The sequence below is a fragment of the Drosophila busckii genome, chromosome 3R, assembly GCF_011750605.1.
Source record: "Drosophila busckii strain San Diego stock center, stock number 13000-0081.31 chromosome 3R, ASM1175060v1, whole genome shotgun sequence".
In the NCBI taxonomy this organism is placed as follows: Eukaryota; Metazoa; Arthropoda; class Insecta; order Diptera; family Drosophilidae; genus Drosophila; species Drosophila busckii.
The window spans coordinates 11,862,027-12,361,497 of record NC_046607.1 but is presented as its reverse complement, the minus strand read 5'-3'; the positions used below and the strand labels follow the sequence as shown (position 1 = coordinate 12,361,497).

Below are 499,471 nucleotides of genomic sequence, written 5' to 3'. Positions count from 1 at the left end.
AATTGCGCAAGAGGCTTTGATTTCACTGCAGCTGCATCATTCCCAATTGCAAGTGCTGTTGACATCTGCAAGCAAACAGCAAAAAAAAACAACAACAATGACAACAATGTATTTAACAAGTGAACAAAACATCAAAAATTGGTTCAATTTTATTTCGCAGCACTCTCAAATGTCAGCAACAACAACAACAAAACGGTTTACGGTTAAGTGCTGCAGCAATCAACAATGAAGGATGCACAACGGGCTGTGCGGGGTGAAAGTGGAAAATGGGGATTGTGCATAGCCACATCCGACGCTGCTGCAGCTGCTGCTAACTTGATTATGTGCAGCGTCGAGTTTTACAATTTTACGCTGCCTGCTTTTAGGCGCGGCCAATATGGCGCCCGCCAGGCCTTAGCACACTCTATCTCTCGCCCATCTCAGAGTAAAGGCAAATGCAATTTTGAACACAAACACGAATTTATGTGCAGCAGCCAGTGGCGCCGCCTTGCAGGCCGCGAATAAACAGAGAAAAAAAACAGGCAGGCGGGCAGGCAAGTAAATAAAAGCAAAAGTTAAGAGTTTCAAGCAAAAGCCAAAGGTGCAAAATATGGATGTAAATATTAAAAAAGTTTTCAAAGACGCAGAAACTAACGAGGTGTTCGCTCATTTGCTGTGCTCACGCCCACACACACACACACATACAGACTGAGAGAGCGAGAAAGAAAGAGAGAGCGCGCTCGCTGTTTGGCGCATAGCGCTGCACTTTGACGCGTCTGTAATTTAATTTCTATGTGAAATTGAGCGCTCTGCTAATACTAAATTTGCTCTAAACCAGTTAGTAAACTCAGCAGAGTGCATGCACAACATTGTGGCAGTGGCAAGGCTAGCAGTGGGGGTGGAGCAGGGGGGCGCTTGGAGTTAAGCCGTGTGCCTTGCAAACTTTTGACGACGAGGTGTCAAAGATGCCACTGGGCACGAGTACGTTGAATTGTCGCCTCCGCCTTCGCGCTGGCTTCTGGCTCTGGCGTGCAGCGAAGGAAATATGATTTGCTTATTAAATTAGCTACAACGCAGACAAGGGACGACTGCTGCCGCTTCCACTGCTGCTAAACTGTGTTGCACTTGGGGCATTCAACAAACGCTAGCGACAAATTGGTTTATATTAATTTAATGCAACTATTGTAAACAAAGCGCTATGCCATAGAAAATAGTAAATCAAATATATATGCTTAATTAAATGAAATAAATATTTGCATTGAGTGCTTTCAATAATAAAGTTAAGCTTTAGCGCTTTAATTCTATAAATTTCATGTTTAAATATTTACATAAAAGTTTGGGCATTCAATTGTCAGCGTTTAGTCGTCAAATGACAAACTTTAAGTCAAGATTACAATAGCGAAATCTCGCAGCGGGAGCAGCAGCAGCAGCAGCAGCAGCAGCAGCTCGGAATTCGCGATTGTGCTTTGCTGCATTGTAAATTGGATTAGGGCACTTGAAAATCTCTGGTATGAATTTCAGCTCAACATTTTGCGACTTTTCGTGCACCTTTTTGTCCGAACCGTGAAAAGCAGCGAGACAAGAGAAATTTGCATCAGCACTTAAGAAAGGGAATATTTAGCAAAGGTGTGCTGCTCATCCCGTCGCCGTCATCCCGTTGCCGTCGCTCCTGGGCAGCCAAAAATGTGCCACAGCGCGAACATAAATAAATTTGCTGTGTAAACAAAAAGGAAACGTAACGAAAGAAGAATAAGGCAAACAAACAAACAGAATGGCGAAAAACTGCGCCAAACAAATGAAAAGTAGCAAGAAAACTGCAAATCAGCGCAGTTGATGCTGACTAAAAGGTGAGTCAACAGCTGGCCAGAGGTGGAGAGCGGAAGGCTAAAGTGGCAGCTCAGCCGGCGGCGGCGGCGTCGTCGTCGTCAGCTAAAAGGCGTGCCAAGGTGCAACAACAACAATAACAACAATTAGCAGATGGGCAAACACTTGAACGGGTCGCAAACGTCACGAGCGTCGAGAGCAAAGCAGCGACTGTCAGCTGTTGGCGTTGACAACAGCAGCGCAGGCACGAATTTGAGCCGCTGCATGTCCTGAAATTGTGACTCTATGCGGACTGCGGGACGCTGGAAGGACATGGCAGCTGGCAGCAAATGGCAAATGGCAAACGGGGAAATGGCAAATGACCAACGCGGCTAAGCGACAAAGCAATTTGACTTAAAAGTGCTGAGCACTTGCATATTCACTCGAAAGCACAGCGCCCAACCCCCCAGCCGACGCCGCCCATTCAGAGCAGACTGATGACGTGCGGGCGTGTCAACTAAATAATGTCGCGCATGGCGGCAACTCTCGCTGGGCTGGCAGTGGCAGTGGCAGCGGCTTTAAAGGATCAAGCTTAAGCTCATTTATTTAAATTAAAACAAACACTGCAGGCAAAAAGGCAAAACAATGCGACGGCAGCAGCAACTCCTAAACTCCCTCATAAACACAACAGCAACAGCAGCAACAGCAACATGCCTGAGTGCATACAACATACACACATTGTATGCATGTGTGTGTGTGTGTGTGTGCGTCAGCTGCTGTGTATGTGCGGCTGGCTATAGAACTTTGGCAACATTTCCGATTGCCAACGCCGGCTTTAGACGCCAAGCTGCCATTGTCCTTTGTCCTTTTCCTGCCTGACTTCCTGCCAGTGCTGCTATCCTGCCTGTCATTTGTCCACTACACAAACAGGGCAAATTGTTTGCAATAATACGCGTGCCAACTGAGTCGCTGCTCAATCTACAACAGCAGCAGCAGCAACAGCAACAACAACGGTTACCCTTTATGAGTTGACAACAGACGCTGCAGGTGCTCATGCCTGTCTGCCTGCCTGGCTGCCACAAGCAACCCACACGCTTTGCCATGAGCGTTAATGAATTTCAGCAGCAATTGTTGTGTGCTACATCAGCAGCAGCAGCAACACCAGCAACAGCAACATAGACAAGTGCAATAAATTGCTTCAGCGAAAGTTAAAGCAGAAAATCACAAAATGAAAATGTTAATTGTTTGTTGCACTCTCGCCTGCGTTCGCTCTCTTTCGCTCTCGCGCTTACGCTTCATCTGTCGCTGTTGTCTCTAGCTTACATTTTAATTTTGTTTTATTTGCGCAAACTGCAAACTTTTGCAACAGTTCGCAATGTGATTTTGATTTTTCTCTATTTTTTTTTTGTTGCCAACGGTAAAAGTTTTTTTTATGCAGCGCCATTAGTAGCCAATTATTGGCGACTTTTTACGCTCGAACTCAGCTCGATTGCCATACTGACAGCGATTTATATACGCTGTCAGCAAGTTCTAACTATTTGACTGAGTGCATTAAAAACTTGAATAATGAGCTACTAATAACTTAATTTGCACAAACGCGCAGCGGCTGAAAATGTTAGAAGGGCCGCTAATTAAAATTTGCTGTCAGTTAACTTTGCTCTGGGTGCATAGCATGGGCGGCTTGCATTTTAGCTTAATTAAACATTGGCGCCTTACTTTTAATTGATTGTGAACAAACTGAAAAGCGCGCACTGAAAAGTGAAAAGTGTGCGACTGTGTGTGTGGGTGTGTGTGTGCGTGCGTCGTCAGCGAGACGCAAATAAACAATTTAACTAAATGCGCCCACAAAAGTAGGCAACGGAAATGGCAGGGAGAGGGAGCAAAAGCCTTGAGTCTGGCTCTAAGCCCGAAGCATTAGCGCTACGATGAAAATGATGCTGGCAAAGTGTAAATGTAAACACAGGCGCGCCAACAAAAGGCCGGCAAGGCGACGAGCACGAACAATGCGTAGCACCAAATGAATGAAGATGGAAATGTAAGTGCTTGTGGATGAGCAAAGTGCGCTGCATGCAGTCAGTTGTTCAGTTGCTGGCTGGCTTGTAGTTTGGCTGGGCTGGGGAACAACAGCAATACGCGCTGGAATGAAATGAATGAATGAATGAATAGCAATGGCCGTAGCCAGCTACAGCTACAGCAGCAGTTAAGCAGCGGGGGCTGTAGCTGAAGTGCAGGGCATACAATTGTAATAATTGCCGTTGTCTCACACCTTGGCCGGGGCGGCGGCTTGTGAAATGATGATGACAAGCAAAAGCTCTTCCGTTGGCAGTTTGCTGCCACTCACACACACACTGACACACACTCACACACGTCTTGCTATTTAATTGTATGTGTGCTTAACCCCATCACGCTATTTATTCTACAATTTTATTGTTTACATTTATGTTCCAGCAGCATGTGTACGCAAACTTTCTTATGCACACCGCTGTCTATCTTCTAACTCTGTGGCCCAGCCCGCCCCCCTAGCTGTCCCCCCTGCCTCTTAGCTAGCTGAGTTTTCTTTCATTTTGGCGCTGCTTGAACTTTCTTTTTTTTTTTTTTTTGCGCACAATTTGCATGCGAATTTGCCGCTGTCTGTTCGCCCAAAAAAACTTTACCTCGTCCGTTGCGGCTCTACGCTTTACGTATGCAGTCCGTCCGTAGCATTCAGTCTGTCCTACGGCTTCATGCGCGTGCCTTTTACTGCACGACTGCCACTTGCCAGTTGGCTGTGTGCCCCGCCGTGCAGCGTCTTGCCCGAAAAATTTCAGCCCCAGCCCCAGCTCCGCTCCCCTACCATCTATTTGCCACGACACTTCTTCGAGGTCTTGTGCAGTTCTCTCTCTCTCTCTCTCTCTCTCTCTCTGACTCTTTCGTTTTTTTCTCTTTTCATTTTTTTATGCGCCGTTAACAACTTTTGCTCGGTTTACTTTTTCCGTGTCGGGGCGACGTTGCTTCTTTCAAACTTTAATTGTTGTTGCATGTCCTTTTGCGCACTCCTCGACGGCGGCGTCGTCATCATCATCGTCGTTGTTGTTGTTCTTTTGGCGTAAATTGTACGCCTCACGTTTTACGCCTGCAGCCAAAGAACACCCATCAGCATATGTATGTAGCTTTGTTTGTATATACACACACACATACACACGTACACGTGTGTGTGTGTGACGACGGAAGTGTGAAACTGAAATTGAGCAACTAAAAGACTAAAAGACTCCAACAGTTGCCATTGCCTACTTGAACATTGGTACACAATGCGTATACTTAATATTGCAAGCAAATTAAAAACACCAAAAATGTAGGAAAAATAACAAACAAATGTTTAAGAGCGTGCCGAAAATAATGTAGCATATTATCAACAATTTTTATGCACTGCAATTAAATAAAATAACTTAGACTTGTATTCATTTAGTTAATGAAGTTAAATAAAGTGTAGAATGCAAGGCGAAATGAATTGCACTAGTTAATGTTGTTAATTATTTAATTTGTAATGCGCTACAGAGCAATTTGCACAACAACTGCTCTTTTGCTTAGCAGCAGTAGATTTAGCTATATTAAATAAAATAAGTAAATATACAGAAGGAAGCACATAAATCGTTTTTGTTTACTTAAATTGTAAAATCTTTTCATTTAATTTAAACATATTTGCTCATAAGCGTTTTGTATATAAATCAAATTCAAGATAAACTAAAATTTATTGTTTAATAAATAGTTGTTAGCTAAAACGCATTAAATAAGATTGCGCAGAATTACTTTGCAATTGATTCACGAGCAATATCATAATATACTAGCGTAATTATTATCGATAATGATATTCCACTGTGCCATGTCATATTAATAACTCTCTTTATCTTAATCGAAACTCAAGTCATGTGACAAGACATTTAAGCTAAAATATTTTGTTTTTTTATACAATGGGAAAAGAAGTATTAGCTACATTAGCTCAGCTCCAGCTGCACACAGTTTCCTCTTGAGAAGCATTACAATATTTATTATGAACGGCAGCAATTCATTTTTAACGCAACTAAATATTCAGAATAATACAATTTCTCTAGAGTCTCTGCGGCTGCTACGATTTGATTTTAGTATCAAGTCCTTAGAGATATCGTTGGCGTCGCTGAATTCAAAATTTTAAATATAAATATTAAATTTGTAACGCAATTTTGCGCATAGTGTAGCCCACTGTGCGACTGTTACTGCGTTCATTGCCAACGTCTGTTACTGTTAAATGTGCGTACACACACACACACACAGACACATGTATAGGCAGCTGTGATTGTGTGCGTGTGCTCGACTTTATTTGGTTTTGCGTAGCACTTGGCATTTATTTGCCCGCACCGAGACATGATGCGCCCCCACCCAAGCCGCCCGCTCCAACAAAAAACTTCGCTTAGCTCAAAACAAAAATACGAAAAAAAAAAGTAACTGCTGGAATAGCTTTAGGGAGTGTGTGTGGTGGGGGGGTGTGTGGTGGGTGTTTTGATAAACGCATGTGCTGAACGCTTTTAGCGATAACTCCATTGAACTGGGCACGCGTCTATGCAGGCACTGTGCGTGTTTTATTTGTTATTTTTACGTACATGTGTGTGCGTGTGTGTGTGTGTGCGAGTCAATGATAAGATAAAAACCAGCTGGTTTTGTAGCGAGCTCTATTTGTTTGACATGTGTTATCGCATAGTCGAGATTGCTCAATCATTTTCACAGATTTTCAGGTGAGTCTAATTGAAAGCCGAGGTAAGCAAGTGGGCAAAGGCTTTAAGCTATTGCTATGCGCCTTGGCCATGGTGTAAAGAAACATGTTTAACAATATCAGAGTTGTAATTGCTGCTGCTTGCTGAATTCGTTACCATAATTGCTGTTGGCTTAATTTCAACTGCCGACTTCCGGACCGGCGACTACGACAACAAGAAAACTCATTCGACTTACAATCTTGCCACACATACATGTGTGTGTCTGTGTGTGTGTATGTGTGAGTCTTTGTGTGCATTTTGTGTTGGCTGCTGCTCATTTGGTTGGCTTTCTTTGGACTTGCCTTGCCTTGTGCCTTGCCAGTGCAGCAGCAGCAGCTCTGACTGCCTTTTGTTATTTTTATTGTTGCTCAACTGAAGTTGAAGCTGCCGCTTGCTGGCAGCTTGGGCAGCTCGGCTTGCTTGTTTGCTTGCTTGCTCATGTATGCACGTGTGTGTGTCTGTGTGTGTGTCGCTGTGTATGTGTGTGTACTGCCTTGAGGCTGTGCGGCATGCAGCGTCCACCTTGTAGCGTCGACAACCAAATGCTCATCAACGCCACATTTGCGTGTGTGTGTGTGTGTGTGTGTCTCTGTGTGTGCTATGTGCTCCTTTTGCTTGCCAGGCTTTGGCTGCTTCTGCTGCTGCTGGTGGCTGGTGGCTGTTGGCTGGTCTGCTTGGCTTTTGCCATTATTGCAAGCTCTGTGTTTGTCCTTGCCCCGTAGTCTAATAGTCCGCTTGTCTGCCATGTCCGCATGCATTTCAACTGTGCATTTGTCTGCTCGCTTAAGCAGCAATTCAGCTGTACCATTGCCACATCAGTTGCCCCCCATTTGCCACCCACCCTCACGTTCCACTGTTGCTGCTGCTACTGCTGCTGCTGCTGCTGTTGCTATTGCTGTGGGCTGCCTTCTGTCTCTGTTTGCATAAATGACTGCGCCTGTGCATTTGGCATGACTCTTGAATTAATTTTGCAACATTTTAAATTGAGCGCAATTAATTGCAAAAATGTTTTATTTTTTACCCACTTGCACTCGTTTTGCCGCACACTCACACAAGCACAAACACACACACACACAAACACTTATGTATATAAACTTGTTTGGCTGTTGCTGCTGCTGTTGTTGTTGCTTTTTTTGTATGCAAGTGTGAACACACGCATTCAACCATATGCACGTTGGCCAGACTTCACACAAGCACACTCACACAAACACACACACACACACACACACACACACATACGAATGCAATCAATTTGAATGGTAGTGTGCGAACACTTTTTGTGGCCCCATCGTTTGGACGTGTTGCCTTTTTGCCACTCATTTCATAGCTGCATTTCTTTGCTCTTTTATGCATTGCTTTTATCGCGCTTTCTACGCGACTCTCATACACACAAACACACACAGAAATACACACAGGCGCATATAGCATGCAACGCCTAAAAGTATGCAGCATGCATTGAAAAGCTTTTTACATGACACACGCGCTCGCTTTTCTTTAGCCTTTTTTTCCCACGCCCTTCACACATTTTGCTTCGCTCTTGTTTGTTGCTATTATGTCGCCATTTCGTATAAAATGCATATTGCTGTTGCTGCTGCTGCTGCTGTTGCTGTTAATTTTTCGGGCGCCGCTGTTGCAATTTGTTGTTGTTGTTGCCGCTGGCTTGGCATTTCAGCTAACGTTTTACAATTTGGGCTCAGTTTACATTGCATGTGTGTGTGTGTGTGTGTGTGTGAGCTGGCGTGCTGTGTCGCTTATTTATATCCAATTGTTCATTTGTCTTTGGTTTATGTTACGCATACGTCATGTAAGCCCATATTTTATATTTTTATATGCATGCACACACACAGACGCACACACACAGCTCCCAGCGCTGTGTGTAAGTATGTGGTTTATGCATGTATTATACTTATACACAATCGGCATGGCGTGCCACAAATGTAAAATATTTTTCGTAATATTTATGCGTATTTTCTGTATTTCCTTTATAAATTAAATGTGTCAGCTTTTTGAAAGAAATTCCATATCGCTGCCCAAACAGCGACAGACACACACACACACAGACAGACAGAGAGAGAAAATGCAATGCGCATTGGTATGCAAGCATATTTGTTTTATTGCACAATGCAGTGCATTCTTCGTTAAAAGAGTTAAATGTTAATTAGTCGCCTGTGCCTTAAAAGTTCGTTTATCTTAAAGCTTTAGCTCTAAGTATATTTGCATATAGACTCGACATCAATGTGCCACATTTGTCAAAGCATTGACAGCTACGTATGTAGCACAGCTGTCAATCTAACGCACACACAGACACCCTTAGAGAAAAATAAATATTTGGATCTTGAAAAATGTGCTTTTTATTTTTTTAGATTTTTATCAAATTTGTTACAAGCGAATTTAATTTCATTCGTTTGTGCTGCTGCTTTGCATTTTTTTTCGCACATGCACAGACAACAACAATAACAAACAAAATATATATAGCAAACAATAACAATAGCAATGGCTGCAAATTTTTCTTGTAGAAAGTTTGCTTTTTTATTTATTATTTATTTATTTTTGTAGTTGTTGCTCTGCTGCTCAGCTCTGCTCTGCTGCTCGTCACAGTTTCTTATTGTAGCAACTAAAGTTTGCGTTCCGTGTGCCAATCCAGAGTCTGTAACTGTAGCTGTATGTCCAAGTGTCTATAACTGTTTATGGCCCGTCAGTTAGCCAAGGCTCTCGGCTATGCATGTGTGTGTGTTTGTTTGTTTATTTGTTGGTTGTTGTGCATGTTTTCGTTTTTTATTATTCAGTAAATCAAATCAGTTGCCTAACAACTCAATCCAAACACTTGCAACACGCGCATAGGACATGCCCATGCCCAGGCTGACGTTGACGACGACGACAACAGCAACTCTCTGCTGGCAATTGACAGTTGCTCGCAGCTGGGCATTGGTCCATCTTTCATGTGTTTTTTTTTTTGCTTGCTGCATACATCTTGTATCTGTAGCTGAAGTTGCTTGTATCTGTTGGATCTGCCTGCCTCTAACCTGTCATTGCCATTACAGTTGCTCATGTGTATGTTATTTTTACAGTTTAGTCAATATGCAGCCGTCAAAAGCAACACTTGATACTTTTCTCTATGTGTGTGTGCTACTTGTGCTACCCCCTCTTTGCTTTCTTTGATGACTGTCACTGTTATTGTGACTTTGCTTTCATTTTGTTTGCAAAGTTTTTGCACACACAAATAAACAAGACACAGGGACATGAAGTTGCAGCAATGGAGCAGCGTAACAAATTTATAGTCATTTCAACAACAACACACATAGACACACACATGTGCAGAGTTAGTTGGTTGTAGCTGAGCCAAGCACAACCATAAGCGACTTATATGCATAAGCCGTTGCTTAAAAAAGCTGCAACTATCAACGTAAAAAGCAAGTGGACTCATGACTCATATGCAATAGCAAAGATATATCAGCCCCAGGGATTGTCAGTTAGTCAGTCAGTCAGCCAGCCAGTCAGTTAGACAGTCAGTTAGCCACATAGCTGCGGCTTTCGTGCTTCACTTTGCTTTTTTTGGCTCATTCCATTTAGCTGCATACAGCAACAATTTAAATGCCATGCATGCGGGTAAACTACGCTTAAAGCGGATTGCTATCAATCCATAAAGGCAGCAACGTTTACTCATATTCTAAGTCGCCAATATCGGATTAAATGCCATTGAGCGCACAACTTGCCAAAGTTGTTTAAAGCACAAACTATAACAGTTTACATGTAAAAATTCGCTTAATCAATGCAAACTTTTTAATTAGAATTCATAATTAGAAAGCGTATCATACAGTTAATTATGATGACTATTCAATTGAAATGAAAGCACTGCATAAAATTTGAATTTCTAAAAAAGTTAAATTTTAATTTGCTAGATTAAACCAATTAAAGCGCTGAGCAAACAACTAAAATGTGTGTAAACAAAAATCTCACAGTTGCACAGTTTAATTTGCTAAATACTTCACTCCATGATTTTTAATTTAAAAGAGAGAGAGAGAGAGCGGCATTTAGACTCTGTACACAATAAATTTATGAAACAGTTCTCTATTTTAGCTTAATGAGTGATGAGCTTAATTCAGTGTAGAGCGCAAATGGAATAGTTTACAAAATTGGTAAGCAGCTTATAGCTATAAATTTTAGAAATTTTTATTGAAACTTAATACAACTTTATATCTATTCACATGTTTATTCTACGTAGATCAAGTTTATGTTAGAATTTCTGTTTGCATTATTTAGTTTCTCAATTGGCTTCTAATTAGGCATCAATAATTTTAATGCTTACAGCTCCTCATAGTGTTGGCTGTTCCCAACTTTCGTACACTCTGCGCTGCTCTTTAGACCGTCTATAGTCTCATGATAGTTTAAAATTAATGAACAAAGTTGTAAACATGCTTACTTCGCTGCTTTTTTTTGCTAGCGCTAAAATTAAAGCAACAAATCAAAATCGGATTGAAAGCAAGCTATATGTATGTAGACAAATTAAACTAAACTAATCGTTAAGTAGCTCCCATATGCAACTGTCTGTGCCTGAGCTTAGACATTGGCACGTAGCTTGCCTATGTCCAGCGCTATATGTATGTAGACAAAGTTAAAGTCACTACTAATCGTTTAGTAGCTTGTCCAATGCAACTGTCTGTGCGCTCAGACTAGACTCTCACGTAGAGCTTTGCTTGAATGCTCGCACGCATTGGGTCTTGTGGCAACCTTTTTTACGATTTACGTGCCGTTTCCCTAGGGGATGTGCCACTGCCACTGCTTCCATTGCCTGCCACTTCTGCTACCATCCAACATGCATGGCTTTTAATAATGCTCATATTTTTATGACTCGCCCAGACAATGTTAGCCCAAGAGCTGTTTGTAGCGTTGGAGGTTGGAGGCAAGGCATCATCACATTTTGTGTGATTTTTCTTGTTGTTTGGTTTGTTGTTGTGTTTCCGTTATTTTTTGCAATTTTTTGTTGTTGCTGCCACTGCTGCTGCTAAATTAACAAGTCTGTTCGTGTTGTAAACAATGTTGCTTTGACCTGAATTTAGTGGAATTTTGGTAGCCGCGAGTCGTCGAAATTTCATGCAATTTTAATTATCAAATAAGCATACAAATTCAAATTCAAATGCAAATGCAAATTTCGATTTAAGGCTATAGATGACTTGCTGGCGTTAGTCAACAAACACACACACACACAAAGACACGACACGCACAATGGGGAGCAAGCAAAAGTGTTTGCCTTAAACAAACGGCCCGCAGTGTAGCAGCTTTGAGTACAACATGTTGTTGTTGTTGTTGTACAGTTGTTGTTGTTGTTGTTGAACAGTTGTTGTTGGTATATACTTGACTGCCTTGGGGCTTGTTTGCTGTAATTCAATTTGATTAAACAAATTTTGTGTTGATCAGCTTGGTTGAATATTTTGCAGGGGTTGGGACGTTGCTGGAACGCATCAGCAGCAGTCAGGCTCATTTGCTGTTACGCTGCATATTTAATGCACAATTTTTATTATCCTTTAGCGCTGCCAAGCAAGCGACTGTGTGTGTGTGGGTTGGCAAAAACAAAGCAAGCCAAGTTTAAATAAACTTTTGAGTTGAGGCATCAGCGCAAGTTCGGTTCGGATGTCAGGCATCAACAGCAGCAGCAACAAACAAAGAACAACAATACTACTAGTAAAGTCATCTAGGGAGTTGTCAGTGTGTCGTTGCACACACACACACACCAATACACTGCCCACTGCCAGCCCATTTGGCAGTATCTGCGGCGGCATCATCAGCAGCCACCCCTACCATGTTGTCATTGTTGTTGTTGTTGCCCCATTGTTGATGTTCTGCTGTTGCTTATGCTGTTTCTGAGGGGTTTTAGTTGGCAAAAATGAAGTTTTTCCTTCGCCATGAATTGATAATGTACACATGTTCGTATGTGAACGGACTGAAGGGCGGCGGCAACGGCGGCGGCGTCGTTGATACGCTGCTGCTATTTGCATAAGGTGGCTGCCTCACTGGCTGCGGATTTCTAGATTATTTAGCCAAAAGTTGAAAGGTATTCGAAATTCAGCAGTCAAACTAAAAAAAATACGAACACACACACAAAACAAAAGTAGCAACAAAAACAAAAGAAAAAAAAAAGGCACCAAAACTTTTATTAAGTTGAAGATATTTTGTTCAAATTTATACACATTTGCCATTTGCTGGTGGCTGCTGCAGCTTTTTGTGCTTTGTTGTGCCATTTTTTGCGCTCAGCCGTTAAAAAACTACAAGCGAATGGCTGAGGCCAACATTTGGCATTTCTTCTGCTGTTGCTCGTGGCGTGGGATTTATATTTTTAAATGGAAAGTTAAGCTCATAATAAACTGTGAAGAAAAAGGAGTTTCTTATGCTACCCATTTTTTTTTTCTTGTTTTATATATAACATTTTTTTCCTTACGCTTGAGCTTCGCTTGCGTTTGTTACTTGTTCTTTATGAGATTTCATTGCTTGTTCGTTTTGTGTAAGTTAAACCAAAATATTGGACAGCAGCTGCTGCTGCTGCTGGCAGCTACAAAGTTTGAATTTATAACGCTATGTTTACATTTAGTTATTGCATAGCGCCAAGATGCGCAATTTATACAGGTTAGTCTAAAAAACATTTCATATTTGTAGAGTTTGAGCTGAAATTACAAAAGTTTTTGAGCGCGGACTTCAGCAGTTTGCAATTAATTCAAATGTGACTATCGACAGCAAATTCTGAGTAACAAGTAACCTATTTGTGTTTATTTACTCGTTTCCCAGCACTGCTGTGTTCTCTATTTGCTGCCACAAAATTCATTTGAAATGCTATTTCGACAAAGCTACGATTTGTTTGTAAATTTGTCATGCGTTTGCAATTAACTGAAATCCACTCGCATATGCGTGCAATCAAAGTCCCGCCATATGACACAAAACAATTAAAATGCCGATTTACATATGAATTAAGAATAGCTGCACTACAATCAGCCAAATGCCATTGGCCATTTAATTTGGTCGAGTGCAACAACAACAACAACTAAACATCTAAATCAAATGCAAAACTTTGCTGCGAAAAATCGATCGATAACTAAAAGCAGGCAATAAATTACAAATTATTCTAAAAACATGAAAACAGAATGTCGCCAAATGCAACAAAAAAAAAAAAGAAAGAGTTGGAGTTGGAGTTGGAGCTGCAGCTGGAGTAGCAATGTTTATGGTTATGGTTTTGGGCTACTGTGTCATTTGGCGAATAACATATTTATAAATAATTTCCATACTAATATGCATTTTATGTAATTAGCGGTTAAAACAATAAATACACTACATAATTATCGCCCAATGGCTGACCGCACAGCAGCGCGCGGCAGCGACAAAAATGAACTCAACACACACAAACAAACACATACATGCAAACATGCTTGTGCATATTATAATGCTAGATAGTGTAGCACTTATCGCTACATACAGTCTGTTGCTGTATGTGTGTGTGTGTGTGAGCATTAAGGCATTAGCGCTGGAAAAACATCAACTAATTGTGCATTTTAGCGATAATAAACATAGACGACAGACAAGTTTATTATTTCAGGCTCTATCGCATTGCGCATACGCCACGTGTAATGCTGCCCAGCCCATTCAAGTGGCAAAAGTTTCAATGCACACACACGCACACGCACACACACATACGCATAAGCACGCACATGCACATGTTATGTGCCAAATTAATAAGCAGCACATTTATTAGCAGTCAAATAAAGAGATAAATGTCACTCATGGCAGCAGCAGCTGCGCCCACCCACCATAAAATATTAAAATATTTAATTTGAATGGCAACTGTGTGGCAATGCCAGTCAAACACACACACACACACACAATCACACCCAAACTCTCACTCACGCAGCGCGAGCGAGAGCGGGCGACAAATATTTCAAGTAGTTAAGCGCATTAGCGGCACTTTCGGTTTGGCTTTGTTGCCTGCGAGAGTCAGAGTCAGAGGGCTCCACAATGGGCGTGAGGCTTTGCATATGCCAGTTATCGCAGCTATAGCAGCTGGCATATATGTAGCGCGCATACGCAGCGTGTGCCGCAAACAATTAAAGTTCTCAAAAGACAACTGCTGCATTATCTATGGCAATTGTTTAATGAACTTTTGCACACACACACACACAAACATACAAAAAATGTTATGTATTTAAAAGTTTTAGCCAACGCTGTGCTGCATATTAAATTTAACATGTTGTCAAATTAAGCGCTGTCACCAAAAACTGCACTAAATGCTTTGCATACATTAAAACAATTTAATAAATAAATCATGCTATGCATTTGCTCGCCCAGCGTTGGCGCTCTCTAGCTCAAATATTAATGTCATGTCAAACAGCAATTACAAGTTGTAACAATTACAGCCACAACAGCAGCAACAACAACAACAACATTTGCACGCTTGAGCAATTCGACAAATAAATCATTATTATTTCATCAAATTTGTCATTGATAATGTGCAAATGTTTAGCATGTGTGTGTGTGCAACATAAAAGTAAGCCCCTAGGCATGATTTGTGTGTGTTGTTGTTGTTGCAACAACAGCTAGATATTTTGTACGAATTTTTGAAATTTGCATATTAAATGCTATTTATAAACCATAGACTGTTGTTATCGAAACAGGCGGATGTGCTAAATCTCAGCAGCATCAGCAGCAGCAGCAACATGCTGCTAAATTCTTACAAATACATATGCTAAGCATATCAGACAATTATCAATGCACACACACATATACACATACGCATCTATTTAAGGCAAATTGCCTTTTAATGGCAAATACTTGGCATACAGATTGAATTAGTAGTTGTATACAAGCAAATGGTTATTAAATTTACAAGCATATTTTGCATAGCTTTACAGTTAAGCTCTTATTTGTTGATTTCATTTCTGGTTAATATGCAGCAAGTTTATTATTGCAAATATGCATTACGTAGCAGATTAATTGACAAGCAATGTGATTCCATTTCTCTCTCTCGCTTTATCTGCTACCCGTTTGCATTTTATGCAGTGCACGAAAGTAAATTTAATTAATTACGATTTGTGCAGGCTTCCAAATCAATTTGATCTGCTTAAGCATATTTGTCTGCAGCTCTAAGACTCTGTACAAAAATGTATAGCGGGGATTTTAGTTCAGTTACATTTGACTTGCTTTTAAAACCTAAACTGATTTTGCTGATTTTTTTAATATGCATACAGCAAAATCAGAACAGCAAAAAGAACTTTGAGACAACTTTAACAACTCTTGAAGCTTCAGCTCGACACACATTTAAGTCTCTTCGAAAATATTGAAGCCTCAGCTCTATATATAAAAGTAGTAGTAATCACTCTCGGTTTGATATAAATTAAGTCGACATACATTAAAATTCCTATAAATTCTATCAGCTGCTCCAAAACTTACATTTTGCTGCTAAATATATTAAGAAATATTTATGCATCGCTTTTCTCCAATCAACAAAAATGACATACTGGCAATGAACATGGAAATACTATAAATCATAACATAATAGGCTCTAATAATATTGCATTTCTAGATTCATTTGGTATCTAAACGTTCAATTTGAAGTATTGCTAAGTAATTTCTCATTCGCAAGCACCGCTGTGAACTTATTTCCGCTCTTATCTCAGCTAAATTACCTGCTGTTCATTTTACAGCGTCTCAATTTGTCGCTTATGCGCCAGCTTATTTACTGCATTTTTTTTATATAATCACTTATCAATAATGCTTGGAGTTTTAATTTATGACACTTGCTGTTTAAAATTTCAACTCAATCACATGTTGAGCAAACATTTAATTACATTATAATTATGTAAATGAAGCAGTTATTGTTTTTAGTCAAACAATAAGTGTCTAAAATGTTTACAAAAGGAAACAGCGAGCCGTGATTTATTACTTATCAAAGTGCTTAAATATAATTTATGATCTATTGATTTATTCCAACGGATATGCATATATAATTATTATATTTTTGTAAACTTCGCCACGCTGCGCACTAATGCATTTTGCTTTTTAATTATATTATAGCTGAGTGAGTTGCCTATATATATATACGCATAGGTATAGTAGAGTAGCTTGCATGTGCATAAGTTATTTACATAATTCATGTATTCCATTAGCGTATTTCGTGCGTTGCTGCTGCTGCTGTTGCTGCTGGCGCAAAAGTGTTGTTCGTGCCTCAAAGGCTGACGGCGTCAATGAAAAATAAATCCCGTTCACTTACCCATGCCACACAGACACACCTTGGCGTAGGGGTAGATATGTCGGCGTACAAGCGGATTTCCGTCAATGTCAGGCACTTGAGAATTAATAACAATTTGTATTCATTTGTGAATATTACAAAAGGATTATACAAAATTAATTAAAATTTGCGCAATTTACGTACGTACACGAACAACAACAACAACAGCAGCAGCAGCAGCAGTAAGAGAAGCATTAGCTGCTGCTGCTGCTGCTCATGGGGATCTGCGGTAAAAGTTTTGGACAGCTGGCGAGGCGCGAGAGTTGACGCTTAATGGAGTTTAATCGCATTGATGAGCATCAATTAATCATGCCACAAACGCAAATGACAACGCAAACCTAATCCTAAACGACACCCTTAAAGCAAAGCCCGCATATTACGCATACGACACGTACTACAACAGAACTGAACAGCGCATGTAAAAATCGCATCAAATTGCCAATTAAAAACTCTGCAAACTGAGCTGACAGTCTGCCAATTACAAACATAATCGAAAGCAAACAACACCAGCAACCAGCAACAACAGAGAACACACAGAAAGAAAACCAAGGCGAATGAGACACACACACACACACACAGAGTCATACTTAGAGCAGTCAATAAACGGCATTATTTGTGCTGGCTGTCAAGCGACTGTGCAACATTGAGAACTTAAAGCTTACGCGCACCTGTCGCCTGCCTGGTTGTCTGTTTGTTGTTGTTCTTATGCACATACAAACCAACAGAGGAGCAACAAACAAACAAACAAGCCATTATCATAATGCGCTGGCAAGACGAGAGCCAGAGAGCCAAGACGCTGCCAGAGCAAGAAGATGCCGATGTGCGACAACTAAAGTCGACATCGATGACGCTGTGGCGACGTTGCAGACACGCAGACAGCTTTACCTACATGCTATTCTGGTTGAGTGAAGCACGCGATATGAGCCACACACACACACACATGTGAAAGAGCAAAGGCAACAGTTCGTGTGCGCATAACTGAGCATAATCGACGCCTTTCGGTTATAATTAACTCATTAAAGTGAAACGTCAGCCGCAGGATGTGGCAATGCTGACAGAAGGCAAAGCCATCAAAGCGCGCACGTAATCCGAGACACTGTGCCAGCAATTGAGCAACAGCTGCGTGTGGAGGGTAGCAGAGCAGTAGCAGTTTGCTAACCGAAGCGTTACCCACACATACTCGTAAATAAGAAATGAAATCAAAGTTAACATTTTGTAAATCTGGTTTTTATAACTTTGCCTTTGGCTTTGCCACAGCGAAAACACTCATAAGCACATAAGATGTGAAATTGCAATTAAATTAATGTCACGCATACGACGCGTATAACATGCGTACAAACAAACAGAAGCGGCAGTCATAGGGCCTGACTGCTGTTGCCATATGAAACGGAAACGGAAAAGCGGGCTCCATAGCTCAGGTTTTATTGCAGAGCCACAAACAACAGCAGCAACAGCTACAGCAACACACAACAACAGCAACAATTAGTGCGTGTTGGCAACCAGCAGCAGCTGCTACTCGCGCTTGTTATATGGGCGACCCCCAATGGAAATGTATGTGTACACACATATATATATATGTCTCTCTCTGTGTGTGTGTGTGAGAGCGTCTGTGGTGTGTGCTGCATATAAATCGATGGCTGATGCCAATGCCGTCCGTTTGCTGATGTTGTGAAAATTTGCCAAAATAACTACAGACATACATATACTTGCCAAAAGCAATTAAACTGCTAAAACCACATTTTGTGCGAGAAATAATTGCAAAAATGCCAAAACATAAAGCCAAAGCCAAAGCCAAAACAACAAGCATGCCATTGGCAAAAACAGCCTCAAATGTAGCAATTCCCAGCAATAATAGCAACAACAATAAGCATATTGAATAGCAGCAACAACATTCGACAGCCGCCAATTACAATGACGCCTCGTTTCGTCTCGCCTCGTTCGTCTGGCCTATTGCATTGTCCTGTGCCCACGCTACTTGGTTGCTTGACAGTGCGTGGCATTGATCGAAACATAACCCACAAAAAGTCAAGCCAAATAAATAAACAAGTGGCACACACACACACACATACATACGTTATATATATATAGAAATAAAACAAAAAGAGCGGCAAATGCCAGCAACAAATCAAATATATTAAAACGCACAAAAACAAACCAAAGTCAACGCCAGCCTCAATAACAATAACACTGTCATGGGATGGGCTGACTCGTTGTTGGTTTGGTTTGGTTGGTTTGACTGGCAGCATCTAAATTCGACAGTTAAATTCGGTTGCGGTGGCTGCGTTAACACTTTACAATTGCCAGCGTAAACTGTAAACAAATGCAAGCACACACACAGTTACAGTCACATGCATATGTCAGACTGATTAAAGCAGCCCAAGTTAATTGTTGGCATAACAAATGCAGTTGCGACTTGGAACAAATGCAGTCGCTTTGTCTTGCTTGCAATTACGAGTTACGCTTGAGTGGCGCGCACAAAAGTAGGCAACAATTCATCAGGTGCTCGGGGTCTGTCTGAATGTCTGAAACAGAGACAGCAGACACATGTCTTGGACCCAGACAGACTGACAGAAACCCAACTCGCTCGCTTCCGCGTGACTGTATTGATAAATTAAGTGAAATAATAAGACCATTAGCGCGGGAAATATCCAGCAAATTCATCAACATCACCAGCTAATGTCTAGCAACAGTCTCCAGCAGGGCAAGTCAACACAACGTACGCACATACAAGAAGAATGATCAGAGCCTTTCAGTTGTTGCCATTCGCGCGACTGAAAGACAAATTAAGATTATACTAAAAAAATATATAAAAATAATAATAAAAAAAACCAACAGACAGCCCAGAGAAGGCAACAAAAAAAAAAAACGCGCATTGATTGATTGATCTATCACAAATATATACACAGCGCTGCTGTTGCTGTCGCTGTCGCAGTCGCTGCTGCTGCTGGCTCACGCATACATACGCAAACTGTCGATATGTTTATTTGTTTGTGCGTGCGGCACAAGGTGCGTAAAGCAATCGCAGCATGGCCCTTGGCAGGCAGCGCGTTTGGGTTTGCGTTTACGTTTGCGATTGCGACTGGCGGCGCCTTTTGTGACTTGACAGACAAACTGACAGCAAGACGCGTCTAAGTGCGTAGCCACGGGCCACACACACATACAGCAGCATACGCATACAAAGGCACAAGTGGCTGTCGCCGTTTATATATGCGCGCCCGTCCGCCCACGCCCGCATTATATGCGAAGTCTTGTGGCATAGGTGAGGCTGAGTGCCTATGGCTGACTGTATTGGTATTGGTGTGTTTGTGTGTGTGTGCGACACGTAGCACATTTTATTTTCCAAGTAATAAATCAATTTTCCGCACCACTAAAAATGAAAACGAATAACGAATTGAAGCTGAAGCTGACGCTTCCTATCGACTGAAGTGCGTGCGGGTTTGGGGCTCGACGATAGCAGCCGCTTGGCTTGACTTTGGCTTTGGCTTGGGTGAACTGAAGTGGTCACAGCTGCTTGCGCGCAGTTGGGCTGGGGTGGGGGCCCAACAGTTGCTGCACCTGAGAAGAGCGTAAATTAAAGTCACTAAATCAAAAAATTTCCCAAAAAAAAAAGAAGCAACGTATAACAACAACAACAGACGAGCGGGCGGGCGGTCGGACGGACGGTCGGTCGGACTGGCAGGCAAAACGTAGCAAAGGAGAAAGTTAACATTTGTTTACGTGGTTGTTGAAACTAAGACAGTTGGGGCCGTGGCACGAATTGGTCTATGGCCAGCAACGAAACTCGAGTCATTTATTGGCCAAAGTTGGCCAAGAAACGCATAAAGGAGCGGGCTGTGCGCAGCAAATGAGCAACTTGGCGCTAAACAAAACAAAACAACAAAAAATTTAAGCAAAACAATTTGCTGTTTTCTGCTGCTCTTGTTGTTGTTGTTGTTGCTGCTGTCCTGAGCTGGCAGCACGGCAATTTGTTTTCTGTGGGGTCAGTGGGCGCCAGTGACTGGCCTGAGTGCCCAAAAATTGCGGGCGCTGCGGCGTCAAAGGCAGCAAAACAAATCAAGTCAACAATCAACAAAATACACACTGCTTCACACACACACACATATAGAGAGAGAGAAGCAGACATTGGCGCAGACACCCAGTAAAAGTTAATGTAACGGCGCATTTAATTGCACGCACGGCACGATTTCGAAACGTAACTCTGTACCCCACTACGCCCCCTCTCGCCTGCACGCCTCTGCTAAAGTGGACAAGCGTAACTTTTCGCCCAGACACTTACTTGGCTTTTTGGCCTTGCCGTTCGTTCAGGTGAGACTTGGAGCTCGAGTCGACGCTCAAGTAAGTAAAAATGGCTATTAGCCAAAGCATTTTATGTGGCGCCTTTTACTCGGGGCACGCCCCATGCCACACACACACACACACCGTTTACAGCTTACTGACCAGCCTTCTTCCGAGTGGCTGACTGGCTGGCTGGGCTGCTTGGCTGGCCCGCCTGGCACTGGCAGCTTTTGTTGCCTAATGCGCTTTGCTATTTTTTAATTATAACGCAAGTTACCTGCAAATGAAAAGTAAAAGGGCTGCCAAGACGCTGACAACAACAACAGAAACAACAACGACAACAAGTACGGCGGCCGGGCCGCATCCTTAGTCGCATCCGGGCCGCAGGAAACGGCAGCGGCCAAAGACATGAAAACGCTGTAACGGACACACTTAAATGCCTTTTAGTTACACAGCAAATGGCGAGCAAAATCGCTGGCAACAATTTTAATTGCGTAAAACGTGCAGTTTTGGTCTTTCGCTATCAGTGTCTCTCTCTCTCTCTCTCTCTTGCATTCGCACTCTTTCTCTCATTCTCTGGGACATTTATCTACTGCCGCTGGCGGCGCTGCTACTGCTTCACATTTTCATTCGCCAAGTTTTGCAAAGCACGCTGTCTACTCTGTGTCTGCTGCCAAAAGCTGTAGCAAAATTAAATTACTCATTCGCTCAGTTGGTCAACAGCAGCAGCAGCAGTAGCGCAGCATCGCCAATGACAACTCCACTTCAGACTGCAACGGATTTATTGTTAATTGGAAATGAGGCATGCTCAGACTATTTGATGCTCAAAAGATTTCCGCTGCTCAACAAGAGAGACCAAATCGGCTGCTCATACTCAACAATAGCAGTAACAATTACAACAACAAAAGAGCTGACAAATTGCACGCGTAATTAGAAATAAAGCTTTGCTTGCTTTCTCTGTCTCTATCACTGTGTCTGCACTGCGTTCATGTTGATTAAGTGGCATGACAGGCCAAAACGGAACGCAATCGAATCGTTTGGTCAAATTGCAATATTTATTTCAATAAGCGCATATTGGTTGTCTATTATTATTTGTGAGCTTTAATAGCCCAAAAACAATTGATGACCAGACCACAATTAATGTTATGTGCAATGCATGAGGCTTATGCATATATTTAGCTAATTACTTCAATGGAAATGCAATCAGCATTTGCAAATTTTTCGTGCAGCACCAAAATGCCGCAAAGTATGCAACATAAATTGCGTAATTTAATACTTTAGCACTTGTCAAACATTTAATTGATGAAATACACAAATGAAATACACAAATGCATATTAAATCCCTAGCACACACTTACCCAATCAATTAGCTTAACACACTAAGCTGGCTAATTGCTGGCAGCTCATATTTCCGCTTGTTAACTTGGCCCAAAAAGTAAGCAACAGACAAAACAGACAAAAGCGCAAACAAGCTGAGCGCAAAAAAATTCGGTTTATTATGCCGCTGGCAAGTGCTAGAGCTGAAGCTGGAGCTGGGGCTGCTGCCTGGCAAGCCGTTAAATTACTTCTCGTTAATTTGAAATTGTGAAAAATATGTGCAAATGGTACAGCCAACAGCCATTACAAGATGATACTCCAACAAATGGCAGCAACTCGCTCTCTGCGTATACCTCGCATATATGAGAATGCAAGCACAAAGACAAACGCTGGGAGCAATGAGCAAAAGCCAATGCACAAACAGCACGAAAACGAAAATGTTCCACAATTTGCTATAAAATTCTCGCGCTGTATTTTCAAATAATGCGAAAACTTTCGCTGTCAATGTTGTGCGCCGAGCGCGTCGCTGTGGTTAGCTTTTCGGGATAAGTGCTGGAGCATGGTAGCAGTTGCTTCAATATACTTTTGTTTCCTTTGCCTCTATTGTCCTGCTTTAGCTGCGTGAAATGCAATTTCTCATATTTGCATAACTGCAGACAGCAGATAGCTCAAAATAAAGTTGAAATTTTAGTGCAGCGGTTGTGGTTGCAGCAGCAGCAACAACAATAACAAACGGCAACAGCAACAACAACAACAACAACAACCAGTTTAATATCTGCAGTCTACGCTGCGTAATTGCCCAGCCCGTAGCGCTTGGCTGTTGTCAGCAGTCAGTGCAGCAGTCGTGGAATTCGCTTCCGCTTGACTCGCATACGCAGCGCATGGTTTTCCGGCTTGTCAATGCCTACAATACGCTGCGGCAGCGGAACAAGCGTATACAAATCCAAATCAACGCTGTAACGCGCACATACAAAACACAATGCACACACACACACAGACACACACATACATGCATACATAGCGTAGCAAGACAAAGCATACTTTCGGACGCAAATAACAGGCGGTACAAATGAAACGAGCATAAAGGAACTCTCGACCCTGCTAGGCATTGAGCTTGGAATTGCGGCTATTCTATTAGTGCACACACACACACTAACACACGAACACACACACGCTTACATTGGCAATGAGCATGCCAAATTATACGCATAAAAGCAAACAAGTGTACCCTGGGCGCTGCGTCTGGGCATCTGGACATCTGGGCATCCAATGCCAACATCATCGATGGCGAAAGCAAACATAATTGATATCGTAATCAATTCAAAAATCCGGCAAAACTAAAAACAGCAAATGCTGTGAAAACAACGTGAAGCACATGGCCAACGAACATGGCAGCCGCATGGCCACAGGCATTTCAGCAATGCGCACGTATCCAACGACACTTTGCCACCTCCAACACACACACGAGCGTATGTATGTGTGTGATGTGTGGCAGTGCGTGCCACTCAATCAACTCTGAAAAAGTCTACAAATATTAGCCCCTAATGCCATTGAGAGCAACAGCAGCAGCAGCAGTGGGAGCCGCACTAAGACCAAGACGCAGACCAAGCTGTTGGCACAAGACGTGAAATGTTGCAAGCCGCCCAAGCTCAAGCCATAAAAAACTGAAATTGTGTATAAAAATGAAGCAGCAAAAAAAGTGCCAGCTTCAAATAAAATTGTTGCGACAGAGGCAGCAACAATAGCAGCAGCAGCAGCAGCAGCAGCAGCAACAACAACAACAAGAGCAGTTGAAGCAGCAGCAGCAGCAGCAGTAGAAGCAAACGAAAGGAGCTGCATCGAGCAGGACGATAACATTAAGACGAAGTATCGAAAAAATGTGTAGTGGCATACACAAAAAGCGGCTGAGGCAACGACAACGACAACGACAAGGACACAAAAGCAGAATAACAACACAATCAAGCGAGGCGCGCGCCCAGCCTAAGCAGCATGGCGGGGAGGGCGGGGGGTACATGCCGAGGCATGTCTGGGCGGGCGACACTGCATAACTTGGCAGAGCACGACTGTCGTGCCACACACACAGTCAGGGAAAGCGGCACGTAATAACATTTTTCTAAAGAAAGCAAAAAGAGCGTAGCGTAGTCGCTTCGTCACAGCTAAGCGTATAGCATTAAAGAGTGATGGGAAGGAGAGAGAGAGGGGCGGGCTAAGCAAAAGGCGCAGACGAAGACATCAATGCCGAAGCTAAAGCTGTACGTGTGTGTGTGTGTGTGTAGAACGCTTGTGGAATGCTGTCAGGAGACAAGTTATTGTTTTTGATTTCATTTTTCTTGCGTTTTTCTGTTTTTTTGCTGCCTTTTTTTTTTTGTGGCTCCTGCCCACTTTATGCATGCGAATGTGAATGTGAATGTTGATGCGAATATGTGGGCCGTGTGTGGTTATATGTGTTTGTCTACAGCTCTGTCTCCCTCTCTGTGTGTGTGCGGATATGTGGTTGCTTATTTCCATATAGCGCTCTGTGTGTGTGTGTGTGTGCTGCCAAATTGGTTAGTTTGCCTAATCGAGGTATTTGCCAGCGGCATAAGCTGGATTTTATTTTTATGACTAGCTAGAAAATTGCCTTCGCTTGCGTTATGATTATTATTACGATTATGAAAAGTGTAGCCGAAATCCAAAATGGCCAGCAGGCAGCCAGGCAGAGACTTAAAGTCAATGCAGGTGCCGAAATGATACTGACCAGTCAAATAAAAAATAAGCACACAAATTGAATTGAATTTTGAAATTCACTAGTCATGGCAACGCACATCAAAGCGTAAGCAAACAATTTACAACTTAATTTTGTGAAGCGCGCAGCATTTTTTCAAATTCTTCAATATTTAATTTATTAAAACTGCTGCTTATCTAGAGCGCTAGACTATAAAAAATCATGAACACAATAGTAACGTAGATATAATATACACGTTGCCATTCATGGGGCCATCAATCATTCTGGCGGTGGCGGCAGCGACGGCGGCGGCAATATAACTTGGGCAATTTCTCTTGTCAGGCTGGCAAGCGCCATCATTAGGCTTGCAGCATTTCATCCAACACAGCACTGGTTTGTTATACTGCCAAACTAACTTTGAAACTTTCTAATAAAATGTAGCCCTAGCCAGCTACTCTAGCAGTTGCCCAAAGGTCCATTGTGGCCAAGCAGCAGCAGCAGCGGCAGCAGCAGCACAAACAACGACTCAGCTGACGGCAAGCCGCAAACAGTAGCGGGCACTTCGTAGCGCGCAACAGACAATAAAGCTCTGCATTACTTGCAACACCCAACCATAAAGGCCCCCAAACCAAGCAACTAAAGCAGCAAACTGCAGGCAGCGCTGCTCGCACAGCTTCACACGCAACAGACACAATGCAGTTTCAGATTACAAAAGAGAGAGAGAGAGAGAGAGAGAGAGAGTGAGAGCGCAGCAAGTTGGACCGCAAATGCTCTTTGCATGTTTTCTTTTTTTTTTTGCGCTGACTCTCTTCAAGCTCAGCTGATACTCACTAGACTCGTTTCCACTTGTTTCAGTTGCTCTTGCTGTGTGTGTGTGTGTGTGTGTGTGTGAGCAGCGCACATATACATGGCCACAACATCCGTTACAATTTTTTACGACTACGACAACGGCTGGCGCTGCTGCTGTTGCTGCTGGTGCTGACGTTGATGTTGATGCTTTTCGTGGCAGCAGCAGCGACGCCAGCGTCTACAGCAGCAGCCACTGAGATGCTTTGCGGTTGTACTCGCACGCTCTCTCTCTCTCACACACTCGCTTACTACAAATGTGCGTTAGCTAGTATGTGTGTGTGTGTGTGTCTGTGCACCCGCCGCATTCAAGGATTGAGCACATTTTTGTGGGTTCCTTCAGTAATGATATGGAATGTGTTGGAATTTCAAGAAGTTACTACAGATTTCTTTATTTATTTAAATGAGCAGCCACTGAGATGCCACCAAAATGCCACTGTCTGTTGTCTGTGCCCTCTTAAATGTCTGTATTTGACTTTATATCTGTGTGTGCGAGTGTGTGTCTGTGTGTGTGTGCGGCTGACGCTGCTGCCTTTGCCTGACTTTCTGTGTTGGGCAGCCAGCCAAGGCAGCCAGCATCTTCAATTGACTGACTCGTCGCTGACTCTGTGACTGACTAACTGACTGTCTGACTGAGCAGCGTACAGCTAAATGAGCGTTGTTATCAGTCGCTTCATATACATGTACATGTGTCTGTGTGTGCCTGTGTGTGTGTGTGTGTGTGACTGTGCGTATAATTGTAACGTCAAGGAGCGCTGAGCCAGCATCGCTACAAGCGGCAGCGTCATTGAAATTTATGCACGTTGTACTTTCGTATAGTGATATTTGTATTGGGAATTAAAACTATGCCCTCGGGATTATAACCTAATTTTGGTGCCTTTGCGTTTTGCTCTTCATTTTACGCCAAGCTCGCTCGCTCTCTTTCTCTCTGTCTCGCACTGTTCGCTTGTCTGTTTGGCAGTCAGTCTGCTTGTTTTTCTGCTTGGCATTTTTACTTTTCATTGCTCTTGTTTCCGTGTAATTAAAATAAAGGCGTGGAGTAATTGCTGAGGTCAGTGAGTGAGCAGTCGAGTACTCTCGTATACGTAATGCTAACTAAGCGCACCGGCCAGCGCAAAAATTAACACATTTTTGTTTTGTGTTTTTTTTTTCTGGCTGGCCATTCTTCTATTTATTCATTTATTCACTAGCATTTTTTTGCTATGCTGCTCTTTTTGTTTCATTTTTGGTTTGGTCAGTGTATTCCCTGAGTTGCCAAATTGCAGATAAAATTCTCAGTTTAACACTTTGTTAAAATGTTGCCCATACGCCATGTGGGCCGCATGCGGCCTTGCCGCCCATAAAATTTCCCAACAGCTGCCCATTTAACTGAGGCCATTCAGTGACGGCGCTGCTCAACTCTGCTTTCTAACTAACCAATTGCCTCGGCTTGCTCTTGGATTACGTCTGTTAACGTGCAAAGCTCGTCGTGCGTTTACTGCTGAATTTTTGCTAACAGGCCGTCAATAGCTAAAAGCCCCACAGATCTTGATTTCCATGCTAATTGGTTTTTGTCATGTACACAATGTTAGTTGTCTGTAAAGCATGCACTTAACAAGCTTGCAGTTTTCCGAAAATACCTGCCCAACGAATGATTACACAGAGAAGAGAAAAAAGGCAGCTCGATGAACGGATAATTCTGTTGCCTGCACCGAACTGGGCAACATTGCAGCAGCCACTTCTTTTTCATGTTATTAATGCGTAGCACAAGAGATAAAGCTACGAAATTCCATAGCTAAGCAGCTTTATAGAGACTTAGTAAGGCTCATAAAACGAGAGTTTCACACAATGAAGCTTTAGTTTGTTAGTTTATTTATCTTAGTTTGAATTTTGTAGCAGGATGATAGTCAGTTGATCTTGCAAACGATAGCTGTTATCGATAAGCAAAATGGCTGCCGTTCGTACTAAGCAAGCGTTTAATTTAAATTTGAATAAATCAGTAAAGCATTAAATTAGTTTTATAAATAAAGCGCATATTAAACACCAATAATTCAGCGCAGCAACAACAACACGCACGTTCCATTAGCATTGCTGCAACAACATTTAAATGCACCGCATGCAAACTTCAATACCAACATTTTTGGGAAAACAATTTAGCCACAAACTTTGCCGCTCGAAATTTAATTATTCATTCATAACACCAAACTAAATTAGTAACTTTGTTTCGCAAAGTTTTGACTTGCGAGCAATGAGCAAAGGTTGAAAAATTCACACGCACACAAATAAATCACAACATAATGTGCATATATATACATAGCTGTGTGTGTGTGTATTGACATAAGCGAAAGACAGTATGTTGTTGATTATTATTATTATTATTATAGCAATTATTGTTAAGTGACTTACCTTAAAGTTGGCTAATTAATAGCATAGCCTGGCTAAACGAAAGTTGGACCCACAGTCCAAGCATTTAAAAGCAGTCAAGCAGAATGTTAATTAATTGAACATCATGCTTGTCAAGCAAAAACAGCTCAATTAATCAGCATCAACATCATCAGCATCATCATCATCATTATCATCATTTATTGCTCTGCCATGCAAGCTGCTCAAATTCAAATGCATGCTAACAAACAAGTCCCCAGACAGAGCATGAAGCTTGCATTCAGTATTAAGTGAATACGCTTCGAGCTGGCACCCATGGACCCGTGGACCGTGGCCACCAACAGCAGCAGTAGCAGCAGCAGCACTTAACTGCCAACGACAAACTACCAAAACTAAGCTCAAATTTTGCGCTCAAGTGCCATAAAGCAATCAAAGTTGGTATCAAAGTACCACATAGCTAACTTATGCTCTCATGTATTCAATTAGGACATATTTCGACTGGCTCTGTCCTTCTCGTTCATTTAAAAGAATTAAGCACTTTTCAGCAGTGCAGCTGTTAAGAAATTACCGCAGCCACAGTTGGCTTAGAGCTCAGCTGTCGCAGTGGCAATGGCAGTGGCAGTGGCTCCTTCAGGAACTTTCAACAACTTCCTATGCCCAAAGTTTCCACAAATTAGTTATGCAAATTATGTGAGTCGCCTTTACCTCAACGGAAGCAGTCAACCGCCAACTACAACAACTACCAAGTACAATAGCAATACCAAAAACAACAACAACAACAACAATTACGACAAAAGCGACACTATAAGAGCAGCAGGCATCAGCTTTGGCTTTAGCTTTATCGTTAGCTTCAGTTTAAGCTAGCAATCCGTATTTAAAACAATGCTTACTTTTGGCCTTCTTTAGCCCAATCCTCAACCTTCAAGTTAGCCCCAAAACTCTTAACTCAATCCCCAGACCGATTAGGGCGCATAACAAAGCAGAATTTGTGTAAGTTCCTATTTAACATGCTTTATGCATTCCTCAATTATAAATAGATTAAAGTCCAAAATAGACTAAAGTTAAATGTTAACTTTCCGGCCGAGGCGGACACCATTCACGAAGCAATTAACGCGCCCCAAGGAAGAACTTACAGCCACAAGCACCCACCCACCCCCACGAACAGCCTTAAGCCTGCAGCTAGAACCGGGACAGAACTCAATTTAACTGACTGCCAACTTTCGCAATCACTGCCCATCATCAATTTCAGATTTTGCTGTATGTTTTATGTAGCAGCCGAGCCACGGGACTCGACCGCCCGTCAAGCAGGTCAACCAACCGTTCCCACTCCCCAGCAGCGCGCCTACAGTCCGTCAGTCATTCAGTCAGTGAGTCAGTTGAATAGTCTAAAAAAAAAAAAAGTGAAAACAATGCTGAGGCGACGACCAACTCGCAAATGGTTGGGCAATGACTGCCCAGGGATGCGACCGTCAACCGAATCTCAGTGTGTGTGTGTGTGCGCGTGAGTGTCTTGGTATGTGTTTACTTAAGCGTAAGCTACTCACCCGCCCTTAAGCTTCGCCACCTCGCAACCACACACATAACAATAGGCCAAGCAGGCAGATAAAATAGCGAACGAGCTAGAAAAAGGGTTGAGCCAAACGCCTACTGTCCGCCCGCATGGCTGCGTCTTAAAGGATTGCTCAAGTTTTCGGTAACCAATATGTAAATGTGCGTGCTGTGATTAAGCACAATAGCACACACCAGCCAGTCTATGCCCAGGCCGAGAGCCAGGCGCAAGCCAGACCTGACCAAGCAGTCAGACTGACAGGCAGACAGCAAGACGAATAGAGATTTGCTTAACCTAAACCTAAAACCTAAATCTAACCGCAAGTTGAAGCGCACAAAATGTGAAACCAAAACAAACCCAAGCCGAACCTAACCGAGCCGAGCGAGCTGAGATGAGCGGAGCTGAGCTGCTCAGCCAAGTCAATGGGCAAAGACAAGGCCAACTTTACACACCTCAAGTGTTTGTTTAGGTTGCCAAATACGGAACGACAAGCGGACGGACCAACGAGCGAACGGACTGTACGGCATCGTATAGCCAAGCATTTGCCATTTGCCGTGTCTTGTTGTTCTCGGCCAGCGGCAACATAAATCTTTGCCTACTACCCAAAACAATAAGCCCCATTCTGCCAGGCTACAACGGCTACCCCCAGCTTGATGGCGTTAAAGACAATGCCAGCAAAATGCACGAAACTATTAGCGTCGAGCCGAGTCGAGGCGTCTGGCTTGCAAAATATGTGCGAATTTTTAAGGGGGTACGCACATAAATTGCAACCACCAGGTGAGCTGGAGCTCACCGCTGCGCCTGGCCTTGATGTATCACCCAAAAACCGACACAAATGTATTTATGCTGCTGCCTTGGGTTGTTCATGGGCTTCAAGACTTTCTTCTACACACACAGCGCAGCGTCTTGTGCGTCTTCTACTTGTTATGGGCATCAGTACTGATGCTGCTGCTGCTCCTCCTGCTGCTGCTGCGGCCGTAATAAAAACTAAAATCCGCACAACAATATGTGCGAGGATAATACCATTTCCGTTTTATGCGAAATCCTCTCAGTAGTCCGTGTCCGCATATCCGTTGTCTCCCTCAAAAAACTTGCCACCCACACACACACACACACACACACGCACACATGTGTGCGGCTTCTCAAAGGTGTGCTTGAAGCTACACGGCGCCGAAAAAGGAGTGCGGTCGAGAAAAAAAAACTTTTTCCGTTATGGCACTTTTGGAATGCCAACAAATGGATGGTGCGGCTTTTATGGATTGGCACGCCTGTTTGGCTTAGGCGTGCGAAACACAACAAAAAAAATATTTATACGGCTGCAGGACGATGTGCGGGGGCAGGGGGGCGGGGCTGACACCTCGAATAAGCTGAAGTGCATGCAGATAAACATGAAGTTTTAATGCTGAGTGTCAATAAAGAAATTGAGGTGAAGATTGGCCTAGCAGAGCATTCTCCAGATTTATACACTACGGCAAGAAGTTTTCGACCAAGTTGTGTGTGCTCTAATAAAAGAACAAATTTCAAAATAGTAGTTGTAAAACTGACAGAAAATAGCTCAGGGATAAAGCTTATTATTACTTTATTTTATGTCAACTGTGTGACCGCAAAAAAGAAATTACTAAAATATTTTTTAGTATGTGCCATAAAAAACAAAAAATTTATCAAAAAACTTGACATACGTAAAATTGAATGTATAGAATAATTAAAAAAGTAAATTAAAATATTATTATAATAAACAAATTCTATGCTGCAAATATAAATAAAAGTATGTTTGTATTTTAAAATTTTTGCATTGTTACAAACTCAAATTAAATTATACAGAATGAATTTCAAAGAATTTTGTCGTTGAATCTGAAACTGCTTTTAAAATAAATAATTCATACGCATTTCTGGTTGACAGCGATGGGATAGGATGGGCTGGGAATTTAATTGAATTGAATTGAATAAATTGAACTGCTGTTAAAGTGGGAAAACTTATTTATTTTTTTATTGAAATGCCAAAAGCAAAATTTTACTATATCTTACAACAGTTGGTAAAAGGAAATATTTTAATTAAAATGTTTTTCAAAGAATTGTCGTTGCATAAATTTGCGAGCTTGCTTATTAAATGAAAAATTTATACGCTTCTTTGGCTGGCGGCGATTAAATGCTATAAATACTTTTTTCTTTACTTAGTCAGAGATAATAGTTGGGCATTAAAATTTAACGATCATGACTAATGAGCACAACCTTTTTCAAGATTATGCCAAAGCTTTACCTTAGATTATTAAGGCCATTCATTAGCAATGCTCTTAAGGCTTCAAGGCGGCCATCAGCAAACTGCTTGTCATGTGGGCAGCCACAGCAGCCAAGGCAGCGTCTCAGCTCAGTTTAGCTCAGCTGTTGTTTAAGCCATAACTGAGTAAATGTAAATGTGGCATAGTTTTTGCACAGTGTGTAACTGGCGCGTTGATAAAAAGCGCTAGCCGAGCCGAATCGAGTCAAGACGTAAGAAATGTAGAAAAACAGTAACAGGAAGAAAAACCATAACTAAATCCATTGCCATCGCCATCGCCAAATCCAAAGCAAAGTCTGCGATGCAAATAGTAGAGATTATGGGCGCTGCTGCTGCTGCTGCTCTTGATGTTGCTGTTGCAGATGAATAAGGCGGCAACGCTGGCGTATAAGTAACAAGGCGTGCTACGAGACGTAAACGTTAGAGGTGCAGTAGGTATGTGTGTGTATGAGCACGCGGGTATATGTGGCACAATAAATCTTGCTTGGGTGCCGAATGGTCTTGTGGCAGGGCAGTGTCGAAGCTTGACGGGGTGTGGGGGGAGTGGCGCATGAATCAGTGCTGGGTTGCCCGCCGCCAGTGAAAACCAAAACCAAATAAAACTGACATTATGCGAAAAGCGAAAGCCATAACTAAAAGTTGGACTAACGTGGCATGATGGAGCAGCAGTAAAGTTGATACTGGCGCAAAAGTAAAAATGGCAAAATAGAAATGATGATAGCAGGCTAAAGACCAGGATTGCTACGTACTAACTAGAGGCGTATAAGATGTGTGTGTGTGTGTGTGTGTGAGTAGGGATTGTTGGGGTTGGCATTGGGATTGGGGGTTGGGGTGGCTTAAAACGGAACGGAAATCGACTTTGGCAAGGCTTTTACCTGTGTGTAAGCGATGAACTTGCTGCAAGTTATGCAAATGTCGCCAGTTGCCTTCACTGCTGATCCAGTTGACGATGTTGCTGTTGGTTCGCTTCTTGCTGCTAGTGTTGTTGTTGTTGTTATTGCTATCAATCGAAAGCAGCAACGTTGCCAGTGTCGCGTGTGCTAATGACATTTGCTTTGATTGCGACCAGAACTTCAAACTGTCATTTTCACAAGTGTGCAGCGATGTCTATTTTGCTTTTTTCTCTAACGTTGTTGTTGCTGAGTTGTTGTTGTTGTTGTTGTTGTTATGGCTGCTATTGCGGCTGTCTATTTATTTAATTTGCATACAATTTTCAATTTTTATGCGAAATACGTCAATTCAAACGACACACACACACACACACATACAGCGAAATTGAGGGTGAGATACAGTGCAGAATGCACAATAGAAATTGAATTGCAAAATTTGTTTGCTAGTCAATCGTTGCTTCGAGTTCTTCGCTTGCAAGTGGCAACGTCACTGCCAACAGCAGCAGCAGCAGCAACAGCAGCTACAACTGCTGCTTGGGTAAATCGCACAATTTGGCGGTGAAAACGTCAAGTATTCAGAATGTGCCGCGACCGCGACAGCCAGAGTCACAGACACACAGAGTCACAGTCACTACAATTGGTGGCAGTGGCAGCAGCAGCAGCAGCAACAACAACAACAATGATGATGCCGGCAAATACGCGCATTCACAAAAGGCTAACAGGCTAACACACACACATACACACATGCACAGTTGTGAGTCAGTGTCTCGGCTTTGGGGTTGCCGCAAATGTGCAAATGCACTGAAAAAATGTTCAGTTGAAACAGAGGCGCGAATTCGCGACACTAAAGCACGCCGCACGTTGTTGCCGCATTCGAAAAAGGATCTTAACGCTTAACAGGCTGCTGTTTTGACAATTGTTCCGCCAATGCGACCGATTGCAACGACGAACGCTCCAAAACTGAAACTGAAAACAGCAGCTTACACAGCATGTAAGGATGCTGGAGACGACGACGACGATGATGCTGCCGATGCTTTATGCCGATGCTGCCGACAGTCAGTCAAAGAGAAAGAGAGAGCGAGAGCGCGCGCGACAAAGAGCAATGCGAGAGCAAACAGAAAAGCTGCTGCTGTAGTCGTAGTACAATGTTGGTGTTGGCAGCGACTAACGTGTGACTTCGTTAAATTTCTGCGGCGACAGCACACAAAACGGATTCGGAAGCGGAAGTAGCAAGTAAGCGAGCGAGCGAGCGAACGGACGAGCGGACGAGCTGCTTGGGTTGGGTGTGGGGGCTCTATGTAAGGAGTGCGTCTGAAGCCTGGCAAAGATGATGTGGCAAGTAGCAAGCAGGCAGCGGCAGCAGCAGCAACAGCAGCAGCATCGCGAAGTGCTTGGCTGCAGAGTCGAGTGGCAATCGCAGTTTTTGGCTGCTGCTGCTACTGCTGCTGGCGCTCACTCTCTCCATATATTTGTATTTGGGCGGCAACTACTCGTATGCCTTGCAGTCGTGCTTAGTTCTTAGAGGCTTAGTGGGGTAGGGTTGGGAGTTTGGGTAGCGTCTAGCATCAATATTCACATTCGCACTTGTGCGAGTATTTTCTGATTTGCTGCAATCGCATTGCCAACAATCTTTACAACAAACAACAAGGAAAACAACAAAAGACAAACAAATAAACAAACAAGCACACACACAAACACACACACACACACAGACAAACACACAAGCTAGCAAATTTTCTAACGGATGTTTGGCAAATGTTTTCTGCGCCGGATGCCAAACGGTGTAAGTTTGTCTATACACATGTGCCTAATATACAGGCCGTAGCTACTATGTAAATTAAAAACAAAAACAAACACATAACTTCTTTTATTTTTATAAAATTAGATTATTGATAATGCGAGCTGAAAAGTTGCAAAGTTTTCTAATCAAAACAATGCTAGACCAGCTATATCGATAAAAGTTTTTCTTCAAGTGCACACACTGACTTATGACTGTCTAAGTGTGTGTGTGTGTGTATGTGTGTGTGTCTGTGTCTGTGTCTATCGATAACTAATAATGGTATTACATTTATGTTACCTCTTCTGACACAGGTCTTGCTTGCTCGACATTCGGCTAACGTGCCAATATTTTAGTTTTCATTTCTCTGTCCTTTGGCATGCAGTGCATACAGACAACGGCAACTAATTAGAAACACTTGCCAGACAGCCAGTCCAACTGCTGCACGTTGTCTGCAAGTAGCTCTTTGATATGTGCACACAGAGTTTGGTTTTAGTTTTTATTTTTATGCTCAGACTTTAAGCAAAAGCTAAAGCTAAAAACTGAAGCTGTGCATGTTGCTGTTGCTGCTGCTGCTGCTGTAGTTGGAGATGTAGCTGGAGCATTGGCCGATTGGCAATTGCTTAGTTGATTTTCATTGACTGCCCTTTGGCAATGTGGACAGATATTGCAGTTGTTCGCTGTCATTAATTGGCTGTTTGTTACTGTTATCGTTGTTGTTGCTGCTGCTGCTGTCAGCAACTACGATCCTACTATGGATAGCTGTTTGTAAGTTAGCATAGCTTAGATAATGCGTGGCTGTGTGTGTGTGTATGTGTGTGTGTGCGGCATGCAACAAATTAATTGCATTATTAATGTCCAGTCATATTTTAATGAATAAATTGATTGACCCAGGCTGCGTTTGACTTGCTATTTAATAAACTTATAGCGCCCGGATATTGCAATTTTTTGTGTGTGTCTGTGTATAAAGTTAATTATGTTGCGTGTTGCATATTGCATGCAACTGCCAGTTTAATTTATAAGCTTGGTTTCAATCTTGCAACAGTTTGGGTTTATGACGCTACTTCATTTCCTCGCCTCGATGCCAAAGTCATAATCAGCTTCCGACATAACAATTTCAAAAGCCTTTAAGATGTTGCATTGGGTCCGGTGGTCTGTTGCTGTCAGGCTGCTTTCTCATTCACAACTAAGTACTATATTCAAGCTCTTCAATCGAGAAAACTTCCGGTTTTCAACCGCATATTGCACTCTTTGCCCATTGTGCACCATCGCAGCTCCTCCCACCATCCAAGCGAGTCGAGTAGCTCACATCCCTAAACAAACCCACCAGCCAAGCTCATATACTCAGCCCAGCCTCATAGGAGACAGCACAAGTAGACGAAGAAATAAAGGAAAGAGAGAGAGAGCAAGAGCAGCCAGACAAACAGGACATTGAATTTGTTTTTGGTTTTGATTTTTCGATTTAAAATTGTCCGTTTCAATGGCCTGGGCAACAAACGGTCCGGTCCAATGCTTTGCCTCCGCACAAGGACGCAGGACGACTGATTGAGCAAGCTGAGGTGTTGCGAGCACATTTATCGCAGTTGCATTGCCAACAGCCAACACAAATTTCCAATTGCCATCTTTCAAAGGAAAACATTTCCGTATACGAGTAATTTCTACTATTCAATAAAGCAATTAAGTTAAATTGACACACACATACACACACACACACACACACACTTACTATCTATCGAGTGTGCAGCTAATATTTGTTGTGCCCAAGTTAATGCAATATGCATTTTCTAAATTGCAAATAGTATTTGATACGTGTGTGTCTTGTTTTTTTTTGTTTTTAACCTTTAAACCAATTCAATTCTCATAATTCACACATGTTACATTGGCATGTGCTGAGAGTTGTCGTAAATGTAATTACAAAAACAGCAAGGCACAAATAATAAAATCAAAACTTGTCTAAAACAGCAACGAAATTGAATTTAAATAAATATGTGCATAGATTTTTTATTAGATTTATTGATTAGTTACATTGCATTGAACTTTTGACTGCTGCTTTTAAGCAAAATGTTAGTATTTTTGTTAAATATATAAAACTAAACATAAAGTTTAATATTTAAGCATTTCAATTATTTGTTGTTTTAATTGATTATTACAATTTATCTGATTGCTTTATTTGAAATAAATATAATGTTATAAATGTCAATTTAAATAACAACTTAAACAACTAAAAAGTTTAAACCATAATGGATGCTTGCTGGCTAACTATGCCAAGCTCAAAGTATGAAGCCGTTAACTTAAAAGCTTAACAGGCTTTTAAGCAACTTATACAGTTTTTGTTTGCAATGCTGAGCAAGTAATAAGCTAAGCATAATTGGCATGCTTAATTAATTGAACTCTGAAGTGTAAATAAGTAAGTAAAAGAGATTGGATTATAAAACTAGTCCAACATAATATAATATTGATTGAGCATAATAAATTTAAGAATCAATTGCTGCAGCAGCTAAGTCTATGCAATTGAATTGAATTTGCATGATTTATTTTTATGGACAGCTGCAACTAAAGTTTTTGTTGCTTTTTTGCATAAAACCTTTTCAATGACAGTTGCCAGAGTTGTAATTGCCGTTAAAGGTTGTGCGTAGCAAGTGCTTGAAGTTTGTTGCTGCTGCTGCTGCTGTTGTTGTTGTTGCTGTTGCACTCTGCTTTTGCCGTTCGCTGGCGTTGGCGGTATCCTTTGAGCAGGCGCTTTGACTGCCACTAACAGCGCTTCATTGTAGTTTCAAGTTGCTGCTGCTGTTGTTGTTGTTGCTGTAACTGCTGTTGCTGTTGCTATTGTTATTGTTGTATTGCGATTGTTTGTAGTTGCAAATGGTCGCGCTCTTTTGCGCCACAGCCATGGAAACAAAGATGAAAACTTGTTTACTTGTTCAGCAGTTGCTGTTTGCCGGCGGCTTTGCCTTTGCTATTGCTTTAGCCATTGCTCGCTGCTGTTGCTGCTTTCGTTATTTTGCTTGTTGCTGTTGCATTAGCCGAGCACCATTCTCAGCATTATGACTATAATGCATACTCATACTCATACCCCGATACGCACACTCTACGCGCAATGTAATACATTTAAAGTTCTTAAGGCTGACTGAGCTTCAGCTTGAGCTTAAGGCCTGGCAACCAACAGCAACAGCAACAGCAACAGCAGCAGCAGCAGCAGCAGCAGCCACTGCCGCATCTCTGGCAAACTTTTACTTGTGCGCTTAGCCTTAGCAGTTGATCCGAGCGGAGGCCAAGCGCTTGCAGCCACATCCTCTTACACGACGCCAGGGCTGCATAGCATGCCAGCAGTGCGTATGCCAATGCATGGCTATCGAGCGGCATTAAGAGCCAATGCGGACTGCAGCGACTTGTTGTTGCCCGCTCCAGCAGCCGCAGCAACTTTTGTTGCCTTTCTTACTGCCACAGCCATGCTGCTGCCATCGCTGCTGCCGTCGATGCTGCTGCTGCTGCTGCTGTTGTTTGCCAAGTTTTTACTTTGCCTTTGCCACACTTTGCTCTGCTCACTCATTCTCTTTGTCTCGCTCTATCTGTTTTGCTGTCTCTCGCAACTGGAGCCGAGGCTTTCGCTCTTGTTTGTTTGTTTGTTTGTTTGGTTGCTCGCCTTGCCGCTTGGCATATAATCTGCGTTATCGAGTTGATTGATATTTTTAAATTATGTGCCGCAGTCGGCATAAATTTAAATTTTCGTCGGCTAATCCAGCGTCAGCTCAGCTGATGTCCAAGCCGCCGTGTCAAAATGCCAATCGAGCGTTGAGGCCTCATCTTGATGCTGATGATGATGGTGATGCTGATGTTGATTGGTATTGGACTGAATGTTGGCTTAGGATGCTGGCAAGACGCTGGATGCGGTGGCTGTGGTAGCATTTTCTTGGTTACATTTTCCCCGTTGCCAATTTTAGCATAAAATTAACATTAATTTACTTGCGGTCTTTGAAGTTATTGTCGGGCAACGGCTCCTTGTTGCTGCCACAGGCCGCCGCCGTCTGCTGCTGCTGTTGCTGTTGCTGTTGCTCTGCTCTGCTCTGTGCTCTCTGCTTGTTGTGCTTTGGTTTGCTTTGTTCTTTGGTTTTGAATTATGGATCGTTTTTTGATACTGAGCCCAAGATTCGGTGAACGGCCAAACAATGCGCCGCCAGCCATTACGCTTCATGCATTTGGACGACGCTTATCGAAGCGTGGCACAAACGTTATCGGCCATTTCCATTAAGAGGTGGCCGTTTAATGAATTCTAAAGCGACGCCAACGCCAAAGCCGACGCCGACGCCGACTCCGTTGAAGGATGTGCGTCCGGCTTTGAAAAGATTCGATTTTGGCTTTTTCAATTGTACGGCCATGACGCCACGGCCCAAAAACTAATTTGTGGGTAACGCTGTTGGTGAGCGCCGGAAATGGCTGAAGCCATTAGGCTCAGCCTCAAACCTCAGCCGAACGCCACCTACGTCTCGAATTGGATCCGAATGGCTTATGTGAATGCCATGCACATGATGATTTCGGTAAATTGATAAGCCAGCGAAACAAATTTAACGCCAGCGATGCCGCTGCCACTGCCACTGGCTGGCATTGATTAACTATTTGTACTGTGCTACGAAAATGTAGGCAATTGTATTTGAAAACTTGATTACGTGATGGATTCAAAACATTATGGCTGAAGCCAAAGTGCCATTGTTTCATACGGTCGCTGCGCTCTCGCGCGTTGGGTTACAGCAATTTGTATGAATATTGATTTGTGCTACGTGGCGTATGCGTAATGTGCTTACGTGTAAAAGCCAAGCAAGTGCGTCAAATTGTATATGCAACCGAGGGAGCTTAAGCAGCTAGCTAAGCTACCAATATAGCATACTTGCGTAGCTAAGCCTGAAACACGAGGCGTATGCGTCATATTTGTCAAACACACTGAATGCGACATGCAATATGCATGGTGTGTGTGTGTGTGTGTATATATAGAAAAGCGCCACATGCAGCCACATAATGCATGCAAATGCACAAATCAAATTTGTTTCATATGGCGGCAGCCACACACACACACACACACACACACACAGACATATGTGTGTACACATGAGAAACCACTTACCTATGTATGCAGCTCGACACGCCGAGTAGCAGCAAGAGCAACAGCAGTGAACAATTAAATCAAGTGTCTGGATATCGTTGGCTGCACAAACGAGTATTACGCAGATTAAAATGTGCTTCAAATTGTTGGGAATTGTTACAAATGTCGAATATTCGAAAATTGCCTTATTGACGCCTGTTGTAAGCACGTTTAAGCCACAAGCGTATGCATGTAAGTATGTGTGTGTGTGTGTTTGGGTGTGGAGCAAAATGCTTAAGCAAATAATTTAAATAGCTTGTCGTCTAATGCGATTGTTAACTTAACAATGCCAAATGCCAAAATGAACAGTTCAAAGTTGGCCCGAGGGCCAAACGAGCAAAGCAAAGTGCAAGCGTACAAATGCCAGTTCAAAAGCGATTTGAAAATAATGCCAAAGACAAATAACATTACCTGTTACACGCGCTCACAGACACACACACACATACACAAGCACACCCACACACATACGCAATGCCATCGGCACTGTGGGCTTATTTATTTAATCAACACTCCACAGTTGGCTTAGCCAAGCTCTTGGACTTTTTTTTATTTTTTGTTGCTGTCTTTATATATATTTGGGGCTATGCCTTTAAGCCAAATAAAGTGCGGCGCTTAATCTTTGCCACATTTTATCAATTTAATTATTTCAATTTGAGCGTAAGCAGCAACAGCAACAGCAACAAACGACAACAACAACGACAGTCACCGACAATTTCAGTTCCAGATGCGGCCCACCTACACACACACACACACTCATACTCAGACACTTAAACATACAGCAGCGGCAGCGGCAGCGGCAACGGCAGCCAGGATGCGACAAGAAGGCATTCACTAGCATCCTGTCTGTGCTGCTTGCCTGCCCAGACCGCTCTACTACCCCTACATTCCTTCTGGCTAAAATGCGCGCAATCTGCGCATCAATAAACGCTTTAATCTCTGCTTGCCTGCCATGTTGCTGCTGTTGCTGCTGCTGCTGTGTGGCTCTGGCTGTTGCTGACTTGTTTCGTTGTTGTTGTTGGTGCTGGTTGGCTGCTTGTCTGGCTGTCTGCCTGTTGTTGAGCTTTGACCTAAAGCGATTCAATAATCAACTGCCAACAATTTTACCGTACTTTACTTTATTTTCACGCTAAACTATCTCAAAGATGCGAGCTCAAAGATACGCTACAGCGATTTTTTGTGCGGATTGCAAACACAACCCACACACACACAGACACCCACACACACATACTGTCGCAGCAGTGTGTGTTTGTGTGTGTGTGTGCAGCCTTAGGCCAAAAGTTACCATACTAACTTGTTTTTAGTTTCGAGTTCGTACGACATCATTTTACTTTAAGCACTTAAATATACTTTGTACCCATACCAAAAATACTACAGCCACACGGTCGGTTCGCCTTCAGCTATGGCCTGGGCCCGACCAGGCTAAGCTGAGCTACATGCCCCGCTGCACCGTTCCGTTATATTCTATTCTATTCAGCTTTAGTTCTGTTCTATTTTATTCCATGTCGGTAAGGGCGGCGGCGGCGGCCACTCGAGCATTCCGCACTTTTTATATCGGCAAACTTTTGTTGCTCTGCGAGTTGTTTGTGTTTTTCTTTTGCACTTTTCAGTTTGTTTTTCTCTCCCACTCGCACACACACACAAACTCAGCCATATATATATATTTATATGTATATATATATATCGTTCGCTCAACGTGTTTGCCTTTGGTTGATCTGGAGATTTCTGTGCAGCCAGCGAGCACAAGCGGCTACCGACTACCCAAACTTCAGTATTTTTTATTTCATCACAGATTGAAAATGAGAACTGTCCCTGCTTCTAGCCATAAGGAGGCGTATTGAGAATAGCATAAAAATCGCATTTGAATGTACCTACACTACCACTCCAGCCGCACAATGATGAAGCTGCTGCTGCTGCTGCTGCTGATGCTGTTGTTGCTGCTGCTGAGTACAGCGACATCAAGGGAGGTTCGGCCTCAACGCGCCACTTTGGGCAGCGCGTTAAGTCAACGACGCGACCGGTCGACCCTTTCAGAGTCTGTGCCGCATATAAATTTCTGCTGGCCAGCAAACCCACACGATGTTGATGTTATTGTTGCTGCTGTTGCTGTTGTTGTTGTTGATGTTGGCGACATCGGCAAAGCCATTGCCTGCGTCGTTTTCGGCCTTGTGGGGCATTAAGGCAAATCGGGTTTAATTGAAAATAAAAATTCTTAATGGTCTTTAACCCAAGATTATGGTGCTGTATTGCTAGCGCCTTTTAGTGGCCGCTTTTATGAAATGCTTCTGAGTGCGTATGGCAATATATGTATGTGTTTCGGCTTGTGTGCATGTGTGTGTGTGTGTGACTAGCACTTACATTGACAACCCTTTGCGTCCCATTGCGCCCAGGAAGTTGTTGCGTCTCTCTCTGTGTGTGTTGCAGGCTGCCGGCCTCACAGCTGGTCAGCATCATGCGCCATTTTTATGTTGCCGGAAGTGGCATGTAATCGTTTTTATTTTGTAATTGTTTTAGTGCCACTTCCTCTCGTGTTTTTTATGTGTCGCCCGCTTCCTTTTCGACTTGATCCCTTTTCTTTCATTTTTATTCCTCAGTACCGTTCACGTTCATGGTGTTTCATTTTTATTTATTTATGTTTTTTTCTTGCCTTGTGCCTTGCCTTGCTTTACTTATTGCCGCAGCACACTTTGGGGGCAAATAGGTGGCCTCATAAATCAAATATGTCACAGCAATTTAGGTGTCAGAATTTTTTATTTTTTATTTTTATAACATTTTCCTTGGCCAAAGACGCAGTCTACGCCGTACCCCAGCCCCAGCCCAGTAAGGCCAACGAAATGCGTAAGGCCCGCTGAAAAATATATATATTTAGAATCACGCTGAATGGACAGCAGTGGGTTAACGTGGTTATGGGTCTCGGGATGGGCGTGGGCGTCACTTTGGCTGGGCACAAATATTTCCAAGGGTTCGAAATTGTGCAAAAGGAAATGCGCCAAATTTAATGAAAAAAGTTTTCATAAATATGGCAATGAATTTAATTAAAACACCAAATAAAAAGCAGAAAAACGTACAAAAAAAAAACGCACAAAATGGCAGGGAAACAAATTGAAACCGCTCGACATGGTAAAAACAAGCCGAAAAATGTCGGCGCACTAATTACGCGAATTAAACGTCAATTTGCAAAAAGGACAACAACAACAAAAGGATTTCGTTTACGAAACAGTCCGGCATACCGTATCATGATATGCATTTAATTTGAGAATGTAGACAAAGGAAATACACTTTCAATTATTTTAACTAATTAATTAAATATTTATGCTTATTAAAAGGCCTTTGTATGAATAATTTATGTGCTGAAAATTGAATATTAACTGCCTTGCTAGGTGTTATCGATAAGCTATAATAGATTGTTATCGTAAATAGAGCTGGTCACACTAGAACCGCCGTTTGACTTATGCACTACTAATAACTAAATTATGCTTAGCAAAAGTAAATAACAATTTATTAAATACTTTGCTTAAAGACTCTTCTATGAGCACAGCACTTTGTGGGTGTGGCTTAGCCAAAGCCAAAGTCTTAAGTAAATCAAATAACAATAAATACTTAATACTCATTTGGAGCAAATTGAAAGTCTATAGGCCCGGGCCAAAGTTAAAGTAAGTTTTGTTGCTGCCTCGCCTCGGTCGTGACTGGATCAAATGTCAGCGAATTAACTTGAATTATCTTCGAATATCGTGTCGTAAATATTTTGGCATACGCCACAAGCACACGCCGACACAGACGTGGGTATCTTTAAGCACCAAAATCAGCCGCTTGGATAGAGATTCATTAACTGTATGCCGACAACATCCTGGCCCAACACCAACCAACCCCGTGGTTGCCTGTCATCATCACCACATCAGCAAAAGCCAGCAGGCAGTGGAGGCAGACAGGCGGACGTAACTTTCTCATATATTGGCTATGAACAAATGGTAATGAACACTACGTTCAAGCATTATCAGCGGGCAGAGCACACTGACTACAGTTTGGGGGTCTAACCTGCAGTCTGTCCGACTGTCTGACTGGCTGGTTGGCTGGCAGTACATCATTGTAATTGAGTGTTCATTAGTGTACGAGCCGAATGAATTTTGGCATATTGGTTGCGGCCAGCAAATCGCTGGTACAATATCATTAACATGCCAACCAGTGAAGTAAACCAAACGAATGCCACGCCTATGCGCATGTTGGTTGGTGCAGGGCCTCATTATCGTCATCATGTCATCATCTTTATACGCTAATATTTTGTGTGATGTACACGCCAACTTTTTGGCCAATTTTATTGTACATTAAAGCCAATGTTAGGGGGGAAAGCGCACAAGTGTGGGTGTGAAAAGTTTACAAATATAATTTTGTAAATGTGCGTTATGACAATGAAAAGGACGCCAGCCAGCCAGCCAGCCAGCCAGTTGCTCGCCAACTCGTTGGCTAAAAAATACGGAAGGGCTGGCACGTAACAGCAAGTGGACGAGTAGCCAAGTTTTTATTTAGGGTTTGGGAAAATTCTTAGTACTAACAACAAATTGCTGTAGCTGTTGTTGTTATTGCTGCTGTTGCTGTTGGTTGCTGCTGCTGCTGCTGTTGGCTGTTAATATGATTGTGCTCAAGTTTTTTGGCAGCGCGCAACATCTGACTTGGATTTGATTAATTCTGAAGTCGGTTTAACGGCTAAGCACCAAGCGGGGAGAAGCTGCCTGGATGTTGCTGCTGGAAATCGGAGAGCGAGCGGGGATTGCTCATTCATTTTGTTGCGGCTGCTCTGCGCTGACTGTTGGGGTAAACTTTGATGAGCAACAAGAGAACGCCAGCAGACGTTAAGCCCAACGTAGAACAAGTAACAAGTTTGATTATTAAATGCAACAACTGTAAATGTTATCATAACGGAAATGTGCGTGCAATATGAATGCAAAAGCAAAGAGTGAGAAGGGACCACCGCACATTGTTCTATTAGCAAAAGATTCGCTTGTGCAACTGTCAAGTCAAATTAGTGCCATTGAGCTGCTGCTGCTCCAGTTGCAATGGAAAAAGTTGAATTACATTTTGCAGGTAAAGTCAAAGTCTGAATGGCGTTGCTGATTGATATAGTGAGCGTAATCATAAAAACGCAACTTAAGCTCATGAGCTCAGGCAATGCCAAATGTGCGCAATTTAAATGCAAATTGCTAAAATCACTTTTGACACTCACTCCTGGCCACAAGAAGTTTAGTGATAAATCCACTTAGAGGGACACAATATCAAAAAGTAACTTAAAAACTTGCTAAAGCACTAAGCGTATGTATAAACGACTGATATTGCTAAGCTCTCTACATAAGGCAAAATTTAGAATCTGATGTGTTGAGGTTGCTGCCGCTGCTGCTGCTGCTGCTGCTGCTGCGACTGGTTGCTGTTTCTAGTTCCGTTTTGTGTTGCTGTCAATCTAAAGCTACTGCTGCTGCTTCGCAGTCGAGTGGTGGCAGTTCGAGTGGCACCACAGACTAGACCACTCAACTGATAGTTAATTTCAGTCATTCACAGAAAGTGAGACAGAGCCAGTGAGACAGAGCGAGAGAGAAAGCGAGTACACTGTGCATTTGTTGCTGTTACAAACTTGAATTATGTGCATGTCATTGTGTAACTACGAGTCGCATAAAACTCATTTGCCATTGCTGGCGCAATAGTCCTTAGATTGCTCACTGGAGTAGGACGTGGGACGTGGGATGTGGGACTTGCGGACTTGAAGTTAGTGTTCGCTCCCTAGTGTCGTCGTCATCGTCGTCGGCATCGTCGTTCGTTGGTCAGCGTCATTATCATGCTATCTAACTGCGACAACGATCAAAAAATACCAGAATATTTCCCTTTTGCAAACAAAATAAATTAGAATTGAAATAATTCGTTGGCAAAGTTTTCGTTTTTCCTAGTTTTTAATAAAGCAAACGCCGCTGAGCAAACTTTTGCCCTGCGGCGGCCACGCTGCGTATGGGTAATATGCAAAATGCCAGCAGCCCCAGACTGACCAAAATCCTCGCTCCTTGCTCGTCAAAGCTGCTTCTGCTTCTGCTGCTGCACTGTTACTTCTGCTGCTGCTGCTGCTGCTGCCTGACCAGCTTTTTGCGGTTGGACTCGTGGCTTACAAACAAACAAACAAACATAACGCAAGGCTGGGCAAGGCAAGCTGGAGCAACAACGACTCGGTACAAGCTAGATATAAATAAATAAAATTTCAAGGATGCGTGCGCTTTTATCTTTTCAACTTGTTTTCCCTCTCTCTCTCTCACTCTCTTATTTTTTTTATTACATTTTGCTATTTAGAGTTTTTCATATGTTGTAAATAGCAGCGTTAAAAATGTGCTGCAAAAACTTTTTGTGGAAATTCAAACTAATGATTTAATATTTTATATGTGTGTGTGTGTGTGTCTGTGCGTAGGTGTGTGTGTGTGCAACATTTGGCTTTATATTTTTGCTTTGACATTTCAGCAAGCGACGTCCTTTCAGTTGTGGCAGGCACCAAGTTCGCAACGATTTCATTCATAGTCGGTTGGACTGTTTGGTCGGTCAGCAACCGCAATTTGAATACATAAATACATTTTAATGATGTCGCCGCTCATTAATCATAATCTATTCATTAATTTTGTGCTGTCCCCCCGCCACCAAGACCCAAGTAGCTGACATGTCACCAAAATCTTGCCCTTGCACAAAATGTAAAAATGTTTGAACCTTTGTTTTACATGGAAATTTAGATAGCATCGCGGACTTGCTCAACAGGAGCAGCAGCAGCAGCAATGGGCAAGCAAATATACAAATATTTATATTATACTTACCTAACAGCAACATGGCAGCTAATTAACGTACATTTTTAGCCAAGCAGCGACCAACACCTGCCCAATTAGTGAAAAACGAGCTACGCGATTTTCTTAATGGCAATGACAAATTTTTGTATAAATTATGCATTAGACTTGAACGCTAAACGTTAACGTTAGCAGCCAAAATACTGTTAAATATTTAAGAGAGATAGTCGACGTCGCAATAAGCTCGTAATGCCCGGCAATAGCCCAAGGAGCCAAGTCAGGCAGCAGCAGCAAGCAAACACCAAAAACGGAGAGCGGTATGAGCTTAGCATTGGCATTGCCTCAAAGGCATACTGAATGTGACCCATTAGCCGATTTCACAGCTTATTTTTTTAAATTCCAGCACAGTTGTTGCTTTTGCTTTATTTTCATTTTTTGTCGAAAATCGAAGCGGCATAATTTGTCACTACCAAGAAAATGGTGAAGCATTAAATTTGGCAAATAAATGGACACTTGTTTGTCATAACGCTGCAAATGCGTTCAAATAAAATGAAAATGTTGAGACGAGAAAAAAAACACAGGACGGCGACAACTAGGAAAAAAAAATGTTGTATATATGTACATATATATATTTGAAAAATGAAAAACAAGACCATTTTCATTTGTGCAATAAAATAGAAAACAAGAACGAAAAAGGCTACAAAAATGAAAAACTGCTTTGTGTATTGTGTCAGCTAAATAAATACCCTTAAAAAAAATTGGCTAATATTTACATGGCGCTCAAAAGACTTGTTAGTTGCTAGTTAAACTTGTTAGTTGCTAGTTAGCTTATGCTTCCATAAGTGCTTTTAATGTATATATGAGTGCAGTGTATTTGGCAAGCCGTCAGTAGCATTTGTGTGGCAAATGGCAATGGAAATGGCAAAAAGTAAATAAATCGCTTCAAATTTTCGCATCGGTTGCGACTCTTGTTAGGGCATGGGTGTGTAGAGTATGCGAACCAAATGTGCTGAGCTCGACGCTCAGAGAGAGAGAGAGAGAGAGCGAGAGCTGCAAAGCGTGGAAGCGTAAGTAGAAGAAAATGCTGGGGCATTGCTGCAGTGGGTACCCGTAGCAGCAGCAGCAGCAGCACCACCACCAGCAACACCAACAATACTTGCTTTTGGTCCTTTTATTGTTTTTTGCTGATTGTTGTTGTTGCTGGTTGCCGCTTGTTGATGTCGTAGGTTGCCGAGCTTCGGGTTTGAGACATTTCTGCGTAGTACGTACCAGGTGCAATCTATCGATTCGCTGTTTGCCCTAGCTACAGCTCCTTATCCAGCTTCTCACTGCTGCTCGTTATTGCTGCTGCTGCTGCTGCTGCTGCTGCTACTGTTTGCTGTTGTTGCCTCTGTTCCCTAGTTGTTGCAGTTGAAATATTTACGATGTACGTTGGGCTATTTCACTATTTGTTACTTACCCAGCAGCCCCCCCTCCTGCCCCCCAATGACTTGGCTCGAGTTAGACTTCTGAGTCGGAGACACACGCACAAGTGTTGCCATTTGCTTTTGTTTTTAATATTTTGTTATTTTTGTTTGTGTTATTGTTGTTGTTGTTGTTGTTGTTTGTGTGTTTTTATTCCTCCTGGCTGTGCGTCACCTTTTTTATTGTTTTCTGGCTTGTAAGGACGCAAACGAAAACAGTTGCAGCACCAAAATTATCAAATAACACCAAGGCAAACAAAATGCTCGTATGTACTCAACTAAAAGAAAAGCAACAACAATTGCTTGCTGAAAGCATTAGATACCCTGTATTAAATATATTTATATGCAATTTGATGATAAAATCAGCTCATTGTTGAACAGTTAGTAACTTTATTGGTTAGCTGATTAGCTTAGCTCGCCAATATCCTTTTGGTTTGTTTCGTCTTCGAAGATCTAAACTCTGTGCATGTCAGCAATAAAAGCAACAATTGCTACTGAAGGGTTATTGTAAAGTTGGCAATTTTTGAAACAAACTCGATAAGCGTTAAATACAAATTGTGGGCTGTAAAGTCAAGTGCTAAAACGCGTTCGAAAGTGCCGGAAAATGAGGTGCGAACAATTTTCCATAAAAAACTGCGGCTATAAAAATTGTAATTTTATGCGTGCGCATAAATGCAACTATAGAAAAAAAAGTATATAAATATAAGTGTTGAAGTTGCAAGCACACTTTAGTTCAATTTTTTTTGCAGGGTATAACGTGACGCTGCACGCGTTGCTTTCATTTATAATTTTATTTATATTCTCAATGCATTTTGTGCAAATAAAGAAGTAAAATGCGCGCAAAAAATATAATAATTTGTGCAAATTTTATTTGCCGGCACTTTTCATTATTTTTATTTGCAGCATCAACAGCAACAGCAAAGAAAAGCGAAAAGCAGCCAAAGCGGCAGACAAGCGGAAGCAAGCGGCATAGGCGGGAGTATTTTAATAAAACCACAAGCCGCTCATACACACGCATACGCACACGCACACATGCATACTTTGTAAAAGGCAAAGAAAGCAATTGAGTTGCGTTGAAGTGGCATAAAGTAGTGGCAAGTAGCGGTTGGTAGTAGTACCCGAACGTAGTAAGTATGCATGGATGTGTGTGTGTGTGTGTAGCGGTTGAGTTGGGCTCGTTTGCTTTTTAACCATTTTGTTTGGTCTTTGCGTTTTCCCTTTAGGCGGCGGCGGCGGCGTGCGCAGGTGAAAACGCAGCTTACGCTGGAGATGGCGGCAATGAATGCTGCTGGAACTGAAGCTGGAGCTAAAACTGAAGCCTGCGCTTGGTAAAATGTAATGGGAAATGAAATGAATGAATGAGCATAAGCACTTTTTTGTTTTGTGTGTGTGCTCGTCTTCCACTGGATCGCTGAGCTGGAGTCTCGACTCGACTCCACTCGGCCCGTTTGTTTGTTTGCTAGTTCCGTTGGCTTCGTTCGTTTGTTTGTTTGTGTGTTTGTTTGTGGCCGCAGACGCAGACGGCAATCGCAACTGAGATGCTGCACTTCAAATTAAAATGCGAATGCAAGCGAAAACTTCAAAAGAAGCACTAGAACGAGAAAACACAAGCGCAAACGAGATACTAATAGACAATGGCAAAGCCAACTGGTTAAGGGGAGCGCATGGCCAACCAAGCCCAGAGATATTCATATGCATGCAGCTCTAACTACAGTATATACTATGTGTATAGAACTATGTTTTTGTTTGCATGTGTATGCAACTGCAATTGGGGAGGCATATAAACACACTAACACACTGGGCTAGCGAAAGTGTCTCAGTATGTGTGTGTGTGTGTGTGTGAGCCAAGGATAAAGTTGACGACAACAACAGTCGCAGCAGTGAGCGCCAGGACATACAAATGCACTTTGGACGTGGCCGACTCGCGCTAAATTCGCTTTAATTCACTTTTCATACAACACACAGCACCAGCAGCAGCAGCACAAAAGCACGAATCTCACACACACACACACACACAAGCATATACGTAACACACTAACACCAACTCATGTTTGTTGTAATTAATTTAAAATATTATCACAAGCGCGCACGAGCGCTAAACTAAAGAACGACACAAGCAAAGCAGTAAGCAACAGCAGCTTCCAAATACACACACACATACATACAGCCAAGGCCAGTAGTGGTAGCCGGGCAGACAGTGACAAGACTTGGCTAAATAATTATAACCCACGCGAACTACACACGAAGCCCCAGACAAGCAACAACAAACTAACAAGCAAACACGCCGAAGCCATAGCCATAGCCATAGCATAGAATTACATGCAGACAGGCAAAGAATACACATACATATGCACACACACATGTATTGAAATTGTCTATGGTGTTTAGCTACAAGTATACAAATTTCTATGAGTCTAGTAATAGCTACCCGAGCGCTAGTTGTTAGTTAGTTAGTTTTGCTAACATTTTGAGTCAAGGCTGTTGGAAATATAAAGATATTAAATAACAGCTTTGCACGGATTATAATTAATAAGTGAAGCTTAATAATTTAAGAGTATTTCAAAATTATGAAGCAAACATTCTACTGTCTATTGCACGACCAACTATTGTAACACTAAACTTTACTCAATAAATGCTCTTTCTTAATTAATTAGCTGAAAATTGTCATAACTAATTAGCTGCAAATACAATGCCATCAAATTTGCTTAAGTTTTTGTACAGAATTTCCTAGTTCCAAATATTGGTTCTGTGTAAAGTATTTTGGCCAAACTATCTACACTCGACAATAAATAAACAAAAAAAAATTCAATAAACTCCTGCAACTTTGCGTAATAAATTCATATTCAAAAACTTTTTATACATTTACGCACTGGTGAAAGTCAAATAAATCAATTTATTTATTTTATTCACAATGAAAATGAAAAACCATATTTATTAGTTTGCTGCTTTTATTTAGTCAAGCTCAAAAGCAATATTGATTAAGAAATGTGTATGGCAAAAAATTTGATACATCATTAACTCAGTTGAGTTTACTGATGCTGAACAATTTGCAGTATCATGGTTTAAGTCAATAATTAAACTTTAAATGCTATAAGCTTGTGCTGCAAACTGAAATTTAAGTTGTTTATATCAGTTATAGCTTTAAAAGCTTTTGTTTAATTATTAAATAATAACAATAAAATACCAATGTTCAAATGTATTTGTGCTAAATTAAAACGCAGCTTGAGTCGAGTTTTTTAATTGACGCGACAAGCAGCAACTAACAACAAATCAACAAGCCAGACCAGCATCAACAAAAAGCTAAATAGGCGCACACACACATAGACAACAAAAAAACACACACATAGCCATACTCAAGCACACATGCATAAGCGCAGCAGACAGTGCGGCAAATGCCAAAAATGCCGAAGACGACGAAATTGAAAAAAAGTAATAAACGTAAAGCTATTACAAAATCTGATAATAGTCCGACGCTGGCGCACGCACACACACACAAAGACGAAAAAACACAGAGCCAGAGCAACAATAAGAATCACAACAATAAAAATAGAAGTTAAGGCCAGCAGAACGTTAAGCTAAGAGCATGAACATGTTCAACAAAGCGACATTAAAGAGAGCAACTGGCGCTGGAACATTTGGAATTGAAACACAACAAATATGCAAGCAGCTAAAGGCAGCAGCAGCGGCAGCAAAGGAGTGCAGGCGAAGCGAAACGCTGCCAAGCAGAGGCCACATAAAAAACCGTTACAATATGCAGCTGCAACGCTGGCGCCACCACAAAAACAACAACAACAACAACAGCAAGACGTCAAACATAAACATTGTGGCGCGCGTGCTGGTCGCTGCCTCAGCTTCCAAACGGCTTTCCCTCTCACTGCTGCAACGAGATTGAGGCTGGCGCAATATTAATTTTACGAATGAACAACCCTTGAATAACCATGCACTTCATGTACCGTTATTATTGCTTTGCGACGTGAGCGTGAGAGCACAACAACAGCCCGAGAGCGATAATGCTCCGAAAGCTTTTGAATTTTAGCCGAAGGCATAAACGACAAGCAACGACAAAGTTGCAGCCTCGTAACAAATCGGCTACAAGTTCGTTCGGGCTTCAATGTATTAGGTTTGACTCTTATCGGTCTATGTGTGTGCGTAGTGTGTCTGTGTGCAATGCTTTTTCATTGTGCATTTCCCAGAGGTGCATTTTTCTGAAAATCTAATTTGAGAGATTGAGATTGTTTGGTCTTTCAATGCTTGCTCGTTCGTGTTGCGACGCTTGCAATTTTTGGCCAACCATAACAACAACTACAGCAACAATGGCAATCATTCTAATACATATTTATGTGGCAACATGCACACACACACACACACACACACACACACAGACACACAAACAAACAAATATGTATGTCTGTCTGTCTGTCTTGCTATGCAGTGAAACATATTGGGGAGTTATTACTCAGACGCCGCTTTTTGTGCTGTGCGCCCTGCACTCATGCGCCCCGTATGCCGCTTACTTTAATTGTACGCGCGGGCGTTTCGCTGTCGTAATTTTTTGAAAAATCTCCATAACATACTTGGCCCGCGCGCATACGCTGAGTAACAGCATCCGCATCCGAATCCGAATCCGCATCTCAATGATAACGATGCGAAGCGTCGCGTCGCAATGGCTTCAATCATTTGCGCGCAGCGCTCACTGCGGTTTGACAAACATTTTTCACTCGCTGTGTGTAAAGCCAGAGACAGCGACAGCGCCATGCCACAATGCCACACACACACACAAGCAGACACACATGCACACAGTGCTTCAACTGCTGTTGTATATGTTTGATGAGCATGAGAGAGTTTTATTACTGTATTGGGAATGAGCTGGCAAGCAGCTTCAAGCAGACTAAAATGCCAAGTAGCGAAGAAGTAAAAGGCAGCAGTGTGAGTGTGGGTCTGTGTGTGTGTGTGTGTGTGTGTGTGTGTGAGCGGGTTGAGAGGATTGCGACTGGGTGATTGGGTTATGCTCTGATTTTAATTTTGAAATCATACAAGTGCTGCACTGCAAAGCGATACATGCGGATTTATTTATTTATACGTGCGTCTGTACGTGTGAATATCTCTGGGCGGCGTGTGGGTCTGTGTGTGTGTGTGCACGGATCTATGAATGTATGTACATTTATATACGGTATACATATGACAGTCTATGCATGTGTGGGCATGATACGATAAAGCGCTTTACAGGATTTGGATGATGGCTGGGTTGGTAGGCAAGGCCAACTGCTGTTTGCAATTTGATAAGCTCTATGGCATTATTTTTACGACATTTTCTTATTTCTGACATGCCACTCGCCAGAAAGTATGCAATAAAAATATCAATACTAAGCCAATGTGTAAATCAGTGAATCTTATTGTTTTTACATTTCTGCCAGCCTTTCTGTTTAACATACACAACATAAATCTAAATATATCTTGGCCATTGCTTCAAGCTTCTATACAAACGATTTATCGACGTATTGAAAATATGTAAGCAAGCTCTAAGTAAACTAATTGCACATAAGTCAATTAGCATATTTATGGGCTTATTTAGTGAAAGTCATAACGCTTAACGTAATCCCAAAAGGTTTGAAGCGATTTTTATTACAATTCGTTTAGTTTTATACATAAATAGAGTACATAAGTATTATATATACACAGTGTGTGTTAAATGATCAACTAAACTACAGAGAATTCGAATAGAGCGCATTAACCGTATGACTGAACATAATCATAAGCAAAGAATGCACTAAAAACTAAGCCTTAGCCTAATGCATGGAAGATAGACAGATAAAATTAATATGATTATACCAAATACAGTTATGAATTCGAGCTTAGAAGAATAACAACTTCATCAAACCATACAGCGCCCAAGCCGTCAGCGAATAAACAATGGCCAGTGTGCAATAATGCAAAACCATCATGCTATAAATAAAAGCAAATAGTTATTATACATACAATTAATGCTGCAGTTTGTTTGCTAACTTACCGCTTAACGCGTCGCACAGACTCCGGTAAACTGCTGGGATCATCTTTGACCACATACAAGCGCAGCCCATACAGACTGACCAGGAACAGCTGCTGCCAGTCCACCTCACGCATATCAAAGCTGAACAAACGTTTGTCTCGCTCGTCCAGCTTCTCAGCCAGACGCCGCACATTTTCATTATCAAAGCGAAACTCGTTGGAGCTAAAGAACTTCAGCACATTGCTAAATTTGTGTATTTTGCGATAAATCTTTAGCATTCTGTTAATAAAAATTAAAGCTCTTAATGATTAACCCAAAAGGCAAATTAAAATAAAGTTTTATTACCTCGGCTTTTTGCCCATCAGTACCATTATCAAGTCCATAAACATAGCGGGCAATGTGTGATATAAGAAGCATAAAATATGATATTGCCACATGTGCGGCACAATGGTGAAGCATGGATACCAAATTGACTTGCGCATTGGTATATCGTTGGCATGCTTAAAGCCCGTCTCCATATAATTGCGCCAGGTGACCATATTATCCGCATCTGGCACATAGTTATATATAGGCGGCGTCTCATAACTTAACGCCACGAAAAATAACAAATCTCAATTAATTTTTTAATTTATTAGCGCGCCCAACTTACGTATTGCGTGCCACATCCCAGGCACTTGCCAGCAGCGCATTTACGCACAAGTCGACGGGCACAATGTGCGCCTTGTTGTCCATATTGCCTGTGAAAACGCGCAGCACGCCCGAGCCAATGCCCACAATAACGCCGCAAGGACCGTACATATTGTCGATCCAGCCAGTGACTGGCTCACGATAGCTGGTGATCACAATGCCAGGTCGAAAGATGGTCACGGGCAATTTCTGTGCATGCTGCTGTATCACATCCTCGGCCAGCACTTTGGTATAGGTATAAGTATTCGGATAGCCTTTGATAATCGTGGGTGTCAAAGCGTTAAGCGTATGCTCGTCCAGACACTCGGTTAGCTTGAAGGCATTATCACCAGACATCATGCCGTTGTAGAATTTCTCTTGTATATATCGCATGTTGCAGTGTGCAAATGCCGTAGAAACATGCACAAAGGCCTTAAAAGAGAGTTGAAAAACGCTTAAATTTGAATTTTGTGCTAAGATGACAGTCAGTTGATTGCCTTACGTATTGTTATCGATATCGAAGCTTAGCGCAAGCAGCATTAACGATAATAAACGTTACAATACGAAGTTTACTCAAGCAATTAAGACTTGAGTTTTGATTGCAAAAATCCTTTTCACTCACCTTTAAGTTGACAATCCCTTTGGCCAGCTCAATGATTTCCTTGGTGCCATGCACATTTATAGCGATTGCCATTTTAAGCTTCTCATCGAAGCGCACAGTTGCCGCACTATGCAGCACAATGTTAACATTCTCCTTAATGGTTTCGCGTTCATCCGGCGAAATGCCCATGCCTGGCAGTGAGCAGTCACCACTTATGATTGTGATTTGGCAGCGATACTTTGGATTACACTGTTTCATTTTGGCAAACACCTAGACGCAAAAGATTGGCACATAAGCATAAAGCATAAGTTAGTATTTATAATAAGTTTACTCACTGGATCGTTGAATAAATCATCAAGGCGTGCATGGGCATCCTTGCCCTTCTTGGTGCGTATTAGCAAATATATTTGTGCCACCTCTGTCACGCGCAACAGCTTCTCAATAATAACTGTGTGTGTGTGTGCGTGTGAACAAATCAATTTGTTGGTAATTTGTTAGAGCATTATTCAAGTCACGTGTCGGTTGTCAAAGAATTTCAACTTACTTTTGCCAAAGAAGCCAGTGCCGCCTGTAAGGAAGACGCCCTTATCCTTGTAAAACATTTGCATGGGCGACTCATCTGTAAAGATCAATGCAAACAGCCATTAAACAATTAGCCAATTTGATGCGCATCATTGCCACTGCCACTGGTGCTTGAAATCGTATCTCAAAATAGCTGTGGCAGCTAGCACTCGAGGCTTGTTTGCCACCCACTTGACGCGCGCGTCACGAATTTAAATGCGCGCCCCCAAAAGCCACTTGAATTGCGCATAATTCACGCCATCATAGAAGCACGCACACACACACACATACAGACAGGCAGAGCACACACACACGCACACGTACGCAATGTCAGAGAGTCAGAGGCAGTCACACGTAAAGAGCGTTTGGCATGTGGCTGCATTTTGGCCATATGTCAAAATGGCAACAACAACACTCAAAGTTAACGCCGATGCCAACATTGTTGTCGAGCTGGCTGCTGCTACCGCCTGCCAGCTTTTGTTGCTGTTGTTGTTGGTGTTGCTGTTCTGTCTGCCACTTGTGGGCCACTCATAAATATTTGCAAGTTAGCAGCTCGTCGAGCAATTCATCTAACGTATAAAGCGCTACACACATACATAGACACATATGTATGTATGAATGCAGTTTGCTGCATTGTACGGCTGACATCTTCAAGGTGGTGATGCTACGGTCCGTACATTGTGGCCTAATTGCCAATCGACGACGTAAATCACTGTCATTGCATGAGTTGTATAGGCAGATAGTAGAGACAGAGTGAGCGAGTGAGGCGTAAGACTGAGTGTGAGGGCACTTGGCCTCGATAATTCTCTTGATAATTGCATAATAAATGCAACATTGTTAAGGACTTAACCTCACCCTTAAACTAAACTCTCGTTATTACACCCAGGCGTCAAAATCACACACAAGCACACACACATGCACATAAATTCATATTCATACAAATGACACCATATACGCCACCCCGCCTCAATGGCACACTCAACGAATAGCACTTGGCGCGCGCTCACTCAAATGTTTTGTTTACCTATGCTAATTGGCTTAAATGCAACTCAAGCGCACTTCTCATCGCGCCAAGCCGAAACTGAGCCGCTGCCGCCAGTGCAACCCCCTGCCAAAACACACGCTGCCACCATTGCTACCATTGTTTATGAGCGTTACGGAATTGAGCAGCAGTCCTCCCCTATTGCCCCCAACACGTTGGCGCGTGGCCTAAGTTGGAGTGCGGCGTGCGCATTTAAAGCTTTTGAGCGCTTTGGGGCATTTGTTCAGCAACAATACCAGCAACAATAACAACAGCGTCAGCGCCACTTTGAGTGAATTGTCAACAATTGTGTTGGCTTTGGATTTGCGGGTCGTCGTCGTCGTCTGCGTCGTCGTCGTCATCGTCATCGTCATCATCGTTTGTTGATGTCTCTCGCAGACAAAAGTCTGTCACATAATTTGTCAATTTCAACAATTTTGCTTGGCTTCGCACTCGCGCTTGCAACTCCCCCGCGCGCTCATCACACACAAATGTAATTCTTCATAAATGCTTATTGTTTCTGAACGGAACTGGTTGCTTGTTTGCTTGAGGTTTTTGCTGTTGTTTATTGTCTTTGCCTGACTTTGAGCACAGCCCAGGCCACGTGGCCGTGACAATGGCAGTAACCTGTCTGCCAAACAGTTGGTCACTTACCTTTGGGGCCAGTTATAAGCTGGCAATGATCGTCCAAAGATTTGCTAAATCCATTACGCATGTTCATGAATTTGGCAGCCTCCATGCTGTCCGTGAGTGAAAGCTGCAATACACAAACAACAAAAAAATATTTTATTTAGTTAAAGTAGACAAAAAAACTAGCATGCTATATAAACAAAAATTGTATATAAATATAAATTTAATTAGCTGCTGCTAATTAGCGCTTGTTTTAATCAGAAATTGCTAGTTCACTACAATCAGCCAATCATGCGTCGCCAAGCGACTGTGGCACGGCAACATCAAATCAAATCTAAGTGAATTCTGTTCAAAAATTTAATTAAAACTTTGCTTTGGCTTTGACTTTGCGCACACTGGACCCAGGCACAAGCTCTAATACAGTGCCAGACGCACCTGTTGACAAAGTAGCAGCGTCAGTAAAATGCTTTTAATAAAAAATGTAAAAAATATTTCAAGCGAAGCGGACAGTATAGAAAAATGCGCAGCCTTTCCACAACACTCTATTGTCAATCAATTTTTAATTTGCTTTTACAGCGAGCAGCGCATTTTATGTCCCTCGAACTTAACCTAGCCCAATACAAACAAATACTTACTTTAATATGCAACTGAACATTTAACATAAATTAGAAAACGTTCAGCGTATAAACATCTAAATATTACGCAGCTAATTTGCAACCGGTTTATAGGCTGTTTATAAAACAAATATTGTCGGCACAGTGTACGTCAGTAAACTGCATGAATTAAACATAAAGCTGCTAATTAATTAACTACTGCAGCAGCAATTGACTATTAAATGTTAAAGGCACTTGCAGGGTTTAGTTTACAACTAACAGACGGTACAATGGTCTTGAATAAAATCTAATTGAAGTGCTAATGCTGTTGACGCTGCTGCATTTAAATTGTGCACACAAACAAAAGCGACGCGGCGAATTACTTAATAAAGATAATTGCAACTGCGATGACAACAGCAGAAATTAATTACTTTATCAGCAGAGAGCAAGTTCAATGAAAATCTAATGTTAACACTGCAGACATACTTACGATTAAGCAAAAAAATAGCGTAGTCTAATTGCAAACAAACAATGAGAACGTGAGCGCAGCAGTTAAACGCAAAATGAAAACTGCACATTAAATAATTCGAGTGTCGAAGTTTCGCACAATTAACCTACATTTACTACAGACTTGCAGCTAAAAGCAGTCAAGCAACCAAACAGGCAGACAGCCAGACAGTCTGTCAGTGAGTCAGTTAGTCAGCTGGTCATATTGCATTTCACACCAATTGGGGGGAGACTGCACTTGGACGCTTGGCTCGGCGCGCACTCAATCGTATGAATGACGAAAACAGTTGCTTGGGGGTAGCGTCAGGTGGAATGTCGATCGGGGGGGGGGGGGGGGGGGGGGGGGGCACACCAAACTGACTGACTGACAAGCGCATTCAATGGCTAGCAGACTGACTGACTGACTAGCTCGGCCAAAAAGCCACAGCAACTGATTCCACCACAGCGGCGACCACAACGCCAACGCCACCAACGATGACAACCAAAACTGCAGTACAAAATTCTCTGGCTACTTTGGCAATGCTGCTGCTGCCGTTGCATGGTGATTGAGGATGCTGCTGCTGCTGATATTGTCTGCAATACGAATTTATACATTGTTTAACTATAGGCCACAGCTGCAAGCGCTGCGTTTGCATTTGTTGTTGCTGCTGCTGCTGCTGTTGTCCACACCCAGCATCAATGCACATCGAAGCGCAGCTAATTGAAACGTAGCGCACAGTGTGCCTAGCTAGCATAAATATTAATTACAGTTCAGCTGTAAGCTTACTATAGCTTTGCTCCACTGTCGCTATCTGCAAGCAAACCATAGTTATGCTGCTGTTGGCACTTTTAGTACTACTTGCAACTTCTACTACGAGCGAAAACTCGAAACAATGGCTTAAACACAAAAGTATGAACCGCAACAATAACAACAATCGCAGCAGTAAGTAATGCAAGAATAGTGCAGCGCATATTTCAATGGAAACCAAATGCGAATCGAAGCGTCCAGAGCAACGTTGCCACTGCCTCTGCTTCTGCCTCTGCCTCCAACGTTTGGGGCTGGCCGCATTTGCGGGGCTCATTCGCTTTGAATTTTATTTAATGCTTTTGTAATAAAGTGTAAAATGCTGAAAAAGTGCAAACAGCGTTGGTGCTGGACCAGCCAAGTGGTAAGGCCCCATTGCATAATATCAACAACATCATCATCAACGGCAACAACAGCAGCAGCAGCAACAGCAACAACAACAAGCCGAGTTGTAACACGAGCAATAAGAACTATGGCAACAGCAGTGGCCACATTAAAAGAAGAAGAAATAATTAACAGCAACAGTTTGAAAGTCCATAAAGCGAAAATGGTTGCTGTTGCCATTGCTGGTGTTGCTGCTGTTGTTGTTGTTGGTGGCAACGCTATTACCCAGCCTCCTGCTCGCGCTTCTGGCTTGATGCGAGCAACCGCATGTGCCATGGCCATACAACTTCCGACTTCCGTTGGCTGACCGTGCCTCACTTGCCTCTGCCTCTGCCTCTGCCTCTTCCTGGTTGCTGTTGAATCGCAGTGGACTTACTAGTCTGTTTGTTGTTGTCTCACTGTGTCTGTGTCTGTAACTGGCAACCCAGCCAACCGCCAACCGCCTATCGCCCCAAGAGATGACACAAGCAAAGTCAGTGCGAAAAATGTTCGTTAAATCTATTAAAAGATAATTACGTGAAGACAAATGAATGGCGGCTGGAGGCGAAAAGGGGATGGCAGCTACGACTACGGCGAACTGTGCTCGAAGAGTCGGACTGTTGTCCTGTGGTCGCACATACACACACACACAAATACACATGCATTATTATGTGAGCCCATTGATACGATAACGCTAATGGATATGGATATTGATTATAGTTTTTATGCCAATGTGGCTGAGCGCTAAGAGCCGCTGCTATTATAATGATAATTTTGATTATATTGATGTGTCATTTTATGAGCCGCAATGGTATTGAAATTGAGTGGTTTGTGACAGCTTCTTGTTTATGGCCGCACATTAATGGTTGCGTGCGCCTGGGCCGCCGCTGCCAATAAGCTATGCATAGTGGTGGTCCCAGCGCAATTGAAACCCCAATTATGAGCTGCTTAAAGTGCCTTTATACTATGACTATGCTGCTTTGCTTGTCTGCGTGTGGGTGGTTGCGTTTAATTAATATGAGCAACGACTACAGCTGCGTATACGTAATTATTTGTAGCTCGACTTCATATTGTCTTAGGCATTGGGGGCTGCTGCATTATTAGTTTGCGATTAAACACAACCGAAATTATATTTGATGGAGCTCAGCGCTCAGTGTTTGAGCATTTAATATTATCAGTTATTAGCGCTACTGTGTGAACTGCAGCTGAAGCGCAATTATGCAATCTCAGAGCTATGTATACAACAAATGCAGCAACTACGGCTACTACAAAGTTCTGCTGGCACGTGTGAGAACTTGAGTCTTCGAATGCCTACTACTCGTAATTAGAGGAGTTTCATGCAAATGGCAAACATTTGCAATTACGGCAGCTACGTGCGGCAGCTGTCTGGTTGGGGGGCTTTAACCTTAACTTGTTATCAGTTTACATCTTGCGAGCCCTAATAATTGCGCATGCGCAAAGCTTTGCGGCCCCAAGAGTTTGGGGCCAGGCAGCAGTAGCAGCGGCTAATGAGCATTGGCGGCGGCGTCAATGTCACATTGTTGTTAGGCGCACTCTCATTGCGGTTGCGGTGCTGCTGCTGCCACGCCTCACTACACACACACACATGTGCTATGCGCAGCTGAGTGTAACCAAATTGTTGCCTTTGATGCTGTTGCCGTTGCCGTTGCCGTTGCCTTTGCTGTTAATGGGCCTGGCCATAACATTTATGCATAAGTTGTGCAAATATTAATAAGCATCAGTTTCACTTGCGCCATAGTCCAAAATACCCGAAATTGTCCAAAATAACAATCACATCAAATCACATAAGCCAACATGTTGCTGCTGCTGCTGCTGCTGCTGTTGACGTGTGTGGATTTGGCTTTAAGCGCAGCCAAATTATTTGCATATTGTGTGCTTAATTCAATTGCCCGTCTCAATTTTGACACTATAATAGTAGTTGATTATGAAACACTCAAGTGCATGCAGCAGCTGTACACATCAAGCATACGCAACGTTGTACGTTTTAAAGGGCCAATCAGCTTAAAACTTAAAGCGCTTTAAATTCACTTGTTGTATAACTGCAAATATTTTGCTTTATTATATGCGCAATCACTAATTGGTGTCACACACACACATGTGCACAACTTAATAATTGTTTATTAACATAAAATTAAAATATAAACATGCAAGTTTGGTATGCGCTTTTTAATTTGAACTAATTCAATTTGTACTAAAATTTAAATTTCATTTTTATTATATATAATTTATTCAAGTAGTTACTAAATCATTAATGACCAATATATTACCAAACAATATATTATTTAAAAGCAACAACAATTTAGAGGCAAAGCCATTGCGCACTTTTATTATAATTATACGCATTATCAATGACAGCAACAACAATTGCATTGAGACCTTACAAAACTAAAATAATTAAAAGCACGAAAAAAGCACAAACTACATTATGTTGTTATGTAGACACGTACGCGCCCCCGTTATACTCGTAATTTATATTAATTAATCGCTTTTTTATCGCACCAATCGCACCAAAATCAAAGCGCCCCCCATCAATTGACGTAAGCCATTTAAAATGAGCAACAACGTTGCAAATTTATGCACTACAAGTCGTAGTTTAAATACGCTTCAAGCAACTATTTAATATAAATAAATAAGCTAACAACTTAATGCAATATTTATGTACATGTGCCAAGCGCTGAGTTAATTTTACAAAATTTTCCACATAAAATAAATATAAGTAAACTTTTCAACTTGCAGCAATTGAAATTGCAATTTTTTTTTTGTGAACGCTTTTTATTTTCACTTGATTATTTTGCCAATATAATGTTTTTTATGCTTATGCAGCAAGCATTTGTTTTGTTTATAGTTATGTGCATATATTTATTTAATTGCATTGCCAAGGGCTGAGCGGTTTGTAATTTGAATTTTTTATTATTATTATTGCACATTATTGATACATTTATTTATGCAAGTATTTGTTACAGTTATGCGCTAGATGACATAAATATTATTTAAATTGCATTTAAATCTAACCAACTTGAATTCTCATTTGCTTTAGCCAAACCATTAATTGCTTTAACTAATTAACACACTTAACACCTTTGCTGTGCAAATATGTTTAAATATTGCACTTAAATTTGAACTTTTGTAGCAAACTAAATAATTAGTAAGCTATTAAAGCTAAGCAGCTGCAATTAAACGCAAGTTCTCAATGCTGGTTTAATGTGTTTGACACTTGAAATAGTTAAAGTTTTTAAATGTTATCAGCAGCTTAAGTTTGCTTGCATAAGTCCAAAGCCTTAAATGAATTGTGCACAAAATTAACATAAATTGCAGCTACTTGAATTTCTGTATGAAATGCGAGAGGCACGTTTGAGAGCTGAGTGGGGCCGACCGCAGAGCTAAGGTGGTCAGCAGAAGAAATCACGTCATAAACGTGGCCAGCACGAATTATTTACAAAGCAAGCGAAAGCACCCAAAAGTGAGGGCCCCAATAAAATAACAATAAACTATGTCACACTCTGCTGCATAGGCTGTATTTATGTTTATATATATATGTGTATGTGTGTGCAAGTGCGGCAAACCATAAAAACAAAACAACAACAAGCCGCAACAACAAGAGCTCACAATAGCATAAACAATTGTATTACAAATACGACAACAAATACAGCGCCTACAATAACGAAACGCCAAAACGCTCTTATAGACGATTATTTATTGTTAACGATTTATATACTTTGTTGTTGTTGTTGTAGCTTGTGTTGTTGCTGCTGCCGCTGCTGCTGCTGCTGTTATTATTATTATTGTTTGTCGCTGCTCAGATTTCAAAGCTGACTGCCATAAGTACGTTTCTATGTAGTGAAGCTGCGTGTGTGTGTGTGTGTGTGTGTGTACGTGCGAACACTTGACTGCGGGTGCCAGATTGCAGACTATAGGGTTGCCTACACATCGATTGAGCCTGATTGCTGGCTCAAGTGTCGGTCGCGTCACAGAGATGAAAAGCCGTTTTGGAGCTGGGGCGCCTGTCTGTGTGTGTGTGTGTGTGTGTGTGTGTGTCTAGTGAATGAATGAATGAATGGATGAGCTACCTCTGACACGGCTGTGTCCGTCGTCTAGTCGGCTTGACTTTGCTCGAGTTGACTTCACTTGGCCCTAAAACGAGCCTGGCTGACTGCCTGGCTGCCAGCTGCCCAGCAGGGAACGTCAGCGCAAGTGTTACAGTTTGTTTTCCCACACGTTGGCTTTTCGTCAACGTCAACGTCAACACGCAGCAGCAGCAGCAGCCATCGCAGCAGCAGCAGCATGCTTTAGTCAGCAACGACACGTACAAAAGGCCTTTGTATGAGCCAAGTGTTGTTGCTGTTGTTGTTACTGTTGTTGTTGCTGTTGTTCATCTTTGGCACTTTATCTTCACATTGTGCATGTTATTTAGTCGCTCAGCATCAATGTGCGTCTTTTCTTTGGCCCTGTTACAGTCACAGCTTTTTGTAATTGTCTGCCTATGTCTGTGTCTGTCCATGTCAATTGTTTATTTGTCCCTGTGTGTGTGTGTGTGCGTGTCGCTTAAACGACAATTTGTTGCTGCTGTTGTCGCTACGCCCAAATCATTGACTTGACCGCCCTCAAGCAGCTCGTCAACAACAACAACAACAACCAACCCAAGCCTAAGCCCTTACTTGCCACCCACAGCCAAAACCAGCAGCGACCTGGCGACCTACCAACCGACTGACCCAGACAAAGTAACACAAAGATATTTTACTGCCAGATATTGTTGCTACAATTTGCTCATTACTTTTTATCACAGACGCTTCCCTCTTCGCTTGCTCTGGCCTTTAGCCCCTTAAGCAAAATTGTTGCCCCTTTTTTTTCGTTTATATCTGTTTTTTTTTTCTGTTGCCATTTACTGTTGTTCATCTATTGTGTTTTTATAGCTGCAGCACTGATTTTGCCATTGTTAATTCGTATGATTGCATTGCTGTTTGCACCCCAAAGCCCCAAACGAACTGCAAATAGACCATGGGCTCATAGCAGCAGCAGCAGCAGCAACAGCAAGAACAACAATAATTGCCCACAGAGCCAAAAGTTTATATTTTGTATAAATCATGTGGCCACAAGCAACAGGCCCCACCCCTCCAGCCCACCCAGCTCAACTGCACAAACATATAATTATGCAATTTTTGATTCAGATACTTCAGCTGCGATATGTACAGGCTGCTGACCTGATGCTCTATGCCCACATGCACTTGGCCGGCTGGCAAAATTTATTTCGGCTCATTTTTATGCGGCCCACAAATTGCATACAATTTATTTTGCTTGTTGCAAATCAAAAATTACCATAAAATCACAAAATGTTTGGCACACACAATGTTTGCGAAAAGCTCATATAAATATATTTAATGCCGCATAAAAGTTATTACTTCATTTATTTGCAAAAATGCAAATGCATTGAGCATTGTGTTCAGCCTGTTCAGCCTTTCATGCGGCTTGGATTTGTTTATGCACTTTACAGCAATCCGCATTATTACATTCAATTAAAATGTTAAGCTTTATATATGTTTGTACGCTCAAACGCTTCAAATCATCCATTGCGAGCAAATTGTTTGATGCTTAGCTCCGTTGTAAGTTGAATTTTACTGTGCGCAATAAAACTCTTTTGCATTTTACTCGAGAATTCAGAGAAAATTTATTTGCGTTGCTTGATTTAAAATTGTCGGCAATCAGGCATGAAAAGCAACAATTGAAAGGCATTGGCTTGAATTACACTTGCAGCTATTGTGGCTGTGCCCCATTGTGTTTTAATAAATGCCCAGGCAACATGAAAATAGAAATATTACGTATACGTAAGCCACTATGTTGCGATAAAATGAAAAACTCTTTGCGTATTTGCATAAGAAAACTAAGCTGAACCAAAATCAATGATTGCAAGAGCACCACTTGTTAGAACTACAGCCAAAGCCACGCCCACACGCCAGAGAAGCCCCCAAGATACACATATATTGAAACACTGGCGTTTGGCATGCTTCGCCTGTTTCGGGGGCCTTGGAGGAGGGATTATTGCTTTATGGTAGCCTGCAGTTATGCATAGTATAACCATAAATATGCTACCAAGCAGCCCAATGGGCACCACCCAGCCCACCCGGCAAGCCAGCCAGTCGTCCAGAGAGCAGTAGCAGCAGCAGCAGCAGCAACGACAAGCAGCAACAACAAAAGGCATGTGAATAATATTTTGTGCTTGTATTAATGTATACACATATTTATACTATAGCTCAAAACAATAAATAGTAAAAGCTGGATTATGATTAAATCGATTTCACGGAGCGTTTGTGATACGCTTATATTTGCTATATGCCCCCTCAACTGCGTCTTTACTGTAAGCCCCAGCACTTACTTTATATGAGTGTGTGTGCGCTTGTTCCTTTGACTGCAGTGCGCCCAAAGATAGGCAACGCCCACGCATGTTTATCGCTTACACTTGCAAAAAAACATACAAAATATAAATTAAATTATTGAGAACGAAGCAGCCACACGCTTACACTGAAGTATTTAGCGGCTAATCTAGCGTCTTTTAGCTCGATAAGTTAAGCTGAATTTTTATCGATAATAAGCGAAGTTCTTAGCAGCTGCTATACACTTAAACAATTAATACCAGTGCATTTAATTAAATTGTAAATGTTTATATTTTAAAACAATATTATGTTAAACTTAGAGTGAAGTCTAAGCTAGTGTATAATAAAACAAAGAAACGTAAACTTATAAGCGACGCAGCAAACTATAAAAAAGTAACGAACGGGCGCAAGGGGCGGGGATGTGCCTTTGGCTGCGAGCACTTTGCAGGGCAACGTAATATTGATAAAGGCAAACATAACTGTATGTAATACGTATGAAAAGCTTTGTGAAAAAAAATAAATACGTATACGCCGCGTGCGTGCTTTAAACTCACAAACGCAAACGCAACCGCAACCCAATATGTAAATACGAGACATATCAAATGAAATGAAAGCACAAATCCAATCACATATAAATGCAATTGAAGTGCAGCTGGCTGACAAAAATTTACAGCTAAATTTAAGTAAAGATTTAAACAATTTTGCATGACAAACGAGCAAACGCTACTTAGTTGTGGCTGCTGACCAAAACGGCAAAGCAGCTATTATGGCATAAGACGCGCCAACTTAAGGCCAATTAGCATTAATCTTGTTGATACAAGCGTTTGCTCAAATCATTTCAAATTCTCATTGATTTCTAACCAAGCATTGCTACTCATGATATTTATTTGTATAGCGAACACATTCACCGGCTTGATTCACACCTCGAACTCAGTCTAGCAACCAAATGAGTTAACATAAAAGTTCTGTTTAAATTAAAGCAGTTCCTGTTCAGATTCACTTTATTTATTTATTTACGTGATTAATTATTATATCATAACTAACGTGATGGCGTGCTAGCTACTAAGGCCAACGACTCAAAGAGATTTACTTTATATATTTTATTTGCTGCTGGTATAAAATTTCTTTCTACTTGAACAAGATCGCTCAATGAACATAAACCACTTGTATAGCTCGGCTTCAAGTTCAAGTGTACGCAGCGGTTTGGCTTCGAGCATGAGCTCAACGTAAATGCTATCACGTATATTGACGAAAACGTTAAATGAAAGATTTCGAAATTGGGACTGGGTCGCGATTGGTAATCAAAGCGCAGGAAGAAAACTCGCGCACACGTTTCAACATTTGCTGCTACGCAACGTAATGCATAATAATATTACTTATGGAAATCCAGCTAAAGCTTGATAGCTGCCATTCAGAATGACCCCCTATATATCGTATAACACTTTCTTATGGGTAAGCCCAAACATTTTCGAAATACTATTTGCGTACGCATATTTAGGGTTTGCGTTTTATTTTTTGTTGTTGTGTTGTGCTGTGTTGTGTGGGAAGTTAGTAACGAGCTTGTGTGTTTATGGTTATTATTATTATGAGAATGTTGTCTAAGCAGCGCCACAACTCAAGCCACATAGTGGCTAACAACTTTTATTTTCACATATATCTGTTAGATACCACGTACAAATGTGTACGTGTGTTGTCGTGCGTTTTGATATTTTAAACAAATATTTAAAACAAATTACCAAAGCGCAAAAGAAGCACGCATATGTACGAAAGAGGCAGAAGGAGCTCAACTAGCAGGCAATATACAAAATACGGTGGGCAAAGTAAGCTTTTATACTTGTTAAAAAAAAACACAATACAGCTTTTAAAAATAAAACAAATATTTTCATTGATTTGTCACTAATCAAATTATTTTAAAATCATTGAAAGCATTTGAAAATTGTTGTAATTTAGTAAACACAATTTAATTGCTAATAAAAGTAAAGTAATTGATAGAAATATTTTGAGATAATGCAACAAGCAATGAAATTATTTTATAATATGTGTAAAATGCACAAATATTGTGAAACTATGGAGCAATGAGAATATTTTATAACTTCGTAATTAATAAATACAATTTGCATGCTTATTAAATATTTTTTCGATGAGCAGAACTTTAAATTGAATTCAATGTAGATTTGATTTAAAAACTTGCACTTGTCCCCACAGTGCAGCTCATTGCATTGATTTATTTACGAGCTGAAAGTTGGTAGCTACTATGGTGTTGGCTTTTAGTTAGTATCAGTGCTGCCACCAATACTAACACACACACACATAGAGTGGCATGCATACATGCATAGTTTTGGCTGTGGTTGCTGTGGCTAATATGCGCACACAGCCATGGGCCAGACAGACAGACACACGCACAGTTTTTTGGCTTAGAAATTCGAAAAAGATACAAAGTTTTTGGCCAGCCAGTGGCTACCAATGGACAACCGACAGTGAGAGTGTGGCGGCCAGCGGGTGGGTGGGCGGTGCGTGTGGCATTTCGGCAATAGAGAGAGAGAGAGAGAGGCTAGGCAAGAGGTGCGGCAGCATTTGGGGACTGTTGCGCATAAATTGTGCAAACACAACCGAAAAACCCGAAATGGTAGTGGGCCGACACACACGTACACACGCACACACATGCACATAAACAAAATAAGATACAAATAGGCAATAGCAGACATATTAGCCTAGCATTAAGTACGAAGCACTTGCTAAAAATACAAAGCAGAAAAAAATTGACAGCAAAGCCGCTGCGGCTGTTGTTGTTGCTGCTGCTGTGCGTGGCTTTGGCTGTGGCACGTTTATGCAGCCAGCAAAGCTGTAACCTGTTGGATGACGCGACTGTCAGTTAGTCAGCTTGCACAGCAAACATAAAATTATGTCGAACCTGTTTAAATATAACACAAGCCTGGCCAACAGGCTCGCTAGCCAGTCAGACAGACTGACAGCCGAACTGGCAGCCGCTTGCCATTTGATTGAAACTTAACCAACAGCCACAGCAGCAGCAGCGAAATATTGACAGTAAATTATTTGGACGTTGGTATTTAGTGGCAGCACTAGTGGTGCAACTAGCAATACAAACTCAAACTGTTTACGGACTATTTATAATGTGGCATCATTAAAACTGCACTCATTAAAAATTCGCCATGGAAACTTTTGTTTGCGGAAGTTTTGTCAAAAAATAAAAACCAACATAAACAAAACAAAAAAGCCAGCAGAATGGCCCCATACACTGTGCGCTAATAGCCTGGCTCAGTCGCAAACCGGCTTAATCAATTGTTTCCGTATGCAATTAGCGTAGAACAATGCGCTAAAGTAACTCGCCATATGAAAATTCCATTATTATATTTACATACAATTTCCAACAGCAACAACAATGCTTCTTTTAAAACAACAGCAACAAAAAATGAGTGGCAAGAAATTTAAATAAAAGCAGCAAGTTTGGCCATATATGAAGCTGTTTTTACAAAAAAATATTTACATATGCAAACTGCATAAATGTTTTCCTGAAACGAATTTAATTGTAAAGCGTTATCAGCGACTGCAAGTTTGTAACTGTAACTATATTTGTAGCTGTAACTGCGACCGCGCCACATGCAGCTGTCAGATTGTGTGGCACGTTGCAGCTTTTTGTGGCTTTCAGGTTTAATTGGCTGCGGAAATATTTCATGTGATTACTTAATGAGTATTCAAAGCCTCACACCCCAAACGCACTCATGTTAGCGAGCACAGCTTAAGTGCATGCGAAAGTTGAAAGGTTAACAGCAGCAGCAGCAGCAGCAGCAACAGCAACAACAATTGTGGCAGTTAACATTTAAACTACAAACAGCAGCAGCGAAAAAAAAGCGCTGGGTTTTATTGCTTAATTATGCCAACATTAAGCTACATGTTTAATTATTAATTTCATTATGGCTAGCTATATTAACAATGATCAGCTATGACACTTGACTTCATAATAAACATGCAGTCGAGCAATTGTTGCTGTTACGTTTTGGTTAAACTCTTCTGCAATTGCTACCTTGGCTCTAAGCACGTATCTAAGGCTTACACATTTGATGGCCTGTTAATCTCTGTTTTATGTGCGCGCTTAGTCAAGGCCTTAGCCTGCTCTTTGGCCCAGGCTGCGTGGTAATGACCTAATTGCCTATGCTGCCAAAAAATCTTTACGACAATATGCATAATTAAAGCGGCAGTAAGTGCGCGTTGGCTTATTAAAGCGCGTAGCATGCTACACAAACAGAAAAAAAAGATGAGTTATAAACAAAAGCGTTTTGACCACAAAACAATAAAATTATTATGAGCGTGTGTAATGTTCGACAATTTAAATGGAATTTAAAACATTTAACCTTTGCATACACTGCAGACAGACATGGCTATAAATAATTAAATTGTGAGTGTGCTCCTTGGTCAGCTGTTGGCCACAAAAGATAGCTGGCAAATTGTGGCCACTAGCTTGGTAAATAAATAGCCAGCTAGACACAAAGACTACACACACACACACACACACACAGACACTATTACTAGAGATTGCCAAGCTCAAGCTCAGGCATTGATTCCAAGGTATACAAGCTGCATTTATTGCAATTAAACACTTGTTAATGCCAAGCGGCTGCCACAAGCTAACAAGAAGCTTTGGCTTGGCTTAGAATGCGAAGCACCAAACCCAAATAAACGCCACATATGCTGACCTTGTCAATGCTGCTGCTGCTGCCACAAAATATACAAGCTTACACATATATATGGCCAATACAATTGCAATTGGCAGTGGCGCTGCCGCTGCCGCTGCTGCTGCTGCTGTTGTGGTTCAAGTGGTTTTCCTTGTATTTGTTTTTTATTAAATTTTTTTTAGCAGCAGCTACTAAAGCCAACCCACAGGCAAGAACTGGCCATGCTTTAAGTGTAATCACATATTGTGCACATGCTTTTGTTGCGCAGTGTTTTGTTGATTTAAATGTTAGCGCAATATTCACACATTTATCGATTACAAATCAATTTCAAACAATTGCGCATCTCACGTTGCTTTTGGCTAGCTTTTTACCCAAGCTGACCTCGACTTGCAGCAGAGCAGGGGCCACAGCGGAGCATGGTGGGCAACATATAAGGTGCTTTGCCAACTGTGCGCAATGCATCGCTGCCGGATTACACGATTAACGCCACTTGCATACAAATTGGCGCATTTGAGCAGCAGCAGCAACAGCAGCGCTCCGCTTTTGCTGTGTTTGTGTTACCTGAGACAGAGCTATCCGTAAGATACACAGGCTGCACTCGTTAGCGTTTGTTGGCAACGCTTTTTCGGCTTATATATATACGATATGTCGCTCTCTCTCTCTCTCTCTTTCCTTTGCGCTTTTGCACTCGCAAATTGCATAAACAACAGCAGCACGCGGCAAACGAAATGAAAACTGCACAAGGTGCGAAATATAAATTATACACACTGCCTGCTCCCCTCGCTGCCCTCGTTGTACTTAAACATAAGTGCATGCAAATTTAGTTCTTGAATTTCCTTATATTCTCTCTTATATCGCAGCAGCGACAATGCCAAGCTAATCGCACAAACTGCATAGACGTATGTGCTTAGAATGTAAGCTTAAGTAACATCTCAGCCGCTTCCTGCTGCTCATGCTCATCAGCTGCTGCCTGACCCATCGATGCTAGACAACGGCGACAACATAAGTAAGCAGCACATTCGCGGGATTTGTCAAATATTTGCGCTACGCTGCGCTCATGCAGCAGCAAAAAATCCAAAAAAGAACAACCTTAGCCAAGGCAACTTGAGCAAGCAGACCTCAACCTTCGCCATGTCAAAGTCTGTGTGTTGTCTTGCCAGCCAGCAAGAGCTCATGCAATTTTAACGCCAGCGCCAGCAGCAGTAGCAAAGTTTTTCAGTTTTCCGATTTTTTTTGCAAGTCAGTCACTAAGCAAAGTTCGGCAAGTTTAATGCTATTTGATTTTGATTCAATATTTGCATCGATTAAGTTTGTTGTTGTTTTTTGTTCAAGGTTTCACTTAACTGAAAACTTAATGGTGAGAACGTGGCTACTGTATACACAAATATAAGCGTAATTGCACTTAAAGTCGCACACACACACACACACACTCACATATACATAGACTAGTAGTAGTTGCATTTTGGAATGCAGTTGTTAATAAATATTTTTGGACTTGATTATTGCAGCCAGTTGATTTGAGTTGTTAAACGTGTTTTTCACAAAACAATGTTTCAAATAAGCAATAAAATAAAGCAGAAGTATTAAAGTTATAGTGCACAGGGCGTATGCGCAACTTATGCATTTAAGTTTTATACTAAGTAGCTGTATTGTTTGTACCCTTTTGCGTAAGCTAAAATTCTATACAACAAGCAAATAAAACAAATTTTATTATCTTAGCCTGTCACTTTAGTGTAAAAAAATGCAATTTTTTTACACAGCGTAATTGTTGAGCTTTAGCAATATTTTTTATATATTTGCCAAGTTTTTATTTATTACTTCACGCTGTGCATAAGTGTATTAATTTGTAGAAAAAAATTGCATATAATTTGTTTGATTATGACGTCTAGACAATTTGGCTTACTCAGTCAACAAAAGTCCAGCAATTAGCAATTTCAACAATTTTGGTTTTTCGAAATACTAAAATTGGCTGAGCAAGATTTGTGTGTTATGTTATGTTTATATCCAATTGGTTGCGCACTTTCGAAATTGTTGTTAACGCTTTTCACGCAGCGTGCCACACAACAACAACAACGACGACGACGACGACAACAACAATGTTGCACAATCAGCTGGCCAGCGGCTAATATTAAAACTATTTTCCGCACCAAGACAAACCAGCAACTTTGAAAAATTCGTATTACAGGAAAAACGACTTGAAATTTGTTAACGCGATTTTTGCAGCTTTTGCGCGCCAGCAGCTATGAAAGCAACAAAAGCCAGCGAGCGTACACGATACTATTACTAACCAAAGGCGATTTGTATACACACGTTCCAGAACCGCGCTGCCAGGCAGACGAAAACAGACTCAGCTTAAGCGCGGCTTGCAAAAACGACAACACCTGACGGCGGCCCCAAAAAGCGGCAACCGCAGCCGCGACGCCGGCGTTGACGTGATCGCTGCGCTTGCCTATGACGTGCAGCCAGTCAAGCTAAGCTTTCGGGTTAGGGTATTATGAACAGTCGCCAGTCTCAGTCTCAGTCGCAGTCGCAGTCACAGTCACAGCGCTGAGCGGTAACATCGCTGTCTCTGTTACAGTAAAAGGCAACTTGTCGATACACACAGACAGACAGAGAGACAGACAGCGAGATACAAAAGCCACTTGGAGCTGCACAATAGCGCAGCAGCTGTAAATGAATTAAGTGCACAAAGCCAGGCACTCAAGTTGTTCGAGTGGTAATTTCAGCGTTTATATTTTTATTTAACAATCTAAAGGCCAAAAAGCTGAGCTTTGCATGTTTTTTATTTTTCTTACTTGATCGTTTGATCTCTAATTGTAGCCAAGAACAACTGACTCATCTGCACATCCGTCAGTCTGTAGTCCTACTTGTTATGCTTGCATTGTCGCGCCATAAATTGTTTTTTGCAATACTGTAATTTTCCTTAGTGAACCCCACAGACGCAAAAAAAAAAAAAAAACTTATACCCGTACTTATTCTGCAGTGTACTGACATTTATTGTTTTTTCTCTCTTTTTACTTTAATCGCAACGCAGCAATCAATCACGTAATTGCCAGCGTGTTTGTGTTTGTTTGTTACGCCGATTGTATCTGTATCTTGTCTTTGTATCTTTATACTTATTTTTTTCGCACACACAGTACACAGCACAACAAAAGCAACAAAAGACATATAAATGGCGAACAAAAGACACATTAATTCGTTTGATGCATGTGTCAATGTACTTTAATTATAAGCGCTTAATAATGTATATGCATGTTTGATATAATATATAATTGATTTGAAGCCAAGCGAATTACTTGAAATCGCTCATACGCCATGTAAGCAGAAAAACAATAATGTTTGTAACTTAAAAACAATCTGCTAATTTACTTTGTATAAGTATGTAATATATTAAGCCTGTAAGTTGCCATTATTAATCATTTTTTTATATTGTAAGCAGGCTTTGCCAACAAACTGAATAATATAAAATTACTGTAAGCTTTCATTACTTTTAGTTTTATTAGCAGAACAAATACAACTTTTTACAAAATATAAAAAAAAAATAAATAAAAATGAGGCCTGTAAGTTGCTGTAGGCTTAGCAAATATTTTACATTTGTTTATTAACATGTTTCCTTAGATTGCAGCTGAACTTTATCCACATAGGCGTGCCACCGCTTATTATAGAACGCCGATTCCACGCGCATCCATGCAGTGTCAACAAGCCGAGCATGCTAGGGAAGCGCTGAACAAGAGAATCGCCCCTCAAATTGTACAGCATCAAGTAGCACATGTTCATCCACCAAATTCTGAAGATATGCGCAACATGCGCAACGCTTACTTCTCCTAATAAATAATGCGCATTTAACTAATATCAGTTTGCTATTTATATGATAGCCAATTATGTCGTTTAAATGTAGCCTGTTGTCTATCACATTAGCATAAAATTAGCTACATTTATTTATATCGAAAAGCCCACCCAAAAAGCCAAAAATCAAACTTAAACTGCGTGCCAAGTCTAGCTTCAATTGTGATGAATAACAACGTCGTTGCTTTTGGCAAGTCACTGAATCTTTTGAATACCAGCGCGCACTAAAAAAAAGGTGAATAAACAAAATGATTGGCAGACGAGACATATAAGAGTCAGATTGGGGTAATTGCTGTTGCGGATTTGGTTGCAAATACAAACAAAAGTAGTTTGCTTGTCACCGCATAATTATAGCCCGACTGCAACATCGGGAGGGGGTGGAGTGCTGTTGGTCATGTCAATGGTGCAGAACCTCTGGATATGCTATTTGGCGTGATTTAACATTGACGCTTGTGTCAAGCTGTCTGATTTATTTTATGACTCAACACATCAGACGGCATGCGGCATACGACGTACGACTTTAATTCCCTATATATAAAAATAGCTCCTGTCATGATAGAACGCAAAAATTACCTATACACACATATACACAAAAAATCCATTTAAATTCAGAACGAGTTCGACATCGGCCACAGCTACAAATCGTGCAAACAACTCGAATGCATTTCATGGCAACGCCATCTTTCACCAGGCGCTCAGATCTGAGCTAAGCTCCCAAATGTTTCTCGATTGTGAGCGGTTCGTGTGAGTATTCATGTGTGTGTGTGTGCGCCAATAAAGTCCCAAATGCGATTTTTCTAAATGCATTCGAGTGTTTTATTTATTGAACAGCGTTTGCTCTGGTGTGTGCGTGAGTGCTACACGTGTATGCCCATAAGGGAGCCCCCGAGTTAGGTGTAAATATCATGGTAACTATTCATTTGCACAGTTAAATAAATGCAACTCAAGTGCAATTAAGCTGAATTTGTTTGCTTCTTTCACACCCAAGGCTTGTAACAAGCTTTAAAATTTATATGAAAAATTCGTATTGGCTGGCAAATTGAAATTAAATCTAACAGCACATTAAGCCGACATTAAAATAATTATGGCTAGACTTACAACAATTGAAATTTAATTGCTTAGTTTATTGATTATAAAGCAATTAGCAGTTATAATTTGCATGACTAGCTAATCACATAATAAGCTAACAAAAACCAATTGTATAACAAGTTAATCAAATATTTCACATTCAAAATGTTATTGGTGCAGGCTGCTCTGCTGCTGCTCGTGCTCTGCCAGAACTTGCAACAAAGTGTAATTATTGTAAAAGAAAAAGTGTTTTATGCAAATAATTCCGAGTTCTAATTTGCAGCATGCAGTGGTATTCAAATTGACAAATGCCGTATGCAAAACACTCAACGAAACCTGGATTGATTTTCCAGTCTGTCGTCTGCGTGCGGTGAATCGTCATAAGGTGTGTCTCAACATTGATGCCATGCTGCATCATCCGGTGCACGATGCATTCATCAAAGGCGACCTCATGAAGAAGGCGAATGGCTACAAGCCTTGGCTCTATAGCGCCAACTTTGATGGCTGCCAATTTATACGCCGCAGAAATAATCCAATTATACGTCTAATCTGGGAGTTCTTTAAGGAGTTTTCAAATATCAATCATACGTGTCCCTATGTGGTAAGTAGACACGACACTCAGGCTTCAAATGAACTAGCATATATCGAATTAATTCGCAGGGCCTGCAACGCGTCAAGGACTTTTATTTAAAGTATGAAAAGCTGCCCACACCCATACCCTCTGGCGAATATCTAGTGCATCTAACTTGGTTATTTAATAAGCGACCACAAGCTGTCACCGATATATATTTTACATTCGTTGAGGATTTTTAAACTATGCACAGCACGTTACAAAATTCTTTTTCACTTATAGGCACACACCTATTATTTAGTTTTGCAAATACACAAACTAATTAGCATCAGTTAATTAAAAGCTCGTTAACTGCGTCAAATATTTATTGCAAAATAAACATATACGTACAATTAACCAACTATATCTTCATTTCCAACAAGCATCGCATTTTAGCAACAATATGCTTACCCGCATTTTATTAATTTTAGTACTGGTGACATTGCTGTTCATAGTTCAATCAAACGTATGTTGCACAATCTATGCAAATGGCATAAGTTTATTAAAAAGTCTACGAATTTTTGCAGAGCGCTTTGGTTTTCAAAATGACGAATGCGGTTTGCGAGTCAAGAAACAAATCTTGGGTGATTATTGACACCTGTCGGCTGCATGCAGTTCAACGCAACAAGACCATACTTAACATTGAGCTAACTATACTACATCCGACAAACTCTGTAACTCTGCGATTGCAAATATTGAGGAAGGCCAACGGCTACAAGCCTTGGATCATCGATTCCACCTTTGATGCCTGCAAATTCGTGCGTAATCCTAAAATAAATCCCATAGGAAAAATGGTTTATGGTTTATTCGAAGATTTTTCTTCAATTAACCATCCATGTCCCTATGTGGTAAGTCTGCTGTTTTTTACTGCTTGTCAGTTAATAATTTTGTACTTTTCTAAAGGGTCAACAATATCTGCGGGGATTTTATCCAATAGCTGATCGACTATCTCTAGTGTTTCCATCTGGGGAATATGTTCTACTCATGACATGGACGTTTTATAAAAAGATTCAATTTACAACTAACGTATACTTTACATTTATTGAGGATTACTTATAGATTATAAATTGCGCCAATCAAACCAAAAAGCAAATTTTTCAAGAATATATTACAGTATCTTTTATTATTTCTTGAACTTACGTTGTTACTTAGTAACTGAGACAGCTTAATAAAGTCAGATTAATATCTTGGTCCTTTATGGCAGTTTAGTTTCACTTTTGTTGGTTTTGGGCATTATGATTAATGATAAGATTTTAGCTTTTACCGTACTCTAGTTTCATAGCTCAAATTAATAAACGAGTAATTAAAATCATGAAATATTTTAAAACTGTGCTGCGATGGTGAAGAGTAGCAAAATACAAATTAAAAATTTTGGGTTTTAAGATAATCAAGCTCTCCATTTATGATTGATGGATATAACAATAAATTTTAAAAGCTAAATGCTATTGCAAAATAAAATACACATATAATGACTGCAAATAAATTTATAGTTAATTAAAATTTTTTTTTTATATATCTGTTTGTAGAGCTTACTTAAAAATCAATAAGTTAATGCATAATATCAAATAATTATTTGTAACGCTTAGTAGCTTTTATACTTTTTTTAATCAATTGTGTGCTCATTTAAAGTTAGTACTCCAAAGTAGAAACGATATGTACAGATATTTTAATATTTTAGTGATGATAACATTGCTATATCTATTCAAGGAAAATGTACGCTATCTATTAATAAATTCAAATTGTTTATTAAATCTTACAATTTCTTGCAGAGCGGAGTTGTCTTTAAAATGACAAATGCTGTCTGCGAGTCCCGTAATAAATCTTTGGTAGTTATAAATACCTGTCGATTACGCGCAGTGCAACGTAACAAAACTATACTAAATATTCTTGTTACATTTTTAAAACCGGTACAAAATGTTTCAATACGACTACAAGTAATGAAAAAAGCTAATGGATATAAGCCTTGGGTACTCGATTCCACCATTGTTGATTGTTGCAAATTTCTGCGTAACCCTAACATAGATCCAATCGGAAAAGTAATTTTTAATCTATTCAAAGATTTTTCAACGCTTAATCACTCGTGTCCTTATGTGGTATGTTTTTATAAATTCCACGTGAATTAAAGACTAATTATTCACAATTTAAAAGGGTCTACAGGGTATAAAGAATTTCTATCCCATAGCTGATCGACTAGCTCTGCCAATTCCAACCGGAGACTATTTACTGCTAATGACATGGATATTTTATAATAAGCCTGCATTTACTACAAACGTTTATTTTACATTTGTGGAGAATTATTAAAAGACCATTAAATGATTAATCAAATCAAATTCTTTAATAGATATCTGCTAATTTTATTACTAATCTTTAATAAACCAAATTTAATAATAAACCATGACTGAATTGAAAATTTTGAAAGCCTGTTCTTCAGCTGAGAAATTTTAATTAAAATAAAAAGCTAATTTAAAAACCATTTGCATGCATTTTTATAGTTGTTATATTATAATAGTATGTAAAAACAAAGTTAATGACTCCCAAAAATAGAAATCTCATTACGATTTGTGCTGTAAATTAGTTTGCCAATCAATTATATATTCATTTAAACTTTGTAACTCGTTGAAGCAACAATATGTATAGTAAACATTTTACTATTTTAGTCCTGATCACAATGATGCTTATAGTGAAGGCAAAAGTAAGTTACAATATGTACAAATTTAGCAATCTTAAATTTAATTTTAATTATTTCTTACAGAGCGAGGCAGTCTTTAAAATGACTAACGCTGTTTGCGAGTCCCGAAATAAATCCTGGATTGTTGTCAACACCTGTCGGCTCCGGGCAATACAACGAAACAAGACCATACTGAATGTTATAGTTACAATGCTACATCCGGCAAACTCCATATCCTTACGATTACAAGTACAGAAGAAAGCCAGTGGCTATAAGCCTTGGGTTATTGACGCTACATTTGATGTATGTGCATTTTTGCGAAACCCTCACTCAAATCCAATAGGAAAAATGGCTTTTAAGCAATTCAAGGAGTTTTCATCTATAAATCATCTATGTCCATATGAGGTTTGTTTTTAAGAGTATATTAAAAAAGCAAATTTAATTTTTATTGCTTCAAAGGGTCGGCAATATCTAAAGGACTTTTACCCGAGTCCAAATAAATTACCCATTTTATTACCATCCGGAGAGTATGTACTACTAATGACATGGATGTTTTCTAATAAGGTTCAAATTACCACAAACGTATACTTTACGTTTATAGAAGATGCGTTAAATAGGTTAAAAGTAAAAGAACACTAATTAAACGTTATAATAAATTTTAAATGCTACATTTACGTTTTATTAATTTTGTATTTTAATGTTTAGCTAACGCAGCATTGAACCAGGTAAAAACTATAATTTAACTGTAATGAGATTTTAATTATGAATTTATATATAGCATTGAAAGTTTCAAACTTCTAACGGCTAAAAATGTTGCACAGCACACAATTCAAACTCGCGCTTACTCCAGGCTTGCGCATTTTTATTGTTTCGTAACACTGGCTAAGCGTGTATCATCCAATTCAATTTTGTAAGTGTTACTGTTACTTTAATGCGGCACGTATAGTAACTTTAACATACTAGTGACAAATCACTATTGATTACTAAAACAAAAAGTTGATTGCTGCAAAGATTTTTTAAACTTGTTTAGCTATCTTTGGCAGCATGGATGTATTTAATAAATTTTATTCCTCGGCTGTGCACACTGTATCGCAGCTGTCTGGTGTACTGCCTGGAAACAATGTGACCCGGGAATACGAAGTGCTGGAGCAGGTTTGCACTGCGGGTGTGGGTAAGACTTTGACATATGTGACTAATGGGAATCAACCAGTTGACTGCAATATTGCTATGCAGGTCTCATGTGGAAGGTATACAGTGGTCACAAGAAGAGCACGAAGCAAGAGGTCTCAGTGTTTGTGTTTGAAAAAAAGGTACTGGAGCGCTGGTCAAAAGATGATCGAGAAACAATGCTGGAGACACTGCGACGCGGTGTACAACAGCTAACAAAGATTCGACATCCGCATGTGCTAACTGTGCAGCATCCACTGGAGGAAAGTCGAGATTCGCTGGCATTTGCCACAGAGCCTGTTTTTGCATCGCTGTCCAATGTTGTGGGGGACAATGTGCGCTCCGACAAAAAGCTATATGACGTTGAGATACGCCATGGGTTGCTGCAGCTGTTCGATGGTCTGCAGTTTCTACATAACGATGCTAAAATTGTGCACCGCAACATTTGTGCCGAAACCATTGTTATTAACAAGAATCGCAGCTGGAAACTGTTTGGTTTCGACTTTTGTATAGCCAATCAGCCTGCAACAAATGGCACACCACATTGGCCATGTCGGGAACATAGCACAGCACTGCATGTGCTAGCACAACCTAGTCTAGAGTATACAGCACCCGAGCTGGCATTGAACAGTGTTAACACACCAGACAGTGATCTGTTTTCCTTGGGTAAGTAGCCAAATCCTTATTTAATATGTAGCTCACTTAAATATTGCTTTTTAGGTGTGCTCATCTTTACAATTTACACTGGCAAGCCGCTTAAAATGTTTGGCAGCGACTACAGCGGCTTTCGACGCTATGCCAACGAATTAAATCAACGAAAGTATCCTGCTATGAGTGCAGTGCCCAATGAGTTGACCGACAGTCTTAAGGCCTTGTTGCATCCAAGCGCCAATATGCGACCAAAATTGCATGAGCTCAAACAAATTGTTTATTTCCAAGATGTGGGTGTCAAGACACTGAGCTATTTGGATTCACTCTATCAATGGGATAATCTACAAAAGTCCAAATTCTACAAAGGTTTGCCACAGATTATACCAACATTGCCGCATCGCGTCAATCTGCATTCCATACTGCCGACGATGGTTAAGGAATTTGTAAACTCGCCCATGATACCATTTGTGCTACCAAATGTGCTGTTAATAGCCGAGATGAGCAACCAGCGCGAATACTGCGATCATATACTGCCTCATCTAAAGCCTATATTCAAGCTTTTTGATCCCATTCAAATACTGCTGATCTTTATGCAAAAGATGGATTTGTTGCTTAAGCTAACACCGGCAGAGGATGTTAAGCAGAGTGTACTACCGCTGCTCTATCGATCGCTGGAGTGTGACATGCCACAAATACAGGAACTTTGCCTGGGTGTGCTGCCCACATTCTCCTCACTTATCGACTACAATGCTATGAAGAATGCTGTGATTCCACGCATTAAAAAGCTTTGCCTTAATAGCAACAATGTTTCGGTAAAAGTAAATTGTCTTATATCAATTGGCAAGCTGCTGGAAAATCTAGACAAGTGGCTTGTGCTGGACGAGATTTTGCCATTTTTGCAGCAGATACAAAGTCGCGAGCCGGCTATTGTCATGGCTATAATAGGTATGTAAATTGAAGCCAATCGAGCGATTATTGTTTAATATATTATCTTACTGACTTGCAGGTATTTATAAGATTGCTATGACCAACACCAAACTGGGCATAACCAAGGATGTAATGGCGCACAAATGCATACCATTCCTAGTGCCACTAAGTGTGGAAAATGGCCTGACTACAGCACAATTTAATACCATAATTGCATTAATTAAAGAAATGTTGGGACGCGTTGAGCAGGAGCAGCGTGAAAAGCTGCAACAGCTGTCCACCATACAGCGAGACAATAAGTAAGTATATTACTATTTTGCTTAAAGAGTTCATAATATATCTATTGTTTTTTTTTTCTAGACCTAAGGATGCTTCCGAAATCTTGGCCAATGAAATGGAGAGTGCAACACTTTCGACTACAGGCAGCAATGGCAATAAAAGTGACGATGACATGTTCTCTGGCTTCACCATAGGACAGCCAACAGTTCAGGCAGCTACTAAAACTGTGCCAACTTTATCAGCCGTCAAAACCAGGGAGCAACTCAAGTAGATAAACTCAAGAATTCAAGCGTTTATGCAGACTTTAACTAGTACAAATTTTTGCAGAATATCCAATGAAGGTGCAGCTAAACAGGATATTTTCTCTACACTTATGCAAAACAATTTGAGCGGCTTGTCCCATGCACAAAGCGCGGCAGCAACTGCACCTCAACTTAGTTTCCCTGTTAACAGTAGCAGCAGCAACAACAGCACAAGCAGCAACAATTGGCACAGCTCAAATCCGTTGGTGATGAATAACCAGCTCGCATCACCACAAGCTAGCAGCAATAATAACTTTTCATCGCTGGACGATCTGGATCCATTTGGTGGTGGAAGCGCTGCTGGTGGAAACAGCAATCAGCCTGCTAAGCCAAATAATTTAAACGGTGCCAACATGTATACACTGCAGCAGCCCACAGTTAATTATATATACCCAACGGGTTATAATACGGCAAACAATTTAAACAATATGCAGCAAAGCATGAGCTTAAATACACTTATGGGCTCAGCTCCAACAGCCGCACCTCCTCTCATGCCACAAACGCAAGCGGCACAGTCAACCGATAGCAAGAATCTGAATACACTATCACAACAAGATATACTTAATTTCCTTAACTAGAAAGAACGAACATTCCCTATTTAGGCCAAATAGCCAATGCTAAAAAATCAACTATTCCATATTATATATAAACTATTAATTATAGATGACAATTGTGTATGTGTGTGTGCGATTATATGTTTGTAAGTGTGTATATGCGTTAGTTAAAGTGTTTTTAAATTATTTAATATTTAAATGTTGTAACCTACAACAAATATCATTTATATCACAAATATACAATGTGTATAAACTATTGTTAGACTAGACAAACCAATTACATATTTATACATGCATTGTGCAATTTGCTCCTTAGTGTATCGTTGATAAAATAAATATACTTACACACGTTTAATCAATTAAAACGTAGAGTTATTGCAATTTTAATATTTTATTTCTATGAGGCTTGCGTGTACTTTAGCTCTTAAACAATATCTGTATTACTTACAGATTACAATTGCATCTATATCTTATATATATGTTAATATATTCATAAAATTTGTGCAGACTCTGAGATTATATCTAGACTATCAAGCACTAAAAGCTACATAACAATTGAGCAATTGTGCTCTCTTAGGTCTCCACTAGTATATGAGTAAACAGACTGTGCATTCTACGCTCAACTTCCTTGTAGCGTAGCGTGTTGAGTCCATCGATGTTCATGCGCACGGAAGCAGCTCTCAGCAGAGCCAAGCGATTTTTGTTTGGAGTCTCTTGTTTGTGCTTGAGCATTGTATACTCACTGTAAGCCGGATCGAAGCGACAAATATGTATGCCACTTACATCAAGACGTTCGAACAAGTCATCATCTTCGCCACCCCAGCCATAATACAAATTGGACATGCCATTAATCTCCTGGAACTGCAGGCTGGTGATGGCTATCACACCTCCAAAGAGTGTGCGGTAAGGTAAATGAAAGCGCCACCAATCTAAAGCCGAGCTCATATGGCGCGGCGAAGCAGAGCAGGCATAAATTTGCCCTGAGTTAAGAGGCATTAAGTCGACATCATGCAATATTAAGCACGGATAACCATAGCTTACTGCCACCTTTGCGCCAATGTTGAAGAGCATGGCGCGATTGAAAGGTTTATGATCGCTTTGCTCTACTACAAAAATTCGATAATGAATCAACTGATGTCGTAAATAATTGTGAATGTAGTTAAGGAATGCTGCTAGCTGGTCCTGGCGATCTCGATATGGCACTATAATGGCAGTGCTATAGCGATGACGGCATTCCGGCAGGAACTCACCACCCGACAGTATTTGCTCAGCATGATGTATCGTCTCGCGATGGTACACATCATAAATATATCTAAAACAAACAAAAGCAACACACTTATACAACATAGTGCTTGTGGAAATTGTTGAGACTTACCGGCTGCTGTCTATCACCTCCGCATAATCGCAATCGATTTCGTGCTCCTGTTGATCAGTCACGTTACTATACTTAACAGTTCCGGGCACCAGCGATGCCTCCATGTGATCCTTATTGATATAATCATAGTGAGTGGCAAAGCGTGTAGGCAGCAAAAGGTAAACCAACAGTGTTAAAGCACCACTGAAGATAAGCAAGTCATAAATATGAAAACTATGCTGGCACAGCCTTATTATCATTATTATCGGGTATGTGGACACTGGACGTTAAGTGAAGACTGTAATTCATATCTAGCAGTTGCACCACTTAAGAATTGCATTGATATGAATCCGCAAATATGTAAACAATCTTTATAAATCTTTGGGTTTGTGAAATTTCGATAACAAGCGAGCTTATCAATGTTTACCAACACTACCTGCTTTTTTCACATTAGACTACCCTGTCATAAATTTAAAAATTGTAGTACTTACGCAGAGCAATATCTAATATCAAACTTTTAACTGAATTTCTTATTATTAATACATTTGTGACACAAATCTATTTTGCTCAATTAGAATAAATTTTGTAGGAGCGCTTTCTTTCGCACACCATCGCCGCATGTATTACGTTGTGTACTAATAAATTTAACTGAAGTGCTATCTTTCTCATAACAAATTAAATTAGGTATTGATAAGATTTTAAAATGCTTATATTGATAGCGCTCTTGCTAAAACTTCCTTGACCTATTGTTGCCTTTGCCAAATTTGCTAAAAACATTTGTATGTAAAAGAGAGCGTTTATAAACTATAGATAAAAGAGCTGTTGATAAGAACAAATGCGAACTTAAGTTGCCAGCTATACCAGCAGTAGCTTTCTGAACGTGTTAAGTAAACAAGGCCATGTGTAACGCGTGTAAATATTTTATTTACGTTGTCAGTTGCTGTAGCTATTTTATGCAATTTAATGTGAATGCAGAAAGTCCCTATTGGCATTGTAAGTGAACCAATTAATAAATATCCTTATCGGAATTTTTAAATACATACCTATTATTTCAGTTAAAAATTGCACAGCAACTGAAAAGTGTCCGGAAAACTCTATTTGCACGAAAGTGCACGATGACTTGGGCTGTGTTTGTTGGCAGGGCTTCCATTTAAATCCTGCGTGGACCCAAGCAGCGCACCCCTTAACAGACTATTGTCTACGCGGCGCGTCCAATACAACTTCCATCAGTTACACACGGTTGCCCGCTAAGACAGACGAATTAGCAATTGCAATTGTACTTGTTTTGCTTGGAGTAATCATAACTGTTTTAATTCTCTACGGTTTGGTCATACTTCGTCCAATAAATCGTAGTAAATTGGCGTATCGTCGATTGAAACTAAGACGCTCTAGGCATCAGCGGCTTGAAGAATTCGACGACATTGATATGACGTTTTCTGATACGCATCCTGTGTACAGCTAAGTCATAAAATAGTTAATATACAAACTTAAACATGTAAATAATCGTTTAAGCATAATAGGACACAAATATATTTATAATTAATATTTAAATTAAACAATTCCAAAGTACTATGTATTTAAATTTGTGCGCCTAAGAATACTTATCGATACCAAATTATGATAATTTGAACACGGCAACACATTGTTATATTGCGGCACACTGTCATCTGCGCGGTTTTTATTTACAATAATTTTATTTGCAATTTTTTAATTCTTAAGCAAAATGACATCAATAATTAAGCTGCACACTATTTCTGGCGCCATGGACGAGTCGCCGCCATGCTACATACTACAGATTGATGATGTGCGGATACTTTTAGACTGTGGATGGGATGAAAAGTTTGACCAGAACTTTATAAAGGAGCTGAAGAGGTGAGACTCTTGTAATGCCGGCTGCAATTTATATATGATAATTGCTTTGGATTCCACTATAGGCAAGTGCACACCTTAGACGCGGTTCTGCTCTCCCATCCAGATGCGTATCATTTAGGTGCTTTGCCATATCTGGTGGGCAAACTGGGACTTAATTGCCCAATATATGCAACAATTCCTGTCTTCAAAATGGGTCAAATGTTTATGTATGATCTGTACATGTCACACTTTAATATGTACGATTTTGATCTCTTTTCACTGGACGATGTGGACAGTGCCTTTGAAAAGATTACTCAGCTAAAATACAACCAAACAGTCTCATTGAAAGGAAAGGGCTATGGAATATCCATAACACCACTCAATGCTGGGCACATGATTGGTGGCACTATTTGGAAGATAGTCAAAGTGGGCGAGGAGGATATTATATATGCCATCGACTTCAATCACAAGAAGGAACGTCATCTGAGCGGCTGCGAACTAGACAGACTGCAGCGCCCATCGCTACTTATTACGGATGCCTACAATGCACAGTACCAGCAGGCACGGCGCAGAGCACGTGATGAAAAACTAATGACAAACATTCTACAAACAGTGCGTAACAATGGCAATGTCCTGATTGCCGTGGATACAGCGGGTCGCGTACTAGAACTAGCGCACATGCTTGACCAGCTGTGGAAAAACAAAGAGTCCGGCTTAATGGCCTATTCATTGGCACTGCTCAACAACGTGAGCTACAATGTTATTGAGTTCGCTAAATCGCAGATTGAGTGGATGAGCGACAAGCTTACGAAAGCATTCGAAGGAGCACGCAATAATCCCTTTCAGTTTAAACATATAAACCTTTGTCATTCGCTTGCGGATGTATACAAGTTGCCAGCAGGCCCTAAGGTGGTGTTGGCCAGCACCCCAGATCTGGAAAGCGGATTTACTCGTGACCTGTTTATGCAGTGGGCTGGCAACCCAAATAATAGCATTATTTTCACAACGCGCACCTCACCGGGCTCGCTGGCTATGGAGCTAGCGGATAATGCCACACCTGGCAGACAAATTGAGTTGGATATACGACGCCGTGTTGATCTCGAAGGCGCCGAATTGGACGAATATTTGCGTACGCAGGGCGAGAAACTTAATCCACTCATCGTCAAACCAGAAGTTGAGGAAGAGAGTAGTTCAGAGTCTGAGGATGACATTGAAATGAGTGTAATAACAGGTAAACATGATATTGTGGTGCGCTCAGAAGGGCGGCATCATGCCGGTTTCTTCAAGTCAAACAAACGCCACCATGTCATGTTTCCCTTTCATGAAGAGAAAGTTAAATACGATGATTATGGCGAAGTTATCAATCTGGATGATTATCGCATTGTGGACAATGGCAACTACGAGTACATGGGCCAGGATGGAGAACAAAATAAGGAGAATGTCAAAAAGGAAGAGCCGCATGCGGAGCAACAAAGCAACGGTCAACTGGACAGTGAAATGCAACTGCTGGAGAAGCCCACCAAGCTGATAAGTCAACGCAAAACGATTGAAGTCAATGCGCAAATACAACGCATTGACTTTGAAGGTCGCTCTGATGGCGAGTCTATGCTTAAGATTCTTTCCCAGCTGAGACCACGTCGTGTAATTGTTGTGCATGGCAGCGCCGAGGGCACTCAGTTGGTGGCCAGGCACTGTGAACAGAATGTGGGCGCACGTGTATTTGCGCCACTCAAAGGAGAAATAATTGATGTAACAACGGAAATTCACATCTATCAAGTGCGTCTCACAGAGGGACTTGTATCACAGCTGCAGTTCCAAAAAGGCAAAGACGCTGAGGTGGCCTGGATTGATGGGCGTCTGGGCATGCGTCTGCAAGCAATTGATGCACCCAATCAAGAAGTTACTGTAGAGCAGGATGTCGTTGCGCAAGAGGGCAAAACACTAACATTAGAGACACTCGATGAGGATGAAATACCCGTGCACAGCTCAGTCTTAATTAACGAGCTCAAACTATCTGATTTTAAGCAAGTTCTCATGCGCAACAACATAAACTCTGAATTCTCTGGCGGCGTTCTTTGGTGCAGTAACGGTACCTTAGCTTTGCGACGTGTCGACGTGGGCAAAGTGGCCATGGAAGGTTGCCTCTCGGAGGACTATTACAAAATACGCGAACTTCTTTATGAGCAGTATGCCATTGTTTAAACAGACATTAAATATAATTTTCAACAAATTAAGCTGTCTATAGTATTTACATTTATAAGAATTGCAACATGGGATCTTCAGTGCGAGTGCGTTTCTTTTTCCATTCCTCGATTTCGTCTTCGGTGGGTGCCTTCACATCGTACATGCTGTTGTAGGGCCGCTTGCGATCGTCAATTTCATCAGAACGATCTTTGGATCGAGGCTGCGTTGCCACTTTCTCCTTGGCCGCCTTGTGCTTCTTTTTCTCCTTGCGTTGTTCCTTGGCCTTCTTTTTCTTTTCACGCTTTTTAGATTTCTTTTTTGACTTTTTGCTTTCTTTCACGGGCTCATCTTCTTCAGACGATTCTTCTGAGCTTGGCGCTGAATCCACTTCAGACGTCTTTTCGGTATTCACGTCAGCTGTTTCTGGCTGCACAGCTTCAACCGTAGGCAAGGCTGTTGACACACTTGAGCTTGTGGCATGCTGCTGCTGCTGCTCAGAGTAGCCCTCTGGCTCCTGCATGCCCACACAGTACGAGTTCTTGATAAAGGATTTGCAACACTTATAGCCCCAGCGGCCGGCATTCCAAAAGCTGCCCCATATGGTAGTGTGGTTGTTAATGTACACATCCTCCTCATATATACTGCGTGCCTTGGGCTTCTCAATGCCTTTGATTACCTTGCCGCTGCGCGAGTACTCAATATACTCCTCTGTCTGGGCCAGCAATAATGATTTGGGCGGCGCCTGTAGATGCTCCTCGCCGCCATATGTTTCCACAATATTCGTTTTTGTCTGCAAAAACAATAGTCAGCCTCGATTTAAATATAAGCTTTGCATACGTACGCTAGATTTAAATTGCTCCTTCTTTTGCTCATACTCCTTTTGCAGCAGTTCCAGTTTTGTTGGCTCAGCTAGTAGATGCACATCAACACCTTTGCCGTGCGCCTCCCAAGCAAACAATTGCGCTGTGGCCTGAGCTGTAGTGTCTCCGGAAAATCGCACAAAGTTTTCGCCCGCAAATTCGCATCTACAATGGATATAAATTTAATACATATTATTGTGCTAAGCGAAACTATACATACTCTTCCGCTGGCATTGCAGGGTTGGGATTGTCTCGCATAGAGCGTGTCTTAGGGTCATAGTACGCCGAATTAGGATCCAAATTACGCAAATATTTTGCAGTATCTTCACGTATACGCAGATTACGCACTGTAATGCGCTGCTTGGAGTCCACTTTAGTACCCGGCATGTCCACCTCATCCACATATTTATCTTCATTGCCTTCCTCATCGGAAATTTCGGCATCCGGATCTGTGCAAGTAACAAATTCAATTTATAGCAAGTATTGTAGACTGACTACATTGACTACAAACCATTCTTTAACTTTTCTGCCTTAAGTTGTCGTTTTGCCTCTTCCACTTTTTCGTACTCCTCGATGATTTCACGATGATTGGACGGATCGTAGGAGCTCCAGCGATCTCGTTTCTCATCGTAGTTAATCGAGGCATCGCGCACAATATGCTCATCGTGCACCACAATGGACTCGGCGTATTTGGCCTGCACTTTGCGCGGCCTTTCCAGGCAGTCTTTCTTTTTATGCGTCATTGCCCCACAATTTTCACAGGCTCCTTTTCGAAACTTGGTCACAACTTTACTCGTGTCCAGTCCCTTAGGCGCTCTGTTGTCTAATTGACCTTGCTCATCCTCGTGCTGCGGCCGCTGATGCTTAAGTGTGGGTCCCAGAGAGCCGTAATACCACGGGGCATTCGAAATATACTGCGGTATGTGTGGGTTTATATCCCGACCCTCCTCATCCACCGCGGCAGGTGCAGTACCCGCCTTTCGAGCCTCTTCCAGCTCCTTGGCCTTACGCCAATCTTCCCGAGACTTTTTCTTGGGCTCCTCTTCCGCATCCTGAACATCCTTGCTGTGGATGATCTGTGACACGGGCGTTCGCATCGGCCCCGAACTCATTTTTAAGCTTTTATGCCGTCGAACACTTATTTATTTATAAAAATACAAATACAGCAGCAATGCAAACAATTTCTAAACGTTCTCAATTGTGATCTTGCATCTCGCTCGCACTTATTGTTGACCGCTTTCACAATATTATTCCAGATAATACTCATTAACGTGCCTATTGGGTAGGGCTGCCAACATAATTTTAGGATATCGTATCGATGATTCGTGCATATTTTTATTAATATACCAGAGAATAAATATTTCGATTTATGCGTTTATTTTGATATTCTCTAATTCCAAAGCATCAAACAGGCTTTAGCTTAACTAGTTTTTTTGTTCAGAATCAAAGATGCCTTGACTTCATACATATATAAGCTGAGTAGATTAAATGTATTTTCCTCCATCAAAACTTTTCAACTTTATTAAACAGTGTATATAATTTTAAAAGTATACTTTTACTATAGTAACAGTAAAGTAACAATATATAATTTTAACGGCGAAAATATATAAAGATATATTTATGTATTATTTATTTTTGAAAACTATCGATATATTGATGTTGTGATAGCTTTTCGACAACCCTAGTTCTAGCGTCATTCGTGTAAAAAATATTATACAGTACGCACGCAAGAAGACTGAAAATCTTCGAAACAGTCGCTAAAACCATTCCACGCAAATAAACAAGAACTGTGCCTTGAGCATTTATACATAAAACTCAACAAAACGAAAAATCGATTGAACTACAATAATGGTAATTACTAAAATAGACAAGGAGCAGCGGCTGCGTCGCTGCAAGCTGTTTGCCAAATCTTATTGCGCGTGCCCCGGAGTCAAATATTAATGGTTTCGCGGGCCAATTTAGCAAAGTGCATTAGTGTTGTGGTCCCGTTGCTTTCTAACTGTTCGCGTCTTCTTTGAAATGGCGTAAACTTGCCCAATGTTTTGCGGCAAAACTTTCGTGTTTAACCTCAATGTGCTTGCTGGTCCCGCCACCATTTTGTGTTGACGGCGCTTTTCGATTTGCTAGTGTGAGTTTTAACCAATTTGACATATAATTCTTTTTCACAGGCTGGCGGTAAAGCAGGAAAAGACTCGGGTAAAGCTAAGGCAAAAGCCGTATCACGCTCGGCGCGCGCGGGTCTTCAGGTGAGTTGCTGTTGTCTGTACCAACAATAAACATTTTGGCGCCTTTTTTACGCACACAAACACAGGCACACAGAGAGTGCACACGCACATAAAAAACAGGGTGCGCTTGTGTTTGTTTGCCTCCGAGAGATGTCAAACTGTTTCTGGTTACATTTGGGGGTAGCAAAATGTAAACAAGAGAACAATATATTCTAATACGTTTTATTTTTATGTGCTTTATTGACAAACAGTTTCCCGTTGGACGTATTCATCGTCATTTGAAGAGCCGTACGACATCCCATGGACGTGTTGGTGCCACTGCCGCTGTGTATTCTGCAGCCATTTTGGAATACTTGACTGCTGAGGTAAGTTTTTGGCGCCACAATGAAATAGCTGTGCTTACGGATTTTAATCTATGGTGTTCGGTATTTTAGGTCTTGGAGTTGGCAGGCAATGCATCGAAGGATCTGAAAGTGAAGCGCATAACGCCGCGTCATTTGCAGTTGGCTATTCGCGGAGATGAGGAGTTGGACAGTCTGATTAAAGCAACCATTGCCGGTGGCGGCGTCATTCCGCACATACACAAGTCGCTTATTGGTAAGAAGGAGGACACCGTGCAGGACCCACAGCGAAAGGGCAATGTGATCCTGTCGCAGGCCTATTAATTTCTACCTTGACCATTTCGAATTAATATCAAAACCCATAAGAAAAAAAATAAATCGACGTGTTGTAACAATTCAGTGCAAGCTCCGTATGCAGCCTTGAAGCATTATTAATATAATTTACAACCAACTTAAGCAAATCTAACCCCAATTTAATCGTCAACATCAACACCGACACCAACATAAACACTCACACGCATACAAACTGTAAACTTAATTAATTGTCAAGTAAAATGCAATGTTAAAGTGAATACGCATTAAACTAAAGCAAACTTAATTTAGAGCAAAGTAAATTACACAAATAAATTTATAAAAAATTTAATAAAACATTAAACAAACACCAAATTGTTATTGGAACGTTTATTAGTCAATTATTGAAATAAACTTTGTGCGCAAAATAAGTAAAATTACATTATAGCATTATGTGTATATGTGATGGGTGCTGTTGCGCTCAAAAGCTTAACCCAGCAGATGTGGCGCAGCCTTCTGCACATCATCGCAGCGCTCCTTTAGGTCCTCAGCGTCCAATTCCAGGCAGGCACCCCACTCAATAAGCGTAATGCGATGATCGTTATTGGAGTCGCATGACTCCAGGAAGGGAGCAATGCAATGTTCCAGACTGACAAGGGGAGCACGAATGGGGAACAGCTCGTGGCGTGAAACGGAGCGATCGGTGTCACCATCAAGATCACACCACTTCCACACAGCAGCATTGGACCAGCGGCGCGAGTGGTTTGTCTCCGCCTCCAGCTCCATTTGCATGTAGTGATCGGTTAGCTCATCGCGCTCAGCCAGATCACGCATGACGTTGAAGAGCCAGTCGCGCATGCGTCTGGGGAAGTCCTTCAGATCTTCACCATCGCAAGTGCGCGACTCATGGCAGGCACCATAATAATCAATATGCAAATGAGCATTGTCGGGATCACGGCAGCCTTCGGCTTTGATGTCGCACCAGCAGCGCTGCTGGTAAACGGCACAATCCGAGGACCAGGTCTCGTTCTTGTTGGTGCATACATGACGACGCGTATCCGATTCCTCTGGGCACTCGGGAATGCATATACACTCGGGCTTACCCTTGTTCAGTTGGCAAATACGACCGGCACCACAGAACATGGTCTCGCAAGGATCAACTTCCACGACGGGATTCAGCAGTTTATGCTGTGCTTCCGCCAGCTTCTGGGCTATTTCGTTTTCGCGCTCCACATCGTGGTTCTAAGTTCAATATTTTTTAATAGTAAATTAAGTATTCGAACACTCTGGGTACTACGCACCTTGTTCTTCTCCTCGAGCAACAGCAGAAACTCCTCATCATTCTCGTCCAAGTCAATATCACTCAGAGCATCTTCAATCTCATTCTCTTCGGCACGCACTAGCGTAAGTGCCAGCAGCCCCAAGCAGAGCAGCAACCAAGTGGAACGCATATTTTCAACTGAAATAAAAAGTGTACAAGTGGTTCCATCTTTTTTAAATTAAATGCTATAACGGTCTAATCTAGCTGAGGTCAGAAGCGCACGCGATTAAATATGGCCTTGGCTGATATTAAATTTGGCAATGCTGGGCGCCTTTAGCTCAACTAACAGTTATATTGCTTGAGTAAGTTTATTCATTGCCTGTGACTGTACCTCACTTGGGCTATTCTCGAATACGCTTTCTCTTACTGTACACGTGACTCTGAACAACCCCTCTTTAAGGGTGGACTTACATAACGCTCTAAAGACGTCTGAAAATGCCGTTACATGCATAAATCTTACGTGTGGCAGAGTTCAAAAGGTCAGCAACGCTGAAACGGTTCCCGCATTTTAAAGCTAAACAATGCATAGCTATTGTTGCCAATGAGGAAATTGCAATATCTTACAGCAATATCAATGGCTTGTGTATATAGCAAATAATATGCATAAATAAAAAATTCAAAGTAGCTGAAATATGGAAATAAATTTTAAATCTATTTTTGAAATTGTAGCTACGAACTCTGTAAAATAATGAGAGCATTCATTGTGTGTTTACTTTAGCGAGTATTCACTGCAGGCAGCTAGCATGTTGCACACATGTTTTTATGTTCTCCGCAATCAGAGCACTGTTTATAATTGTTGCCTTGGCATAGTAGCAGCATTGCTGAAATCATTTCTAAATACGAATCTTAAGATCCACGTTAACAGCATTTCCCTTGCTTTTGATTAAAGCTTGACCTTAATGCTGCGAACAGTACGGAAAATGGGTTAGAAATATTGTCAAGCTGCCTTAGTACTATAATCAGCAGAGTCCACATAGAATTATATATAATATATTATACATAAGTTGAGCAACGACAAACTGAAACTTATCAAATTTATACACATGTAAGCTTGGCCTGCGCTTATCTGTCGTTATGGTTTCCGTTTTGGGATTGGATTGAATTCTGTATATATATTTCAGATTTTGTGGCACACTAATTCCTATCTATATGCATATTACTACACTACATATGCGCATTTGTATCTCAACAACTAAGCAGTGTAACAATTTCCAGGAATATTTCTGTTGATGCTGTATGTTTTGAAATTCTTTAATGTGCACTTGTGTGGGAGTGTGTGTGTGAGTGTGCGCAACAAGAACAATATTTGTTGTAGCTGCAGTTTAATTTTAACAAAACCCCGACAAAGAGTGACGTGATCCAACGCATATAGCGTCCAGTGAACGAGTAGTCTGCTTTTGCTTATTGCAAAGAACACTGCGAGAAAATATTTAGTTCACTTCAACAAAAAAGTAGAAGCTCAAAGCTTATCTATATTAAATGACATCAAATAGATCATAATTTGTACATTGCTAGACAATTTTTTTCAGTGTGCAGACGAATTTGCGGAACTGCGCTTTGATGATGACCACTTGTAGTGCTTTATTTTTAACTTAACTATCACACAGCCTGACAGTTTCACTTAATTGTATACCAGTTGACATAATCAAAGGCAATATGCGAACAATTTGTTTTCAATTAATTTGCATTTAACACAAATATTTGAACTTGAATAACTAACACGAGCTTTAAAGCTGCGTTTGCAGAAATTTGAGTTATGTTTAGCCACAGGCTATTGCACTTTTATTTTAAACATTTTGTATAAATTGTTATGAACATACTTGGTATATATTATGTTATGCTACTTACGTTATTTCAGTCAGCACAATTTTTTGATTTATAGTGTCCAATCGCGACGGCAGACTGCTGTTGACTGTTGGACTGATAAAGTGCTCCCCAGCATTTTTATGTAGATCGCCACTGTCTGTACCACATATCGCCAAGTGGGTGGCAAAAATGCTCTCTCTCTCTCTCTCTCTCGTTCTCTCTCAGTCCTTTCTTCAAGTATGCAACTTGTATCTTTTCTAAGCTTATGAATATTTTGTTGACTATCTTCGTCATACAACTGCAGTTTGAATCAAAGCGCCTAAACACAAATATCGATAACAACTTCTGCTATAATCGATCTTACATGTTGCACACCATTTATAGCAACATGTTGCTAAACAATTTATAGTATTACATTTAACGATAGCAAAAAATTAAAAACGCTGCACTTTTCTTTTCGAATACTTTTTATTTTCATATTTTTCAAAGATATTGTTAAAATATGTTGTCAACTTACCAACGCATAGTCTTGTAAACGTGTAAACTTCCATAATTCTCATGGCTTGTAGCTCGTTGAGTTATTTGTTTTGAAAAGAAGATAATTTACTTTGATGGATAAATTTGTTTAGGCTAGAGTACTTAAGCAATTACTTAAGCAACATTAAATTCTACTCAAAAAAAAATCCTACAATTTACTAACTTACCTTAAAGCATTATGCTCAATTTTAAAATAGGCATACGACTTTACATATTAAGCGATATAGTATATACAAAGCTAACGGAAATACTTGCTTGCGCTTCAAAATATGCATACGATTAACTAAATAACTAATAGTTAATTTATTTATTTATTTATTGTGCTAATTACTTAGTTTGCTTTGATAGTTAAACGAGACTTACTTAAGTTTGCGGCTCTAGCGTAGCTCAAATAAATATTAAGATACATAGTGTGGTTTTAGAGATTTATTTATTTAAAAATAAGTAAGTTTCTCATCAATTTATATTATGTAGTTCTTTCTTTTTATTATTAAATTAATATATAATATAATTGTATATATATATAGACGAATAGCTAAATGAAGCTCTCAAATTAGGGACTAAACTCTCTTATTTATGCTAACGCAAATACATAATTATAAACTCGTGTAAATTGCAAATCCTCTAAAGCCTTCAGCGTGCAAATACAAGAACTTAGTTACAGTCATAGAAAAGTTGAACTTATATTGGGTTTTCTTGTCATGAATTGGATTACACACACAAAAATATAATAAATTTTGAAAGTCACAAAATAAGATTTAATTTCAAGCTTCACATATGTATGAATAGTATATAGTGCAACGTTCGCAACTCAAAATAATTTTAAAAGTTTGGAAACCGTTTGTTAACTCGACTAAAAATTATAAATTTTTGAACGGTTAGTCAGAGGTGTGTATTTATGTACAATAATCTTTATAAAAATTGACAATAATTTTGATATAATCTCGACTCTCATTAGGTATACATATAAGCATATCAATTGGTTATTAGATCTTAAACTACCTTGCGTAACTCACCAGCTTCTTATTATTATTTGGTTTTAAATTACTTGACTGGACGAATTTTGATATTTGTATTATGCTAGACAGCCAACAATGTTGTAATTATATAATGCGCGTATTTTAAAGTTGTCTAATAACTATGATAATAGGCGAGCTATATACTAGTATAGCTCAATAAGCTCAGGCTAAAGCTTCAAACTGCTATTTTGTTTATCAATTTATTGCTTTTATTTAAATACAAAAATATAATCAAGTCGATTAACAGCTGGTGAGCTTACACTTGGTCGTTTGATGTGTGTGTGTGTGTGTCTGTTTTCAAAGTCCTAGTTGCATTTTACATAAATATATGCATATATAATTCATATTTATGGAGAAATAGAGAGCACTAGTATTTACTTGTACAATATATATTTATATCAATGCTTCAAAATTAAACCATGGCAAGTTCTGATTTCTTCAATGAAATGAAACGTATTTAGTTTACAACTTTAAGTTGTATGCTCAACAAATATCTTAAAATAATTTCTTCATTTGTGTTTGACTCAGTGTGGCTTAAATATAGTTAGATGGGTGTATCAATTGTTCAATAAATAACATTAGTACTTAAGTTGTTTAGTTTAAAACATTAGTTAGTTGCCTTATGCTCAGTTAGGTAAATAGATAGGGAGACAACGCAGCTATAATACGAATCCTGTTTTAAGTTACTAAGCGAGTGTTTGTTTGTGTGTCAATAGCTTACAGTACGCCTATTTTTGTATTTGTAACTTGTATTCTGAACATCTAAATTAAAGAGAATTTTAAAGATTAGTATTTTGATAATACTTATATGAGTATATATATTCGTGGGAATATATAGACTTCTAGGACAATTGGTATTTGGTACCTTATTCTTGACTTTTAATTGTACTAATGCTTAAATGTACCACAGTAAAGACAAAAGAGTATTGGCCTTCAACTTACCTGAGTTAACGACGATATTTGCTGTTTGCACTTGCCCCAGTGGCCACGGAGCCATTGGATACACCTTTCGGTACCGGACCTGATGGTGGACCTGTGGGTGGAGGCGCCGATTTATTATAGGGTGCATAGCCTGGCGCCGGAGGCTGCGCATTATCTGTAATGCAAGCAACAAAAGTTATTTAAACAATAATTGTTGCTACCATACTACATACGATAAGTGGTGGGCGGTGCAGATGTATAAGGATTCATGCGATTGCCATTCATGTTATGTTTGGTTGGACCGCCGCCATAGTTCTGTTGATAGCCGGTACCAAAGTTGGGCGGTGGCACTTGTTGTGGGGCTGGTGGCTGATGCGGTGGCGGACCTTGGGCTAATGGCATTGAGCCAGGTACGGGTGGCACTGCCGTTGGTGGCATATTCCAATTTCCCACAACGGGCGGTGGAGGACCATTACGATGATGATTTGGCGGAGGTACACCTGGAGCAGGAGGCTGCACGCCGCCTGGTGGTGGTCCGCCACCCCATTGATTGTGTGGATGCCACTGTTGCGCTCCTGGTGGCGGTGGAGGTCCATTCCAGCCATTCTGCGCCGGTGGATAGCCATTCCAACCATTCATATGAGGTGGAGGCGGATGCTGATAATACGATTGCATAGGCGGTGGTGGTCCCCAGTAATTGTAATTAGGTGGCGGCGCTGACATGGGCGGAGGAGGCTGATGCTGATACGGCGGCATTTGCTGTGGCGGAGGCACTGGGGGACGGTAACCGGCTGGAGGCATATTTGCTTTAGGCGGCGGTTGCTGTTGCATTTGCATTTTGTTGCCGTTCGCAAGTGGCGGCTGCTGCGAGCGTTCCTTCTTTTCCAAATTGTAGATGGACTTTTTGACATCGACAAGGACATACTTAATAGAATGCTGTCGCTGCACTGTTGTGAAAATTAATAAATTAACTAACTGCATTAAAATGATTCACATATGCTTACGAATGGCTTTGTCAACGGCATCGTAGTCATCAAACTCAATGAAGGCAAATCCTCTGCGTTTGCCTGTCGTTTTGTCTGTCAGCAGTTTGACAGATACAACATTTCCGAATTGCATGAAATACTCGCGCAGGCATTCCTCGTCGTGGTTATCCTTTAAGCCACCCACAAACAGCTTTTTCACAGATATGTTACTTTCGCGTGTCTCGCGCTCCGGACGCGGCAATGCGCGTTTTGCTTCGACGGTTCTATAAATAGTTAGCAATAAGTAAACTGTATAGGATATGTATTCATAAACACTCTACTTACTTTCCATCTATGATATGTGGGCGATTCTCTTGTGCTGTGTCAACCATTGCCGACTTTGTATAGGTAATGAAACCAAAACCACGCGAGCGTTTTGTGGCTGCATCTCGCATTACCACAACGTCAACTACCTTGCCCCATTGCGTATAGAATACCTTGAGAACATCCTCACTAGTGTAGGGTGCTAGGCCGCCAATAAAAAGCTTACGCAAATGCTCCAGTTCACAGATATCCTATATATACATACAGAAATAAAAAGTTTATAGTTTACATGTGTGTGTTGGTTAATCAATATAAGTTACGAGCTTATATTTGTTGCTTGACAAATCACATTTGGGCATTCTTAAGCTTATGTGCTTAGTTATTTGTATGCTCTATATGTGGTACACATGTGTGCGTTAACTTGTGAAAAATGTCACGGGAAATGTGTCATGGTGTGGGTACAAGTTTCTAAAAAAGACACTTACATCGTCATCCTTTATTTCAAAGACTTCTCCCGATGCGTCATCAGCGTCGTTATCCTCAATTTTAATGGGCTGTGTTGTATTTGCCATGTTTGGCGTTTAATTTAATTAATTACCAGCGCACTTTTAACAAACACGGTAAATTCCTCCTAGCAGCAAAAAGTATTCGATGTTCAATAACAAATTATCGACTACACAAATAATTACATTGGTCTTGAATTATACAGCACTGGTACACGGTGCGATATTTAAACTGACGATTTTGTATTTCCAAAACCGAATTATCGGTATATTTAATATCTGTTCTGAGTTTTAATGGCATTTTGTTTCTGATATCTGATTAGATTGACAACAGCTGTGTGCTGCAAAATATAATACAATAAGACATGCAATTTTGAAGAAGCAGAACATGGCGCAAAATAAAAATATCGATATCTTTATATTATATTAACAGCCCTAGTGAAAACACTTGTAGAACTCAACTCTCAATGGGTTACATATCTTCTGTCATTACTAAAAGACTTTTAGCAAGTGTATCATAATAAAGCGCGCAGAGGCTATTTAAATACTTGTTTGTCAGGTATTTTATTCTATCATCAGGTGTTTGTCTAATAGGAAACAAGCTAAAAGAAGTCAGCATGCCGACTGTATATCGTGGAACAATTTTACACACAAAGTCCTTCAATGAATTTGAGTCGTTCGAGAAGGGCTTCCTGGCAGTAGATAATGGAAAGGTGACAAACACGCGTACATACGTTAATTGAATTAAATTAACAGTCTACAGTATACTTTAGATCATTGGCGTCGGCAGCAATTACGACCAATGGCTGGCTAAGCAAAAATTTGATGCCACGACGTTGAAGGTAGTGCAACTCACTGACTGTCAATTCCTCTCTCCGGGCTTCTGTGATGCCCACATACATGCTCCACAGTACGCACAGTACGGCCTGGGCATGAATATGCCATTGTTGGACTGGTTGAATACTTACACTTTTCCACTGGAGGCCAAATTCGAAGATCCAGAGTTTGCGACACAAGTCTACAAAAGCGTTGTCGTAAGTCAATTTAGATTAAACGTTACTATAATTAGTTTAGATTGCTTATCAGCAATATTGTTAGCACACATTCTCTCGCAATGGGTTGTACTTTCACAATTGTAAAGTGAATGCTTGATATTTGATATATTTAGGAAGCTACGCTACGTTGCGGAACCACGTTGGCATCCTATTTCGCTACCAACAACTTGGAGTCGACGCTTATCTTAGCGGAGGAAGTAGCACGTCAGGGTCAGCGCGCTTTGATTGGAAAGGTCTGCTCCAATTGCAACAGTCCCGATTACTATGTGTAAGACATATATAACTGTGAACTTCTTTATCAGCTAATAAACACATTTGTTTTTACAGTGAGACAACAGATGAAGCTGTTGCTGGCACGGAGCAGTTTATTGCCGCCGTGCGCAAATTGAATAATCCATTAGTGCTTCCCATAGTTACACCACGTTTTGCGCTGAGCTGCTCAAAGGAGCTGCTTGCTCAACTGGGAAACATTGCCTATCGTCATGATGCACATATTCAGAGCCATATTAGCGAAAATATCCAGGAAATTCAAGTAGTGAAGGATATTTTCAAAAAAAGCTACGCTGAAGCCTACGATGATGCAGGTCTGTTGACAAGTAAGGTACGTTGCCAGACCCCATCAACTTTTCACAATATTAATATACTTCTATAAATCAGACTATTATGGCGCATGCTGTTCATTTGGAAGATAGTGAGATGGCCTTGCTTAGAGCTCGTGGCACAGCTGTTATCCACTGTCCCACTTCCAACACCAACTTGAATTCAGGCATTTGCGATGTGCAGCGGCTAGTAAACAATGGATTGACTGTAGGCTTGGGCACGGATGTAGCCGGTGGCAATTCCGTGTCTATTTTGCCATGCATACTACGCGCTTTGGAAATCTCAAAGCATCTGGACTTTTTCAAGAAGCAGAACATTCGCGGCACAGGATCAGCCAACATTCCCGATGAATATTATCAGCAGTTAACGTATAAACAAGCATTTTACTTGGCCACGCTGGGCGGTGCCAAGGCATTGTCTTTGGATCACATTACTGGAAGTTTTGCTGTTGGCAAAGACTTTGATGCTCTATTGGTTGATGTTAGCGTAATGGAGATGCCGCACCGCAAGCTTTCTGTGGATGAACTGCTGGAGAAGTTTATTTACACGGGTGATGATCGCAATATCATAGGAGTCTATGTGGCTGGCAAGCGCGTCAAACGCGCAACACGCTGTCAGCCCCAATAAAAATTGTCATTATTTAGAAAGCAGAAAGAAAAATAAAGATAAATGATAAATAAGACTAGATGTATGTATTTCACTTATATTGCATACATTTTAAATTCTTTGCTACGCTATTAGTCCACTTTGAGTACTGGTTCCTTAAGGTGCTACTAAGCTGATTTGAATTATCGAAATTGCTCCGAATCTCAATCGAAACTGCATTTAAATGCAAAAAATAAAATAAAACAATAAAAACTTATTATTTTGTATGTAATAAATATAAACGGTAGATTAAAATGACGCATCCGTTACTTATGAATAATAGGGTGACCGTTTTTTGTTGGTACTGCTGCTCTCAAAATCGTGCGAAAAGAGCAGCAAGAAAATGCAATAAGTGCGAGCGAGATGCAAGTAAGTTCGACTCAAAGGCCTGACATACAGATAGCGATAACGATTACCAAGTCCGATAAGAAATAACTTTTGAGAAGAAGGAAAGCGAGACAAATACGATGACGATAACAATAACAAAATATACATTGGACGGGAAGGTTGTGTCGCGGATGTTTTTGTTTTTTTAATTTAAGCTATAAGTAGATAATGCAATTCCATCAAATACGAATCGGCATCAAGAGCGTAGAACGTGTGTCCGCGAGTGTTGTTTTTGCAATCAATTTATTGTAATATATAAATAAGCAAAAAAAAAATTCAACAGCTTGTGTGTATGCGTGTAAAAGAATCACATACATAAATTGAATTATAGTTCTGAATATAAATAGCTAACCGAAAAGAAGGCATAAGTGTTATGCTGATTTGCCGTTAGACAGTGGCTGAAGCTTGCAACAACAGAAAAGTGAAGAAAGAGTTCAGAATAGACTACACATGCACACACAAACAAAGATGATATGCCGTTATAATTTGTGAATGCAAATATAGATATCAGCTTTTGTTTACACTTGAACGCGACGGGGAGTGCGAGTGTGTGCGTACGCTTATGTGTGCTTGTGTGTGTGTGTGCTCAAGTGCTGCTCGTTATTAATATTGCAAGTGTTGTTGTGGTTGTTCCTGTTGTGCGGCGGCCGCATCCTGTTTTTAATTCAACTTTAACTTCAATTGAGTACACACGGGGGCAGAAAATGTGGCAAATTAAAGCCGCTGCCTAAGGCAGCGTTTGAGTTTTGAGTGCATCTTGTTGCTTGCTGACTGACACGGGAAGTGATGTCACCACATCTGCTTGCAGCACTCCAGAGGAATAAATTTTACTACTATTACAACTGCCAGAAACAAAATAACAACAACAACAAACAGAACAACATATTTGAAATTGCTGCGGATTCCTAAGACACAAATAATGCTGCGGCTGCATTCGCATTTACATACACAGCTCCAACGGCTGCTGTCGACTGCGCTGCTAGTGCTATTGCTCAACATATGCTGCTTGCAACAACAGCAACTTGCCACAGCTGACAGCTGGGAGTCAAAAGGTGAGTGTCGAACCAACCAACCAACCAACTCTCTAACTTTGTGGCTGCTCTATCTAATCAAAATTCAGTTTTTGCACAAGAACAATAAAGCGCAAACGAGTTCCAGCAAAAAGCTTGCGCACAGTGGTGCCAAATGAAGCAAAAAAAATAAAAAAGCTGCCAAAGCCAAAGCTTAGTCAAAGATAAACTGAACAAAGAGCTAACTGTGCTTAGCTCAAATTTATATTTGCATTTTTTACATGGCATGCAACCAGTGTTGCAACCTTGAGCTTGAGGCAAACCAGCTACCATTTTTATTCAACGATCAGTATCTTACAAAAAGGGTAAACCAGTCTTATTAGCTACTTGTAAATTTATTGGCTTTCGAAAATATCTTTTAAATGAAATCTTTTAAATATGCATTCTCGCTTAGTCATAATCACTCTTGCATACGCCCCAACTGGTTTAAGGGTCTGCTCTTCCTTGCACCCAAGCCCACTTGCCACTTGTCATCCACTTGACACTGTTGGTTATCGTGGTTTTGTTGTTGGCTTGCGGTTTTATGTTTTAACTTAACTTTATCTAGGCGTCAGTTTAATCAAAATATCACGTTCGCTGATACGAAGGCGCTGCGTAGTCTGAGTGCATTATTTTTATTTTTTTCACGGGTTTTCTCCGCAAGTCTTGGAGCACAAGCGTTACCTTCACTCACGTACTTGGCGCTTTGCCTTTTGTTGTTTAATTTGTGAGTTGCTGTGGCAAAAAATCGATTTTACATATAGTCTGAATTATATTCTGTGCGGAATTGCGAGCTACTTTTACTTTCTTTCTTTCGTGCAATACAAAAAAAAACTTTCATTGTGCTTACAAGTAAATAATTTATGATTTTTTGCTGTCGGCTTTGTTTGCTTTGTCATTAAAATAATGACACTTTTTTTTCTCAACAACAAAGTGTATATGTGCGTTGAGTTCTTGAGCGCGCTTAATTTTTATGTCACAGTTGTCAGTACAAAAAGCATATGCGAACTTTTTTGGGCAACTCACTTTTTTGTTGAATAATTTTTTTTATGTATTTTGCGCAATTAAAGTTGGCAGCAGCAATGACACAATCAAAAATTGTTAAACAAGCCATGGCCACATGGCCTAAACAGCTAAGCAAAGTTGCTACCAAATTGAGTTGAGTAGTTAAAGCAAAAGAATGCGCTTCAAACTTCAACATTTATAATTTAAAAATAGCATTATTAATAGAAGAATTCAAAATCATGCAAATGTCTTAATATTTGTAAGTTATACAAAAAGAAAAGTCGCAGCTTAAGTAGCATTCACTAAAGATAGTGCAATTAGTCATTTCCTGCCACAATTTTGGACTTGCTTGCAATTTGTACTTAGACGCTGTCTTTAGCAACAATTGACAGCATTTGGGGCACGTTTGCAACAAAACTAAACTTATATGCAAATGTTGCATGCACGCTTGAGCTTCCGCTTGAATTGTGTGTGTGTGTCCATTTAAATTCTTTTGACCTGACTCAATCAAGAGAAGCTTGTTGCAGCTTTAAGAGAGTCCGTAGCTTGTAAAATGTAAATTGTGTTGGATTTCAATTAAGCGCAGTCTGACGAATCGTATTACAAGCGCTTAGAAATGTCTTACGAACAAATTGAAGAAGTAGTGTGGCATATAAAATGCAGCTCAGGTTGTTGGCTCCCACGAGAGCAGCGAGCAGACCAGACCTAGAGCCCCCAGCTCCAGCTCCAGACCGAGACCACAACAGTGACGCATATTAATGATGCCCCTGTCTTGTGTCTGCTTTGCCACATGAATAAACAAGACAGCCTTAAATGCAGTCAACTGTTTTGTAGGGCGTGTTTTTTACTTGCAACATGTCTGCGGCGTAGCTGCCACAGTTCCCAAGCCGTGCCCTACAGCTGCAAATATTAACATATAAGCCCAAATAAATTGAATAAATTGCAATCAATAAAATTACAAATTCGAAATTCGCTCATAATTGTTGCAGGCTGTTGGGGCGTGCCACATAGCATGTCATTGACTGCGACACGTGCGACCATTAGAGATAGCAAAGTGAGATTTTGGTAATTAGATACACAATAGGGTTGATTTCAAGTATTTGCGGGGATTATAGCCAAATGAATGTTGAATACAACCAAATGTTGCAAGCAACAAAGCACGCGTAGTTGCTTTCAAATGAATTGTTAAGGGGGCGTCCTGTGGTATTTATGACTTCATTTTTGGTGGTGGCTGCTTAGTCAGCAATCAAGCCAAAGGAAGTAAAAGCTTAACTTTGTTTGTCCAGCACTTAAAGTGTATAAAAATCTATGGAAATTGTTTGTTGCAGCAGCGATTTTCCTTTTAAATTATATGCATGCACTTGTGGTTTTTGTTTGTCTTTACCTTTGTTATAATCAAAACAAATAAATAAAAATTAAACACAATGGCAGCGTCTTGAATGGAATAGTTGAAATTCTTGAAGCGTCAGTCAACAATGAATAATCAAAAAATATAAAAATGCCATAGGGGTATGCATAGCTATGATTTTTTTAAATTATAGAGACACTAGGACAAGAAATAATAGAAACATATGTATAAATAAATGAATAAAATGAAAAGAGTGGAATGCTTTGTATTTATAATTATAAAAAATCAGCAATAATGTTAATAAAACAATTTAATATGCTTATGAGTGCACATAAAATTCACTTTGTATATATATAATATATATGTTAACAAATCGTTTTAATATGCAGTGCTGCGCCTAACATAAATTTCAAAGTGTATTATAGACTATAAAGAGCATACTTAATGTCTTTTGTTTTGCATAGATTTCTAGGCTGATCAGCATAGCAAAGAGTGCATGAGGCTTTAGCTATTTGGGATATTCGCAACGGAAATGCGACAGCACGCTAGAGTAGCCAAGCGGATTGACTCTCTTCCGGACTGAAGCTGAAGCTGAAGCTCAGCTGGGCTCATAAAAAGGCAGAGCCCAGCCCTGCAGTTGTTAATTTGTATGAGTCATTTGCAAAAAGCAGCAAACAAGAAATTCTGCAATCTCTCGCGCTCTCTCTCTCTCTCTCTCTTGCGCTCTCTCTCTCTGTAGTAGGTGTGCTTATTTTCGAAAACTAAATAAAAACAAGAGGCAGCAAACTTTATGGCGACAGAGCCACCAAAATGACGTTTCAGGTTCAGTGAACTGCAACGCATTTGTGCTGACGCGTTTTTGTAATACAATTTTAGTTTTTATTTTTTTGGTTTACTTTCAAAATAGTTTTGTGTGTGTGCGAGTTGCATAAAGCTAAAGTAACTTAAACTAAGCTAAAAACCCAATGAGCGCCAAGTGTTAATTCAATTAACAAACACGCTTCAAATATTGAAGGCCAGCGTACTACTTTTTATTTATTTGCTGCTGCTGCCTTTGAGTATTTTTTATTGTCTGCTCGTGCTATGACTTGAAGTTAATAATTTTTCTATTTTTAAGGCAGCTGCACATATATTTTATTTGTTTGTTTGCAGCTGCAGTTACCGGCACTTTGTAAGCTTCTGGGCTCTGGGCTCTCACTCTCTGGCACTTTGTTTGGCTTTTATCCAAGCTCATAAGACACGCTACTCTGCCTGATAAGCAGACGTCGGTCTGCGCTACTTAAACTGCAAAGGCAACGAACCATTAAGTAGCCAGCCCCAGATCGTCGAGGCTGGGGCGCTGCTGGGACTTAGATTAGCGTCTCTCTTCTCTTTCGCTCACTCTCTTGCGCTCTTTGAGTGCGTGGCCATTGTTCAGACGCGTTAATTGATAAAATGTATAAAAAGAAAAACAAAAAAGCAACAACGAAAAGCAAAACAAAGACGCAAGACTCTGACTTTAATTACTTTACTTTGCGCTGTTTACAACAGTCTCGAGGGAGTGTTAATAAAGTTTTTTTTTTCTTACATATGTATGCATCTGTGTGTGTGTACTTTAGATTTAGTTTTATATTACTCAGATTAGTTTTACGTTTGGCTTGCTGCTGCATTTAATGCGCTTTAGGTCTGTGTTTTTCACACTTGGCTTTAAAAAATTGGCAACTAAATACTTTAAATATTTATTTATGCGTTTGTTTATATATCGTTATAAAATAAATAGTGAATTGCAGTTATTTTTTAGCTTTTGTTTTGATTTCCTTAAGCATTATCTTTGTGCACAAAATATGTTTGTATAATCATAAGCTTTGTTGCATATAAAACGGAAGTTACTTTTGAATAAAAATGTCATAAAAATTAAAATGCTATGGCAAATTTCGTTAGTTTATTTTAATAACAGCACACATATGTGTGGCAAGTGATTAAATTACCGCATTAAGTAATAGCTGCTAAGTAAATTAATGTTGTTTAGTTATCAAGTTAGTCATAAAGTTTAAACTTAGGGGCGGCATTTAACTTGAGTCAGCCCTCAGCTGAGTCAGCAGCATTTGTTCTATTGTTACAAACAATTAAATCAAATAGCAATTTGCAATTTAATTGCATAAAATGTCAATTTCCACATCGTTTGCAAAACAAACAATATCGATGCATTTTATTTGCTGCCATTTGAACACATGTATGTGAAAAATGTTGTTAATTGCATGGGGTAAACAAATGTTGCTGCTCCCCCCAAACTGGTCAATGACCAACATTTGTTTGCAGTGTATTTTGTTTGTATACTCAGGCACAGTCTGTTTGCAGTTGTTTATTTATTTATTATATGCGACAGACAAATAGTCGCCAGATTGTCAGCCCCAGGGCCCCAAACACATTTTGAAATCCGTAACATAATAAAATTAAATGCAGCAAAATTAGTTTCATATATTTTTAGCATTTTTTAAGAATTTATGCTCAGAAAAAAAAGTGAAAGCTTTGCTTCCGTTTTAACCACTCGTAAATTTATTTGGAACTCGCTTCCTGTTTGCTGTGTAACTGTAAATTAGCTTAATTTGATAAATTACCTTACAAGATAATCGCTTTAATTACATTTTAGAACAAATGCTGGTCTAACTTGTTGACAAGCTGAATTCAAAGCAACTTAAGCTCAACACGCAGCTTTTAGCAATTGATAGCAAGCAGAGACTGAGCGAAAGAGAGGGAGAGAGTGAGACAGAGCGAGACAAATGCAAATGAACGTAGCGCTCAATCTAATAAACTAAAGTCGACTCAAGTAGCAAATTGCTCAATCAATTTAGGTCAACGGGGGTCTCTGTCTCGTCTCCCGCGCTAGCAATGATTGGAAAAGCAGCAAAAAAAAATAAAAATAAAATAGCATTAGCATCTTGAAACCATAAAATATAGTCAGAGTACACTTTAGTTCGCTCTGACTGTTCAATTAACATGACAATTAGTTGATTCTGTTTTTTTTTTTCGTGGAATCGCAGAAGCTACTTTGTGCCTTTGCCATGATTCATCTGGCGCTGACGAACTGGTCAAACCGGTGATCAAGTAGCCGAAAGTAAAATTAATTCTATACAATATATTCGCGCACGTCATGCTATATATACATTATCTGCTTACTATATATATATTGTATTTTTGCGCTTAATTAAGCCAAGACATTGGGTTAGAAGCTATAACCCAATTAGCTTCAATTGTGCAACAACAACAACGAGTTCCGTCTTGCAACAGTTTTCGCCAAGCTTCAACAGCTGCCATAATTGCTGCGATCGCTTATGTAGTACAGTGTACACTCTCGTCATGCTTCAGCTAGCGCAGCTTTCATTCATTGCTCACTCATTGCCATGGCTATCAAAAAGAAAGTCCAGCAAAGGCAAACGCATTGATTTCGATACGATACATATATCTTTTTTTTTATATATTGTGAGCTGCACATTAAATGTTACTTTTTGTTGTACATTTCCTTAACTACACTGCGAGAAATTTAAGGCAAAAATAAACTATATTGGCTTGTATAAATTGTATAGAAATTTTTGATACAAATTTTGATGATGTCAGCTATAAATAAATTTTATTTTTATTTTCGCACAATCCTCTAATAATTTATTGAAACGAATTAACATCAATTTATTTTTTTAAGCATATACATTAATTTATTTGTTATTAATGTTAATAATTTAATTTAATTTAAGCAGCATTTGAGTTTTGATAAGCTTAAGCATTTATTTATTTGATTTTAATATGATACAGCAATTTATTTTTACAATCATATACATTAATTTATGTGTTATGCTTAAATTAAATTACATTATTAATATTAATATCATGTACATTAATTTATTTGTTAATTATATATTTAAATTAATGTAAGCAGCATTTGAGTAATCTTAAGCGTTCATTCATTTGGGTTTAATATTAAAATACTTGCAGCATATTAAATAGCTAAAAATATTTGTTATAGTTTGATGTTTCTAATAAAATTTTATAATTGATAGCATAATTAATTCTTATCAATTTAAAAAGCTCAAGTCTGTGATAAACTTTTTGCAAGCGTAAAAAGTGTGACCCACTTTCTTGTTTAGAACGCATGTGGCAAAGCTTTGGGGTCTGTTGTTGTTGCTGCCTGCAGTTGACCCCAAAAGGCGTAAGTTGCAAACAAAAGCCTTGGCAACAATGATGCATATTAATTGCCGTCCTTGTCACGCCTTACCCCGCTCCCGTTGCTGCACTGCTTTATCAGTCAGCGCGTAGCTGGGGCGCATCTTTAAGATAAGCATTTTAACAGCCGGCACTTAACCCGCAGCAGCCAAACAGTTAACGTGACAGCCCCTAGAACAAAGAGAGTGCAAGCGAATGAGAGTGGAAATTCTGGGAATTACTTGCAGACAATGTAACCCAATGCTGAACATATTAGTTGTTTGTCTTTTGCTGCAATTAATTTCGAAGCCAAAGATGCTTTGTCAGCGATTGTGTCACAACAACAAAATAAATACAAATATGTGCTACAAGTGTGTGTGCCCATGTGTGTGTGTGTGTGCTGACGTCATTTACATAAGGAGTGCCAGGATTTGGATACTAAGGGTTGTCGTCGGCCTTGAATGGGGAAAGAGCAGCTCAAATTTCAGCAGCAACAAATAAATTCATTTATTAATGGAAGTTCAAATGCTTCAGCTGTGTAAATTGCAACAACAAGCTGCAACACTTGAGTTGAGGTGTGTTTGCTGCTTGGGCGTGGCTTGCAATTTAACTTTCAAATGTTTTTGCTCTTCTCGTTGTTGTAAGTTAGTAACGCCTGCCATGCATGATGTTGAAAAAAAAACGCTCATAAATGTTGCACTTAAGTCGCTGCCAAGGCAGCAACCAAAGCCGACAGCAGCGCCTACCCCGCCCCACAGCCTTGGCATGCAACGTTATTACATTTTGCATCCTGCACAGCATCATTTTCTTTAAGCCAACACAACGCTTGCTGCAACAAGTTTAAAAGTTGCTGCATTTGCTTAAAAAGTGGCAAGCAACTCAGTTTTTCCTTTTTGTCAAATTAACAGTAGCAATTTGTTAAGCATTTTATTTAAATCACTTAACACTCGTATCCTGCGGCTGAGCCTTAAGGTACATGGTGACCTTTTTTTTTGATTTTTGAAATAAAGATAACTTTATGTTAATCCGCGTAAATATAACCATAGCTAAACTACTAATACTTAATTGAAGTGTTGTGTGCCTTTTAAGATTAAATCTAGGAAATTTGTTGTTTTGCTTTTAGAAATGGGAGCACTCTGCATATTTATCAGCCATATACGCAAGCAGTTAATCATTTGCTTTGTAAAAAAATATATTAATTAATATAAACTACTATATAAATTATTGTACGATTTGCATGCAAGCCTTTGAGTAACAAAAATTAATGAGTCAATGGAAAGTTTCTGTTGTAATTTGCTTGTAGGTCTCTCTAGACTTTAGCGCTGATATAAGGGCTTATGGTTTAACCCTAATACGTGTGCTAAATTTTAGTTAGTTAGAATAGCTTGCTTAGTAAGAATAGTTTAGCAAAGAGTGTGAGCGAGAGAGAGAGTCTTAATCTGAGTGCTCAGCTTGCAGTTTAACTTTACAACTAACATAGCCTGTAAACTTGCTGTTAAGCTTATGTTAAAAGACTTAACAGCCGCTGCTGTATGAACTGCACGTGCTTGTTGTAAACTTAACGTCATTAGCAATTCCATTGTAGGCAAGTAACAATCAACTAAATGCGTTAACTACGCATAACTTGCATTACATAATAAAATAACTTATGTCAGTTAAATGACGCAGACGCTTGTTTGTCTACATTGCTTTCATTTTTGCTGCTCGTTACTCGTTTCAATTAAATGCGTACATTGAACTCTTTGGCAAAAAGTTATTTTTGGGCAGCAAGGCAATTAGTTTGTAACAAACATTCAATGCAAATTTGGTAACAACAATTATAAACAATTTAAATTTGTCTTTGGCTGAAAATTTCAGCTGCTTGGCTTTTATTAAAAACTGTTAGCAGTGCAAACATAATTTTAATTAAAAATATTTAGTAAACGCTTTTAAGTACGCGCTAATAAATAATTTCAAGGTCTGGCGCGTGGCATTTTATTAAACTAAATTTGCTTTCATTTTGTGCTTGTTTAAATTTTTCTAATAATTATGCGCTGCTGCTGTTGACAGTGAACTTAATTGGCAAAGTTAAACAAACGACCTTGTGTGGGCTTCAATTACGAGTTTTATGTATTAAAACCGCATATGAAAATATAATATCGATTTCACTAAAACCAGCCAGACAGACAGACAGACAAACAACTGCTCATGGGGGAAAAACTTGTTGTTTAGTTTTAAGTGGTGACAAGTGCGTTGGCTTGTCCAAACTTGTAACCCAGACCAGAGCAGGCTGCTGCCTATTTTGTGCCATATTTATGTCTGTCAGCCGCTGTGGCAAGCAATTTTGTTGATTTATAGTTGGGAAAGTTGCAACGCATTTGATCCCATTCAAGTGCATTAGCGACAGAGAGACAGAGGAGAGTGCAACGTCTGCTTTCTTAATTGTAATTGCATTAAGCCTTCGCTGTGGCTTTAAACGTTTCAACGTCTGGACTGTCTGCTTAATTAATAATCTCGTTATCTGCATTTCAGGTAAGGCGCCTAAAAGGCTTAGGGGCCACTTTGCAGTGAGTCATGCGCCTAAAATTTCGAATTTATCAGCGGCTATAGATAGGCTTTATCTTTGGCAAACAATTTGCATTGCATGTTGGCGAAATTTGTGTCAGCTTTGCTTAGTATCAATATCAATACAGTGGAACGTTTGGCCAAATTATTATGCCAAGAGACAGAGCAGTGAAGTTAAAGCTTATAAAAAATAATTGCACTATAATAATAAAATATTTTCAATTTATTCTTATGTAAATTCTTTTGTTTAAGTGTTGAATTTTAGCAAAATTTCTAGTTTAATTTTTAAAAACTTAGTTTGCTATTAGAAAATGTTTCGCTGTTAAATTTTTGCCATTAAATTATAAAATTTATTAACTAAGCGCAGCTACTCAAATATATATGTATAACTTTAATACCAATACTATTTTCTATTAACTTTTGTTGCTTTTTAACCACTGTATGTCAAGCAAAAAATGCTTTTGGCCTCAATAGACTTATTCACATTTTGATTACTCGACTGTGGCTAAACTGACAAAACTGCTGCTCATCAGCATAATGTGCAGTCGGCTTATAATACAAATAGCAACATATGTTCTTGTTTTTGTGTATTCATCACCTACACAGCTGCCAAATATTATGTATGGAAAGAAAGTTAAAGTTATGGCCAGGCTTAAAATTTTGCACACTTGCCAAAAAAAAAACGAATAAAAATCAATAGCTGTGTAAAAGTTGCAAGGATTTAGTATATTTTGCAAGCCAAGTCAGCAGATTTTTTGTTGGCCTTGTCTATATAAGGCTTTGGGCTAGGGTCTTTGACATTGCGTAGCTAAAATGGAACAACTTTGCCGAAATGGTCAAGTCAGGCGATGATTTAATGGCGACAAACGTTGCGGACATATTAATGAGCTGGCCAATATGCAAATTCACTAGGCTTAAGAGCTGCCAATGGCATTTTAATTCAAGTGCTGTTACCAACTTGTTTTAGCCTCTTAATTATTACAGTCTTAACTAAACAATGCTTAGCATTGATTATTAATATGGCAACTTGCCAATTTTCGTTAACAACAAGCAAACAATGCCTGACATGTAATTCTAAGAAATCTTTGTCTTTATCCTTTGCGCTTTGTTATTTCCGCATACACACGACCAAACAAAGCAAATTGCAGCAGCAGCAACATTTGTTTAAGGATCATTGACCATATAAAAAGCCGTTGTGACCATCGACAGGCAACGCAGACACATCAACATGCTGGCCATGCGTTTTATTTCCTTTTTTGGCATTAATGCCACTGAAATTCTCTTGGAAAAATTCTTATAAATAAACGCACAACAGCGCGAACAGCAGTTGCAAGGGCCAAAATCGGCTGCAACAATGTGTTGCAAGTTGCTTAAAATTGCTTAAGTGCCGCTGCTGCTGCTTATCAAGCTTTAACAGGTGGCGCCACTGTGCCATAAATCATTTTAATTTTATTATTTTATATTGTTGACGCATTTCCATTTAGCAGCAATTGAAATTTATTAAATGCAAGCTTCACATTAAGGCAGCCTGTCAGTCGGCCAATATGCATATAAATCGCACTTGATTACTTGCTATATATAAAACAAAAATGCATTTCCTATATGCACACTGGGATTTTGATTAATGCGCGATAAGCCAGCTGATGTCTGCTTTGTCTTCTAAGTATATAAAAAAAAACACGTTTCTTTATTTATTTATTTATTAATGACAATGACAATGACATTTGCAAAAGGCGTGCAGACGCCCATTTAGCTAAAACTTGTGGCTCTTGCTCTTGCCTTATATGCGAACCCAGTTACAATTAAGGCAAGCAGTAACTTGAACTTGTTGACCTTTTTAGCTAATGTGTCAACAGCTTTAATTGCTGTTCTCTTTTATGACTTGGCTTAGTGTTTGGCGTGGCGTTGGCGTTTGCTCGCTCTTATCAGTTCAAAGTTGTTTTATAGCAATTGCTCAGATAAAAAAGTGTACAAAACTTTAAAGCCCAAGACACATATAAAAAGTATAAGTAAAGTGCAGTCGACATATGGAGACTCTTTAATATTATTTCTAAATAAAAATTAAACACAGTCGACAGTATGAGACTCTCTAAAACAAATTAAATTTATTATAATAAATAAATTACATTAAGGCACACATAAAAATATGAGCAAAGTGCAGTCGGCAGCGTAAGACTCTGTAATATAAATTTAAAATCAAACTTATTTCTAAATGTGAAAAATGAATTAAACACAGTCGACAGTGTATAAGTCTCTAAAAACAAATTAAATTTATTATAATACAATAATATAATACAGATAAAACTGCAGCTAAGCGCAGTCGACAGCTTAAGACTCTGAAATATAAATTTAAAAATAAAACTTTTAATTTCAAAGCTATGCATGTGATTATGTTGAAAGTCTTAACAATCTAAACACTTAAAAATATTTATTTTTATTATATGTGCTAGTTTTAGATTGTTTCTGTCATTAAATATTCTATTATTAATTACTAAAAATATTTGAATTGATAGCCAATTTCTTTTTCTTTTTGTGCTCTTTCATTTTATTTCATTTTTTGTGAAGTGTTCACATAATTTGAAATACTTGTGTGTATTGTTATTTTAATTTGACTTTTGACTATAAAAGTTGACATTAAATAATAAAATTAATCAATAAATTTAGTAAATGCACTAAAAGACTGCTTGTAACTTTGTTAGTACAGAGTCTAACGAAAGAGAAGCAAACATTTTGTTAGTCATGTTTGCTTTGGCTCAACGGACTACGAATTGAAATGTTGTTTGCTGTTATTGTTGCTTTTGCTTTTCAACAATAAATAGCCATGAGTTGACGAATTTAAAGTGTATTTCGCTACCTGTGACAAGACACTTCATAAAAACCGAACTGAACCACAGCGGGTGTGAAAATTCACGGCTTAGTTTTTAGTTCCAAGCTGCTACCTGAGCCCAAGGACTTGGTTGTTCAAGTTGCAAGTGCAAGTGCTAGTTAACAGGCACTTGCCTTTAACTAACCTTGCCACAGCCTGCTGCTGCCTGCACCTGCAACTCAGTCAAATCATAGCCTAGTGCCCGCCCATAGCGCTCCACTTGAAACGTAGCTGGACTTTGTCTATTTCCTATTTGTGATTTGTGCAAAATTCAATGTGGCCCACCGCTGTGCCTTTCAGTCTGTCGGCTGGCAGCTGCAGATTTATAATCTATATCTATATATCTCAGCATTGCATGCCTTGCTGATTTTGCACAATGCCATTAACAACAAACGGCCGCCAGACCGACCGACCGACCGACCGACAGACTTTATTCCACCTGAGATAACACAAATCTGCAAAATGAAATGCTTTGTATAGTTAACAATTTTGCTTTTTGTTTATGCGGAATCTCCGCTGCTTTGTTGCAGTTGCAGTTGCACACATGCTGTGTTTGTTAATGAAATTTACTCGCCTGCAATTAATGCAACAGCTTATTATACTTAGGCAGCATTGATTTGTTGCAGCTTGGAATTCTATGCATTGTTTATACAATGAACAAATGCAAATTTGTATATAACAGACAGTTGGGGATTATTTCGGAACGCACAACATTTGAATTCAAACGCTTGAGATGCCATTTGGGAGTCTAACATTAAATGCAGCCAATTTTAAAGTTGAAGAATTTATAAATTACACTAATTATATAGCTTTGAATAGATAACAAATAATTTAGTAGACACTCGTTTGGGCTAAAGAGTTTCAATGATTAAGTAGCTGCAAAAGTCTAAAGTTTCCCACTGTAGCTTTAAAGTTTGAACGACCATGTGAAGTTTTGTGCAATTTTAATACTTTTAAAATCAAAAACAAAATTCAAAAGCTTTACATAAGTTAAGTCTATGAATTATAATAAACGAAGTAGAAAAATTTAACTAAATTTATTATAAAACAGCTTTAAATAGAAAGAAACAAACGTTTGGTTTATTATATATTTAACTTTACTTTAGTACTTACATTACTAAAGTGAAGACAAATCTATAATTATTAACAATAAACCAAACGTTTCAAAATGAAAATCTATAAAATTAGAGTACAAATTTAAATGCAATGCGATGAACGAGACTAATTGATTTACAGCGCTGTATAGAGCAGCAGAAATATAGAAATACAATCAGTTTGGATGTTCAGAGTTAAAACTCCATTAGTCTGCTAAGTTTATGAGCCACTTTGGTATTGAAACTCGAACGAGCCAAAGATTTGTCGCTGAACTGAACAACTCGCTGTTTTTAAATAAATGCGCTATGCACTTTTTACATATTGTTTGTGTTTGGTTTGCTTTAAATAATTTAAACATTTGCTTAGCTGTAACTAGTGGCAACGACGACGACGACGGCACAGTGACGCACATAAAAATAGGGTCACGGTTGAAAGGTAGCAAGCGTTGCATATGCGAGTGGGTGGAGTGAGGTGGGGGTAGCTGCGTCTCGACGACACGGCGCCTGTCAACAAGTACGAGTGTATTGATTTACACAAATTGTTGCATGCGCTTCCCGGTTGCAAGCAGCAACGAAATAAACATAATTTATGCATAACACTAACTACAACAGACAAACGAATGCTCAAGGCAATTAATTTGCGCCAAGTGGCAAAGACACACATACACATACAGATACACAGACTGACTGAGAGTGCAACAAAAATAAAACAGCAGCAGGCAGCCCTGGCATATTTATAGCAGCAAACTAATTGTAAAACAAACAAAAATAAAAAAACATCAACTGGAAGCAGCGGCCGCCACTGTTGCCACCAACTGGGGTAGCAAGCTATATATATATATATATATATTATTGCAACAATGCCCTGTGTCTGCCACTTGGGCTGACATTCAAGCCTTTAAGCATGTTGCAACCAAAACTTAATTTTTTATTGTAAGCCCCTGAGCCATTTTACTAATGAGCGTCCACCGCTAATGAAGACAGGTGCGCCCAAAAATTAGACCACACGCATTAAACGCTAGAGAGTCTGTTAAATGAAAGTCAAAGCAACTGATAGCTGAGCGCCATAGAATTGAGCCTGAGTTGAGCCTGAACTGCGCCTGATTGCATTTGAGTTAAATGTCTGGAAATCTGAGCGAGGCTCAAGTGGCTCACAGTCGTGTCAAACAAAAGCGGCTTTGCTATGTGGCTGGCAGTGGGGGCACGATTCTATAGCAACGTGACGTCCTTTTGTGGCTGCCAGCGCGCTCAAGTTACAATTTGATTTCAGTTGTTGTTGTTGTTGCTGTTGCTTGTCTGACTGCTCCCGCTGCTTGTTGTTTGTTTAACGTTGGCCTGGCCACTGGCTATGCCCCATGTCCATTGGCTTATAAATAATTCAATGAGCGCACGTCTAGCAGCAACAGCAGCAGCTGCAAGGCAAAAGTTACTGCAGATTGAACTTTGACAGCAGTTCATCAATATCAATTGACTCGCTCTCTTTCGCACACTTTAATTGCATTTTTAGCTTGTTAATGGCGTTAGCAAAATTGTTGCATGTCTATGTGGCATGCTACAGTAGCTTTTGATTTTAATCAGCTGTTAAAACTTTCATTTGGCCACTACAAGCGGCAGCGCATAATTAATTATAATAATTTAAATGTCAACTCATTTTGATGTTGATTTTGATTTTGTTGTTATGCGCAGTCACATAAAACTTCAAACTGAGTGCAGACAAATAAATATGTGTATGTATGTATTTTATTCAAACGTACTGTCTGCTCCAACTCGACTCGACTCGTCTGTCTATTTGTCTTGTTTATCAATTAGGCACACAAACATTTTGAGCGCTGCATGCGTAATGCATTTGCTATATCCGTTGCCCTTTTATGTGTATGTGTGTGTGTGTATCTGTGTGTGCTTGCCCCTAATCTGTTTATGGAGCTGCTGCCAAAGCTTTTTGCTTTTTCATATTTATGTTATGCTTGCCTTTTCTATTTATAATTTTTTCGTTTTGGAACAAAACTTTACCGTGAAGTGTTACAAATTTTATGAGCAGCTTGCCACATGCAACAAACGAGGAATTTTTAATTGAGTTTTACATTCCGCTTTATTTATATAAAGTGCGCGCACCCCCCCACAAATGATTGAAATATATACTCAATGCATTATTTTTAACTATATGGCGACAATTGACAATTGCATTAGACTCAAGTATTATTTTACGAGCTGTACAGTTTTTTATTTGTTAATGTTTATACGACTGTCTGTGGGGTTGTTAGGCATTTGCATAAAAAACCAATTGAAAACCAAATGCGGGCAGGCAATAAATTCAAATATTCAAACATACGCAGCCAGCTTAGCTGCTTATCCTCTGCCAGCATAAATCTAAATCCTTTCAGTTTACACATCAAAGTGTTGCGACGTTCGTCAAAACGTCAAACACACAGCCAAACATTTGTTTGTTTGTTTGTCAAGACGTTTGAAATTTTATTGCAGGCACTTCAGCATGTCCGCGCCTGGCACCAAAATGAGCCTAGAGACGCGCCTCCTTGCATTGCCACATGTTTTGCTCAAGGCTCTAAATCCTTCCTGCTTTATGCTATTAAATTTGCTGGCACAGCTCATTAGTCGCTTAGACTATAAATCACTCAGCTTTGCTGCTAGCTTAATTACTTCAGCCTAGTGTTAGCATATGCACTTTATTAATGCTTTATGTCTCCATTGGGGCTTATAACATTTACTCAGCAAAAGTCATTAGCTCTTATTTTTGGCTGTTGAGTGATTGCTTGCATTTGTTTAAACTTTTACGCCTCAGCAGCAGCAGCACGTACAATATGCTCGAATTTATAAACAAATTTGAATTCCTTAGACATTTTTATTTGATATGCAATTAGCACAACAATTTGTTCGCAGCTGTACAAATTTCAATTGTTTTGCACTCTTATAAATAACAATGATACACAAATATACAAAATAATAATTTTATATTATAAAAGTAAAATAAAAGCGTTGTTTAAAACAAATTTGGTAGCTGCAGCTTTTATAGTCTTTAAGTTCTTGTTGCTCATACAGACAAATCGACTCAGCTTGTCTTGCTGTTCAAGCATATATATGCTTTATAGGCTTTGCTACGCCTTTCTTTATTCCTTTTTACAAATCAAAGTGTATATTATGTTATGCTCAAATATATTTCACTAAAACAATTTAAAATTTCAGTTTTTTATTGCGTTTTGTCGCATTGTGCGTTAAACGTTGCGGCAACAACAATAACAAAAATCATGTTTTTTTTTATTTTCTTGACGCGTGTGTCATTTGGAAAGCGAGCGACTCTCCAGTGGTCTTTATAACAAAGCCGAAGCAGACTTAACAGCAACTAAAATTGTTTTTATTTTATTTTTGTTTTGGGGCCGACGCCGCCACTTGTGCCCACGCATGTGCGAAATGTCTTAAAATGTATCTGCAAGATACATGAGAAACAAGCGCTACTTGCAGCATGTCAAACATCTGCGCTGTCTGCTCTGCCGCATTAATTAGACGTGTGTTTTAACGCTGCCCAGCTGATGTTGAAAATTGTTCCAAGAACACGCCTAAATACATAAGTGTAGGCCCAAGCAACAATAACAACAGCAACAGCAACATAATTATACTTAAGAAAACTGTAACACATAGCGCCTTATTTATGAGCTCGCTAATTTTAGCAGCATCCATGGTCACACATATAACACTCAAAATATTGTGACAACATATATATATATAACATATATATATAATCAGCTGCCTTGGCTTAATTACAAGCTCAAATTGTCAGCAGCTTTTGTTGTAGTTGTTGGCGGCTTGTTCCATAGCTTAAGCTCCATTAGCTACACCGTTTGACGCTATAGCGGATTTAGCTTTGACAATCTGTGTGTACAAGTTTCTTGTTTTTTTGGGTGTGTACTTAAGCTTTTGTTTTCATTGTTGTTTTCGTTTTGTTATTACTTACAGCTGCCCTTGATGAGTTTGCCACACACGCGACGATACTGCCACAAGTGCAACATGGACGCACGAAACGTTCACTGCAAAGCACCTTGGATGCAACGGTGAGTAAATTAAGCTAAGCTGTGAACTAAGTATGGTAGCAGCTACTAAATATTATTCATTTATATATGGCAGTAAAAAGTTTAAAGTATTTATTCAACTTGCGATGACAATTACTAACTACAGAACTTTTAATTTAACTAATAAAGTTTGCCTTTGTTTGAAATATTAATATCTATTAAATTAAATATTTAAGTTGTAGCTGCTTTCTGCTTTTAAAAATTGTAAAAATACGTAAGAGCTAGAAATGTTAAGATTTAATTTATGATAAACATTTACTGATTGAGTATATAATATAATATAATGTCCAGAATATCAAATTATGCGGCTTTTAAAGATTTAAATAATAAATTCTACGCAAAAGTTAGTGAAGAAAAAATGTGATAATGAGAAAAGAGTTTATACTATAATTTTGCAGACAGCAACTCTGTTTCAAATTGCTTAAATTATTACAATTGTATTATATATAGCTTTATAATATAAAATAAACGTTGCTTTAATTCAAACTCAAACTCATGTTACTCAAAGAGCAGCGCATTGAGATTTAAATATTTTGTTAATTAAAATTCCACTGCGCAGTGGAATATTTAACCCTTTTTAATGATTGAGCAGCTATTGTATCCAGGGCTAATTTACAGCCTTTGTGTGTGCGCTCTCATTCTCTCAACTAATCAATTAGACAGTGTGTGTCTTTTAACACGCTAATGAATAAAAGGGGGCAAGCTGTTGCCAATGGGAGCGTCCAGCTGGCGCAAACAGGTGCTAAAGCCTTTTTAATTAGTTGGCAACAAGCGCGTGGCAGCAGCAGCAACAGCAAAGGCGTTGCCATTTACAGCTTTAGACTGGGCGCATGTCCGTCCACGCACAGCTCTTTGCATGTGACTGTATAATAAAGCTAATGAATATGTATTCTGTTCTCGCCCTGATAGGATGGTCTACATACGCCGCACATAACGCTTAGCTACACGCACCAAGGTAAACGTGTACACATCGAATTGCAGCGCAACGATCGCCTCCTGCCCGACGCCCACTTTGTGCGCTATCAGAATGCCAGCAATCGCTTTGACGGCGCCACTGGCCATGTGGTGCGCAATTTCACCAAGACTGAGGTTGATTTATGTCACTATCAGGTAAGTTGTCATTGTTGTTCGTGTGTGTGTGTGTGTGCGTGTGTGTTTTAACTATCTTTCTCTTTTACTGTTACTGTTATAGGGTCATATAAGCGGTCAGCCAGACTCTGTTGTGGCGCTCTCCACCTGCGATGGCAGCCTCAATGGCGTCGTCTTTGACGGCGAGCACACGTACTTTATACATCCGCAGGCCAGTGGCAACGGACGCAGACTGCAGGATGACCACTATCTGTTCAGGTGAGTTATAGCAGTGCAAACATTTAAACAGCAGCTTGAAGTGTGTTCACACCAAGAGCAATTTAGCGCTTTAAGTCACAAATGCGTAATCATTATGAACTCTTTTATTTTTCGCTTAATTTAATAAAGCTCAACAACTGATTTTTATTTGTGCGCAATATAAAATATATATTGCATTTTAGTCGTGTACTTTTATTTATTTTTAAGCGCTGATTTAGTTAAACAGCAACTTTAAATAAAAGCGTAGCATTTAAGCAAAGTGGCAACGATATTCACCATTTAGCGAATGTTTCCACTCAGCAGTGTGGTGAGTTTGAAACGCACGTTTCTCACCAAACAGCAACTGTTGACTTTGCATAAATTACAGCACAGAGTCAAGACTAAATAAAAAAAACAAAAACATTAAGCAATAAATTGTTTATAAATTATATAAATCAACAAGTACCCAATGCTAGTTGCATATCTTGTCTGTTGAGTGTGTTTCAACACTTGCGCCTGTCTATGTTTTTTTTTTGAAAACCTTATCTAATCAACTGGAGCAGCGTTAGTTACCTGCCTCAATGTTTGCGCCCATTTGTATTGCATAAATATTTGCTTAAAGGCGCTCTACACTGCTACGCCGTGAAAACACGCGCACTTCCTAACGGAAATATCAAATTACCAAATTTGTTTTGGTTGTGTTTTTGTTTGTAGACATGCTGACATGCTAGAGCAGAACGCTACCTGTGGCTATGACAGCCACAGCCATAGTCACAGTCATGATGAGCTGCACTGGCAGCATCTGGAGCAGCTGGGCGTGGAGCAGCTGGGCGTGCCGCTTGGTTTGAATGGCGGCGAATTTCAGCGCGTGCTGCAGCGCAAGCGACGCCAGACGGATGATAATCAACGCATACGTGGACCGTATAATGCGGATAGATATTCCAGCTATGTGGAGCTGGTCATTGTGGTGGACAACAAGGTGTTTAAGCATTTCGGCGAGAGCGAGAAGCGTGTGCATCAGCATTGCAAGGATTTGGCCAACATTGTGAATGCCGTAAGTCCAAATCAGTTTAAGTCCATAACTTAATTAAATGCGTCACTTCCTTTGCAGCTCTATGTGCCCTTGAACATATTTGTGGCGCTGGTGGGCGTGGTCATTTGGAATGAAGCGAATGAAATAGAATTCAGCAGCGATGGCGATGTTACCTTGCGCAACTTCCTCAACTATCGCAGCACCAAGCTGGTCGTGGATCATCCCAACGACAATGCACAGCTGCTGACCAAGGAGGTCTTTTCGAATGGCGTTGTGGGCAAGGCGCTAAAGGGTCCCATCTGCACCTTTGAGTACTCCGGCGGTGTCAGCATGCAGCATAGCCAGGTGCTGGCTGTGGTGGCCACCACCATGGCGCACGAGATGGGCCATAATTTTGGCATGGAGCACGACACCAGCGACTGCAACTGCCCGGACGAGAAGTGCGTCATGGCTGCCTCCAGCACCGCCGTCGTGCCCGTGCACTGGAGCAGCTGCAGCATCGATCAGCTGACCATTGCCTTCTCGCGCGGCATGAACTACTGTCTGCGCAACAAGCCCACGCATCTGTTCGACTCGCCGCAGTGCGGCAATGGCTTCGTCGAGCCCGGCGAGCAATGCGACTGCGGCTTGCCCGCTCACTGCCAGAACAGCTGCTGCAATGCCGACACCTGCATGCTGCATACCAATGCCTCCTGTGCCACCGGCGAGTGCTGTGATCTGAACACCTGTCGCCCCAAGCTGGCGGGCAGCTCCTGCCGACCGGCGGAGAATGAATGCGATTTGCCGGAGTATTGCACTGGCGAGTCGGAGTACTGTCCAGCGGATGTATTTCGACGTGATACGGAGCCATGTGATGACGAGCAGGCGTACTGCTTCCTGGGCACCTGTCGCTCGCACGCCAATCAGTGTCGCATACTGTGGGGACCCACGGGCGAGGATTCGACGCATTGCTATGAGAAGAATGTGGAAGGCTCGCGTGGCGGCAACTGCGGCTTCAATAGATTGACTAAGACGCACGTCAAGTGCGCAATGCAGCATGTCAAGTGCGGCCTGCTGCACTGCACCCATCTGAATGAACGCCTTGAGTTTGGCATGGAGTCGGCTGCGGTGCTCTCGCATTCTTATGTTAGCCACGATCGCAAGATTATCGCCTGCCGCACAGCGATTGTGGATTTGGGTCTGCAGACTGTCGATCCGGGCCTGACGCCAAACGGTGCCAAGTGTGGCAACAACAGCATGTGCGTCAACCAGCAGTGTCTGGCCGTGCAGCAAGTGCATCAGATGGGCATGGGTGCACGCTGTCCCGAGGACTGCAATGGCAATGGCATCTGCAATAGTCGCGCCCATTGCCACTGCGATGTTGGCTTTGGCGGCGAGTCATGCAACAAGCCCGGACATGGCGGCTCACCAGACAGCGGTCCGGCCACCGATCCAAGTGGTAAGCATGCAGCTTCCATATGCTATTCACATTATACTTATATTTAATTATTCCCATACAGGTGCGCTAAGTTTCCAGCGTTTCATGTGCATTCTGTTCTTCCTGGTGCTGCCATTGCTGGTGGCGCTCTGGCTATGCTATCGCTTTGTCATACGCAACAACAAGTTCTTCAGCGGTGGAAAGCTCGCCGAGAATATGTATGTATCGACGTCCACGTCCAGTAGCTGTAGCCGCAGCAGCAGCAGCAGCGACAGCACGCACAGCCACAAGCCAGCTGTCTGCCCCTCCGGCTGCTCCACTGCTAGCTCTAATGCCTATGCATCGTCTGCACCACTCTTAGCACCACTACCACTTAGCACTAACACTTCAAACACCACTCCCATACAACTAACAACTAACACTGCAACTGCAACTGCAACTGCCACTGCCACAATTACTAACATACACGCCACGCTGCCGCGCCTAAAGAGCAATCTAACGCTCAGCGCTGTTCAGCCGCCTGCTATGCCCAAGAGCAAGAGCAGCTTTGAGGTACCCACGCTGCGACGCAAGCTCTCCATGCCCACAACGCCAGTTACGCCCCCAACGCCGCCACCTCCAGTGCCGCCACACAGAAACCTTGAGAGCCAAATGCGTCGCAAGCTGGACATAACAGCGCCGCAGCTGAATGCAACCACAAATCCATTGGCGCTCACTCATGGCGCCAAGTACATACAAAGCGATACTGCCAGCGCCAGGTGCGCCGAAAAACACACAAAACTTAATAAACACACAACAATTAACAATTAAACACACAAAAACAAAACCAATATACAATTGTTGCCAGTTGGCTGCGTGCATGTTGCCTTTTTAAACTCTATACTCAACTCAATTACAATACAACACCACCTAACCCAACTCAACACAAAACTCAACTCTATCCAGTTCACCAACCCTAAACACACCACTCACTGCTTTGGTTTATCATTGAATTTGGTATTTGGTTGCGCTTTAATTTTAATTTACGTTTATGTTTTATGTATAATTTAAATAAATACTCATTTGTTGTAATAATCTATATTGTATTGCTATGTTAATTAATTTGTTGAATTTGCATGAGTTTAAATGTTAAGTTAACTGTTGGTGTTGGTAAATGTTGCACGTTCTTCTTTTTGTCTGGTATGTAACACAAGATACACATCTTTCTACTTATGCTGACTTCACTGTACTTTAACTAATATTACTCTCTTTCTATTTCTGCAGCTTGAAAACTGCCAGTGGTCAGAAGCTGCCAACGGTGCGGCAAGCACCAAATGGCGCTGGACCGCCAGCTGGAGTCAATGTGCTGCCCAAGTCAACGCCCAGCAGCACGGATGACATGAACTCGGCGCTGTTGAAGTCGCCCAGCGATTCTAGCGATGCTGCTGGCGCTAATGGCGTTGGCATGTTTGGCAAATTTAAAGGATTTACGCTGCGCCCGCTTAACGACGACACCACGCCCACTGGCAACTATAATGCACCCAATGTGGCCTTTGTGCAGCCCACTGTGCAACAGGAGACCACCGGCGTGCCGCAGCGCATAGCGCCACCGCCACCTGGCTGGGTTGCACCAGAGCAGGCTGCAACTATAACACGGACAGCGCCTGCGCTGCCTCCACCCAATCCCGGCTCCACAGCACGTCCTATCATATCAAAGCCCACATTAGATTCCAGCACCTTGACCATGGTGCCGCTAAAGGGCGCCGATGAAAACGATTTATCACCGAAGCGCTCGGCGCCAGCTCCGCCTGTGCCACTGCATGCGGATCCCAAGCTGAACATCAAGCGTGACGGCACCATACGACGCCTTACTTCCTTCCTGAAGAAGGAGGAGAAGCCACCGCTTAAGGAGAAAACCTATATTGATCGCGAACGCTTGCGCACGCTCGAAATATCCGCGCCAATGCCTGTGCCGACGCCTGTACAGGCAGAGTCATCCAACTCCGACTCGGAAACTACGCCACGCGAGGAGGAAACCAAGAATTTGGTTAAGCGCACACAGTCCATGCGCTCGCCCACCAAAAAGACGCAGTTGCAAACGTTTGGCTCCATGCGCTCGCCACCAGGTGCAGCGCGTCCCAAGAGCACAGCCAACAACTTAGCTGCCACACCCAGCACCAGACCCAAATCGCCGCCGCCACCACGTCCACCGGCGCTGGTAAAGAAAACCAACTCTACCACCTCTTCAGGTTATCAGCTGCCCGTAGCCAGCGCTCAGTCAACCGCGGAGAGCACCTACGATGATTGCGAGTTTGTGGAGACACGTGCCTCCAACGATGACATCTACTCGGTTATAGATGAAATACCACCTGCTGCACAGACGCTCAAGCGCAGCGAGCTGGTCGCCAGTCTGGCAAGTAACGGCGACATGGGATTGCTGGGCGAGATTGTCAACGAGTTTGAAAAGCTTAACGGCGGCGAATCACTCTACTCGGGCAAGTCCACAACGCCTGTGGCAGCTGATGAGGCTGAGCCTCAGCTAGTTGCACAGACGCCCAGAAGTCCACAGCGACCCGCACCGCCAAAGCCAGCGGGCAGCAATCGCAACAGCAACAGCAGCAGTGCTGCCAATGCGGAGGACACTGATAAGACCAACGTGGCGCCTACTTATATACGTGCACCGCCGGTGAATGCGCCTGTGGCACGTGTGGCACCCACACGTGCTGACGTTTCGCCTACGCGCGCCTTCTCCAGCTTCAAGCCAACGCCTGCGAGTCTGGCGCACAACAGCAGCAAGCCCACAGCCACAGCAGCTCCCAGCAGTCAGGCCACTCGTAGCAGTGCTGCTGTCGTCGCTACACGTCCCAAGTCCTTTACGAAGATAGCGAAAACGCTGCCCAATGGTGCAACAGCTGCTCCGTCTGCAACGATACAAAAGCCAAGCGCTGTCGGCCAAGCCTTCATTTAGCGGCGGGCTGCCGAAGCGTGTGCCGGGCTCTGCTGGATTGGTGACTGCGGCTACCGCGCCCACGCCGCCCACCGTCAATACGTCCTCGAACATAGCAACGCTGACGCAGCGTTTCGAGCAGCGAAAATAGTTCTCAAAACGACTACAAACAAAAAAACTATGACTGTAAACTATAAGTTAGGCTAGCTTACATATGATTAATGTTCATTTGGCACTGATTACCCAAGATGCTGAGAAGTTGCATCGTTGATATTCATTCCTTTATAAATGTCCCTCTAGTTAGAAATTAGAAGTTGTTTAATTTAATTGCTTAAAACGATAATGAATGTGCGTTTTTTAGTATCTCAATGACTATTTTTAACCATATGTAGTTATATTATGTGCGTGCTCTTGAAATTATGTACACGCATGTGTAATTGTTTATGTATAATGATATTTGCTGTTGTAAATAAAAACCAAAGAAGTCAAATTGTCACAAAACTACGTCGCTAACAAACACTCAATGCAAATAGTGCACATTAAATTAAATGTTGACGCGTGTACAGTTGTAAAGCGCACTTGCGATATTTAAAATCAAATAAATAAGGAAATATTCTCAATTAACCACAAAAGTCTTTATATTGCACAGCTCACACGAAGAAATCAGCTTGTTTATATTATTTAAACTTGTAAGCAAAACGAATTTCAAAAATGATAACTAGGCTGTACAGCTTATCGATAACAAGCTCAACCAAAATAAAGAAAAACGAGCGGCAATACAAAAACACTAGTCGTACTCTTCGCACGCCATATATGCGTAAACAACTGTCATTCAAAATAGCAGATACGGTCTCATAATAATAAATAGCTACAATGAGCGCGAAAAAGGTAAACAAACATATTATTTTGTTTTTAAACATAAATTCTTATACTAAACATAACACAGAAACCCTGGGTGCGTTCAGCTTTTAGCGAATTAAATGCATCACAAAGCTCAAGCATTGATGAAGCGTCGGTGTCGGTGCCTGCAAAGCGCACAAGATCCGCAAGTACAAAAGCTAGGGCCTCAAAAACTGCTACTGCAACGGCATCAAAAATTGTGGACCTTACGGCTGTTGACGATGTATGTGATAATTCCCCAGCGTGTCCGGTCGTAAGCGACAATTGGATGGAAAGTTTCGCACCTAGTGTAAGCGATGAGCTGGCTGTGCACCCAAAGAAACTAGACGAGCTGCGTGACTGGTTTCGCCACTGCGGTGCTGTGCAGAAGAAATTTCCGGCACAAATTTGCCTCCTTACAGGGCCAGCGGGAAGTGGCAAAACTGCTGCGCTTAGAGTACAGGCTAAAGAATTTGGTTACGAACTGCAGGAATGGATTAATCCCATTGACTGTGAGGAAATTTCTACGCTGGGCGATCAACCAAGTGGCAACTGCTATGCAACATCACAATTGGACGTATTTAAAAGCTTTCTTTTACGTGCCTCCCGCTATAAATCCTTGCTGGCAATGCAAAGCAAAAGGTTGCTGCTGGTTGAGGATATACCAAATATACTTTTAAAGGATGCAACTTCCACATTCGAAGAACTGTTAATGTAAGTTAGAGGCTTAATTAAAATGTAGCTTAATAATGACGCTCTTTTCTTTATCCAGCGAATACACCAAATATGGAAAATCTCCTCTGGTTTTTATAGTAGCCGACAGTAAATCGCGCATGCTTAACATAAGCTATAAGCTGTTTACGGATCAACTGAAAACTAATCTGCGAATAGAGCATATTAGCTTTAATGCCATAGCCGTAACTATTATGCAAAAGTCCATGAAGCGCTTTTGCAGTATTATGCAGCAGCAACCACACAAAGCCTTATACAAAGTGCCTTCGCAAAATGTTGTGGACTCCATTGTGGTGTGTGCTCAGGGTGACATACGCAATGCGCTTATAAATCTACATTTTGGTTCGCTGATCGGTGCGCCCAGCATAGCCACTACAAAATTGAATATAAGCACAAGCGCCACAGTGCGGAAACGCAAAGCAACAAACACTTTAAAGTCCATTGGACGCGATGAGTCCATTACCATGATGCATGCGCTGGGTCGTGTGTTTAATCCCAAATGTAGGTTGCTGCAATGTCTTTTTATTTGATTAGTTAATAAAGTGTATTCTTTTAGATGAAGACAATCGTTTGCAGCACAATCCCGAGGAATTGGCTGAAGCATTCTATTCGGAACCCAGAAACTTTGTTAACTTTATACATGCCAATTACCTGCCACATTTCCGCGACATTGCCCATGTCAATGATGCAGTCAACGATATCGGACTGGCAGATATGCTGCTGCAAGAGTACCGCGATGATACCCTAGCTTTGGTGGCGCTAAATACTGCCATACGCGGCTGCATGGTAGCCAATGCTGCCCCTGTAAGCGGTTGGATGCCAGTGCGCGGTCCCAAACGCTTTAACGTACAGTCAACTACAACAACGTTAACAGAACAGAATCTACTTGGTGTTTCAAATATATCTAAAGGTCTTTATGCCAGTGAATACAGCTCATTTGTTAAATGCATTGCAAAAAAAGTAGGCAAAACCAATTAAATGTAGAAAACATTGATTTGTTAACATTTTATTTTTTAAGAAGCTGAACAGGTTAAAAAGTGCCTTTGCGCATACTAATATTTAATAAAAAATTATACTACAATACGTTTTTTTGTGGCGCGTAAAAATTCATACTTCACTTATATGCAAACTAAAATGACACCAGACAGAAAGTTTAAGTAACTATATAGCTTAAATTAGAAAAGGGAGATTTTAGAAAATCTTGCAACTGTCCTAACACAAATAATGAGTCTTTTATATACACAGTAAATGTTATTGCTGCGTTTCTATTTGGGCACGCCACCGTCGATATCGTTTTGCTTTGCATAATCACTGGAGTTGTCATCTTCGTCCATATGATTGGCGTCCAGCAAGCGCAGGCGCTCTTCCTCCTCGTCGGCATGCCCATTGAGTTCCGCATTAGGCGAACGAGATGGACTGCGACTGCGTTCTGCATGTCCATTGGCAATGTTAAGTCCTGCCACGCCCATTTCGTGACCATCAGATGACGAGCTAGATGTGGTGCTAGATGTAGACGAGCTGCTATCACTTTCGCTATCCTCACTAGAAGAGTCCATAGGTGTAGGCAGCGGCAGTTGCTGACGCGCCTGCAATTCACAAATGGTACTGGCCGTGGGCACGGCTGCTGAAGGTGGAGATGCCGCTGCTGCTGCTGCGGCGACATGAGTTGGCGAACGGGATCGCATAATGTGTGATCGCAGCACTAATAGCAGATAAAAGTTTAATACAAATTAAAAGCAAAGCATACAACTACTGCTTACTTTGATTCTCCCGCGAGAGTTCGCGTATTTTTTCCTCCAGTGCACGTACTTTCATGCCATAATCTTTTGTTATTTGCTGTGCATTGAGACTTTGCTGTCGCTGACGTCCCTGATCCTTTGCATAGCGGTCTTCGATTTGCAAACACTCCTGTATTAGCTCCTGCTTGTTCATAGTTTCCAACCGCTCCAACCGTGCTCGCTCATAAACATTCGAGAACTCTTTTGATAGAAACAACTCCTGATCCTCAGCTTGGGAAGTGAAACAATTGTCATCCGAGTCGTCCTTGGTCACCTCGGACATATGCTCCTCCATTAGAAAGCGATTGGTATTGTACGGCACCAATAATGAACGGGACCGCACAAGTTTAGCACCTGAACCTACACTACCACCACCCACCCCAGTCGCTGCTGTATTATCTGGTAGTATATCCAGCTTCCATGGTGGATATTGGTTCTTGGGATTTTTCGGCACCAATTTTGATTTCTTACCCCGCCTGTGCTTGCGTCTTTGAGACATGTCTGCAATATATATTTTATTAATTATAAACAGGCAACATAGTATAGATTTACATTGCCTGCTTTTGTTGTTTCAGCCATTGCATTAATTAATAAGCCTTTTTTTCTTGCATTCAACGCAGTTGATAATAAATCGATTTTTATATCGGCATATCGAAATAGCATTTAACAAAAATATGTACCACTGTGCTGTATTATTGTGTCGCCAGCCCTGGTTCGCCTTGTTGCACAGAAGTTTTGCAAGCTGTTTACAATTTTATGAATAGCCATGGATTTAAAACGTGTGGCCGAATCAAATTACGGACCAGACGCCAAACGAGAAGCACATAAAAATCAAAATGATGAAGAGCAATTAGCACCACATAAAGGCAACGCTGTCGGACCATCAGAGCAAGAAAAAGAAATGGATAAAGACAGTGACTCCATGAGTATGGAAGCAGAGCGTGGGAGTCTGTCGCCCACAAGTCAGTCACAAAAAACACTCAGCGGGCTGGAGCCGTATTTTTTCCAACAGACGCCTGCAGAGCCCGAGCCGCTTTCAGAGATGATATCCACAGATGCTGTACCTCAAGATGCAACAAATAAGTCTGATGATAATGCCAAAGAAGTTAAACTAACAAGAAAGATTATCAAGCAAAATCGTAGGCAACAACACGAGCTGCGCCACCAGAATGCGCTGCGTGCATTAGCATTAGAGCGTGAGCTGGCTCCCAATATATCGCCAACCCCCACTCTGCTAATACGTTTTCCAGATCCAGAGATTAACGCTTCCACCGTCTTGGACGTTTCACAAAACATTAGAGAGGTGGTGTTTCCTGTGTCTACGGCACCGCGCCAGTGTATGGTACATCTGAAGCCCGGCGTGAATATAGAACACACCATCGCGGACATAAATCGCGTTCGATTCGGCAACGGCAATTTGCATGCTGAGCTAAAGAACTACACCGACGACGAACTTGCGGATGCCCTTGATCCCTGTAATCTGTATATCAGCAATATACCGTTCAACATGAAGACCGCTGAGTTAAAAACATTTCTGAATGCCATGCGCGTCGATATTGGCGTCATGAAGCGTCAGAAACGTGCGCGTTATGCATATGCACGTTACTCTAATGCCGAGCTGGCTTTGGAAGCTTTCAGAACGCTGTCAACCAATACTCTACAGAATCGTAAGCTCACTGTGCGCTACAGACGGTTTCGCAGCCGCCGGGGACCGACAACTACTGACTCATCATGCTGCAACACATCCCAGGCCAGTGCAACTGAAGAAGACACAACAGAATGCAGCGTCATATTACCACCACCTGTGGAACCTATTGTCATCAGTGACAGCGATGAGCAGTGCTCCAATGATAGTACTGACAGCATTGATCACAAGAGCAAAAGTAAACTTAACAAATATGATAAAAAATTTCAAAAACTACAGCGGCAAATGGCAGAACAGGCGTCTCTGATTAAATCTCTCCAAGAGAGCCTTATCAACGGTCGTGTGAAGATTGAACCGCAGTCTGAGTTAACCACGGATAAGATTTCGATGGTACCGCGATCAATCTCACCATGTTCCAACTTTGATATCAAAATGGAAAATGACTATTTGGGTGTAGCTCAGAGTACTCTTGATCCGGACCCCAAATAGCAGGCGAGATGTGGAGTATGTCGTAAAACGGAGTAAACCGCAGTATTTACTATGTAAATTTTGTTTTTTTTTTAGATTTAAGATAAAATGAAAGCAATACTTTGTTTTTGCTTTCTGGTTTGAGATTTTCATGTTTGCAATCAATAAGTAGTAAATGGAGTGAACCGCAGTATTTACTAGACAATTTTTTTTTTAGATTTACAATAAAATGTATGCAATTTTAATTTTTTTTTGTTTTATGGTTTGAGATTTTCATGTATCCAATCAATATAAGACGCAACACGTGTGTAAATATCTGGCCAGCCTGGACTAGGGCAAGGTATGGGTCCGAAAGACATAATGCCACCTAAGAGATAAACATTGTTCTTCAGCAACATAAGCGGACCGCCACTATTTCCTCGACACTCATTGGATTTTGCGGCACCACACAGCTGCGATGCCAAAATCTGGACATTCTGTTGGGCGTACTGTCTCTGGCAGTTTTCAATGGACGTGATAATGACCTCGCTTTTTTGCATGCGCGTGCTGGATGTGGTTTGCCAGCCACCGACTTCGGTTACAAGATCCTCCAGTTCATCAGCGCGCACCTGTTTGTTGGGCAGACAGATTGGCTGCACATAATCATTCAATTGCGCCGGGTTACGTAGACGTATTAGAGCAATGTCATTTGTTTGGCTTTTGCCATCCTTATTATAAACTGGATGCACAATTATCTCTTCAACAGCAACATCTTGATGGGGTGGGGCACAATCAGGTTGTTTGCTTGTTTTCGAAACTTGACAATCCGGATTTGTGAGTGTATCCCATTCTCCCAAGCGTACATTTCGCACTTGCCAGCCCATACTGCTTATTGAGTGACCAGAAACACAATGAGCGGCTGTTAATACATAGCGATCGCTGATGAGAACGCCGCCACATGCGTGAAGTTTTTCTTGATCGGCTGTGTTAGGGAAAATAATCAGAGATAAGAGCTATGCGAGGTCAGTGTCATTGCCAGCACTCACGTTTAGTATATTCTATTAGCGCCATCCAAGGGAACTCATCGATTTGGGTATCAGTTTCATTGAGGCGTGTCCATTTTACAACTCCACATTCTCGTGGAAGCAGTGGATTCGTAAGTGCTCCCAAGCCACTTAAATAGCCATCAACAGGGCAGCAGACCTACAAAGATTTTATGTTTTTAATTACTTTAAAATTAAGTCAGCAAATATGTGAATTACCTGAACATCTTCCTGCCGACTGCATCGATTGTCACGCAACAAATTACGTTCAGCCTGCGAAATATCCGGTCTTTGTAATATACGGAGAAAGTATTCACATTGTCGTATGGATATGCAATGACCTGTAATCCGACCTTCTGGAATTCTTGAGACGCAATTACTTTGCTGGTGACCTGTTAGTAAGGCAAGGGTTAGCTGCAAATACGTGTCTTGATCAGCATACTTTACCAGCTGCACCCAATGCCAATGAGTAAACAACTACAGCCGTCAGAACTCTGTGCACTAAATAAATTCGCATGACTGTTTTGGAATATTTATAAGCTCAGACAATCTAAAAAAGCGGTACACAATGACTGCGCCTGCCTTCAAATTAAGACTGAGACTGCCTATTTTAATGCGAGCGCTGATAATTCAAGTGACTAAACCCATTTGCACACACATACATGTGTACATACAAAAGCATGTATTGTTATTCATTTTATTGTTAAACACTTGTTGTTTCAAAACATCTACCAAATTTTAGATTAGAACAAAAATGATTTCATGTTAGGCATGAAAGCTTGAATTAGTCAAGCTCTTATCTTTGACCGTTAAATCCGAATTATTTAAGTACATTTTTGGCTTCGCTAACGTCACAGACTCGTTTGACTCGTCGTAGTAACTGTGACTCACTATTTGGCGATTGTTGTGACAAGTAACAGGGTCGTGAATATCGGTCGTCTCTAATACAGTTGCACTGAGCTGTCCGCCATCTTAGTTGCGTGAGAAAAAAATTAAATTAAATAGAAATCGCATTTATATTGATGGCCAATTAACCAAAACACAATCAAGTGCAACAATAGATATATATCTACAGCTAAGCGATTATTTCGAGTTGGCAGCTACAAGATTTCAAGTCGAAAATTGCATTTGAAATTGTGATTACGGTGCGAAGAAAATTTTTTGCAGAAAAAATAATTGGCAATGTATCTGGTTGTCTGTGCGAGTGTATGTGTGTGTGTGTGTTGTATATATGAAAGCAAATACTTGGGGTGTATGTGTATGTATTGTATATATGAAAGCAAACACTTGGTGTGTATGTGTGTGCGCGCGCTGTGTATATAAAAAGAGAGGGCAGGAGCGCGGGAAAAGCAAACGTTGAATAGGGTTGCCAACGTATGCGTTAAGCACAAAATATTAGCTATTTAAATAATATTGTAACAGTTGGTCTTTCTATAATATCGATTAATAAGAGCATGCCCCTACACATATATAACTAAAACTTTTAAAAATTAAAATTCAAAAGTAGTTTCACAAGACACAAGCCAAATAAAATGCTGACAACTCTATTTGGGAGGGTACCTAACAACAATAGCAACTACGCTGCGCGCGTCGCTGCGGCGCCAGTTTGACGTTTGACTCTTCACCATACGGTTGGGTAAATTTTTCTTCTCGCTCGCTTTTGCCTCTGTATTCATGTATATATGTGTGTATGTGTGTGAGAGAGTGAATGTGTTTGCGTTTGCACTGTTCGTGACGCATTCTTGTTTTGCAGCAAGTCAATGTTAAAAACAAACTAAACGGCGCATATAACAAAAGCAACAAGACGCGTTGATTACAACTAAAATTCAAAACATACGACGGCAACTAAAATAATGTTAAATAGTTTACTTAAAGTGTATCAAAGTGCAAGTGCAGTTAAAAGGCACTAAAGTGCACTGACAGTGCCCCAGTATGGGTGTGTCTCACTGTGTGTTTGTGTGAGTGAGCCGAAGTGAAAGAAAAAGAAGAAATAAAAAGGGCGAAGTCTCTGCTTAACGGCTATAGTGAAAGAAGAAAAAAAAAAAAACAAGCCGGCTATAACGAACCTTAAGTGCGCTATACAAATATGCATGCATAACAATAATTGTAAAAAGATACGATTAACAACAACGACAAAAATATAAATACATATGTATATGTATACGTGTGTTAAAAACGGCGGCAATGTAAACATAGAAAATTGTGCAAACCGCTTTCCTTTTGTGTTGTGTGCACCGAAAGTTCATTTACACGAGAATTTCATTTTGTTTTGTTTTGTTGATTTGTTTATTAGCACGTCTACCACGCATACGAAAACAAGCGCAGCGCTCTTCATGTGTGAATATGTGAGCTCTGTGCCCTGGCGCTTTTTATTACATCTGCTGTATATTGTATTGACGCATGTGTGTGTTGCCAAAAACTCGCGATAACGGCATTTGTTGATGACGCACTCAGCATAGTAAATGTAAAGTGTAGTTGTATGCGTGGGCTGACAAAACGCGCGCGTCTGTCTATAAGCTAACAAAAACTGAGTTTCAAATAACAAAAATAAATTTAAAGCCATATCGTTGAAAACTAAAGTGGGAAGTTGTAACGGGGCACGGCGCGCAGCCTACACAAATAACTGACAGATTGTCTGTATGTCTGTTCGTCCGTCGGTCGGTCGGTCGGTCTGTTGGCGCTCTTCTCCTCTTTTTCTGTTTTGCTTGCATCTGCCATTTGGCACAGCATGGCTTCTTGCCTCGCCTCGTTGCGAACGTCATTATTACATTAGTTCATACATACGTACATACATTTTCTTTTATAAATTTAGCCTTCAGTTTCCGGTTATGAAGGAAACGAACGGGTTCGCTTTCCTGCACTTGCAATGTGTGTGCGCTTCATTGTAATTTCAGTTGTGCGTCAATAACTACAGCACGTCTCTATTCAGCTGCTGCCTCCATACTCCATGCTATCAAATTTATAGAAACGCTTATAAAAGAACAAATTCAATTCATTGTTGATTGCCCCCGTTCCCCGTGTGTGCTTCGGAAATTATTTTAAATATTACAAAGGCATGTTTTACTGACTGTTTGCAACTAAATATGTTTGTTTGGCTGCATAGCATGTATTTAATTGTTGAACCAATTTGTTGTTGTTGTTAAGCATTAAGCGTAACGACGCTCAGCGCTTTGCTCTCATAATTAACCTCTCAACCGGCTTTCTGCCTGCCTGCCTGCCAGCTTGGTTGACTGCCTGACGACGGCCAACCTTTAGTTTGTTGTTTTTGTTGCTCGTTTTACCCGCATTCGTCTTTGAGTGGTTTCTTTAGATAACAACCTTTAATTCCCATAGACACAGCATCATCATCATCATCAACGACGACGACGCCAGCGTCTGCAAGGCTTCTCTTGAGCACTTCTAGAACATACAATTTGATCCCAATGCTGCTTCAGTTTTAAACAAAAAATCGACGTTAATGCTATGCTATTGTATTAGCCTTCACAGCGATTTCTAATGTTTTCACAATTGTTTAAAAGAACGTGAAGTTCATTTGTTTTTTTTATACACTTTGACATTTGTTATAAAAAATTCATAGAGGTATCATAAACTTGTGCAAATGTATGTTACCCCTTTTGTCATGTTTTTGACTGATAACGAAGCTAAAGTGTATATAAAAGTTGTTTGCGCTCAACTTTAATGCGTCCACTTGTTTCTTTTGTCTTGGCAATTCTCTTGCATTAGTTTTGTTTGTAGTAGTTCTGGCACAAACCAGTTAACATTTAATGCCAAAAAAGGCTAAGACCGCTCAAGAAAAGATGGACATAGACCACAGCGGAAACCACTAACAACATTAACAACACAACAACAAAATCAAGAATATGTATGTAGTACAAGATTGTAGTCATTATTTGCAATTATCTGTATGTTTTCCTAGCTTCGTTGTCTTAAAGCTTTACATAAAGATTTGTTAGCTTTTATGTGTATGTTTTTTAAATGCTTATCAATTGTATAACACGTTGTTATAGCCATATAATAAACTGTGAGTTTAGCATTAATACCTATTCCCTATTCACATGTCTACTTGTTCAGCTTAGGATCAATCACCTTTGCTATATACATAAACATACATGTATGTGTGTATTTATGTTTTGTGTGTATTTTTCTTGGAGTTTTGCTTTAAGCACATTCGCTAAAGCTTTTAACCTTAACTTATTCAATGTCGTCACTAGCCAAATTATCATTTTTGTCTTCTATGCCCTCTCGGTGTCTTTTGTCAGCTTCACTTTGTGTTACTTCTCCTTCTTCTTCGTAGTATAGTCTATAAACAAAACGTGTCACGTTCAGGCTAGCCATCAATAATAAGTTATGCATACGTAAGCGTGGGCAGCTTATTTAATGATTTGCATTGTCATTTCCTTCTTTCTCGGAAATGTAAACACAATGCATTTAAGCAAATGCTTTACTATATAGTAATGCCATAGAAATGGTAATCAATACATCTTTAGTTCTGTAAATCAATATGTAAACAAAAAAATATTAATTATTGTCAGCGCCTCTATCGTATTGCATACAAACAAACACACACACGTACTCAGCTTTGCTTGGCCTTGTGTGTAAACATAAACATACAAATGATGCATACATATGCGTGTGTGTGTGTATGTTTATTATTTGTTAATGACTGCAAATTTTGCTTTGTGTTTTGTTATCAGCAATTCTGTTTTGTGTTTTCGCTCTGCTTTGCTCCCACAGTCTATTGAATGCTGCCCAAGGTGGAGCGGAGCTTGCGGGCGGGCGGGGCACAGATGGTAATAAGAAAGCAAGAGATATATATATACATAAAGTAAATACAAACACATATGTATGTATGTCTTTTATAGCTTTTATCTTGGCAGCGAATTTTATAGCATAGTATACTCTTTTGATTTCTTAAATGAGTTCCAATTAAATTATTTCAACTGGCGCTATGTGTGTGTGTGTGTGAGTTTAAATGAAAGGAATGAGTGCGTTTGTTTATTTGTATGTGTGTGTGTCTCACGTGACAATCAAGCTCTGGGGTCTTTCCAATCGCAGTTTTCTCCAGCTAACGTCTCTCTATATCTCAATTTACAGATCAAATAGCAAAAGTTATACGTGTAAAATATAAATATATGGGCAGCAAACGTATAAAACGAAAAAATAAGTATAACAATAACAATCACAACAGCAGCAGCAGCAACAACAAGAAGAAGGCAACTGCAACGGCTTCAGTTTGGACATGTCATGTCAGCAAGCGTCAAGATTCATTACAGAGACAGCAACAGCAACAACAACAAAACGCATTACAACTAAAAGTAAACTAGCAACACACGCGACTATAACAACAACACCAGCAACAGCAGCAGCAGCAACAACGACGCCGACGCCGCTAGCATTGCCAGTTGTTGTAAATGTGGAGAGCATTGGAATTGCAGCCGCCAAAACGAATACAACTGAGGATCCATATGTATTCACAGAGACAGTTGCAGCGACACCGCCAGTTTTATTCAATGCACAGGTAAATTTTGGAAATTTTATTGTATATACTTCATCTATATATGTATGTGTAAACTATTGCAGAAATCGCGAGCCCGCATAAGTGAAGCGCAGCACAATAGAAACTGCATTAAAAATAGTAGTAAACAACAGCAGCAGACGGCGGCAGCAGCAGCAGCAGCTGCAATCGCATGCAAAAAGTTGAGCACTGTTGCAGCAACGCCGCCAGCTACTCAACTAAATGGCTGTGCAACAACAACAGCAGCAGCAGCAACAAGAGCTATTGCGGTAGCGAGGGCAACAGCTATAACAAAGGCGCAGGCGTCTTTGGTTGCAACAACAACAACATCAACTACAACGAATTTTAATAATGTCACGCAATCTCAAAGGCAGCCAACAGCTCAGTTGCAGTTGCAATTGCAGCCCCAATCTTCGCCGAAACGCGCCAACAATGTGTGCGTGGTGCGTCCACAGCAGCAGCAGCAGCAACAACAGCAGCAGCAGCAACAACAACTGAAGCAACAACAGCTTAAATTGTCTACCAAACATGTTGCCGCGCTTACGTCTTCAACACCGCCGCCGCCACTTTATACGCACACACCTTCGCTGTGGCAAACGCCGCTTATACTGGACACTAGCCAGAAGCAGCAGCAACCACAGCAGCAACAACAAACACATGTTGTTGCCACAGCGCAGATCAGTCCGCCCGCCTCGTTACCAACATCATCTGCAGCAGCAGCAGCAACACCACCAATAGCACCTGCCACCGCCATGGTCACGCCCATAGTGCTGCCACCTACTGCTGCTTCTACGGCTACAGCTACAGCTTTAGTTGCTATACCACAATCCATGTCGCCACCCAAAGGCGGCTCGCTGCCGCCGTCCAAGTTTCATCACACGACCTTGGCGCAGCACTTGCAGAAGGTGGAGTGTTTGAAGAAGAAGAAATCCTTGCCACTGGCATGCCAGAACACAAGCAATAGCAGCAGCAGCAGCAACACCATCAACAACACCAGCAGCAGCAGCCAAGTGGTTGAGGTGGCCAAGCAGACGTTGATGCAACCGCTGGTCGCATACAATTTTACACAACCGCCGCCATTAACTGTGTTCCATACAACAACAGCAGCAACAGCAACAACATCAACAGCAGTAGCAGCAGGATCATCCGCTGCAACGAAGAAACATTCCACCAATGCTAATGATGACAACAACGATCTCAACGAGATACCGGTCAATGTCATATTTCGCAAGCCACCTGTAACGATGCCGCTTAGCAGCGACCCAGCGACAGCTGTGAAACTCGGAGCGGTGGCGCCTGTAACGCCGCCCGCATCAAACGCCAATCTAGCGTTGCCCGTAACAATAGCAGCAGCAGCAGCATCAACAGCAAAAACTGTACCCGCCCTCAATACACAAAAAGCAGCAGCAGCAGCAGTAGCAGGAGTACCAACAACTATAGCTATACAACAACAAGAACAAATGTCTTCCAAAACAAACACTCCCAAGCGTAAAGCGCCCGCGTCCGCTTCAGCAGCTGCTTCCTCAGCATCGGCAAGCAAGCGATGCAACAACAAAGTTACAGCAGCAACAACAGAGGATCGTCCTTCGCGGCGTCGCAAACTGTCTGCTGCCACCAAGCCTGGCTTAATCTTAAGCGAAATGGAAGCTATGCGGCAAACCGATGATTCACCATACTGCATACAAAAGCGTTGGCTAGGCGCTGCCGGTGGCTGCAAAGACTTAACCGTCGAGCCATTGTTGCTATCCGCCAGCAATCGAGACCGTGAGGAGCGCATAGCCGTGCGCAAAGGCCTGCTGCGTCGTCAAGCATTGCAATTGCTATCGACGCGTTCATTGCAGGAGTTGCCGCTGCGAGCAGCACGCCAGCGCTTGGAATGCGTACAAAATCTATTGATCAAGTATCAAGATCATACGTCCGGGCAACAGCTGGATAAGTAAGCACAACCTAAACTCATTCATATTTATTTCTACTAATATTCCACTTTCCACTTGCAGCAGCGTGAACAAGCTCTGTCTGACGGCGAATTGCAAGCAGCGTGTAATTAGCTTGGCGAATCATTGTGAGCATCACATGGTGGCGGACACCACGCAGCAGCTGTTCAAGTCGTGCTCCGCCTGGCGTGTGGATGGCACCGCCTGCCAGCAGCCCGTGTTTGATGTGCTGCATACGCTGGCTCTATGCACCAAGCATAGCCAACTGCGTGCAGGCATTGAGCTGCAGTCGCGACAACAGCAGCAGCAACAGCAGCAGAAGTACTTGCAACAACAGCTGCAATTGCAGCAACAGCTTTCCAGGCCAATATCAGCGGCTGTAGCTGCGGCCACAACGCAAACTACAGCAGCTGTGACCAGCAAGCGCAAGCGCAAGGTGAATCCCAATGCTAATCCAGTGGGTCGACCGCAGAAGCGTGCCAAGAAGCAGCCTGAGCAGCAAGCACACGTACGCACAGTTGCCAGCACGCCCGTGCTGACGCCCATGTCTGCCGTGCTGCAGCGCAAGAGCAGCACCACATCATTGGAGTCGATTGCCAGCAATTCACAGTCTTCAGCTATGTCGCATTCGGCCTTGCCGCCCTATACGCCCATCATGCCCATGGCCACAATGCCGCAGCTGCCACAGCTGCCCGTTGTACCTCCAGCTTTGGCGCCGCTCAGCAACTATCAGCTAGAGCAGCAGCAGGAGCAGCAATTGTTGAAGTTTGAACCGGAGCCACAGCAGTTGGATGCCAGCGTTATTGCCAACTTTAAAGCAGAAGAGATAAGCCAAATTGTAGCGCAACTAGCGGCAGCTACTGGAGATCATCTACCTGCAAATTTAAACAACAATAATTTGGCCTACAACAACAACAGCACAAACTTTTGCAGCAACAACAACAGCAATAGCGGCAGCAGCAACATGAGCATCAGTTCCGGTTTTCCCTCATTCAATGCCGCCTTTGGCAATGCAATCGGTGTTGGCAACTCAACGCTGGCCAACACTGAGAGCCTGCTAAGCCAGCATATGTTTGGCATATGCGAGAACAGCTCGGCCTATGCCAGCTCCGAGGACACAGGCCTGGGCGGCCTGAGCGAGTCGGAGCTGATAGGCGCTAATGATGCTGGTAAGTAGCTCAGCTCAGCTCAGCCCAGCAGCAGTTACAATTACAATTACAACATAACTGATATATCTGTTCTTTGTTTTCTTTAGATGACATTGCATTGAATGGCGCCCATTTGCTGGAGGAGCATGATTTGGTAAATGTGTTTGATACGCTGCCGGAGGATGCGTTTAATGAACTTTTTCAATCCGGTGTGTATTTCATAATAACAAAATTAATTATGCTTTTCATAATTATACTAATTAATATGTGCACCCCTCCATGCGCCGTCTCTGCTGACGCGCTGCAGTGCAACAAGCCGAGTGCGAGGCAATGGATCGAGCGCTCGAGATTGCTGATAAGAACCTCAAGTGTCTGCAACAGACAATCGGCGGCAGTACGGCGCATGACAGCGCCTTTCTTAATGATTTTCTCGACGGCGGCGATGATCTGCTAGTGAACGCTGTATCGTCCGTAATGAACTCGCCAAATACATCCGGCATCGATACCTCGACGCTGTTTGTTGACAGCAGCGGCGGTGGCAACAGCAGCAGCAGCAACGGTGCGCCCACTGCCGGCGGGTGCACGCCGGCTACTGCCACCGTATCCGATATACACATACGTGGACTGTTGCAGACCTAAAACTGAGCAGTCCCAGTCGCAGTCGCAGCCGTCGCCACCCTTCAACTTCAAAAAAAGAACTTACTACTTTCGAAAAGCAAATTGCGCAGCTTTGGTGCAATCTTTTCCTGAAAATTCATACTTTCCAAAGTTTCAGCTTTTGGCCATTAGAGAAGCTTAAATTCTTCTTTCACTTTACCATCCAGTTTCACTGACTTTTCAATTATTTGTCTCTCACACACCTTTGCAAATATATAATACATACATTTGTATATGTGTATGTGTGCACTTCTACTTATAAATATATAACTGAAAAAATATTACATAAATATTAAACGCAAACACAAACACCAAGCAAATATTGTGAATGAAATGCAAAAAAAAAAAAAACAAAAAACCAAAATTTAAAAAAAAATATATATTATACATATATAACAACTTTCAAATTGCAAAAACAATTTCATAAAATATTACGTAAATTTACAAAAATGCAAGCATTGAAATTCGTACAACAAGAGCAACAACAATAATAATAGTTTATGATTAATAACTAGCATATGCAGCTTTTTGTAAACAAACACACACACACACATAAATACATGGCAAAACAGAACTTAGGAAATTTATAGCCACAAAAATTTGAATTTGAATTTGAATTAATGCTAAAGAAACATTGTGTTCGAAATTAAGCAAAGAATTTGTTTAAATCATTTTATAGGCGCATTTACAACAACAGCAAAATATTAACTTTTTATGAGAATTGTAACAATAATTATAGTAGCAACAAAGCCAGCAAATGGTTTTGTTAATACACATACACATGCATAAATCGTACAAGGGATTACATAGTTTGAAACCGCGAATTGTATTACTAAATATACATATACATCTATAAAACCTACATACACATACATATACTTATAGCTATATAAATAATTATATACTTACAAATTTGTATAGGTAAATACACTTACTAAGTGTAAGCTTTAACTTAAAACTTAAAAGAGTAACAAACAAAACTACAATATACACTATAAACAAAATTGAAACAAACCGCTTGATTTCGAATTGTAGTGCCTAGAGCCTAAGCGTAAATGCACAACTTTGCTCTAGGCACATTTTATTGTAGTTTTCTTTTTCATTTTCGATACTTTTTTTTTCGTTGTAGTGCATATTTATACGTGTAAATTAACAAATTTTGAATAGAATTACATACAATTAAAAAAAGAAACACTGAAATGTAAAATTTATTAGATTAGTGAACATAAGCATACAAACACATAAACTAAAAGAAACAAAAAAATATGCAAGAAAACTGTTACGCTTCAAATGAAATACAATTCACACTCGACCACTCCACATACCATCCACATTCATCAGCTCCATATATCCATATCCATTGTAATTTTTCTCATTGCTCATTTATGCAAGTATTAAATGAATGAAATCGTTTAATAAATATAATTCGCACATCCTTCTTGGATTATGTATAGACATCGACATCATTGTTCATCGCAGGCATCGTTCATTCAAAATCTTTGTTTTTGGACGAGTTCAATAAGGAAATAACTTAAAAAATAGTGGATCAACTGTAATATATTAATATATGATGATTAAACACATGTATATTATCTATATAACTCTCTCTCTCTCTCTCTCTATCTCTCTAACTTTACTTATACAAATATATATATTATACGTGAATATAATTACATACTTATGCATATATATAATACATAAATTATATAAAGCTCTGTATAACTGTATGTACTCATGTTTTTTGTCGTATGGAATTTATGTTTATTGCATTATAATATAATTTAGTTCTTCTTAGTTGGCAGCTAGATTTTACTTATTTTATTTGCTGTGCAAGTTGCACGAACAAAATTCATAAACATTATATATTATGCTATAAAGAAAGATAAACAATATTGTATTCAAAAGCCTTTTTTACAAGCATACGAGTATCTGTTAAGAAGCCACGAGAGAAGAAGCAGCCCCTCCATTAAATCCACCACCACGTTTCGACTCTGTCAAGCGTTGGTTCAATATTGATGAACCATAACTTCGGCACGAGATACATTTCATTTTTGTAATTTACATGCATTTTTGTGATTTAATTTGTGTAATTATTTTAAACAAAAAAAAAAATAGATGAAAAAATATATATTATGAGCATAAGATGATGATAAAAATACAAGAAATAAATATTGATTTTATGGCAACTGCAACTAAATTCTTTTTAACTTTTAATTATATTTTTCAAATTGAATTATATTATATAATTCATATGCGTTCTTTGAATTTTAATTCACATTGAATGTAGTTTTTATTTAATAAATTAATGTTAGTTTTTGACTTGCAAATATTTTGCCGCATTCAGTTGATTGCCAGCTCCGGCGTCAATGTTCTCAACTTAAAGCATAAGGCAAGTCCAACAAGTCACAAGCAGACACGTATTTGAGGGAAAGCATTTTATTATATCTCTACGTCAACGCAACATTTCAACGAGTTGACATGAATTATTAACCAAGTTCCTAAACTATATTGACGTTCGTCCCATCAAATTAGGAATTTTTCACAACCTCATAGCCAATAGATGAAAATGAGTATGTGGAGCTGGTGGCTTAAACACCACATCGCCATTGGCATCCAAGAAATCCGCAAAGGCCACCTCATGAATGCATTCCATGCCCAACGCTTTCTTTTGCCTTAACGAGTAGAAGCTTGTGCAGAAGCCTACCATGACTTCAAATCCCTTAGCGCGTCCAAGTTCTATTAGAGCGCTGGTCAAACGCGCACCGATTCCTTTGCCACGCATTGAAGCATCTACAGCGGTCATATCGCTGATCAGGAGCTGATTAACGCCATAACGTTCATGGAGATTAGCCTCAGTTGAAGCTTTGTTGAACAAGACTAACATATTTCGCCAGCTGCTATGCTCAGCATCATCGGGTGATTCCTTCAAAAGTTTAAGCATATAGCCAGCATTTTGTCTGCATGCTATAGTACATCCTACTATGCGTTGCCCCGAATTTGCTGCATCTACGGCCACAATGGATAAACCCTGTTTGATGTTCTCTAGTACGAACTGCTCCTCACCATTGAGCTTCTGGAAGTCCTCGCCAGAGCTGGCCGCCAAAGGTTCAGTATTATAGAAATTGTTTCTCAGAAAGATCTTGACTTGATCGTAGTCTGCCATATCCATGAGTCGAATGCGTATGCCATCTTTAGTGTCGAAATGCTTCATAGCAACTGTTGGTATTAACTGTGGTAGCTCTTAGCGATATAGTCGCTTATATTGCTATATTATATATATTATTTTTGCATATATTAAAGTGCATGTCTACATTGGCTTAACTTATAACAGCAAATATTGTGTCTTATCATTCTCGTTTAGATATCTCATATCTCCGCTATCGTATTGAAAACGGGATACTATAAGCATCTATGTATGCCTTAAAATATTGTTCAGCTAACAAAACAGTAAACAAAAAATAAAACTTTAGAAAAATTTTAATTTTTGATAGGCCACAACTCAACGAAATGACCTCCGCATGCAAAGTTTCGAGTCTTGTTAAACTCGTGAGATGCATCAGCAGTAAACTGCATTCAAATTTAGAAATTTTAAAATGTTCGATATTTTGGCAAAAAATGCAGTGTTAAGTTTAAAGTGCTAAGCCGAGTTAAAGAAATAAAAGTAAAGAAGCAGTACAATTTGTTGGTCATCTAAATTCATCACCTAATTATGTTTTTTGCTTGGTTTATTCCTAACTAATTAGCACAGATTTTGCTTTCAGAGCCAATAAAAGAGCTTTTGTGTTTTAATCGTGGCAGGCGCTGTCTAGCTTTCAAATTGGCCGGACAAAATAAAATACATTTGATAACACAATATTCTGAGATCCACACAGTTCTTTCGTCTAATCACACTCGCATAGTTTAGTTCATATAAATAATAAAAGCCCGCGATATAGCGATCAACTAATTACAATTCGTTGCAAGTTACGTTTAATTTATTAGTGTTGCGATCGGTCTGCTTAAATTTTTAGAGTTTCATACAACAAATTTACTTTCTGCTAGAGTACGTGATAGCTGGCAAGGAAGGCGCGGGTAAGCCATTGAGTCCCGGAGAAGTTTGCACCAGGAGAAGTTGCATACAATACACACACGACGGCTCTCTAGGTAAATAAATTATATATTAACATTTTAGTTAATTATATTTGGAAACAAGTAGGCGGATTGCTAGCCTTCATGTAGGACACTTACGAATGTCTGTCTCTAAAGATACTGAATTCATTGTATCCATAAATTTTTATATATTTATAAACTTTCGTCCAATTTGACATTGAACACGGAAGTGGTAAGTACGTTTGTTAATATATACTTAAATTACGATGAACAATTTACATTTGAAAGCGCAGCGCATGTATCTCTATATTTTATATTTGGAAATTTGTGGAAGACTACAATCAACATAAGGAATTTTTGATATATACCTAAGGTTTTTACAAAAACAGAAGTAAACGCAGTAAGTGCTTAACATTATTTTATTACCAAGTAAACGCTTAAGCACTAATACACCGTTTTAAATGTCTACAAAAGTATATATACATGGTCTTATACTTGGACTTAAGACTAGTTGCAATAAATAAGCTTAGTTAAGCAAGTGGGTCTATAGCGCTGCTATAATTCGGTTGTTTCCAATTTGCGCGCTAAGATTTGAGCATTATTTGTTAATTTATCAATTTGATTGTACAGATTAAAATGACGATTCAGATCGTTGGTATTGTTAAACAGCTTGGCTGTTCCCTTAAGCGTTTCATGCATGTCCTGCGTAGCAACGGCTAGAAAATTGTCATCCAAAGAGTCATGACCGCCAACGCTATAAGCAAAATGCATAAATACAACAGCGAGATGCACTTTGCGGTTTAGACTTACCTGAGATTCTCTTCTGTCTTGAACCACTCGTTCTCATAGCCCTTCAGCCAGATGGGATTAGAGCCCTGCACACTATGTTTATTGGTATTGGGCACGCGCGTAGCAGGTTCATGTGGATGCTGCAGCGACAGCGAAGAATGTGCTCCTGCAAAAACCGTTACATGTATAAATAAATAGTTTATAGCTGCAACTATAGCTGAGCTTACGAAATATATTAACTTTGGCGGCGCGCAGCTGTCGCTTGTAGCCTTTGCGCTGTGAGGCGCAGAGCGTTAGTGTCACCACAAGCAATGTGGCCAGAAATAGATTGACAAAGACCAGCCAGATAAATAGTGGGCTCTTTGTGGGACCAGCAGTCAGCAGTTGCGCTTCGGCGGGCTGTGTATCCAGCACATTGAGATCCTTGAACAACTCATCCAGACTTTCAATGTGTGTGTCGATAAGCTTCAACACCTCGGACACCTCGTAGATGGAATTATCTTCGCGCTCCACTAGATGCATGTACAAATCTGTCTTGGTCTTGTCCACCGAACCATCTTTGTTCTCATGCACTTTGATCTCATCAATATTTACAATTGACTCAGTTATATTGCTTAACGTGCTGTAATGCAGAGTTTTTGAATTAAAATTGGCCAATTGGATGCACAACTACTTACTCTCTAAACGTTTCTATGCGAGAGCGTAGCTCATCCGGCTGCAGGCGAAACACAAAGCGCACCTTCTGATCCTCGCGCAGCAAATAGATAAACACATGGGCAACATCACGCATGCCCAGCGTATCGTTGGCCAATACCATAAAGTCAAAGTAGCCCTTCATGCCTCTTTGTGGATCAAAGTTCAGCTGCACCTCACCCGTCTCGGCATCAAGCAGAAATGGCGCCTTGCGCACATTCTCCAGACCCTCCGAAAGCGTTTGCCTAATCTCGCCCACCTGGTAGTAGCCAATTTTAGCATTAGCGCCCGCATCCGCATCAAAAGCCTCCACACGCATAAACCTTAAGCCAAAATCTGCACTCGTAGTAATGCCGCCAGTAAATATTTTCGAACGAAAACGTGGCGGATTATCGTTTATGTCCAGCACACGCACATGCACACATATAATAGTGCTATCCAGTGCCGGCACAGCTTCGTTTTCATAGCTAAACTGCTCTGTTTCCTCGGAGCTGGCATAGTCATCATAGCTGGCGCGCAACTGACGTGACGCAGCCAGCGGACGCGTGCCCTTGGAGTCATTGTAGCAATGCTCTGTTGCCTTGATGTATAGCGTAAAGTTGGCTGTAATTTCACGATCTATTTCATGCGCTACAGTGAGCACATGTGTCTCGGGATCCAGCCGAAAGTAGCCCAGCTCATTGCCTTGCAGTATAAAGAAGCAAACCTGATGTGGCAATTCATTTTGTTCGTCCAAATCTAGTTCGTCCTTGTCAATGGTATCCGGCAGCTTAATGCGCTCGGCGCCCACATCAGCGTGCTCCGTAACGTTGACATATATTTCATTTACAACAAACTGTGGCTCATAGTCGTTCACATTGCGCACGTATACGGTTAGATCCAGATCCGTGCTCAAAGATGTGGGCAAGCCCTGATCATAGGCTTCGATTCTTAGCTACAAAATGCAATACAGTAAGTGCTTGCTAATTTTAATGCTTTGTCTACCCACCTCATGTATCTTTTGCTTGTTGCGATTCAGCTTCTCACGCAGAAACAACTCGCCCGTTTGGCTATGCAGATCAAACAGCTTGTAGCTGCCCAAGGGATCTGGCTTGAGGCGATAGCGCACCAATGCATTCTGACCCATGTCCGCATCGCTGGCGAATGCTTGCAGTATCATTGTGCCCACTGTTGCATTCTCCGGCACACGCACAGTGGTATTATGCAAGGGTCTGACAAACACAGGCGCATGATCGTTAAAGTCCGAGACGCAAATGTCCAGCGTGCTTTGCACAACATTCGCTGGCACACCCAAGTCCCTGGTGGTAATGGTTAGACTATAGTTGCCGTACTTGTTGCGCAACGAGCTGCTGGCAAAGACTTGAGCATGCCAAGCATCCAGTTGTCTGAGCTCAAAGAGTCCTGTAAGCATTTATAATTAGCTTGAGCTCAGCTTAAAGTTTGCTGTTAGCCGTAACGAACCTTTCTGATTGCCCTGTGTAATAGCAAACTCCAGCTGACCATTGGGCAAGTTGGCATCGTCCGCATCCTTGCCTGCGATGCTTGCTATGCTTTCATGCAGCTCATGATATTCCGTAATTAAAACACAGCTCGTGGGCAAGCTCACCTCAGGTGCATTGTCATTCTCATCCAGTATGGTAATGCTACAAAATAAAAAAAAATATTAATGGATGCTTCAGTCGCCTTCAGTTGCTACTTACAACACTTGCTTGAAGGCATTGCGGCTTTCACCTGCCAGAAAGCCAAACTGATAATTATCCCAAGCCTCTATAACCAGATTATAAAAGTCTTTGGTCTCGCGATCGAGCGTATCGGCTACGGTTAGCACACCAGTATCCGCATCAATAGTAAACTTGCCCTGCGAACTTATACGATCCATTAGGAATGTAATTTTGCCAAAATCTCCTGCATCCGCATCGGCAGCTTGTATGGTGGCCACACGTGCACCGGGCAGCGCATGCTCGCTAATCGTATAATTCTTGCTGCCTCCTATGAAGTAAGGATTATTGTCGTTCTCATCCAGCACATTGACAAAAACCTCCACCAAAGCGGAACGCGCTGGCACGCCAGAGTCTGTAGCACGTACGCTAAAGTTGAGCCACTGATGCTGCTCGTGATCAATCTTATTGGCTACAACAATTTCACCCGTCTGCGCATCCAAATGCAGCAGATGGCGATACACAGGATTGCCCTCCAGCTCATAAGTAATAGTGCGATTCTGATCCAGATCATAGGCAAGCACATTGACAATCATAGCGCCATTCATGCTATTCTCTGTAATGCTCTGGCGATAGTAGGGCTGCCTAAACTTCGGATTATTGTCATTGTCATCCAGCACTTGTATGCTTAAGTAAGCTGCAAAGACGACCCAGTTAATAATTATATGCAGGCTTATGAGCTTACTTACCTTCAACAATTTGCCTGCCCTTGGCTGCAGCCAGATCCTCTACAGTTATAGCCAGCTTAATGTGTTCCACACGCTCGCGATCGAGCAGTTTTATAACCTGCAGACTGCCCTGTATGGCATCCAGCTCAAATGCAGCCAGGTAATCATATTCAGTGGCCTTAACCAAAGCGCCTTCCTCATTGCGCGCCTCACTATGCTCAGCATTAAGCTTATAGCGCAGTATAGCATCCTGATCTGCATCTGTGGCTCTGATATGACGCACCAAAGTGCCCACAGGCGTGTTCTCCATAATTTTCAAGGGCTGCAAATCTGTCAACAGCGGTGGTTTGTTATTCACATCCTTAATGCTGATGTTTACTGTAGCTATGCTCATCAGTTGAGAGTTGCCCAAGCCACCATCTAGTGCCAGCTGTAATAAATTTTAAATGTAATAAATATTTAAATGCAAAGCTTGGCGCATTTACCACTTGCAAGCTGTAGAGCATGCGCCTGCTGTCAGTCAGATCAGGATCTAGATTAGCGCCCTGTGCTACAGTTATGACGCCAGTCTCCGAGTTAATAATAAACTTGTCACTAGCGCCAGTTTGTATGCGATAGACAATGACATTGTTGGGCGCTGAGCCATCGCGATCGCTTGCCTGCAGCTGTAGTATGGCGCTACCTCCAGGCAAATCTTCGGGCACCGTTTTGGTATAGAAACTCTTTTGAAATATGGGCGCATTGTCGTTGACATCCTGCACATAAATCAGCACGGGCACTACAGTAGAGAGCATGGGTATGCCCGAATCCCTGGCACGCACTAGCAAATCAATAGCACGCATATTATCATTGGCACGACTGCGCTGATTTTCCACCAGCTCTTCAAAATCAAATGGCTGCAATGGCTGCAGCACGCCCGTCTCTGGGTCAATGCTAAAGTTCAGGCGGTATAGTCCCTCGACTATTTCATAGGTTATCTGACTGTTCTCGGTGCCGTTTAGATCAAGATCGCGAGCTTCCAGCTGCAGAGGCGTCTCGAATTCACGCTTATTCTCTAAAAGCTTCGCCTCGTACTGACGCTGCAGAAATGTGGGCGCATTGTCATTCACATCCTGTATGTCAATTATAATCTGCGCAGTGTTGCGATTGCCTTGACCCACATTGTCAATGGCTTCGACAGTCAAATAATGGCGAGATATTATCTCACGATCGAAAGCTGCAGTGCCGGGCGTCCTAATGCTAACGACACCCGTAATTGGATTTAAGTGTAATCTGTAAAAAAAAATAACTTTTGTAAGCAAATGCCAAGGAAACAAATCGTTATCGTTATCGTAAATCGAGTTACGCCAACGGCCAATATCAAATTCAAAGTCTACTCACAAATGCGCAATGCCTCCTCTTAGATTTGTATAGCGTATACCCAGACTGCCAAAATCGCCCGAGTCCACATCCTGCGCCGACACCTTGACAATTATAGTGCCTAGCTCGCTATTCTCGGGTACACCAGCGTTATATACTGCTTGACTGAACTCGGGAAAATTGTCATTCTGATCGCGTATAAAGATTTGCACATGAGCCGAGCTGAAATAGAATTAATTAATTTCAAATATTCTTAAAGCTGTTTATTGTACGCACCTCCAACGGCTGGGCTCATCAATCTCACGCGCAAATATTGTAAAATTCACCTCAACAAATTGCTCAAAGTCTAGCGACTTGGAGTTCTTAACACGCAGCATAAAGTTGGCTTCATTCACCGCCAGATCGGGCACAATTTCGAATAGATCGTTGGGTGGATCGAGAAACAAACGAAATGTGCCATTCTTGCCTTCATCGTGATCGTACACAAAGTTCTGCACATCCATATCCAAAAAGTTGAGCGGCGTATTGCTCTGCGCATTCTCGTTCACCTCACAGCGATAGATGGAGGCACCAAACGTGGGTATCTCATCGTTGACATCCGTCACAATAATGGTAACCTCAGTGCGCACAGTGGCGGCAGCTTGTTGTGTCTGCTCCGCAGATTTGGTGAGCTCAGTAGCAGTGATTCTAAGTATATGAGCGCCATTGACGTGATCGCTTTCCTCCTCGCGATCCAGCACAGTGAGCGTGTAGACAACACCCGTATGCGGATCAATGTCAAATAGATCGTTGCCATCCAGCGAGTAGGCTATGGGATTGTTGATGCCACGATCGCCATCAATAGCGCGCACACGCAGCACTTTGGTGCCCACTGGCGCATCTTCGGGAATGCGTGCCACAGCTTGCACTTCGACAAACTCCGGTGGCTGATCCTCAATATCCTTGACCTTGATTAAGATGGCAGCAGTGCCCGTATTGACAGGTCCCTGATTGGCACGATCAATGGCCAGCACGCGCAGCTGATATAAGCTCTTGGTCTCGTAGTCCAGCTCACGCTCCAGTCGCAAGATGCCCTTGCCTTGGTGCGTGGCTATGCTGAAGATGTCATTGTCGCCATCCAGCTCCTGCAGATAGTACACCACCTGGCCATAGGCGCCCTCATCCGCATCGGTGGCCTCCAAGGTGCTAATAACACCCGGCGCGCTGCCCTCCAGCAGCTCAATAGCATTCGGATAGGGCAAAAATATAGGCGCATTATCATTGATATCCTCGACAAGCAGCAGAAAACTTTGCGTCACATAATTGTGCTCACTATAGTGACTATCCGTCAAGGTGAGCACAATAGCGTACTCGTCCTGCGTCTCACGATCCAGCTCCTTGGCCAGATACACGCGCGCCTCAGTGCCGCCCGTATTCTCAATGCGTATAATATCGCTATCGGGCGTATTGCGTTTGCCAAAGCTCAACGCATCGTCATCCGGATCGTAACCCTTGAGCGTGTATATATGACTGCCCACCTTTGTCTCGGGGCTCTCCTTCAGTCGCAGCACAATCTCCGACTGCCCATCAATAGCAAAGCGTGGCGGTCGATTGCCGCTCACAGTGCAAACTATAGCTAAGATAATGGCTAAGATGCAGGCTAATTTTCCTTTTAAGCGCACCTTCTTGTAATCCATGCTGGCAATGGATTTGGTTTTTGTTAACTGTTTAGTGCGCTGCATGTTGTCGACAACTGTGGAGCGCTTAAAGCCACATGGCGCTGCCAAAGCCAAAGCGTCAGCTAGAAATTAGAAAATAACACAAATGTTACAACAGACTTCTTTAACCTATATTCTGTGTAAAAGGTGTCCAAATATGAAGCGACGACACTTTAGTTAGTGCTGTATGCTCTGTGCTCTGTGCTCTGTGCCTTATGACCTGACAACAGTTTCGCTTGAGAAATTCCCCCTCGAGAAATGAGCGCGGGCAAAGACAACAAACTGAAGTTGGAAATGTTATATGGGCCTGGCTTGCTTCTGGGCCATGTTTTTGTGCTGGTTCTTAATGAATTAACTTGGGCAAACATACCTGCTATAGCTAGAGTCTCTCTCTTTCTCTCTCTCTCTCTCTTTAACTTTGTTTTGGTGTTGCGAAAGTTTTTATGCACAAATTAATTAAGCGTGTACAACAATGTTGTTTTGCTTTTTATTGATAGAAAGTTTACTGACCATTAAGTCAGCTTAAGTGTTCTAGATTTGCCACAAATTTGACGCTAAGAACGTGTCAACATGTAAATTGCATTGCGCTTTCGAAAGTGCTACCAAAGTAAGTTGAACTGTTGCAACTTTTGTTATACATACATCTGATTGCAATGCGTGTGAAAATAAAAACTTCATATGCATCTTGTTTGGCATTGTTTTGATTTGAACTCGCAACTCTTGCAGTTCAATGCATTCAAAATTACAAAATTTCCTAATTAGCTTGCGCAGCAATTGGTGCTGGCCTCGCCAATTGATTTGTAAGTCAAGCAGTTACTTTTAAAGACATAAACACAAATGTTAACTAGCTTATACCATAGTTCATTACCATTCATTCGCGTGTCTGTGGCAGTTGCAACAAGTTGCTTGGAAAGTCATATTTATGCTTATATGTAAATTGTATTGCAAAAATCATAGGCAAGGTCGTCGTTTATGAATTTCAAATTGCCCGCCAGGCGCGCACATAATCATAATCAACATTATTTAAAAGTAATTTCATTTGCGTCTAGCTGATTTCGCTTTCGACAGCCGCATGCAACACGAGGCGCGTATTTTCTTTTTAATTTTTCACATTTTTCATCTTGTTGGGTATTTAGATGCTGCCTTTCGAGCTAATTATGTATTTATGGCCAACGCTTTTGTGTAACGTTCAGCATTAAATTGGGTTGTTTGGTCAGTTGCTCGTTTAATTTGCTCAACAAAGCGCTGTGGGAGGGGTGGGCGGGTATATGGTCATATAATTTCATGCTGCAGTGAGTTTTCATTTAGCTAAATGAGTTTGCCCAAATTGAGGTTATCAATAGCCAAGTTTTCAAAACAATTGTCTAGCTTAATTCATTGCTAATTTCTACTACTATGCCATAATCTGGCATTGCAAAATGAATTATAATTGGACCTAATATACTACATTTGTCTTAATTTCGATCTCACTAAGTGATGGTGTAACTTTCATAAAGCCAATTTTCCACACGACAGTAAAGAAAACTGTCTGAATTAAGCCAAATTAATAAGTTGAGCTCTATGTTGAAGAAATATCAAACGAAATGTCAGCATTTCCCTTTTAAGTTTTTTTTTTTTGTTTTTATATAAGCCACAACAGCAAAGGAAATGGCAACGTAGTCAAAACTTCAGCTCAGCTACCATGACGATCTGTAGGCTGTTGACTGGCTGCCTTTCCTCAGCTCCAAATGCAAAAAGAGAGTGCGTGACATGGTTGAATTTTTGGTAAGTTACCGCCCAACAAGCTGACAACTAGATCAGGTTCTGGCCACTGCTTTTTGGCCAAAAGTGAAATGCTAAATCATAAGGCGTTAATTATGTATTCAATAGTTGTACATCGGAGATGCGCTTATTAAAAATTTTATTCATTTCAAAAGTAAAGGAAACGTTAATAAGTAATGCCTTCAATTTCAAAAATGTAATTTGGTTTCCCATTTTTTCAGCGAGCGTTCACTGTATTTGGATTTTGCGGTTTTTCCGTAACCACAACAAAGTTCAGACGACAAACAAAAATTGTTAAAACAAAATGCCAAGGAAATGCAAATAAACAATAATCTTTTCTTAGCAACAATAAAAGTCACAGCGCTAACAAGCAAATTGAGTTTGACAGCAGCTTTCATTGACAGACAGACAGACAGACAATCTGGCTGGCTGAGGATCAGCCCAGCTGGTTCACATGCTGCTTGTGGCAACAGCACAGCTCATTTAATTAAACAAAAATATTTATATTTGTGTTGCAGCCAGAGCTGGTTTTGCGGCATGATCAATGTTGTGTTGCCTTTGATTTCCGGCGCACGAACTTGCGATTGAGCAAACAACTGAGCTTATGACTCGACTAGACCAATTTAAATACTTCCTCCCACGTATTGGGCCCTTTTTTTAATTTCAAACATTTCTTTTTTGTCATGCACATCGATTCCAAAAGCATGGCTCTGACAGTCAAGTTCAACGCCAGCAGCTATTGTTATAAACAAAAGAGTGCGCCTGCCACAGAGGGAGCGAGAGTGGGGGTGGGGGGCTGGAACTATATGCAGCTTCGTTGCGGTAGCTTGATTTTTGAGTCATGGACAGTGGCAAAAGTTCAGCTGAAGTGGGGAGACCCGCATCCGCATCGCTTTCATGGTAATGTGCGTACTGGCAGGCAGAGTTTTGGCTCTATGCCGGCTCAGCTAACTGAATCTTTGTAACATGTCGACAAAGTCTAGTGTCGAAACTAATTTGTTCGTTACAGTTCGTCTCCTTTTCTAGGTTTCTTAATTATGTGCATATATGTACATGAGCACAACTAATTTTTACAGTTTGTGCCCTTTACATTCGCAAAGTCCTTGGCCCAAACTTAGTTAACCTTCGTTGCATTACAACATTTATATTAATTGCTCATACGAAAGTCAATGCAGCTCAATATTGTTTCCAAATACGAAATATCAAATAATATTTATAGTCTACCCTTCTTTTTTTCAAATGCAAAAGCAAGGATCCTATTTTGCGATATAATAAAAGCTAATTGTCTCATATTTCTTTGGAACTTTGTTGTGGAATACCTTCAACTTTATTTATATGAAAAAACTTACCCTTAAACTAGAGCAGGATATTAAGTATCCTCACTTTGCAATTCGAGTGCAGCTGACGTTTATGTTAATTACTTCAAGCCCTTCACTACACTTGAAAGCATTTACACTACACTGCAAATTAGTGTTGCTTACTTTTCAATTTCTTTTAGCACTTTAACACACACATACGCGCACACAAATATTATTAGGCAATTAGTAAAAAGTCAAAAAACCCTTTGTAGCACACAAACTTTAATAACGTGTCGCTAAAATTGGGCAATGCACGAAGCGGAACTTGTACTTAACGCCGCGATTCAGGTCAGGAATTAAAGAAGATCGCTTTAATGGCCATTTACTATATTGTGTCGAGAACGTGCCAAAGTGTTAAACTCATTTAAACTCACGTATTGCAACGTCGTACAACGTAAGCCGTATGCGCTACGTAACTTATTCCTCAAGAGTCGCAGTCAGACTGACTGCAGGCCTGGCTTAAAGCAATGAGAGCCACCGGCGTGTGCTCTATGGGAATTAAGCTAACAACGTCGACGTCAGCGCCGACGTTAGCGTCGTTGCTTTTGTCACCGGCAAGCTTCGCTGCAGCAGCAAAGGCACGCGAGTAATTAACGAAGCGTAAATTCCAGCGCGTCGTGTGGAGATCGAGCGGGTGGGTTTGTGTTTTGTTTGTTTACACTTTATCCGAGCCTGGAAAGTTGTTGACTGCTGCGTAGACTGGAACTGTTAACGGAAATGCGAAATTTTTGAACAAAGCGCCGTTAGCTTATGTAATGTTTGAAGGTTAAAAAAGTAAATTTTATTGAGAACAATATAAATTTGAATACATTTTTATGATAACTAATAAATCAAACTCTCTTTTGTCCACAGAATATGTCTCAGATTCGTGTGCGCGAGACACCAAAGCGAGCTAGCGTTGTGGTCTCTGTGCCTCCACTGGTTAAGAAGTCCAGCAAGAGTCGTTCGTTTCATTTCCGTTACTTGGAGCTGTGCCGTGCCAAGAACTTAACACCCGTGCCAAATTTACGCGCCAATGTCAATGAGTTTAACATCTTGGAGCTTTATGGCGATAAGGTGGGCGTGAGTGACTGGCTGCTCATAATCGAGGCTTTGCAGCATGATCTGGTGCTTCAAACGCTTTTCCTACGCATGCGCCGTTCCAATGGAAACTGTGAGTAGCCAAACAAGCGAGTGTCTCTTAAACTTAAACATTATTAATCTCTTTATAGATCCTGTTCAGCCCATTGATACTGAAAAGCGTGCTCGTCTCTTTCGGCAAAAGCCAGTTATCTACACACGCTTCATTTTCTACAGCCTAGTGCAGGCTATTTCCAATTGTATACAGGTCAACAAGAATCTGACTATACTTAGGCTAGAGGGTCTACCACTGCAGGATTGTTACATAGAGCTAGTTGCCAAGGTAGACAACAAAATAAGCCAACTAAATATTATAACCAATAGTATTGATTTTCAGTCGCTCGCTTCCAATGATTGCCTGAAGGAAATAAGCTTCCAAAGGTCTTACATTGGTGATAAGGGCTGTGAGTTGGTCTGCAGCACCGTCAAGTATTTGAACCATGTGGAAATATTCAACATTGGTGAATGCAATATAGGCTCCAAGGGTGCAGAATATGTTGCTGATATGATCAAGGTAAGCTTGCGCTTAAGCTTGAGTAAGTTGTGAGCCTAACCCGCTTGAACTCGACAGATGCAAAAGATTTCACGCTTTTCGGAGGGCTGGGAGAAGTCGTTGCGCTATCGCAGCGTCGACATTAATTCAATTTCAGGTTTGCGCTATATATCGTTAGCCAACAATCCCAATGTTGGCGATGACGGTATACGCCCGATAGCCGAGGTGCTGAAAGAAGATGCCTGGGTAAAGTGCATCGATCTGGAGTGCTGCGGTCTAACTGATCGTGGTGCCAACATACTATTAGACTGCCTAAGTTTAAATAATGCCATCACCGATCTCAATATAAGCAAAAACGAAGGGATGAGCAAGATTTTAGCTCGCCAAATTCGCGATCAACTGGGCAAAGAGGATGAGGAGAAGCAGCAAGAGCCGCAGTATGATTTTAGCTGCATTAATGGTCTGCAAAGCTTGCCCAAGGGGCAGAAGTTTACCATTTCTCAGCTGCTCACCCATACCAAGACATTGGAGGAACAGTTGTCCTTTGAGCGCACATTGCGAAAGAAGGCCGAGAAGCTGAATGAGAAGCTTAATCAACAGCTTATTTATCTTGAACAAAGCATGACACAGCTGCCAACATCAGCCACAAGCACCGCTGTTGCACCCAATTTGCCAAATGGTTATGTGTTGGTAAAGAACGACTCACTGCAATCTGTGATTAAAAAGTAAGCAAGCTTAAGTTTTCATATGTGCTCCAATATAATCTAAATCCCACAGTACTCATTATGCCAAGTTGCCGCCCAATAGCGCCGTCAGCAGCGCAGAGACAACTCCACGCGATATTCCCACTATGCGTAAACAGCAGCTGCAACAACAGCAACAGCAGCAGCAATTTGGTGCGCCTGAAATACAGTCACAGACACTACGACAGGCCAATTATGAAGAAAGCGATGAGGGCTATTCTATGATGGGTGCTGATCAGCAGCCACGCCAGCCTTTGCAGGTACGCAAGGTGCGCAGTGAGATGAAGTACGTAGAGGCGATGACTAAGGACAATGCTAAGAAGCGCGAGTCCAAGTCGGATCACGAGTTTGCCAACGAGCGCGATGTAAGTAAAAGTTCTCTAGCGTTCTCACTTTTATAACTTCTTATGCTTGTAGTTTAAGCTGAATCCAAATGTTGAATTCGAACAAGATATTGGTGATGGCGCTATGATGCAATCAAACCGTAAGCGCTATGAGAATGCTGGAGACGGCGATATGGAAACAAATTATTCGAATGAACAGTATGAACGCGAGCTTATGCAGGCACACAACAATATGGGTTATGAGCACATTGGTGATGGTCTTGGCCACGAGCAGCACGTCAAGCTGAGTAAAATGCAAAAGCGTTTTGCCAACATGAAAAACAACCAAATGGGTATATACATGGCTGAGCTAGAGCATAAGATTAATGGCAAATCCGGAAAGAAGCGACACAAGTCGAAAAACACAGATAAACAGGATAATCATGTATATGAGTCGCCTACGGAAGCTAATCGCATTCAAATCGATTCGTACATGTCAAACATGGATAATGGACCAATAGATAATACTGGAGGTGATTCAGATGCTGAAGTAAGCACATTACGTGGACAGGTGTGCAATACTTTTGCGAATTCGCCGATGAATGTCTTTGTGCGGCGCACACATTCCGAGATGGATACCCTAGAGGTGCAAGAGGACAATAGTGACACATCTGAGGATCAAATGATATCTCCGCGCGCTAAGTTCATGGAAATGCAGAGGAAAAAGAATGAAATGACCCATTAAATGCAAGCACTGAAGCCGTATCCAACACTATTCCAATACTGATAAATAATGAATATTTTCCTAACGTCAATTTGTGGCACAAAATTTAAGGTAGCATCAGGCAAAGGTTTGCCGTGTCCAACAAGTGGAAGTGTTAGGGATTATTACTTTGTTTTGGATTTGAGCTTTGGGTGCATAGTTTATTTCACCGATCGCGGCTCCAGGATAACAATAAAACAAAAAATAAAACCAACAGGTGCTGCAACACAGAAAAACATTGTAGACAAAATGTAATAGCAATTGAAAACGTGCGCTTTTTATAAGTGATTTATTAGCATTCAATTTTGTTTTACTAAGAGCAGAAATCTTTCTATGCCAAATGCAAATACACTTTACACGAAAGTTTCAAGCATAAATATGTAGTATATGTCAAATAAGTGTATTTGTGTTTATAATTATGGAATATTTTTTTTCTTGTCAATACAGTATGTTATCGCTACTGGTTATATATTCTCAAATATTCATGATTAAGTAGTATATTGTGGGCTATGTTTAATAAGCTGTATTAATAGCATTATCAAGTCGCTTGCCGTGCAATGCACTTAGCCGCCGAAGCCGTACAGAGTGCGGCCCTGTCGCTTCAAGGCATACACAACGTCCATAGCGGTGACTGTCTTGCGCTTAGCGTGCTCGGTGTAAGTAACCGCATCACGGATGACGTTTTCCAAGAAAACCTAAATAAAGATTGAAAAGTAAAAAATGTTTAGAACATCAGTTTTACTTTGGCTACTTACCTTTAAGACGCCACGGGTTTCCTCGTAGATCAATCCAGATATACGCTTAACACCGCCACGACGAGCCAGACGACGAATAGCAGGCTTGGTAATACCCTGGATATTATCACGCAAGACTTTGCGATGACGCTTAGCACCACCTTTTCCCAAACCTTTACCTCCCTTACCACGACCTGTCATTGTGCTGTGCGTAGAAAATTGAGTTCACTGCAATAAACACAAATATCTTTTGGTTAGTAAAAGATTAAATGTAAGACGCAAAAACTAGTAAATCCGATGTGTCGCCATTTTTTTGGTGTAGACACCATTTACGCTTGAGTGTGCATTGAAAATGTTTATTGAAACGTTCGCATCTAATTATTGTGTGCATTGTTACAACAAATCAATCAAACATTTGCCAAGTGTAATATTTACCTATTTTCTTGATTTGTTTATAACTATTTGTTGTTGCAATACTCGCTAAAATTGCTTACCCTTTAAGAAATTGCCAGAAATAAAAAAGTGTGGCCAGACGTAATTGAGAATAGTAGTGGCTTATCCATGAACTGGATCGTTCACCCCTCATCGTTATAATATTTAGAATTTACCTAAGCCTAAATTTAATTATGTAAAAAATATAACTAAATACGAATTCTAAACTGACAGACAATCTTGGAATAAAAACGACCGACCTACATCAGTAATTTAAAAACCATTTAAAAATTTAGTATGGCAGCACTAAAAAAAAATAAACTTTCTGGCAGTAATGGATATATATTGTTTACAAGTTAGTCTAAAATAAATATTTAACTTATTTATTAACTTAAGTACCTAGGAATTCAATTACTCTTGTATTTACTTTTTTGCTGTCCGCTAGGCTCATGACTGTTTGATGGAGCTGTAGCTTCTGATACTTGACAAAGACTTTCATAATTTCCAATTTGGCATCAATCTTCAAATTATCATCTAGCTCGTAAATATCTTGGGCAAACGCCATGCCATAGTGAAAATTAGGAGAATTGTGAGTATTGTCCATTGCGATACGGGGCTCCAATGAGATAGGAGTTATCTCTTCAACTTCTGGCTCGTTAATTGCAGGAACATTGAACTCCTCAATAGCAAATTTCTTGGGATCTCTTAGCCTTAGTTCTACCTTTGGAGTGAACAGGCTTTCAGGATTATTTCCGTATTGGTTGTCCTCCCCGGTGGCCATAGAGCTTCGCGCATCAGAGTCATCCCAGGTGTTGCAATCGTATGCATTTTCCGTCTATAAGGGATATATAATTTGTTATGCTTTCAACTTAATCTCATGGTGTTACTTACGCTTTTGTCATGCAAGCTGTAAGGCAGAAATTGAAGTTGATGCAGGAACTTCCAGCCTTCTAATGCTCGCATTTCTTCAGGAGGCGCTCCTCGCGCATTTGCATCCACGATTGCCTTCTGCTGTACGCGGTAATAGCTTGTTAGATTGTGCCATTTTCGGGTCAGTTCATTTGTATAGGCGCGAAACTTGAATCTTTTCAGCAAAGTCCACCTTAAGTTTTTCCAAAAGTTGTGCTTCAAGTACCGCGTACTATAGTCCTTGTTGGATTTGTCCCACATATAAGGAGCATTGCGAATGGATCCAATAAGGAAATTTATCACTTCGTCTGACCAATAAACTCTCGAATTGTCATTTGAATTCGCCATTGTGTGCTCACAATGACAAAATATGCAATTAATCCCAATTCAGATTTGTTGAAAAAAATAAACAGCAGCTGATATTAATGTCTTAATATTAATGTCAGAAGGGGATAGATATATAAGCAACGGTCGATAGTGCTAATGTTGTGGATAATACTCGTCATTCTTTATAAAAATATCAAAGTGTGTAAAAAGAACGATGAAGCGTGAGCGAGCTAGTTCGTTCACTTCAGTTTGTTCGAATGAACGAGTGAACTTAATCCTTCAAATGAACTACGATGAACAACACTCAAGATGATTGCTTCGCTTTTGGCATTCTATTCTCTATTCTCGTTCGCAATGGCCGCCAACAAGGAGCGCACTTTTATCATGGTTAAGCCCGATGGAGTCCAACGTGGACTTGTCGGCAAAATCATTGAGCGCTTTGAGCAGAAGGGCTTCAAGTTGGTCGCTATGAAGTTCATGTGGGTAAGTGAAAACCGGCTATATAATTGAATTAAGAAATCAATAAATTCGCGTGCAAAAGTGTCGTATTTAACCTCAACATGATAGTGGGATGAGTTAGCCCTTGCGGCTAGACATTTTGCAATGACCGGTTGAGGTTAAACATGCAATTTGTACACAATTTTTAGAGGTCATCGAAGTGATAACGCTTTATTTACATGTCGCAATATGTTTTGTCAACAGGCTGAGAAGGAGTTGTTGGAGAAGCACTACGCTGATCTGTCTGCTCGTCCCTTCTTCCCCGGTTTGGTCAACTACATGAACTCCGGTCCAGTGGTTCCCATGGTGTGGGAGGGTCTGAATGTGGTTAAGACCGGTCGTCAAATGCTGGGCGCTACCAACCCAGCTGACTCTCTGCCCGGCACCATCCGCGGTGACTTCTGCATCCAGGTTGGCCGCAACATCATCCACGGCTCTGATGCCGTTGAATCTGCCGAGAAGGAGATTGCTCTGTGGTTCAACGAGAAGGAGTTGGTCACTTGGGCCCCAGCTGCCAAGGATTGGATCTATGAATAGACTTGCATTTGAACTTGTTCGAGTTTGCGTCTGAGCTAAGCTGAGCTTCTTAGATTCTTAAAAAGAATAAAATTCCACTCTTATATGTATATTACTTGACAAAATTTATTTGCAACAAAACTTTGCCCATTCGGGACTGGGATTTTCTGGTGGTAACACCCAGCCGATTGGTATGCTTGTGCCGGTGCCTTGACAAATATAAGAATCCCAAATGGTTCTACAATTAAATAAAGTTAGTAAATCGGCTCATTGATTTTGGCAGCATCTTACCTCTTCTGTATGAAGTCTTTTTTGGCCTTCTTTCCCTTACGCTGATAACAAATGTTGCCAGAAGTGCAGCCAAATATAACTCTATCCCACATAGTTTCCAAAAGCAATAACTTATCTGTATTGTCATTCTCCTTCTGAACACAGCGCCAAGCTTTGCGCATTTGTGCTAAACTTTGGCTAAGCCCATAGTGCCCACCGCGAGACGTGTATAGTTTTTCAAGCAAGTCAAATTTTTGGAGCATCATTGTGGCCTCACCTAGGCGTTTTAGTCTAAGCGGACAAGCTTGCTCTTTTGCAGACAGCCCTACTTCCTCAGTAGTAGTTAATGCATTACTGGACTCTGGGACAGATGCTGGTGTTTTTCTACATTGTTCTTTCCTAAGTTTGGCGTTCTCTTTGGCTTTTATACGTTTTAGCTGGCGTCTCAGTTGAATGCGCAAAATTTCTTGATGTGGCAGCTGTTCCAACTGCTCTAGCAGGGCTGTGGTGCGCTGCTGGATTTGTGATGCATGCTCGATGTTGAAGTCTTCCACTGGAGCAGTGCTCAACTTTTCCAAACATTGTAAATTAGCAATAACATTGTTAATATCTGCCTTTATTTTGCTTAAACACAGATTCTGCGGCATTTTTGTGTCTAGTGTTGGTTAACGTAAATACATGTTTTGAGAAAGAGTGCTTAAAATATAGGAAAAGCCTATTAATGGGGAACGACCAGTTGCTGGCTTAAGCTTCTAATACAGATTTGGCTTCGGTAAGCACCTCCAATGCCTTTGTGTAGGTCTCTGAATCCTTGAGATCCTGCTCATCATCCAGATACTTTTGCAGCACTTCGAGTTCCTTCTCCAATCTGTGTGATAATCAGAAATAAAAGCATGCACACAATAAAGCCGCATGGGGCAACTCACCGTCGCTTGGAGTCTGGGATCATCATTTGGCACTCCTGTATTACCTCCTGCTGCTTGCGCAGCACATGGTCATCAGCGCCATCTGTTTTAAATTTATTTAACCGAGCTATTTCGATGTTCACTTCCTTCTCATAAACAGTTTTCTCCTTGGTCAGCCGCTTAATAACACCCGTTTTGATTACCAATTGGCGAATGCGAGGATCTGCCATTGTTATGCTTTTTCTGAATTATTATTTCTTGTAGAGCCCTAATATATCACTATTAGTCACCAGTTATGCTTATTTCACAACTAGTAATTGATTTTTTGCTAATTTGCGCACAGCCGGTTGTGTTTTTAGGCTTTGTTTGTAAATTCCGCCTGTGAGTCAGCAGGTAGAGTTGCCATTTGCTTTGGCTGTCTGCTGTTGCCATTCACAATAGACACGAAAAACAGCTGACCGTTATTTCAAATTCAAACAGTTCAAAGAGAAAATGAGCGCTAAATGGAATTAAATAAAATCTTTAGTTTTTTTGTGGTAAGTTACGGTTAAGCATCCTTTATTTTTATTTTTCAATTGTTACATTAAAAGTTGTTTTATGTTTGTTAAGCAACATTATCTGTATCTATGTATGTGGGTTACATTTATAATTTCAGAGTGTAGTATGAAGAGTAACGTATGTGAATGCGTTGTGTATGTAAGAAAAGGGGATAGTCTTTAATAAGAAACATTTGATTAAAGAGCGCAAATGCCAATGAGGCTCGTTGGAACATTTAAAATGTTTACAAAACCGCATGAATATGTTTATGCATAATGTTTTTATAATACTTTGTAAGCATTTGTCTTTTGTTTTGGAGAATTTTTTTTGGATTCTAGCGAATGTAGTCTTTTTTTTTTTGTATACTTTCCTTTTTTTTTTTTGATGATGCAGTGGTTTAAAACTAAATTCTGAAATCACTAGGTGTAATAATAGATTTTAAATCGAATGCCTCCGATTGACTTATCAAAAGTATAAAAAGTGTTTAAAATCCATTGGGTTGAAACGATTTGATGATACTAAATGATGTATGATGATAAATGAGGGCGGGGCAAGAGAACTGTACTGGGCTAGCAGCAAACTCCAAAAGCATTGTGACCGTATTCTAATTCTATGCCAAGCGGTTTCCTGCGCAATGATTTGCGATGGCGATATAAGTTAAGATAGTTACAATATGTGATTATTATAAATATGATGGCAAGCGTTGTTTTGGGGCACAATTTTGGGAATGATGTTGATGACAGTTGGCCAAGCTGTCCAATCAGCTGGTCTTCATTGCATGCAGCTGGTGGTGTGCCTAAAATTTGATTGCCTGCCATAAAGGATCGCTGCTTTGAAATCTGAGCGAGCGGTTCGCTTATTCTATTGAGGATTATAATAAGTTTTTGTATGCCATCAATTGGATTTGGTTTTGCCACGGACTCTGATATTAGGATCTGATTGGATCGTCGATGATTAATAGATACTATAAATTTTAAGAGTTTTGTTGCTTTTGCCGTTTGGTGTAGTTTTGTTTGTTGGGTGTTGTTTGAATTACAAATCTGCCGACACCCTAGTTATTTCTTCTTCTGTGCCTTCTCAGCGGCTTTTGTAACTTTGCCCGAGGTCGTTTCTTTAAAGTTCACCGACTTGATGACACCCACCGCTACTGTTTGACGCATATCGCGCACGGCAAAGCGTCCCAATGGCGGAAATTCCTGGAAGCTTTCAACGCAGAGCGGTTTAGTCGGCACCAGCATTATAATAGCCGCATCACCAGATTTTATAGCCTTGGGTTCGGTCTCCGTGGTCTTGCCCGTACGACGGTCGCACTTCTCCTTGATTTCAGCAAACTTGCAAGCAATATGAGCCGTATGGCAATCCAAAACGGGAGTATAGCCATTGGCTATTTGCCCAGGATGATTTAACACAATTACCTATAATAGAAACGAATTTGAATTAAGCCAATTAAAATGCATTGTTGTTTAGTTATACCTGGGCAGTAAAATCGGCAGCGCCACGTGGAGGATTATTCTTGGAATCGCCAGCCACATAGCCACGACGAAGCTCCTTAACCGAAACGTTCTTAACATTGAAGCCAACGTTGTCGCCCGGCATGGCTTCGGTCAGGGCTTCGTGATGCATTTCTACCGACTTGACCTCAGTAACCAAATTAACAGGTGCAAAGTTTACCACCATACCTGCAGAAATAAATAAAACACTTTGGTATACAATCACAAAATTGAGTTTAGCTATTGCATACCTGGCTTGAGCACGCCAGTCTCTACTCGACCCACGGGTACGGTGCCGATGCCGCCAATCTTGTAGACATCCTGCAGTGGCAAGCGTAGTGGCTTGTCGGTCGGACGCTGTGGTGGCTGAATCGCGTCCAGCGCGTCAATCAGGCATTTGCCCTCTGTCTTGCCATCCTTGCGTTCAACGGTCCAGCCCTTAAACCAGGGCATCTTCTCTGATGGCTCGAGCATGTTGTCGCCATGCCAGCCCGAAATGGGCACAAAAGCAACTGAAGCTGGATTATAGCCAATCTTCTTGATGTACGAAGAGACTTCCTTCTTGATCTCCTCGTAGCGTGTTTCGCTATAAGGTGGCTCCGTAGAGTCCATCTTATTGACGCCCACAATCAGCTGTTTGACGCCCAGCGTGAAGGCCAACAGCGCATGCTCACGCGTTTGGCCGTTCTTCGAAATGCCAGCTTCGAATTCGCCGGTACCGGCAGCCACAATGAGTACAGCACAATCAGCTTGCGAGGTGCCGGTAATCATGTTCTTGATGAAATCTCGATGGCCAGGCGCATCAATGATGGTCACATAATACTTGGCCGTCTCGAACTTCCACAAGGCAATGTCAATGGTAATGCCACGCTCGCGCTCTGCCTTCAGTTTGTCCAGCACCCAGGCATACTTGAACGAGCCTTTGCCCATTTCCTGGGCCTCCTTCTCAAACTTCTCAATTGTACGCTTGTCGATGCCGCCGCATTTGTAAATCAAATGCCCGGTGGTGGTAGACTTGCCCGAATCGACGTGGCCAATGACAACGATATTAATATGGATCTTCTCCTTGCCCATGTTGCTTTTCAACAAATACTCTCTTTTCCTATATGAATAAACATGTGTACAATTTATATTAATCACAATGAGAGCCGTATATGAAGATACAAGTGTATAGCAGACAGAGAGCGGGCGAGAGAGACAGCGCAAAGACTTTTGAGGATACGAGTGAGCATAGTCTGGATATATTAATGCATGACTATGTAAGTATGTGTGCTTGTACAAATGTAGTGCATACATATGAGTATGTGGGTTGGGGAGGTATGCATGTGGTTGTGGGTGTGCCGCTTCTTGCAGTGTAGACACAAAAATGTCATATATACAAAAATGAAATGCAAACCAACAAAGTCACAATACGTTTTTTCGTAGGCTCACCTGTAATTAGATGAATTTTATTTTACTTGCCACTTGCAAGAGCTCCAATTTACGATGCACTGTAAAAAACAAATACATACATATAATTTAGTACAATTGATAATTTCTGTATTATTTATAGCGACAAGTCCTTAGTCCAAACTTAGAAAATATGCTAGAATGTATGCTGCAGATACATACATATGTATATAAGTAGACACCTGAGATGCAAGCAAATGCAGATGAGAGTCCGTGCGACACACGTCTGCCCGTTACCGAATGTCCGAGAAATCTGGGCAATAAGCTGCAGTCCTCGTCTCAATTTTCAGAACGAAAAATCAATAACGACGAGCCCAGACAAACCGCCGAGCAGGCGTTGCGGCTCTGGAGCTAAAATGCGAGACACATAGCCGAATGACGCGGTTGCCGAATGCACTCCGCCCCAAGCAGCCAAGCCCATGCCGCCATGCAACACCAATGGTAGCAGTCTGCAGCCCAGCCCCCAAGTCGCGTACAAGCACTTAACAATGTGGGTTAAGTAAGTAGAGAGAGAGAGAGAGAGAGAGCGAGAGCCAGAGAGAGAAGCCTGCCTCGAAATAGCTTGCTGGAGCGTAATAATACTTTGCATTTATCAACAATTATTAGCTATTTAACGGCGAAGCGCAAGGTGCGTTGAGAGAAATGCGTAGAGAGGTAGGAAATGAAAATCAATGATGGCGACGCGTAGGTTGGAGAAACTACATAAGAGCATCGGCATTCGTTCTCGTCATTTTCCGCTGTCGCCGGCTTTTCTCGTGTGCTCTTTTCTCTGCTGCACAGAATATTCGCGATTGTAAAGGGTGAAAATTGCAGACTCACACACACACACATGAATTTTTGTATGTACAAATGGAGAGTAGAAAAATGCTGCTGCTGCCTCGTGTTGCACTTGCTCGACGTTTCCGTTGGTCGACTTGGATAAACTCTGCAAAAACAACAACCAGCAGGAGACGACAAAAATTCACTCTTTGCATACATACATACTTGTGTCTGCGCTGTGATTTATTTTCTACCCTAGAAACTATTTTACTTGCAGTTTTTCTTTAGTTATTTTTAACCACATACACACATGCACATGCAAATGCAAGTGCAAATTAAGAAGAAGCACCTTAAAGGGAAATGTAAAAATACTTTGACATGCAGCTGAATATTCACACTTAAATACATATGTACGTATGAGCACATAAGCCGCATGCTTTTGGAATAGATAATTTCACAATTATTTATAAAGATTATAAAAGTATGAAGCGCACACGAACGAATTGCAAGCTGCCGTCAATCACGTTAAAGGCTTAGACGCCATTTTGAAAATTGCAAAATGCCCAAGCTCGCATGCCTACGAGTGTGTGTGTGTGCATGCATTTAACAATTTTTCTTTAGTAATAGAGCCTTTGAATAACAACAAATCAATACTATGCAACTATATTATAATATATGCAAATATAAGTATTATTGGTATATGTGCATTAGTGTGTGCAATCGTGTTAGTGTATTATGCAAAGGTTTCACTATGAGACACCGGCCGGTATACGCACATGAAATTTGAAACTTGCGAATGCACCATAAATAACGATTAACAATGATTTAACAAAATAAACGCGCAAACTTGGCTTATTTGTCACTTGCTTTATAGACCGTTGCTAGTTTAGATTACCGTTTTTAAAGGATTTTATTTAAAGTTGCACTGCTCCAAACGCCAACGTACGTGCACTTACCTCGAAATCAGAAAACGGAAAGGCAGAAAAGAGAACGAATTTCCCGAACGATGCACGACGCTGACAGCAACGACGACGATGATGCAACGAAGAGGCATTGACAGAGTAGCCACCAATGGGGGCATGTTATGCCAACAAAGGGACTGACAACTTGAAATTTCGGTTAGCTTTTGAATTTTCGAATTGGTAGTTTTAGTGCAGGTAAATTTATCGTTAAATTACACTACTGCTATGCTTAAGATTTGACAGCATATATTTTTATTTGTAATATTTTAGTCTAAGTTTAGTGGTCTTCATAACTATTTCCATTCACTATCGGACTCATATTCTGGCCAATCTGGCTTCACATCCTTTGGCAGTTTTTTTTTCTCCAGATATTCATTAAACTGCTCCGGAATCAGCATGAATCTACGTATTTTTGATCGAAACTGTTTCCACGTCCATTGGCCGTGATTGCGACGATCTGTTACCATGCCCTTATAATTAAACTTGTGCTTGTCAATAAAATATGTGAGCTCCTTTACGACACCCTTGGGCAATCTAAAAAAGGTAAAAAGTAAATAAGAAATTTTAAACGTTATCAAGTGCTTGAGAATTACCTAAAAGATGGATCAGGGCGCCGATCAGCGGCCAACTGTTCCAGTTCTTCTACAACATGACCGCGCTTGGGTTTTGCCGTCTGATTCTTATCGCTGCTTACAGGAGCCTCTGACTCGTCGTCTGATGAGGCGCATACAATCTTGGCTGCCTCAAATCTGTCACGTTTATAGTTAGGTATGCCAATAGACTTGTTTGGATTACTGGCAAGTCCCATTTCTGAGAAATTAGTCCCCACGCGCTGACCCTCCACCCACAGTTTCTTCAATGCAGGACTATAAAATAAGGCACGTCAGTAAGATGAAAAACAAAACTGCAAGTTGATATGCTTACTCTTTAATTTTTCCTGTGGATGAACGTGTCTTGTTCATTGTCTTTCTATTGACACTATAGCGGTAACGCTTACGCACATGATTCTTGCGGATTTTCATTTCGTTTCTGTTTAGTTATTAACAAACGATTTCAAAACAAAATTGTTGCACGTGTTGCAGTCAGCTGGGAATGTTTTCTGTTAGGCATGGGAGTATCTCACATAAGAATATCGATAGATCGGTAGAAGTGCCAGCCTTGAGTGGTAAGTTGTTATCGATACATTATGGTATTGTTTGGATAGTGGTGTGAGGCTGTTGTTTACATTCATTTTGAATTTGTATAATTACACAATATTTTACACAAGTGGACAAGTGCACAATGGATATAGAAGAGAGTGCTCAGCTTAAAGACCAGCTAAGGGACATTGTATTAAATACAAAAGTCCCACTTGTATTGAAAAACTATTCAGTCGACTGGGAATGTTTTGAAGGATCCCTTTTGGAGTGGTGCACTAGCTTTGACGAATACAATGCCAAAAAGACAGCTGTATTCGAAAGTATGGAAATCATGGACGGCGCAACGCCTCAATGGGAACGCAAGAGGAAGAAGACTGAAATGACAATGCAACAATTTTTAAAGAATTACTCTGGGAACAATGCAATGCACTGGTCGGCATTTCAATATAAACGTGCATTTGATCTACCAGATCAATGCTTAAAAGGCATAGATTTTGAATCTTTTGGCTTTTCGAAGCATGATAGGGACTTCAGCCTTTGGCTGGGCTCTAAGGGTGCTAATACTCCATGCCATTATGATACCTACGGCGTAAATATTGTCGTCCAGGTATATGGTAGTAAGTCCTGGCTGCTCTTTCCACCTGAAACGCCTTTTGAGACTACACGAATTCCGTATGAGGAGTCCAGTGTATATTGCTTGGAGAACTTCTATGCGCCGCAACCTGACAAACTTACTTACTACGAGAAGTTTCAATATTATGCTCATCACTGTGTGCTGAATGCTGGCGATGTCCTAATTGTGCCTCGCCATTGGTGGCACTACGTAGAGGCAGTGGAAACATCGCTTAGTGTTAACTATTGGGTGCCTCTAAAAGAAGACATAAACTTAGCGCTAGATGAACTTTTAGTTAAGCATGTGGTTGAGAGTTTTGTCAAAGGCGAAGATGAACGTGTGAAAACATATTTGCTGAATCCCAATCAGCTTGATGAACTAGGCCACACACCGACTGATCTTTTTAATCTATTCAAACACGCGTTAGATAGAAGCGCCGACATTAACTGTACATTGTGGCATGAAGATTACTTGAGTAAAGCAGATACAGCCAAGTTGATCTCTGAAATTTCACTGAACATACGAGCTTTGAATGTGATGTCCAAAGAGGATTATATGTTGCTGCTTAGCAATAACTCCAAGCGACATGTAGTCGTAGAAAGCAAAGAGGACAATGCAATCAACCCCACTTTGGAGGTGTTGATCAACAGCATATGTGCTCCAGATAATATTGCTCGTGTTAAACTCGAGTTTTATCGCAGAATACATATGCAGAAATCAGTCAATTAGTACAAAGATCGAACGTTTATTGTGATAAAAATATATAAGTGTATATATGAAATTAAAATTCAATTTGCCAATGACCTTTTTATTTAGCGGAAGAGCATGCATTAAATGCGATTACCGATTTCTTTTAATCTAGATTCACAGATAACATAATATTCGGAAATATACATGATAAGGTTGCTTCAAAATATGAAAGATGATGCTGCAGGTTAATGTTTACTAGTCTGGTGGCTTCCGAGTGGGCAACCGCCCTGATGATGAGTAAATTTATGAAATCGTCAATGTAAACAAAATGCAGGATTATTTGGGTTCATGTTTCTTAATTTATTTAAAAGTTTGATCAATTGAAAAAATTATAACAGCTCTAAGCTCAATCAAATGTTCTATGATTTCCTTTATTTATTTTTAATTTAAAGTTAATCATCAATTGGTATTTGTCAAGAGCTTATTGGAGGACAGTAATACATTAAGATTGCCTTATCTATGCTTTTGTTAGGTGTAAATAAAATTCTGAATATTCTTAGTAAATTGACAAGCCAGTATAGCTCTATTTAGTACTTCTTAATAGTTTTTCGTATCAAAGCCAAACGCTGCTTGTGCGCCTCTGTGACTGCAGCACGCTTATATGGACGCAGTTCATCCGTCCCAAAACCAGGTATCCACATATTATATTTGCGTTCAAAGTGAAGCTGCACATCTCGCACCTCTATTTTGTTTGACTTCCGATGCTTGGCAAAAGCGCTTGTTGACTTTACAGTGTCTTCAACGAAATCATCAATTATTTGTAGCAAAAGTTCTTCCACATCTTCATCCAACTGCGTGGTAGTGTCCACCTCACGCACCAGCTCCGTAAGTCTTGGTTTGGTCAGCATCTACAATAGAACGTTTGACAAATGAGTTCATACACAAATATGATACTGTATGAAATGAAATGGTTGTCTAAGCTTACAGGTGTGTTCTCAGCACCACTTCCAGCATTATGATTTACGCCTTTAACACTACCGCCACCGCCACCCGCACCGCTTGTTGTGCCTGTTGCTGTTGTTGTGCCACCGTTTTGTGAAGCTTCATCCATTGCTTTATGAACATATGTGTGTGTACTTCTGAGAAAGTTGTCAACAAAAAAGTGTTTAATGCATAAAGCTTACTCGAAATAAGTGTGTGCTTGTGTGTTAATACTACAGTTATTTGCAAATGTACCAATTTCCATTTAATTTGTTAAGGTTGTACCGTAAGACAATTGTTAATAATATTGCTGGTAGCGGAATTAGGGTGTTTATATAAAATGCTTGAAGAGTGTGTAACAGTAGCAACTTTGATAATATCGTGCATGTATGCGGATTTAGCCATGATCTACAATTTAATATGTTTGTTTACTTACATTTTAACTTTGTTTTTGCTTTGTTTTCACAATTGTTAGAAAATGCGTCCGGAGCAAAATAAACTTCGATAAATATGTCAGTCGTTCGATATACTGCCAGGGCTGTAACACTTCAAGTACAATATCGATACATTTCTACCAGTTCCCATTCCTTTGTTAAATTTTAAACAAATTTCATTTAAAGAGTTACGCAAATAAGACTAAACTGCGCAATAAGAAATGTCAACATTAAAAGAAGAAACAGTGTCGCAGGCAATGCCTGTGGATAACAAGGATCCTGATACAGTGGATATGACATTTACAAAGGAAGTGCGAGGTGCAACAAAAGATGTACATAATCTTACGGATATGCTTGTGAATGCAAAATTCGCAATAGGTAAGATAACGCATTATCATTTCTGCAAACTCTTGCATATTTTTTATTTTTCAGCACTTTCCGATGATGAAGTGTGGTACGATGGCCTTTTAGCCTTCTACGAAGTTTATAAATTCTTTGAGACACACTTGCCTGAGCGCCTTTTGCCAAAGGACCTGCACCGCACAGCAGCATTTGAACGTGACTTTGCATATTTTTATGGTGAGAATTGGCTGAAGAGCTATGAACCACGCCCAGCAGTGAAGCAGTATTTGGCACACCTGGAACAAATGGCGGCCAAGAACGAGGTGCTCTTATTCGCCTTTGCGTTCCAAATGTACATGGCTCTAATGTCTGGCGGGCAGCTCTTGCAAAAGAAACGTATGATTGCACGCAAACTTTGGATATTTCCCAATAGCGGTGCTGAACAACAACAGAAACAGGCCGAGGCCGAGGCGGATGCACTGGCGGCTACAGCAGCTGCGGCAGCTGTAAATGATGACATTGGTGACGATGATTTGCGTACAAGGCCTATGCCTGAGCAAGTGACAATATGTCCAGTGGGCTGTGAGGCCACATTCTTTCCTGTGAAGATTCCTGTGCTCAAAAACAAGCTACGACGCATATTTAATGAGGTTTATGGACAGCTCGATGCTGAGCAGCGCGCTGAGTATATAGAGCAAAGTCGCAATGTTTTCCGCATGAACATAGAGGTACTGCGTACTGTCAAGGGAGTTAATCGTGCCAATCTAAGGAAATTAGCCATTGCTGTGATATTTATTACCGGCATATATGTAGCCTTTAAGTTGGCGGCAAAGTAGGAGCTTCCGGTTACAATGTTTAGAAATTTACATGTGCATACTTTTAATCGATCAAACGTTATAATACTAATATTCAATTAATGATATTAAATATCAAAATAAATACAGCTTTAGTAGTTGCTTAAGTTGGTGGTCTGTTCTTTTTTTAAATGTACCGCCATTAGTAAAATATCGATTAAGTTAATGGCACCATTCGATAGTTTATAATTGGAATTTCAGTTAAAGAGTTAATAGAAACAAGATTTCAAGTGGTGAACACATTAAACTCTAATATATAAGGTAATAAAAATTCATCATTGAAAACAAAACATATATGCATATAATTACAGTGATTAATACGAGTATTTATGTTACTCAAACTCTAAAAGACCTCTATGATTAAGCCAGGGATAAATTGCTTCGGCGTGTTTGCAATATCTCTCACTCTGGAATAGTTTCTTTATGAAATTTCTACCATTCTCATCATCGTTAAGCATTGTTGCTATGCTCGCATTGTCCGAGGGATCGACAAGGATAATACTCATTATTATGGCGACTGTGGACACAGCCCAAAAACTATTTTTTAACAAGGAGTAGTGCAGTTCCTTCAGTGTAGGTATTTGGCGTGAATAATTCAACAGCTTTAGATTACGCTCCAATTCTCCATGATAGTAGCGTATGAAATGATCAAACTTTTCAATTTTAATTTCCAACTGTGTTGAGTTAAAAATGAAATAATACAGATCACGAGCTGGCGAGCCAAAGCTGGAGCGCTGAAAGTCTATAAAAAGCGTATCCTTAACCTCGCCCTTATCATCATAAGCAAATAATATGTTATTTGTCCAACAGTCGCCATGATTGAGACAATTAAACTCAGTTTCATCGTATACTTCAGCCTTTGCGGTCAGCTCAAAAGAGTTGTCTAGAACATATTTCTGAAAAAATATTGGCATTAGGCAAGTGACTGCGCTGCTATTGTTCTCAACTTACCATTTTGTCAGCAAATTGCTCGGAGCCCTTAAAGGTGCCAATAGCTTCTAAGCTAGCTTTTGCGAAAGCTTTATTGTGAGTGCCCTCAAAGATTGGTCGTGTTTTCTCATTGTACAAAGGCTTGGTTAAGCAATCATCGTAGTTGCCTTTGGTGGCGTATAGTTGAGCTGAGGCAGCATGCAGCAACGCCAATTTGGCTAGGACATGCTCGGTTTCATTTAAATTAAGTCCTTCCAGGCGGCATGCATTCTTATAGCCAGCTGGACGCATATTCTCCAACAACAGATAGTCACTATCCAAGTCTTTCTTAAATTTGTAATTGGCTGGCGCAAAGCTGACTGAATGACCAGCTAGCTCATAGAGCTTCTGTAGTTCAGGTATAACTTCATTATACATGGTTAGCTCTTTTTTAAACGTGAGCATCATATCCAGCAGTTTGTTTGATGCTTCATCACTTGGCGCTATCTTTAACATATAAGCCCCGGCAGTGCTTTGACCTGACGTGCTCTTAAAATCCATGTCCACAGCTAGCAAAACAGAGGAGTAGTTATCACCAGCCTCAGTGGCTTTTGCAACACGAAAATTTTTTATGTCTTGAACGTCTGAGCGTATATCCTTAAAGTAATCACTTGTAAGCCAGCTAGGAATAGAATCGGAGTTGTCTGCTTGAGCTTCTGTTGGCGTTGTCTCTGCGATGGGCTGAGGCTTAGTCTCATCGCTTGGTGTGGGTGGGCTGAAATGTAAATTAAAGTCGTTATTCTAAAATAATAATCTCTTGTTACCTTACTTGACTTCCAAGAGACCACGATTATCCAGCCAGGGCAGTATCTCATTTATATATGATATATAGCGTTTGCTTGTGAACATCAGGTTCTGAAAGTTGGCGGACTGGTCACCTTTGCCTATGAAATTGTCGAACGTAGCACTCTCATTTGATTCCAATAGCACCACTGGCAGCACCATCATGGCAGCAGTAACAGCCCACGCTCCATATTTATACATTTGCATATGTAGATCTCTTAAGCTCGGTATAATTCCATCGTAGTCAAGCAGTTTTAGATTTTCAGTTACTTGCTCATGATAGTATTTTATAAAGTAATCAAAGTTATTGAGTTTGTAATCAATATGCACAGAAGTCATTATAAAGTAAAGTAAATCAGCGGCTGGATGGCCATATCTGGGATTCTGGAAGTCCACGAACAGCATGTCGACCAGTTCGCCATTAGCCGCTGTCTTGAACAGAAAATTGTTAACCCAACAATCACCATGATTCATAACATTAAACTCATGCGGGTTAAATGTGCCCAACGTTATGAATTCTTGCAGAGATTGATTAAAATATTTTTCCTAAAAATTACAAGTTATTAAAATATGAATTGGTCAACTAATCTTGAAGGCAACTTACCATCTTGTCATGGTACTTTTCCCCGTCTTTATAATGCTTAAGATTAGATAGAAACATTTTTTGCATAGGCTTTATCATGCCTTCCATAAAAACCATCACCTTCGCAGGATCGTTACCAAACATTCCATGCAAGAAACGATCTGGATATGCTCCATGCACCTTTTGATATTGTGCGCCCGCCGCATGATATTGGGCAATTCTACGCAGCACAAGTTTTGTGCCTTCAAAATCGAGACAATTGAGGCGATTTACATTCTTATAGCCATCCTGTCCCAAATCACGCATCACCACTGTATTGGCAAGTTTGGGTTCCTTTTCAAGGCTCTCCTTAAACTTGTAGGCTCTGGGTCCGAAGGTCACATCAATACCTTTGTCCTTGTAGAGCTGCTCGAATCTGGGCACTAGATCCATATAAGCAGCGTTTTCAATATCAAAGAAATTGGCAACTTCCAACATTTGTTGCATTGTTGGCGTATCATGTGGCACTTTCATCATATATGAAACTGGTTTTATAGTTTTGTCTAACAAATTAAAAAAAAAAACGTAAATTATTAATTTCAATAAATAATCGTTAGTTACAAAAGACTCATTTGTCTTTTAGTATTATTATAACTATGAATATATATCGTATATTAAAATGTAAAAGAAACGTCCATTCGAATTAGAATTGAACTTTTAAAATTTTAGTAGCGTTCACTGTAATTAAGCATTTACTATTTATGTATATCTTGCAACAAATTTCAGCTGTTGTGAAATGCCATTGAGCTATAAATAATTTGTAGATAAAACATAAGTGTAAAAAACTGGTTGCTATCTAAAACCAAGTATAGAAACAGAACAGGTAGTAAACAATAATTAATGATCGATCATTAAAAACTAATTTAACTATGTAAAGGTTGCTGACAAACAATAAAAGTTACAATTTAAATCTAACAAAGTTATTCGGCCCACTAATTTTATACTTTGCTAGTTTAAATAATTGGTTTCGCGAGTAAATTGCTGATCATCATTATAAATTGTATATTTGATATATTTCTCAGCCAAGCTAAAGCTTGCGATACTCACCAGTTAGTTCAGCGTCGATGCTCACCCGTAACATGAGCGTAGCATAGTTCTCTCCGGCGCACATAGCGGGCTTTATGTGAAAGCTTTGAATCTTTGAGAATTGTGGCAAGCTCTCACGCAAAATATCAACAAAATGCGTCTCATCAATCCATTTTGGCACCAGTTTAATGTCCAGTGTTGGGGCGGGGGCGGATACGGGTGCAGGTGCAGATGCCGTGACGACCTTAGACTTTGCCTCGCTAACCTCTGGCGTGGATTTTGTTTGCGGCTTTGCAGCATTCGATACACGATAGCTTTGCTTGGACTTGGAACCACTTTGTCCCATTTTGTAGTATTCCGAAACACGTCTGTTCAACTGCACGAAAAATTCTCTACTGAAGGTTTTATTCAAAATGCACTTCTATATTTATAGTCGAAAATCGTAGTCTAATGTGGGCACTGATAGCTAGTACAATTTTATCAGCAATTGCGTTGTTAAACTACTTGTACAATGTGTGTGTAAATACACTTAAAAACATATATGTATATAGCATGGGTGTATATAAATTATTAGATGTTTATGTGTGTGTGTATTTGCTGTTCTACAGATACAATCCATACATCCACAAGTTCGCTAATAACAATTAAAAGCTCCAACGGGCATAACTTCTATACAGATGTATGTTCAATTCAATTATTTATTTATAGAATTTATAAAACAGAAAGCATTGTCATACTGAGTAAAACAAAAAATTGTGTCAAGCCAATTTTTAACTTTTATAGTCTTATCAGTAACCAATCTGTGTCTTTGTTGATAACACACATTTTTAAACTCATTGTTATTCGCTGATTAGTTGAACTTGTTTAGTTTATTGATAACACAAACACACAGCAGCAACATCAAACATTTTGCATGACCGTTAAGAGTAAATTTATATGCATAACATATTTATGAATAAACATTTAAGAATGCTTAGATAAGCAGTTTCATTAATAACTAGCTTTGTTAAAGCTCTAATTTTATAGTACTCCATTTTGGATTGTTTTGCTTTTAAAGTAAGATTAGCAATTATAATCCAATCCATGATACAAATATCTTATCAAATGACGTCTTTATATTTTACAGTTATTGAATGACAAGTTCAATATTATTTTGTTACTTCAAATAGAACGCGTTTATATATAAACTATAATCTAAAAAATGTAACGTTATTGCTGTTCACATATCCAAAAGTCCTCGATTGTCTAGCCAAGGAAGTATTTCCTCAATATACGCACGATAGCGTGAATTTGTGTACAGCAGATCCTTGAATTGCTTGCCGTCTATGGACTCCTCCTCCCTGGGTTCCATTAGCACCACGGGCAGCACCATGACTGAAGCGGTAATAGCGTATATGCCATATTTATAGAGTTCCATATGTAGTTCTTTTAGACTAGGTATATATTCTTTATATTCAAATAATTGCAGATGCTTGATTAGCTGATCATGATAATATTTGATAAAATAATCAAACTGCTTAAGCTTGTAATCTATATGCACAGATGTCAATATAAAATTGAATAAATCAATAGAGGGATGTCCATAGCGTGGCAACTGGAAATCCACAAAGCGCACATCAATTAACTTGTCCTCTGTACCGAACTTGAAGAGTAAATTGTTCACAAAGCAATCCCCATGATTGATGACATTGAACTCCTCCGGATCATACTTGCTCAAGGTGAAAAAGCGCTTGCTTAAATTTGCTGAAATAGTTAGCTGGCGAAAAGACAGCAAAAGATTAGAGATATATATGTTACGGTTATGAATTACTTACAAACTTATCATAATAGATATCACCATTTTTATAGCTTTTTAGAGTCTCCAAAAACATTGACATAAACGGTCCCATAATCCCATTCAGTATAAACAAACAACGATCCTCGTTGGCGTCAAACATCTCTTGCGTATAGATTGAGGAATAAGGACCATTGACGACTCGGCACTGAGCACCAGCAGCATGATATTGTGCCAGCTTTTGTAGCACCATTTTGGTCTGCTCAAAGTTAACGCACTCCAGGCGGTTCAGATTCGCATAGCCTTGCTCACAGAGATCCTCCATTAGCACAGTATTAGCTAGCTTGGGTTCGTTCTCCAAGCCAGTCTTAAATCGATAATGCTTTGGTGCAAATACTATATCTAAGCCTAAATCCTCATAAAATGACTGAAACTTGCTTATAAGATCGGTATATGTTGCATTTTCTATGTCGAAAAAGTTTACGGTCTTAAGCATTTGCTGCATCTCAGCCGACTCATGGGGTACTTTTAATATAAATGATAAGTGCTCAATGGTTTCATCTAGAATAATGTTGATGGAGTTAATGTAATGCAATGTGAAATATAAAAATTCATTAATACTTAACTTACCAGTCAACTCTACTTTGATGCGAACCCTAAGCAACAACGATGAATAATTTTCATCATCCGAATTTGCTAGGCCCACACGAAACTTTTTGATCCTTTTAAAATTTGGTATATGTTCTGTAAGAATCTCCAAAAACACATTTCTATGAATCCATTTCGGCACTACGTTATCATAGATGGAAATTGCGCCAATCTTTGCTTTTTTGTAATCCTTTCCCCCGTTTTTATCCTCTTCATATGTGCTGGGCTTGGAATTGTCTTGACCCATTTCAATTAGTGGATCGAGAATCGATGAATATCTTAAAAGCAAAATTAACATTTACTTATTACTTAAAAAGCTTTTAGTTTTATTTAAAATTCCTTGAAATTGATTTGAATTAATGTTTCGTACACCGGAACATTAAATTATCTGTCATTTTAGGAATTTTATACAATTCAATTTTATAGCCTACTGGTATTTGCTAAATACCGCAACATTGGATAAAGATAAAATCATATCATATATGTATATAAGATCATCATAAAGAAATTGACGAGTAAAAATATTTAACTTCAAATGTTTTAAAAGTGTTTAATTAGTATTGCACTAGTTTACCCGTATTGATTTCAAAATCTTTTTCTAGCCTTAAATTTACTAAAATAATTTGAACGTCCTGTGCCTGCATTTATTCGCCTTTTACTTTAAAGTGCATCGTGGCCAAGTCAGCTAGACCACAATCAATAACATCACCAGCCTTAAAGGGCTCAGAGCCATGTGGTGTTCCCGTTAGGATTAAATCATTTGGCTCCAGCGTCATATATTTGGACACATACGATATAATGTCAGGTACCTTGAAGATCAAATCTGCAGTACAACCGCTTTGCTTTATTTCACCATTGACTTTAAGCCAGAGCGGAAGCGTATGTGGGTCGTCAATTGCATCCATAGGAATGAAACGAGAAACAGGCGTAGATGTATCAAAACCCTTGCCCAACGTCCAAGAGCCGCCTTTTGCACGTGCCGCTGTTAAATTGCATTGCGCTGTTAGATCCAGCGCTAAGCAATAGCCGCCAACATACTGCATAGCGTCTGCCTTGGACACATTTTTGCAGCGGGAGCCAATGACAACTCCTAGTTCCACTTCATAGGCAACTTTGGTGAACACTTTTGGCAGCTAAAATGATTGAATAAGTTAACCAATAGGCTTGTACAATACAACAATGGGACTTACGACAATTGGACAACCCTCTAGCAAGTATGATGTTGTGGGTTTCAAAAAGACGACCGGCTCGGTTGGCACTGGGACATTTCTGGCTTTAACAGCGCACCTGCGTGTGGCAGACAATTGTTTTTAGCAATCTTTAATGATACGTTTTCAGTCTCTGTTACATGTAATTTAGTGCCACGCCTACAATCTTTTTGCCATTCACGACAAAATTCGCTGCATCCTGATTGCGCTGAAAAGCCATGGCGAACAGGCGAACCACTGGAAATATAAATAATACTATTAATAAAGAGCTTTCGAAAATTTGACTCTAAAATGAAATGTTGCCTTTAAAGCTGCTTATCTTTCTCAAGACAGTGACCACTGCGGTCAAATGAATGTGAACGAATGTTCTATTTTATTAATAATTCCACGTACTTGTTCTGTATGTATGTATAAAAATGGGGAGTGAAGGTTATCAAATTGAGTCCAAAATAAACGATCTTACATTAAACAATCAGCTGATTGGGCATATATCCTTACTGGATGACAGTGGGTTGGTTGCAAATCAAAAACTAACTATCGATATACGTATTCAATGGTAGTTGCCCGACCACCACTGTAATTCGTAGAAAGTGTCGTCGCTTGAGAAGTGTCATCTCTCAGTTATAATATAACAGTGCAAGAAAATTTGTTAAAGTGTGTTAAAATAAAGGAGAATATAGTGTAAAACACGTACATAATTTGCGTAACATAATAACAATTTGTATTATTGTGTTGCAAACGTCGTAAGGAGCTTAGCAAAAAACGAAACAATAAAAGAATGACTTGCCAAAGAGAATAACGCGCGGCGTGGTGAATAAAACTCAAGCGCGAACGAGAAAGCAATGAAATTATAAGTGGGCAAAAACGAGAAAGCGCTAACTCACCACCCTGAGAAGAGTTTTGTTGTTGTTTTTATATTTGTTGTAGGGTCAAACCTCAGCAAAATTTGTAGTTTTCTATAGAGTTTTAATAATATCCTGTTTGCTGGCCAGCATATAAGCATAAGAAAATTGTCGTATTGTTAATTTTAAGTTATTGCGAAACCAATAGGCTCATAAGAGAGTGTTTGTGTGCGTGTTTGTGTAAGTGAGTGTGTAACCAAGCAGAGCTATACAAATTCAACAAAACAACAACAACAACAACACAATGATGAAAATGGAGACTGATAAAATAATGGACGAGACTAACTCCAATGCACAAGCAGTAAGTTCATCAGCAGAGTTACAAATACATTATTGGGGAGTAAGCCTAGAGGTATAATTATCACTCAAATGTATGTACATATGTATGTGCGTATATATATATCAATTATATATCTAGGCAAACATACATTTGTACATGCTCAAGGTGTCACATTTATAAGTATGTCTGTCTTACATATGTGTGTGTGCCTTATTTTTTTTTAAATATACAAACATTAATAATGTTTGTTGTTTCTTTTTATAACATCTTAATCACAGGGAACAACATTTAAAAAAATAATAAAAGCACTAGGTTGTTTTTTCTATATAATAAGCAGTTAATTGGCCTTCGTTACTTTCAAGTTTTGTTTACACAATTAATACTCAAACATTATTGCACACAGTTGTTTCGTTTTATCTAATTGTGTGCGTAAACATGATCGACGAACTTACACACACACACACACACACACATAGATATAGGCATCAACATCATTTGTAATGACGAAGGTCAAGTTGCCAAACTGAGCTCTCAATGCGGTTTATGTATATATATGCTTTAGTCAGGTCAGATCTCAAAATTAAGTAAAGCATTTAAGTCGATAAGCACAGACAGTAATTTATTTACTTGCTTATTGCTAAGTATCTGGGTCAAAAGTTGAGATTCTTTTGGCCAAATAGTACGCGGTCAGCAATACAATTTGAGTCATCTTTGTCCAAGGTGAGATGACGGGGTGGGGTAGCCACATGTATATGTTTGTATGTGGGTAACGCAATATTTTAAATTTGCTTATCATTAAGGTTTATTTGTATATTTTTTGCAGTAGACGATTAAAATACTGGCAAACTGTATGTGAACAAGGTTACAAACCTGTTCGAAATAAAGCCGCTCTCTTAGTTTTGAGCTATATACATACACACACACACACACTTTTGTGTCAATTTTATATTGTATATTTTAGCTTCAATTACTTAACTTTAATTACATGAAAAACAAAAAGGCAGCTCAGCTTTGATATTTAAACTGAGAGTTGCTCAACTTTTACTCTCATTGCCCTCTGACATGTCGTATGTGCAATATTTTAATATGGCTTACTTTCTTTCTAGTTCACAACCACAATGCTCTATGATCCAGTGCGCAAGAAAGACGCGTCGCCCTCATATCAAACAGAGCGGGATCTCTGTTTTCAGTACTTTACACAGTGGAGCGAGGGAACGCAGGTGGATTTTGTGGAGCAGCTATTATCGCGGATGTGTCATTATCAACATGGACAGATTAATGCGTATCTCAAGCCGATGCTGCAACGCGACTTTATCACACTGTTGCCAAGTAAGTAAACAGAATAGAATCGAACGTCATTTAATGTCGATAAGTTAAAGTAATGGAAATATAGGCTGACAATTCTCTATCCTTAAATCTGTAGCAATTAATTAGCAGTTTTTATTTTATTTTATGCTCTTAGCACGTGCCATGGGCTTTGATAGCTTGGATCGATTTTTAGACTCTTCTTCCCAATTCAAATTACATACTGGAATGTTTGGCTTTATCATTTATGGTTGCTTGTAGTAAATCAAATGTCCCTAAAACCTGCAATTAGCAAGCCTGACAAATATCCTTAATTGCTTAGTTTATGCTTCAATACCAAAGTCTCCAGAAATTATCTGTATAAATTAGATTAAGTTTGCTTACAATCAAAATGTAATTGATTTGGTAGATAGACCAAGTTGCTCCTAACCTTTGTATCATGTCTAATTGAGTTAAACATTAGTTTGTTGTTGTTGACAAAAATTCCATTGCTCTTAAGTGAGTAAAGGAATCCGCTGATATCTAACCGAGCACTAAGTAATTTGATTTAAAGTTTCTTAGCTATGACTCATGCCTTTTTTTGCTTGTGATTATGTCTACGTTATCGCGCTGTTGCTATTCACAGACGCGTCCCACTCTCACCTACACACGGTGTGCAGGCAATCTAACGGTGTTTACAACTGCATACATCAGCAGTTGAGTAGGCCTAACAACGCTCCATTCAGAGAGACCCAAAGCGAGAGAGAGAGAGAGGGAGGAGAGAGTGATGGTGCTGCTATTAATAGGTCGCTCTGTCAAACGCAATTAAAAATGTACATAACTAAGAAGAAGGCAGACAAAGAGCATGACGATGCAAGGAGTGGGAGATGAAGAGGAAGTAGCAAATGGCTTGGCAACAAAATCGTTGAATGTTGTCACAATGCATAACTACTATCCTGCCTGACTCCTTGCCGCTCTACTTGAGTTTAAAATGTACTACAACGAAAACAAAGTAAGCAGCTGTGACTCAAGAAAAGCGCCATACTAAAGTTGTATGCAATTCTTTGTTAAGTTGTATTTGGTCGACTGTTAATTGACTGTTGCTTATATTAATTAGCACTGCAATAAATATTATTCATTGATTCAATTGTAATAATATCAACATGCATTTGTGTGGCTCACAAAGTGAAAGTGTATGCCAATTCTAATTACTGGACAACTCCAAATTGCGAGCGTCCACTGTACTTGTATTTGTTTTGTTATTGCCTCTGTTTTTGTTCCGGCAAAGCGCGCTTTATGGTAGCAATGACCCTTGAGTCAACAACTCCAACAGCAGACGCCAACAATCCCGCACCTGCAGCTATCTCTCTCCATTGTTTCTCTTTTCCTCCCTCTATCTCCCTCTTTGTATGTGCTTATTGCCTCCGCAAGGCAACAGTAGTAGCTTTTATTTTATTTTAAGGTATGCAAGTTGCATTCATTTTTCAAATGTCAATTGACAATAAATAAATCTAATATCGAAATGTCTTTTGCAGAAAAAGGTCTGGATCACATCGCTGAGAACATTTTATCGTATTTGGATGCCGAGTCACTGAAATCCGCTGAGCTTGTGTGCAAGGAATGGCTGCGCGTTATATCCGAGGGAATGCTGTGGAAGAAGTTAATCGAGCGCAAAGTTCGTACAGACTCACTGTGGCGTGGATTGGCGGAGCGACGCAATTGGATGCAGCATCTGTTTAAGCCGCGACCGGGACAAATACAGCGACCACATTCATTCCACCGTGAGCTCTTTCCCAAGATTATGAATGTAAGTAATGTCTGCCCTGCTAAGCTATCAAAGCAACTAACTTTTATTTTCTTAAACAACAGGACATTGACAGCATAGAAAATAACTGGAGAACAGGACGACATATGCTGCGGCGCATTAACTGTCGATCGGAAAACTCCAAGGGTGTCTATTGTCTGCAGTATGATGACGGCAAAATTGTCTCCGGCTTGCGCGATAATACCATCAAAATATGGGATCGCACGGATCTGCAGTGCGTCAAGGTGTGTTTCATAATTATCTAACCAATGTGGTTTCATTTAAAAACTTGACGTTGCTTGTTGTTTTTAGACACTTATGGGCCATACAGGCTCTGTGCTGTGCCTGCAGTATGATGACAAGGTGATTATCAGCGGTTCGAGTGACTCAACGGTGCGTGTTTGGGATGTTAACACTGGCGAAATGGTCAATACGCTCATCCATCACTGTGAGGCGGTGCTACATTTGCGCTTTAACAACGGCATGATGGTCACCTGCTCTAAGGATCGTTCCATTGCGGTCTGGGATATGACATCGCCGAGCGAGATAACGTTGCGTCGCGTTCTAGTTGGTCATCGTGCCGCCGTTAATGTTGTTGACTTTGACGAGAAGTATATTGTGTCTGCCAGTGGAGACCGCACCATCAAAGTGTGGTCCACATCAAGCTGCGAATTCGTGCGTACACTGAATGGCCACAAACGTGGCATTGCCTGCCTGCAATACAGAGATCGTCTGGTCGTTAGCGGCAGCTCTGATAACTCCATTAGGTAAACGAATGCACAATGCTGCGCCCAAAGTCATGATATATTAACATATTGTTTTAAAGGCTTTGGGATATTGAGTGCGGTGCCTGCCTGCGCGTTCTGGAAGGACACGAGGAGCTTGTGCGCTGCATACGTTTTGACACAAAACGCATAGTTAGTGGTGCATATGATGGCAAGATTAAGGTTTGGGACTTGGTTGCCGCGCTGGATCCGCGAGCAGCCTCCAACACACTTTGCCTTAACACGCTCGTGGTAAGTCTAACTGCAAGTTAGATATATGAATTCCTATTAATGTCACTTATTTTTATAGGAGCACACTGGTCGTGTTTTTCGTCTTCAATTTGATGAGTTCCAAATAGTGAGCAGCTCTCATGATGATACAATTTTGATTTGGGACTTTCTTAACTTCACTCCTAATGAGAACAAGAGCGGAAGAACGCCGTCACGTAAGAAAAGTTACACTTTGATTATCACATAGTTTTAAACGTATCCGTGTTTTTCCAGCGGCGCTTATGGAACATTAACATCACGTGCAACGGCATCTTTACGATCTGCGCATTGCTGGCGACAGAGGGAGAGTGGAAAATCCATTTTGGCCGAATTTTGATGAGGATGATCTTGAGGAGGTGACGGTGGATAGCGAAGATTTAGAGGAGATCGATGATGTTGAAGATGATGATGATGAGGAGGAGGAGGATGAGGAGTTTGATGATGAGGAGCAGGGGTAGTTGATTAACTTATACGTGAATGCTGACAACGATGAGCCGGCAGTTAATATTGATGCTGATAATCTTTTATAGTTGCACGAAGTGGGGAATAATTATGATAATTAATGATTTACAATAGGCCAGCAAATAGTATTGAGACTCGTCCATTAAATTATGTTTGAACCAAGCTACTGCGATCTCCAATTCTCCTACAAATGCAATAAATGCGATGAAAAACAACCTACAATAAATAAAAATATATTCAGCAACTGAAATACTAGTAAATCAACATAAAAACACTAATGTGGATTAATGAATTATAATCACAACAACAAAGCATAACAAATTCAATTTGCATAAACTGGCTGTTACGATTTAGGAATGTGCGAGTAACAAATAATGAAGAAACAACTAAAAAAAATAAGAAAACAAAAGAAAAAAGCAAATTATATGATTATACAATAATGAAGATGATTTATGTATTAGTTAAATAGGCAGTATAGATATAATTTAGGATCGGTCTGCGTATATCGTTAGTTCGATGAATTATTTGTGCTTGCCGCAGTGGCGCAGATATTAATGTAATTAACTTTTAGCTCAAATATGTAACTATGTACATCGCGAGGAATTCTGAAATTAAATTTAAAAGTTCACTGTCCTGCTTTAAAGATTGGGGGCAAACCTGTCAGATCGTACAGAGCACATAGTCCTTAGTATAGGTGTTAGTTAAAATTTCATAAAATTGGCGAGACATGATCATTAATGGTTTCTCTTTTCTTTTCGGCTATAACGAATCGCTTATCTCATATTGCATATAATTTGTAATTCTATTTACATGCCTAATGTTTGTGTTAAAAATTGTAAAGTAAATTCACAATAAATTAAATCTTTAATTTTAAGTAATAAACTCGAAAACATCTTGTGTGCGCAGCTATTCTAATGTGGAATGTTTTCCTTGGGTGTGAATATAAAAAAAACATCAAAAAATATAATACAAATAGTTTTATAAAGAACATTACTTTAAAAGATCGCTTCTAATTTATGAGTCTTGTGTAGAAACTAGATAATATATAAAATGACGTTGATTGTGATCAATTGATATTTCACTATACAGCCGCAGCTTCCGCGTTCTTGTATTTTGTAAATAAATGTTTTATATGTAAGCCGAAATGAATTTTGCAAGTTCTAATAATTTTTATATTTATATGTATAATGATTGTACCATGCAAATGCAACCAGTATGTGAAAATGTTTTTATGGCAATGCTGCTTGTTGAAACTGACAAAATAACTGCAACTTATAGATATATATTGATATTATATAGAAACACATATAACGATAAGAAATAATAAATAATGTTCAGATAACTGTTGCTGTTGATTTTGAGTTTAAGTTTTGCGCTAATTCTGTATACCGATTACAACGATAACAACTGACTTGTGTCAATCGAATGTGTTATAATCAGCTGTGCATAACATTGTTTTTGTCGATTATTTTTACGATTTTTGTCAAACATAAACAATTGCCGCTTAGAAGTTTACAAATGCATGGTGCACGTGCTATTGGGCGTATTTATAATTTGCAACGTGCTACCTTTGGAATTGCTAGCACTTTTTCCACACGCATTTGCGGGGCAAAGACATTTGTGAGCACCTTACCTATGACGTCAACGACTTCTAGCAGCGGGAGAACTACGCCTACTAAACTTTCACCGGAGCTTGTGGCACAGCTGGGCAAGCCGCCAAAGATGCGTGACAATCCAGCATTTACACGCGTTGACAGCGATGAGTTCCGCAGTATATTTACGCCGGAGTTGGAAGCCTTGGTTGCACTGTTCAAGAAGTACAACTATGAGCTACGCATTGCTGGTGGCGCGGTCCGTGACATATTGATGAAGATCCAGCCAAAGGACATTGACCTGGCGACTACAGCGACACCTGATGAAATGAAAGAGATGTTTAACAAGGAGGAGGTTCGCATGATCAATGCCAAGGGCGAAAAGCATGGAACAATAACCCCACGGATTAACAACAAAGAAAACTTTGAGGTGACAACACTGCGTATTGATGTTCGCACCGATGGGCGGCATGCGGACGTTGCATTCACCACCGACTGGCAGTTGGATGCCAACCGTCGAGACCTAACCATTAACTCCATGTTTCTGGGATTCGACGGCACAGTCTACGATTACTTCTATGGCTACAATGATTTGCAGCAGCATCGCATTGTTTTTGTTGGCGATGCCGATGTGCGACTAAAGGAGGACTATTTGCGAACACTACGTTACTTTCGTTTCTATGGGCGTATTGCCGAAAATGCACATTCTCATGAAAAAGATATACTGGAGGCCATTAAGGCAAATGGAGACGGTTTAGCACGCATCAGCGGAGAACGCATTTGGTCGGAGCTTCAAAAGATTTTGGTTGGCAACTACGGCCGTGAGTTGCTACTTGAAATGCACAATTGCAGCTTGAGCAAATATTGTGGACTGCCGGCACAGCCAAATCTCAAAGAATTTGATCGACTCTGCGCTGACTTGGATACTTTTGAAAAACCACACTATCCGATATTGTTCATGGCCGCACTGCTGCATAATGTTGAGGAGGCTGCGAGCCTACACGAACGCCTCAAACTGTCTGCTTTTGAGCGGGATCTGGCGCTCTTCATAGTACAGCAACGAGCTCGGGTAAGTTACTTGACTTAAAACTAAGTTTGGTTGATGCAAGAAAGTTTAATTTAAATTCTAGGTGGACGACGAGTATAAGAGCTTGCTTGACTATCAAAAATTGTGCTTACAACCGTATGCTAAGCGCGAATACGTAGAACAGCTCCTTAAGTATTCAAATAAGGAAGAGCTGTATAGCCAGCTTAAAGCCTGGAAGACGCCAAGCTTTCCACTAAATGGAAATGCTTTAAAAAGTTTTGGTCTCACAGGTAAGAAAGTAGGTTTGGTACTAAGTGAACTGCGTCTGCTTTGGGCAGACAGCAATTTTCAGTTGGGGTCGGATGAGCTGATGGAGCAAGTGCCGGATTTAATAAAACAACTACAGTCTCCACCGGGTACGCCGAAAAAGAAACAACGCACACAATAGCGTTTGAAAACAAACTTATTATTTATATTGTGATTAAATTTGTTCTCTAAGAAAACTAGTTTTTGCTAAATATTTGTATAGGGCGTTTAAACCCGGCTTTGCAATGCTCAGGCACACCCATTAGTTCCATGCTGGCGAAGCCAACCTCTGGGCTGAGCAAATAATTCGTAAAATCTTCGGGCTTAAAGTTGATAGCGGCGTAATTTTCACGTATATTTTCCGAGAGCTTCTTCCGCCGCTTGTACGTATCGAAAGCTTGTGGCTCTAGTATCAGCTTACCGCCAATGCGTAGCTGCAGGTACATTCGACGAAATGCCTGCTTAAGGCCCGCATCACTGAAATTGAGGTGTATCCATTTGGTAACCGATAGACACAATACCACATCGAACTGAGGGCGCTCAATCTCAAGCAATACATCATCGTCTAGCACATAATTTCCATGTACGAACTTGACATTAAATGGAAACTTAGTTGGATCTGCGGGTTCAACATTGCTGGCGCGCTTTAATGTGGTTATGGCTGTCTGCGCATCATTTGTTAAGCTGCGGTCTATGTCCTGTAAAAAATGAATATTGTACTTTTGTTGCTATAGCTTACATGTTGCACTTACCAAACCAATGAGACTTTTCGGTTCAAACTGGCGAGCAATTGCAATAGACAGCAAACCCGAATTGCAGCCAATATCAAGTATTTGCTTGCCGCGAAACAGCTCTGCATGTCCAGCCAGCACATCCAGTCTTATATCGTGAAAATCCGTATCTTGCAAGCGCTTGCCATAGTAGTGCTTGTAGTTACCAAATTTAAAATACTCCCCTTTATTATGCTTACCTTTATCGTTAGCACTTTTATTACCTATTTGCAAACGCTTTTTGGGGCTAGGGTGTGCCTGTATTGAATTCTGTAGCGTGGAACTCTCTTGGGCGCCAATTGTGTCATCTTTGCTGGGCTTCAGTCTCTTCGCTTCCAGCGAGTCGGCATCATGCTCATCGGTTGCTGTGCGCTTCACAGCTTTGATTTCTGATTGATTGTTGTTGTTTTCCACACATAATTGCTGCATGCTTCATTTAAATGGTTTTAAACGTTTTAACCAAAACAAATGGCAAAAACAAAACATATTAATCGAATAATGGTTTTAAGAGAAACAAATCGAGCAGGCCCATGGTCATGTTGTAAGTCGATAGTCTGCGTCATCGATAGTTCTCGAATTTAAATTAATTACCAACTGTCAATGCAGTTGGCAACGCAAGAAGGCGCCAAATTTAAATTCAAACCGACGCATTTCCCATCCCACAATGTTCAAACAGCAACCCTCTCTAGGTGATAAAACGTATTGATTGAATTTTTAACGATTTTATTAATATCACATTAACTATGCATCTGCAGCTCTGTGGGTTGTTGGAGTTACAAAGAATGTACAAAATTAGCATAACAATGCAAAATTTGTACATGAATCTAATTCGCTATTTAAATTTTTGTACTAGTCATTAACGAAGTGTGTGTGCATCGCTTGTATCTGAACTTTTTGTGAGTTATGCCTAACAGGGAGGGAGTGTGTTGACCAGCGGTCACTTGAATATTAAAGGGTTGAATTTTTAGTAATGTGGGTTGAGCGGCGCGTGTCCTGCTTTTTATTTCATTGTGGGGGCCTAACAAATAAATCCTTCACTGATTTTGAAACTTGCATGAGAGTTCGATTGTATCTGCATGTTATTTAAAAGAACGTAAAATAAAATTTATGATCGTAATAATCATTTATTTTCCCAAACAAACGTCTAGAAATATTTCCCATAAAAAGGCAATAAAGGCAAGAGATAAATTTTAAATATAAATTCTTATGATATTCTTAGAAAAAAAAAGGAAAACTAGTATCAGCAAGGAAGACCAAAAATTTGAATAAACCTACAGTTTTGGTCTCTGCATCAAGGGGTTGCATGTAGCATCACATGAGCTGGACTAAATATTTTCAAAAACCAGTTTTTTCCTTGTTATTTTTTTCATTTAGACAAAAGAATGCAACATCTATTAAAACTTCAAATGACTTGCAGCTTCCGCGCGTCCATGTCGCTGATGGATGGGTCATACATATACGCACATATGTATGTAAGGACACGCATCCTGCGGCAAATGAAATTCAAAACCCGTTTACCGTTTGCGCCGTAAAAAGCTGCACAGCGTCCGGCGCTTAATCTGCCGCTGCACATGCGCCGTCTGATTGAAATTAGAAAGGATTTGTTTGGTCAAATCCTTTGGCTGCCATCAAATTTGAATATACACAACAACAGGCACACACAACCCTCTAGTAAAGTTGACAACGCAACCAGCGGCTGTCCAAGGGTTCAACGCTGTCCGTGGTCCATGCTCAACATCCCGGTCCAGCGCGTTTGTGGTCCATGTGTAATTCAATAGTTTCGCCTATCAAGGGTTAACTAAAGGGTTGCAGTTTGTAACTTTATAATTTTAGGTCAGCGTGTTGGTCTCTCCCCTGCCCCTACCCCCTCAATATGCACAATGAACAACAAAGACAAAATACGCATGCATTCAAATTTAGCTGAAAATGCTTTTTAACTGGGTTTTGTACCCATTTAGCGTTATGAACAAGACCTGACAGCCCAAGCAACGGTCATTTGCATGTGCATTGAAAGCGTCAACGATTTTCCATAGTTTCCATTATGTTTTTATATGCCTTACCAACTAAATATTATAAAGTAAGAGATAGTTGTAGATAGTTGCAAAGTAATTATTTAACTTTTTAGTTATTACTTTTTGGTCACATTTGTTTCATTTGAAATTCTATAGCGCCGCCTTTAATTGCACAAGAAATAAAAGGCCTTTTTAATACTTGGTTTACTCATTAATCTGCATGACTATTGGCACTCGAAGGCCATAAATTTCGGCTTAATGCGACACTGACCCAAAACCTAGGGCAAGGAGCCAGAGGTCTACTTAAGCTGCATTCTTTGAATGCACGGGTGAATGGATTTTTGCCTAGTTCAAGCTGGCATAACAAAACGCATGGAAACCCCAAGACGAACTCTGAACCAACCCCGTTGCTGGGTCAATGAAAAATCGCTTCAATTTTGAGGCAAAAATCATTAGATTCGTGACAAAAAAGGACTGAAAAGAATAGAAAAAGGAAAACTGTAAGAAAATAGCTTAAGGAAGGGTTGGCCTGAAGGAGACGTGCACTTTGTTTGCATTTCACCTCTGAGCGTAATTTACTGTGAACCCGATCAGTTTGAGGATCTTCAGCGATCAGAGCATGCGAAATGATGACTATCTATGGATTGGGGTTGTGCAATAGTATGTGTGTCTGTGTGTGTGTGCAAAAGTGACATCATAAGACGTGACACATTTGAACCCGAAGCAGCAAGGAGCAAGCAGCGAGCAGGACCTTTGCTCGTGCAATTTTATTTTCGTTTTGGCACCCTTTGATACCTGGCGCAGTTTTTCATTTTATTTCTTTGGTTATTCGATCGCTCGTAAATTTCTTTGCTGCTTGCAAAACTTTTCTTCATTTATAATCCAGACGATTTTTGCACTGTGGGAATTTTTTTACGCTTTGCTATATTTGCGGAAATGCGCGCGCTCTTGATCGATGGCTGTATAGGGTTACAACTATTGCAATACGGATGGAGTTGGGGTTAAAGGACAGCCAATCTGAGTTTCTTTTTGTCTTGCGTTTTCAAAATTTGATACAAGTTCAGTAAATAGCCAAGTGGATGGGAAATGTAATAGAAAGTTTGCATTTCTAAAAAAGCAAATTATGTTAAAGTCTACTAAAAAGCATTTTAAATATTGAAATTTCTACACTCTCTACAAATATTTAAAAAGTATTTCTAATTTTGCATTTCATTTGTTTATTTTAAGGACCCAAAGACTTTAAAGTTATGCGATAATAATTAAATGGTAAGTCGAAATGCAATGATATTTAAATATAAAAATGCATATAAATATAAATTTAAAGCATTTGGGAAATTAGGAATCTTCAGCATACAGTAGCCACAAATAAAGCTTTTATTTTTTAAACTACCTTGTCATTTTCCCCATTTATTATTTCTGCTTTGTTTATATTTTTTTAACACTGTTATGAAGGGTGCACTTTTCTAATTCCTGCTTAACTGCTTAATTATACATAGCACACACATGCGTTTTCACACAATTTTCCACCCAGAAAAATAAAAGAAAACTAGTTTAATTTTACAAATCGCTTTCTGGCTTAACCCCTTGACCACAACATGTTTTGGTTTTGAGGGCATTTTCCAAAATTATGCGCAGTGCCTGCTTTGTAAACAAATTTCGTTGTTGTTGTTGTTCTGATTTGTATGGCGCGTGTCCAGACGAGCAAGACCCTTAAGTTGACCTCAGACTGACCAGTGCAACCTAAGCACGCTTCAAACAGGTTTTTTCGCCTCTACAGGCTTCAGATACGCTTCGTCCTTGCCAGTCTTTTGTGCTTGGACACGTGCGCGTGATTAAGAAGTTGCCTGTGGTCAGTTGAGTTTTTTTTATTTTTAAATATAGATATGCCAAGTTATGCTGTAAATAGTCAGTGTATAAATAAATGCTTAGCTCAGCATATTAAATGGATGCTGTGCGTCCTGTTTTGATGCCTTAGCAACCCTTTTTTGCTTTGTTTGCCAGCTTTTATTTTCAGTTGAAATTTTGTTATTTGAAATTTTTATAAATGCTACATTTTGGCAAAAGGCTGGGAAAGGGGTAGTTAAGGACTAAAGGACAATGGATGCTGTTGCCGTGTCGTGTTCGATTGTTCAACACACAGACATAAAAAACATATATATATATATATATATATATATAAGTCTGACCTTCGTTGCAATGCCCGCAGAATTTGGCAAACTAAGAGAGCCTAAGAGCGTAGCTGTGCTCTTAAATATTTTTATAAATTTTATAGCCAATCTCAGTTTGTTTAATGTTGTTCCCATGGCTTGCATTTCTCACACTGATTGCAATCATAGCCAAATCATCATAAATAATAATATGTATACGCAAATGTATAAACTGCATAAATTTTCCGCGATTTTCCGCACGCCAGCAGCTTGCAAAATTGTAACCCATAAGTGTAACCAAAGTCTCTTGCATACATTTGCATAATTTTGGCATTTTCAATTAAGCGGGTGTCCTGTTGAGCAAAAGGGATGTGGCGCATTTTTGACTTGTGCCAATGTTATGCAAATTTTCCAAGCAACTTCTTGCGCCTCAGCAGGACAAACTGCTTACCCCTTGCTCCTTGCTTGCTTTTGATTTAATTTTGATGTTTTGTTGTTTGGCATTAACCGTGTTGAATGTTAATTTCACTCAAGTGCCAATGTTCGGATTAAGATGCAGTAGGTCCTTAGGCAGAACATGGGCCACTGCCACTCTGTGTGTGTGTGTTTTTGGGGGTAACCTAATTGATTTTCATTAAATATTCATGAATTTCAAATTATTGATGTTTGCGTGAAGTTGATTGGAAATTTGGCAAGTTTAATAAACAAATCAAAGGGGTTAGCAGTAGCAGAAGTTTTGGTTAATATGAATGCGCTAAAAAGTAAAAGATGTTTACAAGTTTTATAAGAAGATGCTCAACTATAACTAGGCAAATTAATTTGTGATCCTTTAGGACAGCTTTTCATAGTTTCGAACTCAGTCACTCAGCAAAAAGTAATTCTCATGCTGTCTTAGAAACTCTTATGGCTTCGTTTAGAGTTTCTGCGAGCTAAGCAAATATTTGTGCAACATCTTTGGCGAATGTGGCAGCTTTGATTTATAATTGTTTGGACATTTCAAGCATAAAAATTGCACAGGACGTCAGTTGAGTGCAGCAGCAGTTTGAGGCAGAGCATCCCTAGGAGAGCAACCCTAGCGAAATTAAAGAAAAATACGTGAGGCAGTCGAGCATAAGGACACTTTTGCCACAGCTTAGGAATTGAGCAGCAGCAGCCGTCGGAGCTCAGGGTCAGGGACCATTAGGTTAAATGATATTGATGATGATGATCAGCTGGTCTTAGTCTTAGCCCAGTCTGGGGGTTGTTGCTTATGCAAGTCTGGGAAAATTTCTCACAATTTTCACACATATTTATTGAGTTGTTTTATGCGCTTGGCTAATAAAGCAATTAATAGGATTATAAATATATGCAAGGACCACATGGGCATAATCCTATGTTGACAGCAAGCTGACCAAGAGGTCAAGTTACGTTGGTCACTTGCCAGTTCTGGCTTAGGGGTAGCTTCAATTTTAAAATTATATAAAAATACAAAATATTTTTAGCCATTTTTTTATATATCCCATTTTGATTGATTATATTGACGACAACTTTCGTTGACACTTTCTTCCAGGCATCATTTATCAAGTTCGAGAAAGTTTCATATTTCAGTTTTTTTTTTACTCAAAAAAGGATCAAAAATTCTGCTGTAAATCCTTTTTTTACGGCAAATCAGTTGACAAATGCCGTCTTAATGACGTCAGCTGTTGCGGAAATTTGGCAGCCCAACGATTTATGCGAAAGTCCTGCATCCTTCCTGCCTCAAAGGGTTGCATTCAGTTTTCTATTTTTCATTTTCATTTCTTTGCTTTTCTTATGCAAAAAGTACTTTACGGGTTTTCTGCCTGTCTAAGCAAAAGGGTTCGCAATTTTCCCGCCGTGTATCAAAATTCATGCGCCTGTCGCGAAATCCTTTCGAACAGTGTTGCTATTTTCAAGATATTTGATACAGGCAAATTGCATAAACAATAACAACAGCAACAGCGCCATGGGAAATTAATAAATTGTTGATTTGCCTGCGCTGTTAGGCGTTTGCCAAAAATAAATAAGTAAAGGGTTGCAAATTCGATCCTAGCTTAAGCAAATTCTTTTAACTGATTTGCCAGCATGCAATGAAAATTTTAAATTTGTTCTTTGTTGCATGGAAATTGTAACAGTTGCTGCTGTTTTCAATTTCCTATTCGTAGAGCTTAGCGCAGACATTATGAGAAAAAGTTAAGGCTACTTAAATTCAAATTTACAATTGTAATTATTCATAGCACTCTTTTTTTTTTTTATTAATTAAAAATTTGCAATATCATGCTAAACAAAGTTTACTATTTGCTTTTTTCTACGCATAAATTAAATTGTTGAAATTAAAATTACAATTAAATTTGCAAACGAATGAAACTTTAAAGACAACTGTGCAGCGTTTGAGATTTCGCTTGCTATTTTTTTTTAATTTATTTAAGTTATCAGAGCTCATTAATATTCAATGAATGCCTGGCCTTTCCACTTGTGGCTACGCCTTAATGTCAATATCCTTGCAAAAGCATGACTTGCACACTTTATGTAAATTAAGTGTCAAAATGGGGCGTTCTGCAGCTGACAAACTAAAATCACGTTATATGCTAATTAAGTGGGTTGTTAAAAGCAAAACTTAGAGCAAACAAATGCTGAAGAGCAAATTAAACCAATGCAAATCATATTTATATTATAGCTAAGCATAAAATAAATAATCGAGTTAGTTTTAGAATTGCCAAATTCATTTTTGATATGTGCTGTGGCTTATTCATTTTACTGCATTTATATTTAACAAATTAGTAATGAAATTTAATAATTTTAATTTAGCAATATCTTTTATTTGATTAACCTATTATTAAAAGACCCGTTTGCTGCATAAATTCTTTATATATCTAAATTATTATTATATGTTTACTATTTTGCTTTGACTGAAACTCAAGCAAGCTGAAAATTAAATTAGTAAACTGCATTTTGGGATTGAAAATAAACGAACGTGCTTAGATCATGATATCCTGTTGTTATACAGGATCTTAGTCTGTGTTGGCGTTGTACGCCTCATTGCGCAACTGCCAAAACTGCGTCGAAAGATTTTCCATAGAAAATACCTTAAAAAAAAGTAAAAAAAAAAACTAAGCAAAAGGAAACCGAATCCACCCTCAATTTGAACTGCGAACTCGGCTGAACTCCTAACAAGATGTTTGCCTGTCCTTCAATATAAATTTTTCTAAGCATGCTGCGTAATCCTTTTTGTAAGCGCACGTCTATGTATGCGTGCGTGTATGTGTGTGCGTTGCTGAAAGGATTGTGTTGAGCAGAGAGGAGTAAAATTAAGGACAAATGTCGGCATATCTCCGGCCGGTGCGCAATTTACACAGTCAAAGGGAATTCAGCTGGCAGCTGAAGATGATCAACCGAAATAGAAAAGGTGAAGAGAAAAGCAATGAAATAGAAAAGGATGCCAAGGATACGTTGGGGCGCCGTGCACAACGAATTTGTTGTGACGATGTAATAAGATTATAATTTCATATTTTTCTTGTTTCCAGCACAGAGTTCAAAAAACTTTGCCAGCTGACCGAAATATTCGCCAAGGGTTGCGCAATCAGATGAAGTTTCGATCAATTGCAACCCTTTAAGCAATTCTTACCTAACTAACATTTTAGCAACATTTTGCCCTAAAAACTGCACAAATATTTGCTCCTTTCAAAAGTATCCTGTAACACTGGCTGCTATCATTAATTTTAATATTGTCATTAGTTACAAACTCCAGGCGATTGCAACGTCTTGGCAAATCGCGTGAGAAAACGTAACTCGAGTCCTTGCTAATGATTCCTGGAGCAACTCATAAGCATCATCAATCAATGTGGACACTCGCTGAAAAGCCAAATATTTATGATAAATTATTTGCACAAATCCGTAAAAATTCTTACCTTTATTTTTTTTATCAAATGTGCAAAACTTCATTAAATCCAAGAAAAAACTCAGCTGTCTATAAAAAATAAAATCGAACAAAAAAATAACGTATATTTTTTTATACAACCCCTAATTTGTAGCTACGTTTGCCATATATTCGAACCATCAATAAATTATGCAAATTTCTGCATTAAGGACCTGATGCCCAAAACGCATTTAACAAATATTTGCATAATTTTGGCACAGGCGACTTTTAAACGAGCTGCCTGCCAGGATATCCCAGGTCTCCTAGCCAGTGTTATGCAAATGAACTTGTGACGGTGTCAGCCACGCCGGAGTAGTTGGAGGAGGGTTACATGTTCCTCTATTCTCGATTTACATTGCGAGCTGCGCACGCGCGCCATGTGAAAATTTATGCAAATCAGCAGCAGAGGAAATGCCAAGCAAATCGATTGCCAAGGGGCGGATGTTGCAGCCATCGATTGATTTTGAATACAGAGCAGCAGCCAAAGGAAGTGGAACAGCTCGTTGCTCGTTGGTGAGCTGTGCTTTGGGTTTGTTAGCTGGTTGGCGAATTAATATTGAAGTGGATTTACCAATTGTTGCCATAATTGAGTGACGTGGATAAGCGACCAGGACATGCAGCAGTTAGAAAAGAGAGCAAGCATAACATAGCCAGCTATTGATTACAAAAAAGGTTACACACACACACACACACACAGGACAGTTACATACATTAAAATGGCAACAGAGCAGAGAGTGAGGAAATCTGCATGAAAATGCGCACAAAGCCCAAACATGGAATAGAATAGAAGCGATCCTAACTCATGTGACTACGCCAGGCCCAGTTATGAGTTACTTGTTATTGAAACAGATTTGTACTTTAGCTCGAATTTGCATACGAGAGTTTTTCATATTCACAATCGGTTACAAATAGTTTTGGAAATGGAAAACTTTTGTGCGTTTGGCTTTTGTGCTGGCTCCTGCTCGTCCTTTGACTGTTTGATTGTAGCATGTAGTAGTTCCATTTGGCAGGATAACAATCGCTTGGCATATGAAGCGACAATTATTATTCCTTATCGGAGCGGATGAGCCTTTGGCTGGCAAATTGACTAACATTTTTAATTAGCAAAGTGTTGAGGAGGGGGGCAGTGGGCATGTCAAGCGGGCTGAAGCCCACACAAAGCAGCTTTTTATTTGAATTTAATTGGGATTCAAGCAAGTCGTTGTCAGAGTGATCGAGAGCAGGAGCAGGAACAGGAGCAGGAGCGTTTGCTTATCAGCATTGTCATCAACGTGAGAAAATCGCTGGAAACACTTTGAACTCAACTGCTGATCGTGGTAATTACGGCGATTGCCTGTGGCATCTATTGTCCTACCTTTTTCACAATTTATGCTAAAAAGTAAACAAAAAGCAAAAAAACGTAAACGAAAACGTTTGAATATTGCAGCCAAGAGGCGCTTCAGTGGGCATGGGACTCTTCCAAAGACACCCTAATGCAGTCACAGGATATTTTGTCTATTTCTTTCTTATTTTGCGTTTGCTTTTTGTTTTGGGATGCGCTTGGCCGCAGATTTATTGCCTCAACTAAATCTCAACTTTTACCCTTGAATATTCAGACAAAAGATAAATTTAGAGTGCAAGTAAATGCATATTCTTTTAAATTGCTGACCCTTGACCTCTGCTAATGAAGATATTCTAAGCTGTGAATGTCCATTGTGAGTGATAATAATATCCTAATTTAAAGGACACGCGAGATGGCAGCAAACAAAGACGTCAAGTCATGGATTATCCGCTTTAAGGAGCGGTCAGGTAGGCAGCCCGACTGGCCAATGGTCAACTTGCTTAAAGGATAGCGCCTGGCACGCGTATCGCCTTGCGACTGGTCAAGCTGTCAAACAGGTTTAATCAAAGGTGTGGAGTGGTCATCCTTGGACGCGTGGCAGCAGCAGTGAAGGGGTCAAAGTTCGCTGGTCAATCTGTTGGGCTAATAACGTCATTTATCCAGATGCATGCTGCATGTTATTTATAACGGTTATTTAGTTCTTATCGCATGTAGTCAGCAAAAAGAAAAAAAAAACTTGAGAAACAGATTTCCCATCGTAACTGAATCCTTGGGCATCATTCTGGGCAACAACATAAGCCGAAAGCTGCAATTTCATTCGCGTTTGGCGCATCCTTACAAACAAAAGGGTTGAAGGGTCGTCGAGGAGGACCGTTTCCTTGCTTCGAAAACCGGACCGGACTCGATGCGCGGAACCGGTTTGGACACTGAAATTAATTTTCGTAAAGGCCGCGAAGAAAATTTGAGCAGCATAAAAAAAATCATTGAATAAAATGAAAAAGGATGAGCCCTACTATTGTAGAAACAAGGCATATGGCGGTCCATTGCGGAATCTGGTCAAACTACAAGTACGCGGATAGCTGAAGCTTGCCTTTTGTGATCGTCCCGGGGTGGCTGTTGGGCTGTTGGGCATCAGTTGGGACACAATGGCGGCTCAAAGGGTTTTGGTTTGGGTTTGCTTGCGGTCATGCATTCAAATTATCTTTTAACATTTGAATATATCCTGCGAGCAGCATGTCCTGTCAAGAAGGTCAGCCATTTTGTTGAACCCGAGCATGTTCTCAAATTAACGGACATTTCTCAAGAAATTCGCAGACTGCTTTTGGCTAGCAAACCAAAACGAAAACAGGCATAAATTAAAAGCTGCATATCCTGATTGATCTGAGCTGACAAAATGGCGACTGTGAAGCTAATTGCGCACTCGATTGGTCGCGTGCCACGCCTCCAGCGTAAACGAACTGGTCAGTTGACCATTAGCAACCCTTTTGTCCTACCCCATTTAGGGATATGCCGGACAATGCTAAACACTTTAACGACGCGTGTCTTAAGCTGGACTGGTCACTGTGCTGGTCAAGGATATGCCCAGCACACCCCTCAGGCAATCAGATGGCAACAAGCATCAGATTAAGCATTGCGACAACTTCTCACACATTTGCATTGTCCTGCCCAATTTGCCTTCACATTCGTTATTAGGCCAAGCATCCCTAAGTGCTGACAAAATATTCAGTTATTAAGATATCAATAGCACTCGCTCATTGACAGATTTATGCAAAACGGAAATGAACCTCATCAGGGGTCAACGAAGTTGGCCAAACATAATTCTTATAAATTTGCCTCAAAAAATTTGCTAAATTTCAGCATAGAATTATCATCTTGGTTACCTACTTATACAATTCTCTATTGTTTCTTGCTTCAAGGGTAAAAGTTGAGATTTAGTTGAGGCAATAAATCTGCGGCCAAGCGCATCCCAAAACAAAAAGCAAACGCAAAATAAGAAAGAAATAGACAAAATATCCTGGGACTGCATTAGGGTGTCTTTGGAAGAGTCCCATGCCCACTGAAGCGCCTCTCCGCTGGAATATTCAAACGTTTTCGTTTACGTTTTTTTGCTTTTTGTTTACTTTTTAGCATAAATTGTGAAAAAGGTAGGACAATAGATGCCACAGGCAATCGCCGTAATTACCACGATCAGCAGTTGAGTTCAAAGTGTTTCCAGCGATTTTCTCACGTTGATGACAATGCTGATAAGCAAACGCTCCTGCTCCTGTTCCTGCTCCTGCTCTCGATCACTCTGACAACGACTTGCTTGAATCCCAATTAAATTCAAATAAAAAGCTGCTTTGTGTGGGCTTCAGCCCGCTTGACATGCCCACTGCCCCCCTCCTCAACACTTTGCTAATTAAAAATGTTAGTCAATTTGCCAGCCAAAGGCTCATCCGCTCCGATAAGGAATAATAATTGTCGCTTCATATGCCAAGCGATTGTTATCCTGCCAAATGGAACTACTACATGCTACAATCAAACAGTCAAAGGACGAGCAGGAGCCAGCACAAAAGCCAAACGCACAAAAGTTTTCCATTTCCAAAACTATTTGTAACCGATTGTGAATATGAAAAACTCTCGTATGCAAATTCGAGCTAAAGTACAAATCTGTTTCAATAACAAGTAACTCATAACTGGGCCTGGCGTAGTCACATGAGTTAGGATCGCTTCTATTCTATTCCATGTTTGGGCTTTGTGCGCATTTTCATGCAGATTTCCTCACTCTCTGCTCTGTTGCCATTTTAATGTATGTAACTGTCCGTGTGTGTGTGTGTGTAACCTTTTTTGTAATCAATAGCTGGCTATGTTATGCTTGCTCTCTTTTCTAACTGCTGCATGTCCTGGTCGCTTATCCACGTCACTCAATTATGGCAACAATTGGTAAATCCACTTCAATATTAATTCGCCAACCAGCTAACAAACCCAAAGCACAGCTCACCAACGAGCAACGAGCTGTTCCACTTCCTTTGGCTGCTGCTCTGTATTCAAAATCAATCGATGGCTGCAACATCCGCCCCTTGGCAATCGATTTGCTTGGCATTTCCTCTGCTGCTGATTTGCATAAATTTTCACATGGCGCGCGTGCGCAGCTCGCAATGTAAATCGAGAATAGAGGAACATGTAACCCTCCTCCAACTACTCCGGCGTGGCTGACACCGTCACAGGTTCATTTGCATAACACTGGTATTGATCCTGATCCTGATCCTGTTTATTCTACCTCGCAGTCGCTCTCACCCGCTCTGGCCTGCGGCGTTTCGCCAAAATCATGCAAATGATGCAAAAATAAATGTTACACGAATAATTTATGCAAATTACACTGGCAAAAAGGATTTCGCTGCGGCTGCGCAGCGGCAGTTACATGTCGAGTCCTTATTTAAGGTTTGCTGCTCTGTCGCATTTTCGCAAACGTTTTTTTTATATGCAAATTTTTTATGCTGGGGTTTATGAAAACTTTTTGGCATTTTTAATTGAGTTTTTTGTGCGATTGTAATGCAGATTTTTTTTCTATTCGTTGTTCGTTTGTTATTCGAATTTTGTGTGCCAAAAATTATTTTTATTTTTTTGCATTTGAATGGCATTGGAAACTTGGGTACAAGCGATTAGGAAATTGCAGCTGTGGCAGTTGCGAAAACTGCGCGCCAAATTCTTGAGAGACTCTAAAAGAGTAAAGGCGTTTAAATAAAACTATTAGTAAATTTAAAGGCTAAAATATAGTATTATATAATGCTTAATATTTTAACAAGCAGTTGCGTTGTATTAGCCTAGAACTGAAGCATTCCTTTGCATATTCTCTTTCTATCTAAAATGTCTCTCACTCTCTTTAGCTTCAGGAGGGGAAATTCCTGCACATTCGTTGGTCTATGCAAGGACATTTTTTACCTAAAAAACTAGTTTTCCTGCAGAAATTTACATGCTCGCTGGCATTTTATTGGTCGAGGCTGAAAAACTGGCAAAAAACAGTTACAAACTGTAGATAAAACTGAGCAGCGTTTTTCACAGATTTTCCACACACAGCGCAAAGGGTGCTAAAAATCATTTAAGGGTTGGGGCATGCCACAGGCCATTGCCACCACTATAAACGGTTCGTTTTTTAAGAGAGCGCACATGAGATCAGTTTTTTAAGAGCTACTTTTTTAGAGAGAGCGAGAGAGAGAGAGCGAGGGTTGCTGTTCTTTGGAACCTTTGCGCAATTTTTTGCTATATTAGCTGATACTCGCGGAAGAGTTGAAACAGTTTGAGCTGCGCGGCTGGACTTGAAGGATCGCTCGCGTTTTAAAGTTATATCCAACAAAACTTTGAGATCGTATAACGTTTGGCGTGTGTGTGTGTGTGCTGCTTAAAAAAAAGAAAAGCAATAAGAAAATATAAACTGCACAAACTAAAAGTGAACAAAATTGTTACGAGTGCATATATTTTTTATTAAGTGTCTGCTAAAATGTCGAATCAAATGGAGCTAATGATGCAGCTCTATATGATGAACTTGCTGCAGCAGCAACAACAACAACAACAACAACAGCAGCAGCCACAGCTACAGCTACAACAGCAACACATGACAAGCCTTGCTTATACTCAAAAAGAGGATATTAGCAGCAGCACTTGCCTGCAGCAGCAGCAATACCAAACAGATCAGCAGCCAGAGCAACAGCAACAGCAACAAATAACAAGAACGCACAAACGAATCAATTCGAATTGTAGTAGTAGCCGTAGTTGTAGTCCCAATAGTAATTTGAATCTGAATGCTTTACAACAACAACAACAACAAACATTTGCTAATACACTAACAACAACCACACCGATAACACCTAACAACTACAACAACAACAACAACAATACTAACATAGCTTATCAATTGCCACAAATGTTGCTCAGCACGCTGTCGCCATTTACACAACTAATGTTGCAACAACAACAGCAGCAGCAACAGCAGCAACATTTGCTGACAACAGCAACAACAACATGCAACACTAATCTGCTACTAACACCTAACACGCCCAGCTGCTTGCCACAATTCAAGAGCGAGCAGTTTGCTACAAATAATTTTCTACAATCCTCAACAGTGACATCCACGCCCATAGAACAAACAGCAATGACAACAATAACAGAAGCAGCAGCAGCAACAACAACAACAGCAGCAGCAGCAGCATCAGTTAATGTTGCTGAGCAACTAACGGCAATTGGAGTCAAATATGAGCAGGATTATGATGAGGAGGAGGAGGAGGAGGAGGATGATAAGCCTCTCTCCAGCCTAAACAGCTGCAGCTCCTCGGGTCTGGAAAGCTACAGCACCGAGAAGTTGCTGCTCAGCGGCACAGCAATGCAAGTTCAGGACACGCTAAGCAGCGAGTCGCCCAGCATGGTAAGCAATTATTATTAAAGTCAACAACTCACTGTAACTCCCACGCTGTCTGTAACTTGAGCAGCACTCGTGCTTTTTCTAATGTAAACAAAATATAAAAAACTGACTTTGATTCCAATGAAAAGCCAAACAGCTGCGTGGGCTGAGCAGCTGCTACAGCTGTAGCTTGGGCACCAAGCAGTCTGCTGAACTATAAATATATTTTTTATATATATTCATTTACAGTACACGCCAGTTAAGCAGCCAGCGGACTCATCCTACAATTCAATTGGCGAGCCGACGTCAACGCCTGTGGTGCAAAGCAATTCGCTTTTGACGCCACCTGCATCCGCGTCCAGTGAGCAGGGCAAGAGCATTGTTAGCTTGAGTACGGCCAGCAGCTTGGATGCCTTTCTGCAGAACGAGGAGAATCTAAAGAATCTGCGCAAGGTCTCCTCCTATCTGGAGTGCGAGAACACGCTCTGTCGCCAGGAGACACTGCGCGAGCATTTTCATTGCTATGATGAGCCCTGCCAGGGCAAGATACTGAGCAAAAAGGATGACATCATCAGGCATCTGAAGTGGCACAAGAAGCGCAAGGAGAGCCTCAAGCTGGGCTTTGCACGCTTCAGCTCCGGCGATGACTGCGCGCCCGCCTATGGCGAGGGCTGTCCCTACAACTGGAAGCAGACGCACTATCATTGCGTCTATGAGCACTGCCCCAAGGTCTATGTGAGCACCAGCGATGTGCAGATGCACGCCAACTTTCATCGCAAGGACTCGGAGATTGTCAGCGAGGGCTTTCGTCGCTTTCGCGCGCACGAGAACTGCCGCATCGAGGATTGCCCCTTCTACGGCAAGAAGATCTCACACTATCATTGCTGTCGCGAGGGCTGCAATCACACGTTCAAGAACAAGGCCGACATGGGTAAGTCCAAGCTCTTAGCTGCTCTAAACTCAGCTCACACTCATTTCATACGCAGACAAGCACAAGACGTATCATCTGAAGGACTATCAGCTGACGCAGGATGGCTTCAAGAAAATACTCAAAACGGAGCAGTGTCCCTTCGACGGCTGCAAGTTCTCCACTGTCTGCAATCACATCCACTGCGTGCGCGAGCACTGCAACTATATTCTGCACTCCAGCAGCCAAATGATTAGCCACAAGCGCAAGCACGATCGCCAGGATGGCGAGCAGGCGTATCAGCAGTTCAAGTGCAAGCAGGAGGATCCAGAGGAGGCCACATCGCTCGATAGCTCACCAGCTGCCCCTGTTCCCGCTGCCAACTTGCATACGGCCAACTCCACGCCGCTCTCCTCGCTCTCCGCTGAGCACTTTCTGGCGCGCAAGCGTGGACGTCCGCCCAAGAAAATTGTAAGTCGGAATTTGTCATAGCCGCTGCTTTTACTTAAACTCTCACTTTGCTTGCAGCAACTGCCCGCGGATACGAAGCGCATCAAGCTGGAGGACAACGACAGCAATTCAGCCGCAGCGCCTGTGGCAGCGCCTGCTGCACTGCCCGGCAGCAGCAACTTGTTTCCCAATCTCATAGCTGATGCAACGACGCCAAATTTCCAGCTAACACATCTCATGGCGCTGTTTCAGCTACAGAACCCGCTCTTCTATCAGAATCTCTATCCTGGCGTAGCAACGCCACAGTTTAGCAATCTGGCCGCCTTTAGCGCAGCTGCAGCGGCAGCAGCAGCAGCAGCAGGCATGCAACAACATCAGCAGCAGCAGCAACAACAACTGCAACAGCAGCAGCAGCAGCAGCTGCAGCAGCCAAAGGCGGAGTTTAGCATTAAGCCAGAGTTTAAGGAGTAGACTTGGAACTTGTCCTAGCAATCAACAGCTGTAGATATTTATTGTTGACCAAACTGACTGACTGAATCGAACGCTTTTGCTTTTTGGGCTGTGGCCAGGCGTAGGCAGTAAACTAGTTCCGTGGGTAACTGTTGATGCTTTTGTTGGCCAGGACGTTCATTTAGCTGCTTTGCCTTCTCAAACTATCAAAAGCCAACTCAGCCACATTTTATGTGCTCTAAAGCCACCAACAAAATGTTGCTGAATTAGCTTTTGTTAACTGTTTTTTTGTGTTAAGTTAGTTGTAAGTTCTTTTTTCAGCTTAGTGGAGGAATAAATAACTTGATTTTAGTTCAACTAACGACTGTGATGTTTTCTTAAATTTATAAATGTATAAATCTAATGTATCCAAAATATATTTTTGACGACTTAGGAGCTTACCATACAGAATCAAATAAATTTAATGTGATAGTTATGTTAACAGAAGTAAACAAATTGTTTTTTATTTATGTTTAAGTGACTATTTAAATATTTAAGCTTTGGTTTGGTTGTTAATAACAAAACCAAACTATGAAGAAAACTGTAAACAAACAAGAAAATTTTGTTAAAGTAATGATGCAACTTTGTTGTTAGCATCAATACGAGTATAAAACAGTATAATGTTTAAAAATCGGATGCGTAATAACAATGTTATAGCCAGAAAACCAATGCTGCTGATTTGTTTTTTATTTTTTGTTTTATTTGAAGCTTTGAGAAGCTATAAATCAACAAAATAAAGTCCGATCCGTATGTTATTAACTACGTTATGTTTGCGTGGAAAATACAATTAAAATGCGTATACATTCGTATGCTTTAAAATAATAATTGCACAAATTATGAACAATATAGTAAGCAAAGCAGTAAATTTGATGCAAATTTCAATCTTTCAAAAGCGCTAAATTAACGAAATGACAACCGATTTTAGAGTTTTATAGCTCTTTATACTCTTGAGAATAAAACTGCATTCAAATTTGGAAGCTTTAAGAAAAACAATCAAGAGTCCGTTGAGTTTTAACCAAGTTACGACTAAACAACCAATGCCTCATACCTTTTTTTAAAGAATAATAAACAATACGCCATTTGTACCGATTAAGTAATTGTTATTGTATTTATTGATGCTTTATATAATTGTTTTACTCATTGACTAAACACAAATCAGCTACACAAAAGTTCAGGACGCTCAACGTTGAGTCCCGCGACTAAGCAAAGATTACTTAACAAAGAAGCAATTAAGTTTCATATATATGCATGTATATGTAATATGTATGCGCTTATATTAGTATGCGTGTGTGTGTGTGTGTGTGTATAGTTCTCTTTATATATTTAAACAGACAAGTAAAGTTTTGACAAGAAGATGCTGAATCTATATTTATGCATAATGTACACAAACGGAATCTGGTCAATTGGTTTAAATTTTAGTAAATATATGTGTATAAATAAATCAATAACATAAGTTTAAACTAATGCACTAGCAAATAAACAAACATAGGAAATTCAACAAATAGAACTAATTAAATTCGTCACAAATTAAGAACAAAACTTAAAGCAAGAGATTCTATTTTTGCATACAAGCAACATCTGAATGGATTCATCCAATTATTTATATTTTTGTATAGCAACAATTTATAAAAATGTTTGCAAAAGCAGCTAGCCAATATATAGTTATATATTTGGTATATAAGTTTAAGTTTGGGTTAACAATGAACTTTAGTTGCGCTCAATTTGCAGCATTGCGGCTGCATGATTTACATTTTGTTTTTGTATTGGTTTTGTTAACATATATGTATATACATATGTATCTATGTATGGCAACGATTTGTGCGCAACATGCAAACTAAATAGAATTTGTAGCTTTTGCTTTGGTTGGGGGTGCTCTCCCCAAGCTTTTGCTCTTGCAACTAAGTTGTACTGTGAAGCGTTAGCTCTGCTACTGTTCCTGGCCTGCTCTCGGTTATGCTCTCCCGGTAGAAGCCACGCAACAGTTTGCCAATGAATCAGAACCGTTAGCTGCGCCCGTTAGCGGCGCCCGTGGCTGTGGCATTCTCATCGCTCGGCGGCACGCAGGACAAGGTGATGGCGCGCATGTGATGCACCGGCCTAATGGACTTGAGCTGTGTGGTGCCCTTGAAGCGTACATTGACATCGCCGCCAATCATGCCCAGTGGATGCATCATGGCTGTGGGCTCCTCGGTAAGCAGCAACTCCGGAGTGCTCTTGGCCGTAGTGGTGGTCAGCACGGGCTCCATGGACGCAATGACTGGCGCTGTGGTAATCGCTATGTAGCTCTGACGTGTGGCCAGTGGCGAGAGCGCGGCGGGCGTTGTCTTGTAGCCCATGCGACTGAAAATGCTGCCAGCAGCGCTGCTGCTGCTGCTGATGTTGCTATTGCTGCTAATGTTGCTGCTGGTGCTGGGCGGACTGAGGGGCGTGCCAACGCCAGAGTCTACCTCGAGCGGGCTCTTGATGTTGGCCACAAACTTGTCCACATGCTCGGGCAGCTTGAGCTCGTCCAGCTTGGTTTGCATTACGCTGCGTGCGCTGGCGCTGTCCAGCAGCCGATTGGGGCGTGTGGGCGGCGGCGTGGGCGTGGCAGTCTGAGCCAGCTCCGGTTGTCCAATGCTCTGACTGCGCTGCTGTTGTTGGTGGTGGTGCTGCTGCTGCTGGTGACGCAGCTGCTCAAAAAAAGGTGTCTTCTCCTTCTTCTGCTTTTGTGGCGAACCAGGTTCGTCTCTTTCGCTCAACTCTTCGAGCACCTTGAGTGGAAACCCCAAGTGACTGTTGACCGAAATGGATTTGCCAATTTTACGCTCGGCAAAGATGGGCTTGCGTCGCTGGCGATCCAGATCGTCTAGCTGCTGCAGCATGCGTCGCACCTCGCTGGGCAGCTCCAGATCCGGATTCACCTCCACCAGCTGCCCAATATAGCGGCCCAGCGTTTGTATAGTCAGCTCCAGCGTCTGCACTTGCGACTGCAGCGTCGAGATCTGCGTCTGCTGCGAGGAGCGCGTCGTCTCCAGCTGTGCTATGGAGGATTGCGCAAACTGTAAGCAAAAAGTAAATGCATTAGTAGCTGCCTGTGAGCTTTAAATGATTCAGGGGGCCAACCTGCAGCTGCTGCTCCAGATGCTGATTCTGTGACTTTTCTCTGTTGAGCATCTCGAGATGATGATTCGTTGTGCTAATCTCCTCCTGCAGCACATTGTACTCCACATTGTATTCGGCCAGCTGCTTGCCAATGTCCAGCGTAAAGACCAGCTTCATAATCTTCTCCATGCAGCCCGCCTCCATGCGCGGCACCACCGACTTCAAGTAGTCCATGATCTCCTCGAAGTTGTCGCGCGCCAGCAACTGTTGCTTGTGCACCGACAGCAGCGCAATGGCGAACTTAAAGATCACATCGGAGGACTCCAGGAACAGCAAGTCAAACACGCGCGCCACAAATCCCAGCGGAAACTGCGAGCTGAACACGGTGAGTATCCATGGAGCCGCATAGAGCGTGGGCGACACATCGTTCTGATCCAGCCACACATACAGATCGGGCAGATGATCCTTGACCAGGCGCGACAGCTGGTACAGCTGCAGCTGGAACTTCTTCATGTCCGGCAGGTACTTGGTGCGCATGTTGCGCCGGAACATGAGATGCTTCAGCAGCTGGAACGCGCTCGCCTCGTCGCACTGCAAGCGAAGCGTTAAATTTTAATACAGTCAGCACTGGCTATAGTCAACGACACTTACATGCAGCAGCAGCACGCCGCAGATGAAGCCCAGACCCTGGCAATAGCCCAGCTCTGGATCCAATATGGAGTAGGCCTTGAGCAGATTGAACAGCGACAGCTGACCCAGGCCCAGCGGATCCTTGTAGAACTGATGATTGGGAAACGTGCGTCCCAGGTCAATGAATATGGCATGCTGATGCTCGGTGAGATGCTTGAGCAGCGTCTGATATGGCGTATTGAAGTTGGGGAAACGCTTCGTGTCCACGGGCGCTGTGTTCATCGAATGCTGCTCGGCCAGGAAGGTCCAGACATCGCCACGCTTGGAGCGCGGCACGCCCGTGCGTATGGCATGACGCAGCACCTTGGGGTCCTTCTTGTTGCCAATCTGCATCGAGTTGCGCTCAATGATCTGCTCCCAGCGCTCGATCAGCTGCTTGTCGCAGGGCACAATCTCCTCGTAGTCCAGCTTGATGCGCTTCAGCTCGTTCTCGTTCTGGCGCGCCTGCAGCATGGCGTTCTCCGTCTCCATGCGGTTCAGCATGATCGTCTGCCTGATGGCCGTGCGCCAAAGCTCGCGCAGCTCAGCCGCATCCCGCTTGCCGCGCTTGGCAGCTGCAAACGCCAAGAAAAGAAAAATTTTAATGACAATCGATTAAATTAAAAATGTGTGACGCTTACGCTTGCGCATGGGCGAGAGAAACTCGTTGGAGGCCTCGTTGTCCAGGCCCATGCCCTTGGAGGGCGTCACCACGCTGTTGAGTATGGCCTGGCGCCAGCTGCCCTGATGCGTCTCCGCCTCCTTGGGACTGTTGCCCACCTTCATAAAACTAAAAAAAAAAACAAAGATTAGGCAGCAGTTTAAGTGAGATGCTGGGCTGGGCCACTTACATGTCCATCATGGGGCTCTTGAGCTGATCAGCGCTGGGCTTGTTGCTCGGACTCGCGCCCACAGTGTTCGAGCGCGAGCGGAAGCCCTCGGGCGGCGACTCGTTGCCGGAGCTGGCGCCCAGCACACGCTCCGCGGAGCCTTCGCGTATGTCGCGCAGCTGATGCGAGGGCACCGCAATGTCGTCCTTGGAGGGCTTGCGCTTGAGCAGATTATCAAAGGAGTTGGTGAGCGAGCGCTTGGCCTTCATGAAAATGGTGCTGCCGCCCAAATACTGATTGAGGAACTCGGAGCGATTCTCGGCGGTGTCGTGCACATGGCGCTGCTGGCGCGACTCGCAGTGGGCGCGCAGCAGCATCATGAGGAACTGATTCTGTTCGGCCAGCGGCGAGTTTGTCTTCTCGGAGCCGCAGTACTTGGCCCACACCATTTCCTGCTCATCATCGCTGAGCGTTGTGATGCGCCGCCAGATCATCGCCTGCGTCTTCTTCTCGGACAGACCCTCGACATCGGTGCAGAGCTTGTGGTACCACAACATGGGGCAATGCTCGCAGCTGAAGATCTGCGTCTCCTGGCGCTTCTTCTGCTCGTGCTCGGCGCACGTGTCAAAGGCCTGCGCAATGGCGGCCACAATGTCATCGCAGACGTGCTCCGACTGGCACTTGAAGACATAGCCGATGTAGCCCTCGCTGTTCAGCTCGCGGCAGATGATGCCAAAGTGATCCAGCGCCTTCTGGCCATGCACGCAGCTGGCCACGTCCTTGAAGTCCTTATAAAGCAGCACCTGCTTGCGATCGGGCGATATCAAGCGCAGATCGCTGCGTCCCACCAAGAAGACCATGGTGCGGTTTTGCTCCGCATACGGCGGTATGCAGCCCTGCGAGGCGGAGCGATCTCGCTGCTTGGGAGCGCTGTCAAGAGAGAGCAAGAGAGAGAGCATTAAATTGTGCCTAATGCAAAGTAAACTTAACATGCGCTAACTACAAATTAAAATTGGGGAAGCTGCAAATCCACAACGAATATAAAATCAAGACAAGGGGGGGTGAGTGGAAAGGGTAGACATGCTGCTAAGCTAGCAGAGATTGGAGTGCAGGCAAACAGTTAAGCGAGTGGGCGAGAGTGGCGAGCTTACTTCTCCAGCGCATGATGCGGATGCAGTTGACCCGGCGCAGTTAGCACGCCCTCATCCTTGGGCGGCGTGGGCTGTTTGTTAACAATAACATTGGGCGCCTCCTGTGGCATTGTTGACGACTCCTCTGCAGTTGACTCAGCGCTGCATCCATTTGTTTGTAAATTGGATTAAGCATAAATATCAAACAATGGGCGACTTGGTTACTTACGACTCTTTGTGGCCCAGCTCCAGCTGGGACTGGCCGCGCATGAGCACGCGCCTGGCTGGTGATTTGTTCTCCTTGTCGTCCTCCAGTGGACGCGGCGCTGCATCTGCCTCGACGCCTGTTAGTTGCAGCTGCACTTGCGGCGCTGGCTTGGGCGCCGTCTGTTCCTGCTGCTGCTGCTCCTCCTCATCCTCCTCTTTGAGCTCGTGACTCTTAAGCGGCGCTGCCACAGGCTTCGCTTCAATGCCGACGCCTCCTTCGCTGCTCAACGACATTTTGCGATTCTGCAGCAGCCGCATGCGCTGCGCATCGTAGGCCTTGAACTTGGGCAGTGCATCGTCGATGAAAGTGTTGGGCACACGCTTCTGGCTGACGCGTATCTTGCCCACATACATGACCTCGAAGAAGTGCGTGTGATTGGGTGAGATGTCCGCCAGCAGTGAGAGATTGCTCTGCGCCGAGTTCGAGCTGGGAATGTTCACTTGACCCGACGAGTTGCTCAGCCCATGTGTGTACGACTTGGAAGCCTTCATGCGGCTGCTCACCGGATTGGGACTGGCATCGTGTGTGGCCTGACGCAGCGCCTCGCTCATCTTCAAGTTGTTCGCCGGCGTCGCATGCAGCCCGCCATTGACCACGCCCACATGTGTGCCGCCCCCAGTGACGGCGGCGCCGCCAATCAGCGTCTGCGGTATGCTGCCCACCGAGCCGCCGAGCGTGTGCGCCGGATCACGCATCTGATGCATCAGCTCGGCCATCTGCAAAGCAAATTGAATTGAAAATTAGCATTAATTAATAACTAATACTATATAAAAGAAAGCATTGAGCACATGCGGCAGGCAACTTCAAAATACCAATCAAATCCATTTCATTAAACATCTAACTTAACTAACTTAAATCTTTCAATCAGTCTAACATATTCGTATCTTTTTGCTTATGTATCTCATGTGCAGACATCGTGTCTGCGAATCTTTGAGGCAGTCGATGCATCATAAGTGTTCAGCTCTGCTCAGCGTGATATTTTCATTCTCAGAGTTGGAAACATTTGCCTGCTCTCTGCATTCGTTTGACATTGAATTATTGCCAAATAAAAGATATTTCGACTTTGGATCTATAGCAAAGTCCAATGCCAATGCAGCTGCATATGTGAGAAATTGTATCTTTGAGCTACATTTACTGCTAGCGCCATTTAAGAGCAAATTAAATCTCTTTGCTGCTTGTCGATCAGCCGCTAGTTGAGTGATCGTGACGTCATTAACACACACAAAAGTTGTACTATATAGACTATATAACTTTTGGTTGACATATTGTATATAAGCAAGAGGACGCGGCTAGCAACGCGTGCTGACATATTTTTGTTTATACGCAATATCTATAGGTAAATATTGTTAATTTAACATAAAGTTTGAAGCGCCAAGGGCTCAGTTTTATTTCATTTATTTCTACATAAATATTGCAAAATATACAGTGGAATTCAATTCACTGTCACGTTCACAACTCGCCTTTTATTTATTTGTTGCCTGTTTTTTTTATGAAAAATGTTTGCTTTCTACTTTTTTTTCTCTTTTATTTTCGTACGTGCTTTTCATGTTTTGCTTGTCGACTATACATCAATATGCATAAATAATGCCAAATAAACAAAAGGAAAATACAGATGCAACATAAAATTCTCAGCAAATATAAAATTACATGACAACCTACAAACAATTTGCAATTTACACGACGCCAAAGCGTCTGAGCTAACAAAAGATACAAAATCAAAGCTCAATGGGGAAATAACTAAATGTGAATAATACTTGTAAATGTTTTTTTAAATTTTGTTCATACAAAAGAACATGACATTAAATATGAACTAAAGAATTTTTTATATAAATCTGCTGTAGCTGTAAGATCTCCACTAAGTTATAAATAGCTTGTGAGTAACTTTTGGGGCGAGTTGTAACAAATTGTTGTAATAATTTTTATAGTTAATTGACGTGCGGTATGTGATGCAAAAATTAATTGAGTAAAATGAATTAACACGCTCTAGTTGCTGACAAGTAGTTAAACATTTAAGCCTCTTAGGCTCTTTGATTATTTAATCATTAATATATTGTTTGATATAGGCATTAAATAATGCCCAAAGTTCACATTGTACACACAGTTCAAATTACATTATTTATATTATTTGCTGTTGTTGTTTTACAATTGATTTGTTATCTTTATGCAAATGTAAATACGCCTCTCTTTTGTATGAAAATTATGAATGAGTTAATAATTGCAGTGAGAGGCTGTGACAAGTGTCTGCTTGACAATATATAAATCCGATTAAATTTGCAATTTACGCAATTAAATGAAATCGCTGCTTAAGTTCAATTTCATATACTGCGCAGCTATTGCTAAATATTTAGATAAACAATGCCATTTGTTATGGAATTTTAGTGCAGCTTTATTTACTGCGTTTGCCTTTTAGCAATGTGTGTGTGTGTGTGTGTGTGTGTGTGTGTATAAAATAAACACAATTCATTTTAACTGCAAGACAATTTGCCAAACAATGACGCAGATGAAATTGGAAATTATACTACAATTTAATCCCCAAGCTATAATTTGAAACAACTTTATTTATTAATTTGCTTTAAAGCAATTTTGTGTCGTGTAATTTGCCAACATGTTTATACTAGCTGCGATTTCAAGGTTGCGCATTAGCAGCAATAAAACGTTTGAGGTAGTTATAGCTTAAGTTATATATGCATCAAGTGCTGCTGGAAACTGTTCTATAAAATGTTTACTAAATGCAAGCCAGAGCCATTGTCTGGGGGTCAGGGTCAGGCTGTCCATAGACGAAAGTCAGTCAACAAAAAAAATGGAGGCAAGAGCTGAAAGTCCGACACATAGTTGAGGCAACTTTTGTGGCGCCTAAAGGCCCAAAAAAAATAAATGAGAAAAGCATGGAAAAGCAGCTGACGCGTCAGTTCTTGGCACGCGCGCCATCATAAAGATATATATACTTAAAAGAAGAAGAAGAAAAATACTTTATAAACTTGTGTGCTGAGCAGTTAGAAAATTGATGAATGGGCAGCATAATTTGAAGGGCAAATCAATTAAGCAACATATGAAACTCTCGACTATATAGGCCAAGTTGAAGAACTCGCGCGCTCTGTTGCATGCATAACAAACAAAAGAATAGCAAAAAAAAAAAAAAACAGCAAGCAAACAAGCGTGTTGCATAAGCAAATAAACAAAATGTTGCACAACTGCACAATGCGAAAAAAAATCAATGAAAACACAGAAACTTTAATGAAAAAATCAAATCAGCACAACAAAAGGCACAAAACGAAACAAATAAACTGTAAATTGAACGCAATTGAAAGAAGCAGCGACTGCGTTTTTGAGATACATATGTATCTAGATACATACGGTGCGGCTTTTATTCAATGCGGATGCATCGCTAACGGACGCAGTCAATATTGTATCTCGATGAAATGGCACCGTAAACATATTTTAGCTGCTCTTCTTCTTGCTGCTGTTAAACTGTTGTTGTTGTTGTTGTTGTTGATTGTTAATTGTTGTTAACTTACGGTTGCAAGTTTGTTATTTGTTTGCTTCACTTTTGTTTCCTTATGCACAATGTTTATAACTATCACAAATATGTTTCAATTGCCATGTTTTTGTTTATTGCATATCGCGCTATATGCCTGATTAAACAATTTAAATTAGTTATACATATATATTAGTTTAGCTTGCCAGCTGCTGAACACAAAACAAATTGAGTCTGACTATTTATTTTTTAAATTCACCCGCACCAACAACAACAACAGATGAGAAATCAATTTTGCTTTGTTTTCTTTGTTGTTGCTGAAATTGTTGCTGCTGTTTAGAAGGGTGTGAGGGTCAAAGTAATTTGTTGCGGCTTTATTTAAAAATATCGCAATTACAAGTATTTTTAACGCTTATACACACACACACACACACACATGTTTATTTAGTATATGAATATGAGCAAGCTTATTGTATTTCAAATAGAAATTGCTAACTTTTACTTTTGCCGCACATTCTGTTCATTTGTTGCCTTAGCTAATTGTTGCTTATTTTTGTTTTGTATCGTTTGCTCTTCATTCGATTTTAAGCTGTTTACGCTGCCTATTTACAGCTAACAACTTGAGTATTTGGGACAATGCAAATAAATAAACATATATGTATATACATATATGTATTTTAAGTGCTTTTATGTAAGAGTTGCGAATACGAAGCAAACAAATTTAAAGTCAGTTAAGTCGTAGTACACAAACTGGATTTAACTTCTATTATTTGCAATTGTCAATTGATTTGCTCTTGCGTTTATCAATTATTGTTAAACTGCCGCACAAGGCACAGCAATGTGTTGAAAATAAAACACATGTAAAAATCATTTAATATATATATTGTGCTGGCAAAACATTCATTATACATATATGTATGTATTTGTGTAGACATTTGTTTTGGTTTTTCAGCTGACGCATTTTAGTAACTAATTTATTTATATTTTCTTTGTCTTTGTCGCTTGCTTATTAATTTCATACATTGAGCTTATTATAAATTTGTTTATCACTTAGCCACGCTTTATGTTTTATATATTTAATATATTTTCTTTTAATATTCGAAGGCTGTCTCGCTGCCTTTCAGCGAAGCGCGCACGCGATTCAATTGCCGACAATCAACTGGCAACGGGATCCCTCAAACGTTTGGATCCCAGCCGCGCGCTCTCTCTCTCTCTCTTTGTAGTGTGAGAGCAATTCGAAGAGCAGCGGTAAATGCAAAGCGGCATGCGCATGCGAATGCGAAGAAAATGCGCGAATGAGCGAAGGTGAGCGCGAGAGAGAGTTAACTGTGCATGTTCATGTGTGCATGTGTGTGTGTGTGTGTGTGTGATGCAGAAAGTTGAAACAGATAAAAAAGGAAAGCAAAGCAATTGTTGAGTTTAGGCAATTGCTAAGCGTGGCATGGAAACTAAAAATGGCTAAAGTTCTGCGCAAAGCATAGAAAAAGTTAAACAAAGCGAAAGCAAAATCGAACGCTAACTTTATGCCAAAGCGCAAACTAAATTAAAATACTCTGAATAAAGCAAAGGCAAAGAGCAAGACGGCAGCCAAAATGTGCGACAAATGCAATTTGTTGGCGTGCAGGAGCTTTCATGTTGCACAGTGGGACGGAAGTATGCATACGATATGTGTGTGTGTGTGTATATTGCTGGCAAACAAAACTTGAAAGCCAATTATCAATTGCTGTTAGCCAAGCGGCAACGAGAGACTGAGGTAGTTATAATAGTAAATATCAATTTTCAAAGTAGAGTGCTGGCCAGCAAAGTGAAACAGCAAACATGGCAGCAAGGTCAACAAAGACATATGGAAATATCAATAGCAGTGGCCAGAGTCGAAGCCAGAGCCATAGGGGCAACAGCACTGCTTTAAAAGCAAGAATACTGACTACAGCTCTCTTATTTTTCCCATTTTGCAGCACAATAAAGTCGCTGGCTCCTGACAGCTCAGCGTTAAACATAAAGCGAGCACATGCAATCAACTTGAATTTGCTGTGTGTGCTGCTGCTGTTGCTGCTGTCAGCAGCAAGGGGATGTCAAATTGCATTTCACATTACGCATACGCCGTGTGTGTGGACACTTTAATTATTTACAAGCTTATGAAATTGTTGTTACTCCCACTGGCGCGTTTTGTTTATACGCGTTACGCTATTTGCAATTAGGATAAATGATTTTCTTTTTTTGGGCGGCTGCGCCAGCCTAATGATGTCCCCAGCCAATTATTTGGAGCAGGCAATTTGGAACTTTAGAGCGCTTGGTATAAATCAATAAATGCTCTTAACTTTGTTTAAAGCGCTTATGTTAAGATATATATAACTTTGCTGCATATTAACTGACGCCGTAGCAACCAACTGACCCAGTTACCAAAAAACATATTTTCTATACGTTCGAGTTGTTTCTCTTTCAGCTGGTAGCGGCAATATTAAGTGTTGTGGGCGTGGCTAACTGACGTTGTCTCAAATGGCTTTTGACATGCAATCAACAACACACAGGCAGCGACTAAAAAACCCAGAGCAATTAGAACTTATATAAAACCAACACACACACACACACACACGCACACGCACAGTGTGTAGCAAAGAAAACTGTAAAATATATTTGAATTGCTGCTTCTTCTATGCGACTGTGTGGCAAGTATGCTCATTAAAATGTTGCAAGTGCAACAAAAACGCCAGGAACGCCCACACAATTGTATGCATATAGTCCAAGGGGCGTGGCAGAGCTAACGTTACGCTTGTCTTATAATTTCAAATTAACATTTTGCGTGTAGCACAAACGTAGCTTGAAGGTCAGTTTCAATTTCTAACTGCGCCCGCCCTAACGATTTTCTGCTTCTTCTTCTATTTTTGGGGGTAGGCTGTTACTATTTTAGTTTTGCCTTAATTAGAAACAGTGACGGAACTCGGATTTATGGCGTGCTGGGCACCCTTCTAGCCCAATATGGCGATAAGGCCTTCAAATTTGGTATTGCTTAAGTTGCTAAAAGTTTAATTGAAACTAAAGTTGGGTTAACTCTGCATTTCAACTAGTTTTTAGTATAAAAGTTCATCTGAAAAAAGTTTCTTTGGTTTAAATAGCTCATAAATATATTAATTTATGTTCAATTCAGCTTTAAGAACTTTAAACATTTACAAACTAAAGCAAGAAACTGCTGTCAAAATCGATTTAAAGTTAACTTACCTCTTCGACGGCATCGCATTCGAACAGATAAATATGCAGCAGCGGATCCTTGGGATCCTTCAGCAAGTAAACGAGCCCAGTGAGCGGACCTTGGAATTCCATAAAGTTTTGCGGCTGCTCCGCATCGACAGCGGCTTGTTGGTGTTGCTGCTGCTGTAGCTGATAAGCGGCAGCTGCGCTGGACGAGAGCGAACCATAGGATGTGGATGTGGTCAGCGTTTGACGCGTGCCATTTGCGGTTAGTGTGGCCGGAGCTTGTACGCCAGCAGCTGCACCAGCTGAGGGGCCAGCAGCAGCAGCAGCGATGGATGACTGAAGTGTATTTGTTGCTGATTTCAGTTGCATGAAGCCGTTGCCAATGCTCTTCGCCTGCGGTTTGTGTATGATGCGGCACATGCCCACAATATGCTTCAACGGATGGCTAAATTGTAGCTCAAAGTCCGAGTTGTAAGACTCCAGTATGCCGTGCTCAATGCCCACAGACAGCTGAAAAAGCAAATGGCAAGAAACTCGGATCAATATTATGCTGGCAAATTGTGCAGAAATTTAATGAGCCGACAACAGTTAAATGCAGGCAGACAATTGTCTAGTCTACTAATGAGTGTGTGTGTGTGTGAGATTAACTAACACACACAGCTTTTGTTTGTTATTTGCATTAACATTAGTGTTTGCTATTTGCTGTGGCAAGCAGTTAAAGCAGCCTTAGTAGCAACAATAGCAAGACCGACTAATTAATGCGCTATGTATAAAATACTAATGACAATTTATACTATATATTGTATTATTTCATAGTGCTGTAAGCAAATTGACTAGCCAAGTACAGTTAATTCAAAATGCCAAACGATGCGAGTCTAAGTTTCCACTACACGAAGCAGATTAACAGTATTAAATACTTTTAATCAGTTTACTTGCATGCACAAGCACAAAAGCAATGCGCTGAAGAGCAAACCAAAAGAGACAACGAACCGCATAAAGAAGCAGCGGAGGGTGAGCGAGAATGAGCGTGGGCGGCGGCACAGTAGCTAGATAACATGAGCAAAAACATGGCGGCTGCTCCATTTCCGGCGCACTCATCATCGTCAACAACGACGACAACAGCAACAACAACAACAAAATGTGAACAAAATGCGCCGCCATGTGCCATATTCTATGCTTGGTTTTATATTGTTCTTGGCCTCCTTTTTTTTATGCAACGTATAGCAAAATACACTGCAAGAAAATCACACTGCAAATGCAAAAAATTATTTCAGACAAATCATAACTTTTATATAAACAGAAATTGCAGTACGCAGCATAATAAACATTTCAGCTCAATTATTGTTACGCATTCTGCAAAATTTATCTTGAAACTACAGATATTTTATTCATTATCTAACTTTTCTAAGCATTATAACCAACTATTGTTAAATATTTCTTTGGCACTAGTTCTAACTATATTTTTCTTGCAGTGTATACATATTTGTCCGTACTATATGTAACTATATATTTGTTGGCTCTGCTGACAGCATAGCGAGGGTGTGTCAATCACCGTGAGTTTGGAGTCCCTGTTAGGTGTGTTTGCGGGTTGGAAGGACGATAAGGACGCTATCAAAGGTGCTTGTGTGCTAAAACAAAATGGAAAGAAAATGAAATTTATGTTTGCTTAGTTAAACAGACGCTAGTTAATTTACTGCTGCCAACAAGCGTAGCTCAAGTAAAAAATAATAACTTAAAGCGTATAATTAAGGACTCGTTTGCCAAAGCCAACTTATTCCATTGACACCTTCATTGGCACAATGTAAACAGACGATGTTATTGCTTACGTGAGCGCTGCCGTAACCTAATCCAAGGCTTAATTTCACTAATTGAGCCAAACAACAACAAATAAACACAAAGTCGCAGCTAAGAAAAACAGAAGAGCTCAAGCAACACAAGTTTGCTTAAATAGAAGAGCTTGACGTTGATTATAGCAAAAGTTCTGCGTCTTTGTTGCTGCTTCTTTTTTAGCGTAAAATTAAATTAAAATCAAAGTGGCAGCCCAGCCACGTGGCACAAGCTGCAGCAGCAGCAGCAGCATCAAAGCAAAAACTTTGCAATTAATAACGTTTTAGTGTAAAGACAGCTGGGAGAAAGATTCAACTGGGAGCCGAGCTGCGCTGGCTGGCTGCTGCTAATGATAGGGGGAGAGACTGAGCGAGAGAGCGTGTTCAACCTTAATTCACCTTTGGCATTTGGATAATTAATTTCGCAGTGGTCAAAGCGGCTTCTGTGCTGCCACCGACCGTTCTCTCTATGGAATCAATTTTCAATTAATTTTTTTTTAATAGCGTCAGTTGATAGTTGAAACGGCTGCCAACTATTAAATTGAAATGTTGCTTATTTTTGCCAAAAGCAATGCATTATAATTTTATATTGTGTGAAGTTCTAATTGGGTTAAAGTTATTGGCACTGCCGAAATTAAATTAAATATAAATAAATGAAAGCTGAGAGCTGATTCTTAGCGAAGCTCTGGCAAGAATATTTTGCAATATATTTGAGCCCTAAGTGTTATTTTAATATTCAGCAAGTATCCACTTGATTCTTGTGCTTGCATTAGCTGAAATACAACGCGTTATTAAGTCTTGAAAAAGCAGTTGAAGCAAATTATATGGCTAACAACAACACTGACAGCAACAAGCTATGTAATGAGCAATTGTAGACAATTTATTGAGCAACGTACAGCAGCAGCAACAACAAGTGCACACAACTCAAGCATGACAACAACCACAGCAGCAACAATAATAAAGGCAAACGTCAGCTGTTGGCAAAGCGTAATGAAAAAATGGTTCAAATGTATAAATCAGTGGGCAATAACACGCGACTTCTGACGTGATTGCAAGCCAGAGATGGGCGCGAGTAAGTCGTGATAAAGACTTAAGCATTAACAAAAGTTTATAGCGCAAGTATTAGACAAGCTTAAGCTAAAAACTTTGAAGCTTAGTTATGTAAGAATTGCGAACAATCACGCGTGCATCACTAAGCTTAATTCTAATAATTTTGCCAGCTAACAACAATAGCAAAAGCAACTTGAACAATAGCGACGTTTCACGTGGCGCTAACTGCATTGCGAGCGTCGCTAGCAAAGACAATAGCAAAAGCAAATAGCATATGTGCAACTTTTAGTTACATACATATGTATATGTGAGCTAGACTCGTTAGTTGCCCCCGCCAATTAGAGCTGACTTGAAAGTACAAAAGTGAGCTAAGGGTCAGACTAGCAATTGTTACGCATACGCAGTGTGCACCAAATCAGTTAAAATAGCTTATTAAATTTGCATAATAACATACAATTTTATTAACAAAGCCACAGACAAGCAGCAGCAGCAGCAGCAATTTCTTTCATGTTTTAGCTAAATTTAGTCATTGAAATTATTTATGAAACAGACAGCAGACCAGACCAGACTCTTGGCTGGCTGTCAAGATTCAAAGCATACTTTTTGGGCTTTGCTGGGGCAGCAGACGCGACGCCGCACACTGCTCTGTTCTGTTCCATGCATGTCAAGTGAGTCAACGCTCTATATACTTAAAAGCGAGCGTTGGGTTCAACCAGAAATCAACGGACCGCAAGGCTATGCAACATCAAATGCAAAAGCGTCAGCTAAATGGAATTGAGTGCTTTGCCCACTTTTCGTCAGTAACGCATACGCCGCGTTAGCCGAGCAAGTGAGAGAGCGAGCGCGCAGCCAATGGGGCTACAGTCGAGTAGCAAGTGTGAAAGCGTTTATGCTGCAAGCAGGCTCAAGAGAGTTCGCGGATTAGCAGCGAAACTCGAGTGACTTCAGCCTCAGCAACTCCCGCCAGCTCCATCCGTTTCATAAAGCAGCAGCACGTAAACCAAAATAAGCAAAACTCGAATACGTATTTTTCTTTTTTTTTTGCGGCCTATTGATTTTTTCATTTGCAGCTCTCCCATGTGTGTGTTTGTGTTTGTCCTGCCGCTATGACGTCAATGCCGCAATAGGCTGCTGAGAAAGCGTGTGGCATGTGGCAGGTTGCTACCTGCTGTATTTGATAGCTGAGGCTAACGTGCTTTTAATTGTTTGCAATTTAAACTGAATAACTTATTAGCGTACATTTGAATATGCGTCTAAAATCAAATAGAATTAAATAAAAAGTTAACAATTTTAATATATATTATAACAATTTGTTAGTTTGTTTTATATACATTATTAAATTAGTGCCATAAATCTTTGCTGCCACATGCATAATTTATTTTATTTTAAACTTGCTACATTATATATTAAATAGCTATCATATTTCATTGCTCTAATTGCTAGCCAATATGCAATGCAAATATTTATACTTATTTATGCTACTTTATTATGCAGAAGTAAGTGACATACACACACTGACGCACTGACGCACTTGGGGTACTCAACAATGTTTGTTTGGTCATTGAAGCGCCGCAAAAGTTGACATAAAACTTTATTGTGTGCACAACACAGAGAGAGAGAGAGAGAGAGAGAGAAGATGTGGGGGGGCGTGTGTTAAGTGGGCGTGGCATGTTTCGCACTTGAGCGACAGACACAAAAAGGCAGCTTGTTATAATTTTTCATGCACTATTTAACATAATAAAGCAATAATCTGCCTGCAAACATTTGGCGCAGAATATAAAGTTTATATTATAAAATATATGCATAAAGTTTAGCATCATATTTTATATTCTGTCTGGTCTAATGATTGCATCTCAAGCCTGCACATTTAATATAGAGATTTATAAACATTGCTTATTTAGCCAAAGCAGTACTTACTGCCAATAAAACTGAATGAAAACTTTGGGCTATGCTAAATTTGAGTTCAACTTCAATTTATCAGCACTTCAAGCAAAGGTCGGCACGTAAAAGGACTTAGTTTAATGCATAGAAAGGACGACAGCACGTGCACCTAAGAAGGAATTGAAGCAACCTATAGCCAACGTATCCCTAAGGATATTGAAGGATATTTAATTATGAGCGAACACTGTTTGGACCCAACAAATCCCTTGAGCGTCGTTTACCAATGCAACCAAGCACACCCACACACACAGACACTTTCACATATGAAAGTGTTGGGCGACTAATTGCAAGCTTTGCTAAAATTAATTTCAAGACTTGTCTATAATTGCTAGAAGAGTTGGCTGTTGCTAAAAAGAAAACAGCAGCATACAAAAGTTTAGTTTGTATAAAACTACTACTTAGTATTATTTAGCTTGTACTGTTAGTAGCACTTATATAAATTAAACGACGCTTAAATCTCTGCAGCTTAACACAGATTTCTTACTAAATTTAATTTGCCACTACCATTAAGAGTAATCCCCAATTATGGTTTCTATATTTAGCCAACGAACATGTGCTTAGCTTAAACAGTTGCTAATCAACCTAATTGCTGTGAATGAAGCGGAAAATTATTAATACAATACAACACGGGCTTTGACTTGGGCATTGTTGCAGCCTGACGAGACGTAATTAATTAATTTATTGAGCCGTAATAATTGCAAATTGTGCGTAATTGTTTTAGGCCAAGATAAAAGCTTGTTAGGGATAACACTTAATGCAATTGGATTAACAGGCCATGCCTCATAGCTCAGACGAGCAACTTTTAATTGCTAAGCAAAGCAAAGACGATAGTCACTTTATAGTTTCAGTTACACTCACCTTTGTATAGCTTTCAGTTGATCTGATGTCGTTGATAGTCCAGGGCAGCATTGTTGCGGAGTAGCGCGGATCGACGGATGCACTGCCGCGATAATTCAATGACACGAGTCGGGTTTTCATTTTGTCTGCGCAAATTTAACTTTCTTTATATTTTAATTTATGCTAGTAAATTTGTTTTATATTTTCAGAGTTTTGCTTTGGTTTATATGAATTAAGTTACATTTTAGTTTGTCATTTCAGCAGATTTTTGTTATTTGCTGAAATAAATAAGTTAAGAGAATTAAAGAGTTGATTGCATGAGTCACCGCTTTGGAGATTGCTCTGCCTATAGCAACTAATGGCATTCGCTAAAAAGGACAATGACCACCTGACTGCGCCACTTAGGGCTAACTGTGCTATAGATAGAACTTACTATTAAGCTATTGATTTTTTATGCTTTCACCCTCCGCTCTAACTTTACTTTATTGCATTTGCAAAAACGAAAAACCGAAAGCATGGCAGCGTCTTCTTTGTATGTATTTATTATTTTTTTCTTTTTCGCACTGCCTGAAATGGGAATATGTGGAGCTAAGGACTGCCTGACTGCGAGTCCACCACCTTTTCTGTAGCGCAGGAGGCGGAGGTAATCACCCCTAAAGAGCGTCGTGTTGGAATTTACTTTTGCATAAACATTTTACTTTTCTATGGTTTCACACTGTTTTTGTAGTTGCATGTTTACTAACATTGTTATTCACACATACATACACACACACAACATAAAATTCACACACACACACACTCACACAAACATGGAGCACTTTTGTTTATATGCGTAGCCTTGCAACAAAATAGTATTGTTTAACTAACCGAAAGCTATGCTGAACGTAGACACCACTACGCCATGAGATTACGAATCACACTGAATCGCGGTATACGGACACTTACTAATGGGCTCCAAAATGCTTTTCGCAAAGAGCGCGCACATCCTTCGTCTTGCAGCGAGGACTACGCATGCGTTTTAGATGAAACGCGGCTTACGAGCACCAAGAGTGAGCTACTCAGTCTACTTTACTCAAAATTCATAAGCAATTATTTGCACTTTAAGAATCACAAGCGTAACAAAATATTAACAAATGTATAAATTGTAAACACAGACCGGCGCCTATCTCCAATCGGCTTATATAGTTATCGAACTGTTTGTATTTTTTTGTGCATTTAACTGCGGTCACACTGCAAACCGTATATCGATTCATCGTCACTCAATTAGTGTTGGCAAATGCACAATACTATTGCAGATAATACTCGCTAATATAATATTGTATATTTAAATGTAACGATCAAACGAGCAACTGAAGAAAACAAACAACATTGTTTTATTAATTTCATATGGTGTACAATTAAGTGTAAAACATTATGCTATATTTACTTTTTAGACAGATGCTGATTTCAAGTGCAATTAAGAATGTTAAACAAGGCGGCGGCAATAATACTTAAATGTAAGTTCTTTAATTTAAAACGTACATTTATCTTATGTTATTTACAGATCAGCTTAACATAGCCAAAATTCACAAAATCTAACATTTAAAATGCTGTGAGCTGTTTTTACTGCGCGCCACCGCTTGTTGCATGTACTCTGCGTTTCTGGCTTATAGTTGCGGCAAGTCTAAGCCAAGATTTAGTTTGAGACGAGCCACAGAGCGTAACAGGTGTCCGATTCCGTCTGCTCTTGTGATGGGCTTGTAGAAGCTAATGCGTGTTCGTGGTACGTTTTCGGTTTATTCGTCTTGTGCCTCAATGAGGTGTGCGTGTGTGTAGAAGAAGAGACTTTCACTACGGTTCAAAGCCCAAAGACGCCAACATTAATTAATGCGCTTCGCACGCGTTGTCGTCTCCGTACTCGTATCAGCCAACAGCAGTTGTTGGATACAAGGTGCTGCTTATGGTTTTTTTTTACTGCTGCGAGCTTTGAGTTTTCGCATTCGCATATGTTGTTTTATGATTTCAACTTATATTTGTTTATCTCTCACCGACAAACACAATGCGATGTCAGCGTTTTTTCAGTGTGAGAAAAGGTCTATAAAAATATAGGGAACAACAAAACTAAAAGACTTTTGTCGCAAACTACCGTTAGAGAGTGAGCGCGAGTGGAGTATTTAAAGTTAATTTAAATAATGAGGAATTTGTGCACATAATTGATTTAAGTAGCGCAGCAAACAAAAGCAATATTAAAAACAACAGCACAAAGCTGATGGTTCTTGCATTTGCATAATTTTCCACACACACATGCACACATTGAAAGAATTCGCTTTGGTGCCACTGCAGTGGCAGCAACAAGTGGCACTGTTGTTGCTGCTGCTGCTGCTGCTGCTGTAACCAACACAGGTAAATGCCTTGCGGTGTACTTAAATGGACAAGTTAGAATCCACATTCCACACACAAGAAGAAGGAAGTGGGCACAAAGCAGCTGCAATCGAGCTCTAACATCAACAGCAATAGCAACAACAACAACAATAGCTAAAGCAACCACCTCGGCAACCATTATCTATTAGTTTGTGAGCAAATTTCAAAATAATTGCGCATTCTAGACAATTTACCCGAGACACGAAGAACCAGAATAGATGTGGATTATTTGTAATTTGTACACACAGACACAAAATTGAATTACGTATACACACATATACATAGATATATAAAAAGAAACATGCATTCACAAACAGGTAGGCCAGCAGTGACTGCAGTTTTTTATTCTTTGCGTCCCACACGCTCAACTCAAGATCCAATTGGATTTTATGTCAAGCTTCGCTGACAACAACATTGTTGTTGTTGTTGTTGTTGCTCTTGCTGTGGCCTACACATAGATACATAGATACAGACATAAATGCCTGTGTATTGAACTACAAATCCATAAGCGCTGGCCTTAATTATCATAACAAAACACATAAAGAAAATACAAACTAATAATAACCCGAGAGCGTAAAGTTGAAGTTTTGCAGTCAAGCAACGTATGGAAGATTTGGCCCAAAAGCGAAATAGTCACAACATAATTAGAACGAGCGAAAGGCAACAACAAAGACGACAGCGCGGTCAAAGCTGCACAGTGGGTCGCAAAGAAGAAATAATGTCAAATTGTGATCCGAGCCCGAGGCGCGAACTAATCAATATGCAAATGCAGCGAGCACAGATGGATATAGAGAGATATGTAGAAAACAAAGTTGTGCGTAAGACTGATTGAATAGATGCGTAACTACGTCAGGGGGATTATGCTAATGTTAATTTAATGCTCTCCCTTTCTCTTTGTTTTAAGAGGCAGCAACAGCATCTAAGGCCAAAAAGAAGTGGAGCAGCTATGTATATTAATATGAGTATTAGATGGTATTTGTAAACAAAGCTACGATTTCCATGCACACCTAACGGCTTTTATGTCATTTGTTAATAATAATAAAAAGCCTTAGCAATTCGCCAAGAACAAGAAATAACGTCACGCCCACGAAGCTTGGCCCTGGGGCAGTGTATAAATCAGCAGCTTATGGTTGTAAAAATAGACAAATTCAAAAGAATTCATAGACACGCGCTAATGTCATGCCCATACACACACACACACACACACACATACATAGACGGAGACATTCATAGAAATGTTCAACTCTGATCTTGCTACATGCCTAATTTCAATTCATGTTGACCACTGTGCAATGAGGCCGTAAGGTGAGGGGTTGAGTGAGGTGAGTGTGCTCTGGTGTGGGGAGGGGAGGTGAAGTACAGTGTCTTGTAAGCACCTGTTGTAAACGCAACCGGCTCACTGTTGAGTCTTATTAGAAGCGGCGGCCGCTGGAACCGGAAAGCAAAGAAAAGACCAAATAAAATATATGTAGAGAGAGAGGAAAAATTAAATAAATAACCGGTTGATGTGAAAATGAAAGAATTACATTTTCGTCTTTGGTGTATTACTCATGCTTGCATTTGTGCTTTTTCGTGTTTCCACAGTTTTCCACTTGCCACTTCGATATTTTTGGTGAAATCAATGCGTAGAAGAAGAAAGTGAATCGAGCTCTCTGTGTGTGCTGCGCGCAAAGGAAGTTTGCGGCGAAAAGTGAAAACTTAACCTGAACCGCATCGCCAAAAATAAGAAAAGATAAAAAACTCAAACAAATTACAATAATAAAATAATAGCACGCAATTGCTATTGCGCTAAACTGGTCTTGCTGCAACAAACAACAAACCGCTTGTTACACCAACAACTGGCAGCCTCCAACTCCAAGCGCCAGGCCTTCACTTCACTTGATGCGTCTGTTAATCCAAACGGCAACGGCAACGAGCGGGTCGGCTGCACCTGCTCTACAGTCCAACAGTCTCTACTCACAGCAGTCACAGTACAATTACACCAGCATGCGTGAGGACGACATCGAGCTGGCCATTAAGGTGGTAAGTTGAGACAGACGCCACGCTCATTGATAAATGAGTCCAAGCGCCAGCAACAATTGCCCCAAACCCCGTTATAAGCGTTAAATAATCAAAGCAGTTGCAGTTGCAACAACGAGACTCCAACACACACAATATACAAACTAATTGTTTAGCAACGGTTTTGCCTTTTATTAAATACAGCTTTGGCTATATTCATCAGATTGTTCGCTATTTTAGCAAAACTTATTTAATCTTCATACAATAGCTGCTCGCACATTAGCATTGGTGCTGTAATAATCATTCGCGCTTTATATTTATTTATTTGTTGATTGGAATTTTATAAATTTAAAATTCTAATTATACAGCCTGTTATGCTCACCTCTTTGGTTGAGTTTGTTTTGCTTTCGAGACACGTGTGAGTAGTTTGAAATAAGAGAGAGGAAATTTAGAGATTTGAAGACACTTTAAAATAGGGTCAGATTAAAAAGCTGCTTTTATTTTATTTAAGATACATTTACTTTGTCAAAGAAATTTTGATAAATTCTTCAAGCTTTAAAGTTATTATTCAAGCACACTCATTGTGTCACATTTGCCTTTCTATATATTAAAATGATTAAAGCTTTCTTATAATTCTGTCATTTGCTTTGCAGGTGATAGTTGGCAATGGTGGCGTCGGCAAATCCAGCATGATCCAGCGCTACTGCAAGGGCATCTTTACAAAGGACTATAAGAAAACGATTGGTGTGGATTTTCTGGAGCGTCAAATCGAAATCGATGGCGAGGATGTGCGCATTATGCTGTGGGATACGGCGGGCCAGGAGGAGTTCGATTGCATAACCAAGGCGTATTATCGTGGCGCACAGGCATCGGTGCTGGTGTTCAGCACCACAGATCGTGCCTCTTTTGATGCCATCAAGGAGTGGAAACGCAAGGTGGAGAACGAATGCAACGAGATACCCACTGTGATAGTACAGAACAAAATAGATCTTATTGAGCAGGCGGTGGTGAGTGCGGATGAAGTCGAAACGCTGGCCAAGATGCTCAACTGCAGACTCATACGCACTTCGGTGAAGGAGGACATCAATGTGGCATCGGTGTTTCGCTACTTGGCCACCAAATGCCATCAGCTGATGACGCAGAGCTATGAGCAGGCCACTGCGCCCGGCGGCAGCGGCAGCAACAGTCAACAGGGGCATATGCCCTACAGCAGCACGCCCAACATCAGCGCCTTTAGCCCCACCTTTACCAAGTCCAGCAATGGCACCATTGTGCTGCGTCCAGCCAAGAAGGGCAGCGGCTCCAGTGCGGCGCGGAAGCGCAAGATTGTGCTCAAGAAATGCGGCATATTGTGAGTGCCCAAAGCTAGAGACGAAGTAGATGCAGAGTAGGCGGTGTGGAGAACTGTACAGTTGTTGATAATTAATAACTGGAGCATATTTAACGCTCAATTATTTTGAAGCCCAAAATGAAGTCGTGGCCAGCCAAGCGTTGGATGCAGACAGCAGCCATTCACTAGTCCATGCACTGTCTGTGCACTGGGAGTGGAGCGAGAGACATATATATAACTCATTATAAACTACTGCTAAGAAAATCAGCTAATGCCGCTGTGGAAGAAGAAGTAATTTGTTTGCGTATCGACAAAAGCTGCACAACGTTAATTAGCCTAATTACCTAAACATAGATATGATGTACGACTTTTGCTTGTATTATGCCCAATTTTCTTTAACGGAGACTGATGCATCATTGCCCCTTCAATATGCTTACGTGTGTGTGTGTGTGTGTGTGTGTGAATGTGAATTATGCAGATTATAGAACCTAAAAATTGCTAATCCTACACTCTTACTCTAACTCTATTAAATAAACTTCTTTTAGACACGCCACACTTGCTCGCTGGCATGTGAAAATCCTTGGCGCATGTGCAATTTATAGTTGAGCTTAACTAACTAAACTAAGCGCATGTTTAAGCACAATTATGTTGCAGAGTGTAATATATAATTAAGCACAGCAAGCATTAAGCAAAAGATCTGCATGTGAAAACAGAAACCCCAAATATATGATCACATACTATTTAAAATATATGTATAATTAAATTATAACTATAATTTAGCTGACAATTACTAAACTTAATAAATATATAATTTTATGTGTTAATTACGATTTATGTTTTTATTGCTGCTGCTGAGTGAAACTCTCTATTGTTGTAATGTTTACCATTTTTTTTATTCGATTTTCGCTTTTACACGTTTTATTGTTTGCTTGACATTTTGTTGGTGTTACAGCTTCGTTTATTTACCTTTATTATCTCATAAATATGTAAAGTAAAACTTAGTTGTTTCATTACTCATTCTTTTGTTTAAACTATTTACAATTTTGCGTGTTGTTGTTGTTGTTTTTTTTGTTATCATGTCTAGTGTACATTTTTGCATGCAGCGCTTCTACTCTTTGTTTCTTGGTGTTTAGGCTTTTAATTTTGAGTTTGGTAAAGGCAAAAAATATATTTCTATTTACAAAAAACACAAATAATTCATTAAAAACGCTAAATTAAGCATTATTAGCTGAGCAAAAAATAGTTCTATCCAAATTATACGCTCAAGCTTGTAGATTAATATTAGAAAGATTCATTATAAAAAATATACATATACAATATTTGTGTGATTTTTTTTTTTATACAATTAAATTGCTAAGAAAATTAAAAAACGTCAGCAAATATTTGAGAAAACTATAAATTTTATTTGTTTTACAAAACTATTTTCCTTAAAAGTTTGTTTGTTGTTTTTTATTTTTTTTTTGATTAATAGTATTTGTGGTTGATTTTCATTTGAAATAAAAATTATTTATCGATATAGTATAAGTAGCAAGTGTTTCTGCTTTTGTTGAAACTCATTTACAGCGCTGTAATAAGATTAGGCAATATAGATACAGACACTATAGGCAACTCTACATTGGAACAGTACATAGATGAGTTATTTTAAAAAGATTTTGCTTTTCTTCTCTTTTCTTTTAGCTGAATTTATTAAGATTAATTTGTTTAAGTATATATAACTTTATGCTTCCACATCTCGAGTACTTTACGTTTCTATGTAAGTGTTTTTTAATTTTTTGTGTGTGTCTGCGTGTGTTTTTTGTTGTCGTCGGCTCAGTTGTGGCTTAATTGTTAGGAGCTTAGATGAGCAGTGGGTTGGGAGGGTTGTTTCTATTTAAATAGTAAGAGTGCTAGCCTAGTTTAAGCACACACACTCACTCCATCGCTATGTATATGTATATAAACGTATATATGTATGTATGCATGTTAATTAGGTAACCTTAGGATGGGCCACATTTTACCACGTAATTAATAACATTAAAAACTGTCGTACACTAATCGGAAATCTGAAAATCTGTTTCCTCCTTGCCCTCCAGCGAGCGATATTCATCAGAGTCAGAGCTCTGTGTTGTCCTCACTGTTGCTGCTTCCACAACAGCAGCGGCTGCATCCACATCCGCTACAGCAGCCTCAGGCTCTGCTGCAACTGCTGCTGTTGTGGTTGCTGAGGTTACATACAAGTTAACCGGCTGGCTTAAATCTTCCTCATCTGCAACGGGTTCAGTTAGAATAATGTTAGCCACAGGCGCCGACTGCTGCTCCTCCTCATCCGCCTGCTCCTTCTCCTCCTCCTCAAAGTGTTGATGCTGCTCTTGTAGCTTTTGTTTGTGTTCTTGTGGTTGTTGTTGGTGTTTTGGGGTTTGCGTTATTATATCAGCAGAGGCCAACAGTAGATCCAACTTCAAATTTCTAGATGCCGTTGGCTGCTCTGTTATCACAGACTGTGCTTGAGTTGTTGCCAAAGCCACTGTTTCAGCCGATATTGCTGGCAAGCCCACTCCCGCTCCTACCAGCTGCTGCTGCTGCTGCTCCTCCTCCTCACTGACGCTATTGTAGCGGCAACGCTCGCTCAGCAACGAGGCCTCATCCTCATCCTCGTTGACGCTACTAATGCTCATTGTGCGCTCCTTGAAGCTTTGATAAACACTGCTCCCACTGATACTTGCTGGCGCATCGACGACATCGCGCTGTGGCGCCGCCGCTATTGGCGCCAGGCGAATGCTAGCAGCGCTTGAGCCGGCTAAATATAAAAAACAATTTATTAGAACAGTCAATTCAAGAGGAGTGCACAACTTATAAGAAATTTAGCGAGCGCTTGCAACAACAATTAACTATTAATTAGTATTTGATACACATTTTAATATTCACATATAAACTACATTTAATGGCGACTATGTTTTAATTAGAATTAAATAGTTTAGCTGCTTAAGCTTGTGGCACAAACTGTCTTTAAGTATTTATATATAAATTTATCTATGCCTATGAAGTCTTTTAATTTATATATGAACAGCTTTCGGCCTTAAAAAAAAAGATCTATAGTAAGCTTAAATGCAAATCCTTCATCCTTCCTTTGCGCTTCTCGCACACTCACTTACATTCCAAACGCTCGCGACGCTGCAGATTACGCGAAGGCAATGGCGCCAGCTTGATGCGATAGAACTTGGAGCCCCTGCTCACGCGATAGCGATTCTCATCCTGTTGAGGTTAAGAGATTAAGCATGAGATTAATTATGCAATTGGACTATGGACTATGAGCTCTCTTACCTTGCGTGCCTGGCAGTACTCCTTGTCGATGACACGTCCAATCGCATAATACGGCAGCGGTATTTGATGCAGTTCGGCCACAGGCAGCGCAACTGCCGCAGCAGCGTCAGCGCCACCAATTGCTGCTGGCGGTGGCAGAGTCTGCGGTGGCGTTAGCTGTAGGGCAGCCAAGCTGTCGGCGTGCACAAAATACAGTGTGAGCGAGTCCTGGACGACCATGAACTGTGCGTGCCTCATGCTCCAAACTACAAATACCAAGTCGCCCTTAGCGCAGCCCTCCAACGTGATGTAGCGATTGGCGGAAGCGCTGCCGCCACTTGACCTGGAGCGTGTCAGCGGTGCGCCGGGAATAGCGACCGTTGTACACGGTGCGCCCACCTCATAAACGGAGCTGCAAATAATAATAGAGCATGAATATTTTGATCTCTTCTAAAGCTGTTCAACTACCGTATATAATAAATAAACTATTCCTTTGCTACTCTCGATAGTTTCACATCTTTGCTGCACTCACCTGCGCATGGCGGCGACGCTTGTTTCCATTTCGAGACGCTTGCTCTTCTCCATATTGAGTTCCTCCTCGAGACGACTCTTGTCGCGACTCAGGTAATCGATTTTCTCCTTTAGCCAGCTGTTGCCATCCTCGTTGGTGAGCACATCGATGCGCGTCTTCAGCTGATAGGTATCCTGGGTGAGTAGGCGATTCTGTTCGCGCAGCATGTCCAGCTGGCGCTCTTTATCCTCTAGCATGTCCTTCAGTATGGACACATTGGCCATCACAGATTCTGAGTTAAATTGCGGTTGACGCGACTGCCAAAGGGCGCGTTCCGCCTCCACCGCCTCGAGGACGGCACGCTCCCGCTGGGCGTTCAAATCCTGACGCTGTTGCGCCAACAGCTGCTCCACATCCAGACTGGCCACGCTGGCGCTGCTCGTTGGCCGCTCCAGTTTCTCCAGGCTGCTGTCCGAGGGCGAGCGCTCCATGGACGTCATTAGCTTGAACCGACAGCGTAGCGACTCCAGCTCCGTTTTGTGCTCGTGTATCAATTGCTCACGCGCCTGGGCCACCGCCACCGCTTTGTCCTGCTCCGCCGCCAGCAGCTGTTGACGCAGTTGCTCCAGATGCTCTTCCTGCGCCTGCTCGCGTCGCTCACACTGCATGCGCATTAGCTGCAGCTTGTCCTGCAGCAACTGCAGCTCCGACTGCAACTCATCCTGTCCAGCGCCAGCGGTGAGTTCATGTCGCATGTCGCTCAAATCAGAGCGCGCCATTCTTAAGCCCTCCAGTGCCAGTTTACCGAGCTGCTGCAGCGCCTGACGCAGTTGGTCCACACTGCCCGCATGCTCATCCGTCAAGGTGCCGGCGCTCATCATGAGCAGCTGCTCGGTGGCCGTGCTGCGCGCCACTTGCTCCACGTAGAGGCTTTCGTTGGAGGTGCCCACGCCAATATTGATGCCATATTCAAAGGGTACCTCGGGCAGCTGCTGCTGGGCTTGGCCCTCAGTCTGTTGCACAAAGAACTGCAGCACGGGCGCCATGTCTGGCAGCTGCAGCTGGGCGGCCAGCTCGGGCAGCTGCTTGGAGAGCAGCTCAATGTCGGCGCAGCTGAGTTGCGGCAGGCGCGTATCGAAGCTTAGCTCGGGATGCTCCTGGGCAAAGGCGGGCGGCATGTCGGCCATGCCGGGGAATAAAATATTCAAAAAGTGCCCATCGAAGTTGGCATTGAACAGCTGGCGGCGCTGCAGCTCCTCGCCATGTATGCGATCGAAGTCCACCGAGAGACGCGAGGCCCAGAGCCTGAACTGATCGGAGAAGATCTTGCGACGTACCACTTCCGCCACGGCGGCCACATAGATGCTCGGCGCCCGATGAATCTGTTCGATGATGCCAATGTGACGCTCGGCGCGACGCAGGCAGCGATGATTGAACAGCAAGCGATTGTCGAACTCGCTCATGCTGTTCTCGATCCAAACGATGCGGCAGAGGCGCTTATGCAAGTTGAGGCCCAGCTCCTCCTTGGAGTTGCCTATGCAGCGGCAGTACTCGCGTATCTTGATGTGATTCTTCAGCATATCTTTCAGCTGTGTGCGATGCGAGATGCACAGATCGGGCAGCACTGAATTATCGCGAATCTTCAAGGCACGCGCCTCATTCTGTTGCAGCGCCGTCGCCTGCTCACGCTGATCCTGCACCATCTTGCCAATCTTATACTTGAACTCATCCAGACGACAAAGCCGCTCACTGAGTCCCTTGATCTCCTTCACATTGCTGTTCTTGGCCTCGCCTATGATGTTCTGCACCTCCTGCTTGAGCTTGTCGTACTTCTCCACCGAGAAAGTGTTCAGTCCCTGCTCGCACTCATCGCACATTTGCTGCAGTGCCTCATGGTTGCCCTTCGAGCTGATCCACTGCAGCAGATTCAATTGATGCTGTTGCCTGGACGGTTCGTCCTCCGTCTCCAGTTCCTCCTGCTCGTGGCCCATTTTAAGCTTCTTGTTTGGCGATGTGCTGCTGGTCGTGCTCTTCACCACGCTGTCAGCGGCATTCACATCCGCATCCACCAGCTCCTCCGTTACAGATTCAGCTATAGTCTGTTGGCGCTGCAGCAGTGCATCCGGGTCTTGTTCCAGCAACTCATCGAAGCCATGGAAATCTGCCTGCGCCAGCGCCATGAGTGCGGGCAGTATGGGAATCCTCGCCAGCTGACTGAGATCGTCGCGAAAGTTGCGCAGCAGCTCCAGATAACTCTCGCGCTGCTGCAGATGGCGATCGAATGCCTGGCAGAAGTTACGGAAGCGTTCCTCGAACTCCACTGTCAGATCCTCCAGATTGGCCACCACTGCCGACCAGCCCTGCTGCTGCAGATGCTGTTCGTGGACAAGACGCTCACAGAGCTTCTCCTCTTTGCGTCCCAGCTCACTCATGTGCACCGCCAGCAGTGCACGCTGACGCACTGTCTCGAGCACGGCGGGCAGCATATCACTCTCCTCCACCTGGCGACGCAGCTCGTCATCGGCATCACTTGAACTGCCACCGCTTGCTATCGTCGGCGCCGCACGCTCATCCCCCGTGAGAAACATATAAATGGGATTGGTGTCAGTGCCGGCGGAATAGCAGGAGACCTGGGTGCAATGTGTGAGCATCTCGCCGCCGCTTACCAACAGCACTATATTGGTAGCGGGTATGCCATGCAGGCGCTGTATGGTGTCCTTCAGGTTCTCCACCGAGGACAGAGCAACGGTCATGTCGAAGCTCATCATACGACCGACGTCCACATGGAATACGTACAGCATCATGGAGCCTTTATCTGCCTTTCGCCCTCCTCTAGCTACCGTTGCTTCACCTGCGTCTCCACTTTTGCTGCTCGTCTCAGGTCCTCCTCCTCGTCCGCCTCCTCCTCCTGCTTCAGTGTATTTGGCAGTGCAATTGTTTGTCCAAGAATTACGTTTGCAAACGCATTTGGATTTGTTTGTATGTGTGTGTATGTGTGTGTGATTGTCTGTGTGTAAGTGTATGCGTGAGTCCCTCTAAATTGCTCACCTGCAAGAAAGAAAGAATAAAATAATTATTAACAGTCTGTTAAAGTTTTGAATTTCACAAATGATCTCCTGGCGCTGTTAAGCAGCTGTTAATGCTAACATTAGACATTGTGACGCGCTGTCTCTGCTGCTGCTGCTGCTGCTGCTGCTCTGCTGGGGAGCTACGCCAATGTTAATGACTAACTCTGTCTCTGTTTCAAGTCGCAATAAATAAGCACATGTAAATAGTCGCACACATACTAGCGCACACATACAGCTTGTATATACTTATATAGCTGTTTAATCAAGTCTGTGCTTAATACATGCACATAATACATATTGTTTACAATTTGTCTGGCAAACTTTGGCGATTGTGTAAATGCTGATGAAGTGATAAGAAAGCAATACAAAAATAGCTACGCGTTCATGTAAATTTACACACGCGTACAGCGTAACGATAACACAGCATTATTAATTATATATTATAACGAGTATTATTATCAAAGCACCTTAGTTGTTGTTAATAGACAAAAAACAACAAAATCAAAATAAAACCAACAGCAGCTAGCGTCTAGACATGCGGGCGTAACGAACGAAAACAACTGAATGTCGTCGCTGTGGCTTTATCGACAACAGCGACGTCGACGTCGACGCTAAACGCGACGCTGGCGTCATCAAGAGGCTACACGCTACACGTGTAACGTTCGATCGCTCTCTATGGCTATGGCTATGGCTATGTATATGTGGATTTACCTGCTCGCTGGCATCCTAAGTTACCTTCATATATAACATTCTTTTGCCTGCGCGTTTCTGCTTAAAACTAATATCATAACTTTTCAAGAAAAAACATCATGTTTTCTTTACTAATTATTCTAGGAAAACCCGAAATCGACACATAGATCACTTGCATATGTTTTTCATTTTCAAATGAAATTAACAACGATTACTCATCAATATTGTGTGCATGCAGGTACAAAAGTTATTCGCACGTTGTCCTCCACTGATAACCGCTTATCATGGCAATCAACCATGAAAGAACTAAATATGTTTGTACAACCTGCGAGTGCACAGTGCACTATAATTAAATAAAATAAATCAAGCTTACAGCAAAAGTGACAACATGCATCTGTAGATAACAGCGCAGTTCAAAAGAGTAAGAGAGCGAGAGCCATGAGAGAAGCTGCCATGAACTTTCTTGGACAGTTCATTCAGATTACATTGGCTAGCGTTGATTTTGGCTCTCTGCACTGTTGTCGCTCTGACGCGCAGTAGGAGAGCAAAAGTGGCGACAATAAAAACAAAAGCAGTCATTAATTAGGAATGTCACATTTTGTTTATATAAACACATACAATATATGTATATAGTATATAAGCTTGTTTCTGCGTTGTTTATGGTTGGTCCTGCTGTGGCTTTAAGTAGGTTATTGAGTACAAGTGTTAATACACATACGGGGACATATTTATATAAACAACGCGCATGTAAGATAAATAAGCTCAGCCTACTTAAGCTGGCCTCCAAGGTAACGCAGTATAAACAAGCAACTTAAATTTCACATATTGTAGCCCAAAATTATATTTTCTTTGCGAACAGCTGATGCTTGATCATATCATGCGAACAACTCACAGGCGTCAGCTGCTGCAGCAAAAACAACAACAGCAGCATGCATATTATATTTTTTGTCGCCCAGTTTGCCACCAACACCACGCGTAATTGTATCTGTGTGTGTGAGTTTGTGTGTGCGTGCGTGTTTTATTTTTTTCTGTATTGTTTTGGCCTGCACTTTGTTATTTTCCATTACGTTGCATTTTGTATAATGCTTTGGCTTTGGCTTGGCAATATAGCGACAACAAAACGTAAAATGAATGGGAAATATGAATAAACAACGAAAAATACGCAGAGTCAGAGACAGTATGAGCAATTTCTACTAGCTGCACTTGCCAACGTTATAATTTCAGTTGAAATGAATGCAGTTGCATATGCGCTTAAAATATGTAAATTGTTGCAATTAATTGTAATTTTGCTTGAGCCAACTGACGCATACAACATCAGCAGCAGCAGCAACAACTACAACAACAATGCAAAAAGGGCGACCGCAAGCAAGGGTTGCCTGTCACTCGAAAAGAAAATGGCTGCAGGTGCAGACCTGCATTGGGCTAACCCAGCCCAGGCAAAGGGAACGAGTGACAGTGGGGTAAAGCGAGCGCATTGTAGGCGGCCGTTGAAAATAAGCACAAAGAGAGGGACGGTCTAAATCCTTTGTTGTGTTGGTAAAACCTATTTACATGCATATTCACACATACACACATACATATGTACATATGTGTGCGCATTCATGTTTGAATACTGCTTTATGCATACAACTATAACTAACTGTTAATTAACGCAATAGGGCTACAGAGCGCACTTACCGTGTAATCTTGAATCAATCTTTACAATAAAAGCGCTTGTGTGCGTGTGTTTGTTTATGAAGTGTCTTCGTGTGTTTGTGTTTTGGTTTTAATCAATTGTAAACGCGCACAGAGAACAACACAACACGAACGCTGCAAATGATTTCACATCAGCTGTGCCAATGTGTGTGGGTGTATGTTTATGTGTGGCTGTGTGTGTGTGAGCAGCGCTAGCAGCAGCAGCAATCCAAAACAAAAACTTTTGCTCTCCAGGTTTTTTTTGCTCTCTTTGTGCTCCTTTCTTGTCTCTTGCTACCACAAATACATCCAGTGCCTGTGTGGTGCCAGCGTTTTCCTTTTTCTTTCAATTATGTATATTCTTATTTATTTTTTATGGCATTGCTTTTGCACATCGTTCGTTAGCATGCTCTGCTTTTAGTTCTCTTTTCGTTGCGTACTCAAATCAGTTATGGTACAAAATGTTGTGTTTCAACTATTCCACGATATGCTTTAAATATTTAAAAATATATATATACATATCAATGTTGCGTTTGTTTTTGTTTTGCGTTCTTCTTGAATTTTTCTGTTTTTGCTTATGGGCCTTCTGCTGTTTTAGTTCTCCCCCTTCTTAATCTATTTCTTTGTCTATCACAATTGCGTTGTTGTTGCTGCTGCCTTAGCTGCTGTAGTTTTTGTTGTTGGTGTGGTGGTCGCTGCTACTTTGGTTGTTGTTGGCAGTTATGTTTCTTGTAAATTTGTTGCCATTTACGCGCTGCGCCAACGACCTCGTTTTATTATTTGCAATTACATTAATTTCACGCACTCATATTGTTGCATTACTTAAACTTCTAATTAAATTAAACAGTATAAAAATTAAATAACGCACTTCGTAGTCACTCGCTTTGTGAATGTGTGTAAATAAAATCGATGACGATGTTACAGTCGATTTACTTGTATTCGATAGACGATCTGCGAAGTCGAAAGGCTGAGCAATTTGAGTGTTATTAGCATAAACACAAGTAGCTTGGATAAATAATTGCATGCATAAATAGTATAAGCTGCTATTAACACATTTTTTGAAAATAATCAAATTGAGCAAAGCGGAGTAAGCAAGTTCATAAATTGAGCTAGTTATTTCTGAGCGAACTAAAGAACTTGTTTCGATAGATACAAAAAATAGTCAACGGCGAGCAATTTTTTACATTACATGTGAAAAACTAGCAAAGTGAAAAGTTTTCGTGTCTTTCTTATAGGAAATTTAGTTAACAATAAAGTCAGATCCATATTAAGTTTAAGTAGCCGTTTAGTGGGTGTAATAATTTCATAATAGCCAACAATTTGATTGCAGAAAGAACGAGAACAGCAGCAGCTCTCATATATTTCATGTATACATACGTACACATACACACTCACAGCTCTTTACACACATAACATATGCATACATACATACTTTGGTACACTTTAGGAGACTATCTTAGATATAAATTGTTTAATTATATACTACATTTCATTGCTTAACTTTACCTTAAATGCATTGTATTTCATTACAACAACAACAACAACAATTACAAATCACGAACCAACAACTTGATTAAATATAAATAAAAACTGCCACAAATAAAATGATTAACATTCAGACTATAGAAAATGTGTCAGATTGCTCGCCACTCTACTTGCCACACAGCTTGTATCTCAAGCCGTTGGCGAAAATGCAAATATCGGTAGCATTGCCTGAAAAAATTAAAACTGGCAAATCTGTTTCAAACCTGGAAATAATGGATAAACTGAGCACTGAGCTCAAGCCGGATAAGTTTCTAGTGCTTAAAGTAAATAATACGTTTAATATTTTAAATTTATTGTTGATTAATATAATGAATGTTTAATGGTTCGCAGGTCTCCAAGAGCACCGTTAACTACATACGCTTCGAGGCAGAGTTGGATGATCGTAAACGCTTGCGTTTGGCCGTTGAACGACTTGATGGAGTCTCGCTGCGTATCAACGGCTTTAGTGAAGCATTTCGGGTGCGCTGCACTGAAGCAAAAGATGAGTTTCCCACACGCCATGACTGGGACTCATACTTTCGCGATGCACGCAACATGGATGAAATGAAGGCGGGCGAACGACCCGACACGATACACTTGACACATTTGCCTGTACGCTGGTTCTGTCCTCGCCACTCTGAGCAGGAGGACCAAGTCAAGCCCAGCGAGAGCATATTCAAACGCATCTTTGAGAAGTTTGGTCGGGTGCGCGCTGTTGATATACCCATTTGTGATCCGTATAGAAAGAGTATGGCGACGGACATCAGTGGCATGCGCACATTTAGTTTCGAGCAGGACGTGCTCTTCGAGGCGTGAGTAGCAGTTTTTTTTCCTGCCAAAAGCAAATACTAACGGCCTACGCTTGTCCCACAGCTACGTGCAGTTTGAAGAGTATGCAAGCTTTGTGCGTGCCATGGATGAGTTTCGCTCCACCAAGCTGGTCCGGAAGTATGTGGACAAAACGCAGGCCATCATCATCAATGTAAACTTCGATAAGTTGAAGCACTTAAGCGACGCACAACTGCAGCGACGTGATCGCATGAGGAAACGCTGCATAGCCAAGGCACAGGCAGAGGATGAGGAGCGTGAACGCGAGAAGAAGCAGCTGGTCGAGCAGGCGGAGCGTGAAAGGTTTGAATTGAACACTAAAAGCATTTTTAGCATATCTTATATACAGAGCCTTAAGTGAACCCAATTGCGTTTACACTCATTTGGTTTCATTTATGGCTCATCTGGTTGCTTCATCACATATTTAATTGTTGTTGGCAAGTTATACAGTTTTCAGCATCTTCTAGCCGAAGCATAGTTAACAAGTCTTTAGCAAAATATGTACAAAAAGCAAACAAAAACATGCAAAAAAACAACATGCACGAAATTGCAAACAAATTACAGGCAAAAGCAAGAGCAATTGAAATTATCTGAGCTGGAGAAGCAGCGCGAACGCGAAGAGAAGCGCAAAGAAAAGCATCTGAAAAAGATCCAAGAGCGAGGCCAAGTTGAGATCTCGCAAAAGATACGCATCGAGGAGCGCAAATTAATGATAGCGCAACGCAAGCTGGAGAGCATACGCATACTGGAGCAAGTCTTCGAACGCATACAGGTGAGTAAGCCATGTCCTCTCCTCAACTTCGAAGTTCTTATGCATATTTGCTTCTATTTGCAGCTAAAACAAAAGCAAAAGTCACATCGCGCACGCCAAGATGATGTCAAGGATCTGCAGCGTGGTCGTCTGGTAGAGAAATACAAAACTGCCACTGAGAAGCTGGTCTGTGACCAGCGCAAGATTGTGCAAGAGATCAAGAGCAATACACCGCTAATGGGTCTGCTCAAAGGCAATATGAAAAAAGGCACGGCTGCCGGTCCCAGCAGTGACGACGAGCTCGCCGGAAGGCAGCGGCCCAATGGTGCGCATTCTGATAATGTACCTTTGCCGGCAGCTTCAGTAGCAGCTGGTGCACCCAATGCTGCGATGAATCCTTTCAAGGCTGTTACAGCTGCTTTGGCTGCCGGTGCTGTGCCGGCAACTGCGGCTGCTGCCAATGAGTGGATGCAATCGCTGTCCATGTTCGGATACGGCATGCCACCAGTATTTCCGGGCGCCGCTCTTTACCGTGCGGCAGCGCCGCCGCCGTTTGCCGTATCTAGCAATTATCGCGGCTTTGCACCACGTCCGCGTGGTAGAGGTCGAGGACGTGGCGGGCGTGGAAGTCGCTCAGGCTACGATGGCTACTCGTCTTCCTACTACAATCCCAAGCACTATGAAGGAGACCGTTACGGTGATGAAGCAGATGATGGCTATTATCACAAATCCTCGCGTGGCAGAAATCGATCACGATCACGCTCCAACTCGTACTCACGGAGTCGCAGTCGTTCACGTGGCCGGCGGTAAGTAGTAGACTCTGGCTCGAGCATGTATGTACATCAATACAATAATTTATTTTCAATTTTAGGCTAATATGTCGCTCCAGGCGTTCCCACTCGCGCAGTCGCAGTCGTAGCCGTTCTCACAATCGCAGATCTTCCTATTCATCACGCTCTAGGTAAGCACTCGACAAGAATATTATGCAGTAAAGCTCTAAACTCATATAAATGTTTAATTAGACGCAGTCACAGTCGCTCCCGCAGTCGCAGCCGGAGTAAGAATCCTTCCCAGCGTAAGAATCGTAAACTGGCTTCCACGCGCCGTTCACGCTCCAGCAGCTACAGCTCGCGTTCACGTTCGCGGTCACGCTCGAAGCATTCCAGCTCTCGACGGGAACGTCGCAGTCGCAGCCGATCAGCTAAGCGCGTTGTACTCGAAGCGGACAAGTTGGTAGCCTCCGCTGAGCAGATCCAACGTACCATTGAGCAACATGCTAAGGATCAACTGCGCGATGAAGTGCGAGAAATAAAGCAGAATTTTCGTCATCAACGCAAAGACTCACATGTTCTGCAAGACAACCGTTTGGAGTCGGATGTTAGAATGAAGGACAAGCATTCATCGCGGGAGGATTTAAGGACAGGTGATGGGGTGGACAATGATCAAAGGCGAAGCGGCAGTCGACGCAACTCCATTGCAGCATAACATAGTTTTAGTAAATTATAACAAAAAGACGCAATTGAGAATAAATCGTTAAGTTAACTAAATTCAATATTGACTTTCATTTACGCTCGATGAGCTGTGGTGGTCGGACGATCATTGCCTATGCCAGATCTAACAGCCAAACGGATCGGATAGAATAAATTCAAAAAGGCCGTTAGAAGTTGTCTATGGATATTACAACATATGGAAAATATGTACGTGCATGTAATAATATAAATCGTTCTTAAGCATAAAATAAAGTTCACATTGCTTTGCCTAGCAGATATTTGTCTCTTCTTTGTTGTTGTATGTATGCATGTGTGTTTACAAAACGAACTTTGAGAATGTGTTTCTGTTTCTTCTGTTGTTGTTGTTGTTGTTGGTGGTGGTGGTGGGTACCACTAGAAGCGTCTATTATTATTAGAGCGGCCACGATTGCGGCCACCACCACCGCCTCCTCCTCCACCACCGCCGTTATTATTGCCGCGCCTCCGACGCTGCTGCCCACTGTGATTGTTGTTGCCGCCTTTTTGAAACTGATCACGATCACGGTCATTGAAATTGTCGCCACTATTGTTGCCATAGCCATTTTGCATGTTGGAGCCGCCAGAATTATTGCCGTTTCCATTGCCATAGTTTGTCCACGGCCCATTATTTGCCCATGGGTTGGGCCTATTCATGTCCTCGCGTTGCGATTGGTCCATGGGCGAGCCGCTGCCATAGTTCGACGGTTCATCAATGAATTCTGTTTTGGGCTGCTGGCTCTTAACTGTTAGCAGGGACGGGAGGAAAGGTTTCTTTAGCAGTAGCAGCTCACGCACACACACCAGCTGTGCGTTGTGCTGGCGCGGCTCAAAGCGAGATTTTTTGGGTGGCGGTGACACCTCGCCTCGACCTTGCGTCACTTGTGGATCCAGCGTTGGCGAAACAGACCGGGAACGCTCACGTTCGCTTAGCGGCACCACGTCGCGCAGCTCCTCCAACTTGCCCGCATCAATGTACTTGTTCAGATACTCAGCACCCTGGCGTAAGGCGGCCATTAGACGCGAGTCTGGATGCACGCGAATAAAACGGCCGTAGACAAAGATGCCGACTATAGTCTGTGGATCAAGGCCGTTCAGCATGCCGCTAGCCAATATGCCTTCAAGTGTGTTTTCGCTGATCTGCTGATGCGAAAGTCCATTGCTGGAATCCTTAGACTCACGCGCTGCAAGCTCATCGTGTATGCTAAGCACGCTGGGATCATCGGCGCGACGTGGTCCCGCCCATTGTACTTGAAAGTTTCGAGGTATAGGTTTGCTATAAGGCACCTTCTTCTCGCGGTCTCGGTCGAGCGCTGCTTTGCTGCCCGCATCCAAATCCAAGCCCGGAATAAAGCCCTTGTCGGCCGTAAGACTCTCCGTGAACTCAACTTTGTCTTCCGGACCCATGCCAGGTATGATGGCGTCATCTGCAAATAAATTTATATTTTAGAATGTTTTCAATACAATTTTGAGATTTGAGACACGAACCGTATTCACACTCATCTAAGGCGGCCAAACTAGCAGGAAGTGTATTAAGATTGTATTTGTCTCGCATAAGATCTCCTGGTCGGTTACGCGTCCAGAACTTGATAGTGTGATCGTTGGATCCAGAGCACAAAATATGGCCCAGTGGATGCCAGGCAAGTGTCCATACTATGCTATCATGTGCCGTCTCCACGCAGCCAATTTCCTTATCCGTACTAAAAATTAACGATAATTAAAATTTTGTTGGATATATTTGAAGCCGATTTAACGCACCCTACGTTCCAGAAAAGAATTGAACCATCGGAGCCACCAGAGCAGAATAGACCCTCGTGTATGGGATGCCACGATACGGAGCTGGCTTCTTTTTTGTGACCACGGAACACTTGCACCTCCTCGCGCAGATTACGTATGTCAAAGAGCTTGAGTAAATGATCACGTGAAGCCGTTACTAGCCAATTGCCATTGTCGTTCCACTTGAGATCCATTACAGTGGACTTGTGAGCATGACTGAAAAAGAAAACCAGTTGTTTTAGTTTTAGTTAGTTACGTGCTTTAGATTGCTAGTTTAAGTTACTTACAGTGTGGCTAACGCAATGCCACTCTTTGGATCCCAAATTTTAATGGGTTGCTGATTATCCTTGCTGCCACTCACGATCATGGCTTTCTGTGGATGCCAGTGCACGCATTTAACGTCCGCGCCGTGTCCTAGTAGTAGGGGCAGAGCATGGGCTCAATAAAATGTTGAATTTAGATGAGATTGGGCATTTACTTACCACGTAGCACTCGTTCCTCCTGACAGCGCATAAAGTCCCAAATGCGTAACGTGCCGTCATCACTGCCGCTGACAAATTTGCTGTCCGTCGGACTGAAACTGCGCTCAGTTGGAATTTTTGGATTCAGAATGGGTTTTCGAGTTCAAGAGACAGACAGCGAGTTTAGCATATGGAAACGAAATACAAATACAGTATGCGTGCGTGTGTGCTTGTGTAAGTGTGGTGAGTGTTGTTGTGTATTGTGTTCAGGTGTGGTGGGGGCTCAAAGATGTGGTAAGCAAGAGGTTCTCGACAAGTTGCCAGGCGGAATGCTCTTGATCTACCCTCTCCCGCTCCCACTTGGTCGGCAGGCGTTGTTTTTTGAATAAAGAAAAACACTCGAACCCCCGAATTTGATAGAAAACAATTTCGCTAAAAGCATTTTATTATTTTTGGTGTAGCCTTGGAACGCGCAAATAAAATTGTGCAACGATTTGGTTTTTATTTTTCGTAATTCTTGTCAGTTTTCGTTTATTGTTTTCTTTAAGTGACACAAATTCAAATTGTTTAAATCAATTGAGTGCATATTAATGCACAAGTTTTGTTTCTTTCACAGTCTTCAGTGTTAGGCATATCACAGTATTTATTTGTTGTTAAACTTAATGTTTTTGACTAGAAAATATGTGCAATCTTTTTAAGAATTGAACGCGCGCGAAATGAATTCTTGTCTAACTGTCTAACATGAGTTTGGGAGACCTGGCATGTTGCTTAATAGACGGCTTTATTTTTATTAAATTGCAACAGCCCCCGAGGACAAACAGATAAAGAAAACGAGAGAATGAAAGGAAATGGCTTGGTAAACTTGTAAATTTGCGAAAATGATAAGGAGAAGAGCGTTAAAAGAATTGCATGCTAAACTGCAAAAACGTAACTGTAAACGATCTAAACTTGGGTGGTTCGGTGGTGTTGGACTCTTGCTTGCGGCACCGGCAGCTGCTAAATGGTAAATACAATCTGACAATTACAATCATTAGGCAATACCTTATTCCCCTAATCGCCTCCTTGTGCGCCTGATACATCTTCACGTTGTTCATGTTCGATTGCCAGTACTTAACATATCCGCCATGGTCACCAGTCACCATCCAGCTGTCGTTATGTGACCACACCATCGTCCGTACTGATATATCGTGTGCCTTTAAAGACGAATTCAAAAATAAATGCACATTACTTATAACAGTTCAACATTTATTGTTTACTCGTGGGTCAAGCTCACCTGTAGAATGGTTTCGAAGTTAAACGTCAGTCCATTCCAGAGTGTAAATTCGCCGGAACTGGCACCGGTAACCAATCGTCTGCCTTCGGGCGTCCAGGCGAGCGTAAAGATTGGACAGCGCATTTTATTTGTGGCTGTTTTGACAAAACGCGTTGTTATAGCATTTGCTGGATTATCAAGGTAACTCGAAGGCGGCAGCATTTGTGGCACATATATGCTATCCGGTTGCAGAGCCAAACGGTCTCGGTGATCGCGCTGCCAGAGGCGTGTCTGAAAACAATAAGTAGCATTAGCCACTGCACACTATATAAAAGAAAGTGTGTGCGCTTACCTCCAATGCCTTTATAATGGACGCATTATAGTCCACAGTCTTTCGCATAACACTCTTGCGCAGACGTTTACCATCAAAGTCATCCTGGGACATTCCAAATGGTCGTTGAAAACCACCGGGCATAAAGGGTTTGAAGTGGTTGTACCCCTGCTTGTTTGCTCCATGATGCGAGTAGTGCCTGTAGTGTTGGCCGCCCATATTGGGTGGAGGCATCGATGTGAAGTTTGTCGCTAGCGCTGACGGCGCCGTCAGCAACTGTGGCGGTGGCTGCGACAAGTCCATTGCCCTGATTTATGTTGCTTGAACGTAGCTTTAGTTACCTTTGCTGGCTTTTTTATTTCCAATCTCGCCTCTGTATTAGAATAAAATGTTTTTATTAAATTTAACGAACTAGTCACTTGTTCCATAGCCTAATTTCCATAGCATGAAAGCAGTTCATTAGAACATGCACCGACACGGTCTTATAAAAGTTGATAAGCTGTATTATGGTGTGTATATATTGAATGTGTATACTTTCCTTGATGTCTAATACTAAACCATCTTATTTAACAACTTGTATGCATATTTACAATTATTATTTTATTATAAATACACTATTATTTTTAGCAAAACAATGTAGCGTGGATTTTCGCGTTAGACTTTTGCAAGGTTATCGATTGTACAGCCGATTTATATTTAGAGCGGCAGCAGTAGAGAACAAGTTCGATTAAGATACTCGTAAAATGAACGAACGAACTTAGTGAGCGATAGTTTTCCTATTGCCCATAAATATATAAGTGTTGTGTAAGTGCATAGAACTATTTTTGTATAATGCGGTTGTTTTTAAAAGCTCATATTCTAAACGCGAGTTTTAAATAATAATTAAATAAAGTATGAGTATGAGGTCATGCTTAGATTGAAATTGCACTAATTATTTACAAGAACTATTTATTTCTGAATGACAAGCTTATGCTTATGTACTTTCCTTCTCTTGAACCCCTATTTTTTAGACTGCAGCATACTTTTCTATATTTTTAGAAATTACTGTAAAGATATCTCAAAGTTTATAACGTAATTACGCGGGGCCTTGCAGTTTCTGTTTTATAAAAAGGTAAATAAACTTGAGATTGATTGGTTGTGTAATTTAGAGACTCACTATCTGCCTGCGTTAAAGTGTTTGCGATAGTAGTGTTTGAATTAAGCATCTGTTGGATATCGATAGTCGCTAACCCGGGCTTGAGGCGACCAACTTTTAAATACAGCTGGCGCAGTGTAATTTTTAACAGTTGGTTTTCGTTCGTGCTTGAGTTCATACTAACGCTGGACAAGTGATAAGATACTAGTTTTAGTGGCAGTTAAATCCGAATAGCTGCGTGAGCGCTATGTAAATATAAACTAGTGGTTTCTTTGAATTGTTTGGAGACTATTGAATGTTTTTGCATTTATGCAACTTAAGCACACATGCTAACTAAATGCAATTCATTTATGTCTCTTTAACAGCTAAGCAGCGTCTCGTTAACGTTAACTAAAAAGAAAAGATAAAAGTACTTGACGCGTCCAAAAGAGTCAATATTGTTAAAACGGTTAACATTAACATGCAAACAGTCATTAAGTAAGTTGTTCGTCTTCTGTGACATTCCCTATACTTTGAATACACATATGCATTCATAAATGCACTTGTGCATTCAATAGTACACCCAATATATAACTGTAAATATTTACAAAAAGTGCGAGTATTGTATTTTATTTAAATTTTAGCCGAGTCAATTTCACTTGCCCTACCCTGCCCATAGCCATTCAATTTTATAACAAACAAAACACATAAAAAGAAAAGAAAGTTGCGCATATTTATTAAAAACACGTTCCAGCCAGATCAAGATATGAGTTCAAAAACAAAAACTGGCTTTCAGCTAGCTGACTTCTTTAAGATGCTATTTTTAAATTATTAGTTACTTGTTTAATACGCAAACCAAGAGATTTGGCAGCTTTAAAATAATTACTTTTTGTTTCAAAGCCAAAACACAGTTGTTCTGTATCTTTTAACGCACGCGCATGTTTTTGGTAATTGTCTATATTTTAATAGTTATAATTACAAGATTCAATGTTTGTTTAAGCTCTAATGACTGGTATTTGTTTTTACAACTTGTGCAATTATTAAAAACGTAAGCATTGCAATTGTTTCCTCGTATTTGTTATAAACATATGAGTTTATTCTCACGTTTAATATTAGGCGCTCTCTAATTAACCAGTTGCGTTTCGATTTCACATGCACAATTGCTCAATTCTTATAATCTTGAGGTGAAGTAAAGGTACTTAACAATTTGTTTTCAGTTTTCCTAGGTTAGTCTTTAAGCTGTAATTTAGCCAAGACAGCAAAAGATAAAGCCGCATTGAAACTTTTTGCTGTTTTCATTGAACGTTTTTTTTTTCGAGTTCGTCTGGCAATGAGTTCTTTTTGTTTAGTAAGTAGAATCTCTGCATGATTGATGTTTATTTAAAAGGCAAATAGGCAACGCACAATGAAAAGGCTTTGTGGGCTATTTCCCAAATAAATATCACACCTATCATGCATCGGGCCATAAACGATGAAACTTAGTCTTACCGGTTATACAAGTTTGACTAATTCTGAGTCGATTTTTGGCATTTGTTTGTTTATTTTTTTGCGGTATTTAGGTCAACCAAAATCAACGAGAAATCAGCCAAGAACCAAACTGTTCAACGCTTTGGGCCGAGTTTTCATATTTTGTTGCATTGTTGTTTTTTGTTGCAACTGTAGTTGTTATTGTTACTGCTATTGTTGCTGTTACTGTTGCGTAGTTGCTTATTTGCTCAAATTGCATAATTAAATGCACGCAGACCTTAACGTGGTCAACAGCCACTGCTAACTCCAATTATGGTCAACCGCTTGGCCATGCGATTGCGTTTTCTTTGCGTTTCTTTTTTGCTGCCTCGAAGGTGAAGCTTTTGCGGTTTAACTATGGCACACTGCCACGCCCCCAAAGGCGCACTAGCTTGCAACTTAGCCCTCACCCATAGCTCAAGCAAATATGCCTAAACTATGAACATATGCAGCCTGTTGTGCCTTGTGGTTTTAGTTTTAGTTGTAGGTTTTAGCTTTTTATGGAGCCATGTGGCAAATTAATTAGCTGCCTCTCTCACTTTCACACACTCGCACTAATTGTGGGGGCAATAAACCGAAAATAAAATGTAAACAAACAAATTGTTAAACTATAACTTTAGCTGATTGCTGAACTTACAAAAGGCTACAGCTTTTTTTTTTACATATTTTACAGGTAAACAAACTCATGCATTGCAATTTTTTAATGTTTAAGAAGTCAAGTGTTACTCTTGCCTTTGTTTGGTTTGAAATTCTTAAGTGTATTGCATTCAAGTGCATTGCTTCCTTATGGCCAACACTTGTTTATCATAAATCATTGAAATCCAGGCCAAAAGTAAATGCTGTGCCCCAAGCCGATCCGATGCGATGGTGACTCGCTTAATGAGGATCTGTACAAGATTTTAGAGCGTGTAGCGCACGTAATAGGCCCGGTCTTTGACTTCTTGTTGTAAACGGCTTTATTACTCACATCGTCACATAATAAACAACAAGTTGAGCGTAATGCGGGGCATTTGTCGAGTCAGTGATTGATGAGGCTACACAGAATTATGTGAGGCCCACTCTCGTAACTTTTACTGGAATAAAAGAATTACGTGAGTGTCGTTTGCTTATAATTGCGATGATTTGTTTGTTGGCGGCAAATTCGTACGTGGCGATTAATTCAGGCACGCGCGATCCTAACCAAGAAGCGTTTAAGTTAACGGCTACTGCCCCATTAGGGCTCAGTGATCTGTTTAGTTTGCATTCACTTTAGGCCTTACTTCAAAGAGCCATAAGGTCAGTGTTAAAGAGAAATTCTGTTGGCCTTTTTGTCACACACAAATGCTGAATGCATATGTAATGAATTTGCCTTGTCATGGCTGAATAATATTGCTAATATTGCTGTTGGGCACTCATCCAAGAAACATATTTCGTTAGCATGCAAAACGCAACTCGCAACTCGTAATGCTCAATGAAAAAATCAGAGTGAGACATTTTGACAGACGGCCTACCTTGGCGTCCGATTTTTATATATGTATGTATATGCACATGCATAACTATTTTTTTTTCATTTGGCAACCCTGCCATATTACCGTTATTTATGTGGCTACCCCTGAAGCGGGGCAAAGGCAATTGCAATTGTCGCCGCCGCACTTTGGCATTTGGTTTCCGTTTCCGTTAGGCTTTTTCCTGCCCACCTGGTAGCCTATTAAAGGTTGTACAGCAATTGGAGCAACTGCAACTGCTGCCACGCCCACTTTCGCTTTTGCAGCTTGCTGCTCTTTGCATCTATTGCGCACTTGGGAAGGGCTTCCTGTTTGCAAATTGCGCGTTTCCCACTTTGAGTTAAGCAGATTTTTATTTTTCAATAAACAAAATATGCTTTGCACAAGTAGAGGTCAAGTTAAAGCTGCATTAATCCTAAATGCACTTAATGGCAGCAACAATTAAAAGTTACTTTGTGCAAACATTTAAATTAACTAGACTATAATATACACTTTATTAGTGTATTTGGGCAATTAGAAATTTAATTGTTGCAGTTTGTCGAGCTAGACAAACTGTCGCTCACTTTGTATTATTGGCTGGTCAAGCTTAATATACACTTTATGCTATTTTTATTTCGAGCACTTAAGTTCATTTTTGTTGCAATTTTATAACTAACTACAATCGATGCACTTTGCCTTTATCTCGCTCGCTCAATCTGAACTGTGGCTTGGCTCTTATGTTATCAGTGAATTAAGTTTATGGCTCATATGCGTTGCGGCGGCTGCATTCCCGACAGTCTTAATGAGCGCGCACACGCAGTTGCTTAAATGATATGACAGCTCTAATATTTCGAGCAATTAAAACAGCGACTACAGCAACAAAAGTCGACACGAGCAGCAACAAATAGCTGAAGCAGCTAAGTTCCATCTTATATCTCAAGCGCAAGTGAAGCGAAATTAAAATGTATTAGGTAATTGCGTCTGTGGCACAAATTAACACTTGGAAGGCAATTTGTCGTTGTTTGGAGCTTTACTATACGTAGTATATATGTATAAACGTGCACATGTATATATCAGAGCAGCAGCAGCAGCAGCAGCATGAGCAAACCTATTCAGAAAGTGAGAGCCCCCATAGGGCCGTAGCTAACAAAGGCCAGCCGAATTGACGGACCATCCCAAGTGTTTGTTATTACCGTTTTTACAACTTTTTACAACAAGCCCCAATGCGATTTTGTAAGCTAATGGATCTGTCAGTTGCTGACAAACCACTAAAATTTATTATTACTTAAAATGAGTCAGTTGGCCGACAGATATTTCTTATTTTGCAACAACAATAGTTGTTTATTTTTAGAGTTAGGCACATCAATTAAGTGAGTAAGTTAAACACAATGGGCAATTAATAGTGGAGTAAGTGTATAACGTAGTCGTGTAACTTCAAAGCTTTTAAATGCTTTAGCCAGGCCAACAGCTTGGAATAACGGAAGCACAAATGCCATACGCATACAGCTCATTATTTCAAAACAATTGTTGTTGTCACACAAATGTATGATAAACTATAAATATTATAGCCAAAGCCAATGCTTGGAGTCAATCAAAGCTATGCATGCTAATAAAGCTGATGCCAAAGAAGATCAAAAACATATTAAAAAATATATATATAAAAATACAAACAAAGACCCTAAAAGTAAGCAATGTTGCCAAACGTCATACACACACACACACACAGAGACACACACATGCAGCACACACCTGAGTGTGACGGCAAAAGTGTCACGTCAATGGCAAAAACGCCGCCTGCACTTGACACATTTATTGGGCAACACGGAGACAAAAGCACGACTTGAAACTGGCGCCCATTGACAAGCTGTGCCCTCCGCCTTACCCTTTGCACCCCCCACGCACACAGACACATTTGTATAAATTCAATAAATAATACACATACGCGTTAGTGGCAGTGCACACACCCCTAAAAGTAAGCTTAGGCTTAGGGCTACAGTTTGAGATGCTTGGTTATGATGCTAAGCATGTCGTCTGCTGATATCGCTGCTGATAAGAAGCATCCGCGAGGCTGCTGCTGCTGCTGTTTGTGGTGAAGTCGATTGCATAACCCTGACACATGAGAAAATTTAATAACACAATTGTATCAAATCCTAACTATGAATGAGGTAAGAGCTTCGTGGTTCGTGCATTGCATGCAGCATCCGGAGATGTAGGTAAAAGAATAACTACACGACCTACAACATCGTTAGCTAATGCCTGACTAAAGCTCAAACAGCTTGACTAATAATAGCATTTAATAAAAAAAATTAAAGATTTCATAATTTCATTTACAAGTTCAAACAATTTCAAGTTTGCTTGCGCATTTCCGATTATTGTTACTAGTATTACTTACTGACGTCTTTTTTAAATGTCGTTCAACCTTTAATAGGTACTAGCTACATATATTAATAAAAATGTACAGCTTAAGCGCATTGTTTACTTTTAATCACATGCATAACTTAGCATTGTTTAACTTTTTGCTGCGTGTGTTTAAACCAAATCAAAAAAGCAACAAAAAATGTATTTATATGTCATTAGTAATTTAAACCTGTTGCTGCTGCTGCTTTAACCTGTATATTAAATTTATGGCTGTGTAACTTATTATTAATCATAATTCGGTCATCAAGGTTAAGTTTGCCAGACGAAATGCAGAACGTGCAGCAGTAGTTAATGAACTCGTCTTAACCAAGTCCGTTGCACTCAACTGCACTTGGCACTAGTTGTGTATTTTTTAAAAAATAATATTGCTAATGACTGATAAATATTAATATATATCCTGTTTTAAAAGGGAAAGCACCTGCAACTGTTTAATGTGCCTTAACTTTTCTCAGCATGTGCCCATTGTCATTTGGCCTAATGACGCTGAGCCTCAATATATAGCTAGCGTGTTCTATTTGCTATAATCGTACGTCAACATCACCCACAGGTTTTGCCACATTAAACAAATTAATTATTGTCATGCAAATTGCATTTATTGTTGTTAAATTGTTTAGCCATTGTTTGGGCTGTTAGATTAAATTTGGCGATGCCAAACCTCAATAACTAAAAAAACGAATTGTTTGCAACTCATTTTGCAAGGCAGCGCATAAAAACAAACATAAACTTAAAGAATATTGAAATATAGCTTAAGCCATAAAAATTCTTGTTTAATGTGTGCTTGCCCAAAATAATTTGTGCTGGCCTTGGCAGCTGATAAATTAGTTTTGGCCAACGCTAAGCCAACGCCGCTTTTACTCTATCATCTGCTGTAAAAGTCGCATCGACTATATGCATATAGATATTAAGCAGTTGCTATATTTAAACAATTCCCCTACACGTGTCAAGTGAGGTTTGTGACTTTCGGCCTCATAGGCTGTTTTTTATTATTTTTTTTTGCATGTAATCAACAGATACTTATACATATGTATATATGTGTCTATTTATAGAGCGTGACTTAATCGCTCATTAAAATCATCTCTTGGGCTCCTGCAACGCAAATATTTTTTACTAACTTCAGCGCGCATTATGATTTTTATTATTTGGATCGTAATTGAAGCGTGCAAACTGTACGGAAATGGTTGCCAACTAAAATATGGTCTATCATTAATTTGTATATGAACTTTTTGTGTGGGTAAATTGTTTTGTGTAAATAAAAAACACACAGACGAAACTTTACTCAATTACTTTGTAAACTGAAAACCAGTCGTACCTATTTTTATTCAAACAGCATTTTTTTTTAATTTGTCCAACATGCATGCAGCTATTGGCCAATTTGGTAGGAAGTTGCTAATTAGGTACACTATGCAGCAAAGTTTAGTATTTTAAAATTCCGAATATGCTAAGCCTAACACAGCGCTACTTTCTCTATCATTGAAGCCGTTATGAATATTCTATTTGATGGCCGTAAATTTGAACCATAGTTGGGAAATTTGCAAAAGTGAAATTCTCACAGTAGCTACGTCTGGTTGGCTAGTGTGGCTATCAGTGGGCAGCAGAGAGGGATTGTTGATAAACAAGTTTAAAGCTAAACCAAGACAGAAGACAAACGAGATGAGCAACGGGCGCTGAAGTTAGAGCTCGCCGATGTCAAAAGAAAAAAAAAAAAGAAAAAGTGAATTGATTATAAATGGCGACAAATGCGTTCGCATCGATGTCAATGGCATGAGCAAAGCTATGCAAAGAGTCATGTGGGGAGGGAGGGAGTGGGGGAATAGTGAAAAGCACTTTTACTACGCACGTCGCGGCGGGGGCGCCGCTTGGGTAAATTAAGATTTATGAATGTCTTGGCTTGGATTTAATTTGTTGCTCATTGCGTCTGTTTATAATAGGAACCCCAACTGGTGGCGTAGACGCACCAAGCTGGAGCGCAGCCTGCTCATACTGAGCAGCATACTGTTCCTTGTTGCCGCCGCTGGCTTTGGTCTCTACGCCTACGATGCAGTGAAGGCCAGCAGCCATGGCAGCATGGACATGCCGCCAGCGGCGCCAGAGGCTACGGCCTTGCATGGCGACAGCACCACGATGAACAAGGTGCCCAGCGCCAGCAAACCCAGTGCGGAGAGCGTGTGCCTGACCAAGGAGTGCATACACACCGCCTCCACTGTGCTCAGCAAGATTAACTCCGAGGTGGAGCCCTGCGACAACTTTTACGAATTCGCCTGCGGCAGCTACGTGGAGCAGGAGAACATACCCGACGACAAGGTGTCCATTAGCACGTTCTCTGTCATCTCTGACAAGCTGCAGGAGCAGTTGAAGGACATCATCACCGCCGACCGACCAGACACAGAGCCCAAGCACTTCCAGCTGCCCAACTTGCTCTACAGAGCCTGCATGAACAAGAGTAAGTAGCTCGACGCAGGCCACACTGCGCATTCAAACTAACTATCGTTGCCCTTGCTTAGCGCTCATTGAGACCTTGGGCCCGGAGCCGATTACCAAGATAGCCAAAAGCTTGGGCGGCTGGCCGTTGCTGGTGGGCGACAGCTGGAACGCAGACAATACTTGGAGCTGGCAGGAGCAGGTCAAGAAGTTCCGTGGCGCTGGCTTCAGCATGGACTACATCATTGATTTCTCCATTGGCGTCGATCTGCAGAACAGCACCAAGCGCATCATAGACGTAAGCTATATAATATATAATCAAAGAATTATATTTCATTTGCTTGCCTTGCAGCTGGATCAATCCTCTTTGGCACTGAGTCGCGAGTATCTGGTCAAAGGCTTCAATGAGACGTTGGTCAGTGCTTACTACGACTATATGGTGGACATAGCGGTGCTGTTTGGTGCCGAGAAGCAGCAGGCCAAGGAGCAGCTGCTCGCCTCGCTCGAGTTTGAAATGGCGCTGGCCAATGTAAGCGCGTAAATAAATTGACTTTGAATCTTAGACTCATGCATGCTTTGCTAGATCTCTTGGCCCAATGAGAAGCGTCGCAACTCCTCGGAGTTGTTCCATCTGCGCACGCCACAGCAGCTGCAAGCGGCGTATCCTTATGTGCAGTGGGTGGACTATATGAATGCGCTGTTGCCCGAGGGGCTGAACATGAAGGATGATGAGGTCATCAATCTAACAGTGCCGTCGTTCTTCGAGGAGCTGGGCAAGCTGCTGGCCAAAACACCCAATCGCGTGATTGCCAACTATATGATGTGGCGCATCCATGCCTTCTCCATTGGCTTCCTCAGCGAGGAGTTCCGCAAGCGGCAGCTGCAATATGCCACCGCCTTGTCTGGCCGTCAGGAGCAGGAGGCGCGCTGGAAGGAGTGCGTCGATATCGCCGCCGGCAGGTCAGTGCTTAAGACTCTGCTGTTGTCCTCTTAGGTCTATTGGTTTAGCTGCTTTTAGTTGTTTTTTCTTTCCTTTCGTTGTTCTCGAATATGGCAACTTGATCAGCATGTTTTTGTTTTCCTTTCCTTTTGTTTCGTTTCTTTCTTCTTTTAAACCTTGCAGTGACTATGATGCTATCGAGGATGGTTCTTCTAGGTATTGGTGTTGGATGAAAAGGCAAAGTTCATGATTTTAGCTTTTTGGTCATAGCAAGCACCCATAACCACATGAGAATTATGCACGAATATCGAATATCGCTCGCCCATGCTGAGGGCGCTCATATTCATATTTTTGTCTCATCAAATTTAGTTATTGTAGCTTTTCTCCAGCTAAGAATAGTTTAGACTGTGCGGAGAACATACTTGCAGACTAGTTGCATTGTTTATTATTTTATTTTATTATTTATATTACTTGTTAGGGAAAACAATTGCGAGCTTGATTAACCATTTGAATTTTCATTTCATGTTTTCATTTGCATGTGAAATCTCTCAAATATGCGCCAACCACATCGACATGCACATTAATTGTTAAATGACTTTACACCCAAATCAAATAATTGTTGAACTATCAGCCTTGGCATATCCGTGGGATCGCTCTATGTGCGCAAGCACTTTAACCAGGAGTCAAAGTCGCAAGCCTTGGATATGGTTTCGGATATACGCGGTGTGTTCAACGATATACTCAATGAGGTCAACTGGATGGATGATAAGACCAAGAAGGAGGCCAAGGAGAAGCTGCACAAGATGGCCACGCACATTGGCTACCCCGATGAGATGCTGGACAATGAGAAGCTAGCCAAATACTACGAAAAACTCAATATTAATCCCGACAAATACTTTGAGTCCTTCTTGGGCATGAACATCTTTGGCACTGACTATTCGTTCAACAAACTGCGTCTGCCCGTCAACAAAACAGACTGGATTCGTCATGCACGTCCAGCTATAGTGAACGCCTTCTACTCCTCGCTGGAGAACAGCATACGTGAGCTTAAAGCCCGTCAAGCTTAAACCCAGCGCATTAATCTATAATCCTTTGTTTTGCAGAATTCCCCGCTGGCATATTGCAAGGTCACTTCTTCAATGCCCAACGACCAAAGTATATGAATTATGGCGCTATTGGTTACGTCATTGGTCACGAGATTACGCATGGCTTTGATGATCAGGGTCGTCAGTTTGATGTGAAGGGCAATCTGCGTGATTGGTGGGCACCGGACACCCAAAAGGCCTATCTGGCCAAGGCCCAATGCATTATTGATCAATATGGCAACTACACGGAGCGCACTACGGGTCTTAATGTAAATTCAAGATAGCAACTGTTTGCATTCGTAATTTAATTTGTTGCCTTATCTTCAGCTGAACGGCATCAATACTCAAGGTGAGAATATTGCCGATAATGGCGGTGTCAAGGAGGCCTATATCGCCTATCAACGCTGGATTGAGAAGCACGGTGCAGAGCCCAAGCTGCCTGGTCTGGACTACACACCTCAGCAGATGTTCTGGATATCGGCTGGCCAAACCTGGTGCGCCAAATATCGCAAAGGTTAGCATGCCACATTATTAATATCAGATAAACTGGACTCAACTCAACATTTGTTACTTTTAGAATCTCTGAAGATGAGAATTACCACTGGCGTGCACTCACCATCGGAGTTCCGTGTGCTGGGCCCATTCAGCAATGTCAAGGACTTTGCAAAGGACTTCCAGTGCCCAGAGGGCTCGTTCATGAATCCTGTGCAAAAGTGTGAAGTCTGGTAGAGTTGTTTATTAGTGGAAATCGCTTATAGTAGTATTTCCGTATAAAATATTTGAGTGTTTTTAGAAAACAGTAAAAAACAAGTAGGCCTGTATTACACATGGCGATTCTCTCACGTAGAAATACCATATTATGTACTATTCCTAGTGTATTTATGCGAACAGTGCATAATCTAAGGAAATTATTTAATAAAATTTGTTTTTATGTACGCGTTTTGTGTGTTTTTATTTATTCGGGCATGAGAAATGTAAACATAAAAAGACTTAAGCAACGAACACTGTGAGCATATGTCGAGATCGCTGTCTCAGTTATTTTTAAAACATTTAAGAACTTTCTTGTTTTTATATATGTATTAAACTAAATCAATCAATGCCCCGTATTATCAATTTCAATAATTTAATTTAAATAAATGGTAATATGCAATGTACGTTACTCACTTTTGCTGTTGAGTGAACTAGCTCAGTTCACAAGCTAATAAGTTACGCAGCCCTGAGCATCTGGTATTTATTTTTATAGTACGGCCACACTGAAGAAAGTCTTTTCGCGCAGCGTGGCGATAATAAAGTGCCGAAATTTTGCAATTATTATTAATTTGCTGCATTTACAATAATTATATCAACAATGTCGGCACTTAATCTGACCGTGCGCGTGCACCCCGTGGTGCTGTTCCAAGTTGTGGACGCATTTGAGCGACGCAACGCGGATTCTCACCGAGTCATCGGCACACTGTTGGGCTCTGTGGACAAAGGTGTTGTGGAGGTTACCAACTGCTTCTGTGTGCCTCACAAGGAGCACGACGACCAGGTGGAGGCTGAGCTGAGCTACGCGCTGGACATGTACGACCTGAACCGCAAAGTCAACGCTAATGAGAGCGTAGTTGGCTGGTGGGCAACGGGCAATGATGTGACTAACCACAGCTCCGTCATACACGAGTACTATGCACGCGAGTGCAACAACCCAGTGCATTTGACGGTGGACACTTCGCTGCAAGGCGGTCGCATGGGCCTGCGCGCCTATGTGTGCATCCAGCTGGGTGTGCCTGGCGGCAAGACCGGCTGCATGTTCACGCCCATACCCGTGGAGCTGACCAGCTATGAGCCCGAAACCTTCGGTCTGAAGCTGTTGCAGAAGACAGTGGGCGTGTCCCCAGCTCACCGCCCCAAGACAGTGGCGCCCATGCTTGATCTGTCGCAAATTTCGGAAGCATCAACAAAACTGCAATCGCTGCTGGACCTTATAATCAAGTACGTGGATGATGTCATCGCACACAAAGTGACGCCCGACAATGCTGTGGGTCGTCAGCTGCTTGACCTGATTCACTCGGTGCCGCACATGTCCCACGAGCAGTTCACCCAGATGTTCAACGCCAATGTGCGCGATCTTCTAATGGTTGTCACACTCTCCCAACTTATCAAAACGCAACTGCAGCTCAACGAGAAACTGACATTCCTGCCAACGGCTTAAAGATGTGCAGCAATTTGGGTTTTAAGTCAGATTTAAGAGCAGAAGTTGATTTTACTTTCATATGTGTATTTTGCTATCCGCTGATGCGTTTGTTAATAAAGTGCTCAGATCAACAGTGTACATCGTTTCTATTTGGATAGAATAAACTATTGCATACCATTAGGTGCTGCAAAGCACGGGCGGTCCTCTCGAGAAGATTGGCCATAGCTCAACAAGATCAAGTCGGGATTCCAAATTTTTTGGATTCCGGCACTCACAGGACGAGACTCTATCGATTGGCATCAAAAAAATATGGGGTCATCTAAATTTCCATTAACTTTGAATTTTTCAGCATCAGCCCGCGAGAAAAGTGGTCAAAATCACAAAATGCTCATTATCTCCGAAACTACAAGGACGATCTGGATGTCCTTCACCCAGTAGATAGTACTTTTTAATAGGAGTCGTTTTCCACTAATTTCGTCCTGATCCTGTCAAGAATTTGGGAGTTATAGCCGTTTTTCTGTATTCGAAAAAAGCTGTTTTACTCAGCTCCTGAAAGGACTTTCGTCCTTTGAGTTGTATATTCTGAAAGCTCTCAGTAAGCATCCTTGTAGTCCTTGCAGTTTCAGAGAAAAAGGACAATTTGTGTTTTTTGGCCAATTTTTGCGACTAACCCCCTTGAAATTTTTTCAAGAAATTTTTTTGTGCAATCCCGGATATCTTGGTATGCAATTCGATAGATATAATGTCCAGGATTACGAAAATGCATGACCTTTTGGAATTGGAAGGATAACGAAGGAGCAGTAGCTAAATGACGCCAGTTTCGCTTGGAAATTTGCCATTGTAAAAGTAAACAAAAAAAGACTTAGGCAACGAACTGGTTAGTAATCATTATTGTGCAATCCTGGATATCCTAAAATGCAATTCGATAGATTTGATGCCCAGGAGTATGAAAATGACTGTCCTTTGGGAAGGCCATGGACGCGCCTTTGATTACTCACAACTATTTAGTTGAAATATGTATTTTATTTATGAACTAAACGAAAATTCAATTTGCCTTTTTACAGAAATAAAATCATTAACATATCGAGGATATATGTATGTTAAATTGTTATCTAAAATTAATGCGCATAATAAGCACTAAATATGTTGACAATATCCAGCAAAAGTGTTCAACATACATATGATAATAATGCTTAGTTATAATAAATAAGAATAAGAAAATATGATATTTAATAAATATATGTTATACAAATAATAACGACAATTAGAATTTAAATCGCTTTCTTTATATATGCAGATATGTATGCACATATGTTTGTATTGTATTCTCTTGTATGTATATGTATATCTATGTATTGTGTGTATATAATTTTAGGTACATTGGGTACGTCGTAAAGGTTTCATATGGTTAATAGCTGGGTTTTACGTATCAAAACATAAACAATTTTCCACTTTAGGTAAACAAAAACTTTAAACATGTGTCTGTGTATGTGTGTGTGTTAATTTTTCTGCTAATAGACAATTCAGCGTGGATTAGTAATATTTTACAATTATTGTATAACGAATGAAGCTTGCGTTGTTTTTTGTTTTTTTTTTTTTTTGTTGGCGCTTACTTCAAGCAGCATTAACATCGGTAAATGAATTTAAATCTAGATAATAATATACAATTTCAAAATGTTTAACAACACTCAAAGAATTATGTTCAATCAAGTTCTAAAAGTTCTTTTGTTCAAATCTGACTTTTGACATTAGAGAGCTAAGTTTATGCAAAATTTACGTTGCTTGTATATAGAATATGTGTATATAGGTATTGTATACATATATAATATATATAAAAAATTTAAAATCTGAATCAAAAACATGGTTACATATCGTACTATATATAGCTATGTAAAATTTTCAATGCAATTTGCAAAAAATTGAACGTCGGCAATTAACATTTAGGCGGAACTCTCTCTCTCTGCATATCGATATTGACTTTATGCTTAACATTTAACATATGTATGTATTGTATATGTAAATGTAGATGTATGTAAAATCTATGTACGTGTACTTATGTGTATGTTTATAACAACAACAATCAAATTTAAAATACAACAACAATTGAAACTGAATCGCTGGTTAAACGCAGCTGAACTTGATGCCATCGTCGCTGGAATAACAGTTCTGGCAATGCAGCTTATGATTCCTGACGCGAACATCGGTGCCGTTTAAGCCATCGCCCAGTTGCACGTGGCAGACGCAGCACTTGAAGCAGTTGATGTGATAAAACAGCAGCAACGACTCAATAATCATTGCGGCACCGCGACCTGCGAATAAAGTAAATAAAAGTAATAAATAAATGCAATTTAAAACAAAAAGCTGCACTAGCTAACAGCTAAGTACCTGCTAGGCAGTCATTAAATGTAGCTTGTAATAAAAAAAAAAACACAGTTAAGTCTTTAATCAAGTCTTTTAAATTACACCCAGACAATATATTTGAGCGCCTTGTGCACTTGTCGACAATTATCGTGGGTGCAGCCCAAATCTGTGACAGACATGTTAAAGCAAAGATAAAGAGAGTATAAGATAGTTTAGAGTATGAGCAGGTTACGATTGGTAATGAATGTGCTAAGCTAGAGACTGAAGTTGAGTTTGATGCTTGCAAACAAATAATTATGCATGAAAACAAGACCTAAGCGCTATATAGTATATATATGCATATATAGTGAGAAGAGTTGATAGAAGAAGAAGAAAAGAAGCACACTCACAACCAACGTAGTAGCAAAGTTTACCTAATTCGTCGCCACAATGGGAGCATTTCTTCTTGCCACTAACGCTAAGCACTTTATCCTGATTGCCAATGCCGGCAAGATTATTGTTGCTGCTGCTTATAATGTTGCCGTTGCTGTTGCTATTGTTGTTGTTGCTGTTGCTGAGTGCTGGCTTTAAGCCCATACCGTTGCCATTTAACTGACTGTAGTTGCCGTTGCCATCAAAGCTGCAAGCAAATGTTTGTTTAATTAATTAATCAATTCGTGGATTGGCTGCACTTACCGCTTGCGCTCGCCTATGCCCTTGCTCTGCACACGCTCCGTAAGCGTTTGTATAATGGAATCAGGCAGTGGCTTGCCATTGGATGCAGGCATGGAGCGTCTGTTTAGCTGCAACTGTTGCTGCTCGAGCAGGCGGCGATGCTCTGCCTCCTGCAGCAGCCAATGATTGGGCTGTCCATTGTTGTATAACGTCTGGCCATTGTAGTCAGGCATGGATTTGCGCTTGGACAGCCAAGCAGCATCGTTAAGCAGCTGCCGTTGTTGCTGCTGCTGTTGTTGTTGTTGTTGCTGCTGCACTTGCACCCAACCATCTGTATACTTGGGCTTGGGTGTAGCGCTTAACGCCAGCAGCGTATTGCGCGACATGTTGCTCAGATTCTGCGCCGATTGATGATGATAGGCTGGCACACTGGCCAGTGGCGCTAGCGGTGCGCCTGCAATTTTAACCAAGGAGCCGCCGTAAATGTTGCTGCTCGCACGCTGGCGTGTGCTCACTGCATAGTCCGGCTCCAGGCCATGGCCATTGCTATTCAAATGCATTGCGCGCAGCGGTTTGGTGGGCGGCGTAGGTGGCGGCAGCATGTGGCGTTTGCTGAACTCGTTCAAATCCGACATGGACTTGCGATAATCTGCATCCATTTGTTGGTACTGCTGCTGTGGCAGCGCTGGGCGTGGCGGCAACTGTTGCTGCTGCTGCTGTGGCACATTGGCATAAATCTGTTGCGCTTGCTGCGGCTGCGGCGGCTGAAAGGCGGACAACATGCCATTGCCAATGCCCAGGCCATGATGCAAATCCTGCAGCGAGCGTCGATTGTTCGACAGCATCATCATCTTGGCGCCCTGCTGCAGTTCGCGCCGCGCCAGATTCTCGCGCAGCAGCAGATTCTCGCGCTGTCGCTTCAGCTCCTCCTGCTGCAGCAACAAAAAAAAAGTTAAGCAAATAAATAAAAAGTTAATTTCATTGATCAACATACCGAAAAGTGCAACAACTCGCGCTCTACGCGCAGCACTTCGCCTTGTTCGCGTATCTTCTCCTCAATGGACAGCATCTTGGCGGTGGCTGTGGCTTCCAGCAGCGTCTCGTTCTGATAGATCAGCTCGCCATGCTGTGGTGCAGGCTGCTGTGGCGGCGGCGGTGTTGCCTCCGATTGTGTGTCGTTCTCCTCTGAGGAGTTCGTATAGTGCTCGCTGCTCTGCCGCGAATGATTCTCCGAGACGCCAGAGTCGCGACTTTCACCTGAGAAAACAAATCAGTTGAATTAATATAAAATGAAAAGCACAAATGCACATCGATCTGTGCTCAATAATATATTGCATCTTCTGAGTCGGCAGCGCTATTCCAATTTACAGGCAATCTCTAAGTTGAGCAACATTTGTTGCCTCTTCCGTTTTCTGGGCACGCACTAAACGGATTATTTATACTTAACCTCGCTGTCGCGCTCTGCTGCCCGCTCCCCACGCTCATTGCAAGTGCTTTGCTCATTTGCTCTTGTGGCCGTTTACCCCACCCTGCACCCCCCAAAATGGGGGTTTGGCACTCACCTGTGTCCGAGCTGTCGCATAGCCCCGCCTTAATGTAGAGCTGCTTCTCGAGTCTGCGCTCCTCCTGCAGCAGCTTGGCCATGTCTGGCGGCGGCGCTACTGTCAGCTCCAGATAGCTTTCCATATCGTCGAGCTCTGCGTCCGTTTCGATGCCCAGAAAGCTGGAGCGCTTGTTGCGCAGCTCCTTCTTGATGCGCTTGGTGGAGTTCATGCGCTTGATGGGCGGCGATGGCTGCGACATGGGCGTGGCAAGCGACTGATTGGCCTGCACCTGCAGCTGACGCCGCGTGCTGCTCGAGATGGTCTCATAGGTATTGTCCGACGACCAGGTGCCGGTGTCGAGCTCATCTAAAGCTGGTGGCTGCTCCACAGGCGGCGGTGGTGGCTTCTCCTTGGGCGGCTCCATGGCAGGCGGCGCGCCACTGGACGTACCCGTATAGAAGACATCGATGTTCTCATACACGGGTATGGGACGCAGATGCTTGGGTGCATCGTAGTAAGGCTCGCTGGCCTTGGGCACTTGGTAATAGGGCTCGGGTTCGGCTGCTGTTGCTGCTGCTGCTGCTGTTGGTGTTGCAGCTGTTGTTGTGTTGTCGTTTTGATTGTCGCTGTTGTTGTCGTTAGTGTTGTTGTTGTTGTTGCTGTGTGTTTGATTATGCTCGTTATTGTTATTGTTGCTTTTGCTTGGAATGCTTCGTCTGTGGCTTCTTCTCGTTATCATCGTTATCGCTGTCTGTTCAGTATCTACTTGTTGCATAGATATGCTCGAGCTGATGTTTTCATAAATGGGCTCCCTCTGTTGCTCCGGTTTGACTTCCTCCAGCTGCTGCTGCTGCTCCTCCTTCTTCTTCTGCTCATCGGTTTTATTTGGCATCATCTCCACCTGCTCCTCCACATTCGTCTTTTTAATGCTTTGCGCCTGTTCCACCTCCTGCTCCTCCTTCTGCTGCTGTTCTTGTTGGCTGCTGACCTCCTTGTCTATGGCATCCAGCGCCAAATCAAGAGCTTCGTTGATCTGTAGAGCGTAGAAGCGAGCAAAGCGGCATAGAAGAGAAAATATTGCACAGATTTTAATTAAGTTAGCTTACAAAACAAAAGTGCAAAAGTGATCAGCGAGCAAACAAATAAAATTGTTAAATTATAAAAAACAAAACGCAAACAAAACACAAGACAAATAAATGATTCCAATTGCTGGAAGACTGGAAAGCTTTAGGGCGCTAACAATCAATTCGATGGTTGCACTTAGCTTTGCAATAGATAAGCAAATATATAAGTGTATATAGTTTAGTTAAATTTATAACAACAATTACATTTTATGCCAATCAAGTTTATGAAGATGACAGTGCTGATAAGCAGCGTAGCCACTTGGCTCAAGTGCTAATGTATTTAACTAGAATTTCTAGGAATTTACTGACCGGAATTCGAATTTCGCTGCTTACCATTTCGTTATCGATCAGAATGCTATTTGCTAAATTGGCGAGCACTTTTTATTATATAGCTGGAGTATTTAGATGCCCATTGGGGCATTGGTTACTCTGATTAGTGCTAGTTATACGACGAGTGCTATAAAGATAATGAGCTAGCCAGATAGGCGCAAAGCGAACCAAAACAGTTGAAAGACCAAAGGCAACTGAAACGCAACTGCTGTTGCGCCCCCACTCATCAGTAGATAAAGCAAATGCGAAAAAAAGAACAGAAATCAGATAAAGAGAGCGCGCAGCTCGCATGGAATGATATGTATGAGTGTGAGAGAGAGCGAGCGGGGGTAGCAGCTCGAGCGCCCCGAAGTGTGCAACGCTGAACTGAAACCTCACGCGACGCTGTAAGCGCTAATGAGTTGCTTAGGTTGTAACTTTTGACACTTTAAATGCGGTTTACAAATAGAGGTATATATATAAATAAAATAACATGCAATACGAACAAAACAAAAGCGTAGCAAACATAGAATATAGCACATAAAAAAAAGTAAGAAATAAACCAAAACTGTTTTCGGGTTGGGTGGGAGAAGTAGAAATTTTTTAGATAGTTATACAACCGCTTACCTCGAAAATTGTATACTTGCAACAACTTTTGCTGGCAGTAAGCATGTAAACTAGTTAACTGCATTAATTTTAATGCAATAGCATTTTATAATTTATACAATTTAGCCAACAATAGCGAGCGCAAGGCATGTAAGAGAGTAATGAGCATAATACGATAAATACAATTATATAGATATAGATATACAAGACATAGACTTAAACTAAATTGAGAACCATAACCAGCGCACCCGCTTACTTACGCTAAAGCATCTGTATAGGATAGGAAAGAACAATAATAAAAGACAAATGGTTACAAACAACAAGAGCGTATACGCAATAGACAGACACAATAGAAAGAGACAGCACGCGCACACACACACACACACAACAACGTTCTTCAATATGCTAAATTTCCATAACTTACACTAAGAGCATCAATGAACTCACTAAGCTAATAAAATTCATAAAATTGTGTTTCAATATTACATTTTAAAATAAATTTTGCAGTATTTAAAATTATAAACATTTTTTTCATACAATTTTCAGTAGTGTATTATATTTTTGAAAATGTGCATTTTATAAATGCAAATGCTTATGCACAAACCAATTTTATGCTAGACACAAACCATGTTGTTGCAGCCCTGTTGCAGCAACATGTTGCAGTTCGATTGCAATTCTTTTTAAATGAACTCTAAAAATTACACAAATTAAAAACTTATGAATTGAAAATATAAATGAATAAAATTTTAGAATATATATAAAAATATTGTTCATCTGTTTTCTAATAAAAATAGTACGCGCCTTGCCATAAAAATATTTCCTAACTGCATGAGAATTTTAAAAATTTTGTTTGTGTGTGCGGCGTGATTGGGGCGGGGTGTGTGGGGTAGGGGTGTTCACATTTGAAACTTGCTACGCGTTTTGGGCACGTTCCTTCATTTATTTATATTTTTGTCGCTTGTTTTATCCATAAAATAGCACAACAATTTCTTCTTGTTATTATGTATTAGATTTCCTTTATTATTTGGTATTTCGAGGTTTTTTTTATATTTGTGTATTAAGTTTTCTTTTTCTTTTTCAGCACGCTAAGCATATCGTATATTATATATAACCATAAAACATAGGTTCACATTTTGCATTTTACATAAATAAAAAAATTTCGATTTTTTTACATAAAAATTGTTGTTGGTTTTAGTAGCAGATAATAATAGAACAGAAACAGTAAACGAAATAATAAGCAACTTGTAGCTTACGTAGCTTGAGCCCCCACAATAGAAATGTAATAAAAACAAATAAAATAAAATCAAGATTATAACTTGAATATATAAAAGATATACATAAGTAAATCAGTAAGCTGCATAAATAAATTCGAGTACGCGTTGCAGTTTCGAAAATGAATTCGAATTCGAAAAATTGTTGGAATCGCGTAATTTGCTTTTGAGTATTCCTTAGCTCTAGTGTCCTGCACCAATCACCACCTTGAGTTGCCCCTCGGCATTCGCTTCGAGCTTGTTGAGCTCATCATCCAGCAGATCGCTTATCTCTTGGGATAATGCCTGCTCCGTTGTGTTCTCCTCCAGAATCTCATCTGTTGTAATCGTTTTGCGTATTTCGATATTAACAGGCGCTGGTGTCTTGGGCAGCGGCGGTGGCGGCGTCGCCTCCTCCCCCCCACCAGGTAAATAGAAACGCGAGTTATCCACGCGCACAAACTCTCCATCGGCATTGACCACATCGACGCCACTGCGCGTGCTGGTGAGCACCACCTTGGGCTCGAGCGTTTCATTGAGCGTGGGATGTGCTGGCTGCACCTTCGACGCTTCCTCGTTGTGTCCAAAGTTGCGACGCAGAAAATCGAATATGTTTTTAGTTTTCTTATCTTTGCTCTTCTCTTTCTCCTTTGCCTTGGGTGAGCTTGGCGGCGTTAGCTGCTTCACATTGATCTCCGTTTCCACCAGCTTGGTGCGCGCTATCAGCGGCTGCTCCACTGCTGCTCCAGCGGGCATGTAACCCGTGCGTGTTATCGAGTCCGTATTGGAGGCGGATATGCAACAGGGCTTGGGTATGGGTATCTTGGAGCGGCGTCCCAGCAGCGGTGTGCCGGGCGTGGAGCTGCTGGGCGTGCGCTGTTCGCTGGGCAGCGAGCAATTCATCATTTGGCTGCTGGCCAAGCGCTCCTCGGCTATGATCTGCTCACAAGTGTCCATCAGCGCTTTGGAGTGTGCGGCACGCGCTTCGTCAATGGACTCCCTGGATGGCTTGGCCGCCTGCATACCATCGCAGCGCAGCAGCTCCGCTTCGCTAACATCCTGGTAACCAGTGGCGGGCACAGGCTGCTCCTGCACATCGATGCGTGAGCACTCTGGCTCCTGCGCTGGAGCCAGGCAATCCAGAAGACCAATGCAAAGCGCCACATCCTCTGCCTTGGGTGTTGCTGGTGCCGCCGCCGGCGCCATTTGCTGCTTGATGCCATCAACGGCGCGTATTTGCTCCTCGCTCACCAACTGGCAACCAGTGCTGGGCAGCTTGGGCAGCTGACTGGCATCGACTCTATCACAAGGCAGCTCCTGCACCGCCAGTTGCTCCAGACGCTGCAAATCCTCAGCTGCCAGCGTAAATTGCTGCTTGGCTGACTCCTGCTCCAGAAACTGCTGACAGAGCTTGTACTCGGGCACGGGTGAGCGTGGCGAGGTGGGCGACGTGGGCGTGGAGCTGGCCAGCTTGAACAGACTGGACTCGTTGGGCGTGCAGATGCGTAGCGCGGGCATTGCAGCGGGCGCGCTCAAATGCACAGCTAGAGAATCGTTGGGCGCCAGCGGATCGCTGTTGGGCTTGGCCACAGGCAACGGTTTGGCCGCTGGTGTTGGTGGTGTATGCACCACAGCGCGCGTCTGCCCATGCACGGGCGCATAGTCGCCGGAGCTGCGATCCACTTCATCCAAAGTGGGCGTGGCACGTCGCAGCGGCTTGGGCGAAGCCGGTGGCGTAATTTGTGGTATGCGACTGCGCGGCAAAGCTTTGGGTGAAACTGGTGGCGACTGAGCAAAGCAGCTGGACAGCGCCTTGACGGTGTTGGGCTTGGGCAGCTCCTCGGGCAGCACCACAGTCATGGGTGGTGCACAGATGACCACCTCGCTGTTTGGTGGCTGCGTGGCCTGTGGCTCTGGCCTAAAGGCGCGTCTGGGCGGCGGTGTTGGCGGCTTGTCCAACTGACGCGAGTTAAAGATTTCAACGCGACCATTGATGCTAAATTGCTGGGCAGCCCCAGCGCTGGCTGCGGGAGCGGGCACTGGTTTGGCGGCACAACGCAGCGCCTTGGGTGACATGGGTGGCTTGCCAAGTGGGCGTGGTATGTGTGTGGTGGGTGGTGAACTAACTGTGGGCTTAACTGTTGCTGCAGCGACACTTGCTGGAGGGGACTTGACAATTGGTGGTGGTGTTGGTGAAGTTGGTGCTGGTGTCTTGGTAAAGTCAAAAACTTGGCTAAACTGCCCGGGTGGGGACAAGGGTTCGTCGGCGGACTCATGCAGCGTCTGATCGCTTTGGAACGTGTCCTTGAACATTTTCAACAGATTGCGATGATGAATCATTTCATTGGAGGGCTTTCTACGCAAGTTACAAAGGTTGGGATTGGGATGGGGATTGGGCACCGTCACCGAAGTGTTGGGAGTTGTGGGATTGTAAGCAGAAGAAGAAGCTACTACTACAACTTTCTGATCTTGTTCGCTCAGACTACGTGGACTTAGGCTAACATTTGCATTAAAATTGTTAGTAGAACTTACACTAAATTCCATGTCCCGAGCGGGTGCAGCTGCTGCTTGCTGAGTCGCTGCTGCTGCTGCGGCGGCAACAGTTGCTGCTGGCGCTGCTGCTGTTGCTGGCAGCGCTGCTGGCTGACAATCGGTTAGCTCATCAAACTCCGCTTCGATTTGATTAACCGCTTGAGCTGCCTGCTCCAGTTGCAGCTCCTCCAGCGCTAGCGCTGCAATTGCTTCGTTTAGTTGCTGCTGCTGCTGTTGCTCCTTCAGCTGCTCCTCCTGGTTGTCCGCCTGTATGCCGCTGTCATCATGCTCCACCTGTTCCACTATCAATGCTGGTGGTGGTGGTGCCGTCTGTTTTGTCTGTTGCTCCTTCTGTTGCTGCTGCTGCTGACGCATGCGCTGCTCCTCGCCGCGCATTATTTCCAGCTGACGCGCATCGATGAGCGCCACTAGCGGCGGCTTGCGCTGCTGCTCCTCCTCTTTGGTTACGACATGCTGCTGCAGACTGTTGAGGCGCTGCTTCAGAGGCGGCACTGGCACATCGACGCTCTTGCTGCTGTTGAACGCCGGACGCGGCTGCTCCAGACTCTGCATGCGCTCACGTATGCTGCCCAGTTCGCTGGACAGACGCTTCACCTCCTGCGCGGGCGCAGCAGCGGCGTTCGCATTGCCATTGCGCTGCTGCTGCTCAAAGATCTCCTTGCGCTTGGATATGTCCACCTTGGGCACATCCACCTTTTGCTTCTCGGCGCCCTCTTGCGCCTGCTCGCCACTCGGCGAGCTCACCTCGAAGCCGCTCAGCCGATCCTCAATCTTGCTGCCACGTCGCATCGGATACGCTATGGAGGACTCGCCGCCGCCGCCGCCATTGCTCTGCTTATCCCGTTGGTTGGCATTGTTGTTCAGCAATTTGCTGCTGCGCTGCTTGTAATCCTGTATGGCGCCCTCGTAGGTGTACTCGCAAGGATCTGGCGAGCTGGCAGGCGCTGTGCTCGAGCAGGTCTCGTAGCCAGGCGAGGGGATGCTCTCACGTATGGCAGCTGCGCCTCCGCCTGCGCCATTGGACAACGCCTGCCTGGAGGTGCTCGCCTGGTTGCTGCTGCTCTTGTTCAAGCCATTGGCATGGCCGTTGTTTCTGTTGCTGTTGATGTGATTCTGTTGCTCCTCAATGCTGCCAGCAGCAGCAGCAGCAGCTACAGCTCCAATGGGTTTAGTCAACTCGGCGGCATTTTCGCTCTGTGGAGCAAGAAGGGAAAGTGAGTATGAGTAACAATCAATCAATCAATTAAAAAGTAGTTCAATATATTAAAGTTTGTTTTTCCCACAAGTTTCTTATTAAAATTTATAACTTTCAAGCTGCAACTTGAGCAAGCAGCGAAAGTATAGCAAACAATTATAAAATATCTAGAGTTATAGTTGAAATAGTTAGTGCTAAACCTAAACCTTTAAATTATAATAATATAAATAGTTTTGGATCTTATTCAAATTAAACTTAGCTTAACCTTTTGCGATTTTTCAAAATAGTTTGAGCACAATTTTAAATTTTAACTGAACTACAATAATAATAAATATGAGTTCACTTTTAAATTAGGGTCAACTAAAGTGAAATGCATTTGCCTTTTCCCCTCTCTCTCTGCATCGCTCTTGATTTGACTTTACCCATTTAACCTTTATCTGGGCATCAGCCCAGTTTATATGAACCTACATAAATCTAAGCGCATATAAAAAATCCAACATATATTCATATATTTTTTTATGATTGCAGGCGACAAGCGCGTCTAATTGATCAATCTGCTTGGGGAATGTGAAATGGCTTTTGTGTTTATTATTTCTTTTTATATTTACTGCATGTGTGTGTGTGTGGATTTTTAGCTTTTTATGTTTATTGTGCGCTTGCAAACACATTTGATTAATAAACAATTTGTGTTTATTAGCCCGCGTCGCTAGCAACACTTTCCAAGCGAAATGGGCGAGCTATCGAGCGAGTTGAGTTAGGCTTCGATTGAAAGTCGGCAACTGTTTATTAATTCAATTTAATTGCTAATTTGTTGTAATTGTTTGTAAACGTTTTGACAACTCACACAATAAATAAATAAACAAAGTATTAGCAAAAGAGAGTGAACAAATAAATATGAAACAAAGCCGACAAAGCAAAACAAAACAAAACAAAATAACACTAAACTGAGAAACTTAACCAATAAATTTATGTCAATTTGCCAAGTTGAGGCGAACAGCGCGACATTTGTCATTAATTAAACTTATCTTGTTTGTCAAGATATAAAAAATGTATAACCGTTGAAGCTTAGCAGTGCAAACTTTTTGAAAAAAATAGCTAAAGTCCTTTTGGACGTCAATTCCTGAATTGAAGCGAAGGAGTGGAGGGTTCTTCGCTGCTTAACTGAAGGTTTCTTGACTTACCATAACGCTGTTGTTGTCGTAATCCTCGGATAGACTGCTCTTGCCACTGGCGCTGCTGGTGCCAATGCCCAAGTCACTAAAGTCGTTGGCCTCATCTTCGTTGTATACGGCAAGATTTGCCAACTTGGCGCGTCCGCGTTGAGGTCCACGCTCGGCCCTGCGCAGGAATAATTTACAATTAATATATTTTTGCTATGTTAGACTGTGTTAGACAACTTGCCTCTCCTCCATCATTTCGGTAAATGTTTTCGATTTTCGACGCATGCGATCGTGCTCCTCCAGTTCAAGTTTCTTCGTTTCCACAACGCGATCGATGATGTGCTCGACACGTTTTCGCCGCGATGATTTCCAATTGTCAAGGTTCTTTTTGTGGCGTAAACAAAAACAGCCAAAGAGCAAAAGAAACGTAAATAAAGTAAGCGAAAGTTAGCATACAACAATTGTACTCTAAGGCAATAAGTCGGGCTGCTCATTGTGCTCCGAAACTTCTCTCTTTTTTTTATAGTAAGCCCAAGCAATTAAAAAGTTTTGCTTGGCTCGGTTCAGTGGCGGCAAACGTGACAAAGGTGAAATAGCTTTTATTATTATTGTATTAAGGCAAAGGTAAAAGCAGCATTCCAGTTTATTTAATAACTGTAGCAGCTAAACAAAAAAAAGATATATATGCATATTATCTATATTGTAGCGTTGGCATTTAATCAGCTATGCAAAAGTATTTATGACTCTTCCGCTAAGTTGTTTACTCATTGGTTCTATAATTAGTTGGCAAACTTTCCACACACAGACAAAATTGACAAACTCATTTGGCCATTAAAACGGCATTTGGCTAACTTCCTTTCCCATCATTAAAAGGGGGCGCCTCGTCGGCCCAGTTCAAGCGTATGCCATTCGCATTTTAATAAATTTTTTTGCTACATCGCTATCGCATAAAATTTATGTCTGGGAACTGCCAAATCGATAAGCAAACAAAAGTAAGTGCAGCAACGTTGTATTAGGTAACTGCGTATGCTATGGTAAGTACCTTTGTAAGGGGGTGCTGAACTGCATTTGCATATAGCGTATGAAATAAATGGAAAGCAAACGGCAAATGACAAACAAGTAACAGCTGATTATGCAATATCATTTGTCCAAATTCAGCGACGTGCCCCGCCACGTTACGTTCAAGCTTCAAACTGGAGCAGCCAGACTTACAATGTATATATATATGTAACCAAGAGATATGGCCATAAACAGCTAATGCTTTGCTATGCTGGGTGTGTGTGCCCTGCCCTGCCCAACTGTCGCGTCTGTGCGTCATTTATCTTGAGCGCGCGCGATTCGTAGTTAAAATAGCGATTTGGAAATTTGTCACGATTCGCGCGCCGAGTTTAGTTCAAAGCATATAAAGTTACTTACACATTGCCAATCCTCGGGCTCTTCCTTCTTCACCTCCTTAAGCTTTTTAACCTCCTCGGCCTTCTTGAGCTGCTGCTGCGCCGACTGATATAAATTGCACGGCTTGATCTGTACGAATTGCATTGGATTCTTGGAGGGTGGCGGTGGTGTCGGTCGCGTTACGCGCGCCTTTGTCACATACGATGTCGGATCGGGCGATATTATGGACTGCAATTAATTCAAATTAACAATAACAAATTAGCAATCAAATTAGCAATAACTGGCGCTGTAATTAGCATAAATTGTTTTCAATTGCAGCCGCACTCCAGCTGTGAGTTCAAGTTAGTGGCTGAGTGGGCAGCTCCAGTCAGAGACTTTTTTATTTAAAGCTTATTAAGTAAATGCGCGTCTGGGTCGGAGAGCTTAAGCTGACAGTTGCGACAGGCCTTGGAACTGCCTTTCATTGCATTTACATATGGCAAAAATGTGGGCCTTCAAAAGATTTGGCAACGACCTTCAAGTCAAAGTCCGTTTAGACTGCTGAGCTCAATCGAATTTGAGTGCCTAAGCCTTTTATAACTTTCAACTTGTTGGGCTCAGAATATATTTTTATGTGCTCAGTTTATGTTTCAGTTTATGAAATTAGCTAGAAAATCTCAGCTGAGGCTTTACTGTTTTTTCACAGAACTGTGTGTCTCTCTCTCTCTTCCCATTTGGCTTACGTGGCAGTCAAGTGTGGCCCAACGTCTGCTCATAGTTATTGCTACGCTTTTGTTAGCGGAAGTGAGCAGAACATGTAGCCACAAGTGCTTAAGTGGGAGGTTGGGTCAAAGCACTTGAAGCAGATCGTTGAAACCTCTTAGGTGTCTTGTCGACAGTTGACTTGGGCTGAAAGCAAAAGCTGCAGCATTGACTGACTGACTAACTGACTGACTGACTGACTGACTAGCAATTCGCATTAATAAACGCCATAAATGTCTGTTGGAACTTCAGCTGCTCTATCCTTGAATCTTTGGGTTTATGGTTTGGTTACTTACCGATTTCTTGGCGCTGCCATTTGTGTCGCTACCAGCGCCATTTGTGGATGTGTTTGATGTAGACATCAGATCATCGCTGCCATCCAGCATGACATCCTGCTCCGTGGACTCGAATTCCATGGCGACGGCTTCTCTCACTCACTCACTCGCTCTCAATTGAAGTTTTAGCGCTTGCGCTCTCTTTCACTTTTTTGTTTGTTTTGCTCAGTTGCGTTTGCTGTGTTGTCTCTATATAGTTTTATATATTTATTTGTAATGCATTTCACATGGCCGCCTCCGTATGGGTCAATCGGTCATTAAGAACATCATCAGCATCTTCATGAGCTTTGGCGACGTCGTCATCAACATCATCATCATTGTCAATTTAGCTCTCTAATTTATTGCCCACCTACGCATCACACAAGCATTTGTTGTTGTTTATTGAGGGGGTGTCCAGTTTCATTAGCTGCAACATACAACAAACAGATACAAGATACATTTTTACTCATACACGTATTAATTTCATATCAAATCTTGCCATGCATAATCGACTGTGAGCAGTCAACACCTGCTGCTGCCCACACTGCAGCCGAAGCGCTGTGGCATGCAACATCCGTCAAGGATGCTGCAGCAGCTCGAGCAACAATTTTTGTCACAGTCTACACTTTGAAGTACTTACCACTCACTATAATGATTGTGGTTCAATTAACATTCATCACAGTGGCAGTGGCAGTCAGCAGATGCTTCCATCTAATTGTGCGCAACAGACAAAGTGCAAAAGTGGGCATGAACGACTACTAAATACGCTTTGTGTGGCACAATGAGAAGCAGAACTATTTAAAATCTTAAGCTCTTTAATTGAAAAGCAGCTTCACTTCGAGCCAAAAGTATCTTTTAGTTTACTGCTACACTTTGCTACACTTTATAGGGTAGGGTAAGTTAGTTGCCTCTTGCTGCTATGCGGGTCAATCATATAAATTTCTGCTGGAGTCATCATCAGCCACACTCAGTCATTCCTTTGCACACACTTAAGTGTCGGCCTACGTTGCTTTTGTTTGTAGTTTGTCGCGTCTTTTGTCTTTCTACGCTTCGCATGTGACCCGGTATTTGTTGATCGTTTTGCTACGCTTTTTATGCCCTCCTACTAATTAATAATTATCAAGTATTATTTTCTCAGTTCTTTATGTTGAAATCGAGCTTAGCCATGGCTGCCCCGCCCGCTTGAGCAGGCAACGCGCTGCTGCCTTTAGAAAGTTGCATGCGGCGCTGTCATTGAGCTCGAGAGTTCGAAAGGTCGCAGCTGGGAGAAAGGAACGAGCTCAGATCTATCACAATTAAGACACTAAAAGCGACAGCGGGCAGCTTATGTGGGTTTATTAACATTCAAGTCTGCGCGATAAGCAAATCATTGAAATAGTTTGACTAGAACATCAGTGAGTTGCATAATTGCAAATGTTGCAAGTAGCTGTCAATAGCTGTAAACAAGTTTCGCAGCTAATTATAATGTCCGCCAGCTTTACTGTAAGCCAATGTGCCATCCTATGAGCCAAAGATTTTCAACACTTGGCACTTAAAGTGGACTGCAGACATTCATTTGCATATAACAACAATTAAACTACACAACTTTCGAATTGTTATAATTAACTGCAGGCCAAATGACCAACTAACCAACTGTAGTTGGCAAATTGCTATTATTTGAATTGACTGCAAGTTTGTTTGATCTTTTTGCATTTTATATAAAATGCGCTGGACTTTCAGATATATAATTATGAACTACGCTGCACATGGATAATTAGCTAACAAGCCAGTTGGCTTACCAGCTTAACATTCAAGTCTAAGCGGCAACTCTCTAGAACTAGTTGGCGCGGCATGATGCCGACGATTTAGCTATAAATTGTATCAAGATGTTTGAGAAATGGCGACAGTCCAGGCCTGTCCAGGCGCTGTAAATGCCCAACAATTGTCTTGCTACTTATCTTTAGCTAATTAACAGCATTAGCAGCTGGCGCTGGCGCTGGCGCGTAATCAAAGCAACTAACCGACTGCAACTGCATTACAATGAAGTTGCATTGACGCTGCAGCTTGGATTAATATTTAATTAGCAGAGAGCCAAGCCAAAGCCTTTGAACTACTTTTCACACGCAACTCTCTTCTAATGGAGCCAGCAGGGCCAGCGGCGCCGATTGTCTGTTTATGGCAAAAATGCCTAATTAAATATTTATCAGCCGATTTGAATCTAAGCAGCTACAGGCCGCAACGATATCAGTCAAGTGAAATCAACTTAGCTACTCTCAGATTATGACTATTTTAGTTTAACTGGCGCCAGCTGCGACTGCGAACAGAGAACAATGGCTTGGGTTTGTTTAGCTCTAAATAGTACAAAGCCCAGTCCACAATGCTTATGAGTAATAACTGTAGTTGGCAGCTCAGTTAGATAAGCAGCGCAGCGGTGTTAATGGTCGTGTAAATTAACATGACACTGACGACACTTTCCGAGATTCGGTAACAGCAGAAAAAAAAAGCATAAAATAAAATAAAATAATGAGTGCAAAAAAGCGACGAAAGAAAGAGAAAAGTGATTGTTTTTCGTGACATATAAAAACAAAAGCATGAAGACCAAGTGAAAATGACATTGTAATAAATGTTTAACGTGACTTCAAATTAAAATTGTATTTAAATTCAAGAAAGAAAAAAACTGTAAGCGATGTGACCGATTGACCACGTAAATTAAAAGTTGCAACTGAAAAAAGTTGCACATGCCGAAGTTTCAATACGCTTTTTGTTACTTTAAAATGAAACTTTATGTTTGACAACAATTAATTTAAATGCAAGCTATGTAAGCGATTAACTATGTAAATAAAAAGTAGCAAGCAGTACAAGTAAAAAAGTTGAACGTGCGGTAGTTTAAATACGCTTTGAGCTTTAAAAAATTTGAGATTTATTTAGTTTAAATGCAAACATGTTAATAATTTACAAACACAAGTGAAAAGAGTTACACATGCCGAAGTTTGTAATTTTAAAATGAAATTTTTTTAAATACAAGCGATTGACTGAGCAACAAAAAGTTGAATGTGCCCAACTTTAAATACGCATTTTAAGAATTTGGCTTTTATTTATTTTAATTGCTACATTTTTTAGCTTTTTACATAGCAACAAAACTTTACAACTAAAAGTGAAAAAAGTTGAGCATGCTAAAGTTTCAATACACTTTTTATAAATTTAAAATAAAACTTTTTGTTTAGCAAATATTTTTATTATTGAATAAGCAAGCAGTACAAGTAACAAAAGTTGAATGTGCCCAACTTTGAATACGCTTTGAGCTGCAACTTTTAAGAATTTGGCTTTTATTTACTTTATATGGTAAATTGTTTAGCTATGAAATGAAAATTTAAGTTTTCTTTTCTTATATATGCTCAATTGTTGAACTTTTGTGCATAGCAACAATTATTTGACATGGGTGGGGGGTGGGGCGCTGTCTTGGGTTGCTGCCCCTCAAAGCACCGTTAGTTAGTTAGCCCCAGCCGCTTTGCCGTTGACACTAATGACATTCAAATTGTAGCGCCCCAAAGAAGCCATAAAACAAAAAAAGAGAAAAAATCAAAGCATAGCTTGTGACTAAAGAAAAGCCAGCGCACCCCACCCCACCCCGCACCCCCTGCAGCTGCTTTAATGAGAAAGTAGGATTGCCGACGGCGTGCAATTGAAAGTGTCGCCCGTTGCGCACTCACTGAGCTGCAAGCGATCCGTCAGATACGTTAAGCGTAACCACGACGAGTCGCCACTTACATTTGTGGGTTGCCCAGCCAGCAGCTCATAAATTGACGCGGCGGCGTCGGTGATGTAACTGCGCTTGAATGCATTTTCGGTAATTTGGTAGCACGAAATGTATCTGGCGGATACATTCATACACATAGATGCAGCCACATGATTTCACTTGTTTGCATTACATTCGAAGCGCCGTCAGTTGTCAAATATTGTGTCATAATCAAGTGGCGGGCAAGGGGTGGGGGCAACAATCAAATTTATGCACATATGTTTCGATTTATGTTTGTTAGCCAAGAGCTGTTGGCCAAGTCATCTTTTGACAGTACAGAATTGAACACTAAATTTAAGACTATTATAAATCAAACCCAAATCACGTCTAACACGCTTAGCTGCCATAAAAGTGGCAAAGTTTCTATGCAACCCACACACACACACACACATGTGGTGCATAATTTAAGGAAAGCAAAGCCATAAATAAATAAATAAATAATATTTCAAGTGCAGTGTACAACGAAACGTGCAAATTGCAACGAAATCAGCTAGTCATGAAAACTATTTTTGGTATTGCCAAGACTCAGTTAAAGATAATAAACAATTGCTGCTGCTGCTGCATTAGCTGTGAAATTTATTTTTAGCGCTGCGCAGTTTCGTGATAAAATAATTCACGAAAAAATAAAGTTTTATTGTAAAGCATAAAATTAATTAAATACAACGAATTGGCAATGCACTTGCGGCAGAATATAAATGAAAGCAATACAAACACAATTGTTAATAATTTTATAACTAACATGGCGTGTATCTGTATCTATGCGTTCGAATATTCGTGTTGTGTGTGTTCATTAACATTTTCAATTTCAATTTCGGTGCGCTTTTGTCTACTTTCGCTAACTGTTGCCGATCTAAAGATACGAATCGACGAATTGGTTGCTGTAGCTTGTATCTTGTTCAATCATAGTCAATAGACTTATCAAACGCTGAAGAATGCTTCAATTTGTAACTGTTTTGCCAGCTCTAGTGATAGAAAATTGCACACTTGGCATTGCAAATTTGCCAATTCAGCAGCAGCAACTGCACAAACTGTAGCTGTATCTGTATCTTTACTTGCTGACAATGCATTCTACAAATTGTTTGCAATTGGCAATTGCAACACAAACTAAAGCAACTCGTACTTGCTTCATTAGCCACGCTCTATACCACAAGATCCATCAGCAACGCCCCCCAAGCAATGTCAGTCTGTCAAATTTCTTCATTAATAACAATAACAGCAGCAACAACAACCAGCAACCAAAACATGTTCTTGGTTATTTAATCAATCCAGCCACGCTCACTTTTTGCCACAACTCCAAAGCCAAAACTCGAGCCTCTGGGCCTGGTCTGCCTGCTCTGACCCATTTCGCGTGCCTGGCTGTGCCGCCAACGAAAATATTATATTATTTGCATTAAAAATGAGTTACATGTTAAAAATTTAAATTCGTACACACCCCAAGTGCCACGCCCCAAGGCCCCAAGTGCGCCCCTTATGCCCATTTTATTTATTAAGAACATTGCCGTGTGTGTGTGTGTGTTGGAATTCAATTTGCGTTGCCATATGTAACAAATAAATGTTGTTGCTATTGTTGTTAACAAAGAGTGTTTAAGCTTCGTTGTTGTTGTTGCTGTGTCTTTTGTCTTGCAACAAGATTCAGGCATAACAAATTGGCGCATGCGTAGGCTGTGTTTTTATTATTGTTGCTGCTGCTTATATGTTAAGGTTTTGAGGTTAATGTCGCCGTTTGTATGTGCGGCGTCTCTTTCCATGTGTGTGTGAGCAAAAATAAATATGTTTGCCTCTGGGCTAACAAATAGTTTACTCGAAAAAAAAGAGGAAAAAACCCATTAAAGTGAGCAGCAGCATGGAATCGTTAGGCTGCCCCTTTTTAGCCGTTGCCACGCCCCAGCTGCTACATATTTGGCTCATTCATGCCCCCACATATGTGCAACAGATGCGCTAACTAAAAAGTTTAGTTTTTAATGCGCTTCGCTGGCCAAAGCACAACAACAACAACAACAACAACAACAACAACAGCAACAATCGAGAGCAAGAGCGCATAAAATTTTCATTGTTTGGGGCTATGATTTTATGTTGGCAGCAAGTGGCGTGGGGCATGTTCTATGGGTGCGGTGCGTCCAGCGTTACGCTAATTGCTGACGGCCGTCCATTCGACTCGATCGTCAATTCTAATTCCAATTAGCCCAAGAACTGAGCCATGTGGGCATTCGGCCATTTGCCTTTGGGCAATTGTTTGTGCATAATATTTTAATAGCATTAAATGCACCAACATATTCTGCCTTTCATTTCATTTCCACTACTCTCTATTAAAAATGATTATGTGCATGGGCTCAACGTACATAAAAAAGTTAGCAATTAAATCTATTGATAGCATAACTATAAGCTTTGATTAAGCCAACAAAGCAACTTTCAAAGTTTTCGCTATGCAACTAACAGATATTTTTAAATTTATTTTATATTTATTCAATTTGCTAGTTTTGTACAAACTTCGCGCTCAGTTGCTGTAGCTCATTTTTTTCTCATATTTTATTACTTGCCACTTGCTGTTGTCACCGCAACGCGTTGCAATTAAAAAAGTTGGCTATGCTTTTTATCAAACGGAAATCGTTTCGCTTTTTATAACAGATACCCAACAAAATAATCATAAAAAACACCCAAGTAGAGTCTCTTGCAACACTCTTGAGACAACTTGCGCCACGAATTTTGTTGCTTGCACTTTGAAAACGGAAGTTGTTGACTACTTTTTACATTTAGCTACACAAAATGACAGCAAAGCAATAACAACAACAATATGCAAATATGTTAATGTTGTTGCTGCTTAACATTATGCAATAATAATTTGTTGCTGCTGCTGCAACTTTGAGTGTTGCATATAATTGAGTTATTTGATAGCAGCTATGCAAATTGAATTTTCAAATTTAAAAAGTAACTTACCAAAATGCGCTAATGTTGTTTATTGTCAATAGGAAAATTCTGTAAATTTAAAAAAATTTAATTAATATTGATATATATCGTTTGGTTTATAATTTGTTGATTTGGGTCAAGAGCTTAAGTATACGGAATGCGCATAAAAAAAACTTTGATAAATTGCAATCTATGTCAAGCTTCTAATAAAGCAAACTCTTTGTTGAAAGTTGCTGCAATAAAAATCAAAGCTGTAAAACAATAAAAGACCAAAATCGTTATTGATTTAAGCTGGCAAGTTATAATTTTTATGACGTTCATAATTGTTGCAGCAACAATTAACGCGCTGCATTGCATAAGTTTCAAAACAAAACATAACATAAATTTTATAAATTTGTTTGGCATTAACCTTTGGCATTTTGATTGAGGATTTACTTGTTTTTATAAGTTGGCATGACGGATCGGTTATGAAATTGTTTGGCCCACGCCTGTGCACACACACACACCCAGAAAATGTCAAGTGCAGCAGACAAGAGGCGAGTGACGCTAAAAATTGCACACAGAATCAGCAAAAGTATCTAACAGATACATACATCAATTGCTGTTGCTGTTGCTGCTGTTGCCGCTTGCCTAACAAGCGGAAAGCCAAAACATAACAGTAAAGTAAATTAAGTAAAAACCACACACGACAACAACAGCAACCAGCAGCAACAAATGCAACGTTTGCGAAACCGGACAGCGCGCCAAGCTCAGAACTAGCAAATGGCAAAAGAAAAAAAACCAAGGCAAAGAGGCAAAACTTTAGATACTCTTGTGGCAATAGAGAGACAAATGTAAGCTGCTTGTAAGTTTCAGTTGCATGTGTCAAAGTTTGTACTTAAAAACATTTCAATTAATGCTTTAACGATATATATATCGATAGAAAGCAAGTTTCGACTAATTTGAAAGTAACTTTGTTACATAGAGCTACAAGTGAATCAATTCGTGTTGACTTTGGACTTCAAAACATTTCAATTAAAGTTACTATCGATACTATCGATAGATACAAGAATAGAAAGCCTGACTTAAAACGCTACCAACGATTAGACAAAAGACTAATGCACCCACTAATTTGAAAGTAACTTTAGATACTTTAAACAAGTGAATGAATGCGCCTTGACTTGATTAAAGTTCTTATCGATACTATCGATATGTTTATTAAAAAGTAGAAAGCCTGACTTAGAACGTTGCGAACGATTAGACAAAAGTCTAATGCCCCAACTAATTTGAACGTAATTATAAATGTGTGTATAATGATGCGAGTTTATGTTGGTCAAGTGAGTGCCTGAGAATAGCAACATCAACAACAATAATGTCTATGTGTGTGTTCGTGTGTGTGTGTGCTTGTAACAAAAGTGGCTGACCTCGAGAATTCTCTTCTCTGTCTAACTTCAAACTTAAAGAAATCAGTCATAGAACAGCGCAACCCACTGTTTGGACTTCACACCCCCTTTGTGTGGCGCGCCCCATGGCTTGCAACCAGTTTACGTGTTTGGCTTAGAGAACGTCAATTTATGCCTAAACATGGTAACTTGACTCAATAAGCTACACATAGCTTGGTATAAAGCCATGTTTGTATAAAGGCATGCTCATGCGTTGTATACAGAACTAGAAAGATAGATGTACCTATGGCTATGGCCTGTTGAGAGAGAACTCAACTTTCATTAGCATAGCGTTTAGATTTGTTGGCATTTATATCAAAATGTTAAGCATTAGATACGTTATTCTAATGCAATTGTATATGGCGAGAGTTGAACAAGCATTTAAAAGCTTATTGGTAAGACAAAAGAGCGGGCCATATGTATAGCTGACGGCTGAATGAAGCTAAAGCAAACAAAGCGCCGCGTTAAGCCAGTTGAGAGACAAAAGGCGTGAAGCTAAGCCCAATGATAAGTGCTTACCTATATGAGAGTATATGAGTGTACATACGGCGTAGCAGCAAAAGCAGTAGACAAACATTGTCAGGACAGAGTGCTTAAGCTTTAGCGATATGCGAGAAGCTCCTCTCCACACTACAATGTGGTTGGTGGTGTCGAGTGTAGCAAAGGTTCGCAAGGGGTAACACATAATGACAACATGACATGCAAAATTTTCGTCAAAGCAGCAGACACAATATACCAAAGGATGACTGCCAGACAGCTAGACAGACAGACAGACAGCTGGTATAAGTAGCCAATGCCAATGCGGGCTTTAATCAACAGCAGACGGTGCAGACTTGAGGGCAGATTTGTTGCTCTTTCTTATAAAGTATGTGTATCAGTAGCAGAACAGATTGAATTTATATAGAGAGATATAACAGAGAGCTTAATTCAATGAAAAAGCAAAAGCTATTTGCTGAGATTGTGAAAAGTCTTAAAACATGACTAAAATTATTCCAAACTGGAGGTTTGTCTTCTACATTTATTATTAAAACAGAAATATCTATTTGCTGAAATTCATAATTTTGCAACAAGCCTTAATGCTCTGTGTATTCCAATTTTATTCCAAAAGGATAATTTTATTCCAATTTTATTCCAAAAGGATAAACTGTCAGTTTGTCTGCTACTTAGAATTTTTAAAGAGTATAACATTTGCTGCTTATTTGTTTTTAATGCCGCCTTTTTTTTTAGCACGTTTTATGAATAACTAATTGAGAGCGAACACACACATACGTTGTGCATATATGCGGGCAAAGGAATGTGTGTAGGTACTGCATCCATAAGATACACATGTCTATCTTGAGGGCACTGGCAGTTGAGGGCGTTGCGCCAAAGCAAAAGTCAGAGTCAGCGTCTCAGCATCTTCCCCAAAGCCATGACTGAGCATAAAGCGTACAAAATCTCAGTACATAAAGTAAATGGAGTAGGACAGGCAGATGCAACGGACGCGGCAAAGGCAAACTGATCAAAGATGTTGCTGGTAAACTGGTAGCAAAATTTTTCCAAGGCTGAGTCATCCAGTAGCCAGTGCCAGTGCCAGTGCCAGCGCTTGGTTTTGCATTAGGCCAAGTTCGATGACTAAGCAGTTGGTTTCTGGTTCTACGCTCTCGCCCTCTCTCTCTCTCTCTCTCTCTGAGCTTAAGCTGGATGAACTGGCCTGCTCAATCGCCAAAGCTGGCACACAGCCAGGATCAGGCAATAAGATTTACAATAGATGAACAAAAGCATCAAGAAGGATATGTAATTATAATACCCCACAACACACAACACCACCCAAATTGACACTCCATTACAAAGCATCAGATCTCCATAAATATTGTGCATGGTATGAAATAACTACTGGTGGTCTACACTGATAACATCACATTATAGCAACAAGTCCTCGGCTACAATCATATACATGCACACACCTAAACCTAATTGCACGCAGAATGTGATTTAGCTTTGACGAAAACTATAACCTATATCCAAGACACAAAAACCCAGTGACAACACACATTTACGAGAGGTCCCACAACCCAGAACAACCAAAAGCGACATATCAGAAACACACAAGGATTCAATGTTGACAACCCAACATACACCCTCCATCACCCGACATCATGCAAACACATCATGTGCCACTCTAGTATACAATAATCATATAGGTATTGATTTATAAACATAAAAAGCAGCCTCAGGACATGCCTAACAAAACCACAACATAAAGTCACAGAAGCCAAAGTCACAAGCACAAACCAATATCTTATAGCATACGAAATATCAAAAGCATCACGACGAATTGCAAGCCGAAAACGAATAACGTCCTCTGAACAGCTCAACACCTAGTCTCGTTCCTACTACATCTCTCATACACTAATCCTTAACTGGCCAGCACTGCTGATCTCACGTTAATCTGGGCACAACATTACATGCAATTTCCCAAGCTCTCGCTTCTAAAATTACTAAACAATTAAGTACAGTAATAAAATCTAGTAACACGATTCAACCCACACACAGAACTATCAAAAAATTTAACATATAAGATACACACAACAAGAGCCTTAGTCATAAAAACGAGCCAACAATGCTAAAATATATATATATATATATAGATTTCTTTCACTTACTGCAGCCAACTTTGAATACGACAACACAGAGAAATCCAGAAACACACACACACAACACACACTCTTGCAACTTGTTACACCACGCTACAACATCACGACACACTCATCGTATCTAGAGCTACACTCATCCAGAACTAAATCAGAACACATACTCATTAGTTTCAGAGAAGCGCAAATAAGACATCGGGCAAATTTCTGTCTATTCCCACTTCTTAACAAGACACGACTGACTTACGTCGTCACTATGATGATATGATTGGCTACTTCGTGAACTCATTTTGTTGTTTATATTGCTTTGTTCATGCTGCTTCTTCTTCTTTAATGCAATTTGCCTTTTGCAGTTGCAGCAACTGCTTGGCAAGAATATCAATCTGTGGGGCAATATTTTGTAAAAGACAAGCCAGAGATTGTTCGTTTTAATTTTATTTTGCGCATATGTTCAAGATAAATTGCTCATTTGGTAGCTATTTGTTTAATAGACAACAAATGCCAGTTGGTCTGCCTCATTTATCTTTAAAAGCATACAATAAAAATTCTTTTATATTATTTTTATTAATTTGCTATTTGTTAGAGCAACGAACTGTGTAGTTTTTGTATCGGCGGCGGCATGGGTTACACCCATATAGAGTGCGCACATTATTTAACCAATGAACATTCTAAAAATTGAATATTTTCGGTTTATGGCTGAGCCCAAGTTTATGGCGTTTAATTAGGCATGAATAAATTGCAAATTGCGAGTGCATAGCTAAAAACCACAGCAAATGAAATTGAATAACAAACGAAAACAAGGCAGAGGTTAGAGGGTTAGAGAGAGAGAGAGAGAGCGAAAAACATAGAGCGAGAGCGAGTTGAGCTAATCGTATAATATCAAAATTACACACACACACACATGCGCAAGCTTAGCTTGACTACAGTCAAATGAGTACAGTTAATATGCAAGACGTGACGAGAGCGCGAGAGCTAAGCTAACTGCGCTCGCGCTCTCGCGCTTGTATCTCTCTTTTAGCATCTACTATATGTATTGTAATTCGTAACTGACAGCTTGCAATTCAAAACGCATAATTGTTACACCCTGATTACGCGAATACAGCAGCAACAACAACAACAACCGAGTCAAGATGAAAAGCAACAACAAACTAACAATAATGTATACTTATATGAAGTGGCACTTTAGATAAAACTTGAGCAATACAATGGTTGTGCCACGATAGGTGGCGCTGTCATGCGAATGTTGCAATTTTGCTGCCATTTTGGGCGTTGTGCGTGTGAATAAGACATGAAGAAGAAGCAGACGAGGAGCTGCAGCATTGCATGCTTCGCTGATTTCTTTAAATTCTGCTTTACTCTGGCATTTGCATAGAGACAGAGAGAGAGAGAGAGAGAGAGAATGGGAGAGCGCGACTTCAACTGACCTTTCGTTTGCACTCTGCAGTTTGTAGTTTGCTTTCAATTAACTGCGGCCAAGCGACTCTATAAACATTTTCAAATAAATCATACGATTAAACGCCCGAAAATGCCAACGCGATTGGCATCAATAATGCATTAGCTTAATTCGTTTATAAACAGTCCCCAGCAGACTGCAGATCAAAGCCAACTACAATAAACAACAGACTCAACTGAAATACAAAGCAATCATTCATTTTGCATGGCCCCAAAGTCATTGCCTAGACATTGCTCTAGAGCAAGATAGATAGATAGATACATATCTGTGATAAAGCTAACGCAGCCGAAAAGTCTTGAGGCGCCAACAAACGCCTTCGTTTTATTTATTAAGAAATTATGGCACTAACGGAAAATCAACAGAACAGGCGAAACAACGAAAAGAAAAAGCTGCCAGCAAAGTGTTATAAATGAAGTAAATCGAATGCGAAAATAGCTTAAACAAGCAATTGAAAAAAAAGCGCTCACTGCATTTTATATACACTGCAAAGAAATTCACACAGAAATCTCTAGAGGTTTTCAATTCAGCATGCTCAAGCTGCAGCGGAACTTTTAGTGCGGAATATAAAGTTACCAAGAAGAAGAATTATTTATAATCTATAATACAAAAGTCTGTATCTGCTGTATCTGTATAACTAATTTTGAATTACTCTGAAATTCTATAGCACTGCAGAGTTGATAAAAATAATGTAAAATGTAAATTAATTGCTTAAGCAATATGCTTTTAAATTAGCAGCAATAATTAATAAATTGGTTTCATCAACTAACACACATGACTCTTTTTTTGAGAGTGTATAAAAAGCACAAACACCTACGCATTGCAACGGGAAATGTTTCCGTTTGAAACTTTGATGAAAAATATATTTTATAGATAGATCGTTAGGCAGACGAAGAGCAGGGAAGGGGGGCAGGAACAACAGCCCGGCAGCTATAAGCATAGATCATTTCTGTGGCTATTTATAAGAGCGAACCCCCCACACTCAAACACGCATATGCATGTAGCTGTGCGTGTGTGTGTGTGTGTGTGTGTTAGCTATTGTATCTAGTGGCTGCGTCTGGGTCTCGGTCCTGGGTCTGTTTCAAAGCAAAGCAACTGCAACTGCGTCTGTCATTTTGATTTTTGCTCGACATGTGCATGAGATGAAGAAGAAGAAGAAGAAGCAGCAGCAGAAGACGCCGCTGCGCTTTCATGCGTTGTGTTCGCATCTTACAGATGCAGGTTTGTGTATCTGTATCTCTAGCTGTGTACACGTGTAACTATAACACTTTGTTGAAAGCTATGCCACAAAGAGAGTGAGAGAGATAGAGAGGTGTCGAGTTGAGGATCAGTTCAGTTCAGTCGAGTCGCTTTTGACTCAACACAACTTGCATGTCAAATTAATTTCATTCAATTTAAATGCAATTTGACGCCGTTTCACTCGTTGCGTTGCACTCTAAAGATGCATGCAGCATGGTAAGTATCTCTGCCTGCTGCCTGCTGCATGTGGCAGGTATAGACACATCCCCACCTCCCCACCTTAGCGTTAATGATGCAATGCGCCATCGTCTAGTGTCTGTATACTTAATAGCTAACTGTGCGTTTTATTTATTAATTTTCAACCGAGAGAGAGAGAGAGCTGCTAAGAGATAAAACACTTACCTCTAGAAGTCGTTTAGTGTGCATAAAACAATGTGGATATAGTCGTTGGGATCTGCAAAGGAATTAAACAAAATGTTAGTAATTAATAAATGCAGTCTGTAATTTTAGTAGCTAAAACCCTTAGGGCTGGGTAACTCCTACTGACCTATAAAACATTTACCGCTAACGATATTCAATAATCATTTGCTATATAATAAAACTAAGCCAAGAGCGCAGCACTTCTCTCTCTCTATATGCGATCATCATTAAACAGCAAAGCAGTTAATAATAGCATAATATTAACTTTAATTACCCCAAGGTGAGAACGTTAAATGCACAAGCGGCAACTCTAATGTTTGTTAACTGACCAACCCAAAAAAAAAACGTAGCTATGTGTTTAATTGTTTATGTTTGTAAATGACAGAGAGAGACATTCTCAAGCGTCCAGTTAGAATTCTGTGTCTAATTCCATGACAACAATGGCAAAAAGTACTTGGGACTGACTTATCTTGAGAATTTATCACTCTAACGCTAAAGAGGTTTTCCATTTTTCATGAGCAAACACATTTTGAGGAAAAGCTTGACACCTTATCGTGGAAATTAGACAGTTGGCTTAAGTCGACACAGTTTTGGTTACTGCCTTTCATTTCTTAAATGCAAAGCTATCAAAATTATTTGAAATTCGCACTCAGCTTGCTTTGATTTATGCCTAATCTATGCTTAGTTACGAATACACAAATCATTGTTGAAAGTTTTATAACTTTAATTATGGTTTTGGCTTATATCATAAAAAGTACCGCAAGCGCACACAGCCAATTCAACATTTATGGCCGAAATTTTGTTTTTGTTTTGAAATATGGCAGCAATTTATTTGAAATATTATAATTAAGCGCAGCAATCAATCAATTTTTAAAATGCTGTCTTCAGTAAATTTAAACAGTCTGCGCTAATTTTTATGGCGCTGCAATTTTCAATGTCAGTTTTTTTACTAGACTGTGCATTAAATATTTTAGTTGAAAATTTAAATGCAATTTATTGTTTATTGTATTTTCATGCTATGACGCAGACAGTGACGACGTCGACCCTGAGTTAAGAAAGTTGTCGCTTGTTTTATATTCAATTCTATGGCTGTCATTAAAAAACAACAACATAAGATCAATCTGCATGCATATATATGTTTATATGGCTGGATTAGCAGCGCATTTGACATATTTGTGTCGTATATATTACACATACGCCCCCACGACCTTGAAATTGAACAGCTTGGCAATTTCGTTTTCATTAATTTAAAATACGCAATTTCGTATTTTCGTTCGCACAAAATAAATATGTATACACCCATACACATTCATTGCTGTGTATTTATATGCGTTTGTTATTTTTCCAGCTGGCCACAGCTCATTTGGCGCTTTGTAAACAGCAATTGTTATTGCTGCTGCTGCTGCTGCCTTTTTGTTAAGTTTAATTAATAAAATTTGGAGCATGCCTACATGAATACCGTTCGTCATAATAATAAACAACTAAAAACTATAAACAACTGACAGACAGTCAGACAGACAGACAATGTACACTTTGAGTCTTTAGCCAGGCGATGGGGCGTGGAATAGAAGCTTTTCGAAAATGTGAAAGGCTAACGGCAAAAGTTTCTTTCTCTAGACTTTCCAAACATATATATAATACACATCGGACGTCTTTATTGTGCGCAATGAGCTTTAGACTTGTTAATTATTAAATACAAGCATTTTTTTGGGCCGCCAAATTTATGAATTCTAAATCAAAGTTTGTAGCCTCCAACTCCAAGTTTAACAATTTAATAACTTTTTTATAGGCAGCTTTCTATAAATCAGCTGAATATTCATCAGCGCTGTTTATTATGTAATTTATTAAAGCTTTAAACTAATAAAAAATAATCAATTAACAAAAGAATTAATTTTCAGTTCGATAAGCCTATAAAGTGAACAAAATTGAATCGTTTCAGAATAAATTTGTGTCGAAGTGGCAGCAGCTTCCAGTAAGAAATTTCAAACAATGCCGCAAGTAAGATATTTATACAAAAATTTTAGATTACACGGCGCTTTTAAGTTTCGAACAAATATGAACTTTTTTAAATGCGAATGGCAAATAAAATGTTAAGTCTGTCGTTAAAAGTCGAAAAGCAGTAGCCTTGAGAAGAAATTTCCAAAAAATTTGTTACATTAAATTAAAATTTGTTGACAAGCTTAAGTCAAACATGACGGCCAAGTTAGCCACTTGTTATTCCAGCTAATATGAGCAATAATTTACAGTTGTTGGCCAAAAATTTATGCGCATGCCTAATGCCAAATAAAAGAAAAAAGTTGCCCACAATGGCTCTCAACTCGAAGCCAATTACTGTCCCATGAACTAGTCGAAAATCAAATGATTAGCATATCAAGTTTAAACAGGTTCTGCCTGTATTAAGATTGCATAATAAAAGTTTGCAAAATAAATTATAAAAGTATTTTAATTAACTGATATGCAGCAGCAGCAGCAGCAGCATTTTGGCAAATTTACAATTGGCCACGAAATTCATTGCCAGGGCTAAATGTCAAGCTGCTATAATAGAATTGAATGCGACTATTATTCATAAAAACAATTCGCTGATGACATAAGCACACTATTTAAACTGTGATTTTATAGCAATCGTCATTAACAATAGAATTCAATACAATTTGCTAACGCTCAATTCTTTGCGCTTTCGTGTTGTTTCATGTCCCTGGCACTAATAAAAGAATATACGCTGTAATATTATTGTTGTATTTTTGCATTAGATTGCAAAATGCAAAACAATGAACAACAACAACAACTGCTGATAATTATATTTGCAAGCAGCAGCGAAAAATTGCAAACAATATACATGTGCACTAACAATTGCAACAGACTGTGCACACACACGCATGGATTTCCTTTTTGTTGTTGTTTTATTTTTGGCTATAGTTGTTAATTTTTATTTAATTGCATTTACGCGCGCACTTTCTGTTAATTTCCTGCATTACAATTTGATTAATTGTTGCCTCCAATTTTAATTAAAATGCACGCACAACTTCCAACGACTATAATAATGCCTAATGCCTGTACAAACTTTCAACGATTAAAGTGAATTTTCGATTTCGAGCATAAACATACATATGCGTCAAATAATTTACATTGTTTTTGCTTGTTTTTTAGCAACAACACAACATTGTTTGGTTGTGTAATGTCTTGTTGTTGTTTTGTATATCGTTTAGTTTATAGTTTGTTATGTCTGCTGGCTCATCAAGAGAGTTTCGGCTCTGCCTGGCGGCCAATTCCATAACATAAACAACACACACACATCATCATTATCAAGCGACAAGATGTTACCAGCAGCGAGAGCGTCCAAGTGTGAGTACATTGAACCTAAGACTGTTGCTTATGCTGGCCAAAAAGCTAAGCTAAGTTGGCTAAGCTACAATGGGAACTTGACTCATTTTTTTTCTCTTTACATTTGTTAACATTATTTATGTTAATTCTTTTACATTTTTGCACAAATTTAACACTTTTGCTCCACTGTTGCTTTTCTCTTCAACATTTTCAATTTGCATGTGACAATGATTTGTATTAAATGATAAACAACAAAACACACAAATTGTCAAATTTAATTGACAGCCGCACACGAATCGTGACGCCTATCGTCTATCGTTTATCGATATGCAAAGCTACAACACAAAACTGTCAACGACCAACAGTTTTTGTGCTTTTTTTTTTTTTGATTAATTGTAAGCCAGCGTCAGCATGAAGGCTTTGTATCAACAAAAGAGCCAACGGGCTTTTAAAGTTTGTACACAAAAGATGAAATTCCTAGAACTACGCACACACACACACACACACACACACACACACACATGCATACATACAAACGCGCGTAGGTATAATAAATCGACCCCAAAAACAAAAGCTGCGTCATTTGAAACCTTTTTGCCAGTCTGGACTGCGCTGCTTTTTATATTTTGGGGCAATGGGCAAATACACTTGAGTGTGTGTGTATGTGTGTGTGTGAGCAGTTCAAACCGGAAGTTAACAAAAGTCAACAACGTTCGGTTGTTGTTGTTGTTGCTGTTCTATGCACGTTAGCTGTGTTTTATGGTACAAACAAGCGTCGTCGTCAGTCAGTCAGCCGAGCATTAAGCACATTGACATATGCCAGCCAGATTCCCGCTTGCCAGAGAGTTGCTCAGATAGAGAGAGGGAGCGAGGCAGAGTCAGAGCGTGTGGTATTGATATGCCTAGCCACAAATTAAAAGCGCCGCTTGCCCTAACTGCAACAGCAGCAAAGCTAAACAGAGCTCAGCTCAACTAGCAGATACGCTTTGTAGTTAAATTTGAGTTCATAGAGCTGAAACAAAGTTAAAATGAGTTTAACTTAAGAAGCAGATACGCATAGCAGTCAAATTTGAGCTTAACTGAGTTTAACTCAATTAGTAGATACGCTTTTCAGTTAATTTGCGTTCATAAAAAGCTGAAAATGCGATAAACTGAGCTTAGCGTTACTAATAGCTACGCTTTGTAATCAAGTAAGCGATAAACTGAGTATAACTCAACTAAAAGATACGCTTTGTAGTCAAATTTGCGTTCATAAAGAGCTGAAACAAAGTTAAACTAAGCTTAGCTTAAATAGCAGATACGCTTAGCAGTCAAATTTACGCTAAGCTTAGCCTCACTCAACTAGCAGATACGCTTTGTAGTCAACTGAGTGCTAAACTAAGCTAAGCTCAACTAGCAGATACGTTTAGGCAGCAAATTTGCGATAAACTTTATTTAACTCAACTAACAAATATGCTTTGCAGTCAAATTTGGGTGCACAAAGAGCTGAAATAGCACTAAGCTGTGCTAAGTTCAACTAGAACATACGCTTTGTATGGAAATTTGTATTGTTAGAGCTGAAAATGCGATAAACTAATATAAACTCAACTAGCAGATACGCTTTGTAGTCAAATTTGCATTGTTAGCGATGAAAATGCGCTAAACTGAGCTTAACTCAACTAGCAGCTACGCTTTGTAGTCAAATTTGCGTTAATAAAGAGCCGAAGCTAAGCTCAACTGGTAGATACGCTTCGTAGTCAACTGAGCTGCACTCAATTGCCAAATACGCTTTGCAATTAAATTTGCATGGACTCTCAGCTGGCCCAACTCTTTTTTTTTTTTTTGCAGAGTATGGCAGTTAATATTGTTGAATGCTGCAAGAAGCGCAATATGCGAAAGCGGAACGGACGCTTTTGGTAACCTAAGACAACATTAAAAACCGTTGGGGCCACACGAGCGCAGCCGCCGCAGCAGCAGCAGCAGCAGAGGAAGCAGCAGCCAACATAAGTGAAAGAAGCAGCAGCAGCAGCAAATACAAAAGCGCATAAGTTTCCATTGACCGTTAATTAAAGCCGCAAGACAGTGGCAACACACACACACACACAGATACAAGAGAAGACTTCATAAATTTGTTAGCAGCTGCTGCATTAGAAACGCAGCGCAATACGCTCCAATTTCCAAGCTTAGCTGTGCAGAGAGTGAGCAAGAGAGAGAGAGAGGGAGAGAGAGGGAGAGAAGCAGAGGCGAGAGGACATGAGAACGGTTGACGCCTATCAAGGTTGTGTGGCAAGCATTTGCGGCCAATCTGCGTCTGCGTTGGCGTTGGCGGCTAGCGTTGCTAACTGTTTGATTAAAGATCATGCAACGCAGCTGGCAGAGGCAGCGGCAGCGACACTTTCTCAATGCGAATTAGTGTATACCCTAACGCTATAAACTTGATGCCGATCGTTACTTTATGCACTGTCAATTTCTTTCTATCAATCTGGCTAATATTTCATTCGCTCGATCGATCGCCTGCAACTGCGACTGCAACTGCGACTGTGGCTTGCCCCATTTTGTTGCAGCAGCAGCAGCTGTGGCGGCTGTGGCGATTGTAAAAATTTATGTTAAATATTATAAGGAAAAATCTGCAAAAGAGAGTTGCACATTTTAAATGTTGCAGGCAGCCGCAAAAGTGTCAGCTGTGTGTGTTGCAAGCAGAGAGATGGCCATATGGCCAGCGCTTGTTGCATGCAACGTATGCGTAGTGAAATTGTGCCAATTTGCTTGCAGGCAGGCAGCATTACCTCCAAGCCAAAAGGTAAAAAGGCAGGCAGACAAACCACGACAAACTCCAACTGGCGGCGGCGGCATTATTGATGATGACAGAAATGTGCCGTGTATACAACTCTATGGGTGTGTGTGTGTATCTATGTGACGCTTTGTCGTTAGTTGTTTGTCGCTTCGTTGCATGCGTCTAAGCGCTGAGCAGCAGCTGCAACGCTTTTTGCCATGAACCTCAGCATCCAAGTTCATGGAGACGCATTTCGAACTTCACGATCGCTTGACGCTGATTAAGCCTGAACTGGAACTGGAACTGGAATTGCAGCAGTTTTGTTGCGCACAATATTTATGCTCTGCATTAATTTTTAGCGCACAGCCCAAAGGCGGCGATCACAGCTCGTCGAATGACCTTGTGCGTAAATTTTAATCAGCGCTTCCTTACAAACTAAATAAATAAATATAAAAGTTGAGCCTGCTGCTCTACGATTTAAGCCTTTGTGACTCATGCCAAAACCAAAAAAAAAGCAGCAGCAAAGTTGGCAACTTGACAGGCAAATTATGGACAACTATAGTCGCATTAAGTAGTTGCATGTGTCAGAGCCAGAGCCAGAGCCAGAGCCAGTTACATGCCACAAGTATAAGTAACAGTTAAGTACTTATAACAGTAGCCAAAGGGCATGGGCATGTGTCTGCGTCTGCGTCTGAGATTCTGAGGCTGAGAGAGTTCTGACGTGCTGCTGTTCTGATGGACAGATTTGGGTCGTAGGATGACAGCTGCGACGGCGCTGGAGTCACAAACTATTGTAAAGCATTTCAAGCTAACACAAGCTGCTAATTAAGAGCGCAAGGCAAAGCTAACACGACTATTAAATACACTTTAGTATGAAATTAATGTTTAAAGCTATTGAGCATTAAATTATTTGCATTAATTGCACAGCTTAGTCGACTATGCAATACACTTTAACGTCAAGATATTTGTTTAAAGCCTACTCGACTATGATATACACTTTATTATGAATTAATGTGTGTAACTTCGTACTATGCATGCATATACATAAATTTAGCTTACTATTCGACTATAAAATACACTTAACGTTTGAGAGTTTTATTACTCAACTATTTAATACACTTTACTATGTAATTAATGTATAAAGCTATTGAGTATTAATGTATTTACACTAATTTGACAGCTTACTCGACTATGCAATACACTTTAATGTAAAAGGTATTTGCTTACTCAACTTACTCAACTATTATATACACTTTACTATGTAATTAATGTATAAAAAATATAGCATATACATAAATTTAGCATACTATTCGACTATAAAATACACTTTACTATGCACTTAACGTTTGAGATTCTTATTTGTAATATTACGCGACTATGTAATACACTTTACTATGCAATTAATGTATGCAGCTTTTGATTATTAATGTAAATCCAATAATTTAGCAAATTAATCGACTATAAAATGCACTTACTGTGCTTTTAATGTTTAAGCTATTTGTTTATTAATGTAAATACAAATAAAATACACTTTACTGTGTAATATGTACAATACATAAGCATATCTTGTGTTCTTAATTATTTGTTTCAACAATTTTTAATATTTGAGTGGCAATAAAGAAACTTGTTGAAAATTTCAGCGACTATAGCTACAAGTACCATTGCTTTATATGTAAATACAAGCTTATGATTTTAAATTGCACTTTGATGAATATCCGCAAACTATATAAATGTGGTCATAACAATGATATCATAAGCAAAAGACACAAACTCATGGCACTAAGTATAGCACTAAGTACGCCCACGGTTAATGTCACTCGCTGATTCGCACTGAGATTAATCAGCAACAACAACAACAACAAAAAAAGAACAACGTCATTAGCAGCACATCTCGTTTGCAGATATAAAAATTAGCAAATTGTTATTTTTAAAATTTTGCTGTTTTAATTGAAATGCCAAAAAGCCAACAAGACGAACAGAGCGAGGCAGTCAAAAGTAAAAGAAAAAGAGAATAAAATACAAATTAACTTGATAATCTTGCAATGAGCAGCGCGCAGAAACCTTTTACATTATGCTCGGTTATAAGTTGTATATATAGCAGATATATATATATTTGATTTTGGGCACGTCTCACAGCTGGGGCCCTGGGCGAGACAGAATTTTGGGGGTACTCTCGAGTTTGCGCTGGCTGCGCAATCATGCGAATTATTCAGTTCATTCATTCAAACGAATCATTCATACGCTCGCTTGTGTGTGTGTGTGTGTGTGTGTGTGTGTGTAAGTGTTGCCAAATGTTAGTTGAATTGAATTTGGTGGTTACAGCCACTCAGAAGCAGTAACATTAAAATTGTTGCCACATATTTAAATTTACGCAATTTAAGCAAAGGTGACGAGATAAATGCGCTTGCCTAAAAAAAAAACCACAGACCAGAGTCAGAGTGAGAAAACAAAACCAGAAACTAAAACCTTGTGTTGTCAACTCGTACATAAATTTTAATTTAAGCAAATAAAACGAAAATAAAATAAACCAAAGCCACAAAATGTGCTATAAGCTGCAGCAGCCAACGGATTTAAGTATGACCTGAATTTTGGGCAGAGATAATGTCAGGCACTGCATATGGCAGGTAGAATTTACTTCAATCTTATCACTTGCATCAACACTCCACTCCACACTCTATTATATAATTCTATTTAGCTGATGTGAACTCAAGCAGGGGTTAGGTCTAGGTCTGCATCATTAAAAGCACTTGATGTAGCGCTGCTGGCTCAAAGGGCCAACCACAGAAGAAAAAAACCACAGGCGAACAAAAAGTTATTATTATTTTTATTATAAACATGGGCAGCAATATGCGTGGGAAAAAGCAGCTAAGTAAATAAAAAAAATTGTTATAACAAAAATAGTAAACAGGTAAAAAAAAAATGTGGCAGCAAATGATGTTGAACAATTTTTACTTTGCTACTGTTTTGTGGTCTGAGCTGTGCCCGATATTGATCGAGAGTCGAGTCATGCTCGAAGCTTCGTGGTTTGTCATCATCAAATCCTTCAACGTCATGTCGCCTACACAGAAATTCTAACAACAAACAGCGCATATAGATGTAAATTTATAAATGAGTGCGCTTTGTTTATGAGAATTCTTATAAACTTGGCTACCAATTAGTGCTAAGTCTGTTAACTTCCGTTGCATGTTGTACAAGCAAAAGGGTTAACAGACTAAATTCTAGGAAAAAACGTAGCTTTTGCTTATAAAGCAACTTTTTTGGCAAAGCTTTAATTAATTAATGCCTTAGGCTGTTCTTTAAAAAACAAATGACGACAATATGCCTACAAATTGTTGTGTCGTCTATTCAACTTCTATGTATATATTAAAATATGCTGTTTTTTTTTCTAAACAAATTATTTTAATATCTTTGTATGCTCTGGGAGTTGGGGCAACGCCACTCTAAACTGTCCATCAAGTGAGCAGCGGCGCGAGCATTAAAAATATCTGATTTGGCCACAGACTTGTTGCTTTTGGGCTTTTGGCTTTCAGGGCACGTGTTGTACACAATTTAATATGCATATCATAATTTGTTGCTGGCGCAATCATAATCTTAACATTATGCATAATTTCTAAACCATTTGAATGCGTTGCTTGTAAGTCCAAAGAAAGTCATAGACACATAACAAAAAGAAAACTTAACAATTGTATTAGCTTCCAGTTCAGGCGCTAGCTGCCACAAAATGTTGCATGTAAATATGTAGCCTAAGTATTTACTTTTGTTGCTTTTTTTCACACTTTTAGCCAAAAGCATTGGGAATTCCTGTCTGCCAAGGCAAGACATACTATAAAATGGAGCCCTCAACACACACACACACACACACACACACATATCTATTTCTACACTACACACATATTTAGCACAAATATTTTATGTATGTGTCTGCCAGTCTATATATGTGCGCCTATTTTCATCTAATTTTCTTTTACTTCTTTGCTCTATTTCTGTTGCGCATTTTTTCTTCTTGCTATATATATCTATTTTTTATATATATATGTATATAACTCAATTGCAATTTGGACCGCAAGGCGTTATGTCTTTTATTTCAAATTCCTTCATTGTTGCCGAATATTTTTATACTTTGAGTTAAAATAGAAAAATTTATTGCTCTTTTATTTCGAGCTTTTGTTGCTCCAATTTGAGCAACGTTAACTAGGGGATTTGATTTGATGGTGTCGCCTTTTTTTATATATTCAAAAGCATTCCGAGTAAACTATTGTCTGCGTTTTGGATTTTGTTGTTTGACTAATTTAAATTATATGCTCTAGTTTGAATTTGACTTGCCATAAATTTGAGAAAAACGATGAAAAAGTTATAAATTTTATGTACGTTAAGTGAACTTTGAACTGGCGCTAGACAATAAAGTTGCGCTCTATAATGTGTAAATAGAAATTGATGCAGCCACTGAATGTGCATTAAAAAGTCAACAAGTTGATTTGTTAATTTATAGCTTGAAAGTGTATTTAAAATAATATTAATATCAGCCTGTTTAATTAAAAAATGACTTACAAAATATAAAAATATTGTAGCTGTAATTGAGAGTAATATTTTTGTGAATTTTGTTTAAAAAAATGCGCATTTTTATTTAATTAATATCATTAAGTTTCAAAACACTTTTACGCGCTTTTTTGCATGAATTTGAGCAACTTTCTTTTAAAAACTTAGTTGTTATGCATGTCAAACAAATAAATAAAAACCTTTTTATAAATACAAAATATGCATATTGATGATATTGTTTGATTTATATTCAATTGACAACTTACCATGGAAAGGCGTTTATAAAAATTTCGTGTGCTGCGCTCTGTTAAAAAAAAGAGAAATATAGTACATATTAAAGATTTATATAAGTTTAATTGTTAGACTAACTAAATATTAAATTAAATATTTTTCTACAGCGTTCTGCAATTGCAACTAAGAACTTAATTATAGTGCTGACTCTTTAGAGCTTTTACACAATTGAAATTGATTTTAAGCAAAATATATTTTAGTTTTTTGTAAATTTTTGCCGCTTGCTTTTTTTTTTGACGGCTGTAAATTCATTTCGACTAAATGTTTTTGCCAAAGTGACAGCCAAAATGGCCCAGAAAAATAATGCCATTAGAGACTGACTCCCCCAGCCCCCTGTGGGCCATCACTATGTGTGTGTAGGACGCGCATAAATTGCTTGGCGTTGCTCTAATCTGCTTGAGTCAGCCAAATGAAATTCCGCAGCTTCAGCCACGCGGCAGAGCAAGTAGCATAAAAATAGTCACAAAATTTTACTGAAAATTGACAAACTTACAAAAAAAAAAAATTAAGCAAGCAGTGTGTATAATATTTATGCATTAATTGTTATAAACAAATTGATTGAAAACTTTATTTTTAATTGTTGTGCAGCGCGTCAAAAATATTCAAAGGCCTGTGCCAACAAAACTCATGAGCCGCAAACATTCTTGTTTAATTTGTATGCATGTGTGTGTGTGTGTGTGTCTTGCTGTTTCAATTAAAGCGAATTTTGGTGCAAAAATAAACATTTTATTGCACGCATGGCGCCAGTGCGCGAGAGATTCGAGATTCGCATCCGAAACACTTTGGCCACACGAGTGGACCAAAGAGTGTGTTGCAATTTATTTCAATTAGTGCGCAAGTTATAAATGCTAATAAATTTGTAATTAAGCCAACGAAATTGACAACACACACACACAAAGTGATTAAATCTATTTCAACTGTAGACATCAAAAACAACAAACGAAACTCAAAGACGGCAGCTTCAGCTTCAGTCGCTTTGCATCATTTATTAAATGGCATATAAAATATCAACGAGCCATACAAAGTGCCACCCAAAAGAACTTTTGACAAAGTAATTGCCACACACACACGCTCAGACGCACACAATGGGAAATGCAAGAGAGACAACTTTCTACTACTAACCCAGTTAAATTGCTCAATGACACGCGCAGCAAAAGCAACAAAAGCTGAACAACTGACAAACCAAAGTGTGGCCAGGCCTACAGACCTTCAAACTCTGCCATGGCAATTGGCCGCCACTTTCTTCATTCATCAAAAATACATAAAGCCAAAAGCATTTCACCACAAATATTTGTTTGTATGCAGCTCTAGCCAAAAAAGAATACGCTTTAGAATTTGATTCTTGGCTTAAACTCTCTCTCTCTCTCTCTCTCTCTCTCTGCAGTGTTCAGTCTACAGTTGAGCGCGTGTCTCTTGCTTTAAAATGAAAAGCTGGCACACAAAATGCTTAAGCAATAACAAAGAGAGAGAGACATAAACATTGGAAATTCATTGCGTGACAGTATTACTAATTAAGTATAATATAAACAAGTAGCCAGACGCAACAACAACAATGCGCAGTTCTTTATTAAAAGTCAAGTGTAGCTTGTAAATTTAATAAAACAGTTGCAAGCTGACAGGCCGATAAGATAACGTTATTAGTATAGGATATAGTAATAGTTATAGCAAAAAAAAAATCAATTCCAAGAAATTTTTACCAAGTTCTAAAATCAATTTCTGCTGCGCTTTTACAGTTGAAATTTTTATACACCTTGACATTTTTGTAAAAAATGGAAAAAATGTATGTAACAGAAGAAGGCGTGGCAGACCCCACAAAGTATGTATTCTTGATCAGCAACACAAACTGAGTCGATATTCTAGTCAAAGTGTATATAAAAGTTGGTCGCGCCCAACTTTAATGCGTCAACTTTCTTATATTTATTTAGTTACAATATCTTAAGTGTGTTTTATACGATCTTAACTGATGCTGTTAACTTTTCTTACAGTTGTATATTAAAATAATATTTTAATTAATTAAAATCAAACACTATTTGTTGTCAAAAGGGGATAGAGAACGATCAGTGTTGCCATAAAATATATAAAAAATATATTAAAGCACTGAATGATTATATAGCTAACTACAAATAAGCTGCATAGATTTTAAAATGATTTTATTAATATAAAAAAGCAACAACTATTCGCTGAAATTCATAATTTTGACACAAGTCGTAGAGCAAGATTAACTGCTATCCTTACTCTATTAAGCTAAAGCAGCAGCACTGATTGTAACTATAACTATTTCTAATGGTTATAGCTTTTTTCAATTTGTTTATAAATTAATTTTTGCAGCTTCATCCAGACAATGCAATTGATTAATTCATTTCATTTTGTATGACATTCGCTTTAGACTTTTTTACATAATCAGCTGCAGCTTATCGCACTAAACGTTGTCAATGTCAAGTTCCGCAAAATTATTATCAGCCCCACAGCTGATAATGAACAAAGACACATAAAACAGAAAACAGCAAGCAAAGTTTGTGTATTTATAAATAGATTGTAGTTTAAAGCTGGCCCAAAGCGGAAGTTGGCTATTACTAGAGGCTAGGGCTAGCTCTAGAGCCGGCTTGGTGCGCAAGTGTTGGACAACGCACAAAATATTAAATGACAGACGAGTTGCAGTTGTTGTTGCTGCTGCTGCTGTTGGGGAGGACGCTGATCAATGGCTGTGTTCATTCAATTTAGTGTGCAAAGCGTAAACTGATTGTGATCAACAAACTAACAGCGTTGTGAGCGTGGAGAGGGCAGCGCGGGCTGTGTGGCAAGCTGTGGTGCACTGAACTTTGAGGCCAACAAACGCAACAAAGGTGTGCAGCAGACAAAGCGAGCGAGAGCGCAAGAGAGAGAGAGAGTGAAAGAGCAAAGACACGCATATGGTCAACCATTGTGTGTTGGTACTGGAGGGGGGGCTGGAGCGGGCGGTGTGTTGCCAACTAATAACAAACAACCGGCTTTTACTTTGTGGCAACAAAGAGAGGGGCGCATGCAGCGTGTGTGGGGGTGTGGCAATTTTTATTTACTTTGTAAGCGCTGAGATCGCAACAACAACAACAATTTTCTGCGCCTTGCCACAAAAACTTGTTGCCCCATGTTGCACGCGGGGCATGCGCATAAGTCACTACACAAATTGCGCAAATTCCACACACTAATACACACGCACACACACACACAGACAGTGTTGCCATCTGTCGTCACGTTGGCATCACATCTCAACCCTCAACTAACTCTTTGCCTCAACACTGTTGGCAGCTGTGGCTCCCCCCCCTCCCCCCCTCGGACCGCGCTGATCAACGCTGAGGTGAAGGCGCTGCTGCATATTGTGGGCACATTAATTGCAGCAACTCCAAGTGCAAGCCTTGGCTACACTCTCTGGCTCTTGGTGGTGGCAAAACGAATTCACAATAATGCGCATTTTATTAGAGACTGACTCTCTGCTCTCACTCTGAGTGCATTTTCCGCTTCAACACGATTTTCATTTAAATTTTCCAAAGCGTTGCCCTTTGGTTTAGCGCTGTCTCCAGCTCCATCTCCATCTCCATCTCCAGCTTCGTGTGCTCGTGTGTTTGTGTATTCCAGGAAGGAAATCTATGCGACATGTGAAAGATATGTTGGCTGGCATTAGCTTTTTTCAATGCGCTTTTTGCTTGCCACAAAGCATTTATGGCATGGCAGTTGCAAGTGCAGAAATCTGCTGCATAATTTAATATAGCTTAATGCACTATGGAGCGGGAAGTACAGTGGACACATTAGTGCTGACTTTGCACTCAGCAGAATTGACATTTGTATTTACTGAACTTATTTTGCAAATTCAAAACTCTAAACAAATATTTATGAGCAGCTTTAAGTGCAAATTTGTGCTGTCTAATTAAGCAAATTGTGTGAGATTTATATATAAGTGCTAGTAAGCTGTAGTTAATAATAAAAGTTAGCAATAAACAATTTAAAAATTAATATTATGTATTTAAAGCTTAAATGTATATACAACTGATTGACTTAGATTTGATTTTTGAAAAAATAATAATAAAAATGTAGTAATAATCAATTTATAAATTAATATTGTGTATTTAATGTTTTTGATTAATTTAAAAATAATATTAAAAATGTAATAAGCAATTTAAAAATGAATATTATGTATTTAAAGCTTAAATGTATATATAACTGAGTGAGTTAGTTTTGATTAATTTAGGAATTTAGGAAGAGAGCGATAAAGTTCAAATTTTGCCACATATTACATTTTAATTAACATTTATTTTTTTCATTATTTTAAAGAATTTTTAATTCAAATGTTTCTATATGAAATTACATCATTATTAACATTTATTTTTGGCTATAAGTAATTTTAAAGCATTTTTTAATTTAAATGTTGATATATGAAATTAAAATATAAAACATATAAATAAATATATAATAATATATATAAAAGAATAAATAATTGTATATTAACAGCATAATTATATCATTAATTTAATTACATTTGAGTTTGCCAAGCAATTAAATTTGTTATAAAATTATTAAAAATTCAACTGCTGTAATTGCTCAAAAATTTATTTTCAAACATTGTTGAACTTCAAGTTCGCATATTATAGACTTATCTTTAGCTCTTGGCATTTGACTTGTTGCAAGTTGCAAGTTGCTGGCGCATCCACAATGCAACTGCCATTTTGATATTTATTTATTACTTTCGTGTGTGTGTATATTTTTTATTTATTTTGCTTTTTACTTTAAACTGGCTCTATTGCAATAAAAAGTGAAATTTTCACACAGCCGCCGCAGCAGCAGCAGCAGCAACAGCAGGAGAAAATGTTGCAATATGCTGGCTGGCTGCTGGCTGTGTGGCATGCAGCGCGGCGTTGCATGCATTGTTTTGTTGGCTTGAAATTGAAATTGAAAATTAGTAACAGAGTTACAAAAAACAATGACAAACGCGTGTAGCTTTACGCAATGTAATTGGAGAGCAAAGGCTATGCGGCTATTAACAGATTTTTGTTGGTCAAAACACGCGCCCATTTATCATCAACAAAAAAACGAAACAATAACAAAAGCTTAAGTCTGTTGGACAGGCTTGAAAATTATGCGTTAATTATGGGCAAAGCGAAGGTTGTAAAGCAGGTTTTGAGACGCTGACATATGACCCCAGAGCCAAGATCCAAGAGCCAAGAGAGTTGGCTGACCTTGGCTACAGTCAAGTCACAAACAAACAAACAAATAGATCAATCACAGCCAAGCAAAGTGAACTGAATGCAATTGAAAGCCTCGAGCATGTCAAACTGTATTAAAAAATGCAGAATTTGTTGATGCTGAGCAAACAAACACTTTGTGCAAAAGTTAAGCAAACATGGACACTTAATTGCTACAGCAAAGTAAACAGAGCCAACGTTGCAAGCTAGGGCGTTGTGCCCCGCTAAACAAATAATACAGTTAATTGCTGATAAATATTGGCGCTGTAACGGTAAACACACACACACACATACACATATGCAGTTAGTTAACAGTCAGACAGTCATTGTTGACTTTAATCAAATATCAGTTGTTGCAATCAGAACTCAAATTTGCATTTTTCTGCAATTTATAGCACAGCTTACCTTAGTATGTATACTTTAGCACATTACTAAGCCCTAGTACCTACTATAATTTATATTTTTGCAGGCGGCAGCAACTTGACGCACTAAGACCACAGTAGTGACTGATAAGCTTTATGGTTTGGCAGCAAAGGCTTTTGCCATTTGCCATTTCATAAGAACTGTTCTATATATTTAAAATGCACATATGTGCATTTATATGTATGTGTGTGTGTGTGCGCGCATTATATAAGTGTTATATAGGTCAAAAGTTGAGTGCAGCGCACTCGTTTCCTTTAGTATACATAGCCGCATCCTACAGGAGCCGAAGTTTCAGCAGCTGTTGCCATTTAACAGCGCGCTGTTAGCGCTAACAGCGTCGCTGTTAGTTGAAACTCGTTTGCAACTTCTGTTATATATAATTTTTGTTATACAGCGCAGCGGCGCTCTAATTGTTTTGCATGTATCTCTCGAGTGATTTGTAATTAATTAACGCTCACCCTAGGGTAGCTCACAAATAGTTTCGAGTTTTGGCAACTGCTTGGGGGCACACATATGTATGTATGTGATGCAAGCTTGCTACAGCTAATCACGTTTTAATGCTTTAGATTAGCTCTAACCTCGACTCGAAATTAGTCTGCATTTTTAATTATATGCGCATAGGAAATACAAAATAATAGATTAACAATGCCGGTAGCGCCCCCCGAAAAGAAAATTTATTGAGCTCGAGCGCGCGTCTCTAAATCAAACAACACAAATCCTAATGAACAAACAGTTGGCTAGCTATATAGCTATAGCTATATATAAGAAAAAGTAAGATCTCACCCCCTGTGGCATTTCCGTTTATGTTTCATTCACAAAGGTAAGTGTAAGAGCGAGACAGAGCGAGTGAGTGTGCGTGTGAAAATGAAAATGCCACTTATGCGAGCCAAGTTAATAAGCGACAACACCAAGCCGGCGAGACTAGGCTCAACAATTTGTTGTATTTTTTTTTTTCGGGCTGCAGACAAAAGCATTTCACTAAATACGAGCATTGTCTGTTGTTGTTACCTGTTCGCATGGCCAGCAGTTAAAATAACTTATACAAGGTAACAACAAAGAAGAAGAAGAAGCAGCAGCAATTCGTTACCCTAGCCAGCTGGTTCCCTTAACTTCCCAACTGACAATGAACATTTTGTGCTATATAATTGCACAAGTGTCACTTGGCCACAGCATAAACTTCTGTGTTTCAGCCATTATTATATATAACTATGGGTGGTAAATTTGTTACGACTTTGCCTCAAGTGTTGCAACATGGGTGGGGAATTATGACTTGGCAAAAAAGAAACCTAAGCAAAGAACTCTTTGTTAACAAATCTACAGTTAAAATAAGTAGCAGCTGTTTATACAAAAATTCTTATGCATACAATTTTAGAATTTATAACAGATTTAATTAAACACAATTGTTTATATACATTAAATTTCAATGCTTTTCCCTTTAGCTCTATAGATTTTTGTATTATTTTATATTTGAAACTTCAAAGCCAATCAGATCTATAGATTTTTATATATTTTATATATGAAACTTCAAAGCCAAACAGCATTTCTTTTAATATTTGAGCAATTGTTAATAATAAACAACTTTCGTAGCTAGCTTTATATTTTATTTTATATTTACTACACATTTTGCAACTTTAATATTATTATTTTGCATATTATCAATATCTAAGACTCCATTATCTCGCTAGCTTATCTACTTTAATATTCAGCAAAAACAAATTGCAACTGTCACTTTTATGCTAATTATTGAACAAAATGCTTATCTAAGCGAGCAATAAATATAATATTTAATTTCTATTAGCTCAGAGCTTTGTTTTCTTCAGTTGACGTAAACCTGGCGCTAGTTTAATGTGCCCCAAACGGCAAACTGGCCATAAAAAAAAGTAAAAAGTAAAAAAAAACATATAATGGAAAATTGCAAGTTTGGAAATTATGCGGCAAACGAGTTTTGCTGCTGCAACAGCTGCTTAATCAAAAGAGAGGGGCCAAGGGGGGGTACGAGGCGGCGCCAAATATTTTGCATTACAATTGCAACACGCTGCATAACTTTGGAGTGAACCTTTGCCAACTACACTGCACTACATAAGAGCGAATTGTATATAGTACTATAATAATTTTTTGTTATTTGCCTTTTTATTATACTAAGGCAGCGACTTCCGCCTTTGCATAAACTAACACGCGCGGCACAAGAAAAGAAAAAAAAAACAACAATATAAAGATGGGAAAATGCTTCAAGAAAAACAAAAGATATAATAAAACACAGACAGAGAGCAAAAGTTAAAAGCAAAGGCGAAAAGCTAAAGGAAAAATTGAATTGATTTCCAAGCAAACTTGTGGAAATTGTTTTTAGTAATTGTGCAATTGAAATAGCAACAAAAGAATGCTGGCTACTATATTTAAACATTGTTGTTGTTGCTATATAGAATTTCGCAGCTTGTTTAAAATACTTCAAATGCCAAAGCAATTTCTCGCTGCTGTAATTGTAAACCGTCAACACTGTATAAGCCTTTCTCCCATATTAGTGCCAGGCCCTAACTGTAGCCAGCGCCAGCAAATGAAGCATAGCCATATTGTAATATTAGACAAATAGAAAAAAAATATCAAAAAATGCGTCGCCCTGGCGCACAACTAGGCGCTGCCCCTGCCTCCCCCTTTAGCTGCATTCCACAAACGCAATCAAATCAACTTTCCAATGATGGATGTTTGCTTCATCTCTCGATAATAATTTTGCAATTTTTTTTTTCTTCACTTGCAGCTTGTTGTTGTTGTTACCTTATTAGTGTAAACCTGTTACTAAACTGTTCGAAATGTTAACCAAGGCGACGGCCGCATGCAAAGTGAAAATTGATTTGCAATAGAAATAATAATGTAAAAATTGTAAATAACTAGACAGCCGTTGACACTTGTCAAATAGAAAACGTACATAAACAAATGTGTAAAACTATTTGAAAATTCAACAAGTTACTGAGCAAGCAAGAGCGTGAGCGAGAGCGAGAGGGGGAGATGTACCTGAATTCGGCTTTGGACAGCAATAAAAACAACAACAGCACAGGAGAGCAAGAGGAAGCGCTAGAGGAGCCAACACTGTTAGTGGGGCTGTTATCAATGTGTGTAATGTGTTTTGTGCTTTGCTGCTGTTATGTCTGCCTTAATAAATAACTCATACTAGCTATAAATATATACATATGTCTAAATTTTCCACTTACCAATTGTTACTTTGATGCACAGACACAAGCAATTTTTGCTGCTGATTCAATTTTGATTTGTTGCTTTAATTGTGGTCTGTTTTTATTTTTTTTTTTTGCTTTTTTTTGTCTACACTTGTATTATAAAGTTGGCGCTCTAGTAAGTATTTATGTAGAAAATAAGTTGGTTTAGAAAATTCAACAGCAACAGCTAAACTCACGTACACACACACATGCAAACAAACAGACGGTGGCACACAAACAAACACGTTTTAAATGCACTAGTATAGGTGTGCTACAGTGTGTATGCGTGCGTGTGTGTGTGTATATGTACGATTAGAACAGTTTTTGTTGCCTTAACTGTTGTTGCTGCTGTGTTCTTGTTATTTTCTAAACTGGTATTTGCTGTCTGCTTGCTGTTTGTGCTAAGGACGTAATCACTTAAAAATCAAAAATTGTTGATTTCCTCCTATACAATTCCCACTCAAAAACACTTTTGTGCACAATTTTGAATTTAATATTTAACATGCAGACACGCAGACGCACTGAAAACAATTTTAATTTAGTTTGCCACACAATAGAGAAACATTAAATTGTATTGCCAGCATTTCTTATAACAAACAGCAACAGTTTGCTTTCAATTTTTCAACACACTCTCATTCACCTCTTAATGTTTAAACAAAAACACTCCGCGACCACAATTTTTGCTCGAATTTTCATCCGCGACGCACCCGCACGCTCGACGATGTAAATGTAAAATGTAAACAAACTTGCAGCGTCAAGCACAAGCGCTAAGTTCGATTATGTTCGTGCAAGCGAGAGATCCGATGCTCAAACACTGTTGAAGCGAGAGTACCATGTTCGAGCGCGCCCCATTTGTTGTATGAGTTCGACTCAAAGGCTCGACACAAGCGCCTGACTAATTGTGCAAGTGAGAGATCCGAAGCTTGCAGCAGCACTGTTAGAGCGAAAGATCCGTGCTCGAGTTCGTCAAACACAGTTCGACATGCTGTTAAACGCTAAACAGCGATGCTTTCAAAACTGTAGCCCGCTAACTATCGATAAAACACAAATCTCATCAAAAATGGGCGTCAAGACAACTTAATTCTAGAAATTGTATACAAATCAGTCCTTTTTACATAAAGCAGTGTAATTAAAAAGCAAATTACATTTAAGCATAACTATTTTGATAATATTGTGAATAATTAATAAGCTAAATACATTAAAACATAACTATTGCGAGTAAATTATATTACTTTTCAAGATTTATATAATTTCATCTTGCGAATTTTGTTTTACCTAAAATATATTTGTATTCTTCCTATTCCACTCTTTTTTTCCTTTTAAATGATGATCAACACTGCAGTTTGTGTTTTATATATTTTAAATGTGGCGCTTTAATATGTTGGGAGTGGCAACGCATGCGTTACTTTTTACTGAATCTGGCAACGACTTCAAAGCCATATGTATTTCCCAAATTAAATTATGTGGTTACACTAAAAGTATTTTATGCAATCGAACCTCTCGCTCGCGCCAGCTGGTACATTTTGTTGCTGCTCTGCTCTGACGAAAAGCGGACGACTCCCTCGCACATATGCCCGTTGTCAATTGGCGCACATTTCAAACAAACAGAAAATTTAAAAGAAAAAACAATCTTTTTTAGCAATTAATACCAACTTTACTCACAATTGTTATTTTTAGATATTATGTCGTTAACGCTTTGCTGTCTTAACTGCAAATGTGCTATTATTTTAAATAAATGTCCATTTAGCATTCAATGCATATTTGCTTGAGTTTGTAAACACTTTGCCTTTTTATTAGCCTCTTGATTACTGTGCATAAATCTGCACTTGATGGCCACTTGAAATTCGCTCAAACTAAGGGTGCAGAAAATCCTAAGGACTTTGTAATAAAGTAATAAATACCGCTTATAAACACAAAGCAATACTTAAGCTCAAGTAGCGAGACAGAAAAATCTGCATAAAGTGGCTGCGAACAAGCAACTAATAATAACAACAACAATAACAGTGACAAGAACTTTAGAGAGCAGCAGCAGCGCTCTCGCTCGCACACGCAATAGACGAGCGCTGCTGTGATTGGCTAGCTGGCGGCCATTTTGTTGAACGAATAGCAAGAGCGTGTGTGTGTGTGGGTGCTGCTGCTGCTTTGGTTGAAAAAGATGCTGTTGCTATTCAGTACGAAAAACGCGCTGACAAATTGAGGACACGCTCGAGTGCGCAGCGAAAAGGCGCAACCGTGAAAGTGAAAGGTTTGAGAATTGAAAAAACGGTTGCAAGGGTTGCGCGTGTGCCCCCCCCACCCACCCCACCACTCAAGTGTCCACTCTGGCAGTCGGTTTAGCTTCAAGTGCATTTTGGCAAATTGTTGTATTTATTTAAATTTAAAGTGCCTTGCTCAAGTGCTCAAGTGATTTGAATTGTGGCAAAAGCCAAACAAAAGTACAAAACACAAAATCAAAAAAAATGTTGCAACATCATCAGCATCAAGCGCAATCAACGGGCTACTATGACTACAATCAAAGTCCAAGTCCGGGCAGCATGACCAATGCGGATGCAATGAATACAACGCCATTTTCTGTAAAGGATATACTAAATATGGTTAATCAAACGGAAGCATACGAAGGCTATGGACATCTAGATAGGTAAGCTAGATTTTAAATATAACTGAATGCGCAGCTGTTTTAGGGGTACGCTACCTGTGCTTATATTTATTTTTAATAAGGCTGCATAGGAAATTAATTTCTAGCAATTTTCCATAAAAAAATAATATTATCATAACATAAGCTAAGAAGAAATCCTATGAAAACATCTAGCAGCATGAATTGCAAATAGGACTAGACAAATCATCGTTATTTGTACAAGAGGCAAAGAGAAAAGACAAAGATGCAGACAAGAGAACACAAAGTGTTAACAATAAGAACAACAATGTCAGAGTCAAACACACACACACACACGAACACACACACATATGATAACTAGGTAGGCAGGCAGTGTACGCTAAACGGCGCCGGACCTCACCCGAGCTGCTCTGGGCTGGACAACACATGTGATTCGCATGTGTGTGCAGCAGCGCTGGGGCGTCGTTAATTGTGATGAGGCATGAAATGATGTCACCAAGGGTCGCGACAGCAGGAAGTAAGCCTAGCACTGGCCATTTTGCTAAGCTCAAGCTGCGCATGCCTCAGCAACTGATGCAACATGTGCTGACCAGGCTCAAAAAAAGGCAACACAACTAAATTTTAACTTTGGCATTTTACTTACAGCGCTGCTGCGTCGGCGCTCTATGGCGCCGCTGAGTATCAACAGCAGCCAATGCTACAGCAGCAGCAACAAATGCAGCAGCAGCAGCAGCAGCAACAAATGCAACAGCAGCAACAATTGCAGCAGCAGCAGCTGCTGGAGCAAGAGGAGACCAGCTCGCTATCGCCGCTGCTGCCACCGCCGCCGCCACATCATGGTCATCATCATCAGCTATACGGCTATGCAGCGCAGGACTACGGCATGTCCATGCATCCTCACCAGAGCTATCAAACGCCTTACAATCAGTTCTATGCCGGCAACAGTTATCAAAGTCCCGCTGCCTACAATTACAACTATGCTGGCGATGTGTATGCCACGCCCACAGCAACAGCGCCCATTGCAGCGCCTGTTAAAAGTGAATACATACCCACGCCCTATGTAACGCCCTCGCCCACACTGGACCTGAACAGCTCAACGGAGGTGGAATTGCAGACGCCAGCGCGTAAGCTCAATCCCAGCCAGAGCAACATGCGCCCAAGCGACTGCGCCAAACGCAGTAAGTTGACCTGCACTTGTGTTAGCCGCAACTCTTACTAACTTTTTGTTACTTTGCAGAGGAAAGTCAAGTAACCTCCAGCCGCGCAGAGCTGCGCAAGAGCAGCAACAACAATAACAATGTGGCAGCCACAGGCAAGACGCGCATGAAGCGTAAGCCACGCGTGCTCTTCTCGCAAGCCCAAGTGCTAGAGCTGGAGTGTCGCTTTCGCCTCAAAAAGTATCTAACAGGTGCAGAGCGTGAAATTATAGCACAAAAGTTAAATCTGTCGGCAACGCAGGTAAAGATTTGGTTCCAGAATCGACGCTACAAGTCCAAGCGCGGCGACATCGATGGCGACAGCGTCATGGGCAAGCAGCTGAAGCTCAAGCCAGAGCCGCTGCAATCGCCCAATGCAGCCTTGCAGCCGCCGCCGCCGCCGCTGCCGCAGCATCTCATGTGGCCCACGCAGCAGCAACAACTGCAATAGCTCACTTAGTCTAATACCTCATACTAACTACTAGTAGCTTATAATACAAATGTATATATAGTTGGACAATAAATAAAGTTTAAGGATCAAAAGCGCACAAATTTTTATATTTCGCTACTCAATTGAATTTACAGTGTCTGCTGACTTATCTGTCTATATATATATATGACTGCTCTATATAGTAGCTGCCACCGATCCATTAGGCACCGCATCTGCGTATAATTGTTGTCGATCGGCGCATAAATCAATTTTATCAAAACGAAACGATCAGTTTTATGAAAAATGAAAACACAACAATTTCCGCTTGAAATGTTTTCTTTCCTTTTCTGCAAACGGAGGAGCTGGGCAAGGGGTTAGCTGGCGGGGGGAGCTGGCGGCGTCACAACAATTACAAAGGTTGCTTTTATGAAACGCTTAAGTGGCAGCCAATGCAACTGTAAAATACTTTTGCTCTAGCTAAAGATACAGATACAAATGCGCAGAGAGAGCAGCAGACACACACAACTCGACATTTATGACAGGCCAAGCAGCCACTGGGCTAATATTTCAGACATTCGAGTTGTGGGGGTGGTGGTGCGGCTGGTGGGGGATGGCGTGGCATATCAATTACTGCATAAACACATGCCACAGCCACAGCCACAGCCAGAGGTTGCCCCGCCGTTCGGGTCGCTCGGCAAGTGCAGCTGATCACACTTTTTATTTCCAGTTGCTCATTGGGATGAGGGGATAAGTTAGTTTGAGTTTCAGGGCATTCTTGACAGCCCGAACTTTTGAAGAGGGGCGGCAGCCACTGACTGGGGGAGTGGGTGGTTGAGCAAGTGTTGTGCGCCCGACCGGGTAAATGCATTTAATTAATCGATATACAAATATTCTTTAGCTCAAAGATACCAAAAACAAAACAAAAACAAAAACAATTTTCATTACCCTTTCTTTTCCTTTTGTGATAGAAACATAAAACAATAGTTCACATATTTGTTATGGAATTATAAGTTGAATAAAGTATATAAGCCGACCTTTTTTTCTATATTTAAGGATATAGAGTAGAGTTAATATAAATATTAAACATTATTTGTAAGCAGAAAACAATAAAATTTAAAAATAATGCGAGTCAAAGATTTTTTTCGATCCATATAAAATTCAACAATATTATTGACTAATTCCTTGAAGAGATTGAAAGATATAATAAAAAAATATATATAATATATATATATTTTTAATCATTTATTTATTTCTATATTATTTCTAAATAAATAAATGATAAAATAAATATTTATATATTTTCTAAAAAGCACTTTGTTAAATAAAATTATTTATTTATTAAAATGCACTTTAGACTTAATTTTGTATTAATCTTTTATTTGTAAGCAGTTAAAAAAAACTCAAGAATTATTTTTTATTGCTATTATTTGCGCTCAATATAAAACTCAACATTAAATAATTCATTAGTTAGTTTATTTGCAATATTTTTGACTACTCCTTTGAAGGAATTAGGTGCAGCAATAATATTTCTATTCTAAAAAATACTTTGAGGCATTAAATTAGTTATTTATTATTTGATCCGCTATTTCTTATATATGCTTTAGCTTTTACTTTTAAACGCACTTTTGGAACTCTTTGAGGCGTCTGCCGCACAGTGGCAAACAAACACGCCCCCAAAGGATTTGGTGGGCAGCATCCTGCTGCCTCGCAATAAATGCATGTCAAGTGGCTCTAAACGCCGCCTAATGGACCACACTGACCAGCAAAATGCCTATAGAATGTTATATATGCTCGATATATTGCTTAATGCATAAGGTTTCAACTTACACCACAGATCGGCGGCGTCGTGCGCTGCGTCTAGACCGCAGCCTCTGGCTCAGGATCTGCGAGCGCGACCTTAACTCAAGTGGAAAATTTGTCGTTTTCCCATATATCACCAATGTATCGAAGGCGTACTAAGATAAGCAAGTGATGCAACATTGTAGCGCCGTTTAATATATATGCATGTTGTCAAAGGATCAAAGGCGCCCCTAACCGCGGCCACAGCTGTGCGCGCGCGCTGCTTTCTCTTTCGCTCTGCTGTGCCGCTTTCACCGCCTGGCAAGCGGCATTGGCGTTTCCTCAATTTAATTGGGGCGACGTGAGAAGCCGCCAAAGTCAGAGCGAGGTAAGCAAATTAAGATTTATTAACAACAATAAATAAACAATATGAAATGCAACCACAACAAACAATTCGCTTTCACTTTCTTCTTTCCGCGTAAAATTCACTTTCCGCCCTCAATTTCAATTTTGCTGTCATTGCGCATCTTTGTCTAAATCCCAGTCAAGTGGCTGCTCCCCCTCCTCCAACTCTTCGCATTAAAGCCTTTGACATTTTATCAAAGAAAAATAAGAAAATCCATTGAGTTTTCATTCTGTTGTTTGTTGTTTTAGTGGCATCATCATCAAAATGGCGAGCTCACATTTCCCCGCTTTTCTTCTCTATAAATGTTGCTTTTGCTGTTTTATGTCCATCAGCTCTCTGACTTTCTGACTTTGTGTGGCTTCTCAAGTGGACAATTGTGACAATTATATTCAAATTAATTGAGTAATTGCATTGGAAATTGAAAATGTGTCGCTTTAAAGCGTTTGATTTATGGCTTATGGCGGAAAACTGACTTCAAGTGCTGAGCGTTGAGTTGAAGTTGAGCTCAAGTTATTTCCTCAGCCAAGGAATACAATATCCTAATGCACTTGAAGCGATTGTAAATGAAATTTAATTGCATCTAGTTTATGATTTGATTTAGGCCTATTTTTGGTTCAAATAAACAAATCAACTAATTTTTTTTTATGTCAAAATATAGCACAGATTAACTAATTTTCACCATGAGCTGCCCAAAATTAAATTAATTGGTTTGCCAGTTTAAAGCCAAAGCAAATATATTAAATATATTTTAACACTAGTCTTCACACATTTCTAACCATTTATATTAAATTGTGCCTGTTTATATTAGCAATTTTTAAAGTTATTGTTATTAAACACAGACTAACTTAATTAGCAGTCTTTGCAAGTCCAAACAGTGCAGTTAATGGAAAATAAAACAATCAGAAATAGAATAGAAAAATCCAGCAAGTCCAAATGAATAGTGTAGATGTTCATCAGATTTAAAAAAAAATTACACGATTGCCAAGAATAAAGAAAGTTTTTTTTGTTCTTGAAAATTAAAATTTGCTGCGCCTAGGCATGCAGGGTTGTGTCTTGGCTTACATTTCAGAATACGAAGGGAATTCGTCAATTTGGCTTGTGTCTTGGCTGACATTTCAGAATGCCCAAGGGAATTCGGCAATTCGGATTGTGTCTTGACTAGCTCCGAATTGTGAAGACAACAACCTCAGTAATTCATCACCCTGAAAGTGTACTATGATTTTTTGTTATTAATTATTTACTCGAAGGCGATCAGTTGCAGACGGGTTTATTTTTATTAGGAATGTTTTATTATTATTAGCGATCAGCTAGTCAAAGTGACAGCTCGTTCAATGCTTGTTTAATCGCCAACAGTCCTTACACAACTGACCTGCAAGTGCCTGCCAGCCTCACGCTCATTGATCTCAGTGCAACAATAAAAGGTGAGAGCGTAAGCGACAGCAGTTGCTTATAAGTTTGCAGTCAGCCCATTTATTTGCTCGCGAGAGCAGCGCTGCTCGCGTCTTTCACTCATATGCGCACGATCGATCTGCAGTGAACGAGAGTGTCGATGCTTTGTGCTAGGTTCGATGATTGGGTGGGAGGGTGACTTAGCTAAAACTGCCTTCACCCCTAACAAATCAATCATCTGACTTAAGAATAATTGTGTTTAAAAAATTAAAGTATTAATTATTGTACTTAAATCATTAAATAAAATATTTTTATTTGAAGAGTAACAACTTGAATTTACTTCAAGAGTAGTTTCTTAATAATTAAGCCGTTTTTGCTTTAAGTTTGTGCTACAAATATTATAGTAATTTATTTATTTGTAAAAGTTTGAAAGACTTTCAGTTTGGCTGTTCAATGATGGAAAATCAATGTGGGTTGGCAGTATAAACACAAATAAGGCCAAGGAGCTACACTTGCCAAAAATCAATCAGTGTAGGAGGAGAGCCAAGCAAGGATCCAGTTTCAAAATATTGTTCTAAAGTCGCACACAACCCCCGACGAGTGGAGAGAGCCAAGCAATGAATGATAATGTAAGAGAAAGCTAAGTAAACAATTGAAGTGGATTTTGATAAACCATTAAAGCGAACTCAATACGACAAGAACAACATTGTCGAGTCACAGTTAATTGAAAATGTCTATTTATCATTTGGCTGAGCAGCGTGTAATCGAATACCTGTTTAGTGTGGCTGAATAATCTATTTGCGGATAATCGCATCAGCCAGAGTTATGGAATCCAAATGGAATTAGCAAAGGCGCGTGGCAAGCGGCAGCATAAAACTAATTACTCGAGTATTATTAAAACTCATTCAATTGAAAACGTATAACGAGCGCAATTCCCGTTCACTTTGTGCGCACTTGAATATATTGGTTACTTAGTTATATAGAACTGACCGCAGAGAAAAAAGCAGCAAATTAGCCACCCGCCCCGGCTCTTTGTTGCATATGCCGAGCGGGCGGCTTGACTTTTGCTGCCCTCGGGCGCATTAAGAGTCATTGAGTTGGCAATAAAAAGATTATAGCCCGAAGGTGTGAAGTGTAGCAGAGAATGGTCTACAAAAGATTGCCATGTGTTTTTTTTATTTCACTCAGCATCTCACTCAAGCTGGCAACGCTTGAGTGGCGCAGCCATTTTGCTGCTCAGACAGCGGGCAGCCAATTGGAGCCGCTGCGAGCGCAGCCAATGAGATTGGGAAATGGCAAATGCACTCAAAATGCAATTGAAAATTAAGGCAGTTGAATATTATAATATATAGTATATAATTTAGTTAGTTATACAAGAAAATAAATGTAAATAGGTTAAGAAATTTGTATAAACAGCAGTTAATGTCAAAAGTTAATATTCAAAAGTAAGTGCAAGCGTATTTTATATTAAACAATTAACAGCAACAAATTAGTTGCATCAAAATTATATTTAAACATTTATTGCTTGCATTTCAAATGTTTAGCTTGACATATTTAAAGTAAAAAAGTGTGTTTACTGCTCAGCAGCAAACTAAATGATTATAAACAATACAGCGACTGTACTTTGGGGGTAAGCCCAGCTCAACTGCAGCTCGCTCGCTGGCATAAACAATAAACAGGATGCGTGCACTTCCAAAAATAACGCACACTACTAAACCAGCAGTGCGCCTTTAAACAAATGCGAGAGCAACAGCGAATTGTTTACACTTGAGAGCAACTCAAACGCTCTTTGGACACAGAGCGGCGCACCAATAGGCAACGAGAGCTGCCCACGCCGAGCGCAGCACAGAATCCACCACCACCAACGGGCCACTTGAGTGCCCGTGCGAGTGACTACGGCCCGGAGGCAAACGCTCGTGCACTTATTTAAATAGCAGCCTCAATGCTGCGCCTCAACTCATTCGTAACGCAGCAGCCAAAGCGTGAGCACATTCAAAATCGAATATTGAATATTAATTGTTAAAAATATGTTAAATATGGAAAGTGCTAGTGCCGCGGCGGGCCTGAGTAAATCGCTCTCGACTCCATTCTCGATCAACGACATATTGACGCGCAGCAAGCCGCGACGTGTGTCCAGCTTGGAGCTGGAGTCGCAGCAGCGTCGTTCCTGCTCCAAATCACCGCCTGCTGCGTCCGCTGCGCCGCTTTGTTGTCGCGATTTGAGCATCTACAAGTTGAGCGACAGTTTGCCACATGGAAATGCACACAGCAGTTATTTGCAATATTATGCCGCCGCCGCTGCTCTGGATAACAATAATCAGGCCAACAGCAGCAGCTCCAATAGCTCCACCAAACTGAGCTACTTTAATGCTGCTGGCGCCGCTCTGGCGCCGCTTGACATGCGACGTTGCACCAACAACGACTCCGGTAAGTCTTGCAAAACTTCATTGTTCAGCTAATGGATTCGGAACTAATTTGCCAACAATTTATTTTGCTTTTTGCAGACTGCGACTCGCCGCCGCCGCTGAGCAGCTCGCCCGCCTCCTGCACCGCCGCTGGCTACTCCAGCCCGCTCTCCCACGACGATAGTTTGAGTGCTGGCGCCTTGAATCGCAAGAAGCGCTCGCGTGCCGCCTTCAGTCATGCTCAGGTCTTTGAGCTGGAGCGTCGCTTTGCCCAGCAGCGTTATCTATCCGGTCCGGAGCGCAGCGAAATGGCCAAAACATTGCGTCTAACCGAAACGCAGGTGAAGATTTGGTTCCAGAATCGTCGCTACAAAACCAAACGCAAGCAGATTCAACAGCATGAGGCCGCGCTGCTGAGCGCCACCAAGCGCGTGCCCGTTCAGGTGCTGGTCAGAGAAGATGGCAGCACTGCCTACGCTCATATGACGCCAAGCGCTGCAGCCGCCGCCGCTGCTGGATATGCGCATGGTTTGGATCCAGCGCTGCTCAACATTTATCGTCATCAGCTGCAGTTGGCCTACGGCGGCTTGCCGCTGCCCCAAATGCACTTTCCCTATTTCTATCCGCACGCCAAAGTGCCGCAGCCCATACCGCCGCCAAGTCAAGCCAGCGCCGCAGCCAACTATGTCACCGGCTCCTCGGCTTCTTCCTCGCCCGCACGCGCTGCCAGTCCCAGTCAAATGCTGGTGGAGAGCGGAGCGGAGAGCAATCACTCGCTGGCAGAGGATGCCGAAGAGAATGTGGAAATCGATTAGAGGCTGCTGCCCAAGAAGCTGCCAGGCCATGTGATAGAGAATTTTAGTGCGTAGCTGTTGCTTTAGTAACTATAAGTTTTAGTTAAATACCTTAACTTAAGTTAAATATACTAAATATGTATAAAATTAAACAATTTTAATAAATACAAGCAATTTAACAAAGTACAACACTGCGAATTAAATTGGTAGCACAGACTGTAGCATTTGGCACTAGTTGGTAGCTAGTTTATTGTTTATTGAAATAACCTTGAACTGCCAAGTTTTCTTTTTAGGTCAAATTAGCTTTTAAATTATGAATTAAACGCATTTGTTGCTCAAGTCTGACCTCAATTCGCACTTGACGTTTTGAATCCCAACTTGGCAACGATCCTCACAGTGAAGTGGCCATGCGTGTGGCCTCTTGCAAAATTGAAAAGAACGTTACAAAGTGCATTTTATATAATGCTGTTGATGATGATGAGACTTGGGCACTCAATGTCGGCAAAGAAGTGCTTCAATATGTCAAATCCAGACACACAGACATACCGACTGCTGACCCACAAAAGTCTCGACAGTTTGGCAAGCGCTGCTTTTGCACATGATCGAGCGAAGCAAATGGGCGCAGTTCAGGCGCACACGAGCGTCCTTAGCCTCACAGCTGGTGGCTGACGACAACAAGGACTTGAGCTCAGCTCAAGTGGCCGACGGCGACAATTTCATAGTTCGTTGTTTATCAACAAACAAACACAACAAATAGACAACAGACTCGCTGTTGAAAAGGACGAGCGACAATTGCGCGATCAGCCACAGTTAGCACTACAGACGGTAGCCCTGGACCACTGGCTGGCGCTAGCTGCTCGTATTACCAATTGATACAGTGGCTACAGCTAGACGCCGCTGCTTGTGGCAACTGTAAAAACAAGTTCGCTGATCTATGCGCTCAACTATGCGGGACATCTATAGTTAATATTATTGATTTAAAACAAGCCACTGTCGCTATGCGCATTTTCATAGCTAAAAGCAAAGAGTTTTTGACAAATTTGGGACACTAAAATCGATTGACAGTTGTAATTATTTAAGTCAACAAGCGCCAGCTAAAATTTTTAAAGAGACACGAGCACTCATTGGCGTTTAAAATTTTCGCGCCAGCAGGATGTGAGCCATAAAATTCTTAAATAAATATAAAACACACATAAACTGTAAATTGCTTTAAGTAAATATTTTATATATAAGCTAAAGGTCAAAATACTCGAATAGTTAATTTAACCGAAGAGCAAACGTTCCACTAAATAAAGTATTAAAAGGTAAAGCTGTTAAATGTATTAAATATATATTTTTAATATAAACTAAAAGTCAAATTAATTTAGCTTATGAGCAATTCGAACCACTAAATAAATAAATTAAAGCTAAAGCTGTAAATTGCTTTGCATAAATTTGTAATTTGTGCAGTTAACCTTTTAAATAAAATGATGAGTTAGCTTTAATTATTTATTAAATAGTATATGAAAGTTTTTAGAAAGTACTTGTAATTTCTTTTGTGCACTTGTAACTCAAATCAAGTTGTGTTAAATATAGCGCATTAGCTTTTAGTTTTGTTTTTGTGCCTAAAACTTAGCTGCGTATTTTAAATAAATAAATGCTGTCTACATATATCTTTTTTAAATGTTCTACTGTTTGTCAATCACTTTTGAAACCCTTCAAGTGAAATCTATACCCGCATTGATTTTTTATGAAGGGTTACGCCGCATGTGGCAGCCTCACACTCAATTTTGGGCTGCGCTGGCGGCAAGGCTACTAATTTGTTTATGTTTTTAGTGATGCGCCTGGCACATTTGTTTTGTTTTATGATGCAGGACTCTGCTTTCAAAAGGAAGCCGCCTAACGTTATGCAAACTGCTCACGGTTGCAAGTGGCGTATGCGTAATATTTATGTAGTGCAATTAGCCGCTGCTGGCTGTCAACGGACGCTGCCGCCGCCGCCACTGTGGCGTGCCTGGCAAATGTTATAAACAAATTTTTTTTGGTATTTGCTTAAACATTTTTGCCTTGTGGGGGGTTGCGGTGTGTTGCATTCTTAAGCGGCCATTGAGAGTGCATTTTAATGGGAAATTGCAGTTCAGTTCACGCTGTCGTTTGGCAAAATATCTAAAAGGCATATACTGTAGCCATAGCCCGTAGCCGTTGCCGTTGCCTGTTGATCCGGACAGCTTAAAGTATAAACAAAATGCACTTGCGCCGTAGCTGAAAATATATTCACTTATTGTAAAATGTGCATTTCGTTCTTGTTTGTTGGCCCATTTGTATGCACTTTGCTTTAGCTTGGTTGTCTCGTCGTTTACTCAATGCACTTGCCCCTCGCATGCCGCATCCCACACACAGCCGCAGATCAGCAGCAGCAGCAGCAGCAGCAGCAGCATCAGCTTATTCGGCAACGGCGTCTGTTGCACACATGTGCGCCAGCCATAAAAGGATGTGGAGGCGACTGATGCCGCCCCGACTGACACTTCGATTTGCAGCAGCCAACGCTTTGGGCTCTCTCAATGTTATTGTTGTTGTTGTTGTTGCACGTGTTGCTCGCTCGTAGGCCAGAACTTGTTTATACAACAGCCTTTGCTTCTTGGTAGATATTACTTCACGACAAATTCATCAATTGTTAGGGTATCAAATATTTTAAAGCAAACTGCGAATGCTCTAACTTGGAATTTAGTCGGCTGATTGAACTGACAGCAATCAATTAATAAATTCTGATTTAAATTTACGTATCATAATAATTTATAACTGTATTAAATTGTATTAAAAATATAATAGAAGTAATTTAAACAAATGGGAAATGAACCACTTTAAAAATTATATGTAATTATTATGATTAGTAATCATAATTGATATATATGTAACTTTGATGAGCTATTAAAGTCTGTGGCTTGTTTCAAGTATAATTTTAAAATAATTAGTCATTTAGTTAGTATGTTTCTTAAATTATTTTATTAAATTACAGTTTTTTTTTTTAAATTTAAATTGCTTTCAACAAAAATATTTACTTAAGTAATTTTTTTTTCGGTAGTGCTGCGTTATAATTCTTACTATTTTTATACTACAATAAATTAACAAAAATAATAGAAGTAATTTAAACAAATTGGGCATAACGCTACATTAAAAATTATTTGTAATTATTTTAAATAAATCTCATGCTTCGACTATTTGTAAACAATTATTAATTAAAAATTAGCTAGCACTTACTACAAAATTTCTATAAAAATTAAACTTGTAAATAAATAAATTTAAAATAAAAATAGTTACGCTTATTTCCCAGCTGCAATTTAATTGATAAGTAAGCGTAAGTGAAATATAAATTCGATGAGCTCTTACTTTATATATTATTATTATATAGAAATAATAAATTATTTCAAGTTAGTGTATTTCCTTTGTCCATATATCAACTGGGGCAACTTCTTTTTGTTTTGTTTTTAAAGTTGGTGCTCTTTGTTTTATAGACACGTGAACTGAGAGAGTTGAGAGTTAAATTTTGAAGCTCGGCAGCAACAACAACAACAACAACAACGACTTTGCCTAATTGCTGCGCTTTGGTAAGGGGCAGGTTTTTAAACTGAAAATGTAATGCTGCCGCCCCCGCGCTGGAATAAACAAAACAAACGGCCAAAGTAGGATCAACAATGATGCGCTGTATGCTATTTATGTTTATTTTGTTTTGAAAATTGTGCGTTTAATTTATAGTTAATTGTTTTTCAGCATTTCATTAACCAACCGAAAACCGAAAACGCTGCTGACTGTGTGCGGTCCCGAAAAAAAAAATAAAGACTATAGTACATATAGGATTTATATATAATTTCCCATTTCATGGGAAGCCAGCGCAATTGTTTTGCTGATGATGATGCTATTTGCGCAAGTTGTTAATGCCCCCTCACACACACAGACGCACACATGCACATTTGTAAGGTATAATGCGCCGCCCTCGCCCAACAAAATGGCCACCCACCTCAATCGCTGCCGTCGGCTGTTGAAATCTTTGCGCAATGCGCGTTCTCCACTAGATGGACACTCCTCTGCTTATTTGGTTAGAAATAAAAAAAAAGTAAATTAAGCAGAAGCAGCAGCAGCAGCATCAACAGCAGCAGCAGCAGCAACACAGATTGAATGATAAATGTTTTGGTTTTGTGATTTTGTTTATTGTTCAAATTTCGCCTAAAAAAAATGTTCGAAATTTTACCGCATTTTTTATAGGCGAACCATTCAAATCGGCGCAAATGTTGAGTTGCTGTTGTTTCTCGCGCTGTTTAGATAAAAATTTGTGGTGTAGTTGGCCAAGCGGCCGGCACACACATGTGCCACTGAGGCAACTTAATTAGCGTTTTTAATGGAGCTGCCGACTCGTAATGCCTCGACAATTAAACGACGTTGCAAAGACAAGGCCTCTATATGGCTTGGCTTTGAGCCCAAAAAATCTTTTCGACCGAAAGTGAGCGCGTGAGTTCGCCAGTTGCTCAATGAATTCGCTTATCAGCTGCCAGAGCGCTACTAATAACCCCCCCAAAAAAAAACCCGAGAAAAGCAGCGCATAACACTTGAAAAACGCTTATCAAATATATAGATCTTCGTATTCGTTTCTCGTATACAAACTTGTTGCATTGACGCCATTTGGTAATGCCAAGTGTTTTCTTATAGATAGCATAGAATAGTTTCATAAATAAATAGAAAAGCATTTAACGTGTGTAAACACTACGCTGTGAATCACTTTGCGATATTGTTTAACGCGTTTGCCATGCTCAGCAGCAGCAGCAGCAAATATTTCTAAAGTGGGTAACATGAGCACATTTTAGAAATTCTAACGGAAGATTAGAATATTATTATTTTTATATTTAAATTAAATATAAAGAAATTAAAGAGATACAAATAAAAGAAAAGTCCTTTTAGAAATATAAATATGTAAAATATAGATATAGACGAAGCTAAAGCTGAAGTAGGACAGTCGAGCCTCAAGATGAATAAAATCAAACAGAAGCAGTCATAATAAATTAAATAAAGAGAAGCCCTTTAGAATATATGTATAAATATATATATATATATATATAGATGAAGACACTTATATATAAATTCTCTCGTAATTTTTTATATTAGTAAATGTAAGTCGAAGATGTATGTAGATGAAATCGATTTATATATATAGCGACTGCTTTGCGCTGTAGATTTGAATACCATGAAGAGTGTCTAATTCACTTTATATAAGTATAAGAATAAAATGCATTTAATATAAAGTATTCGAACATATTAATAATAAATTTACTTGCTTTTGCTTTTCTCTATATTTAACTAGAAGTATTAAATCTTTTCTTTAGCTACTCAACTGATTAATACGTATTGCTTAGAAGTTTAAATATTTAGTCTGTTCCAAGTTAATTTCTTCTCACTGCTGCAAACATTTAGCACAACTTGAAGACACCCTTTAACATTTTCGTTTAGCCAAATGGCAGCAGTTTGTTATTGAAGCTCTTTGGCTCTAAAATATAACGAAAACACCTTTCGACGCACTTGGCTGGCTGCTTAAACAACTAACAGCGATGTCTGTTGTGTTTTTTATATAGTCGCGTATTTATTTGGAAAATCATAAAAAGCAAAGCGCTTAAAGTCTGTTTAAGTGTTCATTGCTGAAAATAAACAAATTTTGCAGGCATGTGTGCTACAGTGAAGCCTAAGTAATGCGCAAAGGCTAAAATTTAGAGTTAGGCATACAATTTACATGTCAATGCATTCAATTAAAATATTTATATACAGTCTATATGCATATATATGAAGATAATTGGCAACTTAGCTCAGCAGCAAAATTACAATGACTTCAATTTTTGCTTCGTTAGGGCTTCGTTTTGGGGCTAAGGAATTTACGATTCAAATGAATGCCGCCCACAAATTTCTTAGTGCTAACTTCTTTCATTTTTTGTTGTCATAATCATTAAATGGCAAATGTGTGAGTATTTCTTTAACAATTTCGTACATTTTTTTTTGAAGCCTGTTCAAAGGACACGCCCAGCTGCCTGACTGACTGACAGCCATTAGCAGCAATTTTCAATTTCCTTTCTGATGAAGCACATGCCAAGAGATAGAGAGAGACCAAATTACATGGCGCTCCAACCAAGACCAAGACACATACACACACATTGAAGCGATTTCTGCTGCTCACGTACGCAATTGTAGCGAAGACGCTTTTCTTGCAATTTTACCGCAGGAGCAGCAGCAGCAGCAGCGGCAGCGGCAGCGCAAATGAGCGTCCATTATGTGTATCTGAAGTGAAAGCAGCGGCTGAAGTGAATTTTTAACGAGCAGTAGTGCCGCGCACTGAGTTATCCTTGGCGAAAAGGACCAAAGCACATGCTTCAATAGGAATAAGAAGAAAATTACACTTAAACGTTGCGGCGTGTTGGGGGTCAGCATGACTTTGATTGGATTGCATTCACATACTAAACGCCCAATTGTCTGACGCTCAATTAACAATTTCACTTGAAAAGCCATTTAACGTGTGTCTATGTGTGTGTGCGTGTGTGTGTGTTTACAGCGACAAAGTTTATTTGCTGAGCCCGTTGACAGACAAACAGTTGCCGCCTCCAGCACTCATACGCACTGTGCGCCCGCCGCCAACTGCATTAACATATCATTAGCCTGCTGCGCCTGCCTCTGTCTGTCTGTCTGTCTGTTTGTCTGTTTATCTGCGCCGCTTTTGTTTACAATAAAGCGTAATCATGTGTTACTAATACTACCAATAATAAAAGGCCTAACCCTTCGCGCTTGAACTTTGTCCACATGTGGCACAGCCACTTCTCAATGTCAGTTCGTGCATGCATAATCAGGCACAAACATGTCGCCCCAAGTGCAGCATATATAACAATTTGCGTTACGTTTGTGCAATCAAATTTGATGTTGAAATCCATTTAAGTTTATGATGAATAGGAATTTCAGCTAAGTGCTATTTTTTATAATTTTTTGTTATTCAAAGTGCTTTGTTTTTTGCTCAATGCCTTAAGCACACTTTGGCTGGCACTCTGGCGCCTTAAGTAGCTTTTTTTTTATATACAATAATATAGAGCTGCTGTTTCATTAAATACTTATGTAGATGGCTCAAGTGCCAAAGCTTAAGTGTTGCAAAAAAAAAAAAAAAAACTCATGAGTTGAGCAAGCGGCCTAAAGATTTAAAAGCAAAATAGGAAGTCATAAATTAATCATTGTTCAAGTTAAATATTTGTTTGCCGTTTGCTGTAAAATAAAGACAAACATTGAGCACGCCCACCCACCCACACATGTCCACAAAAAAATAGTTGCCCTTATGCAAAACTGTGGGGCGTCGTTTAAATGCAATAAAACTCAACGCGCCAATTTGTAGGCAATTAAATTTAATGCGCGTTTAGGAATTTTGATATGACGTCCGGACTGCGCACAGTGGTAAGAAATTGAATATAAAAAAAATGCATATGAATATAAAACATGACTGTATGTTGAGCAATTGTTGCTGATAACCAAAAATAAAACTATATAAAATATAAAAGAATGCTGATGATGATAATCATTACTGAAATTGCTTAATAATGATTGTTAAGCATGCCTAAATTTATTATATATTTTCTTTAGCTTAGCCCACTGTGCGCCTTGAGCTATTTAACTGCGCTACTGGCTCCGGATCATTCAATTTGGCAGCTAGTGCCATTCGATCATTGGTTGCCATTGGGCTTATTGTTGTTTACATTGTCATATTTAGCCAATGTCTGTCTGTGTGTGTGCGTGCGCGTGTGTGTGTGTGTGTTTTTATTGTTCTTGTACGGGCCGCCAATTTGCCATATTTTCATAGCCAATTTGCTGCCACTGTTTATATGTATGGCTGGCTGACTTTATTTGTTGTTGCATGCCTGGCAAATGATACTTTGTTTATTGGCCCACGCTGGCCAAATAAATGCAATAGATTTGTGCGGTAAATCATTAGAATTTGTGTTTTGGCAAAAAGAAAAACCTTGAACATTTTGCCAGCACTTGCTCTGTGGCGGGCTGACTGACTGGGCCAACTCAAGTGGCATTACATGTGGCTTAGCTGCGCTCACAATAAATCAAGACTGAGCTTGCAAGTCGCCTGCACTTTGCCGCAACACCAATCACAATCTCATTGCAATGATCTACAAATCTCAAAGGCTGCAAAATGCTATAAATTGTGCGCTCGACTCGACTCTTGCCAAGTGTTCCATCAATTTGAGGCTTTTAAGTCGCTTGACTGAAGTACTTGCGCTCTAATTTGCATTGGGGCAGGCCACAGGCCACAATTTCTGCTATTACATTAATAATACGCGTACTTGGCTACCACAATGGCAATAATAATTGAAAATTGAAAAATATACACACACAAAATGCTATTTTCAGCATTTGGTAAATGGTAAATGGAAATCAGCGCTGCAAAGAAATTAGAATTCAAATTCAAATTGAAATTGAATTATGAAAAGCGCACATTGGGCAAAGTGAATCGCCACTTAAGAGCTTAATAGTAGCACAACAAAGAGCACAAGAGTTATATACCTAGCATACCAAAGAACTTGTTGGGATTGACCTTCAGGCATTTAGCTATTGCTTAGGTTGTTAATGGAATATGCATTGATTAAAGAAAATTTGCTTCGAAAAACTTGTAATGTTTTTAATGCGACTTAGAGAGCAGAGAGTTCTAGTTCAATTGCTCTCATATGTCATATTAATCTCATAATCTCTAAAATGAATGAACTGTGTACATCCCTTAGTTCGTCTCTATAATTAATTTAAATACTCAAAAATACTAAAACGACCTAAAGCAATAGTGAGCAACTGTATGAGAAAAAAGTGAACTACAAAGCCAAACAACAGCTCAGTGAACCATTAGGAGAAGAGAAGAGAAAACAAAGATAAGAGAAAAGCTGTACGCCAGCAACAAGTGAGCAAGGAGTGAAATACATGTATGTATGTGTGTGAAAAGTAACTGTGACTTACCGCGAGAGTAAGAGAGGGAGCGAGCGTGGCGTAGTTGGCACAGTCGCCAAAGAATTAGCACAAGGCACACACAATAAAAAAAAACGAATAAGGCATAAGCATATGAAAGGATTAGCACTTACACACAAATGCAATTTACCGGCATTTGCACTTGCACACATACACGCACGCGTACATGAGATTGGCGCTCCAAGTCAATTTAGACTGCGCCGACGCACATTTACATTAAATTTAAATGCATAATTTATATTTATTTATATTAAAACACTTGTGTGGCTATTTTTTAATAAACACTTGCATGCACACATTAAAATGTGTAACAACTTAAGAAAAATAAAAAAATTACAATGCAGGCAAACAATTTAACGGCTATTGCACTTATACACACGCGCTTGAGCTACGGCAACAGCTCAAAGTGATTCAGACTGCATTTCACTTATATTAACATTATATTTATGTATAGTAATAATAGAATGCGCAAAACTTAAAAAAAAAATAAATAAATTGCAGCCAAAAACTTAAACGCGCGACAAATTTAACGATAAGCGTGATGACAGTTGCATGATCAATGCACACCTGATTATTATGCTGGATGACGCTCAATGCAACGTAGTTACTTGATATCGATAGCTTTGGTAATAAAGGCTGCTGATATAATATAAATTCAAATAAAAAAGTCGTTGTCAATAAAAGTTTTTTTTATTTTGCATAAATATATAATTTTATGAGCAATATTATGCAGTTTGCAATCCTTGTCTAGATTGAGCCTAATATTGTTGTGACTATGAATTTGATACTGTGTTGTGGGAACACAACAGACAGTGGTGTCAATTGCTGATCATGTAATCAGTTGCGTGTGGTGTCGTGGCTTTTGTTTACAGATCACGCCCAGCGTCGGCTACTTGTCGCCCAGACGACAGCAGTCACCAGTCGACGCACTTGAGTGTGTCCGCAGGACATTCTGCTACGCATGAAATATGTGTGAACGTTTAGCTCAGCGTTTCAAGTGGCTTTGCAGTCTAATTGGAGTTTGTCTAGACTGATTGCTGTGGTGTAATGGTGGTCCAGCGCCAAGTTGTTTATTTTGATTTGCACCACAGGACACGGCAGGACAATTGCAATGACAATGTTTGGCAACAAATTAGATAATGCGTCGCGTCTGAGTGGAAACGGCAGCCAGCCCAGAACTCTAGAGCTGCAGACACGCGACCACACAACAGAGACGACGCAAATAGTCCAAAACCATACTTCAAATAAGCAAATGCAGCAGAGCAGCAACAGCAACAACAACAAACATTTAGAGGCAACCACAGGGTGGGAGCTGAGCATTTAATGCACTCGCGGCTCAGCTTTAGTGACAGTCCCAGTGCCATGTCAGCTCCAGTTTGCTGCTGCTGCTGGCCCCATCAGGTGTGTGGTGTGGCGTTGACTTTGTGGGTCGCCGCCTGCGCGTTAGAAGCGCAATTTGTTTACGCTACTTTGTGAGCAATAAAAGGCGCAGAGGCCTGCTGGATGCCCATGTGGGTGGTCTCTCTACGCCGTATGCTTTATGCTTTATGCTGCGATCGCCGGCGTTGGGGTGGCGCTGCTGCTAATCAGCGCGCACTCTTTTAATTCACTCGTGTGGCACTAATAAAAGCAATTGTGTTTGTGCAACAGGATGCGAGTGCTAATCCCTGTGAGAGTCGTTCGTTTGTTAGAATTGATTTCTGGTGAAAGCAGCCACTTGTAAGTGTCGGACGCGAACGGGTGCGGGGGCATCAGTATCTGGAGTGGCAGCCACATAATTGTAACTTAATTGTGTCATTATGTGGCAGCATTATTATCTGCTGCCTTAACCCTGGGAAAGAGTGCAACCACTCAAGTGGATCAAGTGGAGCTCCAGCTCCATATGCAGCTTGCCGTACAGTTTGTTGACCTTTCGCTTGAGCTTTAGATTTAAATGCCTTAAATGCCGATCTATGATGATGATGCGCATAAATCACATTCTTGGCCCTGTTATTGCAAGCCGGCAGCTATTTATTTTCACTTGTCAATAAAATCGACATCATTTGCATGCTATCAAAACAAATCGCTCACAAATCATTTCGCAAATTTGCCAATTTCATATTTACGTCTTCATAATTTGCACATCTATCTATTTTTAATTCCCAGCTGGGTCCCGAGTTCTCATCATCATCAGTGGTTGCTAGCAGAGCTTGTAAATATCTAAAGGGAGCACATGTTTGCTTACATCAATTTTACATAGTTTACATACATATTTCAGCAAGAATTTAATTTTTCATTGTTTAAGACACTGCTTGCTATTTGTCCTTTCAACGTTTTCAGTGCCATTTATATTTTGTTGTATATTTACATTTTGAGCTAGACCAACTGCCTCAATTAAAAATATTTGCTGTCTGCCTCTTTTTTCTTCAATTAAGCAATAAGTATTTAACTATATATATTTTTTAACTCAATTAACATTTTGCAATTATTTATTTAATTCTTTTAATAAATATAGTTCTATAGACTTACCAATTCTATTATCTGCAAAAAACACAAGATAAGTAAACAATAAAAACATACAAATGAAGAAAATTAAGAATGGATATTAAATATAAGTTAATAATAAATATACATTTGTATTTTCTTTTAATTTGTATATTTAATAAAGTTGTATAAAAGTTGTGATTAGGCTGCATAGAATTTGCATGTTAATTAGCAACAAAAAATCTAACAAGCAAACCATATCCCCTAAATTTCAATTACTATTGCTTATCAATTAAATTATTTTTGGAATATAAACGTAATGATTATACAATGCTCAAGCAGATAATTCCAAATTATTTCTTTAAGTGTACTTGTTCATCAGGGATGCAAACAAATGGTTTGTGTGTTGAATAACTCATTTTTTGAGATTTAAACACTTGGACGCTCATTGGTGCTAAGAAAAACTAACTTGTGCCTTTGCTAAAATGGTTTGTGCATTTGCTAATTCGAATTGGAACAGTGGAAATATAGTGACTAATCAGACTTCTCTGCTTGTTCCAATTGACGACTGATTAACAGCATTATAATTCATCAAGCTAATGCATTATACGATTTGCATAATAAAATACTATAATGCAGAACAGAATATATGTATATATATAGATAGATCAGAAGCAATTGTTTACGTATAATGAATAATTTTATACAAATTCAGACACAATACGATATTTATAATTATTCAATAAGCTTTAAAACAATGTAGAATCTAATTGGATACCAGTGGCTTGTTAATTTGAAAAATACGCAAGCGTCAGCATAATTAATCCATTAAAAATCCTGCACTAATTGCAGATATTATATAAACGCACATTTGTGTTTCTTTTGCTTGTTTAAATACGACAATTAAAATTTATTTTAGATTGCATCAACCTTACTCTACTTACATACTTGTATTACAAACAATTTAATTATTGCTGCATGCAGAGATTTACATACACACACATAGGTGTAATAGTAGTCGTATGCGTGATATTTAGACGAAATCACATGTAATTTATATGAAATTTAATACTACAATTAGGAGAATTATGTCGAGGAAAATTGCTTGTTTCTCCTTTTGGCAAATTAGAAGTGCTTACAAACGTATTTGCAATTTACAAATTGGACTAATTACGATGACGACGACGACGACGACGACGACGAAGCTAAGTTAGTTGCCATTAACATTGCCTAGCTCCAGCGAAGCGTGCGCTGCTTGGGGTGGCGGCGGGTAGAGCAACTTGCCGTCCGAGTAGCGCATCAGAGTCATCATCTTCAGCATGCGCAGCTCCTGTTTATCCTTGTCACGTGAGCTGCTCGACTGCTGCTGCTGGTTGCCATGCATCTGATGTTGGTGATGCGGATGATGATGGTGATTGCTACTCTGAGCTTGCAATTGCCGGCATCGTGTGGGTGCTGCTGACTGGTCGGGTCTTTAAAATACTCAAGTCATTAACATTCTCTAAAAAGCTTTTGTTCGCTGACAATTGTTTCACGCTTTGCACATCTTTTTTCAGCTCCTCCATGTCGCGCTTCAGCTTCGCGCGTCTATTTTGAAACCAGGTAATGACCTAAGAAATAGTTGCACAATTAAAATGATGTAAACTTCAGAGATAAAAGGATGAGATACTCACCTGTGCATTTGACAGTCCTAGTCCGGCAGCAATTTCATCGCGATCCGCTGGCGATAGATACTTCTGATAGAGAAAACGCTTTTCCAGCTCAAAGATCTGTTGATTGGTAAATGCAGTGCGTGATTTTCGCTTCTTCTTTGGATTCGAACGCGTGGCAAAGATGTTCAAGGCGGCGGCATCTTAAATGTGTGACAAAGTTGTAAAATGTGTGAGCAGCCATAAATATTTTTAACATAAAAGTTTAAAAACTCCAAACGCTTTTCCACTTTCAATTCAATCAGCATCAGCATCAGCAGCCGCGCACTAGTTCATCGATGGACATAATGGACAAACAAAACGTGGCCCATAAATACCACGCATAGGTAAAAAAAAGTATAAAAAGAGATTGAAGCCGCTTTGTTTTTATTGAGTGGAGATGCTTTGCTTGGCTTACCGATCATCAAGTTTTATGGGCGTTCACGCCGTTTGCCTAGTTTTGATTTTTTATTGGCAGACTCAGCGCCCAGCTGAATGATTTCCTTTATGGATATAGAATTGCTATTGTTGTTTGCTTAAGCGCTTTCGATTGGGATTTGATTGCCCAGCTATTTGTTTTGTTAGCATGTTTAAAGCTAATTGATGTTTCTTTTCGTTGGACGCAGCGGAAATCGCATTTAAAATGTTTATTTATCATATATACTATATACATATATCTGCTGCTGCATTTCAACATCTCGACTGCGGAAATGGCAGCTGAACTTTTGCTGCACAGCCCCTCAAGACAATAATATCAAGTTTTGTTAACATGTCCGACAATTAACAATTAAGATGCAGCCACAAGGACGCGCTTGTGTCCTTTTATTAGCGGGGTTGGTTTCCTTAATGTTTACCCACAGCCATTTTTGACACAATGCTGATGTGTTTATTGTAAAACTCATTTATCTACACTGACAAAAAACACGCCCCTTTCTAGTCGCCCTTTACCTAAGGGGCAGGCAGGCACTCAAGGCTGCGTGCTTATAAGCGATCTTATGTTTTTTTATAGGCAGCGGCACGTGGTCATCAATTTGCTTACTGTACTTGTTTCTTAAATTACAAATTCAAAATTATTGTTTCAGTAATATTGGGTTTAAGCATTTTCAGCATAAGTTTGATATGAAGGGTTTAATTTCAATTATTTTTAAGCATAAAATTTAAATTTGATCGAAGTTAAAGGTTCCAAATAGTTCGTAGCTATTAAAAATTCTTTAGTTTTGCTTAAAGTGTTTAAATTGCTTCAGTTTGAGTAGCAAAATTTGTATGATTTTCACTTTTATAACTTTGCTTCAAATTCAAATATTGCGTTTGCTTTTGCTTCTAAAAAATAAGTGAAACTCTCAGTCGAAGCGTAAAATAAATTTATATATTTATATGTTACAGCTTTAACCTTTGAACAATCAGCCATAAGCTTTTTAAATAAAAAGCTGTAACAACTAATTCAAAAAATTTAAAAAAAATGATATTTAAATTTCTTTAATTGCTCAAACTATATATTTTTATCTTTTCAAATAATTTTCAACAGCTGTACATAAGTTGCAAATAAATTTTAAGCTCCAATTGATTTTTTGCCATTAATTTTTTATTTGAACAATGCAGTGTTACTAATATTTAGTTTTATATGTCGCTATGCCTGAACTTTTAATTAAATTGCTTGTCTTGATTTTTTTTTTTGTGTATTGCCATGTTTGTTTTTGTTGCAAGTGCAACCTGCAATATTAATCCGGTTTGCTTTAGCTGCAAAAAGTTGCCAATCAGGCTACGTAGTTGGCAGCTGTGTAAGCCGTGACCACGCCCCTCACTATTGCATGTGGGCAAGTGGGTGTGCTGCTTGGCCATTTGTTGCGCTTTATTAATTATGTAAGCAAGCTTGCCACACACTCAGAGTCAGACACACTAACAAGTTTCACTCAAATTTACACAAAGACTTATGGCCTGCACCCACAAACAAAGCAGCAATAACAAAAGAGCAAGAGCAAGAGCATAACTAATCAAAGTGACAGGCAAGCGCTGGTGACACCACCTGGACACAATGGAAGTCGAGGAGCTGCTGCTGCTTGGCCAAAATAAGCATAAGTTATGTTAGTTGGAGTAGCGTTGCTAATTGAGACGCAAACAAAATGACGCATTGTCCTGCCAAGCCCGCAGCCCTCAAGTCCTTATCTACAAACTAGATCAAGCGACTGGCCTAATGGTGTTGCTGTAATTAAGCAAATTAAGCAGACTACAGGGCGGCTACTTTATTTAACAAACTGCATTAGCCATTGAGCCGCTTAGGCCACATTGATGCAATTCAATTAAAGCCAAAGGCAATAAAGTGCATTCTACTTACAATATAAATCTTAAGTGAAAGAATAAGATGCATATCGATGCTGCTGCTGTTCACACGCTCGTCAACGTTTTGTAAGATGATCTGATCTCTACCTAACAGTGCAAGCTGCTGCCTCCATGACATGTGGAATGTGTGTGTGTGTGTGTTGCTGGTGTCGGAGCAGCACGGAAGACTCAATTAGAAGCCGATTGTGCGGATTTATGAGCACAAGGAATTTCACATTTGTCGGTGTTGTGGCCTTTCGGCTGGCCTGGCTAAATAGCTGCCAATGGCTTTATAAGTTTGCCGCATGCATAAAGCAAAATTATGACAAACCGTGCGACGACCTTCGAATGCAAAAGACTTGCCGCCGCCGCTGCCGCTGCCGCCGCAGCTGAGACTGAGCCTGAGCCTGAGCAGCGACAAAGAGTTTTGCTAAAAGCGTTAATTACATGCCCGCCATGCCGCCAAATAATAAAGAACTGGCAACGAAGGAACTCGGGACAGCACAAATTGCGTTGTCCAGAAGCTCGAAAGCGTAATCAAAAACTAATTTTAATCCTGTTTGGGGCCACGGCTGATGAGGGATCAGATTAATGCGACGCACTCACTGCACCCAAACCCAAAGACCGACTCAGATTTTTTAGCGGTAGGTCCGGGTTAATTTATTCTAAATGGCTTTTTGAAATCTCCGAAAACACAACACGAGAAAATTTACTTATGACATGCAGCATCACAAAGGTTCCCCCCCGCCCCCCGTCCCACTCACGAGAGCGCTGCTCAGTCATGATGATTCACGTAGCTCGAGCTCGAGAGCTGAAGCGATTTTCGGGCTCTTTTTACATATTTCTCTCACTTTGGCGTGTCTGCGTGTTGTTAGCAACGAAATTGATGAGTTCGAGCAGGTTATAAAACTCGATACCTTTTGGCTACCTTTGTGCTTTTAATGCTCTGCATGTTGTTGTTGTTGTTATTTGTTGCTACCAAAAAGCCGAAATACAATAACAATAACACAAATTAATATAAGAAGATGAGACAAATTCAAAATCGCCGACAAAAGCGAGTCTCGAACCAACGAACGAACAAACGAACGCAACGCTCCATAACGAGAAAGTTATAAATTTTGGTATTTGTTAATGTTAATGTTGTTGCTTTTGTTGATCTTTTTGTGGGGTCTGCAACTGTCATCGTTGGCTGCTTGTTTACACGCTCGTAATACGCGCAATAATTTCGAATACTTTGTGTAGCTGCGCTGCTCTTAACTAGCTCCGCTCCCAACTCTCCAGAGCTTAACTTATTGTGGCTCAGCCCCACTTCTGTTTAAGAGGTCAATGCGCAGAGCTTACCATGGAAAGTCTTTAAGCCAGCGTGAGTGTAGCTACTTAAATATGAACATTAAGCATTAAGTCGTTCAATTGATTTTACTCTAATTGCTAAGGTATTAAAAAATAATACTTAGTAAGTATGAATGGTATTTTATATGCAAGACTTAAGCAACTGCAGCTGCAGCTATTTTATCATATAATAGAGCAAAAGATCCTGAAAGCCAATGCATGGAAATTAATTTCACTAATGAGTAGTTGCTGAACTTAGTCGGGAGCGCATGTAGCTCAGAGAACTGGAGTGCTACTATTGCTCTTTGTATTTATTCTGTGTTGATTATAAAAGTAACTCCACACAAGCTTCATTTCGTGGTTTATATAAAGAAGTTTATGTTCATTGAGTTGTAAAAACAAAATATTAGCAATTTATAATATGCGCGGATTGACCGAGTTCATTTAAAATTTCCTCTCAATTTATAACTTTGCTAGCAAAACATTTATTTAAGTTCTATTTAATGATTTTGTCTACGAAATTAAATAAATTATTGTATTATCAGCTAAAAATGTGTACATTTTTGTTAATTAAATTAATGATAACATTTCCTTCGTTTAAAGAATTTATTCAACACTAACTTTCACTTTATCTAACCATTAGCAAAAGTTTATAGTATGTAGCATATGAATTACTTTTAATTTCAGCTGCAGTCTATGCAAATTCTTTGTACTAACTATTTAAACGAAGCGTTACTGCCAACGTTATTTGCTTTAATTACTTTACTGCAGCTTTATGCATTTCTTGCTGACTCTCACCCCTTTCTTTCAGTGCACATATATTTGTGACATGTTTTTTTCTGTGTGCCCGCAGCTATTTTGATTGCTGTGTTACATGTTGTAAACATTAACATGGGTAATAATTTTGAAGTGCCTGCAATTTTCGGTGGCGCAGAGAACATGTCAACGGCCTCGAGGCAGCCAAAGCAAGAGCAATCAAGTTGTGTTGTTGTCGCACTCTTTAGGCTCATCAGAGGCGTTTTAATTTCTTTATATTATCGACAGCTTTCTTTTATATAGCCCCTGGAGTTGGAGTTCGGCAGAGCAAAAGGAGTAAACTGCTGCGCCTGGGAAATATCAACAAACCGTTAGCGGGCAGCATGTTCATCACCAGCAATTCATCAGACAGACAGACATACATATGGTACATGTATGTAATTACATCAGCAATACATGCGCAGTTTTTGATTGATTTTAATAGCTGGCAAATCAATTGCAGCTCCAATGAAGTCAAACGAAGCGCCGAAAACGTGGTCATCCTTAATTCAATAATGAATACGTAAAGCTATGCTTAGGTTCCAGCTACATGCAGCAGGCCCCACACGCGGCTCCTTTCCTATCCCCTCCCCCCCATCTCTTGCATTGCGTAAAGCTTCGCACTGGAAAACAAAAGCAAAAACAGAGAAAAAAACAACTGCGAGTTGAAGTTCCGACTGTCGGACCGAGGCTGGCACAAAAGCGTCGGCGGCGCTCTTTGATCAGCACGTATAAAATACTATGGCCACGCCCCTTAAAAGGTAGATTAAACGAGATGGCGCTCAGGCCAACGTATACTTAAGCTAACGTAACGTAAAGAGCAATGAAGTCACTCAGACGGTAGACGACGATGAGCTTCACTTCAATTGTGGACATGCGCACTGGACTTGGCTGCAACTACAACTTACACCCGAGGCGCACTTGGCACCAGTTGCACGATTGCCCACAGTGGAGCAAAATGTGCAGAATGCATAGCCAAAAGAGTTGGGGAAAAGCTTCTCAAAAATCAAAATAATTAAAGTATAAATTGAAGAGTCTATTAGGGATTAGTAGTGAACTTTCATACAAAGCATTGGTGTAATTCACAACAATCACCAACAAATTCACCAACATGCGCAACTTCCATGCAAAGCATTGGTGTAATTCACACCATTCACCAATAAATTCACTGACATGCATCTGTTTTGTTTCTTATTCTAATACAATAAACTGAACTCCGAATATTTGAATCTAATTCTACAATATTGAACGTTGGTGTCTTCAGATTTTAATATAAAAACTTAGAGCTCAAAGTTTTGAATACAATTCTACAATATTTAGCGTTGGTGAATTCTGATTCTAATATGGAACTCAATTGGACAATTTTTAGCGTTGGTGTATTCTGATTCTAATGTCTAATGCCTGGAACTCAAACTTGATCTATAATTCTACAATATTGAGCGTTGGTGTATTCATATTCTAATATAATAACCTGAAACTCAAAGTTTATAATACAATTTTACAATATATAGCGTTGGTGAATTCTGATTCTCTGGAACTAGAATACTTGAACTATAATTCTACAATATTAAGCGTTGTTGAATTCACAGAATAGTTTTCATTGATAAAATCAACAACAAAATCAACAATTTTGCTATCAGCTGCACTGAAGTAAAGTTGTTAATTCAATTGATGCAGCTTTTGCTCCACAGTGCTACTCGGCGGACTGCCCTGCTCAGCATAAAATACTAAAAATTATGTTGCACTGCAATTTGAAAGCAACGCAGGCGCAGCCTCCGACTTGGGCACTGGGCTTAAGTTTGGCTAGGGACAACCCCGCTCTGTCTGCGAGTTAAATGTTTGCATGCCTCTTAAAACGAAGCAGTCTGCGCTGTCTGTCTGTAGTCTGTTGGCTTTGGGCCACTGTAGGGCGGGAATTGGCGGCGTTGTTAAGTGAAAATCTGCGAGTGCAATCGCTAACATCAGCTAACAATGGTCATCATCATTAAAATGCGATCAAAGCTGTGGTTGCGCCTCAGTATGGAGGAGCAGCAGCAGCAGCAGCCAATGTATCCTGGGCGCTCGGCTCGGCTGATTGAGTGACCTTCCCAGGGCCGCAATGTAGGCCAAAACGTTAGTTGGCTTAATGTCTTTATAAGTAGCATGTGCACACATTGGTTAGTGTGGTTAGTGGGGATAGAGCTAAGAAATGTGCTTGTAATCAAAACCGTTTAAAAAACTACACACTAATTGAGTTAGAAGCTGGCTGCGACTTTGAAGCGACCGACAGATCAAAGAGTGCCGCCGTTTTATTGGTGGCACAACAAAAAGCGTTGACAACAGCATAAAGCCAACAATGAAGCCCTAGGCGAAGCGACGTACAAATAAATAGTTAGATAGATAGCTAGCTAGCTAGCTAGCTAGATGGATGGATGGATGGACAGACAGCCAAGACGATGATGTTGCTGAACAAACCGCTAACATGGCCCAAAGACATTGGTTCAACAATCTACGTTGGAAAATAAGAAAACGGAGCGTGGCTGCTTAATGAGCATTAGCTGAATTTATATTACAATAGCAACAACAACAACAACAACAACAAAAAAGCGTTGATATTATGACAAGCTGTCATAAATTACAAATTAATGAAGCACAGGCGACTAGCCAAATACACTACCTAAAAGAAATGACTACCCCAACAAGCAACACGGGAAGTTACGTTCTCAGGTAGCGCGATTTAGATCTCCGATCTTGAGAAACTTCATCGATCTGCATTTGTTCTCGCTGCTCTGCTCTTTGCTCTGCTTTTCGGCTGATTCAGGTGGCGGCCTGGCCATGCCTACCTTACACCTCGAGTAGCCAGAGCCGAGGCGAGAGATCAAAGAGCGCACTGCCGACTTAATAACATAAATTAATCTTCTCATTGTTAAGCGAGCCGAGCCAACGAGCCAACGAGCTACGCTTACGTTTTACGCAACGTAAGCAAGAGCGCACGACTGTGCAAGCGAGATAGCACTACTCTAAGAGTGACTTGCATGCGTGCCAAAAAATGAAAATTACACAACAACACGCTAACGCTAACTCCACAAGCTATGCTAATCCCCTCGAGCTCCGCTCTCCCCCTCAACTTCACACTAAGCACCATCCAGTTAACGCAGTGCAGCAACTAAAACGGCATTTAATTTGAATTTGATTTGATTTGATTTCCATTCATTCATTATTTTTAGCAGCCACGAGTGCGAGTGAGTTAGCTAGTGCGGGAGTAATAGAGATAGCAGGCTAAGCTGCTCATTGTGGCCGTCGGGCAAAACAAATCGCTTGCCAAAGCTGTTTTAGTTACACTCTCTAACTGCCAGAGTAGTTAGCTTTTGTTGGTGGGTTTAGCTTGGTTAACTAATTGACAATAGAAGTTAAGTTGTGAAGCGGGGCTTTAGTTAAATATTGAAGTTCAGCTGTCAAATGGTTCGATAAAGATTTTTGAATAGTTGAATAATTTAAATATTTGAATCCAATCCATTTATCCAGACTCAAGTTTCAATTATTTGTAGCTTATATATTTTTGAATAGGGCAATAATTAAAATATATCATCCAGACATACAGACCCAAGTCTCGATTATTTGTAGCTTATATATTTTTGAATAGGGGAATAATTAAAATATTTAATTCAGACATCCAGACTTTAGTCTCGATTATTTGTAGCTTATAATATATTTTTGAATAGGGGAATAATTAAAATATTTAATTCAGACATCCAGACTCAAGTCTCGATTATTTGTAGCTTATAGTATATTTTTGAAAAGGGGAATAATTAAAATATTTAATACAGACTCAAGATTCAATTATTTGTAGCTTATACTAGACTTTATATGAAATTTATAAATTTATTTATTTTATATATATATGTAGTTCATAATGCATATCCCGACTTTAGTCTAAATTATCTGTTACTTAGAAATTCAACTACAGATTGAATTCATTATTTAAATATATTTTTATTAATTGTAGTTTAGCTTTTAATAAAACATTTGACTACATTTTTATAAATTTAAAAAAAAGTTATAGCACCTCATTTTAAATTTTTTAATGTGAATTTTTGATGTTTTATTTTGACTACAAAATTGTTTAGTCTGTATTGATTTCAAATTTTGTATTTAATGCTCAAAAGTCAACAGCAAATTGATAAGTTTCGTTTATTGATTGTTATTGTATAAGAAATATTTATAATAATAGGGCTAGAGAGTATTGGCAGCTCGTCCATATGTAAGCATAACATGAATTTATTTTTAAGATCAAAGTAAACATGCCGCTGGCCAAGCTGATGAGCTGAGCTAGTCCAGCAGCGCAGGTAGACAAGCGGGGCAGGGGCAGGGGGGAAGCTGCAAAGGCAATCAAACGTGGCAAATATGTAGACGATTTTGATCGAACGACGGCAGCAGCAGAAGCAGCAGCAGCAGCATAAAGTATTTGAAATGACTTTCCGGCTTCAATGTGGCATGAGAGAGTGGAAAATGAAACGAGCGCAGCAAATTAGCTAATCAACGCCCATTAGTAGGCAAAGCGATGCGAGTTATACGAATTGGAATTTATGATAAATTTCCGTTAATGCGGCAGCGGCACTAACTATGTGAGTTTCGTGGACTGCGGCACGAGAGCAGAACTCACAATTCAAAAACAAGTTAATTTTCGCCAGGGCTGGAGTGTGAGGGGTGCGGCTTGCTGAGTGATAAAGCAGCCAAGTTTATAACGCAGGCAAAACGCAGCAGGACGACCAAATGTCTGGGCTATAAAACAAGTGCGAATGCACCACATGCATGACTAACTGTATGTGTGTGTGTGTGTATTAGTGTGCGTGTGCTAATAACACATAATTTTGCTTGTAAAACAACCGCTGCGCATCGTTATCGTTATTGTTATCGTTATCATTATGGCGCATTTTTATGTGCGCCTGCATGTTGACTTGCCACTTGGGCTAAAGCAACTCGCTGCCAACGACAATATTATTTTATTTATGTTTATCGATATGGCCAAGCAGATAAGCAGGCTTAAAGCTGCTGCTCTGCTGCTGTTGGCCTGGCCAACTGTGCGCTCGTAGGTTTGCTTTTTAGTGGGCGCCATAAAATGACAGAAAACCAGAAATTTTTGCGAATAGAGTTGCCAAGCGCAAGAGAAAAAATCAATTTGAATACAAAATTTGCATGTTGCATGTGGCAACAAGCGAACTAGTTACAGTTATGGACGCTTGGCATGACAAATAAATGAGCTCGCCATAAATTAAAGTATCAAGCGAACTTGCAACTGCCACCTGACGACGTGTCACCAGCCAATTGTTAAGCCGTTGATATATATACGTTGCAGCAACAGTGGGCGTGTTGCACGTTGCGTTAATTGCAACAAATAAAACTTGCCACAGTTTTATGCTTGTCAACTATTTTTTTTTTTTGTTGGCTGCTGCGCCAGCGCAAACAACGCGCATATTTATTTAATTGATACACACACACACACAGACGCACAAATTTATGTGCGTTTGTGTGTAAGCGACGACAAGTTTTTGTTGCTGCTATTTTTTTGTTGCTGGCATTGCTCTTGGAATTTATTTAATTAAATCTACGCCCCGTTGGCTGCTCTGGCTCTGAAACTGCCAAATACGCATAAATTGCGTAGTTTATGCATTTTGGCCATCGCCCCATGCCACAGGCGCTCAGGCCATTACGCATACGCCGCATATAACGCTTAAGCTTATAGCATGCAGCTGTCTGCATATGTGTGTGTCTGTGTGTGTGTGTGTGTCAACTGGCCAACAAATGATGTCTTATGACAATTTCGTTGGCGTTTATAAATGTGCTGCGCATGCCTTGTGGCAAGTTTGCAAGTTGCCACTTGCAAAAGCAAAAATTTAGCATAAGAATGCAACGCAATTAGGTTTAAAAATAAAATTGCATAGCGTATGGCAACTGATAAATATATTCATTGTTTTAAATATATTCTTGTTTTAGAATTCATTTCAGTTATAACAAATAAGCTTAACTGCACAAATTAAATGTTAAATAAATATATAATATTAACAAAATAAAAAATAAATAAAATTAAAAAGAAAATAGTAAACTATATGCAAGTTTTAATGCAAATGCTAACCATATTCTTTGCTTAAAACATAGTTGCTAAATTGCGATTAGATTTACAAATCAATTAAATTATTTTTGGAAAGTAATCGTAGTCACTATAGTTCGCTTGAGAAAAATGTGTGATTATTTACGATTACTAAAAATCAGAAAAAACCTAAAACGACCACAAATTGTAAAAATAATCAGAAATAATCAAAAATATTTTTTTTAGCAGTAAGAATGTTTTAGATTTTTTTTTTGATTATTTTTGATTTTTTTTTTAGATTATTATAGATTACGTAAAAATATTGTTATAAATTTTTAAAATATATAGCAAGCTATTAAGTTTTAGAATTCACATCAGGCATAACAAATAAACTGAACTGCTATATGCAAGTTTAATTAAATGCTAAAAAAATATATAATATTTTTAATATAATGAAATATATTTTTTATTGCTTACAATTATAAATCAAGTGCTTAGCTTTATAAAAAGAATCAAAATGCATTAATTTTCATTAAATAAACCCAAAGAAATCAGAACATAATCATTACTATATATTAATTGCTAAAAATATAATAAATATAAAAAGATTGCAAAGCTTGTTCGCTTGGTAATTAAAATGCATTAATTATCATTGCAGAAAAGTTAACTAAATCAGAAATTTATAAATATAATAATTGCTAAAAATATAAAAAGCTTGCATAGCTGCAAAGTTCGCTTAAGCAAGCTGTCTGCATATTTTAGTTAACTATAAAAATAAGCTAAACTACAAGCCAGTTACAAATGCAAGTTTACATATATAAATGTAATTGCTTAAAATATTTTAAAAAAATTAAAAAAATATTACAAGCTGAAGTCTGCTTAGTTCACTTGGCGCAGCTGCCTGCTTATTGCTGCCATAAGTAGCTTGGCCATTGTTAGCACACACACACACACACTCAGCACACATGTGTATGTGCATGTGTGTGTGTGTTAGCCATTGTAATGGGCGGTTTAACAAAGGCGCATAGTTAAGCATAATTTAATAGATACGCGGCCAAGTTTTTGCCAAGTCTCGCTTTATGGGTTGACAGTATTGTGTTTGTTGTCTAGGCCAAGTTTGTATGCGCGCGCGGCTGTCATGAAGTTGATGAATGCATTATTATTATTGTTATTGTTGTTGTTGTTGGGCATAGTTTGTTAACTCTTTGTTGAAAAGCGTTAATTGAGTGTTGCGAATGTGCAACGGCAATTGAAATTGTTTATGACTTTGCCAGGCAGCTAACAACAATGTGAGCTGCAATTGTAAGAGCAACGCTAATGCATTAACGGCTTAGGGGCTATATAGCTGGGCTAATCAGCGGCGACATCTGAGTGTGCGCACAGATCCTGCATAAAAGGAAGCTAAGCGATCCTGAAGTGCACTAATTAGTTGGCCACATTAATTATATACTTTATTAATAAACTGCAGCCCTGGTAGCCACTTGAACTCAACTGGCAGCCACTTGACGGCGTCTGTCATAGAAAATTTTGAGTCTCTTTTTTTGTTTTTTAGTGCCTTTTAATTGCCGTAATTAGCGAGCAGCAAGAGCTAAAGACATTCAAGTGCAGTCTGGCTCCAAAACATGGCGTCGAGCAAGGCGGAAGCTGCCAGCGAGCATTAAGATAGGCCATAAATTAACACCAAACCGATTAGTGAAAAGTGCCGATGCATATCGCAAAATACAAACATATGTCTGACTGTTGGATTATTGGCACATTAAAATCAATTAAGTTGAACTGCAGATGAGATAAAAAACAGACGCAGCAGTTTCATAGGCTAATGAGGCGCCGCTTAGCGTGATTTAGTTGTATAGACAATATATAAACCTATGCTGATTGTTCAGTCGTTGTTGTCATGTCAACTTTGCAGACAGTTAAAACTAAAATCAAAGTGAAACTTCATTTAACAAGAGTCAAAGTCACTTTAATTGTAATTACAAACCAAAGCGCAAAAGCAATAAAATGCACTAAACTTTGCATACGCTTAAGATTTATACAAATTGTTAGCAGTTATAAAGCGTTATAAAGCCAAAGCAACTGCAGTAAGTGTATACAAAATTAAAAGAGGGCTGTGGAGTCGTCTGGCTCACTAACTGGCACTTGAGCCCGCGGCTTTTGGGCTTTGGCTTGGGCTTTATGCATGTTTAAGCAGCAGCAACGCTGCATGTCGCTGGCTTTATTAAATTACTTGTCAAAAGTACACACACACACACATACACACACATGTATATAGTATATAGTACGCACGCGAGTCGTGCTGTCTGGAGTTGGCTTAAATGAACTGGCCAGGCTAGTACCTGTTTTTTTTGCTTTTTTTTGGCTTGCAGAAGGCGTCGCATTGTGAACATGAAACAAACCGACAACTTGACTTGCATATGCTTAGTTGTATGTGTGTGTGTGTGTTGCCAGCTTTTCGTTGGCATAACAAGACTTGTCACAACACTTTGCGCATGAACTCAGCTCAGCTTGCCAAATAAAAAAACACAAACGTTTTACACAGCGCAACACAAAAGCAACAGAAATCAATTATTGCAAACATTGCTGACTTCACTTCACACCCACTAGCAAACTGCTTGGGGATTAATTAATCTTGTCAGCGACTGCAAGTCATTTGCCACAGCAGCAGCAGCATCAAATAGTCAAATTAATTTTCTTCACACTTTAATAAACTGCTCGCTGGTGTGCGCGTACTGCTGGCAGTCAGTGCCCTTCGCCTTTGTAGGTGTTAAATGTTTTGTTGACATTGCCCAGTGCAGTCTTCCTTCCTTCCTTTTGTTGCTGCTGCTGCTGCTGCTGCTCACGTTTCGTGTTAAGCAAACATTTTGTTCACAGCTTCCAAACACAGATTTTTAGCTCGAAGTTTGTCGTTTGGGGTTGTTTTGGTTGCTTGTCGCTCTTGTTCTAATGTAAACAGTTTTAGTTCTTTTGATATTTCTCAGCTTTTATTGCTGCGCATTGTTGAGAATTTTATGTGTTGTTTTAGAAACTGTTTTGAAGTGATTTTTGTATGTTGCGTAGCTACATGTCTATTTAAATTACTATTTTGCTTCAGAGTTGTTGCAGTTATTAACAATTTTGTATCTAATCTAATCCTAGTTTTAAAATAAAGTTTTCAAGCTTCAATTATTTAATTAATAAAAAATTTAAATTTAATATTTCACCTAATAAATTTAATTAAATTTAAATTAAAACAATTTTACTTTTACTTAATAAAAAATTGTATGATGACTCTTGTTGTCTTTTTTATATGAAAAGAAAAATAATTCTGCGACTATACGAACTCTATGCAACCCAAGAAATATTCTTAGCCCTTATATACTTCAAAGCCCAACAGCTAATTGTATCATAGTTGGAAGCTTCAATAGTAATACTATTAAATTTTGATTAAGCTATACTATAAATTGCATATTACCTAAAGCTCAAAGCATTTTATTAAGCTTATTGAAGCGGCCAGCACTTACCATTTTCAGTTAGTTTATAATAATTAAGTTTGTATAATAATTAATCTTGTAAATAAATAATATTAAGCTTTACAATTATTATTGTTCAATGCCTTTTTAGTGTGCATAGTTAAGCTTATCAAATTTAAAAACGAAAGCATAATTTTAAATACTTTTAAATATTTTCTTTTATCGTCGACAATTCATAGTTGACAAGAAATAAATAAATGCAAAATTTTGCATTTTTGGCACAAGTAGGCGTGGCTGACTTCATTAAATTTTTTCATTCTTTATAAGGTTATCGAATTAATGCCAATTGTAATGTTACGATCAACAGAACATTTGGAATTTAAGAAAAAGGTAGAAGCCTGCATCGGGCTACGATTTGCTTTCATTAGTTTTAGTTGAAAACAAATATATTAAATGGATAGATCCCTTAATATTAGTTAAATATTAAGCCTATCATACTCTATTCTATACAATCCTAAGATCAACAATAATCGCTTACGTTATGCAGTGAGTTTTACTCTAATATTAATTGCATAGAATATGCGTTTCCCAATTTTATTTTCTTCAAGCTGCATTACCTAAAATGTCGACTCATATTTATGTTGAAATAAACGTAAATTAAATATTATATCAGACACTTTATCGACTACGAAAATGTGCAATTAGTTGCGCTTTGTCTGTCTGGCGCGTTCTTAGAATAGCTTCGAATATAGTTGAGCTGAACTAATCGCCGCCTGCTTAACGTTAAATTTCGCATTACAATGCGGCATTCATCTTGGCATCAAATAGGCATCAAAAGTGCAGCAGATCAGACATCAGCAGCGGCTCATCATCAGGTGCATTGGCTGGACGCTGCACCTGTCAGCGCAGCGAATGCAACAGAATTTGGAGCAGCAGCAGCAGCGGCCCGCAGTTTGTTTTTTAATGTCGTTGCTGGCGTAGCTGTGAATAATTTGGCCATCCGCTCAGCTTTGTCCTCTGCTGCTAATGATTTGAATGCTTTAATTTATGCTGGCTTTTTAGCATTAATCATCAAAAGACTTGAGCGCAGCAGCGAGCGAACGAGGGTCGCATCAAATGATTTGTTGCAATTGCAACTATTTGCAGTAGCTGCAGCACACGCCCCAGACCCAGCAACACAAACAGGTTACACCAAAGCGCCAAGTGACCCACATACTTGTGTATGTGTGTGTGTGTGTTGCATCGTTAACGTTGCAGCAACTTTAGTTAGCTGCGCCTTTTGGCTTGGCCCATTGGACTGCGAACTACTTGCGCTGTCTGTTGGTCGCATCAATCTCGACTGCAGCTAAAATGGCCTACGGGCCACACTTGCCACAGCAGCGGGTTGGGGCAAAATGCGTTTTTAAATGGCATTTTATGCGTTGCGCGCGCTTTTTGATGTTCGACACCCAAGCACATGCCCAAAAATTCACAGCTCCAGCCCCAGCCCCAGCCCCAGCTGGGGTCAAGCAGGCAGCAGCGAAGCTCTGGGCGACTACGACTGCGTGATTAATGTTGAGCATAAACGCAAACTGCGAATGCGAATCCGTTTGCGAATGTGAATGCGTTTTTAAGAACTTTGACAAGGTCCTGACTTGGCACAGAGGCGGCCGCCCATGTGTCTGTGTCTGTTTCTGTGTTGCTTGGCCAACTCATTTGTGCAGTTTTCTGGCAACAGTTGGCCTCCCATATGGCCATGATAAAGTTATTACCAAAATACGCTGTTAGCTTTCGCACTCTCTCTCTCTCTCTCTCTCTCCCGCTCTGACTCGCTGCTAACTGTCGATGCTTGATTTTCGCTTGTCTTGTCTTTATAGCGTAGCCGGCTTGGCTCGCTTTGATCTCGACGCGCAGTCGCTGCCGCCGTCGCTGCGTCGCTATAATGGCCAGCGCAGAAAAATGCAACTTGAGCTCAATTAGTGCTCATCAAAAGCGTGCAGGTAACACCTTCAGTGCGTTCTTGGCAACACACACACACGCACAAGTATTTGCCTTCCGCTCATTGTTTGGTGCTGCCTCGCGCCCTGTGGCATGCAATTTGCTCAAAGCAACTTGCCCCAGACCACCCGTATATATGTTGCTTGCTTTGTCTGCATGTGTGTGTGTCACTGTGTGTATGTGTGTCCTTAGGGCTGTTGGTGTCGTTCGCGTTCAAAAGTTTTTCTACTTGTTTGAAAGGCAAATCGTTTTGAATATTTTGGCGAATATTTAATGCCTAGACCATAATGGCGATTTGCTTTATGACTGACTAACACGCAAACTCATATTTCTGTTGCTATTTTATAATAATTTTTAATAAAATATTTGAAGGCGCAACCGTTAATTATTGAATTTATGCGAGCGCCACAGCTTGTCAACTTGTTTGCCCAACATGCGCCAAAGCTATTTAAAGTGCTGTAGGGTATGCGCAAGTTGAGTACAAAATAAAATTATTTTATATACGAGTGCAAACAAATAATAAAACTTAGTTAGTTTTTACACTATACTTTGCTGACTATAAAAAGTGTATATTATAGTTGAGCGCATGTATTATTTATTTACAAATTTATCGCTAAAAGCAATATTCATACGAAACAAATAATATTAATGCATTAAATTTTATATTTATTAATAATTTTGTTTGTATTCCATATAAAGTGTATATTGTAGTCAAGCTTATGTATTTATTTTTATAAATTTAGCTTATTGCTACATTTTGCTACAACACAATTAATAAAATTGAGCTAAGCTGTTGGGTTTTCTTAACATTTCGTTTGCAGCAGCTTAAAAAGTGTATATTGTAGTTGAGTTTAGCTATGCATATTTATAAATTTAGCTTTTTAAGTAATTTTGGTATAACAGCAATAAGCAAAAATACTCAAACTATTGCTCAGTTTATTATTTTGTGCAGCTCTTATAAAAAGTGTATGCTGCAGTCGAGCTTAAATTTAATAAATTTGCTTTATAAGCTATTTTAAGTTTGAATGTTCATCTCTTAGTCTGCAATCGATTTAATAATTTTGCTCATAAGCCATTTTAAGTTTAAATAATTTACTTATCATTTATTTCTGTTTGCTTATGCAAAGTGTATGCTGTAGTCGTGTGTATGCTGACTGCCCACTTCTAGCAATTCTTCATGCTCATACTCACATACTGTGAGTTTTTATTAGAATTCTGTTTTCTTTGCTATGCGCCTGCAGTCATTTGCTTAATTTATATTGAGGCAAACGCGAAACGCGTTTTATACTCGTTTATTTAGTATTATTTATTTGTTGTTGCTGTTGATTTTTGCTGTTTAACGCTTTTTGCCGTTTTAATGTCATTAACAGATTTCGTTGAAAACTTTGCACGCCAGCGATTAATCATTCGAAATGAATTTTGTAGCTATTGACGCACTTGAGTGTTGTTTGGGTATTTAAATTGCATGAAATTGCAAACAATTTCTAAAGTGTTGCAATCATTAAGCCAAATAAATTATTAACTTATAACTAACTAACAACGAAAATGCATAAAGCGCAAACATGTTGCGCCTAGATATGTATCTAAAAATAGGCGCATGTTGCTTTTTGTAGGCGTGGCTGCACGCCATTTTGTATGTCGCATGTAGTTTGTCGATTCCAAAATAACAAGCAAACATTCAAAATATGTTACGAACATCAAAGCGGAAAAGCAATTTTCTCGTCAGCCAATTGTCGATTTATTATAGATAGAATATATGTATATAGATAGTTAGATAGACTGTTGTTGAGTTGACGTGACTGAAAATTGCATTCTAACGATGTTGGTTAAAAGCAAGTTTACATGGTTGTTAGCAATGCAGCTCGACACAATTTGCAGTCGGTCGGTCGACGGGGCTATAAACTATAAGCATTTGCATTTGTAATTATAATAATTTATGCTAAATATACAGACATGTATGCAAAGTGAGTGCTTATTGCATTTTGGCACCCTCTTGACTTTTACAGTTCAAGAAAATGTGCGCAACATTAAGTATACGTCTAGTTGAACTAATTAGTTTTGACTGCGCTTCCCACTAAGCCGTTAGAGAGCGAAAGAGAGAGCGGCAGCCCGCATGTTGTAAAATGTTTACACTGCTATCTGTCAAATCAACTGTCAACTCAAAGTGCCATCAACGATTCTTCTGCTGCTTCTTGTTGTTGTTGTTGTGGTTCATGCTTGGCTGGGGCCAAAGACTTGGCTGGCTGGCTGACTGGTTGGCTCTTCGCTTTCGGCTGCCATTGCCATTGTCAAGTGGGAAAAGTTTTAGTAATTAAATTGTAATTAGGGCTGCATCCGTTGCCGCTTTGTTTGTTCTTCGTTCAATAATGCGACTGTCTGCGCCAATTGTCTTGCCGTTTTATCAACCACCAGCCACCAGCTCAGTCAGTCAGCCAGTCAGCCAGTCACAGTAAAAGCAGCGTCAACAGCCCGTGCCAGCAACACCCCAAGCCTCTGCCTCTCTCTTTGCTATCACTCTGCTTAAATTACCATTATTATTTTTATAAAGTTGCGCAGCTCTCATAATTGACAAGCCCTAACGACAGCTTCGGTTGTGCTACAAATCGTTACAACTTTTCAAGCATTTGCATTTGTTTATGTTTTTATGCCAGCCATAGGGGCTATTAAGAGTGTGGCCCCTTTGTATAATAATATGCGTGTGCTTATTAAGGGCATTTGTAAGAGATAATGTTTGTTTCCATCACACAAAGTAATAATTAATAGCTTGGCTCCAACCCCAAATTATTGCATTGAAGTGTATTTAATAGTCGTTCAATGTCAGTTATGCTAATTGCATTAGCAGCATTTGTAAGTTATGCACTTTAATTGCAATAGAGTATATCCTTTATATAGAAATATGCTTAGATTAATAATTAATGGCTTGCCCAATCGAATTTATTGCATTGAAGTGTATTTAATAGTTGTGCACTGTCAGTTATGCTAATTGCATTGCCAGCATAAAGTAGTTACTTTGTATAGAAATATGCTTAGAGTAAAAATTAATCGTTTTATTACAGCCAAGTGTATTTAGTAGTTGAGCTTTAACATTTAGCTTGCTTGCATTTATATAGTTCAATGCTTATGACTTTATTGCAGACTTTAAAAGTATATTTTGCAGTTTACTACATTTAATTTATGTTTAGCAAAGCGTATTAAATAGTTGAGCTATTTGCTTTGCGGCACAAATAATTTATTTATGTTTTTGAGCGTGCTAAGACGATTGCGCTATTTAATTTACAAACATAAACTGTAATTAATATATTGCCCAACCCAAACCAGCAACTAAGTGTATTTAGTAGTCGTGCATTGCCATTTATGCTAGTTGCAGTTCACTGCTTATGCATTTGCTGCAGTTGGCAACATAAAATTTAAACTAAATCTAATTTCTTGCTGTTGACAAAGCGTATTTACTAGTTGTGCACTCAACTGAGTTAACAACTTGAGCTTTTAATTACTCAGCGCTTGAGCCGGAAGTAATGCAAGTACGTGAGCATATAGGATACGATTCTTTTCCCAGCTGAGCTGCAATGGCGGCGGCCTGCGCTTTTGATCAGCTTCTAATTGGCGCGAGAGAGAGAGAAAAAGAAGTGCAATGGGCATAAATTGCCAACCGGATGCCCCAGGGTGGCTTGGGAAAAAATGAAGTTGGTATGGCGCTAAGCTAAAAGACTATGGAAAGCTCTCGAGCGGCAGTCAAAGCGCAAGTAATAATCATTTGCGTAATCAGATTGCGAGCGCGCAGCACTCAATGCCACTCCAGAGCAGACAGTAGCTGGTGTGGCAACTACTAAACTGATTAGATGGTCATGCCAAAGCAAAAGAGCACGGGGAGAGTCGCAGCAGCGGCCGCTACGTGCTGCGCGTAAATTCAATTTCAGTAGCTCAAACTCAAGACTGAGCTCAAGTCTTAACGAGAAAAATCAACGCCGCTAAGCAAATTATGGCGAACGATACGCATGCGCATCAGAGACTCAGAGGCTCAGCCTCGGATCGAAGCGAGATGAGTTTGGGTCTGCGACTGGAGTATGAGGCAATCAGTCAGCGAGCACGTCTGGTAATGGCTGGAAATTGATTTAGCCACCTCAGGCAGCTGACCTTACTACTGTTTTTACGCTTTAAGCAGAATCTCATCAAGACGTAATGACAACAATTGATCAATCTCGGCCGCACAATCATCCAAGTGATGCTTGTGTGGCTGCGTTTATATTAAAATGTAATTTAGTTGCGGTTGCCACTCACCTTGCTCCTCATCAAAGTTTTTGGTGGATAGCTGGAAAAGCGCATCAAGCGGCGTATCTGGCGCAGCGCCCGCTGCTGGTTTTGTGCACGCTTGGGCAGCGGCTTTGTCCTCTGGCTCACGCTTGGGCGTGCTGCAGTTGCTGCTGCTTGAAAGCTCGGAGCTGCCATCCTCGGAGGCAATGGGTATAATGGCAGGATCCATGTTCATTTGCCGCAGCAGCTGCGCTTGGAAATGTTCCTGCAGCTGCCGCTGATAGTCCCAGGCCAGGCGCTGCTCATAGCTGTGCAGCAGAGCAGGCGGCAGAAATGGATGCAGTCCAGCATGCAGCAGCGGCATAGCAGGTGCTGTGGCTTGTGGCATAGCAGGTGCTGTGGCTTGTGGCAAGACAGCGGCAGGGGGCGCCGCTTGTAGCCGCTCATGCAACAGCAAACTTGGCGGCGCGGGCGTGGCCGTCTTGCGCTTATCATTGCGACCCAAGATGTCATCAATCGAGAAGCTCTTGATGCGTTCCGCGGGCGCAGCATTTGTGGGACTGCGCAGCAAACGCAAACGCTTCAGATTAGCTCTGGGCGGCGGCGGACTGGGTGAGCCCACTGAAATTTCGGATACGGCCGGACTGCTGCAGCTGCGTGAAGCTCCAACGGGACTCAGCGTGCTGCGTTGCGGCATTTTAAACACTTTTACTAAAGTTCAAACTAGCACATGGCCATGGGTTAACACACAAACTTGGCAGTTACTAACTTTTTGGGCTTTTTGTGAAAACGCGTCGGCAAATACGCGGCGCTGTGGCAACGACAGGCAGAGCGAGTCCAGTGTGCAACGTTCAACATTCAACATCAACAAAATGCGAGCAGCAAACAACGAAACGAAACACATGCAAGTCTGTTGCGCTCTCTCGCTCTCAAACTGACGCTCTCGCTTGCGCGCTCTGGCTTAGGCTCCAACCGGTTTGGTTTTGTTCGCTGACGTCATCAACTGGCAGCTGCGCAGTCTAATTGGAAACGCCGCCTCAGCAGCACTCAGCTGCGCTAACAGAGGCGTGCTCTGCTCTCTCGCTCGCTGACCAATCAGCGTGCAGCATGAGCGCAACTTACCCCAAGTTCCGAACCACCCGCTCTCTTCACTTCTCAAATGACAACGCGCGCTGTCAACGTACAAAACGTCATCAATTTAAGCAATTTGACAGCTCTCACTCTCGCGCGCTCTCTCTCGCTCTCACTCTCTTGCTCTCTTTTGGCTTTTGTGGCTGTGCTTTCCACACCGCTGGCTGTGTTAATTATCGTAATTGCTATTGCGCTCACTCGCTCCATCGCTCTCGCTCTGACTCGCTCCTTTAATTTTTTTCTTTTGTTTTTTTTTTGGCACAGCTGCTCGCTTGGCGCACTCAATTGTCATCAATAATGATGTCTAGTTTTCTGGCTCGGACTGTGCCGTTGTTGTTCTTATTTTTACTGTGATCGTCTCTATTTTCACTGCTCACTGCGTCAAATTGCACAAAAAGTCTTTAAAATCGACTTTGGCAAAAGGTGTCGTCGCCGTGTCCATTGCCCCAGTCTCAGTCTCTCAGTTCTCTTGCTCGTTCTCATTCCTCACACGCACACGCACACACACATGCACATGCACATTGGCACACATATGCATGTTCGTGTGTATTTGTATCTTGTCTGCATTGCATTTAAATTGATTGCAGTAAATCACATTTGGCCTGCCAAAGTATTTGTTGTGTTTTCTATTTCCATTTGTTTTCTTTTTGCGTTTCTGAACATTATTCAATTTTAGCGTTCGCGTTGTTTGTTCTGCTTTTTTCGTTTTGTCGACATCACTTTTTTTCTTTGATTTTAGCTTTGCATGCAATTGTCTATTTAACTGCATTGCGCCTTCGTGAAGTTCAGTTAAGTGAAATGATGCAACTGTTGAGCCCCAGCCAATCGATAGTCTCAACATTTTATTTCTTGCTGCGGGTCCATCCACAATCACTCAGTTGTTGAATAGCTGAAAAAAAAAGAAAGATAGTTAGTAAAAAGTACTTACAATTCATTAAGCTAAATATTAGATATATTATATATTTTTTAAATTCTTTAAATAAAATAAAATAGTTTTAAATGTTGGAATATACTAAATTAGGGATTCAAATAATGGAAACCAACATTTGTTGCTTGAATTGAAATATCAATAGATATTTTTTTTTAGAGCTGAGCACTTTAAAAATGTAATAACTGATTTCAATATATATTTTTTCTCATTAATACTTTACTTGGCAAGTTAGGATCTCTAGATACGTAGACTAGTTGATTTAGATTTTTTTTCTCATTATTTGCAACGAATGTTGGGTCTGTTTAACACTTCCAATCTATAAGTTTATCAAATCTAAAAACAAAAACATAATTTTAAATTTAATTTCTTTTGGAAAGTTAGGATCTCTAGAAGAATTAATCCACGCATCCTTTTTACTATAACCCATATAATTCTTATTGTTTTTATTTATATATTTAAAAATATAGAAAAAATTATACCACCGCAATTTTTTGTTAGTAAATATTGTATTGTAAATTATTATAAAAGTACAAAATAAAATACTAAAAAATTATATTTCAGAGCTGTGAGCATCTGCGCATATTTATACAACAGGGGCGTAGTTGAGAGGGGGCTTTGGATTGATTTTGAAAATAGTAAGTAGCTAGAATATAAAGACAATCAATATGACATTTCTTTTTTCCACATTTTTCTGCTGGATTGTCAGGAGATATATAATTATTTTATTTATTTTAAGGGTAGGGTATATGCAAATTCTTTGCTTGTTTGCTCTGCCCTGTTCAATGCCGTTGCCTGGCATTTGGGTTTTGGTTTCTAGTTCGGTTTAGTTTCATGTTGTGTGTTTGTTGTTTCCTTTCGTTTGGCAAGATGGCCGTGTGGCTTGATTAATGCCTCTGCACTTGACTGACTTAAACGTGTTGTTGTTCCTGTTTGCTTAGTGGGTTTCAATTTAGTTGGCGCATAGCAACGCGCAACACACACACACACAGCTGCACACATACAAATTTAACTAAATTCGAAATCAATTACAAAGTGGCACTTAATTGGGCGCCTCAGCCAGACGCGACACGCCCTGTCAATCATAATTAGCGTGCGCCCCTCGCTCGACACAGAAACAGGAACGACAAGCACTCGATGCAGCAGATACAACGAATTCATTCATAGATTCGACACGCCTCTAATACTGCAAATTCATAAGCCAAAACTAACGGCAAGCATATATCCATATCCTTTTCATTAGTCAGCACAAAATGGCGGCACAACACGACTCGGGCGCTGTTCATTAAAAACTCATAAATAGCTGAAGAGTTTATTGTCACCACAGCGCACCGCAGCTGGTAGGACTCAAATCCCAGAGAGCCTCTTCACACTCATATTGGTAAACAATAGGCAGAGGCATGAGGCATGAGGCATGAGGTTATGAGCAGTAACAGGGGCAGCAGTAGTGTTGTCAACTTGGTAATAAAGTCATCTCTGGCATTGTGTAGACAAATTTGTTACGCCCCTTGGCGCGGCTGCTGCCTGGCAATGCATTAATGTCGCCTTTTGTTGCTCAGGGCTCAGCTGCAACTGTTGATGAAGTTGTTGTCAACAATCAAACCGAAACGTTGCCAATTAAATGACTGCGACCCGCAGTTGCAACCAAAGGCAGCAAAAACTGCAACGAAATTTGATATAAAGTCCTTGCAGTTGAAAATGTTTTCATGTTATTAACTTGGCCACAAAACCAAAATTATTACAAGCCACAGAAACTGAAATGACACTGCGTGTTGCAAGCGTTGGGAGCTAATCAAACTGGAACTTTGCCTGCGGCAGCAGCAGCAGCAAACAGAGATCGGCAGCAATTTGTATATCATTGTGATAAATCAAAACATTATCAATAATAAAATCGGTAGCCGTTTGCCACTTGGTAGCGTTTGAGGCAAAATTGTGTGTCGGCTTCTTGTTGTGGTCAAGCTATAGATATATATTTCAATATATATGTGTGTGTGTGTGTGTGTGTGTGCGTGTGTGTGTCTTGCTGAGTGCTTTGTGTATAATTTGTATGCAAATTGAAGTTTGAAGTTGAATGTCTGATGTGGCTTAATGTCAGCAGCAGCGGCGGCAGCGGCGGCGGCGGCGGCGGCGTGTGTGGATTATGAGCGGGGCAGCGGGTTCAACGACTAAAGTGACAGACATTAACACTTTTGTAGTTGTAGCTGTGAAACTTTTGATTTTCACAATTTTGTGGCAATCAAATGAATTAACTGCCCATAACGTCTATTGGAATGAGCCGCCTGCAGCTTGCGGGCAAATTAAAGCAAATTCCAAATTTACAATAAAACATATGCGCATATGATTAAAACGGGCGAAAGGGCTGCAGGCTTGGAAGCCACTCAAATGGTCACAACGTGTGGGTTCTCGACTAATTGGCGCTTCAAGATTGCTGCAGATATAGTAGCGGCTATGGGTTATGCTTATTGATAAGTCACGCGGCTTGCTGTGTGATCCAACGAACTGGTTCGCTTATCTGTAATGGTTATGTACGTATCTTGCAGATACTTTCATAGCATAGCAAATTAAATGAGCATTTTATACAAATTACATTTACAGTTAAGTTTAAGTTTTAGCTGCGCTGCTGCTGCTGCTGCTTACAATTGTTTAGCAAACTTATTATATGTTTTCATTCATGAAACACAAAATTTATGTACAAATTGCGCCGCATCATTGACTGCTTGAATGAATGAAACAAATTGCTTTCAATGCGCTTGGCTTGGCCATTTTCTGCTGCATCATTTCCCCCCCACATTTCCATTTTCATATCCTTTTGGGCCGCACACAGTCTCAGGCCCCGCAGCGGCCTTTTCGGTATTAAAGCGCTCGAGGTGTCGGCTGTAAGCTAATTGGGAAGCAACTTCAAAGCTGCCGCCACCAAATTAAGTATGAGTTACCAATTTAGTTTTTATATCTCTATCGCATACTTACACTCAATCTGTGTGTGTGTGTGTGTGTGTGTGTGTGTGTGTGTGTGAAGCTGCTTGGCGCTCTTAACTGGTTTTGGCTCTCTCGCTGCTGCACTCTACGCTTGTAATTGTAGGTCCTGCGTTTGCATTTGTATGCCAAGCTGAATTGTTTACATTTATCATAATCAGCAAATGGCCAAAAAGGCAGTTGGCAAGCGCCGCGGGCCCTTTTTCTTTTTGGCGACGCGGCGCCACTTGGTCGAAAACTGGAAACTGGAATTTGCCATAAGCAAATGGGCATTGGCACTTGATTTAGGTCGAGACTAAGGGCGCCCATTAGCAACTACAAGCAGTTGCTATATACAAATTTGATTTAATAGAAATAAATTGGTATAAAAATAGCATTTGAAACGAAAATTGAAGCATGCAGCTTGATTTATAAGCTTAATTATTAAATAATAAAAATATATTTAATTGCAAATACTTTTTTGGCGAATATATATAGTAAATAGCACAATTCAATGCTCTTATAGCTTTAAAATTTCTGTTTTCCCTTTTTATGTACTGTCTTAGTTTTTATAAATATTTTTGAATAGTAGCAACAATAAATATCGAATATTATTATATTAAATTATTGAAAATAGATATAGTTGTTATAACATTAAGACGCGTATAGTTTTTTAACTTCTATTACCATTTTTTTTAAATATTTTTTTCAATAATAACCAGAATTTCAGTGTTCTTTTCTATCAAAAATTATTATATTAAATTATCGAATTATATATAGAGGTATATTATTATAGCTCATATAGTTTTTTAGCTTCTGTTAGTATTTTTTGAATATTATTTTAATAATAACCAAAATTTCAGTATTCTTTTCTATCGAATGTTATTATATAAAGTTATTGAAAAAATATGTAGTAGTTATATTATAGCTCGCATAGTTTTGTTTCATCTGTTACCATTTTTAAATATTTTTTTAATAATATTCAACTTAGTCTGGTTTTAGGCGCTTCTAACCCTATAAAATGTAGAGCAATCTCATAAATAATTTTATAAGCTATGCCACCTTCAAAACTTGGCCTTTTGTTTGCATTTTTGATTGGGCTTAAGCGTGATTTGCTTATTGATACAAAATTCTTCATTAACATAATCATAATCAAAACCAATTTGTTTGACAACATTTTTAATTTTTTAAAGCCAGAGCAGTTGCTTTTATTTTAATAAAGCTATTTAGAAATTTTGTGCATTAATTAAAACATATTTTTAGTAATATAAAAAAAAACAATTAGCTTGGCTATAATACTTGTATGCAATATATAACAAAAATATTGATATCGTAGTTAATTAACTGTTAGTTTGTTTTTAGTTTCACTCATTAGGCTCTGTCGAGTGCTTTATTGGCTGAGGTACTGCTCATTAGTCATTTTGAAGTTGATTCGATTAATGAGTTTGGACATTTACGCATTTCCATGTGGCAACAACCAACGAGTATAATAGCCATGTTTAAATGGCGTTTGCCACTCTGCGGTACGGAAGTTGATTTTTCCCATAATTAGAGTTACAGTTTGTTGCCTCAATTTGCGCAGCAAAATTTCTCAGCTACTAAAACTAAATGCCACCGGTAATGGCCAGTAATTTGCCTCTCTCTCTCACTCTCTTACGCTCTAAGTTTGTCTCTTACACAAGCGAGCCAATGGCTTCGTTTCAATTAAGTGTTTTCCAGTTCAACTTTCGCCCATCACTTTCAAAACGCATTAATCACGCCCAGTCGCAGTCGAATTTTATCTTGGTCCATGCGTCGTATTGTCACACATTTGAAAATGAAAATAAATTGCCTTTAACTAAAAGCCGATCTCATGCATATGCATTAATAATTTTCCTAAGGGTTTTCCGGCTAGTTTACGAACTGTGAGAGAGTCGGCGGCATCGGCGTGATAAGCGCCAAATTAAAAGCCGTAGCGCTGGACTTCCAATCTGGAGCTACAGTATCGATGGGCATCATTAGCAGCGGAATTGATAGCTTGATTATTCAAATTATTAACAAACTATTGGCGGCTTGGCATGAATAGTACGCAGGTCAGAGCGCCGCTGATCTCAGGTGCAGAGGTTAAGAGCAGGAAAGAGAAAGAGCGAGAGAGCAGTGAAAAATGTGTGCGCCGACGGCGGCGTTTGTTGCCTTTGAACTTTACCGCAAACGGTAGCCAGTTCCACTTGGTAAGTTAATAAGCAAACACGAAGCGCAGATACCCTACACTAGTTAACGCTCCAACTTACTGTAGCGCATATAGCGTTTTATATCACCGATTTATAGCTTTAAGCACTTGCAGCATTTTATTTATTTTTTTGCTATTTAGCGTAGCCAAACAACTCGTTTGTTTTTTTGCCCAAGTGATTAAATTAATAATTAATTAGTTTAAAATTTTGAATAACGGTTGTAAATAATCATTAATAAAAATTAAAAACGATTTCTTTTCAGCAGCCAGCGATATTTAAATCGACGCTGCGCAGAATTTCAAATTCATATTCAAATTCAAAAGTGTGTAGGGGGGGGGGGGGGGAGGAGGGGAGAAAGCATGTAAATGCTAGTTGCAACATCAACTCGTTCTTCCAACTGACCACGACTGCTGCTTGTTGTTTGCTTAAATATGCTCAAATTTATTGGCGAACAGTTTTAAATTTGTTGATTTTATTCTTTTATTAATTGGAGTGGTTTGTGTTTTGTTTTCATATTTAACTTTATTCTGATTAACTTTCAATGCTCTTTGGGCTGCCGCATTTGTTGGCTCTGAAAAGAGCCGTTCTGCCTCTGCTTCTTCTTCTTCTTCTTCTTCGTGTTGTTTGTAGTTCGAATTCGATATCGAATTATCGTTTCGTAGTTACGGCTGCTGGCCAAACTGGGCCGCTTAGACGGCGTTAACTTGGCCTCACGCTGGCCTTGGTCCATTTTTTTCTATTCGCTTGGGTTCTGTCTTGGAAATTAAATGCCAAATCTCTCAATTCTCTCGACTGAGAAAGAGAGAGAGAGAGAGCGCGCGCTGCGCTGCTGCAGTTGGCGTCAAAATTAAACAAAATACACAACTTGCAGCTTCGTTGGGCAAGTCGCTTTGATCATCAATGTCGTCCACAATACTTTGCTCGCTTTCTGTACCGATCATCAACAGTTTTGCATATGCGACACATGCGCTGGACTCTAAACTCATTTGGGTGGCGTGCCCAGCGCCTGTGCCGCCGCCTGAGCCTGCGCCTGCGCCTGAGCAGCGGAAACTGGCACAGGCACGCCCACCATGCCGGCAGCGGCGGCAGCAGCAGCGAGTCCAACCATATCCGCCTCATGCATGGGCTTCTTCTTCAGTATGCTCAAATCATTGACGTTCTCCAGAAAGGATTTGTGCGCGGAGAACACCTTGACGCTATCAAAGTCCTTCTTCAACTCCTCAATGTCGCGTTTCTGCTTGGCGCGACGATTCTGGAACCAGGTGATGACCTGCGCATTGGACAAACCCAGCGAGGCGGCAATTTCATCGCGATCGGCGGGCGACAAATACTTTTGGTATAGAAAACGTTTCTCCAGCTCAAAGATCTGATGATTGGTGAATGCGGTGCGAGATTTGCGCTTCTTCTTGGGCTGCGGGCGATTCGAAAATATATCCAAATGCGATTTATCTGCAAAGTTAAAAGTGTAAACCGGTTGCTTAGTTAATTGCAATTAAAACCATAAGTGTTAATTAAAACGTTATGCTTAGTTAACAAACGAGTTGAACAATTGCTACACTTGATTGATTGCGTCAGCTACAGTGGGCGCCGCCTATGCGTCTAGTTTGCTGATTGATTTATAATAATTATTGACAGTGAGACAATTGCAACATTTCTAAAAAAGCTACGCTCTCTACGAACTATATATATATTATTCATATATGCAAATATATATAAATATGCTATTTATATGTAAGTGAACCGGTTGGCGTTTGTTGATTGCTTCACGCCCCATTCCCAATGCCCATTCCCCATAGCCAGTTCCCCATTTCTATTGCTTGTCAAACAAACTAGCTCAACATTAAAAACTAATTAAACGCTGCGACGACTTTTAGTTAAAAATTTGTATATTTTAAATGCAAACTGCATTAATTTGCTCATTTGTTGTTATCTACGCGCGCGATCTACGTAACCCAAAACCCATTAGCCACTTGAAGTAGTGTGCACACACACACACACACACATGCATAGCAACTTATCAGCAGCGCACTCATTAAGTAATTTCCCTTGAGTTATCTCGAGCCACTTGCATCCTTTTGGGATGTTTCGTTGTCAGGTGTCCACTTACAGCATAAATTTCTACACTCTCTCTTTTGTTTGTATGGGTGTTGCTTGTTGTACTTGGAAACAACTCCCAGCAATATGTGAAAATATGTTTTGACTGTAATTCGAGCAATTCTAGTGAAAGCAGCCACAGTTAGTTGCACTAATGTTTTAATTCCTAATTCCAGGAATTGCTATAAAAAGGACGTCAGACTGTCTGGCAAATTCAATTTTTTAAAATGCAGTTTGTCGCTTAAGTTATCTTGTTGCTACTCTCAGTCAGTTTAATGTTTTTATTTTTATCATTATGCATTTTCAACGATGACAAACAAATGTGTGCAGCCAGTCGTAAATATTTCGTTATACAATATTTTTGTTGATTATTTCATAAATATGCATTTGAGTTAACACATACTCGAGTTGCGTCGCGTCTAATGACCAAATGTATCTTTAAACTGACTGACGACTGCAGTTTGACATTTGTCACATTTGTCAGCTATTAAGCTTCGCATTTGGTAGCTCAACTCAATTAGTTAATGCACATAAGTCCACAAGTTGTATGTGCGCTTGTCTAATTGTTGCTAATCGCTGCAGAATCGACACGAATTGGCAACAACAACAAAAACTTTTAACGTTAATTACATTGACAGTTTGGCTGGCTGCTGCTGTGGCGTTTAGACTTAACTGAAGCTGCTGGTGCTGCTGCTTCGCTTTGCTTTATTTATAGCGCTCAGCATTTATTTTATTATTCATTGTTGCTGCTTTTTTGCTTTGGCTGCCAATTAATTGAAATTAAAAACAAAACTGAAAATTGACATTGAGGCATTTGAAAATTTGCATAGCAGCCAAACAAAGCGGCGGGCGGCGGGGACTGCGGATTGCAATTAAATGTATAAAATATACATTTCAATCGAATATACTAAATTGCTACAATATTAATGCATTCTTTATTATATTAATTAGTATAACCCCCCACACCACTGAACTGAATTTTAAGTGCGCATTTGGAATTGAGACATTTGTCAATTCTTATGCATATGCTAATTATTGATAAGACATGATCGTAATTTAGCTAAATTTATTGCTTACCTTGCGACTCGTCAAAGTCCTTGGTGGTCATTTGGAAAAGCGCATCCAGTGGCGTGCCATTTGCCTTGGCCTTGGCCTCAGCCGCAGCAGCAGCAGCAGCAGCGCCCGAGGCAGGACTTGCAGCATTGGCGGAGCCTGCAGAGCTGCGACGCTCACGCTCGCGCTCATGCTGTGGACTGTGGCTATGACGCACTGCAGCAGCAGCAGCGGCGGCGGCAGCAGCTGCAGCTGAATCACGCGCAATTTCCGGTGAGCAACAGTCGCTCGCAGCGGAGCTGGAACGATCCGAGCCGCTCTCCGAGGGTATAATGTCCATGCCCATGTGGCGCAGCAGCTGAGCCTGCGCATTGAAATGCTCCTGCAGCTGGCGATGATAGTCGAGCGCCAAGCGCTGCTCGTAGTGCAGCAGCGCCGAGGGTATAAACGGACGCACGGGCATGGGGCCCAGCAAATGATCCCAGGGACGCACAATTTGTGCGCCAGGCAGCAGCATGGCCGCTGCAGCGGGATGCACTTCCAGCGGCAGTGGCTCACTGCGTTGGACGCTGGGACGTGGCGCAGCAGGTGGCGCCAGCAGTGTGGTGCCCGCTGCTGGTGGCGAGCTGGAGGCAGCGCGCTGCTTCTCCGAGTGTCCCAAAATGTCGGCAATGGAAAAGCTTTTGACGCCTTCAATGGCGCTCTTGGTGTTGGTTTGCGGCGCGGGTGGTGCTGGTGCTGGTGGTGGACTGGGCGTTTGTTCCCTGGGCTCCGATGAGGAGCTGGACATGCGCAGACGCTTCAGCGGCTGAAAGTAATCCTCCGGCAGCGAGCCGACGGCGCTGCGTGTCAAATGAGCGGCTGCGGCTGCAGCAGCAGCTGCCGCATGTTGTTGCATCAGCAGTTGCTGCTGCTGCTGCAGCAGCTCCATGCTCGATCCACGCGAGGCATGCAGCTGGTGATGTTGTTGAAGTTGATGTTGATGTTGAGCCGGCAGCGGGCTGGGCGCACCGCCGACGGAGATTTCGGATTCGGCAGGACTGGCCGGACGCATTGTGGGCGGACAGAGCATTTATGCACTATAGACGCTTTGATTTATTTTTAGAGCAGCACACGCGTTTAACTAAATGGAACTAAACACTTCACTTTGATACTTCAAATTCAATGTCAAGAGTCTCGGCTCCTCGTCTCTTGTTAATAATTAAACATATGTTGCGTTCAAACAGTTATATATACGTGTGTCAGTGTGTGTGTGTGTGTATGTGTGTTTGCTAACAACGACGCTGATCCAATAGGTGGACCTCTCAACTCGACGTTTCACAGTCAACTGTTCAAACTAGATTGAAGATTGGTTTGCTAACTAGACACGTCGATATTTCTTCAGTTCTTTTGCTGCCCGCGCCGCGTCGTCGCTCACACTCACACACACACACTCAAGCGCTCTCGCTTGCTCTCTCTCATTTGCGCGCTCTCTCGTCGCGTCGCATCGCATCGCGTAGCGTCGTGTCTCGTTTGTCGGTGGTTCAACTCGGCAATCAAATCATAACAACAACAACGCTGACGCGCTCTCTGCTCAGCACTGAGAGCCAAACCGGTTTCTGTTGCTTGCGCTAGAGCGAACTGGCGACAGCTGTTGCGCTCGCTTGTACGCCAACCAATCGGCGGGCCGGAAAGCAGTGGCTACAAAAAATAGCAATGGTGGCGTATACGTAACGGTAATTATGGCGTTCATCACGCGCCTGCTGCGCAAGCGAGAGAGCGCGAGAGTGTGTGTGAGCGAGCGAGCGCGTTAGCGTTAAAATAAGAAAAACGCTTCTCAGTTTGTAACGAGACTGTATTTAGTATTTCAGTCTCAGCTAAACTTTTCACAAACTTCGGCAGCGACGCGACTGCGCCCCACCTCTCACCCTCGCCCATTTGCGCTCTCTCTCTCTCTTGCTCTTGCTCACATCTCTCATGCGCGCTAATGACGCTTTCAGACCCCGTACGATTGTTAAGACGAGCCTCCAGCTCCGCACTAGTCGCTGTTTAATTGTCGAACGTTTGCATTTAATTTGTTGCCAGAGAAAAACGTTTAATTAATTTGCGACCCCATCCTGTAAAGCGTCAAATGATTTCGTAAAACGGCAAAATTATTTTCAGACACATCAAGTTGCTTCCTCAAGTGCTTTTCATTTAAATAATAAGCGTTACCATTTGAACTACTAGCAATAAGCTTAAAATTATTTTGGTATATAAAACCAATAAGATTATATATATGGCAACTAAAATTATAAAAGAATATATTATTATTTGCCGTCGGCAAACATAAATGTATAGAAAATTGCTTTATTTTAAATACTTAAATAAAGAAAAGGTTTGAGTTGTATTTTTATACCAAAAAATTGAGCGACGGTTAATTTGGAATTTGAAACTTTTCATTATAAGTATAAATTAATTCATTTTAATGTTTTTCAATAACTTAAACAAGCATTTGGGCTGTTACTTATTAAAGTTCTAGGCCTAGTCTAGTACATGAAGTATTTATTTACAATATTGCTTAGCACTCTCAAAATGTAAAAGATTAGCAAGCCTTTAATTAATGTTATGCATATGAATAGAATTTTTAATAAAAAGTTTACTTATTTACATAAGTTTATTTATTTTTATTAACAACATCAACACTTTTGAAGAATATTTTACATTTTACTAATCATTCTAACACACTGCTGTTGTATTTAATTTTCAAATAATTTTTAATGCAATTTTAAAATCAGTTTGCTTGTTTTTAAGACTATTTGTTGACATGGCTAACACATTTTAACAATTGGCATGTTTTTGTGCCATTGTCGACACTTTTGAGGCCGCACAAAGTTCTTTGTAGTAATCCTTTTAATTGAAACCTGAAACGCTTTGTAGCCCAAAGCGAACAAAGGGCGCAAGCCCCAGCTGAGCGGTCAGGAGCGGCACAAAGGGCGTCAAGGCGTCTGAAGACAAAAGACCAAGTGTCTATTAGCTAAATGCTCAAAAGAAAAAAAGAAAAGGGAAAATAGAAAAACTACAAAACAAAATCAAAACCAATTGCCAGCGCTGCAGGATGCTAAATGAAAAAGGAATCGATGGGTTTGGGTTGCGATCGACTTTAGCAGCATGTAGCTGCCACATGGAAGGTGCTACCTGCGGCTAAGCCATGGCTAGCTAGCTGGGCTAGCTGTTGTTGATAAGGACTAATCATACAAATATTTGAGCCAGCTTGTGATTGAGAATTGCCGCGGCTATTAAGCCAAAGCGGCGCGTTTGATTTCCGACTTTAGCGCTTCTGTATTCGTTTTTTTATAATTCTAATTTCTTATTTCTTGCTGCTGCTGCTTGGCTTGGCTATTAGTGTATCTTTGAGATACACAAGCTGCTGCTGCTGCGTGGGAAAACCTGCGGTGTTAATTATGCTGCTGCAAAGTCCTTGGCGCTGCAATCCTTGTAAAGAAAGTAATAACACCTGCATAAGCGTTATGTGTGTGTGTGTGTGGCTTCATTCACACGCTGATAATTTGTGTGGTGAAAGCAAAGGGTATAATAAATATGCAAATGCATTGAGCATCTCATTGATTTATTGCCCAAGCAGCAGCTGAGCAGTCAATGGGGTAAGCAGCTGGCGGAAATGCGCCTGTTTCTACAAATTTTCAACTATAATTTTAGTCAAGTTTATCGGCTTAATAATCGCGCACAACTGTTTCCACTTTAATTTATCGAAAAGTCAGCCAGCCGCCCACTTCTAAAATTTGTTTTATAGCTTTAGGCCACTTTGCCATGGCCACCAAACTCGACTGTACTCGTAATTGTCAATTAGCAAGCTTTCAACAGCAGCAGCAGCAGCCCCACATCATTTTCAGTTGTGGGAGCAGCAGCTTGCCCATTTGCATATGCCATGGCCCATGGCCCATGGAGTTGGCTCCGTTACCCACGCAGGCGGCGGCGACGTCGACGGCGGCAGCATTGAATTGACACATGCCTGTCACTGCCACTGGATGTGGCGCGCAGTGATTTTGTGCTAGATAAAGCTGAAAAAATAGCAGCAAACGCTTTTAGCTGCTGCTTGGTAGCATAACGAAAATTACATGACGAGGCATATTATAATTATTATGAATTTATATTATAATTATGGCTTTATATACGCTTGTCGTTTATTTTTACGCTAATATACGTTAGATAAAATTGCCATTAATACAGTTGGTATTAAATCATTTTAATTCATTACGATTAATTTGATGAAATATAAGTTTGTGCTTTTTAGCAGATGAACTCGCTTCAGGGCTAGATATTAACTCAGTCCAGTTGGCATTGAGCTAATAGCAATATTTTAATTATATTATAGCTTATGAAAATGTAATAGAATTATAGAATTATAATGATCTCCAAATATATCTCATTTATATAAATGTAATAACATCAATTTAATTTAAATTAATAAATGAATTTGCTGTATTAATTTAAATTTAAATCATTGCTTAAGCATAGGAATTTCAAATTATATTTTGAGATAATAAAAGAATTATATAATTAGCTGCATATATATAAATGTAATATAATAATTTCATTCAATTTAATAAAATTATTTTAGAATTAATTGAAACTTAAATCATTTATATAAATGTAATATCAATTATTTAATTAAAATTAATAAATGCATTGTATGAATTAATTTAAACTTAAATCATTGCTTAAGAATTTTTTTTAAAATTATTTTAAAGCTTTTGAAAATGTAATAGAATTATCTGCATATTTCTATAAAATGTAATATGATCATTTCATTAAATTTAATTAAAATTAATAAATGCATTTGCTGAAATTGCTTAAGCATAAGAGTTTCAAATTATAATTATTGATAATAAAAGATTTATAGAATTAGCTGCATTTATATAAATGTAATATCATTATTCCATTATAATTAAAATTAATAAATGCATTTGCTATATTAATTAAAACTTAAATCATTGCTTAAGCTTAAGAGTCTCAAAAATAATTTTAGCTTCTTTTTTTTAGTTTATTTGTGGGCATAACAATTAAAGTTGCAGTTGCATATTTTCACTTGAACGTGGCGGCATTTAAAAATAACTTAGTAGCAGTGGCTGCCCCCTTGGCCCATGGCACACATACTTGCGCTACTAGCCAAGTCAAGACAGCAATGACATCTTGGCCAATTTGCTGGCGAAAGTCTGTGCGGCGTCTTAAATGCTGCGCGTGCGCCGCACATTGAAAACAGTGTAGAAAACTCATTAAAAAGCAAAAGAAAAGTAGTTAGAGCTAAGCTCAAAGCGACACAAAGGGGCAGCCCTGGCATTAAAGCTTGCCAATTTCACAGTAATCAGCCCCACACTCAAACAAAAGACTGGCGAAATGTTTGAAAACCAAAACAAAAAAAAGTAGCAAATCGAACTAAGCCGTTTACGGGCCACCCACAAAGAGTAGCAAGTCACACAGTCAAAGAGCAGTAGGCATGGAAAATGCGCTTACAGCTCCAAACTTGGCAGCAGCACTAAAAACATTCAATGGCCACGCTAATCAAACGCTACACACAGCTAAAAAGCCAAAAGCGCGGCAAACAAACAAATCAAATGCTTGCTGCACAAATGGGAAAGCGGAAAAACTGGGAAACAAAAGAAAAACAATGAATGAACAAGCGCATGTTAATTAAAGCGCTGGCACTCAAATTGAAATGTTAAGCCCGAGTGTCTAAGTCTAAGTTAGTTGCAACGCTTAAGCAATAAATAAGCACTAAATGTAGAATATTTTAGTTACTTTATTTGTTTGAAAAACACACGCGACTCAGCGCCCCGAAGCCCTTGAGAATCCTGAGGCACATTTCTGGAGTTGTTTACATTATTTTTCGACTGACTGCTGCTTACAAATATTTGTTGTTCGGGCTAAGACTTAATTGGAGTTAGTAGAGTTGTCCAATGCGCGTGGCCAACGTTGATTTTGACCGATGTGTGATAATTACAGCTGCGGCTGCTTTGATGAGGCTGAGAAATGAAACTTACGCGTCAACTGAGATTCAGTCTGAGACTTTGTCGGTATTTTGCTTTGACTTTGGAGTTGACCGTGCGCAAACAAATGGTTCAGTGGCATTTGAACCTCAAATATTTGGACTTGTGCTAGTGAAAATTACAGTAGCTATGCTAAGCGAACAAAAGGTTAACAGCAAACATGTCGAGTGCCATGTGAATTGCTTAAGCATAACCAATTGAAATTCTTGATAAAGCTAGCGATAAAATTAGACAGAGATTTTAGTATGAAAATCTCTTAAATCTAATTGTAGCTGAAAAGCTTGGAGAGCATTTATTGTTTGGTAGATTATATTTTCACTAGATAGACGTCATAAAGTCAATGGAAAGTCTTTTTTGAAACGTTAACTGCAATTTTTGTCTCTTCCGCTGCAATTTCAAACTTCAATTTCATTTCACAAACCATTCAGCGGAATATTAAATCTAGAGATTTTAATATGAAAATCTCTGAAATCTTATAGTAGATTGATTGAATTGGAGAGCATTTATTGTTTGGAACATTATATTTTCACTAATGCGACGTCATAAACGACAATGGAAAGTCTTTTTTGAAACGTTAACTGCAATTTTTTCTCTTCCGTTAGAATTTCAAACTTCAATTTTATTCCACAAACCTTTTAGCGGAATAATAAATCGCTCGGAATTCAGCGCGGAAAAGTTTTCAACGGAATTGAATTTCACTATTGATTTCTGTAAGTTCTAAAGTTAATTTGAAGCAATTAGCGTATGCTAAACAACAAATGAAAAAGTGTTTGCCATCCATTCAAAAAGGAATCGAAGCTGATTTTGTATTTGCTTTTAGCTTGATTGGAAAGCTCTACTTGATATTTATATAGCGTAGTCTGCATTAATGTTTAACAAATAGCTGGAAGCAATAAAGTTATTAAATACAACAAATTAGAGCGCAAAAGCCAATACTAGTACTAGTACTAACTGCCTAATTACAAACTAAGCGCATAAATTATAAGCATGGTCTACACACAGATACACACACACATATACAGACACGGAATCAACTACAATGCAGTTAAAAAAGCGCATTTCAAACAGCTCGAAAGTCTTGCAGTCGGCTTGTTTGGTGGTCCAGAACGCCCCGAGTAAGCATTAAGCGCTGCCCCAGACGCGGACCCAAGCGCCCAAGCCCAAGCCACATTACTTGATTGCCAATGCCGCGCGCCGCCGCTCGGAATGACGCTGCAGCAAAAGAAACGTTGTTATTGCTTTTGTTGTTGTTGTTGTTCTTGTTGCTTTGCGCGGTTTTTTTCGCGCATCCATATGTGGAAATAACAATTCCTGTTGTGCCACAAAAGTTGCTTGGACCAAGTTGATGATGCGACTGCGACGGCGACTGCGACTGAGGAAGCTGCAGCAGGCGCAAGAACTTGCAAGCTTGGAATCTATTGCTACACTCTGTCTTCTTATGTTCTGCTCTTTGTGCATGTGTGTGTGTGTGTAAAGCTGAGCGCCATCTCGTTTAATGCCTTTAAGGCGTGACCATAGTATTTTATAATATGAACTGATCAAAGGATGCCGACACGTTTCAACTTTGCCGGCTCCAACACCAAGTAGACTTCAGTTTTGCACGCCGTGTGCAAAAAGTGAAGAAGAAGCACAGTGGTCAGCAAGTTGAAAGGGGCAAAAGCAGCGCTTGCAACTGCAACAATAACAAATTGAGTAAATCGATTTGTTGGCTGCGCTTTTTACGTCTAAAGCTAAAGCAGCTACAGCTTCTTCTTCTTCGCTGTTGTTCTTCAGTTGCTAGCATTTTCTTTTGTGGCATTTTCATTTAGCTTTAGTTGCTCATTAGCTGCATGAGTGTGAAAATGGCGCGTTGCCAGACCAGACAGCGAACTAACCGGAAATCCACAGCCAACTCTTTGCCCAGTTTTCGGCGCATGCGACATGACTAAACAAATTGCAGTGTATATGCCCAAAAGTTAATCCTTCGGCACTGGCAGCGTTAAAACGCACTCAACTGTACTTGAATTTATGGCATTTTAATGTAAACAAATTAAATCCTGGCACTCAAGTGGAAAAACGGGTGAGCGAAAGCCAAACAAGTGCGCGTGACAAATTTGCTTGTCTGGTCTGTCTGTGTTTTAAATCGATAGCACAATCGATAAGCAACATCAGTCACTTTGGGCCAAACAATATGTGCAGCGTTTAGAGCCCTGGCCAACTGGCATGTCACACATAATTGAAAACTCATTAGAAGAGGCGCGCGTTTGACAATAGACACAACTGATTGGCAACATTTTTGGCCAGCTGAACTGCATTTATGAGTCTATTAAAGTCAAGAGTCGTTTCAGGGGTGCGTAGCTGTGTCCAATTCGTTGATTGACAGCGCAACCAATGGCCAAACATTCGTAATGTGTGTGTCCTTTAAATAAATTCAACGCTGATTTCCATAAGCATCTGAGATATGCCCACACACAAATTCATTAGCGTGCCCCAGCATCACTCTCTATGCTATTTGCATTTATTAATTGCCTGACATGTTCATTAATTTAAATCAATGATAGTTTTTTCGCGCTCAAGTGCAACCCTCCTCCCTCCTCCTCCCCCCTGCTGCAATTAACATAATTTTGCGCAAATTGCAGCATAAATCTCATCGCTATACACAGCGTTCAGTTCGGGCAATTAAATCTGTACGAAATTAAATGTTCATCCACGAATATATACAAAACACTTTTTGAAATATGCGCTACAGCAAGCATTGCCAAAAGTGAGCTGCTGAGTCAGCTGTATGAGTGTTCACTGTAAAAAAAAATCATTTAAGCATTGGGGGATTTGTGAGCTGCAGACTCTGTATCAAAATATGTATAATGGTCTTTTAGTTTAGTAATGCAATTTATTTAATTATTACACTAAAATTTAATAGGCAAAAATGAAACAAAGAAATTTAAGTAATACAAAATAAAATAAATTTATATTACATACATATATTCCTATTTGCCTATTCTATATTCAATTTGTAAATATTACTATACCCTCCCTTTCCGCTTCCTCTTTTCCTTTTCCACTCAATAATAAAAACTTAATTATAGAGGATCAATCAGTAGATTCTACAAATTTAATGCTGAATTTTGAGCTATTAAAATTTATATATAGCTAATTCTTAATATATTTCTATTTACCTCTTCACTAATTAATTTGGCTATACCTTTCCTCTTGCTCTTTTCCTTTTCCACTCAATAAAAAATAATGAAAAACAATTTAACAAATGCAAAATAAAATAAATCTATAAAGAATATATACATTCATAGTTCTTGACGATAGATTCCTATCTTAAGCAATACAAAAAAAAATAAGTTTATAAAGCATATTATATATTTTTTTAATTCTATTCTATTTTTATATGCAATTTTTTTTTATATATTATTATCTTATCAACTAAATTTGTAAGTATTACTTTCTCCCTTTTTCGCTGCCTGCTTTCTATTTCCTCCTTTCCTTTTCCACTTAATAATAAAACGTTTATTATGGAGGGAGCTCTTTTCCATTCCTCTCAATAAAACTTTCTTATAAAGTATCAATCAGTAGATTCTACAAATTTGCTGCTGAATTTTGCGCTATTAAAATTAAATAAACTAATATAGCAAACGCCTCTTCATGTGAGTCTTTTACTGTCGTCTGTGCCCAATTTTAGCTGCTCACTTGTATTTGAATTTATTTTTATATTTTGTTTTGCAGTTGATGACTTATTTATGATTTTTAATAATAATTATAGTTATATCTATGGCTGCATAAATATTTTTTTGTCACACTTGACAGCTTGATTTGATGCTGTGCCAGGCTGATGGCTGAAAAGAAAAAAAATAGCAACAATGTTAATAAACTATGATTAGTTGCATGTGGCTGGCTTGCCATTGGCTTAACGCTTTTTTGTTGTTGTCACTAATTTTTGATCGTTATATGGAATTTATTATGGCCAACTTTTCGTGTGTGTGTTTGGCTACCGTTGGCAGCGGCTTCTTTGTAGCCCCCACACACAATGAATTAATTTTGTTTTGTGGGGCATTTTTGGTTTGGTATTTATATAAATGTAAATTAAATTTTCATGCATATTCATTGCCATCGCGACTGTCAATCTAATAATTCATTTGCGTAAACATTTTAATTAACAGTCAAATTGTTGTGTCTGTGATTAATTTCTGATGATTAGTGCTTAATTTATTTGATTAGCAAATGTAATAGTTTGGCTATAAGAAATTAACAAACTTAATTTGCTTTTCTCTTTTTTTTTTGGCTTATAGATTTATTTGAGCTCTTCTGGGAAGATCTTCAAAAGTGCCGTTCCGCCCGCACACTCATCAATATTTCCACGAAAATTTCGTTTTGTTAATGAAAATAGCCAAGGTAGAGAGCGAGAGATTAAAACCGCCGCCTCCACGGAATCAATGCAAACAATTTCGAGCTCCAAGAATGCGACGCCTAACTAGCTACCGTTTAATTTTTATTACGCCCAAAAGAACAACAACAACAACAAGTCGGAGTTGAGTCCAGTTGAGTGTGAAGTCGGCGGTGCTTTTACGAGTGTGTGGCATGCCCCTTTGATGGCAAAACCCACCTCCGAACTATCTATTTGATGTTTCTATTCACACAGCTGCTGCTGCTGCTCGCTCTTGCCAATGTCAATTCCATCCCGTTCCCAGCGCTCTTTTCCTTTTGTTTCTTTTATTTTTTATGACTCAAACTCCAAGTGGAAGTGCAGCGTCCAGTGATTTGCCGGCCTCATAAAATATCTTTTGGATCCTTTTGCCTATTTTGACGTTTATAAATATGCCACAATTTGTTTTTGTTTTTGTTGCTGCCTCTCTGCCACTGACGTAATGCTGATGGACAAAGGTGCCGCTGGTGAGAACATGTGTTCCGCTAGCGCTGTCTCTCTCTCTCTCTCTCTCTCTCTCTCGCTCGCTCTTTACGCTTTGTGCTGCAGTCGTTGCTTCAACTTTAGTTTGATTGCTTTATTTGTTGTTTTAGGCTGACACTGGCACTCGACTAAGTGTGTGTGTGTGTGTGTGTGTGTGTTGCGTGTGGGCGTGGCAAGTGTGTTTTGATTGTTACTGCAGCAATTAGTTTCAAATTTTCCGCGCGTCTTTGGTGGCAAAAGGTGAAAGGCATGTCCTGTAGTTCGTTACTGTTGAGCAGCATTTCCTTTAGGATGTTACTAAATGACTTTAGCTAATAACTGAACAACGCCAGCTGCGGCTACACTGTGGGAAAAATACGCTGAGTAGCCTTGCTTGACATTTGGAATTTATTTATAAGTGGAAACTATTTATTGTATTTGAAATAATAAATGCCAATAAATGAAACATAAATTTGAATGTAAATTTTGTTTTTTGATATATAATGGATTGGAATATAATGGAGTACAAAAATAATTGAGTAATACTTTGGGAATAAGAATAACTATATATATAACAATTTAAGTGTCCACTAGCTCTAATAGTCTCTGAGTTATTGCTGCTCATACAGATGGATACAGCTTAATCGATTTAGTTTGTCTTGCTGCTGAGATATTTACAATTTACAAAAATTTATTGCATTTGAAAAAATAAATATGCGGAAGGTTGCGAAAATGAAACATAATTGTGAATGTAAATTGGGTTTTTCTTTCGATATATGATGAAAGAGGAGAGGAGTTCGAAACTAATTGCGCAATACTTTGGGAATAAGAGTAACTTATAGAATAAATTTTAATATATGTCACTAGCTCTAATAGTCTCTGAGTTATTGCTGCTCATACAGACAGACAGAGCTCAATTTACTTAGTTTGTCTAGCGGATGGGAGGCTTACAATTTATAGTAGGTCATGGCCTAAAGTGCATACAAATTGAAATTCAGCCTAGAATAACAGATAGATCTGTTTGTATTTTATAATGGATTTTTCCTTAGACTTATCTTACTTTCTGCCAGTGTAACATTGCTCAGATTGAATTTCATTTATGAGCTACACATAAAGCTTCCCCTACTTAACCCTCTCCTAAGTTTATATCCATTTGCCATTATTCAAGCTGAAGTTTGTCTGCTTGGCAGTGATGCGTGTCAGTTTTGTGGACTGGCGGGCGGACTGGCAGTTTTTTCGGTAAGCGCTACGCTGACGCCACGGAGACGCCTCTGTTGGCTGCCCCCAGGCCTGTGCATTGACAGTTATGCTAATGATATCATATGGGCTCTTAAACAGAGGGAGAAATATGACAGACTTTAATTTGACGGAATATTTTGCATGTCACTTTGTCACAAAATTCACTCGAAAGTGCGCGGTGCGGCGGCGTCTTTAAACGCCACTCAGTTTGCCACTTCCGTTGATGATCGGTTCGTTCGGTTTGGCAGTCAAAGTTGTCATGGGAATGTGGCAACGCCTCGAGATCACATTTGGCTGGGCCCATTTCGCATACAAAGGAAGAGCTTTTTTTGTTTTATTCATTTACGAGAGCCACACATTGGCATTGGCATTGGCATGTCATTTCGGTTGCCGCGTCAGCTACTACCTGCCAATTAGCTAGCCATCATTCTAGGCCTGAGACTGCAACGCTGAGACGCTGGACCACGACCACCAGGCTAGCCACATCTAACAGCTAAAGCGCGCTTTGATCTTCCACCGCCTGGCCAATGGCCAAGCAATGTGATTAAGCCTGCTTACAAGCAAACACACACACAGATAAAGCGACGCAAAGAGAGAGAGAGAGAGAGAGAGAGCAGCAGCAGCTTCCTCTCATTATTGAGCGTTGTCCCCAGCAGTGCTGAGCGCCCAAATGCGCTAAATTCTGCTTAAGAATAAACTAGCTACTACTTTAAGCTCGCAGCTTGCCAGCTAAGCATATGTACTAATTTTAGTGTGTACATAATTTTTAATATATGCAAGCTTAACTTTTATTTGATTTCAGTTAGCAAATAAATTTACGTTCAAGTGCAGAAAGCTTAGCTAAAAATCGTAAAATAAAAGCTGCTTTATACTATTTCAAAAAAAGTAACGCCACATTTATTATTGGATCTAAGCTCTTTGCTTTTTGATTTCAATTTGGAATAATAATATTAATATATATTAATATTTTGCAAGTTAAACTTTTACTTGATTACAGTTAGCATATAAATTTATGTTTATGTGCAGAGAGTTTAGCTAAAAATCGAAAAATATAAACTGCTATATGCTATTTCAATAAAAATAATGTCATATTTATTATTGCCTCTAAGCTATTTGCAGCTTTGATTTCAATTTAATTGTCTATGCTAGATTCTAGCTTGAAATAAGCTAAAGCTGGGCAGCACTGCTGCGCTTGTTCCCACTGCTCTGCGCATTTATCCACAAGCCTTGCCGACAGCCTGTTTTCGCTCGTTATTCTCCACTTTGTACGCCTGTCTGCTCATTTATCAAAGCTGGCACGCATATCTTTCGCTCTCTGTGTATTTATGTGTGTGTGTGTGTGCGTCTCTCTGCGTTAAGCGGCTCATAACAACGCGCTCTTGCTGCTGCTGCTGCCTGATTTGGCTTTTTTATTTGTTGTTGTTGCTTAGCTGTGACTTTGAAGTTTAGCGCAGCTGCCTGATTGGCCAAACTCCAGTGCAAGGCGCAACTAAAGTCTTTAACTGGCTTCTACTTGGAGCTGCTGCTGCTACTACGAGTGAACTGCTGGTTCATTAGAAAAATGACGGCTTTGTCTTTTTTATGGCTTACTTTAACGCTTAAGCTCTTGTTGTTGTTGTTGTTGTTGCTGTTGTTCTTGGCTTGTTGGCTTAACTCATTTGGCCGCCAGGCAGGCAGGCAGGCACTGTGCTGTGCGTTTTCCCATTAGCCATAATGGCCACATTGCCACCTGTGTTGTTGCAACACGCAGCAGCCACTGCTCACAAAACTGTTGCATACATTGCGGCGTGCACTTCCGCTTGTCATTTTCGCTGTTGCATTTGCAAATTTTAACTATTGATGCTTTCAGTTTGTGCTGGCTTTTCAATTTTTCGCAATCTTTTGTGCCGTGAGAAATGTTTAGTTGGGAAAAGTTTGTTTTTCTTTTGCTCTAAGCTGTGGGAATTGCAAACAAACCGAGACGCTAAGCTACAGTTACAGCTTCCGCAATTGTGTAACGTTTGCGCTTAATTTAGACTAATCATTGCCATAATTTATTGTCACTCAAAGCCCAAAGCCAAATCTGTGCAACGAATTGCACAGTCGCAAGTTCAACCCCTAGAACAAACAATCACAGTCAGTTCAGTTGGACAGTCAACAAACAAGTGCGAAAAACTAATGGATTGATTTATGCTTTATCACCTGGAGTGCTGAAATTTATTATGGGACAGGCAATAAATCAGCTCGGACGACAGCGTCGAGTCAGACGAAAGTTTGCGTTGAAATTGAAAAGGGATAAGAACTTGGCGTTGTCTGCTGCTTTATTTTATTTTGTGGAGGTGGGTGGCTGCATTTTGAGTAATTAATTGCTCCCAGCGGTATTTGCGACAATAAAAATATGTTGCACGATTTGTTTGAGCAGTCGCTATGTGGGGGCGAGCGAGAAGTAAAATTAATTGCTGTCATTAACAAGCGTATTAGGAGTGTGTGTGGCTGCGGCGTCTCTCGCTCTCAGCTCAGGATGTAAACGAAAAGTAATTTTGTGTTTTTATTGCTTCCGCGTTGAAAGCAACGAGCGGCCGTGCAACATTTACATACGAGAGAGAGAGAGAGTGTTCAAATAATGGAGATTAATATGGGGCGTGTATAAAAATTGATGCAGCTGTAGAAGATGCTCGAGATTAGCTGCGGAGAGCTAAGCTGGCTGCAATGACTGCGCAGCAATTAACGCTCTAAAATGTGTAAATTAGCTTAAAATTTCAACAGCAAATACTGCGACGCCCTCGTATTCAGAACACAACGCATTTTCTCATGAAACGCGTAAGTTTTTAACACAATTATAAATCTGGTCGCTATTCATATTAATGGCTAATTGCGGCAGCGGCAGCGGCACCTGTGCGAGCGTCGGCAGCGGCAGCGATCAAACAACTAGGCAAACAAAAGGATGCGATTTAACACGCTCTGGCTTCGTTGGGTGTGAAAGGCATTGACCAAAACTAAAGTGCCTAGCAGCAAAGTCCATTAGCCACCAACGCAGGATCAGCAACGAGCGCTAACAATGTGTAGCGAATGGTGTCCTTTTGTTGCCTAGTGTGGATTATCACACGCACTATAATGAGTTTTTCTTTTCCTTTTCAGAGCTGCTGGCAAACCTGTGCCAATTCCATTTGCCACATTCGCTACGCATCCTTGAGCAACAGGCTCAGCAACAATAGTTTATTCTTAAGCTAAATCGAATTAAGCAGCCACACATTCAATTTTTCAATTTGTATGCAACATTTTCGGTTTCCAAGCCTCATAATTGTTTCTGTGCTTTTGTTCGCTTTGATTGGGTTGTGTTTTTTGAAAAATTGAATTTTAATTTGCCACACAAGTTGCTACACACACAGTGCTTAACTATCAATCGTTATGCCTAAAAGGTTTTCAACATTCTCTGCCTCTGTCGCTGATAAGCGCGAAGTAACAAATTTTGAAAATTAGGTCTGCGCTCTCTCAAGTGGGCGCTAGCTACCATTCGATTAGTTAATGTGTGGGACTAAGTAGCTGCCTGACATCGTTGAGTTTTCCAAAAATTTGTTATAAACGCTATAAACAAAATGTTTGCTTAATGCAACATTTAAACGTTTTCGTGATTTGAGCTAATCAAAGTGTTTAGAATAAGCAGCTGCTGGACATAACATTTAAACGCAACTTTCAAACACAGTTCAAAAACAAATAAAATGAGAGATAATATATTTATATGAAATGTAAAAATATTTGTAAATATTTAAAATGCTTTATCAAACCTATATATATTGTTTAACAAATATTCATTAGGAAACTTATGTTAGGCTCAACTTAGTAGATTTCTATTATTCAGTCTGCTCTATTTAACTAAGATTATGCTCTATAAATTGAATTTTTTATTTGTTGAACTACATTTATTATTAGTTTTGCTATAAAATCTATTTTATTGCATTTAACTAATTTTACTAATTATGTAAATGCCAAAGAGCTGAGAAAAATTAATTCAATTTAGAGAGAATAACTTATTTTATAAAAATTTTTAATTGCTGTGTATAACTGGGAAAAATTATTTAAAATATAAATCTTATGTTGGACTTAGCTAACACTCAAGTAATTAGTAGATTACTATTATTTAAGCTGCTCTATTTAACTAAGATTATGCTCTAAAAATTTATGTACATATGTTGATATTGATTTTTTTATATGTTGAAATCTATTTTAACGCATTTAAATAATTTTACTAATTTTGTAAATGCAAAAGAGCTGAGAAAAATTATAATAAAACAAAAATTAATAAAACAAAAAAATTATTTTAAAATAACTTAGCTTCAAAATTTCGTAATTGCTGTAAAACTGCGTACAATTTTTTAAAACATGTATATTTGGATAAATAATTTAATAAATGTAAATTAAATTATATAAAATTATTTATGTAAAAAAAATGTAATGTAAAACATAAATTATTGTATTAAAAATTTAAGTTATTGGTTAAATTAATTTTAAATTTAATTTACAGCTTTTAAATTCATTATGAAATAATTTATTAAATTATTTGCATATATTAAATTATTTATACAGTAATTTATGTTTTACATTACATTTTGAATTAAGAAGTTACAATTTATACAACACTTGTAACATTCATTGCAAAGAAATGTATCGAACTTGTATGCAGCTTGCTTCGAACATGTTGGGAGCGCAAGTGAACGCAACATGCAAGCATCTCGTTTTCGCTTGTTGTCTCGCTCTCTTTCGCACTATCACTTCGCTCTCTTGTGTGTGTTTGCTTGCAGGCGTGTCTTTGTTGCCGCTTGCATTGATGACGTCATCAATGTGCTGCAGCCAATGAGCGCGCTGCACTGCGGCGCTTGCGCTGCGCGTCGGCGCAGTTCGTGCCACAAGCGCAGAGCGCGGCAGCAACCAGAGCCAACATTTAGCCAAATTAATTGCAGGATAATAACTTATGAGCCTGACACCGCCCGCCCGTGTTCGCCCGTTTCTGTGACAGCTGCAGGCAGCACAGGCCAACACTCTAATTGGTTTTTTTTTGTGCGCTCGCTCTCGCTCTCGCTCTGGAGGCGACGCCAAGCTGCACACCCACAATCGCTTAAAGAAAATTGGGAGTAGGAGGAGCAGCAGCAGCGAAGCAACCTTGGGCCGCCATGCGGAATGGCAACGCTATCTTCATACCATCTGCATTTCATTTTATTTGTAATTGGATGTAATTCAATTTGAAAATAATTGTTGCTATAATTTCAGTGTAATTTGCTGTAGCGCTGTTTACGTTTCTGTCTTTTTTGCCATAAGTATTATTTTCGCTCTACGCTCGTAACTCATAAATAAATTAACAGTATGAATAACAACAACAAATGTCAAGCAACAATTTAGTTGCATGCATTTCAATATCAATTAACACACACACACAGACAGACACACAGACATTTGTGGCTTGAGTGCAATTCATACATTTACTTAAATTATAATGCTATATTATTATTGTTAATTGCGCTTTTAGCTTTGGCAGTATTTGGCAGACGCCATTTGTTTGCCACAAGAGCTTTCAACATTTGTATAATTAATAAGCCACAGTCAATGTAATTGTCTCTATCTCGCTCTTTCTCTGACTGTCACAAATTAATTAGCGGCAGCTTTGCCTTTATGACTGCTTAGCTTTTGTATTAGACTGCGGCATTGTCTAGCAGCTAACAATCATTCTCTATTCATAATTGAAAAAATGTACTTCATTACTACCGTTTGGCAGGCAGCCCCAGCCGCAGCCGCAGTCGAAGCCGCAGCACTAATTGCTGCCACTTAATGACGCAATTTGATTTTCAAACTCGCCGTGGCCTGGGGGCACGTTCGGGTATCATCAATGACAACTTTTGTCAGCAGCTTTTCAATTGAAGCACACGATCGACCACAATTACTTTCCATACAAACGTGTAAGAGAACATATTTATACAGATGTACATATAAGGCTGATACACTGTTAAAAATAGTTAGAAAATAAATGCAACTTTGTTGGGCTATACATATTAAAAATTAATACCAAATAATAAAGATAAAAATTATAGATATATCTATTGAATACAAATAATAAAGGTAAGATTATAGATATATCTATAGATATATATATATGCATATAGATATCTAAAATCCAAACTTTATTATTTGTTTTCAAGCAACGCGTTCGCTGCTTGTTTAAATAAGAAATATTCAGCTTATTACCATATTACTTATATTGTTTATAAAAGTTTAAAAGTTTCATTTTTGAAATAATATATAATATATAAATATTTATAATCTTAACTTTATTAGATTATTAAGAAATATGTCGCTCATTATTATATTACTTATATTGTTTGCTCAACATGTAAAACTAATTTTATTTTTGTACTTAAATTTTTTTGCAGTTATTTTTAATATAAGCAAAGACGTTGCTACAGTTTGAAGAATCAGAAAAATTATACCAGTTATCTTTAATTCTATTATGAGTTGAAAAATGTTTCTCGATACTTTCTATAGACATCAAAATTGTTGTTAAACAATAAATATATTATATACATTTTTCTTTGTTTACCATATACATACAAGCTTCATATATACTTCTTTTAATAAATATTTCTAATATAAGAATAAATGTTGCTATAAATTGTAGAACCACAAAAGTTATAGCACAGCGTTTTATCTTTAATTCTACGAGTTGAAAAATGTTTCTCGGTACTTTTTATAGACATCAAAATTGTAGTTAAATACTAAATATAATATAAATATTTTTGTAAATATAATATACACTTCTTTTAATAAATATTTTTAAAGACGTCGCTACAGTTTGTAGAACCAGAAAAGTTATATTAGAGCGTTTTATCTATTCTATTAAAATTGTATGAGTTGAAAAATGTTTCTCAAAAATTTTGATAGACAAGAAAATTGTTGTTTATATATTTTTGCCTGTTTGCTATCATAAAATTTTGTGCTTTTAATAAATATAATTGTAAATAAATTAATATGCACTTACCAATTGCATTGCCTGCAAGCAAAGAGCAAAAAAAAATATATTAATAAAATGTAAAAATAAATAATGTACTATTTTTCTGTCAGTGCACAATTGTAACAGCGCTACGTGCGTCAATTGTCTTACACCAAAAAAAGAAAAAAGAAAAGAAGCTGATCAGGTGAAATCAGCTCGGCAGCAAGTGAGTGCGAGATGCGGTCAAAGAGTTTATAACACGAATGTATTTTCACAATTGAGGCTAATTTCGTTGCCGCCGCTGCGGTCAAAAACTGTAAAGAGTACGTGTCGATAATAATATTTGAAGCTTAATTGTCTTTTACAATATGCGAGCGAGCGATCGATGGATCGATCGGTAGCCACAGAAGTGACATGCGGCTGACAGCTGAGCTATAATCAAAGGGCCAGGCCAGGCCAGGCCAGGCCAAGGCACAAGGCTACTTAAATGAAAATATGGGGTTATGCGACCCAATATAAATATAGCCAGCGGCCATATTCTTATTTTTTTTTTGCGCCGAGGCTTTCACTGAAGCAGCCAATTCGTTATCAACAAGAACCTGGCTAAGCGACCAAGCCCCAGCCCCAGCCCCAGAGAGCGACGCAGCCAAAGCAGCGGCGACGCAGTCAAGGCGGCATAATTACCACCTTTAAGAAGATGATGGTGGTTTTTCGCGAGCGCTTTGATCTTAGCCGCCGCCGCCGCCAAAGCACAAGAGAACTGAGTCTAACTTCGTTGGCGACCAACTGGCGACGACGACTTAAGAATCTATCGATTTTTAACGCGAGTCTGACTTTAATGATGTACAAAGTCCCCCCCCACCCCCACCCAACTCGTCTGATGTAATGAGCATGCGTTTAAGCCTAAGCTGCGCATACAGTGCTGGCCATTTAAATAGGCCTGCATTGCTAACTGGGTCCTAGTTGCATTTCATGTGCGTTTCAATTAACAATTAAGCGCATGCGTCATGCCACTTTGTTGCATGCAACTAAACTTACGCGCTATTTTAACTGCTAAGCCCTTAGCGCATAATTGCACACTTGCAACAATTTGCTGCAACTCCTATTTATATTGCAAACATGTACAATAAATCACTTGACTTTCTAATTTCGAAAATTTGGTGTGTTTCAAGTTTCAAGTTCATTAAGTTGGCTCTGCTAATAAAAATAAAGTCACTTGACTTGGCATTAAATCGCATTGGCCACGCGCACTTGCAACCCTCCAAGCGCTACCCCCAGCTCAAGCACAAGCATTCAACATTATGTGGCAAGCAACATAAAAGCTGACAGCTAAAACTTAGTTACGCATAAGAGAGCGAGAGCGAATACGGCCCGTAATGTTGCAGGTGCAAATGGCAAATACGTCACGCTCTTGCTACAAGTGTCCTGCGAGCCTGTGGGGTGGGTTGGCTGGCTGGCTGGCTGGCTGGCTGGCTGGCATGACTATCAATTTTCATGAGCTTACGACTTGCCCGTTTAGTTTGTTTGCCTGTTGTTGTTGTTGTTGTCATAATGGGCATGTCCTTGCTCATGATCCACTCATGTGAGTGTGGCAGGTTTAATGAAGTTTTCCGAGTGACTGACCACATTCGTTTCAATTTGTCAATCTCTCGCTTACACATGACTGTACCTGCTGGCCCCCTTCGCCTGCCCCTGCCCCTTGTACCTGTTTGTTTGCCGCTGGGCGTGTTTTTAATGCTTCAACACTCAAACGCAAACGCACACGCATTTCAGTTTTTATTGTTCAGCAACTGCAGCGATGCCAAAACAAAATTTAATAGCTTAGCAGTATATTGTCGAATTTGATTCAAAATATTTTAAATAAGTTTTCGAATAATTTAAAAAAAATATATATAATATTTAATATATTTAATTTCTAATTTGTAAAGCAAACGGAAAAATTATTTGAGTTATAAATAATTGAAAGTAATCTTTTATTTAATTTTTTGATTGAAATAATTTTAAATATGTTTTCTAATAATTTAAAAAAAATTAAATATATATAATTTCTAATTGAAATTATGTTTACACAATCGAAAATATTATTGAAAATTATATAAATAATTAAATTTAATAATTGATTTATTCAAAAAGCGAAAGCAAAAAAATATAATATCTATATAAATTATTTAATTTCTAATTTGTAAAGTTATAGGCAAACGAAAAAATTATTTGAGTTTATCTAAATGATTGTAAATAATCTTGGAAGTACTGCTAAGTTAAATTTGTTGATTGAAAATATTTTAAATGTTTACTAATAATTTAAAAAAAAATATATATATATTTAATATATTTAATTTCTAATTTTTAAAATTATTTGGGTTTATATAAATTTATATAAAAATATTGAAAATATTTACAATCAAATTTGTTCATTTAAATTTGCTTTTCATTTTAATATTAATTTTTTTTTTTTTTTTTTGGTTTTTGAAACGATTTTATTTACAATCTGTCTATCGTAGACAATAAGGAAACGCAATAATATTATTTAATTTCTTGATTAAAAATATTTTAATATTTACGTTTACGCATAGTCGCAAAAATTAGCTGAGATTATATAAATGTTTAAAAATAATCTTTGTAGCATTAAGTTGTGTACACCTTTTTTTTTTTTTTCTTTTTTTTATTAGTGTGCCACATACTTTAGCTTAATTGTTATTTGCAGTCGCCATTTTGTTGCTGCTGCTGCTTTGATGCATTGATCGATATCAACGATATCGATCGATTTGAACGGCGATCCAATCAGACGCTGCTGTAGGTCGCTTTGGGGCATTAAGTCGACGCCGCTGCGCCATAATTTAAGCGAATTATCTATGAAATAAAATCACCGTTCGTTTTCTTTGGTTGCGACGGCGCCCGCTATGTCCATGGGAATTGAAATTGGGGAATGGGCATGACGCAGCAGCAGCAGCAACAATAAACTAGCGATGGCAGCTTCAAGTTATAACTAAGCAACTAAAGGAGTGCGCCCGTGTCACGTTCTCATCTTTAGGCAGACCACACGCCTCTCTCTCTCAGTTTGATCTACTTGTAATTAGAAATAATGCCAGACGCGCCAAGTCTGCATTGAAGACGTTTTGTAATTATCCAAACAGCCGCCACACCTTGAAACGCTCGCTCGCTCTCGCTCTCGCTCAAACGCTTAGTCTGGCACGAAACGGGAATATCGCTTATAATGTCTCAATATTTCTCAATTACGCGAGACGCATATAATTTGTAGCGATCAGCAGCAGCAGCAGCTGCTCCAGATTTCCAAGTGTCGGTCCAAGCGTATTCCACAAATATACAAATAACTCCATCGTTGACTCCAATCAACTTGCAGTCGCTGGCTCCAGCTGGGAGGTCTACATCTTCAACTGCAGCTCAGTTTCAGTCTCAGTCCCAGTCTGTCTTGCTGTCTGTCTGTCTGGCTGCAGCCTGTGGCTTTGGTTTGGGCTTGAGCTTGAGATCGTGCGCCGAATGCTGCGCTTCACATTATTAGATGCGGATTACCACGTTTGGTGCAAAGATCAAATCACTTTGGCTGCACTGTGGACGACGACGACGACGCTGTAGGTAGAGCCAGCGATACCAGTTGGGGCAGCCCCCCTTAGCCCACCACACACAACTTGCTGCACAAACTGTGGGCTGGCGTTAGCTTGAGGTGGCTCCAATCACGTTTTTTCGCAAGCTGCTTGCCTTTTACGATTTGTTTGATCTGGCCAAATGAATTGCGCAGCAGTTTCAATTTGAATTATGCCTAAAGAGAGAGCGAAAGAGAGCGAGATAGGGAGTGGGACACATGCTGTGCTGGCAATTGCAATTGAAATGTCATTTGTCAAAATAAATTTAATGGCCTTTCAAGCTGCCGACACTAGGCTGAGGTCCCAGTACCTGCTGCATACCTTTGCACTAGTTCGTTGTGGCGTGTTCAACACGTGTGCTAAGCTCATCAAACAAAAGGCGTCCCTAAACTACACAAATCAACCTTCAATCAAGCCACACAGCGTTGCCGTTTGCGGCATCATCAAACTGGCATAAATCTTTAATGGAATTCATTCATTATGAGGAACAAACAGCGCGCTGACCACAAAGCCAGGCAAGCAAAAAAAAATAAAAGGCGCAGCTCGCACGGCTCGGCAAAAATACAAACAATGAACCGAACTTGCCGCCGCCGCTGCATGCAACATTGCAACAACCTTTTGTAAATGCTGCAATTACATTGAAGCGCGCAAGGACCAAAAGCAAAAGGCGCTAAAGGATAACACCTTCTTAACGCCCCAAAAGCAAAGCAAACTGCACAAATTTTCTTGTTTTTTTTTTTTTGTTATTAGCAATACAAAATTTAATCAACTTGGCTAAATATGCCGCCAAGCAACACGCACATAATTAAGCCGTTGGCTGTCTTCAACTCGCTCACACACTCGCGCTCTCTTTCTCTCTCTCTCTCTCTTTTAGCTGCTGTGATTTGTAGGCGTGAAATAAATTGATAATTTTTTGGCTTTAGCCTCGCATTCTTTCACATTTCGTGCAACACATACGCACATCAATTCTTTCGCCTCGCTGCTGTAGGTCGCCCCAGCAGCTTCAGTCCCGGTCTCTGGGCACAGCCTCTGCTCAATTAATCTGAGCGCAAGCGTGCGGCGGCGGCGGCCAACAATGCTGCCCAGGATTAAATCGATTCTGTATAGCTGCTGCTTCAGTTTATGTTTTTCATACACTTTGACAGCAGAAAAATGAAGAAGGGTATGCGCAAGTGCTGCAAACGTATGTTACAAGCAAAAGCAACGCATAAATTATATATTTGCTTGTTTAACTGAGTCAAACTGTATCAATATAGCCAAGTTCGTATGTATGAGCGCCAAAAACTCAGCAACTATAAAAGCTAGAGCAACTAAATTTGGTATATAGCTGCTCGTAAGCATGGAGCAGCATAATTTTATAATATATTGTTTAATTTGCTTGCCAATCACTTACAAATTTCAAAATCAAATTAAATCCACATGTTCGTTTCATGTTCCAAGTGTATCAAAATCTTGTTTGCGCTTAACTTTTATGCTTTATTGTCTCTCTTTTTTTAGCTACAAATTAGAGAACGCTGTCTTAACTTTTTTGTAGTTTTTAATGTGCTAACGCGCTGGGCAGGAAAAACCCCAGCCAAGTCTTTATCTTAAGAAAATTACAAAGCCCTGAGGGTGTCATCTTCGAAAATGAAATGAAACGGTAGCGATCCCTACCGCTCCCCCCCTCCTCTTGGCCAAGGACCACCGCAGTTTAACGCTTTTTGCTGGGCTGCTTTATGGCTACCGAAATGTTGTTTATTGATGGGCACAACGACTAAGCGGATCTTAAAATGCATAAATCGCTTTGAGCTGCCGCGACAGCAACTGAGAGCGACTGAGACTCTTAAAAATCAATAAATATTCAGTCAAATTTTTTCAGTCAGAACCGAGCAGAAGTGTCATAAACAACTTTGTCATAATTTTGGTAATTAAAATTGGCCGCCCGCAAGCGTTAAGCGAACAGAAGATCTTCTTGGCCAGATCTCTTAGCTGATTTATCGCACCGCTTTGCTTTTGAGGTGTGACTTTGTTGTTCGAATTTTATGTTACCGATACCGAATGGGCCCCCCCCCCACCCAACTCGCATAACTTTTATAAGATCTTAATGACGGCTTTTACAGTTAATTGAATTATGTATATGTATGCGTGTATATGTCTTAAAATACTTCATTTTTTATGACACAGCGATGAGTAAGAGTCGATGGAGTCAAGTTTGACATAATTGATATCCATTGGTTTTAATTTAAGTCGCGCTTACGTTTTGTTTAGTAATTAGAATTGGCTTATTAATAACATAGCTTATCGAATTTAAAAACAAAAACATAATTTTAAAATACTTTTATATTTTTTGTAATTTTTTTCTTTTATTGTCGACTATTCTCGTCACATAAATAAATAAATAAATAGCGTAATGTTCAAATAAATTCTAAACAAAATTTAGCGAAATCTAAAATTATTTGAGCTGCTTATTCGTCTTTTAACTTATTATTCAGTTAAATTCCTAGATAGACAGCGAAATAAATGCACTATATTAATATTTTAAAATTAATACCAATTAAGAACTTAACACCAAAATCTTCAATCAAAATATGTTCAAATTGCGGTGGCATGGAAAGTTATAAAATAAACTTAATAAGGATATGTAATATGGATATCGGGAAAATAATTACCACAGAAACTATAAATTACTGTTGAGTTTTATTTTAAACGAAAAATATAAAAATCATTAATGATCATTATACTTGAGTTTTATTTGTTTTGATCAAAAATAATGATTATGGTCTAAGTTTTATGAAATTAATATTTAAAGAATATTTTAAAAATTGGAAATAAAAAAATTAAGACGGAAATGCAGATTGTTCAAAAATAAAATATTTGGTGTAACCCACTTTTTTTTCTAGGTTTAATATAAGTGTGTGATTTTTTACTTAAAAAAAATACAATAATCATTATTTACGGTCCATGATTTTAACTTATTTAAATATGAGTTTGAATTTTTGTTAAAATTTTTATGGCCATATCTTTGACCCTATAAAATATACATAAATTATTGTTTAGCAGGCAGTTTGACTGTTTGAATTAGTAAACATGTCTCATAAATTGCTAAACTAGTTAAAGCTGCTTATTAATTTTTGCTTTTATTTATTGCAATTCAAGTTTTAATGCTAAAGTGTACTAAAAGTTGTCTGTTTGCACTTGAAAGTCACATTTAAATAATTTGCATTTGATTGTTAAGTTGGCGCATATAAAAATAGAAATTCGCAGAAATTTAGCACAATCTTCAACTGGTACCAGTTGATATAATTGGGAATTCACTAATTAATGCCAATCAATGGCAGCACGTTGTTGATGCCATCAAATATTTATTTTTTACAACAGTTGCTGGAGCTCTCGGCTTGAAATCGCTAAACGCTGCGAACCACAGAAAAAGAAAAAAGAGATGGAAGCGAGTTGAGACTGTGGGGAGATTAACTCATTTGCGGCGGTTAACAAACAACTGTTTGGCTGTTTGCTGGCGGGGCGCGCATAGAAAGCGAGAAGTGGCTATGGACGATTGTAAACAATAAACAATTTAAAAACCATTTGGCAAAACAATTTTCTAATGACGCTCATATGTTGCTGGATTTTCTTCGTTGCGGTTTTGAGGCGGCAAATTAGAAGCCAACATGCTACAGCGGCAATTAGAAGACCCTAAAATCCTTTATCAAAGCAGCTACAGACAAAGGGTAAATAAAAGGGCCACAACCCTAATAGATACAACAAATGCCTAATAGAAACATTTTACAATGTGCCGCGTGCGCCGAGACCATCAAATATTTCGACTCTGGAACAATAAAAAATTTATTAAAGAAAACGCAGACAACGCACAAATTAGAAACGACAGACAATAGCGAACGCTAGAAGAAAGTGGCGTGTCATATGGCCCAGAACACCCAGAAGCGAGAGCCTAGAGCTGCAGCAACCCACCGACAAATTGATATATCGTCTAGGCTGCTGGCTAATGTATCAATTTAGTGCGCTTAGAAATCATTTACAGCATTGATATAGCCATAGCTTTAGTTATAGCTGCTGAGGCCTACGCACGCCAGCAGCAACGATTATAAATAAATTTCCGCTTTTGACGCGCGCGCTGCGTCTTGGAGTTGGAGTTGGAGTTGGGAGCTGCTCAAAAACGAATTTTGTGCAATTAACACGAGCGAGCGGCTGCGGGGTGGGGCGAGAACTTAACTTAAATAATGGGCATTCTGGCTGCGCGTGTACAATTTATTAATTATACGCCATGTTGTGCCAACGCCCAAAAGCTTAACTTAACGTTGTGTGTGTGTGTGTGTGTGGCCCGACGGCCATTTTGTTTTATGTTTATGCTAATTGCCAAGGCTTGCTGCCGTTTACTTAATTTGATCCTAATGTAGGCAGCTTTGGCTAAATTATATTTTTTGTGGCTCTAAGCAGTTGTGGCCTATACATTACATCATCATTAGACCGCACACACACACACACATGTGCCGCAGCACAATTAGTTTATTTATATGTAAAAGTTGAGCTCAAGTTGTGTTTGCCCCACTCCAAACACGTGCCGCGCCCCCGCTAAGCGGAAATGGAAATTCAAAACTCAGCATGTGGTTGAACAAACGAATTACGGCTTTAATTGCAAATAAAATACATAAAAAAACAAGTGTATGCATTCAAATTGGCTGCAAGCAGCTTTTATATACACTTGTATAATTAATTCAGATTTTTGCAATTTTCTTTAAATCGCTTAAAGCGAATTGTTTAACCAATTGCATTGAACTTTGTTAGTCACTGAATTCTGACTCGCTTTAGCTACAACTTCTGCATGCCCTTTGTAATATCAAAGTGTATTGAAAAAAAACAAATTGTTTGCTTTATTTTCGTATAACAAAAGCCAAAGCCATAAATTGAGCCAATTCAGCGTATACAATATGTAAGCCAACGTTGACTATTGGGCGTGAAAGTGGCAACAACCACCATCGATCGATGCCAGGGGCTGCTGCTCGAGTCGCGTCGAGTTTTTCTATTAGTGTCCAGTGAGGCGCGTGAAGTCGTTAAAGCCCAGCTCCTCCTCCTCTCTGCTGGCCGCCATTATATGTGTTATGGCGTTGGACGTTGACAGTACCTGACTTGCATATAAATAATCAAGCATATAAACGACTAAAGCATCCCTATGCAGGATACAGGATAACAGCCATAAGCCCTGCAATCTGCTAAACAACCACAAAGCGAGCGACACAACAACAGCAACAGCAACAGCAACAACAACAACTACAAAGTTACACTTATTTTACGGCGTGTAAAATTGTGAATAAGTTGCTGATGCGCACAGTGGTTGGCAAGTACAGTAAACGCAAGCTAAAGCAAATTTATAATATACAAAATAAATTATATATTTATATTTTTATTTATTTAAAGTATAAACAGTCGACGATAAAATTAATAATTTAAGAATTTAATTTCAAGCTGCACTTTTAAATTTATACACAGCATATTTTTGATAACTAAGCCGCGCAAGAATCTCAAAAGTAATGTCTAGTTATTAAATAATAAAAAAAACTTTGAATATAAAAGTTAAAAACTAAGAGCTAGTTACAGCTACTAAGCTGTTAGTACTTTTAGACTTTTGAAAAATAAGCATTTTAAATTTTTAAACAATTTTCTGAGCCATTGTTAAGTTAAATATTTAATGTAAAAATCCATATACTTAATTATCAACAGTCAAAACAAATTGAAGTCTCTTTATTTTCAATTTTATTATTTTAAATTTTTAAACAATTTTCTAAGCCATTGTTAATTTAAATTTTAATGTTATTATCATAAAGATTCATAGACTAAAGAAAATTAACAGAAGCGTCTTTAATTCGACGCTACTTTGCACTTAAAAATCTTAAACAAATTTAAAATATATTACAGAAATGTATTATTATTCGTATGCATTTATTGAAATTTTCACATATGTGAGTGCTCACTGTATTTTTAATATTTACTCTCTTTATAAAGTTGCCCATAAACTGCACTTAATATAAACTTTTTTATGCTTTTTGCCTTAACTGTGCCCATTGTATTCACTGTATTTGTCGCCATATTTGTTTGTGGCTGTTGTTGTTGTTGTTTTTGTGTCATTGTTGTTATCCTTACGCATCACAACACTTAATGCGGATAAATGGTCTGACAATTACGTTTATGTCAACAATAAAAATTAAATTAAATCGTTTTTAAGAATGTCGCCGAAGCGGCTTTACCCGCTACACACCCCACCCCGACGACAGATGCGCTGGCTGCCCAAATAGATGCCCGAGGTGGCAGCCCGAAAATCGCTCAGCCAAACTAAGCAGAGAGCGGGGAGCGGAGTGTGAACTAATATTATGAAAAATCAGCAAATGTGTGAGGCAGAGTGTCATGCCGCCATGGAAGCTGTCAGGGCGCAGGATGAGCTGATGGCTGACTGTATGGAGAGCTGGGAGCTGTGTGGAGTGCATGTCAAGCAAGTGGCAGCAAATGACTTCAAAGTGCAAACGTGTCTGCTCACCAAAGAATCTGAGTGGGGGGGGGGGGGGGGGGTTGGGGCGCATAACATGCGTGACAATTTAATGAGCAGCGCCCTGTACTAGGCCGCGCTGCTGGCAATTTCTTAATCAAAATTACGCGTAATGGATTTTGATTTTATTAAATGCGACTTAAATGACTGAAACACACACATGGGTGTGTGTCTGTGTGTGTGTACACAGACTAATTAAGCAGACTGCAGTCAGTTCGCGGCCACGCAACATCAACAACAGCGCCCCGGGCGTTTTTGTCTGTTGGGTGGCGGGTTAGAGGGGGACGCAGGGACGAGTGACTAGCAAACGATTTGCTTGAGATCTTCTTGGCGCTAATTGCGTTTATATCCTTCAGTTAATGGCACTTAATTAACAACTGTGTCGCAGCCATTGAGTCGCAATTTGCTTTTCCTTCTTTTTTTCGGATATCTAAACCAAAAACTGAAAGCTAAAGTAAATGCAAATTTATAGCACTTGCAGCTATATACAATTTGATCTGTTGATTTATGGCAAAAAGTGTGGATTAAGTTTATTGAAAATGCAAATAGCTAAAGCAGTTTGTACTGACTTTATAATTATATTTGGATTAAAGAGCTGGCAAATCGGTTAGAGCTGCAGCATTAAAAGTTTTATAACAAAAGTTATGGCTGAAATTTTATTAAATTTTGTATTGTGAGCAACAACATCTTAGTTATTAAATTCGTTTGAATTAATTATTGGCATATAAGTAAAATTTTTAAAACGAATTGAGCAAAAAAATGTTTTGCAAATTAGCAAATATTAAATTTTCATATTTTTATACCCAACCAAATATTAATTACATAAATAAAAGTGCGATGCAATAAGTAAAAATAAACAGGAAATAAATTCAAAAATATAAAATATTTTAATGCGCAATTACAAATCGAATAAAGCTCTATATAGTGCATATTATTCAACATCAACAAAACTGTTTATTAACTGGCAGACAAAAATTTACATAAATTTACTATAGCGTCTGATTAACAAAAATGAAAAGTGGGCGTATTCAAACTAAAGTGAAATTTATGAACGACAAACAAAGACAACGCCACTCCACACGGCAAAAAGCTGACAGTCCAATTAGCAGCATTAAATACAATATAATATATGCATACAACTGTATGCCGGATGTAGTCCAAAAAAAAATCGAGACTTAATATGTGAATTTTAAGTGGCCGCCAACGCAAAGCTCAAAGCAATTCCCAGGCCCCCAGCCAAGCAGAAAGCCTGTGGAGGAGTCGCATTTAATATTTGGCATGCATGAGTGCGAAGTTCTTGGAATTTGATATGAAACATTGAGTTTTATTAAGCAGTCAACAATTATTTGTGGTACAGTTGCCGACAAAGTTTAAACGCTAGTTAGCTTCAAAAATATATTTTTGTGTATTTTGTTAGTTGCCATGGCTAAATTATGAGCATTTCGTTTGTTTAGCTGCCACATGCTAAACAATGAGACAAGAATGGGGCGCGGCCAGCTAATTAAACAGCGTTGTTCAGTTATAGACATATATAGTATATACTATATAAGCTAACTGCTGTTCAGGCCCCGTTCCAAAGCAGATTTGTTTCTGAATTGATTTGCGCAATAACTCAAATGGGTTCAAGTGGGTTTTAACTAATTTCAATTAGCAGCACTCGTCGTGCTAATCAAACTCACTAATAAAATTAACGTATATATCTGTGCGTATATATTGTGAATGAGCATAAACAGAACGTGTTAATTGGTGAAACTTTAAACGAATTAATTAACGTCGTAGTCGCAGTTGGCCATTAAGTTAACGCCAGTTTTAACTAACTTGAAGTTGTAGCCAAACTAATTGATTTATTTTTGAGCCAGTCACATGAGCTCACGCGATAATTATGCTGGCAAAATTAACACTTTGTGCTGGCCAAGACTGCATTGCGGCCAAGTCTTAATGGCGGCCAAATTTCCAATCAAAGCGAAGCTTAAGCTGCGCACCAATCATAGTTGGCCAGTTACCAGTTTGCAAAGGATTATTGCGCTGCCAATTACTAGCCGCAGTATTTTTGCGATTTGCATAAAGGCCAAGTCAGCCCGACTTACCTGCCTGCCTGCCTGCCTGCCTGCCACATTATGTCATTATATTGTTGCAACGTGTAATTGGAGGCAAAGCCTGTGCCGACAACAAATGACAAATGCATGCGCTAAAAACATCAAAAGGCCGCCGTCAAGCTTATGAATTACAAATGAGCAAAAGTCTGGGCGTGGCACTGCCATCTGCATAAACTATATAGACAGCTATATATATATATATATCATAACTCATAGGGACAATGGCAATTCGTCACGTTACAAACAAAAATACATTTAGCCAACTAATGCGCCAATTTAAATGCAGCAAACAAAAATATTCCGAGTTAAATGGCAGTTCGCATACGAAATGCAATTGGAGCTGCAAGTTGTGGAGTTGCAATTGCAATTTGGTTGGCGCTGCATTTGCCGCAATGTAATTTCGAAAATGAGATACTTTTGCAACTTGCGCGTGCTATAATTATAATTAATACAACAGCTGTAGCAACAGCAACAATTGCTGGCATCATTTCAAATATGGCGGCAACATTGTTATTACATTTATCTTTTTGCATTTGTGTATTAATTGCAATTCCCACATATGAGCTAACAAATTGCCACAAAATTAATTGCACTGTAATTTGGGAAATTGTCAAAGCGAACATCGCGTATAATTAAATAAATTTAATTCATTTGCAATAATCAAATTGCAAATGCACATTTAATGTTAATGCCAAATCAACAGAACTATAATTAAGCTGAACAAGTTAGTTGCCACTAATTACAGTATGTGCGCTTAGTATACGCCCTGGCACTTTAAAGACTTAAATTACTCAGGCGCATGACACGAAAATTTATATACTATAAAAATAAGAATTAAATACACAAAATGTTGCAGCAGCAAGAAAATTGGTTGCATGCAACACTCAACTAATGCCATTTACAACACACAGCAAAATGTTAACGAACACACAAAGTCGAGGCCTGACTGCAGTTCAGACTTCGTTAGCTGATTTCAAATGGCGCAGGGCATGCAAACTATGTATGTGAGTGTGTTCGTGTGTGTGTGTCTATGGTTACATGCATGTATTTAGTCAGATATAATAATGCATTGCCAGCGGGTGTAAAAAACGCAAAGCGCTGCTTACCCAAGCACAGTGGGTCAAGTGCTAGCAATAAAGTTTATTAAAGCTTAGCTAATGTCTAAAATTTTAAGCGCTTACTAATTAATTAAATTATTTATAACAAATATGCGCAATTTTGTTACTAAACAAGTGAGCATATATTTTATTTAATATTTAAAAAATAGTAATTGGTAAAGATTGCACAAACAATTCAAAATATTGATATGAGACTAATCAAAATAGGCGCAAATAGCTGCAAAAAGTTATAAAATAATTTGTATTGCTCTATCTCAATGCAATATAAAATTATTAAAAATATAAAAGCAATAGGAGAGAAAATAAAAGTGAAAAATATCCAAGTGAGAATACATAAATATTTAAAAATTAGTAATTAGTTAAGTTTGGACAAACAAACTAAAAGATCATCTTGAGACTAATCAAAATAAGCGCTTATTATATTTAAACAATTTGTTTTGCTCCAAGCTGATTGTACATTAAATTAAATGCAGACTAGTTGGCTGCTATAGTTATGGCCAAAAGCAATTGCAGAGAAAGTGAAAGAAAAATGTCCAAGTGAGAATATATGAATATTTAAAATTTAGTAATTGAGACTAATCAAAATAATTGCAAATAGCTGCAAAGAATAATTAAATAATGTGCATTGTTCTATCTTATTGCAATATAAAATTATAAAACATATAAAAGCAATAGGAGAGAAAGTGAAAGAAAAATGTTCAAGTGAGAATAAATGAATATTTAAATTTAGTAATTAGTTAAAATTGGACAAACAAACTAAAAGATCAGCTTGAAAGAGATCAAAATAATTGCAAATAGATGAAAATAATATTTAAATAATTTGTATTGTGCTATTAAATTAAATGCAGACTAGTTGGCTGCTATAGTTATGACCAAAATAAATAGCAGAGAAAGTGAATTGATTAAAATTACAAATAATTTAAATAGTTATGCTCTTAAGCTACTTAGCATATTGATTTTTTTTTATAAATTTAAAGCTGTAATACAATAAAATGCAGCCCAAGCCTAAATTTGCAATTTCATTTACATTTTAATCAACTGCTGCACCACTGTGCGAGACTGCGGCAGTGTACGGGCGGGTTGGGGGCATGCAGTCGACGACGCATGCAAAAATCAGGCTAATAGATGCTTGACGTTTTGACGTTTGCAACGCCACCTGACAGGCTCTATCATTAGGCCGCCCCCCCAACCAGCTTCTCGCCTCGTCACTCGCTTGATCAGCAGCAGCAGCAGCAACTAGGGAGTGTCGGCTGGCTATATAGCTAGGCTATAGCTATGACAACATGCAATATGCTGATTTGGCTTTTGCATGTTGCACAACGCAGAGTTGGAGGCAACAACACACGAGCCGTAGTAATATGCTAAATTAATTCGACAATATGAAGTGCGTGCTATTGACTGCTAATTAAGCAGCTTATGGCCAAGTTAGTGGCGCCCGTTCAAACATGCAACATGCAGCGCGCTCAGCTCAGCTGCTCACAGTTTAGAGTTCGCTTGCTCCTTGTTGACGCCCACTTTAGGCACAAAGGCATTAGAGGCGAGGCAGGCGGGCAGGCGGGCCGAGGCAACTCACAGCAGGTAACACGGGTAGCCGTCAAAGGCATTCCTAGAAGGACGCACTGCAGCTCGAGCTGCTATATAAATTGCATGTAATTATGCAATGCGGCAACTAAAATTTGTGTTGTGTACAAAATTCACACCTACTGTGCTGCTTTTTAGCCGCTGGTCAGGCTCAGGCTCACACATCCTGTGCCTGCTGCTGCTCTCGTCCGTGTCCAATGCAAACGCCTCAAGAGCTTGATGGCCATTAGAGTGATATCATCTCTCGCTCGTTGCATGCGCCTCTCGATTATGCATGACAACAGGTGCGGCACGTCTGCATATGCAAAAGGATTGGCCAAAAAGGATAATCGATTTGAGCCCGCAGCTGCACATAACCCGTTGACCCTAATCTTAATGTGATGATGATGTTGATGGGCTATTGCTTTTATAATGAAATTCAGCACCAATTTGTAACGAATTTGTTTCGAGCCCATTTGAGATCGCATCCTTGGCCTGAACGTGTGAACTGGCTAATGGCGTCTGTCAGGGCGTGCCGCTGCGCCCAGCTGCGCAGCCCAAACTGCCTGCTGACACGATCCGCAGCAAACTTTCAGTTTCAGTTTTTTGGGGGCTAATCATTGGAAATTAGTTTAGTCTGACTCGTGGGACACGCCTTAGTCTGTGGGGCGCGCCACACTGGTGGCTGAAATACAAAAATGAAATGTTGAATGAAATGTATTTTATTGCCCAGAGCAACGAAAGCAACAACAACAAGCGCAGCAAACAAATATGGCTGACAATGATAATTGGCAACCATTTTGAGCTGTTTCTGTTTCTGTTTCTGTTTCTCCGACTCTGTTGGCGGCGGCGACACGCGCCAGTGCACAGGCAACAACTTTGAGAAAATATTCATTACAATTGATGCAGCTGTCAGTCGCAGTGAAGTCGCTGATGTATAACCCGCAAGCCCGCAAATCTAAACCCATTTCCGCCCTTTGGCAGCCCTTGCAGTCTGCACTTAATTTTAATAAGTGCTAATGAGTTGCACAATAAGCACAACAACTGCAACCACAAGCAGCAGCAGCAGCAGCAGCAACAGCAGCAGCAACAACTTTGACTGCTCTGGGGCTTCCTCTATGGGCTTTGTGGCTTCCTCGGCAACTTTGTATTGAAAGCGCTCGTTATGGCCTAAACCGCAAATAACACGCATTGACTGATTTGGCTGTCTTCGAGGCCAATATGGGTTTATGGCCGCCAAGATCAGCAAACATAACTCATGACATTTATGTGTGTCATGTGATGTCAGTTGCCAAACCGATTGCCAGACTCTACAATCTATATATAGTATATATAGAGACTCATTAGCAGTGAGCAGCCAATTAATAAACCAAAATAAATAATGGCACAATTCATTTGGTAATTAGACATGGCTCATAAAGCTGAATCAGGTAAATGGCCACGCAGTTGATGCCACAAGCAGATATCAGTCTGTTGCACGCATGCAAATGAAATGAAATTGGCTAGAAACCAGACAAATTGAGTGTAACACACACACAAACAGACAGACAGACAGACAGACATACAATTATATATAGTTACATTTACGCATGTTCGTAATCGTATAAACAATTCATTTGTCACACTAAATTTGTTTCAATTCATTTGCTCGAAATGACAAATAATGCGATATAATTACATTTTACTGTAATTCGCTCTGAGCAGCGGCCCTTGGCTGAAGATTTTTAATGAGATTGTTACTATTTATGTACGTTTTTCCACAAAAATTCAGTCAGCGCGTGTGTGCGTGTGTGTGTAATTATCATTTCCCTTCATCAGCAGCAACGGTGCGTATGAGTGTTGTGCGCCTTACATACGTGTGTACGTTATGGCCGTTCCACTTTAATTAAACGCACACGAATGCGCCGAAGCCTTCTTTGGCATCGGCTAATTTACAACGATCACATTGCTCAAGTAAAACAACATTGCAAAGTTCGTACAGAGATAGCAACTGAGGAGTGGCAGCTGGGCGGTCGCTGCGTAGCTGGCGAGCATTAATGAGCCTTGACGGCTCCGAGCTATGGCATAAATATATATAAAAGACAGCACACAAATATGACAAACTATGCATATGAGCAAGATCTTTAGATTTGTCAAGCATTGTCAGTTGAATGAGCGGCAAGCGAACTGAAATTCGGTTATTTGCCTAAGTGAAGTTAGTTATAAATATTAAGAGCGTAGCAAAAGAGTAAAGTTCAGTTAGTGCAGTATTTCACTTGAATTAATAATAATTGTTAAGCATCGTTGTTTGTTGTTGTTGTCGTGGCGAGTTCTAAGCCTGCAACGTCTCCAATACGGCGAATTCAGCAATGTTAAGAGCGCTGTTAATGTTAAAGTCACAGCACTGTTAAACAAATCTGTTAGCCACGACAACAACCAACAACTTAAGCATGGCTGCCAACCTCAGCTATAGCTAAGCAACATCGGTTTGAAGCTCGACTAACAGCTAAGTTTAATCGATAGTAATTTTTTGCTTGCCAACACTAACATTTGGCGGTAAATTTAAATTGCAGCATTATATGTTAGTGTTGATAGTGAATTAATATTTAATAAATAAATCAATTACATAGTAAAAAAAGAAAAAGACATACAAAAACAAGCAGATGACAATAAAAATAAATTGTAAATTAATTATTTTAAATTTACAAAAGACTTATTATATATAATTGTAAAGTCTCATGCTATTTAGCTGTAGCTACTTAATTTCGTCGCGGTCTTAAACCGGCTTGCAAAAATAGTTACTTTTAGTAGTATAAATAATTAAGCTACTTTAGCAACATTTTGTCAGCTGCTGTTGTATGCAGCATAATCAATAATTTTTAATTTAACATCAATCGCACAATCGTTTCTGCTGCTGCGTAATGACCATTATACATTTTCAACATTAACTGGCAATATAGCAGCAATAATAACAACAACAACAACAACAATAGCATAAGCTACAACAAAAAGTCAATTCAATTTTAATGGAGTAGCAATAAAACAGAAAAAAGCGCACAAATTGAGCCATGAGGCTGGCAATGCAAAAGACCAAGCAACAACCAAAACAACAACAATGTTGAGCCAAGCGAGTCGAGTGGGGCGAGGGGTGGGGCAGCACAATTTTGCAATTGAAATAAAATAATTTGAAATCGTTTTCATTTGAAATTGATTCGCGGTGAATGCGAATACAAATGCGAATTAAAATACAATTCTATACGGCTTAGACTCTTGGCCATATTTTTAATGCCAATTGTATGCTTTTGACCGCGCTCACTCGCTCTCCCGCTCGCTCAGGCTATACGATCCGACAATTTTGTTAATACGAAACGTGCCTGCGTCTGGATGGATGGCTGGATGGATGACTGACTGCTCCGCTGTGGCTGTTGGAGATCTCGATGTGGATGTGCCGTAGCCAATTTAGTAGTTCACTTATTGTAGGGTATGTACGGCAAGCATTTAGCATTGTCCAATTCGCAGGCTGGAATTAAACTTTTTGCGTGTTCTCAGTTCTCAGCTCAGTTAAGGTTTAGTTATTTCTTTTTGCTTTTTAGGGGGGGCTGGGCCTAACGTTTTGCCTCGATTTGCGGTTAAACTGTCTTGCAAAACGAAAACCAATTTCAATTTAAAAAGAAAACGTTTTGTGGAAATTACGCAAAGGTCTTGGCTCTGGTACGTGTTGGCCAACAATAAATATAAATATCATTTGAAAAAGAGCAAAGCAAAAATGGCGATGTGATCGGAAGTGTTTTTGCTGATGGATCTCTCTCTTGGATCAGTTTGGTTAAAGGTCTAGCTCACGATCATTTTGAGAAAATGATTTATGCTCGTGCGCTAATGTGTGGCCAGATGGTTCAGCTCTCTCATTCACTCAACTAGTATATGGGACATATGTTTGAGTGACAAATCGATTTGAAATTGCTCAGCAATTAGCAGTAAAAACAATAACGCCCACCTTGCCAACACTCGATTGGATGATAAATTATACAACATATTGAATATGCTTATTTATAGTTTTTTTTTTTTAGTGTTAGCGCTCTTCATTCATACAACTCTTGCGGCTAATGGCCGACGGCTAAGGCTAAGCGCCAGCGAAGCGCAACCGCAACGCATCCGGTGTGTCGCCTCAATGTGTTTCTTTGTTGTAGCTTTGATAAAAGTTTGGGCTGTCATATTATCATGTTAGCATGTCAAAGGCATCAACGGGCGACGCTTTTGTCTGTGTGGGGGTCTGGACTTCAACTATTTATGAGTTTTATGTGTTTGATTAATGTCTGACAGTCATATGAATATTAAAGTTTGTGCGCCCATTTAAAAGCAACATAAATTAGTTGTCGTCTAAGCCCCAAATATAAATACATTAACACAAATCTTGTGTTGCCCGTTTGTGCATTTTTGTTGTTTTTGTTATTTTGTAGCCGCCGAGTGCTGTGGTCATTGATTTGGCGCCCGTGGCGCGCTTATCGTCGCTTGTAAATGTCTCAACTATTTGTTAAATGCTAAAGCGACATGGTCATAATGGAAATGACAACTTAACAGCGGCGACTCCAACAACAACAACAACAGCCAAGCAAGCAGGCAAGCATGGCAGAAATGTTAAAAGGCTCGGTCAAGTGGTGCTCCCCTAGCCCCTAGCCCACTCCTCCGCTCCGCTCATGCTCGACGACACTGACACTGCCGTGTGTGATAACTGTATTGAGAGTGTCATTAACATTTTGATTGGTTTGCAGACGCAGTTGCTCGCGTCTCTTATGAGTGCAGCGAGAACAGGACGAATGGGGCGCGGGGGCGTGGCGCGGACTGCGGTGTGGCCAGCTCGTTGCTGGGGCTATTATCGTCGCACAAGACATGCACATCATTTGTTAAATAAAGTAGAGTCCACAGCATTGGGACGTCGATTGCGCGTGGCAATTAATCAATGAGCCACGTTTTTTTTATTTCGCATTCGCATTCAAAATGAAAACACCTTTTTAGCAGCAGCAGCAGCAGCCACAGCATCGGGAGCAACAACTCGTGTATGTGTGTGTGGGTGTGTGTGCAACGCTGCGTATGCGTGATACGCTGCTTACGTGTGGCGCTTTACATTTAAGCTGCTTGCGGGGCTGCGGGCGAAATTAAAAAGCGTCAATTTGTCACACATGCTGAGGTCAGTTTGGCGCGCGCCTGTCGCCACCGCATCCTCTTTGTCATTTAGAACTCACTCGCTCTGTGTGTTTAATTGCGCCTGCAAGCTTCGCTTGGCACACTTTTCTTTGCTAAGTTATTAGCTGCGCTTGCAATCCATTAAGCCAAAGCGTAGGTGTAATGGAACTGCAACTCGCCAAATCCCAACACACACACAGAGGCGGAGAGACGTTGACGCCTGCACATGCATCAGACTTTGTCACTTGGCCAACTGATTATGAGTCCACAGCATGTCAACTTAGCTGAGCGCTTAATGTTTGTCTGTCTGCGTCTTAAAGCATGCGCAGTTTCAGTTCAAAAACAATTATTATAATTAGTTTATATGCAATTAAAACTTAATTACAGTTAACAAATATTTATTGTAAAAATCTACATCTCAGCTATGCTACAAATAAGAATATTTTATTTAAGTAGTCAAGCACATAGCACGTGGCTTTAATGCTGTGAACACAATTGTGATTTAAATCACATGTTTTTACCTGTGTATGTCGCTTACTGCAGTCGAAACAAAACCCACCCACCACCCATTGAGCCATACTCAAAGCAGCGACGCTCTCGGCTAAGCATCGAACGATCGCGCATAACGAACGAAAGATGAAAGCAGCGCTGCTCTCACCAGCAAGCAAATGGACTGCTCTCACCTGCAAAGCAGATGAACTGATAACAAGCATTGACTTTCGCTCACACTTTCTGAGAAGCTCGCGCCTAATTATTGCACTTTGACAAATATGTGAGAGGCTGGGCAGCCAAAGCAGCAAGCGAGACCACTGGCTGTTCAGTCTTGCGTGAGCTGTTGGCAACTAAACAACAAGCCACTGCAATTATAGTCTGAAATTATTGAAAATGCTAAGTAATTAATTTTATTTTTTGCAATTATTATGCTTTTTAAATTTCTTGTATATATAACAAGCCAACTTTTTTATAAATAGCTCCAATAAATATTAAACAGTGTGAGAAGCATTCTTCACATTTGACAGACAAAAGCTGAAGCATATACTGCACCCACGCTTGACAAAAGCTAAATGCTAGCATAGCCCCATGGCCAGCAACAAGTGCCCAAGGAATAAAAAGTGTATAAGGAAAATAACAGCGACTTACCGAAAGAGAAAGAGCGAGACTTGCCAATAATCAGCACAAATCACACACACACACACAATAAAAAAAACGAAAGGAATAGGCAAATAATAAGCACAAAGCACACACAAGAAAAAAAAAAAGGAAAGCAATTGGCACATGACAAGATCTGCACACACACAAATGCAGTTTAGCGGCAACTGCACTGACACACACACGCGCATATGACCTTAGGGCTCCGTGGGTCACATTGATTTAGACTGCGCGCACGCACATTAACATTACATTTATTTATTTAATAACTTAACTTTCACTCGCAGATTACAATGTGTGCGAAATAAAACAAATTCTGAACAGAGACTTGCGAAAAAATTTGCCGCCATTTACACGCACACACACACATGAGTTAGGGCTCAAAATCAATTTAAATCGCGCCGACGCACGTTTACATTATATTTATGCATAATTTATATTAAAACAAATTTGCAGATCCTTTTTAATAATCACACATTACAATGTGCACAAAAAAAAAAACAAAAAATTAAATAAATTGCAATGACAGCCGAAAGCTTCAACGCGGGACAAAATTTGCGATGACAATTATAAGCGCAACTATCGAAATCATAAAGACGCAGCTGATTATCCATCAAATTGTAGCTAATTGATATCAATATCGTTATCGTTAATCCTTTAAGCTGTGCTCCTATTGTTTACGTTTTGTGTAATTTTATTTGCAAACTGCAAAGTGTAAGTATTTAAATAAATATTGCAAGTATTAATATAATTAATAGTTAATAAATGCATTGGATTGCGTCGTCATACATTCGGCTTTTATTGTATGCAAACATTTCGTATTGGAAAAAATATAAAAAGATAATAGTAGACGCTAATTTAATCGCAATCAAATTGCTGTAACATTTTTGATTATCAGCATGAAGCAGTTTATTAAAGTGTCTACACAGAATGACTTTCCGATTTTTAGTTCGCTACAAAATAAACAGCAAATACCAATTAAATATATGCTGAGCTAATAGCAATATATAACTAAACTTTAGAGATAGTGATAAGAACTACACAGAGAATGCGCAGTGGCTAATTTGAAAATTTGCTGCATGAGCCAAGTTCTTTACAATCGATACTAACTACACGACTGTTAAGAGTTTTCCAAATATTTTGGGAAGTGTATGGAACAGCATGCGTTTAATTTCAGCAGCCACGTTTTGTATTGCAACACTGATAAGCTCTCTGAACAATCTTATCAGAGAACTGACCTAAACAAAGCGTATTGCTGCTGTAGGTATAAAAACGCCAGTCATATGAGCTAAGCAATTAGTCGTTTCAATTAAATGACAGAAAATGGTTTTAGTTACAATAACGCTGCTGTGCCTATTGTTGGCGCTCTTCTATGTGTTCCTTAGCTGGAACTATGATTATTGGCGCAAGCGCCGGGTGCCAGGACCAGCGCCTAGTCTGTTTACCGGCAACTATCCGAACATATATACGCTAAAAAAACATTCCATATACGATTTGAATGACATCTATAAGTAAATGCAGCACTTGACACTTTTAGTTGTTGCAGCTAACTAAATTAAGTTAATTACATTGCAGCAAGTACAAGCAGCGCTACGATGCAGTGGGCATTTACATGGGCAGAACTCCACAGCTGCTGGTGCTGAGTCCGGAGCTGGCGCATCGCGTTTTTGTAACAGATTTCAAGTATTTCCATGACAATGAGATAGCCACCATGGTAGATGAAAAGTCGGACTTTATATTCGCCAACAATATATTTGCCATGGCGGGCGACAAGTGGAAGCAACGCCGCACGGATATAACACCTGGTCTAACATCGAGTCGCGTAAGCTTGCAACTTTAGCAGCTACGAAAATTTAAGCAAATATTCTGTAAACTTTAGATCAAGACAGTCTATCCGGTAACCAATCAGGTGTGTAAACAGCTGAGCGAATATATACGCAAGCAAATGCGCATGGGCTCAGCGCAGGGTCTAAATGCCAAAGATGTAAGTAGTGCTTAAGCAAATTACTTTAATTACTAATTTAGTATCATTCATAGCTGAGTCTTGCTTTTACTACGGAGACAGTAACTGACTGCGCGCTGGGCTTGAGTGCTCAGAGCTTGACGGATCATCCTACGCCGATTATGGAGCAGGCAAAGAATATCTTCGATCAGTCCTGGGCCTTTGTCATTAACTTTGGCCTGCTCTCCATCTTTCCATCGCTGAAACGTTACAAAAAAGTTCGCTTCATACCACAGCATGTGGAGCAGTTCTTTGTGAATCTAATGCAAAGCGCCATTGATGCACGCAAGTCTGAGCAGTCGCAGCAGGTGCAGCGCGTCGACTTTCTTGACTATATACTGCAGCTGGCCAACAAGAAGCAGCTAAACACGCGCCAGCTGACAGCATATAGCATGACCTTTCTGCTGGATGGCTTCGAGACGACAGCCACGGTGCTGTCGAGTACGCTGCTGCTGCTGGGTCGCCATCCAGAGATACAGCAGAAGCTGCGCCAAGAGCTGCAGGCTCAACTGAATGCTCAAGGATGCATAGACTTTGACAAGCTAGCCGAGCTGCCCTACTTGGATGCCTGTGTGCAAGGTGAGCTACAAGCACGCAGCATGCCATGGGCCTTAGCTAATAGTTTTGATTGCAGAATCCATGCGCTTAATTACACCTTTGGCGTTCTCCAACAAGATTTGCACACAGACCATTGAGCTGCCCAACAGGCAGGGTGGCAACATTACTATAGAAAAGGGCACCATTGTTGTTGTGCCACACGATTGCTATATGAAGGACGAGGACAACTTTGCCAATCCGCATCTGTATCAGCCCGAACGCTTTATGGAACCGGATGCAGCCAAGAAATATCGCGAGCGTGGCGTCTTCATGGGCTTTGGCGATGGACCACGCATTTGCATTGGTAAATTGAATTTGATTCAAGCATATAGCTTCTCATTTTGATCAATTGATTTTGTTACAGGCATGCGCTTTGCTTTAATACAAATTAAAGCTGCACTTGTTGAAATTGTTAGCAACTTTGATATCAGCGTTAATGCCAAAACACGTAAGGACAATTTGTATGATCCTGCTGGCGTAGTTACCAAACTAGATGGCGGCATTTGGCTTGAATTTGCTGAACGTAAAAACTAATAAAGCTAAGCTCTCACTCTCTGCTATTAAATTTATTTATTTACTTGCACTTTGTGCCAGCCCTCGGGGACGGCTTTGCTGCATCGTCAACATGGCCGTGAAGTCAGAAAACAAAATTTCAACTGTCAGTCAGCCTGAGTCTGAGTCTCAGCCCCAGCCCCCAGCCCCAGCCCCTTGCACTCTCATACTCTTAAGCTCTCTTGGCTTTTGTTGCTACTGAATTTTGCAACAAAGCAGAGCCGCCTGGACCGGCTGCCTGAGCCCATTTGAAATTAATGAACTGTGATTCACAGTGCCCGCCACTGCTGTAGCCGAAGCTGCTGCTGCTGCTGCCAGTGCCAGTGCCAGAGCATATTTTTTAATTTCAACTAAAATGCAATTCAGAATGATGAACGAGCCACGAATGCAGAGATGTGCTCTCTCTCTCTCTTCTAGGCCAGGCTAGGCAGTCAACGTTGCCATTTTTAATTGTTTTGGGACAGAGCCAACCAAAAAGCAAACAAAAAGTCATTTTTTAAATTCATGTACGTACATATGCAAATGTTTGTGTTGTGTTTGAAAAATGATTAAGTTGCAAGGCGAAAAAAAATGAATTAATGATTATTTTGTGTTATTGGAATTTTAAGTGTTGCAAATGGAATGCATTAATTTACAAGAATTTGATCAGCAGGTCATTTAATGAGACGCATTAACAAATACAAATAAGAATAATAAACACATTTTAATTAACATTTAAAATGCGTATTAAGCAAAAAGCTTTTAAGCGGCCACAACATAACAATAATAACAAAGTTGACAGCTACAGCAACAACAACAATAATAATAAAATGCAAAAATATATTACAAGCATATCGAATATATAATACTCTAACTGGCTAAGCTAAATAAATAATAAATTGATTAGAAGCTGCAAATTGTTAGCTTACAAAAATGTAGTGTTATATGAATCATGGCGCTTGAACAAAAGTAAGCAATAAATTAATTACAAATTTTGCTGACATACCTTTAGTCAGAGTATTTTGTGCATATAACAAGTCATCATATAAGCCAAGTCCACTTGGAAAGCCTCGTTCATTAACAAGCGCGTCAAACTGATAAGTGTTGGGCTCAAAGCGTTGTGGGCATGGCGGGCAGGCGGGGACAGACAGACAGACAACAAACAGGTCACAATGCTAATTGATTGCAGCGTCAAGAGAGACGACAACGTGAGCTATAAAATTATTGAAGCCACCGCCACCAGGAGACACGCATTTCTCGACTCCCGATAAGCAAATTGCGCTCTCTAAAATGCGCCCAAAAGACGCTCGAGGCATGAGTCATGGACTCAGACGACGACCTACCTAGCCAGCAATCCATATATCCATATAACATTGTAGGTAAGCAGCACAGTGAACTCGTGAACCCAAAACGGATGTGCAGCGCGTCTAAGCCAAGTGTTGTTGAGTGGGCAAGAGTTGAGTCGGAAATTGAGTAATTAAGGCACTTTGAGATTAAACTAAACACGTGCCCAACCAAGTATTTGCCACAGAGGTGTCCGTTTTAATATGAATTTCGAACCGAGCATTTTGAATGTTAATTTGTTTCAATTTGTTGGAAACACGTTTATTTGGAAACGAAACTTTTTACGATTTTTTTATGAGCATTTAATGTTATAATTTACTTTCAAAATATTTAAGCTTTTGTTTAGATACTTTACTGCTTTACTTTGCCTAAAAGGCTTAAACTGGCGCGCGAGCTTTGAGATCTGAATTTTTACGAGCGTAGCTGATTTAATTATTTTTATGTGGCCAAAAGGCCGTTAACATTTGAAAATGAAGCTGTTTAAGCAAATAATTGAACCAACAATAATAATGCCAAAAAAGAAATCAAAATAACGCTAATACGCTCAAGACAATAAAAGTCCCCCCCACACTTTAAGTATTAAACATAAATTCTTCAGCTAATCGCACGCGTGCACAGTGTGCCAAGCAACGAAAATTGCTTGTAATCAGACGAAAATTGCCTACAAATGAACTGCTTAACGGTGTGACGCCCATTTGTAACCCCCAAACCCCTGCGAAAAAGCCAAAACAAAGACCTCATTCCGAACAGCAACCCCAATGTGATCCACTTAACTCGACTCAAACGCTGCGCCCAAATTTGCGTTTGTGGCCAAGCAAAAACAGCAGCAAAGACAAGTAGAGAGTGCTGACAATGAAATACTCTGTAATAATTTTAAATTTAAATAGTTTATTTAATAGTATAAGTGTATAGTAAGCAGTTCTTGCAAATTTCATTAAATTATGATTTGATCTTACGACTTGGCTAACTTTTGACTTACTTATAATATTTTCATCATATATCCAATAGCTTTTAGTTACGTTTAGCTACTTATATACTCTTTTGTATATGCTCTGCCGAGGGTATTATAACAATAACAGTCTGATATTGCGCGCAGGTATATTTAATTTATCAAACGAACCAAAATGGCGCGTTTAGTTTTTGGCTCCAGCAGAGACAATGAAGGGAGCAAATGCGTGGCAAAGCCAAAAGAAAATATATATATGTATATAACAACAACAAAATCAGTTACTTATTAAAAATGCCCATATAGCATGCAATATGCATGTTTATAGGCGGAGAAATGTGCGTATATGTTCCTAAGTGTGGCTGCATAAAAATCAGTGATTCCTGAGCAAAGTGTAAGTAAAGTAGAGTGGGTGCGAAATTAATTAAGAAATATGCCAAGGTATTGGGTTTAGCATGAGACTAAGGTAAAGCCGCAGATAATGCCATACAAAGATATGTTTCCTGATAACTTACATATATATTTCAATTGGATTAACTTGAAGGGCTTAAACGCTGAAGTGTAAATAATTAAATTGTGTATGCGAAAAATCCAAGACATTTGTTATAGATATAGATTTTTTAAGACTAATATTATTTTAGGTAATTTTTTTTATTTTGTATTTATTTTAATTAACTTAGAATTAATTCTTTACAATTGTGTAGCAAGAGCAACTGAGGCCTTCAGGCATTTTGCATTAATATTTTAAGGTTAATATTAGTTTAAAGAATTTAATAGCAAATAATCATGAAGCGCTATCCTTAATTTAATGCTACCTCTTCCTAAATTATATACTGGCTACTCTGTTGATATTTTTATAGAATAAGTTTGTTATAATAAAGAAAACAGACTAATAGATTAATATTAAAAAAAAAAAAGTTTTTAAAAAATATCTCTATCCTAAATTATATGTTGATTCCCATATAGAATAAGTTTTAACAAAGTGTATGATAAATTTAATTTAATTTTGAAAACTATAGAAACTCAAAAATTTGTTTAAGTTGTTAATATATTGGAAACCATTCTGCATTAAATGCTTAACTAACTCCATATAACTTTTAATCTATGTTGATATGCTTAACTAACTTTAGTTAACTTTTAATCTATGTTGGCATATACTTTTTATAGACTTTATTATTTTTAACAAAATTTATATAAAATAATTTTAGCTTTTGATTATTCTCTTAGCCATTTGGCTAAATCAGTGCACATAGCTTGGCATTTGCTTTGACCTTAAAGCTCACTTGTTGAGCTGTGCTGAGCGCACAGACAGACACACACAAAGCAATGTCGATTAAATAATTAATGCATTAATTTATCGCTTAGTAAATTGTGTGGTAAATTCACAAAGAACTGCCACGCATAGCCCGAAGACAGAAAGTAGCAGAAGCAACTGGAAGCAACTTGGGCAAGTGTGAACAGGCGCAAGGCATATCGAAAACCAATCACGATGGCCAAAGCCAAATCCAAAGCGAGCGAGCTTAGCTTAGCTGGGCGTGTGTTGAGGGAAATCACTTAAATGATTTCCAACACACACGTGGAGTAGAGTGGAGTGGAGTGGAGTGGAGTGTGGAGTGCCAACCCCAAGTCGCTGGCCTGAGGCGCTGTGTGGCGGCTGTGGGCTGTGTCTCTGTCGATTTGCGGGCAGGGCATTCACATAAAGGTAAAACTGTCACCAATAATAGCGTTGCCCGGACCGCACATAAAAATCGCGCAACGACATATACAGCGAGACTGCCAATAATCAGTATTGGCAATTGAAGTGACATTCCGCTACCCAGCAGCCACCACATGGACCAACTCTGGTCCAGGCCACCATTTGTATATGAGACAAATAAAAATGCATATCCAATGAAGCTGCCACTGAAGAGCATCGTAGTGGAAGTGGTAGCGAAGCGAAGTGGAGTGGGGTAAGGCACTTGCGCAAAAAGTTTGTTGCTGCTGCTGAATATTCCATGAAGTTGCCAATAAAGTCAAGTGGCAAGTCCTGAAAACGGAAATGGCTAAAGAAAGCTAAGCTTGTTGTTGTTGTTGCAGCGCTGTTGTTGCATACTAATTTAGTCTCCTGCCACTGTGCGCCGCTCCACTCTCTACCGAAGACGCCAAGACAGTTGTGCATTGTGGTGGGCATCTTGCCATCATTTTGTATTCATACCAAGCACCAATTTTGTTGTGTTGCTCTCATTGTTGCTGCTGTTGTTGTTGTTGCTGCAGTTATTGTTGCTGCCGCCTGCTATTAACTGAAATAAAAGTAAAAATGCAATAAAAATGTTGCCTGCCGTTGCTCGCTTTGCATTAAAATTGCATTGCAATTGCCCAAGTCGAGACCAATATTGTTGCTGTTGCTGTTTTATTAAGGCAACTGTTGCTGCATGTTGTTGTTGTTGTTGCCACACAAATGAAATCCAATTAGCTGGCTACAAGGCCTACCAACAACATCGACGAACGCCGACGATGCGTCGTGACTTTGTTCTCTGGCTCAGCATAGAGTCCTGTGTGCTCACATATGGCAAATACACGCAGAGAAAAGGTCTAGTAACATATATAAAGCGACATATCTTAAAAAATATTGAAAAAAAAATTGGCAAAGCAAAACTAAATGCTTCTCATGCTCTGTATATTAAAAAAAGTATATTGAAATTTAAAAATACACAACGTAGATTAACAAATATTTCTGCATTATTAAATGAGCGATTAAAATAATATAAATAAATTCTGAAACAGCAAACAATTCATTGCCGCATATTTTCGATTCCTTTTTTTAGCTACACTTTTTCGCTCAGTGCATTTGTGTGTTGGTCACGCGTCGCATTGAAATATGCAGTAATTGCTCGTTGTTTCATTGTTTTGGCCATGATTTGCCATGACTTGGTACAAATAGCATTGCGCTTAAGTGCAAAATTGAATTTTTGTGATTAATTTTTTGGCCTGGAGCAGCAGCAGCAGCAGCGGGTCCAGAGTAACAGGAAAAGCCAAATCTGTGCGGCACATGCCAACACTAGATACATGGATAGATACATAGCCAAGGCCGCTAGGCTCGCCAATAAAACTGTCAATTAACCTTTAAGTGAACCTAAGAAGATGCCAGCCAGCCAGCCCGCCAAGTCAAGATGCCGAACAAAATAATTTTGCATTTGCATAGACCGAGAACGAGAGTCGTCTTATCTGTGACAAGTTAGAATGCCAGCCAAGATACGCGGATAAGCGCTAATAGAGATCTCAGAGGAGCTGTCAATGGAGCTGCGAGCATAGACAGGCGTTGGTTGGCATTAGGAAATGGCAATGGAAAGTGGACCACAGGGCAAATAGACGCTGACCCCCCCACTAGCCGACGCAAAAACTGACAAAACGCTGCTATTTCCAATTGTGCTATTAATCTGCCACAAAGAGCGAGAGACTGAGAGAACGAAAGAGAGAGAGAGAAGTAACGCTTGGCTAAGCCGAAAATAGCAACAATCAAAATGAAAATACATTCGCTTCAAGCTACGTAATGTGAAAACCCCAAAAGCAAAGCGTTTTCCATTTAAAATGTCGTCGCAAATGCAAAAACTCAATGCAGCACTCCCCCCACCTCGTCGCTCTCAGCTCGACAAGCTAGCGCTGCTGGCAGCAGCCAATGGCAAGTCGGCAGCGTTACGCCCACAGCTCGAAACCAGTTTCTGCACTGAGCAGCGCATGTGCCAAGCCCAGCTTTGTGCGAGCGAGACAGAGCGCGCGAGTGAGAGCGAATGCGAGATGGCTACGCCAATGGGGCGGGCCAACCAGCGTGAGCGTTAGCAAGAGCGTGGGGGTGGGGGTGGGCCACACACTCAGTCTCAGTGTTTATATTATGGTAGGTTAGGTTCAAACAAGGTGGCAAACTGGCTCGTTAGCATTAACCAAATAGGAAGGAAGCAGCGCTGCCGGCGTCGTTAAACAGGTCTGACTTGTTTCAGCGGGGGGTGTGCAGCTCACTCTCTCTCTCGCGCGCTCGCGCTCGCTCTCTTGCTCACGCTAACAAGCTCTGCCGCCGCAGCAGCAGTTAGCAACGCCAGCAGCAGCAGCAGCAGCAGCAGCAGCCTCAGCGTCCGACGGCAATATTTTGGGCCTGCATTTATGAAAAGCGTTTGCGTTCGCCAGCACGTGCCGCCTCAGAGCTCCGGAACAGACAGACAAATCGCCGTCGAGTCGCGCAGCAACAAAAGCATTAACAGTGTGTGTGTGTGTGTGTGCAAAGCGTGTGTGTGTAATTAATTAATAACAAATATAATATATATCGCAACACGCTAGAACAAGTGAAAGTGCAAGTGCATTGAGTTTTGGTATTTGGTATTTAAATTGGCGCCACTTATAGCCAGCAACAGCATGTCCAGCCACGAGGAGGATGAACATGAGCATGAGCATGATGCTGAGGAGCCAGAGATACATGTGGATGTCGACTCGGATTCACGCATGAGCTGCGGCAGCGGCAGCGATGTGGATATGGATGGCGGCAGCTGCTACGATGAGTCCGAAACGCCATTGAGGTGAGATTTAGGCCTTACAACAAATTGGATTAGGCGTTTATATTGCTTTTTATATTGCATTTGAATATCTCAAAAAGGTGCGTCTTGTTTCCGTTGCCAAGCAATTTGCCTTGGCGTGAACAAAGCTCTTAAACGCTAATGAATGAGCTAAGCCAAACTTCCTGCATTTACATAAAGTCTGGGAACTGAGAACTGAGATTTGGAGCCACACGCTTATCAAGCGACGCATTAGTTGGGCGCCAAGCGTCCCAAACAAGTTGCCAAGTGAAAGAGAAAATAAGTAAACATGCAAATAGTAAATCATTTGCATTTAGCTATTTTATTTAAACAAATCTGCGTAAATACTTTTGTAGCCCCACATGCGTGACTTGTGCTGATTTAAAGTCGCAACTTTGTTGCCATTTGCATAATTACTCAATTTGCCACAGTTCAAGTCCAAGCATTACGCATACGCCGCGTATGTCTGACGCGTACTTGTTGACGCTTTTATCTGCAGGCGCGTGGGCAGTCCACATGCATTCATAATTTTATCAGGCAACATTTTTAGCCTTAATGAGGCAACAGCAACAGCTTGCAACATTTGTTAACTTTTGCTTATTTTTGTTTGCAGCGAATCGCTGCAGTCGGAACAGACACGCTCCTCGTCCAGTGAGAATCTGCCCTTTAGCATATCCAGACTGCTGTCCAAGCCGTTTGAGGCAAATAACAACAACAACAGCAGTCAGATTAATAATGCCAGCGGCAGCGGCAACGACAAGGATCAGCTTACAGTTGAGGATCAGGATTTGGCTGCCTATAAGCTGGCCACCAGTATTGCCAACTCCACATATGGCAGCGCAGCAGCGCTCTACTCATATCCGCATCTGTATCCATCAGCAGCAGTCGCCGCCGCGGGGCATGTGCTGCGTGTGCCGCCCCAGCGCACTCCGCTCACTTGGGCGCTGCCTCCGCTGCATCATGCAGCGTTGGCGCATCAGGCGGTCAAGGATCGGTTAGCAGGTGAGTGCCAAGCACAACAAGCACAGTAGCCAACAAGCTACTGTACACACGCTGTGGCATGCCACATGTAGCACCAGTAGCAGCAGCAGCAGCAGCCGCATCTGCATTTTGGGGGGGCAGCGCGCTAATAAGCGCGATCAGAGAAGTCTTTTAAGCCAACATGCCTGTCGGCATGTCATTCGTACACACACACACACACACACGTACACGTACACGTACACACACGCATACACTTGCAACTTGCTGCTGGCATCAGCTTGAACCCTAAAGTATAAAAACATGTTTGCCTTCAAATGCGCAATCGCAGCTTAAGTTAAAAACTTAACGCTGAGCCACCGCCCAGAAGTAAAGCTCACTCTACTACGCGCATTTGCATACGTCACATATACATACGTAAGTGCATGTGTGTGTGTGTGTGCTTGCATCCTTGCTGGCCTGGCCTGAGTTTTGTTAATTTGTTTACATTATGAGCTTCAGTTGTAGCTACAAGCGCTGGAAGCGCGACTCGCTTAAATAATGAGACCGCGTTGATTTTATTACGTTCAAGCGCTTACGTTATTTTAGTTTTTTTTTTTTTATTTTATCGACTGGCGGCACGGCAGGGCGGCTGCTCCGCTGCATATAATTCTTCATATTTGTGTTTGGCAGCAGTTTTGGCCATGCAGAAAAGCAGCTTAGGCTATGGCTTTGGCCCAATCTTGATACCGGTCCAACTGATACTAAAGCTTTGCTTTTATGGCCAACATCCGCTGCCGCCGTCGTCGCTCATCAGTCGCTGCTTTAGTTATTTTAATGAGCTGGTTTTACATGACTTTTTAATTTCGCGCTGTGCTCTCCAGAGAGCTTTGCTGGCTTTTGGCAGCACCGAAAAGGAATTAATTACACATTGGGCGGTCGCCGGACTCACTCGCACATTTATTTATTTATCAACAGCAATGCATACCACACTTCAATGTGAGAGAGAGCCAACTGACATGGTCAGCTTTTAATTAGCCTAGTAGCAGCAGCAGTCAAACCCAGTCGCCTGGTCAGGCCACACTTAAGCCGCTCAAGCGCCTGTTCAGGTTTCGTTTTGTCAACATCTTCGTCGCCGTCGTCGTCGTCGTCGTCAGTGTCTTGTTGTGTTTATTGTGTCGCTTGGCTCGCTGATAAGCTGGCGCCTTGGCTTTTTTCATTAACAAGACAAACAAGCGGGCAACGGGCAACGGGCAACGGTGCGACGACCCTTCGATCGAGTCTCCATATGATTAATAACCCATTGCATGTTAATTGGTATGCTCTGCTGACAGCTGGCGCAGTGGATGCCAATTACGTTTAGTTTGCTTTTATGCAATTGCCTAATAACTATTTGTGTTGGGCAAAGGGCAACATATTGCGCATACGCTACGTGCAACGCACTCGCTTCAGGCTACAGCTACAGCTTGTGGCGCTACGCAGACCGCCATCAATAATGCATGCTAAAAGCTTTTAGCATTATTTTACGTATTTTTCGGGCGCACAGCCGACGCCGCCGCAACCCACAGACAGCTTGTAAGTATCTTTAAGATACGCCAAGGATTGAGGCGCAAACATCATAAATAAAACGCCTGGCGTCTCTTGCCTCTTGCCTCTGACTCTGGCGCCTGGCAAGCCATAAAATTATGCTTATGCGGGCTGAGTGTGCTAGCATCCTTGAAGGATATAAGCCAAATCGCTCGCCTGCTTATGTGGTGCGATAAATGGCTTTTTATTGAAATTGATATTGCCTGAAATATTCAAATACGCAAGTAAGCTTACGGACAAAAAAGGGTTACTGCCAAAAGTTGCAATAAACAACATGATTTGTCAGTTTAACACCCGCCATACCTTACCTACCGATTTTGACAGCTCTGCCAATGGATTAGCAATGCTTTAGGGGGAGTGGAGCGAGCTGTCAATAGAATTACAAACGACTTTAAACTTGAGTATTCCACCCTGCAGTTTACCAATGAGCAGCATTGAATTCACCAACATTAGGTAAATAACTAAAATAGAATAAAAGCCTGAAAGCAATTTTGTTAATACATTTCAAATTCATTTTAACTGCTACAGTAAGGCAATTGTTGATATTGTTGGTAATTTCAACAATGAAATTCACCAACGCAATGTATTTTTGCATTAAGCTTAACAGGAAATGAGGAAATGTTTCTCTTCAGTACCGCTGGTTGACATTGATGATTTTGTTAATGATTTCACCAATTAGTAGCGTTCAATAATTTCACCAATCGAATATTGCAATAAAATAGCTTAAGTAATGCTATTGTTATTGTTTTGGAATAGTTTACAATGCAGATAAACTCACTAGTGAATATTTACAGCCTGTGATTTGCCCATTTTCATTTCACCAATGTTTTGTTTGGGCACTAACTGGTCACCAACGTTTTTAATGTTCACCAATTGATGCCAACTGTGTTAGCTTTTTGTCACAGCAAAAATTCAGCAACTTATTGCCTCGTGACCTAAGCCGGTTTGGCAACGAGAATTTCAACAACGACATCGTTTTAATATTTATTTTGTTGCTGACCAGTGCGCCAGGCCTAGAGGCTTATCGCACATAATAAACAACAACACGCATGGCAGAGGCCGCAGCTAAAGGCTGTCGGCCAGGAATTTTAAAAGGTTCAGCGCCAGTTGAGCCACCGTTCCAAGTCAGATTCCAGCCATTAGTCCGCAGTCCACTGGGTCACATAGAGGGACTTGAGTTGAGTTGAGTTGAGCAAGAGCGCGCGCGACTTTATGACTCAAGCGTAGTCGTCGTCGTCGTCGGCTTTAAATGAAATTGATGTCGCGTGTGTTTTTTGTCTATGCTAAAGACGCTGCTGAGTCTAGGCACTATGATAAAGGTTAAGGTGCTGTCGAGCAATTAGGCGCTGTGCGAGTCAGTGACTCGCCTAAGGGCTCGAGACCAGGCACTTCAATTGATTTCACAGCGGGCGGGCGAGCGCACAGGTAGCCGCAAGTGCATGCTCTAAGTAGTTGCATGAACCTGCACCGGAAGCAAATATCGGAAATTGCTTGTTATCTACACAAAATTTATTGTTTGCTAATTGCTTGCCCAGGACTCAACTAACTTTGTATGTTTTTTTTTGCTTTCAGCTGCGTTTCCCATTGCACGGCGCATTGGGCATCCGTATCAGAATCGCACGCCGCCCAAACGGAAAAAGCCGCGCACATCCTTCACACGCATCCAGGTGGCCGAGCTGGAGAAGCGCTTTCACAAACAAAAGTATCTCGCCTCGGCGGAGCGTGCGGCACTTGCACGCGGCCTCAAAATGACAGATGCGCAGGTGAAGACTTGGTTTCAAAATCGTCGCACCAAATGGCGGTAAGTTCTTGGCTATAACTAAAATAAAAAAAAATCAATAGCCCGCCCAGCTGGTTCGCATGTCAGGCACGCTCTTGTTGACAGCCCAACCCAGCTCTGCCCAAAGTTTAAACTAGAAAAAAAATCCTTTTGTCTAAAATAAATACATAAGAACGCGCAATATAAACTGTGGGGGTAAAAGGTTTATGCATTATGCAAAAGCACATTAAATGAAAAAGCGTCTCAGTTGCTTGGGCTGGGGGTTGCTGTTAGCAGCGCAAACAGTTTGGGGTTGCTGGCTCTATGAGGTGGTAGTTAGATTATGTGTCCAAAGTAAATAGCTGCTCCAGCCCACACTCCCATCAAAGTGGGGTATTAATAATGAGCCAAAGCAGTTTAGCTGTAGCTAGCTAATTATAGAGCACAAAATGGCGGCGCAGAGCAAAACAAAACGAACTTAACTAGACTGCTTCAAATTTTGTGCTCATAATAGAAAACAATAAGCGCTTTATATTTATAGAATACATAGCAAATTTTACAGCAAGCTCTAAGCATAGCAATAAATTAAATTAGCAAGCAAATTTAGCTGTAACAAAGAGGTATTAAAATCGAACTCAAGCAACTAGAACTAGAACTTGAAGTTGATTTGCTTAATTTTGAATTCTGTGGCAGCTTTCAAAGTGTCTTAATCTATGCATAACAAAACTATATTTGATTTTAAATGGAAATAGTTTTAGCATAAAATTATTGATTTAGCTTTTACTTAAATGAACGAACATAAATTTATAAGTAGTTCATACTGAAGCGAGGAAAAAGTGAATTCTGCTATTAATTAGCTTCATATAAAACATAAAAGAATAAGTATTTAAATTTTGATTATATAAAAGTTTTTGCTATTGGTTTATTAGAACTTGCAGTCACGCTTAGAATTCAACTTAGTCAACTGAACTGCTTAACTATGTAACAATTTCAAATCAGCTGTCTATAGTCGCTACTAAATAAATAAATAAACAAGTGCCTAGTTACACATGTATATTTATATTTATTATATTTTGTTTTTCTAAGCTGAGCTTTCACTTAGCGCGCAGAGCTCAGTTAATTGCCATATGGCTGGTTATCAAATTGATTTATATTGCCTTTGGTAGTTAAACTCAACGCGCAGTTGACATGCAAATGGCAATTTATTTATTTTTCAGAGAGCCCCAAGCCCAATAAACAATTATGTCGCATGTGTGTCTAATTTATTGAGGCATTGATGCGTTTACACTGCGTGTTTCTAATTGTTTTCATATTTATTATAAACATTAGTTTCCAGCATATGAATAAACAGATGCAATTATGATGCATATAACTAACTCGAGGGTAAGCCGCGCCAACTTTTTATACACAGGCACACTACTAATTGCCGCTAAGCAGGCTTACAAAGAGCGGCTCTCTCACAAAGAGAGTGAGAGCGCGTAGTTTCGCTTATCAGCCATTTTGGGGTCCGCTTATATTTAGCTCGTAAAAATTAATGATGTAAAACGCAATTTTGTTAACGGCAATGGCCACGGCTCGTTTGTGGCTAAGTGAAATGGCAACGGCATTATACAAGCGCCTTGATTACAACTCTATGTGTGTGTGTGTGTGTAATTGCCTTAATGCAAGCTGCACAACAGCGCGCTATATAATTTGAATAATTGGCTTTTGTCGAAGACGGCACAACATGGCGTATGAGCAATACGCTTTAAATGCGCTTGCAACAATTGAATTGCAAAGCAAACAAACAAAAAGACAAATTGCTGCTGCCTGCGCAAACTCACAGCAAACAAATGGCCACGTCTAACTTTTGTCTGTTCTTTGTTGTTGGTTTGTTTGTTTGCTTGGGGGCGCATAACTGACTGTTGGCATATGCATAATTTAATTAGCAGCCAGCGCATAAATCAACTTGCCATTAAACCCTTTTTAATTACACAGCAGCCGTGCATCAAATTTTGCGTGCTAGCAAAATTCTTAAACTAGCCAACGAAATTAATTGCTTGGCATATGCAAAAGTTTTGCTGCCGCTGAAAGCAGCTAATTAAAAATTTACACACACACTCGCAAACAAAGCACAAGTGACAAATGAAAGTGTGTGTAAAAGTTTGTGGGTATACAAAACTTTAGCCACAAAAGTCTGGAAATCAATTTGCCTGAGAGCAAAGTTTGCTGAGCAAAAATCAAATGAAATTAATTACAGCTGCTTGAGCCATTTGTAAATTAACTTTGAAGCTGTTGTGTGGCACGTGTCCTGTGCCCGAAATCTTTAGCTACTCCCCAAGGAGTCGCTCACACTCAGTCTGCGTCTCAGTCTTGTGCCCAGGCTACAGTCCAGCGCAATTAATGGCCTAGCTAAATTGTTATGTCTTGAAAGATAATTACCAGAGGTCCTTTTTACATTAAGCTCAAGTTGTAAGTGGCGGGGGCTGTTGCTTTTTTTTTTTGGGGGCACTTTTGTCGTAAATTTGTTGACATCGTTTGCGGGCTGTGTGTGAAATGATTTTAATTACCTGAGCAGCAAAAGTGCGAGCAGCTGCCGGCAGTGCGACAATTGACTTGGCCATTAAATTTTAGCCCCGCTTTAATAAACATTTTAGCCTAATGCTTGGGCCATTATTTAGAGTTAGATAAAGCCTTTCAGCGTCAGACAAACATTTGTTAACATTTTGTAAACCGTTTGCCGCCTCGTGACGCAAGATAAATTACAGTCGTGCCTCTTGTCACAGTCGCCAAAGAGCAACCCAAATTAAACTCACAGACAGACACACACACGCATGCACATTTGTTAGCTTGTTTTTGGAGTTTTTAATCAATTTTCGTTGAATTTTTTATGCGGTAGCTGTAAACGGCAGTGAGTGAAAAACAGCAAGAGAAAAAGTAAAAGTTAATTTAACGCCTGCACATAATAATAATTCATTTGAATTGAATTGAGCTGTAGCAGTTATAACAACAACAACAACAACAACAAGTTGGCTTTGCATTTATGCCAAGTTATTGCTAACATAATTACACACACACATGTATTGTATGTGTGTGTTTTTAGCTAATGCATTTTTAATAAGCGACTAGACAAGCTATGATATTGTAGTTTGAACGATGACATTGCTGATGAAAGCCATAATGATAGCATATTTAACTAAGCTGCTGTAAGTCTCTAACTATAATGGCTGTGTGTGTGTGTGTGTGTGAATAATTACAAGCCAAAACTTTAGCCATAAGAACTTCATTAGCTCATGAAATATTCAATATGGCGTTAAATCCACCCTCGCGCCCTTTGCTTGTGTCGTTTTTGAGGGAGTTGCGCGTATTTAGTCTTGGGGGTGGCACCACAATTAGAGCAGAGAGCAAATGCTGCGCAAACTCACAATAAGTGGGGGGTTGAGTGCTTGCTGGCTGGCTGCAGTTGCAACACACACACGTTGCACAGCTACTGCATAATTTAGCAGCAATTGAGGCACACACACAAATTGCCAGCAGCGGTTTTGGGGGCATGCAACATTGCAAATCCCGCTTAAGCGCGCCGCTGTGTAGCACAAACATTTAAAATGTAATTTTACGCCAGTGAACTGGAAATTAATTTTCCAATAATTTTGGCCAATCAGCATATTTGATTTGATTAGTTTTAAATGGTCTTAATAGGCCGCCCACATAATGAGACTTGATGAGCGCCCAGCGCTTAGCGATTGCAGCTAATTGCTTTTCAATAATGAATATGCTCATTAGACGATGCCAGCGCGCAGATAGCGCCAACTATAAGCATAATGACTAATCCTAGAACTCTCTTCTTCTTTTTCTTGTTGCAGACGGCAAACCGCAGAGGAACGCGAGGCTGAGCGCCAAGCGGCCAATCGACTGATGCTCTCACTGCAGGCGGAGGCCATAAGCAAAGGATTCGCGCCGCCAGCAGCGCCGCTGAGCTCGCAGGGCGGCATGAATGTCAATGGCGCACCACTGGCCGCTCTGCATGGTCTGCAGCCCTGGGCGGAGGCACCACATGCTGCGGGCTGCTAATCCAACGCCCAATGCGCGTACTTAAGATTTATTTGTGATAAAGTTTCGCTTTGTAAATAGTTGAAGTTGAGCAACTGTGTCGCTTCGTATTGTAAATAGTTAGCTTTACTTTATAGTAGCTCCGATTTATGTTAACACACAAGTATTTGTCTCTTGTACTTAAGTTCATGTTTGTAGTCTTCTTAGTGCTAAGACCCCCGCCCAATCCAAATCCAAATCCAAATCCAAATCAGCATCTCAAATTGTCACACACACACATATAACTAAGGCATTAAATTTATATATAACAAAAACATATATGGCTTGTATTGTAACTGTAATAATAACGCTGTCTGTCTAGTTCTAAGTCCACAATGGCATTACTTAGTATTATAAAAAGCTATTTGCGCGTTTAGTACGCAATGAAAATAAACGCATAACAAATCAAAAAACAAAACTTAAGTTGCCTTAATATTTTATTCTATTCCAGAGCTAATGAGTTACATAGCCATATGGCCAGCAATTATCCTGGCGCTGCTTTTGGCCATTATAAATGTATTACGTGTTTTTTATGGCTCTAACGTTGCGTTTGTTGTTGAAAGCAAAAACAAACAGACGCCGCCTGTACAGGTAGCCCTATACTTAGCGGCAGGCCGCCAATTCAACAAATTTCTCTAAAGTGTTGCCCGCTGTCACATTAGCGTTCCCTGAATTTCTTACTCCTACAAGTGGCCAACAACGCTTTGGTGGTCGTTAGTGCGGAAGTAAACGATTTTCGGCGCCCACAATGTTGTAGACACGCACAGTGGAGTCGATAGCCAACTTAACTGTTGCAAATATAACTTGATATCTTTGAGAGTTACTGAGTTAAAAGACAGTTTAATAATTTACATATAACGCTAATGCTAAAATGTTTTATTTAAAGCAGTTAAACTAACAAAAGTCGCAGCAGCTCTGAAACTTTTTTGTAAGCTGCAAGCTGCGCTTTTTAAACTTTTGGCAACTTCCTTTTCATAACCACTGTAGCCTGTGCTGTCGGCGATCAAATGCTCTTTATTGAAACTTCAACAAAGACACCTTTTTAATTTGGCAGTTGCCGTTAATGTTGTTGTTGCTTTTATGGAATGGGCGCTACCTGGAAATTCGCATAAATTGCGTTTAATTGGATCAATTTTTAGGGTTTCTTTCATTTCATTCATTGTGCTGACGCCAGCGGCATCGGCTGCATCATATGGCATCATATTTTGTTATTTTGTTGTGTAATGAGCTTATACCTGCGTATAGGCTACACACATTGCATGTAAGGATGTTCTCTCTAATTGGCTCTCAACTTAGTTTCAATTGGAAATACGCTTTGAGGTTTGATTGATTATAGAGCAAAGCTGCGGACAGGCGCTTGGCTTTGAGACTTGGGCTTGAGCCAAAGCCGCAGTAACAATCTATTTGTGTCCACTTAGTAGAATGACAGGCAGGCCAGTCCGTACGTACGTTGGACAATGGCGTACATCAGGCTGTGGCACACACAGGATGTAGTACAAAAGTTTGTTTGCCGAAAAATCAGCAAAAAGAAAACTCAAATTGAAACTGACCAAGAGGGTGGCTGGGCTCGTGTGTCCGTCCATCCGTCAAAGAGTATGCGAGTATGAAAAATACAAATGAACAGCTATGCGGTTGGTCAACAAGACAGCCAGTACAAGGCTCAAACAACGGGCCACATTGAGCAGTTGAGTGAAGGCGGCTGAAGCTGCTGCCATGTCAATTTGGATTATGCCAAGATTGAAAGGGATTTAAGCCTCAACGAGCAAGCCGCCCCCACACTCCCATTGCAATTGCAAAGCAGAGCAATTTTCAAATTAGTTTTTTCAGCTTTTAACCAAAAGCCAGACACACGGCAATTGTCATGTCAACAAATCTTTTGTGTTCAAAACTACTTTTTGTATATTCTCTCAACATTGACAAGAGTCGAGAATCAACAGCAGACGGCACACAACAGTGACAGCAAATAATTAGCGGCCATCAAGCAGACATTTGAATTAAATATGAGTCGGGCTCGCTTTATATTTTCTTTTGTGGCAGTTAAAACTGTTCAGCCAGCCAATGGACAGGTTGAGTCTCTAATTATGGCGCAAGCCTCTGCACATGTCAGTCATAAAAAAATGTCATAAAGGCAACCATTTTTAAGAGCGTATGTAAAAACAGTTGAGCAAAGTGCACATTGTGCTCGAATAAAGGATATGCTGTTCCTTTAGCTAAATAGTAGAGAAATGTGAGACTAATGATGACAAAAACTTTAATACAATTAATACTATTAAAGAAAATATATAGATTTCATATAGATATAGATTTCAATATAGAAACTATTGAGTGCTGACTAGTATATTATCCCAGCTATAACTCAGATCTAGGGTATTTGAACATTAAACAAACTTGCCCCACTAAATGAGCTCAAATATGATGAAAATAAACAACACATGCCTTTTTACACTCACAACAAAAAAGTCGGCCATTATACTACTATATCTGCTGTTGGTTTAGGGGTTTTCTAAACACAGTTTGATATCCGTTGCTAACAGCACTTCTAATGACCACACACACCACCATTAGTGCTGCAAATTAATCACTAGACTTGTCATTAGCTTCAGGTGCTTACTATACATACATACTATATATATATTTATTTTTTTGTGAGAAGCAAATGTTAATTATTCATGATGACATGTGCTTTGGTCGTTGACAATAAATGATTTAGGGAAAGGCGTAAAAAATGCAAAAGCGTTAAATAAACAAAAAGCTAAAGCTACAGTCAATGCACGCAAATTAGAATTATAATAAAAATAATTTAAAAATGTGTAATTCAATGAGCAAACTAACACATATACAACAAATTGTAACTGAAAATATTACATTTGTCATTTTATAATTCAATAATCGTAAAACAATTCAAGAACTTATGCTGTCAATTGGCTACTAAATATTGTATAAATAAATTTAACTGCTAGCGCACAATCTTAATTGACGTAAGTCTACTGTACTTGCTTTTTGTTTATAAACTTTTATGAGCTAGCGGTCAAATACAACCACGATTAAAGCGATAGCTTTATCTGGATTTTAGACTATTTACAGTTCTCATTATAAACTGACTTGAGCTATGAATAAATTGTGAAATTTCAATTATAGCTAAGTTTGCAAGCAACAAATAGAAAACGTTTTAATACGTACAGAAATTTCACACAGTGAATGCGAATGCGACATGAAAAATTAATCAAGTTGTTTTCAATTGAGTGCAAAATCACATCAGCAGCATAAAAAGTGTAAAGTGCCCCGTCTCCGTTACCGTAGCTATAACTCAATTTGAACAGCCCTGGTCAATGGCCGAGCATATATGAGGGTTGGTTTTCCAGCGTTTTTAACGTTCCCAACTACCTTGCCCAGCCACAAATGTCAACAGGCAGCAGCTTACTGCCCCCTCCTATATATATATATTGAGAGCTACGTATCGTTATTTTGGTATTTATGGCCAAACACTCACAGAAATTTACAACCAGCCAATAAAACGTCGTTGAAGACAGACTTTGACGAGAGCCGGACGTATAACATTTCAATTTCGAACTAAGAGCGCTTCATAAATTATTGAAAACGCTGGAAAATTTATGTTGAATTCCATTAGAGTTATGGCGTGAAAATTGCTTAAGCACTTTCAAATTGTTTCAAAACAAAATCAAAACCAATTGGAGCTGCAGTTAGTGGAGAGCGCATGGCCAGCTAATCAAGCTCAGTTTGCCGGAAATCTCAAATGTCTATTTAAGCTGTTGTGCTGTTGAAATATTAAAATAAAGCTGGCAAATTGTACAAGATTTCCACTTACAAAGCGAGACTTTCATTTCATTTGTTCTTGCTGCTTTCTTCTGCTTCTTCTTTAGCTACAGCTTGATTGCTTTCATTTTCCCCATTGTCCATTTCATGGCACGCAGCATTTGCATTTTTTATTTGCTACAACAATAACAGAGCAAGAACTTGACCTTTTTTTCCATTTTGGCCTGTAAGTGGCCTTCGGGGCAAATTTTGATTTTTGCGTAATTTTTCTTTGCTTCTCGCCCAGTCAAAATTCGTAGCTCAGCAATAAATAATGCAGAGCATACTCGGCAATTGCTTTAGCCTCAACCTCAATCACATCGACGCAGCTAAACGCATTTCCAGCCAACAAGGCAAATTGAAATAAAAAGAAACTCATTTGGATATATCCTGTGCTTCCCAAGCATTTTTCCCAAATGCATATTAAAATACGCACAACCCGCAGATTTCTGTGCACCGTTTGCTGGCCAAATAAATGGCAGGCTGTAAAAATAAACGACTAACGAATGGCAGGACAATAAAAAAAAAAAAAAAAGCAAGCAGCCAACTCCACAACTTACGACATTTGCGAAGCGAACGTGAAAACGGCCTTAATACACCAAAGCAAAGCAGCAGCAGCAGCAAAGATTGTGTGGGGTTGGGGCTGGAACACAGACATGTCATGTTCATGTTGACTAATGTTAAACGAGCGCAACTTGTCCTTGTTGATGTTGTTTATGAACCTGCGATCCCTTTTTCGCTCTCTCTATTCAAATCCCAGCGGCCTCAGACTCGAAGCGCGAAGCGAAAATTGAAGCGCGTGCCTACAAGTCAGACCTTCAAATTGATGGAAGTTGCAAAGCGGGCAGCGGGTGGGGTGGGGTGGTGTTGGGCGTGCCAGCCACCCCTTAGCTTGGTGTCAATTGTGTAATTGCCGAATGTTGTTTTCAAATATTTAATTGAAAGCATGCTTTGTAGTTGCCATTTACACATGCAGAGAGAGAGAGCGAAAGAGAGAGAGAGTGACTCGGCACTTCGTGGTTACACGCGTATCCTGTTACAAATCCTGTGACAATGTTGTTTTGCTTGCTGTTTAATATAATTGTTATCCGCTTTGCCAACAAACTCAAGAGGGTTGAGTTGAAGTTGTTTATTTGTTTGGCTGTTTATTGATAATCAGCAGCAGCAAGTGGAAATAGTTAACCAGCATAAGCTTTTAAAATAATAGCTACATATATTTAAATGTCGCTATCTGCATTAGATCAACTAATTTATTAAGCATTAGCAGCTAAAAAACAAGCACAAACGACAGCAGCAGACGCTGTAATTAATAAGTGCATGACTGCTGCTTTTATTAAATAAATATAATTATAATATAATTAAGTTGTTTATAAATTAAAGCAAAAATTCATTTTTAGAACTTTCAGTTAAATAGTTTATGCCTAAGCTCAACTAAACTAATAGACTTTCTATATACACAAACAGCGCTTAATAGTGTTTTAATATTGTTTAGTATTTATTTATATTAAAATTATTTCGCTCAGTACATGTTTAAGCCATGAAAGGCATAGAACTGTTTTTAATTTTGGCTTTGTTTTGCCAGTCATGCATTCTAGTAAGTGCCTGCTTTCAATTTGTTAACATATTTAATTAATTACTTTACATTTCTTTTAGATCAACGCGCTAATCAAGTTGCAATCACTAAAGTGTGCAAATATTATGCCAGACATGGGTGAAATCATCGAGTGCCGCATCAAAGCTTTTAATCGTACACGCAATATGCTCCATATTAATATAAAATTGTTAAACAGGTCAATAATGTAGGCAGCTAAGTCACTTTTTTAATGATCTAATAATTCTTTGTTGCAGTTGCAGCTTAAATTTCAGTTTGTAAAACGCGAACGTGGCGGCTGGCATCCATTGCTCTATGACATGACCTTTAATATATGTAGCTATTTTCTAAATCCTAGAAAATATGTTTTGCCCAACGTCATGTTTTTATACTACGTACAACAGTTCACCAATGTGAATCACAAATGTCCATATCTGGTAGCTTTAGTTAAGTTGTAGACTTAAACACTTGCTGATTGTGAATTTCTTTTAGGCCAATACAAATTTATATCTAAGGGATGCTTATATGGATGAAAACAATCTCATATCACGTTTTCCCATCGAGCATGGAGAGTATGGCCTACAGACAACGTTTTACGTTAACAAAATTCCGGCATTAAAAATAAACGGCTCTGTTATATATTCCAGATAATAGTGCAAAATAAAATCAAAACATTTTTATTTTAACTGCAACTTAAGTGTGGCAAAAAATAATTCCACACATATTTAAAAATTAAAACGTGCAAAGTCAAGCTCAAGCGACTGTCCTAGACTCTATAGATTGCGTTTCATATGTTTTGCCAACCAATAATCTATTTTTATATACACTGTGGCATCAGTCAACTAAATTTAAGACCCATTATGCCAACTTTTTGCATTTAAAGCAATTTTAATTTTTGTAATTATTGCAATATTTTTATTGCATATTAATAATATTTAAATGCAGTAATTTGGCTTAGTAGACACTCAAGCTATGAGAAGTCAGGAGCTGCTTTTAATTTTGTGCTTCATGTGTCGCTCATGGATTCAAGTACGTGCTCAGTTTAAATTTAGTATTACACTTAATATTTTGTACTTTAGACCAACGGTTTACTCAAGAATAAATCCATTAAGTGCACATTATTGGAGCCAAGCGTAGGCGAATTCACAGAGTGCCGTATTCAAGCGATCAATCGATCCCGCAATCTGGTCCATATCGATTTCAAATTACATAAGCAGGTTACTAAAGTAGGCAGCTTACCGATTTGCGTCTAATGTTCTATTTACACTCTTGCGTATTAGTTACAGATAAGACTTCAATTCGTAAGACGCGAACGTGGTGGCTGGCATCCATTTCTATACGACATAACTGTTGATATGTGTAAATTTTTTATGAATCCTAAAAAGTATCCCTTGCCCAATGCCATGTATAAGTTCTACCTGAAAGATTTTACAAACTTGAACCACAAATGTCCATATCTGGTATATAATTTGATCGAATGAATCAACTAAAATATATTTGAATTGTAAGTTTCTTTTAGGCCAATTCACATTTATATCTACGTGGATTTTATATGAGTGAAAATAGTCTCTTATCACGCTTTCCCGTCGATCATGGAGAGTATGGATTACAGACAACCTGGTACCCCAACAATGCTGAATCATTGCAAATAAATCATTCTATGATGTTTTCTTGATATACAAATAAAAGCTAAGATAATAAAGAAAATTTAAGGACTCCAGAGCAAAATAAATTAATTATTGCGCAATCATTAAACAAACCAAATCAAAACTTCCAAAGTTAAGCTTACCCCACTTGGTAAAACTCTGTATTTGTTAAGGATTAAAATTATAATTACCTTACAACTAACGAAAACTAAACTTTAAAGCTCTCTTTAATATAGGAAATGTAATATACTCACTTTAGCGTAACAGCGATTTAACATTGGTAATTACTCTAATAATTAATGTCGCGTATTTAAAAAATAAAAATAGTCAACATGCCTTAGTACAATATTTAGGAATGAGGCGCATAGAGCTGCTTTTTATTTTCGGCTTAATTTGTCAGTCATGGATCGCAGTATGTTCTTAAATTCAAATTGGCATTATAATTAATTTCTTTTTATAGACCAACAGCATGATCAAGCATAAGTCCTTAAGCTGTCAAATGCTCGTCTCAGGCATTGGTGAATTCAAAGATTGTCGCATTCAAGCGCTCAATCGTACACGCAACTTGTTGTTTTTGGAATTCAAATTACTTAAGCAGAAAAATAGTGTAAGCTACTAAAGTGTAATATATTTAATATATATAGAATTTTGTTCCTCAGTTGAAGCTGCGACTGCAGTTTGTAAAACGTGAACGTGGCGGCTGGCATCCATTTCTTTATGAATTGACTTATGACGGCTGCGAATTTTTCAAAAATCCTAGAAAGTATTACTTGGCTAATCTCATATATACACACTATGTAAAGCAGTTTACTAATGTCGATCACAAATATCCATATTTGGTAAGCAAATATGTCAAGTTAACTCGATTAAATTGTAAGTTTTCTTTAGGCTAATACAACTGTATATCTAAGGAATGGATATACGGATGAGCACAATCTCATATCACGCTTTCCCATAGAGCGTGGAGAGTATGGCCTACAGACCACCTGGTGTACCAACAGAATTTGTGGATTTTATATAAACGGTTCTATTGTATATTCATGATAAAAATATAAAGCTACCTGAATATTTTGTAATATCATATGCCAAATGCAGCGTCACTGCGTTTAAATTTTGATAATTAGTCTACTTATTAATGTCGCATGTTTTAAATATAAAAGTAGCCAATGTCGCTTAGTACAAGTTACAGCTATGAGGTGCATAGTGCTGCTTTTAATATTGTGTTTGATTTGTCAGTTATGTATACCAGTATGTGCCTATGTTAAACGTATTGTATCAGCTTAAATTTCTTTTTTTTATAGACTAAAAGCTTGATCAAGCATAAGTCGCTAAAGTGTGAAATGATCGTGTCTAGCATAGGCGAATTCACTGAGTGCCGTATTAAGGCGCTCAATCGAACCCGAAATCTGGCCTATGTGGAAGTCAAATTATATAGGCAGATAAACAATGTAGGTAGCTGTTTATAGTTAATATGTTTAGAATGTTGCATCTATACTTTAGATGCAGATAAGACTGCAGTTTGTAAAACGCGAACGTGGCGGCTGGCATCCATTTCTTTATGACATAACAATTGACGTATGCCAATATTTCAAAAATCCTAAGAAGTATATCATAGCCAATCTCATGTTTACACACTATGTAAAGCAGTTCACCAACGTTGACCACAAGTGTCCATATCTGGTAAGAAACTTAATTGAAACACACCAGTTAACTCAATTTAATTGTAAGTTTGCTTTAGGCTAATACAAATATCTATCTACGGGATGCATATACAGATGAAAATAATCTCATATCACGTTTTCCCATCGAGCATGGAGAGTATGGCCTACAGACTACTTGGTTTATTAACAAAATTTGCGGCGTGCAAATAAATGGTTCTATTCTATATTCTTAATAAAATATTATAAATAAATTCAATGCGAAATAATATTTTATTTTGTAATTAGTAAGCATTTTGTTGCGTATCAAGTGCTTTTAATTTAGAGCTGAACTCATCCGAAATGGCAATATTAATACCAATCAAGATACAATAAATGCGATTTTGAATTACAATTAAGTATAAAAAGTATATTAAATGTATCTAAAGTTAATTATTGCTTCAAGTGCTGTCTACAGTTTTGTATAGTTGTCAGTAGCAACTTCAGCGCTGGTCAACTCTGCTCATCCTTGGATCCCAACTGGTGTTAAAAGCTGCTTTCAATACAGTTTACGCAGCTCACACGGCACCTATATAGACGAGGAGCGTAATGGCTACACCACTCAAGTGGCACTCAACGGAGATGACAATGTCGATGCTGATGACACTGCCGATACCAATGGCGATGGCGCTGGCGCTGGCAGGATAACCAAGCGTAGCCTGGGAAAAAAACTGTGAAGCGAGCAGTCGTCGGGGCAATTCGAATTGCATTTTAATGCAATTACATTGGCAAACGGCGGGGTTACGGTAGAGCAACCACTACATTTGCCCATTTGACACCCCCGAAGGCCCACTTGACACTGACAATAAACAGCAGGACTTGCTGCTGCTGTGCATGCTGCTGCACTGTTGAAATATGTCCTGCGTCCTTAAAATCACTTGTATATTTGCCAGCAACAGTCAGTGCCAGCAGCACACCCACTCTCACTCCCAGTGCTTGCGCCTGCTATAGCAGATTAAAAGATATAAATTCATATTCCCCAAGCACCCGGACCGTATGCCTATGCGTGTGCGTAGTCCCGTGACTGCGACTGTGTGTCTATCCTTCTGCTCACCCTCCCCGAGGATCGATTAGCTTGTTAGGAATTCAATTCGAAAACGCAGCGCTTTTTTTCGTTTTTGCATTTTCCCGTGACTTTGTCATATATCTTTTTTATGAAGGGATGAATTGCTTGAATGATGAGCTGGCGTTATGTTCTGGCAGCACGTTTGATTTGATAGCAGGCCAACGCTCGTCGTCTCGACTAAACATTTACGATCTAACAGGTGCAGTCAGTCAACTATTGCTGCAACCACTCAAAGTAATTAACTGCAAGATGCTGCGAGACGCTCATCAACCTCGCCCTTGTGTCCTGTATTTCCTCCCAGTAGTAGCATATTAAACGGTTGCTGTGTTTCATCAGCCGGCATGGAAACGTGCCTACAACGTTTTCGCATCAAAACGCACAACGTTTGTCATAAATGCGCAATGATTTCAGCCAATCGTAGTCTAATTTGATTACGGGTCTTGTTTTATGAATATTGAATGAACTCTTGGCATAAAATATACGCACATTCATCTACTTATTGCCCCCTTAAGTAACTAGACGTTTCGAATTTATTGTAATAATAGTATCTTATTGATTTTCAACCCGTTTTGATTTGATGCTTCGCATAATCGTCAACTTTTATATTCACATAATAGAGCTCAGTGCTTGCCTTGCCCTGTTTTTTGATTGATTGTTAGTACATGCCAACTAATAATTTATTATCATTTAAAAGAAAACTGACTAGAAGCTGCATAGCAAAAATGATTTATTAAAGTAGCTGCTATAAATGCATAAATATAAAAAGAAGTATGTATTCTTACATATATACATTATTCAAATGAATAGACAGTACAATAAGCGCCTTGCGTTTGCAAAAATAAAACTTCGCCATGAAATATTTACATTTAAATTTGAGGACTGTTTTGCGCCAATAATCGATTTTGCTATCGTAATCGAGCAAAGGCACACAAGTCGTGCTGAAAACAACACACAATGGTTGCTGAATTGGCTAAAGCCTTTTAACGTTTTCTGTCTTGGCTAACTTTTAACATTAACAGCGCTAAGAGATATAAACATTGCTGAATTCACAACATGCAATTGAGCCGTTACGTTTACTGGAATGCTTAAAGTTGAAAGTATAGTTAACTTATAAAAAGTAATGTACAAGACTAAGAGTTGTTCATGGTTATTATTTATTATTTTATTAATCTTTTCATGCAAATCATTCGTAACAGCTAAATGCTTGCCTTAAAATAAAATAAAAATAAACATAAATACTTTAATCGAAAATGCACTCAATATTTATTAAATATTTTTTTTAAATTTTTGTAGCAATTTTTGCTAATAACAATATATGTATGTATGTATTTAATGTATTAACGCTGTGTGTTGTGTTCATGTGAATTTAATGCTTGTTATAATCATTAGGATCAATAGCATCACTTCCAGAGGTATTAAGCGCCTCAAAGATTTCATTTGATTGACGATTTGGGCTGGTGAATAAGTTATTATCATTGTGATTGCTGTTGGCAACAATTCTACTGCGTATTTTCATATCCCGTAGCTCTGAGTCACGCTCCGGCTCCGGTCTGGAAAATCCATTGCCAGGAGCGTGATGTAAAAAGTGCTGCAGCTGCATCAAGCAGCTAAATAAAATAATAGTTGTAGATTTTTACAATGAATTGTTGTCTCAAATATTTACCGTTCCATTCTACGATCAATGGGGCTATCCTGAAAGTCATAGAGATCCGCCAGTCCTACATTATGACCATTATTCAAAGGCGTTGCCGTTAGAGATGAAGCACGCTTGCCATTAGTCCAGCCTCTGGAGTATTGAAACGTCTGTCCCATGCAGACCATCGACAAGGTGAAGAAGAAAAGTGGCAGCAACAGTAGACGGAACATTTTGTTTAAAATGTTTTATAAACTTCAGAGTTGCAGGACTGCACAAACTTTTGGCCAACTACACACAACCTGGCCGTAGCAACATCTGAGCCTTTGCTGCTGCCAGCAGCAGCTTTTATACCACAAGGAGCAACGACCAATTTCACTAAAACCCCAGCCATAAAAGACGCAGTGAAGCGAGGCGAGTCAACAAGTGCTGCAGACACACATGCAGATTAACTGAGATTATTAGTTGCCAATTGTTTTGCTGCCTTGCCAAGGGTAGCATTTAACAGCCACACGCCACGCCCACCACACAGCCTGGCTGATCAAATAGAAAGCATTTGTTGATTGGAAAATTGCCACTTGCCAGACCAGACCCGGAGCTAAGGAGTGGGTGGACTTTACGAAGTTTTGCTGAAAGGGTTACACTATCTATTGAAATAATCAAATCAATGTGCTGCCTACGGATTAGAGTATGTTTTATATTTAGCAACAAATTAAAGCTTGACCTTTCCCTAATGCATCAGGTACACAGGTTAAGTATGCACAGAGTAGATAAATGTATATATAATATTAATTAAATTAAAGACTAGTAATCTCGGTGCCAAGATTTGTTTGTCCATTCGTTTCGTTCTTTTGTGCCAGCTCCACAGCATTTTGTTTATTCAAACGACGACGCATCAAGAAAAAGCATAAACTAAAAATAAACAACAAGTTAATTTGGCTTAGCTGTTAAAATTGTGCAACTTACATAAAAACTAGCACATTAGGCACATAAAAGATTTCGCCAAACAAAAAGAAAGCACCCGGAAAATTGTCAACAGTGCTCTTATAAATTTCACTATAAATTGGCGGAAATATAAACTGGCCAATAGGTTCGCTTATGCCGAATATGGAATACATTTTGCCTGCAAGTGCAGAGAATAAATTAGCAACATATTAAATTAATGAATCTGTTACATACTTAGCTCGTCGCCAGCTACAATGCTGGAGCCAATTGTTTTAATGGCTATGACACGCAAGCTGACAAACATATCAACTACACTGGCAAGATAAAAGGATGTAGTGGTATTAGCTAGTGACTGTAAATTAAAAAATAAATTAAGCCATTGACTAAAGACTCTAAATAAGCTTATAAACTTACATATAAAACACGAGAGCAGACAATACACAGAGCAGAGAGCACGCCAATTATAGAGTCGGGACAATTGAACATTTTACTTAGTATAGCGGTGCCTATGAAGGTGCCCACAAGTGCTGCACCACCCGATATAGTTGAAAATATGCTATAGTCGTTGCCATTCCAGTTGAGTTTCTTCAATGTAAAGCGATACCAATAGTCGTTTTCACCCGACGCTGGGCCCAAAGTCAAAAAGTAAGCCAACAGCAGCAGAATCAACAACATGCGTCCGTTATTCTCGCGCTTAACTAACGGGAATCTAATGCAGTCCAGCACTAGCGTGGGATCAAATAGCTCCTTGAGCAGCGAACGCTTTTTGGGCACAGGCGGTGGCTCGAATTTTGGTGGCTCCAGCTGTGGCGTTAATTGGAAATTAACATTCTTGTTTACAGGCAGCTCATCCAAAGTTGTAGTTTCATAGGCCATATTATCAGCTGCATGACTAGCTAACTGAGTATTATTTCCATTGGCTTCTGTGCTGCTAGTCGTAGACTCTGGTTTGATTTCTTTTATGAAGAAAATAATGTACAGCACGGCGATTATTTGAAAAGCAATAGCCATAGCAAAAGATACTGCAAGTGATAGAGATTGTCAATAAGCGTTGTTTAAGCTGAACTGATTTTGAACTTACATGTATAGCCCAGAGTTTTGAAGAGCACACCACTTACAGCTCCTAGAAAGGGAGCGCCAGTTACAAACATAGCAAAGATGCCAAAACGAAATACACGATCCTTTTCAGGTGTAGATATTGTCATATAGCTGTAAATGGCCATTAAGCAGAAGGTCAGACCACCACAAAGCGAAGGCACTATGACCTCCAGATACATGCCAAACTCCATGGGTAATTGTTCAAAAAATATTGCAGAAATGAACAAGCCTGCAAAATATAAAGTTAATGCTAATAATGCGTCTTTGACTTTGACTTGCTACTTACAGGTAAAAGATAGCCCCTCACCCACAATTGGGAGTATCATACATGGCTTACGCTTGTTGTATCTGTCCGACCAGCCTCCGGCGAAGAGCAGCACAATCAATGGGAAAATGGCAGCTAAAGAGAATGATATGTAAATTACTTATGTACATCATCAATCAAAATGATGGCAATTACACAAAGAATTTAAATTCAGCACTTGACACATTTGCATGTCAGCAATTTTATTTTAGCACTCTGAGCATTAAATATTAGCTAAATTTATTCCACCATTAAATAATAAAGAAAGCATTGCACATGGCACATGCATTAAGCTGTAATAAAAATAGTTATGGTTGACTTGAATTGAACTCTGGGTAGATGCAGCGCGGCGAGTCTCAATTGATATTTTATTGACATCTACAAATACCATTGTCATTGTCTAATCATAATATACGAATTGTTATGGCAATGCGAACTTAAAGGTCGATTAATAACCAAAATAAAAATAATCAACTATGTAACCGAACCGGTTTGCAAGCTACTAATACTAAAGTTAGCATTAACTTAATCGGCAGTCAAACACACATTATAGCCAAGAATGTTGGGAATGAGAAAGACACGAGCAAAGACAAAGCTAATTTAAGACACAAAAGTATTCAATTAAATGTTCTAACCGCCAACAAAAAAAAGAAAAAACTGGCAATAAATTCGACTAATTATAAATCATGTTGGGACTCCCAAATCTACGTATGAAAACCTGAAGCTCAGGTGTTAGAACTGGTTGCACTTGAAGCATGAGACTTTGCATTTGAATAATTAAATTCATAAAGGTTAAGAATTCCAAAGTTATAAAAATTATTTACCGATGGGTGCACGTTTGCCTGAAACATCTGCGCTAAGAATTTGCGCCTCCACTTCCGCTTTGCACACCGTGTAATTAAATCCAGGAGATGAGATGCCCAAGCCGAACTGATCCGCTGTCGCACCCTGCGTTGTATTCTCAAACGAGAAGTCGTCGCATTCGATGCCCAGCTCCGATTTATCCAACATTGTCATGCAAACTTCTTTATTGTAACCAAGATTAACACGACACGCCTTTTCTAACGGAAAATTAGCCATGGCCACTTGGTTGAACACCGAGGCCATAAAGTAGAAAAAGAAGAAAGGTTCTATCACCAGATATTTGCGATAGGCTATTATCTTTTGAAAATAATTCAATTGGGGCTCCTCTGCAGGCGCCGCAGCAGCCTCAGCTCTGTTTGCCTTTGCCATTTTTAGGAATGTTATTTATTTTTTTTATATTGTGTTCTAAGCAGTTATTCTACATCGTAGTCGACACAACGCGCCAAGTTAAGCTCTAACAATAAACTGAGCAGCCTAGACCGAGCATCAGCATCAGCTCGATACGCACAACAAACTTGTTTATTAATTGCCATATATTTTTTTATTTGTTGTTTGTTTGGTTTGACAGCTGCTGAATTTTGTCTCTGCGCCCATCGGAGAAATTTGCATACACACATATGTATGCTCAACACGTACGCTCCCTATTCAGTCATGTGGAAAGAGCATCGATCATACAAATTAAGTGTATATTATATGTGGTCATTGGGAACATCGTGTGGCTAAGTCAATAGCAATATAGTGGCATAGGTTAATCAGTGCTAATCTATCAAACATCAAACTTACAACGTATACTTATTTTATTTCTCTGACTAATTGATTCACACAATATTGTGAAATGGTGAGACCGTGGCCAATGATAAAAGAATTTTTGTTGTTACGCTCTTCGTCTCGCTACGTTCAGTTCTGTATGTAAACATTCTAGTTAGCGGTGTAATAACATCAAGGACTAGTAATCTTAGTGCCAGCTTTCAATTGTAATAACTAAATTAAATTCCATGTTTATAAAAAGCACGTGTGATAAATAAAGGAGATTGTGTATCTGAGACAAATGGATACAATTAAGCTTTCAATTTCTTATCAAAAATCACAGGCGTTGCCCAATTTGGCTTTAACACCGGCTACTTGCAAATTAAGCAATTAATTTAACGTGACATGGATAAATCGGTGCTAATCTATCACACATACTTTGCAATTACAATTTACTAATGTGTTCATTTATAATTATATATATTTATAACTAATTTGTTTACACAATTGTGGGAAATATTTCGACTTTTACTCCGTCCATCTGTGAGTGCAGTTTTGATTCGTGCACACATAATAAAGTCGCATTTCCTCTTCGGCACGTCTTGTCTGCGCCTGGAAGAACACAGCCTCGCGATGGGAACACTTTGGACATGCATGGTCCTCGGTGCGAGGCAGCGTGGGATCGGATATTACATCCGGCACTATATGCGTAAGTTCGTCAATCTCGTGCATAATTTTGTTTACATAAATGCAGTTGGAGTCAGCCTCCTGCTTGTAATCACAATTCCGGCATGCATACATTAGTATTTTATTGTCCTTGTCCTCCTTGGGGTACAGCATGTTGTTGCACTCTTGGCAGAAACGAATACCAACAAAGCCGGGTCCTTCCGTGTGCGTAGTATCAAACAATCCAGCCATAGCAACTGCATATAAAATGTATTTAACAAAATATAGCAATTTTCAATATTCCTTTTACCTCTTTTATAAATAAAATTCACAAAACACAAATGTAAATATTCGCAGCAAAACACAAGCTGTTTTATGTTGGATGACAGTGTGTTTGTCATGAGGAGTTGCTTTTCGATAGGTTTTGACGATCATGAGCTCAATGCTACCTTAAATATCAATTGGCTGGTCACATTTTTCAAAACAGCTGATTGGTTTGTGACGCTCAATTCTTGTGTGCGAAGCAAGCGAGTGTATTGGAATTTGTAAGTAATATTTATAAAAGAAATCAAAGTGAGTTATATTTAAGTGTGAGAAAATAGCAGGAAAGAGCGTGTAACATTTTATTTGGCTGCAGTGATCAAACTCCAAAGTCGTCGTCGAATTACTATCTCTCTCGCTTCTTTGTTGCCGTCGACGACTTACTTTCTTTGACGAAAGTTTCACAGTTAAGTGGAGATACTAGTATTGAAATTGTTGTAGGAAATGTGGAAAACAGTTTTGAAAAGCTGCAAACTGTTGTTTTGAATACCAACAAGCCGGCAACAGATATATTGATTATTGAAAAGTATGCAACAATTTTAAAATTATATTAGAAATACAGATTTTCAACCCTAAATATTTTTTTTCTCGCTGCTACGGTCACTTGTTGAGCATATGTATATGCGTCTCGCTCTTTCTTTGTCGATCGCCGCCATTTTGATGCTTCTTCTAGGCGTTGCTGACGCTGGCAAAGTGATCAATTTAAATAAATCACAAGCCTAAAAGTAGACAATTTAACCAACGCCTCTGATCCTTGTCCCATTTATTATATCAACAGAGTCCTGCTGCCTGGCCGCAACACAATCAAGCAACAATGAGCGCCACTAAGGAGGCCAAAAAAACAGACGCCGCCGAGGCAGGTTCTGGGCCTAGTGAAAATGGCGAAGCCATTATAAGAATTGTTGATGTCACGCCAGCCAAAGAGAAACGTACAGGTGTGCGCGTCAAGCTTCTGAACGAGATGTGTGCGACGCCGAAAGGGAAAGCCTCGCCAAAGTCGGAGAAGCGCGTGAAAATACTCAACAACACTGAATCTACAAAGAGCCCCAAGCGCACTGCCACGAAAACAATTAGTCCAGCAGGCAGTGCTGTTAAGATATTAAATGATAAGCGTACAGTGTCCACCACCGCAAAAGTGTCGACAACCAAGCTCAAGCCGTCACCCAATAAGAAGAAGAAAATGGATCACTATGTGCTGCAGGCAATAAAAAGCGAGGGCAGCAAGGCAGACAGCAACACAACCACTGTGACTGTGGATGACGATGATACCATTGATTTTATTATAACTGAGAATGATGAAATTGAAATTGTACCAGAGAAAGCTACAGATGATGAGTTTGTGGTCTCCGGCGTAGATGAGGAAAGTGATGAGGAGGAAGATGATGACAACAGTGTGACCTTGGATAAAGTGAAGGCAAACAAAACTGCTGGTGGGCTCACCAATGATATTAAGGAGATTGTGGAGCACGTATGTGGCAAGTGTTACAAGACATTCCGACGTGTCAAGAGTCTAAAAAAGCATTTGGAGTTCTGTCGCTACGACAGTGGCTATCATCTACGCAAGGCGGATATGTTAAAAAACCTGGAGAAGATCGAAAAAGATGCAGTTGTAATGGAGAAAAAAGACATTTGCTTTTGCTGCAGCGAAAGTTACGACACTTTTCATGTAACTATATTTAGTGATATATGTTTAAGCAAATTTAATTTAATTTTGTTACTTACAGTTGGGTCACATCAATTGCCCGGATTGTCCCAAGTCGTTCAAGACACAAACAAGCTATGAACGTCATATATTTATAACTCACTCCGAGTTCAATGACTATCCTTGCTCCATATGCAATGCAAAGCTGCGCAGTGGAGCGCTACTGAAACTACATGAGGAGCAGCATCAGTCACGTGGCAAACCATTTGCCTGCAAGATCTGTGGCAAGGACTTTACGCGCTCCTATCACTTGAAGCGCCATCAGAAGTACTCCTCGTGCTCGGCCAATGAGAATGACACCATGAGCTGCAAGGTGTGCGATCGCGTCTTTTATCGCCTGGACAATCTACGCGCTCATCTAAAGCAGCATCTGGGCACGCAGGTGGTAAAGAAGCCTGAGTACATGTGCCATGTTTGCAAGAACTGTTTTTACAGTTTATCCACGCTCAAGTAAGTAGAGCTCTGGGTTTAATTTAAACAGCTGCTAACTTTAATTTATACCTAAAGCATTCATATACGCACACACACTGGCGAGAAGCCTTTCGATTGTGATTTGTGTGAGAAAAAGTTTTCTGCCTTGGTGGCTCTCAAGAAGCATCGACGCTATCATACGGGTGAAAAGCCCTACACCTGCACAGTTGTAAGTATTATATACTATAGCAATGCTTTTACTATTGTTTAACGTTGCTCAATGCGTTTTGCAGTGCAGTCAATCCTTTGCCGTTAAGGAGGTGCTGAATCGCCACATGAAACGTCATACAGGCGAGCGTCCACACAAGTGCAACGAATGCGGCAAGAGCTTTATACAGGCCACACAGCTGCGCACGCATTCCAAGACACATCTGCGCCCTCATGCCTGCGATCAATGCACGCAAAAGTTCAAAACTGAGAAACAGTAAGTTTAATCAGATATCCAACAAGCTTTAACTAAACTGCTTTGTTTTGTTCACAGACTGGAGCGCCATACCAAGGAGCACTCTCGCCTTAAGCGTCCCTCATTTGGCTGCACCGATTGCACACGCAGTTTCCGCACAGCTGCGCTACTTAAGGAGCATGTGGATGCTGGCGATCATTCGCGTAAGTGTTGCGCCTATACTCAGTCTCCATTTATGCTTTAAACTCTTGTTTCTACAGCTGTAAAACCAACACGCACTAAGCGTCCTGCCAAGGTTATCGAGCGCACAGATTGCGCCATTTGCGACAAGAACTTTGACAGCAGCGAAACATTGCGTAAACACATACGCAATGTGCATGAATGCGATCCGGATGATATATTCGGCACTGAGCCGGCAAGCAAGCGCAAGGCCAAGAAAGCAAAGGATGTTGAAGAGGAGCTCGAACCGGAGGATACCGCCAATACATCAGCGGGCTCGCTGATTTCTAGTAAGACAGACAATAATGGCGTTGTAGTGCGTGAGTTCTTGGTGGATGAGGGCGATGGCAGTGCCCAAACCATCTTGCTGGAGAACGAAGTGTATACAATTTTGCCCTTGGAGGGTGAAAGTAATAGCGAAGCACCTGCTGCGGCAACAGCTACAAAGAGCAAACCAGTGAAGCCAGAGTCCAAGGAGAAGCAGGAACAAGTGACGTCGCCAGTGGTTAAGAAAGAGCAGCGCAAATCTTTAGCTGCCAGCTTGGCAGCTGCCATTGCAGACAATCTGGAGGAGCCATCGAGCGATGATGAGTTTAGCGGCGAGGTGCTTACCGAAGAGGACATCAAGCTGAAGGAGAATGTGGCCAAGCTTATTGACATGCTGGTCGATCCGCAAACACTGAAGAAATACAACTGGCCAAACAGCTCCGAGGAGACGGTGCTCTGCAAGGTTATTGAAAACTGTGGCCACGATCTGGCCAAGGGAGCCGAAAACTACGCTGAACTGGGCTACGGCAGCCGCATGCGTGAATATTGCAAACTGCTCTTCACCGTGGTCATACACAACGATTCAATCAAGTCGCTGCTCAACAATTTCCCCATTGACGATGTTATTGAGTACGTGCTGGGCGACGAGGACGCCGATGGCGAGGAGGCCAATGAGAAAAACCTGTCAGACAACGATATTTCAGCGGATGCAAATGAAGAAGCAGAGGCCGTTGAAGCTTAAATCGAAACCTTTTTTGAACTTTATACATTTTGTACATATGTGAAGGGTATTCACTATGATTCAGACAAACTTTATACCTATATGAACTTTAAATCTTTTGCGTTTTTTACATTATTTGTACGGTAGATCAACGTGAATACCTAAAGCTTAGTTTTATATGCATTTTGGTTTCGGATCGAACACTAAGTGACCTTTCAACTCTATTATATACCACCCATTGAATTGTTAACGTAATAAATTTTAATTAAATATGCATTTGAAACAATTTAAAGTTTAATTGTTGCAAAGCCAAAACATATTTTTGATAAAAGATACTAATGTTCTTATATATATACACTTTTTGAAACAAATACATTTTTGAAGTTTTTCAATTAAATATTTTATTGCCTCTATTGTTCCATTAACATTTTAAGTATGCGCTCATTGTTCTGTAAAATTTTGTGCCGGCTCTCGTCAATCAATTCCTTGTACTCCTCAATGCTTGCCTCAATTGCCAGCAGCTGCTGCTTCATCGGCTCCGTGGCACTTGCGGTAAGACTCTGCTCACGCTTCAGCTCCGCATAGGCCTGAGTATAGGTGTCGCGCCACATGGTTAGCTCCAGCTGCATGGCATCAATATCCTCGGGTATGAAATCCATAAGCTTGCCCAATGGATTCACACTCTTGGTCAGCGACTGTATAACATCCCGCAGATCGTTCATTTGGCGCGCAGAGCTTTGACGCAGCTGCGGCTGCTGCTCCTCCTTGCTGGGCTCGCTGCTTGGCTGCACAAGTTCCTTTTGTGTTTCGAGTATTTGCTGCACCAAGCGGCCCTGATTGGGCTGATCTGCATCCAGTTGCGTCTCCGCACCGCCACCCGACTCAATGTCATGTGCATTGGCATCCTCAATGATAACCAAGTTCTCGCCATCGTCATCAAAGTCACCAAAGGTTTCCAGCTTAACATTAATGCCGGACATCTTCAACTGATCATTGGGCTGCAACACAATTTCTACATTGCGACGACGTGGCGCACCGGGACGCGCTGAAGCTGGCCGTGCACTGGGTGGACGCAATGAGGTACGTGGACGTGTAACTGAATTATTTGAATCTCGAGAGCTTTCACGCGTAAATGTGTTCTCACGCTGTCGTTTGATTTCCATGTTGCTATTGTTGCTGTTGTTGTTGCTGTCTGGTTGTGGCTGCACTGGCGGATTGTTGTTGGCTTCGCTAGCTGGTGAGGGTGTTTCAATGGACTGCGGCTCTGGCGCTGCCTCACGCTTAGCGCTTGAGCGGCGACTCTTACTCGACGATTTGCGGCTTTCTGGCTCAACATTTAAGTTGGGAGCAGCAACAACACTTGACGCTGCAGTTGTCTCCAAGCTGTGCTCAGTGTTGGCCTTCGGCGATCTTCTAGCCTCAGCGCTATGCTTAGCTGGCGCTTCGGGTGTAACCTGCTTGACGGGCGCCGGCGACATGGCCTCGCTTTCTGTGGATGTTTGCGGCTTTGGTTTGCCTGCTGGTTTTGTTGGCGACGGCGTCTTGTGCTTGGAACCTTGCTTGCTAAGCTTGGGCTTTGCCTCTGCCTCCGTTGAAGTTTTCTGTCTTCGTTGTGTCTTCTCCTTGCCAGGCACGGGCGGCGAGCGCGCTGCTTGCTCCGTAGCCTTACGCAGTTTTTGCTCCTGCGGCGATACGCGCTTGTCCTTGCGTGAAGCAGCTGCTGTCACTTGACTATTGGGTGAGCTTTTGTTCTCCTTGGGCTTGGCTTCCTTTGCCTTAGGCTTGGCTTTGTTCTCATAGCTATCCACAACGCTGCGCCAGTCCAAACCCTGCTCGGCAACGCTGGCCATAGCCTGCAGCAACTCATTGGTTAGCTGTGGCTCGTGGCCAGCGACAATCTTGGAGGTGCGCACCTTGAGCTCTCGCTTGGTGGTCAATTCTAGTAAGAGGCAACTTTAGCTGTTGTTAGGTACAAAAAGCTTATACTTACTTGTTACGTCTATCATCTTTTGCAGAAACTGCGTCTTGTCATGTCTGTGAGAATGCGAAGGGCATAAGAAATTGCTCAGCATATAGCCAAACTACTTACCTGTCGGCTATGTTTTCAAACAACTGCTCCTCCGGCGCATAAAGACCCTCAAAGCAGCCCGTTTGCTTAATAAACTAAATGAAACGCTGAAAACTAAGCAACTTTATACATTTAAAGTAGCGCACTGCTTACCTCATTGAATATGTCCAGCAAAAAGCGAAACGGCGGCTTCTTTAGCAGCTTTTCCGTCAGTGGTGGCTTCTTTATAAATTTACCCAAACTATCTTGAGTGGCCTTTATAATCGCCGCATCCACTTCGTCAGACATGTTCAAGCTTTAGTTAAATATTTGCTTTTAATTTAAAGCAATAGCACTTTGACAGTTGCTGTGCAGTTTGTTTGGCTCAGCTCGTTGTCCTGGCAACGCGACGCATGCGCGATTTAAATCAAATAAAACACATTTGGGTTTCACTTAGTTTAATTTGTTTATAAAATCTTCTCAAACAATATATAGACGGTACTGCTTACAATTGCTCACATTGAAAACTGCATTTATTTTTAGTTGTATGCGCACACAGATAACAAAAAGTATATGGGGGGCATCAATGTATCAATTCAATCAATTTAACAAACATATATATTGCCGAGCAGTCAGTTTTTAGTGCTAACGACTATGGTATGGGTATTAAGATTAATAATTCTCATAACTAAATTAAATATATGTAGATATATAATAATAAACTAAAGCTAATACATACAAAAGATAAACATAGTATTAAAGGGAAGTAGGGCCATGGCCAGGGCACAGACTTTGCAAGCAAATTGGCGGCAATTATCAGGGTCCAGCAGTTGGAACTAACAATAAAATATAGGTAATAAGATCTCATTAACAACTGTGTCGTCAACATAGCTTGTATATAGTACAGGTTTAAATAGCGCAGCGCTTAGCATATAGGTAGACAGTATGTACGTATATGATGTTGTTTGTATGTATGTATATGTGATGTAACAGTAACTCTCTGTGTATATATAATTAACATTAAGTGCATCATTTTGTCTGTCTCTATATGCGCTGTATTGTGATTTTAAAACATTTATAAAATTATTCTGCTCACACATACACATGTACATATATATATATATATATATTCTCTCATACGATTAATTAAACTAGAGCTAATGTAGCGTAGCGCGCGAGAAGCCGCTACAACTCAAAGAAGTCATCCTGCTGCTTCTCCAGACGCTTCAAGGAGTTCTGCACCCGACGCGTTTGTGTTGTGTTTAACAATTGCGCTGTGTCCGAATTGCCGCTGCCCGTGGAGCTGTGCCGCTGATGCGGTGGACGACTGTTGTTGTTGTTCTTGTAGGAGTTGTTCAGCTGATTGCGACGCTGTGGAAATACATCCGTGCTGGCGCTAATACAAATATCCGCATCACTCTGACTGCTGACCAGACTAGCAAAGTAAAACACAATTAGTTATGGCTAACATAAAATTGATATGTACACTTACTCCTTGGAACGCTCTACATATTTGCGCGACTCCGATATGGTATTATCGATTTTACTTAGAAAGTCAGTCAAGCACTTGCGATTCTCCTCCTCGGGCGTCATGGCTGCCACAGAGTCCAGCGATTTGCTTTGCTTATTGCTGCAACCGTTTTGATTGTTCATCATGGCCGGATCCTCATCGTCGCCCTGCACCAACAGTTCGCCTGCAATCGAATACGGCCGTACACTCTGCTGTTGACCAGAGCGTGTGCTGCTCGCTGAACTGCTGGAGATGTTGGTGTTGCAACTGTTGCTGCTGCCGCCGCTGTTGTAGCAATTTGTCTGCGACAAGCTGTTTGCATTATTGAGCGTGTCTCGATGCGCGTTGGCATCGGGTGTCGTGGGCGGAGTGGCGGCCAGGGCATCGACTAGCAAATCGTTGCCACCGTTCGCCTGCAAGTAGTAGGGGGATGTCTTCTCCACGGGCACAAGCAGGAATTTGCGCAAGAACAAGCTGTCAGAGGCGAACAGGCGATTGACGCGACGTATCTGTTCCGTCTGTAAATAAATATACGGCGCATAAGTAATTGATTCACTTCATGCTTGGTTGGCTATCAATTAGCTAATTAAGTGGCTCTTACTAACGCCCTGTTTAAGCTGCACTCGTGTGCCTGCGTCTGTGTTTGTGTTTGTATTTGCATTTAGTATAAATCATATGCAGTAATCTGTCAAGTTAAAATATGTATCTCAGCACTTGCATGCAGCATTTTGTCCACAGGTTACGGCGATAAGATGCCCGTCCAACTGATAAGACGTGTTCTTTTGGCTGCAGCGTTGCCTCTTTAGTTATTATCACGACACTATGTAAACTTCGTCACTATCGTGTTATCTTATTTGCCTAACCAACTTTCCATAAACAAGAGTAAACTAGTAACAGACGCGTCTAGGAATATTTTAGCACTCGACGAAATTTAATTAATGCTAATTTATTTGAAAATAGAATTTTCAAAATAAATATTTATGAATTCTAAGCAATTTATAGCTAGAGCATTTAAAATTTAATTATTTACGTACAATTTTGAAAATTAAATGTGAAAGGTTACTGTCCGGATTACTGCGCTGTTCGCTGCATTGGAACTCACGTAATTAGCGCTTACGTTAAATTCGCGGTTTGTACATTCTCTAGCGTGAAATTTAATTGCTTTGCATTCCCTATTGGCAAATGCGAGTAGGCTATGCACGTCACACCGATGTGAGCTTTCGCTTTCATATCTACAAACCATGTTTTTGATTATTAAATCAATAAAATACAAATTTCAAGTCTCGAGCATGAGAAGCCATTTAAAGTTGTAATAAACACATAGCCATACACAAATACAAATACAAATACAAAGGCAACACGCCAACACAGCAGCAGACACATTGTCGCCAAGGCGGGCGGTGGGGCAGTGTGGGGGGTTGTGACTCCCGTCGTAAAGCAGCTCAGCAATCGATTTCAATACTTACGTGATTTGTTGCAAGCCATAACGAAATTGAAATTATAAACTTACCGTTGCTCCATATTTGAGTGATATGCCTTGCAGTGTATCCGTGTCATGCAGTTCGTGTCTAATCAGATATTCGCTATTCCTTATGTTGTTGCATGTGGTGCTGCCGTACTTTTTGAGAGTACGTGAAGAATCGCGTATTGATTGCTTCTCGTTAAACATGAACTCGCTGTCGTCCATATCAGGCACGATCTCCTGAAACTGCAATCATAAACAATGCAACAAGGTGAAAGTTAATTATTTTGTGCAATCTCTTTTGGCAACACTAACAGCTGTGATGTCATCGTAGCATGCAACACACTAATACAAATACGCATGTGCATATATGCATGCGTGTGTATGCGTATGCGTATGTGTGTATCTACAAATCTATAAATAAATATGCTACACTCAAAGTAAATTTCACTACGTTAATAACCATTGAGCCGTAACTGCCAACCAATGAAACCTAAATACCTCAACTCACACACGCTCACGCACACGCACACAGTCATTTTAACGTATTTATTTATGCACAAATCAATTGCTTCTATCAACAGAAATTGTTTGCACACACAACTTTTAATTTACTCACTTTGAGAATTTAGCGCGTCGTAATAATTGTACATAAAATAATGAAAAAAACCTAATTGCGAAATATTTTTTATTATTTTTAATTTCGCATTTAACGAGTCCGCTGTGAGTTGCAGTTTACTACGTGTTTACAATTACGATTACATTTACAATTGTTGTTATGCGGCAAGTGTGACCAAGAATGTAAAAACAAGAAAGTACTTTTTTCTGCACTGAATTTAAGAGCACCACCTATGGGTAGACGTAAGAAACGCAAACGTAAACAAACCAGCAGGTGTTAAAATATCGATTGCGCTATCGCCGTCTGCAATGCTTTCGCATTTCGTGCTCTACTATCGATGGTCTGCCACCACTAATGAACGCGCCAAAACATTTGTTAACGATGTAAAAATTTGGATTTGTTTAAAATAGTGTTTAATTGTTAATTATAAAGTGCAAACAAGTACATGCATGCTCATACATAATCAATACATACACATATTGTAGTACGTGTGTGGTTGAGGTGTTTGCTTGTCTTTTGTTTCGAACAAATTGCTAATTACAAGTGTTTTACTGCTTACGAGGGCGAATAAATTTATTTTCACGTGATAGCCAACAACGTAAAGGCCTTTCAATGTATTGTATTTAGTTAAAGCTTAAACCTGTTTGGACAAAGCAAGTCGCCCCAGTCAACAAAGACAAAACAATCAACAGCTGCTGCAGCACACACACACACACACACAAACGCACGTAAGCACTCACAAACACACACACGTATGCAAATGTATGGAAATTAGCGAACGAATTGCCGGCATGGCTCTCTTAATTAACATGTGACTTTATTTATATTACAGCAAATACTAGCGTGGCTTGTAAGCAATTATTTCCTCGGCATACATACATATATTGCAGGCAGAGATATATCTTAACGTTGCTAAGGTCAACAACAGCAACAGCAACAAGTGTTGGCAACTGTTGTCGAAAGTGTTTTTGGCCACAACAATTGCTTGGCAAATGTTTATAAATTGATAAAGCGCACATAATGAGCTCTTAATGTCTCAGCCAAGTTATCACAACAGTTTTCACCTAAATTTCGCATTAGAAATAACGGTCGTTGACATGCACAAATCGCAAATCATCACTCAAGCCGGTCACGCGTCGGATTTCCCTTAATAAAGTTCGCCTCAGACGCATAGATACAAATGTATCTGTGTGTGTCTGTTTATATTGATATTGCTGTGAAAGTTAAATGGAATTATCCATTCTCAGCACAATATGGTGACTAAGTTACTGATCTTTCGCCGACTTACTTTCAATAGTGAGTGGGAACAGAATATTTTTTATATTTTTTGGGGCGTTTATTTGCACAGACGCGTATAAAATCTGTTTTTGTAGCTGTCTGCATTTGATATGCTAATTTTTCAGTAATTAGATCAATTGTTTATATTTAGCGCTATGTTACTGAATTTCGAGCTACATTAAAATTAAATTTCAGCGACACACTAGACATGTGATTCAGCTGAAAGCTGTAGATTGGAGTTTGGATGGCAAAATCAGCGCTTGGCGTTTGGCGTTTGAAGAGATCATCGAGAGTCAAGGGTAAGTGCTTAATTGCAACTTTCAATAAAAAAAGGCCAAATTAAAGCTGCCACGTTAATCGAACAGCTTTCAACAGCAGCAGCAGCAGCAGCAGCAAAACAGTCAGCATCATAAATATTCGTATGGCAAAGTGCGAGCTGTTCATAAATTTAATGATATCGTTTGCAATCTATTCCAATTTGTTGCTGCTGTTTTAGTTGTTGTTGTTATTTATGTAAGTGTGTCGAAAATTTATGGATTGTGCAAGCGCACGAAAAATTGAATGCGAAGGTTAGATTTAAGTAACAGCAGTTACGCTATGACAGCCGCAAGTACACACACTATCTTTAGTATTAATTAAAAGTCACCGAAAAGGAAATTGCAAATTGATAAAAAGCAAAACAAAACGCTGTACGTGACACAAATATAAGAAGCTTTACATCTAATCAAATAACAGATATGTATATGTGCATATTTAATATTCTTTTGGGGCAAGTCAATCCCAGGCACCAGTAGCCGACACTTGTGCACTCTTAATTAACTGATAACGAGCTCAATTCAACATGTGTGGGATTACAAGCTGTAAGTCGCCAAGTCTCAACGAGAATCAATGCAATAAGCACTTGAAATTTCAAAGCCCCCAGACACCATAAGTCAAGTGTCACGGATCTTAAGTGGGCATTAGTTTTATTTATATTCTCCGATAAATTAAATGGATGGGTTCTTGAGGGGGCAAGCACTTACTTAGCTAGTTACACGTATGTGACTAAATATAAACTTGTAAGTTAAGGCAACAACGTGACTTTCTATATAGTATATATACACTGAAAGCTCGTAAAATGCGAAAAAAGACAGTATATACGGCTAGTTTGCGTATAGGCTTATTATACACTAACTAAGCAATGCTATTAGTTTGCATTTTGTGGTTTTAGCCAAGCCAAACATATATATCTAGAAAGATATAGATATGTAAATTGAGCTGTGGCCAAAGCATTTACAGTTCGATTTCGACAGTTATTCATCTTTATATGCGTCGCCATAACAAAGTTATATTGTTTAATAATGATTGATAGCGCTGAGAATTTTATATTTAGCTGCATATTTCGTCATATTATAATAATTTATACATATTGCTTGCTTGCTTGTTTTTTTCTATATATAATTAACGACTTGTAGCTAAACATAGTCGATAGCCGACTTCAAAGATAAGATTAGTATTGTTTATTTGCGATACAAGTGCAATGCCATGCTTGATTATATATAAGCAATAATATAATATTTATTGTAGGCTTATAATATGATCAATTTTATGATCGATAGAAAGCGAACAAAGAGCTGTAAGAAAAACATATTTATGATACTTCTCAAGGCTAATAAGTCGTACGATAATATTAAACTGGCGACAACAACTGCTAACTTGAAATTCTTTTTCATTTCCAGAATTGTAAGCTCTAGAAACTCATTATGAAAGGCGTTCACAATTTGAACCGGTTTGGCATTTGCGCACAAGAATCAAATCTATATATATATATATATACCTACCTACCTACCCACATAATTAATAGTTAACTAATAACGTCAAAGTTCTGCGCGGATGTCGCCATGTCAATCAAACCGGTTAAGAACCAATATTGCAACAGGAAATAGCAAAATGAATAAGTTGGCGTATTATTAGCACCGTTATAAAGAAAAATGAGTCAAGCTGCGGCTTTTCCATAACGCAACAAAAGGTAAATTTACCCATCAATACAACAATTCGCGCCTTGGCTTTGAAGACGACGCTTCCAAATGCAAATTAAATTTTTATCGCAGCCAAGTTAGAGCGAGATACAGATACAAATTGTGAGGGTGTGAAGCTCAAATCGCGCCCGCACAAGCGTTACGCTTTTTAATGATATTTTCAGGTTTTTTGTTGTTGTTAATTTCGTTGCTGAAGAGATAAGCAGGGTACTCGACTCTTTGGCATTCCAGTTAACCTCATTGCGACTGTTTGCCGAAGGGCAACGCGACCAACACAATTAGATACAAAAATGTCTGCATGTGTATGCATAAATGCTTTTTATGTATGTCTGTCTCTCTAATAAACACGTTAACTACGAAAAGCACAAAGGTTGCAAAATGGCTGCCAAAACAAAAACCGGACAACGGCTTGCGCTTTGGTCATTGCACTTGGGCAAGGCTCAGAGCCAGCGCCAGCGCCAGAGCCCAACTCAGACTCAGGATATTTTTAGATCAGCTACAGCTACATGCAACAGCTAAATAAAGACTCATACACTTACTGCTTTAAGAGCATGCTTGGCCAAGTTAGTCAGTTTGTTTGCCAACTTTACTTAAGCAACTTTGTAGTTAATTTGTTAGCGTATTCAACTTTAATCGCTGCGCTGTGCATTGGCCTAATTAACAACAACTCGAGTCGAGTCGAGTCTCGCTCAGTCGCAGTCTTGGCCAACAACAAAACAGTCAGCCAGCCACATAAATTGCATTTGGCGTTATTTACTTTATTCACTCGCATGTGGCTCATTTGCAATTCAGACAGAGTCGCAGTCAAGTTGGCCGCATTGCTTGGCTTGGCTTGGCTTTAGCTTTGGCTGCTGCTGCTGCTGCTGCTTTTGGCCAGATGTGCGAGGCCTTACTCATCGGCTATATACAACATCCATGCTGCCACACACACTATTTGGTGGCAACAAATATATACATAAGCCTTATTCAAAGCGGTTTTTCTTGAGGTAATGCGAAGCCATTTCGACATGATCGTATTTCATGAGAATAACATTTTGTTTATTCTTTTTTAAATGCGGCTAAGCGCTGCAGCCCAGCTAGATCTTTAAACAAAAGAGTCTTTGGCCTGAGAGCTAACGACCGCAGCTTGGGCATGACTTCATAGCTTTATATACTTTACTTTAGAGTTTATATACTTGGAGCTAATTGTACATTTGATCTCTGCTTTAAACTTGAACACTCGACCTGCCGGCCTAGCTTAAGCTTTAAGTTTAAGTACCTATTTATTTTGTTTAAAACAAATGTAAAATTTACTTACTTGCGAATGCAATTTCCAGTCTTTGTAAGCCTTGACAATATAATCCATTTCCGTATCTTTTGTTGTATGATGAGCTGTGCGTATAAGAACGTAAATTAATTACAGTACTTATACATAAAACATGAATTTGAATAATATGTATGTACTATATGTTGATGTATGTCACTCTCACTTATCAGTTCGCTCTCTGTGTTGCTTTTTTTTTTTTTATCAGATACGTCAATGAAAATGTTGTTGCTGCTGATTTATTCTGTTCTGTGTCTGCCTTTTAATATATTATAGTACATATGCACACACAAATACATATAAAGGCTATTGTTTTTGAATTGGGCACGATTTTACATTTTTGTTCATTATTTTGCAAGCGCACAAAAGTTGCTTTTTGCTCTCTCCCTCTCTCTCTATCACACTGTCTTTTGCTTTTGCTTTGGCATACCTACAACATCTAACTGTAACTAATTATAATTATACATGTGTATAAAGTTATTATGCATGAAAAAAAAACCCAAAGAAATCATTTGTCTTTGCACTTGTGCAAATCTCCAGTATGTCAAGTGTACCGCATGTGTTTCTATGTATGTGTATGTGTGTGTGGGTGTGTGTTTGTGTGTGTGACTATGTGAATTTGTTTTCCGTCTGCGACAACGTCAAGCGACAACGACAACGCGTGTACCGCGTTTCGTGATCTTTTGCAGTTGACGTTGTGTGTTTTTTATCTACAAAAAAATAATTTATTTATTATTCTTGCTATTTCATTTTTCTAAAAGTATTTGTTATTTTTGTGCCTTTTTCTTTTGTTTTGCAGCAATGTATACAAATATTTGTAAATGCATACACACACCCACACACTCACACGCAGACACAGCCACAGACGAAATGAAAATAAATGGAAATATAATTAATACATAATTGTGTATTATTGTTTAGCAGCGGATGCAGACGCTTGGCAACAATTGTCTGTAGCTCAATTTCAAGCACTTCTGTATTATTTATTTACTTTATTTTAGTTTAATGCCAACCTTTTTATTCCTTTTTTCTTTTATTTCTCTTCGTTTTTATTTTTGACAGTCACTAACACTCACACACGCACACAAATAAAAACTTTGGCGGCGACGACAACGAACGATGGAAGGGGGTAAGTGACTTGCTCAGATTTTCGCAGCGCGCACACACGACTTATACTAACTAACTAACACTAACAACACACAACGCACACTAACACAGCCGTGCAGCGGGAGAGACAGCCAACTCCAAGTAACGCTCGATAACAACTGAATAACTGAACTAACTAAGCGCGCTCCAAAGCTGAATGCGCGACGCGACGCGACTCTCGCTGCTACGACACGATCGCGCAGACGTCGGCAGCGCTGCTGCTGTTGCTGCTGCTGCGAGCGCGCGATAAAGCACAAATTCAAGTACCGAACGGTAAAGTGATGCCAGGTGTTGGGTAATCAACTTGAAGCCGTTAATTTTAAATTTTTGCAAAGCTGTTAATGCATGTAAATGGGCATTTTATTAATTATTAATGTCGGTTGGGAGTGCAATTGCATTTCGTAAACAGGGAAAGTTTAACGTAACAATGATTAATCAGTGTGGGGAAACGTAGTTAGTGCAGTTGAATGCATTTGACAAATGTTTGTTCAACGCCCACGCTCCTGTTATTGAATCACACACACACACTCATGCTTATTTAGCTCAGATTACGCTCAACTTACATGGGTGTGATAATCATTTATTTGTGCCCTGATAACAAAGAGAAAGTCATTTGTCAGCGCTTTGAGTTAAAATTTAATTGAGAACAAGTACATGCATGTGTGTATACTTAATATAGAAGTAGTATATACTTAATAAAGTACGCATACGTACGTGGGCATTGTGTACACCTTTTAGCTTTTGCTAATGACTTACGCAGCTTTTGTCAGCGTGCACTAAGTTGACAGCTGCCATTAATAATGCGATAAACTGCAACTTCAGTCTAATTAGCATGCAGACAAGAACTTCATTGCATTTGCCAATAATTCATATTATAGACATCAAAGCATAAACACTGAGTGCTGTTTACTGTATGAAAACTTGATCTTTTAGTAATGTGATGAAGTTGTTTATGCATAGTTAGGGGTTTTTTTCTTACCAGGAATAGTAGTCACCATTGTTTTGTTTACCATATACTTCGATCGTGTCTATCTAATGGCTTGTTTTTGCCCAGATAAGGCCTGACTGTTGTCATACAAGGCAATCCAATGTTAGATGTACGTTAGTTGGTACGAAAAAACGTTAAAATATCGATAAGCGTTATCTGACTAACCTAACGGTAAGAGTTGTACGCAAAATGCGTCAGCGCAAAATTTTCTGCAAACCGGCTATACATTGAAAACAATGTAGAATTTGTTGCTGTGGGCTGATACTATCAGAAAATCCAAACTAATTTGTATTAAGCCTGCAGAAATGCTGTAATTTGCAATTTACAGAAAATGATTCAATTTCTTGTGAATAAAAGTGAAACGCAGCAAACGTCATAAATAGTTCCTTCCACCTTTCCCCTTAAATACCCAACTTTGTGTGTTTGTCTTATGAATCAAAATTGTGTTAATTGGAATGACACGTACGAATTTGTGGCCAAAAGCTTCTGTACATTTTATACAAAGGCATATTATTTTCAAATTTTCATATATTTTTTGTAGAGGATATTAGACGTTGGTTAATCATTTGGGTAAAGGCAATGTACTCTGCGATGCCCAACTGACAACTCGTTTGTGTGTGGACACATTATGGCTCAATTATTAAATTGCAACTAATTTAAAAAATACACACTGTAGCCAGTTGACGTTGCACAGTGTGATGATCGTAGTTGCCATTTGGTGTGTTGGGCTTAATTATACTTATTTAACCCACAAACGGTAATGTAAATACGCTGATTGGGCTCTAATGTAAAATGTGTGACAGCGTCAAAAACAAATTCGTTATCATAAATTATTATTTGCATCTTCTGCACGTCAAGTTGTAAGGTCACATCATTAAAACCAGTACTAAAAGTTCATTGAATATTCACACACATGGTTTTGATTAAGTTCTGAAAAACCTGTTGACATATAAACGCAAATATACTTCACACTTAACTTTCCTGTGAGCGCATCTATTCAAATTGGATTTTAAATTTGGCGCCATTGCTTAGCAACAGGTTGGCAGCGCGCAATAAGTAATATTTAAAGATCTGGTAGCGCTGCCATCTGGCAATCAGCTGTTGATATCGCACCGCGAACAATCGATTGGAGCATCAAACATCGGATCTTTTCTTTCGTTCGCACAATATCAGTGCACAGTGGTTAATTTTCGGTATCTTAAAGATACACTTATTTTGTATCGCAATGTTGGCCAGGTGAGACGCGTTATCGTTGTCACCTGATTGCTCGGGACGTAAGAAAAAATTTGAATCTAAAGTCAAAGCATTCGGAATGAATGCCCGCGTGTGTTTGTGTGACGTGAAAGTACAAATCTTAAAATTCGATTAGCATCATTACCGCACGACAATAACAACAACAGCAACAATAATAATAAAGCAACTAATAATACTTGTCGTTTATATGCATGTGTTAGTGTTTGTGCGCAACTTAAGAATTTTAAGAAATGTCAAACCATCGTCGAAGAGTGCGTACTATTGATTACGTTGCCCTGCAGGGCTTAAAGCTAGCAATGATGGCAGGGGAAACGGATACAGAGACGTCGCCGCCAGCTCAAGAAGCAGCGCCAACTGCGTCAGAAGAAGCAGCAGCGCCATCACCAGCACCATTAACTCCAGAGTCGGCAACTTCAACTCCAGCACCAGCAAGTGTGCCTCCAGTGCCACCAATTCGTTTGCGTCGCGAACTAAACGTGGATGAGGATGTTGCCAGGTGAGAGAGATAGTTGTTTGCGGAAAACCCAAAGAAATATTGCAGCAATAACAAAACGTAGTAACTTGGGCTTTTCTGAGAATGTGTGCGTGTTAAACGCACGGGTAAACGCTCTTTCTCCCTCTCTATGTCGCCCGCATATTATTTGTGTGTGTGCGTGTGTGTGTGAATGTATTTCGCCAGCTTTGATTGCTAAAACGTAAACAACGTGTTTTTAACTGAGTTTTTATTGCGATTTTTCTTTTACATTTGTTGTTGGAGCGCCAGCGAAAATTGCAAGCTAGCATTAAATATGTAAATTTGGCTCGAAATTCAACACAATTTGGCTTTGCAATAAGAAAAAAAATGTGGCATTTATCAGTCATATAGGTACATATGTATATATGTATGTATGTATGGGTGTTTGCACATATTTGGAGCCGGTTGAAAGAATCGGGTCTTCCAAGATATGGCTGATAAGAAAAGCATTTGTTTGATAAGACAACGTACGCTTGCGTATGTATGTATGTGTGTATCTATGTTTGTACCTTTTCCGCTACGCTTATTCATCAACAATATACAAAGTGTTTGTATGTATTTTGGAATGATTTTGAATTTAGCGTCGTCTGTTGCGTGGTAGTTCGTCGGACTGTGAGACATGTTTCTATGAAAATTGGCAAGGCTTTTACGCCTTTAGCACGAAATAAATGTCAAACATAAATTTTGTATGTCTGTGTGCCCGGTATTTCACCTATTGAAATTTAGTGAAATTAATTTGTGTGCCCTCGTCTCCAATCTCACTTGTTCTTCTTCGTCGTCTCGTATACCAGTTTGGAGTGAGGTATTGTTAAAGTTAAAACGCGTTTAATACTTACTTACACATGTACATATGTACATAGGCATGTGTAAGTGTGTGTGTGTGTGTGTACGTGCGCTTGCACATTTTGCTTTGTTAACCTCTTTCGTTATGCGTTAAGTTCGAAACGACAGCCAATTCTGTTTTGAAATCGAATTCGCTTTCTTCTCAAGTTTCTGTCTTCTGTTTCTATCTCTGCGCGCGCGCTCAATGAAATTCCTCAGTCATATTGTCTATGCGAGTTAACGGCTCTTTGGCATCTAGATGCGATAGCGATCAGACAAGCGCACACGTAACAACTCACGTAGCATTTGACATAATTTCTTGTTTGGTAAAATTGATGCTGGCGAACGGACTCTGCACTTGAACTTCAAAATGAAATGCGCTCGCGTTCTCTTAATTCGCTCTTAAAAAAGCGGCACATGTTGGCACACACACTAATGCAAGCTAATCAACCTACATTTGTATACATATGTATTTTCATTTGATAACCATAATTATACACAATAATTACATAAAACATTTCCGCAAGACACAAACACGCACAGAGAGACGTACTTACTTTTAAAATGTTTACTTGCTTTGTTTATGCTGTCATAACATATACTATTTTATGTTTTGTATATAACATAGCAAAATAATTGCTTTATTTTGATTGATAAGTGGGTGAAATTGGTTTTTTTTTTGTATAGATTGCAATTGGTTCTTGTTTCTAATTTAAAATGCGCATAACACGTTTTATCTTGTGTCAGCCTGAACAATTCCCAGACAAACATTAGTCATCGTGCTATATTACTATGATAGCCAATTAATGTGCCATTGATTAAATGCTTGCAGCATGTGAACCACTGTGCCTATGCGCCATATGTTAAACGTTTAATGTTAAGTAGACGCACGAGCTATATGCATAGACTTCATAATTTTTGGCTTTTGTTTAAAAGCTGCCTAAGTAAACAGAAATTCTAATGATCTAATAAAATTTCATAAATCAATTCTTCAAGCAGCCGCAAACAAACAAACTGCGCACGATCCGTTAACAGTTAGCATTGCCCCCAGCCACTTGCGTTCCACAGGTTCTTTGACATTCTCTCTTGCGCGCGCTCTCGCTCTCGCTCTCACTGACTGACGCTCACTCTCACTGCCACCCACTGCTGCTGCTCTCGCCTGTCACGCTCAGCTGCGCTAACAATTAAAATTGGTCGCCGCGACTCTTTGCGAATAGTATGGAGCACACTTGTCGATTAGTTTGTCGCGCTTGCCTGTGCGCTGCAGTCGCGTCGCAGTGACGACTCTCTGACTCTCTTCGCGTCGGGTAGCTCACCTCACACTCACACACACGCATACGCTGATATATCTATAGGCATTTTGCATACATGTATGCGCTTCGACATTGGTGTGCAACTGTTTGCTTTGGGCTTTTATAGTATAATCGGTATACACAGTTATTGTATCTGCGACTACTACAAGGGGTAAAAATTTGTTAAAGTGCTAATAAATTGTCGCTATTCGCATGACAATGGCCACATTAAGTGGTCGCCCAGCTCTGTTTGCTCAACAAATTGTTCCGGCGACACCAAAATAATCGTTCCGGTGGCTTTTCCAAATGCCAACAGACACATCAGTTACAACAATAATTGATACTTAATAATTGCGCCCACTGTGCGACGGCACACTCATCGCTTGCACACCCAACCCAAGCCAGCCACCCCGCTCCAGTGCGCTGATTATTATACCCGTGCCTCGTATTGACAACATGTGCATAACTTAGTTGCTGCTGCTGTTTCTTCCCCCGTTTAGTGGCAGCTGCTAAAAGAAAATCAAAATTGTAAAACAAAACAAAAAGTACACAGTGTAATTTATCTCTCTCTCTCTCTCTCTCTGTTGTGTGAACATTTGAACCGCGCTTTAGCTGCTGTGTACAGTGGGCATTGTCAGCTACGATGCCGCGTAAAAAGTGAGTAAAGTTCATATGTGGGATGCCTGATGAAATCAAAGTACATTATTGTGTTATGATTTGATTGTCAATCAGTACATTAATCAAATGGACAATAATATTAAAGCATAATTAAAGGCGTGACAAGCGGCTCTGTCTGGCAAAATCGTGCGATAATATCAGCCAACTATATAGATAAGATAGCGCTGTCAATGCCGCCCACACACCTGTCCACCTGTTCACCTATCCATGGTGCTTATGTCTATATTTGCCAAACTTATCGATGCTTACTAATTGGGCATGCATAAGCCTCCAACAATTTGCTAATCGTCGCTTCTCTATTTGCAGAGTGGAGTTCCGCGTTAAGCAGACGCCATCGCGTCCTGTGCAAATGTCCAATGCGCGCATCGGCAAGTTGGAGGAGGATCTGCATGATGATGAGCTGGCCTCCCATTATGATGCATTCGGCACAACGCCACCACGCACACGACTGAAGATCAAGAATCGCGACTGGGAGCGCAAACAAAAGCTGGGCAATGTGGTTGCGTGAGTACACTGAGAGAAAATTAGGGTAGCCTTTAAAGGAAGAAAGAATTGAAGGATTTTTATTTTTATAATTAGCTCTAATTAGTTACAATGATATTAAATTAAGATAATGGGAATGTTAAACAGATTCAATGTTTGTTGCAATTTTGGAAAAAAAGTTAAGCAGGGTTAATATAAAGAAACAAACGATATTATATTTTTCTTATAATCTCAGGCTTACCTAAACGCCTTTAATTAACATTTTAGTAGCGTGTAATCTGAATTTATAATTCACATTAAAATTAAAGCTGCTTTTTATTTAACTTGTATAGCAAACTTATATCAGTTACCTATTATTTATTCTATGTTATTTGTATTTGAATTTATAATTCTAGCTTAGAATTAATTATATAGCACACTAATGTAGTTAGATCAACTGAAGCAGTTTTTTGTTCACTGTATTTAATTTTACAGTAAGTTCTAATGCGCTTGGGGTTGGCTGCTACCCCAAAAGACAGACGCCTAGAAATTTCTTTCCTTCGATTTGATTTTCTGCTATTTTAAGCATCAATGCACGTTTGCCCAACTTATTGAACTCAATTGTTTTTGACAGATCCACAGATGCGCCCGCAAGTGCCAGCGGTACTCCGAAGAAGGGCATGACCCGGATGGCGCGGTCACGTGTGCTACGCCGGAATACAATGGACTGTGCGCTGCTGAACGAGATGTTTGTGAATGAGGAGGGCAAGCGCACGGATAAGCGACTGCAGTCGCTGCTGCGTGACTCGGAGCGTGAGATGAAGAGCTCGCTGGCGACGTCAGGTGGCGCTTTGGTGCCGCCACGTGGCAACAGTTTCCATGAGAGCGCCCACACGCTGGAGTCGCTGGACAAGATTATGCCGCTGAATACGGATGTGGTGGCGCCACTGCGCATTGCCTCCAAGGTGGTGGAGAGCTGCAATCGCTATCGTTGCGTCTCCTCGCGTCCCATTGGCTGTCGCTCCTCGGCGCCGCCGCTGGCATTTGCCGCACAGCTGCCCGCGTTGCGCATTGCCGAGGGCAAGCCGGCGGCGGGCATGAACAAGCGCAAGGAGTTCCACGAGACGTTTGCCAATCTCATCAAGCTGGGCAGCGTGGATAGGCAGGATGCAAAGCTGTCGCAGGAGGAGCATACGTGGCAAACGGAGCTGAAGGATCTCATCTGGCTGGAGCTGCAGGCCTGGCAGGCAGATCGCACAGTCGAGCAGCAGGACAAGTATCTGTTCGAGGCGCGTCATGGCGTCTCCGATCTGCTCACCCAGATCATTAGCTACAAGTTCCAGCCGCGCTACAAACGCGAGCCCAGTCTGCTCAGCCTGGACAGCGGCATACACTCGGACACCAATTCCAATGCAAGCTGTAAGTGCCAGAATTTATTCCAGACCATGTTACTTATGCTCTGACCTTGCTTACAGCTCCATTGCCCAACAAATTGTGCCAGGGCTGCATGTCGCTGTACTGCAAGGACTGCATGGAGCAGCAGGAGGTGGCGCTGCGCGAGGTGGAGGATCTGCTGACGCGTCTGGAGGCCGCCGAGGCGCTGTATCCGTCCTCCCAAGCCATGGGTGCACTGCATCCCATCTACAAATCCCAGAGCTTTGTCGGCCGCATCAAGTCCATGTGCCTGTGGTACAACATTACGAAGCAGAACAAGCTTAAGCTTAGCATATTGGGCAAGATTCTGGCGCGTCTGCAGGACGAAAAGTTCAGCTGGCCCGTGCAGACATCCTATATGGGCTCGGACAGCGGCCACTCCACTGCCTCAGGCGTTGAAACCGAACTGGATTCCGCTGTCAATTCAATGGACTCCAGCAAGCCGCCCAGCGTGGCCGCCACACCAGCAGCAGGCAAACAGGAGTGCCGCACCATGTCCTGTGCTCGCGTGCAGTTCATGCTAAACGACTCGGCGCATGTCCCAGGAGAAACCTCCAGCAGCAATGAGTAGGTTGAAGGCTTGAGAGCATCAAAATCAAAATAATCAAATCAAAATCAAAGAGAGCTGCAGAAATATCAAATATCAACATCAAAGAAAACAGAAAATCGTTAAAATTTAAATGCTAACAAAATTCTGTCTTAATTCAGTTCATTGTTTGTTGTTTATAAATAAGAGCTGAACACAATAAGTTTAAAATTTTGTTATATTTAGAAAGTCTCTTAAATTAGAATTTTTTAAAATTATTTTGCGCACTTTTAAGCTGCTTCAACACTTTTATTTATATCAGTTCCATCAAAGTTTTAGTTGTTACATGACTGGATAGAATTTAAATTTATATCTATTTTCAAAGATAATTAAATAGGCTGCAACTCTTATTTTAAAATCTTAGAAATTACATCAATAGCATTTAATAGAATCTAAGGCATTAGTGTTTCTGCAGCTCTATAATCAAAGTGTATATCAAAGTGTATATCATAGTGTCTATCAAAGTGTTGTTGTAACTAAAGACTGACGCTTATTTTTTTATTTCAATGCAGCTCCAGCTCAACGGAGATTAGTCAGCTCTCGAGCGAGTTATCCCAGGGACAAGTGCGCAAGAATTCCATGCATGACATCAATATATTCAGCGTGGAGCCGCTGGGCAGCTCCAGCAACGACTGCAATGGCGAACAGTCCTCCGGGCTGTATCGCAAGTTTATCGAGAACGTGCTCAAGTGTCGTGGGCTGGCCAAGTCGCTGGCGTTTCTGCATCAGCTGCACAATGTGGCGCTGTACAAGGCGCACATATCGCTGGAGCGTGCGGGCGCTGAAGAGCTGGAGGACTTTGAGCTGGATGCAGAGGCGCTGGATAAAGATGGCACACCCAGATCGATGGATCCGCAGATAAGTCGCGAGCAAATCATTGAGCTGCGCACCTATGGCTACTGGAGCGAGGAGGCGCAGTCGATCTCGCTGCCCTCGTATATACCCACGTTTGTCTTTCTCAGCGGCATTCCACTGCAGTTTATGCACGAGTTTCTGCGCATGCGCCTGGAGACGCGCCCGGTGCGTCCCAATCCGCTGAGTCTGGGCCAGCTGATGAAGGAGCTGCGCGAGGGCCTGACGCTGGCGCTGACGCATCGCGAGCGCTATCAGCGGCACGTGACGACGGCGCTGGCCGAGAACGAGTCCGAGCTGGGCAGCTATATTCACATACTCAATCAGTACGACGCGACAGTGCGCAAGACGTTTGAGCTGTACCTGGACTACATCGATCAGCTGGTGCTGGTGGCGGTGCCCGAGACGAATCAGAAGTCCATGCTGGAGAAGGAGTGGATGTTCACAAAGCTCATCAGTCCCATGATCAAGGGCATGCATACGCTGGCGTCCAAGAAGTTCTGCGGCATCATTAGCAAGCTGCTGCGCAGCATTTCGACGCGCCTGGTGCAGCGCTCGCAGGAGCTGGACGAGCAAATCGCTGGCACGGCGCAGAACGACGACAACGAGGAGCTCAAGTGGCAGCTGCTGACCATTTGCCGTGAGACGCAAGCGCTGCTCACCTCGGAGCGCGAGCGCTCCATCAAGGTTCTGTTCTTTGCCAAGACTTTCTGCCGCGATGTGGAGACCACCGACTTTCATCGCGAGCACTACGAGCACGATGTGGCCAATCAGCAGCATGACTTCATATGCTCGCACGTCAAGGCGTCGTTCAAGCTGCTGCAGCAGGATGTGCTCGAGGTGCGCAACAAGCTGACCGAGATTATCAAGGGCGTGCAGCAGCGCTGCTGCCAGAGCAACATGCAGCAGCTGGACGAGCAGGATCGCCTGGCGGTGCTCTCGCGCACGCGTGAGATTCTGCATCAGGGCTACAAGTTTGGGTTCGAGTATCACAAGGATGTCATACGGCTGTTCGAGCAGCGCATTATGGATCACAAGGACAGCTCGCATACGGTGGATCTGGCGCTGGGCATCATTGCGTTTGCCAAAATGTGGATGCACTTCGTCATGGAGCGCTGCGAGCGTGGGCGTGGCATGCGCCCGCGCTGGGCCAGCCAGGGCTTGGAGTTCCTGATGCTCGCCTGTGATCTGCAGATCACACAGCATCTGGATGACGAGCAGTTTGAGCAGCTGAAGCAGCAAATGGATCGCTGCATTTCGCATGTGGTGGGCATTACCTCGGAGCCGGAGAAGGTGGCGCGCAAAAAGGCCTCGCCGCGCACACGCAAGACCTCCTCGCCGGCCACCAGTCGCTCGCGCACGCCCACGCGCACGCCCATGTCCGGGCGGGGCAGCGCTGCGGCGGCGTCGTGCTGAATCCCAATACACCGCCGCTGCTGCAGTCGCCGCAGTACAACAAACTGCTGCATCCGCAGTTCAGTCTGAAGGAGGAGCACTCCAACTCGAGCATTTACTCGAGCGTCGACAGCACTGACTATGTGCTGGAGGCGCCGCTGGCCAGCGCCAATGGTGAGCTGCGTCTGCTGGTGCCACAGACGCCGCCCATAAATGCCACGCCCGCTGGCAGCAAAGGCAGCGAGTGCTCGCTGGCGCTGCGACAGGAGCGCGTGCGTGATGCTGTCAATCGACTGGATCTCGACTTGGAGGAGCGTCTGCGCGATCGCCGGCTCATTGGCCAGGTCAAGGCGCTGAACTCCTGCGACAAGGTGCAGATTCGAGCGCGCAGCGTCAACTTTCGCTGGCATCGTGGCATCAAGATTGGCCAGGGACGCTTTGGCAAGGTGTACACGGCTGTGAACAACAATACGGGCGAGCTGATGGCCATGAAGGAGATTGCCATACAGCCGGGCGAGACGCGTGCGCTGAAGAATGTCGCCGAGGAGCTGAAGATTCTCGAGGGCATTAAGCACAAGAATCTGGTGCGCTACTATGGCATCGAAGTGCATCGCGAGGAGCTGCTCATCTTTATGGAGCTCTGCTCCGAGGGCACGCTCGAGTCGCTGGTGGAGCTCTCTGGCGGCTTGCCGGAGGCGCTGGTGCGTCGCTTCACCGCCCAGTTGCTGTCCGGCGTGGGTGAGCTGCACAATCATGGGATTGTGCATCGAGACATCAAGACTGCAAACATTTTCTTGGTGGACGGCAGCAACAGCCTCAAGCTGGGCGACTTTGGCTCGGCGGTGAAGATTCAGGCGCACACCACTGTGCCGGGCGAGCTGCAGGGCTATGTGGGCACCCAAGCCTACATGGCGCCCGAAATGTTTACCAAAACGAACAGCGATGGACACGGACGAGCGGCGGATATTTGGTCCGTGGGCTGCGTCATCGTCGAGATGGCCTCGGGCAAGGTAATTATCGCATTAGCCTGGCAAACTTTAAGCTAATTTTGAAACTTGTTTCGCAGCGTCCTTGGGCACAGTTCGATTCGAACTTTCAAATCATGTTCAAGGTGGGCATGGGCGAGAAGCCGCAGCCGCCGGAGAGTCTGTCGCAGGAGGGGCACGAGTTCATCGACTATTGCCTGCAGCATGATCCCAAGAAGCGTCTCTCGGCCATGGAGCTGCTCGAGCAGAACTTTTGCAAGGTAAGCCACACACATGAGTTGTCTGACTTGTTGTTTTGCTAACTTGCTGTTGCTCAATTGCAGTCTGGACGGGATGAGGAGTGCAGCAGCGAGCAGTTGCAGGCGCAGGTGCGCGGCTCCTTTCGACGCAACGTATCCAAGAGCTAGGGCCTAATCCTAATCCTAAGTGTATGCGTATTAATCATTTATCTATTGTGTGTGTATATAAGTGGGCCGTAGGTCCTTTGATGTTGAAGTTCGCGCTTAGCTTAATGTTGGACAATAAACAGACAAACAAACGACCGAAGCAAGTGCAGCAAATTTAAATAGCAAAGTTGCTAATTTATTAACAATTCAAAGTTAAGAAGCATAGTTTGGTACATCAGTCGACACTTCTGGCGCAGCAACTGTAGTTGGCGCTTGTGGCGGGCCAGGGGGACCGCCGGGAACGGTAGCTGGACCGGGCGCTCCGTTGGGTGGAGTTGGAGGATCGGTCGGCACAGGCGGCACTGATTGACATCTGGCGAAGGGAGCGCAGACCAAAAGCAGCGCCAGGCACAGGCTAAGCAGCAGCTGGAATACTAAAGGATATAAACGTTGATTAGTGGTCTAGATGTTTGCTTTGGGGCAGCACTTACGTTTCATTTTTTATTGACTTTCTATAACTGTTGGCGTCGTTCGAGGCAGCAGTCGCTTTTATAGGCTTCGAGTTAGTTGGGCTCGCTTTGGTTTTTTTTCGATTTAATTAATTTGAAATATTAATTAAGACGTTTATCTTCGCGCCGCTTATCACAGGCGCTTGTTTATTTATGGATATGCGTATAGCATAGCAAATTCTTGGAAATGTTTATTACTCAATCCCACCCCACCCCACTGGACTTCACCCTGAAACATTTGTATAGGTCAAGGTAAACGTGTGCGACTTCCGCTTTAGCTGTTTAGCGATTATTCATGCTTGCATTTATTTTGTATTTTAAATCAATCGAACAGATAATAGACGTTTATATATTTTGATCGAATATGATTCTAACAGTTTAACACAAATATATATATATATATATGTATATATAGACTACATAGATAGAGTTTGTCTGTCATTTCAATATTGTATACAGCTTGTTTGTATAAGTACATATAATATTTAGTTTAGTTGGTTGTATATAACATAGTTTAGATTCTCTACAAAACACAGTTTGCACTAACAATTCAACATAGAAAATATGCACACTATGCAACAAGAGCGGGGTACGGAAATAGTTAGCAGATTGTAGGGCATAAAATAGTTCTCAATATGAAGAAATTTCGAATTTAATTTCATAGCTTGCACTTAACTCTTGTTGCACAGTTTTATTTAAAGATATTTAACATTTGTTCGTTCATTTGGTAATATATATAAATTTATTGATATGTATTGTTACGTTTCAAGTCTATATACGATATAATGATTATGTTTTTTTTCTTTTTTCAACACCAACTTCAACAGTTTTTATATATGAGAGTATATTTATCCAAAAAGCGCTTCGTATGCTTTGTATATATATATGTATATAACTTTTTTAAAACAGCAACAAAATGACAGTAACAATAAGCATAAAGCATATAAATTTGCAATTCATTTGTTTGCTTCTATAACATTCATAAATTGATTAACAGTTTTTTCTTTTGCATAAATAGATAATTCAACACAACAAAGAGTTTAACAGAGAGTATTGCATACTTTTGGGCGGCGCTACAGTCGCGTCCCATATATTAGGTAGCGCTTGCACTTAAAACTTTCAATAGAGTTTGCGATTTAAGCTCTAGCACAACTATAATATTAACACATTTAATTTAACAGCACTAACAATTGCTTTCAAATATTTAATTGACTAGTTAGCTACTAAACAACTACAGACACATATATTTATATATAGAGTTGGAACTGTTGGCATAAAGCAATTTGACGTTGATCAGCAGTTTGAGTTGTGATATGAATTGTCTGTTGAACTGATGACGTCATCATAGTGGACGCTAGTTGGCTTTTTGCTAGTTACATACATAGTGTTGAGGATGTTGCTAAGGTACATTTATTGATATGTTTCGTTTTTGTTTGCAGCCCTGCGGCCGCATTTAATCCTGCAAGAGATCGTGCATTATGTCCAGCGATTCATGCAACGATTTGGCATAACGCGAGGCAGTTGTATCGCCGCAGGCCAAGAACGCGCTAACGCAGAACACAATCTGCTCCGGCTGCGGATTATAGGAGCAGCCATAGCCACGCGGCGTGACTGGTCCATAGCCCATGAAGCTGTCAGTGGTGCAGGCAACCTAACAAACGATTGGCATTAAATCAAATTGGCGGGGTGGGGGGCAAGCTAAGCTTAGCCTTACTAGCCAAAGTTATGGTGGTGCTGCTGGTGCGCTTGCTGGTGGTGCAAATAGTAAATTCGATTAAGGTGCGTGGTGCTTGGTGCTAAGTGCTGAGTGCTTATTGAAATGCAAGTTATGTGTGGTTTACCTGACTGGTGGAGAGCAAAAAACACTGCGATATCTTGTAGGCTTCATCGGTGAAGAGCTCATGCATCTGCCCAGACACCTCCACGCTGGCCTCACGCAAGCCCAACAAGGGTATATCGATGCCGCTGCCCAGAATGTTCTTCACCATGACCTCAGTCTGGCGTGCCACAGCGCAACGGAAGAGCTCACGTAGATGGTCCTTCTGCAATAGCAAAAACTTAAGATATAGACAAACTAAAGAGTATTGCGTAGCTATCGTATTTTAAATTGGAATTTATTTAGCTATAAAATACGATAACTGAACGTTTAATTGATTTTGAATATACGCACGCTATAAATGCTAAACTTGACTTTGCGCGCATCCGGCAGATCCTCCTCGCGATCGCTCTCCAGCGCTACATTGGCGCCCTCACCTTGGCACATGGCCTTGGCCCACTCCAAAGCCTCAGCGCTAGCTGCGCGTATGCAGTCGACGCGACCCTTTAATACATAAATATAACTAAATGTTTTAACAACTTTTGAACTTGCAAGCTTACATGCAAAAAGCGTCTGGTGGAAGCGCTCTCATAGGTGGCCACCAGTTGGCCATAGAGTCTGTCAAAGAATTAAGTTAATACTCAATTTGCAGTTTATTTGCAACACTCACTTGTAGTAGGCCAACTGCAAGGCCAGCTGTATGTAGACATCGGGACTGACCTGGCAGGACTTGACAAAGTTCTTGCCATAGCCGTTGTAGCGATACACATGGAAATCCAAATCATCGATGGCCCTGTCCACAGTTTTGGCCGCTTGGCCGAAACGCTGCTGCACACGCGCGTCCACATGCCACTCGAGACGCTCCGGTGGCGGCAAATGATGCTGGGGCAGCCCATTGTCATCCAGCGGATGCTCCACTATCTGCTTGTAGATCTTCTCCAGCAGCTGCACCACAGCAATGCCCTCCGAGGTGGAGTGCTCGTAGCAGAGACCCCAAGTGCCGTCGGTGCAGATGATCAGCTGCATGGTCTTGTCGAACCAGCGATTGGCCGAATTGTACTCGCTGCCGCCGCCATGAATCATCTCGTGCGCCATATTCGTCTCATCGCGATCGCCGGCCTTATGCACCGTGGGCGTCATGCCGCTGAAGCCACGCGCATTAAAGTTCATGCCCAGCGGCTCGTCCAGGCAGAGCACCACCAGCGCCGTCTCAATCAGCTCCAGATTACGCTGATTGTTTGCATCCTGCTGCAAGTTCAGACGATCCTGCGCCCACACTGCACGCGGCTCCGCAGTCAGCAGCCCAATGGGCGGCGGCTTCTTGGGCAGACAAGGCGCATCGCTCAGCACATAAAGTATCTGCGATGCAATCTCGCTCTCGCTTAGCTTGCCGCGATCGTTGGCCTGCAGCACCACGCAGTACATCTGATTGCGACAGATGACCACCACATGGCGATCCTCATTGAGGTCCAGTTCGCGTGGCGGCAAGTACTGCGAGTCACGCTCGATGCCCGGACGACGACAGGAGCCCAACAGGCGATAATACTGCGCCATGCAGAGCGGCTGATGCTTCTCACGCGAAGCGGCTCGCTCCAGCGGCAACTCGCCGCTGTCCAGCATCTCCTTATGCGCCAGAATTCCGTCCAGCAGACGCGCAGCAAAGTGAGCCACATCGTGCACAGTCCTGAAGCGCTGCGGCGGCAACACCATGCCCGGATTCGAATTAATCGGCAGCGGTATGCGAATGTTCATGTACATGTCGTTCAACCAGTAGTAGTACGCCTAAATAGCCAATAAATAATACCATACACATATATATAGCCGATTAAATTGCATAACGCATTGCAGTATTCATTATAGTTATGACTTCCAATGCATTCAATATAATGATATTAGTTATTTTGCTAGCAAGCAGCAGTAGCTCAAATACGTTTTATTTATTATTTATTTATCTGCTGTATTGTTTTAGTTTTAACAAAGTTATGTCAAAATTACTTATGCTGCCTATTCAAGCTTTAAAGAGCGATTTTGGAGTTGAGGGCTGCATCTAAATTAAACTGCATTCAAATGTGGAAATCTTAAAATTCTTGAATCATCATTTTTTTCTCTGCAGCCACCGCACAGTCTCCGACGCCGTCGATGACGTTGTCGCAATCTCAGATTCAGCTGCGTAAAACGTCATCGATAGCAACGGCGGCTTGCTATATATAGGGAATATGAATGTTCCACACGAATTTTCCACTACTAGGATGAATATGCGTAGCCGCAGGGAAGTAGCAGCGATATAGTGATCATGTTATTAGGGGCTACGGCCGATCCAAATATCGCTGCTACTCCATTGCAGGCCAAGCTTCGGTACTCTATGCGGGCAGCAGCAGCCAACAACAACAACAACAACAAGCAGGCAACAACATCTCAAATAAATTAAATATAAGCATAAAGCAGTAAGTAGTCAAGAAATCGGACGATTGTTGACTTTGACAAGCTTTAAGTTATAAGCTCTAAGCATATAGCTCAGATAAAAGTATCTGAATTTGCTGTTTTTATATGGGCGTGGCAGACATAACTCCACTAAGTATAAACATGTATGCTTTGAAACATTATTTAGTTAACTTATAAACAAAATGGTAAGCAAACTATATAAGTTTCTATAAAATATCAAACTTTGATAAGCTGTAGCTTATGACGAAATCCATTTCATGGCCAAAAATCTGATCCTTGCCCTTGCTTAAATTTTAAAAATGCCAAAAAATTTAAGATTTTAATATTTTTAAATGTAATGATGCAACTTTGCGCTCATCATCAATACGAGCATATTGCAATAGTTAACCATTGAACAATCGGATAATTTTTGAACCAGTTATGATAATTATTTTGATTGAGTTTCAGACTGATTTTTGTTTAGCTATAAGCTGCATGTTAATCCTGACTAACCACATGAGCTTTGTGGCTAACCTTGAGCAGCGATAAATGTACAAATCGTAATCTTTTGTATTTTTGATTAAATATAGAATTAATACAGAGCAACGTTTTGCACTTTATGCCAACGAAACAAATTCAATTAGTGCTGAGCATAACTTTTGGCCTTGGTAAATATTTAAGCAAGAAAAGGGCGCGTTGCTGGGTGTGGTGGCAAATGTAATGTACCTAGAGCTTTTATCTGATATTCCTTGAATTGTCTGATAAGGCATCTGGCAGCAAAAGATCGGCGATAAGATGCGATATCTTGGGCGCACTATAAATGCTGCTCAATTGATCTGTAGAGCATCAGTACAACAGTTTCATCTAACATCCACGGATACTCCGAGTCAAGTGAAACCAAACAAGGATGAAAGGTAAGCTACGGCAAGCACAGCTGCATTCCTTTTGGCTAATTACTTTACTCTTCCGCCCACACAGTGTTCGCTCTTACTCTGCTCGGCCTTGTGGCTTTGGCCCAGGCACGCATCGACTACAAGATTCAGTGCACGCAGGATGAGGTGGGCATACGCTGGCCCAGCTATCACAGCAACTCCGAGTACTATGTCTGCCAGCATGTCTACGGTGGCCAATTGACGGTGCATTGCCCACCTGGCGAGGTCTTCACCTTCGTCATGCAGCAGTGCACGGTCCCAGCGCTTTATGTGCCACCCCCAGTAATGGATCGTCTGCCCACCAGTGGCTCCATTACCACACATCTGGTCGAGGAGGTGCCTCCAATGATTTCCGAGCATTTGCCCCATCACCCCAACCACGAGCTAGTCGATCCACTTGTTGATCTTGCGCTGCCCGCCGATCCCACACCACCAACACCAGCCGCTGCTCAGCCCACACCACCAGTTGTTGCTGTCGAGGCACCCATACCTGGCAAGCGACCAGCTGTGCCCGCACCCCCATCCATGCCAATGCCACCCAGGCCAGCTTCTGGCAAGAAGAGCCCCGTGCCCACACCCGGCAAGTCGGCCGCCAACAAACAGAGTGCCCCCGCTCCCAGCAAGGGCAAGAGCGCCAAGAAGCCAGCACCACCCAGCAAAGCCGCCAAGAAGCCTTCAGCTTAAGCATTCAGCAGCGCATTCCCAACTACAGTCTATCAAAATGATATTTAACAAGCGGAATTTCATTCAGAACTCTAAATAACAACAGCAAAATAAATTTCTTATTGCAAACGTATTCATCATTGGTTTTCCACTCGTAGTATCAACTTTCTTTGACAGTATTCATTATCATTGTTATTGCTATTGAATGGAATCAATTAGTAAATTGTTCTATTTTGAAAGTGTTTGATTGATTACATATCTGTGTCAACTTTGACTTCATGCGAATTCATGCATAAGGCCGAACACTCTCGAAATTGAGAAACTTCTAGCGCAGCACTTAAATAAAATAATTTGGAATATTAATTTTTCAGATATTTATATTAAACATCAAAGCTAAAAGTCATTAAATTAAATTGTTTGGAGATCAATAGCCTGCTGGGAAGTTTATATAAGCCAGAATCGCGAAATAAAAGCTTTACTACTCTTACTAACTGACTTTACTACATGATGATTATTTTTTGTTTGTTTATTTTATCTACAACTCCATTAAAACACAATGAAAACAATTTACACTTGACAATTCATTGTCAATATCGAGGTGTAATCTTTATCTATTTGCAAAGAATTTCGTTTGCTTATTTCCGCTCTAGTAAACTCACTGAACCCTCAGACTGGCTGCTAGTTGTAAGATAAAAGAAATAAGCAACTCAATTCAGAGGAAATGTAATTAGCCAGCCATACGCACTGTTGTCTGCTAAAACGACATGAGTTAACATAGTTAACAAAGCTAACTACTAAACTATGATGAGTGTTGTCTTGACTGTGCAAAAGATTACCCAAGCGGCAGCCAAAGAATTCAACACGTATTTCGATTTCTATTATTCATATCAAGGTTTCCGATATTGATTTTAATTTTGGCGCAGCCGACTTTTGACAAGACAAGTATTAATCTAACGACAAGCGAGCTCGCTGATTACGAGCGTTGACAATGTGCAGCGTGAGCCATAAAAAGCCTTTGCCGTTGACTGTCTCAAGCAGTTACCACACGATCCCGAAGATGAGCAGTGACATGAGAAGCGGTAAGTGGGCGACCAGGCGATCTGCTGGATGATCAGGATGTGAATTGAAATTTAAAAACTACTTGCAGCTCTGCTAGTGGCCATCGGTCTGGTGGCCATTGTCGCCGCCGCCCAAGCTCAGGCGACTTGTCCTTCGCCGAGCTACACCCAAGACATTGTACCCGTCTGTTTGAAAGGCAAACCTTACGTCAAGTTGCCATGCTATGCTGACAACTCACAATACTGGGATTGCCTCACAGGGACACCTGTATTGACACCTTGCGGCAACGCCTTATTCTTCAACTATGTTGGCCAGAATTGTGTGCCTTGCAGTCAGTACGAGGCACCGGTTAGCTGCCCGAACAACAAGCTGGGACTTGCGTGCCAGGATATCAATACTGGTAGCACGCCGAGCCCCACTACCCCTAAAGTCACTAGTGCACCTGGATCCACTACTCCTTCTCCTACTACAACGCCCGGAGGAGTCACCGATGCTCCAGGCACCACAAAAACAGTAACGACTAAGACAACCAAGCCTCCGGCAACAATAACTACGGAGGGTGAGTTCCCCAGCTCCGGATCTACTATTTATGTACCTGCACCACCTGGACCAAATGATCCCAATGTGCCCACACCACCTAACCCAGTTCCCACACCACAAGTCATCCCCACCGGCCCTCCCACCGGTTAGACTTAGAGCACATACTGCTGCTGATTTTTAATTGCTTGACTGTTCTACATATGTATTTTGAATAAAGCTCACATAGTGCAAATGCAACTGCAAAAGTCAAAACTCACCCAATTATCCTCGGCCTCGCGCTTGTCCAATAGGTACTGATGCAGCTGTGGTCCCATCCCCTGCGGCGACGTAAACTGCTTGATAATGCCCTTGGTGCGCTCCAGCTGTGCGGGCGTCGTAATGGGCTCCAATGCCCGCACATAGTCCTCCATCGTCTGCTCAAGCGGTGGGACAGGTACCTTGGGCAGAGTCTGCAATGCAATGCAAGTTGAAAATGAAACAGAATAAAAGGATTGTCCAACTTGCGCAACCAGCGCCCTAAGAAATTCAACTTTCTGCTCATTTGTATGCAAGACATTATGGCAGTTAAAATAGAAACCCATTGCCAAAACCTCCACCAGCCAAAGAGCTTTGCCCTAGGGACACAGAAATTTCAAATCACAAGCAAATGTAGAAAATAAATAAATAAAAAGGAAAATAGAAAGGCAAACTGGCATTGGGGGGAGGCGCTCAACCCCACTCCCACTCTCACGAACTCACTTTTGGCATTTCTTTAACATTTATTTCAGCTTGTCACGCAGCAAACTTCAATTGAGAGTTCGCCTCTTGAGATTCCCTGTCAGTTTCCTTAGCGAAAGTTCCAGTTGAAATCGATTTTTTTGTGTTCTTTTTTTTTTTTTTTTAGATTAAAGTAGAAGTGCAAATTTCGAAATGTTGTCTGATGATCAACTTTAATATCTCATGCAGAAATTGTATTAACGCTGACAGATCGTAGCATTATATATATAACGCTCTATATTCCCTCACAGAGCTAAAGCAATTTGGATGTCTATCACTCTCAATATAAAAACTTCTTTGGGGGTTGCTGCTGAGTTGCTACAGGTGGAGCAAGAGAGAGAGTGCGAGTGCGAGTGAGCGAGAGAGAAGCTGGTAGTGGGTGTTGGAATGTTGTTTGTTTACAAGCCTCGTGGTTTGGGTGTTGCTGTGCCAGTTGCCGCCCCTTTGCCTGCTGGGCCGTTGCCATACAAAAGGCGCTTGTTATTTGCATTTGTAATTATAACAAACAGGATTAGTCTGCCTTTTGAATGCTGTCCCTGGTTGTATCCCTGTCTGCAACTGTGTATATATGTACTATATATATATTTGTAGCTGAATTAGTGCAGTAGCAAAGTTTGCCTAGCTCTTGCGTAAATATTTGAAGACACTGTTAAATCAATTTCACTCACGTCAGGGAATCCAAATTCGTCTACAGACTCGGCGGTGGACAGCCACTTCTTGGGTATGGACAGTATAGAATCTTTCCATCCTGCAAATGAAAAGTAGAAAGTGTAAACATTCATTATCTACAATACACGTAATCAGCGTTGTAGTACACAAAACGAAATTATTGTCTAACAATTAAATTAAATGTTGACTAATGCGTGCTTCACTCGAATCGCTTTGTTTAGCAGCTATGGCTATGTAGTTGATCATTGTCAAAGAGCAATTATAGCTCAAGTGCTGGTAGATTCCCTAAACACACACACGCACACACATATGTATGTGTGTGTTATCTTATTGTCGTTGTGCAAATGTCAGTTAATCAATTAAAAATGTAAGACATCAAAACTAGAACAGTGAAGTGTATTTTTAAAGGTTGTTGACAGTCCTTGAATGAAAAGTTTCAGAGAATTATGATTATGTTTATCAGCAAGCTTACTTAATAAATGATAATTAATTATTTTAGTAGGCAATTATAGCCTTATCTTGCAGTTTATATTAAGCAACATGACTTGGAATTTCTTGCATTGAACTTGCGTTAAACATTTAAAAGCATCATTCAGCTCAAAGTGTAAGCCAAGTGTAAGTGCGCCCTGTAGACATTTCCTCTCAAGTGTCCGCCCAGCTGGCTAAGAAAACTTTTGCTCTTCGAGTGTGTAAGCTCTTCCGTTTTGCAGAGACATTTGGACGTTGGCCATGTCCGTTATTAGGTTTACAGTTTGAAGTCTATGTATGTTGAGCTTCCGTTTGGCATGAGGCATTGCGTTTGAAGTGCTTCCGTTACAGCAAATAAATAATATTATTGCTATATTTTGGTCTCTGACAATCATAATGTTATTAATATGAATGGTTTTACGACAATCTAGATGAAAGCGAAGCGCGTCGCAAATTGCCCTCACTTAGCCCCCGCAGCACACACGCGTCGCCCCCTTTTCAAATCATGCCAAATTTAATGCAATTTATTATGCTTTTTTCATTATCTATGGCACACACAAAAGAGCTAAGAGCTGAGGCGCTTACCCCTAACGAGTGCCACACAACCAACAATGACAATACACAACTAGCCCAGCTACAACTTGTTGTTGTTGTTGTTGTTGTCGTGGGCGCCAACAATAGAATCAGAGTCACGTGGCAGCAATTTGAACGTCCGTTGCGGACCTGGCGTTTCTAACAGTGACAGTGACAGTGTCCTTGTCTTGGAAACAATATTAAGACCACAAGCTGTAAGTGTTCGCACGGCAAGCAGAGCCCGCCGTGCACTCCTGCGGTTTCTAAGCCAACAGCCATGCCCCCTTTTTGCGCTAAATTATAATAAATTGCATTAGGAAACGAGCTACGTCTGGCGGGTAATAGGGGGGAATTCAAATTAAGTAATTAATGCTGTGGCAGGCGGCCAGACGACGTAGCAACTTGTATACGTATTAAATTTTTTAAAGGCTTATTAAATCGCAGCTGGCTATGCTACGTTTCCAATTGATTGATTGACATACTCATTGCTGATTAGTTGGACGTTTGCCTAATCAGATATTCAGTTCGATTCGAGGCTGCACGTTCGCGTTGGCGCTTTTATTGATGAAGCTGTCAACTTCCATTTGCCCACTTGCTGTCAACTGTTGTGTCTAGTCATCCAAAAGTTGTGCAGAAAGTTTTGCACATCTAGCAAACGTGTTTTCATTTGCATTTTTGACAGTAAACTGCTGCATTAGCTCGTTATGCTCATATGTTTATTGGCCACACGCCCTCTGTCTAACGAGCTGGCGATAAAATGCTTCAATAAACCAACAGGCTCATTATTAAGCAGCAAAAATCACGCTCGACTAGGCAGAGCACCCAATTTATCCCCCCGCCAGCCCAATCCCAATGAATTGAAGGCGTGAAGACCCCAGACGACAGGCAACTGCTGCCGCCTGTCAGAGAGAGAGAATGCGATAAAAATGTAATCCCAATGAAAAATAATGTTGCTGCTGCCATGAATCCAATCAACCCCAAGACTTCAGCTCATTTCAGTTTCAGTTTCGCTCGCAGGACTCGTAGCTAATGTTGTGACAAAGAAATTAAGCGTTAACCACAGAAAAATGTGTTCTAGCCATTTGCATGTGCAGCGCATAAGAAAAATGTTGGAAATCTTGTGCGGCAGCAACCAAAGCAAATGAAGCTGAACAATTTAAAAGGGCGCAGCAAATCCGTGACCATTTCGCAGTTGGAGGTGACACGTACCGAGAGCACATAAAACACCAGCAATACAAGCTGTGACCCCATCCAGGCATGAGGCTGGAGCAGCAATGTCGACAGCATGAATGAGTTCCTTTTTATTTTCATTTGTTGTACGCTGCCTTTTGTTCGCTTTTGCTGCTCGTAAAGGGATTCATGTTTAAGGGTGGTGACTGGTGGCTGGTCCGGGTCCGCTTAGAGGCTGCATGCACGCAACAATTGAGCCGTAAATCCTTTACGGTCTTAGCGCTACTGTTTTATGCCGCATTCAATATATGTATAAGATATTTTTAGGCTTACGGCTGCGCTTTTGCTTTTGTGTGGGCTCTTGGCGCTGGTAGAGCCAGCAGAAATAATTGAAATGATAGAAATGCCAGCAGCCAGGTCCATCGCTATAACAACCAGAGGGCCTAAATTAACCGCCGTGCACTGAAGCAATCTCCTGCTCGCTTTGTGGTTGTAATTGTTCGAATTGAAGCAAGCGGAAAGCGCAAATTGCTTGCGTATTGTGCAAAACAGAGCCAAAGCGAGTTCAGCATTGCAGTTGCCTATGTGCGCTTATTGACTTGTTCTGACTGCGGTTACAAACATATAGATACACACGCATACAGACAAACTTTGTGTGTGGACTGTATTAAGCTTTATGCGTGCCGTGGGCTCGTGACAAAGTTTTGGAGCAAAGTTGCTAATGGAAATTGCAAACATAAAATCATTTGCTACACAACTTTCCAAATTTTTGGCCTTAGGGCACGCACGCACTCAACACAGCCACACCCCACCCAACTCCCCACCTGCGTTATGATAACTTTGATGAGCAAAAGCCACCACCAGAGTAAACCAACCACCAGCACCAGAAGCAGCAGCAACAAAGTTTCTTGACTATCGATCTTTTGTTAGCGCCTGTTATCATTTTAGTTAGCTCAAGTAATTACGTAATTTGCCTGTGGCCCATTGAATAAAGCAACATTTGTTTGGTTTTTGTTTTTTTTTCATGGTTAACAATTATATTTTCAATAGTATTTGTTGTATGTGTATTTCGCTCTGTAATATGCATTATCATTATTCCATTGAATTCTTATGTACGTATTCATGAGTGGGTTAGTAATTGCTGTTCCATTCAATTCGTAGCACGTTATGTACTCTATGGGTGCTTATCTTATTTGGTTTTCGTAATTTCAAGCTCTCTCTCTCTTTCTCTGTCTAAGCCTCGACCCAGCCGAGGACCTCCAAGCAATCCTTAGCTAGCATTTTGTGTCTGTGTATTGTATTGTTGTCAATTTGGTTTTAGTTTTAACGAATATTTATGTTTTAGTTGGGTATGTGTATTATATGTACTAACTAGAAATGATTTGGTATTGGGATAGTTTAACGGTAGATAGATAAACTTAGCTTTGTTTAAGAGAACGCTTTTAGTTGGATAGACTTTGAAATTGAACAGCAACGTTACAGAACTGGGTTTTTCACATAGAATACGTTTAGTTTTGAGTTTTGGGTTTTGGGTTTTGAGTTTTGTTTTGAAGTTCAAATTGAATGCATTGACATACTTATAATAATGCTACATAATTGATTATTACAATTAATTTAACACAAACAATGAAACAAATTGTTGAATTTGTAATAAAAATAACCTACACATATACGAATAGCTTGTAATTGATTTATATAATTTGAAACACTTTGCTCGAAAACTTACATTTTAAACTAAGTGTTATATACAAAACTAAACTGTGGCGGCATTTCTTTAGGGCTTGACATTCAAATTTATTTAATTTCTAAATAAACAATATGCACTAAACAATAATTGTCAAAGAGCTTACAAATGTCAATAAATTTGTCGAATATTTTCAAAATTTGTAACCGTTTTCTTATTTTTTTTTGTTTTCCATTAATAGTTGCCCACATTATAATGTTATAATTTGTTGTTAGTTTATCATTATATTTAAGTTGTAATTATAATATTCTATTGAACATTTAACACTTTAAATTCATAGTTGTATAGAATTTAATTTAAAAATTGTCGTAATATTTTTTGTTTCATTTGTTATGCAATTTAAATTTATTAATGTTATGATACATTATATTTGCAGTAGTTATGTGTTTTCTTTTTAAATTACATATGTATATATTTATATAAATTTATATATATCAACACATTTAACTTTACATTACAAATTACATGTATTACTAGTTAATTATATGTTTGCTTTTTATTTTTTTTAGATATTACACATTACCGGCACTATAGAGTTCAGAGTTTAACTGCTCTACTCTATTCAGTATTTTGTTAGACCTATGTTGATAACTTTTCAGCTTTTTTCATTCAATTTATTATTCGCATATGTAGGTGCTTGCATTCGATAGAAAGGCGCAGTTTTCAATTGTTAAAAAAAAGATGTAAGTTTAAAATTTATACTCGTAATTTTGGCTAGAATTAAATAATTCTAGTGCTTGTTGGAAGATTCTGCAAACAATAGCAAGTTTGCATTTATTTAATGGTTTCCACAAAAGTTCTGAATTGACTTGGGAATGAAAATATATATGTATGTATATTCTTTAATTAACTGATAAGACACCATTAATAGAGCAATTGGTATAATATTGCATATGTATATATACTTGTATTTGTATGTTCTTCAGATATGTAGATACATATTAAAATTGTTTTTGTGTATTAGCTTTGCATATTCAACTATTTTAAATATTGCTTTTAAAAAAGTTCATTACATTTCTAAAACGCATATTTCATTTGAATATTATGTGTTGGCTCAAACATATGACGGCAATATCTTAAAGATATATGTATGCATATATGTAGTATATGTATCTATATATTACCAGCTGTGATGATGCAACGTACATAATTATATAATTATGTTTATTTTTGGTTTATACAGGCTTCTCTAAATTTATATATAAATATGTATATTGTTCGTACTGTCGTACTTTGTTATAATTGATACCATTGATGGGAGATTTTTTCATGAGTGTTTTTTATTTAAATAATTTTGTTTTATACTATAACTATTTTATGTTAATTGCATGTCTCTATATGAAAATGATAATTCAAAGCCAGCAAAATGAGATCAATCTTGAATCTAACCGAGCGTGTGTTCACTCCAATGAGTGTGCACCGTACTGCATCAAACGTTTCTAAAAACTTTTGCTAAATCAATTGCTTTGAAAATCAGTGCATTTTACTATATAGTATATGTATATATCAATAAGTACAGTAAATTGTATATATGTATAAAGAAAATCTTGCAACTAATTCATCGATAAATAGTATTATCTATATGCATCGATAGACGATGCGATAAGAATTGTTATATTTTTATAAAATGGCCGTGTCACTGATATGTTTACGGATATAGAATGTTCAAGTTTTTCGACTAATTATACTCACATAATTTTCTTTGGTATATACAACTAAATATATGCATAGGCTATAGGGCGTGTAGAAAAAATATCAGTAGTGTATAATATATTCATTGAAGCAGTAAACTGCTTGCAAAACTTTGGTGCTCTCGAAATGAATTTGAAACTGTAAACCAAACTGTACGCATGCGTTTTAGACTGCTATAAGTATAATATGTATATTAGTGGTTACTTAATTTATGCACTTAGCTATATAGAGAATACACAAGGTACACACATTTATGCTATGCTATCGTCGAGCTGCTATGGCCAGTGATCCCACCCAGCACCTGAAAAGGGGATGGGAGGAACTACAGCTGTATATGCGCATAGCGACTCTCGTAGATAAGCAAATAATAATTGATTGGTAGGTAAATATATGAAACATCAAATATTTTCAAATTCTTGTTCGTACATTAACTATATAATGATATGATGCGATATATATATATGTTGTGCATGTACACATGCCTAGACTATTAGCAATAGGTAATATCACTTTGGTAATTTTAACGGGCGAGCCATCGAGACTCTGATATGTATCGTTACCTTGGTTGTGTCTTATGTTATGTTAAATTTCAACGGAAAACGAATCTAAATCATATAGCAACAGTTGGCCACAGACACTGTATACTGGACACCCACAAATGCGCATTACAAATGACACCCGAAAGGATCAACACACGTAAATGTGGTGGGCGGGGTTGGTTACTGCTTCATCTTCGATTTGTGCAACAATTGTGATATGTCTGCGATATTGATGTCATTGTAGTACACTGTGGGTGGCAGTGGTGCCGAGCCAAAGGCGCCGCTTAAGCCTACATTTTGTATAAATATTTATGCTGTTGTTTACAGCGCTGCAAAGCCAGCGTTAAGCCACTGTTAGCGTTAACATTACAGCGCTGTCAACTTTCATTTACAATTATATAATAAGCTTTGGTTTATCTAGCTGCATTTGACCGTTAACAGCAACGGTCTATATGTATATATATATATATATATATGTATTTGTATCTGTATCTTTTGTCATAATTATTTACTTAGCGTGCACTTGAACGTGAGCTCAAACTGCAGTCGTGTATAATACAAACGGCGAGTGCAAGCGCTCTAACTAACGTAGCAGCTCCATTTTATAGTGTACGTAACCACTTACTATAGTTATATATATATATGTATCGAAATATCGCTTTAACAGACTGACGCGATACGAAAAACTCTAACGAAATGTACAAACAATTGCCTCAAGTTAATAAGTTTAAACAAATATAAATTAATGCTAGTTTTGAGTTAAGACAACACTTTAAAATCCTTGTCTGAATGGATTCGCTGGTCCGGCAGGACCTCTGCTTTGCTGTTGCTGCTGCTGCTGGAAAGGATTAGCCGCGCGTGGCTGTGGCTGACCGCCCTGCTCCTGATATCCTGGCTGATAGCCCTGATCCTGTTGATAGCCACTGCTGCCGGCCTGTTGATATCCCTGCTGCGCCTGATACTCGTACTGTTGCTCATCCAGATTGGTCTCCTGCTGCTGCTGCTGTGTCTGATACTGCTGGCCATACTCCAGATGATTCTTTAGCTCGCCCTCGACGGGCTTCTGGTCGTGCATGACATACGTCTGATACTCCTTGTTCGGCGGATCCTGCATCAGTATATTGGCCTCATTCTCGAACGGCTTAAAGTCATAGATATTGCGCAGCTTGCGCAGCACAGGCACGTAGGCCAGGTTGGAGAAGGCAATCAGAAAGTTGAGCGCCGTAAAGCCAATGGCCTCGACTACGCCGCCCGCGATGATTGGGCCCACGGCATAGGCAATGGAGTAGCTGATGTCGGCTATGGCGTAGATGCTGCCGTAGACGGAAACGTAGCGCACGTCCACCAGATAGCCCAGCGTGGGCAGCAGCGCCGTATCGATCAGCGCAATGCCAAAGCAGATGACGCAGATGGGCAGCATGAGCATCTTGTAGCCGCTGCAGAAGGGTATGATGAAGCAGGAGAAGCCCTCGAGCGCCAGTCCGCCCGCTGCCATGAGCCACTGATGCTGCGGATATTTGCGTGCCATTTTGACTGTAATTATAACGCCCAGTACATGGGGGAAGAAGGCGGGCAGCCAGACCATGCCAATCTTCCAGTTGTCCGTGGTCATGGTATCCTCCATCCACAGCGAAATGGTGGGCTCCAGAAAGGCCAGCGCCACATTGGACATGGTCAGCGCGCCGGCGCAGACAGCTATGTAGGGATCCATGAGCAGACGCCAGATGGGTATGGTCTCTTGCTGCACCTCCTTGCTCTGGCGCAGCTGCTCCTTGACGGGCTTCATGACCAGCAGCAGCATGAGGCCATCTATCAGGCAGACCAGCGCCAGTATGAGAAACGGCACCTCCTTGCCCGCAAACTGATACAGAGCGCCGCCAAAAGGTGGCGCCACCAGGCAGCCAAAGCTGATGAACGCCAAGGCAATGCCCAGCGCCTGCGAACGTTCGTTCTCCTCCGTAAAGCGATCCGCTATCATGGCCAGGCCCGAGGTGTCCGCAAAGGCGGAGCCAGCGCCCTGCAGCGAACGCGCAAAGAACAAAACGCTGTAGCTGCTGCCGCAGGCGAAGACGGCCGTGGAGAAGAACATAATGGTGAGGCCAATCATCATGGGTATGTCGTAGCCAATTTTGTCAATCAATCCGCCCGAGAACGGATTCACCATCAGCTGCACAATGGCCTTGGAGGCAAAGAGTATGCCCGTGGCCGAGTCCTGGCCGTGATGATCGTGCGGCACGTGAATTATTCTGCCCGTCACATTGTCGCGCAGCGGCGGCGGCGTGGGCCCATCATCGAAGCTGCCAATCTCGCGTAGATAATCCGGTATAATGGGCACAATGACCATATACAACATGTTGTCCAGCAGCAGTGCTATGGATACTATAACCAGAATTAGACGGCGCTGGTTCACCGGCTCCTGTATCTTCTCCCATACTATGTCCTTCACCTCGCGCAGCTCCAGATTGATAACGGGTATTTTTGAAATGAGGCCATGTTTGGTTATTCGAGTATTTGCTTATTCTTAACTTTCAAGTTGCACGCTGCGTTTCTCACTTTCGCTCTCTCGCTCTCGCGCGCTCTCTTTTTATCACTTCGTCTTAGTGTCTCATGACCGTAGCCGGAAATTGCTGTGGCCACAAAATGGCTGTAAGCGTTTCCGCTTTGACTAGCGCGACTTCAGTTGCTGCAGTTAGTTGGTAAAGTGTTGTTGCTCTTGTTGTGTTTTACATGTTTTGGTGTAGTTGCTGTTGTTGCAATAGTCTTAGTAGTTGTTGTTCTTGTTGTTGTTCTTGTTGTAGTTGTTGTTGTTGTAGCTGTTGTTGGTGTGCCTTTTGTTGACATGCCAGTGCACAACCTTTAACGACACAGAAACAAGATTTCGTTAGTTGTTTTATAGGCTCTAGCTGCTGTTTAATTTATAAACTATTTCATTTATATTTGCAAACCATTTTTTTTTTTTTTTATGCACTTTTAAGCGTATTTTCAGTTTCTCATTTGATTTTATGATTGAAATGTTGTTTCTGTGTTGCAAAAGGCTGCCTGCTGGTGAACAAAAAATTGTAACGTTATAATTAGTTCTTTGGCATTTGGACACAGTGTTTGATTTTGCATTTTCAGCTTATACACATACGATCAGAAGAGAGCATTACTCCATTACTCATTGCACATTTCAATCATAAAACAAATACCAAAAATATACTAAGTACTCTACGTACAAGCATAAGAGTCTATAATTAAAATACGAATTATTCATATCGATGTGCGTGGACAAAAGCAATTATTTTAATTGTCTGCACCATAAGTGTTCATTAAAAGCACACACACGCCCAATGGACTGACATATACTCTACTTAGGCAGCCAGCCAGACCCAGACTTATGTACGCACCACAAAGACCCACAAAGCCTGTGGAGTGCTCTCAAAGTCGCGTGGCTCTTGTCGTAATTATAATTATTGGGCTCTTGCTTTTGTTCAAAAAGCAGACCCACAAAAGTTTACTCAACCACAACAGAGCTCAAAAGTAGATACACTTTAAATAAAGCATTTGTTTTTCTTCAAAATCTAAAACATAACTTGGACTTACTAACTTATTCAAATCTAAACCTTTGTGCAATATAAAACAATGGACATTGGCTAAGTGCTATTCATATATGCTATATGCTGTCTGCATTTTTGGCTAAGATTACTTCATTTATTATTTAGAGACTCTGACTCTGAGTTGCAGTTGTCCGCTTGCCTGACTTTAAAATCTAAGAGGCTTCCGCACAAGTGTCTGCTTTCCCATGCTTAGCTATCAATTCTGATCTAATTTCAACATTTATCTACCTTGTAACGACCTGGCAGCCACCCCCAATAGATAAACATAAAATGTTACGTGTACAGGGTATAAATATGAGTTCTGCGAGACGTTATAAAAACGTTTGGTTTTATCATTAAATTTTCATGACCGCGCCTGCCAGCCCTGGGGTCTGCTAAGCTCATGTATATATCGTATACTATATGTTACTTTAATAAGGGCTGTACACACACACACACATACAAAGCCAAGCTGCCCTCGAGTCAATTATCATATGTGTATGAAGTATAAGTCTGTGGTGTGTGTGCAACTTGCGCTGTTATTTTTCCATCCGACGACTTTAATTTTGTATTTTGTGTTGTTGTTTCTGCTGCTGCTGCTCCTGGCCTGTAACTACAATAACAAACGCGCCCCGACTCAGGTGGATTGCTCGCACTTGACCCTGGGGTGGTTTCTTGCGAAGCTTTTCATCAAAGCCCGGCCCGGCCCGGCCCGGGGTTGCTGCCTGGCACTGCCGCTGCTCGAGTCAAGTGCAGAAACGTGCGCCAACATGAACATGAACATGTTCCAATGAATTTGAAAGCAGAGCGCAAAATATTAAAGACAGACAGACGGTGGGACAGTCGGATACAATTATTTAGCTACACAGGCACATCCGCCAATTTATATTTACGCCTTTATAATTTTATTGATTTTTCCGCAGCTGATGAACTTCCCATGCCTGACAGGCACCACCAAATATTGTTACAACTGCTCAGCTTTTGCTGCTTTCATAAGCTTGGCGTGGCATTGAATACAGTGGAGCTTGGAGCGCGGAGCGAAGCCTCCCAACTGGCGCAATTAGCAAGTGGAGCGTTTCATATTTAATGTGCTCTCCATTAAATAATGAAATACAAATAAAGTGCTTGCGGGGCAGGCATGCAGTTCAAAAGGTTCAGCTTTGTTTTAGTCTCTGTTGAAATTCAATCTGCAATGCAGACTTTACCGAATGGAATCTATTTTTGCACAGCAACTTGAGCTGCTTTTGCCAGCTGAGCACACACACAGCATAGAGCAATATATATGTATATCAAAGGATGCTCTTAGGTAATCCAAGCGGCAGCAGCAGCAGCTTTAAGTTGCTTTGTGCCCGCCACACTTCACCTTGAAATACAACACAGCCTCAACTTTGGACTCCCCTTTGTATGTTGGCCTGGCAACTCTGGCTGGCAGTCGCCCCCAACAGCAGCGAATGAAATTACATTTATTTTGTTTGCTACCTGTGGTGCCCAAAATGGGTGCGCGGATGTGGCAAGAATGTAATCAGCGGCAAGTAACACAAAAAACATTTGCAACATTATCAAGGGCGTTGCGCATTTTTTTGTTAGAATTTTTAATAAGACAGCTGTGTATGTGTTTGTGTGTGTGTGGGTGCGGTGAATAAAAAACTGAAATGAAAGCTTCGCTAGTTTTTGTGGCACTTTTGCATATTAAATAAACGTAAATAATTAAGTGCTGCGGCAACGTTAATAAATTATAAATTCAATGCAAATTCGCTGTCAATAACGATGTGGCAGTAAAATAAAAATCACAATATTTGCGCTAAGCCTTTGGACACTTGTGCAAAGTCCTTACAAGTGTTATGTTTGCCACCCCCACCAGCCCCTTGGAAACATTTGTTCAACTGACGCGCAAGTGTTGTAAGCTGCTTTGCTCAAGTGGCATGCGAAGGGTTGCAAGTTCCTTATGCTTGCAGCGATGTGGAAATTATCTATGGCGTGCGCATATTTATGGCACCCACTATGCTATAACCTTTGAGCTAAAAGCCTGGCCTAATTTGGGGCGCACTCATCGATAAATGTGTGTGGCATGCCAGCAATTTGTTCGACCAATTATTTATGGTAGACACTGTTAAAGTAATGAGCTGTGAGCAGCTAATGAGCCAGGCTGGCTGCAATTTATTTATAATTTTAGCATTGGGTGCAAACTATTTGCACCTTAGACTAATTATTCTTTGTTGCTTTTACTTCATCGATTGCGATGGCCTTAACCCTCTTTTGTACATCAAGCAGCTCAAACTGCTCGACTTTGGCTTTGGCCCTATCGATTACACTTGGCCTGCGGCTTAATTGCTTAGCCACAATTTTAATGCGAAACAGCGCAGCTTTAAACTTGGCGCTAGGCAAGTCGAGTTGGCATACATTTGCAGCTTTTATGCAGTTTATATTTAACTTGAAATGGCTTTCAATGTCTATTCCCAGTGGACGCGCTGGCACTTAGCTCTAAGCCGCCTGGCAAAGATAAAAAGCCAACTAACCCTCTGGCTTTAACCAAGAACGACGACCCTAGTCGAACGCCATGTGCTCGCTCTGCATCTTTTTCTCAGCTATACATAATCGTAAAAATAAAAACGAAAAGAAAAGAAGAGCATGCTATTATCTGACAACTTACATTAGCGCCAGCTTCGTACTATGGGGCGTATGCGTAGCCTATAAATCAAAACATTAACTGGGCGTGGCGCAGCAGCCAAAGTTTCGCACATTATGTGCTATATATACATATATATATATATATATATATATATGTACGTAGGCGTTAGCAATTGATTTGCTCATAAATTACTTAGAGCTGTAGTAAGACTGTTCATTGCTTTCATTTTTAGCGTAGACTAATAAATTACCTGTGTGCATGGACTGCTACTAATTTACAGTATGGCAGTTTGCCCGGCTGATTAATCGTTGCAGTGTCTTATCATATGCTTGGACAAAGCCCAAAATGTTAACATTTGTAGCGCTACAAATGCTCGACAATCAGCAACACCATCAGCGCTTGGGTTTACGACTTTTGATGTTGCTGCCAAACACAGCGATTTACCCTTGCACAGACTACGCCGCATGATGCTGCCCCCGTTGTAGCTGCTGCTGATGGCTCAATATATGCGTTGGTTCAACCCTCATATTTGCTGGTACTGCGGTAAGTTTGGGTTTGGGCCTGGGCCTGGGGCTGGGCCTGGGTCTGGCGTGTTTTATCAGACAGCATCAAGACAAATGCGTTACTTGTTTCTCGTTTGGCTTATTACCAACTGCCTTCCTGCGTCCCGGCCAAGGCTGGGCAGCCCTGCTTGCTGTGCCTTTGTTTTTGCCACCCCTCAAAAGAAACTGTGCCTCCCTTTGTTTTGACAAGAAACCGCTATGAACACATCAGCGTTACAAACACGTCTACAAGGCAAACAATTTAATGACGAGGCAAACCGTCGTCGTTGTCTTGTTTGCATTTGTGTAAGTCTTTGTATGTGTGTGTGTGTGTGAAATTTATATTTATTGGCTTCATTATACAGCAGCAGTCCCAGCAGCAGCATCCTCAGGTGACTCTATTGCTAATGAAGTTGAACTATTGCTAAGAAATTCCACTGTCATGTCTGCAACTTGGGCAGTTTAATAAATTAATGGATTGCCACAGAAATGTCAAAATCTAATTATAAATTATGCCAAACAATTAATTAATTATTCCCAAACTCATTGAAAACGTCAATGTAGAAAAGTTTGTAAGCTAAATTGATTAATTAACTTTTATACAAGTACAAGTAATGATTTTCTCATAATACTCAACTCAGGCTTAATTGAAAAGCGTTTAATTAAAGTTCGCAATTTTTATTATGCAATTAAAATAACAATTATAGCAAATTCAATTCAGTTGTAGCTATTGTACTCCAGCAAAATGTTCTTTAATTAATTTAATATTTAGAAACAATAAAATAATCCATAAAGCTCATAGAATTAATAACATTCAAATCTTCTTATATAAGAGCTAGCAACAAATTGTGAACTGAAATCAACTTTAAATTATTTAATATTCAATGCTTATATGTATATATTAACTGTATATTGCATAAGCTGAAAATTGTTTCGTGCGATTGTTGCAAGTTCGCTGCTGAAGCACAAAACGAAACTGTTCCATTCCATTTTGTTGCGTTCAAAGGTGAACCGAAATGTTTATTTTTACTTGCCCCACCACACACACAGTGACAGGCGCAAGTAGCATGTGAGCCTATGAATGTATGTGTGTGTGTTTGGCAAAGGACAACGTTGTTGAAGTAGAAGGACACTGAGAGGACGAAGCACTTGCAAAGTTTGTTGTGTTTTTAGACTCGTGTGTCGCATATACACACACGAAAGTTGTTTAGTTTTAATTATATGCATGCAAATCCGTCAGCTTATGTAAGTACTCGAATACATCATATAGAGACTTCAAGTCATAATTCTTTTGCACGTGTGTGTGTATGTGTGTTTTTTTTAAGGACAGCTTACCTGTATCGCTCGGTGTGATGTTGCTTAGGCGGTGGGTGAGAAACCCGCGTAAATTGGAGACAACTCGCTGAGGAGAGTTGGGTCCGCTGCCAATCGAGAAGCTACGCAATTTGGAGAACAGTGCGGCTGACTCCGCGCCACTGCCCGCGGCGCTGCTATTGCCTTCGTTGGACGCCACGTTCGTTCGTTACGTTACGTGCTTTGGTATTTGGTTTTTCAGCAAAGACTTTTCTTTTCGCTTACAAAATTTTCACACCGTTATGTAAAAACCGAGAGCCAAGCAAAGCACACGCTATATAATTCCAATTCACACCGACTACCGAGCACCGAGCGCTTATCACACCGAATCCACTGACACTCTACCAACCGTCGCCCGTTGCTAACCGCTGAACGCTGAACAAGTTGACGAGTTGAAGTTGAAAATCTTTTAATTTCGATAGCACAAAAAATAGTTCTACTTTTCTTTTCTTTTAGCAAAAATTTTCAATTCAACTTGTGTATGAGTGTGTGCGTGGAAGGCCGAGGGCCAGACAACGACAACGACAGCGAAGAGCAGCGTGCGTTGTGTCGTCCGGGCAGGAGCAAAGGTAACTTCTGTCTGGCGCTGCTAGCGCGTTGCTGCCATAGCTGGCTATACCGTTATTTTTCAGTATTCAGCCTGGAATTCCAATGCCCCGCCGACATCCGCCACCCGACAAGAGACATGCTCGTGTAGAGCTTTCCACGGCGCAGGATATTTCACGCATGCGCCTGCCACAATCATCCGACCAATTGGCTGCCACGGCTGGAGACACAGCAGCGTGCCACCCACTTCGCCCACCCACACAGTTCGCAGCCTGCCGACGCATTTCCCATGCACATTACTCTCGCCTAGTTGAGCACATTTGAATAAAATTCTATTCGCGCTGTGTGCTTTTTTACCTTTGGTCGCCCCAAGCCGAAAAAGAAAATCAATTTCTACCTGTCTGGGCACTACGACTGCGACTACGAATGTGTGTGTGTGTGTGTGTGCGATTTTGTTTTTGTTGCTATTTTTATTTGCCACGCTAATGTTGATGTAGCATACTTTTTGGGGCTTACGTAAGGCATGGCGTGCAAATTTCGTCCTAATTGATTTGATCATTTGTCGTTGTTGCCCAAAAGCAAACACGGCCCACAACAATAAAACGTCACACAACTGTCGTCATAGCTAAAACTTATCTGAACAACAAGAACAACAATTGTCCGGCGCACTGCAGCTGCCGCAGATAGCAATCGCCATTGTGAGAGAAATTCATACACACACTTCACACCTCTGCCGCCGCCCTTTGTTGTATATTTTTGGCAAGAAAATTACAAGTGCCCAGCAAACTGTCAGACAATTTGGCAATTTCTTAGTCATTTGTCACTTGCTCGGCCGCTTTTGCAATTTATCAGAGACTTAACTTGTGCTCTAAATGCGGCACCTTTTATATTTTAATTTAGCACCCAGAGAGCAGCTCAGTTCATCTCAGCTGTCGAGCCGAGCAAGGCAATTAGGCCTAAGTGAAATTTTCGCATCAGCTTACGCAACTGTCAAAGAAAAATTAAACATGCATCACTTCAAAGCACATTTTAGTGCGCATTTAGTTAGAAGTCATGCCAAGGTTAAAGCTAAGCACTAGTCAGCCAGTTGTCTTTCGGCTTTAAAAAAATAAGTTAACGTTATAGCTTTAGCTCGTGACTGAATCAAAATGCAAACTTAAAATGTTGCACACGTAATTGCAATTACGTGTACAAAATTTGACTTGAAGCCAGCGCAATTTCAAGTGTATGCTTAACATTTCATAAAGTTTGCGGTGCTTAATAATGCCAGCGATCAATAATGTTATCCTTAGTCGCAGGCTAAATCAAGGTGTGTCCTGGGTGGGTGTGTATATACATTTATTCCTATACAAAGCACATTATATAGTGCGACGGGCTAACGTACTTTTGCCAGTTGGAAAAAAGTGGTTGAAAACAAGGTTATTTGGCCGTGGCCAAGACGCTTTGCCAAAAGCAAAGGCAAAAGCTTAGGTTAAGAGAAATGTGCGCGCTGCACGCAACACGCAAAGAAATATAAATAGAGCGCGCGTAGCTCGTTAGAAGTCCACAATAGACCAAACCATTAACACTTAACATAGCCTCCTCACATACATTTCAGGCTTTTAGCCTCAGTGTATACGTATATAAATAAAAAAATGTGAACCAGAATAGACGCTTGAGAATTAAAAGTAGTTTATTCCCAAGGCAATTTTAATTGCAAGCTTTTGTTGCTGTTCTTTTTGTTTAGAAAGAAAAACTAAGTGAAAGACAAGCGAAGAAAATACTTAAATTAATGAATGATCTAGTGGTTTGATCAGTTGTATAATAATTTTCGTTTTGTAGCTATTCAATATAGTCTTTAATTGGGTTGTTGTTGTTATTGTTGTCTCATTATTTATATCAACTTAAGCTCAGCAAATTTCGTAATCCAAAAGTTGTTTGTATGCAAAGACACGAGATTTATTTATCGTTATTCGCATTATCCAATAATTGTAGTTTAAGCGCAAAGCAACTTTTTATTTAGATTCTGTACTTTGTTTGTTGCTTATATTCTATCGACATTCTATTGTTGATAGTCTCTAAGGTCATCAATCATGGGCGTACTCAGCTGCGCCTTCAGACTTTTAATGAACTATAATATTTGGCATGCATTTGTCGTAAGTCTGGCTTATGTAAGATGTAATAGAAGTTCTAACTAAAAATTCGTCACACACACTGTGGACAAATATATGTAATAAATAGCAATAGCTTCAAATTATAGTCTGAACCACATTAAATTCTGCAAACGTTTTACTCTGAGTTGAAGTTTCTTTAATTCAAAATGCAATAAGAGCTGCCACTTAAACAAATTGAAATTGATACAACTGAAAATAGAATATTTAACCCATTGTCGAGTTGAATTTCTATATCAGTCAAATGCCAAGTGAGCTGTTGACGCTAAGTGAAATTTTAATGTTCATTAACTGCTAATGCTTAGCATCCCACATCAATTGTCAACTGAGATGTAACAGCGAGCGGGCAAGTACGCGTAGTAAATATTTAATGGCATAGCGTATTATGGAAATGCTGGCAATGGCAAAGTTCTGGACTGCCACAGAACTCTAAGCCATAAAACTGACAAAGCACGAAAGCTAAGTCCATGGACTAGTTGAGCTACAACAAAAGCACAAACGCTTCTCAGGTCAATTTTATAAAAGTTCTCATTTACAAGGTACAATATTTACTTTCAATTATGAATTAATACCTAGCCCTGGGCTGCCATAAGCACAAAGCAGAGCGAAGTTCTAATGCTCTCTTTAATGCCACTTGAAAGTTTTTTTTGAGCCTTTGAAAAGGGTCACAGCACTTGTTTGTGTGTGTGTATCTGTGTGTTTGTTTGTAATTAGTTAACGTCGTGCTGGGCATCTGCTGCATGGCAAACGAACCGACAAAAAAAAAATAGAAACCAGCAACACCCCCCAAAAGAGCTCAAACTACCTTTATAGCCCCGGAACCATAACCACCACCCAGCAAGCGAACCGAGCCAGCGCCGGCAGTGACAAGCACAAGAACAACAAAGGCAACGGCAACGGCTACACTTGTTAAATATCATGCTGGGTCCGCTGCTGACACTGCCTACGGTTTTGAAAACTGTGTGGCCAAGGTAAAGCGCGCGGCTTGTGCCTGCCGCCCCCACGTCTATCGATTTTTATACTCTTGATATATATACATATGTGTATTCAGGTAGAGCTTGTTATCTGCCATATGCGTGGGCTCTAAAATACAAACTAATAGCCAAACGTGTAGCTCTAAAATTCAAACACACGCCACACACTTGCTGCTCTAATTGGATTGCTGTGGGTTGAAGCTCGAGCATAAAATTGAAGCTTGAATGCTGTGCGGTAGAGTTGATTTAAATTATATTTGGCATCAAATGTGAGGCTTTATGTTGATCCTGTTGCAGTCGCGCAGTCTTTGGCCGTGGCTGTCTGCTGATATTGACAGGCAGATAGACAGCAGGTTTCCAACGTCGTTAAACGGGATTCACGTCTAGCTCGACTCGACCCCCTGAGGCGCAACATTTGACAGCAACAGAGCAGGGAGTCTGCAACAGACGCTGAAGCTGACGCTGTCACTGACGCAGAAAGGCTTGCATAAAATATTAAATTTTGTTATTAAGTGCGTTTCATGTTGTACAAAAAATTAAAGCTTGTGGCACAATCAATGCTGATTACGCATACGCAATGTGTGCTAGGGATTTAAGTTAATTGAGCAGCCAATCAACTTTCACTTTGTGCTGAGATAAAATTACAACTGCGTAGGCTCTCCGGCTATAGTAGCAAATTGTATTGGTTAAAGCAGCGACAAAAACATTTTATGAAAGTCATTCATAATGCATTAAATGAAATTAAAAAGAGCTTGACGTCAAGCACACAGCATAACAAGTGAAGCAAGAAAGAGAGAGCAAGCAAGCAAATAAAAGAATGAATTGCAATGGCAGACAGCAAATGAAACAACAACAACAACGAGCTAACAATTGAGTATGCATGTGTGTGTGTGTTTAACTGTGATTGTATTTCTGCTTTGAGTGGTGGAATTTCGACAACGTTGCATAGTTGATGCCATCAAAATGGCCGTCGAAAGTGTTGAAGCAGAAAAAAGAAAAAAAAGGGCAAAAACTGAAACCACAATAACGGGCGCTTAAAAAAAGACACTGCGATCAATAAGTATTCGTACACCAAATTCGTATTGTGTGTGTGCCAAACGCGAAGACAGTGACGCAGACAAAAGCCTGCAAATTAAATGCGAACACCCACACACATGTGTGTGTGTATGTGTGTGCAGCGAGATAAACTGTTTGTCATTTGGAACGTGTGAACAGTCGCAGGCAGAATGCGTGTCAACCGTCAACTCTAAGTGGTTACATGCATTTACATATGTATATATAGATATAGCTGCAAATGCAACTTTTGACATTTCGATGACCTTACTAACAGCTAACAGCGACAAAATTGCGTGCCCCTTGGTAAATGTGTGTAACCTAAATACAAAATATTGAGCTTCAATGCTCACGTTACTGTGTGTAGCGCTTTTTGTTACTCCCAGCACGCATTGCATGTCCCATTGCCATTCTGTTCCTGCCTGGCGCTTCTCTCGAGATTGAGTAACTTTCTCATTTTCAGCTGTCATTTTCATTCAAACATGGCCGCGTGGGTGTGGCCTCGCCTCGACTCACTTACACACACACACACACACACACACAGACACCCACGCAGACTCATATGAAACGCGAGCTGCTTGGTAGGCGGAGCTGGCATTACTAATTGCTGGCCTGTCAGCATGAATCGGCTTCCCGTCGTAGGACATGGCCATCAATAGCTTCCAAGTCATATGCGCTTTCCAGTGATTCATCTGCGTCAGCTGTTTCTCTCGCAGGGGCAATTCGTGGTGAGAATGGATTTGAGGGGAAACGAACCACAAGCGCAGGTATTTAGTCAAATATTTATTCAGTTTACTTGTCAAATAGAAAGTTACAGCAAATGCAATTTCAAATTGCATTTTAAGCAAGTAGCTCATGTCTTATTTGCATATTTGATTATATATTGGACTTTCTTTTCACAAACGACCTTAGCAATAAAAAAAAATACATTGCATAGTTAAGTGAAATAATTTATAGCCTAATGCTCAGCAACTGTGAATTGAGCAATCAAATTTCAGCGGCTTAGCGAAAAAATTCGTTTGTAAATTTTTTATAAGCTGTACTTACAGCTCACAGTTCGCACGGCTGCGCTGGTTGAAAGGCGCTTATTTCTTTTTTGGGAATAAAGTAGATTGCTGCTCAATGATGACGTCAGCAACGGACTTGAACTGCTATAAAGTTGTGCTGTTGATGCTGCGAACTTTAACCTATGCTAATGTCAATATGGCGACTGAAACAATCTCTGACGCTTTTCGGCAGATCGCTTACGGGTTTGTCAGTTGTTTGACGAAAGGTCATTTGAATGTTTGCTAGCTTCTGTTTTGCCTGTCAGCTGCCAAGAGATTTATTATTTTTGCGACATGTCGATTTGTCATTTACCTGTATAGCCATCTGTGTTTCCTTATCAGGCGCCATCAATAAAGCTATCAATCAAAATGCATACGGGGGCGTGTAAGCTTGCCAATGTATTAATGAAGATTTATTGATTAAAATAATTAGAACTTGGCAGAGCAAACTGAATCTTAGGCAAGGTTAAGCTGCAAGTAAAACCGAAAGCAAAGCATAGCAAATATATTGAATACATAGATATATAGAATTTAATTATTTTAGTCTATTGTTAATGTACTTGCTATAGCTCAAAGTCAAGCGTATAGCTACTACTTCTATTTGTAGCTTGTCAAGGGCGGCCAGCAATTTAAAACTTAACTCTGGAATAATTGGACCACAGCCACAAAACCCTGCAAGTTAAGCAAACACACAGCAGTAATAACTTACTGTGGCTTTGTTGCCATTGATAAGAACTTCAACTTGAACAGAAAAGCAAGTGCAGCTGCTCCTCAGTATGGCAATTATTTCGGACGAAATATGTATTGAAGTACTTTTTACATTTAATGTCAATGCGTATACGTAATGTGTAATATTGGCTATTTGCTTTGATATTTATGATTTCTTCTTGTTACAGCATAAGCGAAAAGAAAATATCTAATAACCATTTATATATTGCTAGGCCGTAATTTGAAGCAGCTACTCAATGAAGGTAAAAGCTATAAAGTTTAAATAAATTGCTTATTAAACTTAAGTGCTGTTTCTATTAAATAACAAGTAGGTATAACAAATATAAGAAGCAAATACAAACGCTGCTTTTTCTTAATCAAACGCTGCTTGTGCCGTAAGCTAAAGCGTGTTATCAATTATTCCAATTAATTCTGAATCCGCAAACTAATATAAGCTTATTAAGTTAAAAACTATTATAGCCTTGTGTATGAAGTTTGCTCTAAATTAAATGATATAAAATTCGCTATATTAAAGTGAAAGGTGTATAGGAAAAAGTCGAATCTTTCATTTGCAAGAGAAAAACTTATATATTGCACATATGTGTGCTTAAAATATGTTTCTTTAATATCATGATCGCAGCACATCTCTGGTTTATGCCAGACCAATGTGTGTGTGTGTGTTTGTGTGTGTGTGTGGCATGCTGCTTGATTGATTGTAGTAGCAACAGAAGCAACAACAACAACGACGGCATACACTTTGATTGCCTATCAAATGAGATTAGATAACATT

General features: G+C 40.3%; 63 protein-coding genes and 1 long non-coding RNA gene across 90 annotated transcripts; 29 read left to right on the top strand and 35 right to left on the bottom strand.

The window, feature by feature from the left end:
* Positions 1-53,790: 53,790 nt before the first annotated feature.
* LOC108601681 (fatty acyl-CoA reductase wat) lies at positions 53,791-73,342 on the bottom strand. Of its 2 annotated transcripts, none has more exons than XM_017989590.1 (9): positions 73,272-73,342; positions 57,684-57,786; positions 55,992-56,066; positions 55,783-55,895; positions 55,469-55,717; positions 54,830-55,278; positions 54,526-54,765; positions 54,202-54,459; positions 53,791-54,137 (listed from the first exon to the last, which is right to left on the bottom strand). In XM_017989590.1, the coding sequence occupies exons 2-9, from the start codon at positions 57,766-57,768 to the stop codon at positions 54,047-54,049; spliced, it is 1,560 nt and encodes a 519-aa protein (XP_017845079.1). In that variant the 5' UTR covers positions 57,769-57,786; positions 73,272-73,342; the 3' UTR covers positions 53,791-54,046. The 2 variants fall into 2 exon arrangements, with proteins under 2 accessions (XP_017845079.1, XP_017845080.1); XM_017989591.2 differs by lacking the exon at positions 73,272-73,342 and adding an exon at positions 72,887-73,106.
* A 1,161-nt stretch (positions 73,343-74,503) lies between these two features.
* On the top strand, positions 74,504-74,853 carry LOC108602692. The gene is made up of 2 exons (XM_017990831.1): positions 74,504-74,543; positions 74,602-74,853. Exons 1-2 carry the CDS (start codon positions 74,535-74,537, stop codon positions 74,809-74,811), a joined length of 219 nt encoding a protein of 72 aa, XP_017846320.1. The 5' UTR covers positions 74,504-74,534; the 3' UTR covers positions 74,812-74,853.
* A 1,209-nt stretch (positions 74,854-76,062) lies between these two features.
* Positions 76,063-76,710, top strand: LOC108601273. The gene is made up of 3 exons (XM_017989173.1): positions 76,063-76,122; positions 76,181-76,498; positions 76,558-76,710. Exons 1-3 carry the CDS (start codon positions 76,063-76,065, stop codon positions 76,708-76,710), a joined length of 531 nt encoding a protein of 176 aa, XP_017844662.1.
* Positions 76,711-80,170: 3,460 nt separating this feature from the next.
* LOC108601885 (SCY1-like protein 2) lies at positions 80,171-83,204 on the top strand. The gene is made up of 6 exons (XM_017989859.1): positions 80,171-80,346; positions 80,409-81,008; positions 81,063-81,938; positions 82,000-82,219; positions 82,281-82,466; positions 82,527-83,204. Exons 1-6 carry the CDS (start codon positions 80,220-80,222, stop codon positions 83,077-83,079), a joined length of 2,562 nt encoding a protein of 853 aa, XP_017845348.1. The 5' UTR covers positions 80,171-80,219; the 3' UTR covers positions 83,080-83,204.
* Positions 83,205-83,457: 253 nt separating this feature from the next.
* Positions 83,458-85,468, bottom strand: LOC108602061 (beta-1,4-galactosyltransferase 2). Of its 2 annotated transcripts, XM_017990081.1 has the most exons (3): positions 85,453-85,468; positions 84,431-84,613; positions 83,458-84,367 (listed from the first exon to the last, which is right to left on the bottom strand). In XM_017990081.1, the coding sequence occupies exons 2-3, from the start codon at positions 84,532-84,534 to the stop codon at positions 83,629-83,631; spliced, it is 843 nt and encodes a 280-aa protein (XP_017845570.1). In that variant the 5' UTR covers positions 84,535-84,613; positions 85,453-85,468; the 3' UTR covers positions 83,458-83,628. The 2 variants fall into 2 exon arrangements, with proteins under 2 accessions (XP_017845570.1, XP_017845569.1); XM_017990080.1 differs by lacking the exon at positions 85,453-85,468 and having other exon boundaries at positions 84,431-84,803.
* Positions 85,469-86,117: 649 nt separating this feature from the next.
* Positions 86,118-88,476, top strand: LOC108604487 (probable cleavage and polyadenylation specificity factor subunit 2). Its single transcript, XM_017993979.2, has 2 exons — positions 86,118-86,281; positions 86,344-88,476. Exons 1-2 carry the CDS (start codon positions 86,133-86,135, stop codon positions 88,460-88,462), a joined length of 2,268 nt encoding a protein of 755 aa, XP_017849468.1. The 5' UTR covers positions 86,118-86,132; the 3' UTR covers positions 88,463-88,476.
* Positions 88,477-88,499: 23 nt separating this feature from the next.
* Positions 88,500-90,616, bottom strand: LOC108604488 (pre-mRNA-splicing factor Slu7). Its single transcript, XM_017993980.2, has 4 exons — positions 89,816-90,616; positions 89,525-89,753; positions 89,286-89,469; positions 88,500-89,234 (listed from the first exon to the last, which is right to left on the bottom strand). The coding sequence occupies exons 1-4, from the start codon at positions 90,414-90,416 to the stop codon at positions 88,515-88,517; spliced, it is 1,734 nt and encodes a 577-aa protein (XP_017849469.1). The 5' UTR covers positions 90,417-90,616; the 3' UTR covers positions 88,500-88,514.
* Positions 90,617-90,954: 338 nt separating this feature from the next.
* LOC108604466 (histone H2A.v) lies at positions 90,955-92,503 on the top strand. Its single transcript, XM_017993949.1, has 4 exons — positions 90,955-91,155; positions 91,473-91,550; positions 91,781-91,894; positions 91,964-92,503. The coding sequence occupies exons 1-4, from the start codon at positions 91,153-91,155 to the stop codon at positions 92,192-92,194; spliced, it is 426 nt and encodes a 141-aa protein (XP_017849438.1). The 5' UTR covers positions 90,955-91,152; the 3' UTR covers positions 92,195-92,503.
* Positions 92,504-92,536: 33 nt separating this feature from the next.
* LOC108604465 (SPARC) lies at positions 92,537-95,414 on the bottom strand. Its single transcript, XM_017993948.1, has 3 exons — positions 95,331-95,414; positions 93,463-93,620; positions 92,537-93,403 (listed from the first exon to the last, which is right to left on the bottom strand). Exons 2-3 carry the CDS (start codon positions 93,610-93,612, stop codon positions 92,651-92,653), a joined length of 903 nt encoding a protein of 300 aa, XP_017849437.1. The 5' UTR covers positions 93,613-93,620; positions 95,331-95,414; the 3' UTR covers positions 92,537-92,650.
* Positions 95,415-95,822: 408 nt separating this feature from the next.
* On the bottom strand, positions 95,823-99,696 carry LOC108604386 (ribonucleoprotein RB97D). Of its 3 annotated transcripts, none has more exons than XM_017993844.1 (6): positions 99,540-99,696; positions 99,076-99,305; positions 98,770-99,014; positions 97,999-98,712; positions 97,787-97,940; positions 95,823-95,857 (listed from the first exon to the last, which is right to left on the bottom strand). In XM_017993844.1, exons 1-5 carry the CDS (start codon positions 99,624-99,626, stop codon positions 97,792-97,794), a joined length of 1,425 nt encoding a protein of 474 aa, XP_017849333.1. In that variant the 5' UTR covers positions 99,627-99,696; the 3' UTR covers positions 95,823-95,857; positions 97,787-97,791. The 3 variants fall into 3 exon arrangements, with proteins under 3 accessions (XP_017849333.1, XP_017849332.1, XP_017849331.1); XM_017993843.1 differs by lacking the exon at positions 95,823-95,857 and adding an exon at positions 96,348-97,606; XM_017993842.1 differs by lacking the exon at positions 95,823-95,857 and having other exon boundaries at positions 96,348-97,940.
* Positions 99,697-100,085: 389 nt separating this feature from the next.
* LOC108604388 (guanine deaminase) lies at positions 100,086-101,894 on the top strand. The gene is made up of 5 exons (XM_017993845.1): positions 100,086-100,270; positions 100,331-100,591; positions 100,726-100,880; positions 100,940-101,213; positions 101,270-101,894. The coding sequence occupies exons 1-5, from the start codon at positions 100,175-100,177 to the stop codon at positions 101,837-101,839; spliced, it is 1,356 nt and encodes a 451-aa protein (XP_017849334.1). The 5' UTR covers positions 100,086-100,174; the 3' UTR covers positions 101,840-101,894.
* A 464-nt stretch (positions 101,895-102,358) lies between these two features.
* On the top strand, positions 102,359-127,733 carry LOC108603459 (disintegrin and metalloproteinase domain-containing protein 12). Its single transcript, XM_017992291.2, is given in 9 exon segments — positions 102,359-103,296; positions 120,290-120,384; positions 121,312-121,512; positions 121,595-121,749; positions 122,443-122,782; positions 122,840-124,199; positions 124,261-124,396; positions 125,442-127,100; positions 127,102-127,733. Coding segments are annotated over 9 exon segments (4,233 nt in total). The 5' UTR covers positions 102,359-103,163; the 3' UTR covers positions 127,256-127,733.
* Positions 127,734-127,804: 71 nt separating this feature from the next.
* On the top strand, positions 127,805-129,715 carry LOC108603460 (cell cycle checkpoint protein RAD17). The gene is made up of 4 exons (XM_017992293.1): positions 127,805-127,992; positions 128,051-128,697; positions 128,756-129,216; positions 129,272-129,715. The coding sequence occupies exons 1-4, from the start codon at positions 127,978-127,980 to the stop codon at positions 129,691-129,693; spliced, it is 1,545 nt and encodes a 514-aa protein (XP_017847782.1). The 5' UTR covers positions 127,805-127,977; the 3' UTR covers positions 129,694-129,715.
* Positions 129,716-129,965: 250 nt separating this feature from the next.
* LOC108603461 lies at positions 129,966-131,126 on the bottom strand. The gene is made up of 3 exons (XM_017992294.1): positions 131,051-131,126; positions 130,476-130,994; positions 129,966-130,417 (listed from the first exon to the last, which is right to left on the bottom strand). Exons 1-3 carry the CDS (start codon positions 131,070-131,072, stop codon positions 129,981-129,983), a joined length of 978 nt encoding a protein of 325 aa, XP_017847783.1. The 5' UTR covers positions 131,073-131,126; the 3' UTR covers positions 129,966-129,980.
* A 90-nt stretch (positions 131,127-131,216) lies between these two features.
* On the top strand, positions 131,217-132,695 carry LOC108601272 (protein painting of fourth). The gene has a single exon (XM_033294201.1). It carries the CDS (start codon positions 131,260-131,262, stop codon positions 132,625-132,627), a length of 1,368 nt encoding a protein of 455 aa, XP_033150092.1. The 5' UTR covers positions 131,217-131,259; the 3' UTR covers positions 132,628-132,695.
* Positions 132,696-132,788: 93 nt separating this feature from the next.
* LOC108603530 (serine protease easter) lies at positions 132,789-134,234 on the bottom strand. The gene is made up of 4 exons (XM_017992425.1): positions 134,076-134,234; positions 133,848-134,020; positions 133,632-133,788; positions 132,789-133,567 (listed from the first exon to the last, which is right to left on the bottom strand). Exons 1-4 carry the CDS (start codon positions 134,143-134,145, stop codon positions 132,864-132,866), a joined length of 1,104 nt encoding a protein of 367 aa, XP_017847914.1. The 5' UTR covers positions 134,146-134,234; the 3' UTR covers positions 132,789-132,863.
* Positions 134,235-134,576: 342 nt separating this feature from the next.
* On the top strand, positions 134,577-143,130 carry LOC108603529 (AF4/FMR2 family member 4). The gene is made up of 6 exons (XM_017992423.1): positions 134,577-134,773; positions 138,723-139,146; positions 139,209-141,079; positions 141,141-142,246; positions 142,333-142,434; positions 142,533-143,130. The coding sequence occupies exons 2-6, from the start codon at positions 138,868-138,870 to the stop codon at positions 142,862-142,864; spliced, it is 3,690 nt and encodes a 1,229-aa protein (XP_017847912.1). The 5' UTR covers positions 134,577-134,773; positions 138,723-138,867; the 3' UTR covers positions 142,865-143,130.
* Positions 143,131-145,421: 2,291 nt separating this feature from the next.
* Positions 145,422-146,093, bottom strand: LOC108602617 (dopamine N-acetyltransferase). Its single transcript, XM_017990756.2, has one exon. The coding sequence runs from the start codon at positions 146,091-146,093 to the stop codon at positions 145,422-145,424; it is 672 nt and encodes a 223-aa protein (XP_017846245.1).
* Positions 146,094-146,877: 784 nt separating this feature from the next.
* LOC108603409 lies at positions 146,878-147,192 on the bottom strand. Its single transcript, XR_001915302.2, has 2 exons — positions 147,110-147,192; positions 146,878-147,021 (listed from the first exon to the last, which is right to left on the bottom strand). It is a non-coding gene; the product is annotated as an uncharacterized LOC108603409 (long non-coding RNA).
* LOC108603406 (protein Cep78 homolog) lies at positions 147,121-160,850 on the top strand. Its single transcript, XM_017992196.1, has 8 exons — positions 147,121-147,203; positions 147,265-147,371; positions 157,867-158,167; positions 158,226-158,416; positions 158,471-158,647; positions 158,705-159,351; positions 159,404-159,734; positions 159,787-160,850. The coding sequence occupies exons 3-8, from the start codon at positions 157,870-157,872 to the stop codon at positions 160,435-160,437; spliced, it is 2,295 nt and encodes a 764-aa protein (XP_017847685.1). The 5' UTR covers positions 147,121-147,203; positions 147,265-147,371; positions 157,867-157,869; the 3' UTR covers positions 160,438-160,850.
* Positions 147,501-153,919, bottom strand: LOC108601271 (cadherin-23). The gene is made up of 11 exons (XM_017989170.1): positions 152,475-153,919; positions 152,220-152,420; positions 151,325-152,111; positions 150,861-151,269; positions 150,154-150,808; positions 149,915-150,096; positions 149,442-149,854; positions 148,438-149,387; positions 147,988-148,382; positions 147,782-147,926; positions 147,501-147,725 (listed from the first exon to the last, which is right to left on the bottom strand). Exons 1-11 carry the CDS (start codon positions 153,917-153,919, stop codon positions 147,527-147,529), a joined length of 5,781 nt encoding a protein of 1,926 aa, XP_017844659.1. The 3' UTR covers positions 147,501-147,526.
* On the bottom strand, positions 160,726-161,753 carry LOC108603408 (histone H4). Of its 2 annotated transcripts, none has more exons than XM_017992197.1 (3): positions 161,684-161,753; positions 161,211-161,417; positions 160,726-161,150 (listed from the first exon to the last, which is right to left on the bottom strand). In XM_017992197.1, the coding sequence occupies exons 2-3, from the start codon at positions 161,388-161,390 to the stop codon at positions 161,019-161,021; spliced, it is 312 nt and encodes a 103-aa protein (XP_017847686.1). In that variant the 5' UTR covers positions 161,391-161,417; positions 161,684-161,753; the 3' UTR covers positions 160,726-161,018. The 2 variants fall into 2 exon arrangements, with proteins under 2 accessions (XP_017847686.1, XP_017847687.1); XM_017992198.1 differs by lacking the exon at positions 161,684-161,753 and adding an exon at positions 161,625-161,641.
* A 259-nt stretch (positions 161,754-162,012) lies between these two features.
* LOC108601270 lies at positions 162,013-162,940 on the bottom strand. The gene is made up of 2 exons (XM_017989169.1): positions 162,513-162,940; positions 162,013-162,456 (listed from the first exon to the last, which is right to left on the bottom strand). Exons 1-2 carry the CDS (start codon positions 162,876-162,878, stop codon positions 162,013-162,015), a joined length of 810 nt encoding a protein of 269 aa, XP_017844658.1. The 5' UTR covers positions 162,879-162,940.
* A 211-nt stretch (positions 162,941-163,151) lies between these two features.
* Positions 163,152-163,981, top strand: LOC108601693 (nucleoside diphosphate kinase). Its single transcript, XM_017989603.2, has 2 exons — positions 163,152-163,340; positions 163,560-163,981. The coding sequence occupies exons 1-2, from the start codon at positions 163,167-163,169 to the stop codon at positions 163,890-163,892; spliced, it is 507 nt and encodes a 168-aa protein (XP_017845092.2). The 5' UTR covers positions 163,152-163,166; the 3' UTR covers positions 163,893-163,981.
* Positions 163,894-164,883, bottom strand: LOC108601691. The gene is made up of 2 exons (XM_017989602.2): positions 164,163-164,883; positions 163,894-164,109 (listed from the first exon to the last, which is right to left on the bottom strand). Exons 1-2 carry the CDS (start codon positions 164,786-164,788, stop codon positions 163,998-164,000), a joined length of 738 nt encoding a protein of 245 aa, XP_017845091.1. The 5' UTR covers positions 164,789-164,883; the 3' UTR covers positions 163,894-163,997.
* LOC108601694 (tubulin-specific chaperone A) lies at positions 164,792-165,432 on the bottom strand. Its single transcript, XM_017989604.1, has 2 exons — positions 165,068-165,432; positions 164,792-165,009 (listed from the first exon to the last, which is right to left on the bottom strand). The coding sequence occupies exons 1-2, from the start codon at positions 165,274-165,276 to the stop codon at positions 164,886-164,888; spliced, it is 333 nt and encodes a 110-aa protein (XP_017845093.1). The 5' UTR covers positions 165,277-165,432; the 3' UTR covers positions 164,792-164,885.
* Positions 165,433-165,572: 140 nt separating this feature from the next.
* Positions 165,573-168,760, bottom strand: LOC108603095 (elongation factor 1-alpha 2). The gene is made up of 5 exons (XM_017991591.1): positions 168,685-168,760; positions 168,505-168,563; positions 167,325-168,175; positions 167,057-167,262; positions 165,573-166,998 (listed from the first exon to the last, which is right to left on the bottom strand). The coding sequence occupies exons 3-5, from the start codon at positions 168,145-168,147 to the stop codon at positions 166,639-166,641; spliced, it is 1,389 nt and encodes a 462-aa protein (XP_017847080.1). The 5' UTR covers positions 168,148-168,175; positions 168,505-168,563; positions 168,685-168,760; the 3' UTR covers positions 165,573-166,638.
* Positions 168,761-170,472: 1,712 nt separating this feature from the next.
* On the bottom strand, positions 170,473-171,345 carry LOC108602528 (nucleolar protein 16). Its single transcript, XM_017990662.1, has 3 exons — positions 171,168-171,345; positions 170,837-171,109; positions 170,473-170,777 (listed from the first exon to the last, which is right to left on the bottom strand). The coding sequence occupies exons 1-3, from the start codon at positions 171,263-171,265 to the stop codon at positions 170,537-170,539; spliced, it is 612 nt and encodes a 203-aa protein (XP_017846151.1). The 5' UTR covers positions 171,266-171,345; the 3' UTR covers positions 170,473-170,536.
* A 102-nt stretch (positions 171,346-171,447) lies between these two features.
* On the top strand, positions 171,448-172,745 carry LOC108602383 (HSPB1-associated protein 1). The gene has a single exon (XM_017990494.1). It carries the CDS (start codon positions 171,525-171,527, stop codon positions 172,722-172,724), a length of 1,200 nt encoding a protein of 399 aa, XP_017845983.1. The 5' UTR covers positions 171,448-171,524; the 3' UTR covers positions 172,725-172,745.
* Positions 172,746-173,067: 322 nt separating this feature from the next.
* LOC108604008 (transcription initiation factor TFIID subunit 12) lies at positions 173,068-174,180 on the bottom strand. Of its 3 annotated transcripts, none has more exons than XM_017993249.1 (3): positions 174,103-174,147; positions 173,671-173,821; positions 173,077-173,593 (listed from the first exon to the last, which is right to left on the bottom strand). In XM_017993249.1, exons 2-3 carry the CDS (start codon positions 173,794-173,796, stop codon positions 173,273-173,275), a joined length of 447 nt encoding a protein of 148 aa, XP_017848738.1. In that variant the 5' UTR covers positions 173,797-173,821; positions 174,103-174,147; the 3' UTR covers positions 173,077-173,272. The 3 variants fall into 3 exon arrangements, with proteins under 3 accessions (XP_017848739.1, XP_017848738.1, XP_017848737.1); XM_017993248.1 differs by having other exon boundaries at positions 173,078-173,593; positions 173,671-173,824; positions 174,103-174,176; XM_017993250.1 differs by lacking the exon at positions 173,671-173,821 and having other exon boundaries at positions 173,068-173,593; positions 174,103-174,180.
* A 60-nt stretch (positions 174,181-174,240) lies between these two features.
* On the top strand, positions 174,241-175,403 carry LOC108604007 (heme oxygenase). The gene is made up of 2 exons (XM_017993247.2): positions 174,241-174,478; positions 174,533-175,403. Exons 1-2 carry the CDS (start codon positions 174,322-174,324, stop codon positions 175,276-175,278), a joined length of 903 nt encoding a protein of 300 aa, XP_017848736.1. The 5' UTR covers positions 174,241-174,321; the 3' UTR covers positions 175,279-175,403.
* A 171-nt stretch (positions 175,404-175,574) lies between these two features.
* Positions 175,575-179,098, bottom strand: LOC108604006 (CG10562). The gene is made up of 5 exons (XM_017993245.1): positions 178,718-179,098; positions 177,653-178,173; positions 177,035-177,594; positions 176,248-176,980; positions 175,575-176,192 (listed from the first exon to the last, which is right to left on the bottom strand). Exons 1-5 carry the CDS (start codon positions 179,040-179,042, stop codon positions 175,629-175,631), a joined length of 2,703 nt encoding a protein of 900 aa, XP_017848734.1. The 5' UTR covers positions 179,043-179,098; the 3' UTR covers positions 175,575-175,628.
* Positions 179,099-179,844: 746 nt separating this feature from the next.
* Positions 179,845-181,573, bottom strand: LOC108603607 (CG5793). The gene is made up of 3 exons (XM_017992553.1): positions 181,101-181,573; positions 180,511-181,031; positions 179,845-180,452 (listed from the first exon to the last, which is right to left on the bottom strand). The coding sequence occupies exons 1-3, from the start codon at positions 181,414-181,416 to the stop codon at positions 179,916-179,918; spliced, it is 1,374 nt and encodes a 457-aa protein (XP_017848042.1). The 5' UTR covers positions 181,417-181,573; the 3' UTR covers positions 179,845-179,915.
* A 75-nt stretch (positions 181,574-181,648) lies between these two features.
* Positions 181,649-182,808, bottom strand: LOC108603609 (acylpyruvase FAHD1, mitochondrial). 2 transcript variants are annotated; one of them, XM_017992556.1, is made up of 4 exons: positions 182,720-182,808; positions 182,467-182,563; positions 182,309-182,405; positions 181,649-182,251 (listed from the first exon to the last, which is right to left on the bottom strand). In XM_017992556.1, coding segments are annotated over exons 1-4 (684 nt in total). In that variant the 5' UTR covers positions 182,721-182,808; the 3' UTR covers positions 181,649-181,762. The 2 variants fall into 2 exon arrangements, with proteins under 2 accessions (XP_017848045.1, XP_017848046.1); XM_017992557.1 differs by lacking the exon at positions 182,720-182,808 and adding an exon at positions 182,630-182,708.
* Positions 182,809-182,951: 143 nt separating this feature from the next.
* Positions 182,952-189,406, top strand: LOC108603606 (F-box/WD repeat-containing protein 11). The gene is made up of 8 exons (XM_017992552.1): positions 182,952-183,529; positions 184,615-184,837; positions 186,328-186,599; positions 186,662-186,841; positions 186,909-187,363; positions 187,423-187,612; positions 187,671-187,806; positions 187,865-189,406. Exons 1-8 carry the CDS (start codon positions 183,473-183,475, stop codon positions 187,882-187,884), a joined length of 1,533 nt encoding a protein of 510 aa, XP_017848041.1. The 5' UTR covers positions 182,952-183,472; the 3' UTR covers positions 187,885-189,406.
* A 102-nt stretch (positions 189,407-189,508) lies between these two features.
* LOC108603605 (CCA tRNA nucleotidyltransferase 1, mitochondrial) lies at positions 189,509-191,214 on the top strand. Its single transcript, XM_017992551.1, has 2 exons — positions 189,509-190,753; positions 190,815-191,214. The coding sequence occupies exons 1-2, from the start codon at positions 189,518-189,520 to the stop codon at positions 191,157-191,159; spliced, it is 1,581 nt and encodes a 526-aa protein (XP_017848040.1). The 5' UTR covers positions 189,509-189,517; the 3' UTR covers positions 191,160-191,214.
* On the bottom strand, positions 191,157-192,262 carry LOC108603608 (probable RNA methyltransferase CG1239). The gene is made up of 2 exons (XM_017992555.1): positions 191,770-192,262; positions 191,157-191,715 (listed from the first exon to the last, which is right to left on the bottom strand). The coding sequence occupies exons 1-2, from the start codon at positions 192,214-192,216 to the stop codon at positions 191,215-191,217; spliced, it is 948 nt and encodes a 315-aa protein (XP_017848044.1). The 5' UTR covers positions 192,217-192,262; the 3' UTR covers positions 191,157-191,214.
* A 13,370-nt stretch (positions 192,263-205,632) lies between these two features.
* LOC108603419 (transcription factor castor) lies at positions 205,633-208,265 on the top strand (the record flags this gene model as incomplete). Its single annotated transcript, XM_017992220.1, has 4 exons — positions 205,633-206,578; positions 206,804-207,485; positions 207,541-207,932; positions 207,990-208,265. Coding segments are annotated over exons 1-4 (2,271 nt in total), but the record flags the coding sequence as incomplete, so codon positions are not given.
* Positions 208,266-209,484: 1,219 nt separating this feature from the next.
* Positions 209,485-226,858, bottom strand: LOC108603418 (TBC1 domain family member 4). 5 transcript variants are annotated; one of them, XM_017992215.1, is made up of 9 exons: positions 226,724-226,858; positions 221,073-221,558; positions 214,343-215,097; positions 214,135-214,275; positions 213,005-213,913; positions 212,795-212,943; positions 212,136-212,728; positions 211,506-212,075; positions 209,485-211,441 (listed from the first exon to the last, which is right to left on the bottom strand). In XM_017992215.1, the coding sequence occupies exons 1-9, from the start codon at positions 226,841-226,843 to the stop codon at positions 210,404-210,406; spliced, it is 4,761 nt and encodes a 1,586-aa protein (XP_017847704.1). In that variant the 5' UTR covers positions 226,844-226,858; the 3' UTR covers positions 209,485-210,403. The 5 variants fall into 5 exon arrangements, with proteins under 5 accessions (XP_017847704.1, XP_017847706.1, XP_017847705.1 ...); XM_017992217.1 differs by lacking the exon at positions 221,073-221,558; XM_017992216.1 differs by lacking the exon at positions 214,135-214,275 and having other exon boundaries at positions 226,724-226,843.
* A 1,539-nt stretch (positions 226,859-228,397) lies between these two features.
* Positions 228,398-233,161, top strand: LOC108603420 (ras-related protein Rab-23). Of its 2 annotated transcripts, XM_017992222.1 has the most exons (3): positions 228,398-228,632; positions 230,687-231,124; positions 231,754-233,161. In XM_017992222.1, exons 2-3 carry the CDS (start codon positions 230,984-230,986, stop codon positions 232,453-232,455), a joined length of 843 nt encoding a protein of 280 aa, XP_017847711.1. In that variant the 5' UTR covers positions 228,398-228,632; positions 230,687-230,983; the 3' UTR covers positions 232,456-233,161. The 2 variants fall into 2 exon arrangements, with proteins under 2 accessions (XP_017847711.1, XP_017847710.1); XM_017992221.1 differs by lacking the exon at positions 228,398-228,632 and having other exon boundaries at positions 229,655-231,124.
* Positions 233,162-233,887: 726 nt separating this feature from the next.
* Positions 233,888-242,533, bottom strand: LOC108603868 (RB1-inducible coiled-coil protein 1). Of its 3 annotated transcripts, none has more exons than XM_017993035.1 (5): positions 241,656-242,533; positions 236,242-239,268; positions 235,731-236,121; positions 235,562-235,661; positions 233,888-235,206 (listed from the first exon to the last, which is right to left on the bottom strand). In XM_017993035.1, exons 2-5 carry the CDS (start codon positions 239,022-239,024, stop codon positions 234,461-234,463), a joined length of 4,020 nt encoding a protein of 1,339 aa, XP_017848524.1. In that variant the 5' UTR covers positions 239,025-239,268; positions 241,656-242,533; the 3' UTR covers positions 233,888-234,460. The 3 variants fall into 3 exon arrangements, with proteins under 3 accessions (XP_017848524.1, XP_017848525.1, XP_017848526.1); XM_017993036.1 differs by lacking the exon at positions 241,656-242,533 and adding an exon at positions 239,756-239,842; XM_017993037.2 differs by having other exon boundaries at positions 235,096-235,206; positions 235,558-235,661.
* Positions 242,534-242,835: 302 nt separating this feature from the next.
* LOC108603425 (A-kinase anchor protein 17A) lies at positions 242,836-246,307 on the top strand. Of its 2 annotated transcripts, XM_017992231.1 has the most exons (7): positions 242,836-243,460; positions 243,528-243,988; positions 244,050-244,307; positions 244,569-244,776; positions 244,840-245,561; positions 245,627-245,716; positions 245,778-246,307. In XM_017992231.1, exons 1-7 carry the CDS (start codon positions 243,257-243,259, stop codon positions 246,238-246,240), a joined length of 2,406 nt encoding a protein of 801 aa, XP_017847720.1. In that variant the 5' UTR covers positions 242,836-243,256; the 3' UTR covers positions 246,241-246,307. The 2 variants fall into 2 exon arrangements, with proteins under 2 accessions (XP_017847720.1, XP_017847721.1); XM_017992232.1 differs by lacking the exons at positions 242,836-243,460; positions 243,528-243,988 and having other exon boundaries at positions 244,239-244,307; positions 244,472-244,776.
* Positions 246,308-246,419: 112 nt separating this feature from the next.
* On the bottom strand, positions 246,420-250,751 carry LOC108603424 (pre-mRNA 3' end processing protein WDR33). The gene is made up of 9 exons (XM_017992230.1): positions 250,619-250,751; positions 250,102-250,453; positions 249,771-250,040; positions 249,539-249,690; positions 248,519-248,616; positions 248,324-248,450; positions 248,019-248,252; positions 247,749-247,960; positions 246,420-247,687 (listed from the first exon to the last, which is right to left on the bottom strand). Exons 2-9 carry the CDS (start codon positions 250,381-250,383, stop codon positions 246,639-246,641), a joined length of 2,424 nt encoding a protein of 807 aa, XP_017847719.1. The 5' UTR covers positions 250,384-250,453; positions 250,619-250,751; the 3' UTR covers positions 246,420-246,638.
* On the top strand, positions 249,102-261,956 carry LOC108603423 (neprilysin-2). 5 transcript variants are annotated; one of them, XM_017992228.1, is made up of 11 exons: positions 251,376-251,464; positions 251,581-251,692; positions 258,510-259,021; positions 259,083-259,297; positions 259,352-259,528; positions 259,583-259,959; positions 260,123-260,176; positions 260,571-260,980; positions 261,043-261,293; positions 261,352-261,538; positions 261,602-261,956. In XM_017992228.1, exons 2-11 carry the CDS (start codon positions 251,676-251,678, stop codon positions 261,751-261,753), a joined length of 2,352 nt encoding a protein of 783 aa, XP_017847717.1. In that variant the 5' UTR covers positions 251,376-251,464; positions 251,581-251,675; the 3' UTR covers positions 261,754-261,956. The 5 variants fall into 5 exon arrangements, with proteins under 5 accessions (XP_017847713.1, XP_017847714.1, XP_017847715.1 ...); XM_017992224.1 differs by lacking the exons at positions 251,376-251,464; positions 251,581-251,692 and adding an exon at positions 249,102-249,500; XM_017992225.1 differs by lacking the exons at positions 251,376-251,464; positions 251,581-251,692 and adding an exon at positions 249,103-249,500 and having other exon boundaries at positions 260,123-260,155.
* A 324-nt stretch (positions 261,957-262,280) lies between these two features.
* On the top strand, positions 262,281-263,335 carry LOC108602233 (eukaryotic translation initiation factor 3 subunit F-1). Its single transcript, XM_017990281.1, has one exon. It carries the CDS (start codon positions 262,373-262,375, stop codon positions 263,213-263,215), a length of 843 nt encoding a protein of 280 aa, XP_017845770.1. The 5' UTR covers positions 262,281-262,372; the 3' UTR covers positions 263,216-263,335.
* Positions 263,336-265,033: 1,698 nt separating this feature from the next.
* Positions 265,034-312,714, bottom strand: LOC108603315 (uncharacterized protein CG43427). Of its 6 annotated transcripts, none has more exons than XR_001915291.1 (16): positions 312,628-312,714; positions 311,985-312,120; positions 303,121-303,158; positions 292,228-292,279; positions 285,113-285,151; positions 278,386-278,830; positions 277,370-277,576; positions 276,195-276,337; positions 275,975-276,131; positions 273,578-274,792; positions 267,775-268,789; positions 267,207-267,469; positions 266,234-267,144; positions 265,948-266,177; positions 265,583-265,724; positions 265,417-265,506 (listed from the first exon to the last, which is right to left on the bottom strand). XR_001915291.1 is itself a non-coding variant. In XM_017992023.2 (15 exons), exons 6-15 carry the CDS (start codon positions 278,503-278,505, stop codon positions 265,319-265,321), a joined length of 4,425 nt encoding a protein of 1,474 aa, XP_017847512.1. In that variant the 5' UTR covers positions 278,506-278,830; positions 285,113-285,151; positions 292,228-292,279; positions 303,121-303,158; positions 311,985-312,120; positions 312,628-312,714; the 3' UTR covers positions 265,034-265,318. The 6 variants fall into 6 exon arrangements, 4 of the variants coding, with proteins under 4 accessions (XP_017847512.1, XP_017847513.1, XP_017847514.1 ...); XR_001915292.1 differs by having other exon boundaries at positions 265,972-266,177; XM_017992023.2 differs by lacking the exon at positions 265,583-265,724 and having other exon boundaries at positions 265,034-265,506; positions 265,972-266,177.
* A 1,710-nt stretch (positions 312,715-314,424) lies between these two features.
* On the top strand, positions 314,425-316,320 carry LOC108602329 (muscle-specific homeobox protein tinman). The gene is made up of 3 exons (XM_017990415.1): positions 314,425-314,625; positions 315,247-315,779; positions 315,839-316,320. The coding sequence occupies exons 1-3, from the start codon at positions 314,447-314,449 to the stop codon at positions 316,246-316,248; spliced, it is 1,122 nt and encodes a 373-aa protein (XP_017845904.1). The 5' UTR covers positions 314,425-314,446; the 3' UTR covers positions 316,249-316,320.
* Positions 316,321-321,783: 5,463 nt separating this feature from the next.
* LOC108602238 (homeobox protein bagpipe) lies at positions 321,784-323,076 on the top strand. The gene is made up of 2 exons (XM_017990285.1): positions 321,784-322,228; positions 322,306-323,076. Exons 1-2 carry the CDS (start codon positions 321,829-321,831, stop codon positions 323,019-323,021), a joined length of 1,116 nt encoding a protein of 371 aa, XP_017845774.1. The 5' UTR covers positions 321,784-321,828; the 3' UTR covers positions 323,022-323,076.
* A 12,295-nt stretch (positions 323,077-335,371) lies between these two features.
* On the bottom strand, positions 335,372-357,195 carry LOC108602190 (homeobox protein MSX-1). Its single transcript, XM_017990237.2, has 4 exons — positions 356,372-357,195; positions 336,146-336,324; positions 335,997-336,082; positions 335,372-335,944 (listed from the first exon to the last, which is right to left on the bottom strand). The coding sequence occupies exons 1-4, from the start codon at positions 357,039-357,041 to the stop codon at positions 335,683-335,685; spliced, it is 1,197 nt and encodes a 398-aa protein (XP_017845726.2). The 5' UTR covers positions 357,042-357,195; the 3' UTR covers positions 335,372-335,682.
* A 6,868-nt stretch (positions 357,196-364,063) lies between these two features.
* On the bottom strand, positions 364,064-367,989 carry LOC108602310 (homeobox protein HMX3). The gene is made up of 2 exons (XM_017990393.1): positions 366,737-367,989; positions 364,064-365,014 (listed from the first exon to the last, which is right to left on the bottom strand). Exons 1-2 carry the CDS (start codon positions 367,782-367,784, stop codon positions 364,548-364,550), a joined length of 1,515 nt encoding a protein of 504 aa, XP_017845882.1. The 5' UTR covers positions 367,785-367,989; the 3' UTR covers positions 364,064-364,547.
* A 40,341-nt stretch (positions 367,990-408,330) lies between these two features.
* On the top strand, positions 408,331-410,167 carry LOC108601705 (probable cytochrome P450 28a5). Its single transcript, XM_017989619.1, has 6 exons — positions 408,331-408,527; positions 408,592-408,838; positions 408,896-409,000; positions 409,054-409,597; positions 409,653-409,919; positions 409,980-410,167. Exons 1-6 carry the CDS (start codon positions 408,340-408,342, stop codon positions 410,147-410,149), a joined length of 1,521 nt encoding a protein of 506 aa, XP_017845108.1. The 5' UTR covers positions 408,331-408,339; the 3' UTR covers positions 410,150-410,167.
* A 6,429-nt stretch (positions 410,168-416,596) lies between these two features.
* Positions 416,597-425,732, top strand: LOC108602451 (T-cell leukemia homeobox protein 3). Its single transcript, XM_017990574.1, has 4 exons — positions 416,597-416,980; positions 417,591-417,979; positions 421,094-421,322; positions 425,123-425,732. The coding sequence occupies exons 1-4, from the start codon at positions 416,820-416,822 to the stop codon at positions 425,328-425,330; spliced, it is 987 nt and encodes a 328-aa protein (XP_017846063.1). The 5' UTR covers positions 416,597-416,819; the 3' UTR covers positions 425,331-425,732.
* Positions 425,733-436,467: 10,735 nt separating this feature from the next.
* On the bottom strand, positions 436,468-437,096 carry LOC108602649 (pro-corazonin). Its single transcript, XM_017990795.1, has 2 exons — positions 436,825-437,096; positions 436,468-436,768 (listed from the first exon to the last, which is right to left on the bottom strand). Exons 1-2 carry the CDS (start codon positions 437,025-437,027, stop codon positions 436,528-436,530), a joined length of 444 nt encoding a protein of 147 aa, XP_017846284.1. The 5' UTR covers positions 437,028-437,096; the 3' UTR covers positions 436,468-436,527.
* A 383-nt stretch (positions 437,097-437,479) lies between these two features.
* LOC108602089 lies at positions 437,480-440,471 on the bottom strand. The gene is made up of 7 exons (XM_017990113.1): positions 439,966-440,471; positions 439,124-439,237; positions 438,821-439,066; positions 438,154-438,761; positions 437,974-438,091; positions 437,761-437,917; positions 437,480-437,706 (listed from the first exon to the last, which is right to left on the bottom strand). The coding sequence occupies exons 1-7, from the start codon at positions 440,372-440,374 to the stop codon at positions 437,592-437,594; spliced, it is 1,767 nt and encodes a 588-aa protein (XP_017845602.1). The 5' UTR covers positions 440,375-440,471; the 3' UTR covers positions 437,480-437,591.
* A 780-nt stretch (positions 440,472-441,251) lies between these two features.
* LOC108602596 (DNA-directed RNA polymerase II subunit RPB9) lies at positions 441,252-441,796 on the bottom strand. The gene is made up of 2 exons (XM_017990733.1): positions 441,729-441,796; positions 441,252-441,675 (listed from the first exon to the last, which is right to left on the bottom strand). Exon 2 carries the CDS (start codon positions 441,668-441,670, stop codon positions 441,281-441,283), a length of 390 nt encoding a protein of 129 aa, XP_017846222.1. The 5' UTR covers positions 441,671-441,675; positions 441,729-441,796; the 3' UTR covers positions 441,252-441,280.
* A 114-nt stretch (positions 441,797-441,910) lies between these two features.
* Positions 441,911-445,783, top strand: LOC108604753 (protein suppressor of hairy wing). The gene is made up of 7 exons (XM_017994341.2): positions 441,911-441,963; positions 442,518-443,405; positions 443,464-443,891; positions 443,949-444,081; positions 444,146-444,336; positions 444,394-444,518; positions 444,576-445,783. The coding sequence occupies exons 2-7, from the start codon at positions 442,554-442,556 to the stop codon at positions 445,541-445,543; spliced, it is 2,697 nt and encodes an 898-aa protein (XP_017849830.1). The 5' UTR covers positions 441,911-441,963; positions 442,518-442,553; the 3' UTR covers positions 445,544-445,783.
* Positions 445,784-445,932: 149 nt separating this feature from the next.
* LOC108602300 (TRAF3-interacting protein 1) lies at positions 445,933-447,878 on the bottom strand. Its single transcript, XM_017990380.2, has 4 exons — positions 447,744-447,878; positions 447,612-447,685; positions 447,513-447,556; positions 445,933-447,461 (listed from the first exon to the last, which is right to left on the bottom strand). The coding sequence occupies exons 1-4, from the start codon at positions 447,876-447,878 to the stop codon at positions 445,933-445,935; spliced, it is 1,782 nt and encodes a 593-aa protein (XP_017845869.1).
* Positions 447,879-448,010: 132 nt separating this feature from the next.
* LOC108604278 (putative uncharacterized protein DDB_G0286901) lies at positions 448,011-455,827 on the bottom strand. Of its 2 annotated transcripts, none has more exons than XM_017993681.2 (4): positions 455,754-455,827; positions 450,590-450,787; positions 449,062-449,597; positions 448,011-449,004 (listed from the first exon to the last, which is right to left on the bottom strand). In XM_017993681.2, the coding sequence occupies exons 1-4, from the start codon at positions 455,799-455,801 to the stop codon at positions 448,755-448,757; spliced, it is 1,032 nt and encodes a 343-aa protein (XP_017849170.1). In that variant the 5' UTR covers positions 455,802-455,827; the 3' UTR covers positions 448,011-448,754. The 2 variants fall into 2 exon arrangements, with proteins under 2 accessions (XP_017849170.1, XP_017849171.1); XM_017993682.2 differs by lacking the exon at positions 455,754-455,827 and adding an exon at positions 451,161-451,228.
* A 3,295-nt stretch (positions 455,828-459,122) lies between these two features.
* On the top strand, positions 459,123-468,618 carry LOC108603836 (mitogen-activated protein kinase kinase kinase 4). Its single transcript, XM_017992980.2, is given in 8 exon segments — positions 459,123-459,643; positions 462,760-462,957; positions 463,550-464,334; positions 464,391-464,916; positions 465,448-467,185; positions 467,188-468,192; positions 468,249-468,428; positions 468,492-468,618. Coding segments are annotated over 8 exon segments (4,782 nt in total). The 5' UTR covers positions 459,123-459,377; the 3' UTR covers positions 468,576-468,618.
* A 101-nt stretch (positions 468,619-468,719) lies between these two features.
* Positions 468,720-469,155, bottom strand: LOC108603838 (lysine-rich arabinogalactan protein 19). The gene is made up of 2 exons (XM_017992984.1): positions 469,046-469,155; positions 468,720-468,988 (listed from the first exon to the last, which is right to left on the bottom strand). Exons 1-2 carry the CDS (start codon positions 469,050-469,052, stop codon positions 468,768-468,770), a joined length of 228 nt encoding a protein of 75 aa, XP_017848473.1. The 5' UTR covers positions 469,053-469,155; the 3' UTR covers positions 468,720-468,767.
* Positions 469,156-469,930: 775 nt separating this feature from the next.
* Positions 469,931-492,367, bottom strand: LOC108601267 (choline O-acetyltransferase; the record flags this gene model as incomplete). The annotated part of the gene is made up of 8 exons (XM_017989167.2): positions 469,931-470,714; positions 470,905-471,105; positions 471,234-471,383; positions 471,440-471,497; positions 471,550-472,661; positions 476,752-476,943; positions 477,919-477,998; positions 492,187-492,367. Coding segments are annotated over 8 exons (2,172 nt in total), but the record flags the coding sequence as incomplete, so codon positions are not given.
* LOC108603485 (vegetative cell wall protein gp1) lies at positions 474,107-475,028 on the top strand. Its single transcript, XM_017992334.2, has 2 exons — positions 474,107-474,214; positions 474,279-475,028. The coding sequence occupies exons 1-2, from the start codon at positions 474,208-474,210 to the stop codon at positions 474,914-474,916; spliced, it is 645 nt and encodes a 214-aa protein (XP_017847823.1). The 5' UTR covers positions 474,107-474,207; the 3' UTR covers positions 474,917-475,028.
* LOC108603484 (peritrophin-55) lies at positions 475,874-476,731 on the top strand. The gene is made up of 2 exons (XM_017992333.1): positions 475,874-475,974; positions 476,043-476,731. The coding sequence occupies exons 1-2, from the start codon at positions 475,884-475,886 to the stop codon at positions 476,642-476,644; spliced, it is 693 nt and encodes a 230-aa protein (XP_017847822.1). The 5' UTR covers positions 475,874-475,883; the 3' UTR covers positions 476,645-476,731.
* LOC108603483 (vesicular acetylcholine transporter) lies at positions 484,596-490,775 on the bottom strand. Its single transcript, XM_033294217.1, has 2 exons — positions 490,754-490,775; positions 484,596-486,619 (listed from the first exon to the last, which is right to left on the bottom strand). Exons 1-2 carry the CDS (start codon positions 490,773-490,775, stop codon positions 484,878-484,880), a joined length of 1,764 nt encoding a protein of 587 aa, XP_033150108.1. The 3' UTR covers positions 484,596-484,877.
* Positions 492,368-499,471: the final 7,104 nt, after the last annotated feature.

Bases quoted from the DNA above. Each gene is read 5' to 3' on its own strand.
- LOC108604278 (XM_017993681.2), bottom strand. From the start codon at position 455,801: ATGGATTATATTGTCAAGGCTTACAAAGACTGGAAATTGCATTCGCAA. The intron at 450,788-455,753 runs GTAAGTAAATTT...TTATGATTGCAG, and splicing joins ACTGGAAATTGCATTCGCAA to TTTCAGGAGATCGTGCCTGA. The intron at 449,005-449,061 runs GTAAGTGTACAT...TTACTTTGCTAG, and splicing joins TATGTAGAGCGTTCCAAGGA to TCTGGTCAGCAGTCAGAGTG.
- LOC108602528 (XM_017990662.1), bottom strand. From the start codon at position 171,265: ATGAAAATCCGCAAGAATCATGTGCGTAAGCGTTACCGCTATAGTGTC. The intron at 171,110-171,167 runs GTAAGCATATCA...CTTATTTTATAG, and splicing joins TCCACAGGAAAAATTAAAGA to TCCTGCATTGAAGAAACTGT. The intron at 170,778-170,836 runs GTAATTCTCAAG...TACCTTTTTTAG, and splicing joins CGCCCTGATCCATCTTTTAG to ATTGCCCAAGGGTGTCGTAA.
- LOC108603406 (XM_017992196.1), top strand. From the start codon at position 157,870: ATGTCTCAGATTCGTGTGCGCGAGACACCAAAGCGAGCTAGCGTTGTG. The intron at 158,168-158,225 runs GTGAGTAGCCAA...ATCTCTTTATAG, and splicing joins GCGCCGTTCCAATGGAAACT to ATCCTGTTCAGCCCATTGAT. The intron at 159,735-159,786 runs GTAAGTAAAAGT...TTATGCTTGTAG, and splicing joins AGTTTGCCAACGAGCGCGAT to TTTAAGCTGAATCCAAATGT.
- LOC108603408 (XM_017992197.1), bottom strand. From the start codon at position 161,390: ATGACAGGTCGTGGTAAGGGAGGTAAAGGTTTGGGAAAAGGTGGTGCT. The intron at 161,151-161,210 runs GTAAGTAGCCAA...ATCTTTATTTAG, and splicing joins AAACCCGTGGCGTCTTAAAG to GTTTTCTTGGAAAACGTCAT.
- LOC108601885 (XM_017989859.1), top strand. From the start codon at position 80,220: ATGGATGTATTTAATAAATTTTATTCCTCGGCTGTGCACACTGTATCG. The intron at 81,009-81,062 runs GTAAGTAGCCAA...ATTGCTTTTTAG, and splicing joins CAGTGATCTGTTTTCCTTGG to GTGTGCTCATCTTTACAATT. The intron at 81,939-81,999 runs GTATGTAAATTG...ACTGACTTGCAG, and splicing joins TATTGTCATGGCTATAATAG to GTATTTATAAGATTGCTATG.
- LOC108604466 (XM_017993949.1), top strand. The intron at 91,551-91,780 runs GTGAGTTGCTGT...ATTGACAAACAG, and splicing joins CGGCGCGCGCGGGTCTTCAG to TTTCCCGTTGGACGTATTCA. The intron at 91,895-91,963 runs GTAAGTTTTTGG...TCGGTATTTTAG, and splicing joins TGGAATACTTGACTGCTGAG to GTCTTGGAGTTGGCAGGCAA.
- LOC108603483 (XM_033294217.1), bottom strand. From the start codon at position 490,775: ATGCGGCGTAGTCTGTGCAAGG. The intron at 486,620-490,753 runs GTAAATCGCTGT...GTTAAGAATAAG, and splicing joins GCGGCGTAGTCTGTGCAAGG to CAAATACTCGAATAACCAAA.
- LOC108601271 (XM_017989170.1), bottom strand. From the start codon at position 153,919: ATGCAGCGCACTAAACAGTTAACAAAAACCAAATCCATTGCCAGCATG. The intron at 152,421-152,474 runs GTGCGTACAATA...ATTCTATTTCAG, and splicing joins GATGAGCCCAGCCGTTGGAG to CTCGGCTCATGTGCAAATCT. The intron at 151,270-151,324 runs GTAAATGCGCCA...AATTTATTACAG, and splicing joins TGCTCTACAGCTTGCAAGTG to CTGGCACTAGATGGTGGCTT.
- LOC108602310 (XM_017990393.1), bottom strand. From the start codon at position 367,784: ATGCTCTGTCCGCCCACAATGCGTCCGGCCAGTCCTGCCGAATCCGAA. The intron at 365,015-366,736 runs GTAAGCAATAAA...TTAACTTTGCAG, and splicing joins GGACTTTGACGAGTCGCAAG to ATAAATCGCATTTGGATATA.
- LOC108604007 (XM_017993247.2), top strand. From the start codon at position 174,322: ATGTCAACATTAAAAGAAGAAACAGTGTCGCAGGCAATGCCTGTGGAT. The intron at 174,479-174,532 runs GTAAGATAACGC...TTTATTTTTCAG, and splicing joins GAATGCAAAATTCGCAATAG to CACTTTCCGATGATGAAGTG.
- LOC108602238 (XM_017990285.1), top strand. From the start codon at position 321,829: ATGTTAAATATGGAAAGTGCTAGTGCCGCGGCGGGCCTGAGTAAATCG. The intron at 322,229-322,305 runs GTAAGTCTTGCA...TGCTTTTTGCAG, and splicing joins TTGCACCAACAACGACTCCG to ACTGCGACTCGCCGCCGCCG.
- LOC108603315 (XM_017992023.2), bottom strand. From the start codon at position 278,505: ATGGAATTCGAGTCCACGGAGCAGGATGTCATGCTGGATGGCAGCGAT. The intron at 276,132-276,194 runs GCAAGTTGTCTA...ATTCCTGCGCAG, and splicing joins ACCGAAATGATGGAGGAGAG to GGCCGAGCGTGGACCTCAAC. The intron at 268,790-273,577 runs GTAAGTTCTACT...TACGCTCTACAG, and splicing joins CTCGGGACATGGAATTTAGT to ATCAACGAAGCTCTTGATTT.
- LOC108603607 (XM_017992553.1), bottom strand. From the start codon at position 181,416: ATGTTAATTTTGCTTTTAAGATATTCATCGATTCTCGATCCACTAATT. The intron at 181,032-181,100 runs GTAAGTTAAGTA...ACATTATTCTAG, and splicing joins CATCAAAGTAGAGTTGACTG to ATGAAACCATTGAGCACTTA. The intron at 180,453-180,510 runs GTAAGTAATTCA...TCTTTTCGCCAG, and splicing joins ATATCTATTATGATAAGTTT to CTAACTATTTCAGCAAATTT.
- LOC108601691 (XM_017989602.2), bottom strand. From the start codon at position 164,788: ATGCCGCAGAATCTGTGTTTAAGCAAAATAAAGGCAGATATTAACAAT. The intron at 164,110-164,162 runs GTAAGATGCTGC...ATTTAATTGTAG, and splicing joins AAAGACTTCATACAGAAGAG to AACCATTTGGGATTCTTATA.
- LOC108604753 (XM_017994341.2), top strand. From the start codon at position 442,554: ATGAGCGCCACTAAGGAGGCCAAAAAAACAGACGCCGCCGAGGCAGGT. The intron at 444,082-444,145 runs GTAAGTATTATA...TGCGTTTTGCAG, and splicing joins AGCCCTACACCTGCACAGTT to TGCAGTCAATCCTTTGCCGT. The intron at 444,337-444,393 runs GTAAGTTTAATC...TTTTGTTCACAG, and splicing joins AAGTTCAAAACTGAGAAACA to ACTGGAGCGCCATACCAAGG.
- LOC108603605 (XM_017992551.1), top strand. From the start codon at position 189,518: ATGTGTTATAATCAGCTGTGCATAACATTGTTTTTGTCGATTATTTTT. The intron at 190,754-190,814 runs GTAAGTTACTTG...TTTAAATTCTAG, and splicing joins TAGTACAGCAACGAGCTCGG to GTGGACGACGAGTATAAGAG.
- LOC108603868 (XM_017993035.1), bottom strand. From the start codon at position 239,024: ATGATGCTGTACGTATTCCATGTGGACGTCGGTCGTATGATGAGCTTC. The intron at 236,122-236,241 runs GTGAGTGCAGCA...TATTATTTGCAG, and splicing joins AGCGTCGCCGCCATGCGCAG to CTCCGTTTATGAGGTGGGCG. The intron at 235,207-235,561 runs GTAAGTGAGTGT...TTTTATATTTAG, and splicing joins GCGTCGCGAGCGTTTGGAAT to CCGGCTCAAGCGCTGCTAGC.
- LOC108602596 (XM_017990733.1), bottom strand. From the start codon at position 441,670: ATGGCTGGATTGTTTGATACTACGCACACGGAAGGACCCGGCTTTGTT.
- LOC108603606 (XM_017992552.1), top strand. From the start codon at position 183,473: ATGATGAAAATGGAGACTGATAAAATAATGGACGAGACTAACTCCAAT. The intron at 186,600-186,661 runs GTAAGTAATGTC...CTTAAACAACAG, and splicing joins TCTTTCCCAAGATTATGAAT to GACATTGACAGCATAGAAAA. The intron at 187,807-187,864 runs GTAAGAAAAGTT...GTGTTTTTCCAG, and splicing joins GAGCGGAAGAACGCCGTCAC to CGGCGCTTATGGAACATTAA.
- LOC108601273 (XM_017989173.1), top strand. From the start codon at position 76,063: ATGTTATTGGTGCAGGCTGCTCTGCTGCTGCTCGTGCTCTGCCAGAAC. The intron at 76,123-76,180 runs GTAATTATTGTA...TCTAATTTGCAG, and splicing joins GCCAGAACTTGCAACAAAGT to CATGCAGTGGTATTCAAATT. The intron at 76,499-76,557 runs GTAAGTAGACAC...ATTAATTCGCAG, and splicing joins ATCATACGTGTCCCTATGTG to GGCCTGCAACGCGTCAAGGA.
- LOC108602617 (XM_017990756.2), bottom strand. From the start codon at position 146,093: ATGAAGCATTTCGACACTAAAGATGGCATACGCATTCGACTCATGGAT.
- LOC108602329 (XM_017990415.1), top strand. From the start codon at position 314,447: ATGTTGCAACATCATCAGCATCAAGCGCAATCAACGGGCTACTATGAC. The intron at 314,626-315,246 runs GTAAGCTAGATT...TTTTACTTACAG, and splicing joins GGCTATGGACATCTAGATAG to CGCTGCTGCGTCGGCGCTCT. The intron at 315,780-315,838 runs GTAAGTTGACCT...GTTACTTTGCAG, and splicing joins AAGCGACTGCGCCAAACGCA to AGGAAAGTCAAGTAACCTCC.
- LOC108604386 (XM_017993844.1), bottom strand. From the start codon at position 99,626: ATGGCAAATACAACACAGCCCATTAAAATTGAGGATAACGACGCTGAT. The intron at 98,713-98,769 runs GTAAGCATATGT...TTTTCACAACAG, and splicing joins TGCCGTTGACAAAGCCATTC to TGCAGCGACAGCATTCTATT. The intron at 97,941-97,998 runs GTATGTAGTATG...CTTGCATTACAG, and splicing joins TGCACCGCCCACCACTTATC to ATAATGCGCAGCCTCCGGCG.
- LOC108602649 (XM_017990795.1), bottom strand. From the start codon at position 437,027: ATGTTCCGTCTACTGTTGCTGCCACTTTTCTTCTTCACCTTGTCGATG. The intron at 436,769-436,824 runs GTAAATATTTGA...TATTTTATTTAG, and splicing joins ATTGATCGTAGAATGGAACG to CTGCTTGATGCAGCTGCAGC.
- LOC108604008 (XM_017993248.1), bottom strand. From the start codon at position 173,796: ATGGATGAAGCTTCACAAAACGGTGGCACAACAACAGCAACAGGCACA. The intron at 173,594-173,670 runs GTAAGCTTAGAC...GTTCTATTGTAG, and splicing joins GTGGTGCTGAGAACACACCT to ATGCTGACCAAACCAAGACT.
- LOC108604488 (XM_017993980.2), bottom strand. From the start codon at position 90,416: ATGAGTTCGGGGCCGATGCGAACGCCCGTGTCACAGATCATCCACAGC. The intron at 89,754-89,815 runs GTTTGTAGTCAA...TTACTTGCACAG, and splicing joins GGCAGAAAAGTTAAAGAATG to ATCCGGATGCCGAAATTTCC. The intron at 89,470-89,524 runs GTATGTATAGTT...TATCCATTGTAG, and splicing joins CCTGCAATGCCAGCGGAAGA to ATGCGAATTTGCGGGCGAAA.
- LOC108603425 (XM_017992231.1), top strand. From the start codon at position 243,257: ATGATTAACATTCAGACTATAGAAAATGTGTCAGATTGCTCGCCACTC. The intron at 243,989-244,049 runs GTGAGTAGCAGT...CTTGTCCCACAG, and splicing joins CAGGACGTGCTCTTCGAGGC to CTACGTGCAGTTTGAAGAGT. The intron at 244,777-244,839 runs GTGAGTAAGCCA...TTCTATTTGCAG, and splicing joins AAGTCTTCGAACGCATACAG to CTAAAACAAAAGCAAAAGTC.
- LOC108602451 (XM_017990574.1), top strand. From the start codon at position 416,820: ATGTCCAGCCACGAGGAGGATGAACATGAGCATGAGCATGATGCTGAG. The intron at 416,981-417,590 runs GTGAGATTTAGG...TTTTGTTTGCAG, and splicing joins GAGTCCGAAACGCCATTGAG to CGAATCGCTGCAGTCGGAAC. The intron at 421,323-425,122 runs GTAAGTTCTTGG...TTCTTGTTGCAG, and splicing joins AATCGTCGCACCAAATGGCG to ACGGCAAACCGCAGAGGAAC.
- LOC108602061 (XM_017990080.1), bottom strand. From the start codon at position 84,669: ATGATAATAAGGCTGTGCCAGCATAGTTTTCATATTTATGACTTGCTT. The intron at 84,368-84,430 runs GTAAGTCTCAAC...TGTTTGTTTTAG, and splicing joins GAGGTGATAGACAGCAGCCG to ATATATTTATGATGTGTACC.
- LOC108601694 (XM_017989604.1), bottom strand. From the start codon at position 165,276: ATGGCAGATCCTCGCATTCGCCAATTGGTAATCAAAACGGGTGTTATT. The intron at 165,010-165,067 runs GTGAGTTGCCCC...ATTATCACACAG, and splicing joins ATCCCAGACTCCAAGCGACG to ATTGGAGAAGGAACTCGAAG.
- LOC108602383 (XM_017990494.1), top strand. From the start codon at position 171,525: ATGGATATAGAAGAGAGTGCTCAGCTTAAAGACCAGCTAAGGGACATT.
- LOC108603095 (XM_017991591.1), bottom strand. From the start codon at position 168,147: ATGGGCAAGGAGAAGATCCATATTAATATCGTTGTCATTGGCCACGTC. The intron at 167,263-167,324 runs GTATGCAATAGC...TTATTTCTGCAG, and splicing joins GACTGGCGTGCTCAAGCCAG to GTATGGTGGTAAACTTTGCA. The intron at 166,999-167,056 runs GTATAACTAAAC...TTTCTATTATAG, and splicing joins CTGCCGATTTTACTGCCCAG to GTAATTGTGTTAAATCATCC.
- LOC108602300 (XM_017990380.2), bottom strand. From the start codon at position 447,878: ATGTCTGACGAAGTGGATGCGGCGATTATAAAGGCCACTCAAGATAGT. The intron at 447,686-447,743 runs GTAAGCAGTGCG...CGTTTCATTTAG, and splicing joins TGCTGGACATATTCAATGAG to TTTATTAAGCAAACGGGCTG. The intron at 447,462-447,512 runs GTAAGTATAAGC...GCCTCTTACTAG, and splicing joins AAAGATGATAGACGTAACAA to AATTGACCACCAAGCGAGAG.
- LOC108602233 (XM_017990281.1), top strand. From the start codon at position 262,373: ATGTCGGCACTTAATCTGACCGTGCGCGTGCACCCCGTGGTGCTGTTC.
- LOC108603529 (XM_017992423.1), top strand. From the start codon at position 138,868: ATGTCATGTCAGCAAGCGTCAAGATTCATTACAGAGACAGCAACAGCA. The intron at 141,080-141,140 runs GTAAGCACAACC...TTCCACTTGCAG, and splicing joins TCCGGGCAACAGCTGGATAA to CAGCGTGAACAAGCTCTGTC. The intron at 142,247-142,332 runs GTAAGTAGCTCA...TGTTTTCTTTAG, and splicing joins GATAGGCGCTAATGATGCTG to ATGACATTGCATTGAATGGC.
- LOC108601705 (XM_017989619.1), top strand. From the start codon at position 408,340: ATGGTTTTAGTTACAATAACGCTGCTGTGCCTATTGTTGGCGCTCTTC. The intron at 408,528-408,591 runs GTAAATGCAGCA...ATTACATTGCAG, and splicing joins GATTTGAATGACATCTATAA to CAAGTACAAGCAGCGCTACG. The intron at 408,839-408,895 runs GTAAGCTTGCAA...TGTAAACTTTAG, and splicing joins CTGGTCTAACATCGAGTCGC to ATCAAGACAGTCTATCCGGT.
- LOC108602190 (XM_017990237.2), bottom strand. From the start codon at position 357,041: ATGCCGCAACGCAGCACGCTGAGTCCCGTTGGAGCTTCACGCAGCTGC. The intron at 336,083-336,145 runs GTGAGTATCTCA...ACTATTTCTTAG, and splicing joins TAGGACTGTCAAATGCACAG to GTCATTACCTGGTTTCAAAA. The intron at 335,945-335,996 runs GTCAGCGAACAA...AGTATTTTAAAG, and splicing joins GTGCAAAGCGTGAAACAATT to ACCCGACCAGTCAGCAGCAC.
- LOC108603461 (XM_017992294.1), bottom strand. From the start codon at position 131,072: ATGGCTGAAACAACAAAAGCAG. The intron at 130,995-131,050 runs GCAATGTAAATC...TATATATTGCAG, and splicing joins GGCTGAAACAACAAAAGCAG to ACATGTCTCAAAGACGCAAG. The intron at 130,418-130,475 runs GTAAGCAGTAGT...ATCTGCTATTAG, and splicing joins ACTCTCGCGGGAGAATCAAA to TGCTGCGATCACACATTATG.
- LOC108603609 (XM_017992556.1), bottom strand. The intron at 182,406-182,466 runs GTAACAGAGACT...TGCCACACGCAG, and splicing joins GGCGTGGCACTAAATTACAT to GTGCGCTGTTAAAGCCAGAA. The intron at 182,252-182,308 runs GTAAGTCCCATT...CAATCATTTTAG, and splicing joins TAGAGGGTTGTCCAATTGTC to CTGCCAAAAGTGTTCACCAA.
- LOC108603423 (XM_017992224.1), top strand. From the start codon at position 249,376: ATGATAAGGAGAAGAGCGTTAAAAGAATTGCATGCTAAACTGCAAAAA. The intron at 259,298-259,351 runs GTAAGCTATATA...CTTGCCTTGCAG, and splicing joins GCACCAAGCGCATCATAGAC to CTGGATCAATCCTCTTTGGC. The intron at 259,529-259,582 runs GTAAGCGCGTAA...ATGCTTTGCTAG, and splicing joins TTGAAATGGCGCTGGCCAAT to ATCTCTTGGCCCAATGAGAA.
- LOC108603484 (XM_017992333.1), top strand. From the start codon at position 475,884: ATGTGCAGCGTGAGCCATAAAAAGCCTTTGCCGTTGACTGTCTCAAGC. The intron at 475,975-476,042 runs GTAAGTGGGCGA...AACTACTTGCAG, and splicing joins GAGCAGTGACATGAGAAGCG to CTCTGCTAGTGGCCATCGGT.
- LOC108603420 (XM_017992222.1), top strand. From the start codon at position 230,984: ATGCGTCTGTTAATCCAAACGGCAACGGCAACGAGCGGGTCGGCTGCA. The intron at 231,125-231,753 runs GTAAGTTGAGAC...TTTGCTTTGCAG, and splicing joins TCGAGCTGGCCATTAAGGTG to GTGATAGTTGGCAATGGTGG.
- LOC108604465 (XM_017993948.1), bottom strand. From the start codon at position 93,612: ATGCGTTCCACTTGGTTGCTGCTCTGCTTGGGGCTGCTGGCACTTACG. The intron at 93,404-93,462 runs GTGCGTAGTACC...TATTGAACTTAG, and splicing joins TGCTCGAGGAGAAGAACAAG to AACCACGATGTGGAGCGCGA.
- LOC108603424 (XM_017992230.1), bottom strand. From the start codon at position 250,383: ATGGACTTGTCGCAGCCACCGCCACAGTTGCTGACGGCGCCGTCAGCG. The intron at 250,041-250,101 runs GTAAGCGCACAC...TATTGTTTTCAG, and splicing joins CCATTATAAAGGCATTGGAG to ACACGCCTCTGGCAGCGCGA. The intron at 248,617-249,538 runs GTATTGCCTAAT...AACTGAGCGCAG, and splicing joins GAGGCGATTAGGGGAATAAG to TTTCAGTCCGACGGACAGCA.
- LOC108601681 (XM_017989590.1), bottom strand. From the start codon at position 57,768: ATGGAGGCTGCCAAATTCATGAACATGCGTAATGGATTTAGCAAATCT. The intron at 56,067-57,683 runs GTAAGTGACCAA...TGATCTTTACAG, and splicing joins GCTTATAACTGGCCCCAAAG to ATGAGTCGCCCATGCAAATG. The intron at 55,896-55,991 runs GTAAGTTGAAAT...ACACACACACAG, and splicing joins CACTGGCTTCTTTGGCAAAA to TTATTATTGAGAAGCTGTTG.
- LOC108602089 (XM_017990113.1), bottom strand. From the start codon at position 440,374: ATGGCAAAGGCAAACAGAGCTGAGGCTGCTGCGGCGCCTGCAGAGGAG. The intron at 439,238-439,965 runs GTAAATAATTTT...CATTCTCTTTAG, and splicing joins AGGCAAACGTGCACCCATCG to CTGCCATTTTCCCATTGATT. The intron at 438,092-438,153 runs GTAAGTTTATAA...TTTAATTTACAG, and splicing joins TCTGCTCTCGTGTTTTATAT to TCACTAGCTAATACCACTAC.
- LOC108603418 (XM_017992215.1), bottom strand. From the start codon at position 226,843: ATGAAAACCCGACTCGTGTCATTGAATTATCGCGGCAGTGCATCCGTC. The intron at 214,276-214,342 runs GTAAGTAACCAA...AAATGGATGCAG, and splicing joins GAGCTGGGCCACAAAGAGTC to CGCTGAGTCAACTGCAGAGG. The intron at 211,442-211,505 runs GTTGGCCCCCTG...TTTTGCTTACAG, and splicing joins ATCTGGAGCAGCAGCTGCAG to TTTGCGCAATCCTCCATAGC.
- LOC108603460 (XM_017992293.1), top strand. The intron at 128,698-128,755 runs GTAAGTTAGAGG...TTCTTTATCCAG, and splicing joins ACATTCGAAGAACTGTTAAT to CGAATACACCAAATATGGAA. The intron at 129,217-129,271 runs GTAGGTTGCTGC...GTATTCTTTTAG, and splicing joins TCGTGTGTTTAATCCCAAAT to ATGAAGACAATCGTTTGCAG.
- LOC108601270 (XM_017989169.1), bottom strand. From the start codon at position 162,878: ATGGCGAATTCAAATGACAATTCGAGAGTTTATTGGTCAGACGAAGTG. The intron at 162,457-162,512 runs GTAAGTAACACC...TATCCCTTATAG, and splicing joins ACAGCTTGCATGACAAAAGC to ACGGAAAATGCATACGATTG.
- LOC108601272 (XM_033294201.1), top strand. From the start codon at position 131,260: ATGGATTTAAAACGTGTGGCCGAATCAAATTACGGACCAGACGCCAAA.
- LOC108603530 (XM_017992425.1), bottom strand. From the start codon at position 134,145: ATGCGAATTTATTTAGTGCACAGAGTTCTGACGGCTGTAGTTGTTTAC. The intron at 133,789-133,847 runs GTAATTCACATA...AAATCTTTGTAG, and splicing joins GTCGGCAGGAAGATGTTCAG to GTCTGCTGCCCTGTTGATGG. The intron at 133,568-133,631 runs GTGAGTGCTGGC...TCCCTAACACAG, and splicing joins GCTAATAGAATATACTAAAC to CCGATCAAGAAAAACTTCAC.
- LOC108604006 (XM_017993245.1), bottom strand. From the start codon at position 179,042: ATGGGACAAAGTGGTTCCAAGTCCAAGCAAAGCTATCGTGTATCGAAT. The intron at 177,595-177,652 runs GTAAGTTGCCTT...TGTAATTTTTAG, and splicing joins AAAAGTACCATGACAAGATG to GAAAAATATTTTAATCAATC. The intron at 176,193-176,247 runs GTAAGTTGAGAA...ATATTTTTTCAG, and splicing joins AGCAATTTGCTGACAAAATG to AAATATGTTCTAGACAACTC.
- LOC108601693 (XM_017989603.2), top strand. From the start codon at position 163,167: ATGATTGCTTCGCTTTTGGCATTCTATTCTCTATTCTCGTTCGCAATG. The intron at 163,341-163,559 runs GTAAGTGAAAAC...TTTTGTCAACAG, and splicing joins TCGCTATGAAGTTCATGTGG to GCTGAGAAGGAGTTGTTGGA.
- LOC108604388 (XM_017993845.1), top strand. From the start codon at position 100,175: ATGCCGACTGTATATCGTGGAACAATTTTACACACAAAGTCCTTCAAT. The intron at 100,271-100,330 runs GTGACAAACACG...AGTATACTTTAG, and splicing joins TGGCAGTAGATAATGGAAAG to ATCATTGGCGTCGGCAGCAA. The intron at 101,214-101,269 runs GTACGTTGCCAG...TCTATAAATCAG, and splicing joins CAGGTCTGTTGACAAGTAAG to ACTATTATGGCGCATGCTGT.
- LOC108603608 (XM_017992555.1), bottom strand. From the start codon at position 192,216: ATGCAGCAATTATGTGTGGAAAACAACAACAATCAATCAGAAATCAAA. The intron at 191,716-191,769 runs GTAAGTGCAACA...CATTTTTTACAG, and splicing joins CGAAAAGTCTCATTGGTTTG to GACATAGACCGCAGCTTAAC.
- LOC108604487 (XM_017993979.2), top strand. From the start codon at position 86,133: ATGACATCAATAATTAAGCTGCACACTATTTCTGGCGCCATGGACGAG. The intron at 86,282-86,343 runs GTGAGACTCTTG...ATTCCACTATAG, and splicing joins TTTATAAAGGAGCTGAAGAG to GCAAGTGCACACCTTAGACG.